The 487,587-nt window shown below is 36.1% G+C and overlaps 2 protein-coding genes and 1 long non-coding RNA gene across 10 annotated transcripts; 2 read left to right on the top strand and 1 right to left on the bottom strand.

Moving 5' to 3' along the window:
- Positions 1–66,584: 66,584 nt before the first annotated feature.
- SLC39A10 (solute carrier family 39 member 10) lies at positions 66,585–203,410 on the top strand. Of its 6 annotated transcripts, none has more exons than XM_072612721.1 (11): positions 66,585–66,682; positions 67,110–67,176; positions 168,767–169,770; positions 173,755–173,962; positions 186,936–187,105; positions 189,078–189,302; positions 191,662–191,782; positions 193,387–193,755; positions 194,482–194,562; positions 198,013–198,203; positions 200,719–203,410. In XM_072612721.1, exons 3-11 carry the CDS (start codon positions 168,778–168,780, stop codon positions 200,875–200,877), a joined length of 2,517 nt encoding a protein of 838 aa, XP_072468822.1. In that variant the 5' UTR covers positions 66,585–66,682; positions 67,110–67,176; positions 168,767–168,777; the 3' UTR covers positions 200,878–203,410. The 6 variants fall into 6 exon arrangements, with proteins under 6 accessions (XP_072468822.1, XP_072468816.1, XP_072468817.1 ...); XM_072612720.1 differs by lacking the exons at positions 66,585–66,682; positions 67,110–67,176 and adding exons at positions 154,491–155,351; positions 158,527–158,594; XM_072612715.1 differs by lacking the exons at positions 66,585–66,682; positions 67,110–67,176 and adding an exon at positions 115,396–115,488.
- Positions 203,411–203,488: 78 nt separating this feature from the next.
- DNAH7 (dynein axonemal heavy chain 7) lies at positions 203,489–486,245 on the bottom strand. Of its 3 annotated transcripts, XM_072612713.1 has the most exons (64): positions 486,087–486,245; positions 478,151–478,213; positions 474,956–475,058; positions 473,854–474,001; positions 456,601–456,679; positions 453,141–453,321; positions 451,929–452,004; positions 448,177–448,302; positions 443,227–443,346; positions 432,331–432,514; positions 431,012–431,191; positions 426,668–426,940; positions 425,995–426,122; positions 421,115–421,193; positions 413,634–413,858; positions 411,949–412,095; positions 410,215–410,900; positions 408,244–408,430; positions 401,393–401,586; positions 400,410–400,608; positions 398,053–398,193; positions 396,108–396,320; positions 386,166–386,275; positions 377,370–377,538; positions 374,381–374,483; positions 374,130–374,257; positions 367,090–367,302; positions 363,531–363,629; positions 359,703–359,951; positions 356,695–356,844; positions 353,222–353,404; positions 352,652–352,828; positions 352,016–352,147; positions 351,466–351,690; positions 349,665–349,862; positions 340,880–341,035; positions 338,251–338,419; positions 335,757–335,883; positions 334,494–334,713; positions 327,421–328,293; positions 324,909–325,138; positions 323,654–323,984; positions 321,267–321,613; positions 319,500–319,680; positions 316,440–316,625; positions 303,413–303,576; positions 299,653–299,807; positions 296,943–297,133; positions 291,554–291,687; positions 290,207–290,542; positions 278,848–278,974; positions 277,260–277,454; positions 273,004–273,096; positions 265,591–265,767; positions 263,417–263,578; positions 260,414–260,614; positions 258,320–258,481; positions 257,229–257,414; positions 255,408–255,545; positions 249,296–249,526; positions 238,685–238,837; positions 236,736–236,913; positions 204,451–204,554; positions 203,489–203,903 (listed from the first exon to the last, which is right to left on the bottom strand). In XM_072612713.1, exons 1-64 carry the CDS (start codon positions 486,099–486,101, stop codon positions 203,697–203,699), a joined length of 11,997 nt encoding a protein of 3,998 aa, XP_072468814.1. In that variant the 5' UTR covers positions 486,102–486,245; the 3' UTR covers positions 203,489–203,696. The 3 variants fall into 3 exon arrangements, 2 of the variants coding, with proteins under 2 accessions (XP_072468814.1, XP_072468815.1); XR_011967739.1 differs by lacking the exon at positions 236,736–236,913 and having other exon boundaries at positions 203,795–203,903; XM_072612714.1 differs by lacking the exons at positions 443,227–443,346; positions 448,177–448,302; positions 451,929–452,004; ... (4 more) ...; positions 478,151–478,213; positions 486,087–486,245 and adding an exon at positions 439,022–443,210.
- LOC140506029 (uncharacterized) lies at positions 255,596–377,529 on the top strand. Its single transcript, XR_011967740.1, has 3 exons — positions 255,596–256,088; positions 334,544–334,621; positions 377,480–377,529. It is a non-coding gene; the product is annotated as an uncharacterized lncRNA (long non-coding RNA).
- Positions 486,246–487,587: the final 1,342 nt, after the last annotated feature.

Consider the following 487,587-nt stretch of genomic DNA (forward strand, 5'->3'; position numbering starts at 1 on the left):
AATGGCTACTTGGGAGACTTTTGTTCTTGTTTAGTTGTTTCAGTCACGTCTGACTCTTCATTATCGTATTTGGGTTTTCTTGACAAAGATACTAAATCTGTTTGCCATTTCCTTCTCCAGCTCATTTTTCTTTGCCAGCAAACAGGGCTAAGTGACTTGCCCGTGGTCATAAAACTAGTAAGTGTCTGAGGCTAGATTTGAACTCAGTTCTTCCTGACTCCAGGCCTAGAACTCTATACACCGCACCACCTAGATGAGGTGATGGATGATGATTGAGGTGGAGTGAAGATGGACATTATAGAAGTTGAAACAGTTGATTAACTGGGAAGCCAGAGTTTCTGAGATGGCATCAGTATGTATACTAAAGTATCTAAGTATGAGATATTGTCTTGGAGAGGAAGAGTATTGGCTTTATTGCCAGGTATATGACCGCAACAAGAATTTGGACATGGTGGTAAAGATGGAAAAACTTCAAAGAAGGAGATGGTAGCAACAGAGAGTCTAGAAATGAGAGTGAGGACCAAGGAATATGCCTACTTTTCCTGTCCCAGTGAGTGAGAGTGATGAGAAATGGAACATTTAGTGCTAGAGGAGATGGATAACAATGCTGGGTCTTCTGGGAAGAGTCAGGTTTCTATTAGTCCAGAAAAATAGAGAAAGCATGAAGTAAAGAGATATAGGATGAAGGGAAGCATTTTTTCTTGAAGTTTTATTTATGTATTTTGTTCTTACATGATAAACATTTACAGATTACTCCTACTTCATAGGAGGGGAGGTCTCTTACAACAAAGGAAAACAATTAAGCAAAACTAATTATACAATGACCTCATCTGAAAGTTTATATAACATTCCACAACTGTAGCACCTCCACTCTACTTTTTAAATTAGTGGAAATATCCCTCCCATTCCATACCCTATTTTTTTTAAAAAAAAAAGGAAAATTAAAACAAATGTCTTGTAATAAATATGCAAATTCAAGCAAAATAAATTCCCTTGATGACTACATACAAAAAAAATTACATCTCATTCTGTACGCTAAATCCATCCCTGTTCTGTAATAGATACTATGGTTCATCATCAGTCCTCTGGAATCATGAATGGTTATCACATTGATTACAGTTCTTATAACTTTCAAAGTTATTTGTTCTTACAATGTTGTTATATAAAATTGCTTTTATGCTTCTCCTTTCATTCTTCAGTCTATAAAAGTCATTCAAATTGCCTATTTTTATAATGTTGTTAGAGTAGACATTGTTCTTTTCCTTCTGCTCACTTCACTCTGCATCAGTTCATTTAACTCTTCATTTATCTCTTTGAAATCCTCTATTTCCTCATTTCTCACAGCACAATGGTACTCCATCATATTCACATACCACAACATATTAAGCCATCACTCAACTGATGAGCATTTCCTTAGTTTATGGTTTGCTAATAACAGAACAGTCAAACTGGAAGGGAGAGAAATATATGGAATATAAAGAGGAATGTAAAAAACATAGAGCTGAGAAATACTGGGAGGAGAGTTATGAGAGGAAGAGGGTTTTTACCTCATCAAATGTTGACTCTGCATCTCGGAGGCAAATGGGAACAAGAGCTGAGAATTCCCTTGCCGTTGCTTGGAGAATGAACTCTTAATTGAGACCCTCACCCTGTAGGATCCTACATTGATTGTTTAGAGATAATGTGGGTCCTCTACTTCTTCCAAATCCCCAATCACTGATGCCTCTGAGCCTCTGCTAGCAGAAGAAGAATAACACAGCAATGAGGTGGCTAGGAGATGAGTTGAACTCAAATTTAGAACCAATACCAAAACCTCATGCCAAGATGAGGTAGGAGGATGAAGTGTATCTATAACACACTTTGCATATGCTTTCAGTTCCTGATCTTTAAATCCCTGGAAATAAAGTCACATCTTGTACCTTTGTTCTGCTGAGAACACCTCAGAATCCTCTTTGACCTCAGTCATTTACTTGCTTCTAGGGCCTTGAGGCTGAAACTACAAGGTTCTGCAGATCAGGTCCCAAAATCTGGACTGAAGGAACTCATATATGGATCAAATACTTGGCTTGTCTTTGGCGACACTGATTCACACTGCTGCCAGCCTTCACATGCCTTTGGCTCTGGACTTCTGCCGTTGATGTAGCATCCTGCTACACAGGCCCTCACATGCCTCTGACTCCTAGCTCAGAAGAACGAGTACCCGAAACAATGAAATCACTAAGCCTCAAAGCTACAAGTACAGGCCTAGACTTTCAAAGTTTTGCTGGAGTTAATATTGAGAAACTGTTTTTATGAGGTTGCCTTTTCCTAAATTGCTATAACAGGGAGGTATTCACTTTTCCTTGGAAGGGCTGGATGAGAACTGATGTGGCATGGTAAATAAAGGAATCAGACAGATGTGAGTTCAAGTATTGCCTCTGATGCTAGCTGTGTGGCCCAGGGAGAATTACTTTACATCTCAGTCTCCTAGGAACTCTCTGAAACTGTAAGTTATGGACAAGTTGCCAACCTGTATCAGTGGGAAAAAAGTTCTACCCCACCAGTGAAATCACAAGTTTCAACAAAACTATGTTCTGATCATTTATATAACTCCTTTTTTCCCTTCCCTTTAGCTAGGTGGTACAGTGGATAGAGCACTGGACCTAGTTTCAGGAAGGTGAATTCAAATCCAGCCCCAGCTACTTATTAGCTGTGAAACCCTGGGTAAATCACTTGAACTCTACCTAACCCTGTTTTCTCAACTCTAAAATAGAATTAATAATAGCACCTACCTCATAGGGTTTTTGTAAAGTAACTCATTATCAATAGAGATAATTGTAAAGCATTTAGCACACGTCTGGCACATAATAAAGGTTTGCCTCTCCTCCTCCAAAGCTTTGCTTTGGAAACCATTAGCCTACTTATATAGGAAAAGAATAAAGTTAACTATGCATTACCTTCCCAGGAAATTTCCAACTACCTTATGGAAATTTCCACCTGTGAATGCTTTGTCTTTGCCTCAAACCCAAAGTCAAATGTCCAAAGACAAAACTATTATCTTCGTTAAAGAATTTCCTCCTCTTATTAATTTCTCTGCTCCTGTTGGAGGTACTACTGTCTTTGTCAACCAAGGTCCAAACTTCAATGTCATCTTGGACTCTTCCCACCTACCTGTATCTTACTGCCACATTCAACCAGTGAGCATCTAAGAGGGCTAGACCTGGAGTCAGGAAGACAAGTTCAAATCTGGCCTCAGACAGACTCACTTAGACAAGCGTGACCTTGGACAAGTCTCCTAACCGCTGTTTGTCTCAGTTTCCTCGGCTGTAAAATGGGCATAATCATAGCACTTTCCAGGACTGTTGGAAGGATCAAATAACAATAAAGTGCTTAGCATAGTGCCTGACACATCAAAAGTGCTATATAAATGCTAGCTATTATTATTTCTATTGTTCAGTCATTTCATTTGTGTTTGACTCTTCATGATCCCACTTGGGGTTTTTTTGGCAGAGATACTGACATGTGTTGCCAAAAAAACTGAGGCAAACAGCATTAAGTGACTTGCCCAGGGTCATACAGTTGATAATGTCTGAGGCCAGATCTGAACTCACAAAGATGAGTTTTCCTGACTCCAGGTCTGACACTCTATATACACTGCACCACCTATCTGCCCCAGCTATTATTATTAAGTCCAATCAATTAAAATTCTACATTTCTTACACACATCATTTCCTTTCCATTTCCACTGTTCCTCTAGCTTAGGCCCTTTCTTCTTGCCTAAATTCTCACAAAAGCCTCTTAACCTATGTCCTTGCCACTACCCTTTCTCATGTCTAATCTGTCATATTAAATTTACTAATATGCAGCTCTAATCGTAGAACTTTCAGTAGTTCCCCACTCCCTAAGTTAAAATTCCTTCCCTGGGCATTCATCACCCATAAATATATTAGATTTTGAGCTTCTTGAGAACAGAGACTGTTTTTTGGCTTTCTTTGTATCCCTAGCTTTTAGCAAACTGCCTAGGTGCTTAAGAAATGCTAGCTGACTGATACCAAATTCCAACACACCTTTATAGCTTTATTTCATTTTTTAAAGAACATTTATTTTTTCCCCAAATTTTCCAGTTTTACAGAACAAATCCTTGTATTAAGGGGATTAGTAGTAATAGTAAAGGGGTTTGTGTTGTGAAGTTTGGGTTCAGTCAGAGGATTGCACTTGAGGACCTAGAGGGCCACATGTGGCCTACCCCTGCCCTGGGCAAATCCTTTAACTTTTTAGTGACCTAAACTTCTTTATAAGAAGTTATCTTGCAGATAGAAGGGAGGAAAGGAAGGAGGGACTGAGGGAGGAAGGTACTGCTGAGCTGAGGTGTTTGGATTAAGCATCTAATAGGGTCTGATTTGTTACCGTAAATCCCCCAGGCTTTGTAATAATAATGCCATCTACTTATATGACACTTTAAGCTTTTCAAAGCACTTTCATATGTTTGATTCTATCCTCACAGGAATCCTTTGAAGTAGGTAGAACAGGTATCATTATCTCTGTTTTATAGAGAAAGATCCAAACTCACAAAGAACTTAAGTGACCATACAGCCAACTAGTGGCAAAGATGAAGCTAGAATCCCATCCTAACTTTCAGTAACAAGCTTCTTCAGTGACTGTTGTACAAAACTGCCAAGGCCCCTGAGCTGCTTCCTAATGCTCTCAGAAGCTACATCAAAAAATGATGTGCTGGAGCCAGGACCTAAGTGGCAAATACTACAAATCAGGGCTCAATTTATTGTTCTGTTAATTGTCTAGACTTAAGAAAATGTTCACAAGGCAGTGTTAATTAAATTTAAAACTATGCTGTGGCACATACTTCCTTCCCTCTCATGGTTGTTAAACATTTACCAGCATACCACTATGCATCAAGCTGATAGGTAGAGACCCCACCACCACCTGGTGATCTCTTATTCTTGCTGGAGTTCAGTCCTGTTTAAGGTCTTGTATATGGAGTGCTTTCATCTCCTTAAAAAAAACAGTAGGAAAATCCAAGCTGTCAGCTGAGATCCACATTCAGTGTTAATACTAGACAGAAATGTTGTCCCACTTATTTCAATGTGTCAAGCCTCAGGATTAAGATGGTAGAGATACATTGCCTGCTCTTTAGTCAAAGCAATAGGTTCATAGATGGTTCTGTTTTCTGATCCTTACATCCTCCTCCTAGTTTATAGACAAGATATATTCATAATAATAAAGGATTTGTTCATATTTAACAGAATTCAACTAAATTGATCAAAGTATTCTTTCCTTCTCATCTACTACTTTGATTCTGAGATGAAAAGCCCTCAGATTATCCAACTACAAGAAATTTACCAACACTTTGTTTACTAAAGAACTAGGCAACTGCTTGAAAACCTAAATTGCAAAAAAAAAAAATCGTATAATTTACATTCTAAAATGCTTTTCTTGTTATTCCAAATGTATGTTTTTAAAATTAGGTCTATTTAATATTATAATATTCAGAGAGATGCTTGCACCTGGTCCAAAATGAAAATCAAAGTACATTTCCCTAATGAGAGTAAGATCCTGATTTTTATTCACATTAATTCTCAATGGGTTTGCTTCAAAATTGTTTTGAATTAAAGTTCAGTAATTAGGGCTTAATTTAACATTTGAATCATAGTCAGGAGCCTGTGAATATAGTTAAACAGACTGTCAGAATGAGCTAATAGAAAAGGATGGAGACTTACAGTTCCTTTAAGGCATTTGGCTTGACAAATACCTATTTTTCTGATTACTGCATGAAATGTCCTTGCTAAAAAGGAACCCTAAGTTTTTTGGTTAAACTATACTTCCTTTCCCTTTAATCATTCTTCCCTTGAAACTGCTGCCAAACAGTCAACCTCTTTTTTGCTATCAATTTCACTCTATGCCATTTCACCCTAAAGTGATGTCCTATTGTTATGAGAAATGAATGCAAACAGTCGGGAATAGCATCTGGGGAGGAAGAGGTGATTGATCAGGACCCCAGGGTATAGAGGCATCAGAGCTGCACCTTCCTCACACCATGTGGGCAGGTCCATTGTCACCTTGCATATAGAATTAAGGAACTTCAGTAATTAACAATGGAGAGCAGAAGGGGGATACACTCTTGTCAGAGGAGACATTCTCTCTTGGTCTATAAAACTAAGCTAACAGAGAAGTCCACCTCCTCAACTTTTTCTCTTCTGGAGGTTATAGATGGTGGACATTTTTCATATAAGTTCCCAAGTACCCTGAAAAGGGCTTCCCTGTACTTCATGCTTCTGGCCAATTTTAATTTTCTATTTTCTTTTTCTGTTCTATTTTCTTTTCTGGGCAGAAACCTGAATTCAGACAAGACAGTGTCTGTAGCAGTGATAAGAGGTTTGCATGTGCTTACATTCACTGAGTCTGATGCAATTCCTAGAATCATAGATATAGAACCCATAAGGGACCTTTAAAGCCAAGAAGTCCAAGCTTCTTATTTAACAGATGAGGGAAATGAGGGTCTGAGAGGTCTGGTGACTTGTCTGAAACATTTACTCAGGTCTTTCCATCTAAATTCTCATATTCCATTGCTATCTGTAATAGCAAGCACTCTGGCATACACTGGAGAACCTGCTGCACAGGTTCTTAGATCTGCTTTTCTAAAAGGAAAGCAACTTTTGAGAGATCAACAATCTTCTTTAATGACATATACCAACAGAGAAAATATAAGCAGAGAAATAAAGACCCAATAGACGGGGTTTCAATCTGTCTCACTATACGCAATACATATATCGCAGATCAACAGACAGATCCAACTTTCTGACCTTCACATACATATATGGGTACCAGAGAGAGAAGGACTAACATCTGGATTTTCAAAGGGGAGGGGTTGTCACAGATACCCAGAGTCTCATCTGGCACACAAACCTTCTTCCAAAGAAGCCCGCAAAAGCAAAACCTCACCTCAGAGTACATATACACTTTTCAAGTACATATATATTTTTCAGAGCCAGAGTACTTGACCCTCATGACCCAGGGCCCCATTAATTAACAAAAGGTGTGGGCCTTCCTACAAAACAAACCTTCCCTAATCAAGCTTCCCTTAATGGGCTTCAGGTGAGGTCTATTAATGGGCAGTGAAGATCTTTAACTCCAATTAACATTACACTATCATTCTATCACCAAGCTGCCTCTAGGCATTCATGGAAAATGTTCATAAATCCAGATTCCTGTGTGGAACAGAAGGGATTTGATTACTCTAGTCAAAGTAATGCCAGAATATAACCTATAAGGGAGATTTTCTGGTGTGGACCTTCTGGGTAATCCCATATTTAGGAGTTCAGGGATTGATTCATCTTGGAAGAAGACTCCTGATACAGGAAGAAAAGGACTTTCTGAATAGTTCTTAGGCTGTAGCCTACTTAAAACCATTTGCCACCCTTCCCAACTTCTCTTTCCATTACAAGCCAGGACTAATTTACTTATTGTCATACACGTAACCTGTTTTATCACCCTTTGTGCCATATACTACTAGACATTGGCTATTTTCATCTCCATCAATCCTCCTTCCAAACCTTGCTCCAAACTTACCTATTTCAGCAAGATATTCTTGACTAACCACCACACCTACCCCTAAACCTATAGCCTCATGAGAAAGCATAGTAGAAAGACCACTGGACCAAAAAGAAGCAGCCTTGGGTTGGAAGCCTGGGTCTGGCCTTAACGAATCATTGGTCTGAGGGCACATCACTTGAACTATCTGAACACAGATTTCTTCACCTATAAAACAGATAATAATACTTGATTATAATGTTATTATACTTAAAGCAATAATGCATATTACATAAGATAATGTAAAATATTTTGTGAGCTCTAAAGTGCTATATGAATTTACACTAGTATATCACTAATTTGTACCCCCTCTGTGCTCATTATGTAGCTTTTGAAGATATCCTGCTTTCTATTATTATTTGGATCATTTCCCTTACGCATGCCACTCCATGAGATTAGAATGTAATGTCCTTGAGGGTAGTGACAATACCTTCCATTGTTTTGTTGCACACATGGTCCAACTGTCCTCCTCAGGCTATAATCACACATGCAGAGCATCCATTACAAAAAGTGCTCACTCAGTACACCTCCTTTTTGAATAAGGACATTCCAATTTAGAATAAAATGAAAGTGAAAGATCACTTTCACACTCAAGTGTTATTAAACAAATGTTCACTTGCCTTAGATTTTATAGTTTTACAAAGGGAGTGTTAGAAACAAGCAATTTCATTTATTGGAGTGGGTAAGAAAAAAAGTTCATCAGATAAAGTGAATCATCAATGGGCCTGAAGTAAAGGATAGCAATTGCTTTTAATTAGTGCTGTGCCTTAGGTATGCTTTGCTAGGTAGAATTTTCTTTTAGTATAATGTCATATATCATTCGTTCCCACACAGGGAAACCCATTTACAATAGGCAGTTTGTATCTTTACCTACTTTGTAGATTGTATTACTGTCATTATCTATTTCCTTCTGTGGTTACTTATATTTTTTTTAATTGTACTTGAGTTTAGATAAGAAAAAGATACCTTCTACCCTTCAACCACCCTCAATGAGTTCAAGTTGGGAAATATTTCTAAAGCACGCTTCATTTCAACATCTTCCTGCCATACTCCTACCATATTGCCAAGTTGTCTCATCAAGGCCTGCCACTGACTGATAAAGCACTTTCCAAACCAGACTTCCAAAGACCATGCTCTAGAGAAGGTTATCCATTCAGCTTTGGAACTCCTGTCCAGATACTCCTGCTTTGATTGGTGAGGACCCATTTATAATTAGCCAATCTTAGACCCCTCAACTATGTGCCCTTTCCTCAACCATCTTCCCGCTACATGACTGTCATTCCACACTTGCTTTCTACTTCTTGCTCTGGAAACAATTATTAAATCAATACTATCATTGTTTCTAGAAAGGTCATATCAAATTGGATGTCTTATGAATGGCTCCATTCACTATTTCTGATTTCCCAGAGTTAAACACCCTTCCCTACCCACCATTCTTCTTTATATGTTACCTCTCTGTTAAAATGTAAGCTTCTCTTCTCTCTTTTGTATTCATATCCTCAGCACTCATCACAATGCCTGGCATATATGAAGCTCTTAAATGAGTTTTCATTTCATCCAATAGTAAAGGCAATCTTTGAAGTTTGGGCAACACGTTTTAGTACCCAATGTCTTAAAATAGAATGCTATAAGATAAAATGGGAAGTAGCATGGTACAATGGAAAGAATTCTGGATTTAGAGTCATAAAACCCAGCTCTGCCATTTACTACTTGTGAGATCTTGAAAAATCACTCAAGCTCTTTGAAAGACCTCAGTCATTTCATACATTGTGTTCAGTATTTCATCATCTGCCACCTTCCTTCAGAATCTTTAGATTCCTTCCAGGCACATGTTAGGTACCATTTCCCACAGGGTGCTTTTGCTGATCTCACATGCTCTCCCTTCAAATTATTTAGTATTTATGACTCTGTATATTCTCTGTCTATATGTCATATGATCCCAGTAGATCTAAGTTCTTTGAGTAAAACTAGTTTTTCTCTTCTCTTTTTTTTTTTGTTCTCTGTGCCCAGCACAGTATACTGCACAGTAGGTTCCTAATAAATGTGTGTTGAATTGAATCAAATCTGTAATACAAGAGGGCTGGATTAGATGGCTTATAACTAGTCTTCTAACTCTAAATCTTTGAATTTCTGAAAATTCATACTCAACATGAACTATGCAGTACTTTTAATTTTGCTATAGACAACAGTAGAAATTATCAAAAGAGGAGAGAAACAATACATGAAATGAAATCTTAATTACATCTCAGTTGTACGCGCACACACACACAGCAGCAGCAGCAAAATGGTGAGTTGCAAAATTCAAAACAATAAAAAGTGTCATAGTTATAATAGGTTTTCTAGGTTCTAAGAAACAACATCTTTCTCATATCTGTACTATTTGAAATCATGGGATCATACTTCATCAGAAGCTCCTTTCTAAAAATATAGACCTCTCATATAGTCTACATCTATGAACAGGTAAGCACGTCTAAATACTTTTGATTGGTCTGGCAAAATGTTAAGTTTTGATAAAGTTTACTCTTACCTTCTTGAAGGTAAATAGAGATATTTTAACACTCTGTTGATGTTCCAAACATCTCTAATGAGGACAATTGAATAAATGAACCATTAAGTTGAAAATCAAAGTACTGACATAGGTATAGTCAACTAATTTCAGCCGACAAACTTTAATCATAATAAATATACAGACTACATCATTAAGGTCCATTTTATCCAGAGTAGTATAAAAGTATCACAAGGTTGTTTTCATCTTCCACTAAGAATTGTATTCATCATAAGAGAAAAGGAATTTTGACTTAACTTCCATTTGAATATTGTTCCTCCATTTATTTTCTGTCTAATCTAACAAATTAAGTGCATGCAAGACCCTGTAAAATCTAACTCCCAATAGACCCTACACTTAATGGACCCTACACTTCAGACATACTGTATTACTATTGAACCCAGCTCTTATCCTGGGCATCCCATTTCCATGCCATTGGATTATTTATTTTTCATTTTAAGTAAATGATCTATGAAAAAACTTATCATTGAACATCAACATATTAATATAAGCTCAGTTAGTAATATTACATTTAAATGATGATCATAGATTAATTTTTTTCAAAGTTATTAATTATTTTTAAATTAATCTTTTTCAAAGACTCACCTTCTCTCCTTCCTACATTCCTCACATACCCAATGAGAAAGAAAGAAAGACACTGTCCTATTAAAAATATGCTGCTGTTCAGCTGTATCCAACTCTTCACGATCGTTTATGAAGTATTCTTGGCAAAGATACCTGAGTGGTTTGCCATTTCCTTCTCCAATGGATTAAGGCAAACAGAGGTTAGGTGACTTTCCCAGGTTCACAAAGCTAGTAAGTAACTGAGGCAGGATTTGAACCAAGGACTTCCTGACTCCAGGTCCAACACTCTAACCACTGAACCATCTCAGCTGACTTGACAATGTCATGGTAAAATATATATGGTCAAATTGTGTGTGTTCGTCCTTCATTGCCAAAGACCATGCCATCAGAGAAGTAATGACATGACCTGCACTTGACTTTGTTTTGAGTGAGGGAGGGCTGTGCAGGTCACCAGCCTCACTTCTCCTCCAGAGCCATCTGAATTCAGTATCCAGATATTCATCAGGATGACTGGAGATGACCCAGGATGAAGCAATTGGGGTTAAATGACTTGCCCGATGTCACATAGCTAGTGAGTGTCAAATGTCTGAGGTGAGATTTGAACTGAGGTCCTTCTGATTCCTGCACTAGTGCTCTATCCACTACACCACCTAGCTGTTCCTATATGGTCAAATAAATAAAACAAAACAAATTCCCAAATTATCCATTGCATGCTTTTTCTTCCCACCATCCCCCTTGCCTGGAATGGCCTTCCCATACTGATCTCTGCCTGCTATTCAAGTGCTACCTTTCTGATGAAACCTTCCATGACTTTCCAGCTGAAAGTGATTATTCACCTTTTCAAATTTCTCTTCGCACTTTCCTTTCCACTTATCACATACTCTCTTCCTCAATTATATATGTTTTCTCCACAGTTTGATAGCAAGCTTCTTTTTTTATTTTATTTTTAATTTATGGAATAAAACAAGCATTCTCATAACATAGTACACTAAAAATACCATTGTACATGAAACTGCAAATCTGCTATTCACAACTTGCTATTTCAAATATACAAGATTATCATGTAATTTTTTTTCTTTTTTCTTCCCTCCCCTTCTCCTACCCTAGAGATGGTTACTATTACAAACATATATAGGTACATATATATATATGTTTGTATGTATATATATATATATATATATATATAATAATAATAATTAAATACAAACTTCCATTTATCAGTTCTTTCTCTGGATGTAGAGAGCATATTTCTTCATGTGTCCTTTAGAGTTAATTTGGGTATTTATAATAGACAAAATAACTTATTTGCTCTAAGTAATTCTTAAAACAATATTGCTGTAACTAGACACAATGTTCTCTTGGTTCTGCTTATTTCACTCTTCATTATTTCGTGTAAGTCTTTTCATGTTTTTCTAAGATCATTGAGCTCATTGTTTCTTATAGCACAGTATTATTCCATCACAATCATATACCACAATTTGTTCAACCAGTTAAGCTATAAGAAGCTTCTTGAGAGCAGAGTCTGGGTCACATCCATCTTTGGGTCCATAGAAACCTAACAAAATTTCTCTGCCTCTTAGATTTCTAGTTTCCTCCAAGGCTTAGCAATCAGTCATTTAATAAACATTTATTAAGTACTGACTGTGCAAGGCACTGTGCTAAGTGCTAGGGATACAAAGAAAGGCAAAAGATAGTCTCTGCTCTCAAGAAATTCACAATCTAATAGGGGAGACATCATGCAAACAATTATGTACAAACAAGTATTATACAGGATAAATCAGAAATAATCAAGAGAGGGAAGGCACTGTCATTAAGAGGGATCATAAAAGTCTCCCAGCAGAAGATGATGCTTTAGCTGGTACCTGAAGGAAGCCAAGGAAGCTGGGAGGCAGAAGCGAAAAGGGAGAGGATGCCAAGCTGGGAGACAGTTAAAAAAGTGCTCAAAGTTGGCAGGTAGAGTATCATGCTTGAGGAAGAACAAGAAAGCCAGTGCCATTGCATCAAAGAATACATGGGATACTATAAGGTGTTAAAAGACTTTAAAAAAATGGTGGAACAGGGGAATAGATTATGAAAGACTTTGAACACCAGAGGGTATTATAAGGAAGTGAAAAGGAGCCACTTATGTTTCTTAAGTAGAGGGAATGACATCTGTGGCCCCTCTTATAGGACATCTGCCTTGATTTCCTAGTTATCAGTGTTATTAGTTATCAGTATTATTATAAATATAGTTATCTGTTTAAGTACTGTATTCCCCTCAGTAACTGTCACATAATAGGTGCTTAATTGAAGGGTGGGGCTGGGAGTGTCTACCCCAAGCATGTGAAGACTTCCCTCTGCAGAATGGTTATGTGGGAACAACTTATTGCAAAGGCCATGAAGGCAGCTTAAGCAGGCTCTGTGGAGCACTTACAGCTCGATCAGACATCAAAGATGCCAAGGTCATTCACCACTGCATCCTGGGCCATCACCAGTCATCCTGACTTTTGTCTTGTCACTGGACTTTGATGACTGGAAGACAGAATGAGGCTGATAACTTTGTGCAACTCTGTATCACTTAAATCCAATTTACACACAAGTCAAGACATCACTGTGTGATTCATTGATCCTCTTCAAAAATGGATGAATAGCAATAAAGGATTCTAAAGTACCCTCAAAAGTTACTTTGATAGATTTCAGATTTGTGAACTTGAATTTTACAAAGTACCTCTTTATCCTTCATTAACCTTTAACTCAATTTAGCATTTTCTTCCATTATGAATGTAAACAACAAAACATTATTTTGAGAAAAGGTAACATCAAAAAAAAAAAAAGGTTAAGAACAAGTGATTTAGTGGAGTTTGTGGTATCAGCCACTGAGAGGGAAAAGATTTTAAGATACAATGTGGAAGATGATCGAATTTCATTGGCACCTCTGAAATCATAACCTTAGGTATTTGCCTACACTTCCTCTGCATAAGGACTGTGACTAGATGGAAAACTGGATTCCAGACCAGTTCAGCGTAAACATGCAGATTAAAGAATAAATTTTATTCTATTCCAAAAATTAAACCATCATAGTTAGGAATACTAAGAACTTTAAAGAAGTAATTACAAAGGAATTGGTTTTGGAAGAAATGCTGAAGTTACCAGAAAAGAATTACATAAATGGGGATAAAATTCTCAAGTTATCATGTGAGATCAGGTGGAAGATCATATCCAGGAAAACTGAATATTTGAAATATATCCTTGACTCCTGAATTATTTAAATAGCATCAGTGTTTGTTCTTCTACAACTCTCTTTCTTGTTAATCAGAATAAATTCCCCTATGCCACACTCAGCTAGCTCTCTGAAGCCTCTACTAATAACAGGAAATCATCCTTGAAACTACTGGCCATGATAAACAGCAGGTAAGTTCCTACCTATATCTTTCTTTATTCCCTACAGTGTGTCAAAGTATTCTCTTTTTTTGTCCTCCTGTTATCTCCTGACCTGCTTTATGCTAATGACTTCTAAACCAGTCTGTTAATAAGATCTAGGAAATTATTCACTTAACATTTTTCTTTTTGAAACCTCAGGCTACCAAGAAAGATTAAAGAAAATACCATTGTGTCTGATAAAAAATTAGCCTGTAACTAGCTTTGAAGCAGATCTGGGTTTTTTCCTCTCCTTGTTTAAATTCTTTACCTAATGGGATCTTTCTTTTTCTGCAAAGGAATATAAATGGGGAAGGAACATGGAGAGGTCATCTGCTTTATTCCCTAGCACCAGTAGGTGCAACACTTGAACCATCCCAGGAAGATTGTTCTCCACACATTTTTAATATAAAGTTACAGAGAAAGGAATTCCACAGCCTATCTCTAATGCCACACGGTATTGGTTTTTACATTTAGGGTTAAAAAATACCTTTGTAATGAGAAAAATAGAAGCTGAGGGAGACAGCACAGTGAAAGGAATACTGACTCAAGTCAGAGGACCCGGGTTCAAATCCCATATCTGATGCTTGCTGCCTGTGGGAATGTGAGTAACCTACCATTCTGGTCCTCTGCTTTCTAAGCTTTAAAATGAAAGGGTTGAACTATACTAGATGACCTCTGAGGTCACAGGTGGTATAATGGATAGAGTCAGGACTTGGAGACAGGAAAACCCGAGTTCAAATTCAGTCTCAGTTAAATACTAGTTGTGTGATCCTGCGCAAATTATTTAACCTCCATCTGCCTCTTTTTCCACATCTGTAAAATGGGGATAATAGTGGCACCTGCCTCCCAAAGTTTTGTCAGAGTCAAATAAAATAATATCTATAAAGTGTTTGCAAATTTTAAAGCACTATATATTGTTAGTGTTATCATTATTAGAATGTTACATAAGAAGGGGAAATGAGGAAGGAGGTGAAGATGATGGCTAGAGGTCAAATGGAATAGTTTGAAATAATGAGTGACTCAAAAACAAATCATAGAAACAATAATTTTTTGGAAGAGAATAATAATAATGAGACAACATACCAAAATTTGGGGGACAGATCTAAAGTCTTCCACAGAGGAAAAATTATATCTCTAAGATTCATTGCTAAAAAAGAAATAAGATTATTGAACTGAATATACATTTTTTAAAATTAGAATATATACAAACTCAAAATATGAAAGAGCAAATTTTGAAAATTAGAGGAAAAATGAGTAAAATGGAAAGAAAAAAACCTGAAAACCAAAGTGGTAACTGATAACCACAATTAAATGATGGTTCTTTGAAAATACCAAGAAAATTGATAAAATCTTTTTAACTCACCTAATTAAAAATAAGATGGAGGAAAATGAAATTAATGAAACCAAAATGAACAAGGTAACTTCATAAAAATGTGTTTTGAGATGATCTAATTTCACTATATAATTATATGCCAGAAAAATAGATTATTTGATAGAACAAGATAGTTATCAATAAAAATAAAATACCTAAATGAAGAGAACACCAAATAGAGAGTTTAATAAAACCATTTAAGAAAATGGAATTGAAATAGGTACAAGTAAACTACCAGAGTAGGAAAAAGCACCTCAGTTTAGATTAATTTAAAGAGTCAACAAAAATTTCAAAGAATAAATTAGCATTTAAGTTACACAAAATATTCTGAAAATTAAGAAAAACACTCTACCAAATTCCCTTTATGAGATAATTATAGTTTCATAAAATATAGAATTACAAAGCAAAGAAAAAGAACTACAAATCACTATCATTTGTGAATATTGATTCAAAATTATAAATACATTTCTCATAAAATGATGATAAAATATCCAATAAATTATTCATTATGATAAGTTAGATTGTTAGATTTATCCCAAGAATAAAACAATGGCTCAACATTATGGAAGCAATTAACATAATTAACCATATTAAAAACAAAAAAAATCCAAAACTACATTAATTTGTCAATAGATATAGAGAAAAGTCTTTGACAAAGTATTAAAACTCACTTGTGATAAAATTCCTTATATGTATGTTTATATGAGCATCTTTTAGTTTGAAAAATATGTATCTATACAAAACCAAAAAGTACCATTATATACCATGGATAATCACTAGAGGTTTTCCTCATAAATATAAAAGTAAAACAAGGATATCCCCTTTCCCTTTGACATAGTTTTAGAAATACTAATAATAATAAGAGAAAATAAAGAAACTAAAGGCATAAGCATAGGAAAAAAATGAGAAAAATATCTGCGAGTTGTTGACACGATGGTTTACTTAAGAAATTCTAAAGAATCAGCAAATAAACTGAAATAATCAATCAATACATTCTATAAAGTAGCAGGATATAAAATGAACCCACAAAAATGAATGGCACTTTTACAGAGCAATAATAACAAAATCCAGGGAAAAAAATTAGAAAGACAAGTTTTATTCAAAATAACTCCAAAATAGCATAAAATATCTGGAAGTCAATCTACCAAATCATATTAAAGACTTCTTTAGCTATAATTGTAAAATATTCCTTAAAGAAATAAAGAATGACTTAAAAAAAAAACTTAAGGGATATTAAGTTCTTATGGTTGGGCCATACCATTATAACAAAAAAAACAATTTTTAATAATTTATAGATTTAGTAATATACCTATCAAAATACCAAGGGGATGTTTAAAGAACTAGACAAAAATAGCACAATTTCTATGCAGAAACAAAAGATGTAGAGGAAAATAATGAAAAAAATCAAGACCCAAAGGGAGTATATCACTTTGAGACCAAAATTAAACTATAATGCAGTAATTATGCAAACTATTTTCTGACTTTTTTAAAAAAAATAAAAAAGTAGATTAGTGGAATAGACTATATAAGGATAAATCTGAAATAAATGAATAATAACAATAGAACGCATTTATATTGCACATTAACATTTGCAAAGTGCTTTACAAATATTCCCTCTTTTTAGCCTCTCACCTTGTGATATAGATGTTGTTAATATCCCCAGTTTTATAGATGAAGAAACAGGCTAGTTAAGTGACTTGCACAGGGTCACACAGCTAGCAAGTATCCGAGGTCAAATCCTTATTCAGCCTTTCCTGACTTCAAGTCTAGAGCTCTGGCTACCATTCCACTTAGAATCCTATTGAACTTAATATCTCAGGGTTCTATACAGCCAAGAACACAAATTACTTGAGGAAGAACTTCCAGTTTCACAGGAATTACTAAGACAGTTGGAAAGTAGTTTGATAAAAATCAGGTTTGCTCAAAATGGATATGTGACCAGAATATTATTCATAACATATAAAAATTAGAAAAGAAAAAAAATTAGACACCTTGAACACATATGACCAGGGGCAAAATTCTTAGTCAAACAAAAGATAGAAGCATCCACATGATAACATAGATAATTTAGATTACATGAAATTGAATTCTTTTATACAAATAAGATTGACACAACTTGAATAAGAAGGAAAGCAGTACATAGCAAATTAAGTCTTAGCATCAAATACCAGTGATGAGTCCGATATGTGATATAAAGGTAACCAGAACAAATATGTAAGACCAAAAACCATTCCCCAATAGAAAAATAATGAAAGGATAGGAACAAACAGCCATTTAAGGAATTGTAAACAATAATTAGCTATATGGAAGACTGTTCAAAATCACCAATAATAAAAGAAAAACAAATTAAAACAACTCAGGTTTTACCTCACAGTCAGCAAATTGGCAGAGAACTAAAAATAGAGATAGCCAATAATGTCACACATTGAAGGGTGGTGGAAAGACAAGTCCACTAAAACATTTTGGGGAATCTGGAATTATGCTAAGAAAGTGACTGAAATATCCATATTTTTCAACCTAGACATCGTACTTCCAGGGATACACCCACACAATATTAATGACAAAAATGAAAAGGTTCATATATACCAACATGAGACAAAAATTCTTGTAGTAGAAAAATGGGAACAAAGATCAATAGTTATCAGTGGAGAAGAAATAAATTGCTTTTGCTACTAGAATATAATGGGGTACCATAATTTAGTAAGAAATGATGACTAAAAATGGTGAATAGGAATACAAATGGACTGATACAATGTGAAATAAACACAACCAAAAGAATAATCTACACAATAACCTCAACAATGTAAGTGGACAAAGCAACAACAAAATAATTAAAACTCAATATTGTGAAATTATCATGACCAAGTTTGGCCTCAAACAAGAAAGATGAGAATGGACCTCTCTCCGTTGCAGAGGTAAAGAATGACAGAGGAACTTTGCATATCATATCAGACTTGGTCGATACGTGGATTACTCTTGCTGGCCTACTTTTAAAATCTATCATATACTCTATTAGAAAGAGTGGATCTGCATGAGGCTGGAAAGAGGTGTATGTTGTAAAAATAAGAGGCATCAATTTTCAAAAACAAATGTGTAGTATAAACTATAACCCAAACTCTGATTCATATGTGTTTATTGTCAATACCTTCTATAAACAATAGCCCTTCATGTGCCTGAGTTGTACCCAGAACATATGAATTAAAGATACAGAATGAGGCACAGAAAAAAAAATAATAATAAAGAATAGATTGGGAAGGGGAGAAGAAAAGAATATTAAGTTAAAAGAAATGCTATCTGTAGACCAGAGAGAAAATTAAGTGATGAAGGATAAAACAAAAAGTAGCTCAGCATGGGGTACAATGGGAGAAAGGAGGGAGATCATAGGATCGTAGATTTAGATTAGGATGCCCTTTATACGTCATCTAGCCCAATCCCCTAATTTTACAGGTGAGGAAACTGATACCCAAGAGAGGTTAAAGTGACTTAACCAGAATGACATGAATAGTGGCTTGAATGCAGGTTGTCTGACTCAATTCAGGGCAATATCCACTGTACCACATCTATTTAGAGTAAATATGATGAAGAGTGAAACATGTACAGAATTCTAGGATTACTTCCTTTTTAAAAACACATTTTAATAATATAGGTAGAGAGGCAATGATGCGGTGAAAATATAGTGGACTAGGTATCAAAAGATCTATGTCACAGTCCCTACTCCACCACAAACCAAAGACAGAGCCTTGGAAAAAATCATTCATCTCCCTGGATCTCAGTTTCCTAATCTGTAACATAATGGAAGTCGAACTAGATGAACTTTTAGGTCCCATTCTGCTTTAACATGCTATGTTAGGACAAATGTTAATAATAGATGGTTTAATAATAGCTAGATTTTTATGATAATTTAATGTTTGCAAAGAACTTTACATACGTTAACTCATTTGCTCCTACAAGGTAGGCTCTATTACTATCCTTATCCTACAAGTATGTAAACTGAGGCAAAGAAATGTTAAATGACTTGCCCAGAGGCGTACAGGTAATAAATGACAGAGGGTGGATTTGAACTCAGGTCTTCCTAAGTCCAGAGTCATTGCTCTGTCCTCTGGATAACCTGGCTACCTTTATAATTTGTGCTTGTTGTTCAGTTGTGTCCAGCTCTTTGTGATCCCATGGACTTGTCAGTGACGTTTTCTTGGTAAAGATACTGGAGTGATTTTCCATTTCTTTCTACAGTATGTTCCCATTTTACAGATGAGGAACTGAGATAAATAAGGGTTAAATGACTTGCCCAGGAGCATACTGCTGGTGTCTGAGATCAGATTTGAACTCAGATCTTCCTGACTCCAGGCCCAACCTCTATACATTGTACCACTTAGCTGCCCCCATTTCAGTGTACTTTAAAAACATAAATATTAAAAATAAACCTTTACATTTTATTAAGTGCTTTATATACATTTTCTCATCTGATCCTCACAACACTCCTATGAAACAGGTAGTACAATTATTATGATACTTATTTTACATATGAGGAAATAATCTCTACAACATGAAGTGATTTAAGGTCACACAGCTATAGCTATAGCAGAGAGGTTAAATCTAGCATTCTTTCCTCTATAACACATCACTATCACCCCTTAAGCAGTAGTCTACACAGCAGAGTTCATTTAAAATAAGAATGCACTATTTCTAAGAGACTGTGTAGGTTAAAAAAAAAATGTGTGTGTGTGTGTGTGTGTGTATGTATGTGTGTGTGTGTATGTTTAGGCTCAAGAAGGGTAGATGAAGTTGTACAGATTAATTCAATAAAGGGTAATTAAGAAGAAGCCACACTTAGCTCGCAGCATATCCTTGAGCTGTCAAGATTGATGTCATAATCAGTAATTACCACACCCTCCCACGTTCCACCTGCCTGGACGCCACTGTTAAACACTGAAAACTGGGCTGAGCTGCTTGTGTTCTTAGAGGGGAAAGTTAACATTTCTCAAGCTTTGTATCTGAACCAATCAGATAATAAATGCAACTGCAATTACCTGGGTAGTTTGACTCATTCTGGAAATGGATTCTTTCCCCTCTCGATCATACTACCTCTTTCCTTAATTTTTATGCTTTGCATAGACATCTTGAAAAATGAAATGATAATGGAACAGAGAGTGAAACAAGATTTATTTTTATGAGGCTTTTTAAAATGCCAGCATATTGTGAAAAGCTGAGCAACTAGCATTTTCTGTGTGTATTGAAACAGCACATGCCCAGTTTGATTATACCACCAACAAACAATTATTTCCAGGGATAGATCCAGGAAGGGATCCAGGAATACTGGCAGTACATTTTAAATTTGGTTATGCCATCCAAGCAGCATGATAATTGACCAATGTGGCCATTTGTTCTAGTAAAGTTATATGTACATTGTGCATGAGAAAATTCACCAATGCTGTCCATTCCAGGCCTACACCCTTACACAAATGGAAAATACTTATTTGTGTCCATGGCTAACCATTTCTGTATCCAAAGCAGCCCTAAGTAATTAACTAGTTGGTTAGACTCTAATCTGCCTGATATGACAGACAGATAGGTGAATGAACCCATATAGAAAAAATTATTCAAACACTTTCTAGGGAAAGGGAGGGTCTCCATTCCAGTCGATGATGGCTTCTTTTGTCTCTGCAAAACACACAACACACACACACACGCACATTACATATACTACTAATAGCTAGCATTTACATAGGACTTTAAGGTTTGCAGAGTACTTCATAAATATTACCCAATTTTATCACCACAACAACTTTCAGAAGCAGGTCCTACTATTATCCCCATTTTGCAGCTAAGAAAACTGAAACAGAGGTTATGTTATGTGCTCAGCTTACACAGTTAGTAAGTTTCTAAGATATTTGAACTCTCACCTTCTTGACTCCAAGTCCAACATTCTAATCACTGTGTTAGCTAGGTACCAACTAAATAAAATCCCTTTCCAGAATCTGATAAATAAGTAGAAGTCACTATTGCTAGCCAATAGGCTTCCTTATTATTTCATCACCAAAACTAAAACTATTTAATAGAGAATATCCAAATAAAGGATGCCAATTATCAAAAAAAAATGTTACTTTATGTTCATTTATTAATCCATTCATCAAACATTCATTAATTCCTAATAAGTACCAGACACTATGCCAGGTGCTGAGGGAGATGCAAACAAGATATGCTCCCTGGACTCAAGGAGCTTATAGGACATTTATTTAGAATAACAATAGCTAACATTTATATTATTTTGAGGTTTGCAAAGCCCTCTCTATAGTGTGTATACATGTGCACATATATATGTATATACATATGCACATATGTGTGTGGATGGATAGATAGATAACTATATCTATAGATAGACAGATAGATAGATAGATAGACAGATAACTTTATAACAACCCTGTGAGGTAGCTATTGTTATTATTCCCATTTTGCAGAGAAGGAAACTGAAGTTGAATGTGGTTAACTGATTTGCCCAAGGTCAAAAAACTCCAAAGTATCCAAGGTAGGATTTGAATTCAGGTCTTCCTGACACCAAGTACAGTTCTTTATCCACTGTTAGATCTCAGTGAAAGATTATTAATAAAGAATGTAGAAAATAAATATTAAATTACACCATCAAAATGAGTCTAAAATTTGAAGAATAACCTATTTTAAAGTGTTTTCTGCCTTTCTTCTATGTACTACGTACATCTAAGATAACAAGTTCCTTTAAGAAACAATTCATTTAAACAAACATTTTTTTACATGTCTTTTGGAAGTAAAGCATTATGCTAGGAGAGAAACATAGCATTTAAACACTGTCCTCTTAGAGACTACAATCTAGATCGTCAAACAGACATAACCCTAATACATGAAAACACATATTTTGAACTTTCCCTTCCAAGCCCAGACACTCAATCCCTAAGAAGCATCCTAGGAGCACAGATGGTATCAGATTGAACAAGGTGCTAACTCTTTAATACCCTCAAGTTAACTTGGCTATCATGCCACCTGTACCCTATAAGTCACATTGGTGTGTGATTTCCATCTACTCTTCCTACTTTCCTCCACATCTCTTTGATCTATCTCAACTCTGACCTGTCCTCTATTCTTACTCCTGATGTGATTTTTTAGCTCAATGCTTAGCCTGTCTTCTCAGTATCTCAGCTCTAAGTTTAGTGCACAGCTAAACTCTTGTTATTTCTAGAGACCTGGACAATTCTCTAATACCCATCCCAACCTGGGCAAGATTCCCTTGGTCATGATCCAGAATCTCTGACCCAGACCTTATCCTTCCTTCATTGCAAGGAAGGACAAACAACACGGATCAAATCCCTGCTTAAGCACACCCCTTTTCATCTTCCTCTTTTCCCTCTTCTTTCTTTCCAAAGCTCTCACAATAAGGAGGGAAGGGACCACCATATATACAGTCTGTTCTGCTCTAATTATACGCAGCCCAAGTAAAAATAATCACGAGGAGTAATTTTGATATGAAACCTCCAAATTTACAACATACTTTCCTCACAACCCTATGAATAAAGACCGAGAGGGAGCAGAAACTGACTGGGCTGTGCCCAAGGAGGAGATGTTTCTTTAAAGAGCTATTGGTTCTCCTGCCAGTCTGACCTCTGGCTTTGGTATGGCCCTTGATAGATACCTCTAAGAGACAGGCATCTCTTCTCTGTCCACACTACAGAAAGTGGGGAGAGGGAAGGGAAATGGGCAACGTGACAGCATTAACCTAATTGTTTTAATAAATAAAAGAAGGCTTCAAAAGTACCGCATGTCACCTTCTACCATTCTGCTTGAGTGTGTGTTTTTTCCAGTAGATTTGTAGTGGGAGGAAAAGTGACAGAAACTAGTGAAAACAAGCAACCTTCTCTCCCCCCAGGCTAATTCCAAACTCCCCACTGCTTGCTTCCTGCCTGGCTGCCACCTACATTTTCCTCAGTAATCAACAGGGGAACAGTCAGAATAATGATCTTTAATTTGTTATTCTTATACCAACCCAGGCTAGCAGGAAGCCAAAGGTCTATACTGAACTCTCATTTTAATTATTGAAAGAAGTCAAAGTAAGATGACTTCTCCACTACTCATTCCCAGCTAGCCAGAAGTGTTTCTGCCCAGTACTTCGACCCCCTTCTCCTCCCCCACCCAACAGGTTTTGGATGCCACAGGAGGAGAAAGAGTTAGCTCTTGTCCTTCATTCCCTCACTAACACAGATGATTGGATAAAGCTCCCCAGGTAGCCAGTGGACACAGATAACATTATGCTATCAGCAAATGATATGTTATTCTAATTCCTGCCAGCCATCTCACCTTGTACTCTTCTGAAATATACGCAGCAGGAAACAAATAATGATGTCAAATAGATTGAGCTTGAACAAATCACAAGTCTTAGGTATGATTGTTTTCAAAAATACTTTATTCTACAAAGTAATTTTCTCTATCTTATGAGCATCATGTACATTGTATAGAGTGGCTTGGCAAAAAAAAAAATAATAAAACTGATTTAGCAAACAAAATGAAAGACAAAAATGGTAAATGTTGGAGGGGTTGTGTGAATGTAAAATTATCTAAATATTATGGAAAACAATTTGAATTTCTACTAAAATATCACCAACCCATATATACCCTTTGACCTAGTGAAAGTGCCCAAAGTCAAAGAGAAACTATTGATAGTAGCCATTTTTGTAGTAAGCCAACTTAGTATACACCTAAAGTAAATTGACTATTACATTCACCTTCTCCTGAATCTCTTTACCAATTGTTAAGCAATCTCTATCTCCCTTTTAAAAGACGAAAGTGTTTTCTTCCTGTCAGGCAAGAGAAAAGTCTTCTATTCTCATTCTATACTGGAGCTGGTCTCTATTCAAAGCACAATATATCCTCAACTTTCACCTTGGCAAGTCACCATTTTTATAAGTGTTAAGATTTGTAAAGTCTTATTTGCAGAATAATGAAGAAACCATAGCTACCAGCGAGGCTGTTTGTCACGTCTGAATATGCTCTGTCAACATGTTGCTATTTCATCTTGTTTGGTTCATTGGCTGCTTTGGAGAAGGACACTGATGTCCCCATCTATATCTTATAGACAGGTAAAGAAAAGAATCTCTTTCCTAGCTGAAAAAGAGAGAGAGAGATCTGACAAGCTCTTAGAAGTGTTTATCTTCCCTGAAAGGTGATAACCTTGAAAAAGAAAGCTAAACCAAAACTAAACCAAAGACTGATACATTTATGTACATAGTATCCTTCCTCTCATTGCTTTTGGTTTTGCATTACACATTACTACTCTCCATTGTTAGAGTTAGTTTTCAGGAAATTAAATATAAAGTTGATTTTTTACATCATTCAAATATATTTCATGTTTTAGTTAATTTTAATAATTTAATAATTTCCCCAATTACATATAAGGTTATTGTGAGGAAATTAACGTTATTAAATCATTAATGTATTAACATGGCTGTAAAACAAACGTTTTAATGTGGATTTCTTTTAAATTTTGAGTTCCAAATTCTCTCCCTCCCTCCTCTACCCCCTCCTTGAGAAGGCAAGCAATTTAATAAAGCATATTTCACTGTAATGACTATCATAGTATATTGCAAATGACTTTTACACCTTGAAAACATAACTTTTGTTCAGAGTTTAGGACAAGCTAAGATGACCTCTCCCAACATCTCTCACCTACACGGTCCTCACTTCTGTCTTATTTACCATCTTTTTTCTTTTAATTTTGCATTATATCTTCATTATAGCATTCCATATGCAGGTATTTCTAATGTAGTTCCCATAGGAATGGTGAAAAGTCTTTGGGTTCTAATTAACTGTATAGCATCAATTCAGAATCACCAAATGGGTGATTATGTAGGACAGGAAGCCTGAATTATCAATAAGTTGGGAGATATCAATTTTTTAATAGCTGAATTCTGTTGTTGTAGGGAGCTTCAGGTAATTCTGTCTACAAATGGAGATAGAGCTGCTATTCATGAGGCAAAATTGAACACAAGTCCTCCTAATCCAAGGTTAGTTTCCTATCCGGCACATCACACTGCATGTTATGAATGAAAAATGACATTTTAGAGCTAGTGTTAGAGTTGAATCACCTCAAAAATTAAGTTTTTGAGGGGAGGAGGGACGGAGAAGGGAGAGGAAAATTGGACCACAAAGGGCTATGAGGATGAGTACAGCAAAAAAGGGAGAGAAAGATACTGGTTGTTAGGCGGTACAGGGTACAGAGTAAGGAAGATCCGAATTCAAAGTGAGCTCCACACACTTACTAGCTATGTGACTGGACAATTCACTTAACCCTAGTCAAAGAGTTTTCTAAGCCCCAATCCAGCTCTGTTCCCCACTAGCTGCCTAAATAGGTCCTCCTAAGCTTTGCTCAGTATATCTCGCTGATAGGAAATAGTTTGTTAATATCTGATATATATACTTACTCTGCCAAAATAGTATTTTATTGTTATTTATTTCTTCTTCCACCACTAAATCCTGTTGTTAATTGAGTTAGCAACACTAGTGACAAATCTTTTCTTAATTGGCAGAGTGATAATTGTAGTAAAGAAGTTCTAAATGACTAAGAGCTTGGATCTTCTTAATCTTTTGTTAGAAAAACTTCTCTGTGCATGATACTTCCACAGGATTTCCTGAGACATAAGCCACAGTTGTTTTGCTCACAAATTAAGAGAAGAGTAAAGCAGGCCAGTGTGGGCTTGTGCAACTTTCATGACAGTGTCAATACAAGCTCACCTTCAGCAGTGCAGCAATGTCCAACGTCACTAAGACAATCTCAATAGTTTGACATTGCTTTGTCCAATAAATCTGCAGCTGGTTGGTGCTGCAACAAGGGTTAGTGTGTCTCCATTCACTGTTCAACAACCTTGCTTTTTTAATCTGTGGTAAGAAAATATCCAGCTGGGTTTGATCCAACTCTTAGGTTATATTTTACCACCCCTGATCTAGCCCTGTCTTTACTAAAAGTCCTACATATTGCACAATTCACTTTTTGGCACCACACCTGATGTTACATCTTCTATATGTCATCCTAATAAAGTACGTGCCCTGTCCTGTCTTTTCTTTATTATCATACGCATTTACTTAGTGCCAGTCACCACATGGAATCTTCTCTTTTTCAGTCATCATTGTGTGGACCTGTATATTTTATCCTCCAGATCTACAAAGCAATTTTTTACTCTAATGGATGAACAAGGAATGAAGTGCCCATTCGTTAAATGTAAAGTATCTCTGAGTACAAAATAAAAATTAATATTCAGGTGTCATCAGTGAAACTATATGATGTACTGAGGAAAGCACTAGACTTGGAGTCAGGAGAGACCTATTTGCAGCGTTGACTTCTGTGACCATCTTGAACCTTTGCTCATCTGTAAAATGGGAATAATAATACTTCTTCTATCTCCCTCACAGGGTTATTGTGAGGAAAATATTTTGAATCTTAAAGTGCTATAACCACATAAACCATTATTAAAGCTTGAAAACCATAAATTTCCAAACTGCAAATAGTTTTCAGCTGATATGCAGAATATTTGTTTTGGCTATTAAACATTTTTAAAGTGTTGAATTCATTTTTATGTCAGTTTTAGGGGATTTGTGAAGCATTTAGTCATTTGCAATAGGCTGTGGTTATTATTGTATGCCATAACGGGGCTGATGTACCTTAATTCAAAAAGATTCTATTTCTCATTGATGAGCAAAATTATTCTCCTTTCTGGCATAGTTATACTTTTCATCCTGCCACATTTTAGAAGATGATTTGGTATCTTTTGTATGAAAGGTGGCTAATTGCATGATAAACAAAAATGTAATCTTTTTGGTTGATTTATTTAATGAGAGCACAGATTTATCTTTCACTTTAAAGGATGTTAAATACCCAGAATTTTATGAGCGTTCAGCATATTCTCACTATGTACAAAGATTAATATGGAACTAAGTTATTCCAGCAACTTAAATTAAATTAGCAATAATTCTGAAAGACGCTGGTCAGAAGGTGTAAAAAGGCTACAGATTTTACATATTGAAAAAGAAAATGTATTCAATGCTACATCATCTGCTGAAGTTTTTTATTAATATAACAGTAGTATTTTACAAAAAATTAATTTCACATTTATTGACCTAAGGCAGATGCTTACATTATTATTCAATCTTTTTTTAATTATAAGAAAAAGATTACAGGCAATAATAAAATTTAATGAGTCTTTTCTCGCAACATGTCAATTATAAAAAATATTCTGTTTATGAGTTACCTAATTCTTTTACACATATTCCTTAAAATAACAGCAAGTAAAACATTAAGACAATGAGATCCCAATCACATATTTGGTAAATTAGAATAATTTTTCACTCTTGCAAACTGTTCCAACTTAAATGGAATTGTGTGCTAAATGTAAAATCATGAAAGCTAAATCTACAAGATAAGAAGACAAACCCTAACACAAGGAAAAAAAACTTGAGAAATAGAGTCAGACAATTGTAATACTCAGAGCTCACACTCAGAATCCCTGTCCCCAGAACTATACTATGTGACAGGAACATTTTGGTTATGGTACTTGCCCAGTTTGCCCATGGTAGTGACTTATGCTGGATTCCCCTCCTTCACATTGCATGACAGGCCAAATATATTGCTACTACCCAACTATATGAAGGTAAAAGCGGGATAGTAGATAGGAAAGAAGATTCAGGCAAGAGAGAGCAGTAAGTTTTAAAGCCTTTAAAGGAAATTGGTCTGGAATCTCTGTTGGGACTAGTCCCTTCCTTATTCCAAAATTTTTCTGGGCAGGAGGGTTTCATAAAGCCAATGTACTGAGGAAGAGAACATCGAGTCAAGTGGAGTCTGTTCAGCAGCGGAAAGGAAGGGATCGATGAAAAAAGAAGGAAGCCAAGACAAACGGAAAATATAAGAGAAAAGCCACAAGTCCAAGTGAGGAAGTTTGAGCATAAACCCAGCTCACAAGCATATAAACTAAAAGACTCATAAAATAGAGAAGCAAAAATGAAGAAAAATTCAAAGAAAGGCCAGAACACAATGGACAAGTATTACATTATACAGGAAAATCAACCAAAGATCCCCAGTGGTAAAGAGAATTCTGTATATTCCCACAGATCATGGAATAATAGCAAAAATCTCCATACTGCTTCAAAAGATAAAATTTTTAAAAGATGACAGTTGAAATAAAATGTCAAAAATCAGAACTCTCAATATAGAATGCAAGGGGAAAACGATACAGGATTTAAAAGCCTCTTTGGAGATTCTCTCTAAAGAATATAAGGTTCACATACCCAAAAGGCTACAAAAATGTGCAAACCCTTTGACCCAGCAATATCACTTCTAGGACTGCATCCCAAAGAGATCATAAAAATGGGAAAAGGTCCCACATGTACAAAAATATTTATAGCAGCTCTCTTTGTGATGGCCAAGAACTGGAAATCAAGGGGATGTCCATCAATTGGGGAATGGCTGAAGTTGTGGTACATGAATGTAATGGAATACTCTTGTGCTATAAGAAAAGCTGAACAGGAAGACTTCAGGGTGGCCTGGAAGGACATATATGAAATGTTGCTGAGTGAAAGGAGCAGAACCAAGAGAACTTTGTACACAGTAACAACCACAGCGTGTGAGAATTTTTTTCTGGTAGACTTAGTACTTCGTTACAATGCAATGACCTAAAACATTCTAAATGGATTCCTGAGGCAAAATGCCTTCCACATCCAGAGAAAGAACCATGGAACTGGATCACAGAATAAAGCAGAATATTTTCTCTTGTGTTATGTTTTATTTTGGTTTGGTTTTTCTCATGGTTTCTCCCATTCATTATAATTCTTCTATGCAACATGACTAAGGTGAAAATGTATTTAATAAGAATGTATGTGTAGAACCCATATAAGATTCCATGCTGTCTCAGGTAAGGAGAGGGGAGGGAGGGGGAGAAAAATCTAAGACTTATGGAAGTGATTATAGAAAACTGAATATAAATTAATTCAAAAATTAAAAAAAAAGAATAAGAGGTTCTAAAAATAAGAATGATCAACTTGGAACATAGAAATGGAAAAAAATTGTAGAGAAACAAAAGGCATCAACTTTAAAAGAATATACAAATTGTCAGATACCATAGCACCTGAATTTAAAGACAGGAGGCACAAAGATAATTTAGAAATCGTAGATCTCTCAAAAAATTTATAAATCAAAAAACCTGAATACTATGTAGCAAGAACTGGTACCTTCCTCCAAAAAAAAAAAAAAAAAAAGAAAACAGAATTTTTGAATACAGGTAACAAATTATTGATTTATCAAATCAGCAGATCACTACCAGAGGAAAAACTCATGTTTAAAGCTCTAAGGCATGTAGTAATAAAACTTCATTATTCTAATAACAAGTAATAAATTTTGCAAGCAGAGAGGAGAAAGACTTTCAAATATGAAGGAAAGGCAATCCAAATAACACAGGATTATTCTGCAATCATGAGAAATAACTGGGAAGAATAGTATATTTCAAAAAGCAAAGGCATGCAAGAGACAACCCACAGTTGCATAACTTGCAAACCTACACCTAATAACCTGTGGGAAAAGATAGTCAACGAATGAGAGACATTTGAAGCACTCCTACAAAGAAAAGGAACCTCACAGGGTTGCAAATTATTTGACTTGGAAATACTGCAAAAGACAGAAGCAGAAGAAATATAAATAAATACACTTATCAAGAAAAAAACTAAGAAATAGAATCATTTCCCCCATATTTGTAAGTTATTTCCTAAGGAAAAATTTGGACTCAGGTGGGGAGGGAGGTAACAATGAAAATGAATCAAGAGGGGGAAAAAGGACCAAAGAAGCTCAAGATTAATTAAGGGAAATCAATTAAATAAAAATCAACTAAAGGAAACTTAAAGAATCAAAAGAAAGGAAAAATGAAGAGCTGAATTCATATGAAATCCTGACTCCTTATAAGTGAATCTGTATCTTTTGTGGAATGAATAACAAGGGAAAATTGTGGGAACAAAAAGAGATAATGTAAGAGACACAGAGGAGCTGAAGATGTATCTTCACAAGTTCCTAAGTGAACATGATAATTTTGCTAGTCTTGACAACAGTGGGGGATGTGGCAGAATAGGAGGAAAGCAATGAAAGGGAGGGAATTGGATTAAAGGAGGAGGATGAAAACCCCTGAAAGGTTGCCGCTCAATAGCATTTCCATGGTGGGGAGGCCTATGTCTGTGGTGAGACATAATGGTCTTAAAATGGATTTCAGCTAGAAGGAATTTGCCTATTAGATAATCTTCTCTAGGAAAAGCCTGCACCTTTCTAGACTGCCCCCCACTCTCTTCACTCAAAGGAGAGGGGATGTCTCCATAGTCTATCTTCTGGGACAACTAGCCCAAAGAGGAAGAGAGGAAGGACTAGATATATAGAATGTTCTGACCTTAGAAGTCATCAGTGATCATGGGAAAAAACGGAGTAGTTCTGAGCCTCATGACTCATGGTACAGAGCAACTCCTACCACATATCATTGCTTCCTTGATGAATTGTTTCATGTTTCTAAGACTGACAGACAGCAGCAACAACCAACAAAGGATGAGGTAAAATCCATAGAAACAATAACATAGAAATGGAATAAATAGAATTCAAAGTTGATACGCCAGAAGCTTTACTCTCATGATGGTTCCAGACAGAATAAAGAAGGATTAAGTAAAGGTGTATCTCATGAAATGCAGAGTAGAATTCAGAACATATTAATTGGGGGAAAAAAGAAATAAGGAGGAAGACAGTTAAGAAAGAAGCCCTTCTTAGAAAAATATATAAAATAATGCTACTTAAACAATTAGTTGGAACAGAGTTGGGGAAAATAATTTTAACTAGGCAGGAAAATAGAGGGGTCAAAATGAGGGAAAAATAAACAAAGAAGAACAAATAAATAAATAAGAAATTACAATTTCAGTGAATTCAAGGATCTTAGGATAGAGCACATAAATGGGAGCAGCATCACCTATGGGTATAGAGTAAGATCAAAGTACTTTAAGTGAAACTCCTCTCAGACCCAAAGTACTGACTTTATTTATATACTGAGAAAGTAGGTAAATAGCAATACCAAATGAATGAAGGAATGAAGAAAAACACAAGCCCAACAATCATAATTTTAAATGTTTTAAAATTTAAATGGTTTAAAACAATTCAATGAAATAAAACTGACAAAAGAATGGAGAAGATAGCAAAATCCAACAATTTTCTGTATATAAGAAACACATCTAAAAAATAAAGTCATGACTTCCAGGTCACACGATAAACCAAAGATAAAATAATTTCGGCTGCCTCTGTGATTTAGGATTCCCAAAATCCAAAAGCAGGTTTAAAAAAATGACCTGACTTTTCCACTGAGCTCACTAAGCACCCCACAGTCCAAAACCCCATGATACGAACATCAAGGCTACACTAGCCAGCTGATGTGGGTTTGCAACAAAACCTAACCCCAAAGTCCAGCCTTCCCCCTCCATTTCCAGTGCCATGGAGATACTGGCTCTAGGACACAGAAGTTGGTTTGGGCTAGGATACATAGCCAGCCTGCTTCTGTAGTGCTCTGTGAAAGCTCACTGGGGACACACAGCCAGCCACCTAGTGTTCTCTGATGCAAAAGATCTCTGCAGAAGAGCCAGAAACAGAGGGAAGGGGCAGGCCACTCTTCTAGGCTAGAGACAGACCTCAAAACCACATCCTTTACCTCCTTTACTCCTTCTAGAGCCTCAAAGACTCAAAACTACAAAAATCAACCCCATAGCACCTGCCTGGCAGTTCTCTGAACAACTGGTGAGCCAGAAAACTGAGGAACAGAGGGAGTGGGGACAGGAAACCAAAACAGGACACTTTGGGGGGTGGGGAGGTGGGGAGAGGAATGGATGCTATATAGTACTCCACTAAGCCTGGGGGATAAAAAAGTATTCAAGTGCTCAGCATCTAACTGCGACCAGTTCTATTAACCCAAAAGTCAGTTGGGCAAAGACCTGGCATGGTATCATGAATTACCCAGCATACAAAGAGGCTGAGATGCTTTGAAATTCAGAATCCAAGAAAACCATCATCAGAGGAGAGAGAATCAGATATTCAGAAAGAAAGCAATAGGAGAAAATTAAAGGGGGAAAAACCCTGAAATTACTAAAGATCTCAGGAAGAAGAAAATTCAAAAACTTTGAATATAAACAACAGAAACAAACCAACAGGGAAACATTAACAGCAGAAAGAAATTTAGCCTCCAAACCAAGTAAACTAGTTCAGACAACTATGAATAAAAACTGCAAAATAAGGAAAATGATCCTACATTTAATGAAGCAGAAAACCCTATGGAATTTGATGAGAACATACAACAACACACTATTTCTGAGTGGTTTAAAAAAGAGAATTATAAGAACAGAATGTAAAGCTTGCACAGCAAAAATAGTGAATTGAAAATAGAAAACCTGGAATCTGAAATGGTAAGTCTCACCAAAGAAACAAAAGAGAGAATAACAGATAGAGAATGCAAATATACAGAAGTGAAGGACAATCTAGAAGAAAAGAAGCAAAGAATAAAGATACATGGAAATAAAAGATGAATATGTTTTTCTCTATATCAAATCATTCCAAAAAAGCAGAAGTTGAAATGATGCCATCTGAAAAAAAAAAGAAAGAAAGACAGTGTCAAGAGAGACTGAACAGGAAAACCATAATGTAATGCAGAGGTACCATAAACAATGAAACAACATTAATTCTAAATGTAAATGCATTGAATGGAATATGATCCAAATTAACAGAGAAGATTTAACTAATTTACAAAAAGTCATAGATAATAACAATACTTGTAGAAGATTTTAATGACTTCCCCTTAGAGTTGAATAACAATAACAGACAAATAAACAAAAAGGAAAAAAAGGAATTGAATAAATTGTTGGAAAAGTTAAGCCTGAAAGATTTATAATGCCTTCAGAAAGAATATATATACATATATACACATGTGTGTAAATATACATAAACACATGTATATATAGTACATGTTATATTTCTTTCTATGTTATATATAGAGCAAGAGTTTTCAGCACCACTTATTACATTTATAAAAATCAGGAATGGTTAAAACAGAGAAATTATTAATAAATATAAAAAAGCAGAAATACTAAATGTATCTTTTAAATGCCACAATTCAATAAAAACAAAATTAATACCAAAAACACAAGTAAAAGGTGCAGGTTTAAGTGGAGACATTACTGACATCCCGAATAAGAGGAGGCAGCATGGTGGGGGGAAATTGATAAATTTGGTGTCAGAGAACTTGAGTTCAAACTCTAGCTTTACACCAAATGTAACCTGAAGCAAATCATTTAGCCTCTCTGGCTCTCAGTTTCTTCATCTTAAAAAAAGAGGATTGGATTAGAAGGTCTCTAAATTGTGGGGGTTTTTTCTAGCTCTGGTCTTATAATCCTACAAGTAAATGTGAATCAAAGGCAAATCACATAAACAATAGCTATGTCAAACAGATCAATAACAAAGAAGTAATGAAATTTCTGCAGCCCATCAAAAGCTGTTTTCGAAGGAAAATTGTACCTATGAAAACATATATAAATACATAAACCCTGTCCCAAAGCTCTTTGGTATGAGACCCTCTCCTTGCTGGTAGTGATGAATGTTCTGCCCTCTCTACAAGAGAGCTCCAGCGCTCTTCAGCCTTCCTCAAGACTCCTTAAACTTCAAGTCACCTCAGGCTTTTCTGTCTTCCAGCTTCCAGAAGATAAAAGAGGCCAGCCTTTAGACTTCAAAGTGTTGAAAGACATGAGAGAAGCTGGCTGTCTCTGGCATGTCTCTATTGCCAGTTTGCTAAACTAAAGACTTCAGAGAATGCTCCCTTGAGTGAGAGCCTTCTCCCTCTCCCAGATGGACCATGGAAGAGAAAGGAATCGTCTCCACTCCCCAGTCCTTGACTAGAAGATCATAACTTCCTGGTAATGCTTCTGTTTCCCTATTCCTAGGACATTTTTTGCCCATAAAACTTGGCACTCCCAAATTACTTAAACTTTCCTAATGACAGAGAGTATTTTGGGGGATGAGCTTGAAGGCCGGGATGTACCTGGAAGTCCTAAAAGGCCTCTTTTCCTGTTTAGTTGGTTGTTCTGAGTAGAGAAACCTATGGTCAGAAAGGCAGCCACATTTCAGGAGCTTATCTGAAAGCATTCTGGATTATGTATCACAATAACTGAATTTTACTGAATGTAAAATGAGTGGATTGATTAAGGTGGTGGTTAGGGTCCCTTCTTGCTCTAACCTTCTATGAATCTCAGAGATTTGGATTCCATTTGATTGTACTTCAGTTCAGGCTCAATTTCAGTACAAGTTAAAATTAGCATTCCTTTGTGAAGTGTCACTTGGCCTTTCTATGCCCTCAGTTTCTTTCTTTCTAATCTAAGAATTAGACTAGATAATCCCTTTTCTGTTCATTATGGTACTTTGAGAGATTTTTGGGGGGAGGGGGTAGCTTCAAGCATTTTTCATTCTCTCCCAAAACATCTATTTGTTTTAAGGGTTACTGTTCCACTTTTCCTCCTAGTAATCAGGTTTCTTGGAACCCAAATATGACTTTAGCACCTATTTATCATGAATAATCAGTTTAAATAGAAAGTTTACCAATTATACAGATACCTGGGGACAGGGTGGAAGACAAGAGAAGGAATTTCTCAATGTCCTCTTGGTATCCTGAGATCTCCTTCTACCCTCAAGGGGTGGTATCTGCCCTCTCTTATCTCCCAGCTAAATGCTTGGCATGATCATTTCTTGGGTGGTGCAGTCTTCAGTGTTTGCCCCAGGTGCAAAACTTTGTAGTTAAGGTTCTGTCAAGCTCATTTTTATAGACAAAGATAGAAAAGTTCCCCAAAGTTCCGTGATGTGCCCGAGGTCACAATTAGTAGCAGAGCAGAAACTAAAACCCAGCCATCCGAACTTCTATAGAGATGTCTGCGCTACAGAAATCCTCTTTGCAGCACTGATTTAATTTCCTGTGTGAAAGAAAAAAAGTTTTCTCTTTATTTCCTTTCAGTCAAATTCTCATTGATTTCCTTGTAATGAGTGTGCAAAGGCTTGGTAAGAATACCACCTAGGCTTTCAGGTGTCAAATCAGGGAAGACCAGCAAAGACCTGTCTCTCATTCCTTTCTAACACTGGTGCCCAGGGCAATTAGTTGTATAAGGAAGAGCAGAGAGTTCACAAATGAAGAACTGTGATTCAGAAAACTCTGCCCACTACTTTGTGAGCTCATTAAGGCTACAGTGGACTTTGAAGTAATTTTTGAGCATTTTCTATGGGAAGAACCACATAATTTCCATTTCCAGTGAGCTGAAACATGTAGAATAAAGGCAAATTGGATCAGAGCCTGAAATAAATGAGATGTTGAATGGATTAGCCACCAAGAAAGAAAAATGAAGACAAATTAAAAAGAGAAATGGTGGTTTTCTCTGACCAAGCAGCTAGCTTTCCCCATCCCTACTAAAGATATTTCAACCCTAGAGATGTTCTCTAAATATAGGTGAAATTCAAGAGATCAGTATCTCCCCTCTCCTTCCTGCAATTAGTGTCAATATCCAGCATTCAGATCTATCAAAGAGGAACAAGGGAACAGGAAAGAACCCTTCTCTTCTTGGTCCCCCCTTTTTCCATGAACAAAATCGTTAAGAATGCATTGTCTACCCTCATACTCTCTTGGTTGATCATTTCTAGAGAAAAGAATGTTCTGGTAGCAGCATTACTATGAAATCACCCCTTGTCACTGTTCTTTCATCCTCCCTATAACACAACTACCAAGAGAAACTAGATTTCATGAGATCTTACCATATTTATGCTGTGTTTGTAATTCTAGCTCTCCCCCAACAAATTTTTAAAGGATATGTGTTTCCATCTTAGAATAAAATGTGTTGTTTCTTATCATATCTTACAAAAGTGAAGGTGCAGGGGTAGCTTTTTCAGGGTTTTAAAAACAAAACAAAAATGTGACTATAGTATGTCTGTCCCAGATAAATGTTTAAACATCAGGTGACCCTGCTATATATTAACCTGATCTTATTTAATAGCAAGAAACAGACGCTGGGAAAGACTTCATGCTCACCCTGATTTATAGGGCTTCTCCACACTGAGGAGTGCTGGGAAAGAGTCAAGCTCTCTGAGGTTCTCAAAAAAGTGGATGTCCTTCCATCCCCTAGATTCCACTCTCTCTGGGTGCTGCAACTACTTGTCAGTAAAGGGGATAAGATTATTGTGACTTTACACAATCAGAATCTGGTCTGAACATCCTTCTTCCTCCACGTGTAACAGTGATTAGCTTGCCCTTACTTCCTGAGAGTCAGGTGTGTTACATTCAAGGTGTGATGAAGCCAGTTTATATTAACTCTCAGGAGCTAATTGTTAAATTTTAAGTGCTAACGTTTGCACCTAGGAAATCAGCAAATGCTACAAATCAGGATGTAATTTATTGTTTTGCTAATTAGATAAGATTTAAGAAAATTATGGAGAAAATGATAGTAATACAAACTGAGCTTAAGTGTTTCATGCATAGGATTTTTTGTAGCATAGATTGTTAAAAATATATCAGCATTCATTCCTCACCAGAGATCTCCATTAGTCAATAGTCAGTCAATACACATTTAGTAAGTGTCATTATGTGTCAGGCACCATACCAAACATGGGGAACCAAATAAAAAGAAAGAGAGCCCCTGCCCTCAAGGAGCTTATAGTCTAATGGAGAACACAACACACAAAAGGAACCTGAAAAGGTAAAGGAGGGTGTGAATATAAGCAAGCAAGAGGACCTCCCGAGGGTATGATGTGGATTTGTAAGTAGAGCAACTGTTGGAAATGAAGTTAGCTGGGAAACTGAGCCTTCTATAAAGGGAGGCTTTGAGAGTCTATTACTCTGCCCCAGCCAGTCCTTGATTCAGAGGGGCAAGGGATCTATAAGTATGAGGAGGTAATTAGTATCAAAGTTGAATCAGTCTCCATCATGATGAGATTTCTGATGATGAATTTTTCCTGGGGAAGGCATGATATTTGTGGAGCTGAAACCAAGCAGAGCAGCTGGTACCCTTAAGGAGTTTAGGAGAAATCTAATCTCTGCCATTTGCTCAAGCCCTCCACCAATTATCCTTCCTCAATTTTAGGGATCCTCAGCACCCCAGTTCTATTTAACAGCTGGATTAACTTTTACAAAGGAATATTTACTTCAAAAGTACAGTAAGAGTAAACATTCTAAACTTCTCCCCGGCACCTTAGGAGATAATCTCCCCCCCCTTAATTAATTCATTCTTAATTAATTCATGGGCTAGGGAAGGAGACAAAGTTCACAGTTTAATCCAGTTCCTATAGAGCCTCTCACCAAGTTCCTCATTTAAACACCCTCTTCCTTGTCACCTTTCACCCCAGAGTACTGGTTTCTCAGAGTTTCTCTGTTGGGTTTGCAGTAACACATAGCCAGTTATCCTGGTTCCAAAGTCACCAAGACTCAAGCCCCTAGGACTCTGATGCTTGCACCTAGAACTGAGAAGAACAAACTAAAAAGATAAAAACACCAAGGCCATTTCTTGAGGGAGGTCACAGGAGGGAAAGGTGGTCCTTCTCCCATCCAGTTTACTGCATGATATCCATGCTGTGGTTAAATAAGACCATTACCCTATAGGTAGCTGGAAAGAAAAAGAGAGACACTATCTCTGTCTGGTAGTTTTAAAGATGCAGACAGGTCCTGCTACAAAGCCAATGAAAAGAGGTTGCCCTCCTCCCACCCCATACTGATGTCTCCCTCATGAGGTTTTCCATCTTATGTAGTCTGCTTTCCATCTTAAGTGGTCAGTGAAGGTACCAAAGCCCAAGTACATGTGAGCTTGTTATATATTTCACTGAACCAGTTACATGACTTTAGCATAGTGGGGTAACCTCCGAATTGGAATGGATAGAGCATACTTAACTATATATTCTATGATAAAAGAAATAAAGCAACATAATAAAACATCTACTGCATGCCTGTCAGCTTTGTGCAAGAATCTCACCTCTAGAGTACCTATAAGCACTCCTAGTTAATATTAATTTAGTAAGATTAGTATCTCTGAGGGCCATTATAATTTTTTTCTTTATTTCATGGGTTTTTTTAGCCAAAGAATTCATCAACAAACCTAGCTGAATACCAAAATCACTATATTCAATGTATTATCTACACATGCAGGATTAAGTTCAACCAAATACTCAAATAATTCTAGAGGGAAATAATAATGCTTCACATTTGCTTTATCATTAACAAGTCCTTTTACATACACATTCTCATCTGAGACACTTCTTGAAGTAACTATGTAATTCAGAGGAAAAGTTTTGTGTCTTTTTCTTGAGTTTTCTGGACGATCACCTCAGTCCTCATTACTTTGCTACTTTGAGGGATTTATTATCTCATCATTATGGACACTCCTCCCACTGGTGCATATCAAAACCCACCCACAACCTCTTGTCCTAAGTCATTCTTATTCTCTTCCTATCAAAAGTCCTCCATCAAGAATATAGCCAATGCAAGGCAACCCTTTCATTGGGTCTTTACATATTAATACATACCAGTGCGACGTTTAGAGTATCTCTTATCTCTCACTCTTGGTACACATTTCCAAATCAAACATTTCCCCAATGTCTTTTGCACTACTTCTTTTACAGAAGTCACCTTCAGTAACCTACTGTACCTTGCTTTTGCTCATTATCCAAATTTCTGTTGTAGTTTTGGATGCTTAACATCTTGCTTCTTTAGTGATTGTACTACTCTATGACTTAGTATCTATATAGCATCACAAGAAGCAAGTTGTGTTAAAAAAAAATTCATTTGTTCTTTTCAGGGAGCACTTAGGGATCATTGGCAGTACAATGCTATTTTCAAACTGTAATAAATCCAATCCAATCTCATCCTTTTCAATTTTCCAACATTCTCCATCTGTAGTGCCTAATATTGATAGACTAAGCCACTGAGCCGACCATCCAACTGCAAATCATGATCTGAGCAAAAGGTATTCTTTTCAGTGATACAATTATATGTAAAAAAAAAAAAAAATTAAGAACATGATGCTACCAAAAAATAGGCTTCATAATTAGCCTTGTTGCCAAGTCATGTAGATTAAAATTTTATGTCTTATTTAATTTTTAGAAGTAAATGAATATAGTAACTTTTAATGCCCCTTTTCAGTTCATTACTCTATTTCACTCTAACTATAGATCCCAAAGAATTTTGCCTCCATTCTCATTTATGTCAATATGCAAACAATGTAAAAGATTGTATCACACTCCATTCACATACACTTTTTCTAAGAAAGAAAATCAAGCATTTCTTATTTTTAGGACTACACTTAAAAGGGGACATGTGATTTCCCTGAAAGATTTAAGACATTGTTCTTTCTTTTTTCTTTTCTTTTTAAAAAAAAATGGTCGCTTAAAGAGTGAACTTCTGTTAACTCATAAATATATATGATTTGTTAGTACAGAATCAAAAAAAGAGGCTCTAAGAAGCATTCCGATAGCATATAATTCAAGGCACTCAATGGAAAAACAGAATTGTTAAGTGATAATAAATACAAAACAATTGTGACATGCTTTTTTTTTTAAGAGATGAAACTATGGAGATAACCTAAACCACTTGATATAGTTTTCCACTGGTAATTCAGACTACTCTCCAATTCTAAGCTCACATATATGTGTGTATACACACACACACACATCCACTGTTAATCAATAAACATTTATTAAGCACGAATTATGTGCCACATCACTCTGCTAAACACGGGATACAAATATGAAAAAGAAAAACTGTCTGTGTCCTCAAGAAGCTTACAATTTAATGTGGGAAGATAACAATGATAACAAGGGATGTGGATAGAGAAGAGTAGGACTGAAGCAATGCAGGCATGGTGGAGAAGTCAAAGGAGAGCAAAAGGTAGAAAATGAAGAAATGTTTGTCCTGGGTCCCCTCCTTAATTGGAGGTTTTAAGCTCATCGCTCTTCCCTCCAATCAGAAGGAGGGTATTGATGGAGTATGAGTATCAAGGCTGACTTTATCTTGCAGGATGATAAGGTTTCCCAATGATGAGGTTCTTGGGGGCATAATGGAGACATCAAATGAGTACAGCTAGGTAAAAAATTAACCAATCAATAAGCATATATGAAGGGGGAAGGTAGGAAAGGAGGAGGGGGAAGGGGAAGGGGAAGGGGAAGGGGAAAGGGAAAGGGAAGGGGAAGGGGAAGGGGAAGGGGAAGGGGAAGGGGAAGGAGAGACAAGGTAAGGTGCTTCAGTCTGTATTCTAAGTCCATCATTTCTGTCTGGAGAAAGATAGCAAGTTTCATCTGAGTTCTTCGGAAATGCACTCACTTGTTTTTCCACTGCAGATTGTTAGGCTGAACTCTTTTGAAAGATTATGAACCTCATTTAGGAGAATCCACAGTGTTCCAGGGTTTGATATAATCACCATAATGTCATCCTTAATCAGAAGCATCTGGATAACTTCATTATCTATAGGGAATTCCTCTTTCACTTGGACTGTGTGCTAAGAATGTTCCATGATAGGGGCAAGCATATCTCTTCTTGCTTTGTGCCTTGCCTTAAAACATTAATCAAAGGATCATTGAACAAAGTTATCTCTGTTGTTGTATCTTTCATGCTTTTGGCATATGCATAGGAGACAGCTTGCTAGAGGTGAAGCAAGGGTTCTAAATGCATGATTCACAGATCCCCAAGATGTCTCTGCATGGATTTTAAGGGGTTCGTGAATTTGTTCCATATTTTGGTAACTACTTCAATTCAATTAGTTTCTGTCATAATCCTATTTATTTTATTTCATGAATTTGAAAACATTATCCTAAGAAGAGCATCTATAGGCTTCACCAAACTGCCAAAAGGATCCATGACACACAAAAAGATTATGAAATGCTCCTTTAAAGTAGCATTTAGCTCAACCGAATCAAATGCATCTTTTATAGTCAACAAACAACAAACATATCAGTTTTGTATTCTCAATAACTTTCAGCCATTTGTTTGAATAAAGATATGATTTGCTATTGAATATTATTTGTGAAAGCCTACAGGCTCCTTTCCCATACCTTCATCAAGAATGCCCTTGATGCACATGGATATTTTTTCATAAAAACTGTAGATTCTTAATAAATGTATTTTGATTGACTGATAGAGATAAGAAAAGAAGCATATCAGCTGGCAGCCATTAGCATTCTTGCAGTCACCTTTGAGGGGTTTTTTTCTCAGTTTTGGTACTAACCTAAGTTTCAAATACTTTATTAACTGATCTCTCAACACCCTCAAAATTATTACCTGTAGCAAGGACTTCCTCCACTTATTTCTGTTCTAATTCAGTTGTTCTTATCATCTTTGTTTCCGTAGTGCCATTTCTACTTCTTCAAATAAATCTTAAGGATTATGGTATTATGGTGTTAGAGTTCAAATCTGGTAACCACATTCTCATTGATTAAGAGTTTGTTATAAAAATCTTAACACTTCTTTTCCATATTTGTCTATTTCTTGTCATACTTCCTATTTTAGCATTCAAGATCCTTAAGATAATTTTTCTTAAATAGATCCTTTACCAAACTTGATGTAAACTTGGTTTTTTCCTCTTATTCTTGCTATCTTGGAAGGAGAGGGGCACCAAGGGGAGACTATTGCTTATAATATCTTCTATAAGATTTTACAAAACAATTTATGTTCTAAACTAATATTGCTTATTGCTGTTATGTCCCTCCTTCCACTTACTAGGCTGCTTTAGGGAGTACTATTATATATTCAATTAAAAGGAAGAGTTAAAATATCCTTGAGCTTTAAAAATAGAAAGCGGCTATGACCACTATTAGGTTATATTAGGTATTTTTCCCAAAGAGCCAAAGATAGAGGAAAAGAACCCATATGCATAAACATTTATTTTTTAAAATACATATTTTTTCAGTTACATATAAAAACATTAATATCAATTTTTTTTTTAGTTTTGAGCTCCAAATTCTCTGTCTCCTTCCTACCCTTCTCCCCTCCCTAAGATGGCAAGTGTTTTGATATAGGTTATACATGTACAATCATGCAAAACATATTTCCATATTAGTCATGTTGTAAAAGAAAAAACCCAAACCAAAAAATTAAAAAGTAGTATGCTTTAATCTGTCATGCATCATTTTATTGGTGAGAATAGCTAAGTCATTCACAGTTGATTATCATACAATGTTGTTCTTACTGTGGACAATATTCTCCTGCTTACTTCAACATGCTTACTTCATTTTGCATCTGTTCATGTGAGTCTTTCCAGGTTTTTCTGAAAGTATCCTGCTCATCATTTCTTATAACCCAATAGTATTCATCACAATCATATACCACAACTTGTTCAATCAGATCCCCATTGATGGGCATCCCCTCAATTTTCAATTCTTGACCACACACCAAAAAAAGGGCAGCTATAAATGTTTTTTATACATATAGGTCTTTTTCCATTTTTTAAAAATCTCTTTGGTATACAGACCTAGTAGTGCTATTGCTGGGTCAAAGGGATTACACAGATTTATAGACCTTTGGGCAGAGTTCTGAGAGAAATTATAAACTACTATATTAATAGCCTATTATTAATTTGAGATCTAGGCTTTGCTCCTTTATTTCCTTATTTAAAGTCCAGCCCCCTCAAAAAAATCTGTCTCTGAAGGACATGATTGATTGATGAGATTGTCCTAGCCCTCAAGGTACATGTGACCCTACCCAACTAGAAGACTGTATTTCTGTTTAGAGTTTAAATAGAATCCATTCTGGACTAGTTCTTACCCTGAGGAAAAAAGCCCCTGTCCTTGTCAAATAGTGAGATACTGTCCCCAAAGCTGGGATCTTTGCATTTATCAAACACTATATTACTATGGTCATTACCTGCTATGTATTGTATACTCAATCTGTTTTGCTGATGCACCACTCTATTTGTTAGCTAGTATCAGATTGTTTGGATAATAACCACAGTTAATTAATCCAAGATGATAAAGGCAAGCAACAATAAATTAAGAGGGTGATGTTTTAAGAGATTTTTATAACAAATACTTCACTTTTTCATGAGCAAGAAAAAATATCATTTATGAAAGGTTAAATAATGATCCTTTTGTGGGTAAGATGATTATGATTTTCAAAAATGGGACAAATTTCAACAAAACTAATAAAAGACATGAGATAACTCTATGAAGATCATAAATCTGCAAAAGTCAAGCTACAGCTTTGTTCAGGAAGATTTCAACCTAATAGTATAGAAAGGGTCAATGAAAATGAAGCTGTGCAGCAAAGGAAAAAGTGAGCGAATAGGACACACCTGACTACATCTATGTAATTAATCATATCCATTGTCATGAACTCTCAGGTCCAACAAAGTAGAATTCATAGCAAGGGAGACTTGAAAAGTTCTAATTGAATAACTCTACACCACAGAGATTACTGACTGGCATGAAAATAACTTTCTGTGGCATCTCTGACACACAGACTAATGTCTTATAACTCTAGTTTCAGTCAGTGAGCATTTCCTTCTTACCCAGAGGATGCATGAACACATGAAGGACAGTCTTCCAAAGGTTAACATGAAGTGGAGGTGGGATGAGTAGTAGTGTGAATAAAATATTCTCCAAAGTAAGTACAAAGTGACCTTTCATAGAAGCCTTATTTTAGAGCATGCCCTGAAGCAAGATGGTGATAGAGATGAATGGAGCTGGCTTTTCATGCCTTCTCCTGGTATACCTACAACCCTTGTGAATGCACTCCAAAGTTTTACAGTTCTACTATAAGGAGAAAAAAATCTAGGCATCTGTGAGCCCACAGCAGAAATTACCCATAAAAATACATCACAGGGGAGCCAAAACTAGCACTCAAGCATCCATTCAATAAAACTATTCTCTCAGATGATGAATCTGTCACAATCAGCCAGCAGCATAAGATAGAAATTGACACTGATTGTGATGAACTCCTGTGCATGTTAACCTCTTCTGCTAACGTGGTCAACAAGGTGATACTTTGGAAAAGAAATCAGTAAATCAGCCCATTACTTGGGAAACTTAAAAGAAGTCAAACCCATAAGAAGCCTGGTAGAAAATCCAATTTTGATTTTAAATCTCTTTGCAAAGAAATATAGGGAAAAGTAAATAATGATAATGATGACTGAAAGGGGAGGGAAGAGGAAGCCAAGGTAAGTGGCAAAAAAAAAAATTGTAAAACTGATAAAGGTTAAACAGATCATCTGATGCAAACAGCTTTCCCAGGAATAATACAAGATTTAAGTAAAGTAAGAACAATGACAATCAGATAAATGTCACCTGTATTACACTCAACAATGACTATCCAAAGCTACGTGATAAATACTAAATAATGGTAGGCAGAAGTCAAATTGCACAGCAGTATTAAGTCCAGGAAATGTCCAAGAATTAATTCAGTACATTTCAAAACAGCAATCAGTCATAAATCATCAGCAAAAAACAAGCAGTTATTTAGCACCTACTATGTGCTAGATACCATGTGGATATAAAGAAAGGCAAAGACAAACTCTGCCCTGAAGGAATTCACAATCTGATGATGGAGATAATATAAAATTAGCTGTGTACAAACAAGCTATGTATAGGATAAATAGGAAATAATCCACAGAGGGAAGGCATTAGAATTAAGAAACATAGAGAAAGGCTTATTATAGAAGGTGGAGTTTTCACTGGAACTTAAAGGAAGTCAGGGAAGCCAGGAAGGAGAGCTTTCTAGGCATGGAGGACAGCCAGGGAAAATAGCTGGAGCTGAGAGACAAGAGGGTCTGCCTTGAGAAACAGCAAGGAAAGTAGTGCCAATGGATTGAAAAATAGTGCATGGTAGGATGTAAGGAATAAGAAGGCTAGAAAGGTGATGAAAATGGGCAGAGGGCTAGATTATGAAGGACTGAATGCCAAACAGTGTCCAGCTGAACTGGTTCACCATGGGATCAAGATAGTGGAAGGAGGAAAATGTAACTACTGTAGGGGTGATGCCCTGAGAGTGAAATGAGGAATTGAGTGATTAGAGTCACAGTATGGATGAAGAACAGGATTTAATATTGGAAGGCAGAGAGAGAGTAGATAGATTGCAATCAGATAAGATAATTTCAGAGTTCATTAATATGAAGGTAGTGCATTTGTGGGTGGTAGCAAGCTTAAGGGTATGATGGTCTCTGTGTGTAGCTGAGGTCAGGTGGAGGAGTAGGTCATAGGAAATGAATAGGTTGAAGAACTGGTAGATTAGGGCATTTGAGGGAAAGTCAATATGAATATTGAAGTCCACTAAGGCAGGAAGAAGTAAGGGAAGAAAGATGGTGGTCCAGGTACTGAACTCATTGAGGAAGGAAAAGGGGTGTCCTGAAGTTCTGTAGACAACAGCTACCAGGATTTGATTAAAGGTAGATGTAGATTGTACAGACTTCAAAGGCGTGGCTACAGGGTGATGATGACTGGGGTAGATTGCTACCAGAATTGCAGCATATATAAATACATAGCATATAACACATAAATGGCAGTACATGAGTTATTAAACCAATGTAATAAATCAATTATTGTGTCAGCATGATAGGTAATTTATTAAGCAGGTGTGGTATATTAATTTCATGTATTTCATAATCAATTGTAACATATAAAATTATATGCATATTATATATTACAACACATAATTATACAATCTATAATGTATAATATGTTGTATGTGGTGGCTTACCTCAATATGCCTAGATTACCTAACATGGAGGATTAATAAGTCCCTTACTACATAGGTGGGGATAGACTTCTTTGATCAACTACATAGCCAGAAAAGTTGCATTTTTAAAACTGGTCAGACTGGAACAGTTTTGCTTTTTCCTAAATGCTCTTTCCTGCTGTGTCCAAAAGGTGAAGATTGCAATTCACCCACAGCATGGATGCCATGAACTGAGCCAATGAGAGAGGAAGGACGCCCTTCTCCTGCTCTTCCTCTTTCTTACTCAGCTCTTAAAAATGAGCCTAGGGGTATTTCTTTCTGTTTGGTGTTCTTTGTCCTCCTCAGCTTGAAGCACAAGCAGTCATCCCCACCAAACCAGGAATTCAAGCCATGGCAACTTCAGAGCCAGGATTGCAGGTAGGATGTTACATCCAGACAAGCAATCTGACAGAGAAGCCCTAAGAAACCAGGGTGCCTAGGACTAAATCCTGGAGACTGGAGACTTGGAACTGGGACTGTGCTCAATAGAAACTAAACCAAACTAGGAATCTAATCCCTTTCCGCCAACCCAGAGAATGAGGAGGAGCAAGGTAGTGGAGGCAGGAAAGAGAAGTTCAGGTAGGGGAATAATACTTATCACAAGTTCAAGGAGTATATTTATGTATTTGTGATTATTCCTTTTGAAATAAATATGCCTTTGTAAAAGATAATCCTACTGTTAATGGCTAAATGTAACTAGTATGCAGGAAATGGAGCCAACAGGAATACACACCCAAACCCCCTTAAGGTTACCAGATAAATTCCCCAATTGATAAATGGTCAAAGGATATGAACAGGCAGTTTTCAGAGGAAGAAATTAAAGATATATATAATCATATGAAAAATGCTCTAGATCACTATTGATTAGGAGATACAAATCAAAACAACTCTGAGGTACCACATCACACCTATCAGATTGGCTAATATGACAAAACAGGAAGAAGGTAAATGTTGGAGAACATGTGGGAGAGTTGGAGCACTAATTCACTGTTGGTGGAGCTGTGAGCTGATCCAACCATTCTGGAGAGCAATTTGGAACTGTGCCAAAAGGGCTACAAAAATGTGTATACCCTTTGACCCAGCAATATCTCTTCTAGGACTGTGTCCCAAAGAGATCATAAAAATGGGAAAGGGACCCACATGTACAAAAATATTTATAGCAGCTCTCTTTGTGGTGACCAAAAACGGAAAATCAAGGGGATGCCCATCAATTGGGGAATGGCTGAATAAACTGTGGTCTATGAATGTAATGGAATACTATTGTGCTATAAGAAATGATGAACAAGACTTCAGAGAGGCCTAGAAAGATTTATATGAACTGATGCTTAGTGAAAGGAGCAGAACCAGGAGAACTTTGTACACATCAACAAACACAGGATTTTTTCCGGTAGACTTAGTACTTCATGGCAATGCAAGGACTTAAAAAATTCCCAATAGCCTCTTGAGGCAAAATGTCTTCCACATCCAGAGGAAGAACTATGGAATTTGATCGCAGGATGAAGCAGACCATTTTCTTTTGTATTATATTTTGTTTTGTTTTGTTTTATGATTTTTCTCATTCATTGTAATTCTTCTATGCAACAAAACTAAGGTGAAAATGTATTTAATAGGAATGTATGTGTAGAACCTATATAAAATTGTATGCCCTCTCAGGGAGGGAGTGGGAAGGAAGAGGGGGTGGAGGGGGGAGGAAGGGGAAAAAAATCTAAGATATATGGATTGTAGATATATAATTGTAGAACACTGAAAACAAATAAAATAATTTAATAGTTAAAAAAAAAAGGTTACCAGGTAACCCTGGAGGAGAGATGAACTGTAATTTACCTGACCTTCCAGTCAGTGAAGGCCATGGTAATCAGTATAGCATAATTCTTGCATTTTCTCCCCCACTTTAGACAAGACTTTTCCTTTTTCAGCATCCATACCAGAAACAATGAAGGGAAGAATAAGCAAAAGGGGTTGACTTGGTGCAAAGGAAAACAAAGATGTAATAAATGTCCCTTCTTCATGGGCAGGGACAGAGTTAGGCAGTGCTAGCAATGGAACTCCATGCTCTGCCTACCCAAGTCCCTTTGCTCTGGTAGGAAAGTTACGGCTCTAATCAGCTGGATGCTTTTTTCCTCCAAGACACTCAGTTTTATTCTGTGTATATCTTTGTTTTTATATGTGTTTCTTGTAAGCTACAGATTGTGGGGTTTTATTTTCTTATCCAATCTGTCATTCTTTTTCATTTTATTGGATGTTAACCCTATTCACAAAGTTATGAGAGTTAGGTTTATATTTTCCTCCATTTGTCTCTAATATTAAGGGTTTTTTCAAGTTATGATTTTCCTTCTTCTATTGTAAATGTAGCACACATATACTGTTAACAGTGTACTATAAATACAATATGTCTCTACAGTTGCTTTAGTGTAATCTTTTTTCAAGTGATCCTATTCCCATCAGATCTCTTTTCCTCACCTTTTTCCTAACACCTGGTTTTTAATTCTTTCCCTCTTTTTCTTTTCTCATATAACCAAGTAGAAGCTTCTTTTCCTCTCCTTCAACTTCTTCCATTTCTTAATTTTTTTAAATTTCATCTTCTGTAGCCCTTTCCAGAGATGATTTCTCTCCCTCACTGTCTTCACTAATTTCCTTTTCTGTCCATGCTAGACTCTCATTCTCCTATTCATGATCCCTCTACTTATCTTATCCCTCTCTATACCCTGCATTACTTATGGAATAAAAATTTATGAGATATCCATTTGGGACTCTCTCCTCTAAGCAGCTTCTTTCCCTGCTTTGCCCCACTGGCAAACTTTTCCATTATGTCTCACCCCAAGAAAAATGCCATTTGGCATTTTTGGCAGTAGTAGAGCACTGCCAAAGACCAGAAACCTCTCACCAACTCTTCCTCTTACACAGGTGTGGAGGACCAACCAACAATCTCCACCCATGGGGATAATACCATGCAATTGGCCTTTGAACCAAGGGTTACAAAAATAAGTCTCCAACTTGAAAAAATTAACCCTTCTATGAAGAAATATGTTGCAAAAGTCAACACCAAATGTGTTGCCTTTCATTTACATCATTTGTGTTGTTCTGAGTTTTTTGTTTGTTTAGTTGGTTGATTGGTTGTTTTTTGCACACTGTGATTTTCTGCCCATGGTTTTCACAGAGAATCATAGTCATGGGTTTGTTTGGGGTTTTTTTTTGTCACATGGTATGGAAGAGTCTTGCTGTTATGGTTTGTGTGTAGAGTGTCCCCCTCCACTCCAACAATAATTCCCTCATGACATGTTTCTCTGCTTCTTCAAAAGGATTTGAGAAAAACCTATGAAGCCAAGTCATTTTAAATCATTCCATTGTCTCAGAAGAACTTGCAAAAGATCACATGTTCCTTGAAAGATTTAAAGAGGGACATGACTTGGGTCCTGAATTGTGTTATTTTGCATTCATCAGTAGATATGATGCAGAAGCACATCCCAGTGAATGCTTAAATATAGTTCGATAATGGCAAGTACAAAAATATTAAGACTAAAGAAAACTAAAGAAACTCCAAGAAAAAAAATTATTGATAATTTCTTTAAAATGTATTTCATAAGACTGTAACAGAGATATTGCCTTGAATAAATATTATGTTAATTAATTTGTATATGATCAAGTGGGCTATCCATCTACCCATCCAAATACATACATTTATAAAAATTAATCTACCAACAGGCTCACAAAAGAAATACCTAGGCCCTAAGTCCATCTATTCACCAACCTCCTCACTTTATAGATGAATAGGGGAAATGATTTGCCCAAGGCCACATGGAATTAATGATGACCACACAAACCAAATACTCCATTCAGATGTCAAGCCAGCCCAGCAGAGGTCAGAGGGGAGAACCAGCCTTAGCAAGAAAAGTTCAATGATACTGTTTTACCTTATATTGTTCTCTTCTTTTCTCCTTCTCTACTTTCCTCCTCTCTCTCTCCTTCTTTGGAATCCTGCTGCACAAACAGCTGGGTGTTTAGTAATGTAAATACTCTAGGAATTCAAACTCATTCATCTTCCTGAAGTCATATTTCTATCATGATCATTAGAATATGATCACTCAGTAATTCTCACTGGTTGACCCCAATATTATTTCTATTGTATGGGTATCATTATTGTTGTTTACTAGTTATTATATGAATATCTAATAGATATTATGCTGCTATTTAATCAGAGAGAGACTGAAACAGAGACAGAACTTATTATATGGAGCAAAAAGATATGGCATCAGTGTTACCAGTTTAAGTTTCTACCCTGCCACACACTGTGACCTTGAGCAAACTACTTAACCTCCTGGTGGCTTAATTTATACTTCTGCAAAATAGCACATTACCACCTACCTTATTTACAGAGAGGTTGAAGATTCATCTAAAGTACTAATTAGCAAGATTCTATCATTTTGGTAAAATTCTAACACAGCTGGAAATCTACGCAGCTGTGAGTTATAGGACTTCTTACTGCTGAAATAAGTACTAATGCATAAAAAGGGAGAACTATCCAAGAGGAAAATTGGCAAAAATAATCTTCCCTTGGCCTGGATATAGAACCATGTTAACTTTGTCTAGACCAGTTGCCTCATTGGGTTTGAATATGGTGCTAGAAGGTCAAGGTCATAGATAGAAGTCCCATATCAATCTGGTAATTTCACAAATATAGACCACGATGTAGGCATGAACTGCATCTCTAACCATAGCCTTAGCATCAGCCAAGAATGTATGACCTATAGAATGTAAACAGGACAACACTACTCATCACTACTTCTAAAAGAATAGCTTAGAATTTACTTTCTTTTCTTGGTTCAGAAGCTTCATCATTGTTTTTTCAAAAGAAGACACTATTTTATTCTTTTAAAGAAAAATTTTATTCTGAACTTAATGGACACCAAAAAGTTTCTCCAAATATCTCTTATGTACAGCTCATATTTCTTTTTTTATTTTTGATTTGGTTAGTTTTAGTTTTCAACACTTACTTTTATACGATTTTGAGTTTTAAATTGTTCCCCCTCCCTCTCCTTCTCCTCCTCAAGATGGCATGAAATCTGATATGTGATATATATACAATTATATTAAACATATTTTCACATTAGTCATGTTGTAAAGAAGAATCAGAATCAAAGGGGAAAACCATGAGAAAGGAAAAAAAAGTGAAAATAGTATGCTTCAATTTGCATTCAGACTCCATAGTTCATTCTCTGGATGTGGATAGTATTTTCCATCATGAGTCTTTTGGAATTATCTTAGATCATTGTATTGCTGAGAAGATGCTTTTGGTCATCTCACAACGCTGCTATTACTATGTGCAATCTCCTGGTTCTGCTCATTTCACTCAGCATCAGTTCATGTAAGTGTTTCCAAGGTTTTTCTTAAACACACCTGCTCATCATTTCTTATGGAACAATAGTATTCCATTGCTTTCATGTACCACAACTTCTTCAATCATGTCCCAATTGATGGACATCCCCTCAGTTTCTAATTCTTTGCCACCACAAAAAGAATACAGATTGCATTTCTGAAGTGCATAATAAATTCAACATATTACTTTCAAAGTTGCCCTGCTTGTTTTTCTCCTTCCCTTAACATGTCTGTCCTCTCTGGTGGATTTTTAAATGCTTCAATATCCCAACTCCTCCTCCTCCTTCTTTTTCCCCTTCTATTAGTTTAAACAATTGAGCAAATTTAGAAGCTAGATTTCTCATTCAAGTTAATGCTCTCTGTGTAAAGTAACTTCCACATTTTACAAATTACATACGCGCCAACATTTCAGTCGTTCTATAATATTATCAAAGGTACCGATCCCAAGTCTTTTGTTTTCTCATCCTTTGAGATTTTTTTCCCATTTTCTCCCATAAACTCTCCACTGAGGATCTACCTGAATTAAAACCTTTCTCTGGTTCTTTTAATATTCTGTGGTTACCAATGACACTCAAGCTATCTAGATACTATCTAGCTATCTAGACACTCAAGTCTATCAGTCCTTCCTCACTCAAGGGGTATGCTGGAATCAACTCAAACCAGCTCAGAAGAGCCAGTTATTAAGTTTTCAGTGTGAGTATTTACACCTTGGAAATCACCAAACACTATATATCAGAGCCTGATTTACTGTTTTTCCAATTGTTCTAGATACAATAAAGTTATGGTGGAATTATTAATCATGTAGATTAAACTTAAAAATGTGTCATCTGTACCTTTTTTTGAGAGCCAGATGTTGAACATTTACCAGTATACACCTGCTCACTCTTACTATATGACTAGCTCATTTCCTTTTTTCCTTGCATATTTCCTAGATGACATGCATTTTGTACCTTCTCAATATACAACAGTCTGTTAACACTCACCATGCATCTCTCTATTGCCCTTTAGGTCTTCTCAAAATCTGATTATTCAAGGATTTGTCATCTTTCTTCATTTATGGCCATGTAGCATCACCATAAAAATAGTAGTGCTTAAAAGATGGAGAAAATAGATGAGATCATTGAAAACACAGCACCATTTTCCAAATTCAGTACATCTCCTTCTCTCTTTCTCCTATTTAGGACTGGGACCAGCTGTTCATTGCCCTTCTATAGAGCCAATCCGAGTTACATTCACTGTAGAACCAAGTGAACTACCCAACTACAGCAGTTGTCTTGACGATCAGCGTTCTTTATCCATTTAGCTATGTTTCTATTTACAGGTTACATATGAGAAGGAAAATTTGTCACAATGAGTCATAATAACTTTTATATGTGAAGTGTGGCTGAGTTCATTTATCTTTCCTATTTTCTATCTTTGTTTAAATATGTATCTTTTCAGAGTCAAAAGAAAAATGTACACAGTGACTACAAAAATGTAAATAAAATCAACGTTGAAAAGCAACAAAAGTCTGGTCAAATACAACTGTTAGTGTTGGAATCATGTGATCAAAGTTCAAGGACACAGTTCTTCCTTTTAACAATTGCTACATGAATTCTTTTCAGAGAATGTACTTTTTCATGAGATGTTGTGTGGGTGTTTCTACCAGAAGTATCTGTTGTATCCAAACAAAATCTATTAAACATTTTAGTGAATTTTTTCTTTCATTTTTACATGTTCTAGACTTCTTTCCTTCTCCTTTCCCAGAGTCATTTTATAATAAAAAATTTTTTAAAAAGAAAACTTTATAAGGAAGAAAAGAAAAATTCAGCAAAACCAATTAATGAATCTAAAAATTTTGATATTGTATGCAATGTTCCAAACCCATGTCCTCCCTGTATCCTTCACTTCTCCAAAAGAGTAGGGGGAGGTTACATATCTCTCTTCTGAGATCAACCTCATACTTTGTAATGTGGCAACATTCTTTTTTTATAACATAATTATTAATAAAAATGGTAGGGTTTGTTTTTTCCATTTATGATGTTAAGGTCATAGTGCATGTAACTAGTCTCAGGGTTGGCTAGAAATTTAGGTTATATGTATATTGTTTTCTTTAAAAGTTAAAATAAATAAACCTTAAAGGTAGCAAGATGGCATATTACAGTACTGAGAGATGTATCTGGAGTCAGGAAGACCTAAGTTCCAATCCAATATCAAACACTTACTAGCTGTGTGACTCTGGGCAAGTCACTTCACCTCTGTCTGCCTCAGTTTTCTCAATTATAAAATGGGGATAATAATAGTACCTACTTCACCAGGTTATGGTGGGGATCAAATGAGATATTTATTAAGTGTTCAGCATAGTGCCCAGCACAGAGTAAGCACTAATAAATGTTTGTTTATTTTTTTCCTTCCTTCTTCCCTTCCTTTCTTCCTTTTTCCTTCCTTCTTTGCTTTTTTTCTTCCTTCCTCTTTTTTCCTTCTTTCTTTCCTTCCTTCCCACACTGGGGGGCAAGGTGAGTGTACTGAAAAAAGAACTAGATCTAGATTCAGAAGGGATCTGAATTCAAATCCCAGCCTCATAACTTAATAGGTATAGGACTATAGTCAAGGTGCTTATCCTCCTTTAACCACGGTTTTTTTATGTGTTAAACTGGGCTAATAACAATAATTCTTATAGTACTCATCTAATAGGATTGTTATGAGAATCAAATGAGGTAATAGGTAAAGCACTTTGTAAGCTTTCTGTACAGTGTATATGTGATGACATGTATTTATGCAATTATATTTGCAAACACAAAAAAAATGGTCTTTGAGTCTCTGTTCCAACTCTTTGTTGTTTTTAAAGACAAATTTAAGCCAAATACATTTTCTTAATAAAATCACAGTTGATAGGATTGATACAGTATTCAATTTTATCCCCTAGTTCTCCTACTAGGGGCAGGTAGGTGGCCCAGTGAATAGAAATCCAGGCCTGAAGTCAGAAAGACTCACCTCCGTGAGTTCAAATCTGACCTCAGACATTTACTAGCTCTGTGATTAGGGAAGCCACTTAATCCTGTTTACCTCAGTTTGTCATCTACAAAATGAGCTGGGAAAAAGAAATTGTAAACAGCTCTAGAATCTTTGCCAAGTAAACCCTAAATGGAGTAGCAAAGAATCAGACACAACTGAAATGTCTGAACAACAGCCCTACTCTTGACCTACAGAAAAAGATGGTTCAACATTGGTCTCTCAGATATTTCAAATTCCATCTACCTGGATCCAAATCATGTCAGGGATAGAAATGAGATTCTAAGGCCCTTGAATGTTCCCATTGTGAAAAAGTTGTTCACTCTTCCAGGCATGGATACTCTATACTGCAGGTTAGAGAACTTCAGAAACACACAATCCAATCCATTTATAGAATCTGTAGTCAGGTTCCTCACTTTGTCAACAAATATCTTGTGCCCACCCCAATACAGTGCCAGCAGTGTCAAGTTATACCCAAATTTCTCTTTTCCCCACAGAATGATAAAGGACTTTCTTTCTTTTTTTTTTTTTTTTTACCAGAGAAAACTGTCCTTCTTGAGTATAATCTTAGTTTTGCCTTGGAACATACCCAGTGACACCTGATCCTGGGGGATACACAAATTCCTTTATATGGGTAAGCAGTAAAGGAATTCCCAAAATAATACTGTTCCCATGGTTCCATGGTTCAGAGTGAAGGTAACACAGCAAATACTCAGTATTCACATTGCTACAACCACTCCTTCTGCCTCATCAAGAATAAGGGAACCTCAGTTACCAAATCACAAGCTAAGAGAGCATGTCTTTTCCATTGCTTTTTACAGGCAATCAACACGTTGGTCCAAACATAAGCCTCTCTTTCATCCCAAATGTGGTTTGTAAAAAATCCTATGAGTAGGATATAATTTCAATCTAATTGGAATATAGATATAATTTAAACTTCATTGGTGTCCCCAGTCACAATAGATGCAGTAGTAATAGCCCCGTATATCTCCCCCAACCCAACACACACAGTGAAGAAGCCTGCACCAAGTATCCCTTCTGTTTCATACAGGCTTGTTGCTGTAAGCGAAGCAAGCAGTTCTATCTTCCTTGTATTTTCTGAGCAACTAATTACACTCTCATCCAAAGTCCCTTAATGATGGATTTCAAATGGCAAAAGATGTCAGCACAGGTCCCTTCTGCCCCATATAGAAAACCTTCACAGTGCCTCATTTTTTTTTTAACCTTGATCCTACTTCTCACTCCATATTGACATCTACAGGGAAATACAGAAAAATAAGCAGCTCAGTCAGTGCAACCTTAGTCCTTGGCACACTCAAATATGACACTTCAAAGGAAGAAATGTCCACACTCTAAGATTGAGAAGTAGGCATCACTTTTGAAGTTGCCTGCTACCAATCTTGCTTGATAATGAGATAGGGTATCTTCCTTTCCAATCATTACTACCCTCTGCAATGCAGGAAGGAGGCATCCCAAATTTAGATGAATCCCTGACTGCTTTGGGTCATTCTTCCTCACTAACCAGTATGTCAATGGATGTCACCTCTTCCTGAACTCTCCCCAAGGTATCACTGTAATTTCACTTGTCAGATTATCATTTAAATACGTATTTAGCATATTTATCAACATATTCCCACCATATGTTAGTTTCCCTAGAGCTTACTGATGATCTGGAATTCAGACATCTGTGTTCTGTATTTAGTTTTGTCCTTGGGAAATGTAGATTCTTGGCATCTGGCAGTTAATAATATATAATAATAACTCATTCACCATACAGACTCTTTCTCAGGAGCTTAAAGCACACTGCAGACATGATTCCATTTGTCAATGTAGCAGCCCTTTAAGGAGCTAGGATAAACTTCAGTTCATAAATGACAAAAATAAGTGTTACCGAACTAAGAGTTTCTCTCCTTTAGAATAACATCCCATGAGATAATGGCATACCTATGATGGGGTCTCTTAACCCAAACCTATTAAAGTTCATGAGGGATGCTCTCTTGGTGCTCTTTATTAATAAAAAACTAACAGTGCTTTTGTGTGACTGTGAAGGCCAGGAGAGATGAAGGCATCAAATGGGTGACATGGAACATGTAAAACACAAAATACAAAATCTCATCAGAGATTTTGACATTTTTCCTTTTAAAGAGTATAGTAAAGATGGAAATTGGAGCATAGGCAAGTTTAAAAGTACAGCGTCTGGCACATACCTGGCTCAGGTACTTATTAGCTCCATTTGATGGTAGTGGTGGTGGTAATTTGCTTTAAATTTCTGAAGCTTTAAGAGTTTCAGGGCTCAGGCTCCAAAGGGATAAGCAAAAAAGGAGACTCACAGAATATATTCAGACCATAATCTTGTCTCAGTAACTAGCTTGACTAAACCAATTACTAAGAGATACTATGGTATGTTTTATGTAGCCTCTTTAAGATTACCACTATGGAATACAATGCTATTTGCACACAGTTCCTGAGTTTTGATAGGGAAGATTACACAGCACAACCCCAAGTGGGAAGAGGGTGATAGATGCACTTTTCAGTGACATTTCCATCTGACTAATCTACTGCTTGCCAGCCAGAAAGAGACAATGGATTTTTCTTTCCAAGCATTTCTCCTTTTCTCTTGAGAAAAGCTAAGATTCCCACAGTAATGGCTTAAACAATAGCAGAAGAAAGCTTTTCACACTAGGGCCCATTCAGGTCTACTCCTTTGAGCCAGGGTCTTGCTCTTGCTTATCATTGTCTCGTGTTGAAATCTGGGGTCTAAGAGAAGGAGATTCAGTAAAGTGGCTTGAAAACATAATATGAAATTCCATGAATAAAAGCTTCTCTCTAGCTTTAGAGATCCAGACAGGAGGGTCTCTCATGAACCAGTAGCAGAGATCAAAGAGTGCTCATGGTCTTTTCAAGAAAGTGCTGGTACAGAAATGTTGCAGTAATTAAAATGCTAAAACAGAAGGTAGGGGTATGGAAGAACTGTGCAGATTTTGTGGGTTTCAATTCATACTATTCATTTACCTGTTTTGTGTAGGAGCAAGTTTAGAAATGTCTACATTTAGAGCTGAAAGAACGGAATTTAGTCATATAAATTATATTAGTGGTAATTGGAGGTAATCCAGTTCATTAAAGACAGCATTTCCCTACAGAGCATTCTCAAAGTAACAATGCCCTAAAGGATATGGTGAGAACTTTGTTCAACTTGATTTTTTTAAGTACAAGTTTATTGAAATCTTTTGGGTTTTGCATTGCAATAATTCCCAGATATTATCTCCCTAGCCCCAAACTGTACCATATCTTATAACAAAAAACTTAAGCCAAAGCAATCAACTTTGTGCCAACAGCCTGATGGCCTGACAGTGCCAACTTCCTAATAGAGTTGTCTCCTCTCTGCTCTCTGCTAAGGAAGCTGTGCTTTATTATCTCTTCTTCAAGACGTATAATGGTGTTTCAGTTACTCCAAACAGTTCATATTTGTACTTACATCGTTGAAGTCATTGTGTATTCTCCTTCTAACTCGGCTCATGTCGTTCAACATTAGTCCATAGAAGACTTCCCATGGTTCACTTCAGTTCTCCTATTTGACATTACTTCCTACACAATAATATTCCACTCTATTCAAACACCATAGTTGGCTATCACCCAACTATTGGATATGCATTTTATTTGTGGATTTTTACTACCACAAAACCTGTGAAAGTTTGGATAAATATCAAGCCTTTATTCTTGGCTTTTACTCCCGTTTGATATAAAAGCTATTCACAATAGAGTCAAAAAGGTGGTAGAGTAGATAGAGTGCTAGACCTGAAATCAGAAAGATGTCAGTTTGAATCCTGGCTCAGACATTTACTAACTGTGTGACCCTGGGCTAGTCACTCTTTGAAAGTCTCAGTTTCCCCCACTGTAAAAGAGGGATGATAATATAGTACCTTACTCACTAGACAACTAGACTGTTGTGAGGATCAAATAAAGTTACATATGTAAAGTGCTTTGCAAACCTTAAAATGCTATATCAATGCTATCAGTTATTATGACACATAAATTTAGCATATGTGTCCCTTAAAGGATTTTTAATGTCATTTCACTTTTTCTTCCCATCAGTCCTTTAAACAATGAAAAAAAGCAGCAGTAGGGACTGAAAAAAAAAACTGAAAGTCTTCAGTAAAAAAATACAAGGTCAAACTCCAAGGGGTTCCTATCTCCAGGAGTGTTTGCCATTATAGAACTAAAGCAAATTGCTGGTGCTTTATGCATTAATTTTCTTTATCCTTCCTTGTTTTGGTTGTAGGGCCTTTCCTAGTGATTTTACAAGATACCTGCTGTGTTCCTGCTGATTCATTCCCCTTGCCTGGGAAAGTAGAATGTGAAAAGTCTGCTTCCCTTCAGCATGTCCTTACCTAGGGGACACATCCTGAGTGATTAATTGTAGGTCTCTTTCGACTACTGCACTTCTTATGCCTTGAGTAGTTTGGTATTAATTACAACAAAGTTATCCTTTCAAACAAGAAAAGCTGACAAGTACCTTTGGGGTTTTGTTAGGTCTTAAAGCTATTTGTTTAAATCTGAATCTGAGTCTATGGAAATTAGCTTTTCCAGTACATCTAAGTTGTTGATTTTTTCACCTCATGAAAATTGCCCAAAAAAACCTGATGGCTTTTAGAAGAAATTAGCTACTTCATGCAGCTGAAAGAAGAGACATTTTCACTTTTTACAAAAGTAAGAATACTGTTTAATATACCACTCTATTATACTATATTAAGGTTCTTTAGGTCAGCAACTGTCACATTTTTGGTCTTTTATTCCCATTGACCAATGCTATGCCTTAGACACATAGTAAGCACATAATAAATGCTCATTAAATTTAATGATGTAACTTGATTACAGACAAAGGACCTTAGGATGGTTATCAGTTAAGAGTTACTTTATTCATTTGCAACTAGCCTTTTTTGTTATGCTTTTTCTAAATATAATTCTTCATCCTTTCTGTTCGCTTTTTAAATCTCTGCCTTGATTTTGAATATACAATGACCAAGGTGAATGACTTAAAGAAGCCACGTCAAGAAAGTAGGGAAGATAGAGTTTAGAGAATGTATGTGTATAGTGATGAAGTAAGCACTGCCCATACTCTATACAGACTCCACTCTATCCACTAGGTCTCCCCTCACCCCCATATCTTCCTTCAGGTCTATTTTCCTTACTCTTCTCCTCAATGAACTGGGACTAAATGTATTCTGACAGAGTTGATTGAATCCCCATTCCACTATTCTGTTTGTCTCCATGGTTCATGACCTTCATTTTGCCCTAAGACATGACCTGGAAGACTAATATCTCCTCCCAAATCCTCTACTTTCAAGGACATTATGCAGATCTTCTTAACAGGAAGAAGGCAGGCAGTGATAGGAAATAGTGAAAATTAGCAAGAATTTGAGGGGGGCGTGGAGTAGAAGAGGAATAATATTACCAAATTCAGAAACCAATGGAGAAACATTCAAATATGAGTATTTTTGTGATGATTAACAGACTTTTATCTGTACTCTCAGTTTAGTCATGAAGAATCTGATTTGCCTTATAAATATGTTGAACCCTTTCTAAACGAAGAAGTATTAATATAACTAGAAATACGAGGAATCTTTGATTCACATGCAAGCCCAAAAACTCTAGAAACCTTTGGATTCCTTCCATACTATGAATAGACAAAAAGTGTAAACAGGCCTGAATTTTGCCTTTTTCCAGTTAATTTAAACACTGAAGCAAATGACAGAAACAGAAATATTATACAACCAACTGGACAAGTCACTTGGTTGATTCTAAGTTTCTTCATCTGTAAATAATAATAATAGCATACATTTATAGAATACTTAGAAGTTTGCAAAGCACTTTACAAATATTATTTCATTTATCCCCAAAACAATCCTGAGTGTTAGATGCTATTATAATCCCCATTTTACAATGAGGAAACTGAGGCACACAAAGGTGAAGCAACTTGCCCAGGGTCACACAGCTAATAAGTATCTAAGGCTGAATTTGAGCCAAGATCCCCCTTGGCTCCACATCCAACACTATCTATAGTGTCACCTACATTTTATAAAAAGAAGAAAATGACATCTAAAGTCCCTTCCAGCTCAGAGAGACACTATTTCTAAGTAAGTAGCTCCTCAAGAATCCTGGTAAAGTTGAATACTAACTTTTACTCTATTTCAGCCATATTCATCTACCCTTAAGGCTATAGATCATATTACACCAGCATACTATGCCAGTTAAATTGTTTTTGCTTGCCAGGGGAAATATTTGAACCTGTGGGCCAGGCTTAGGGTTAGGACCCTGACTCACTGCACCCACCTGGAGTTGCTCCAGGAAAATGTACCAGCACCATTATGGTATAGCTTATGTCTAGGTTTCCCTAAATGTGGATGATAGTGTCCCCAGCTCCTGTATAAGGACTCAAAGTATCAAAGGTAAGCAAGGCACAAGAGAGCCTTCATTTAACTCCTGAAAAGTAAGATACAAATGATTCAAAGGAGCCCATAAATGGATACAGAAAACATAAAGTATTCAAATAGCCTATCAAATAGCCTTTCTCTCTCTCTCTCTCTCTCTCTCTCTCTCTCTCTCTCTCTCTCTCTCTCTCTCTCTCTCTCTGTCTATCTGTCTTTCTCTCCATGTGTTTCTGTCTCTGTCTGTCTGTCTCTGTCTTTCTCTGTCTCTTTTTATCTATTTGTCTTGGTGTGTGTATGTGTGTGTGTGTATCTCTCTGTTTCCCCCTGTCTCTCTCTCTGTGTGTGTCTCTTTCTGTGTCTCTCTCTGTGTCTCTATCTCTGTCTGTGTCTCTCTCTCTTTCTCTCTCTCTCTATCTTTCTACGTGTCTCTCTGTTTGTCTCTGTCTCTGTCTCTATCTTTCTCTGTCTCTTTCTATCTGTCTTTATGTGTGTGTATCTGTCTGTCTATCCCTGTCTCTCTGTTTTTATGTATGTGTCTCTTTCTCTCTTCTCTCTCTCTCTCTCTCTCTCTCCCCACCCCCCCACTTCCAGTCATGACATAGAAATTACATGGTGGAGCACATTGCATCAGAGGCATCCTCTTTGCTCTCTACAAGGTCCAATCTTGAATGTGAGAACTCCCAAAGTGGGGGCCATGTATCTACAAATGTCTCTTCCTTTTCTATGTGCTTCTGCAGGAAATCTCTCATCTATCCAAGCTGCTACCAAATTCATGATCCAGAGAAGTCCACTCTTCAGCCCATAACTGCACTGAGAAAAGAAAACATAAAAGCAAAATGTGCCCCAAAACTGGAGCTCCAGCAACTCTTCATTCAGGGGAGGCAGGTAAATGTCACTCACCATGTGCTTCTGTTGCAGTTTGACATTAATTACTGCTGGAGGAGGAGAAAACTGCACTTAGACAAAGATTTACTCCACCCAACCCCCCCCCCCCCAAAGAATGTGGGTCCACTCTCTTTGAAGGTGGAAAGGAAATATGAGAGAGTGCAAAAAAACTAGTTTACTTTTATACAAGTGGGAATAGGGTGGGAGAGATGAGAGTGCTGATCATCAACCGAACATCAAGAAGCAGCCCTAGTCTCAGAAACCCAATCATTATGGTGCCAGAGAGCATGTTTAGCCTCCATGGGGAGGGTGCCCCTGAAATGCCACCTAAAAATCCATATCCTGAAATCTTTCCAAGTTAAATTAGAGAACTCATCAAATTGGTCAGGGATTTCCACTTAAATGTGAATTGAATTCCCTACTGTTTTCTTTGAAGTCCTACTTGACAGAAATTGCAGAAGAGCAGCATGACATTCATTATCTTTTGCCATCATGACAAATATGGTATTTTTGGGAAATGATTACTAATAATGGAACATGAAAGAACAGCCTTTTGGATCAGCTAGTTTATGATGTTGGTCTCAATGTTGATCTCCCTGAGTTCAAATCTGCCTCAGACACTTACTAGCTATATGACCCTGGACAAATCACTTAACCCTGCTTGCCTCAGTTTCCTCATCAGTAAAATGAGCTGGAAAAAGACACAGCAAATCATTCCAGTATCTTCTGCCAAGAAAACCCCAAATGGGGTCACCAAGAGTAGGACACAACTGAAAACAATTCTGTTAGAAAATCTAATTCTACATGGTAGGTTGGAAATCATTCCAAATTTATCCATTCAACAAGCACTCCACAAGTATATCCTATGTGACAAGCACTACACTAGACACTGGGAATATATAGTTTCTATATTCTGTATACAGACTACATATTCTGTATACTATCACAACTATACATATACACATGTATGTGTGTATATATATGTACATACACACATATGTAGTATACATGTGATTTCTGTATCCCAGGGCCTGGTATATGTATCTGTTTGTTTGTTTGTTTATGTGCATACAAAGTAATATGGTGAGGGAGACAAGAGCCCCAACGACTTTTAGAGGGAGCGGGAAAGGCTGTGTAAAGGAGGATGAACTCAGGCAGAATCTTGAAGCAGGGTGGAGGTGAGGTGGAGGGAAGGGATGAGTTACACTACAGGAATGGAAGAACAGTCTCTACTAAAGTAAGGAGCTAGAAAATAGAGTGTTGTGACCAGGGAATAGCAAGGAAGTCAGTCTAGCTGGAATATACAGTGTGTGAAAGGAAGTAATGAGAAATAAGCTTGGAAAAACAGGCTGGAGCCTTACCATGAGTTATGAAGCATCAGAATATTCATGCAGAATTTCCCTTAACAACATTCAATCGCATTTTGCTCACAAAGCAATCTGTCGATTTCCTTTCTTTGGTTCCAAAAAAGTACTAGCAATTATTCCCTTAAGTTTTGGTCGGGGAGGAAGGTAGCAAAAAATTGTTTGACAGACTGACAGAGACCAGAAAGAGAGAAAGAGACAGACAGAGAGACAAGCAGAGAGAGACAGAGACAGAAACAAGGAGATGGGATTCCTCCCCCAAGCCTGGGACAGTTTCCTGAAGGGGTAGCCCTGTGATACTGAATGCAGAGCACAGAGAGGGAGCCTGGACTTCTGACCTCTGAATGGCTTGCAGATCACTAGGCTTGTGACTTGTTAGGTGGAGAGACTTAGAGAGAAAAGCAGAGATCAAGAAAGACAAGGTAAGAGAAGCAACACCTGAACTTTTGAATGGTGGAGGACGGATATCTCCTTGGTATAGTGGACATGTGGGGAAGCTAGATCCTGACCTGTCTCTTAACTTCTAGCATCTGTTCTCCTAAAAACTGTTATGAGTGGACTTTCCAAATGAGATTATTCTCTTCGTGATGAAACTAAGACTATATCTGGCTTCCATTTGAAGTCTCATCCTTTCTTGTATATGCTATTTGCTTAGATAACTGGGTTTATTCACTGTCTGAGACTTTTTTATGCACCATGTTTATTTGGAAGCACCTAATCTAGCAAGAATACGCTGTTACCCTTCACTTGGGAGTGGTAATGGAAAGTGGCTTTTATTTTGAACCCTAGAAGAACATCTTACTTCTAGATGATGTGTGGGGAAATAAATATAATTCTAGTCTCAATACCCTCTTAGATACAGAAGAGTGAAGGAACAACTGACCAGCCATGGTCCCATTGCTCCCTACAAAGGCAGAAATCACAATCTCCCTTGGAGATAGAATGGACCAGGTACTAGATCAGATATCTATCTATTCATGCCACACATGGTCCATCAATTTTATATTAGATAGTACATACTCATATCTATATTACAGAGAGAAAAAGAGAGAACAACATGAACTTATTAAGTGCTTATTATTTGCTAGACACTGTACTGTGTTGGCAATATAAACACAAGTAAGACAGTCCCGGCCCTCAAGAAGCTTTCTTTCTAGTAGTTTAAGACCGTATGTAAGGGAAGTTAGAAGTTAGTGAAGAAGGGTATACATCAGTCAATATTCCTTAAGTGCCTACTATGTTCCAGACACTGTGCTAATCTCTGGGCACACAAAGAAAGGAAAAAGACAATCCCAGACCTTGAGGAGCTCACAACATGCAAACAACTATGTACCAAAAAAGCTATATATAGGATAAATAGGAAATACTCTACTGAGGAAGGCAATAGAATCAAGAAAGACTTCCTGTATAAGGTGATATTTTAGCTAGGACTTGAAGGAAGCTTGAGAAGCCAGGAAGTGAGGATGAGGAAGGGGAATATTCTAGCCATGAGAAACAGTCAGTAAAAATTCTCAGAGATGGGAAATAAAGGATCTAGCTCCAGAAATAAGTAGGAGATCAGCATCACTGGATCCTAGAGGAGGGAGTTCAGAGGGGAGCACACAAGATTATGGTATAAAAAGCCTGAAAAGATGGAAGAGAGAAGTTAGGATATGAAGAGCTTTAAAGCCAAAGAGAGGATTTTATATTTGATCCTGAGTGATAGTGAGCCACGACGGGTTACTGAGTAAAGGGGTAACATGGTCAGACTGGCGCTTTAGGAAAATCACTGGTTACTGATTGGAGGATGAATTAGAGAGAGATTTATGGTGGGCAAATCTCAGCTAGGATATAGAAAGAGAAAAAACAGAATAATGAGTAAGTCTTGTAGTCAATCCTCTCCTTTCTCACAAATCATCAAAAGGTTTATATCCCCTCCACTTTACGCTCTTTTTATAAGGATCCAATACAACAACGTAAAGAAGTATTTTCCAGTCGTCTGTAAACTTATAAAGGACGAGGCTTATGGCAGCCATTCTTTCCCCTGCAGTGGGAAGAATGCTAGATTTGGAGTTGGAAGACTTGACTTCAAATTCTAGCTCTACCACAGTCATTCATTTGCTGTCTCTGGGCCTTCATTTCGTCATCTGTAAAATGAAGGAGGCTAACTAGATGGCGTCCAAGGTCCTTTCAAACTCTAAGTCTGCAATTCTATGACCACTTGAAGGTTAAAAAATGCACTAAATGTTTTTTTTTGGTTTGGATTTTTTTCTGTTCAAGAACATTTCATCTAGATAAGCAAAAGATATTCATGTGAAATAAACAAAAAGTAAAGCATCTGAATATGAAAGAGCTCATCTTTCATATCTCTAAACTGGATTTTAATCCATAGTCAATTCTTAGTTTAATGAAAACAATTCCAGCAATGGCTAAGGCTGAAGGAACAGAAAAATTTTAAATTAAGGTAGAGGGTGTGGGGAAATAGTGTACACAAAGAAAGTTTTAGGAACACATGCAGAATCAAATGTTTTGTTTTGTTTCTTAAAATGACATTTAATGGACCCCTATGTCGTCTTCACATTGTCCAATATCTTTGATTTGTAGAAATAACAATTATGCAATTTCCACATATTGTACTGTGATCACAGCATGTATTCAGCAGTAAAAAGAAATAGCCAAATATATTCAAAGCTGTGGATTTTGATAAGCTTTTTCTTTTCATAAAGCATTTCAACTTGATGTTTTCCTAGATCCTCTGGTATCCCAAATATTCCTATAAGGTTTTGTAAGGTTTTATCTACACCAAGAATAGTATCTTATTTTCTTAAAACTGTCCATTGTAGCAACACTGTGGTTCAACTAGCAGCAGACAAATAGGTCACTTAACCAAAAAAATTTCCTTGAATTCTAAGCTTTTTGCAACTGACAGATTGCTGGCTTTTTTCTTTTTTCAAAAATAATTCATGCCATCTGTTTGCAAAAGGTGAGAAATAATGGATAAAATATATCCTCTTAGGGCACAAAGCCATTCATAGAGAGATTTTTAGAACTTTCATTAGAAATCTAGTACAAAGAGCAAGCCACGGTTCTCAGACACCCTTAGCCGCTGGTCCAGGGAAAATCAAAGATGATTTTCTCCAGTCTCCAACTGTCACTATTTTAATTTCAGCCTTTGAACTACCATCAGTTTATTTTCTCTTTGGCACAGACTGCTACAGGAATCATCCCAGTTCTCTTTTTGAAGTGCATTTTTTTATTTGTTGAGACTGGTTTCTGAAGTGCTCCACCTCTACCACCTGTTACTAAATTGGGTGCTGCTGCTTGGGGAGTACGGATCAGTTCTGAGTTTAACTGCGCACTGGGATGGTGAGGTTACAGTAGCAGGAGGCAGAAGATCATATCTGGAGGTAGGTGACAATAAAGTATTTAAAAATAAAGATCCCAAAATATGGAGCAATAATAAATCATTACAATATTGCTTTATCTATCTGTATACACACATATACATACATATATGTGTATGCATATATTTATACACATGTATGTGTATGTATATACACATGTGTATATGTATATATATATGTATGTATGTATGTATAATCTTAGTTCTTATTCTCTTAAACAGGCTGCTATAGAATGTGCTAGACTTCTCCCCCACCCCACCCCGCCCCATCAAGGCAAGGTATGCTGGTTGCTGGTCACTAGATGGCATAGTATAACATTGCTTAATGATGGTAACAAACTAAATGTGGTACTAGCTAAAGTTTATACTTCTGACCAACAGTACCGTATTATCTTAGAGCCATATCTCTGATGCAGTGTTTTCTTCTTCAGATGAGAACCTAAATCTGGAGCCTCTAATCCTGATTCTGGCTACTTCAGTTGGAGTAATTTGGGGGTGGTAAGCAAAAGAATTGTATATTCTTAAAAGTTTCTTCTTTTTTGTTTTGTTTTATGGCATTCCTGACTTTTTCCAATATACCTACCCAATAAAAGAAATTGATTATAGTTTTCAGTGAATAATAGGTTAGATCTTCCTCTGAACAATTTGCTAAATTTTATAAGAGAATGCTTACTTTTGAAGAAATTCCAGCAATCAGTTTCTGATTTCTATAAGCAAATGGATAAGACACATGCGGAGGATTTCTTTTTTTTAACAAAACTTGGTCAGTTGTCTGGATTCATGATCAGTCATAATGTGAAAAGAGAGAAAAAAAAGTCATGTTGATACTTCCTTCCTGTTGCTGGAATCATTTGATCCATTTGTCATTTAGATGCAATTTGAATTGTTTTATGAAGCTTAAGTGAGGAGAGGCGCTAAACTCTCTCTCTCTGTATACTATCTATATGTATATGTAGATTGTATATATGTATACATTGTAGATATATTGCACATATGTATACATACATATATATACATATATAAACTGATGCTTAAAAATTCAAAATTGATGCCTAAAAAACTCTGAAGCTTTTTACATTGTTGGTTGAATTCAATGAAATGGGCAAAACAAAACCAAAAATAAGAAAATTGATCTAACAAGGAGCACCATAACAAAATCTCATAGTCACATATTCCTGTGGTGCCTCAGAAGTAATGAATATGACTATTAAGACCACTACTTATTCCCTAGGATTAATACTGTGACATTTACATTTCTTAAAAAGAAAGATGAAACTTTCTTAAGCAGAGCTCAAAACATTGTTGTGAGCTGGGGCTATGCAAATGATAACATGCAGCAAATCAAATTTTTATCATCCATTCTATACACATATCATACATGATAAAGCACTTGACATGCTATTGGGTTTCTACAAGCAATGAAACTGATTTATGCTCTTCTACTTAGGTATTTTATGTCCAAAGAAATGAGTCAGATCATCAGTTCTCATCACTCCATTTACCTCTATTTTGGCAAGCATTTATAAGAGTTATTTTCAGTATTCTTAATTTTTTTTGATCTTTGTACTTTTTTCTCTTCAAGATTCTTATCATTCTTCATGTTTATTTTGATATAGAAATTAAGCAGCAATTGCCCTTCAACTCTCTATGCCCCTTAGTCATTATCATCATAGCTAACATTTATATAGAACTTTATAAATAAACTCTTATTTGAGCCTTACAACAACCCTGGGCGGCAGGCATTACTATTAACCTCAGTAGGTAACTGAGGCCAAGAGAGGTTAGTGATTTCCCCAAGGTGAGGTTCTTACCTCAAGTTTCCAACTACCTAAAGAAAGCCCTGATGGACTTGCAAGTCAATCAGGGTCTCTGGGCCTCAGTTTCCTCATCTGTTAAATGGAGGATAGATGATCTCAGAAGTCCCTTCTAACTAACAATCCATGATTTTGTGACAGACTCCAAAACCACTCAGCAACAGTGAGCACATAAAAGAATCTAGGAGTTACTTTAGTTGAAAGCACTTGTCTAAATCCTTTAGACTAGGATTTCTAACAAAATTCCCTCACCAGAGAACAATCACGGTGTCCTGTGGAGTTTATCTTAAAGGGATTTTACCTCCAATACCTTTTGGCAGAAGATAAAATATCTCAAATTTTTGCTGCTGTTATTAAGTGTCACATGGGTCATTTGCCTTTGAATGGTTTCAATAGCTTTGCTAAGGACTGCTTAATCTTACTCACTGGCAGAACAATAGTCTAGACTCTAGAGTATATCCCAGCTCTGTCATTGATTAGCTATAGGATTTTTGTCATGTCACTTACCCTTCCTCTGAGTCCCAATTTTCTCTTTTTTTAAAAAATCAGGGTATTCATTCAAAGTATCATTCATTAAATGATACTTTAGGTCCTTTGTGGCTGTGATATTCTATAAAGTCACAGAAGTTTCATTCTCCTTTTTAAAACTGATGATCATAAACCAAAATAAAAGAAATCCAAAAATCTCTAAAGGTGTTAAAAAGTGATGTCAAAAACAGGCTCTGGGCACCTTGCCTTGTTCTTATAAAAGAAGGTAGTCAATAAAGTGCTAAACTCTGGGGTCTTGAATTCATAGTCTTAAGTCTAGAAGACTTAACATCAAAACTAACCTCAAGTCTAGTAGCTGCGTGACTCTGAGCAAGTCTCTTTACCTTTGTTTGCCTCAGTTCTTTCATCTATAAAATGTGGATAATAATTGCACCTACTGCCCAGGAGTGTTGGGAGGATCAAAGGAGATATTTGCCGAGAGCTTTTCTTAAAGCACTATTTAAATGTTAGCTATTATTACATAATAAAAGTTTTATTATGCTATTCCAGTTACATTTACTGTAACAACCATATGTTGTTTGTTGCTGTTGTTGAGTCATATCTGACTCTTTGTGATCCCATTTGGGGTTTTCTTGGCAAAAATATGGGAATGATTTGCCATTTTCTTTTCTAGCTCATTTTACAGATGAGTAAATTGAGACAACAGGATTAAGTGACTAGCCCACAAACACACAGCTACTAAGTGTCTGAGGCCAGATTTGAACTCAAGAAGAAGGAGTCTTCCTGACTCCAGGTCCAGTGATCTATCCACTGCTGCCACCTAATTGCCCTGAGATCACAAGAGGTCTCATTAAAATAGCTCAAATACTTGCAAAGCATTTTACATTCATTATCTTACCTGATGTTCACTATTACCTTGGGAGGTAGATACTACCCCTTTTTACTGATGAGTAAACAAAGGCCCTAGATCATACTGTTAGCAACCAAACCTGGACTAGAACTCACATCTTCCTAAAAGTATTCTTTCTACTACACTAAATTGTCTCCAGTGGTAAAGATAGTTTCTCTTCATCTATCGCTTTATTAATTTATGTAGTCCATTGATAGTTCATAAGTCAAGACTGACTTCTAATTAAACATTTTGGTTGAGAAACTCTACTTAGTGTTTTCAAACAGGCTTGTCTGAAATTGACCAATTTGAATGAAGAAAATATTTTCTAGGGTGGATATAATTCCTTTTCAAATAATGTCCATACTTAGAAGTCTATATTTCTTCCTAAGATATTTGCTAGCTATCAGACAGATAAGATAACCAAAAACCTACTTGAAATAGTTTAGCATTTCAGATACCTAAAACAACAATTCAATTCTTTCCATTATTTATGGGCTCAAATGAAGCTTTCTCTTCACCCATTCTTTAGGTTTTCCTAATATCTAACTAATCTAACCATTGAAGCCATCAATCTTTGGATGAATGTATTTTCTCCCCTCATATTATCATATAGAGTTATTTTTGGCTATGGATATAAATTGTACAAAATTTCCATAGAAAGGATCAGAAAATAATATTAAATGTTTTTCTGAGAAAGTGAACTCTGGCTTTTTTTTTTTTTTAACAAAAAGATGATCTTTTAACCATGCCAGCCATTTCTTCTTAGCCGCATGTGCACACAGCCCCTGATACCAATATGTCCTAAACAGGAACTGCATGCTATTCCCTTCTGAACAGGCAAAGTACCTTCCCTTTAACTACATTTAAAAACAAAAATAAATAATGCCTCTTTGAGTAGAAGAGAAATGCAGGAAGCCATATGGTCCCACCCACAGTTCCTGCATTCAAAATGTGGCCATGGGGAGAAATATCTAAGGTGTTTTAAAAATCTATGACTTTTATGTTTCTAGCTATTAACAATGGCACTTCCTGTTTTGACTTCTAATTAAACTTAGGATAACAAGCATAGTTATACTATGGGGTCCTCCTTTTCTGAGTAATGGATAGCACTTATGCTCCCCACCACCAAAGTCAAAAATACGAATGAGGGTTACTTGCTAAACAAGGTAGAGGTTTTCTTGGGTTCTATATGTGCAATTAGTCATCTTCTCTGGGGTTACATGAAAATAGGGAAAAGATGGGGAGTAGAGGAAGCAGATCAAGAGTTGGCATTTCCAATCATTTACAGAGGCTCTGGTTTAGTGTTGAAACCATTTGAATCCTCTACATTATTTATTTCAAATAAGATATTTGATAGAAGTTTTGCATATGATCACGTAGTGTATTCCTGTCCCTGATACTGGGATACTACAGATACTAGGATGACTTCCCTAGTTTTCCTGGGGGAACCACCATCCTCACCATCACTCAGGTTTAAAAATTTGGATTATCTTCGACTTCATTTTTCCTCCCCAGATATATCAATTAGCTGACAAATCTTGTCATTTCTACCCCACAATCTTTCATTTAGGTTCCTTTTTTTTTTTTTTTTTTTTACTCATGTAGCCACCACCCCAGTTTAGGCTCTCATGACCTTTCACCTAGACTATTGGCAATAGTCTCCTAGTTGGATTCCTTGCCTCAATTCTCACCCTTCTCCAATCCATCCAATACATAACTTCCAACATGACCTTCCTAAAGCTCAACCCCTATCTGGTAAACTCCAGTGAATTCCTATTCTAGGATATCATTTCATCTTTGTCTTTTAAAATTTCTGTTTTGTATAAGTTTCAGAACATAACATAATTATTAAGGCAGTTCTACATCTATTTAAACTATTGAACCCTAAAACTTCACTAAGACTTTTGGAACACCTTATATAATTTATAAATAAGTAAACGTGTGTGTATGGGATGTGTTCTCAAAACAGTTGAGAGATAACACATTTAGATCTACTCATTAAAAGAAAAGAAAACCAGGTCAGTTAAATGACCTACCCAAGGACACACTGCAAAGCTGGGATTTGAATCTGAATCCTCTAACTCCAAATCCATCCTAATACCCCACTGCTACATTAAATACATACTTTTCAAGATTACAATGGCATTCTCATTGAAATAGTTACAAAATTAGTTGTCTAACTGAAATCAATTATTTGCTCGCATTTATTATGTATCACTGCTTTATTTATCTCCTTTAAAAAATGTAAAATCTCATTGCATTTAAGATGCAAACTCCAGATTGCTCCCCATATCTAATGACACTTAAGCAACTGGCATTTGCTAAGGCAGAAAAATAAGCAAAACACCCACAGAGGACACTATACTTATAGCTAATAGCTACAGTTTATAAAGAGTGCTAATCCCACTCAGAAGAGTATGCAAGTTGATCAACAGATGCACAAAAGAAATTAGTGGGAGATCTGAGATATCCAGAGATAATTGGAAAAATCCATTTTTAGCAGCCTTTATTCTGGGGAAAAATAAGCGTTAGGCCCAGATTGTTGTCAAACACAGTAACAAACAATGAGGATTTCTGGACAACCGTTTTCCACTTAACTTATAAAATCTGAATCTGAAAAAATAATCAATATGACTAACAACTATCTGAAAACAGACCAGGGTCTCATGCCCTTCCTCTACCATTATAAACATTGTCATTAGTAAAGTATAAGGAGCTCCTTTCCAACATGGATCATAGCATCAAAAACAGAGTTAGGTTCAACCTCAAAGGTCACCTACTTCAGTGGGGTCAAACTCAAATAGAAACAGATCCCTGCAGGCTGCAGTTTGACTCAGAAAACCACAAATTAGCATTATCTCTCTTGTATTGTACTTTTGTTTATTTTATTAAATATTATCCAATTACATTTTAATCTGGATAAGGGTGCTTTCTGGAGAGCTGCTTGTGGCCCACAGGCCTCCAATTTGATACCTCTCTGAGTCCAAACTCCTTCATTTTTTAGGGGAGGAAAATGATACCCAGAAATAAGCATTTATTTAGTACCTACTATGTACCAGGCAATATGCCAAGCCCTGGGGATACAGAGAAAGGCAAAAGACAGCAGTCCCTGCTGTCAAGGAGCTCACTGTCTGATGGGGAAGACAATATGAAAATAACTACATATAAACAAAATATATGCAATATAAATTGGAAATGATCTCATAGGGAAGGCACCAGTGTTAAGGAGGATGAGGAAAGACTTATTATAGAAAATGGAATTTTAGCCAGGGGTTGAAGGAAGCCAAGGAATCCAGGAAGTAGTGATAAGAAGGGAGAATATATTCTATCTAGGCAATAGGGAACAGCCAGTGAAAATTCCCAGAGTTTGGGAAGCTCAGGAATGTTAAGGAGGACAGAGATATTGGATCACAAAGTACCTGGGGGAGGTGGGGGCCTGGGGTGGGGGCAGGGAGAAAGGGAAAAGTCGAGCAGAGAATAAGGTATAAAACAACAGGAAAGGCAGGAGTGAGTAAATTAGTAAAGACTTATTTGAATGCCAAACAGAGAATTTTATATTTGATCCTAGAAAGATAGGGATTCACTAGTATTTATTTAATAAGGCAATAATATGATTAGACCTGTGTTTTACGATGATTAATTTGACAGCTGAGTGGAGCCTATTTGCTCAATGTCACCCAGGGAGTAAGTGTCAGGACTCAAATGCAAGTCCTCAGAATCTATATCCAATATGTATCACTTTGAAACATTTTTCATAAATAATCAATTGACAAATGAATACCCTTTCCCCATTACCCCCCTTAACTGCATCAGCATTCTATCATGACTTGACCTTTTGAAAATCCTAGAGGAATCAAAGGATAGGTAAATTTCTGAAAAAACTCGACTCAACAATAAGCTATGTATCTTGGGACAGTTTTGATAAATCAGATAAAAAGAGTTGAAACAAGTACATTTTTTTTTCTGAATATCACAAAACTTAATCAGAAAAAGCCTTTGCAAACTGTGCACTGAGATAGACTGATTGGGCAATCAAGGACATTCTACTTCTCCCCAAATGTGGTAATCAACCTGGATAAGTGAAATGAGTATCTGAATAAAGTAAGCCCCTGTTCTCTAGTTAAATAAGACAAAAATGAAGATTAAAAAAAATATGAATCAATTCTTAGCTGTGGCTAGGGTGGACATGCAACTGAAACCTGGAATGTATAAAAAGCATACAGGAAAGGGGAGGGGGGAATTATTCTTGTAATGGAAGCAGTGGCAAATATATGAAATCAAAGGATGTAGTCCAAAATTCTTTTTTTAGAAAAGTTTTACCAACTCTTAATATGGACAGACAATCCCAGTTTTAGGACACCTACACAGACTTCTCCAACACAGAGAGTGGAGAAGATGAAGAGCAAATGTTGTCGATGAATCCATGATATCTCACCAGGTGAGCTTCCATATGCTTCTGGGAAATGTCATTCTTATGAGAAGTTACATTTCCAATTTCAAATCCATGGTACAGTTGCTGCCACTTCGGCACTGCAGGGGAGATAGTTGCTAGGAATTCTTGAGGAGGTATTAGGTCCTCTGAAGACCTGAGAAAAAGTAAAGAGATTCCTGAAATGTTATCAGTTCTAGATGTACATAATAACCTGATCCCTGTACTGATTAACCTTTGCACGGGGTAATAATGATCTGAGTTGCTGTTCTAAATGGGCATTTTCATGCTGGTTATAATTAGAGAGAAAATATGAAATCCTGGTAAGAATGCTAGACTTGTAGTTGAGACAATACTAGATCCAGAACTAGGAGAATGGGCTACAAATCCTTCTGTCAGACACCTACAAGTTGTTTGACCCAAGTCAGTTAACTTTCTTGAGTCTCTGTTTCCCTATGGGTAAAATGGGGATAATTATATTACCTACCACAGGGTTAAGGTAAGTAAATCAATCAACAATCATTTATTAAGTGCCTGCTGTATGCCATGTGGACTCTATACTAGGCACTGGGGACACAAAGACAAAACAGAAAAACAGGCTTTGCTACCCTTGAGGGACTTATAGTCTAGAAAGGGGATACAGCATGTACATATTGTTTTATGCAAAATAGACAAAATATAATTTGAGGATGTGAAAGGCTCTAGCATCTTAGGAAATAAGAAAGAACTCCAAGTAAAAAGTGAGCTTTAGCAGATCTTTGAAGGAAGCTAGGATTCTAAAAGACAAAGGTAAGAAAAATGTTTTGCAAACCTAAGTAAGCATGAAGACCTTTAGAATTAGGAAGTGGATCTTGCCAGATAGGTTCATAAGCAAATGATCTGCACAATAATAGTTGAGAGAATCAAATAAGGCAGCAAAGAAGATGAAGATCCAGACTAGGGAGAGGATCCACTGGAATTCTAATCTGGACCCAGTCATTTTAGAAACTTTTCCCCATTGATGAACTTGGTCTAACCAAAAAAGGAAAGAAATTCAAAGGAAATTTCTCAGAGGCCAAAGAGGAATTACACTTACCTCTTCTCTTCTTTCCCATCCACTAATCTTCCGATATTCATCCCACCATTACTTTATGTAAATTATTCAAAATGCTGAAAGAAAACCCGGCATGTCCACAGTTGATCCCAGACTTTTCCCAGTTGATCTTATGGAAGAGAGTTTTTTAGTTTTCATCTTAAAGGGAAATAAGACTAGAAACTTTTACTGCAGCAGTTAAGTAATAGGAACTCATTCTCGAGTCAGTTTTCTGCCTTTTATTAATGGAAGATTGCAGAATGATGATGCCTGGTTTTAGTCTGATGGGCCCTAATAGAATGGGAGAGTAATAAGTCCTTAAAGCATGCTCGAATATGCTCTTCCTAAGAGTGATGCAGAGTAGGTACAGAGATTCCACTACAAGTCGTTTTTGGAGAAGGAGAATACATTCATTTTCTATGATCTTTCTAGTTTTCTGTAGATAGGAGAATCCTGAGCTTTCCCTCACCATTTACCAAAGTCCAAACACTTGAGAAGCTGAAAACTATGAAGTTTGTGGGGGTAAGAATATCTACTATGCAGCCATTTTGTGGCATCAACTACAAAGTAATATGCTCACATCAATAAACAGGAAGTCAGGTAAATTTATTATGTCCTTTTCCCACTGATGTCGAATTTGTTTGATTTTCTTGGTGGAAAAGAAAGCAGCTAATCTCCAAAGCTGACTGAATGCTCTGAGTTTAGGATTAGTATAAAAGAAAAAGTAAAAAGATAAACTTTGTAAAAAGGAAAATTAATTCTTGATATCAGAAAAAAATGTAAACTATTTCTACTGCTAATAATAATAACTATTACTACTAGTGATGGCTAATCTTTATATGGCACTCTCAGTTTTCCAAAGCACTTTAAATATTAAATTCATATGTTAACTGACAATTAGAGCTCTTCAGAAATGGAACGGACAACATTAAGAAGTTGCACTTTCCTCCTCTTTGGAAGTTGGCAAGCAACAGCTACGTAACCTCTTGTTAGTTAGGAAGGGATGGTTTTTCAGATAACAGTGGCTGGCCCTTCCAACACTAAAACTGTGTAATTCTGAATCACTAATTAGAAATAGGATTTCCAAGAGTACCAATGTCTGCGTAATTTATTTTTCAAAGATATTCACCTCTTTTCAGCCCTCCTACATTTCCAGTAGACAGCTGGGAGATGAAGTAGATAGAGTACTAAGCCTGGAAGAAGAAATACTCTTCTTTCTGAGTTCAAATCCAAGCTCAGACACTTAAACTTGCTATGTGACCCTGGGTCATTCATTTAAACCTGTCTGCCTCAGTTTACTCATCTGTATGAATGAAATGGGAAGGAAATGGCAATCCACTCCAGTATCTTTGCCAAGAAAACCCCAAATGAGGTCAGAAAGAATGGCAAAGCAGTAGAAACATGCCACATACCTAGTCCTCAATGTTTTAGCATTCTAACAACTTGAGTATGCTGTGAACACTGCGAGGTCATATGTATTCTTAAGGTGGGGAAATTATCTGTTGAGCAACCAGGGATATATTTGGTGGGGCCTAGAAATAGTACAAAAAAATTTTAATGAGTTTAAATAGAAAAAGATTTAGGAAAGTTTCCCTGGCCAAACCATGCAACAAGCAGTCTGTTATATTTAGAGGCTGGTTAGAACTTCATGCCTTCTGAATTAGATCTGAGTGTCAATTGCTAATGTTTTAGGTTTCTGGGAGCTCAATCAAGACCAGACAGACTCGATAATTAACACAGAACAGAGTAGAAAGTTAGAGCAGGAAGGAATCAGGGGCCAACACCCTCATTTTCCAGAGAAGGAAATTGAAGACTATAGAGAGGAAATGATCAGCCTAAAATCATAATTCTCAAGCATCCAATAACTATTTAGGTTCCTATTATGTTAAAGGCACTATATAGATCTTATAACTTTGGTAGAAGAGGACAGGAGTCAATTTTCTCTTTAAATGCTTGAGCAAAGTGTATTGCATCCCTGAAAAAGACAATAAAGAATTGAATGCAAGGAAATTTTTATTTCCATCAAAAAAGTTTATAACTCCTGAGGTATAAAGTACATCATTTTCTATCCACAGGTATCAGTGCATATGTAAGCTGATTGCTAGAAGTTTTCAGCTCAGCCAGCATAGTTGGCATTCTAGTAAATTACATGGCAGGTACACTGAGCTACTTACTTGATAAGCAGTCTGTGGCTTGACCAGTAAAGTATGTAATTTACTCTAAAAAGTAAGCCATTTGATCAGTAAAGATCTTCAGACTGATCAGAAGAGAATGTAAAAATTTACTCAACTAGGAAAATGTAGAGTGGAATCAGTGAAGGATGCAAAATGGTCATGAAGAAGACCTGTTGTTAGCATGACCCTGTCTCTAATGGCATATCATGGCCATTAGTCCCAAAATACATGAATTATGGGAGGCAGAAAAAAAAAGATTCTACCTCTCTGAATTTCTCCCCATCAAAAGGCACCTTTTGGAAGGTCTGCTCCAAATTATAAAATCCTCTGAATAACAGAATAGAAAAAAAGTGAAAGGGATGGTAAACAGTGACTGCAAATAAATGACAATATATATAGTACAGGTTATACAAATTTTACTCTTTCCAAAACTCCTGAATATAGTCATTTTAATCTAGCAGCCTGGTAAATTTATTTTTATTTGTAGACTTGGCTGCCTTTAAAATTTTTTATAAATGTATAAACTTGACTGGTATCAACACATATTTAAAAACATATATGCCATATTGTTATTTGGTAGAAAAAAAATTATATAGTATTAAATATAAGTATCTTTATATCAGTCTTCAAAGTGTGCAGAATTAAATGCCGGGCAATAACAGCTGTGCATCAAAGAGAAGCAGTTTGGTACAATGGAAAGAATCCTAGTATTAGAGTCAGAAGGTCTGAGTTCCAAAACAGTCTCTGTTGACCTTGGTCAAATCACATAAACTTTCCAGGCCTCAGTTTCCACCTCCATAAAACAAGGGATTTTGACTAAATGGTATCAAGTTCCATCCAATTCTGCAATATATGACTCCTATATATAATACAGGATCATAATATATGATCCTAGGTCATATAGTCATATGTTATTAAGTTATTGTCGTTAAAACTGAATTTATTTGATAGGCAGTGATCTCTAATGTACAAGCTAGACCATGTCTGACCTCACACACTTAACTGACTATGTGACCCTGGGCAAGTCACTTAACCCAGTTTGCCTCAGTGTCCTCATCTGTAAAAATGATCTGGAGAAGGGAATGGCATTGCACTTCAGTCTGTTTGCCAAGAAAACCCCAAACAGCATCCCCAAGAGTCAGACATCACTGAAAAGCAACAACAAAATAGTATAAAATTTTATTTATCCTTGGAATTATAGAATCAGTCACCAATATCCATTTATGAACCACTTACTATGTACCAGGCACTGTGTTAAGCACCTGAGATACAAAAAGAGGCAAAACAAGAGTGTGTGTGTGTGTGTGTGTGTGTGTGTGTGTGTGTGTGTGTGTGTGTGTGAAGCAAGCTATATGCAGCATAGGTAGGAAATAATTAAAGGAGAGAAGGTCCTAGAATCAAGAAGGTTGAGAAAAGCTTCTTAGAGAAGATGAGATTTTTGTTGGGACTTGGTAGAAGAGGATAGGAGTCAATGTTCTTTTTAAATACTTTAGCAAACCTGGGGTTTGGGGGAAAGATATAAGAAGACTGGAAACGTATTGAACACCAAACAAAGGATTTCATATTTGATCCTGAGTGATAGGGAATCCCAGGAGTATATTGAGTAGTGGGAGAGTGACATGGTCTGGCTTGTGTGTTACAAATCACTTTGATGGTTTAACGTAGGATGGAGTGAGGACACTCCAATGTAGGATGGAGTGAAGCAAGCAGATCCACCCCCACCCCCCAATAGTCTTTTGCAATACTTTAAAGAGCCTCATAGCTATATCATTATTTGCTAGAATCAATTTGCATTCTTTAATTTTTTACTTCTTTATACTTGCACCTTGATGGATGTAGTCGAAAGAACACTCAATTTCAACTTGCAGAAGATGTGTTTGAATTCCAACTCCAGTATTTGCTACCGGTGTGACCTTAGGAAAGTCCTTTCTGTTTTTCCAGGAATCAGTTTCATCATCTATAAAATGAAGGCTTCCCACTCTAAATTATTTGATCCTCTAAGGATATGATTTTTGAAATAAGGGAAAATTACTGACAAGCAAGTGTGGTTGTAATTATAAGATGCAGGAGTGTAGTACAATATTGTCAAACTCAAATAGAAACAAAGGTCACTAAATCATAAAGATCCCTACTGCATATTGACGCAGAAAACCACATATTAACATTATCTGTGTTCTATTGTATTTTTATCGTGTTATGTATTTCTCAATTACATTTTAATGTGGTTGACTGCACTGGGTGTACTGAAGGCAGTGTGTGTGTGTGTGTGTGTGTGTGTGTGTGTGTGTGTGCGTGTGTGTGTGTGTGATCCAAATGTTTTACATCTTTAATGTAATGGAGAGAATGCACTGAACTTAGAGTCAGGTACACCTAGGTTCCCCTGTTATCTCAAATACTTATCAACTGGGTGATCATAAATGAGTCACTTAACTTCTCCAAAGCCTTTTTACTTATCTGTAAAATGGGCATAATAATACCATTTCATTCACTTAGTTGTTGGGAGAAACGAGACAATTTAACTCAATTCAACAAGCATTCACTTAACACCAGCACCTACTACTAGCCAACCACAATGGTTGTTGAGTCTTTTCAGTCATGTCCATTCTTTGTGACCCCATTTGGGGTTATCTTGGCAAAGATACTGAGGTACAATGCTGGTTCTTTCTCCTGTTCATTAATAGAGGAGAAACTGAGACAAACAGGGTTAAAACACTTGCCCAGGGTCACACAGCTAGTAAGTGTCTGAGACCAGATTTGAACTAATAAAGATGAGTCTTCCTGGTTTTAAGCCTACTGTTCTATCAACTGCAGCACCTAGCTGTCTAGCCAATCACTGTACCAGGTGCCAATATGTGAAAAGTGTTTTGCAAACCTTAAAGTACCATATAAAATAGTTATGGGCAGCCAGGTGACACAGTGGATAGAGCACCAGGTCTGAAGTCAGATAGACTCATCTTCATGAGTTCAAATCTGGCCTTAGACATTTAGTAGCTGTGTGACCTTGGTCAAGTTTCTTATCCCTGTTTTCCTCAGTTTTCTTTTCTGCAAAATGAGGTAGAGAAGGAAATGGCAAATCACTCCAGTATCTTTGCCAAGAAAACCCAAATGGAGGTCACAAAGAGCCAGACCCAACTGAAAAATGATCAAACAATAGGATAGTGGTTATCATCATGATGTATTTCAAGTAAATACTAGAAGGGGAGAGATGGGCTGCTGATGGAGGGAAAAAAACTTTCTCCCTCCAGGAGGTTCAGTAATATGAAATTGCAGAGAATCCTCCTGTTTCTGCATTCACCTTTCTCAGTTCAGGAGGTATTCACTGCTCAGTAAATAACCTACTGTTTGTAGTGAATTTAAACAAGTGAAAATTGGAGGATGACGTGCTATTAAATGCCCTAACTGGGGCCTATGTTTTCTCAATAGCAGGATTAATGTGTAGCCCCAGATCACTTTTTTTTGTAAATTTTATTATTTATTTTAAACTTAAACAAAAATTAAAAAAAAAAATAAAAAATAAAAAAAAAAAACATTGCCATGTACACAGCAGAACATGAGAGGATTCAATATAAAACAATAAATGTCCATTCAAAGAAAACTTATATAATGAATACTGTACATTGTTTTCAAAGCTGCCCAGCATTTCTATGTTTCCTTGTAGGTTTTCTTTTGTTCTCTGTTGTGCACTTTTTACTTTATTTTTTCCCCTCCCTTCCCACCTCACTCCCACCACTTCCCTACCCCACCCTAAAAAATGCTACAATTGTGTGGATATATATATATACATATAGATAGATATCTATAATCATATACACATATACATTCATACACATGTATGTAAGACCATACTATGCTTATTTCCACTTGTCATCTGTTTCTCAGAAGGTGGATAATATCTTCCTTCAAAAATTCACATTTTCCTGTGTTTTTATAAATTAACCTGCTCATTATTTCCTATGCCACAGCAATATTCCAACCCAATCACATCCCATCTAGGAGATATTCCTATGAAAGTTTTTTCCCCCAATTTTCTGCATTCTTTCTATTCTTGGCTACATAAGTTTTATTTATACAAGAAAATTTTAGTTTAAAATAATCAAAATTATCCATTTTATACTTCAATAATGGTCTCATCTTATAGTATAGTTTAAGGTCTGTTACTACTGAATCTGCTTCCTTTACATCTATTTTTCCCTGGTTCCTTTGAAGTTCCTTACCTTTTATTCTTTCATATGAACTTTGTTATTATTTTAAATAACTCAGTAAGATGATTTTTTAGTAATTTAATTGGAGTGGCAATGCATAAATGAACTAGTTAGGTAAAACTGTCATTTTTTATTTTGTTGGCTTTACCTACCCATGAACAATAAATATTACTTCAATTATTTAGCCCTGATTTTGGTTGTATAAAAAGTATTTAATGTTTATGTTTACATACTTTTTGTGTCCATTTTGGCAGGTATATTCTCAGATATTTTATATGGTCTAATTATTTTAAATGGTCTAAAACAATATTAAAATAATATTGCTGACACATAATGTAGTTTTTCCATTTTCTCTTTTGATTAAAACTATTTTAGCTTGAACTTTATCTGAGATTATGATTACTACTGCTTTCTTTACACAATAAATTCTACTCCTCACCTTTACTTTATCTTTGTGTGTAGCTCTCATTTTTATGGCACCTTCTGGTAACAATATACTATTGAATTCAAATTTTTAACCTGTTATCAGTTTCCATTTTATGGATAAATTCATCCCATTCATATTCTAAGCTGTAATTACTTGCTGTGTTTTTTCCTCCTTCCTATTTTTTCTATCTTTCTGACCTGGGGCAGCTAGGTGGTTCAGTGGATAAAGCATCAGTGCAGGAGGCAGGAGGACCTGAGTTCAAATCTCACCTCAGACACTCGACACTCACTAGATATGTGACCTTGGGCAAGTCACTTAACCCCAATTGCCTCATCCTGGGTCATCTCCAGTCGTCCTGATGAATATCTGGTTACTGGATTCAGATGACTCTGGAGGAGAAGTGAGGCTGGTGACCTGCACAGCCCTCCCTCACTCAAAAAGAGAAGTCAAGTACAAGTCATGTCATTACTTCTCTGATGGCATGGTCTTCTTTGGCAACGAAGGACGAACACACACATCTTTCTGACCTAGTTCCTATCTTTTCTCAGTCCTCTGCTTTACTTCTACCCACTACCTTTCCTTTCTATTCCCTAATCTACCCTTCAAGAGTCCCTCCCTTATCCTCTTTCCACCCCACCCCCATTTCCTTGCTCTCATTTCATTTTGTATTTAGAAGACTTTTATACCTTTGGAGATATAGATGGTGCTTCCTCTTTAACTCATTCCTACTGAGAGTGAGGTTCTATCACTACCCATCCTTCCTTCTACTAGCTTCTTTTATATCAATTTTTCCTTTTACGCCTCATGTGTATGAGATAATTACTGCTTTTTATCTCTTCCTACACAGTCTTATTCTTCTTAGAATCACCTACACAACTCACACCAAGCCTTTTTTTCAAACTCCGCAAATAATGACGACAATCATAAGTGTTCTGATATTTTCACATATAAGGAGTAAACAATTTGACCTTGTTGAGTTCCTTATAATTGGTCTTTAATGTTTACCTATGTTTTCTTGATTGTTGTATGTCAAATTTTCCCTTAAATTCTGCTGTTTTCATCACAACTACCTTTCAGTTTATTAAATGTCCATTTATTTTTTCATTCAGAATTATAGTTAACTTTGCTGGTGCTACCTGTGGTCACAACCCCAGTACTTTTGTTCTACCACAGTCCTTCTTAAGCAATGGGTCATGACCCCACATGGGGTCTTGAAAAATTTGGCAGCAGTAAAATGTTTCTGAATGTACAATGATCAAAAATTAATTAAAAATAAAAAGCATAATGAATTCAAGGTGTTTCTATTAGCATTTGCCCTTGTTGCATAGTGCAACTTCACTGTAGCCTTGGTTCTGAACACAAAGCATGTGCACTTTGCACTGCACATGCCCTCAGGCCTCTCAATACCAACAAATATTGCTGAAACAGGAAAAGGGTCACAAGTGGAAAAAGTTTAAGAAGCCATGATCTAGAAAACATAGTATTCCAATCCAGGATTCTTCAAGGTAGTACCTGCTAGGTCTTGTGTAATCCTTATTGTAGCTCTATGATATTTAAATTGGTTTTTTTTTGTTGCTTTCAATATTTTCTCCTTAATCTGGGAGCTTTGAAACTTGGCTATGATATTCCTGTAAGTTTTCTTCCTGAGATCTCCTTCAGGTGGTGATCAGTGGATTTTTTTTTCCTATTTCTGCTTTGCTTTCTTATTCTAGAATTTAAGGTCAATTTTTCTTAGAATTTCTTGTAATATTGTATCAAGATTCTTTTTTTTATTAATTTGTTTTCAGTTTTCTGCACTCACTTCCATAAGTCTTAGATTTTCTCCTTCTTCCCCACTTCCTCTCTGAGACAGCATGCAATCTTATATGGGTTCTACACATACATTCTTATTAAACACATTTTCACATTGGTCATGTAAAATTATTTTTTTTTAATCTTAGTTTTTAGGTAGTCCAACTATTCTTAAATTATTTCTCCTCTATTGGTTCTCTAAATCAGTTATTTTTCTGATGAGATGTTTCACATTCTCTTCTATTTTTTCATTCTTTTTTGTTTTATTATTTATTGATGTCTTAGATTGCAATTAACTTCCTTTTGCCTAATACTAGTTTTTAAAGAATTATTTTCTTTCTTAAGCCTGTGATTCTCTATTTCAAGCTGGTTGATTTTCTTTTCATAATTTTCTTGATTTTCTTGGATTGCTTTTTTTTTTTAATTTTTCCTTGAACTCTCTTATTTGATTTTTTAAAAATTTTTAAAGTTCCTCTAGGAACCCTTTTTGTGCTTGGGACTACTTGATGGTTTTCATTGAAAAAAAAACATGACTTTTTTTTTTTTGCTCTATTATCTTCCTTTGACCATGAACCCAGATCTTCTCTATCGCCCTGGTAGCTATCTATGATTAGCTTCTTTCTCCTTGTTTACTCATTTTATTTATTTATTTTATTGTGTTTTTAGCAGCTATTAGTGTAATCAAGTTATAGATCCAAGACATAGTGCCAAGTCTCAGGTCCTTCTTACTGTTATTTTCTGAGGTCTGTCCCAGGGCTCAACCTTGGGCTCTCCTCTCCACTTTTAAACCATTGCTAGGGCATCTAGACACACCGTCCCACAAATGATATTCTCCTTACAGTCCCTCCAGCGGCTGCAAACTACAGCTGTCATCTCTGCCCTAGCACTAAAATCAGGGATTCTACTCTCCTGCAAGTGGCCACAGCCAGAAGCCATTGCTGCTGCACTCACCAGGTGTGTGCTAGCTCCTTCTCCCCATAGCCTGGGGCACGTCTAGTTAGTACAGCAGTGCTTGGTGTCCCTCAACAGTGGAAGGTCTTTCAATCGCCACCTACTCAGCTGTCAGACTCCCACGCTGTCCATGAGATGACAATTTCTAAGGCAAGGTGGAGGTCATTTCCCAACCCAGCTGTTCCCATGGTTTATTGACTCTGCAGAGTCAGAGTCAGCCTGGAGGTGTTTCTACATCACTCAGATTGAACCTCCACGCCTGGAGTCTTCCCTGGGGTGTTCTCAAAGAGAACCACTGCTGAACCCTACCTTTTGTTTATTTCTGCTGCTCTATATCCCCTCTGAGGCAACGTTCTGTCTTTTTTTGTCAAGGAAATATGGAGAGCCCAAAGATTTCTAACCCACTCTGCCATCTTCCCAGAATCTTTTATCCCTAGATCACTCTTGATTTAGGTTTTGTAGCTTGATCTAAAATTAGGTATTTTGTAGGGTCTAGGTTTCCTTTAAAAATCAATTTTTTTGAAAAAAAAATTGTAACCTCAGGATTTTTAGGCTGTCCTATGAAGAAATAATAAGCTCCCTTCCAAATTGACTTTACAATCTTTAACTTTAATTTAGATAATTATAGGATCATAGATGTAGGACTAGAAGAGACCTCAAAGATCATTGAGCTGCATTTTGCGGAAGAGGAAACTGAGAAGTTAAGTGAATTGTCCAGGGTAACAAATTAGTAAGTGTCAGACCTGGGATTGGGACCCACGTCTTCCTGACTCTCAGTCTAGTACTGTCCACTTCACCATGTTGTGTGCCAATAGAACCAAAATCTAAGTTCTTCATGAATTCACTGCTGTCTAAAGAGAGAAGAGCAAAGTAAAGCTTAATCGTTGCTTATAAATGCACATATTCTTGCCAATTCTGCACCTAGTCTGCCAGTGTGTCTGCATACTTTAGGTTTAAAGAAGTTACTCCACTCTGAGCTAAAAAAGCCACCTACTGCGCAAACATTCACTTGTATTTCTATAACATTTTAAGATTTACAATCCTCAAAACAACCTGATAGGTAGAGTAATGCAAGTATCAATTTCATGTTATGATGGGGGGCTGAGGCACAGAGTGGCCAGATAACTTCTCTCCTTTCCAGGATACCTGTCCAGTCATTGAAAGATTAATCTTCCTAAAGTGGGAAAACCAGTTTAGCAAGCTATTCGATAGGTGATAGAATCATAAGATCATAGAGTTAGAGTGAGTACAGTCCCCTCATTTTACAGATAAGGGAACTGAGGCACAAAGAGATTAACTGACTTACCCAGGGTTACATGGCTAGTGAGTGGCTGAGGCAGGATTTGAACCTAGGACTTCCAGATTTTAAATCCAGTGTTCTATGCTCCACATCATGCTGCCTCTTAAATGGTAATGAGAACCTGTAGCAATGGAAATGGAAAGGAGGAAGAGTATTTGATGAACATTTCAGTTTAAAAATGAACAGATTTTTCAACTCATTTAAATTGTGAGGGATAAAGCTAGTCCAAGCCATCTCAGTTCAAACAGTGTCTAGACAGCCCCAGACAGAATCATCCTTTTCTCCCTCCTACTGGCCTTTAAATTTATATTGATCTTTTGGTCCTAATAAAAGTTGGGTTCCCAACTCAAAAAAGAAAAAAAAAAGTCTAAGTCAGGTAGTCTAAGTCTAGTCTAAGCCAGGTAGACATGTTATAGTAGTAATGGTGGCCTACTCTGGGGTGGTAGTAATGAAAGTGGGGAGGGGGGGGGCGGTGAATGATATCAGGTTCCAGAAATGTGGCTGAGGCTGTAGTTATTTTAATTACATTTCTTTAATTGCCAGTGAAGTCATTCATTTCCTCTTATTTTTGCATGTAATAACTTATTGCATTAATTTTATCCTGTATAAAATGTTCATCTCCTTTGACCATTTAATGAGTGGAATCTAGTTATTAACAATAGGTTATTAATGTATTTTAGAAAGAAACTTATCAGTTCTGTGTATGGTATAAATTTTTCCATTCTTTTATAATCCTCTTGAAATATGTATTATTAGGTTTTGATGATCAAAAGTGTATATAGATAAATGTATTAGTAAACATATATTTAAATACACTCAGCTTCCCAGTGATTATATACCCCAAGTTCACATGGATTGTAAATAAAAGATCTCCTTTTTTATTCCTAACACAATAAATTTGGAACAAAAGAGTTGACTAATTGAAAATCATTTTTGTTAATTTTTTCCTTAAAAAATCAACTATGAATTTAGTGGTTATATTCTAGGTTTTTTTTTTCCTTTTCTATTTGATATGTTTCTGCTCTTTAGTTTTGTTTCCTTTTCACTATTATCTTTTCCCATATTACATTGTTTAAATTCTTTAGGTAGTCTCAATTCATTGTTTTTATTTTTTTTCTTGACAATAAAGCCATTTAAAGCAATACGTTTTCTTCTAAGTACTATTTAGTCAGTACTCTGTAAATTTTGATATGCTGTCCATTAAATTTCTACAGTTTAGAAAGCAGCCTGGACTTTACCTCAACTTTCACAGAAGGCAGGCAGGATGATCGGCACAGAATTACACAGAATCACCTAGCCTCGGCCCTGTCAATATCCCAGGCTCAATGTTCAGGATGAGACTGTGTGATGCAATGAAGATTGAGCCCGTAATGACACTTTAAAAGATGCTATCTGGGTGTTACCATGGTAACTCACCAGGACACTAGACTGCCTTTAGCTTTGGGGTGTGATTTGGGTTCACTTCTTAAAGTGAGAGATCATATGATTTTATAAAAAGAGACATACAGACAGAGAAAGAGAAGAGTTAGAAGTGGGATAGAACTGATTGAGATTGTAGTTTGAACTTTGAAACTAATAGATGATCTATTAGAAAAATAATAGAGATGTGGCATTCAATAAATCTTAACAAAGTGGTTCACTGTACTGAAGAAAGAAGTCTGAGAGCAATTAATGGTTAAAAATCCTCATTTCTTAAATATAACCACTCCAGTCACTATTAAAACAGTAAGAATCATGCTCTGTCATTACTATCTTGATATCAGTTGTATAGTTTCCATTTCAGGAGACTTACCCTTGTCTCCCTTGTATCATTCTTTTACTTTTTTGTGGCTACTATTGCATATTAAATAGACATTCTTCCTCTTGCCTCCTGCCTTTTTTAAACACTAGAATATCCTAGTGCATCATTATTGCTGAAGGCTGCGGATGAGCAAAGTGAGAGAAGATAATTGGCTACATCCTCTGAGAAAAAGTCACAGAATTGCAGGGTTATAAAAAAAAATTTACTTAAAAGCATAGTGAGGATGGATCTGAGGCTATATTTTTATCCACACATTACATTTGTATCAGCCGTGTGACTTGGTGTATAAAGGACAAGCCCTGGAGTCAAATTCAATGGTAAATCCTTTAACCTTTCATCCACCTAGGAAATTCTCTTAAGATTGTAAATTGCAGATCAGTTGTTTATCTAAAATGGTAGAAGCAGTTTTCACACTTGTAACTTCCTACACTGATGAAATCAGAGGGCCAAAACCCGCAGCACCCCACAAAAAATATTTAAATGGAGTAATATGTGAGCATTAAGTTATTATAGAATTCTCTTGATAAAGATTAAAGTAATCTTACTTTAATGTACTTAGAATTCTGGAAGAAGAAGAAAGAAAGTAAGTCCAACATTTACAGGATCACAGATTTAGAGGTGGGAGGGCCTGTGCGGGCCATCTAGCACAACCCTCTCATCTCTCCCAGGAGAAAACCTAAGTTTAAGGAGGTTGAACTCACGGTCACGTAGATAGATGGTGTCAGGTGGCATTTGAATCTCTGGTTCCAGAATCAGTGCTTCCTCATTCCAGTCCCCTGCCCCTGGGTCTTTTTATCTAAAAATGTTTTATAGTTGGTTTAATTTTTGTGGTTTGTCTTTGTTTCTCCAATGCTTAGCACAGTACCTAGAACATAGTAGATGTTTGATCAATGCTTCTCCTTTGCTTGTTTTTCATGAACTCACTATCCCTAACATTGCTGAGCCACAGGATCTTTGCTGTCTATACAAAATCAAACATTTTGCTCTGAGTTTATCTATTGTTATTTTCCCAGATATGAGATCCGATGGAATACAAGTTTCTGAATGGCAGTAACAGGAAAGTAAAATATACAACAGAAAAGTGTATAATATGCTGATGCTAAGTAATTCTTTCCAAAAAAAGAGCATTCTTTGTCAGCTTTTCTCCTTCATATATTAATGTAAAATATTCAAATTCGACCATGTGAAAAATTGTAGAAATATTCCCACCAGGTCAGTGATCTCCATTAACAAAGATGACTAGGTGTTCCAGTGGATAGAGCACTGCGCCTGATTTTAGGAAGATCTGAATTTAAATCCAGCTTCATATACTTGCTAGCTATAAGACCCTAGGCAAGTCATTTAATCTCTCTTTGCCTCTTCCTCAGTTGTAAAATGGGGATAGTAAAGCACTTACTTCCTGAGATGGTTGTAAGGGTCAAAAGGAGTTAATATTTATAAAGCATTTAATATAGTACCTATATAGTAAATGCTTAATAGTAAATAATAGTAATAATAAATGCTTATTCCATACTCATTACAGTGGAATCTGGGGTCAGAGGGGATCTACATTCAAATTATGACAATTATTTATGAAATCATCTCTTATGGTTTAGAACTGGTGATGGGCAGTGAAAAATAATCTCTCCCAATAACAGGGCACAGAGATGTAACAAGGGCATTTCTACACTGGCTTTGTCCCAGGACCCAAAGTTTAGGAAGAGCTGAAAACATCTGTAGTGCTCCCCCAGGTAGAAATAAAATTTAGCACTTCAAGTACATAATAAGAAAGAGTAGTTAAAATAGGAAGTAGCCAGGAGATCTACTCCTTTCCACTCTTTTTTTTACAACCCTCCCCAGCAGAGTTTCTTCAGCATCCTGACATAAAAAGGTTAATTTGTGGGCAACAGTTTCCTTCCTTTTGCCCTGGGCATGATTTGTACTGCCTCAAGTATGAAAATTCCTAGTTAGGGATCTTCCTGAGCAATTAAAAAAGTATTAATGATGGACTCCAAAGCAGAATACCAGATTATACCAGTTTTCCTTACTGAAGGAATTAATGAGTAGAGGTCGCTTCTATTTCAGTCAGACAAAAGCCTTGGGAAATACTTTCCACAGTGGCACTAAGAAATCTTTATAAAACCGAAAAGGAATAATATTTTGCAATATGCTAGTTTACATATTCTTGAAGCACTGAGCTGCCACTGAAGCCTATAGTGTGAAAATAATTCTGGGGGAATGGAGCCAAAGATGGCATTATGAGTCTGGGAGGGACCATATAGGACTCTGTGAAAGAAAGGGATTTTACTAGAATATCAGGGAGTTGGCCTACTGGCAACCCCAAGTTCAGTTTTCTTCTGGGGATGGAGAGGAGGGGTGGGGTTCCTGGAAGTGAAATTATTATTTTTTAAGTGTTTGTTTGTGATATATTGTGAGGAAAGAAAGGAAGGAAGGAAGGAAGGAAGGAAGGAAGGAAGGAAGGAAGGAAGGAAGGAAGGAAGGAAGAAAAGGAAGGAAGGGAGAGAAAGAGCAAAAGAAAAAGAAAGGGGAAGAGGGTGAGAGAGAAGAGAGAGAGAGAGAGAGAGAGAGAGAGAGAGAGAGAGAGAGAGAAATAACCTTGGGGTTCTCAAAGGCTATGCCAGTCACACAGAAAGTCCAGCTGGTCCCACAGAGCTGGAAAGAACATGGCCTCACTAGGAGGCTGGCTACCTGGTGATCACTTTATTTTGGGCTACAGCTACTCACTGAAACTGTTTACTAAGCACTCAGAGGGGTTGTGGTCTCTCTGTATGTATGAAGGATTGCAGATCCATTGTACTGAAGTAAGTATACTAGTTTCTTGGGACATAGGACTCTATTCTCTCCTTATCTCCCCTCCCTCTTCCCTTACCCCTTACCTGTGCTAAAATAAATCATATGAAATATAAACATAAGAAAAATGCAAAGGGTCATTATCATTAAGGGAAAAGGTTTTCCCTCAGACTCTATGGTACAACCTTGACTATCCAAGAGAATGTTTCCTTGGCACCTTACCTTTGAATTCTCAGCTTTGTAGCAGAGCTGTAGGAAAATAAAATAAAAAATAATAAATAAAAACTCTAGAGGGTCCCTTAAAAGCCCTCTTTCTATTTTCCTTTTCGGTGTGTCATACCAACTTATAAGAACATTCCCCGACCACATGTCAGTGGAGCTAATTGTAAGCCCAGCTGAGAGTTTATACTATCCTTTGCTTGCATTTTTGCCAGCACAGTGCGTTATATATAGTAGGAACTTAATGATTGTTGAGTGAATGAAATGACTGTGAGGTCCCACAAGATTATGTGCATATAATACCTCCCCACCACCCAAATCCCTCCCTGCAAGAAAACCTTCAGAAAATCCCCAGAGGCTTTATGCCAACCTGCTTTCTCAGCATCAAGTTTGGGGAAAGGGGATAGCCCACAGAGAAAAGAATGAAAATAATGTAGGTTTTTGTATGCATGTGAACTCAGTGAGACTGTTACAATTATTTTTTTAGTTCACTTGCATTATTTTTCTCTTTTGTTTTCTAAAAGCTAGACTTTCAGTTGAATATTTGATCAATATTATTCTGCAAGACTTTGCTTAAGTATTGATCCTTAAATGTGTAAGACAAAAGGCACTTAACTGTCTATCATTAAAAACCAGGTGGCTTATCGCCTATTTAGCAATTTGAAAAATGAGTAAAAGTCCTGGTACAGTAGGTTTGGGTTATTATAGGTTGTAATGATCTCTGCTCTTGGAAATATTTCTCTCCTTCCAACTTCCTCACACTGGGTTTTAAATTCCTTCTATTTCCTTTAGCATTTGATTGTGGCTTTATCAGACATGAGTGGCAGAAATGCCTTGGTAGATCAGCAGGGGAGTGCTGGGCAGCAAATGTGGTAAGAAATAAGTTTAGCATAATTGCTGAAAATCTACAGGAGACTTTCATCCCCTAGCGTGGTGAAATTCTAATTGCCAAGACTAGAAATGCAGTCCCTCGCCCTAGGAAGAAGCGCTCCTGTGAATTTGGTAGCTGGCAGTAGATTCTCAAGATGCAACAGTTTCTGTTCCAAATGATAAGGAAATTGCAAAATGTGTTTTAATTAATGCCAGATCTCTAGGTAATAAATTCATATTGATTCAGAATTTAATTTCTGAAAATGACCTATGCATTTTAGCAGTCACAACTATTAAAACTAGTTGTGTCCCCTCCAAAAGCAAAATGCCCATCTACCTATTCTCTCCCTCCCTCTCTCTCTCTCTGTCTTTCTCTCTTCTCTCTCTCCCTTCCTCTCTGTATCTCTCTCTGTCTGTTTCTCCAAGTTCTGCCTTCTTGTTAGCTGCTTCTATTTTGGTTCTATTTTTATTTTTATCTTGATAGCTACAATTCCTCCCTTTTACTTGTACAAATACTATTGTTTTTTAAGATTTATTTTTTCTCCTTACTATTTTAATGTTAATTACCAAAGACTTTTGAATTTTTAGTGATTTTATTTTTCAGATTTGTCTTTCTGACGTCATTTTTTTAAGTCACTAGGCCACTTGAGTTTAAAAAATTAACCTACTGATGCTTTCAAAGCCCACAACAAAAAGAATGGCCTTAAGATGGGATGGTTTAGTTTAGGTTTGTTCTTTTAAAGCATGTCAGATTAATTTTTAAACTTGGGAAATAAGCTATTCGTTAAATTCTGTATTTTTTTTTAAATAAACTTGTTTCTGTAATTATCACATCTGATTTCTACCATTCTTTTCTTGGCATGCTAGTAATCAGAGAATTTCTTGGAATCATCTATATTTTTTTTTATCAAATTATTCCTTTCATTGTCTTCTCTGAACAGACTTTGGGATTTTCTTTGAGTTACTTGATGGAGTGTTTTAGTCCCTTGACGGTGCTATTAATTAAACTGCTCCTTTGAAGAATCTGCTGGTGAGATTTGTTCATTGTCCATAGGAAGATTAAGAAGACAGCTTGACACTGATAAGAAGGCATGGGTGCTCTTGCTGAAAGGAGATTGGGAGAGATGTCACGATTCCTTTGCTTTGGTTGAGAGAGAGAGGCACAGAGTGTAACAATGTGGCAGCTTCTCCCCTTTTTTACTTGGTGGCTCTTTCCAGCAAGCTATAACTTGACATTGATGACCAAATCTGTTTTATGCTAGATTGTCATGGTAGCAGTGGCTGTTGCTTTGTTAATTTTCTTTCTTTTTCACATGAAAATTGAATTTCTGGCTTTTTCTAACAACAATGTAATAGTGATTAGTTTAGATAATATTCTTCACATGCTTGTGAATTTTGTGAAGTTTGGATAGTGCTTCTATCAATGGTGAAAACAATGGTTTACCATATAGATTATATATGTGTGTGTGTACATATATACATACACACACATGCACAAATATATATATATATATATAGTCAGATTTAGGATACTCCGTTTTATTTCTTGTCAACAAACCCGTTTCAGACCTGAATAGCCAGATTTGCATATATATATATATATGTGTGTGTGTGTGTGTGTGTGTGTGTGTATTTATATAAATTTGATCAGGTCACTTCCTTGCCCAAGAACCTTTAATGGTTTCCCATTTCCTTTAAAATAAATACAAATTCCTCAGCCCTACATAATCTAGCTCCACCCTACCTTTTCAGACTTATCTTACACTACTACCTTCCATGTAATCCATGTTCCACCCAATTGATCTATACTACTTGCTGTTCCCCAAACTTGACATTTAATTTAGATTGTTCCCTATGCCTGGAATATGCTATGACTCTACCTCCACTGCTAAGAATCTTTAGCTTCCCTCAAGGCTTACTTCAAGTACCGCTTCCTAAGCATTTCCTAGTCCCTTTAAACTGTGTTCTCTGCCTTCTCAAATACTGTATACTTACTTATCTGTTTTCATGTTATATCTGTCTAGGACTATATAAATTTCTTGAGGACAGGGGTTATTTGTTATTTCTGTTCTTGTATTCCCAACAGCTACTATAGTGCCTTGTAGACAGTAGGTGCTTAATCAATGCATGTTGAATGAAACTGAACCTACTAGGAAATGTAATATCCTAATCATTTGTGGTCTAAAACTTACTCTTTTTCCCCAAAAATGTCCTACCCCCTTTCCCAAGTTCCTTAGTACTGTTGAGGTCACTTCACAAATCACTCGAGCTCCCAGCTTCAGTGTCATCCTCAAGTCTTCATTAACATCTCATATCCACTCAGTTGCCAGGTTTTGTGTTTCTACTTTCTGAACACCTTCTCTTCCTATCATCACCTTAGTGTAGGCCCTCACCTCTAGCTTGGACTAATGTAATAGGCTTCTATTTGTTCTCCCTGACTCAAGTCTCTCCTTCACTCAGCTGCCAAAGTTGTCTTCTTAAAGAGTAGGTATGACCATGTAACCTCCCCACACCCTACCCTGTAAACTCAAATGGCTCCCTATCAACTATTAAATCCTCTGGCTTTTAAAGTCCTTCACAACCTGACTCCTTCCTACTTTTCCAGTCTTATACTTCTCTCACCTCCACACACTTTAAAATCTAGCAACATCGACCTTCCACAGGAGGACACCCTATTGGCTATGCCTGGAATGTTCCCCCTCCATGCCTCTGCCTTCCAGCCTTCTTGGCTCTCTTCAAGACTCAATTTAAATCTAGTGTTCTGCAAGTGACAATTGCTGTGCCTTCCTCTCCCCACAATCCCTACCTGGTGCCTCCCCTTTGAGATTACTTCCCATTTTCCCTGTGTATATCTTATATGTACGTAGTTGTTTGCATGTGGTTTCCTCCATTAAAATGTGACTTGTTTGAAGCCAGGCACTATGTGTTCATCTTGCTTTGTATCCCCAGAGCCTCACAGGGAGTAAAACACTTAATAAATGCTCACTGGTTACCTGAAAATATGATATAAAATGTGCATGTCTTTTAAAAATTAAAGTAATGAAATATAGTAAAAATGTCACAGGGCTGAGACCTTTACCTATGTAGGTCTAATTCTGTCCTTAACTTAACACCAATCAGGTCATTTCATTTCTTGGGGCCTCACTTTTCTCAGCTATAAAATGGGAGGTTAAACTCGATGATCTCTAAGGTCCCTTCCAGCTTAATTTCATGATTTTAACTTTGTAGGGGAAATCTTGCATTTCTCCTAGAATTGACTAAAGGCACAAACACAGCAGGTACTGAGAAGCTCTAATCAGTTTCAGAGCTTTTACAGGCTCTGTTCTTGTGTGTGAGAACTTTACTTTTCATTAAAGTTGTGAACATAATCCACATAAAATCCATGTTTGGTAGATGCCCAGCTCTGATTTCTGCCATTTTAACTCTGTGGGAGACTGATTTTTTTTCCCTCCCATCCCCTTCAATGATGAGAATCAAGTCAGGCAAGTTTTGCTAGTGTACGCATTCGGTGATAATATCTTTAGAATTAGGGAACTTGCTTGCTAGACTGAGGTGTTAATAATTAGGCCAAAACCTGTCCTGGCCTGAGAACCTGTCTGCATAACTTCAGGTTTTAACATGCAAGAATGACTAGGAGATACAGCATACTGGACTCAGTTGGTAAGAATTGAGAAGCTTTCCGTGGGACCCCCTCTCCAATTTTGGGTTTTGAAATATTTTTCTTAGATAATATTTTTGTATGTATATAGCAAAACTACATTCTTTGTCTTTAGGTCATGTCCTTTCTCTGTCTATGTTCTCATTATATCTTCATAAGATTAAAACCAAAGAGTAGGGGGATCATAAATTTCATAATTCGATGGAAGACTTTAACACTTACATTATATAGATGAGGGAACTAAGGCCCAGAGAAGTTAAAGTTATTTGCTCAAGGTTACACAGGTCATAAGCAGCAGAGTCAGAATTCAAATTCCTATAACTAAATCAAGCACTCATTCATCTACTGCATTATGACTTCCATACTTAACTGGGGAAGAGCTATCTGGCTATTGAGTGAAAAGTTATTTAAACTCCATGAGATACTGTTGTATTCTGCTAGGCAGATAGCTTCTCTCTTGTAGCCTAACAGTCCTAGAAATAAACTCAGTTGTAGCTGGAGCCCTAGCTCTGGCTCAGACACTTCCATTAATACAGTATGTCCCTATCCTGTCACCTACAGACCTATATTAAGTGGTTAGTTCCTGAGAAGCTGAAAGAAACCTTAGAGATCAGCTAGTTCAATTTCCTTTTTTTACACTTGAGGAAACTGAGCTTAAGAAATGAAATGACTTGCCCAAATGCACATAAGCCGGTTAACGACAGAGCCAGTGATACCAGTTTGATGGTATCTGAGGAATTGAAGCAATCTCTTTAAGCAGTCACATCAGAAAACACTTTCTCAGAGATGAAAAAAAATTCTCTATCTTTCTCAGAATAATTTTTTCAATTAATAATAATCAATCCTTTTGTGAGAGAGAAAGAAGGCCAGACTTGGAGTATCTCAGTTTGACTCATCTTTCCTACCATCAGTATTATTTGGAGCAATTTGCTTCATGCCTTTGAACCTCAATTTCCTCATATGTAAATGGTGACTTATGATGGTAAATGGATAGCAATATCCAGCTGCCTCAACGGGGTGACTGAGGTAAACCCTTTGTACATATAAATATATGTAAATGTAAGTTATCATCATTATTATTTATGTACCTTTCCAGCCTCACTGGATATAACTCACCCTCCTGAGCTCTGTAATTCACCCAAACTGGCCTCACAACATTCAATGTCCCATCTCTGTGCCTTTCCACCGGAATGCACTCTCTCTTTACCTTCCCTTCAGAGTCCATGTCTTCTAATAAGATGATTAATGATGATGATGATGATAGCTAGTATTCATATAATAGTTTAAGACTTGCAAAGCATTTTACAAATATTATCTCATTTTATCCTCATGACAATCTTGGGAAGTAGGTGTCATTATTATTCCCATTTTATAGATGAGGAAAGTGAATCTGACAGGGGCTTAAAAACCATCTTCTATAAGAAAGTTTTCCTGAGTCTTCTTCAAACTACTACTGTTCTCCCTTCTAAACTACTTTGTATTTAAGAACTATGTAAATATATGTATATACGTATATCTATACAAACTTTATGTGTGTATTCTATATATTTTTAAACGTATTTATTGTCTTCCTCATTAGAATATAAATCCTTTGTGAATAGGGACTGTTTAATCTTTGTACTTGTATACTTAGCACCTAACACAGTACTTGGCACAATGTAGATGCTTAATTGGGGGTGTTAATTGCTGAAGCACAGACTAACTTGATCTTTCTTGGGACAGGAAAATGGGAAGGAGGAAGAAGATTTGAAGTAATTGTGTTGCCCCCAATCCTCCTTCAGTCAAACTCCATTATGGAAAAATTCCTTTCTGTGTGACTACTCTTTAATCACAATCCTTTTGTACTACAGGACACTGGGATTGATCCTCCGGTACCAACAATGTAATTTTTCAAAAATACCTTTTAAAATCAAGTTTGCTTTGTAGTAACAGTTGTTTGACTCAGATGCTTTGTGGGAGAAGGAATTAAATTTTCAGGGAATGATTATGTGTGTGTGAAGTTTGTTGCATGATCTTGCATGGATAGAGCCAAAAAATCCCTTTTAAGTCAGTTCTACTAAAACCTTTTACCAAAAGTCTCCAACAAAGAGAAAGAAAAACTGAGCTTCTATTATAAATGAGTGATTTGTTCATAAATAAATGATGTTATGAACTATTTATTAATTCATTATATAAATTAGCTCTTGTCTAATGAACATGTAGAATCTCTCTGTAAAATATATTTTTTTTCTGTCAAAGGACAGTCACTGAAGCCATATATAACTGAGTCACAGAGTCATATGATATATCTGATCTGAAGTATTTTTTAGTTTTGACTATAAAATGAATTCTAGCAACATACTAGATCCTGAATATAATTGAACTAGATATACTAAGATATTATTTATTCTATGGCTTCTTTGAAAAGCTTTTAATTCTTTTAAGATTTTTAAAAGCCTTGAAAATATTTTCTAAGACTTGATTTGAATACATTCATGCCAAGACCTTGTCTTCCCCCTGTCCAACTCTCTGAAATGGAAAAACTATTTGGAAGAGTGAACAGGGAATATAGTGGATTTGGAATCAGTAAGGCCTGAATTCTAATCCTGTCTCAGACACTTCCTTGCTATGTGACCCTGAGAAAGTTGTTAAACCTGTCTTAGCTTTAAGTTCCCCATCTCTAAAATAGACAATAATAGCACCCACCTCAAAAATATATGGATCAAACATACACACACACACACACACACACACACACTCTCACATACACATGAAATAGCCTTTGCAAACCTAAAAGCACAATATAAATGTGAGCTATTATTATAGGTGGGGGAGCACATTTTTTTGTTCATTTTCTATTTCAAAAGTTAGGGTACCTTCAATATTCATTTCATGGTAATCAGGACAACTGTAAAATACTTTACAATATATTATATTGCCAAAAGGTACCAAAAAGTACAATAAAATGAACAATTCAATTGTGGAATGACTCAACGATTATATTTCACTCTTAACTAAACAATATGACTTTGCCCTTTACCCAAACAAAACCTGATAAAATGTAAGAATTCACTTTTATTTTACATAAACCAAATTCCATTAAACATTTCAGTTTAGCTTCAGGAGACTTCTTCGGATGTATACTTTCAGAATTATTAAAATTCCTTTGAATTCTTTCTCCATTTTCCTCTTCTGCTGAGTTCTATTTTGCTAGGGACAATTTCAATGCAATAAATTCAAGTGAGTAAGTCAGCAGTCATCCCCAGGCATTCATATGGCCACAAAAAGCAGAGTGCTTTCAGAGAAGGAGGCCCTCACTTTTTCCAAGCTACCAAAATTGGTTTTAGATCACTAAATATCATAAAGATATGATATATTAGGTTTCTCTATGAGAAAAAGAACCAAATTTGTGTGTCAGACTACACTGAGCCAAATTTCCCTAAAGACATACCAGGAGTATATCACATTAGTGATCCCTGTAGCATTTGGGCAGTGCCCAGGTTTGGAATGACCACAACCATTCAAGAAGTGAACATTTGAGTTGTTGCCACCATCCCAAAGGTCTGTGGTGGAGGTTGCAGTGGGCAGAAAGAACAAGCCTGATATCTGGTGTTATGACATTCACCTAGAACACTGGGAGAAAGAATGCCTTATGGTAATGCCTGTGGAAGCTGCCCCTTGAGGCACCATTTCTGGAGCCATGGCTGCTACAAAGGGCACCATTGGTTAATACTTAAGCCCTACTCTAGCAATGGCTCTTCCTATGGGTATGGGGGCCTTGGGTAGCAAAGGGTTCCTGGGGAGTGAAGGGGTAGATTATAGGCACTCAGGAAATAATTGCCAAAATACCATAAGAATCACTGTTTTTACCAGCATAGGATAAGAGAGGTTCAAGAGACTCCCTACTCTTGATGATGAGGTAGGAGAAATAGCAAGGAATATCCAAGGGGGATATCCAAGGGGGATATCCAAGGAATCTTAAGTTGAAACTTCCCTCATTTTCCCCTAGAAATAAAGTTACAAATTATTATTGGGGTCTATAGTACCATTTGTCCCAGGTTCTGTAGTTTCAATATTCTAGTTCAGTTAGGTTCTAGTTAAAATGCCTCACTTACCCTTTATAACATAATTTCTATGGGGAAATGCTTGATTTTGTAAATACTCCCTCCACCAGTGCTAATGGCCATCATCTGTCAATGCAGTTTGACATGAGGTTACAATTTCAAAATGCAGTATAAGGAAGTCTGGAGCACAAGACAGAATCGGCAGAGAAAAAGTAGAACAAGCCAGTTTTATTGAGGGGAAATACAATGTGTGGTCAGGAAGGATAGACATGAGTCAGATCCTCCAGAGTCCCAGGTGGAAGTGCCCAAACCAGTAAAGCCTGGTGAATTTTTATAGGGTCCTTATCTGGGTCAAACAAGAGCAGGCATTGGCAAGGGAGGGGGTGGAGGTGAAGAAAGGGGAGAGAGAAAGTGGAAAGCCTGGACCTAGTGCTCAGGTCATGGTTTGGGAACGGGTGCAGATCTGCGCCTGGGATTGGGGGGAGGGGGAAGGGAGGTTTATGAAGGGGGAAGGGACTCCTGGGAAATTGGTAGTAATTGATATTCAAGTTCCTTATTGGTGGGGGAGAAAAAGGGGGGGGCTTTCAGCAATTCCTATAGTCAAGACTTAGGGGATTTGAGCTTTCCCATAAACTTTTTTATCTAGTAGGATCGGACAGTATCTACACCATTCAACAAATTAATGGAAGTTGCTGCTTAAAAAAAAAAATCCATCATCCTGCAGCCAGGCAATGTGCCTCTCCAAATTTAACTTGGCTGGACCTTGGACAGCCTAAATTTCATCTATGAGTCAATAAGCAAAGCCTTTATACGTTGTTAGGACCTGACAGAGTTCTGTGCTCTACTCTGAAACCCAAAGGGCTCCAAGTCAACATGAGGCATTGGAGCAGGCTTTTAGGGAAGTCTGTTTTTTAGTGTATCTTCATTAATAGCTCTAGGCTCACTTCTAGAGAAAATAGGGATTTTCTTTTTTTAAAAAAATACAGCAGATAGGGTGCTGAGCCTGGAGTGAGGAAGACTACAGTTCATATCTGACCTCAGATATTTACTACCTGTGTGACCCTATTTGCCTAAATTTTCATCTATATAATAGGGACAATAATAACATCTATCTCCCAGAGTTGTGAGGATCAAATGAGATGATCACTGTAAAGCACTTAGCACAGTATCTGGCCGTAGTAAGCACTATATAAACATTAGTGGTTCATTTTCATTATCATTACTATTAACATCATTGTTGCCTGACACTGTCACTGGAGTAGATGGTATCTGATAATAACAGAACTGTTTAAGAGGAATAAAAATATCAAAGACAGCCTCTCACTTCGGTTGCTAGCTAAAGTTAATAGATAGTAGCACCAATCTGTTCTTACATCAAGAATGGTCAGTTACAATGGTAAGATGTATGCAAAGTCCAAGATTAAAAAGGGTTGCCATGGCTACATGAATAGTTCGTTCTAGCTCTCACAAGGCAATAAGATGACTTCTATAACAAGAATTGCTAGGCTGGGGCAAACACTATAAAACACATTTAGCATAAAAGGTCGCTCAGAAATATATTCAGTTTTAAGGGGAGGGAAAGACAGGTTAGGACATAAAGATCCTTGGTGGGAAGACAGCTCAGGACACATTAAGAGAGAAAGAAACCCTGGGACATCCCAAAATTACTACCAGGAAGCCCTTTGTGGAGGGAGAAAAGGAAATCAAAGTGGGAAGAAGAAGCATCTGATAACTTCCTATTTTAATTAATTGTTCTTTTAAAAATTTATTTTATTTTTAACTTATGGAATAAAACAAATATTTCCATAATATAATAAAAAAAGATGATTGCATATGAAACTGCTCATTTATTATGTACAACTTGCTCATCCTTTTAAATAAACTAATTGTTCTTGCTATTTAGCTAACTCTCTGTTCCTGATAAACTTACTTATTTCTGCTTGCTAAGAAAATGAAAGAGTTGTCAGTCCCCTGGTCCAACCCTGTTTTATGAATCTACATAACTTCTCAGAACTTAGATCTGGAAGGGACGTTAGAGCTATTCTAGTCCAACCTTCACATTTTACAAAGGAGGAAACTGAGGAGCAATGACACCCACTGGTAGATTCAAACCTAGGTCTCTCCAAAACAAAGCTCTTTCTGCTATGGTACATGGGTCTATCTGAACTCTCATGATACCCTGGACTTTCCCAGGATTTATCATATAGATTATATATCTATATCCATTAGATCCATCATATTATATAGATTAACATCATTTCAGTGTAACGAGGTGTGAGAACATTTTTATGCTTAATACAGGGTGCTTTCTAATACCTAAAGGCAGCTGGGTGGCACAGTGGATAGAACCCTGGGTCTAGAGTCAGGAAGATATGAGTTCAAATTTGGCCTCAGACACATTCTGTCTGTGTGATCCTGGGCAAGTCATTTAACCTCCGTCTTCCTCAGTTTCCTTACCTACAATATGGTGATGATAAAAGCACCTACCTCACAGAGCTGTTGTGACACTTAAATGACATACTGATAAGTGCTTGGTACACAGTGGGTACTTAAAAAGTATTTGCTTCTTTCCTTCCTTGTAATCTCTATTTAATTAACCAGTGCAAGAGCTGATCAAAGAAATAATTTAAGAGTATGACAGGCTTAGCTACTTGGACATTATACTAGTGCTGCAAATTTGGCCTTTTGAGTCAGAATGGATAGACAGTTTCCAGTTCTCTGTCTTTATTGCCTTATCTTGTTTCCTGAATTTAAGGATCCTGTTTTCTTGCTTGCTGGCAGAACTATCTTCTGCCTGATGACCACATCTCTGTGCCAGGTGCAAGCTGTTTCTTCGTTTCAGGGATAGACACTGAGATCATGTTGCATAGCTCAGTAATGAAGCAAAGTTCAGTCTTGAAAGCTGGGGAGGTACTTTTTCCACTTTAGGATTTAACTGGAGTGTGCATGGAGGGCTATGTGTGTGGGATTGCTGTTTTGTTTTCTTTTTACTCATTTTCTATTTTAATGGCTCCTGAAAATGCTAACATTCTTTGCCCTCAGGTTTTGGAGCTGTGTTCATACTCCGGCCTGTGCCGAAGTAGTTTGAGAAAATCTCAGTGAGAAAATAGGTAGCACCAAGCACTTATTTCAAACTATTATCAGAACCTTTTACTTCCTTTATCCTCCTAATTTTAAAAAATATTTCAAAAAGTATTTACAATCTCATCTACCCCTGACCATTTGCAAACTGAGAACAATAGAGTGATTATTTAGGATTCATATAGCACATATATACTAATATGGTATATAAACTTTCTAGGGCTGACTTTTAACTATTTAGTGCAAGAAGTTTTATTATAGTTTAAAAATGCAAAGCCCATTCTCCACTTGAGGGATCACACAGAAACAGGCAGTGAATCTGGCCCATGGGCCATAGTTTGCCAACCTGACTAAATTTTAGTCATTCATTTTTTAAGCAATTTACTGAGCACTTCCCAAGGGTAGACTCTTTTGGGGATATGAAGATGAGGGCTAACTTATTCCCTATGCTAAAGGAATTCATAAGCCTTTTTTTTTAATTGAAATTTTTTATCTTTTGTAAAAATTGTTAACATGAATGGAAGGTTTCAATATTAAACCATTAAGTACATACCTCTCTACAATGACGAACTCAAAAAGGAGCCAATAGCTGGTCTTCATAGTAACCTCCAGAGAGATTTTTAACAATCTCTGTTTTAGAAATTAATAACCATATGGTGCCTTTCACATATACAACAGACCCATTATCAATAGAGTATATATTTCTTTTTTTTTTTAATTTTCCACTGGCAGAGATGGAACCAGCTATCTTACCCTTTCTTAATTTACAGAGGGAGAAATTAGGACAAAATTAACTAATCACATGACTGTTTGAAAATATCTTATGTGTGGTACTGTGTAAGTGAAATATCCAGATGTTTCTTTGATTTTTTTCACAGTACTGGGAATTATGAAGATACATTCAAACGAAAAAAAGCATCAGACCCTAGGTATACAATAGGGTCCACACTACTAAAAGGTGAAGTATTAATAATGAAAGCTGCTTTGAAGGATATTTAAAAAATAATCTCAAAGATACGTTTACAAAAGCCAGACACCTCCTTAAAAGCACATAATTTTCTATAGGTTCTTATACAAGTAAGCATTAAGGAATTGTTTGAGAAAATCTTAGCACTTAAAATCAAATTATATTGAAGTTATCCATGCCTGACTTAAAAGATAAGAGTATTTGGGCTACTGGTGTTTTTTTCTTCCTTATTTTCACTCTTCATACACAAATATTGACCTCAATATAGACTTTTTTAGGGAGGGAAAGAGATTGTGCTGTGATTTAACAGTTGTTCAGTCATGTCCAATTCTTTGTGTAATCCTGTGGGCCATACTGTCTGTGGGTTTTTCTTGGCAAAGATACTAGAGTAGTTTGCCATTTCCTTCTCCAATAGATTAAGGGAAAGAGAGGTTAAATGATTTTTCCAGGGTCACACAACTAGTAAGTATCTAAGGCTACAAGTGAACTCAGGTCTTCCTGACTCCAGGCCCCATGTTCTATCCACTGAATCACCTAGCTACCTAAGGGTTTTCTCAACTCATCTTCCCACTCCACTACACAGAAAATTTATGGGTGGATCTGGTTACAAAAATTTTTAAGACAAACTAGTTGATATCTGGACAGTTAAACCACATCTGACAGTGTCATAAACTAAAATTCACCAATTGCAGATAAAATGCGCTTGATAAGTTATATTTTAATCCAATAAAACCGTAATAAAGGAAAACATTTTTATAATTATATTTATTGAGCATAGATGATATAGTCAAGACTAACATTATTTGTAAAGTAGGAAATTTTAAAGCATAGCTTAGTCTATTTTCACTTGGAAATCTCATCAGATTCTATGAGTTTAATTACTATTTCTAAGCTGATGAATCTCAAATCTCCCTATCCTGCCCTAATTTCTCTACTGATCTCCAGTCTCACATCTCCTACCATATTACAGACATCTCAAACTGTATTTGTAATAATAGAAATCTTAAACTCAACATGTCCAACATCAAGCTCCTTTTTCTTTCTCCCTAAATATTCTACCACCCTTCCAGTCTCTTGGGCTTGAAACCAAGGTGTCATCCTTGACTTCTTATTATCTCTCACCCTCCATACCTAATCTGTGGCCAAGGCCTGTCTATTTCAGCTTTGCAACATCTCTTGACTATACCTCCTTCTCTCTACTGACACAGCCACCACTCTAGTACAGGCCCTCATTGCCTCACACCTGGACTACTGTAACAGCTGCTGGTGTGCCTGCCTGCCCCAAAACTCCCTCACTTCAATTCATCCTCTATTCAGCTGCCAAAGTGATTTTGCTAAAGCACAGGTCCAACCTTATCCTCTCCATTCAATAAATTCCACTGATTCCCTATTGACTTAAGGATCAAATAAAAATTCCTCTGTTGTTTAAAGCCCTTTAAAACCTAGCCCCTTCCTATCTAGTGACACTGGCCTCCTTGTCCCATGAACAAGGCACTCCATCTCCACTGTAGGCTTTTTCACTGGCTATCCCCCATGACTAGAATGTTCTTCCTCCTCATCTCTACCTCTGGGCTTTCCTGGCTTCGTTTAAATCCCAACTAAAATCATATCTTCTACAGGAAATCTTCCCCAATTCCTATAGTTCTAGTGCCTTCTATCTCTTATTTATTTCCTATTTGTCCAATATGTAGCTTGATTGTACCTATTGGTTTACTTGTTATCTCCCAGTCCCCTTAGATTATGAGCTCTTGAGGGTAGGGACTGTCTTTTGACTCTTTTTGTATCTCCAGCACTGAGAATAGTGTCTGGCACATACAAAGTGTTTAATAAATGTTTAGTTTCCTCATTGGTAAAATGGCAGTAAGGAAGAGTTAGATTAAACCTCTTCCAGCTCTAAAAATCAATGACGTTTCTAAGAGTCATTTAGCCAAACAATTGCAGAATAGATTAGAGATCAACCTGTGATTCGAACTCAAGTTACTGAGTTTCTAATTCACCGGCCACAGCTAGAATTTATTTAACTCAGGGCTAGACAGATTCTACAGCCATTTCATCATGGTACTCTGGATTACTCTCACATCTAGAGTAGATGTGAATTTTGTTGTTCTTACTCTTGCAAGTTTCAGTATTGCAGAAATTTAATGAAGACTTGGAAGGTAGAAGTCATTGGGTGTGGGTGGACCTCCTGAAGTCAGCCTTTAGCTGCTCCAGGCTAAGTTCTTTAGCCAGTTGCCTACTACTGGGGGAAGGGAGAAAAAGAGAAGGGTTGGTTCAGGTCAAATTCAGTAGAGTTTTTCCTCCTCCAAGAAATACCCTGGTTAAATGTGCTTAGACTCTCTTTTGAAACATGCCAATGTACTTTTTCCCCCTTCCTTTCCTTATGAACTGTTTTGCTTTTTTTCCCCCTCTCTCTTGAAAGTGGAAAAGTTTCCTTGGCTCCCAATATTAAGGGCTGGTGTCTAGAGGTTGGAAAGTCTTAACTTAACCAAGGAGTCTGTTTCACACAGAAAGTAAGAAGGCAGACATTTGCAAGACACGCAGGAAGGGGTCTAGGGACCCAGTTAGAAAGTCTGCTGAATGAAGCTTGGTAAATGTGATCTGGTCCAGAACCCCAGTTTCTGGAAGCTTTACCAAGCAATAACTGCCTCTAGTTCAGACAGCTAAAAAAGGAAGGGGGGAGGTTGGAGAATATGGATTGGAAACAAGGAAAAAAAGAGGAACAAAATTTTTTTAAATGACACCTCTAAGCTAGACTTTCTTACTCTTCTAACATAAAATGGACTGTTTGGCCTCTTGCCCATCAGGTAGAAAACCTACACAAAAACTACCATTCCTTGGGGAAAAGACCATAATCTTGGCCATCAGGTTTTGAAAAGGACCTTGTGAGATTTGAAAGAGGTCACATGAAAGGAGTAAAATTTCAACCCTAATGGGGGGGGGGGGGAAGGTGAAACAGAAGGGGAGCTGGAATATGCTTGAGGTATCTCCAATTAAGTGTAGGCATAGTGTTCTAAAAGTACCAGATCCACTGAAACAAGGCTTGCTATGTTTTAAAATTGACTTATTAAATAAAATGACACCTATGCTACACTTTGGGTGCATGTATAAAAATGCAAGCATTAGTTAAAATAGTTTCGCAAATATCAGGAAAGTATTGGAAGTATTTCCATTTGTAAATTTAAATATTATATAAATACTACATATCGGTATTGTTATTTTTATTTTACTCTTTTAGAGGAGTATTTACTATTTTTGGTTCATCACCTTTTTGGCACCTACAAAACTAAATGAGAATATACTAATACAGAAGTGAACAGTTACAAAACAACCCCCACAGGGAAAGCAGAGTACCCCACTGGAAAAAAAAATACTTCTTACATTAGGTCCTGAAACTCAGTAAAAAGGGGATACTTCAGTCTGGACCAGACAAGATAATACAGGGAATTGTGGGGACCCTTCTGGGAAACCAGCATAAATCCTGTGTTGGGTTTTGGGAGTTGAAATTGTGATTGTAATTGTAGAGCCAAACTAAATGAATGTAAATGTCGAGGGAGGGACATTTCCTTACCCTTCCTTTGTATATCCCTTGGCCCCTAGCAAGGTACCAGTATTCTGTATACTCTGTAAATGCTGCTGGTTAGATTAAATTGGATGGGGTGAAAGAAGACATAATCTATCTAGGTCATCAACTTTTCTAATAAAGGTAAGTTCCTTTTTATTTACTGATTCCTTATGATGTACTTAGAGGATTTAAAAGAATTGGTTTAAATAACAATGAAAATTCTCTTTTCTAGAGAGTTAAAATAATAGGGAGGGTAGGGACGGGGCGTGGGAGTTAACTCCAATTAGTATAAGACTTCAGGGAGTCATCCACTGGGCGCTAAATAAATAGTTGATTGACAGCACCATCTTTGTGTTAAAACATTTGGCACATAAGGAGAAGTAAAAGAAAAAGACTGTTAAGAGAAGAAAACATACAAGGAAGAGAGAGATTTTTATAGCTGTGTTCTACTGGGTTGGAAACATAGGGAAATCAGGTAACAAATATTTGGGGGGAAGGGGTGAATGGTGTGAAAAGTAGCCCAAAGTATCCCCAAAGGATACAGAATTGTAAATATGAGCAGACTGGTCCAGACTGGTCCTGAGTAGTGGAGAGATAACTAGTCTAAATGGGCAGAATTAAGAGGGAATTTTGATTTTTTTTAAAAAGCACTGGAGCTCGATACAACCTCAGGTGTTGTCTAAATCCACCCTGCTCCTTTTCCTGACCCATCAGTGAAGAAGCATTAGCAAGCACCTTCTTTGCATCAGTTGCTCTTCCTAGATACTGGAGGTACAAAGATAAAAGCTAAGCAGATGAGAAAAATGAACTGGAAGGAATTTCAGGGGACTTACCCAAGATCATTCAACATACATTAATGCGTACCTTGTTCTGAGTCCTGTGTTGGGACAGAAATGAAATTAAGGTAAGACCCTGTCCCTATTCTCCTGGGGTTTACTGTACAACACATTTACACAGATAAGAGTAACACATCTACAGAGAAATAAAAAAGTACTACCCTCTGGTGTTTCATCTTCCTCTTTGCCTTCCGAGATTGAAAGCACCAGGATTTGAGGGACAAAGTTCTCATAAAGGAATAATTAACCCAAGAAATGAACAATTTCATTTAAGGGAAAGGGTTAATGTTTTTAAATGCTGTAAGTGTTGTGAAAAACTATAAAACAAAAAGTGTAGTTTGAGGTTATGAGGAAAAGGCGTGGTTGTGAATCTTCTCAGGTCTTTGAAGTGTCAAGTGGAAAAAGGCTGGTGTCTAGAAATGGTTTTTTAGATACCAGAAAATGAAATTAAGTTTTAGTCACGGAAAATGAGCAAAGTATGGCTGGCAATATCTTTATCCAAACTGGAGAACAAGATTATTGGTTGGTAAGGCAGAATTTTTCATTCCTTCAATAAGAAACCCAACCTAGATATAATCAGATCAAATCTGCATATTCTGGCTATAAATTAAGTGATTACTGAAGAATGAGTTTATTATCACAAGAAAGCCATTCCTAGATAGCTGTAAAGGAGAAGATATATTTTCCTTGACCCTAACTACAAAACTTATAAACTGGAACAGTACCAAGAGACAGATTAAAGCTATGAAGTCCTACCAGATGATAGAGTTCTCTTTCAACATGCAAGTCAGGTTTGAAACAATTTAACCTTCATCACAGGTTTTCTTAAATTTTGTTTTGTTTTAACCAAAAAAAAAAATGACCCTGTAACTGGTAAAATAGTGGTTGTTGTTCAGTCATAGCCCATGTGGGGTTTTCCTGGCAAAAGATACTGGGGTGGTTTGCCATTTCATTCTCCAGCTCATTTTACAAATGAGGAAACTGAGGCAAACAGGGTTAAGTGATTCGCCCAGGGTCATAAAGCACCTAAAAGTCAATTTTGAACACTAGTCTTTCTGACTCAAGGCCCAAGGCTCTATCCCTTGCATCACCTCATCTTATTAATAGAAATTGAATAACAAAACATACCTTCTCAGAATTTTGGAATTGAATTTTAATTATCATCCACAATAGCAAATAATGGCCTAGGTCCCAGTTCTTTCATTAACAGATTTTGACTTTAGTTAAAAGTAAGTAGACTATTTGTTGACTCAACGCCCGGAATTGTCTGAAAATTTCTAAAAAGCAAGGATTTAGAAGAATTTAAATCTGCTTAAAAGCTTAACGTAAAAATAAAACAAGAAAAATTTCCAGTCGTTCTTGAAAAGTGAGCTTAGCAGCTACGAGTTGTGTTTTTTTAAACCCAAAGTTCTAGGGTTTGGTATTGCTTGTTCAGTTCAGTATTACAGCCTTGACTTATTTTCTTGTAGGATTTCCAAATTCTTCAGACTCAGGTCATGAAAACTGGCATGGTTTGGGTGATAGGCGGTGACTGTGAGTCACTAATGTAGTTCCATTTATTTAAAACATGAACTTGATCCCTGGCTGTATGAAAGGGAATATGACTATGATAAGAGAGTGCCAACAAAACCTGTCAGAATATTTAACATTGGTCAGACCTTGGTTAGATGAGTCTGACTAGTTACTATCTCCACATTCTAAAAAACAACGTGGGAGAATTGAACATTTTTCAGAGGAATAACCTATGATAAAAGTTAAATTTCATCAGTATAAAGCCTGAAGAGAAGACTCAGGAGTAACCCAACTATTTTCAAGTACATAAAAGGCAATTTTAAAAAAGAATGTAGGTCAGTTTTTTCATCTGCGTAGAGGACCAAGCAAAAAGGTGTAGGCTTTAACCAACTCATTATTGATATAATTTAATACACACAAAAAATTTTAACTTTTGAAGGACATAAAATAATAGGTAACATTTAGATGTTGCTTTAAATAATATTATTTTAATGTCTTCATATAGATTTCTTAATCAAAATTTCTTAATAACCCTGTGAAGTAAGCACTATTATTATTTCCATTTTACAACTGAGGAAACTGACGCTGAAGGAAGTGACGCACAAGGAGGCTTTCCTCTCTCCAGGTCCCATCCAAAGCCTAATACTGTCCACTGGGTCACTTAGCTATCTATATCTGTCTCTACTGGGCTTCCTGGTAATGTCCAGGCAGCCTCAAGCCAACTTCTTTCATCAGTTACCACCTTATCAGCTCATATATACCCCCTACTACAGAATCTCATTGCCACTACCCCCCAACAATTCCCCAATATTCTGTTGGACTGACTATGGGGCAGTGTTCAATACTGAAAAGCTCTATTTTTTTGTCTTAGGACTAGGGACCAGAAACACTATTGTTTTTCTTTTACATCTATCCCCTTAGTGAATTGACCAACAGAATTCAGTCGAATAGAAGGACCCAAAGCTTCACCTATTTGTCCCCCAGTTTAAGATTGGGAAAATGAATAAGAAGGATATTTCAGAACTTCAAATGCAGAATAATTCTCATGTTTTCAAACCATCTGAAAACTTTAATTTGGAATGGTTGAATAGTAAGGATTTACTAAGTGCCTACTATATGCCATGTACTATGATACAAGCTGGAGATACAAATACAAAAATAACATCACTGCCTACAGGGAGTTTGCATTGTTATATAGTCATTCTATGAGGAGATTCAGAAAGCAAATGTCAAGAGATTTGGAGGCAAGGGATGGTGGGAACTAACCTGGGGGACATCAGGAAAGGTCTCTTGAAGGAGGTAGTACTTGATCTCTGTCCTGAAGGAAACTGCGTTTCCAGGGATAGAAATGAGGAAGAGGAGTATACTAGCCTGTGCAAAGACATGGACAAAGGGCCAAAATTATTTTTTCTCCGAATCTCTTTCCAGAAACATTAATGGTCTGCCTCATAAAGAATTCTTTACCTCCATATTGAAAACTGAACAATAGATTTTTAACATGAATCCAGAATGGTTTTTTCATCTGTCACTTTAAGAAGTGGGGAAAATGCAACGTTAAATTTAAATTGCAATGCCAAGTTCACTGCATAATTTTAAAGACTTTTCCAAAACAAAAAAAAAATTAAAAAAGACTCAGATGAAAGGTTACAAGAAGAGTGAGGGGAATAGAGAGGAAGAACAACTCCTGCTTTGAGTTCAGAGTATTGTCTCCAAATTCTTTTACAATTTAGCATTCTCTCTTTGCTGCTTGGCTCCCATTCTCCCATTTCCCCTCTCCTTTCTATCCTATCTATCCCCTAATTTCCAAAGGTTCTGGGTTTTTGTTTTATAACTGCCACTGAAACTTGTAATCATGATTTGCCCTTCTTCAATGCAGTAATAACTCAGGTCCCAAAGTGGATTTTTTTGGGTCTTGAGATATTGTAAACTCAACATGTCCAAAGTGGAATTTATCATTTTCTCCCCAAAACCCTCCCTTCAAATTTCCTTACTATTGCTGAGGCCATAATCATGCTCTAGGTCACCCAGGCTCAAAGTCAAGTATCAGCCTCATCTCCTCACTCAACTCTTATATCCAATCTATTACCAAATTCTGTCACTTTTCCCTTTATAACGTCTCCTCTGTCCACCTCCTTCTCTCCTCTGACACTGACACTAGCCTGGCACAGATCCTTGCTTCACCCCTGAACTATTGCAATATTTACGTGTTGACTCCTTGCCCCAAGTTTCTTCACATTCTTGTCCATCCTCCACTCAGTTGTCCATGTGATCCTCCTAAAATCTTACCATTGGCAAAATTACCCTACCCCCAGCTTCCAGTCAATAATCTCCATTGACTTTTTATCACCTCCAGGATCAAATATAAAATCTTCTTTCACTCAAAGCCCTTCATAACCTATCCTCCTCTCAACCTTTCCAGTCTTCTTATACCTTATCCACCCTGTGTATTCTGTAATCCAGTGACTCCTTGATCTTCCTCCCTACTGAGCACATGACAGTCCTTCCCTTGACTATGAGAATTTCCATTGGTTATCCCCAGCCTGGAATTCTCGTCTCTCCCTCCTGACTTCTCTGGCTTCCTTCAAATCCTCCCTACTATCTCACCTACCAGAAGCCTTTCCTGATCTCCCATGTCTTTTCATCTCCATTGCCTAGCATAGTATTTGGTAGGCAATTGGTAGGTGATTAATAAATGATGTTGACTGATTCACTGAGTGATGAGCCTCAGTGTCCCCAAATATCAGTTAGGTCATCTGGCTCAAACCATATCTGAAAAAAAAAATCCTACCAATTCCCTAACATACAACGTAACTGATGAGCTGTCATCCAGTCTTGACTTGAAAATCTCCAATAAGGAAGGAACCCACTACCTCTACAATCAATCCATTTCCCTTTGCTCACATCTAGTTCTTTGGAAATCTTAGGAAGTTTATTTTTTCTTCTTCCCTTTATGGTAAGCTTAAATTTGCCTTTCTGCTACTTCTACTTAATTCTTTCTTCTGGGGCAAAGCAGAACAATTCTCTTTGGAGATATTGATATTTAACCCACTCCATTGCTGACTGGGCCTACTTTTCAGTTTTATTTTGTCTGTTCAACACCTAGCAAGTGGTCTTGCATATTGTAGGACTTAATACATTGGATTGTTGAGGTGTTCTTCCCCTCCCCACATCTAGTTCAAACTAAACCTTTACAATTCCTTAAACCATGGCATATCCTCATTGGCACATTCTCCCATGGCATGATCTCATTCATTTATATTAATCAAATTAATTATCTAATTCCCAAATTACCTCTTCAATTTTTGAAATCTAGATCACAAGTCTAAGATAAATATCTCATTTTCCCCCCTCACAACAACCCTGGTAAATGCTGTTTTGATTCCCATTTTACTGATGAGTAAAGGTAGACAGATTATGTGATCTACCCAGGATCAAACAGTTAATAAATATGTGTGAGGTAGGATTTGAACCCTGATTTCCTGACTCCTGGTCCATTACTTTATCCATTGTGCCACCAAAACATAATAATTTGAAACTTTCCCCCTAAGCATTTGCTTCTGATATTTCATTGTGTTATGAAGATATCTGCAGGTTCCTGATGACTGGGTCAGTAGGAATCTTAGAATGTCCTAGAAGGAGTTCATCTGGAGTTTAGAATTGGTTCTGAATCCTGATTTACATATTTAACATTTTAAGTAGGTAATTTAACCTCATTGAATCCTAGATAAGGATACCAAATAAGAAAGTAACTTTCCTTTTTAAAGACTGCAGTTCAAAAAAGACCTTCCCATCTCCATCTAAGCAAGAGACAGGATCACAGATCCCTTCCGGATTTAAATCCAAGATCCTTAGAGGTGATCTAGTCCAAACATTTTATAGATAGGGAAATTCAGGCTCTCTGCAGTCATGTAGATATATGTTATGCACCTGAGCCCAAATTCGAATCCAGGTTCTCTAGCTCAATATTCAGTGATTTTCCTAATAAACTACGCTGTCTACATGAACGAAAGCGTGGCTGTGGTTAAAATATTGGAGGAAGGCCCAGAAGCTCACTTACCCCTAGACTTCACATATTGGAAGTACCTTATTGCCTCTCCCTCTGATTACCTGAATACTCCCAGAAAGTCCATTTTAAGGATTCCCAAGCCAAGTGTATTCATTCCTCTCAGGGTAGTACTCCTGACTGTCTTTCTTTTTCTATCCTGAACCCAAGAAGAATACCTTTTCTTCCCTTCCCCCTCTCCTTTTTCTTTCCCCTCTTATGTTTTGTTTTCCCTTATTGGAATATAAACTCCTTGAGGGTGTCTGGCACTTTGAAAAGAGACTAATAATCGCTTGTTGATTTGGATTGACAGTGATTAGCAAATGCTACTTTTTTGCTGATCTTTCCCACTAACCTCTATATTGGGCTTTTTGAAAATAAAATAAGTGATGGGCTTTTTGGTCCTTAGAGGAAAGATACTGAGTGGCATCATTGCTGTTTAGTCATTTTTCAGTCATGTCCTACTCTTCATAACACTATTTTGGAGTTTTCTTGGAAAAGATATAGGATTGATTTTTGTCATTTTCTTCTCCAGCCCATTTTACAGATGAAGAAACTGAGGAAAACAGGTTTAAGTGTCTTACTCAGAGCCATACACAGCTATTCAGTACTGGAGGCTGGATTGGAATTCTGGTCTTTCTGACTCAAGGCTCAGTCTCTATCCACTGAGCCATCATGCCATTTTTAATTTGGGGAATCTTCTTTCAGCCCATGCCCTGAAATTTCAGAGAAGCTTTCAAGTAGATAGATAGATGGAGATATATGTGTATAGATAGAGATATATGGATATCAAGCATTTATTAAGCACTTATGATGTATGTATCAAGCCCTGGACTAAGTGCTGATGATGCAAAGATTGTAGAAAACACCATTCTTGACTTAAAGGAGCTTACATTCTAAAAAGGGAGAGTCAGCAAGGGGTCTACAGGAACAACTAAGTACATTCAAGATATGGGAGATAATACAGGCAAAATGAAGGGGCTAGGCACTGGCTATCTGAAAAGGATTCTTGCAGAAAGTGGGATTTGAGCAGAGTACTTAAGTAAGTCAGAAAAGGGAGTAAGAAGGAGGTGTAGGGAGGGAGGACATTCTTGGCACAGGGGGCAAATTACCTTAGACTCTTTTCAAAACTGAGCCACTGGGCATTGAAGTTTGACAAACTGAAAATGGTATAAAAATAAAGGGGACCCTCTAAGTCAAATTGTCATCCCAAATCATTGTGCTTTGTTTTATAAATCTGATGGGCAGTACATCATTTTTTATTACAGTGGCTTTTTGGATTTTACCTTTCAGAGGTTAACAAGTGAAGCTTGGGGAAGAATATTACGTATCACTGCCCTTTCAGTATTATTTTTCCTTGTTTTGAAAAGGTAGGTTTTTCAGCTATCTAAGTTTTCAGTTTTTCAAAAAACATTAGCAGTTACATCTAGAAAAGAATCAGTTCTCTGTCCTAACTGGAACTCTGAAGTTAATGTTCAAGCTTTTGGAAAATGTATTACATATATATGCCATCAAGAAACTAGACCTTTGCTCCACTTTCAGCTCTGGGCTCAAAAAGACCAAACTGATAAAAATGTAAATTGTGATTTCCTATGAAAAAAAAAAAACTATAGACAAAACTGGTTTTGAATTTCTAAGATAACTGTTTAACTTGGTCAGTGTTCCTGGTTTGCATTTACAAGGAGTTCTGTGTTAGGAAGGAGGGAAAACCTGTTGATACAGCTCCTTTTAACTGCTGTGGGTTACAAAACAACCTTGGAGATAGCAAGCATTCTTGTGGAGGGAGGTGTAGCTACTGAGCAGAAAAGCCTTCCCATTCATCCTAAGGAAGCCTGGAGAGAGAACAGCTTACGTCTTCTAGGGTGAATGAAGCCTAACACATCCCTGCGTAAGTGGATTGATTAGTTCTATAAATAGTTGGTTATCAGGGACATAATACAGTGGTTTCTCTTCCACAAGTTCACACTCTATACCACCTTCCTAACTGGAGGGTTAAACTAACTTTTATTTCTTATTAAGAGATAACTAAGCTTCCCTCCCTTTCTCTTCTACCAGGGTGGTCAAAACCTTTTTCTTCTTTGGATTATTAGTACAAAAGAAATTGCTATTTCTCCCCCTTCCCCCCAACCCTATCAAATTCAGAGACTGAGGGTCTCTCTACCTAATGCTTTACGTTGCTTTGTTTACGTTTATTCCTGTCTGTGTATGCGGATAAATGTGACTTTATTACTTTCACTAAAAACAAATTTGCTATGCATGTAAATCCAATTGAATGCATTTTAAAACTAAATTTCAATTGTTTCCAGTACTCCTAATCTTTCAAATTGCATGAAGGTAGTAACTTTTTTGTCTAGGCACTTTGCATCAACAACATTCTTAAAGGAAATCCATTTCTTGAAGCTTTCCCCCCCACTTTTTGTTCTTTGAAGTGAGGCTTTTAGTGGGGAATCCTAGTACCTCACAATGTTTTTCAGAAAAATAATTATTGTGAACATGTTAGTGAAATGGAAGTTTAACAGATTAAAGACGTACTGTATGATTGAATTTCATTTTTAGTTAATCACATTTTTATCCAGAGAAGTGGTTTTCTGCAGTAATTCTACAGATGTAGATTAAACTATTTGCAGTACCTAGGCAACTTTAAAACAACAAACTAGCTAATAAGTAGGCTAAGAATTTGTTGATGCCATTTTTTAGAGACTCCATTCTGCTAGCTACTGTTTGGATTTTGGCAAATTTGTTAGAAATCCAGGTTTCTTCCAAGAAATCTTGTATGGTTGACCTCATCTGACCCTGATTTTGTCCTTAGCATTCCTCTAAGTTTATTTTGTCCTTGCTATATATAATAGTATGCATTATGAGCTAGTCACCAATATACTTGAGTTTGTTTGCTCTGAGTTATCCATACTTTCTTGCTGTATTCCTCTTTATCATGACCATGGCATGCATTTGTGAGATGGCTGACTGAGGTGAAGGTAGACTTAGTGGCAATAGAACAGAATAGTTTTAGTTGTACCATAAGACTATCATAGTTTTAATGCTAGAAGAAACTGGACATGGAGTCAGGTGAGAACTGGTTTAGAATACTGCCCCTGACACTTACCAGCTACGACCTAGGTAAGTACAAACATACCTCACTCTATGGTGCTTTGCTTTATCAAGCTTCGCAGATATTACAATTTTTTTAAACAAACTGAAGGTTTGTGGCATTCCTGTGTTGAGCAAATCTATCCACACAATTTTTCCAAAAGGGTGTGCTCGTTGTGTCTTTTTGTGTCACATTTTGGTAATTCTCACAATATTTCAAACTTTTTTCATTATTATTATGTATCTGTTATGATAATCTGTGATCAGTGATCTTTGACTTCACTACTTTAATTGTTTGGGGGCACTATACATCACACCCATATAAGACAATGAACTTAATAAATGTTATGTGTGTTCTGACTGCTTCGCTGACTTTCCGTTCCCTGTCTGTCTCCCTCTCCTTAGGCCTTCCTCTTCCCTGAGATACAATAATATTGAAATTAGGCCAGTTAATAACCCTACAATGACTTCTAAGTGTTCAAAGAAAGGAAGAGTTAATCAATGTGGCAAACTTCATTGCTGCCTTATTTTAAGAAATTGCCACAATCTCCCCAACCTTCAGCAACCACCACCCTGATCAGTCAACAGCCATCAACATTGAGGCAAGATCTCCCCCAGAAAAAAGATTACTATTCACTGAAGTCCTGGGTGATGGTTAACATTTTTTAGCAATAAAGTCTTATTAATTAAGGTATATATATTTTTAAGATATAATATAACTGCACACTTAGTTGACTGTAGTGTAGTGTGAACAACTTTTATATGGACTATGAAACCAAAAAATTCACTGTGACTGGCTTTATTGATGTGGTCTGGAACCAAACCCACCATGTCTCCAAGGTATGCCTGCCAATGATTGGCAGTTTGCTCATCTACAACTTGGAGAAAGAATGCCAATAGTATCTACCTCACAAGGTTGTTGTTTGCAGCTCAAATGAGGCAAACACTTTGAGCGCTTTTAATGTGGGCTGTTATTATGATCACATTCAATAATCACCATGGGCAAATTGCCAGCCTCTCTGAGCCTCAGTTTCCTATCTTTAAAATGAGAATAATGAAAATTGGCTTACCTACCTCACCAGGTGATTGTGAGGAAATCTCTTAAAACCTTAAAGCGCTGTATAAATGAGTTGTTGATGATGGTAATGATAATAATGATAACACATTTATGTGTAATTACTGTTTTACTGAGGAGAAAATTGAGACTGAGAAAGGTTAAGTGCCTTGCTCCAAGGTCAAACAGCAGTTTAGCAGGAGGGCCATTATCTTAGTTCTAGGCTTTTACCATTTTGCCATAATGTCTCTCTACTTTGTCTTTTAGAAGTATTTTTGCATCATTTTATGCATGGAGTATGATTTTTTCCCCAACGAAGGTACAAAGAACCAGGTTTTCATCTTTACATTCCCTATGTCAATTAGCAACTTATGCTCAACAAATAATTGTGAACAGAATAACATCTAGCACAGGGTTTTGCACATATTTGGTGTTCAGTAAACGACATTGACTAGCAAGCGATCAGTTGATGGCACATTCAATGTGAACATTACAGCTACACTCATGGTGGATTGTAGGTATTTTGAGCAGTACCACCAAATGACCTAGTTGTAGACCTTTGCCAATTGTGTAGTCTAGGGAATATCACTTATTTCCTTGGCCCTCAGTTTCCTTATCTGTCATGGATAAACACAAAGGTAGCCTCCAAACTTTAAAAAAGGGATAACTTTGTAGATTTGTGGTTTGGCATTCACAAAACATTTCCTCCTAGAAACCTGGCCTAAAAAGGCCAGTTAGATTTCCAGGTCAGTCCACAAAAAGCCAATTTTAGTCCATAGCTTCGAGGAACTAAGTTGTTAATGGTACTAGCAACTACCCATTATGGAACACTGTTTTTATGGGAAAATGGATTTCTGGGGTCTAAGTGGAAATACTAAGTCAGGAACTCTTGCCTTGAAGGAAGGCAGTTTTCTCTGAACCAACTCCCTAATGTTGAGGATGGAATTCTGGAGAGGATGGGGGATGGTAGAGATGGAAGGGGCATTGTACTTAACTCCATGTAAGGGGGGAAAGGATCAAGTTTCATAGCACTGGATGAGGGTGGTTCTGATAGCTTCTGGAGAGAGTAGCATCCACTCCTGGACAGTGGTGGCAAAGCTCAGATGTTCTTAGATATGCATCATGTATAAATCAGGTCGGCATTAATAGATTTGCTTTTATATACGGCCTGCATATAATTTATTTAGAGAAATGGTTACATCCATCTGGATCTCAGTTTTTAAATAGTATGGGGAAGAGATTAATATCTCTTAAATTTAACTCTGACCTTATATTTAACCATTTTTATTGTCAGAAAATACCACCATTATTACCTTATCTAATGTAAATTGCTCATTTTTCATGTCTTTTCTCCTCAGTGAAAAGGCAACTAGTTGCCATTCTTCATAAAAATTTCTTCACATGCTATTATGGAAATCCCCATTTGCTCTTTCCAGCTTTTGCTCTTCGACTATACTTTCTAACCTATAATTGTCTTTGCCTAATTTGAACTCCTTCCCAATTTTTTCAAATAATAATTTGAAATCTGAATTATGTTATACACAGAGTCTGTTGGGAAGAGGGGAAGAGTGATGGGAGGAGTTTAACCAAATATAATGGAGTATTATCTCAGGCTCGTATACTGTTTTTTTTTTAAAGAAATTAGTATTAATGTAATATATATTGACAAACATGAGTATTTCTGTATAGAAAGAACAAAACAAGATTATATATGAAATCATGAAATAGACTGTAGCTTCTTTTTTAAAAGTATATATTCAATTTAACAATAGTTTTGACATTTCTTTGTTTCTGTTTCCTCTTCTGAACTTCCTTCTGATTGCTTCTGTGCATTTTAAAAGATGTTTCATTGACTGTTTTTTCTTTTTCTTTCTCTTCTTTTTTTGAATTACCATCACTACCTACCAGCTATCCTCAAATAAAAGCTCATCTTTGTAGCAATGATAATTAATCAACACAAATTCACATATTGGCCATGTTTGAAAGTATATGTCTTCACCTCTTGTCCATCACCCTTAAACCAAGAGGTTCAAAAGCATGATTCATCATTAGTCTTCTGGAATACCTATTGGTCATTACATTGATCAGTCTTTCCAAGTTTTGCTTTTCCTTACATTCCCATACATTGTTACAGTCAATGCATAAACTGTTCTTTTGATTCTGCTCATGTCACTCAGTAGCAGTTCATAGAATTCTTAGTAATTTTCATCAATCAATCCCTTTAATTATTTCTTATAATATGTTAATATTCTATTATGGTCATGTAACAATTTATTCAGCTCTTACTCAGTTGATGGGTTCATACTTTGTTTATACTTCTTTGCTACAATAAAAATGTTGCTAAAAATATTTTTGGTCATAAGTCCTTTCCCTCTCTCCCTGACCTCTTCAGGTCATACACACATAGACATACATACAAAGACATATGCATGTATACACACAGATGTGTATATTTATTTTTAAAGTGCTGATATTTAAAATGCAACTACAACTTTTCTCCACAATTTTTTAGGTACAGTAATATCAACTGTACCATTCATTCTCCAGTCCCTATATGTGCAAAATACTTGCTGGTTGGCTGTAAATTGTCTAGGTATTTTTGAATCCCGTTTCTCTCTCTTCCAAACTATTAACAACTCCATTTTAGTACCATTTAAAATTTGATTGTGAAATGTCTCCATTCTATCACTCAGGTCTTCTAGCTTAAAGTCACAGGGGATGATGTTGGTTATTACAACTTTCATGCTTTGTGATGATCTGTTTGGACCTTTTTGGGGATGCTCGTATTTTTCTAGTCCAAAGTCTGGTGGTGGCCCCAAGCAGCAATCAATAAGCATTTATTATGTACCTGTTATTTGTTAAAAACAGAGCTTGGTGCTGGGATAAAAAGACAAAAATGAAACAGTTTCTGCTTTGGGGGAATTTACCTCCCATCAGAGTCATGGATTACTCTGAAAAGAACCCTGCCAAAGAACGGTGCTTCTTTTTATTGATCAGGTTACCTTCAATTTACCATACCTACATGAGCTCTTCTCAGAATATCAGCATCAATATTGAAACAAATGTATTAACTACTTATTAGATTTAGAGCATGTTCTAGCTTCTGAGTCTACACAAAGAGTTCAGGCTACTCTGGATCATTACAACTTTCTACCTGGTAGCCTCTTGGCCTCCAGGCACTCCCATGCCTAAACCATTGCCAATAGCAATATCAGCTCCCTTTCTTCTTGACTACTGTTTTCTAAGGTTAACAGATGGAGGTCAGGAAAGGGAGGAGGATTGTAGTCCAAAGTGTTTAATCCTTAAGAGAAGATTATATAAAAACCTCTTGATTTGGTAGTTAGGTCATTAGGAACCTTGAAGACTGAGGTTTTAGTGATGTAGGCATAGAAATAGAAGTTGGATTCCTAGGAACAGAGGAATGAATGGGTGGTGAGACTATAAGAAGCAATTTCAAAATGTTAATATGCTCATCTATGAACAAAAAACTGGCAGATGAGATCACCAAATCATATATCCAGAGCCAGAAGGGATTTGGGAGTCCATTTAGTACAGCTCCCTTATTTTATAAGTGGGAAACTGAGGCCATAGGAGGATAATTGCCTCATCCAAAGTTACACAGGTAATAAGCATCAGAGACTGGATTTGAACCCAGATTCTCTGACTTTAGAGCTAGTGTATTTTATACTGATATAAAGGGTGTTGGGTTTTTTTGTTTTGTTTTTATTTTTGTTTTTTGCTTTTGAGGGATAAATTTAGTACAAAGTATTAAGGGCAATGAAAATTAAATCAATTCCATGTATTACCTCATACATATCAAGTTGGCAAAGATGAAAAACGTCAAAGTTAGAAGGGCTGGGAGAGGCTGGGGGAGGGAAGGAGTCAGGACACCAGTAATACTGCAAGTTGAGCAGTGAATTTGACTAAGCATCACTGGGAATAATTCATAACTATGTGAGAATTTTTTAATTTCTTTACCTTTTGATACAGTCACCCCACTAGTGGGTCTATATTTGAAGGCAATTAATGACAGAGTTTCCCATTTGCAGCAAAAAGATAAAAAATTGTGCATACAAAAATTGGAGAATGACTAAGCAAATTGTGGTAGAATGTAATAGAATATTCTTATAATAGGTACGTAGAATTCAGATTGACTGGGGATACTTGGAAGAACTTACGTAGGTCAAAAAAAGCAGAACCAAATATACAATATGCATAAGAGGCATAAATTACAAAAGATGACATGAAAAAGTGAGAGCATTCAGGTCAAATGCAATGGCCAATGTTGGTTCCAGGTAACTGAGGCTAAAACACACTTTCTTCCTTTCTGTTAAAAAATGGTACACTGTAAGAATATAAAGTTACATGTTGGTCATAATGATATCATCAGACAGCTTTAACTTTTATATGGGGAGGTAGCATGAAGGTTAGTGAAGTGATTAGGTAAAAACAAAGCAATATAATTTTTTTAAACAGAAAATGCTTTGCCAAATTTTGCAGTATTTTCTCATTTTAAAGGGATGCAATTGCTTCTCTAGGTTGTATAGTTCATATTGTCTAGTACAGCAATATTGTTTTTATGGTTAATTGTCCTTCATTCTCACAGAGGACCATGACATCAGGAAGATGTCATGACTTGCAAGTGAATTGGATTTAAGTGAGGGAGGGCTGTGCAAAGTCACCAGCCTCACTCTCCTCTGGATATATCTGGGTCCAGTGCAAAATATAGAATAGGGTGAGTGGAGATGGCCCTGGATGTAGCAGGAGGCCTTGACCTTTTTAAGCTAAGGCCTTCCTCAGGTCTCAGTTTGTCTGAGGTAATGCCCTTTCAGTGACTACGGCTAGGTAAAAATCAGGAAAAGAGTGGCCTCTTTTACCTAGTCAAAAAAAATAAAATCAATCCAAGAGGGGAATAAAATCAGGGTTTTGGGCCAAAACAGAAACAATCACTGTTTACACTCATTCTGAGTCATGAGAATCCAAACAATGACCAAGTGAGGCTTGGGCTAGCATTTATTGCTAGCCAATCAATGAGAACCAGAGTGATTTACATTTAAGACATGATCCATAAAAAAGAAATCTAGCCTGTAAACCCCAAGAGATCTTGCTAGGTTTCAGTGATCAAAATTTATATTCCTTTGGGCAGAGCATCTGCAGGTAAGTGTATGATTTCCTATATGGACAGAGGGAGGGGAAGAAGGAGAGAAAGAAGGAAGGAAGGAAGGAACTGTGTTGCCCTGCAGCTATATGCTTTGCTAGTGGAAGAAAATCATAAATCTTGTAAATTACAGTACCACAGAATGGATTCATTTTAGCCTATTAAATTGAATCACACTATCACTAAAAAAAAAATTTAAAAAAACATTATCAAGAAAAACATGGCTTCGTGCAAAGTTGAAAATTGACAATAAATACAAGGTTTTGAAATGCATATGTTGCTTACAAATATGTTATGGGTTCCATTCTGTCAGATCCTAGAAGTCATAGTGTTCAGACTTTGAGGTCTTCATATCCCCTTCAGGCAGTCTCCATGTTGGTGCAGGCGTGCAACAGCACTGGTCTCTTTGTCTCAAGTCTTTCCGCATTCCCTCAACTGCCAAGGTGATTTTTCTCAAACAGATCTGAGTATGTTTCTCCCCTACCAATGAACTCCAGTGGCTCCCTACTACTTCTAGGATAAAACAAAACAAAATGAAACAAGCAAACAAAAAACCCCTTCTGCTTGGTATTTGGAGTTCTTTGTAACCTGGTCCTTTCCTACATTGTTCTCATTTATCTCCCGTGTCTCTGCCTTTGTCCCCCATCCCTGGAATGCTCTCTCCCTTCTCCTCTGCCCCTTAGCTTCCTTGGTTTCCTTTAAGACCCAGCTCAAAGACCAACTTCTGCAGGTGGCCTTTCTTGATCCTCCCCAGTTGTTAGTACTTTCGCCTTGTAGATTTCTTTCCATCGCCTGAATATATCTTGAATGTACCCAGTTATCAATATGTAGTTTCCACTATTAGAATGTGTACTTCTTGTGGGAATGGGCTTTTCTGTTTTCTTTAGATCTCCAGTGTTTCATACAGGGATTATGACTGACTGACTGACTGACAGAACAGAGTGCTGAATTTGGAGCCAGGAGGACCATGATTTAAGTCCCATTCCTGACATTTACGAGCTATATGAACATGAGCAAGGTGCTGAACCTTTGTGAGGCTTTGTTTCCCTATCTGTAAGTTAGATATCATATTACTTATAACACCTATCTTCTTACAAGGGTGTTATAAACCTCAAATATGGACTTGCGTATAAAGTGCTTTGTAAACCTTAATTAAAGTTGTATGTGTGTGTATGTGTGTTTCTTAATGGGAAAAAATACCATACATATCATAAGAACTGGATTTGAGTAGGAATTCCATCATTAGCTGTGTAATGCTGGGCAAGGTTTTAGCCTCACTGAGCCTCAGTTTCTATATTTGTAAACTGGGGATAGATAATAATACTTGTACTATAGTACATATGAAACCTAATTCTAGAATAGATATGACATGATATGTGATACGATATGATATGTTTTATAACTACAAAGTACTATATGAATGAATCATTATTATTGATAGCCAGGCTGATAATAAGGGCCTAGAAGTTGTTCATGGACTTCTCATAGTACTTAATTTGAACCATTTATTCATTACCATCCAACTGGACAAAAGCACAACCAGTCCAGTCAAGAGCAATATTCACAATTGATTCTAACTTCAGTCAAACCTATGGATCATAAAATTACTTAAATGTAAAGATCAAAAGGATCTTAAAGTTCAAACCTCTCATTTTACAGATGACGGAAACTGAGTCCCAGAGGGCTAAAGTTAATTGCCTAGTATCACACAGGTAGTAAGTAGTAGAACCTGGAATAACCCAGATCTTCTTACTTCTAATCCATTGTTCTTATCCACAACATATTTTATAGAATAGCTTAACTATTCTATAGGGAAATATAGAGAAAGTAATTAAATAAATTGCAGGAAAAAAACCAACTTGTATATAAATAGATGAGTAAAGAATTTATTAAATACTTGGTATGCACCTAATACTGTGCTAAGCACCTGAGATACAAATACAAGAAAATGAAACAAGTTCCTACCCAAAAGGATTTAAAATTCTAATGGAATAAGACAACACATAAAAGGGAGGGATATATTCAGAAATGAGGATGATATGAAGACAAAACATGCCAAAAACATTTTTTGAAAGAAAAAGTATTGTTGGGTTTATGTAATTACATATGTATTATTATTTTACATATCCTGCCTTAGGTTTACTTATCCAAAATTACCTCACTCTCTCCTTTTCTCTCTCTCTCTCTCTCTCTCTCTCTGTCTCTCTCCTACACTCTCTCTGTTTATCTGCCAGTGCCTCTCTCATACACACACACAAAAATGTGTGACAGAATATTTTGATCCTTCAGTCAGAGTGGAGACAGGAGAGAAAAGCAAAACTCATTATTCTGGAAAAGCAAAGGCATTAATGGGCAGAAATGTAGCACTACCATTTTTCCTTAAGTATATTTTTACATATCTCAATATCAGCCAATGGACTGAATAACAAAAATATGTAAAACTGATAAATCTCTAAGAACAATGAATTACAAATAGTGAATTAGAATGTTTCATGTCTTTTTTATTCTACTCATTGCACATGGTTAGGCTTGGTAGATTATATGCTATTAAGATGGGTACAATACATGTATATTGCTGCTGAAAATGATTCATTTTCCACATGATCACAGCTTTCAATTCATCCATTAAGCATAAAGTGAAGTCACAAGGCAAAATATTATTTGTATTGTCTCCTGGGGAGAATGACAGATTGCAGCTTATTAGGTCTCCAACTCTATGAGCATAAATTTTCATCAACTGGAACGTTGGCCAGTCTTTTGTTTGGTTTCGATTTTTTCCCCAATCAGCTTAGGTAAAAACTGAAGCACAATGATAGATTTTTAGACTTTTGAAATCAATCCTATATTTCTCATGCTTTTAAAATAATTACTTTCTAAAGAAGAAATGAAAAAATGGGCCTCCTTCCCATCCACCCCACCTTTTTTTTGGCAAAGGTAGAAAGCTGTGGGTTAGGACAGAGCATTTAGTATAAGATTTATGTGTTGACTAGTTTTGTCAAATTGCTTTTTTCTCTTTTTTTATTCTTTAGTTAGGGAAAAGGATACATTCAAAAAAGTGATATAAAAACAAATAATAGGACTAAAACAATTTTTAAAATGTTCTTAAAGTCACTTCAGGAATGGAAAGTCTATTCTTAGTCTCTATACAAATTGTCAATATAAACTGATGGAAAATAATCAAAAAGCCAATTAATCAATTAAGTTTATTACATTGAGGCCAAAGAACCAACTTGGCAGAGAGGGTAGGGCTGGGTAAGTATCATTTGCGTAAAGATGGTAATTGAATCCATGGGAGCTGATGAGACGATTAAGTTAGGTAATAGAGGGAGAAGAGAAGCTGACAAGGACAGAGACTTAGGGAACACCTAAAGTTTCTGGGCATAACCTGGATGAAGATCTTGCAAAGAGACTGAGAAGTGTCAGACCCATAGGAGGAGATCCAAGAGAGAACATTGTCATGAAAACCTGGTATTATGAGGATATCTAAGATAAGGGAGTGATTGACAGCATCCAAGTCTACCCAAAGACCAAAAAGGATGAGGATTGAGAAATGGCCATTGTACCTATTTCTATAAAGCTGTTTTGCTTTGGTCAAAATACTTCCTAGGAAAACAAAGAAAGAAAAGCAAGTTGACCCAAGCTTTTATTCAAGAGTTTCAAAAAAATTGTTTCAAGGCCTTCCTCGTTAAAAGGAGGCCCTGCTCTACTATTTAAAACCTGTGTGATCTTGAACTACACTTTTTAACCACAGTTTCTTCACTTGTAAAATGAGGGGTTGGACCAGATAACTTCTAAGCTTCCTTTCAGTTCTAAATCAGTAATTCAGTGCTTATTTTTGCGTTTCTAACAAATTGAAATGTAACCCTGGCAGGATGACTAGGGTTTTGCTATAGGCATCAATATTTTAGGCAGTTTCTAACTTTAAAAGTTAAGAGATAAGAGAAAGGAGACAATCTGTCCTCCTTCCTTTCACCAGGACCGACCATAAGGTGGACTGTCACCCTGTGATGCTCCTCTCTCCACTCCCAGTTCCTCTAGGGGAATGGTTGTCTGCCTACGCCAACATCAACTAAATTTGTCTCAGGGGAAGATTCCTACTTAGGGTTCTGGTAATGATGAATTAACTAAATGGGGATGGGGAGTGAGACTAACTCCATAGAAAATAGTAGTTTAATTTTCTTCCTCTGTCTAGTTTAATTTTCATTCTCATTTTTAAAAAGTTTACTTAATTTGGGTGATGACAGGTATAGCCACTGTAATTTTTGGAAGCTTGTTTCTATAATGGTGGGGTCCATTGACTATCCCATTCCACTGACAAAGATGATTGCTTTTATTTTAAAATTTTATATTATTTTCAGCTCCAAATTCTCCCCTCCTTTCCATCCATTGAGAAGGCAAAAAAAAAAAAGTCTATTACAAATATATATTGTCATACAAAACAAATTCTCACATTAGCCATGTCTGAAAAAAAGAAAAGAAGAAAGAGAAAAGGAAAAGAACATGTACTTCCATCTGTACTCTGAGTACATCACTTCTTTACCTGGAGGACAGTACCATGTTTCATCATAAATATTTTGGAATTGGGGTTGGTCATTATGTTGATCAGAGTTCCCAAGTCTTTCAGAGTTGCTATCCTTACAATATTGTTACTGTACAAAATATTTGCCTGGTTTTGCCCACTTAACTTTGCATCAATTCACCCAATTCCTCCTAAGTTTTTCTTAAACTATCTCCATTCATCATTTCTTATAGCACAATAGTATTCCATCACATTTACATACCATAACTGGTTTAGCTATTCCTTCAATTTATAGGTATCCCCTTAGTTTCCAGTAGATAGTTACTTTTAATTGACACATACTTTCTCTCTCTGTCTCTCAATCACAAGGAAGGGAAAAATGATAGCTAGAGTCAGCAACTAAGGCTTTTTTCTGTTTTTGCTAGGAAATGCACAAGATGGAAAGGAAGCTAAGTTTAAACCTGCTTTAAAACATCCCACTCTAAAAGCAACTTGCAAGTTGTTTTTGTTTTGAAATAGAGTCTAGAGCAGTACCCTCTTTGTGTTCTGAACCTAAGTCAGAATTTGGAGTAAGTATACAACCAAGATTGTTAAATAGTGATTGGCTGCAAGTAAAATTTAGATCGGGGAGACAATATACAGCAACTTTAAATTCAAAGTAAAGTTTATATTTCTGCTTATTTATTTCTTATAAAAGGACTAGCTAATTCACATGCTGGTATTGTATTAAAAATTACGTTTTTATGGAAAAATCAAGATGAAACTGGAGCTTTAATCTTTTTTCTACACCTGTAGTGAACATTCTCAGAACTACACCTAGCCACTTCCTACCTTTCTAGTCTTCTTAATATCTTACTCTCCAACATTTACTCTTCCATCCAGTGGCACTAGCCTCCTCGCTGCTCCATGAACAAGACACTCTATTGCTCCATCTCTGATTTCCTGACATTTTTTCTAGTTCTACCTAACTCTACCCCATGACTGGAATGTTCTCCCTCCTCATCTCCACCTATTGGCTTTCTTGTCTTCCTTTAAGCCCCAACTAAAATTATACTTACTACAGGTTTTTGTTGTTGTTCAGTCATGTCCAACTCTTTGTGACTGCATTTAGGATTTTCTAGGCAAAGACACTAGAGTGGTTCCTTCTTAATTTTATTCCTTCTCTCTCTGATTATTTCTTTCTAGTGGGTTGAGGTAGGTGAGAAATTCTCCCCATCAACTCCCCCCACTGAGAAAAAAATAAAAGTAATATAGAACCCCTGTGTTAATCAAGCCCTGCCAAACAAAATATATTATTGACCTTGAAAAATGAATTTCTTATTCTCTGCATTATATTGTCCTTTACCTCTTTGTCATAAGGTAGTTAACATTCTTCTTTATTGGTTCTCCAGAATCATGACTGATCATTTAGCTGTTCAGGGTTCTTAAGTCATTCAAAAGTGCTCATTTTTTATGATATTGATGTTATAATAAAATTGTTTTTCTGATTCTGTTTACTTCACTCTGTATCAGTTCATATAAATTTTTCCATATGAAAAAATGCTCCAAACCACTAATAATTAAAGAAATGAAAGCTAAAGCAATTATGAATTTGTACCTCATAGCCATCAGACTGGCTATGAGAAACAGAGAAACAAAAAGATGTATTGGAGGGATAACGTCACATTGATGCACGTTAATGATAGAGCTGTTACTAATAGGTCTAAGCATTTTGGAAATTTCAAATTACTCTCCCTCCCCATCCCCCAACCCCCAGATCACTAAACAGTAATTCAAAGTACCCTTTTAAGTAACTACCAGTGTTTGGTCTCTATCTATCTCAAAGAGATCAAAGATAGAGAAAAAAATCTTATATTTACAAAAATATTTATAGCAACTTTTTATGGTGGCAAAAAACTAGAAACTAGTGGAAAGAGGAAGGGGGATATGTATTTATGTAGTGCTTACTAAGTTCCAGGCACTGTGATAAGCACTTTATTATCTCATTTGATCCACATATCAACCCTTTAAGGGAGGTTCTATTATTATTCCCATTTAACAGTTGAAGAAACTGATTCAGAATTTAAGTGACTTAATTCAGAGTTGCATAGCTAATATTAGACCAGATTTCAGTTGAAGTCATTCTGATTCCAGGCCCAGAGCTCTAACCAATGTGATTCCTAGTTGCCTCTAGTGTTTAAGAATTAACAGTAACTAGAGCCTTTCCTTAGTAACTATTACAAGAATTGATTTATTTAAAATTAGTTTTACCCAGAATCATGAAACCTTAGAGCTGGAAGGAAACTTAGACATCATATAGGCCAAAATCTTCCTTTCTAGGCCTTTCCATCATATAGGTGAGAAAACAGTCTTAGAGTAGATAAAATAACTTATCTAAGTCATAGAGGCACCAAAAAACAAAACTGAAGGTTCAAACTCAGACCTCCTGATCCTGAATTCACAACTCTTTATATATATTGAAATATCATACTCCCAACATTTACTCTTTCATCCACTAGCTACTGTTCCATGAACAAGATACACAGATTATTCAAAGATATGGTCTATACATATTTCTCTATGAAAAGTTGAGGTTGAGGTGGAAGTAAATTGATATGGAAGAGCTGAAATAATGACGAAAAATCTTGGCATATACATAATTCGATAGGAAGATGTGGGGATTGGAGAAGGGGGTCAGAGATATTGGGTCAAGGGAATGTCTTTTCTTGGCCACAGATAGCAACCAGGCTGTCCTGAACCAACAGTTCTTTTTGAAATGAGCCAGGGTTGGGTGAGTAACCAGCTGTTTCCATGTGTAGGGGTCAGTGTGGGAAACTCAGTAAAGGAGTGACTTTTCGGTAACTTTTGTATAGTCTTGCCTGCAACTTCTCTGCAAAGTCCAATTTATTGGCTAAAGCATAACCCAAAGATGCTTAGTTCAGGACAAGGAAGAATTCGATAGTTTTATTGATATGTTATCTGGCAATAAGAGATAGAAAGAAGGAACATATATAACTAAGGATTATGCAGAGGAAGTATTAATAGCTTCACATTTATACAATACTTTGAGGTTTATAAAGTACTTTAACTCATTATAATTCTGTCAGGTAAGTAATGAGATTCATTTTACATATGAAAGTCCAAGAGAGTTTGTGACTTGTGTAAGGTCATGTAGCTTCTTTAGAGAGAGGCTAATAATATTGAAGATATCATGGAAAACATAAACTTAATTTACAATGGCCCTATTCCATTATGATTTTTTTTGGAAGGGGATGAATGTGGATCTATGACTTTGTTCCTAGAGGAAATTTCCACATCAGGAACACAGAGTGGCACCTTGTCTGGAACTATATAATAAAGATTTGTCTATGGTGCTGAAGGGTTAAGAACTTGCCTATAGTAATCAAATAGCTCATTTGTTTTAGAGGCAGAATCTGAACCCGACTTCCTGAATTCAAAGCCCAATCTCTCTCTATTACACTGCCTCTATTACATATGTACAGCTTACTTAAATACTTGTCAAGTCAACAAACATTTATTAAATACCTACTATGTGCTAGAAAGTATGCTGGGGATACAAAGAAAAGCAAAGTTACATGTGATAAGACTAAGGAAAAAAATATGATTGTCTTTCAATTGTTCACTTTCCTTTCAGTGTATACCATCCTTTTTAGAAGAAGGAATTCTACTAATGATACTTGTGGTAACATTTAATTACAATGAGAGTTTGCCAAAATGATTGATGTACCGACACTTTTCAGAGAGTGCCAAGAGCATAGCATTACAGGGGAAGCCATTTGGATGGTTGGCACTCAACTTCCTTAAATTCCTGTAAAGACTTGAACTTCAGACATGATATGTGTGTTCACCTATAAGTGGACATTTTTCTTATACTGTATGAAGTACCTCCCAACAATCTTTTTTTTATGTATACATTGGGAGGCCAAAAAAAAAGTTTATTTTGTTCATTCTTTTCTCTGATATTACTTCCCTCTTTATCTAAGAGCAGATTTAAACTTACAAAGAGTAAAAGAAAGGAGAAATCAGGTGATAGGCATGCTGGGGATAAAAGAGTAAATGAATGTATTGTGGTCAAACTTCCATTATCAACTACTTCAATTAATCTGCTTTTCCACAGAAGCTGTACATTCTTAATCATGATTTGAACACATATGTGGATAGCCCATTGTCATTTTCAAAGAAACTATGTTTCTCTAATGAAAGAGAGGCATACTTTTTTTTGGATTCAATCCATTCCCATTTCTGTACTAGCATAAATGTTGATTCCATCTGGTACCATTTAGTATCTCTTTGGGTGCTAAGCGTAAGTAAAAGATAGTTATTTTTTAAAAAAAAGAAAGAAAACTTTGTTCTAATAGGTTGTATTAAGCTCCTCGAGGTTAACAACCATGTCTTATTCATCTTTGTAACTAGGGTACAGTATCCAGCACATAGAAGACACTTTTTAAACTATTTTAATTCTTATTTCTCAAAACCAGTTGAATGGTATTCACCTAGTTATATGTAACTACCAGGCACCAAACTTGTTATTTCACATTGTTGAGGATCATTTCTATGTATACAGTTGGTACTTAAAATATTTCAATTGCTTGCAATTATGAGTTTGTAGTAGAATAAAAAACATAGTAATTGATATATAGGTAAAAGTAAAATAGCTAAAATAGACCTTATTTGTAAAAGGTAGATATGTCTCATAAGTGGAGATCAATTATACCAACCATACTCTTTTCCATCCCAAAGAGGCTAGATCCATATTAGAATCATTCCAGTTGGTTTTTCAAAACATATTTCAATCCTTTCAATGAATTCACAGTCTCTTCTACCCATGAAGAAAGTTTTACTTAAAATGTGGTAGTCCGACACATGCTGATACTATTTACTGATATATAAACTCTAGGCATTAGAAATGACTTCAAAGACAGGCTGCTCAATGAAAATAGAACTTCTTAATGTTGCGCCAATAGTCAACAAAGAGCTTGTTTAAAATTTAAAGGTTTTTTATATATATTTAAATAGTTTAGTTGTTTTTAATATATGTTGAGGTCCTACTTTGTATTGTAGAGAAGAGAAATCCAGTACAGTCACTGTTCTTTAGAGGTTATGTTAGCTGATATATTAGTACAAGAGGATAGAAAAGTCTTGTCTTCATCATCTTTATCACCCTTCAAACTTCAGTGTTTTTCACAGTGATAAAATCAATGGGTGATTTGTAAAATGATTGATCAAGTGAATGAATATTGTATGTTAATACATATAAAACAAGTACATATGATAATACATATAAAATAAATGTGATGTGTATATAAATTTTATATAATATGCAAAATATATTAAATACATAATATATAATTTTAATATGTAATATATTAATATTAATATATAATTTTAACTTCAGATTTTATTGAATGCATATAGAAAGGCCAGACTTCAAGTCTTGCCTCTTGGTTATGTCTCAAGTAGCTCATCAGCATGACTGAACTTCACCTTTAACCTTCCACCTCCTACCCCTGAACTTGTACTGAGATTTGTTAGTCAATCAATTAGTATTTGTTAGGTGTTTACTAAGGGTCGAATACTGTCCTGGGTGCTAAGCATATGAAGAAAACTACTAATATGGTCACTGTTGTCTGGAGATCTCATTCTAATGTTTTAGACTGCATGCAAAGAACTATATATACAGTGAAAATGGAGGGTAATGGACAGTGAAGGCACTAGCATTGAGTGGAAAGTGAGAGAACCCAAAAAAGCCACTTGCACAAAGTAGAAGTTGAGCTGAGTCTTGAAGGAAGGAAACTGGGAAGCCTGGAGACAGAGGTGAATTGCATTAGTCATCTATGTATTTTACTGAACAGAAACTATAAGGGTAGAAACTTTAAATTAGAGTTAGATTTAGAAGTCAAAAGAAAATTTCTGCACAATCTATTTCAATAACACAATTTTGAGTTTAAAAGTAATAAAGTGGGAATTTTTGAATTGAGCATGACTCTACATTTGTTAATGAATTTTTAAAAATAAACATTAGTCACTATTCTTCCTATGTTTTCACCTTCTATCTTGTATCTGAGAGCAACTTGGAGGACAGAAAAAAATTCAAGGGCTTCACCAAATATTTTTCTGCAGTTAGTGATGATTAACTAGGAAGATAAAAATGAAAAACAAAAACTTCTTTCTGAATGCTCCTCATAGTTTTTGCTTTAGCCCTGAATCTTAGTTAAGATGCTAATGTCATATGTCCCCTTAACACCCAATCTCATATGATCATACTAACTTTGAAGGAGAAAGGCATCCTGAGTTGCTGCAATATTCTTGTATGAGACAGATTTTTTTACCCCAGTTTTTATGACCTTCTCTTCCAACTTTCTTAAAAGCCTTTTAATAAGGATAATTACACGCAAGATCTCTTATTTAGTTTCTGGTGTCAAGTCCTGAAATAAATCAAACTAATAAGTGGAAGAATGAAGTGTCTTTAATCGAGATAATAGGGTAGCAAGCCTGCCATACTAGGGATGTTCCCTCAGCAGACTCACAGGAAAGGTTCTTATACTTTTAGGAGGAAAAGGGGAGAGAGTCACATTAACTAGTGAGACCTGGTCATGAGATGCCAGCTGCCCTCAGTAATCTGAGCAAGGGAAACTACCGTATCTGGCTATTTTTCCCTCCATGTCATGAATTCCAGTGGAAGGGGGATAATAAGGACATCAGGGTCTACTTTGGGGCTAGTCTGGCTCAAGGAGGCTTTGTTTGTAAGAAAAGCTCCCAGTGTGGAACATAGGATATGGTTCAATTCAACATAATCAAGAGTAAATATCTTAAGAGTAGGAATGCAAGAACATTATTGAAATTCTGACATTACTAGGAAATTTAAGGGATTTGGCAGGTAATATTACATTTAGTATTAACAATTTTCTTTCATTATACTAACTATTTTTCTGTCACTGGGAAGCCAGTACATAATATTAACCATTACTTTGAAGTATCCTGGTCACATAGAGTGGGCAAAAATGAACACTTTTTTTGTAAATATAGATGGTTGTAAAATGAAAAATTTTAGTTTAACTATTTTGCTAAGATTTAATCAAGCTAGATTTAATATTTCCTTTTTGTGATTCCTTCTTGTAAATTTCACCCACCACCACATCCTGGAGAAACTTGCCTAAATGTCTAGCTTTTGTCTTGTAATTACTTCCATGTTTGTTACCCCACCCATCACCCACTTTCCAGAGAAACTGGTTAGCCTAAAGGTCAAATCACTTGGATAGAAACGATTGTAAAAAACTTCCATATCTTGAAGACTTCTCCCATGGTCTGAGAACCTTTGTCTTATGACTCAAATCACTTGACTGTGGTTAAGGGGTTTCTAAAGGGGAAAATTATTTATTATGGCACTCCTTACAGAGGAAATCACTGGGCTTTTGACACCCAGCAGAATAGGCATGTGGATAGAGGAGCTCAAGAGACAGGAGGTAACCAGGTTTAAGTCACTGAAAATTATTTCAGGGCCTTTGTGCAGTGATTTTTCAGTCCATGACAGAAGAAGGAAGAAAATCAAGAATGGTCCTTTGAGAGACTTTTGTCTAGGTTTGGCATATCCAAGGTTCCACCAAGGTCTTGTCACTTCTAGGCTCTTCCTGGTTGCTTGCTCTACTTGGTTGCTTCATCATTTACTTACCAAGGCAGCTGTTGTAAGAACCATAGATTTTACTGGGAGGAGTCAAGGTCTTGATAAGGTATGTTTAATCACTTTCCCATCTTAGATGTTTCAGGGAGGGAGACACTGGGCATGTGCTGGTGAATGTTTAGCTGTGCAATCACGCATCAAGGAAGTTATCAGAAAAGGACAGAGGATGGAGACAAGCAGAGTTAGTAAGAGAAAGGGTGTAGATCCAGAGCAGAATCAGCCTGCACAAGTGAGGTTAGTTCCAAAAAGCTGAAACAGAAACTTAAGTGCTATGTAGCAGAAGGAATACTGGATTTAGTGACCTAGGTTTTAATACTAATTATGTTACTGGCTACTTATCAGGAGCCATCTGAATTCAGTGACCAGATATTAAGTACAGCATTTTCATATGACTATACATATACATATCTTTAATTTCTTTATCTTAAAAATGCCTGTTCATATTTTTGACCATTTGTCAATTGGGGAATGACTCATATCTTATAAATTTGACTTGGTTCTCTACATATTTAAGAAATGAGACTTTTATCAGAAACACTTGTTATAAAACTTTGTTTGCCATTTTTCTACTTTCCTTTTTTAATCTTGGTTACATTGATTTTGTTTGTGCAAAAACTTTTTAATTTGATGTAATCAAAATTATTCATTTTGCATTTCATAACAGCCTGTATCTCATTTGATCATAAATTCTTCCCTTCTCCACAGTAAACTATTTCTTGCTCTCTGAATTTACTTATGGTATTACCCTTTATGTTTAAATCATGTACCCATATTGACCTTATCTTGGTGTACAGTGGGAGATGCTGGTCTTTGCTAGTTTCTGCCATACCATTTTCTAGTGTTCCCAGCAGTTTTTTGTCAAATAGTGAGTTCTTATCCCAGAAGCTGGAGTCTTTGGAGTCTTTATTAAACACTAGATTACTATAGTCATTTATTACTGTGTCTTATATACCTAATCTAGTCCACTGATCCACCATTCTATTTCTTAGCCACTACCAAATAGTGTTAATGACTGCTGCTTTAAAATATTGGTATTGTTAGGCTACCTTCCTTTGCTTTTTTTTTTTTATCATTTCCCTTGATATTCTTGACCTTTTGTTCTTCCAGATGAATTTTGTTATTATTTTTTCTAGCTCTACAAAATAATTTTTTGGTAGTCTGATTGGTACGGCACTGAATAAGTAAATCAATTTAGGTTGGATTGTCATTTTTATTACACTAGCTCAGCCTACCCATGAGCAATTGATATTTTTCTAATTGTTTAGCTCTGACTTTATGTGTGTGAAAAGTGTTTTGTCATTGTTTTCAAATAGTTCCTGGGCTTGTCTCGGCAGGTAGACTTCCAAATATTTTAGGATGCCTACAATTATTTTGAAGGGAATTTCTGTTTCTGTCTGTTGCCACTTAGCTTTGTTTGTAATATGTAGAAAGGCTAGTGATTTGTGTGGGTTTACTTTATATTCTGCAACTTTGCTAAAACTGTTGATTATTTCAGTTAGGTTTTTAGTTGATTGTCTAGGATTCTCTAAGTATACCATTATGCCATCTGCAAAGAGCAATAGTCTTATTTCCTCATTGCCTATTCTAATTCCTTCAATTTCTTTTTCTTCTCTTATTGCTAAAGCTAACACTTCTAGTATAATATTGAATAATAGTGGCGATAATGGGCATCCTTGTTTCACCCCTGATCTTATTGGGAAGGCTTTTAGTTTATCCACATTACACATAATGCTTGCTGATGGTTTTAGAGAAATACTGCCTATCTTTTTAAGGAAACACCATTTATTCCTGTGCTCTCTGGCATTTTTAATAGGAATGGGTGCTGTATTTTGTCAAATGCTTTTTCTGTGTCTATTGAAATAATCATATGATTTCTGTTGCTTTTGTTATTGACATGGTCAGCTATGCTGATAGTTTTCCTAATATTGAACCAACCCTGAATTCTTGCTATAAATCTCACCTGGACATAGTATATTATCCTAGTGAATAGTTGCTGTAATTTCTTTTCTAATTTTTTATTTAAAATTTTTGTACTAATATTCATTAGGGAAATTGGTCTATAATTTTTTTCTCAATTTTCTCTCTTCCTGGTTTAGGTATCAGTAGCATATTTTTGTCATAAAATGAATTTGGTAGGACTCTTTCTTCACATATTTTTCCAAATAGTGTATATAGTATTGAAATTAATTGTTCTTTAAAAGTTTGGCAGAATTCACTTGTAAATCTCTCTGGTCCTGGAGATTTTTTCTTAGGAAGTTCATTGATGGCTTGTGTAATTTCTTTTTCTAAAATGGGATTGTTTACATATTTTATTTCCTTTTCTATTAATCTGGGCAATTTATATTTTTGTAAATATTCATCCATTTCATTTAGATTGTCAGATTTATTAGTGTGTAGTTGGGTAAAATAGCTCCTTATTGTTGCTTGAATTTCTTCTTCATTGGTTGTATATTCACTTTTTCATTTTTGACACTGGTAATTTGGTTTTCTTTTTTTCCTTTTATTTTAATCAAATTAACCAAAGGTTGATCTATTTTTTTTTTCACAGAACCATCTCTTAGTTTTATTAGTTGAATAATTTTCTTACTTTCAATTTTATTAATCTCTCCTTTGATTTTCAGAATTTCCAATTTAGTATTTACTTGGGGATTTTTAATTTGTTTTTTCTAGCTTTTTTAATTGTATGCCCAATTCGTTGATCTGCCTTTTCTCTATTTTATTCATGTAAGCATTTAGAGATATAAAATTTCCCTCAAGTACACCTTTGGTTGAATCCCATAAATTTTGTTATATTATCTCATTGTTGTCATTTTCCTTGATGAAATTATTGATTGTTTCTATGATTTGTTGTTTGACTCACTCATTCTTTAGGATTAGATTATTTAGTTTCCAATTAATTATTAATCTATCTTTCCATGGCCCTTTATTACATGTAATTTTATTGCATAATTATCTGAAAAGGATGCCTTTAAAATTTGAACCTTTCTCTATTGATTGTGAGGTTTTTATACCCTAAACATGGTCAGTTTTTGTGTAGATGCCATGTGCCACTGAGAAAAAGGTATATTTTTTTCTATTCTCATTCAATTTTATTCAGAGATTTACTATATCTAACTTTTCTAAAGTTCTATTCATCTCCTTAACTTCTTCATTGCTTATTTTGTGGTTAGATTTATCTAGTTCTGAGAGGGGAAAGTTGAGGTTCCCCACTTGTACAGTTTTGCTGTTCATTTTTTTTCCTGTAACTCACTTAACTTCTCCTCTCAGAATCTAGATGCATATATGTTTAGTATTGATATTACTTTACTGTCTATGGTATCTTTTAGCAAGATGTAGTTTCCTTCCTTGTCTCTTTTAACTAGATCTAATTTTGCTTTTTGCTTTATCTGAGATCAGGATTGCTACCTCTGCTTTTTTTTTTTTTTACTTTAGCTGAAACATAATAGATTGTGCTCCAGTCTTTACTCCATGTGTTTCACTCTGCTTCAAATGTTGTAGGATTCTGGTTTTTAATCTTCTCTGCAATCCATGACCATTTTATGGAAGAGTTCAACCCATTCACATTCATAGTTATTGTGTATTTCCCTCCATTCTATTTTCTCCCTATTTATACTTCTCTCTCTCTCTCTCTCTCTCTCTCTCTCTCTCTCTCTCTCTCTCACCCTGTCCCTCACCAGTGTTTTGCACTTCCCTCCTATCAGTCCCTCCTCCCTCCCCCATCATTTTCCTTTCCCCTTCTTCTTCCGTTTCCCTGTCGGATAAGATAGATTTCTTTACCCAACTGAGTGTGCATGTTATTCCCTCTTGAATCAAATCTGATTAGGGTAAAGTTCAAACTATGCTTACCTTCTCCCTTCTTTCCTTCTACTGTAATAGGTCTTTCATGCCTCTTTCATGATATAATTTATCCCAGTCTGCCTCCCCATTTCTTCTTTTCCCAGTACAATCCTTTTCTCATCCCTTAATTTTTTTATTGTCACATCAAAGTCAATTTATATTCATTACCTTCTGCCTAAGTATACTCCTCACTACACTAATAGAGATATAATTCTTAAGAGTTGTAAGTATCATCTTCCCATGTAGGGATATAAATATTTTAACTTTATTGAATTCCATGAGGATTTTTCCTTTCCTTTTTATGCTTCTCTTGAAGTTTGTACTGGAAAATCAAATTTTCTGTTCAGCTCTGCTCTCTTCCTCAGGAAAGTTTGAAAGCCCGCTATTTCACTGAATATCCATCTCTTCCCCTGAAAGATTATACTCAATTTTGCTAGATAGTTGATTCTTGGTTGTAATCCAAGTTTCTCTACCTTTCAGAATATCATTTTTCAAGCTCTCCAATCCTTTAATATAGAAGTTGCTAAGTCCTGTGTAATGCTGACTATGGCTCCTTGATATTTGAATCACTTCTTTATGGCTGCTTGCAGTATTTTCTTCTTGGTCTGATAGTTCTGGAACTTGGCTACAATATTCCTCAGAATTTTAATTTTGGGATCTCTTTCAGCAGGTGATTGGTAGATTCTTTCCATGACTATTTGACCATCTAGACAACAACAACAACAACAACAATCTAGGACATCAGGGCAGTTTTCCTCAATAATTTCTTGCAATATGCTATCCAGGCTCTTTTTTTTTTATCTTGGTTTTCAGGAAGTTCAATAACTCTTAAATTATCTCTCCTGGATCTGTTTTCCAGGTCAGTTGTTTTCCCAATGAGGTATTTTACATATTCTTCTATTTTTTCATTCTTTTGGTTTTGTTTGACTAATTATTGATGTTTCCTAGAGTCATTAGCTTCCACTTACCCAATTGTAGTTTTTAAGGAATTATTTTCTTCAGTTAGCTTTTTTACCCCCTTTTTCATCTGGCCAATTCTACTTTAAAAGGACTTGTTTGTTTGTTTTTTATTAAATTTTTGTTCTTCCTCTTTCAAGCTAATGACTTTTTTCATAATTCTCCTGCACAACTCTCATTTCTTTTCCCAGTTTTTCTTCTATTTCTCTACTTAATTTTTAAAATCCTTTTTGAACTCTTCCAAGAGAACTATTTGGGCTCGAAACCAATTCATATTCCCCTTTGAGGCTTCACAAGTAGACATTTTGATATTGCTGTCCTTTTCTGAGTTTGTTTTTTTACCTTCCCTGTAGCCATAGTGGCTTTCTACGGTGAGGGCAATTTTTTGTTATTTGGTTGTTTTTCAAAGTTGAGCTCCACTCCTGGGGTATAGATTGCACTGTCCCAAGCTTCTTGGGCTGGGGGACAGGGGCCTGGTCACTGGTTTTCTTCATCAGAGCCTCTGGGACCAGTGAACTGCCCACTGTGCTAAAGTAGTCTGGCCTACTCACTCCTCTTGTGGCTTGGGTTCTGGATCTGGCAGTTTGCCTGTTGCTCTGGGACTGGAGGTCTCACAGCTGGTATGCTGTGCCACTGACCTGCTGAGCTACGACTTCAGGGCCTCAGTTGCTAATCTGTGCTGTGGCTAAGAGCCTACCTTACCCAGACACTTCCTGTGCTGGGCTCCACTCTCCGTTTGCCTAAGTGAGATAGACCTTTCCTGAAGTCCCTTTAAGTTATCTTGGGCTGGAAGATTGTTTCATTCCATCTTTTTGTGGATTCTATTGCTCTAGAATTCTCTTAGAGGCATGATTTAATGTTGTTTCTGAGGGAAACTGGGGAAAACTCAGACAACTTCTTGGCCTTTCTCTGCCATCTTTGCTACACTCTTCCAAAGACATTTTAGAAGGAATCAATTGGCATCAAGCAGTGATGATTCATCATGGGGAGGAGGACCATTACAAAAAGGTTTTAAACTTAGGTGGTTGAGGAGAAGAAGTCAGGGTGAGGAAGGTTATGGTGCTGGAGATTGTAAATTCCAATGAGTTTGAGGGGTAGATAGGAATTCAGATGAGGCTATGTAGCAGACATGAAATCCCCTGGATTTCAGGGGAGATATTAGGTTAGAGATAAAAATTTGGCTATTATTTGAATAACTGAAGCTGGATGATGGGTGAAACTAACAAAGGAGAGAGTGTGAAGACAAAAGAGAACAGAGACCTAAAGATAGAGCATTAGGGACTGCAAGAAGGAAAAGGAGCCAGTGAAAAAGACAAAATGGAACAATTTAGGGGTATAAAAAGAATCGTGAGAGTTCAATGTTATGGCAGCCTAGGGACAAGAAAGTATCGCTGAAGAAGGGATTAACCAAGTCAAATGCAACAGAGAAAATTCAAGGAGAAAGAATAGTAAAAAGGGGGAAAAACAGTAGCTAGATTTCATAATTAACAAAGTCATTAGTGATGCTATAGAAAACAATTTTATCACTGTGATGGGGACAGAAGCCAAATTAAAAGAGGTTAAGAGATGAGTAGGTAGAGAGGAAGTGGTTGATAGAAATTATAGACATCCTTCTGTTCTACGAGTTTTATACTAAAGAGGAAAGAACAGAAAATGTAATAATTTTTTGTTTGTTTCTTTTTAAGAAGGTAGGAGAAGAAGCAAAGGAAGGTTTTTTTTCTTTTAAGGATGAAGAGACCTAAGAATGCTTGTAACTCAAAGTGAAGGAGTCAAGAGACAGAACTAGATTAAATATGTATGAAAGAGGGAATGATTAACTGAACAAAAGGAGGACATGTATCAAGATTAGCTTTAGCAAAGACTGCTGTCTCATTATCTGACAGTAGAAAGGAGATAATGGTAAGGACGTGAAAAAGTATGGAGGAGGTACAAGTCAACAAATTCAACTCACCATACTTTTAAGTGAGAAAACAAAGAATGAGAAGCTTATTCTACTGAGCTTTAAGTTCTTTTGTAAAGGTGGAACAAATGCCATCACTATTGTCAATCATCATGTTGTTATTGCCAATAAAACAACTAAAAACAAAACAAGGAATTATTTCCCTGTATGTTTCATGGTTACAATTTTACTTGTTGTTCAGTCATTTTCAGTTGTGTCCAACTTTTCCTAACCCCATTTGGGGATTTCTTGACAAAGATACTTGGGGTAGTTTGCCATTTTCTTCTCCAGCTCATTTTACAGATGAGGAAACTGACGCAAAGAAAGTCAAGTGATTTGCCCAGAGTCACACAGCTAGTAAGTGTCTGAGGGCAGATTGGAACTGAGGATTTGGTGTCAGGATGAGTCTTCCTGACTCTCGGCCTGGCACTCTGTCCACTGCACCATCTAGCTGCCTCATAATATTCTATTATATTAATATACTATAATTCAACTGCCTCTAATTTTTAGACCTAGAGGTTACTACTAGCTTTTGTTTTGTTTTGCTTATTTGCAACTACAGATAGAGTAGTGATAACTTTAAACAAATAGGTACTTCCTCTTTCTTTTACCTTGCATAATGTTTTGGGATAGGAAAAAGAGCATCTTTGTCAGGTGGAGGACGGTGATAGATGCTCTTGGCAGTGTGATGGGATATCAGTAAGTGATAAACAAAAGAACTGCCATGTAATTACATTGCCATGTAATAGTGAGGGCCTAAAGAAGGCTAGATAACATTGTAACACAGTTTCTTGATTTCCAATCATATTTGGCAGTAGGAGTGGAGAAGTTTGGCAGTTTTTGAGCAGAGCAGTGATGTCAGATTTCTGCACGAGGAAGATTTTTTTGTGAATTTTACAAAGAATAGATTTGGACACAACTTTAGCTGCTAGAAGATTGTAGTTCCATGATATGTAACCATATAGTATCACTTGAATATGATTAGTTGTTTAGAGAGAGCTTTGGGGTCACTAATAGCAGTTTTTTCAAAGGTTAATGCTTTTTTCTTCCTGTTCAATTCTGGATCCAACACAGAGTCTTGTGTACTAGTCGAATACCTCCATTAGTGTTCTATACAACTGTATATCATAATCTGGACAATAATATTTGTTCATCTATTTCATTTTTTTATGTGTGTGAATGAATACTTAAGCCAACATCTTTTGAACAATTCTGTATTTCATTTAGTTGACTCTGCAGTGTTCCAGGACTTGAATCAAACAACCCAATGTCACATTCAAATAAGAGTGTCTGGAGGACCTCATCATTAATGTAATATATATTATATACACACAAACACACCTAAAATAGTGTATTTTACAGTTGTCCTGATTACCATTATATGAATCCCTCTTATTCTGCTACATATTCTTAATGATCACCAAGCATATGTCCCCATTTTATAGCTTGATTGATATTCATAATAAAATGAGTATCAAAGTTATTTCTGTTATATATTTCAAGGAAACTTCTATAATTTTTATAAATGCATTTCATATATGCATTTTTACATATACATATGCATGCTTTTGGAGGAGAACCTTTATGGTGGTGGTTTGCTTTTTTTATAGTTAACAAACCATAAGAACTGTGGGATCTTGTATTTGATATACCTTTCAGTCAATTATGTGTCTAAAGAAGTGGTCTTCTCTAGAATATAATTTTTAAAAGCTTGGATGTTCCTTTCTCACACCTTCATTAAAGATGCTCTTGAGATATATTATGTAAATTATCTTCATAAAATTTATTTGGTTAATAAATGTTTGATTAGTAAAGATAGAAAAGTAGCTATATGTATTGCTAGCTTTTGACTCTCTTTCTCTCTTTCAGTCTCAATAATAATGATTTTGCCCCCATGCTTTTTGTAGCCTTCCATTGATCAGATACATAGATAATTGATCCCAAGGTGCCCTTAAAATTGTTGCCTTTAACACAGACTTCCTCTATGTATACTTTGTTTAATATGTCTGCTCTTTTAATCTTTGTTTCATTAGTGCCATTTCTATTTCTTGAACAGCACATTGAGGACAAAGATAATAGGTTCTAAATGTGGCAGCTCCACCGAGTTTATTATAGAAATCTTGACAGATTTTTCCCCAATTTTTCCATCTGCTTTTTATCCTTCTTCCAGTTTCATCTTTAAATGCCACTGGAGTGTTTTAATTTAGTCAGTTCACTTACCAAACTTTTGTTAAACTTGTTTATCACTCCATAGTTTTTGCTGTTTTGTGAGGTCACAGTGTTTATAATCTTCCACATAAAATTTCTTAAAAGGACTTCATATTCCAAAGTGATGTTGCACTTAACTATTAATTCTTACTGCTTGTCAAGAAGATCAAGGATTTGCTTGTAATAAGCTGTGTCTTTGTCTGTCATTTTATCTCTTTCCAATTTTTCTGTGTCAATAGAGTATTTAAATAGGTCAGGTTGAAGTTATTTTAAACTGCCATATCTTTCTATTCAGTTTTGTATTGATTTTGATCTTGTTCTAATGAACTGGTTGTCTGATTAGACACAGTTTTAGAAACGACTCCTACAGTTATTTCTTCTCAATTTGAATTACATGGGGAGGGGGTTAGTGATGTTATTTGGCTACAGATGGTATTTGAAACAGAAAATAAAATTGTATATTGTAGCAGTTTACAAATGGCTCTAAATACTGCCTTCCAAATAATTCTTTTTGAATGCTCAAAGATAAAATACCTCAGTATCCTCAAATTTGTCCTGTTTATTCATAATGGAAACCTCCATCCATTCAACAAAGGCATTCCAAAGCTACATAAACATGAAGTTGAAACAGCTTCTGTCCCTAAATTCCCTCAGTATTTTACTTCAGTCCTAATGCACTTTAGGACATTTGGAAATTTGGAAAGGTCTTTTCTGATTCCCCGGGGTGGTAGTGTTCTCACATTCAAATTACTGTACATATATCCTGTATTTACTTACCTGGACACATGTCATATTACCCTCTGAGATTTCAGCTCACTGACAACAGTGATTGTCTCCTTTTTTTCTTTGTGTCCTAAGCATTTAGCACAGTTCTGGCATATAGTAGGTGTTTAATAAAAGTTCATTGATTTATTGATTGATTGACTTGAAATTCTCTTTTTATCAGGAAGGAGAAAGTCATCAGCATAATTTCCATACATTCATATTTCCATACCCATACTTTGCACATAGTAAGAGCTTAATAGATATTATTCATTCATATAGAGATTATGCATAAAACTAAAAAATCTAATACACATAGCTTGTTTGTTTTAATACACATAAATCTACTTTGGTCATAGTAACATTGCCCAGATTATCTGTGTTCCTCTTTTCAACCTCCCTTTGGTCTTGTCTGTTAATTTTTAAAATGTTTCTTTGATGTTCTTTTCCTTTTCTCATTCTCTTTTAATAGAATCATTATTATCCTTAACTTCCTTTCCTCTGTAACTCTGCCTTTCCTTCCTCTTCCAATAAAACTCTTCCTTGTAACAAAAATAAACTAGACAAAATCAATTTGTTGTACATGTTGTCTGGAAGTGGTTTATTTGCTCACCACTAAGATGGGTTACATGTGTCATCATTAGTCTTTTGAAGACAAATCAACAAGCATTTTTTAAGCCCTTTCTCCTTAAGTGCCAGGCATTGGGCTAAACTTTAGAAATGCAAATTCAAGCAAAAAGAAAAACAGTTCCTACCCTCAAGAATTAAGTAGCTATTCTAATGGGGAAGATGACACAGAAAATGAAGGAGAAATGGTGGCAGTATGAGATAGAAGGACAACTGGTTTGGGCATTTCCTCAAAATGGAGATTTAGGGGAGAACTCACCAGTGAGAGAAGGGGTCTTGCAGGACCTGAAGGAGAAGGCATGTGAGGATCCATGATTGTGATTGGTTATTACACTGATCAAAGTTCCCAAGTCTTTCAAAGTTTTTTTCCTTTATGATGTTTTGATCATTGTACACATTTTTTTCCCTTTTGCTCAATCACTCTGCATCAGTCTCCCCAAGTTTCCCTAAAATTGTTCCTTTTACCACTTCTGATGACACAATAATATCCCATTATGTACATATGCTACAATTTGTTAAGCCATTCCCCAACTGATGGGCATCACTTTGGTTTTAGTTTTGTTGTTTTTATAGCAAAAAGTAATGCTGTAAATATTTTTGTATGCATTCACCTCTTGGACTGTTTCTGCAGAATGAGAGGGCTGGATTATGCGAGTCCTAAGGTCCCTTCCAACTCTCAAATGATTCTATAATTCTTTCTGATCCTATAATTGTTTAAGGATTTTTTTTGACAGAAAACTATTGCATTTGCATATCTTCATTTTTAAATTATATGCACATAATATCTTTATCTGCACATAGTTACTTTTGCATGATTTATAATTACTTCAGAATGTGGAAGATCTGCTATCCTGTTATTTCGAAACTTATGTAGGAAGTTCCTTTTTTAAATGCAGATTGTTTTTTTGTTATGTCTGACTCTTCATGACCCCATTTGGGGTTTTCTTGGCAAAGACATTGGAGTAGTTTGCCATTTCCTTCTCTAGCTCATTTTATAGATGAGGAAACTGAGACAAATAGGATGAAGTGACTTGCCCAGAATCACGTAGCTAGTAATAAATAGGCTGGATTTGAACTCATGAAAATGAATCTTCCTGATTCTAAGCCCCTTGCTCTATCCATTGTGTTACCTAGCTGCCATGGACCATATACCATCTTAATATCTGAAAATACACATTTTTAAGCATAGCATTTCACCAGGACAGTCAGACACTGTGATTTGGGATGGAACTCAAAGAGGTGAATTCAGCATGCTAAAGGTGAAAGCCCCTCAGAAAAGACTTGTAAAGCATGGTACTTGCCAACTATTGGACATTCCTGACTAGATCTGAATCTTCTAAAACATTATGCCAGAGTTTGCACTAGAAGAATAAAGGCTCAACATAGGATGCTATACTTCCTCATTTTATGCATATAGGGAGAGAGGTCTAAGTGTAATCATCTATAAAGTCTTTGATTTGAGAGATTTTTAGAAACTTACATGTTGATGTAACTTACATGATGTTCTTCATTTGCTCATTTAAAGAAAGATCTGTGCTTTGCAAAGTTATTCTTTAGATATTATTAACACACAAAGTAAATCCTCAGTGGCTAATTGCCAGGCATCCATTCTGGTCTCCTTGAGTTATGCAGTATCCACCTGGGGAGTCACAAAGTCACAGGCTCTTTCTTTATCCTGGAGGCAGGGTGGTGTAGTGTGGTATGATCGAGAGCACTAGCTCTGGAGTCAGAGGACCTGGATTCAACTGCTACCTCAAATGCCATTTGTGTGACCTTATACAAGTAACTTAATTTCCTAGTCTCTTAATCTGTAAAGTGAAGGGGTTGGATCAAATGGACTATAAAGTTATTATGAATAGGAAGGCAGCAAAATCATGAGCTTGTAAGATGTTTGTTCTTTATTGTCCTTAGTTTCTTCTTCCTTACCCCTCCCCTTCCTTTTTTTCCTTGTATCCCTCATTTACCTAGTATGCTCATGTCCTACCTCTTCCTCAGGAGAATGATTGCTTTTAAATGGATTAGGGATAGCAATTAACTTCTGGAAAACTTTTTAAGGAACTAGTAATTGTAAAAGTTTAGCCTACTTTAGGGGACTTTTGAGAACTGGTTGAGAAAACATCTTTCTAACTGATTTACAACATATAGGTAAACTGAGTCCAAGAGAGATGGAGGACTTGTATACAAAAATACTTATAGCAGTACTTTTTGTTGCAGTAAACAACTGGAAACAAAGTGATGCCAGTAATTGGGATATGACTGAACAAAATATGGGATATGAATGTTTTGGAATATCATTGTGTCATAAGTAATGATGAAAGAAATGCTTTCAGAGAAACCTGGGAAGACTTGTACGAACTGATGAAGGGTGAAGTGAGCAAAACCAGTTTGGCTGGAAAAAAGAATTCAAAGGAGCAGAAATCAAAAGAGAATATAAGGAGCAGTGTATGAAAAGGCTGGAAAGGCAAGTTAGAGCCAGATTTTGAAGAAATACTAGGCGTAGTTTATGTTTGATTCAGTAGGTCAGGTAAAGGCATCAGAGTCAATATGATTTTATCAAGGCCCTGTTGAGTTTAAGGAACGCCTAGCTGTAGCATTTTAGGCATTACCATGGCAGGACATGGGATAGTAGTTCTAGAACTAGAAAGGTCCTTAAAGGCCATGTAGTTCAACTTCTTTATATTACAATTGATGAAACTGAGGCCCCAACAGATTAAGTGGATTACTTACTAAGGCCTACACAGGTAGTAAGTGTCGCTGCTGGGATTTAAATTCATCTGAAATTAAATTCAGTATGAAATTTCAATGCTCTTGTGGCAGGGACCTTCAAAATGTCCCTTTAATTATGCCTCATAGATAGTTGCCCTCTTTCTCTGTTAATTAGAATCATATATTTGAAGCTGAAAGGATATCTTCAGGGGTCAGTATTTATCTGTTCCAACCTTTTCATTTCAAGGTTGAGAAAGCTGACTTGCCCAAGGTTGCAAAGTTGAATCCAGATCCTCTGACTCCATACTCTATCCTTTCCATTACATCTGAATGTGTCTTCCACAGTTTAGTCTCTCCATTTCTACAGTGCAGAGTCATAACAAAAAGTATGCTGTAGAGAACTAACAGGAAAGAGAAAAAAGATTTAAACAGCTAGATTACAAATAATAAATGCCTGAGAGGTATAAACACCAATCTTTGACTGGTTTCATAAACCCTTTCCCAGAAGCATGTAAACCCTTGTCTCTATTAGGTATACACATAATCATTCATGCCAGAACATTTTTACAGTGCTTTCAGTTGAGCAGTGAGTTACTCTAAAGAATCACTACAAACTGTGAAAAGCTCCAGCTACCCATCTGCATGATCAATAGCCAGGTTACCCTTGTTTTATAATCTTTATATACAAACAAAACCGGACTGGTAATTTCTTTTTGTGCCCTTTTCAAGAGACAAGAAAATAATGGGGGTGCGCTAGCAATCTGGGATTTGGGGGTATTGTTAGTCTGAAATCTGCATTCATATTTGGCCTCAGACACTTCCTAGTGGTATGACCCTCTGTTTGCCTCAGTTTCCTCATCTGTAAAATGGGGATAATAATAGCACTTACCTCCAGGGTTGTTGTGAGGATTGAATGATAATAACTGTATAGCACTTAGCACAGTGACTGACACATAGTAAACATGATGCAAGTGTTATAAGTTATTAAGAGTTTTTTTTGCTCAACTAATTGTTTTTGCTCATAGTTGCTCAATTCAGTAGACTCTATGCTGTCCTCTAAATTTCTATCTCCTCCCTAGTTATGGCTCTGTCCGACATTTTCTTGGCTATCTAAATTTGGAATTTAAGTTGAAAGTGAATATAAGAAGTTGTTTTTGTTTTCCTCTAAGGGAATATTCATTTCTCTTTCTGGTCATTGCTACTTGCCTAACAATTCAAGCAACTGCTTTAAACTATGTGATTAAAAAAAAACCCAGTGATACTACTGGTGAGCAGTATGAAATTCCTAATGTAAGTTGTTTTAATGAAATGTTCTCAGTTCTTTGAGGATGATTATTATTTATTTTGTATTTCAATACAGATTTTAAAAACTCCTTTTGTACTTAACAAAATAGCAAGTCTCTATAGCAGTGACTTCCCTTAGTCATATCCTGTCTCTTTCACAGGAAAGGACCCAGGAATGAAGTGGTGGTACTGGCGCTAACTTCCACTACATTTGCTAAGTAGTTCTTTATAATTCTCTAAGATTCTGAATTCATGTATAGCTTCGTATGGAAGTAGCCTTACAGCATGCAAAATTTAAATATATGGAAAATAATTTTAATTTAAGCAGTTCCTACATAGATAAAATATGTGGAAGATTTGAAGCAATTGTACATGTAATTTCAATCATAGAGAATTAAAGCTGGAAGGGATCTTTGTGCTTGTCTAAGTTCCTTTTACAGATGAGGAAACTGAGGCATGAAGAGGCTAATTGAACCCTAGATTAGAGGTCTTTAATCTTAGGTCAGTTTTGGAAAAAAATTTTTAATAACTATATTTCAACATAATTGGTTTCCTTTGTAATCCTACATATTTTATGCATTTGAAATATTATCCCCAATGAGTCTATAGATTTTACCAGATTATGAAACGACATGATACAAAATTGGCCAAGAACTCCTGATCTAACTCATAGAGTTAGACAGATATTGTCTCCTGACACCCAGTCCAGTACTGTCTTTTTATCTTACCACCCTCCCTCTCTTTTACCATATTCCCTCTCTGAAGTGATGCTTTTATATGACCTATTAATTGCTCACATATCTTAGTTAGGGTGGTATTCACCAACTCTATTCCTCTGAGTGAGATGGAGGACCGCCAGATCTTCTCATCTGCTCTGCTACTGCCTCCTAAGGGCTTCCAGGCTTTACCATCTGCCCTGTCTCTATGGCCTCCTGACCCCTGGCACTTTAATCTAACCCACTGATATAACCTAAGGACACTGGGTCTTGCTGACTGCCCTATAGTTAAGCTTTCTTTTAGTTGTTTCCTCCCTCATCACAGTGTGTGTTTGTCCTTCATTGCTGAAGAAGACCATGCCATCCGAGAAATAATGTCATGACTTGCACTTGACTTTGAGTGAGGGAGGGCTGTGCAGGTCACCAGACTCACTTCTCCTCCAGAGCCATCTGAATCCAGTGACCAGATATTTATCAGGGTGACTAGAGATGACCCAGGATGAGGCAATTGGGGTTAAGTGACTTGCTCATTCAGAATAGAAACTACTTGGGAGTAGGAACTGTCTAACTTTTTCTATTTGTGTACCTAGCACTTAGCACAGTGCTTGGTCCATAATAATAGTTTATCAGAGGCTTTTTTCATCCATTTAGCTATATCAGAAGACTGCTAAATTCTGGAAATTAATTTCCAATAAATTGACTTTTACACATGACTGCCTCAAAGTTCACTGGGTGACTTTGAGCAAGTCATTTTTTGTATCTCATTTTCAATGTCTGTAAGACAGAAGTAATGATGGGTTTTATCTCAGTTGATTTAGAAAATAGTTATCATATACGTACTGTCAAAGTAGTGAACTGTGTGGTGGTTTATCCTTCATTCTTGAAAAGGACTAGGACATCAGGGAGATGATGACATGACTTGCAATTGATTTTGAATGAGGGAGGGCTGTGCAAGGTCACCAGCCTCACTTTCTCTTCCAGAGCCATCTGAGTCCAGTGGCCTGATATCAATCAGGATACAGTGGGAGACCCTGGCCCTTTTAAGCTAAGATCTTTTCAGGTTCTCACTTTGAGTGAGGCAATTCCCATACACCGAATAGGCCTCTTTAAGAAGTGAATCAAGGGACGGCCCCTTTAATAAAAAAAAAAAAAAATCAAACTGGGACCCTCAGGGTTGCTGGCCAAAAGTGCTACAGTTACTATTTATGTAATTCACTCTGAACCTAGAGGGCCCAAAAAATAACCAATTAAGTGTTCCTGGGTAACAATTTATTCAATGAGTATAAAGATCCATAAGACTTTGTTCCTACCTTCCAGAAATTTACAAATTAGTGGGAGGAGTTTTGTGGTATGGTGGATAAGGCACTGCACTTGGAATTAGGAAGATCTGGGTTCAGATTCCGTGTTAGAGATTTACCAGTTGTCTGACCCACCACAAGTCACTTTGTTCTGGAGTCATAGTTGATCTTAGCATCAGTCAGATTTCCTAAGTCTTTCAGAGTTGTTTTACTTTACAATGCTATTTACAATGCTCCTGGTTGTGTTCACTCTGTCTTAATGAAAGTAAATCTTCCTAGGTTTTCCTGAAAGCACCCTTTTCCATCAGTTTTCAGCAATATGATATACACATATACCACAATTTGTTCATCCATTCCCAACTAAAGGGTCTCCCTTTGTTTCAAGTTCCTTGCTACAATATAAAAAGCTACCAATATTTTTGTACATATGGATCTTTCCACTTTTTATTAGCTCTCTTTGGAAGTCGAATCCTTTTGATTCTCAGATGGCCTCCTTATAGGCTATGCTGCCTCAAATGTAGTAGTACCTTGGACAAACTAGTTTCAAATTCTTAAACTGAATTTTAAACTTGTTGAATTGTGATAAAGAAAACTGATGTAAAATAGGATCATAGATTTGGAGCTGAAAGGGACTTTAAAGGTCATTGAGTTGAACCCATTCGTTTTACAGAAAGTTCGAAATAAATAAGCAGGAAAGGTCGAGTTTAACTACAGAGGAAAAAGATGTATCTTGAAAAGTGTGCTGAAAAGTCAGTCATCTCTTCACTAAGTGTGAATATGTGCCTTATGTAGGCATAGAAAAGAAGCATATGACAGCAAGAACTTATAATAGGAATAGAACTGGATATAGAACACATACAGATATGAGAAAGTAACACAGATGAGTGCAGATATATAGCAAACATAATTGAATCAAGACATAGTCTGTAGGGGTTAATGAGGAAAGGACTCAAGCCAGCTTTTTGAAGCTGGTAAAGGAGTTTGAATGGTAAAGAGGAGCCAGAAAGAATGCTTCAAGTGGGTATGGTATGTACACATGAATAAGCAAGTTATACAAAGGGGCAGGAAAATAGAACTGCATGACTGGAGCAAAAGCCTGGGCTGGGGGAAGTAAGAAAGAGGGGTCAGTCAAACCAGGTGGTGGACAGAGGGCATGAGAAGCTAGGTAGAGGCCACTGGTGGAGCTACTGTGGGTGCCATCTCTTATTTTTTTCTTTTGTCTTATTTTTTTCTACTCACACCACAACCACTGGTTCAGATCTTCATCACCTCTAGCCTGCTAAGTGGTCTTTCCCTGTATCCAATCACACTCCCTCAGAATCAGTTCTTACATGGCTGACAAACTGGTATTCCTGAACACAGGTTTGACCATATCATTCGTCAGCCCATGGAATTACCATGATTGTCCTTTGTCTCTAGGATAACATGTTAACTCTCTTCAGCATTAAAAGTACTTCATAATTTAGAGTCAACCTATCTTTCCCAACTGATTAGGCATTATTTCTCCTACTTTTTGTCCTCCTCCTCCTAAACCTAATAGCCAATATTTACGTAACAACTTTAAGGTTTGAAAAACTTTACAAATATCTCATTTGATCCTCACTATACTCCAGGGAGGTAGGCGCTATCACTATACCAATTTTACAAACGAGGGAACGGAGTCAGACAGAAGTTAAATGACTTGTTCAAGGTCATGAAACTAGTAAGTGATTGATCCTGGATTGTAACCCAGGTCTTCCTGATTCCAAGTCCAGCATTCCAGTTAAACTCATCTATTTATTATTCCATGTACAAAACACTCCATCTTCGCACCTCAGTGCCTTTGCAGTCTATCCCCTTATTTTCCCCCTTTTTCTCTTCTCTTGGAACACCTTCAAAGCTAAATTTAAATACCTGAAATCTTAAGAGGACTTTTACAGAGTAGGAGGTTCCCTCATTTTAGTTTCTCCTTACTTTTAAGTACTTTGCGCATATCTTGTGGTTCACATGTCCATGGGCATGTTTTAACTCTCACCTCAAACTACCATATAAATCAGAGAGAAGACAGGGGCTGGTACACTTTTGCATTTTTATCCCTCATAATTGTTCTTTTGGTGGTTCCTAAGGCTGCGCCTTCAGTTTTTCCTGGTGAAAGTTGAAGACAGAGAGAAACTCTCAGGGTTATGTATTCAGCACTACAAACTATCTACTCCAACTCTTACTATTTTGTAGATGAAGAAACTGGCACCTAGAAGTACAGAAGGGTAACTTGCCCATGCCCACACAAGTACCACGCAGAATTTGAACTCTAGAACTAGAACTCTTTCCTTTCTGCCGTGCTGCTGGCAGGGCCTCTTATTGGGGGGATGCTCAGATACTCTGAACAGTTATAAAGGAATAAGTCATGCCTGTCGTAACAGCAAAATCTTTCATTATACCCCCTGTCATCCACTTTGGCAACCACAGACTACTGCTTCTTCTCCACGATTTTTGGGACAAGCATGTGCCCTTGATGGGCTCCCACCTTCCTTTTGGTCTTTCCAAAAACAGGATGGGAAAGACGTCCGGGAAGGCAGTTGCCAGCGCTCCAACCTCAGCCATTGTCAAGTGGCAGGGGGCATGGTACGCATGCGTTACAGGCAGCCCCACCAGCCACCCCCAGCCTCTCGGGGGCACTGCCTTCCCAGAACAAAACTAGCGTGGAGCGGGGGCTGCGTACTTAGCGCAGAGTCGGCTTGCCATCTGGCTCCGCCTCCCGACGAAGACGCCGGGAGCCTTGGGCTCCTCTACGCGATCGGCGTTCCCCAGGGTGCATGGCGGAGGAGTTGTGCGTACGCCAGCGGCGTAGCCTGCCCCGGAGAACGAGGATGCGGCTGCGCGGGTGACCGAGCGGGGCCTTGTACGCCGGGAGCGTAGCCGAGCGTGGGGCGGGCATGCCGCCCCGACGCAGCTAGCGCAGCTGCTTTTGATGAATACGCTCTTTGGTGCAGCCGGGCTTTGGTACCGAGCGGAGAGGAGATGCACACGGCACTCGAGTGTGAGGTAACTATAAAACCCCGATTTGTTTACATTCCCTCCCCCAGAACCGGCCCCATCCACTGCGGAGACCGCGAGTCCCGGGACCGCGGGGGGTGGAAGCGGGCGGCCGAACCGGGGATCGTCGGCCGGGTCCCCGGGGGCTGGGAGGGTGTTGGGCAGCCAGGCTGCGGCTTCCCCCCCTCCGTCCGTCCCTGCTGCTGGAGACAGCGGCGGCGTGGGAGAGGGAGGCAGAGCGGCGGGCGGTGCGCGGAGCTGTTGTGCCTTTCACGTGCGCCCCGGGGCTCGCGCTGGCCGGGGCGGCCGTTCGCCGGCCGGCGGGGCCCCGGCTCCCAGGCTGCTCCCCCTCTCTGAGTCTGGAGGGGAGCCGCGGCGCGGCGGCCGGGGGAGGGGCAGGGCGGAGGTGGGGGGAGTGGGGGTGGTCGCCGGAGGAGGCCGCGGCCAGGGCGCAGCCCTGCCCGGTTGGGCTCCACGCGGCCACCGGCTTTGCTTTAAAGCCCCGTCGCAGGCTGTCTGGAGGAGGCACGGGGACGGCGAACCCGCCTTTTATTGGCTTAAAATGGGCAGAAGGGTAACGGCTGTGGGGGGCTCCCCTCCTGCATAAGGGCCCTCCAATCTTTGTGTCCCCGTCCTCATGGCAGACTGATTGGGGGGAGGTTTGGACCATGTGGGGGAGATGCCTTGGACTAGCGATTCACGTGGGAGGGATGGGTGGATTCTGGGGCCGAGATGCGGGCGAGGGGCGGGGGCTCGTCTGGCAGCTCCGGGCGCTGCGGCGTGGCTCCCTCGCTTTGTTCCGAAGGTGGCGGAGAGACGTGTAAAGGCGGGGAAGGGGGCTGCGGGGTCGACCCTCCCCCTGCCCTGCCCTTTCCAGCCTCGGATCCTGGCCAGCTCCTCCCCTCCAAGGTGAGGAGCACGAGGGGCTCGGGCCTGGCCGCGCTGCGCGGCGAGACCCGCAGTTAGGGCGGGGTCAGCGTGACGTTGAAGCGCTTCCTCCGACTGCAGGCTCGGGTGGAGGCGGCTTCACGTGGGGCCCGAGGCCGCGCCAAAGAGCCGGGGGAGACGAGACAAAACCTCGCGGGCTGCCGAGCTGGGCGTTAAAACCGGGGCCGAGTTGACCTATTTTTGTTAAAAATGTAGGTCGTTCGTCTAAAGTCATGCCTTGGACCCCTTTTTAAATGAGAAATGTAGTCAAAAAGTCCTCTCAAATGTAACACTAGTAAAATAACATGCAAGCAGACCGGAGTAACAATGTGACCTTGGACAGTTGGCTCGAGTTGGGCTAGATGGCCTCTTTTAAGTCTCTTCGACTCTGAACATTTTATGATGAATTGAATTTTTCCTTGTTGATGTTTGCGGGGGTCAACTTGTCAGCACAAAAACTTTTACATTATTCCTAGGAGCTTTGAAGCTAGAGAAAGGGAAGTCCAAGTAGCTTAAATAAATTAATTATAATTCCTTGGGTTTTTAAAATGTTATTTGGGGAGGGGTGCATGAGGAGGGTAACCTTATCTCCATGAAAACTTCATTGTTGGTAGATCTCTAGGAGCTTTGAAACTGGAGAGAGGGAACCTTAAGGAGCTTACGTTTTGAAGAATTTATTTGCTTGGCTCAGTGTTTATAAATCCCTGGCATTTCATATGTGTAAATCCTACGTTAAATTGATAAATACAAAAGTACACTGTGGGGGAGAATCCATTTTCCAATTGGTTTAGATGTGGAGTGTAAATTGAAAAATAAGGCTCTAAGTGCCTACACCCAGAAGTCTTTATTTTTACAAGTTTCATAATAGCTTATTTTGGTAGTCTTTATTGAGAATTTATGATGGGATAGTCTGCCAGTTTTGGAACTTGTCGAGATTTTTCTTAGTGGAATAGAAACAGCCTGAAGCTTGGCGTATTGTCAGTTACCAATCTAGTGTCTTTCAACACTTACTGTGTACTTACTTTGCCCAGTCTGCATTAGGAAGCACTGACTAGTCTGAAGATGTATTTGGGTTACACGTTTCCTTTCTGCCCAGCCTGACTGAAAGAGTAGGACTAAAATCTAGCTGCCTGGGGTATTTTTCTGATACTGATGTAGCCACACTTTTGCGTGATGTATTTGTATACTTTGTATTTATATACCCAATGTAGTATTGTGCTGTTACAGTGATGAGTTGTTTTTTTTTCCAGCGACCGGATTTAGTACTTGAATTATTGGTATAAGTATAATCATGTTTCCGGTTTTTTCTTTTGTCTCTTGATTCCTCCATTGTTCCCTGTCAGTGATTGAATATCCGAAGATTTGTACCTATTGTTCTCTTGTAGTATTTGAACCTTTCAAAAGCAACCATTTCATACTGGTTATTTCAAAGTGCCTGGCTTAGACTCAAGGACTATTTTTGGGTGGTCTTACTCAGATCTTATTTCGTATTTCTGAAGACCAATTTTAGAATATTCTCATTTTTCTTTCTTGAACCTCTACTTTCATTTAGCGACATGATATTTTTAGCAGAAAAAGCCTTTAATTATTTTTTTTAAATAATAGATACCAGCATGCTTGGGCACATTGTAGAATTAGTAAATACTGGTTGAAATAAAATTTCATATCTTTTCCTCATCCCCAAAGAAGATTGCTAACTGGAAAGCAAGATTCATAAATGGGAGAGTTTGGAACCTTGTGCCATAAAGAGGTAGACTGAATGGTTTTGGCCCAGTTAGACAAACTGGCCAGTCTTACCAAGAAGAAAAAAGAACAAAACAAGGAGATAGACTAGAATGAAAAAGAGTTGGGGCAAAACCTTGTTTAGCTAATGTATAGCCGCGGAAGTCAGTCTAGTCTACATTTACTGCTATAATGTTATTAGAAACATTGTAGACACATAATCAGTTTTCAGAGAAATTTACATGTGAAGCCAAAAGCTTGATTTTTTATCATCAGCATAGTGCTGCCCCCTTGTGTTAATTTACTGCATCTTAAATTGAATATCCTAGTTTTCTTTAAAATGTACTACCTAAAGCATGCAAATTTTTTTTTTACTCATTTTCTTAAAGTGTTGCTTATGAGGCCGAGGGCAGCACTCTTTTATATATCAGTCCATTTAATGACAATTTTTAGAGGCAGGAGGGCAAAGAAATATTAAAGAATCAAAATGGAAGAAAACAGCAACTTCATGCGCCTTTGAGTTTGTCTTTTTTGTCTACTAAGTCTGACACTTGATTATGTAATTTATTTTGAGACCCTCTTTTCTCTGAATAATTGTATTGCATGATTCATGCTTCCTTGGTTAGTAGTTTGATTTTTTCTTTGTTTATCTTTATTGGAAAATAAAACCTGAAATGATAAAACTCTAATGGTGTTTTATTTTTAAGGTTTAGTTTGTTGGTATGAACTATTAAGTGGGTAACAATTGACAATTCTAAATGTTTGAGATTTAAGTTGCTTGCATTGATTGAATTGACAATACCTCATAGATGAAAACTAACATTCCTGAATAATATTAGTTGAACATTTCAATTAAATTTTGTGAATGAAATTAGCAGCAAAATTAAACTAGTTCTTTCTGTTAAATTTGAAATTAAGATGGCTTAAATTGACCTATGAGGAATAAGGCACTTTTAAGAAAAGAGACAAAGGAGATAATTTCTGTGATGAATTCTTTATCTGAAATGTATACATGTTATCTGAAGTGTCTGAATCTGACAACTCCAAATATGCTAAAATTTACATAAATAAGTTTTGTACTTCACTGGTCTCCTTGGTTTCTGCATCTCCTTTTTAGGAAATGCTTCCAGAAACAGTTTGAATGCAAGACATTGCCTATAGTCTCTTTATTTTCATTAAAAAATGTCATTGATCAGTTTGATCACTTCTTTGGAGAACTCAGAACCACTCCCTAATAAAGAGTGGCTCAGAAAAATGTATAGAAATAATATCTAGGGAAATTTGAGGTTATTGCTATAAGTAAAATGGGCTGCTCAGAGGCACATAGCTTCTCCCACACTAATAGTACTCAAGCCACTATTCATTGGGTATATTGTAGAAGGTATCATTTATTATTTATTTGTGGATTAGACTACATGTGTGTCTCTTCAAACAGATTCTGTGAAGTTTTGCGACTAGTACAGGTCTTCGATGCACCTGGCTGTTGAAATAGCCTGCCTGCTGGTAGGTCTGTCTGCCTTGTCTCACGACTATATCCTCCAACTACCAAAGTGATTTTCCTAAAACTCAGCTATGATTGTGTCACCTTACCTACTCATAAAACTATTTGCTTCTTATTGTCTCCAAGATAAAATACAAAATGCTGTAGCCCCCATCTACCTTTCCAGTCTTTGTACCTTCCTCCCTGTCACATGCTCTTAGATCCAGTAATCCTAGCTGTCCCCCATGTGTGGGATAGTTTCCCTCTACTCTCTCCTGACCTCCTTGGCTTCCTTCAAGTCTCAATTAAAATCCCTTCTTTACTGGAAAGTATCTCCAGTCCCTCTTAATTCTAGGACTTTCTCTCCTTTAATTGTTCTCTAGTCTGTATATAGCTTGCTATGTATATACATTTGCATGTTATTCTTCATTATATTGTAAACTTGATCTCAAAGACTGTCTTGCGTCTTTGTATCTCTAACACTCAGCACAATGCCTGGCATTAATAAAGTTTTATTTATATTGATGTTTTGCTATAACAGCTGTCAAAGTGTTGATAAAGGGTTTCAAGAAATGTTAAGTAGAGCTTCCTATTAGAGAGGACTACTGATTTGTAGAGATAGCTTAGATCAGGGTTAGGAAACAGGAGTGGATGCTGTTTTCCTCCAAGGTCTCTTACAGATTTGTTTAGTAAGAACATAGAAAAGTAAGCAACAGATAGTGAGTGACTACTTTACGTGTAGAGCCCAGAATATTTAGGGGGAAAAATTTGCCATACATAGAAATAAGATAATTTAATGATCCTTGAAAAAGCATAGTATATTGTATCATTTCCCTAAAATCATATAGTGTAAGGTTCTGTGCATCTAGAGTCAATAAAATTTAGCCACATCTAAAAAAAAAAAAAGCATAGTATTGTAGAAGTCAGATTGAATGCAAATTTCAGCTGAAACTTACTGGATATATGACTGGATAAGTCATTTAACTTTTCAGAGTATTCTCTTCTTAATGGAAGATTATTATGTTTATATTATCTGCCACAGAGATATATACCTAAATGTTAGATATGTGAAATATTTAAGGGCATGATTAAAGATAGGTCTATGTTGAGGACCTTAGAATTATCTGGTCCACCCCCTTTATCTTACTGATGAAATAATTCTCCCAGAGAAGCTATGAATGATCTTGTTGATATGATGATGTCTGAATTGTTTTTAGATATACTAAGCCTCAGAAGTACTGCATTAGGAATTTGTTACATTCATTGTGCTTCTCTTAGTGAATTAATCACTTAAATTTGTAAGTTTGTGGAATTAGATGTACCCATCTGATGAGGAAATTCTTAGGCTATGACAATACTTCAGTGGAAGGGAATTTAAGAAACCAGTTGGTTAAAAAAAAAACTTCAATCTATTTTAGAAAGACTAAAAATGTAATTAAATGTTTTTAATTTACTGTATATCACCTATGTATTTGCTTCTAGAGTAAGTAAAACTTAATTTCCCCCTCTCTGACTTATTTATATGGAGAATTACGGTAAAAAAAAATTAGCTCTTCTTAAATAGTTATGTTGCTAGAAAATGTTATAAAATGCGGAGGGCAGGATATCTGCTCTTAAAGCTCCTTGTAACTTGAAGCCCAAATATTTGTTTTGGTGCTAATAAAACCGGCTACAGATGAATGTGTTACTAGATGCGTTCCCTAAGTTTATCTTTTTGTTAAAAGCATTCTCTTAATGTTTTATTAACTTATATTGTCAGTGTGGTTATATTCTTTGTTCGAGGTTTCATAGTGCCCCCCATTTGCTGAATCTTTTTCTTGCAGATAATGGTTGGGTGGGAAATTCATTCTTACCTCGACCCCTTCTCCCCTTAATTAAAGAATTCTGTCCCTTACAATTTGCTTATGTTGTGACTTCCCCTCTCCCTCAGGAATGTATCCTTTTCTTTGTCATATACAGTAAGACTTCAATTAATGGTAACCCAGATTTAAAAGGAATCAATTCTGTATTGTTTTATGCAAAAACCTAATAGAGCAAGCTCAAAATAGAAATTCAGAAAAACAACTTGTTATGACTTCAGTAAATAAAGATCTTTTGTGCTTTCTACAGTTATGTTTATTACTATGCATTCTGAATTGTTTAGAATACTCAATTCTGACCTGGAGGCAAGAGCCTGTGTTTCAATAATACAAGAAGTTTTGACAACTCACCCTGGTGCAGGAAGTTAGACAGATTTTTGGTTTATTAAATTTATTTATAGACTTTGGTTTGGTCCAACAGATACACAGACCTCCCTGTGGATGATCTCCAGAAGCATTTAATCAGTTGTTAACAGGAAGAATTCTAGCTTGTAACTTTGATAATACAATATGAACATTGACACAGGAGTCTTGTTGACTCCCAATGTTGACTTTGTCATTGTTAATGTGTTTCAAAAAGATTTCATTGCTCAGGTTACTCGAGTGACCCAAAGTGAACTCTGAGCTGTACTGGGAGGAAACTCTGAAGTTCTCCCTGAGGAATCAGGGTTATCTTTGTTTTTACTATGTCCTCCCTAGTTCTTTCTTCCTTCTGATCCTCTCCTCTGCCATTCAGCACATGGTCCAAGTTGTTAGTAATTTAGACATTTTAATAAGAAATGATAGACTGTAAGACAGCCCAGCATGGAGAAAATTGGACTGAAATCATCACGTCTGCTTTTTTTGATGAAAGTACCAATTTTTCAGATGATAAATATACAATTTTTAAGTGTGAATGAGTACATGATAGGGTGGCATCTTTTATCTACTATGCAAAAAAGATAATTTTTAGAGTGAGAACTTCAAGAACTCCTGTTTTAGCCTTTAATTCTTGGGTAATGTTGCCAACAGATTTCTTGGTGTTTTAGGAAGTTCATTTAGGAAAGTATAAACAGTAGCCTAGATACTGCATCTCTCTTTTCACTGGTAGGAGTAGGTAGTAATGGTGTGGTCTCATCTAGAGCAGTGGTTCTCAAATTTTTGCTCCAAGGATCATTTTACACTTAAAATTGAGGACCTCCTCACCCCATGTAAAGAGTTTTTGTTTACATTGGTTATATTTGTTGGTATCTGCCCTATTACTAAAATGTCTTAGCATTATGAAAATAGTTTTGACCTCTCAGATCTCTTAATGGACCAGTGGTTCCCCAGACTACTGATCCAGAGGAAGAGCAGACTCAGCTCTGTGGGAGGTTAGAGAAGTCTAGCGGAATGACATAAGAATAAGATCCTGTGGGTGGCCAGTACTCCCATATCTCCTCAATACTGTTAGTTGAGGTATAGAGATAGCATTTATATTGGGGCAAAAGTTCCTTCTCTCTGCCCTTGTTGCTTTAAGGCAATGCTTCATTTGGCCTGTACCATTTCAAACTAAGAAAATGCACTGCATTTGGCATCAGGACCTGGATTTGAATCCTTACTTTACTGCTTATCACTAGTATGGCCAATGAGCATCACCTAACTTCTGAACCTTATTTTTCTCCTCATTTGTGAATGATGATGTTGAACTAGATGATCTCTAGCATACCTTTCTGGCTGTAAATCTTAACTGCTAAGTTAAAAACCAGAGTATGGTGCTTAGCACTATTAAAAAAAACATTTAGTTTTAGTTTTGAACATTCATTTCCATAAGATTTTGAGTGTCTTCCTTCCCTTCTCTCTTCTCAACACGGTGTGCAGTCTGATCTAGGCTCTACTTACACATTCACATTAAAAATATTTTCACATTAGTCCTGTTGTAGAGAAGATTAGAACCAATGGGAGGAAGCACAAGAAAAAAGAAACAGCAACCACAAAAAGCAAATAGTCTGCTTTGATCTGCCTTCAGACTCCATAGTTCTTTTTCTGGATGTGGATGGCATTTTTTCCATCATGAGTCTTTTGGAGCTGTCTTAGATCCTTGCATTGCTGAGAAGAGCTAAGTCTATCAGAGTTAGTCATAGCACAATGTTTCACCAACATTTTCCAGTGGTTGATCTTAACCTATTTCTTTTGATAGTTTTGTCATTCTTGTAATCATGCTAATTTAATGTCTTCTGACTCATGTTTCTCACCATCTACCTTCAAATTTCAAGGCTTATGGATTTTTTTCTTTACAGTACTTACAATCCATTTCCTCCTGTCACTTCCACGTCTCTAGTTGAGATCCTTAATGAATTTTTGTGAGGCAGCATGGAATAATATAGTGCTAAATTTGAAGTGAAGAAGATCTGGGTTCCAAATCTCTTTGCTAAAGGTGGGCAACTATGGGCAATTCATTTAACCTCTTATCCTAAATTTCCTCCCCAGTAAAATGGGGATAACTCCTGTAGTACCTACCTTAGAAGGTTAAGTTGTCCTGAGATAGATATAGTCATAAATACCAGTTAACATTTTGTCTGTATTATTGTTTCCTAACTGTTATCTTTTCTTTTAGGTCTTTCTCCCATGAATACATTTTAGCAATTAGTATACCACAGTAATCATTTCCCTACTCAAATGAATAGCTGTCCATAGCTTAAGTATAGAAGGTTTGAGTCTGATTCTACTCCATCTTTGAAGCTTTAGTTGATAATGTTACCCTTTAGACAATCCACATTCTAGCCAGGATAACCATATACTACTCTGATAGCCCATTCTCTCCCATCTCCTTATAGTTGCTGAAAACATCATCTTCAACCCCCATCTTCACCGTTAGCTCCTAACCACCATATCCTGGCCACCAAATCTCCCTTTTAAAGGCCTTAAGTGTTGATAAACAGCTATAAAGCCTCTCACCTTCTGAAATCTTGGAACTCTCGATTTATTTTGCACCTCTTTGCACATAGAATACTAAGGGTGTGTGTGGGTGTGTCTAATTTATAGACAGCTGATAAGTCTCAAATGACTTAGACTCTTCATTTCTTCTTGTTGAATTGTTGGCCATGGAAAAATGTAGGTGCTCATTTCAGCCATCTGGGGATGAAAGTCAGAAATTGCTTTGGTGAGTCCTGGTGTGTGATTACATTGATGAGGTATAGTTTCTAAAATCACATAATCCGAAGTGATAGTCATCCCACATGCAAACAAAAGCATTAGTAAAACTAGTAGATTTGTTCATCCAACATACTTGGTCTGTTACTTTATTAGAAAAGACAATTAAATTGGTCAGGTACAGTTTTGTCTTTACAAAGCCATATTAGTAATGTCCTAGATCTTACGTTAATACTTCTAGGGGACAGTTATGCTAATTATGACTTGATAGTACATACAAAAGCAAAAATTATAAAGAAATAATATGAAGTACAAACTTATTCAGCCCAGAAAAAAATTAGTACATATATTGAACGGGTTGAAATGACCAGAAAGGATCTCTCCTATAAGGTTATTTAAGCTTCTTTTTAAGAAAAGAAGAGCTTATATTTATTTAGCACTTTATTCACTGCAGAATAGTATGTTTAATTGTTTTTATTTATTTTGTGAAGTATTTACCAATTCCATGTAAAATCTTAACAATCATTTTTAAAAATTTTAAGTTCCAAATTCTCCTTCCTAGCCCTCTCCCTTCCTTGAGAAGGCAAGTGATATGATTTCGATTATACATGTTGAAGTCATGCAAAACATAAGTCCATATTAACCATGCAAAAGAAAGCACAACCAAAATAAAACAAAGTTAAAATATGTGCTTCAATTTGTATTCAGAATTCATTGCTTCTGTCTCTGGAGGTAGATAACATTTTTCATCATGGGCATTTAGATTTGTCTTTAATCATTGTGTTGATCCGACTAGCTTAGTCTTTCACAGTTGATCATCCTTACAGTATCGCTGTTACAATGTATATAGTATTTTCCTGGTTCTGCTCACATCTCTTCACTAGTTCACTAGTCTTCCAAGGCGTTTCTAAAACCATCCTGCTTGTCATTCCTTTTTAATTTTTTAATGTGATTTTTTCAGTTGCATGTTAAAAAAAATTTAGCATTTGTTTTAAAAATTTGAGTTCCAAATCCCCAGCCCCACTCTGAAGGCAAACAAATTGTTATAGATTATTATACATGGGAAGTCATGCAAAATATACTATTCATCATTTTTCATAGCACATTAGTATTCCATCATAATTGTATACCACAAGTAGTTTAACCATTCCCCAATTCTTTGGCCCCACAAAAAGAGCTGCTGTAAATGTTTTTATACAAATAGGTCCTTTTCCCTTTGATCTCTTTGGGATACAGACCTATAGTGATAATGCCTGGTCATACAGTATGCTCAGTTTTATAGCCCTTTGGATATAATTCCAAATTGTTCTCCAGAATAGTTGGACTAATTTGAAACTCCACCAACAATATATTGTTGTGGTTTAGTCATTTTTCAGTTGGGTTCAATTCTTTATGACTCCTTTTGGGGTTTTCTTGGCAAAGATAATGGAGCGGTTTGCCATTATCTCCTCCATTTTACAGATGAAGAAACTGAGGCATAAAGGATTAAGGAATTTGCCTACAGTCACATAGCTAGTGAGTTTCTGAGGACAGATTTGAACTCAGGTCTTCCTGATTCCAAGCGCAGTGCTTTGTCCACTGTGTCACCTAGCTGCCTTACAACAATGCATCAGTGTCCTGATTTTTCCATATCTCCTCCAACATTTGTCATTTTCCTGTTTTGTCATGTTACCCAATCTAATAGATGTGAGGTGGTATCTCAGAGTTGTTTTAATTTGTATTTGTATTTCTCCTAAACATGTCTGTTGATAACTGATTACTTATGAAAGTGACCTTTCCATGTTCTTTGACCATTTATCAACTGGAGAATGACTCTTACTTTTATAAATTTAGCTCAGTTGTGTGTGTGTGTCTATGTGTATGTGTTTGAAAAATGAGGCCTTTATCAGAGAAACTTGTTGAAAAATTTGTGCCCATTTTCCTATTTTCCTTCTAATTTTGGCTGTATTAGTTTTGTTTGTGCAAACACCTTTTAATTTCTTGTAATCAGAATTATCTATTTTAATTCCCCAAATCCCCTTTATCTCTTGTTTGGTCATAAACGCTTCCCTTATCCATAGATCTGACAGGTATATTTTCCCGCCCTTCTTTAATTTACTTGTGGTGCCATCCTTTATGTCTAAATTATTTATACATTTTGACCATGTCCTGATACGTGGTATAAGGTGGTGGTCTATGTCTAGTTTTTGCGAAACTGGTTTCCAGTTTTCCCAGCAACTTTTATCAGCTGTTGATCTCTTACTCTAAAAGCCTGGATCTTTTGTTTTGATCAAACACTGGATTACTATGGTCATTTACCACTGTGTATTGTATACCTGATCTATTCCTCTCATCCACCACTGTTTCTTAGTACCACATTGTTTTGATGATTACCCGTTTGTAATATAGTTCGAAATTTGGAGCTGCTTGGCCTTCTTTCTTAATGGTTTTTTGGTTGTTGTTATTTTCCTTGATATTTTTTTACGTTTTGTTCTTCCAGATGCATTTTGTTACTACTTTATCTAGCTCTATAACGTAATTCTTTACTAAATTGATTGGTATGGCACTGAGTAAGTAAATTAATTTAGGTAGAATTATTATTTTTATTTTATTAGCTTAGCCTATCCATCCATGAGCAATGAATATTTCTCTAGTTGTTTCGATCTGTCAGTATTTGTATGAAGTGTTTTGTAATTGTGTTCATATAGTTCCTGGGTTTGTCTTGACAATTAGACTCCCAAGTATTTTGTATTGTCTGTAGTTACTTTGAATGTAATTTCTCTTTCTGTCTCTTGTTGCTGGGTTTTGTTGGTAGTATGTAGAATCATGATGATTTATGTGGTTTTATTTTATATCCTGTAATTTTGATGAAGTTAATTATTTCAACTAATTTTTTAGTTGATTCTCTAGGTTCTCTAAATATACCATCATATCATTTGCAAAAGATGATAGTTTTCTTTTCTCATTGCCTATTTTTATTCCTTTAATTTCTTTTTGCCATCTTTTTGATAGAGCTAGTATTTCTAGTACAATATTGAATAATAGTGGTGATCTTATATTCAGTTTTGCTGGGTAGGTGATTATTGATTGTAATCCTAGCTCCTTTGCCTAGTCTTTTAGAAGTTGTTAAATCTTGAGTAATTCTGATTGTGGCTCCATTGCATTTGAATTATTTCTTTCTGGATACTTGAACTATTTCCTCTTTGACCTGAGGGTTCTGGAATTTGGCTATAATATTTTTGGGACTTTTCATTTTGGTTCAGAAAAGTGATCAGTGGATTCTTTCACTTTCTCTTTTACCCTCTGTTTCTAGGATATCAGAACAGCTTTCCTTGATAATTTCTTGAAAGATGATCGCTAGGCTTTTTTTTGTGTGTGATCATGACTTTTAGGTAGTCCAGTAATTCTTAAATTATCTCTCCTGGATCTATTTTCCAGGTAAGAAGTTTTTTTCCAATGAGATATCTTATATTTTCTTCTAATTTTTCCATTCTTTTGATTTTTATGGAATTATTTTCCTCATTGAGCTTTTATACCCCCTTTTCCATTTGGCCAACTCTACTTTTTAAGGAGTTGTTTTCTTCAGTGAATTTTTGTACATTTTTCATATATTCTTTACCAAGCTGTTGACCCGTTTATTCATGGTTCTTCTGTATCACTGGTGCCCCTCCTCCCTCCATTTTTCTTCATCCTCTCTTACTGGATTTCTAAAATACTGTGACATCAATTCACATTTTTCTTTGAGGATTCACATATAGCCTTTTTGACATTTCTGTCCTCTTCCAAGTTTGTGTTTTGCTCTTCCCTGCCCCTATAGTGACTTTCTATGGTCATATTTTTTTATTTCTCATTTTCTATTCTGTTTCTTGACCTTTAATTTTATGTTGAAGTTGAACTCTGCTCCTGGGGTGGAGGTGGCACTATCTCAAACTTCAGGTTTTTCATGTTTCTTTCGCAGCAAATTAGATTTGGGGGTTGGGAGTGAGAGGAAGTAAGAAGTTGAGGATATCTCCTCGGTTGTGAACCTGGGAGACTGGGAGGATCTTGTTGCCCTCTCCATTACTAGGTTTGGAAATGCGAAAGGTTTGACAGTGGGGAAAGATAATGCATCAGTTTGGTTTTGTACTTATGGAATTTAAGATGTCTATTGGACATCCACTTTGAGATGTCTAATAGGTAGCTGAAGATGAAGACTGGAAGTCAACTGAGAAGAGACTGTGTAGAGGCTTTCTAGTCCCATTCCCTCATTTTGTAAATGAGGAAACAAAGCCACACAGATAGTAACAGTAGAAGAATTTGAATCCAGGTCCTTAGACTTCAAAACGGTTTGCACTGTACAATACTGCTTCTTTCTAAGCTGATGACCCTTGGTGGCTTTCAATAGTTTGCAAAGTTATGTATTTCTATTTCTTATAAAGTCTCAAAGTATTATTTGTAAACAAGTGATTGATGATTGTGATGGTTATCTGTACATTTTACCTTGAATCCACAACCAGCTCTTTAGCTTTTAACTTAATGGATTTGATACAAATTAGAGAGGGCTATATCAGTCAGTCTGAAATATTCTACATTTATTTATCTGTCTGTTGATCTGACAGTTTGCTAACTGGTTGTAGCAATCAGTATGAATCTTACCCAACCAAAGGCTGAATATAAATCAGGCACTGATAATTTGGGGACTGCCCTGTAATAAATAGTGATTTATCTTTGACAAGTTCTGCAATATTGAATGTCATTATTAAGCTAAAATGGCATAAACATTAAACAACCAATAGCAACCAAATGCCACAGTCAGTGTGACACTTTACTATATAGTGCTTATGGTTAGGTGAGCTTACTTTTAGCTAAGAGGAGGAGATGATACCTAAATAAAATTAAAGAAGAAGGGTTTTTTTTAGTATAGAGGAGTGGAATAGGTGTATATTGTGTATAGTGTATATAGAAAGGATGGACAATAAGCAGAAAGTGCTGGGGGAAGCATTTCTATAAATAAAAAAAACAATTATTAGAAGGTCTTTGGGTTTTTTAAAAAATATTTTTCCTATAAATGGAAATTAATCTCTCTCTCTCTCTCTCCCTCTCTCTTTCCCTCTCTCTCTCCCTCCCTCTCTCTCCCTCTCCCTCCCTCTCCCTCTCTCTCCCCCTCCCTCTCTCTCCCCCTCCCTCTCCCTCTCCCTCTCCCTCTCCCTCTCCCTCTCCCTCTCCCTCTCCCTCTCTCTCTCTCTCTCCCCCTCCCTCATTCTCAGGAAGATCAGAAATGAAGGTACACATGCACACAAAATTTTGCCTCATTTGTTTGCTGACCTTTATTTTTCATCAGTGTAATCACTGCCACGAGGAAGGGCATGACCATCACAATCACAACCATAATGATTACCAGATCTCAGAGGCGCCGTATCTCCATGGTGGTATAACAGAATCAGAGGCAAGTAAGTTTTCAGTGCCGGATGCTGAAAATGAAAAAAAATACTACATTGAGAAACTTTTTGCTCGTTATGGTGAAAATGGAAGATTGTCATTTTTTGGTCTGGAGAAACTTTTAACAAGCTTGGGCCTTGGAGAGATAAAAGTAGTTGAGATTAATCATGAGGATATTGGTCACGATCATGTTTCTCACTTAGATGTTTTGGCTGTTCAGGAAGGAAAACATTTTCATTCTCATAACCATCAACATTCCCATAATCACTTTAATTCAGAAAATCAAACTGGGACTAGTGGAACATCAAAAAGAAACCACAGATGTGAACCAGAAAAAGACACAGCAGAAATACCTGTAAAATCTGAAAATAAACGTTCTCATGACCATAATCACCACCCCCATCACCACCACCATCTGCATCATCACCCTGACCATAACACTACACACCACTCTCATAATGATTCCATGACTCACAGTGAGCATGGAGAGCCAAGCCATGAACCATCATCTGAGACTAACACAACTCAGGAGCAAGCTGAAGTTAAACTGCGGAAACCCAAGAAGAGAAGAAAAGGAAAGAAAAATAGTGAAGCTTCTCAGGGTGAACAGCATGAGCATAATCGGGTCCACAAATATGATCATGTACACCTGCAAGAGCATACTGGTCACGATAATGGCCACAGTGGCCATGGGCACCAGGGTCCTGATTCTCACAACGAAGATGAACATCAGCATGTTCAGAAGCGGGAAGCCCCACACAAGCAGAACAGTGTGAAAAAAAATGCAGCCTATTCAGCACGTAGCCACCGGGATCATAATCATCATGACGAGGTAAGTATGAAGTGAGATTCTTTCTAAAGAAAGCAAAATAGTAATTGGTTCATATTTTTTACGGAACATTTCCAAAAAGCAGTAAAATACTAGAATCAAAGGGTAGAGCTTTAACAAATAAGTTCCCTATTTCTTTGGTCCAGATTTGTTTGGGGGGAGGGTACTATTGCTAGGAATAACTTGTCTATATAAGTGTTACTGATGCCACTTTTTTGCTGCAATTTCTTAGTTTTTCATTTGTCAGTCAGTGAAGGATTGATTAGGTGCTTACTGTTTTCTAGGCACTGGGGATACAAAGAAACTAAAACAATCATGTCCTCAGTAGCTTATGTTGTTATGGTGGAGGTGGGATGAGAGGACAGACACCATATAAATGACTAAAAAAATACTTGGCACCAAGAAGGGCCTTTTCCCAAAGGTGAGACTTGAACTGAGTCTCAAAGAAACCAGGGAAATGAGGATGCGAATGAGGAGGTGTAGCATCCTAGTCATGGGAGACTGCCAGTATAAAGCAAAGACACAGAAGGTAGTGTCTTGTATGAGCAATAGCAATTACGCCAACAGAGCTAGATGGTAGAGTGTGGAGGAGAGTCAAGTATAAGGAGAGTGAAAATAATACAGAAAAGGTCCAGGTTGTAACTAGCTTAAATGCCAAGCAAAGAACTTTATGTTTGATCCTATTAGTAATAAGGAGCCACTAGAGTTTGAGTGGTGGGGGGAGAGGGGAACATTTTCTTATGCTTCAGAGAGATCACTTCAACAGCTGATTGGAGGATGGACTGGAGCCTTGAGACATGGAGGCTAATTAGAAGGCTATTACAGTAATCCAGATAAGAGGTGATGAGAGCATGAACTAGGATTACAGCTGTTTGAAGGGATAGAATGAGGCATATGAGCGATGTAATGCGAAGGTAGGAATGACAAGATTTGGCGTGAGTGACAGTGAGGAGTTAACTGAGGTTAAAGTCTGGGTGATTGGGATGCTAGTGGTTCCCTTGACAATAATATAGAAGTTGAAAATAGGGGAGGACTTTGGGGGAAAGACTAAAATGAATTTTGTTTTGGACATGTTAAATTTGAGATGCATACTGGCCATTAATTCTGTGTGTCCAAAAGGTAGTTGGTAAGGCAAGGTTATATCTCAGACTTGTGATAGATATATACACGTGGGTAGATATGATAATTGCATCCATGGGAGCTGATTAGATCACCATTGTATAGAGGGAAAAAAGAAGAGAACTAAGGAAAGAGTCAAATAAACAAGCATTTATTAAGCACTTAATATAGGGCAGGCGTTGTGCTAAGCCCGGGGAATTCAAAGAATGGCAAAAATAGTTGGTGTATTCAAGGAGCTTAGCCTAATGAAAAACTCTTCGGGTGTGGTTGGCACACCCACAGTTAGTGAGTGTGACATGAATGGAGATGTAGCAAAGAAAGTTGAGAAGGAACAGCCTGGCAGATGGAAAGAGAACCAAGAGAGAAGTATCAGGAAGGCTGGAAGAGTGAAGTGGAAAGGGAAAGCAATCAACGGTGTTGAATGCAGCTGTTAATGATGAGTGAGAAAAAAGGCCATTAAATTTAGTAATAAAGTAATGGTTGGTAGCTTTGGGAAGGGCAGTTTTAGTTGAATGATAGGTCAAAAGCCAGACTGCAGAAGATTTCGAAGCCACTTAGAGAAAAGGAAGTAGAAGCAGCTAGTATAGAAGGCTTTCTCAGGGAATTTAGCTGGGAAATACAGGAGAAATAGAGGACGAATAGCAGGATCTAGTTAGGCATTTTGGATAGGGACGTGCTGGAACCAGCTTGAATGGAAAATCAGCAATACTTCAAAACAGGGCTTGATTTGTCTTGTTTGTTGTTTGTCTAGACCAGGGATCTGCATACTATGGGCCACTTATTTTTGTGCAGCCTGTGAACTAAGAATGGTTCTTACATTTTAAAATACAACAAAACTTTATTTAAAAATATATGTATATGTGAGATGAGACTCTCAGCTGAAAGGTTGTGAAGAGGTGGTGTGAGGGGTTTGAGAAGAGAAGATTTGAAACAGTCTCTCTAGGGAGTGGAATAATAATTTGACTAGAGAAAAGCCCCTGGATGGCACAGTGGGTAAAGTGCTGGGCTTGAAGGCAGGAAGACTCATCTTCCAGAGTTCAAATCTGGCCTTAGGCAGACACGTCTAGTAGTGTCTGTGGACAAATCACTTTAACCCAATTTGCCTCAGTTTCTTCATCTGTAAAATGAACCAGAGAAGGAAATGGCAAACCATTCTAGTATCTTTGTCAAGAAAATTCTAGATGAGATCATAAAGAGTCAAGACACGATTGAAATGATTGAACAACAAAAATAAATTGGTTTGGTGCAACGAAAGCCCAGTTGAGATTAGGTAATATTTGTAGTGCATCCAATCAGCACAGTTTAATATTTTTCTCCATTTTTTTTTTTCCTGCAAAGGAGGCAGATGAGAGTATTCAAGGTTGGATTTTCCAAAGATTTGAAAAAGCTCGGGGTTTTTTTTTTTTGGTTTGGTTTGGTTTTTAATTATACACAGAGTAAAGTTGTATTGCATAGAAAGGAGGAAGTTGTCCTTGGAGTCAGGCAGACTTGACTTAGAGTCCTGTCTGAGCCATGGGTAGTGCTCCAGTGCCAATATGATGATGGAGTTCCTCACCAGAATTCCTAACTCCTAACCTGAAGTGACAGATTTGGTTAAAAAAAAAAAAGCCAGAAACCTCATGTTTTTATGTAGTTTATCCATTTGAAAAAATTTCAGAACATCTAAAAAACTTCTTGGCTTTTAGTAACTTTTGCTAGCTCTTCTTTCCTAAGTGTTTATTAATACACTATATGAATATAGTATTAATTTAGTATTAGAAACAACTCCTGGATCCGTCCTGCTACCTACAGACATATCCATGTCTATCTTACCCATGCAAATGCTCACTAGATGCTCACTTCTATCTCATTCATCCTTCCCAGGCAAGCTTCTTCAGAAAACATAATTTATTTCTCCATGAGCTACTTTTACTTCCTTTCTTTTCAGTGGTCTCAAAACCCTCTGCATCCTGGCTTTCATTTGTTAATCTGGATCCAAACTCAAGTTCTTAGTTCACAGCATTGGCCTTTTTGCTCCCAGGGTACATTAAAATTGGGGCCAGGTTCTTTATTGGAAGATTTTTAAGAGGAAAGGGAGAATACCTGGTTTTGAGTCAATTTCCAAATTTTCCCTGGTATTTTCTTATCCATTAAGAAATATTTATTGCTTTTAAGGCATACCTATGTTGATAAACTGTTTTAAAGTCACTTTTCTGTATTTTAGAATTTTTTTGTCAATGTGAATGCTGTAATGTTTGGGGTAAACATGCTACTTTAATTAAAAAAAGAAGTTATTGAAGCAGAATTACAATCAAGTTTGTTGTCACCCTTGGAATGCTCTTTCACTTTTTGCTCTTTGAACAGACAAGTAGTATGTGATGCTTAAAGGTACGGTTCAGGGATCACTTGGAAAACATGCAGTGATGTTTATAGGTGCAAAAAAGGCCTTACGGAACATCATGGTAAAAACAGTTCTGAAAGACAAGGATAGTCCATCTACTTTATCTCTTAGTGTTTTTCACTGATAGATGGCAGAGCCCCAGTTGGTGGGACCATCTTTTCTCCTGCTGCTGCCTCATAGTCAACTAGTGCTTAGCACCCAGGGCAGTTGTGCTGATGAACCATCCCTTGGGGGGAGGACTTTAGCAGCAGATGTTATTTTTTACATGTTTATAGCAGAAAAACTGAAATGCTTTCCACAGATTTTTATTCATCCAATTATAAAGCTAAGTGACATTTTGGACTTTTTGAATTTACGATAATACTACTAATATTAGTTATAAGAATATGATTCTTGTCACAATTTAAATTTAGAATAAATATGCATTTAACTTTTTCTTTTTCCTGATAGTGGTTTTTATATATTGAAATGGGTTTATTTCTTTGCAGTGTTTGAATGTTACCCAGTTATTACGATATTATGGTCATGGGGCCAACACTCCAATTTCTCCTGATCTCTTTACGTATCTTTGTCCTGCGTTATTGTATCAAATTGACAGCAGACTTTGTATTGAGCATTTTGATGAACTCCTATTTGAAGATATCAACAAGGATAAAAATATGTTCTCTGCAGATAAGGCAAATATAGGTGCATCAGGTAAGAAAGATTTTGTGTGTGTGTTGTGTGTGTGTGTGCGTGTGTGTGTGAACTATCCTAATTAAAATATATCCCTACATAGTTTTATTGTTTTAAGCAAAGTTTTGCACTTGTGTCTTCTTCTCAGGGTCTGTGTGTATTTTTGTAGTGGGGAAAGTTGACAGTATACTTGACCTCTCAACTGGGCCAGATCTTTGTTAAAGTCAAGATATTAAGCACTTGTTAAGCACCTGCTGTGTACCAGGCACTGTGCTCACTAAACTCAGGCTCTGCTTTTCATCTGTAATACCCAAGGGTAGGGAAATGGAATGGAGATGAGAGAGTATGATCAAGCTTTGATTCTAATGCAAAAGGTTATTTTAAAAAATCAAGTAACTGATACAGGCAAATTTTTTTCATAGCTAGAGAGCTAATTTAAAGATAGGGAACAAGGGATGAGGTCATTCTGAATGAAACAGTTTACAACTTAAATCCTTTAAGTTCAGTAGTGAAGAAAGTTTTTCTTAATTATTAAATACAGGTGTACCCTGAATGATTACATGATCAACATTTCCTAACTATACATTATAACTCTGACCTACCATAATGTTTTGAAACTTTCTTAATGGGGTCACTTGGCCTGAGACATTAATTAATCTGAACTTCCTGTAATATTATTTCCCTAATATTGCTCAAATCCTGCACCTGAAAATTTAAGATTGACTTGATTTTAGGAAGATGAAGGTTGAAATAAGATGTGATTGAAGTCAATAAAATTAAAATAGGTTGTATACAAATTCTTTATAACAGTATTCAAAGCCTTTCTTTAAGCCTTGAAACACAAGATTTCAAAGTAATATTTTTATTATAGAATAAGAACACATGCATAAATAATAGAGAATTTTAAGTATGTCATTCCCAGAGGCTGAATGGACAGAAAAGATGGAGACCAGTAGAATTGAGTATCTAGAGGGTTAGTCAGTCATTAGAAGCAGACAGTAACCAAGTACCATAAATTTGAGTAGATGAGCTGGATCCCTGGTGTAGGGAACCCCTCTGGTGGTCAGGTAGGCACCATCTTGGTAAGTAAAACTTAGGATCTTGTGAAGATTCTTAGAAATCTGGACAGTCAAGAAAGCGAAAGTAAAGAAAAATAATTTAATTGAATGGATTGTAAACTGTGATCTTGAGTCAGGGCTGTTTGCTTTCTCTCCTGGTTCCTTTGGGGTGAGGAGGGGTGAAGAGGATGGTTTCTAGGCTAGTGTTTGCAATCAGAGAGAGGCAGAATTTCAGGAAAAGCATTTGATCCTGATTACAAGAGGAACATGCAGAGAGGCCTTGTGGAGAGTTCTTTCGAAGTTTCTTTAATCATATAGTTTGTTTTTCTCATTAAATGTGAAGACACCCCTTTCTCCTCTTTTAGATGTTAACTGCCTTTTCTTTTCTACCCTCCTCTTTCCTCAACCTCCCTATTTTTAGGAAACAAAATAATCTTTTAAAGTTCTAATTCACTGTTTTGATGTCAGTGATGAATTAGGATTTTCTAATTAGCATTTACTATGTAATATTGCCATAATCCATACATGCCTGTGAAGCTTTTGACTGATGCTTGAATGAACTTAGTATTAACACTCTGAAAAGAAGTAAAAGAAATTGTTCTTGTTCTGAAAACAAATATATTACAGATAGTGAATATTGATTATTCATTTGCAGGTGCTTATTAGCATTGTCAGAAATGAAACTTGAGTTAATTTTGTCCTGATAAATGTTAATAATTGTTAGAGAATGCCCTGCAAGTAATTATTTTTAATGACTGCTGCAGCATTAAGAAAGGTTAACTTGTTCTGTATAAATCTCCTATAGTGACACAGCTACTACCTCATTAACTTTGTTCAAAGACTGCTGTAAACCAAATATACTCTGTGCTGCCAATGGAAGCAAATCGTTTGTTTCACAAGATAGACTCATTTAGTCATAGAGTTGACCCTCGCTTAATTACCCGGGGGGGGGGGGGGGGGGGGGGGTTGTGAAAAGGCTGCTAAGCATTTTCTGCCAATTAAAATGCTGATACAGTGAAGAAAGCTGTCATATTGCACATGCTTTGAACCAAGTTAATTAGAAAGTTTCCACAGATGAGCGCTCCTTTTTAAAAGAATGTGTTTTCTATCTAGATAATGAGAAAGGGAGTTGGTGAATAACTAAGCTTGAAGATCTTGAACGTTTTAAGTGACCTAATTTGCACAATAAGTGAAGCTAGTTGTAGACATTTAGCACTTTTTTTAAATTATATCTGGTATCTTAAGTACAAATAAAGAAAACATTGGCTAGTTGAAGTCAGTCTACATATTACTCTTGGTAAACTTCTGAAAACAGACCTTTTTTTTTTGGCCACTTATTTACCAAATAAATTAGGATTGAGCCAATAACTTGAACAGAATAATTTGCTTTTATGATCTATAATGTCTACTTATAATGCCCATATAAGGGACAGGATTCAAATAAAATCATTTAAAATGTGGAAACTAGAATAGTAATTTAAATGCCATTTGAAAACATTAAGTATGTGCAGTAATTCTCTTCACCTAATTTTCTTGACTCATTGATGCAGAACTGTCTTCTTGAGGCTCTAAAAGTTTGCCAGAAGGATTAAGACTTTCCTCAGAATTGGTCAGTCCTTAAAAATTTTTGATGCAAGTAAGATCTAATTTAAAATGAATAGAAGTTGAAAGTAAGTAAATTGATAGGTCTGCAGTGAACCCAGTGTAAGTGAGGAACCATGTTAAGAAGTAAGAGCAACCTTATTTTGTACATGGGACAGAGCAAAACAATTATAATTTGTACAAGAGACCTGTAACAACTTATGATGTGTGAGTAATGTAGGAAGTTGTAATTCTTTGTCTTGGAAGTTAGACTGATGATTGTAGTCTAGCAGTTTTTGTGTTTGACTGTAAGGTGCATGTATTATATTAATCTTAAATCCTTAGTCCGTACTCCATGTTGTTGTTTGTCCTTAGTTCTTGAAAAGGACCAGCAACATCAGGAGGATGATGTCTTGACTTGCAAATGAATTGAGATTAAGTAAAACAGGGCTGTGCAAAGTAATCAGTCTCACTTCTCCCCTCCAGAGTCTTCTGGGTCTATTGGCAAGACCTAGGTCAGGACAATTGGTGATGGCCCTGGATGCAGTAGGAGACCTTGGCCTTTTTAAGCTCAGATCATTCCCAGGTCTCAGTCTGTGGCAATACCCATTCAGTAAGGCTACACAAGAATTGAGGCAAACAATGGCATAGTTTGCCTACTCAAAAGAATCAATCTAGCAAAGTGCTATGTAAATGTTAGATGATATTACTATTAGTATTACTAAGCAATACAGTGATTTTATTTGATAATAAAAGGCTAAAATTCATTCTCCTATGCCCCCATGAAGCAGTTGAGTAACTACAAGTGATGGGTCACCTATCTCTAAAAAAATTTATCAATGAGAGACTTATGAATTGACTCTCACTTTTTTTTTAATTTAATTTTATTATTATTTTTTAATGTTTAACAATCACTGCCATAAAATTAAGATTTTATCCCCCCCCACACCTACCCCCCTCCCTCCCCACGACCGCATACAATTCTGTATAGGTTCTACGTATACTTTCCTATTGGGACTCTCACTTTTTTAAAAGAATATCTGCATTTTTTAAAAATGTAGTACTTAAAAATATTGTTCTCTCTGCCTACAATCATCATGTGTAAAATTAATAAATTTTCAAAATTAAACTTAATATGTGTTCAGCAGCAATTTTGAACATTAGACGAGACAAAAATAGGCAGATTTCAATTCCTTGCCTCATAGAGGCTATACGTTATCTGGTAAGGCAACTAGATGGAAAAGTTTAAAAATAAAATTAGCTGAAGTTTAAAAGAATTATTTTGCCTCAAATTGAAACTGGAGCCCCACACTCCTCCTCCCCCAACCACTAGCTCCAGTCATTTAATTGACTGGTTGTTCTGGCAGCCTTGGTTTTATAGATGACTCAAATAGTTGCCATAGCCACTGCCTCCACATTTGTCACTTTTTTTGTCTGCCAACTGAAGCTGAGCATAAATGAGGCCTTTTATAACCCCTTATTTGGCTTCAAAATATTAACTTCCACATTTCTTCATTACATGAGATGTAGCAAAAAGATGTTGAAGGATTTTGAATATTTTTCATTTATTTTAAGACCATTAATTTGCTTGTTATTTCAATTGAAATTTTTTTTAAAAGTCATTCTACAGCATTTTCACATGAACTTGAGTTCAAATCCTAGCAGTTACTTAATGTGCCTGGCCTGCTCTAAGCCTCCATTTTCTCAGCTACAAAATTAAAAAAAAAAAAAAAAGATTTTGGAGTGTCATAAAGGTCCCTCCTACCTCACTTGCACCTTCTCCCTCCCCATTATCATATCTAGTCAGTTGCCAAATCTTTTTTTCTTCTTTTTTAATCACTATATTTTATTGTTTTCACTCAACAAATATCCACCTTCCCACCCTTTCAGCCCAGTATTCCCTCCACTGAGAAACAAAGAAAGACAAAACCTATTACAACATATATAGTCAGTCAAAACAAACTTCCACATCGGCCGCATCCAGAAGAATATTTATCTCATTCTGTTCCTCTTAGTACTTCATCCCTCTATCAGGAGGTGGGTAGCATGTCACTAATACTCAGTCATAATAATTGGTCATTACACTGATGAGTTTCTAAATCTTTCACAGTTTTTTGCCATTATGGTTCTGATGTCAGTATTGTTTTCTTGGTTCGTTCACTGTGATCAGTTCATAAGCCTTCCCAGGTTTCATTGAAATCATCTCCTTAATCATTTCTTAAAATAGAATAGCATTCCATCACATTTATTTACCTTAACTTGCTTATCCATTCCCCAATTTATGAGTACCACCTCAGATTACTATTCTTTGCTACCTCAGAAAGAACTGTAGATATTTTGTTATCATTAGAGTTTGTTTGGCTTAGGACAAATCCCTCCCTTCAGCCAGCGAGGTGGTACTGTGGATAGAGTGTAAGAAGACTCATCTGAGTTCAAATGTGGGCCTCATATGCTTAATAGCTGTGTGACCCTGGGCAGATCACTTAACCTTGTTTGCCTCAGTTTCCTCATAATGTAAAATGACCTGGAGAAAAGAAGTGGCAAACCACTCCAGTGTTTCTACCAAGAAAACCCTAAATGGGGTCATAGCAACTGAACAACATTCTGTCCCTTAACCTATCTCCCCTTTAGTTCCCACTCCCTTCTCTTCTTTTCCCCCCATTTCCCTGTAGAATGAAATGTTCTATACCCAGCTCTATGTGTGTGGGTATGTGTATTCATCCTTCCATTAACATTTTCAGATGAGAGTGAGGTTAAAGCATCAGCTGTTCTCCCACCCCTCAACTTCTCCTGCACCTTCTCTGTTTGTATAGATGTCTACTCATATACCCTGATTATGTGAGATAATTTTCCCTGTCCTTTCCTTTCATCGCCTTTTCTCTTTCCATTCTTCTCTTAAGATCCTTAAGACATAATAGAACCACTCCCAGGCCTTATCTAGTTGGAGGTCTGTGACCTCTAATGTTGGTAGGAATCTGAGGAGACATGTATCATCCCTCCCTGTTTGAATGTAAGTAGTTTATCTTTGTTTTTGTCCCTTCATTTTGGATTACCTTTTTAATATTTCTTTCAACTTTTTTTGATTGAACTTTGAAGTTTAATACAGCTTGGGTCTTTTCATCAGGAATTCTTGGAAGTCCTCTATATCATTAAAGTTTATTTTTTCCCCTGTAGAATTTTGCTGGGTAAGTTATTCTTGGCTCTAAATCCATTTCCTTTGCCTTCTATAATATATTTGAAATTATATGTAATTATATGTAATCTTGATTGTGTCTCCTTGCTACTTGAATTCTTTTTGGAAGCTTTCTGCATTTTTTCTTTGACCTGGAAGTTTTAGATTTTGGCTCCGATGTTCCTGGGAGTTTTCATTTTTTTTTCCAGGAAATGACTGATTTTCTCTGTGTTTACTTTGCCCTCTGGTTCTAAGAAGTTTGATTCTATGAGTTTTCCCTCATATTTCAAAGAATGGAAAATTATACAAAAGGAAGTAGTCAGTATAATGGCAAGAGCATTAGGAACCATATAAAACAAGGTCTAATTGTTGAATTAAGTCAGTTTTAGGTATATTTTGCAAAGTAGAAAGTGTCTGTTGGTTTAAGTATCAGTAGTTAGTAATTAATAGTCACTCAGTCCCACAAATGAAATATACCTGTGCAGAACTTGTTGTAAACTGTACTGGTTTCACAGAAGAGTAGATCCCCTAAGATGGGGAGTTTGGACTGAGGAATATGCACACTTGGCCCTAGTTTTGTCATTCAATCTCTCTGAATCATCATCTTCCATCTCCTCTTTTTTTTCCTGTAAATTTGTTTTGAGCTTGGTTTGTGGCAGCAATTCAAAGAAAAGACAGATTAAGAAATTACTTTTTAACTCACAGACGTGAGTTGTCTGCTCTTTTACCCACCCTCCTCTACAATGAATAACTGTGGGAGAATTTCATCACAGAACTAGAACCACTCAAAATGTATGTCTTAGAAAGAGGGTGCCCCCTCGGAGCCACAGAGTCCTGTTTTTCTTGTGCCTGCATTCTTTTGTACCTTCGAAATCTGGTGTGGTCATCTTGCCAAATGTGGCCTCCTTACCTGCTCCTCAGCCTTTACTCTAATGAAGACTAAAGGAGTTAAGCCATACTAGCTACTTGGAACTGCATGAACTGGACACCATACCTACCAAATTTCATAAATCCAGGGCCAATCTTTTCTCCTGGTCCTTTGGAATTTTAGATAAGAAAGACCTTAAATACATATTGCAGCCATTTTCCAGGTATTCCAGCAGAGGGAACACCTTGTTACAGTTCTGGGACTCTCAAGACCCAGATCGCAGCTAAGTGCTCTCGAAGTGGAGGGTCTACTAGGAGTTCTTTTGAGCTAGAAGGTCAGAAATTCTCAGTTATCTTGTGATTTGCTGTGGTGAGCCACATGTTCCAAATCCCTGTTTGTTGACTTTTTGCCATTATTAATTTCTTCTAGCTTAAATTTTAATTATATTCTTATTCAAGCCGTGCTGCAATATCTTGTGGCACTCACTAGTATTGGTATGTAGAAAGATAGTTCTTAATGGACTCTCTACTGACTTCATGTGTGCACTAACTGGTTTTTTATTTGTGTGGGGTTTTGGAGGGGTAGAGGCCCAGGTGTGCAGTTTTCACTAAAAGTTTCATGTCAACACATTGCTTAGTTGCCTGGGTTTTTAATCTCTGGAGAGGTAAAGTTGTCTTTTAAATTTACACGGTGACTTGGAGAAATGAACTTGCCTACATGTGCTATTTGTAGATCTAATTATGAGCCCCATGTTGTTCTTAGAACTACTTGATTGTGAAGTCCTTCATTCCCTGTTCCTAATAGTCAACATTCTTCAACACTTCTGTGACAGTCTAAAATTTCTGAGAACATCCATATGAGTTGATAAAGGTACATTAAGTTCTAATTCTGAGGTTCCAGAGATTTTTCCCAGATATTTATTCTAGGGCCTTGGTATTAAATTCAAGTAGAAACATCCCTGTGGGTGACATTCTCACTAAGAAAACCACAGATTAACATTATGTTGTATTATATTTTTATTATTAACATTTCTCAATTACATTTTAATCCAGTTGGGCCACCTATTATGGAGCATTTAACCTAGAATGTAACTAGGTGGCATATTGTAGTGAATTGAGTTTTGGACTTGGAAGTAAGAACACCTAATTCAAAATCTGCCTCAGGCATATGTTACTACTGGGACCTTGGGCTTAGTTGCTTAACTTCTCTTTTCCGTTAAGTGGAGATAAAAAATTTGCCTCTTAGGGTTGTTGTAAGAATCAAATTAGATAATATGTAAAATACATTGTAAACCCTCTAGTGTGAAGTGTTAGCCAATATTGCCTAATGCTTGTCTCTAAGCCCTCTAATTTGGCCACAGTTTCTGTCTCTGAGCCAGGGTCACTGAGAAAAGACCCCTCTCTAACGTCTGTTCCAAGAACCCCAGAAATGGATATATTAGATTTTCAAAACTTGGCAGGATACACCTAGAACCTATGTTGGTGAGGCCAGACATTAACCATGATGGCCTCCAAATTCTGAACCTGCCTCAGCTATATTCAGTGTGGTTGTTTACCCAAAACTATGGTTTAAGACTTCAGTGGAGCTGAAGATCTTATTACACCTTATCTTTAAGGTGTTTTGTTTTTTTGATCATGCTAGGCATATTATACTCCCATTTGTAAATTAGAATTAGAAGGCCCTTATCTTCTAACCACAATGAAGATTGCCAAGTAAAGATGTGTCAAGCCTCAGTCATAACACTGAGAGGTGTTTGAGGACTGGTAGGTGGTGCTGGTGTTATGCTTAGAATAGTGAACTGAGAAGTGTCTCATGCTCCTTGCTTAGTTAAGACGGTATTAGTGAACATCTCTTGCATTGGCACCTATCCCTCTATAATTCAAACCTTGTTTATGGTAGGTTCTACATGTGTATATTCTAATTAATAGACTCTGCTTTGCAGAGTGAATATACCTAAAAGGAGCTAACTTTGTTTTACAAGCTTCCTATTGCTGGGGAAATGTCTGGGCATTCTAATGATAACTGTAGGTATATTCAGTTATGGGAATTGAAACTTGGTTCAACATTCTGTGTTAGCCAAAAGGGGCAGTGTAGGCAGCTGCTTAGTTGAACGCTGAGGAGAGAGGTAATCAAGTAAAACTATTAATATTACAAGTAAAACTACATTAATATTAGGTAAGTTGGTTTCCGTGGGTGACCAAATTAGTTACTTCCTGACTACCCATGTAGAACTGATTTCTAGAAGGGGGAGCATGCATGTGGTGAGTTGTTTCTGGGTGCAACTTAACTATAACTTGTTAATCTGTTTCTGGTGTTGAGCCAGTAAAGTAGGTAGTTTAGCTAGGCTGTTCAGGCGATAAATAGTGTAGTCCTGGTTGAAATTTAATATTACAGGTTAATCAACTAATAAATTCTTGAGCACCTAGGTGGTCCAGTGGATGGAGCACAGGGCCTGGAGTTCAGAATACCTTATTTCAAATCCAGCCTCAGACACTCCCTAGCTGTTTGACCCTGGGCAAGTCACTCTCTGTCTCAGTTTCTTCAGTTGTAAAATGGGGATAATAATAGCACCTCACAGGATTTTGTTATGATGATCAAATGAGGTAAGATTTGTAAAGAGCTTAACATAGTAGACACTTAATAAATGCTTATTCCATTCCCTAATATATTTTCACCACCTTTAGACATAGCAACTCAATTAGTTATACTAATTCTAAGTCCTTAGTTTTCTAACTTAAGTTAAGGAATATATAAGATAGTTTAATTATTTTTATCTTGTGGTTCCATTGCAGTTCTCTGTTGAAGAGGAAGAAAAAGCCTGAGTCTTGGTCTTCTCATCTATTCAATAAGAGATATGGACTAGTTGACCTCATAGGTCTCTTCTGTTTCCAAAATTCTGAGATTTCTAAGAGTTAGGGTTGTTGATTGAAAATTTCCCTAGTTTTTATCTTACTGATTCCAGTGACTGTGATGCCTGCTAACTGAACCCAGTTTTTTAAATCACTAAATGTTTCGTGGGTCAGTTAAAGAATTCCATTTTGTTACTTCTGTCGTCAATAGAATGTAGATCTGGAAGAGACCTCAGCTCTTAATTTAACTCAGTCCATTTTCCAGAAGAGGAGACTTGAAGCATAATTCCCCCATCTAATGTCTCTTTGAAAATTTTTTACTATGCTCATGATGGGCAGGTATAATTTTCCTTTGTTCTTATCATAGGATTAGTGGATTCACAGTAATGTTAGATTTTATTAATAAATAGCATTTTAGATTAGAACCTTTATAAAATATTCTTCAATGGAGTGTTTTTTTGTGAAGATATTGAAGTAAGCAGTTTTTTAAAAAAACTAATGACAGTTGTATTTAACTTCCATCAGCTATTATAAAGTAGTAATTTATATGTTCAAATGAAACACTAGACTAACAGCTACTGAGATACAGTCTGGCACCTCCCTATGACTTTAATTGGAAAATTTGACCAGAATTCACATTTTCCCCTTGTTCTTTATTAGGACAGACTATAAATTTAGTTTTGTTTTGTTTTTTTCATTTATTCTGAGCCAGTAAATATTATGTTTGAGTGGGAAGTAGATGATTGCATGAAGGACTAGAGTGGAGCCAGGAAATTAAGAGAATAGTCAGGAACTAGATTAGCTGTAATGGACGGACAAACTTGTATGTACAAAAATTCATACTCAGTGAAGCTACCAGCAATAAAGCTGGTAAGGCTTCCTCAAGTATGTAGAGTTCCAGTGAGCTGATAGGAAAAAATGCATCTGAAACTTTATTTATAAGTTTCTTTTTCTTTCTTTTTTTTGTTTTTTTGGAGGTGGGGAAGACAAGGCAGTTGGAGTTGGATGATTTACCCAAGGTCACCCAGCTAGTGTGTCAAGTATCTGAGGCCTAATTTGAACTCAAGGCTGGTGCTATACTCACTGTGCCACCTAGTGGTCACCTTTTTACGCATTTTTAAAGTGTTCAGCACTCACTAGAAAAATTAATAATGATAGTTTTCTGAATTAAATAGTTGTATTGCAGGAGCTAATTAGAGATTGTGGTGGAGGGTTCTATAATTAAGGATTCAGACTTGATATTTAGAATGTTATTATGGCATATAAAGTTTGGTTTTAAATTTTGTTTGCCTAGGTAATCTGTTTTTTTATGGAGTGGTCTACCAAAGTATGGTCATCTTTTTAGGCTTGTCTAAATTTATGTGAAAATATTTTTTTCTGAATTTTGAATATAATTCTGTGAAAGTAAGGTACTGGGCTGTTTAAAGACAGAATTACAGTAATTATTTTTGTCACTTTGGGGGATAGGATTACTTATTAGATTAGGGAACTTTTGTGGATGGACATTCTATGCTAAGAATTCAGCAAAGTGTTTGTCTAAATCTGTCATCATATTTCTGTGAACAAAATAAAGAGATGTGGATTCTGTTAGTTAGATTTAACAACTGGTTAACTAACTTTAACGAGAAAATGATTTGTTAATGAATTTATGTTCATCTGAAGAGAGTTGTCCTTAGTAGCAGGTATAGACCTGCCACTTTGGCTCATACCTATACATCAATGGTTTGGAAGACAACAAAAAATGTTCATCAAACCTGTAGGTGACCCAAAGCTGAAAATTTTCAGGATGCATGATTGCCTGGATCCCCAAAGGCCTGAAGCTGTAATAACCACTCATATCTACTGCTGCAGAATTAATAGGGATAAGTGTCAACAGTTATGAATAGGTTTTAAAAACCGAACTACCTACACGTAGGATGTGGGGAATATCATAGTGAATGGGAAAAGGCAAAGATTGCAGCTCTCAATTTGGGGTACCCATCTCCTTGGGGTGGGTATGAGAAGCTTGTGAAGAGGTGTATTTGGTAAATATCTTATTGCAGTACTCCCCAAAATAATTTTAGTGAAAGAAATTTGTGAATTGTAGTGAGAACAATGAGACAAGTGGTAGGCTGGGAAAGTTACAGTATAAATGAAAAATATGAGAATTGATGGCATGATTCCTACTTAAAGTGAATGAGGTTTGGATAGGAAACTGTTCTCATGTTGAGCTAGAAAAAATTGGACATAATCCAGTGAAAGATGAACCAAATGATTTCTGCATTAAACACAAATTTTGAAATGATTTAATTAAGAAAAGTAATAAAATTTTTGGTATATTGTTGGAGAATTGTATCTTAGAAGTGTGCTCATAAAACTTTAATTTTGTTTATAACAGCTTACCCTCTGAATTAAGATTCTCAGTTCCACCCTCAATCAAATTCAAAACAAGAAGTAAATCAGAGGTTGAACATGATATTCAAGTATCTCTTTCAAAAGCTATTAAAAAAAATAAAACTTGGCTGACAATAGATACAATTAAGAGTCTCACTAACTTATTTGATTATTCTGATGAACATTTAATAATTTTACAATACTGAAATATTTTGTGAATAAATTTTTCTTCATGAGAAATTAATCTATTTTATGTGCTTATTCATTGGAAACTATAGAACTATAGAAACTATTCTTGAAAAAAAAAGTAGAGGAAGATTTATTGAAAGCATGGAGGACAAGTACCAAAAAAGGGAAACTCTGAGTTAGGGCTTTTGGTTGACTCCAAGTTCACTGTAAGTCAGAGATATGTTTTGTGGTTGCTAGAAAAAGCTTACATGGTCTTAGGGGGTATTAACAAGAATACAGTGTCTAGAACAAGGGAAATAATAGTGTATTTTATGCTGAATTTCTTGGTTTGGTTATGGGTAGCATATTTTACACTTGAAGAGGGACAAATTGGACTGTGCTCCATGGAAAAGCAACCAAAATGATTACAGGATTTAAAACCTTATCATATAAGGAATGCTTGAAGGAATTGCATGTGTTTATTTTAGAAGGCAGCAGACCATCTGGGGGAATGGGGCAAGATGCCATAATCGCTTTCAATTGTTTGAATAGTTTCTGCATGGAAGAGGAATTAAGATCGATTCTGCTTAGCTCCTTTGAACAGAATCAGGACTAAGGGGCAGAAGCTCTAGGTAGGCAAATGTTGATCCATTGTAAGGTCTTCCAAATAATTGGAATGGTCTCTGACAATACAATGAATTGCCCTTTAAGAGAGGGTGAGTCCATCATGGAAGGTATTCAGCAGAAACTGAAATACCTGTCGGGAGTGTTGTGAGCACCATTCTTACTTGCTGTGAAAAATTAGAAGATCCCTCACAGCTCTATCAACCAATGAAGCTTCGTTGATTGCTCATAAGGTAAATGTATTGATGCTTACTATGTATCTTTAAAGCCTTGACTTGTATATATTTCTTTCTTCTTATAGCCTGGATTTGTGGTATCATTTCTATCACGGTTATTAGCCTACTGTCACTGCTAGGTGTCATCTTGGTTCCCATAATTAACCAAGGATGCTTCAAATTTCTCCTCACGTTCTTGGTTGCACTGGCTGTGGGAACAATGAGTGGAGATGCACTTCTTCATCTGCTTCCACATGTAAGAATTTTTTTTTAAACTCTTTAAAAATTTTTAAATTAAGTATGATAAACTATAAAAGCTTCTAAAATAATTCGTATTTTACTTACTGGGTTATTGTCTAGCTAATACTGGAACATAGCTTAAAAAGCAATATTTTTAAAGATATTGATGAAACTGATAAGAGATTAGCCAGATTAAATATCTCTTGCTTTCAAAACCACAGTAACCAATAGAATACCTTCTAAAGTATTCTTCTGAAGTGGAAAATTGGGACATTTGAGATCTTACCCAGATGTGGGGTTACATAATTTATAAGGTTTACATACATTTAGAGAAGAAGGGTCTTTGGAGACTAACCCAATTACTTATTTTACAAATGAAAAAACTGAAGCCAAGAGATGTCACTGACTTTCCCAACATTAACACAGTCATTGGTAGAGCTGGGGTTTAAGCCCCAGTCTTATGAGTCACATGCCAACATTCTTTCCTTTGTAGCAGTGTAACTACTTTAATGATGTCATCAGTTTTTTTAAGCTTTACTAAACAAAATGCACATGTTTCGCATAATTAAACTGTTCTCCCATTTCAGAATCAATGGTTTGCTTTACTGTATGAGTATAGAAGTAAGTTACCATTTTCAGTATTCTTTACCTTGATGTGAGAATGTAATTGTACTTACCTTGCTTCTTTGAAGTTGTTTAAAATTTTACTCATTTATTTTTAAAGTTAAACAGTCCTGCATTTTGATGAGGACATTTTATTTTTAACAAAAAGAATCAAAAGATAGCTTGTTTCAGATTTGTAAGATATACAGATTTTTTTTTTACACTGGAAAGTTTCTAGAATTGACTTGGATAAATTTTAGCCCCGTTGGGGCCAGGGGATACAAAGACAAAACTAAAATAGTCTGCTCTGAAGGAGCTTATTTTTACTGGAGAGATATCACGTTTAAACATATGACTGAATATTGGCTGATTTGAGAAGAGAGGTCAGTAACAATTGGGGCAGATCGGGAAAAGCTTTGTGTAGAAGATGACATCTCAATTGAATGTGAAAGGAAGCAAGGGATTCCCATTGGCCTGGTGTAGTTAAGAAGTAGATTCTTCTGAGCTTTTGTGATAATATAGTTTTCATACAAGTGATATAATTACAAATGTGTGTGTGTGTGAATACACACACACTCCTTTTATTTGTTAATATTTCTAAATAAATTGGGCACAACCCATTCTAGGCTATCACATGTTGTTTCTGAAGGTGTTTGCTATAATCCTTAAAAGCATATGTCCATATTTTGTTTAATAGTTTTAAGGTCTTGAGACATTGTGGCTTCCTTCCATGGCAAGAGGGTCACAAATCATTGGAAATACACTGGAAATGCTAAGGATATTGTTGATTTTTATCTGATTTGAAGTTTTAATCATTGGCTGAAAGTTACAGCATTGATTTTCACTCATAAAAATAAGCAACAATTAAATTGATGAGTGATTTTAATTTGCTCATGAAGAACACACCTAGTACAAATTTTATGAAATATCCTGTATTGTGTTGTTTGCTTGATTTTTTTTGTTTTTTGTTTTTGCAATTTTTGGCACAATTAGATGCTTAAAATAAGAATAGGTTGTCTGATTGTTTTAGATGATTAGCTGCTAAGGATAAGAAATTGTCATCTTTTAATCTGTGTTAACCAGTACAGCCCCTAATGATTGTGTTCTCTTAATATCTACTCTGCTCATTGCTGAATTGCCATGAAGTATGTTTGCTAAACACCCACCAACACATAATGTTTTCTTGGATACTTCATAAAGCAAATTGAAGAGACTGTATTTAACCTCAGATGAGATAGTAGATATGAAAAAACTCTGGAAAAGTTCCAAGCACTAAATCAGTGTCCTTCAGGAATTCCTCTCTACACTGAAAAACAAAACCTGGAAAAACGTATCTGTTTAATTGGGATAATGTGTTTTACCTTTAAACGATATCATCCTTATAGTCACAAGGGGGCCATGACCACAGTCATCAACATGGACATGGACATGGACATGGACATGGACACGGACACGGGCACAGGCATCCTCATGGACATGAAACAAAAAATCCAGAGTTTTTGGAAGAATATGATGCAGTATTGAAAGGACTTGTAGCTCTGGGAGGCATTTATCTGCTGTTTATCATTGAACACTGTATAAGGATGTTTAAGCATTACAAACAAGAAAGGGTATGTATCCATTTTCTTGTTTTTATTTTGATAATGTAAAATTAAAAGCATATTAAGATTATAATATGTTCTAATAAAAAGTCCAGAGCATTGAGAAAACAGGGAAACCTTTGTCTGTTGGTTTTGCTTTTCAACGTTGTTATGATTTTGATCTATCTTTAATCCCTGTCTTTATAAATCAGTCTTATTTATACTGGGAATTCATTCAGTGTTAAGTAAAAGTTATGAAATGGCCTTCATTTCATACTTCTATGGATTTCAGCTCATTTCCATTTGCATTGCCCAATATCTAATTGGTTTAAATGGGTTAGGAAAACCTACAGGTAAGTTTATATCTTTTTATGGAAATGGAAAAACGTATAATAGGTGGAATTCAAGTAGAAGAAACCAAACACTCCTTTTTATATTATTATTAAGAAATGTTAGTAATGTACTCAAGTATTACATGTAAGAGGAAAACATTATTATTCATCATTGATTTTTCACCCATGAACTATATCTTATGATTTTTGAAACTAAAATGAGTTGAACTTTAATAAAGCATAAATATTTTATCTGGAATCTTTTTTTCACCATTTTGAACCTTCTTTCCCCAAAAGGAAGATTTGGATTCAAGTTGTACCTCTGATAAAAACCAGCTGTGTGTGGACAAGCTCCCCACAGTGCTTCAGGAACCTTCTAAGGCTAAGTCTTAGTTTTAGTTTAGGTTAGTTCTTACAATTAGTAAGGTTTAGGTTTACAGTTAGGTTTAGTTTAGGGTTGGTTATACAGTTAGGTTTAGTTCTTACAATGTCATTCCTCCTACCCAGAAAACTCCAGTGGCTCCCAATTCCATGTGGGATCAAATATAATCTCTTCTGTTTGGTTTTTAAAGCCCATCACAATCTGACCCCAATCTACCTTTCTTGCCGTATGTATTACCCCCTTTCCCTGCTCTGGTTTAGCCAAACTGTCCACTTTATTCCTCATACGTGGTCCCTTATCTGCTATCTCTTTGCCTTTGCACTGGCCATCCCCTATGAATGGAAAGCACAAGTACCACCCTCTACATGAAACCTTATGCCCCTCCCCCCAAAAAGAAAAAAACTAAAGTGATAGTGCCCTATTTATTTCGTATTTATTTTATATTCTGCAAGTGCTTATGTATGTACATGTTGTCTTCCATTATAGAATATATGTGCTTAGCATAGTTCCTGGTTACCTACCTTAGAGAGTTACAAACCAGATAAAAAGTGCTTTGCAAATCTTAAGGTGCTATATAAACGTTAGATATGCTTGGGAGAAGGACTTTCTTACTAAGACTTCCCCTCGATGGATGAAGTCATAGTCCCAGGCTCTTCCCTCTCTCTCACTTGCTCCCTATCCCCTCCCAAAAATCTTACCAAATGTGGACATCCATACAGGTCTTTTCAGGCTTCTCTAAAACTGCCTGAGTAAGAATATTTTAATCAGTAAGAAATAGTAATTTTGTTGTTAGACATGTCATACGCCAAAAACTGGTGTTAGCTTCCTGTTTTAAAAAATGGGGCCATCATTATCCACCTAGAAACTCATGCTTGAAACCTGAGAACAATGTTTTATTTGTCATTCTGCAATCCGATTACCAAATTCTCTAGCTTCACTTTTTATATTGTCTCTGGAAACTATACCTTCCTCTCCATTCCTATTATCTCACCTTAGTTTAGGGACTCTTAGGACTTTGCCTAGATTAGTTTGCAGTAGTCTCCCCACTGCCACATTCTGTCTTTTACACCAACAACAACAACTTACTTCTGTGAAGCCTTCCCAGCTTCCCCCACTCAGAAGTGCTCCACAGGAACAAAGACCATTCTTTATTCTCTCTTGTGCCAGTATGTGTAATATAATGATGTCTATATAGTAGGAATTCATAAATTCAAAAATAAATTAGTAGCAGGAAATATGGGTATTTAATCTAGAAAAGAGAAGACTTTAATATAGGGTAAGAGTGTGTGTGTGTTTTGTGATAGTATCTTCATTTGTTTGAGTGTTTATTCATATATGTATATATATATATATATATACACATGCATATATACATATATATGTATATATATACACATGCATATATACATATATATGTGTGTATGTGTATATATATATATATATATATATATATATATATATATATGATGAGAAAGATTTATTTTATTGCTTCAGAACTAGAATCAATGGATGAAACTCTCAGGGAAGTGGATTTTGCCCTTTTCTCACAACTACAGTTTTCTGTAATAGGCTCAGAGTCTTATTTAAATGAACTTTGGTTTTGTGTCTTACTTTCAGCATGCTTTCCACTACTGAATGTGATTAAAATGTGATTTTAATCTGGCTTTTATTATAGGGAAAACAGAAATGGTTTATGAAGCAGAAAGCAGAGGAGTCAACTATTGGAAGGAAGCTTTCCGATCACAAATTAAATAATACCCCTGATGCCGACTGGCTTCAGCTCAAGCCTCTTGCAGGTGGACTTCAATGCTCTCATCCTAAAATTCAGTGAAAAATGCTAAATGTAAAAATTTGAATGTTGTATGCTTCTGGGATCTTTGTTGAACAAGCTTTTTGCCTGAGATTCTAGCTAGAGTTCCTTTGTACAAGAGATACTCTTAGCTGTAATTTTGTCTATAAAAGTACATCTCTGTCAGTGTGTAATGTCTTCTCTCAAATTCTTGTATACTTCTCAAACCTTTTTTCACATAATTATAATTTCTAATTTTAACCAAAGATTGTCTTTATTTTAAAAAATAATGTTTTTTTGCATGTGTTTATAATCTGTTCTTCCCACTGCCTCCCCCTGTTCCCTTTTGTACAAATAAAACAAAAATAAATTTAAAAGACTCATTTTAAGCATGTGTAGTTTAGGATAACAATTTCCATATTACCTCTGCCTGAAAATGTCTCTTTGGCAGTATCATGTTTCATCTTACATCCTTTAGACCAGTCAGATGTTCCAAAGTTTTTCAAAGATGTTTTTCTCTATAGCATTGTTATTATGACATAAATTCTTCTCCTTGCACTGCTTACCTCACTCAGAGTTAGTTCATAGAGGTCTTCCCCAGTTTCTTCTGAGTCTTCTTATAGTGCAAAATTATTCCATTACGTTAATTTGCCATAATTTGTTTAGCTATCCCCTGATAAAAACACCTTTTTGTTGCTGATTTTAGACTACTATGAAAACAGCTGCAATCAATTTTTTTATTAAAAAAAGTTATTGATACTTTGTTTCTACAGAAAACATTTCTCAATAAATACCCAAATAAGCCCTGACACAAAATACATTTTCTAAAAATATCTAGTTTCTAGCTTGTTAACAAAAAGATTTGTAGTTAAACTTCGACAGTATGGTGCTAATACTGACCATTCTGTTTGATCAGAAAGTTGTTTCTCAGAGTTAGCTCAATTTACTTTGTTGTAATCACTGTCTTTTCATTCTGCTCTCTTCACTTTATAGCAGCTCCTAAAGATATTCTTACATTTATTAGAATTCATCATATATTCCTTTTGGAGAGGAGGAGGGGGATGGGGGCAGCAAATATTCCATTACATGTGTATATTGTTTAACCGTTCCCCAAACTTGGGGGATGTATTTTTGTTTCCAGACTTCGGTTACTAAGGTCCTCTTTTGGTAGTTGCTCATTTGTTTTGCTCTTTTTTTTTTTTTTTCATTTTTTTTTTTTGGAGGGGGCACCCGGATGTTTTGCTCTTTTTACATAGCAAACTTTTTTTGGCCTCATTCTAGAATCTGTGTTTCAGGATGTCATTCAGGCACCTTCTGTACTTCTGCCTCCTTTCTTACGTTATCTTAAGTCCTCAGTCATTTCATCAGCATTTATTTTTATGTTAAAAGATTCTGATATCCCCAGTTAAAAGTTCCAGTTAGTTGTGTGGACTAGACCCTATAAAGCTAAATATTGTTTTGTTGGAGTACGATTGAATGAACATAGAATCTTTAGGAATGGAAAGGTACTAGTTTAAGATAATAAGCCTTCATTGAGGATATTTTAAATCTTGTTAATATATATGGGTAAATTTTAACAATTTCATATTTGCATTTTGACTCCAAATGTAGGAACTGATGATTCAGTTGTATCTGAAGATCGACTTAATGAAACTGAACTGACAGATTTGGAAGGCCAACAAGAATCCCCTCCTAAGAACTTCCTTTGTGTGGAAGAGGAAAAAATTATGGACCATTCTCACAGTGATGGTGTACATGCTGCCCATGAGCATGATCTTCATTGTGCAGCACATAACAACCACGAGGAAAGCAAAACTGTGCTGAGGAAGCACAATCATCAGTGGCACCACAAACATTCCCATCATTCCCATGGACCCTGTCATTCTGGGTCAGATCTGAAGGAAACTGGAATAGCTAACATAGCGTGGATGGTTATCATGGGGGATGGCATCCACAACTTCAGTGATGGCTTAGCAATAGGTAAGTTTAGTATAGGCTTAAGGTTTTTTTATTTTTTATATGTAGTTGATAATTTGTTCTATAAAGTTGTTTTTTTCTTTCGTAGTGAATGAAAATAAGAAGCGCAGTGTGGCATAGCATTAGATGGAATTTTAGGATTAGAATCAAAAGGACCTATATTGAATCCTACTTATATATAATATACTTTTTGGTCACAAAATTTTTGCAGCCATTGGCATGCCACAACCTTTTCAAGCACACACACAGTTGGATCTTAATTGTTTAGAAGGACCATGCTGATAATCTTTCATCTGTTAGCATAATATTTTTGTGAAGTTGTGTTAATTTTTTTTCCTTTTCATGAAAGACCCTTGTTTCTATTTTGACTGTTTGCCATTTAAAATATGAGTTAAATGTTAAAATTGTGAGTGTCACACCAGAGAGTAGAATGTTGGTGATCATGGCAATTCCAGAGCTTCATTGAACCAGGACTTAGTATTTTGATAAATTTTTTGCTTTGCTGGCTTATAGGTAACTGTGACTCTCATTTGTGGACCTTGTGTATTGGAGTGTATTCATTGTATGTCCACAAAATGCAGTTTCTAAGAAATGAAGCTAGTTTCTGGTGTGCTAGGCATTCATTTTGGATCCAGGAAAAACACAGAATCCATCTAGTCTTGATAATGACAGAAAAATAAAGTCTCTTTTCTTCTCTTTCCTCTCCCTCCCCCCCCTTTTTTAAAACAGGAGCAGCTTTTAGTGCTGGATTGACTGGAGGCATTAGTACTTCTATTGCGGTTTTTTGCCATGAACTTCCCCATGAATTAGGTAATTTAGCTTCTTTAAAATAAATTCATAATGTATCTTTAATTTGGTTTTGAATTCATATGATAGTTATACTAGAAAACTATTTTACTACTAGATTTAGGCTGCTACTACTGGGGATTGGAAATTGTGGATGCCTTTTGCTTGTTTTGGAATTCATCTAAACAATTAGAGCTCTTGCTGGGCAATTGAATCTGTTCTGCCTTTTTCCCTAGGTTGAATGATTTTTTTTTCCTCTTCCAAAAAGGAAGAGTGAAGAAACTGTTCTAGGCTAGTTATATTTCAAGATTGGATGGTTATAGAATCACTGCTGTGGTGATGTGACCTCTCTTAAAGCTTAGTGAATCAGTCTGGGACATTGGGAAAGCACCTCAAACTTGTATTCAGAAGGCCTGGTTTTGAATCCAGTAATTGCCTTTATGACCTTGAAAAATCACTCTGTTGCTCTGCCTCAGCTTCCCCTTCTATGAAATAAGACTATCTCTAAGCTCTCTTCTAGTTCTAAAACCCTGTGTTTCAATCTTAGCTAGCAGTTTCATATAGTTTAGTATATTATTGTCTAATAGTTTTTGTTAAAGAAGAATTATTCCCTCCCCTCTTCAAATATGTTTAAAAATACATTAAAATCATTAGATTTGTTTTTTAAAACTTAATATTTAAATATTATTTCCAACAGCAGTACATACATGTAGTTTGGAGTTAACTCTACTCAGCTATAAAATGTAAGGAAGGGTAAATGGTTAATTTCTGAAAAAACTATATTTCTCTATTCTAACTCAATTTGTCTTTAGAAACTTTAGATATGAAACCTCCCTCTCCTAATTTTCTGTGGCAGTAGAGTCTTTCAGAAAGCTGATCCATTTCTTCCCCAGCCTACTTTCAGGTTATATTCATGTCATGCTTTTCTTTATCATTTAATTTAGTACCTGTTACCAGGGTTGTAGGGGTTTTTAAAGTTTTTTCATTTTAAAATCATATTGAAAATACTGTGCTAGCAGGATTCTCATTCTAGCACTGAAAAACACGCATATCTGTGTGGGGAAAACTCATTTTATTGGAGCTCTAAATCTGAATTTGGTAAATTCCTATAATTAACATCAAATTCAGTTTCCTTTGATCTTAAAGTCACAAAATCATGTATTTCATTCCAACTAGATCATTCTCTCCCCTCCTTCCAACCATAAATACACATTGATGTACTCTTTGTCACCATCTCTGACTTACTCCAGAAGTAGCGACCTTAGATGGAGACCTATTCCTCTCCCATATGGAATTAGGTAGGCCATTTGGCAGATAAAGAGCCCAACCCTACTTATAGAGGGACACACATACATGTATAGACCCTAAACTAAAGAATCAAAGCTACTGTGAGTTGTATAGAAGTCCTTGGTTGTGTTATTTAATGTTGTTGAACAGATCTGATGTCGGCTGAAGGTGTGAGATCAGTAACTGGATCATGGATCATGTTTAAATCTGGAAGACTCCTCCGTGTCTAAGGCTAACACCCTCACATAGATGAGGAAACTGATCTGTCCTGGAGAGTTTATAGTACTTGATCAAGGTCCCACAGAGAATAAGTAGTAGAGATGAGATTTGAACCCCAAATCCCTAAGACTCTTTGCAACTTGCATCAGTTAAGCTGGGCATATTAAGAATTTTTATTTGTTTTTTTGGAAAGAAGCAAATGACTTGTAGTACAGCAGCACATGAGAGTAGGCAAAAATTCATGTATTTAAGTTTTGTTTATTTTTCAAACTACAAGTACAGCATACAGGCCTTTAACTTTTGTGAAGATAATTAAGTACATTCTTTAATGTGATAACTTCCCAACCAGTGGTCTATCATTGGTCCTGCCTCCCTCCTTTCTAGTCACTTACTGCTGATCTGATCTGAGCGGGAGCTCCTGTCATGGAAACCAGCCTTTCTATGAAAGTTCCATATCCCCAGTCTCTTCACTTTTTTCTTTTTTTTCTGATGTGTGCTTGCACTTTGCACCTGTGGTATGTAAAAGATGAAATGACTGAGGAAACAAAAGCTCAGGCTTCCCAAGCATATCAGTTTATTAAGCAGTGCATGCCAGTTGTCTAAAGAAATGAGATCAGACCTCAGCTTAGGCCTGGACCCTGAACACAGAAGGAGATAAATTAAATAAGGCCAGTTAATTAAAAGGAAGTAATACATTAGGTAATCTGATTTCTAATTGGATGAAAGATTAGGAACTTTCAAAGTTGGAAGGGGGAGAATGAATAGGTGCAATTTCCTGAATTCAGAAAAAGAAGTGACCCATTCCCCCCACAAGTATCTGTAAACAAAGGAACATGGAAACAATAAGTGATTGATCAGTATGGGGTCGGTGCTCAGGTAAGAGATGGGTTACCTGAGATTTTACAATTGTGAGAAAACTCCTTGCTTAAGGCTGTCTTAGCAGCAGGGAGAGGTGGTTCAGTTTCCCAGCCATGCTGGGCTAGGTTCAAACAGTGCAATAAGGATTTCTCGCAATTCTCCCAAATGAATAAAGTTTTCTGGTAAGACAGAAATGGGAGTAGATGCATAGTTAAATAGAAACTAGAATAGAATACAATAGAAACAATTGAGTCACAAGATGGAGTTCATGTGGTGCATTCTGTTCCCATAATTAACCACTTGCTGTCCCAGATCCCCTCAATTTCCTCACACCCTAGGGCTGAGGCTCTACAGGGGACAAGGACAATGGGGGGCAAAAATTCCCAACCTGGGTCCTCATGGACCAGATCCTTACCATGGAGAATGAAACAATATGCTATTTCCATAAAGGGCCAGGGGACTGCTGTTTTTGATTCCTTGTTCAACTTTTCATTCTCTTAGGCCATTGTCTTATGGGGGGAAGCAACAAGAGTTAGTGGGTAGAGTGCTGGGCCTGGCGGCAGGAAGACCTGAATTCAACTCTGGTTGCTGGGCAAGTCAGTCCTTTAACCTCTGATTCCAGTTTCCTCAACTGTAAAATGGAGATTATAATAGCTCCTTATTCCTCAGGGTTGTTGTGAGGATCAGATGGGATAATATTTGTAAAGTGCTTGGCACATCATAGGTGCTTAAATAAATGCTTGTTTCCTTTTTCCCTCCCTCCCTCTCAAGAAGATTCCTATGAAAATTGTCTATAAGCTTACTTTGCAAAAAGAGGTACTCAGCATTCCTAGATAGGAATTCAGTTAAAAATACAGGTTACTCAGTATAATGGATATCTATATCTTTCTACTGTATCTGTTTCTTATGATCTAGCACCTGTAGTCAAAATGGTACTTCATGGCAGTCTAAGTAGCTCATTGCTATCGTGTCATAGGAGATCAAAGATACTTAACTGAACCTTTCATCTTTATAAGTGATTTAACTTCAATTGAGATAATGTAAACAAGGTGAGGTACATACACGTCAATCAGCTGTGTTTAAAATGCCTCTATTTTGCTTTAATTGTAGGTGATTTTGCAGTCCTCCTTAAAGCTGGTATGACAGTAAAGCAGGCTATTGTGTACAACCTTCTCTCTGCCATGATGGCTTACATAGGTATGCTTATTGGTACAGCTGTGGGTCAGTATGCCAATAACATCACCCTCTGGATCTTTGCCATCACTGCAGGCATGTTTCTCTACGTAGCGTTGGTGGATATGGTAAGACTTAATCTTGTGTTGTTGTTGCCCATAATAAGATAAAACATTTTTCTCACTTGAAGCATAATCAGCAGTTTACTGTAAGCACAATCAGGAAGAATCTTAGAGCTATGCTACAGAAAACATTTTAGCACCTTCTTGCTGTATGTAAGTTTGGCTGTTGAAAAAAGAAAACACTTTTGTTCTGCTGTGAGCAGCAGATGAACTTCTGGGTAACTGGATCTGTGATTTCAGACTCCTTTTACAATGGTGAGAAAGTACGCTCAAGACAGCCAATCTTATAACTCTTAAAATCTTCATTAACAATGATTATGGCCCCAAAGTGATTTGAGATGCTGTTGTTGTAGAGACTTTTATAATGTTTTGTTTGAAGTGACAGACTGTGTCTTTTGAGCAGGAGTCAAGGTAGATAAGACAAAGTGAATAGACCTTTCTTTGAACTTACTGGGTATAGTATGTGTGTCTCTTTAGGCATCTGGGATATCATTATCTTACAACCATAGCTAAAAGTTAATCTTCACACTAAGCATTTTCTTGATTTAGTATTTCTTGAACCACAAATTTACTGGATGTTATGCTAGCAAAACTCTTTCCAAAATAAATTAGAAATCTGTTCCCTTCTCTACCAGTAGGATGTGACCAGTTAGTCTCATTCTGAAATTACATAACTTCTGGCAGAACACCAACAAACATGAAATATTTTGTCATGTTCTTCACAGTTGGATCCATCTGTTAGTTAACATCAAATAATAGGATCTTTATTTAATTCACAATAAGGGGACATTGAACATTTATAAAACACACACACACTCACATACACTCACTCATTAATTCTGTCTCTTTCTCTCTCTCTAAAACCTTGGTTCCAAAAGATATATCAGATTTTACTTTAAATTTCCTTTGATACCATCCTTCTCAAACATCTTAACAGAAGTATCCATAACAAATGGAATAATACCTAGTTTACTTACTGCATTCAGTATTTTAAGATAAATTCTGTAATTCAACATTTATTTCCTGCTACGTGCAAAGCATTATGTCTACCAGACAAAAGACAGAGACCTTAAATTCTCCTAGCTTGAGGGGAGGGATATAACATTCTCATAGATAACCAGATTCTAGGCAATTTGGAAGAGAATGCTAACAATTTGAGAAATGGTAGAGTCTTGAAAGGAAATTAGGATTCCAAAGGTGAGGCATTGAGAAGGGCATTTAAACTCTAAGCTACAATTTCTGTTAAATGAATATGATAACAGGACTTACCTCATTGTGGGAGTCAAATAAGATAATGTATGTAAAATGCTTTCTGTATAGAACATTGTTCTATGGACTAATGTTCATATATTATATAGGTTTATAAAACACCATGTTAGTGACTTGTTACAGTAATTATATTTATTATTGTTGCAGTAATGACAACAACATAGCTGTCACCAGTTGATGAGGGCTTTAATGGCACACTGTATACAGATGTGCTGAGAGTTCTGTCTATTTTCCACTGTCTTGTATATTTGGAATTACAGGTGGAAAAAAGGGTAATTTCTTAATCCTGTTCTCTCTCAAAAAACCAGATTTATTTTATTTTCCTTATGAGTTCTAGGCCCATCAACAAGCAGAATAAAATATTCCCTCTGTCCTCAAAGATTTATAGTTGAAGTGCTTATAGTGTGGCCAAAGATAAAGGTCTCTTTCATCTGGTCTACCATGATCTGTATGAGATGTACAGGTGGAGAGACCTGACACAAGTATGCTAGTAAAACTTTGATTAACCAGAACACTTAAGTATTTGGATATATTCTGGTTAACTGAGTGATAACTTGGCTCATTTGTAGTTAAAACATTTCACACAAAAATCACTTATGTACTGAGATGTGATATAGATAACACACACGTATAAAACCTACTCTCACAGAGCTCAGCTATAAAACTTTGTTTGAAGAAACATGTCAGACAAATTCAGGGCCTTTCAATGACTGCAAGTTCATTTTTTTTTTTTTTATCTTGAGTTCTCAATTATATAGACCTCTAATCAGAAATATATAGCATATAGGAGAATAGGTTGAACCTATCAAGCAGACCACTTAAAGGTTTAACTTTGTTTTAAACAAAGCTTTGCTGTCAGCTTGCTTTCTTGTGATATACCTGTTACTCCCAAAAAGTTGAGTACTGGAGAGAGTGAAGTTGAGTACCGGAGAGAGTGGTGTGTGCTGCTGAATTGAGGTTTGAATATCAAGATGGGATTGGTTTTGTTATTTAATTTCTATAGAGAACAACCAATGAAGAAACTCCCTCTCCCAATACAGGTTTCTTTTCTGTAGCTTTTTGAGTTGCTTGTAGCATTAAGAGATTTAGTGGTATATGTTGGAGGCAGGACTTCAAACATGGATTTTTCAAAATTTGAAGTTGTCCCTATTCCTTGAACTTACCTCTCTTATTATCATCAGCGTTAAATAACATTTGACACACTGACTGGACCAAACCAGAATTGCTTTTTAAGAATGTATTTCTTTTTCAGCTTCCAGAAATGCTGCATGGTGATGGTGACAATGAAGAACATGGCTATTGTCCTGTGGGGCAATTTATTCTTCAGAATTTTGGATTACTTTTTGGGTTTGCCATCATGCTGGTGATTGCCCTCTATGAAGATAAAATTGTGTTTGACATCCAGTTCTGACCATTCCCAGTAATCACTGTCAGCCACAATGATGTTGCTGTATGGCTTTGCACCTGCCCCGTGTACCGTATGCACACTGCTCTCTCTGAGAAAGACTGTGGCTTGCACTACTTACAAGTTTCATAAATTTGCATATAACCATGAAAGACAGTGGAGCTCATGCTTATTTTTCCTGAGTGACAACTGGTCTTTAAAAGAATGAATGATAAAATAAGGAAAAAAAATGGGACTGTATGGACCAATGTTTGTATAGGTTTGATGAAGATGCTCTAGAACCTATGCTGGTTAGAATTGCTAAGAACACTAATAGAGCTGCTCAGACTTGTCTGATTTGCTCAGTGAACTAGAATTTGAACCAAATCCTTACAAACATAGAAAGATTTTAAATGGACTTGATGCTGGGCACATCTTTTTTGTTCATTCTGAGCAAATATAATTACAGTATACCGGGGCTTGTAGTTCAGCTTCATATAAACTGTACGGTAATAGGGATCAACTTGATACAACTTTTTAATAGCATAAAAAGTTATTAGATTTGATGTTAGCTTATAGGAACTAGTAGAAAGATTCAGGCTGCATTAGGGTTTGTATTTAGTGTAGGGGTAAGCCCTGACTCTTGTGTCCATAGAGTTGCTATTTTTGTATATATTTGCATAGTGGTTTCACTTGCAGCCTAAACTACTGAGAAATAGTGATTGTATGTTTTGTGTGAACTCTGGTTTAATGAAAGACTCCTAATGGTTCTTAGTATTAATAGTGTGGTTATTTTTGGGACAAGGTAAAACTTTTTTCTTTTGTTTTCATAGCGGTGCCCTAAAAAAAAAAAAAAAATCAAAGAAATAATGTACCACCCCCTCAAGCATGGTCCAGATACAGGTTTCCTTGTTGCCTGCATTATTATTGACCTGTGTGGGAAGTTGTGTTGTGAATTCTGAATGTATTACTTTAAAACAGTGGCATTAGAGCCAGGAATATAAACTGTGGCTGTGCCAGAAAATCAATATTCAGGATTTATGCATTAAAAGGTAACGGTTTTTCAAAGAGTTAATAGCATAGGAGTCCTTTCTAGTGGCTCTAATAGAACCAAATGGGTTTGGTTTGGAGGATAGGTGAAATTGTCAGAGGCCTTGACCTAGTGAAATCAGTTTTACTACTACATGCCAAGAGAAGACACTGTGTGTGCCTGATTAGTCTTTTTTAGGTCTCCTATAATTGTGAATGATTTGTGAGAAGTGCAAGCCATGTTTATCCTATGTTGACCTAATGACCCCCTTAGTGTTGGTCATAAGCATGTAGCCTTCTATTGATGTGTGCTACAGTCTTCATTTCTATGTATGCCAGGTAAGCTATATTTGGACTCTGCAGCCAGTTTTGTTTTCATCTGCTTGGCAACCAGTTTAGCTGCTTTTAAAATCTTACTATTCTAATACCTTAATAAGAGCCAAACTCTTTCCATTCCATTTTCAAAGTTTTTCTATTTTAGCCTCCTCCCCACCCTCTTTTTTTATTCTTCTTCCCTCCCATTCCTTTTGCCCTTCTTATTTTTTAATTTTTTAATTTTTGAGAAGAGCAGCATGTACCCTTAGGTATTATTAGGTGCCTGTCAGTATCTGTTCCTAATGCTTTGAGCAAGGGGTGGGGTGGGGCATCTATGTTGTTATTCTGAGTTAGGTTTTAGTTCAGTAAAAGAGCTCTGGCTATAGCAGCAAACTCCCATTGTCACAAGTTGGGGTTCTCTGCACAGTGGAAATACTCTTCACAGCATTGGGCATTTTAATTAGTAGAGTCCCAAATGATTGCTTGGTACTTGGTGCAATCTAGCAGAAAGGTGCTGCCAATTCCAAGTGATTCAAGTGTCTCTCAAAAATAACATTTTTGTTGTGACACAATTCTGCATTCCAGCATTTATTTACATTTACTTCATTAAAGAACCATTTTGTGAACTGCAACAGCTGAATACATGCCCTGCCTTAAAATGGCTAATTTTAAAACAAATACGTTTGTTCATGTTTGGCTTTACATTTTTCTCAAGAATGAAACTGTCCTCATTCACTAGAAATTTTTTCAGCCTTTTGTGAAGAGCAATGTATCCGTTGCTGCTAGTCTTTTTTTTAGGTTCCCACCAGTATTTGGTTCCAGACCATTCTAATGTACAGTTTTAAGTCCTATTAGACAATCGGAATTCCACTACATTTCTCTTTGACTCCAACATTCCATTCAGCTTGAACAGTCTAATTCAACTTATATATGTTGGAGGTCATTAATGTTACTTGTTTCAATGCTGTCACTGTGTGACATCCATATGAATTTAGATGTAGATCACATTGCACTCAATCAGCTGTGATTATGCTTAGAAATACTGTAGTTAACTAGTTGCAGTGTGAGGTTTTTTTCCATTAACAATGAGTCTATGGTTTAAATGTGATGATGGTCCTGCAAGGTGATACTTGCTGAGATATCTAAACTTTATAACTAAATCACTTTTAAAAATTTATAAAGCTGGAAACAATTAAATGCTGTTTTTGTTTGTCAACAGTGGTGTGTTCATTTTATGTATGTTCCTAATGCATAAGGAACTCCCCCAAAATAAAGTTATTCAAAAGAGCAAATATACTGTTGTTGTCTTTTATTTCAAATATTTCCTTATATATAACTCTAGTATGAATTAAAAATATTTTGTGTTTGATATATAAATGTTCACAACCTCATCTACTCAAGATTATTTAAAATTTAAAAAATTAGTTTAAAAAGTCATATACTTTTTCTCAACCCAGCGTGGAGAGAAAAAGGCATATTTACAGGAAAATGGCACTTTCTGGCTATGAACTAAGCTGACACAGCAATGCCACACCCCTTCCGATCCAGTGTTCTGGAGGTTTATCTGAAGGCAGAATCATTGCAATCACAAAGTTGGTAGAGTGGCCAGTAGTTGATAATGTTCCTCTCCGCTCGCTTGTTTTATATACTGGAGCAATGTAACTGGGCCGCTTTGGTATATCTGACCGCTTACAAGGCTTCAGCCACATCTGAAAGAAATCAGGGAGGAAGAAAGCCCTTTATCCCTAAGTGTTTATGTTCATAACAGGTGATGACAATTTTAAACTGACCTTTTCTATTGGTAGAATAACAAGAGTTTCCAGGTATTTTCAGAAATCTTAATTAGTTTCATCCCTTTAATACATTTCTTTCTTCAATATGTTGGTGGTCCCAGTTGTTGCCTACCTCACACCTTTGTCCTGAGTGTATAATGACACTTCAGAATGGAAATAAATTCAAGGCCAGTATGAAACAGATCTAAGGAGGTTCCCACTGTCACCTTCTCGGGGACTACTATTACAAGGCTTACATAAGGGAGTGAACCCAGTACTTAACATGTCAAAGGGAGTTGTCTCCTTCAAAGACTTATAAGCCAAATATGTTGCTCAGGATATTTAAGAAATGCTTCTTTTAAGGCCACTTGAAGGCAGAAGCTGCATTACTCTACAACATTACTAATATGCATCTTGATAGTTAGAGGGAGGTGATTCAGACTATCATAAGCTCTACATGAGTAGTAATTGGAAAAATACTGACCACAGGCACTGTATCATAAAGGATTTTGGGATAAGACTCTGCTAGTTTCTTGTGTTTCCGATTCCAAGATGCTCCATCTAGAAACAATCCATAAATGTAGACACCTAATTTAAATGTAAGAAAAATAGGTGTTAATATAAATGAAACTATTAATGTTTTATCTCTAGACTTGAATTGTTTAGATAGACTTAGGTTCCATCAGACTAAATGCCCCATATGTAGAGTTACTAAAACTGTACATTTATTCACAAAAATATGCATTTTTGAAATGCCAATAAGGGTAACATCCTGAATCCCAAATAAAAAACAAGGAATGTTCGAGGTGCAATAGTAAAAAACTGCTATTCCTTAAATTTTGAATAGTGATTGGATAGGGACTAGTCCTATGATTTCATTGGTATATGAAACACTTGAGTTAAGGTTTCCTATGCCGAAGTATATACCTTCTCTGCAGTTTGTTGCCTAGAGCACAAAGGTTGCTCAGGATTATAGACTACAAGAACTCAGGTCTTTCCACTATGCCATGCTATCTCAGTGAAGTAAATAGAGCAAATTAAGAATCAATTAAGAAATGGTATACCTCAGAGAGGGAAGAAAAAATATTTCAACTTGACCTAGAAAGATGAACATTCAGTTTCTGTATGTGCCAATGACTTATACAATCTTAGCAGTAGCTGTGGTAGCTGGAGTTTATAGTAACTTAAAAAAAAAAAAACCCACCATGAATTCTGCATGGATAATGAATAAAGTTTAAGGGGAAGCTTAAGGGAGAACTCCAAATACCAAAACTTGAGTCATTTTAATGAGGTATCAATTTCATACTCCTCTTTTCTCCTATCTGGAGGCTCAGAGTTAATGGGGATGGGAGAAATTTCCATTTATGTGGAAATTGTGTATGAGGCAATCTCTCTGATACAAATGATACTTTATTCAGGAGTGTACTGGACTAAATTGCATTGGAGGCTCTTTTTTCTGTGATGTGTTCATAGATATATGCTGCCAAGACCCAGTGAGCCTTCCTCCTCTATAACTCATTAGTTGGATTAACCTTTGTTCATACTTATCTTCCATTCCAATCTTCTGATTTGCTGAAATACCTAAAGATAATGAAATACTAACATTTCTACTGGTAGAAAACAGTTTGGGAATTATTCATTTAGACAAGGTTGGTTTTACATTTCAGTTAAGGCTTGTCTTCATTACCAGCGCCTGCTTCCTATTTGAAATCAAGATGAAGAAATTCACTCATGATCACTCTTCCTTGCAAGTAACTTTTCTCTCATTCCCTAAATTGTTGAACTGCCTGGCTTCTATACTCTTCCCTTGGCAGTCTCTAATTCATGGTTTTGATTACCATCTGTAGCATCAACCCCATATTCACAGCGCCTATGTGGCCATAAATATGCTGGCGCTATTCTGAACTGCAAAATGCAACAGACTCTGGAAGACAGGACCAAAACATATATTCAGACACCAGAAAGCCTAATCCATCATAGTAACAAAGAAATCTATACACAATAACAATGCAGAGGGTAACACCTGCCCCTAGGCTTCCCATAAATCACAAACAAGTTCCTTTAAACAATTCCTTTCTCTGATAACCAGCTGCTTGCTTGCATCCTTCAGTTCTGATTGCTCTCTATGTTCATCTCAGCTCTGCTTTAGCTCCACCTCTTACTGTTCCACCCTTCCTGCTCCACTCATCTAACAAGCTCCTCCCACCACATGTGAGTTAGGCTTCCATGTGATTTAAGCAGGTCTCACGAGCTTATTAATGAATTTAAATGACCATTACACCGTCTCTTAAGTGAACAACTTTTGAAGGAGGTAAAATAATTTTTATCACTTATAAAATGCTATTTAGAAAAGGCACTTCAGTATTATGAGAAAGGGTCTTTGATGAAGTAGCCACAGAAGTGGGTCCCTCAACAGAACGTAAGTCACATGCATAGCCCTGGTGGAAGAAGGACCTTCAAGGAAAAAGGAGAGCATTTAGTTGTCTTTCTCTTAAAAGTCTGATCTTAAATTGATCAAAGAGCCTGTCTGAGACACCAACTAGTATTGGCAGTACTTTAGCTGCTGCCTGTCTCTAGCTTCTTGTTTCCTTTGAAGCTCTTCATTAATTAGAGTAGCAATAAATTGCTACTCTTATCACACTAACGTTCTGTTTGAGTGTATCAGCATCAAAAACATCAGTGAATAGCTACCTTCACCCATAGTGCACTTCAGTGAGATGACAAGTTGCTCCACAACAGATAGTAACAATACTACAGCATATACACCATGATTGTTTTCAGACAGACCTTCATTTCCTTCTTGAAGTCGATATATCTTAGAGCAACTGGACCACAACCTTTCCTTGAGTTATGCACCAGATAAAAATTACAGCTAATTACAACACTCCCCAAACACCCCCTTTTCCCCAAAGGTGAGTTAACTTATTTGTTAACTCTGGATAACTTTAATCCTTATAACTTTTTCACTACTTCTTCCTTCGCCTAAGTCCTTATACCCATCCAGAAAGCTCAAGCAGTTTCAGGTTTTGACTTGAGACCAAATACACAACAGTGTAGGGATCCCCCCAAACTTCAGTAATTCTGCTCAAATACTAACCCAGATGAAGTAGCAGGCACTGATTATGCTTAGTCACATAAAGAGAAGGAGGAGTCAGGCAGATTATAAATGTATCAGGAGCAGTATTAGTAGGGAGTAGCACATGTTTGACCTTATTGAAATGGGATTGGAAGATTATGGTAAATTACTTAAGATTAAGGACCCAAATCAGCAGACCCTTCAACATGAAACCATAGCATCATATATCTAGAGCTGAAAGGGACTTCAGATACCACCTAGTCTGACCCCGCCATTTTTATGAGAAATGGCTCTAGGGAAATTAAGTATCTTGTCCAAAACTGCATATGTAAGGTATATTTTAGAGCTAATATTTTTCTCCTTCATGATTTTCGGTTTTGATGACGTGTATATTTTAGAGTTGACAAGTTCAGAAAAAGGCCATCTAATTGAGCTAGAACCTCGTAAGATGTATTTCTTTTTAAGTTTCTTAAGATGTATTTCTGTTCCATGGAATGCTACATTTATTTCCAGGCTGGATGTAAGTTAAGCAGGTAGTAAGAGTCAAAGACAGAACTTAAGCCCAGGTCCTCTGCCTCCAGGACCAGTGTTCTTTCCACCATACCACATTGACTCAGGTGAAGCAGCTAGATCACTCTGTGCCTCAGCTATGAAGCTATATGCACCAATGACAGGGAAGAATGGAGAAAAAACGATAAAAGCTGGAATGAAAAGCAACAGTGGATTGACAATAGAATGAATAAAACAAATAAAAATCAGAATGCATTAGACAAATATAATATGAAGTAAAGTGAATCATTATTGCATGATAATACAAAATCTCAGATATTATAAACCCCATGATAACTAATTCCAGAATTTTTTAAAAAATGAATTTCATAGAAATTAGGATGAACTTTAAAACACAGAGGTCAAGTCTCTTGGTGGAGCCAAGATGATAGAGAAGCAAGGGAGTTGCATGAGTTCTCCCTAGTTTTCCTCAGAAATAACATTAAATCTAGCCTCTAAGTGAATTCTGGAGCTACAGAACATACAAAAAGATGGAGTGAAACAATTTTCTAGCCCAAAATAACTCAGGAGGACTTCAGGAAAGGCCTGTCTCACTTTAAAAGGAGAGCAGTGGAGGTGATGTCCTGGGCAAACCAGCAGGAAGCTCTTAGCCAAATCATAGATAAGCTACTGAGGTCCCACAGTCCTGGCTTAGTAGGTCATTGGCACAGCAAGCTAGCTGTGAAGCCTCCAGCCCAAGTGCAGTAGGCAAATTGCCAGAACCCTGGGCACAATAGGTGCGATTAGGCTAGCCCCCCCAGCACAGTGGGCAAGCCACCAGCCCCAGAGGCCCCAGCAAGGAAAGGCAGTGACCAGGTCCCTGGCTCCCAGTGCAAGAAGCTTGGGACAGTGTATCCTGTGCCCCAAGGTCAGAGCTCAACTTTAAAAGTTACAAAATAGCCTAGAAAATGAGCGAAAAACAAGAGTTCTGACTATAAAATGCTACTATGAAAGGAAAGACAGACTACTACAGGAAAGATCAGTCCTCAAAATCCTCTTGAGAGAGCTCAAAAAGTATTTAAAAAATCAAATTAGAATAAAAATTGGGACAAGAGTATTTTGTGAGTAAACAGTTTAGAAAAGAAAGTACAAAAATCTTTAAAAAAATCAAATTGGTCAAATGGAAAAGGAGGTACAAAAGCTCACTGAAGAAAATAATTCCTTAAAAATTAGAATTGGGCAAGTGAAAGCTAATGACTCTACAAGACATCAAGAACCAGTCCAAAAAAAAAAAAAGAATCAAAAGAATAAAAGAAAATGTGAAATACCTCATTGGAAAAACAATTGACCTGGAAAATAGATACAGGAAAGATAATTTAAGAATTATTGGACTACATGAAAGCTATGATCAAAAAAGGAGCCTGAACAGCATCTTTCAAGAAATTATTAAGGAAAACTGCCCTGATATTCTAGAATCAGAGGGTAAAATAATAAATTGAAAGAATTCACCCAACACCTCCTGAAAGAAATACCAAAATGACAACTCCAAGGAATATTGTAGCCAAATTTCAGAACTATCAGGTCAAGGAGAAAATACAGCAAGCAGCAAGAAAGAAACAATTCAAATATCAAGGAGCCATAGTCAATATTACACAGGACTTTGTAGCTTCTACATTAAAGGATCAAAGGGCTTGTAATATAATATTCCAAAAGGCAAAGGAGACTGAATTACAATAAAAAAATCAACTACCCAGCAAAGCTGAGCATAACCTTTGAGGGGAAAATATAGACACTCAGTGAAATAGAGGACTTTCAAAGTTTTATGAAAAGACCAGAGCTGAACAGAAAACTTGATCTTTAATTACAAGTCTCAAAAGAAGCTTTTTAAAAGGTAAACAGGAAAGAAAAAACAACCATGGTTTTCAACAAGGTTAAACTGTTTAAATCCCTACATGGAAAGATGATACTTATAACTTTTAAGAGTTACAAGTTAAAAGGAGTATAAATGGAGGATGTGGATATAAATTGACTTTGATGTTATATTAAAAAAAAATTAAGGAGTGAAAACAAGGATTATATTGGGAGAAGAGGAAAAAGGGAGGTAGAATAGAGTAAATTATATCACATGAAGAGGCATAAAGACCTGTTATAGCAGAGGGAAAAAAGGGAGGGGGTGAGCATTGTTTGAATCTTCATTCGATTTAGCTCAGAGAGGGAATAATGTACACACTCAGTTGGGTAAAGGAATCTATCTTACCCTATAGGGAAGTAGAAAGGGGATAAAAGGGGAGGGAGAAGATAGAAGGGAGGGCAGATTGAGGGAGGTGGTGGTTAGAGGAAAAACACTGGTGAGGAGGGAGGGAGGGAGGCAGAGAGAGAAAGAAAGAGGGGGTATAAATGGGAAAAATAGAATGGAGGGAAATGCAGTTAGTAATCATAACTGTGAATGTGAATGGGATGAACTCTCCCATCAAATGGAAGCAGATAGAGTGGATTAAAAACCAGAATCCTACAATATGTTTGCATATTGTTTATATGTTTATAGGAAGCACATTTGAAGTAGAGATACGCACAGAGTAAAGGTAAAAGGCTGGAGCAGAATATATAATGCTTCCAAAAAAAAAGCCAGAGTATCAATCCTGATCTCAAAAAAAGCAAAATAGATATAATTAAAAGAGGTGAGGAAGACATCTTGCTAAAAGGTACCATAGATAATGAAGTAATATCAATACTAAACATATATACACTAAATGGAATAGCATCCAAATTCTTAGAGAAGTTGTGTTACAGAAAGAGACAGCAAAATATATTAGTGGGTGTAACAGTAATTTAAATGGAAAGAGCTTTCTCATTCATTAATAGGCTCATATGATTTGCTTAAATCACCTGGAAGCCTAAGTCACATGTGGTGGGAAGAGCTTGCTGAACAGTCAGAATAGGAAGAGTAGAGCAGAACTGGGAGAAAGTGAGTTAGCATGGTCGGGGCAGAGGGGAAAGAATGAAGGCAGGTGTGCAGGAAGGCTCAGACTTGTGAGTGTTTGCTTGTGAGAAGGCCCTGGCTGAGGAGGGGAGGCTTGGGAATGACTTTGCTCCCTGTGGTGAACATGTTTATTAACTTCTTGGTCACCATGATGGATTTTGCTTTCTGGCTCTGGGATGTGGCTTTCTGGTGTCTAAATAAATGTTTTTCTTCTGCCTTCTATACAGAGAGTCATATTTTGCTATTGAGAACCATGCTGGCATATTCATAATCACCACCAGTGCTGTGAATATTGCCTTGGCAATATAGTGGGGGACCTCAACCTCCGCCTCTCAGAACTAGAAAAATATAACCACAAAACTAACTAGAAAGAAGTTAAGGAAGTGAAAAGAATTTTAGAAAAGTTAGATATGATAAACCTCTGAAGAAAACTGAATGGAGATGGAAAGGAATATACCTTTTGCTCAGTAGTACATGACACCTACACAAAAATTGGCCACATTAGGGCATTAAAAACCTTACAATCTAATGCAGAAAGGCAGAAATATTAAATGCATCCTTTTCAGACGATGCAGTAAAAATTACATGTAATAAGGAACCATGAGAAGATAGATAAAAAATTAATTAGAACTAAATCTAATTCTAAAGAACGAGTCAAGTCACAAATCAAAGAAACAATAATTTCATCAAAGAGAATGACAAAAATGAAACAACATACCAAAATTTATGGGACTCAGCCAAAGTAGTACTTAGGGGAAATTTTATATTTCTAGATGCTTATGTGAATAAAATGGAAAAAGAGCACATTATTGAATTGGGTATGCAATTTAAAAAGCTAGAAAAAAAACAAATTAAAAATCCCCAATTAACATATTAGAAATTCTGAAAATCAAAGGAGATATTAACAAAATTGAAAGAAAACTAATGAACTAATAAATAAGAGTTGGCTTTATGATAAAAATAAAATAGATAAACCTTTGGTCAACTTGATTAAAAAAAAATAAGAAAATCAAATTACTGGTGCTGAAAGTGTAAAGGTTGAATTCACACCAATAAAGAGGAGATTAAAGTAATAATTGGGAGCTATTTGCTCATCTGTATGCCAATAAATCTGACAATCTAAGTGAAATGGATATTTACAAAAATACAAATTACCCAGATTAATAGAAGAAATAAAATATTTAAATGACCAACCCCATTTAAAAAAAAAAAAGAAATTGAATAAGCCATCAATAGACTGCCTAGGGAAAATATCTCCAGGTCCAGATGGATTTATGAGTGCATTCTAGCAAACATTTAAAGAACAATTAATCCCAACACTTTATAAACTATTTGGAAAAATAGGCAAAGATTAAATACCACCAAATCCCTTTTATGAAACAAATATAGTGCTGATACCTAAACCAGGAAGAGCCAAAACAGAGAAAGAAAATTATAGGAACTTCCAACAGCCAAGATGGCAGAGTGATCTGTAAATGCTCTCCCCCTCCCCTTGTTGATCTTGAAAAACCTGGAGAATATTTCCTTAGGAAAAATCCTGGAATAGTGGGATTAGCCAAAGTGGTAAATGTCTCTTAGTCTGTGAGGCTAGGAAAATGGCCAAGTGATCTCTCTTACTGTGACTCAAGGGGACCAGTGCAGGATCAGAGCTGTCCCAGACAGCCCCACCTCAGTGAACTATGGGGACAAGGAACAAAACAAGAGTACTGGAGAGGGCAGAGCCAAGATGGTGGAAAAGAAAGATGCACATACACTAGCTCTTCCCTCATAGCCCATAAAATACCTGTAAAGAAAGACTCTCAACAATTCTAGAGCAGCAGAAGCCACAGAACAACAGAGTGGAAGAGATTTCCAGCCCAGGGTGACCTGAAAGTCTTATGGGAAAGGTCTGTCACACTGGTCACAGAGCAGAGCCCAGCCCAGCCTTGGCCACATGGCATGGCTCCTGGAGGAGGACAGAAGCAGGCCTTGGAAGTGGAATCCCCAGTGGCAGTAGTGGTGGTTTGAGATCCCTCAACCCACAGGTGCCAAAGGTCAGTGAGAGGATTTTTTTCAGCTGGCCTAGAAGGGAGCAGGGTCTTCCCATAGCTCTAGTCTCAGGTGGCAGCAGCAGAAGCTGCATTAGGCAACAGCAGGGCCCACAGCAGCCTGCATCAATTGTTGAATTGTAAAACCCCTGGGGGCACTGAGTAGCTAATCCTTACCTCAGCTCTGTGTAGAGGCACTGGCCCCATCTAATGCTCCTGGAGGAATTGAGCAGTTGATCTTTATCTCACACTGAATGGCAACCCTGCCCCCACCAAAAGTCCCTAGGGGAATTGAGCAGTTTATCCGAATCTCAGCCCTCAGTGCTGGCTTAGTGGAACTGGAGGCCAGGTGGTTGTAGAGAGGAAACTAGTACTTACAGATTCTGGGCACAAAAGTTCCTGGTTGCTCCCAGACCAGTGTACACACTTGATTGTGCCACTGTGAAGGAACTGAGATCTTACAGATCCCCAGAGTATACTCTACTCTTGAGAAAGGACCCAAAAGTCAAGTAACTGGTTGGGAAAATGCCCCAAAAAGGGAAAAAAAATAAGACTATAGAAGGTTACTTTCTTGGTGAACAGATATCTTCTCCCATCCTTTGAGATGAGGAAGAACAATGCTTACCATCAAGGAAAGACATAAAAGTCATGGCTTCAGTATCAGAAACATTCTGAATAAATATTCAGTGGTCTCAAGCCATGGAAGAGCTCAAAAAGGATTTTGAAAATCAAGTAAGAGAGGTGAAGGAAAAATTAAGAAGAGAAATGAGAGAGATACAAGAAAATCATGAAAAGCAAGTCAACAACTTCCTGAAGGAGACCCCAAAAAAAATGCTGAAGAAAACAACACCTTTAAAAATAGACTAACTCAATTGGAAAAAGAGGTCCAAAAAGCCAATGAGGAGAAGAATGCTTTAAAAAGCAGAATTAGCCAAATGGAAAAGGAGGTCCAAAACGTCACTGAAGAAAATAGTTCTTTAAAAATTAGAATGGAACAGATGAAGGTTAATGAGAAACCAAGAAATCACAAAACAAAACCAAAAGAATGAAAAAATGGAAGATAATGTGAAATATCTCATTGGAAAAACAACTGACCTGGCAAATAGATCCAGGAGAGACAATTTAAAAATTATGGGACTACCTGAAAGCCATGATCAAAAAAAGAGCCTAGACATCATCTTTCATGAAATTATCAAAGAAAACTGCCCTGACATTCTTGAACCAGAGGGCAAAATAAATATTGGAAGAATCCACCAATCACCTCCTGAAAGAGATCCAAAAAGAAAAACTCCTAGGAACATTGTAGCCAAACTCCAGAGTTACCAGGTCAAGAAGAAAATATTGCAAGCAGCTACAAAGAAACAATTTGAGTATTGTGGAAATACAATCAGGATAACACAGGATCTAGCAGCTTCTACATTAAGGGATCAAAGGGCATGGAATATGATACTCTAAAAGTCAAAGGAACTAGAACTAAAACCAAGAATCACCTACCCAGCAAAATTTAGTAGAATACTTCAGGGGAAAGAATGGTCTTTCAATGAAATAGAGGACTTTCAAGCATTCTTGATGAAAAGACTAGAGCTGAAAAGAAAATTTGTCTTTCAAATATAAGAATCAAGAGAAGCATGAAAAGATAAACAGGAAAGAGTAATCATAAGGGATTTACTAAAGTTGAACTCTTTGTATTCCGACATGGAAAGACAATATTTGTAACTCTTGAAACTTTTTTCAGTATCTGAGTAGTTGGTAGGATTACACACACACACACACACACACACACACACACAGAGAGAGAGAGAGAGAGAGAGAGAGAGACAGAGACAGAGAGTCAGAGAGCACAGGGTAAGTTGAATAGGAAGGGATCATATCTAAAAAAATGAAATTAAGGGGTCAGAGAGGAATATATTGGGAGGAGAAAGGGAGAAATGGAATGGGGCAAATTATCTCTCATAAAAGAGGCAAGAAAAAGACTTCAATGTAGGGAGGTAAGACGGAAAACGTGAAGCTTACTCTCATCACATTTGATTCAAGGAAGGAATAAAATGCACACTCATTTTGGTATGAAAACTTATCTTACAATACAGGAAAGTGGGGGAGAAGGGCATAAGCAGGGTAGGGGGATGAGGGAAGGGAGGGCAATGGGAGGAGGTAGCAATTTGAAATCAACACTCTTGGGCAGGGACAAGGTCAAAAGAGAGAATAGAAGAAACAGGGGGCAGGACAAGATGGAGGGAAATACAGTTAGTCTTACATAACATGACTATTATGGAAGTCATTTGCAAAACTGCATATATATATAGCCTATTGCTTGCCTTCCCATTGGGGATGAGTGGAGAGGGAGGGAGAGAAGTTGGAACTCAAAGTTTTAGGAACAAATGTTGAATATCGTTCTTGCATACAACTGGGAAACAAGAAATACAGGTAATGGGGTATAGAAATTTATCTTGCCCTACAGGACAAAAGAGAAGATGGGGATAAGGGAAGAGAGGAATATTAGAAGGGATGACAGATTGGTGATAGGGGTAATTAGAATGCTAGGCGTTGTGGGATGGGGGAGGGGAGAAATGGGGAGAAAATTTGGAACTCAAAATTTTGTGGAAATGAATGTTGAAAATTAAAAATAAATAAATTTAGAATGTAATACAAAAAAAATAAAAAATAAATTAAAAAAAAAACCATGAATACCAGAGAGGTCAGCATTGAGACTGTATTCCCATTTGAAACTTCAGAAGAGAATATGAATTGTTCTCAAGCCCAAAGAGCATTCTTGGGATCAAGAAGGATTTTAAAAGCCAAATTAGAGAGGTAGAAGAAAAATTAGCCAATGATTTTGAAAATATGAAAAAATAATTCACTGAAGAGAACAGCTGCTTAAAAAGGAAAATTGGGCAAATCAAAAAGGAGATGCAAAAGTTAACTGAAGAAAACAATATATTAAAATTAGACTTGGGCAAGTAAAAGCTAATGACTGTATGAGACATCAAGAATCAGTCAAACAGAATCTAAAGAATGAAAAAATAGAAGAAAATTAAAATATTTCATTAGAAAAACAACTTACCTGGAAAATAGATTCAAGAGACAAAAATCTAAGAATTATTGGTCTATCAGAAAGCCATGATGAAAAAAAAAGAGTCTGGACAATATCTTTCAAGAAATCATCAAGGAAAGCTCCTCTGAGGCCCAAGATCCAGAAGGCAAAATAGTTGTCAAAAGAATCCACCATTCATCCACTGAAAGGGATCCCAAACTGAAAAACACCAAGGAATATTGTAGCCAAATTCCAGAACTATTAAGGATAAAATACTGCAAGAAGCCAGAAAGAAAAAATTCAAATATTGAGGAACTACAGTCAGGATCACACAGGACCTTGCAGCTTCTATATTAAAAGATTAGAGGGTTTGGAATATGATATTCCATAAAGCAAAGGAGCTTGGACTACAACCAAGGATCAAATCCTTAGAAAAATTGAGCATAATATTTCAGGCAAAGAGATGGACATTCAATGAAACAAGTCAGACATTCCTGATGAAATTGGCAGAGCTCAATAGAAAATTTGATCTTCAAATACAAGTATCAAAAGAGGCATAAAAAGGCAAATGGGGAAAAAACTTATTATTCAATATGGGCAAACTGTTTCCTTCCCTATAAGGGAAGATGATAATTGTTAATCTTGAAAACTGTATATTTATTATGATATCTAAGAGGGATTGTGTGTTCATCCTTCGTTGCCAAAGAAGACCATGCCATCAGAGAAATGATGATATGACTTGCACTTGACTTTGTTTTGAGTGAGGGAGGTCTGTGGGATATGCATAGATAGAAGGAGTGGGTATAAATTAAATGATGTGATGAGAAAAAAAATGTGATTTAAGGGCGCAAAGAGATTGTAATGGGAGATGTGAAAAGGAGGAAGCAGAAAAAGGTAAATTACATCACAGGAACATATTACAGTAGAGGGAAAGAGGGGAAGGGGATGAACACTATTTGAGATTTACTCTCATCTGATTTAGTTGAAGGGAGGATCTAACTAGCTGTATAGGCAGTAGGAGGGGAAAGAGAAAACAAAAGGGATGGGAGGCCATAAAGAAGGGAAGAAGTAGTAAGGGAAAAGGGTAATAAAAGGGAGGGGGGCTGATAGAAGGTAGGGAAGATTGAGGGAGGCAGTGGTTAAAAATTAAAACTATTGTGGAAGGGAAGGGAAAAGGGAGAACTAAAAGCATAAATGGGGGGAAATAGGATGGAGGGAAAGACACAGATAGTAATCATAACTGTTAATGTGAATAGGATGCAGTCTCCCATAAAATGGAGGTGGACAGCAGAATGGATTAAAAACCATAATCCAACAATATGTTGTTTACAAGAAACACATTTGAAACAGGGGGATACACAAAGGGTAAAGGTAAAAGGTTGGAGCAGAATATATTATGCTTCAGTTGACGTAAAAAATGCAGGGGTAGTCATCCTAATCTCAGACAAAGCAAAAGCAGAAATAGATCTAATCAAAAGAGATAAGGAAGGAAACTATATCCTGCTAAAAGGCACCATAGATAATGAAGCAATATCATTAGTAAACGTCTATGCACCAAGTTTTGTATTCAGATTCTTAGAGGAGAAGTTAAGGGAGTTACAGGAAGAAATAGACAACAAAACTGTACTAGTGGGAGATCTCAACCTCCCCCTATTTGAACTCGATAAAGCTAACCTCAAAATAAACAAGAAAGAAGTGGAGGAGGTGAATAGAACTCTGGATAAGGTAGATATGACAGATCTCTGGAGAAAGCTGAAGGGGGACACAAAGGAATATTTATCTTTTTCTCAGTGGTACATGGCACATATACAAAAAATTGACCACGTACTAGGGCATAAAAACCTCACAATCCAGTGCAAAAGGGCAGAGATAGTCCTTCTCAGATCATAATACAATAAAAATTATTATGTAATAAAATGCCATGAAAATATAGACCAAAAATTATTTGGAAGCTAAATAATCTAATCCTAAAGACTGAGTGGAATCATAGAAACAATCAACAACTTCATTCAAGAGAATGACAATAATGAGATAACCTACCAAAACTTATGGGATGCTGCAAAAGCAGTTCTTAGGGGAAGTTTTAAATCATTGAATGCCTACGTGAAAGAAATAGAGAAAGGAGATCAATGAATTGGGTATGAAGCTGAAAAGCCAGAAAAAGAACAAATTGAAAATTTCCAAGAAAATATCAAATTAGAAATACTGGAAACCAAATGAGAGATTAATAAATTTGAAATTGAGAAAACTATTCAACTAATAAATAAAACTGAGTTGATTTTATGAAAAAACCAATAAAATTGATAAAACTTTGGTCAATTTGATTTAAAAAAAGAAAGAAGAAAACCAAATGAACAATATCAAAAATGAAAAGGGTGGAGGAAATTAAAACAATAGTTAGAAATTACTTTGCTCAACTGTATGCCCATAAATTTGACAATCTAAGTGAGATGGATGAATATTTTAAAAAATGTTTCCCAAATTAACAGAAGAGGAAGTTGAATACTTAAATAACCCCATTTCAGAAAAAGAAGCTGAACAAATCATCAATGAACTCCCTAGGAAAAATTATCCAGGGCCAGATGAATTTACAAGGGAATTGTATCAAACATTTTAAGAACAGTTAACTCCAATACTATACAGACTATTTGAGAAAATCGGTGAAGGAGTCCTCCCAAATTCTTTTTATTATAGGAATATGGTTCTGATACCTAAACCAGGAAGAGCCAAGATAAGGAAAATTATAGACCAATTTCTCTAATGAATATAGATGCAAACATTTTAAATAAGATACTAGCAAAATAATATAGCAACTTATCATGAGAATAATACGTTATGATCAGGTAGGATTTATACCAAGAATGCAGCGCTGGTTCAATATTAGGAAAACTATGGGCATTATTGATCATATCAACAACAAAAGGCACAGAAAGCATAAGATTATTTCAATAACAGAAAAAGCTTTTGACAAAATGCAACACCCATTCTTACTGAAAACACTGGAGAGTATAGGAACAAATGGAGCCTTCCATAAAATAATAAGCAGTATCTTCCTAAAAACATCAGCAAGCATTATATGTAATGAGGATAAACAAGGTGCATTTCCAATAAGAACAGGGGTGAAACAAGGATTCCATTATCACCACTGTTATTCAATTATGGTACTAGAAATGTTAGCTTTAGCAATAAGAGGAGAAAAAGAAACTGAAGGAATTAGAATAGGCAAAGAAGAAACCAAGTTATCACTCTTTGCAGATGATATGATGAAATACTTGGAAAATCCTAGAGAATCAAGTAAAAAACTACTTGAAATAATAAACAACTTTGGTAAAGTTGCAGGTTACAAAATAAATCCAGATAAATCATCTGCATTTCTATATATTACTAACAAAGCCCAACAGCAAGAGACAGAAAAAGAAATCCCATTTAAAGCTAGGCTACACACTATAAAATATCTGGGAGTCTACCTGCCAAAACAAACCCTGGGACTATATGAACACAATTCCAAAACACATTTCACACAAATAAAGTCAGATCTAAGTAAGTGGAAAAACATCAGTTGCTTGTGGGTAGGTCAAGCTTATATAATAAAAATGACAATTCTACCCAATTATTTTATTTATTCGGTGCCATACTAATCAAACTACCAGATAATTATTTTGTAGAGCTAGAAAAAAAATAATATCAAAATTCATCCGGAAGAACAAAAGGTCCAGAATATCAAGGGAACTAATGAAAAGAAATGCTAGCATAGGTGGTCTAGCCCTATCAGATCTCAAATTGTATTATAAGGCATTAATTATCAAAACCACTTGACACTGGTAAGAAATAAACAGGTAGGCCAGTGGAATATGTTAGATACTCAAGACACAGTAGTCAATGAATATAGTAATCTACTGTTTGATAAACTCAAAGACCCCAGCTTCTGGGATAAGAAGTCATTGTTTGACAAAAACTACTGGAAAAATGATAACAGTGTGGTGGAAACTGGGCATAGACCAATGCCTGATACCATACGCAAGAATAAAGTTCAAATGGTTGCATGGGATAAAAATCGATATTAGAAATAAATTAGGAGAGCAAGGAATAGTGTATTTGTCAGATTTATGGAGAATTGTAAGGGTAATTTGAATTGGAAAATCTTTCCTCTTCGTTAATAGGCCCATTAAGTCATATGGAGCCTGTGGTAGGAGGAATTTGCTGAATGGGTGGAGCAGGAAGAGGCGGAGCTAGAGCAGAGCTGAGAGGAAGTTAGTCTTGAGAGCAGAGTTAGGAAGGATGCAGGCTCCTGGGTAGCAGTGAGTGATTATATGATTGTTTGTGATTTTGTTTAAGAGGGTCTGCTTGTGATGAAAGTAAAGGACCTGGTTTGTGGGAAGCCGAGCAGGGAGAAGGCTTGGGGATGGTGTTGTCCTTTGCATTGTTATTGTATATAGATTTCTTTTTTGTGATGAATTTGGGTCTAAATAAATGTTTTGGTTCTGCCTTAAATGTGGAGAGTCTGTGGTATTTTGCAATTCTCAACTGTGTCATGATATTCATGGCTGCCATGGATGCTGTAAATATTGCATTGGTGCTAAAATAATGGAGATATTTATGACCAAACAAACCATAGAGAACATTATGAAATGCAAAATGGATAATTTTGATTAAATTAAATTGAAAAGTTTTTGTACAAACAAACCCAGTGCAACCAAGATTAGGAGGGAAGCAGAAAACTGGGAAAGAATTTTTGCAACTAGTATCTGTGACAAAGGCCTCATTTCTAAAATATACAGAGAACTGAGTCAAATATACAAGAATACAAGTCATTCTCCAATTGATAAATGGTCAAAGGATATAAACAGGCAGTTTTCAGAGGAAGAAATTAAAGATATCATCTATATTCATATGAAAAAATACTCTAAATCACTATTGATTAGAGAGATGCAAATCATCTGAGGTACCACATCACACCTATCAGATTGGCTAAAATGACAAATCGGGAAGATGATAAATGTTGGAGAAGATGTGGGAGAGTTGGAACACTAATTCATTGTTGGTGGAGTTGTGAGCTCATTCAACCGTTCTGGAGAGCAATTTGGAACAACGCTGAAAGGGCTACAAAAATGCGCATACCTTTTGACCCAGCAATATCTCTTTTAAGACTGTATCCCAAAGGGATCATAAAAATGGGAAAGGGTCCCACATGTACAAAAATATTTATAGCAGCTCTCTTTGTGGTGACCAAAAACGGAAAGTCAAGGGGATGCCCATCAGTTGGGGAATGGCTGAATAAACTGTGGTCTATGAATGTAATGGAATACTATTGTGCTATAAGAAATGATGAATAGGAAGAATTCAGAGAGACCTGGAAGGACTTATATGAACTGATGCTGAGTGAAAGTAGCAGAATCAGGAGAACATTGTACACAGTAACAACCACAGTGTGGGAAGAATTTTTCTGGTAGACTTAGCCCTTCACAGAAATGCAAGGAACTAAAACATTCCCAATGCACTCTTGAGGCAAAATGCCTTCCACATCCAGAGAAAGAACCATGGAATTGGATCGCAGAATGAAACAGAGTATTTTCTCTTGTGTTATGCTTTGTTTTGGTTTGGCTTTTCTCATGGTTTCTCCCATTCATTTTAATTCTTCTATGCAACATGACTATTGTGAAAATGTGTTTAATAAGAATATATATGTAGAATCCATATAAAATTGCATGCTCTCTCAGGTAGGGAGAGAGCAAGGTAGAGGGAGAAAATCTAAGACTTATAGAAGTGATTGTAGGAAACCAAAAACAAAAAAATTAACAGAAAAAGAGAAAATTACAGACCAATTTTGTTAATGAACATTGATGAAAAAATTTTAAATAAAATATTAGCAAAGAGATTACAGCAGTTTTTCACCAATATAATAAACTATGACCAAGTGGGATTTATTCCAGGACTGTAGTTTTGGTTCAATATCAGTTAAACTATCAGCATAACTGACCATTTCAATAACAAAACCAACACATCATATAATTATATCTGAATAGATGATGAAAAAGCTTTTGACAAATTACAATACCCATTCCTATAAAAACATGAGAACACAGGAATAAATGGAACATTCCTTAAAATGATAAAAAGTATTTATCTAAAATCATCAGTAAACATTATCTGAAATGGGTATAATCTAAAAGCATTCCCAGTTAGATAAGGGGGGAAACAAGGAAGCCCATTGTCACCACTATTATTCAATATTGTTCTAGAAATGTTAGCTTTAGCTATAAGAGAAGAAAGAGAAATTGAAGGAATTTGAATAGGCTACAAGGAAACAAAACTATCACTTGTTGCAGATAATATGATGATATACTTAGGGAATCCTATAGAATCAAGTAAAAATCTCGTTGGAATAATTACCAACTTTAGCAAAGTTGGAGGACATAAAATAAACCCACATAAATATATTATCAACAAAGCCCAGCAGCAAGAGGTAGAAAGAGAAATCCCACTTAAAATAACTATAGAGGATATCAAATATTTAGAAGTCTACCTGCCAAGACTAGCATAGGAGCTACACGAACACAATTACAAAACACCTCACCTATATAAAGTCATATCTAAACAACTGGAAAAATATTAATTGCTTGTGGATAGGATGACAATTCTACCAATAAAATGGCAATTCTACCTAAATTAATTTACTTATTTTCAGTGCCATACCAATCATACTATCAAAACATTTTTACAGAGCTAGAAAAAATAATAAAATTCATCTGAAAGAATAAAAAGTCAAGAATATCAAGGGAATTAATGAAAAAATTTCCAAAGGAAGATGGTGTAGTTATACCAGACCTAAAACTATATCATGAAGCAGGAAGCATCAAAACTATTTGGTACTGGCTAAGAAATAAAACAGTAGATCAGTGGAACAGATTAGGTATATAAGACAATGTGGTAAATGACTACAGTAACCTGTTTAAGACTCCAAAGATTCTGACTTCTAGGATAAGAACTTGCTATTTGACAGAAACTGCTATGAAAACTAGAAAACAGTATGGCAGAAACTAGGCTTAGACCAACATCTCACACTGTGTACCAAGATAAGGTCAAAATGGGTACATGATTTAGCCATAAAGGGTGATATCATAAGCAAATTAGAGAGCAAGGAATAGTTTACCTGTCAGATCAATGGAGAAGGGAAGAATTTATGACCAAATAAGAGAGAGAATATTACGAAACGCAAAATAGATAACTTTGATTACATTAAATTGAAAAGGTTTGACACAAACAAAACCAACGTAACCAGGATTAGAAGGAAAGCAGAAAGAAGGGAAACAATTTTTTATAGCAAGTGTGTCTGATAAAGGCTTCATTTTTCAAGTATAAAGAGAACTCAGCCAATTTTATAAAAATGCAAGTCATTCCTCAACTGATAAATGGCCAAAGAATATGAACAGGCAGTTTTCAGACAAAGAAATCAAAGCTACCTATAGTCATATGAAAAAATGCTCTAAATCAGTATTGATTAGACAATTGCAAATTGAAACAATTCTGAGGTACTAGCTCATACCTATCAGAATGGCTAATATGACAGAAAAGGAAAATGATAAATGCTGAGAAGATATGAGAAATTGGGAAACCAATACATTGTTGGTGGAGTTGTGACGTAATCCAACCATTCTGAAAAGCAATTTGGAACTATGCCCAAAAGGCAATCAAACTGTGCATAACTTTTGATCCAGCAATTCCATTAATAGGTTTGTATTCCCAAGACATCATAAAAAAGGGAAAAGAACTTACATGTACAAAAATATTTATAGCAGCTCTTTTTGTGGTGGCAAAGAATTAGAAAGTGAGGGGTTGCCCATCAATTGGGGAATGGCTTAACAAGTTGTGGCATATGAATGTAATGGAATACAATCATACTATAAGAAATAATGAGCAGAATTCCAAAAAAACCTGGAAAGATTTAAATGAACTGATGCTGAGTGAAGTGAGCAGAACCATGAGAATGTTGTACTCAGTAAAAGCAAGGTTGTGTAGTTATCAACTATGAAAGACTTAGCTCTTCTCAGCAACCTAATTATTCAAAACACTTCCAAAAGGTTCATCATTATGGAAAATGCTAATACACATCCAGAGACCGAACTATGGAGTCTGATGCAGATCAAAGCATACTATTTCACTTTTTTTTTTTTGCTTTTGTTTGTCATGTTAAACAATTTCCACATTAGTCATGTGAAAGAAGAAAGAGAACAAACGAAAAACCATGATATCTTGGGGAGGGAAATGGGAAGGAGAGAGGGAGAAAAATTTGGAACTCATAATCTTATAAAAAATGAATGTTGAAAACTGTCTTTAACATGTAATTGGAAAAAATAAAGTACTACTTACAAAAAAACACCAGAAAACATATTATAAAAAACCCCATAATTAGAATAGAAAAGAAGAACATATGATGGAGAGTCTTTCCAACAAAGTAGGATCTATGAAAGAGAGATTAACATATTTGGAACACAAAAATATTGGAGAAAAATTTGACAGGAAAGAAGCAAAAGGTTAATTTGTTCTCCCACCTCAACTTCTACCAGAGCAACTGACCTTGAAGACAAGCTATTTGGAGATAACTTAAAGATCACAGGTCTTACAGAAGAATATAGAAAAAAATTGTTTAAAATCTGATTACCATAATTCAAGGAATAATATAACAGCTTCCAGAACTTTCAAATACAGCCTTCCTTATTATTCTTCCTTATTGTAGATTTTAGATATTTAGATTAAGATGTGTGTACATGTATGTGTGTGTGGGGAGGTTCATTCATTTCCCACCTGGCTATAGCCCTTTGGATTTCTCTACCATTCCCCCAAGAAGTTCATCATCCCATAAGATCACATCAACCCTGGAACTCACACCTCATCAGTACCCTTTACCCCCATGAGATTCCTTTGATTGGAGGGCAGAGTGGGAGAGTTCCTCCCAGAAACTTTAAATCAGAATGTTAGAACTGGAAAGAAACTTTAAGTCTATCCAAGGAGACTAATATCTATTAATGATTAGCAACTTAGTAAACTGTGCCAATATCTATCCTTCAGTAGGCAACTTAATGGTTTGTATTTATCTGTTGGTTGCCATCCTTACTGAGTGCTATTAGCATGTGAAATACTTGTTGGTGCCACTAACATAATGAAAATGTATCATTTGAGAGAATTCATACTCACCACCCTAGAAAAGACTGTGCTTCAAACTCCAAAGCATGTTGTGGTTAAATTGACACTTTTAGTGACAGTGAGCAAAGTTTTCAAGTAGCCTAAAGAATGACTATCAGATATGATGGAAAGGGAATTCAAATAACTCAGTTGTATTCCATTTTTATAAGAAATAGCCAGAGAGAACGGAATAGCATATGCCAAAAAACAAAAACAGAAAAACCTAACTTTTAACACAAAATGACATTCCTGAAAATGGGTGATCATAAAAAGTCAAGGATTTGAGTTATTTTTTTAAAAAATCCTCAGGCAAGCTGATAACATTCAATTTGTAAACAATAGAAGTACAAGAAAGCTAAGTTTAATGATCAACAAAAGTGATGAAATTATTTCATTTTTAAAGGCAATTGTTTAAGGAGAGAAATCCATACAATTAGATCCCTGGGGTAAAAGAGAGAAAAAAAATAGGGACTATCAAATGATAAAAATGTCAGAGTCAAAAGATTAAAAGATAATGTAAAGAAATAAGAGAAGCAAAAGTGAAAGAGTTGATTTGATACAACATGTACTAAATCTCCTGATCTCTACCAAGTTTGGTTGAACAGTAATGGTGCTTTCTGTAGTTTCTTGGCAAGGTGGGGGGGAAGCACTGTAGGGAGTGGAATAGAGAGGGGACTGGTATTGAGGATTTCTCTAGTGGGAGAAGGGAGGGTTGTTGAAGAGCAATCCCATTGTGAGGAAGAGGTATGTTTGTGGTAAAAGATAGAGACTTTGCAGTAGGTTTCATCTTGGGAATGTTTGTGCATTGGAAGACCATCTTTATGGGAACACTCCTCCATGGACAGCATCCTACACCAAATGAAGGGGAAAATGAATTCAGGGAATAGTTACCAACTATTCAGAATATGAAAGAACATGAAGCCAGAGATGGGATGGGATGGGTCTTTGAGATTGAGACTGATCATGGTGAGGACAGAGAGCAGGTTTATCCTTCACAGTTTGAGACAGAATTAACTCTGACCATCCATGACTATTTCCATCTAACATTGTTTCCCTCATGAATTTTCTTAAACATGTTTTTATTGATGTCTTTTTTATATCACTATATTCCCCCCATTTGTCCTCTGCCCTGAGAGCCATCTATATGCTAAATAGTATTTTAAGGCAAAAAAAGATTAATAAGCAAAAATCATTATAATCAATCAATACACTGAAAAAGTTTGAAAATATGTGTAACAACTGGGGACTTTATCTCTGTAAAAGGTTGGGTGGGAGTGTCTTCGCATACCTCTTCTTTCGAGCCATGCTTGATCTTTACAATTTTGGAATATTCCCTTTTGATTTTTTTTTGGTGAGGTTATTCTTTCCATTTACATTTTGTAATTATTATGTATATGTCTTCTTGGCTCTGCTTAGTTTCACTCTGCATCAGTTCATGTAGTACATGAATTCTCCATATTCATCACATTTCTCACTTTTTACTGCACAGTAATATTCCATTACATTAATGTACCACTGTTTGTTTAGCTATTCCCCAATCAATGGGCACCTACTTTGTTTCTGGGTCTTTGCTATTACAAAAAGTGCTGTTATAAAGATGTGAGGACTTTCTTATCAATGGCCTCCTTGGATCATAGGATTTGGACATTTTAGTCACTTTATTTGCATAAAAAATTGATATATAGTATAACAAAGGGAACACTGAGTAAGATCTATAAAAAGTAATAACAAATAGAACTCAAATCTAGTATTTCAGAAGTTTAATCCCATTAGAGGACAGAGAAAATAAAAAACAAGTAATTTTACAGTCCATGAATTGGAAAATCAAATCCAGAACTGACTGAAAGGGAAGATAATGTAGTTATGGACAATATTTTGGAACAGGGCAGAGTTAAAATATTACTAACAATAAGAGGCCAGGAGGGAAGATTTCGAACAATTTATCTAACTGGGCAAGGTAACAGCAAAATAAAAGTGGGGCACATGTGAATAGATAAATAGCTAAATGAAAAATTAATTTAAGTAAATTGAACAAACTTGAGCTAGGGTAGGCAAATGGAATGCATGAATAAATGGAATGGAAGGACAGAAGGGAGCCTGAGGAAATATAGTTGCCTCAAAGAAGTGTAAGCTAAACTAATGACATGAACAAAGAATTGACTTGGAAAGAAAGGTGATTAAAAAAAAGCAACTCAAAAGGAAAATATAAAACTCATAATTTTGATTTAAACTATAAATAGAACAAGCAATCCAAGAAAATAAAAGTGACAGAAAATAAAACCCTTCTTTTAATAGCATGCAAGAAAAATATCTAAAGGCTGGCACAGAGAAGGTATTTCATAAATACCTGTTGACTGGTTGAAAATGAGACAAATATAGATTGAAAATGAAAGACCGACCAAAACTTAACTGTATATTACCTGAGTCCAAAAAGGAAAGAGTTATAATTATGCTCTATCAGAAAAAGCAAAAATTAAAATTTACCATATCAAGAAAGATAAAACAGGGAAATTATATTATGGTTAAAGAACTATAGACAAGGAACTAATCTCACTACTAAATATGTATGTACCAAATGGCATAACAATTAAATTAATAATGAAAAGTTAACTGAATTGCAGAAAAAAATCATATCATAAACTTTATTCTTATTTGATCTCAGCCTGAATTGGCTGAGAAATGATAATTTCAATCTCCAGAGCATCCTGAATGTTCTTCCTTATTATAGATTTTAGATAGTGGATCTTTAGCTGTGAGATGTGTGTGTGTGTGTGTGTGTGTGTGTGTGTGTGTGTGTGTGTGTTCATTTTCCACCTGGCTGCAGTCCTTTGCATATCATGCCCCCAAGAATTTTATCATCCCACAAGACCATATCAGCCCTGGAACTCACCCCTCATCAAGACACTCTGGTCCTGGGGCTCCTCTGATTAGAAGGTAGGGTGGAAGAGTTCCTCCCAAAAGTCCTGAATCAGAATACTAGAGTCAGAAAGAAACTTAGACTCTCTAGTCCAGTTCCCTTACTTTACGCATGAGTAAATTAAGGTCCAAAGATGGTAAGTGACTTGTCCAAGGAGGCTAATATCTATCAGTGATCAGAAACTTAGTAGACTGTACCCATGTCCATACTACAGTAGGCAACATAATGGAGTCCTTATTTAACTAATGGCTGCCATCATTATCGAACATGTGAAATGCTTGTTAGTACCACTAACAACAAGCTCTGATACTCATGTTTGTTTTTGCTTTCAGGATAATTGGATTTTTAATACACTAAATTACCTAATGAGAACAGCCCTTGGTTTAATAAACCATTAGGTTGAGAACAGAAGTGTCAACATAGGAACAATTTAATGATTTGCTTGCTGGTTGCTGATGAACATTAATGAGCTCACAGTCTTCAGCCAAAACACATTGTGCATCCATTTTGCAGATAGATTCTAACAAATATATAGTTCTTTAGAAACTTTGCCAAGCCTATTCATTTTAAGTAATATCTCATCTTCTTTATCTTCTGCTACAGAGAAATAAGTATAAAGTAAATTTATATCCAAATTAAATGATTTTCTTCACTTTGATTGAATAGTAATTTATTCAGGTTCAAACCACAATGTTAAATTCAGGGGATACTGAATGCAATAGTATCTTCTCTCAAGGAGTTTACATTCTAGGGGCATACAATAGACACAAGGACAAATGAACGGAAAATAATTCCAGGAGGGAGTTAAAATTAACATTTGAGCTGAGTTTTGAAAGATAATAGGGATTCCAAGAAGCAGAGAGGAGAATGAAGTGCATTTCAGTAACTGTTTATGCAAATGCCTGAGGGAAATGGGATATCAGGAATGAAGGAAGGAATTAGCACATATTTAGCCCTTACTATGTTTCAGGTGTGGCAGGTAGGTGGCACAGCAGATTGAGTGCCATATCTAAAGTCAAGAAGACTTGGGGAACAAAGGGGAAAGGGAAGCATGCAGGGTAGGAGTGGGGTGAGGTGGGGGGGAATGGAGAAGGCTGTACAGCACTCCACCAAAAGTGAGGAGAAGAGCTCAGCATGCAGTTGAGGCCAGTTCTGTTTTCTGCCTAAACCCTTGGGGTATAGACTTAGGCTGGTGTACTGTGAATGCCCAGTGTTGAAGTAGGCTGCGATGCTTGCAGATTCAGCCCCCAAGGAAACCACATTCAGAGGAAAAGGAGTAAAACAAAAAGTGGAAATAAAGGGGGGAGGCTGGTGGAGAAGAAACCTGAAATTGCCAAAGATTTCAGAAAGAAGAAAACTCAAAAGACCTTGAACATAAGGATATCAATCAACAGGGAGAACCGGAATAGCAGAAGTAAATATGGCCTCCAAATCTAGTAAACAAGTTCAGAGTTCTATGAATAAATACTGCAAAACAAAGGAAAAAGATTCAACACTTGATGAGACAGGCCATATTTACATGCTGTTTCTGAGTGGTTTAAAAGAAAAATGATTATGAGAGCACAGTTTCTGGCCTGCACAGCAAAAAATAATGGACAGAATAGAAAAATTGTAATCTGCAATGGCAAGTCTCACCAAAAAAAAAAAATAGAACTCATTGGGAATACCAATACATAGAAATTAAGCACAATCTAGAAGAGAAGGAAAACAAGTCATGTTTTGCAAGGAAAACATTCTGATTTCAAAGACAGGATGCATAGAGACAACCTTAGGATCATGGATCTTCTGGAAGTACATGACAAGACAAAAACTTTTAACACCATAATGCAAGAAATAGCAAAATAGATCTGCCCTGAACATGGAAAATGAAATACCAATTGAAAGAATTCATAGATTGCCTCCAGGGGGAAAAAAAAACCAAAAAAACTAAGGCCAAAAACTCTAAGATTCATAGTGCTTAAATTTAATAATTCAAATCCGAAACAGTTCTGCCAAATTACAATAACATAAGACTATTCTGCACTCTACAAAAAATGCAGAAGGGAATGGAATGTGTTCCAAAGAGCACTGATGCTCAGAATGTAGCCCAAGGTAACCTGCCTCACAAGTGTGAGCTTAACCATAAATGAAAAAAGATGGATACTTATTAATAAGTAGGCACTGGAAACATTCTTAGAAAGAAAGCTAGACTGGAAGAGATTATTTGCTTTTCAAATACCCCAGACAACAGAAATGCAGGAGGGATGAATAAATATAGCAACTAAGGGTGGCAAAAGTAATCAAATGACAGCAGAGAGAAAAAAAAAGAGACTTCTTTCTAATAGACACAAAGAAATAGGGGTGAAGGCAGAAGCCCTGTGGAGGCAACAGAGAAGAGGTTGGTCTAGGACATTATGGAGAGAACCTGACAACACCTTCCCTATAGATGAATTGATTTTTTGTGTGAGTATATTGCAAAATGGATGGGTGGATGAAAAAAAGGGAGATGAGCAGGGGGGAAGTTGAAGGGACTGTGTCATGCACATGGGTCAAATTGATGACTAGTAGTTAGGGGGATGTGACCACTATGGTCTCAGGAAGAGAAAAACCAAGAGGGAAGTGAGTGAGGAGGAACACTGAGGGAGTACTGAACAAGGTTGGGGAAAGGAGTGAGGCAAAATGGAAAGGAAGAATGCATGAGGTAAGCTTTATTAGGTAGTGGCAGAAATTGCCCAGAGAGCAGAGCCTAGAATGGATATCTTGGAAGTTTTGATTCCATGAGAAATACAGAGTATATAGGGATGGGGTGGAAGAGAATGAGGTTTTACACTAGCCAGAAAGAGAAGACAGATAATGAAGAGAATGAAACTACCTCTGGGAATGAGTGTAAACAAAGAAAATTTAAAAATTATTAAAAACTAGCCAAAGGGGAAGAAGGAATCTATTTGACTGAGAAGAAAAGGAGGAAAGGAAAAGATTACATAACTGGATATGGGCAAGAAAGAAAATGGACCTAATAAGCAAAACTCCAAAGGGAAAGGAGTAACTAATGGAAGGAGGTGATCAGAGGTAAACTGAAGATAACCAGTGAGAATAGAACACCTTGGAAAAAAATAGGAAGGGGAAAATCACAATAGAAAACAACTGAATACTAGAGACATATGAAGGTAAACATAAAAACACATGACTCTCATAACTTTAAGTGTAAATGGATTAGATAATCCAAAAAATGAAAAAGGATAACAGACTAGATAAGAAAACAAAACATTACAATTTGTTGCTTATAAGAAAAACATTTAAAAAACAAAGATATACGCAAAATAAAGCTGAGAGAGTTGAAAACATTTTAATACTCATTAAGTGAATCCAAAAAGCAAGAGCTGCAACCATGCTATCTGACAAAGCAAAAAGGAATATTTTTAAAAATGGGATAAACAAGGAAACTACATTATTGTAAATCGAACTGTAGACAACAAACCAATATCAGTAATAAACTTATATGCTTGAAATATCTAGGTATTGATAAAGAAAACATTAACTGAGCTACAAGAGGACATAAAAGTAACACAACAGTGATAAAAAACTTATAGAGGATAGAAAATATCCTCTCAGTTTTAGATGTCTAATAAAATAATAAATAAGAGGGAAAATATAGAACTGAACAAACTGTTGAAGAAATCAGTGGTGTTTTCTAAAGGAAACTGCAAAAGAATATGCATATTTCTCAGCATCAGATAGAATATTTACAAAAACTGACCCACCTATTAGGGTGCAGAGATATTGCAAGCCAATGTAAAAATGCATTAATAATTAATACATCCTTGACAGACACAATAAAAACAATCCTTGGTCCAGTGATTACAAACTAAAAACACAAACCCAAATGGAGATTTTTACAATGGTATATTAAATAATGAATGGGTGAAATATCAAATTACAGAAATAGTGAATAATAATATGAAAGAAAATAATGAAAATGAAATAATAGCAATATTTCTGAGAAGCAGCTAAATCTGCTTATGGGAAACATGATATTTCTACAGACATACATTAAGAAAATTAAAGAAGGATTAATTAACTGAATAATCATCTTAAAAATCAGTGAATAAGCAAAGCTAAAATCAGCAAAAAAGTGAAGATATTAAAAACTGGAGAAATCACTAATCAGAAACCATAAAACCCATAGAAATAATAAATAAAAACTAAAAGCCAGATCTTTTGATAAACCTTTAGCTAATGATAACTAAAAAGGCAGAAAATCAAAGCAAAAAAATCAAATAAACAAGCAAATGAATGGCAAACACAACAAAACCAGAAGAGATTTAAAGAATAATTACAGCATATTATGAATGCTAACAAAACTGGAAACACAAAAGAATGGAAGAATACAAAATGGTCAGAAAACTAGATAGAGATCTTATATAATCCAAATCTCAGAAAAGGAAAGAAATCTAGCTATAAAGAATGAACAAGTGGAAAAACAAACAAGCAAAAAAACTAATCTTGGTGATAGAAAAAATTTCAGATTTTTAAAGAACAGTTAGTACCTATATTTTAGAGATTATTTCCAAAAACTGAAAAAGAAAGTACCCCATCAGAATCCTTTTATGAGAAAAATATAGTCCTGATATCTACGCCAGGGAAAGATAAAATGAAAAAAGGAAAACTATAAACCAATATCATTAATAAATATTAACTCAAACATTTTAAACAAAGTCCTGTCAGAATGTAGTGATTTATACAAGAAATCATTCATTATGACCAATGGGATTTATACCAGGCATGCAAGGATGTTTCAACATTAGGAAAACAATCAACATAATTAATCCCATTAAAAACCAAAACATCCCAAACCCCATGATCATCTCAATATACGCAGAAAAAAGCCTTTGACAAAGTATAACTCTCTTTTATGCTAAAAATTCTACAAAGTACAAAGAGGAACACTTTTAAAATAATAAAATACCTATCTAAATTCAAAAGCAACCATCATATACAGTAGGAATATATTACAACCTTTTCCAGTAAATACAGAAGTGAAACAAAGATATCCAGTCTCCTCACTATTATTTGTTATCATTCTGTAAAGAACAGAAACAGCAATAAGACAAGAAAAAGAAATTAAAGGCATAAAAATATGCAAAGAGGAAATAAAACTATCCCTCTTGCTGGTGAAATATATGATAGTTTACTTGGAAAATCCTCAAAGATATTAATTGAGACAATTAATATCTTCAGCAAACTTACAGACTATACAACAAATCTCTGCACTTCTTTATGAAAATAACAAACCTAAGAAACAAAAATAGAAAGGGAAATCACATTCCAAATAACACAAAATGCATAAAATATCTGGGGATCGAATTACCAAAGCCCACAAAAAATGTGTATAGATTCAATTACAAAGTGCTCATTGAAGAAAAAAAGAACTGAACTGACAATACTTCCAAAGTGAATTTACATTTTTAATGCCATATCAATCAAATTATCAAAAGGATACTTTATACAACTTTGTCCTTCTTTCCGTTCAAAAATTTGACCTTGTAGTTAGTCAGTTACACTTTGCACTGTTTTCTATCCCTGAATTCTTTGCCCTCTGGTTTAACTACTGCTTCTATCTTTTCAAACCCCAATTCTAGATTACTACCACTCCACCTTCTCCCCTCCTCCTTCTGGAGAGGCAAAGCAAAAGTGACATTTTAGTCACATTATTTGCATTATTCCAAATTTCTTTGCAAGATGGTTGTATCATTTCACAGGTCCACCAACAATGTACTGGTGTAACTAATCTAAATCTCTCCAACACTGAGTGATGTCATTTTTTACTATATTTGCCAATTTTCAGGATGTGAAATGAAGCTTCCAGTATGTTTTGATGTGTATTTCTCTTAGTAGTGATTTGGAGGTTTTTTTTAATGTGGTTGTGAATACTTTGAAATTCTTCTTTTGAGAACTATTTGTTCATATCCTTTGACCATTTATCTATTGGGACATGACTTTAGTAAATGTGTGTGTGTGTGTGTGTGTCTGTGTGTGTGTGTACATATATATATGCGTATATATATGTACACACACAGGCACTGACACACACACACACACACACACACACATATATATATAAAACACAGACATATATGACATATATATGTATACATGCATATTATATATCTTGAGTATCAAGCCCTCATCAAAGAAATCTGATAAAAAGATTTTTTATTATTTGGTCACTTTCCTTCTAATCCTAGATGTCTGAATATAGTTTGTGCAGAAGCTTTTCAGTTTCAAGTTCTCTCTTCTGCTATTAAAAACAGTATTATGTTCCTTCTTTAATCATTTGTTTTAAGGTATCCCTGTTCCTACTGGCTCTTTTCCCTTACTCCCTCCTCCAACCTCTCTTCTCATTTGTTACCCTTTTCCCTTTAAGGTTCTGTTTATTTGGTCCTTTTTCCCGCTTTTATCTGGTTATGTATTTCTTTCCTCTCCCTTTTTCTCTTGTTTAGTCAAGTAGATTTCCCTTTCTTCTCTTGTTTGGAAGTCAATCTATTTCCTGCCATTTGGTCATTCTCCCTCCCCTTTGCTCTTTTGACTCAAAGTTGGAGACAGTCATCATAGCTACAACTTTTAGGTACTGTCTCCTGCCCAAGCTCTCTGAGGCAGCTCTCTGATCCCCAATCCCCCCAGGTCCTCACTCCTAGAACACCTTAATAAGGTATTCATGCTTGGCATTAATTGGCGCTCTTCTGACAAGACTTTCATCCAGGTTTGGCAAACCCATAGCTATTTTGTCGTTTAATCTTGTTCCTCATTTCTAGTCTGGTTATGTAACATAACTACTAAAGAGGAAAGATCATTGGAGAAACTCTAGTTACTTATTAGGCAAGTGGTTTGAAGGTATTTTATAATGTATTATTCTTGGCCTCTCGCTGTTACAGGTTTTCTTCCTAGGCTAAACTTCCTTTAACATTGTGCTTATCTGGATCTTAAAAACTAAAGAATACTGGCCAGCCGTCCATCCGCAATCGGGCCAAGGGTGTTGGAGATTAAAAAAAGTATTTGTTTACTCTCTGTGTGTGTCTCTCCTTCTCCACTTCTCTCTCCCTTTTCTTTTCTCTCTCTTTCTCCCTCTCTCACAGAGTATACCTAGGACAACAAGGTTAAATGCTTTCTAAGGATTCCAAGCAATTCTGAACTGGGACATCTAACCAGAAGGAGCAGGAATGACAGGGCTCTGTAGAAATCAGCTCACTGGCAAATATTTGAACTTTTTAGACTTAGCTGGATGCAACTCTGGCTGGAGGTCAAATCAGCTGTGTTGTTTGTGTTATAATGTATCCCATCTATCCTTAGGATTTTTTTTCATTTCAATATCTTTCAATATTAGAGTTCTCATTTTTATATCATATTATTGAATGTATTTTCACCGTGAGAAATAAAATTGTTAATAGCTTTGGATGTTGCCAATGGTAAAATAACTGAGTAAAACATAATTATAACAATGACAGAGCAGCTAGTTTGAAGTCCTGTCACTATAAAATATCAACAATCACAATCTCCTCAAATTTTCATGAAGATCTTCTCCATGTTCTTACCAGTCCAGTGCTCAGATTGCAAATAGAGAGATCAGATCAAATTTGGGAACAGAACTAGATTCTGGCTATGATATAATCAATTATATTATTTTCATGAAAGACAGTTTTAAACACTCTGTAAAACCTAAAAATGTGAGATATTTTTACATCCTCTCCATCTTTCTGATATATATGCCTCCTAACCATCAAATCTATGGATGGCATCAATATCTCCTAAATATTTGTATGGAATGAGGATGAATCTATGTTTCTCATCTCCTATGATAAAGTATGTGCAATTCATGGGCATTACTATTGTGTTACTGTGTACATGTTAATACATGGTCAGCCTTATACTAGGTGCTATAGGGGATATCTAGGAAACAGTTTCCTGATGCTGAGGCACTTACAATTTAATTTGGTAGATAAGACATAGACATATGGAGCAAGCAGGTAACTATTACAAAATGACATATTTTTAGATGTATGAGAGTACAGATAATAAAATGTGAACTGTTACTAAATGTTGGGGGACTTAAATGGGATTCAATGTGAATATGTCATCTAAATTTCCAGAAAATTACAGTTTCAAAATGTGCTTTCACAATCTAGATCTGAGAAAATGACCTATTTTTTCCCCTCTTGATGAATTATTTCCTAGTCATCATCCTAAAGTGTTAGTAGTACTACAAAACAACATATTAACCGAAGTAACATACCAAATATTTCAATATACTGGACAAATTGCAAATAGATATTTTTGATTATTAGTTGATATTTTTGCATCCAGTCTAGCATATTGAGGAAAATTTCTATTGCAGAGTTTTAGGAGGTTATGTCCAAGAAGTACACAAGGCATAGATGGGTTTCCATGCATACCACTAAAGGGAGTACCTAGATTGATGAGATCACTGATAGATAGCAAAAGCACGACAGATTAATGGCAGAAACATGTTTCTTAGATATTAAAAAATCTCTTAATATAGCCATTGATAAAGTAGAAGTATTACAAAGCAGAATTAACCTTTGTATAATTCACAAAAATCTAAAGCATTTCTTAAATGATATTCATTTCAAATAACGCAAATATCCACAAAATTTGGTTTCTGTTGGGCAATAAACAAAAAAAAAAGGAACCGAATAAGATTATAAAGAGAGACTTCCTCAAAGCTGATATCCTTAATGCTGACCATCTAACTTCACATACAAAAGCATCTTTGATATATTAGCTCTCAGAACACCAGCCATTCTCAAACTATGCATCATCACAGAAGGAAGTCCAGAAAAATAATCTCTTTTAACAATCAGGGGGTAACCTACACTTTTCAAGGTTGGACAATATTTGAAGTTTTGGGGTTGGCATAAAAACAGATGACATTTCAACATTTTAATTCTTAATTTTAACATTCTTTAATGAATATTTTATAGATTAGTTGCTAAACTTAGAAAATTTAGTTAATGTAATTTTTTTGGGTCACTTTATAAATCTGGTCTGTCATCATGGGACTTCTTTTGAGCTTACCATCTTCAGGGGCATGCCTGTATTCTTTGTCATCCATAACTTCATAGTCAAAACCAAGTAGGTCAATGGGGATAGTATATTTCCTTGCAAAGTTCTGCTGTGCTCCAGTTAAGAATGCTTGAGTGAAGAAAAAGCCTGACAGCCAGAAGACTGGTGGTGTTCCGGCTTCATACCAATACTATATAAGCAGAGTGGGAGAGATAAAAGCTTTATCACTATAAATAAGGTCTCTCAACTGTTAAGAGTTCAACATCTGCAAATAAAAATGGTCAAATTTTTTACCATTTCTAATTAGCTAATCATTACCATTCTAATGATATTTTAGATTAAGTTATGCGATGCACTGGCCCTATGAGGAGGAACTGGTGCTACTGCAAGGGTAGGGGTGAAGTAGGGTTCATAGAAAAGGAAAGGTGGAGATACAGAAGACAAACTCTTCCACTTTTATTTTTGCCTAGGGATAGAGAGCCAGAGTGTTAGGGATGCAATGCTGCCCTTTGTAAGAACAGCTTCAAAATCCACGTTATCTACCAAGATAAAAATCCTAAATGCTCCATTAGTGAGGCCTTTCTCTGGAAATAGATTTTTGCCTAAAACCATTCATACTTCTATACTTCATATCTCCCATAATACAAAATGGATGCAAGCATAACAATCTCTTGCAAACTCTCTTCTTATACTTCCCCTACAGTCTAAAGATATCCATTTTCACTGAACGTTAATGTAGAGAGTAGTCACAATATACTGTTACCATATTACTATGAGAAACTAAAAAGTCTACATATTAGACATTTTAAAAAAAGACACAAGTGTAAAGTGTAGTCAGAAAGGTATATCTTCCCATTTCTTTCTTCCTAATTTGCCAAAATTGGATAATCTAAAATTCCTGAAGACTTCTCTATCAAAATACACTTCAGTCTAATCTATAGCAGAGAAGCTGTGATGGCAGTCAAAATGGCATACCCACATAAACTGGTGCAGTCTTTGTCTCTTACTACAGATAATGAAACACAACTTGATTTTTCTTTTGTAAGCACAATAGCTGGGTGACAAGCTGTGTACTGAACTAATTACTGAGTTCATATCTTTTACGGACCTCTGATACTAAGTGAACTGTAGGGAACTGCATTTGAAAACTGCAAATTATTTTCCATGTTCCTCCTTTCCCCAACCGTTTTTGCAATAAGCCGAAAGCCCAAAGCCAAGGCAGTAGGACATTCCTTAGTACTGACCCCATATACATTTCTAAGAAAAGTCCAGCCTTTTGCTGCTGCCAAGATATACCTGGAAAGTATAATTGTTAATACTGTAGTAATGATCACTATTCTAAGAACAAAAGCAGTGGAGTCTAACTTGCTTAGTCAATATTTTCAAGATGATTGAGCATTTTTAGATCACTACCATCATGAAATCAACCAAATAAGTGATTATCATAACTTAGTAGAAAACTTAGTAGGAAAAAACTTAGAGTTATAACATATAATTTATATTATATTATATAATTTACTTAACATGATAACAGTGGAAAACTTAATAGGAAAAATAAATCAGATTACTCATTGGGTAGCTGGTCAAACTAATTAAGATGCTCTCTCTATATACACACATATATATAAAATAGGGATCTGAGTTTATACTTGATACTCAATGGGCAAGTCAATTTAAAGTTTTTTCTTTATATTTGATTGACCTGAACACTCTTCGTGAAGCTGACTTCACTAAAAAATGCACATCTGCCACTTGGAGAAGCCTCTAGAAAGATTCATCCTCAAAAATCAGTTTTATGGAACTATAGGTGGACGGGTTACGTTAGTGAAATGACTACATAAATTACATCTGAGAATGACTGGCAAACTGGCTCCAATGGCACATCAATCCTATTCAAATGGAACTAAATGACAAAAAAGAGCCTTAGCTGTATAGCAGCTATCAGATTGGTTATTGCTTACCTCTAAGAATTTTAACCTGGCAAGGAAGTCATTCACATAGCTGCCCAGTGGTTTGAGGCTTGGGTAGGATTTTCCCATCCACATTCCTGGAATTTTGCCTATTAAAATGCTTTTTGCAACTTCTTCTAGATCTGAAGACATTACAACAAGTCCCTAAAACAAATTTGACATTTGGTTAAAAAAAATAAAAGCAAGAAAACCAACCACATATCAAGGGCAATCAGTTCTTACTCTCCTCCTTATCTTGGCTACATTTACCTTTCTTATCCAAAACCTCCTGTATTCCTATGTGTTTCTCTACCTTACTTCTCCCTAAACCCAGTCTTTATCCTCAGTGAGACTTTCAGGCTCTCCCTTAGCATCTTATTCTCTTCTTTTCAATCCATCACTCCTGCTCGGACCTTATTTTTCCTTTCTTCATAGTCTTGATATGACCAGTTGACTAGTTCAGCTATATACAATATCCTCCACTTTTGAATCCCTTGTCCCATGTCCAAGCTGCCCTTCATGGACTGCCAATTCTCAATCTTGAGTCATGGTCACTGTCTACCTTCTCCATACCTATTTCTGTAGCACTGAATGTCACAACTATATCAGCTGGGTACCCTACATATTCATGTTCTCCCATCTTATCTGGGTCCTAACAGCTTCCTAATTTAAATCAATTCCAATGCCACAAGAATTTATTAGGTACCTACTGTGTGTCAGTTACCATGCTAGTTCCTAGGTATACGAAGAAAAAAAAAAGAACAGTCCTTTCCCTTAAAGGGCTTACATTCTTCTTGGGGAAGGGTAACATGTATATTCACACACAAGAAATACATAAAATAAAAATAAATAGAGGTATTTTAGCATGGAGAAGGGCTTGAGGCAATAACAACTGGGGGAACTGAAAACAGCTTCAAGGGAAGAAGGTAATTTAATTGAACCTAGAAGGGCTCTGAGAGGTAGAGGTGATCAAGGAGAGTACTTCAAGCCTGGGGGTGGGTTTTAAGTGGGAAATGTCTTTGCAAAAGCAAAGAAAATGGCAAATAGGCCCTTGGTTAAACTAGAATCTAAGAGGAAGTAATCAGTCTGGTCAAGTTGGAACCAGATTGTGATGGGATTTAAATGCCAAGCAGAGTCATCTGTATTATATCCTAGAAACAAGAGGAAACAATTGGAGCTTCTTGAGCACAGATGTGACATGATTAGACCTGTGCTTTTAAGAATATCAATTTGGCAGTTGTGTGGAGGATGGAACATAGAGGAAAGAGACTGGATGAAGGAAGACTGGTCAGGAAACTATTGCAACAACAGTCTAGGTGAGAAACGAGAAAGGTGTAAACTAGGGTGGTTGTGGAATGCACAGGGAGAAGTAGATGGATGGGAGAGAGAGGAGAGATTGAATTTGGGTGACTGAAAAGATGTGGATACCTTCAAAAGAAACAGGAAGTTAGGAGGAGGGGTGGTTCTAGGGGAAAAGACAATGAGCTCAATTTTGGACATTTTGAGTTTGAGATGCTTGTGGGACGTGGAGGAGGAGATGTCCAGCAAGCAGGTGAAGATGAGACTGCGGCTCAGAAGAGAGCCTCTCTCACACTCTTTTGCTACTGTTCCAAAACCTCTCTTAACGTCCCTATACCTTTGGAGCTTTCCTGCCCCCCATAACCTCACACTAAGAAAATCAAGGCCACCTATCATGAGCTTTTTTCTTTTCTTGTTGGAGGGCTGCTTAAATTATGACTGACATGACTCATTTTTTGTGACTAGTTTATACCTTTTTAACATTAGTTTACTTAAATAATCAATTTCTTGCTCTTTAACCTGTATATTTTATATATTTAGAAATAAACTTTTTAAATTAGTTACCATTTTGCTGTCATAGAGTTCTCAGTTTCCTTTATTTCATCTTTAATTGTTATGAATCCTCTTTTATTTTTGATACAATTTGGTTTTCCTTTCTCTTGTTGAAAAAAATTAGACAAGCTGTTTATTTTTATTAAGTTTTTGTTGTTGTTAAAACTAGCTCTTGGTTTTCTTTCTAAATTCAGTGATTTTTAAATTTTCTTTCAATGTTGTTAATCTCTTACTTGTTTTCCAAAATTTCTAGTTTGGTGTTGGGATTTTTGGATCGTATGTATTCTGTTCTTTCTCTCTTTTGTTTGATTAGAGTATTTAGAATTATACAACTTCCCCTAAAATTTGTTTTTAGTAGCATCCTACAGACTATGTTCTCTACTTACTTCCACCTCTGGGTACTTCATTTGAAGCTCAACTCAAATGTCACATCCTAGAAAAGCCTTTTCTACTGCACCAACCCCCTGACCCATACTGAAATGATTGGGTATTTATTTTTGTTTTGCATATATTTTGTGTTTATCCCTCTGATTACATCTTGTAACCTTCCAAGAAGAATGTAAACTCCTCAAACTCCTTTTATTTTTCTTCATATCCCTACATCCTAGGTTGAGTATATTGCCTTATTATTGTAATTTTCTTTGATTAAATTATCTATAATTCCTATGATCTGTTTTTTGACCCACCAACATTTTTTAATTATTCAGCCTCCAATTAATTTTAATTCTTTTTTCAAAGGTCCTTTATTGGACATACACTTTATTATATCATTGATAAAAAGTTATACCTCCAATAAATATTTTTGTACAAATAGATCTTGGGTATTTCTTCCTTTTCCCCTAATCTAGCAAGGATGTTGAATTAAATTACTCATGTAAAGAGTCATTTGTTGCCAAATATAAGAATTGAAATGGGTAGTAGAAATTCATCAAGTCCCCTTATTTTTAAAGTCCTCAAACTCATATAAAGAGCTTTCACTTAAATTGCTACAGTGAGTGGCCCTCGCTGCCTCCCATTTGCCCCTCAAAACCCCTAAATATCTTCCCCCTTTTCCTCTTCTGCTACAGTCTCTTATAGAGTAAAAGGTGACTTGTCAACCCCTAACCCTCTTAGGTTTCCTTCACCCTACTTCCTCTTATTTTCTCTGGGAGCTTGTTCCAGTGATTGTCTAAGACCAAAATGGAGGGAGTGTTGGCACATGACTTTCTGTTTGCAGATGATTATGCACTCAATGCAGCCTCTGAAGCTGAGATGCAACAAAGCATGGATCAATTCTCTGCTGCTTGTGCTAAGAAAACACAGGTGCTCCATCAGCTAGCACCACTCTTTCAATTTCTTCCTTTCCTGTAGTCAATTCACACTACCCCCTAAAGAGTTTTGCAAACCTTAAAATGCTATCTAAACGTTATCTAATCACTATTAAATGCCTAGAAATATTTGTCTACCCTGGTTGCTTCCACTTCCTCACATCCTTATCAGAAAGCCTTCTAATTCCATGATTCTACTAAACCTAATTTCTTCTAAGTTTACCATATCTTTTAATTACTAAATCCCTTTCTCACACTCATCTTCCTTGATCTCTTTGAAGCTCTGTCAGTGATGACCTCTTCCTCCTCCTTCATACTTCTCTCTTCCTTTGGCAGATGTGACACACATATTCTTCTCCCACAGTTCTCCAACCTATCTGAAGACTCCAGTTTGGTCTCCTTTGCTGTTTCATCAGTCTTCCTTCTGATCCTCCTTAGGTTCTGTTCTTGGTCTCAAATAATGTGAACAGCTCCCATGGATTCTAGTCAAATAACTTCCAGATGCATAGATCTAGTCCTAATCTCTCTCCTGAACTCCCATCTGCCACCTCCTACCGATTACTAGGTATCTCCTAGATGTCCCATCAGCATATCAAATACAATGTGTCCTTGTGGCACATGAGCCTTCAGGGACAGGGGCTAGACATGTGATATCATTGGTTAAGTCAAGCTCCTTGGTGGGGAAACTCCCTCTGACAGTGCCTTCTCTGCAACCAGTAAAGTTGTTTAGAATACTTAGAGGCAAAGGAACTCACTTAAAAGATCACACAGCCAAATATGTTGGAGATGGACTTGAATACAGACTTTCCTGGCATCAAGGCTGGCTCTCTATCCACTGTCATGTTGCCTTTTAACTCAGTAAACACTTGTTGACTGTTGAAAATGTACTCATCATCTTTCTCCCTCAATCTGTTTTTACCTCTAATCTTCCTTATTTCTACTGAAGGCACTAATTCCAGTCACCCAAGTTCTTAACTAAAGCATCAAAGGCTTGATTCTTCCTCCTTTACTGCACCTCCCTCACTTTCAGGTGGTAGTCAAGTTTTATAAAATCTGCCCTCCACAACATCTCTTAAATATGCCCCTTTCTTTCTATTCATATTTCCATTATCATAGTTCAAGTCCTTACCATCTTTCACATGGACTACTAGAAGAACCTTCTTTCAGGTCCCCTCAAGTCTATTCTGTCACCTCTTTAATGTATTATCCATACTGCTGCCAAAAGAATCTTACTAAGGCTCCTGCTTGGATCATATCAATCCCTTGCTCAAAAGCCTTCAAAGACTTCCTATTGTCTATATAAACTCCTCTGCATAGAGTCTTAGGCCCTCCACAGTTTGGATCCAACCTAAATTTTCAACTATATTTCATATTACTCTGATTTAGATAAACAAAACTGTTATTTTCAGTCTTTCAGTCATGTCTGACTCTTTGTTACTCCTAGACCATAGCATTCCAGGCCTTTCTATCATACACTACCTCTCAAAATCTGTCCAAGTTCATGTTCATTGTTTCAATGACATTATTGTGCTTATCCTCTGCCATCTTTTTCTTTTGCCTTCAATCTTTCCCAACATCAAGGTCTTTTCCAATGAGTCCCATCTTCTCATTACATGGACAAAGTATTTAAGCTTCAATTTCAGTGTTTAACCTTCTAGTGAATAGCTTGAATTAAATTCTTTATTTGATCTTCTTGCTGTCCAGTGGATTCTCAAAAGTCTTCTCCAGCATCATAATTTGAAAACTTCAATTCTGCAACTCTCAGCTTTCCTTAAAATCCAACTTTCACAACCATACATTACTACCGGAAGAACCATAGCTTTAACTATATGGAGCTCTGAATGTGAGATAATATCTCTGCTTTTTAGTATACTGTCAGATTTGCCATAGTTTTCCTTCCATGAAGCAAGCATCTTTAATTTCATGACTGCGGTCACTATCTACAGTGATCCTTGAGCTCAAGAATATAAAATTTGATATGGCTTCCATTTCTTCTCCCTCTATTTTGCCAGGAAGTAGCTGCCAAGATGGGTGAATTTAATTCAAGTGATGCATATTACTGAGGGCAAGAATCCCTTAGAAGAAATGGAGTAGCCCTACAGTCAATAAAATGGTGAGAAAAGGGAATACTGGGGGTATAATATCAAAAACAACAAAATAATATCTGTTCAAATCCAAGGCAAAAACTAAATAAAATAAAATAGAATACATTTAACAATTTAATAAAATAAAATACATTTAGATTCAAAAAACAAACTTTAAGTTATAAGATGAGAGAACCATGGCTAGACAACAGTTCTTGTGGAAAAGATCTAAGGATTTCAGTAGATGGCAAGTCCAGTATGTGTCACTGAGATGGCACAGCCTCCAAAAAAGCCAGTATGCTCCTAGGCTGCATTAGGGAGGCATAATGTCATAATAAAGGACATAATATTCCATTATATTCTGAAGGCTTATGACTCATTGCTTGGCCATTATATTAGGCATTCAATCAGTGAGAAAACAGTGGGCTTGAGTGGTAAAACCAAAAAGTGAGCCCAGTCTAAAACCGGGACCCATTGTGGAGAAGAATACTGATTTTCAAAAGATGAGGAAAATCTGCAAATACTTTCTAAGGTCCCTCCTAACTTTAATGGTCTATTATTTCTGAGGAAATAGATCTGAGTAAAAGCAAGCATGTTCCGATTGCTTCCTTACTTGATCTGATTGGGTAGTTCATATGAATTAAACCATTGTGTACAGTTTGACAAATGTGCTATTATTCCACTGTCTTTTACTGATGAAGAAAATGAGCCTTCTAGGAGATTAAGTGATTTACTCAAGGTCACATAAATGTTTGTCTTGGAGACAGTTGATAAATAAAATAGCCAGTCTAATTTTATCAGATTGTGCATCAGTAGTCAAATGAACAAAAAAAGGTTATAATGCATCAAAATAGAAAAGTTAGGAAACAATAGCGAGTTGAAAAAATATGAGAACAATTCATTTAGCACTGCTCCTCCTGGTCTGCTGCCAAGCATCTGTCTTTTCACAGATATGCTCATTTGGAACTTCCAGGAACATCTCACTAAGTTTCTGGACTGGATCACCTTGAATAATTTACTCTCCCTGCCCTTTCTTTGATTTTTTTTAAGACTGGATTTTAGGTTTGGGCATGTGAAGGAAGTAATTCTACAAAAAAAAAGCCCCTTTTTTTGAACTTTATTTTTTTCTTAACACACGAGTCACACAGGATAGCCTGTCATCTAATGTCCATCTTGGAGTGAGTTTACTATATCATAGAGGAGATCACAGATCCCTTGAAGAATATAAAGGAAACCATGGTAGGGGAAATAACCAAAGTAACTAATGTTGCTTTTAAACCATTAAATGAAACAAATGGAGTGGGAGGCCTGGGGAAAAGAGGGGAGAGGAGAAAGAAGAGAAAAAAATTTATTCAGGGCATCATGGATAATAAGAATGTGAAGGAATTTAAAAGGAGCAGAGTTAAAGAGAGTGTGGTTATGAGAATACATTCCGAGACTGACCTTTCTATGGGATGGGAGGAGATTGGAACAGTTGAATTTTTGCAAAACTTATAAAGTTTTATAAAGTCAGCTCTCTTGGGTTTCAGTGCCACATCGTAGGATCACTGGAGCAAGGATTTAGAACATCAGTAAATGCCTGGACATTTCCTACTGAATGTTCCAAAGCCATCTCCAATACCACACATTGAAAACAGAACTTATTATTTTCCCTAAAATTTACCCCTCTTCTTAATTTCTCTATTTTTATTAAGGGAACTACCATTCTTTCTTTCACCTTTAAGACCTACTATTGGCAAGTTACTCTTCCTCACTTCCCATAGTCAATCAGTTGTTAAGCCTTGTGTATTTTATCTCTGTAACGTCTTGCCCCTCCTCCCCTTTCTTTCTACATATCTGGATACCACCCTCAACTTTCTGTAGATCCGTAGAGACTGCACCATTGCACATACGTCCTTGATAACCTCGTATCCAGACCATATCAAAAGCATCCTAATTAGACTACTGGCTTCCAGTCTCCCCTTTCTCTAAAATATCCATCACAGAGATGCCAAAACAATATTCCTAACAAGCAGATCTGACCATGTTTTTCCTGTCCCTCAATCAAAAATTTGCAGTGACTCCCTAGTTGCCTCTAGGATAAAATACAAACTCTTCTGCTGGCCATTTAAAGCCCTTTGTAATCTGTATCTAGCCTTCCATTCCTGGCTTCATGCCTATGATTTCTCCCCATGCACTCCATTCCTGTGAGCCTGGCCTGATTGCTGGGAAAGAACACTCCCTTTCTCATCTCCCAGACTTGGCACAGGCTGTCCCCCATGACTGGAATGGATTCTTTCCTCACATCAACCTTGCAGAATCTCTTAGCTTCCTTTAGAGTTCAGCTTCTACTAGAGATGTTTCCTGAACCTCTTAGTTGCTAGAGATTGCAGCTTACTTTGTCTATATTTTGTATTTGGTTACTTATGCACATGTTGTTTTCCTCATAGAGTGTAAGCCTCTTCACTGAAGGCGAGACTGCTTCTGCTTTGAATTTGTTTCTTTTGATCTTAGCATGGTGGCTGGGACATTACTAGGAGCTTAATGTTTATTGATTGAGGTTGCAAAGTTAAATAGAACTTAGTAGGAGGTGTTGTGGAGAGAGGTTCACAGGGTCAGTGTGAAGCTCAAACAAGACATATATGTAAACGCTTTAAAGTGTTATATAATTGTTAGCTATTCATAGACTATAAATCACCTAAAGCTCCTTTCCTTTTTAGTTCTAGATGGTGGTGATCTCTTAATATTTTAGTTTTAATAATTTATTTTATATTAAATATATTTCAATTATCAAATATTTATTTTCTTTTCCTCCCACCTCTGCCCCCTCACATACAACTGTGAAAGAAAAAAACCCCACCAAAATCATTATAACAAATGTGCAGAGTTGAGCAAAGTTAATTTCTATGTTGACCATGTCCAAAAATGTATGTCCCATTCTACACCTTGAAACTGTCTTGAATCTTTTCTTACAAGAGCCACTTAGAATTAAAAAACCTTTAATTAAAATCAATTCATTAGGAGCTATGCCCATAATGTGCCTTATATCCTGGTTGTACCACTTAATGCTTATATGACCTAGGTGTATGTAAGGAGGATTTTGTTATCCTTCTAAGTTAGTTAACTAACTTAGAGTTAGTTTCTCAGGATCCATGGCTATGGGAATGTCTAGTTTCCAGGTGTTAGATAATAGCTTCCAGAAGAGTCTCAAGGATTCTAGATAGTAGTTCCCAGAATCATAGTGATACACAGTCCTACTGAGTCTGTACCATGAGATAATTGATATTTACTACTCTTGCACAGAATGATGATATTGCTCAAGTTAACCTGTGAGCTTAACTGTTGGCAAGATGCCTTCTTTGTTTGTTGCCCTATAAAGTAAGTAGGCATTGGTCAGCAGGGATGGGGGAAACCATGAGGAACCCATGGGGTATCTGTGTGTGCCTCATTCGGCCCCCATTGAGGCTTGAGGGGACTTAGGGGAGTGCACAAATGTGCCTGTCTTGATTAACCCATTGAGACATATGGATAGTTGCCCCCCCTTCTTGCCGGCCCCTGTGAGGAGGGTGATTAGGGAATGCTGTAGGTGCTGGTTCTCCCAGCAACTATTTGAGAAGACTAGACTAGACTAAGGCTGATTATTAACTCCTCCAAAACCATCTGCCTATCTGACCAGATCTGACCAGATCTGAACCTGTTAAGAAGCTGGAGATCGAAAACTCCAATACCTCCCGTATGCTATCTGTGAAACACTAGGTAAGTCATTTAGCTAACTTGAGCCTCATTTTCATCATCTGTTAAATGAGGGGTCTGCACTATATGGCCTCTAAGGTCTTTTCCAGTTATAAGTCTATGAAACTATTATCTCAGGAGATATGAAAAAGCAAAGACAAAATACTTCTCTACAGGAAGCTTATGAAGCAATGAGTTATAATGCAGACTCTCTGTGGGAAGATATTAGGCATGTTTAAGTCAGTTTATACGTTAATGAATAAGATAAAGAGGAAGGGAAGGAGAAGAAAAAATTTGCAAAGAAACTGAAGGGTGATGTAACTTAGGCTGTAGGTTTTATTTCCCTCCAAGTTTAAGTTTGGCCATTAATCATTTCTGATCCAAGGGGAAAAGGATCAGTCACTTTTCTGTAATCCTAACCCAACACTCTGGCTTCTTCTTGAAAAGCTGAAGGTATACTATAACCTCCAATAAATAGGTATGTTCAGTATGTGCTTGTGTATTGGTAGTTACAACAGTTCACAGATGGGCCCTTTTAGCATGAACAATCACATAAACCCTAGTTATCTTAACAGAAAGGTAGCAGGTGGACCAAAGTAAGAAGAAAAACAACGAGAGAGGCTACCAGGTGGAGACAAAGATGTGCATACCCTTTCCTTCTCCTACCCTAATCAATAATAAAGCTAAGTTCTCTTTTCTTAGTCTCTTGTTTTTGCAAGGATTAAGCCTGTTCTGCCAATTAGTGTTGTCAAAATCCCCAAGAACCTTTGCCAGTTGCTACAGAAGAAAGTGTAAGAGGACAAAAGAAGAAGAGGTAGTTAATTATATAAGGAATATATTTTCATGGTTTTCTTCTTAAGTCATAGGGGAGACTGAGAAAATATTTAAAATCTGAATATGTGAATAAGCTATATGGAATGGGAGCAAAATGAGTGTACAGAAATGACCTCCTCACTCTTCCACATCCTACATGGTCAATCGGTTGCTAAGTCTCAGAGATTCTGCCTCCACAGAATCTCTTGTGTTCATCACCTTCTTCTACTTACACCACAACCACCTTCCCGCTTTAGGCTTGCTTCAACTCTTCCCTCCACTATTACACTAGCCATCTAATTGGTCTCTCTGCTTCACAATCTTCCCTCTCCAATTCACCTGCCCAAGTGCTCTATCTATAGTAAAGGTTTGATCCTATCACTCCCCTTGCTTAATAAAATCCAGTGACTCCTTATTGCCTGATAGATCAAATATAAACTCCTCTAGCACTTAAAGCCCTTTGCAACCTACCTTTGCAGGCCTTGAGGACATACTACATTCCACATCCTGTCCCTCTGCCTTTGCAAAGGTTTTCCCCTATACTTGGAAGCTCTGCTTCAAAGAATTCCTGGCTTGCTTCAAAGTTCAGATTGTCATCTCCTATATACAGTTTATCCAGCTTCCAGTGCCTTCCCTACCCTCTCAAATTATCTTGTATTTACTTTGTATGTATTTCATATATGCTTTTGCATGTACCTAATAGAATGTGGATAGGTACTCTTTCATTTTTGCCTTTGTAGGCCCAGTGATTGATGAAATATTTTCATGGAGACATAGTTCAGCTTATATTCTAGACTTTAAAAAAAAAAAAAGGTAAAACACAACGATTGGCTTTTGGGAAGGAAACAACATCTTACCTTGATGGCTTTCTGGATGTTAATACATGATTCTCTTATGGTATGTAGCAATTTATTAAACCGTCCCATTTCTTGGACAAGCACAGTGTTCATACTTTGTGTGTAAGTTGTTGGATATCTCCTCATTGCAGCCTCAATGTCAAAATTTGAGGGAAGTTTGCCCAAAATGTCACCAGCCACCTCATTGACTACCTCATCTGATGATTTTGCACCAGCACCTGTAGAACGAGACTATAAACAACAGACAAAAGTTTGTTCATCAGGCATCCTATTGAAAGTCCAAGCAGAGCCGAATCAAAATGTCCTCAAGGACAACAGTTCCTAGAGTTTGTATATAGAACATCTCTGCTTTCTTACTTGTCATATTCCTCCAAATAGTTACTTTAGAGGTGCTCCATGGTAGGGGATGTCAGTTTTGAAGAGTTTGAAGTAAAAGGGTGACTCAGTTTGGTGAAGAAAAAGATCTAGTCAATGATTCAGAGTCAAGAGTCAAGTCATCCCAAAAATATGTCAGGAGAATGTAAAGAAGAATGACAATGAAAAATCCTGGAGTGCTGATTAATACGGTGACCAGTCACAAAATCAAATGACTGATAGTGATACATGCCTCTATCCTCCTGCTAGAGAGGTGGGAGGCTACGGGTGCAGAATATTGTCAGACATGGCCAATGTGTACTATACCTTGTTACAAGGAAGGGTTGGAGTGGTTGGAGAGACATTATTTTGATGTGCCACTGATTTTTTTTTTGAAGGGCACAAATTAACACCAAAGAGGGAATAGGGAAAGAAGTGGAGTATAGAGCCAATAGGTGAAGTGTAGCAGGAGACAAGGCTACTTAGCTATGAGAATAGTCAGGTGGTAGTGAAAGACTCCATATAAAGGAAATTGAATTTGAACTGAAAAATCATCAGGAAGGTTTATTGGCTAAAACATCATGAAGCTTATTGGATATAAAAATGAATCAGGTGGGCAATAAAGAGAGGTTTTTTCTCCTTTCTTTAACAGACAATAGGCACACTGTTTACACTTCTCTGGAAATGGAAAAGAAGCCACCTTGAGTGATTGATATCATTAGCAATAAGGTAGAAATCTCTCTTAGCTTTAGTTGCACGTATCATATGAAATGGAACCCGATTTTGCAATTTAGAACCCCCTAAGTTACCTGAGTTCCAGACCTGAGGTTTCAACAGTGTAGACAGAGACCTGCTCAGGAAACTTCCTCCACAAAAGCCAATCAACAACTGTTTTGCAGCGGATAAATTCAGTTGCCTTGGGGCACTGAAAGGTTTAGTGACTTACCTAGAGTCACAAAGCCCACATGTGAACAAGTGACAGGACCTCAGCTCAGGTTATCCTAATTCTAAGGTCACTACAACATGCTGCTTCTGGTTAATACATATATGCGAGTGCTAAAATATAAACCAAAAATGTTTATATATGTTCTTATCACATTTTATCCATCTGAGGAAACTTTTCTTTTCTTTCTGGTTCTGCTTTACAGCTTATGATCTCTTTCCATGTCTGTTTATAAAATCTTAACTGCAGAAGTTCTCATCAGTTCCAACCTTTCTCCAAATGAAGGCCACCGGCAACATCCACATCAAGTAGGGAAACAGCCTCTATTCAAACACCTCCAGTAATGGAGAGATTATTATTTCACAAGGAATTCTGGATGGTTCTATTTGTTACAGGGTTTGTGTTTGGCCTTCCTTTAACTTCTACCTGGTTTTAGTTCTATGCTCTATACCCAGTCATCCAAGAAGAACATGTCTAATTCCTTTTTCAAATGACAACCTTTCATATATTTGAAAATGACAGAGGCAGCTTAGGTGTGACTAACAGCACTGAACTTGGAGTCAGGATGATCCTGCCTCAGACACTTCCAGGCTATTTCTTTTCTGAAGGCAAACCTAGGCCATCTTTTTGCCTCAATGCTTACTTATTAGTCTTTAACAACTGAATGGGTTTTGCCTCAGACAAAGTGAGACCTGGGAAAGACCTGAGCTTAAAATGGCCAAGGTCATCCACTACATTTGGGGCTGGCCTCCGTCTTGCTACTGGAGTCTGGTGACTCTGGAGAAGAGAGTGAGGTTGATGATTTTGTCCAACCCTGTATACAGAGATTAACCACAGCAACGTGATCACTGGGCAAGTCCCTTAACCTCTTCCAGGCTCGGTTTCTTACTCTGAAAAATGAGGACAATAAAAACACCTGTCTCAAAGGATTGTTTTGAGGAGCAAAGAAATAGTAGGCGCTGCTTTGCAAACCTTAAAGAGCTGTATAAATGTTAGTCATTATAGCTGTGAAGTCCTCTGCTATATCTCTTCTAAAACCTTTTCAGTTTCTGAGCTGGTCTCATAGCAAGAAGTCTCCTCTCTACCCAAGGAACCCTCACCTGGACAAAGCTTGCCAACACCTATTGGAAAATGCAATGGCCAGAACTGAACACCATTCTTCAAATATTTCCTGACCAAAGCAAAATACAATATCACTGACTATACTGTGGACAATGTAATTCTATTAATTCAGGTTAGTTAAGATAGCAAACGTTCTTGAGTATGTCTAAAGAACATCTGAGATTGAGACTTATTGGGAAAATTTTTCTTTGATTTTGGGTAAAGGGTCCCTCATCAATACAGAATGGCATAACACAGTATTATGATGCTCTATCACATAATTCCTTTAAAAACATTGGCCTTTCCCTCTCCCCAATAGGTAAGTTATCATAATCAATTACAATACAAGGTACTGTTTTAATGACAAAACTTTTTGTTATTTTTTTAGTTTGTATAGTCTGGGAAACATGAATAGTAAAAATATGTCAGTGTGTCTCCTCCACCATAGTCTAAGGAGAAAAGTACAGTCAATAAGATTCTGTAGTTATACTCTTTTCAGAGAATCTCCCTGTATTCTCTCTTGGTCGCACAATACATCGAGAGTACAGTATTCTGTTCCAGGTGCCATGGATAAGCTGTGGCATCCAAAGATGGGCAATCATAGTGAAGGTTCTTGAGTTATGTCACTTGAAGATCAGATGTGGGTATGTTTAGCTTAAAGAAGAAAAAATTCAGGGGGAGGCATGATAGCAATATTCTAGTATTTGAAGGGATAGATGCCGTGTAGAAAAGGGATTAGATTTGTTTTATCTGGCCCTAGGCTACAGAAGCAGGAGCAACAGGTAAAAAGTTGAAAAGTGGCAAATTTTGGATTGTTAAAATCAGAAAAATCTTCCTATTTAGACTCATAGCAAATAACCAAAGGCTTACAGAGTGAGTGAAAATAGAAACAAAATTCACCTGGAAGAAGAAATGTTCAAGGACATTAAGGAAACAAACAAAAAAGTAGGCATGAAAGCATTATGATATCTCAAACTACACTACAGAGCAGCAATAATCAAAACTTTGATACTTATTAAAAATTGGAAAAGTTGATTGATGGGACAAATTATTTATTCAAGACCTAGAAGTCATCAAACATAACAGTCCAATATTTGATAAACCCAAGGACAGTGACTACTCTGGTAAGGGCTCCTTATTTGACAAGAATTGCTGTGAAAATTGGAAAGCAGAATGGCAGAAATTTGATTTAGAATAGAATAGATTAATACCTTATGCCACATACTACAATAGGCACAAAATGAACTAAATATAAAAGATTATATCATTAAAAAATATAGAGAATGGAAGGAGATGCTTTGTACAACTATGGCTAGGAGAATGTGAATTCTTAACAAAATAAGAAGCAGAGGTGATTATGGGAGATAAAATAGGTAATTTTGTTTATAAAAAAACAATGCTCCTCAAATGAGAAGAGACAGTTAAATTTTGGGGAAAAAAACAACCTTTTGCAGCACATACAACATCACAGATTTACTGGACATTGATTTAAACAGTCTGTCTTCCCACAGTTCCTTCAGTGTTTGTCACTTTCACCTTTTGTTATCTTTGCCAGTTTAAAAAGAATCACACAATTTTTAGGACATCTATAAGTATTATCTGTTCTCTAAATATGAAACAAATGTATACCTTTTCAGCTATGTAGAGTCACACAGCAGAAAATACTTGTTAAGATATTAAAATAACTACTAAATTCTCTTTTAGAAAACTCACATATCTGGTTTTAAGACTCTTAAAAATAATAAGGATTTTAACATTTCAAATGTCTATTTCATTAGCACAAATTTCCCATCCCCCAAATCTGCTCTCAGTCACAGAAAACAGAATTGGAATGATATGAATTTTGGAATTACAATATCTGTCTAGGCCTGCTACTGAGAAATGAGGTCAATGGGATGCTATTTGATTGTTATTAAGTCATAAACATTCAAGAAATCACTTCTGTTAGCTTTCTCATCTTTTCTAAACTAGTTTTTGCAAATATCTACGTGGAGCTTTTTCTTTACTGAATTACTAGATCAATGAAGGTTAAGTTAGATCTGTTTTCAAGGAATCATCTGTATACTTATCCTTTTCATGGTTTTTAGACCAGCTTCCTTCCCTTTTGTGAGTTTTAAAAGAAACAAATTATCTAGTTTTGAACTGTATCAAGACTAGAGGGCAGAACTGAAACCAACCAGTGAAATTTACAGAGGCAAATGTGTGCATTCCAGGAAAGAGTAAGCCTGCTAATAACTAGAATTATAAAAATAAAATGAGATGACTTAGGAGACAATGGGTTCTCGCTTACTGTAGAGTTCTTCAGGGCTTGTTTGGGATGTTAAATTGGTAAAGTCCTTTTTTTGTAGGGGAAAGGGAAGACTATTTTATTGGTTCTTTTTAAAAAGAGAAAACATTGCTGTCACTTCCCAGTAAGTCCTCCCCTTCCCCTGACACCGAACTCTCCCTTGTTATAAACATGTACAATAAAACAACAGGCTGGGCATGTCTGACAATGGATGCCTCTTTTTGCTGAGGCAGGAGGTCACTCTTCCCTGGACAAAGGGGATCATTGGTCAGATTTGAATTATGCAAGATGTCCTCTTACGGTCCCAGTGAGCTATACAAAAAATTAAAGGTTCATAATAGCATTCATCATATCTCTGTTTCGTGCTAAATTTGTAGGTATACATGAAGGATCTGTGGCTTTATTGGGAGGGGAAACTCTGGTTTAGGAAATCCCTCTCTCATTTCATCACAACTTATGAGTTCTTCCTGACCCCAAGTTCAAGTTGTTACATGTATAATGTAAAATTGTGCTTTTTTTCTTCTCCTTGTTCTGGTCCATCTACATGCTCCTGAATTATGGCAATTCCAATCTTGAACTACTGGACTATTGCCAACCTACTACTATAAGAGTGGTTGCCAATCTGACTTTGAGGCTATTGGAGAGGCTGTTTAATTAAACGCTGAGAAGCTGCCCCTTGTGTATTTCACCTTATTTGTCTGGTCCTGAGTCATTTTCTACTGGAATGAGACTACTATTTTATATGTTTTATAATGTGGTACATATCATCAAGTTTAAATAAAGCCAAAAGATACTATATTTGTTCTGTGCCAGAATCCTGGGTATGGCATATACCTTATTTCCCAAACACCTATTTGCTGGTGCACACATATATGTGCTAGCCCTTTAACAAGTATTTATTCATTAATGTTGTGTATGTGGCAAATGGACTGCAAAAAATCTCTTTGGACGCAGGGCTTTGCCAGAAGGGACCATAGCACCAGTAGGAATAGAAATTCCACAGGCTTTCTCTGTCTCAATATCATGTCATGGTGACTCCCGAACCAGACTGCTTTAAGCTTCGCAGCTCTTTAAGCCAGCTGTTGCTTCTCTCTCTTGCTGCAAAGTACAGACTGCACAAAAATAAAATGAACTAATCTGAAAAGATCATTCAGCTGAATACCTTTACTACAATTGTAGTACTTCTGCAATTGATTACAATTCCACTTAATAATTATGTGAACTCATACTGTATAGGCTAATTAGGTTCCACAAAATTAAACATCAATTAAGCACTGCCTATCACAGTAACTGCCAATTGTAAGAGCAGATTTTCAATGCACTGAATACAGTATGAAAAAAGAAATCCTACAACAACACTAGCATGCACTGTGTAGGAGGCATCTTTCATGTGCCTCATTACAGACTTGTTTGTGCAGATCACTTACCAGCGTAAGAAGAATATTATCAAATAGCAGTTGTGTTTCAGACTGATCTTTAGTAATATCTGCATTAGCATTCATCCCAAAGATCTCTGGGGCAGGATTCAAGGGCAACTCCTTTGTGTAGTCAATGTAACTCTTGTACTACAAAAACAAACGATAGGAGGTTAGATATCAGTTGTGGAATGGAATCTTTACAGTTAACTCTTTTATCTTCAGTACTCAGTTGGGTGGGTTGAGCTACCCCTAGAGACTGGGCCATCAGAAAACCACGTGACAAACAGAAAGCATAAAGACCAACAAGAGAAGAAGCTTGAGCCATGCAAAGACAAAGAAAGAAAATGGCAAAGTATCACATCTAGGATTTCCTATTGATGTTAATCTGACAGACCAGATCATCAGTGCTGCTGTCTGAATTACAAGGTGTTAAAGACTTACATGGCTAGAGATATTTACTGAAGAATTCACAGGATCAGGGGGAAACCGGCAGCCCCAAGATCCCATTCCTATTCACTCAGAAGTGACAATCCTATTCAGCAGAGTTGTCCCTAAGCCTCAGCTGCCTGTTTGCCGAGGTTTGCTACAAATCCCACAGGTTAAATGTACACGTGACATGAAAGACACTGCTCTAGTGATGAAGTCAGTTCATGATACCTCCCAAAGCAAAGGCTTTTACTGAAAATGAAGGTGAGTAGGAAAAAATCCCAGAAAGGCTCTTGTGACAACCCCCGGGTCAGCCTTGTTCAGAGGCTAGGTACTCAGAGAACTTATGAAATGAAGGAAGTGACTTGGCTCAGGGATGGGTCTTCAAGAACTGAGGATGAATGGTATAAAGTCGTTATACTGGGGATTATGGACTGTGCCTTAGCTTGTCTATGAGCTACTAGTCTTCTACTGCTCTCCCCACCTTCCAGGAACTCTTTCTAGCTCAGTTTTCTCAGTGTTTTTGAATTTTTCTTTATTTTTTCCTCATTATAAAAATTCTCACAAACCAGGTTGGCTCAAGAAGAAATGTACCTCTTGGTACTCTTCTTTTCATTTCAGTGTCCTCCAGCTGCCTGTGAGTGTTCTAGAAACAGGCACCCATCGCCATCTTGGTATCTGGTAACCAACTGCCTCCTCCATTCCAAGCTCACTCTAAGAAGGGATTGCTAGCTCTAATTCTCAACAGAGAGAGGCCTTATCTCTTAGGCTGTTATTTCCACAAGTTCAGTTGCCAAACTGATTTTCATGAAGCACACATGTGACCAAATAACATCCAGGGGCTGCCTGTTGTTTCGAGGATCAAATACAAATTCCTGTATTTGGCGTAAAACCCTTGCCGATTTGGCCCCAAAATACGTCTCCCTCCTTGCTGCATGTTATTCCTCACCATGCACACTGCGGTCAGACTAAACTGATTTCTTTGCTGTTCCTCATCCCCAGAGCTCCATCCTCTGCTTCTCTGTCTCTGCACCGGCTATCATCCATACCTCTTCACCTCCACCTCTTAGAATTTCTAGTTTCCTGAAAGTTTCAGCTTGAATGCTGCCATCTACATGAGACCTTTCCTGATGCCCCTATCTATCTTCCCCTCACAATCACCTTACAGTTGTTTTTGTTCATTTTAATATATCTCCACTGGATGGACCATAAGTTAGTTTCTTGAAAACAGGGATTTTTTTTTGTTTTTGCCTTTTGATCCTCTGATCCTACTTGCTCTACACAAACACATAGTGCAATGTCTAGGCATAATAGGCATTTAATAAATATATTTTTAAAAATAATAGCAGACATCTGATTATACCATTTGTTAATTTCAGTTTTCTTAAAATTACACATACTTACATCACCGCTGGGAGGGGCATAATAGATACCACTGGAGTCAAACTTATAGTGTGGATTTTGAACTATCTCTGGATTGTAGAATTTGTTTAAAATGCTACGCAATGTACGTCGGTCCCAGTCATCAGTAACTCTTCCACCATAATTGCATTCACCAGTCATATATCGCAGTGCATCATAGGGAAGCTCCTAAAAATAAGATGTCAGTGTTTCAACCAGCTCCTGATATTAGTGTTTTTGACATTAGCAAAGTTATATACAGGGTCATATTAAATTAAGAGTTTTACAAAAGACTTTCTTCCTCAAAACTATACTTTTTATTTTTTCTTATAAGCTCTATAATTTTCTTTCCCTCTTTCCTTTCACTGTCCCTAACCCTTAACAAATGCCTTATATGTGCCAATTATTCAAGAAATTGAACTCCAAATATAGTTGTATTTCCTTTTGAAGCACAGTCATGGTGTCGTTCAACCATTTTAGTCTTAAAGATCATACCTACTGTCACAATCTTTTTCTGCCAAACTGTGGAAGCCTGTGCTACTAAAACCATCCTTCCTTTGTTCTTAGAGAAGCCAAGAGAGATGATACAGCAGGACCTTGAAATTATGTGTTTCTTCATGAAGCCATAAGGCAAGCCTGTGACTATATTGTTTGATTTCTTAGCACCGTATCATAAAATCCTAATGAGTGCTTGAGATTTTGTAGGAATGCATAGCCTCCCAAACACCTAACTATTCTAAATTTCTTTGGCTACAGCCTTCCTTGCTTTTAGGACTTCTAATCTGTTGCTGATATCAATTCCTTTCTTTTTCTCTCCTCTTCAAAATAAAAGAAAGCCAGTATTAGAAGCAAATGATAAAATGGATTAGGGAGTCACAAGACCTGGTTGTGTCACCAACTCAGAATAAACTATTAATGGGTTTGTAATTAGCTCTATGCTGTTAATAATGAAGTATATCAGAAACTACTGGCTGTTAACTGTTGAATTCATGTCATGGGAGTCGAAATTAATCAGAAGGCCCTTAAGTATAAATGAACTTAAAATGTCATAAAGAGCCAAACAGAAAAGGTCCTTGCTGTTAATTTAACTCTACCTCATACTGGTTCAGAAACATGCTGAGCTGCTGTACACTGATTCTCAGGTCGGTCTCATTGAACTCATAAGGAATATTCCATCCCAGAGGCCCAAATTTCCGTCTTTCTTGAACTAACGCATGGAAAAAACAGAGGCCGTAGAGCAATTTCTTGAACTCTTCCTTTAAAAAGAAGATAACAATTGTTATATCACTTAATTTTTCTTGCTGTTATGTCATAGACAATAACAATAATGCCTTGTGTTTCAATAGAGTTTATTCTTTTCAAAAACTTTATATATATATACACATACATATACATACATATATATTAGCTTGTTTAGATGTTATTTAGGTACTAATGCTTATGCATAATAAATCAACAAGCACCTAATAAGGGTACACCATATGTCAGGCACAGTGCTAAGTTCTGGGGGCATCAAGACAAAAATGAAACAACTCTCACATTGTTTGCCATTACTTCAGTGCTTCATAGTGAATCTTAGAAGGAGTATTTAAGTAATAAAATACAAAAACTTTTTGAGATAGGAAAGGTATTATTATGCATTTAGAATGGTTAAGTCACACAGCTAAGCTGGGACTATGTCTAACTGAAGCAGCATCATGTTGAGACCTCTCTGGATTCTTAGTTTCTTCATAAACGAAGGCGCTACACTATGTGGCCTGCAAGGTGCCATCCATCCCTAGATCTGTCAGCCTGTGACCAAGGTCTTGGAATGGTTGGTCTAGCGCTCCCTTCATCAAGCCATTTTTAAAAGACAGAAGTCATTTTTCTCTTGTTCGAAAGCAGCCTCATAAAGGCATAAAAGCATACCAAGAGGGACCTAGGAGAGCCACAAAAGAGAGGAACAGCAGAGATCGTTCACCGGCATGCAGCCATCCTGTTCACACATAAAAGTGTTTATTTGTACACGGCTCATTCCTCATTTCTATCATGACCTAGTAAGATCTCAGGATATACTGCTGTTATTTTTGAAAGAATTTGGTTCAATAACAGAATATCTAAAATGTTCTGAAACATCAGTGTTTTCATAGTGTAGTTGGCAGGTGGTTTGTTTTGAATACTTCATTTGTGAGACTCAGGATCCCCATCTGAGTTTGATCAGCAATTCCTTATTGCTTACTCTACTAAAACCTGTGATCATTGCAAGGGATACACCTTTGGTCCAGGAGAAAAATTTAACAAAAAAAAATTTGCAAACTTGCAGAAATGACCCTAGCACAAAGCTTGAAAGGAACTTGCCACCTCCTGGACCCCAGGTACTATAAAGGCTGTTTGAACAAAAACTGATAGAGCTCTATATATGGTACAAGACAAGGCAAATCTTACACATTAAGGACAAGATGTTAGATTACTTTAAAATCAAGTTTCTACTGTTCGTGATTAATTTCTTTAAAAAAAAATTCTTCCTTATTTTTCTGATTTTTCCACTGGTGTACATTTAAAACATGCTTTGACAACAAAAGTGTGGGTTTTTTAATGGCAGCAACTTACTACGGTTCATAACCCCTGTTAAAATGAGCTCTCTTCCATTTTTAATTATGGCAAAATGATGTGAAACAATTTTAGGTCAGAGACATTCATGTAGAAAATCCTAATCATGAAAACAGTAGGTGGTTTCCCAGCTATCTTGGCAACTCTGAAAAAGGCACTTATGATTTCCATAAATCAACCAGTACAATCATTTTGGCTCTCATTATAGTTATATGGAGAAAATATTTTTACGTTTTAATTTAGAGATATGGTCCCAAATAGCAAAAGACTTAGTTAATATCCTGCTACAAGATCTCCAGCCTTGCAGATTTGTATTAGCAATGGCTTATATCTGACTTCCTAAGTAGAAATTTAAGTTATTAATGGCACACCACAAAATCTCTGCTGAGCAGGAAGAAGACTAGTGGTAAAATAAAAATAAAATATTAATAAAATTGACTTCACTGCAGTCAGTAATCAGTAATCAAAACCAACTTCATTGCAGTGAAGAAAGCCTATTTAATTTGGCAGTTTTTACTCACAGCACACATCAACAATCACCAGAGGCCACTTTCTGTTGCTCTACAGGACTGAGGTAACAAGGCAAACACATTACTTACAGGCTTTTTGCAGCCAGTGAAAAACTCAGGGTCAGAGATTGGGTCCATCAGGTATGATCGAATAATATTAGCCCGTAAACCTTTAGGTGCTTCATTAGTCATTTTCACTCCATTCTGAAGCACAGACACAGGGAAATTCGGAGAAGGGTAGCTTGTTAACCAAATTCGGAAATCGGGATGGGTTGTTTCTGGACTTAGGTCCTAGAAAACAGAAATCAGATAGAGAACAGATAGAGAACCTAAGGAAAATAAGAAACTTTCTACAACGTAAAGCTATTTCTGTTCTGTAAAAAAATGTCTTTTTTACAAATCACCCTTGAGGAATTCTTGCTAAAATAGTTTTGTGTCATAAGTAACTTAAAAAGTGTATGGTTTAATAGCTGTGTGACCTTGGGCAAGTCACTTAACCCCAACTGCCTTGCCTTCCCCTCTTCAAAAAAAAAAAAAAAAATGGAAAAAAGTGTATGGTTGCTAGAAATGACTTATTTTTAGAGAAATCTAAACCTGAATTACATGGATAGATTTTTGAAGGATCCATGACCTTGGAAGGGAAAGGTCACATCTTTATTTTCATTAACTTCTAAATGAAATTTCACTTTTATTTTCATTATGAATTAAAAAAAATTATTCTGCAAAAGAAGTCCATCTATTTGACCAGACTGTCAATGGGATTTATGATATGAAAAAAAAGTTAAGAACTGCTGCTTTAGAGACATCCTAAATTTAGATTTTAAATAACCTCTGACAAGCAACTATATATAACTGAAAATTTCCCCTTGATTTAAAAGAAACATTGAGGACTTTTTGACTTATTTTCCCTTTTGATGGGGTCCCATTGCTTTGGGTAAGCTCTATTTTCTGGAATACAAATGAGGAGAAGATACAAGTGAATTAGAGGAAACTGACATAGGTCCTTCAAGGTGAATAGGAAGCTAGGTGAATTAGAGCTGTCTCTTTAATTAACTATAATTGCTGTAAAAATAATCATAACAATGCCTAGCATCTATATAATGTCTACTATGTTCTAGGCACTGTCCTAAGCACTTTATAAATATTATCTCATTTTGTCTTTACAACACTAGGAGGTAGGTGCTATTATCACCTTCATTTTACAGTTGAGGAATCTGAGGCAAACTGAGGTTAAGTATCTTGCCCTGGATCATGCAGCAAATAAGCGTCTGGGGCCAGATTTGAACTCATCTTTTTAATTCTGACTTTATCCACTGAACTACTTGTCAGTCAGTCAGTAAACAGTTAATCAGCACCTTATGTGGTGGGCACCTACTGTGGATGCAAAAAGAGGCAAAGGACAATCTCTACCCTCTTAGGAGCTCACTAATCTATGTAGCTGCCTAAGCAGGAGGACATTTTGCCCATGGTTGAGATAGAAGAAAAGCCACAAGCCATGTGAAGATTTGGGACAAATTGTCAGAGGAGCTTTTGTCTCCACCACTTCACTAAAAGTGGTCTCTCTAAGGCCAGTGGTAATCTCTTAATTACCAAGTCCTACACCCTTTTACAGGCATTGGCCTTTATGTATTGTCTGACATCACTAACCACAGCTCCCTTCTTAATACTTCCCTCTCGCTTCGCTGACATTTATTTCTTCTGGTTCTCCTCCCATTTGCCTGACTATTCCTCAGTCACTGGTTCACCTTTTTTGTCAACTTAAGTGTCTTTTCCTCCCTTTGTAATCTTTTTCATTCCTATGGCTTTAAGAATCACCAATATAACAACTCCTTGCTCATTGTATAAACCTCTGAATTTTAGTCACATATCTTCCAATTGTTTGCTGGACCTCTTGAATGTTTTGTGGGTACCTCAAATTCAATATACCCCAAATGAAACTTATTCTGTCATCTTTCAAACATTCTACCTTGATGAATGCTCATCTCCCCTGGCCCCATTATACCGTACTCATTTTCTTCTTTGTTTCCCCAGAGCCTACCTAGTCCAGTGTTTTGCACATAGTTGGAGTTTAATAAATGCTTGTTGAATTACATGACTTCTGCAAGGACCCTCCTGGATGGCCAGAGTATGTCAGGGGTGACTATCAGATAATGAGTTAGGCTCCTTGGCTTACTGATGGTCTAGGATTATTATCTATGCAAACATATTTCCCTACATTCTGATATGTTTTCCCATGGACATTGAAAACTACACCAAAGTTTACTTATTTCTTTGTTTTCATTTCCCCATTAACAACTGTAACTATATATCCTTAAACTTCTTAAATAGTCCTAAGAATTAAATTCTAAAGTATGGAGAATTAGGAAAGTTATAAAAGGGGAGCTTCATCATGGTACTTTAAATACAACTAAATTTATACACTAATACATTGTCTTTGGGCCTTACAAAGAACCTTATGTGTATTTCTCTCATGTATTTATGTGGTAGATTCTGCTAAGTTGTAAACTCTAAAGAAGCAGAGAGTTTTATTTCTATACCTCCCTCAAAATGGGTACTCTAAACACGTATTGCATTTAATAAGTACTTGCTGAGTAGAATCGAAAAATAACACTGAATAAAAGATCATACATTGCATATGTATGTCATTGCACTTGTTTTCGTTTTCTTTCCAAGCTTCTCTAAGACCTTTTGACCTTGAAAAGAAGGATTAGTGAGGTGTTAAGAGAGAAAATTTTATTGATCTGGCAATGGAACCATTTGTCTATCTAAGATATCGTCTGACAAAGCAGAAACGAGGCTTACAAGCACAGTGCAAGTCACGTTCGCTAAATCTGATGTACATTCATCCGTGGATGGCTTAGTAAATATGTTAAGCCATTTTTACATATGTATATTGTACATTCTCATTTGGAATGAGGGTAGCATGATGCTTATAGAACAAGAGATACTCAACAAATGTTGCTGACTGACAAATTCATCATCTCTATCTTATGCTTTGTTAAAAATCAGTGGGGTCATATGTAAACTATTTCCCCATATTTGTTATCATCATTTTTAATGATATCATTTCTAGAAAACAATGAGCATTTTTACCTCACAAACTTTCTCCAGTGTTGACATCCAAGATGTTGCAAGATGGCAGTTCTGAAGAACAACCCAGGTTCCTTCCTTGATTGCTTTCTCTATCATTTTCATAGCAATGGGCCCTTGGCCTTGACCAAGAGATAAGGAGCTAAGTTTGGATCCCCCATATCCCTGCATATAATACATATTACAAAAGTTACTAAAATTGGAATATACACTTCTACTCAAAGTATATATTTTATCAATCATAAAAGAATATTAATCAGATTGAATCTGATTTCCAAGGACTGGGGAATAGTGCATAATCTTTTGAAAACTTCTTGTCTCATAGTGATCAGTATTTGATTTAAGGACTCTAAGTACTAGATGAAGTCAATCAATTCATGGAAGAACTACTTCATACAGTAATCTTGAATATAAAGGGATATTTCTTGGTAAGTGAGAGAGTATAGTGAATGTAGACTTGAAGTGAGGAAGACTTGAGTTCAAATCCTGCCTGAGACATTAACTCTGTAACCCTCGGCCAAGTCACTGAACCTTTCTTAGCTTCATTTCCCTATGCTGTGAAATGGGAAGTAACAAAAGTACTTACTTGATAGAGTTGTTATATGAGGATGACAGGAGAGAATATATGTAAAGCAAATGGGATTTATTATTATTATTGCATATAGCTTTTGATGCCTAAAAGTAGTGATGTTGTTGTTTGTCCTTCATTCTCAAAGAGGACCATGACATCAGGGAGGTGATGCCATGACATGTGAGTGAATTGGATTTAAGTGAGGGAGAGTTGTGTAAAGTCACCAGCCTCACTTTGTCCTCTAGAGCCATCTGGGTCCAGTGATGAGATATAGATCAGGACAACTGGAGATGGCCCAGATTTCTGTACATTTTAATTTGAGTGTAACACATTAGTCGCCTCAGTGCAAGTGCTCCCTTCATTAATATAGATCAGAAGCCCTCTGTGAATTGGTAGAAAGTCTCTGAGAATTCTTATGGCTGGAAAATTCATCACCTTGAGACCAATGTGGTGATGAATCTTCCTAAACTTAATTAGGTAGACCATTAGACAACATACTAATACATACTTTAGGCAGGTCTTTTCAACTTAGTGAGACTATCCAGAATTTGCATTCCATTGACATAGTTTTCAAGAAACAAGGGTGACTTCCACATCACAAAGAGCAGAACTTCAGTGGAAGTTGTTAATTTACCAATTCAACAAATGAAATATTTCGTTATACAAATTTATGTCTAACAGGTAACAGCCATAATGTATTACTATGATGGATATTTAATATTACCACCATTTTTTGGTTTTTATTCTGATTCTTTCTTGAACAAATTCCTGACTCCAAATACAATGGTCTTTCTACTATAACACACTCTGTGTTCTAGAATGTAAGAATTCTATGCTATGTTAATACGTTTTAAAAACTACAAATTTTGTTGCATATTATAGCTTCTTTAATTTTAAAAATTCATAATGGCTACAAAATAAGGAGAAATTTAAATTCTTCCCAAAAGTAGAATAAGGAAGATTAAATCCAACTATTGCTTAGCTCATCTTTCCATTCAGGTGTGCCTGATAAGAAATTATACAGCATGTTCCTTATGATTTTAAAGAAATATAACTTTTACTGCTTGGCCTTCCCCTAAATTAGCCAATCCCCTGATTATGTTTAATTTGTTGCTGATGTGGTAAGAAAAAAAAAAAGGGTAGACCTTGACCTTCATTGGTAGAAAGAATTTCCTTACCTGGGAGTTACCAATGAAATCACAGGCCCTGTCCATATCCTTACTTTTTCCTACACAAAAAGAAAATAGAAAAAAAGGGGTGGGTCCCATCCTTTGCATTCTCCACTAAGCCAAGGGCAAGAAGAATGAGAAAGAAAAGTGCTAAGTTTCCAGAGAGAATTGTATCCTCCACCACAGGTCATGCAGTAGTGCATAGAGTGCCACAGACATGTGGAAGCTATGAAACTCACTTCCAGATTAGGGGCTAGCCATAACCCTCATAATCTGAAATTACATTAGATGATCCGGGGTCCATTAGCCCTAGATCTCTAACCCTTTTAGGGGCTCTGTTTGAGCCATACGTACAAGACTAAGATTTAGATTTCAAACAAACTTTTTTCTTAATTAGGAAAAACATCTAACATAATTCATATTTATTTTAAAATTACCTGATCATCAGCAAATTTGAGAAGGGCTGCCATTGGATCAGAACCAGGGGAGAGCACAAAAATTAGTGGCGCACAGCAGTTACTATCTCCAAATGCCTTGGATAAATCAAATGGTGGTGGTTCAATAAATGGACGACCCAAGTGGTTAGTTATAAATTCTTGTACCATTGGAATAATCTTTAAAAAAAGCAAAGAATAGGCCTTAAAAATTTAATTTGTTGTTAAGATAAGTACTCAAGAGAACGGGGATGCTAAAACCAAAAATCTATTTTAGAATAACAGAGAACTCTTGTCATCTTATTCCTTATTCATTGTTATCAGAGTAATTTTTCACAATATTCTTATTTTTATAATTACATTTTATATACTGTGTATGGATAAAGAGTATATTTAAGGTAGTTGATTACCAAAAAATTTGCTTCCAGCCAGTCACCTGACAGTTCACTTTGCTGGCTGCCCTGTTTTTGCTCACCCAAACCCTTCAGAATTCATTAGACCTTCAGAATCCAAACCCTAAGCTCTGGGGCAGTTAATTTGCTCAGCTGTAGGATTCCCAACTTCTGGCTGAGCTGTCTTGATTAGCAAGAGAATGAGTAAAGACTTACCAAGTCTCCTATATCTACAGCTGGTCTCCAAATCAAGTTTCACTTCCCATCCATCTAACTGTCTCCTTGGGGTCATCTTGCTATCTGCTCTGCTTCTAACTGCTTAACCTATCCCCTACTTTTTACCTTCTCTCTCTCTCAAAGCACAGTAAGCAAATGAATAGTACCACTCCTGGAAAGAGAGCCATAAATTCACCACTCTATGCATCAACCTACTAATCCTAAGATTCCTCCAACCCAAACACCCCCATGGCCACCATTCCCTTTTATGTATTATCTCTACCATTTGCAAGGAAGCTCTTTGAAACAAGGACTACCCCAGCTTTTTATACTTATACTTCTAGGCTTAGCACAGTGCGTGGAATATAATAAGCACTTAACACATTTAGCCAAGATTACTATGGTATGAAACTTTTAATATTTTATCTGCTGAATAATAATGGACATATTAATATAGAAGAGAAATCTTTATCCAAGGATTTAAAATCTATATTATATTGTTCATAAAAAACTTGATAATTGTCTTCTGAGAATTAAAATAAATGTTTATAAAAGTACGTTACACTGCAATATATAAATGTATACTTTTAAAATGTTTTCATTAGACATTCAACCCACATACAAGAGATTGGGCTACTATAATTATAGACAATAATTCTCCATGGATTACAGAGGAGTAGGGGAATTAGGCTTCTTCCCTGATTCACAATTCACACATGGTGGGAAAATTGGTTTCTACTCTCATAGAATCTCATTGTTTTAAGGTCACCGACAGGTCATTTAGTTCAGTGGCGTCAAACACAAAAAGAAACAGGGGCCACTGCACTGGCTGGCCCTATATTGACTTAGAAAACCACATATTAACATTATCTGTGGTCTATTGCATTTTATCTATTTTGTTAAATATTTCCCAAATATACTTTAATCTGGTTTGGGCAGCACACAGGAGTGTTGAACCTGGTATTTGATACTTCAGATTTAGTTCATCCTGTACCTGAACAAGAATATCTTCTACAAAATCTTGGCAGTTTGTTACCCATCCCTTGAAGATTTCTAGGGACAAGAACTTACTACTTTCTAAGATAGCCCATTCCAATTCTAGATGTCTCCCTGCCCATTTACAGATGATCAGATAGAAGGTTTTTGCTTTGTTTTGTTTTTTTGCCTTTGTGGCTTCAGATGGTACTTTCTTGAACTACTTGGAAAGGGAATGGGTAACTATCCATTAATTAAGGTTCCAAAATAAATTGGTATAAAATTGCCTAGATTAAAAAAAAAAACTGTTATAATTCAGAGCAAAGGAGTAACATTCAAATGGTATAGAATGAGATGAGAAGACAAATTAAAAACACAATGAAAAAAGCGTATTAAAGAACAAAGAACAAGAAAACATTTTGTTATTTTTAGTTTATAAGGCACGACAGGGCACTGAATGATGAGTGTCTCAGGGCTTGAAAAAGTGAATACTAAGGATCCAGCTTTTCTGGTCTTGAAATTTCTTCAGCATGGGGAGCTACTGTAGAGGTAAAAAAACGCCTTTTACCAATACAGATTGGCCTCCAATTTAGGAATCATGGCTTAACTGTTAAGATTCTGGTTATGCTAGTGTTTTACCACACTATATTAGACAAAACAGTTTCTCACTCCTTCCAATTCTTCTGTGACTCACAACTTGAATAAAGTCAAGATTCCTATTTAAAACTGTTAGACAAAATAAAAATATACTGCCTACCACACAAGATATCAATGATGGGCCCACGATACGTGATTTGCTCTCCCATCTCATCATCTCTGCTCATGACTTAGAACGATGAAACTAGTAACTGTCCTTGATGGACTTCATGCCCTAGGTGAGCCAATATCACAGAAGACTACATAAACAGAGTCCCTTCACGTATTGTACAAGAGCTTTACTTTAGATGCTAAGATGTAACTTAACATATTATCCAGTATTTACTAAATACTCTCTGTGTGACAATGTGCTCTGTAAATACTAAGTTAACTTCTCCTTACAGAAATGTACATTTCTTTTCACTTATGGACAGTTTTCAAAGTTTCCTTCAGGAACATTTATGCCAACTACTGTAGTTATACACACTGTGGAAAACCTCTTACTTAGTGATTGCCACCTCATTCAATTAAACATTTACTGAGCACCTGTTGTGCACTAGAAGCTCTGTTGGTGGTAAGAAATGGGAATGGAAGGATACAGGGAAGATTTATTCTCTAGCTTCAAATAGCTTACACCAATGCAGATTTACTAATGTGAAAGTTTATATTTTCACCAGCTTTCCATGGAAAAACAAACAAATAAATTTGAGTGTAGATAAGTCAATTTATCCTCTTATCTATCCTATCTTATACTATCTTAGTTAGTATTTTATCCTATATACTATCCTAGTTAGTATTTTAAGAATAAAGATTACAGTTTACTGGTAGAAAGTACTTCTTGTCATGGATTTTCTCAGAGGAAGACAATAAAGGCTTTTTTCCTATCATAGGTATCAATCTACTTACTCTAATTTCCCATAGAATTTAAATAGAGGACAGAAAAGCTAGTTAAGGCTTCTATCTATGTTGCTCCTATCCTCACCTGTGTTATATGGCTAATTAAAAGCAATAAAATTATTCTAGGTGAGAGCATAAACATTGTTTAATCCCTACTTTAGAAAAAGGATAGAGAATTACAATCTACTACCAATGAGGGTTTTTTCTTTGCTTGTTTTTGTCAATGGCTAAGTTTCTGGCAGGGCCGAATATGGCAGCCAAGAATATGACTGAATTTAAGGAGATGTATGAATGTGAAAAACTGCAAATATATTCCTGAAAATAAAAGTGCGAGAAGATAATCTTTGCTTTGTTTCTGAGTTATGCAACATTTTAGTTGTGTTCTTTTGGTCACTGACACCAGTTGGGGTAACAAGAATACAAGTAATATTTTTCAAGTACCCAGAATGGATGGCTACTTCCATTTACATAGGGAACTGCATACAGCAAAGTCTCCAAAAGTAGGGATTTTGTATGTATCAAGTGATATTATTCTTCTACCATATTGGGGCAAATTGCTGCTATCTATGACCTGAAAATGTAATCACCTTTCGGTTCAGAGGGAAAAGGAATACTTTCCAATTTTAAAGGTAATCTTTAGGGTTAAATAAGGTTGCTTGAAGAAAAGCCATTTACCTAAGAGAGCTAGGCTATCTGGTAAAGAAACTAGACCTAAAGTTTATTCTGATTCCACACATTTACTAGTTGTGTGACCCTGGGCAAATAACAACCTGTATTTGCCTCAGTTTCCTCATTTGTAAAATAGAGATAACAATAGTACCTACTTCCCAGATATGGAAGGATCAAATTGATCCTTGTTATGAGGATCAAATGAGATAATGATGTAAAGTGATTAGCACAGCGCCTGGCACATAATTAGCACTTATCATTAGCTCTTATTACTGTTGTCGTTAGGAAGTTCTGAGTTTAAAACTTGACCCTTACTAGCTCTGTGACCTCAGACAAGTCACTGTTTATCTCATTTACCTCAGCTGTAAAATGGGAATAATAACAGCAGGTACTTCCTAGGGTTGTTGTAAGAATCAAGCGTGCTGTCATGTGCAAAGTGTAATACTTATACTGTAATACAAAGGGATAAAGATGGAAATAGATAGAGATCTGACATCAAATAAGATATGTATAAAGCACAATAATATGCCTGGCACATAACAGGTACTTAATAAATAGATGTTTCCTTTCTTTCTAAGGATTATAGGCTTAATAACAATGTCTAGATCAATCCTAATGACCACAACAACTACTAACATTTATTTAAGGCTTACTATATGCATGAGTTCTTGTTGAGGCAGGAAGAGGGGAGGCATTTATGTGGGAAGAGATGATCTCATGGGGAATAATTGGTTTTGCAGAATAAATGTGCTCACTGCTCTCTTTCCCCATTTTTTTCAAGGATCACAAGTATATTAAATAAATGACAGCCTTAGAAAGCTGTTCAGATACAAGCAGGAACTTCTAAATAATATGTACTAAATGAAAATGGAGTGATGGACCTGGAAGTGTTTAGTGTAGAGAAGACTTAGAGGGGATATAATGGCTATCTTCAAATATTGGAAAGGCTTTCACATGGAAAAGCACTAGACTTGTTCTGTCTTGTCTCATAGAGTAAAATTAGGGAAAATGGGTGGAAGTTGTAAGAAAGGATAATGTTTAGAATCAAAAGTGAAATGGCTGTCTTGAGAAGTAGAAGGTTCACCCTCATTGAAAGCCTTCAAGAAGAGGCTGGATGACCTTTATCAAGTGTGTCATAGAGGGGATTTTTTTTCAAGTAAGGGTTAGATCAGATGATGTTTTAGGTCTCTTCTCACTCCGTGCATCGGTGATTGACCTCTTTGAGGAAAATGTTATAAGTAATATATAATTTGTAGCCCTATTTCTGCTTCTGAGTGAAAAGACAGAATATCATCATTCACCTTTAAAATCACTCCCAATTTCAAGATGAGGTCTTTAAAGTTTAAGTGTCCTTGTGTGTGAACTTCACAAAGAACAAAGTTTTCTTCATTGTCTTTAAAGTGATGGTCGTTGCAAAAGCATATAGATTGTTAGTTTGTAGGGGGCTGTCTGGTATTTTAGTCATAAATAGCATCTCATAAATAATATCTGAAGGCTGGCTTCATTCACTATCCAAGTGAAAACTTACCAGATGTGGCCAAGTGTTTCTTATGCTTGGTAGAGTAGAAGACCAACATCTGGATCATTTAAATGATGCTCTCTGGTAAGCATGGAATATTGAAGTCTTAAAGAGTAATCATAGAACAGTTTGTCACACGATTCATGTCAAAATATAGCACAAACCTGGCTATATAATGTGTAAATATTTCTAGCTGAATTGTGAATGACACACTCCCCAATGACTGCTGGTGGGGTATGTCACATTTTGAATGTAATAAAACCTATACTGTGATTCATGCTGGCATCGTTGACATTAATTAATGAACTGATATGAAGATTCATGCAATATTGTGGAATTTTGAAGGATAGTTTTTAGAAAATTCTTATTTTTCTTACTGAGGAAATGGTGAACTTAAAGGGCACTTTCTATTTACTGCATATTGAAGACTAGAACATTCCAGAAGCCCTGGCACTTGGAAATTTTTTTTTGTGATCTGATAATGAAAGAATATCATAACCTGGAAATGGATCAATTGATGGTTTTCTTGGCATGGATTAGTATAACCAGGATCTTTAGCATAGGGAAGACTTGGGGAAAATAAACAATTTCTGCAGGCAATAAAATTTTATAAATTTACTACTTAACAAGGGAGGAGCTACAAGTAAAAAACTTTCTCATTTTTGAGGGTAATTGACTTTCTTCATGTTAAACTTTTAGTCACAATGCAAGTACATGGCTTAAGAAAATGTAGCTTCCCAAAACCTTAATTTATCATTATAAACTGGAACCCCCAATAGAAGTAAAAGTAATCTTTTGGAAGATGATTCAGAGAAAGCATAATGCTTCCAGAGGTTTGGAAAAGAACTCTTGGATCTCCCTTCATACATTAAGGTTCTGTGATTATGGTGGCATAGGCAGACCTTTCATCCAGGCAGATCACCTTTCTGTGAGCTAGCATAAATATGACCCAGCAGCAAACCTGATGAAGTTATCTGGACTTAGCTAGGCTCTTCCTCTTACAAGAGCCCATCACCAGTTTTTAAATGTGTAGGTGATTAGCTGATACATTTCTTCACTGAGAACAGAAAAATCTCAATACAAATTATGTGGATAGATATGAGAAAAATGTCTGATAGGGTTTTTAAATGGCTGGGAGGCAAAAACTCTTTTCCTTGATAACTCATTTATTTGAGATGTTTTAGGTATGTCTTAAATTCAGTCTTCACTTTCTTTTGAAAAGTCTTGGTTTGTAGTGCTCTGAACACATTCTCCACCCAAATTTTTTTTAAAGCATGGTCATAAAAATCACTATTTTATTGTTATTCATTAATCATTTTATGAAGCACCTAATATAAGCAAAGCCTCATCTTTTATTTGAAATACAATGGGCTATATAGTTGTTTAAAGCTCTGAAAATGCTTAGCTAGTTTCTTCTTTTCAAAGAATTTAATTGGGCAAGAATCTAAAATACTTGGAAGGAGAAGGATCTGAAACAAGCTAACATCTTATTAAACATATTCTTGGTAAGAATTAGTTTATACCAGAATGAGGCGTGACTTTAACATTTTGTATTAGACATACATGTAGTCACCTTAGTACATAACAATTCTTGTCTAGTATATGAAATTGTGAAGATTAACACTTCTTTAAAAAACATGCGAGCTGAATCCTTGGGGTCCTGCTATCCTTGGGTGATATTTATTTTTAAAGTTAGCCCATCCCTTTGTAGTCAGGATAGCACTAAATAATAAATAAGAGACTGTGGAAGGTCAGCCCAAAATACAAGACCAGATATATGAACACTTAAATCAGATAACACAATAATTCACTAAGTGAGCCAGCATCACAACCACTGAGCAGAATCAGAGCAGTAACAAGGACTGAAATTAGATTGTAGAAATGTTGAGAAAAGACAGAATAAAAGCCAGGGAAGATAGTAGTTTGTAGTGTTACATTATGAAATAAAATTCCTACAAATTTCCTACAAATTCCTACAATTCCTACAAAATTCTGGCTAGTTTTGGGGCTAATATAACTTTAATGAACCATATTTTTTTTATATATAATCCATTTTTGTGGGTAAAAGACTTACTATTGGGACATGCCTTCAAAGCTCTGATTCATATTTACCTTGTCAGGTCTCAGACAGCGAATAATAAGCATCCTTTGAAAGTCATTTACTTTTTCTTCCCATGATGGAGGAAAGGTTTCATGGTGTGGCTCCTATAAAAAAGGATGAATCAAATTGATTTAAATCTAATTAAATAAACCTTTTGTACATACTAATAAAGGATCAAAGATTTGGAGGTGGAAGGGACCTTAGAGGTACAACCCCACATTTTACAAATGAAGAAATAAGGGCCAAAGGTGAAATAATTTGTCCAAGGATCACTAGTCACAGAGACAGAAATTGTGACTTTAAAGCCAATGTCCTTTTCACTATACCAAGCTAAGAGCATACCATATTAAGAGCACACTGAATTTCCTTTCCTATATTGGAAATTTGACATGAATAAACCCATAAGAATGTTTGTATAATAACTAGTTAAGAGTTTAGATGAAATTGTGAATCTAATTGTCAGAACGTATTAAATGATTCCTAATACAAGTCACTGTGTTAGGTATTATGGATATAAGGGGTGAAAAAAAAACAAACCTAAAATAACCAATCCTGATATCAAAAAGGAGGGATAAAACATGTTTTATCTTGTATGTATTATATATTATATAAGGAAGGACCACAGAGGAAGAAAGGTTAGCTTTGGAACTAAAAAGCTTGGGTTCAAATACTGTATCACTATATGACCCATTTAAGTCATGTTTCCTTATCTGTGAAAGGGATATGAAATTAATTATGCCATGCACTTCACAGGATTGTAGCAAGGAAAGTGCTTAGCAAAGCACAAGGAAGATCTCAGCACACACACCTCACATCCCCCTACACCCCCAGTAATGAAATTGGTCTCCCAGAGATTTCACCACTCTAGACAATGTGGTAAAATCTACTGCACAATTATCTAGGCTAACCTTCAGAAACCAGATTTATGGTCTCACTAGGACCTGACATAGCTTGTGCTCTACTAACACTGCAAGGTCCCCTCCATAGCCCAATGAGTCATCAGAGAGGTCCAGAAGTAGACAGTTTAAATGAATATATAGCAGATCTTGTGACCACACCACAGGCTAGTGGTGATAGGGATCAGAAAGCCACATAAAAAAAGGGAATGAGTGCAGTGACATGAATTTAAGAAGGGTAGGTTTTAGTATATGATATGACATAGGCTTATTAATTTCTAAGAGTATTTCCTTATTTCCCATACAAAATCAAATTTTCTATATTCTGAAAACATTGACTCAAAATTTTTGTCTAATTTTGTTACTTGCACACCTAAGATAGTGTCATGTGAAAATCATGCTGGAACTAATTTTCTTCCAAATTCTAGTATTTCAGGAAATTTATTGTCTTGTAAGCTGTATTTAAGAAGACATCTAATCATGTCATCACATCTTAATATAACAAATCTTTATGATATTCATTAATTGTCGTTCTTGATTGTCCTTCATGCTCAAAGAAGACCAAAAGAACATCACAATGTCAGGGTCAATATACAATGTGTCTAGGTGTGACTGATCATACCAATACAAGCTAGAAAGCTCTACCACTGGTTGAGTACCAGTGGTCCATGTGACCATTTGGAAAAGAGATGTCTCGAAATTTTCACAGCCCATGTTTTTTTGAACTATCACAATTCTGCTTTGTTTACAGAGCACAGTGGCTTCTTTGCAGCCATGATTCATGCCATGTTGGATGATCCTGTACCAGTGTCTCCCATGTTTCACAATCAATTCTAAAGTTCTTCAGAAAGACTTTGAGAGTATCTTTGTATCACTTCTTCTGATCATCATGTGAGTGCTTGCCTTGTGTAAGTTCTCCTTAAAAGAGTCTTTTAGGCAAACATACATTTGACATTTGAAAAATGTGGCCTGGCCATCTTGGAGTTGTACTCTCTGCACTAGAGTCTGAATACTTGGCAGTTCAGCTCAAAAATGGATCTCAGTGTCCAGTACCATCTTGTCAGGTAATCTTCAGAATTTTCTTAAACAATTCAAATGGAAGGAGTTTAATTTTTCTGGCATGGCACTAGTATGTTGTCATAGGTTTCACAGGCATACAACAACGAGGTCAGCACAGTGGCTCTGTAGATCTCCAGTTTGGTAGGCAGCCTAACACCTCTTTTCTCACACACAATCTTTTGGAGCCTCCCAGATGCTGAGATAGCTCTGGCAATGTGTGTGTCAACTTCATCACTTATGTGGACATATCTATAAAGTATATTGCCAAGGTTAAGTGAACTTATCCACAGTATTCCAAATTTCTCCACTTATTGTAACCAATGGTTCCACATGTGGATGGTGTAATGCTGGTTGGTGGAGAACCTCTGTTTTCTTGGTGTTAATTGTTAGCCAAAATTTGCACAGGCAACAGAGAAACTGAGCAACTGAATTGAAGAATACATTGCATCTCAGCCTTAGAGGCTGCACTGGGTGCCTAATCATCTGAGAATGAAAAGTCACATACCAACTCTACCTCCACTTTAGTCTTAGCTTATAGCCTTTTCAATAAAAATAATTTACTGTCAATTCAATAGCTGACCTGGATGTCATTTTAGTCCTCACTGAAGCGTCTGACATCACTGAAAACATCATACTACAACAAAAAGCATGGGAGTAAGGCATCAGGACTGCTTTGCTAGATTGGTGACTGGGAAAGCATCAGAACATCACCCGTTATCCAGAACCCATGCAAAAATACTATCATGAAACTGGTGTACAATACTGATGAACTTCTCCAGGCAACCAAATTTCACCATGACATTCCATAGACCCTTGCTACTAAGATATCAAAGATCAATGAACATCATTTATATACCTGTGTTCTGCTCCTGGCATTTCTTCTGGAGTTGTTGGGTAGCAAACACTATGGTGACTATTCCTTGGCTCTTTCTGAAGCCACACTAGCTCTTGAGTAGATGACTACCTTTCAGGTGAAGGATCAGCCTATTAAGGAGGATTCTGGCAAGAATCTTGCCAACAATGATTAAGAGAGAGGACCTCTTGTTCCCCCATGGTTGTCACAGGACAACCTATTTTCTTCTCCTTTGTATAGATGAACAACAGGTGTATCTTTAATCTCCTGAGTGAGAGCCTCCTCTTGACATATAATATAGAAGATTTTCATCAGCTTTTGTATGTGCAGTGGACCCCCTTTCTTGTAAATCTCTGCTAGAATGGAATTAACACCAGGCACTTTGCCACACAAGAGGCAAAACCTCTTCTTTGGGTGGAAGTTCAGCAAGAGAAGGATTAATTTCAAATCGAGGTCAACAGTCAAAGGCTTCAGCATTGATTGATGACAGTCTGTTGAGAACTCTGTGGAAGTGTTCAGTTCATCTCTTTAGGATCATGTCCCTATCAAAAACCAATGTGGCTCCATCAGCACTGAGTAATTCAGATACACCATAGGTCTTTGGCCCATAAATAGTCTTCAGGGCATCATAAAAGTGCTTTGGGTTGTTACTATCAGCATGAAACTGAATTTCATCTGCCTTCTTACTGAGCCAGGAATCCTGCATCTCTCTAAGCTTTGCTTGTACTTTACTTTTGAAGGAGTTAAATGCTCCCTTAGAGATGGACGAACTATTCTGCTGCTATAACCTACAGAGTTCTCATTTTTCATTTAGTAGCTTCTGAATTTCCTCATCATTTTCATCAAATCAATCCTGATGTTTGTAACTATTCTGACTCAAATGAGTAAATTCTGACTCAAATAAGTGCTGTATACAAAATCTTTGAAAACTGCCCACTCCTTTTCTGCTCCACTGTTACTAATAGTGAATAGGGAGTAGGCTCAGCTTTCCCTCCAAGTCAATCACTACTCATTAGTCACTTGCTAGTGAAAAGGTTTTCAAACCTCTATATTATATGTATGTGCATATATATGTATGTGTATGTGAATGTATACATATATACATAGCTTTGTATGTGAATGTATGTTTATATATATACATACATATATACGAATCAGAAAGTTTAAAGTTTTCATAGTTTTTGTCAATTCAACAACAGTGTTTCCACAGATTATTCAACATAGGAAAATATCTTTGCCTTTATATTTCAAAACTAATGGTAAAAATTCCAAATTTAGTGACAATTTGAAGGCAGTACATAGTCAAACAATGATAGAAAAAAACTAAAGTTTTATTTTAATGCCTACCTAGATTCTTTATTTGTTTTATTTGTGAAGACTAGAAGATAAGCGTTTTCTTTTTTCCATATTAAAACCATACACTAAGCAAAAGTTCCATGAAACAATTTTTCATACATACCAAACTATCATATACTTTTTTCCATCCATTTTTCAGTGCTACAAACTCCTTACGAATGTTTTTGAAATCTGGTAATTCGTCTAATCGACATATTTCATCCCAAGATTTCTGGGGAAGCCATATACAAGGATTGGAGAAAGGATTATCCAGACCAATGCCACCAGTTAACAGAAACCTCCAATCATCTTCATTAACCTTGAATGAAATTGCAGTGGGAAGAAGTAAAAAACTAGACAATTTGCTTGCACTTTAGTCAAGTTATGGAACATTTAGTTACTTTAAATTTTAAAGGGTAAACATTAAGACTTTCAGCTAATCAAGTTACAAGTGTTTATTAAATTCCTATAAGGTGCTAGGTGATGGGGTGGCAGTTACTTTTTCAGTTTAAAGACTTATAGAATCAGAATCTGAGCTAGTGCTCAGAGATCACTTAGTCCAACTTTTACTTGAACATTTGCTATTTGATTCTTACAGATTTCTCTACTATTTAAATGGAAGAGGGTCAAACCCTTCTTTTAATGTAAATCCTTGACATCAAGATCAGAATTCCTCTGCCATCACTGATGCCTGTAAGGGAACCTCCAAATTCAGCAGCAGAGTCTGATCATGTTGGAAGTGTTAAAATGAAATGAGTGTTCAAGTACTCATTAACAAGTTCCAACCTTCCTTAGCTAGTCATTTTAAATAGTCCTCAGAATTATCTTTTAGATATATGTTTTACAAACATACAAATGATGTATTCAATGATTAGGAGTGTCAGAATATTTAATTCATCCTCTGACCTGGAGAGACCCCTATGAGTTCTAGAATTTCTAGCAGAATTTTTAGCACTTCTCAACACCATTTGAAAAGATCTCTTGCTAATAGTATTTTCTTACAAGCCCTAACCTTTATTTATGGTTTTAAAATTACTCATTGCCCCTACTGAATTACTGTTAAGAAAAAGGATTGTAAAAGACATGAAAGTAATCAAGATCTTTCTAAATTACAAATTTATTCACCACACTGGCAAAAGTCATCATTGAGTTCTAGGACGATAAGATACAAAAATAAGCCATGTTTCCAAAGAGCCTGGTTGAGGAATGTGTACAAAAAGCTGTCTTTTAAAAATCACCTCAGACTTTAAATGAATACATTTAAATTGGTCAATTTTCCTTCTAATTATTAGAACCAATGAAGAGAGAACTCCATTTTCAAATGGTGCTAAGTAGTGCTAAAATTCCACTATATCAAACCCAAACTGTTTGATTTAGCTACTAAATTGCTTCAAATGTTTAAACATGCATTTAGTCTATTTGGTATAAACATATTGAGACAATATACTAAAATACGGAGTTGGTATATCTTTATAGGCTACTTTATCTAAATGTTAAGAAATATGTAGTTCTAACACTGTGCTCTGTCTATCGCATATTTTTCGCCTCTGTGGAATCAAATATCTTGTTATAATGAATTGCATTAAAAATACTCAGCATTATTTATGGGTGAAATGTTTCCTTTTTGTGGATGTCATTATGAACCAATAACTTAGTAACAATGTAATTTTTCATACATCAATGCCTTATGAAAATTTTCAAAAAGTACTGACCAAATTTTCATGTATCAGGAGATTCATATTTAGACAAAAGGAAAAGAGCAGCTTATCCTTTTCAAAGAGTGAACGACAGACATTAACATATAAAGAATAAGTAAAGTGATCCTGGAGAATTTGTAGCCTGTGAAGAAATAAAAAAATTAAAAATTAATATCACTTTAAAGCCCATGCATTTACGAAAACCTATTACAAACCTGTAAGACCTTCGTTGTTCTAATAAACTTTCTGGTCAATTACCCAAAAAACAATCAAGGATCCTCATTAGCCATGTGAACCAATTTGAGAGCAAAACAGCATAGAAACATTTCAGTGGAATTACATTTTACTGTTGACTGATTTTTTTTAAAGCTACCCATCTTCCTTTTGGGAAAAAAATCCTTGCACATGCTATACTAATGTATTGTTTGGAAAGCCTTATGGCCTAGCTCTATTTTTTGGAGATACATTTTGGAGATACATTTAGTTTTTCCATTAATTTCCCATAAGTTTATATTTTGGACGTAAAGGCATTTTTTTCTAGTTGTTTATGTCTAAAGATAAATTCAAAGCACTACTTCCTATTTAATAACATAAATAAGAGATTAGTGTCCTGCTTTGGATATGAAATTAGTAAAAGAAAGCTTGAAATCACAAAACAATGACGGACTGCATTAATAAAGACAATCTAAACAAAGAATTAGGACAACTGATAATCACAGTATGATCAACTACTTTTGGATAAAAGTCTGTCCTTGGAGTTAGGAAGGCCTGGGTTCAAGTTCTGTTTCTAATTTATCACAGTTTATGTGACCATGAGCAAGTCACTCAATCTCTCGATGTCCCTAAAAGCTCTTCGAGACAATAATGACACATGGATCAGCATTGGTGGTAGGAGTTTCCATGTCTGGAGTACAATTTCTCAAAACTATTTAGTAGTATAACTAACTTTTTGATTATTCATAGGCTGAATTTCTCATATGTGGATTACCCAAGACCTACTTTTTGATGTCTTTACCTGCTTTTCATTATCAATAAGCCAACAGCATCTCAACAGGAAAAGTATATTCACTGAATTAGTCAATTTTTTTTCTGCTTAGCAATGCTGATAAAAAATTGATTGGCAAAGCCACTGAAAACAAAATAAAATGTCTATATTTTCTGCAGATTTAAATTACTCATGCTACTGATTCCTAAATTGATGGGGAGATTTTCTCTATCTTTTGGAAAGTAACACAGAAATAGCTGAGGTGCACAGAGGTCTATGGGTAAATAAGGCAAAGTAAGGTACTTTCACCATTTAGGTGGACTAATTGATTGGGAACTTAAAGACACGAAGTGATAATTGGCGTGTTAATAACTGTTAGAAAAGAAGAATCAGAAGTATATACATACACACATATACCTGCCTTCCTGGTCCTTCTTTTACATATGTACATATAAATATTTATCATATTTATATCATTATGTTATGTATTTTATTATATATTATATTTAATAGGCATATTTTATATGCTATACTTCTTATATATAATTTATTTAATACACTTGCTTAAAGACTTTGTGGCAGAACACACTGGGGGAAAAAACCAAGACACCATCAATGGCTATATATAACTCACATCCATCTGAAGTCTCTAGGTTCCAGAAGCCAAAAGCCCAGAGCTCTGCATTAAAAGAGCCCCATACAAAATCTACTGTCCTGGGAAAGTCTAACAGATGTCTCAGGGAACTAAAGATGGCAAATCTAACCAAAGAAGCAAAAAAGATGGGGAGTGCAAATACATAGAAGTAAAAGAGTCTAACAGAAGCAAAAAGTAATAACATTAAGAAAAAACTTGATTTCTATACAAGCAAAATATTGATCTTGATGACAAGACTCACAGAGACACCTATAGGTCTACCAGAAGAAAATAAGTCAAGAAACCTGAAGGCCATAAAGCAAAAATCAATGCAAGAAAACTGCCTAGAACTTCAGAACACAGGGGAAAATAGCACCAATAAAACTGGCACCTCCCCCCATTAGAGACAACTAGTGAAAATGAAGGTAGAAGTGCTAGGATGGAATCTCAAGCTCTTAGTTCATACCAAACAAAATCATTAAATCATATATTCTTTGCAATTAAAAAATTGGCAAATGCAAAGGTAGACAATTTTTTCTTGTTTTGCTCTAGTCTATATCCTTGAGTTGGGAGGAAAATATAATTACTTTAAACTCTACAATCCATGGCAGGCCATGGCCTTATGGAGATTCTCTGGAGCAATTTTTGGCATGTTAGTGGAAAACCCTTTCTTACTACTCTGTAGGATTTAGAAAGAAAAGTATTCCAGTGGGAAATAATGTTTTCTGCTTCTAAAAAAATTTCCAGATTTTGGCAAAAAATAAAAAATAGTTTTAATTTTGAAAAAATCCTGTCAATATTTACAAAAGAGATGTGTTTCCAGTCCAATTTAGATTAAATCAATTGAGGTAGTTGAAGTAGTGCTTTTTTTTATTCATCGGAAATATGACAAGTTAGTAACTTCCCCAAAGGATGGCAAACGCTTTGGTGTGATTCTGAAATAGCCAATTTAAGTTGGTAAGCAAAAATAGTAGTAAGAGTTAGTCAATAATTACTTATTAAGTGCCTACTATGTAGCAGGCACTAGGCTAAATGCTGGGAATAGGCAAAAACATAAAAAGGCAAAAGACAGTCCCTACCCTCAAGGAATTTACAGTCTAATAGTGGAGACAACAAACAAACAGAGCTATATACGTGAAAAATAGGAACTAATTTTAAAAAAGGAAGACACTAGAGTTAAAAGGGCACTGATAATTCCTGTATTAAATAGGATTTTAGTTGAAATTTGAAGGAAGCCAGTAGGCAGAGATGAGGAAAGCATTCCAGGAATGGGAAACAACTAGAAAAAATGCCAGGAGGTAAAAAAAAAAAAAAAGATAGAATATCATATTTGAGGAACAACAAGGAGGCCACTGTCCGTGGATCAAAGAGTGCATGGTGGGGAGTAATGTTAGAGTGGAACTGGGAAACACAATTTAGAAGATCAAATAGAGGATTCTGTATTTGATCCAGGAAACAGTAGGGATCCACTGAAGTTTATTGAGGAGGGGGGATGACATGGTCAGATCTTCACTTTAAGAAAATTACTTTGGCAGCTGTATGGAGGATGGGTTAAGGTATGGAGAGACCTGAGGCAGGCAGACACACACACACCAGCAGGCTACTGAAATAGTCTAGGCATGAGGTGATAAAGGCTTTCACTAGAGTGGTGACTGTCAGAGAAGAGAAAGAGATATATTTTAGAGATGTGGAGTTAGAGACTTTGATGACCACAGATTATATGGGGCAAGAGGAGGAAGGGATGATAAGAGATAATGAACAGTTAAAGATGACATCTAAATTGTGAGCCTGAGGGCCTAGGAAGATAGTTGCCCTTGACAGTAATAGCAAGTTACAGGAGGTGGATAGGATTTATGGGTTAAGATTATGAGGTTCTTTTGGACATGTTGAGTTTAATATGTCTACTGGACATGTAGGTTGAGAAACAAATGGAAATGTAAAATTGGATGTAAGCAGAGAAGTATGACAGGGTAGGTTGATCTAAGAATCATTAGCATAGAGATGGTAATCAAATCCATGGCAGCTTATGAAATCACCAAGTGAAGTAATATTGAGGGAGAAGAGTAGAGGGCCCAGGAAAAAAACCCTGTGGGACACCTACATTTAGAGGTCATGACCTGGATAAGGACCCAGCAAAGGGCACTGAGGAGTGGTCAGATGGGTGAGAGGAGAACCAGGAGAGTAGGGCATACTGAAAGCCTAGAGATAAGAGAATATCATGAAAAAAAGGATGATCAACAGTGTCAAAGGTGGTAGAGAGACCAGGAAGGATGAGAATGAAGAAAAGGCATTTGGATTTGGCAATTAAGAGATCGTTGGCAACTTTGGATAGAGCAGTTTCAGTGGAATTATGGAGATGGAAGCTGGACTGTATGGACTTAAGAAGTGGGAGGAGAGTAAGTGAAGGCATTTACTGTAGAAGGTGTTTTCAATGAGTTTAGTCACAAAACGCAGCTGGAGGGTTGGGCCTTGGTAAGAAGTTCACCTTTTAGTGTGGGACACAGGGGTGAAGGAGGAGATAGTGGCAAACAGGACTTGAGCGATATGAGGGAGAGGGGAGAAGAGGGAGCTCATTTTGAATGACCTCTTTTTCAATAAAATAAAAGGCAAAGTTCTCAACTAAGAGGTGGGGTGAGGGGAAGCCACATAAGATTTAAGGGCTGAAAAGGTTTGGAAGAGTCATCTTGGAGAATAGGATAGTGAGCTGATATGGAAGGTGTAGGACTGCCCATTTGAGCTAGGTGGCACAGTGGACTGAGTGCCAGATCTGGAATCAGGAAGACATCCTCCTAAGTTCAAATCTGGTATCAGATACTTATTGGCTGTGTGACCCTGGGCAAGTCACTTAATCCTGTTTGCCTCAGTTTCCTCATCTGTAAAATGAGCTGGAAAAGGAAATGGCAAACCACTCTAGTATCTTCACCAAGAAAACCCCAAATAAGGTCATGAAGAGTTAGACACAAATGAAAAATGACTGAACAACTATAACAACATAAATTTGTAATGGACCCAGTCAGAACTCAATCTGCAGACAAAACTCATAATCTTTCCCCCTAAACCCTCCCCATCTCCTAACTTCCTATTATTGTCAAGGGCAACACTATCTTCCTAGGCCCTCAGGCTCATCATCCTTGACTCTCATGATCTCTACTTCCCTCCACCCCCAAGTCAATCCATGCTCAATGTCTATCTATCTACAACATCTCTAAAATATATCTCCTTCTCCTCCCTGAAACTGTAATCATTCTCGTGCAGGCCTTTATCATCCCATGCCTAGTCTATTGCAATAGTCTGCTGGTGGGAACAGCTAGGTAGCAGGGAAAGGGGAGGAGGGCAACTAGGTGGTTCAGTGAATAGAATGTGGGACCAGAAGTCAGGAAGATTCATCTGAGTTCAAATCTGGCTTCAGACACTTAAACTAGCTGTGTGACTTTGGGCAAAAAAAAAAAAAAAAAAAAAATCATCATTTGCCTCAGTTTCCTCGTTTGTAAAATGAGCCAGAGAAAGAAATGGCCCCAGCACCTTTGTCAATAAATCCCCAGATAGGGTTACAAAGAGTTAGGTACAACTGAAATGACTGAACAATAGGCAGACTGGTTGTATGCTTTTCTCCACCTACACTGAGCAGCATGTGTACAGGAGCAAAGGCAAAAGATGGTGGAAGTGATACAAGGCTAAAGCTTGGCAGGTCATAACTGGTGATATGATAAGGGAGCCAGGGACTCAAGAGGATAGTGAGGAGTTGAACTGTTCGCCAAGGAGTCAAGATGAGGAAAGAGTGGCTAATACAGGGAAGACAGCCTGAGAGAGCTGAGAGGTCAAGGAATTAGAGGTTCTGCTACGGACAAAGAGGTTTGGTAAGAGAGGGCAGAAGGAAAGGTGGACAGCAACAGATTATAGTCAGATAAAGGGATTTTGGAAGTCTTAAACACAGAGGCAGCACATTTATGCCTGATAGCAAGATCAAGGGCATGACCATCTTTGTGTATGGCTGAAGTGGGATACACTAACAAGTCATAAGAAGTGAGTAGATTGGGAAATTGAGAGACTAGGATGTGTGAGGGATAGTCAACATGTACACTGAAGTCCCCTAGTATGAGGGCAGGAGTTGGGGAAGAGAGAAAATTGTGTGAGAGAGATTAATAACCCAAAGTGAACCAAAAGCCCCTAGAAGTAGCAGAATAAATTTGTGAGCCAAGGATCTGGGGACTGGGGACTACCTTGCAAGTTCAACCTTCCTTTATGATGGGAAAAGGAGTATTCTGGAGCCAACTTCTAAAATAGATGTCTAAATGATATGGCACTTTCTTAGCAGCACTTGATGCCACTCTGAAGATCAAGGAATAGAGAATGTCACTTACTGTGGTTCTTCTCTTGGCCCAACTCAGCACATGCATCAGTGACACAAGTAACATCCTCCCTTTCCCCTCGACTAACATACCCTTCAATTTACAAGCCTGATGATTTTACAGGGTAAGAGATTCCCCTACACCAATCACCCATCAACTATATTACATGCACTGACATCAGCCTAGCTTGTCTGGCATCCCCATCTCCCCTCTTTATTGCATCTATATTGTTTAATTCCCACAACAAGGAATTGTTGTTGTTCAGTCATTTTCAGATTTGCCTGACTCTTCATGACCCTATCTGGGGTTTTCTTGGCAGAGATAGGGGAGGTGGTTTGTCATTTTCTCCTCCAGCTCATTTTACAGATGAGGAAACTGAAGCAAACTGGGGTAAGTGACTTGTGCAGGGTCACTCAGCTAGTATGTATTTGAGGATGAGTCTTCCTGCCTGGATCCAGGCCTAGCACTGTCCACTGCACTATCTAGCTTCCCCAACTGTGGAAAAGATGCATTAAAACCATCATCTCCATTTTATAGCTGGGGATAGTGAGGCTCAGAAAAAGTGTAAGTAACTTGTCTAAAGTCACATAGCTAGCCAACACCTGAGGTGAGAACAGAAGTCCAATGCCCTGTCTACTATAGCATACTACCTTTCAACACAGAGAAGAATTCAGAAATGGTTATTCAATTAAAGTGAGCAGCTTCCCAGAGGGCAGAATGAGGGCGTACTGTTGGAAGTTTGAGAGGAGTTTAAGAGAAGCAGATTTCAACTTGACTTAAGGTAAAAACTGCTAAGAATTCAAAGTCTCCAAGTGCAATGTGCAGGCTCGGTAGGTTCTCCCTCCGTGGAGGTCACAGGGAGACTAAGGCATCACTTGATGAGGATGGTGTATTGGCGATTTCTGTTCAATCACCAATTGTACCAGATGATCCTTGGATCCCTCCCAACTCTCCTGAGTCTGTTTTCAGAGGTGCTCAAGGTATACTATACACCCTCTTTCAGGGGTATTTGTGTGTGTTCGTCCTTTGTTGCCGGAGAAGACTATGCCATCAGAGAAATGATGACATGACTTGCACTTGACTTTGTTTTGAGAGAGGGAGGGAGGGCTGTACAGGTCACCAGCCTCACTTCTCCTCCAGAACCATCTGAATCCAGTGACCAGATATTCATCAGAATGACTGGAGATGACCCAGGATGAGGCAATTGGGGTCAAGTGACTTGCCCAAGGTCACACAACAGCTAGTGAATGTCAAGTGTCTGAGGTGAGATTTGAACTCAGGTCCTCCTGACTCTTGCACTGGTACTCTATCCACTGCACCACCTAGCTGCCCCTCAGAGCTATTTGTATTCTAAGAAAGAACTTTCTGATATGAAATGAAAATTCAAAAGACTCACTAACTGTGGTGTACACAGGCTGTTCTTGTGCCCCACAAATCAAACAATGAAACCTTTCATTGACTTGGCTTACCTGTAATGACTGTTAACTTATTAAGATTGCAGAGCCCTCACTGGTCAAGCATATTACAGTTATCTTTTGGTAGAATAGAAATCTGGTTAAAGACAAAGTATCATCTGATAAATAATAAAGCCTAATTAATTCTCAGTTCAGTAACATGCCTGATCAATTTATTATGTGGTGGTATCTCTACTCTCATTGAGTTTTGGGGGGGATATTAGCTCTGTATTCTCTGATAGGGCTAAGTACAAGTTTCTCAATACATTTTTTAGGGGAGCTGTGATGCAAATTAGTGTCTTCTCTCAAATCTCTCATCATAGAGTTCCCTGGGACACTGAGAGGTTAAGTGACTCGGCCACCATCACCTAGACATAGACAGTATGAGTCAGGTAGGGAATCAGATCAAGGACCAAGAGTTGAAAGGGTCCTCAGAAGGCATTTAGGTCAATGTCTTCATTTTACAGATGAAAAAATAGAACCTTAGGGATGTTAAGTGATTTGTCCAAGGTCATACAAAGCATCAGCGTTGAAATCTGAATCCAGATCTTCTGATTCCAAAGACAGTGCCCTTAATAATATACCGCTTGAACTCGGGTATTCCTGGTTCTTCAGATTTTCTACCTACTAAGCCACACTGCTCCTTACTCTACAGGATAACCAAATCTTTCAACTGGCTAGTATCTACTGACTGGTTGTTAAAGACAAGTAGATTAGTAATGAAGTTTGTATGGACATCTCTGTTCTTTACCTACAGGTTTATTTAGCATTTTCCTAAATGAGAAGAAGTGAAAAGAAGTTGAGCCTGTTAAAACAGCACATTGTTCTCACTATACATATTTCTTTTCTAAAGGTTAACTTAGCACCTTTGTTCGATATACTGATAATCCCTAATTAAAAGAAATAAATAATTCATTGGCTTGAGAACATTAGTATTAAAAATATGTTCTGATTGTTGATAGGTTTTATTTAAAGACTTTAGCTACTGGCAAATTAGTTCAGTTTCTAATTTTGACCCAGATTTCCCATCAAGTCAGAATGGAATGTTAAATTTTGTAGTTGACATTAAAATTTTAGATACGGTACAGCAATTCTAATAGAGAAATTATTTTTATTGGATGATTTCTAATTTCATCTTCAAGTTAGAGTACCAGCCAGAAATCACAAAACAAAAAGCAGACAGCTAATTTTAAAATGGAAAAATGTCATAATGGTTTTGTCTGAAGAGAGATGATAAGCCCTTGATTATGCTGTTGGAGGGAAAGCACATTAATTCTCTTAATTCTACCAAAGCCATAATTTTTTACTCCTAAAAATCCTGGCTTATTGTTGTTGATTTTTTTCTTTTCTTTTTTAAATTTCATTTTAAATTTATGGAATAAAACAAGCATTTTCATAATATAGTACAATAAAAAAGATGATTATACACTATTGATCAGAGAAATGCAAATTAAAATAACTCTAAGATACCACCTCGTACCTATCAGAGTGACTAATGTGACAAAAATGAAAAATGTTGAATGTTGGAGATGTGCGAAAATTGGGACACTAATGCACTTTTGGGGGTGTTGGAAACTGATCCCAACCTTCTGGAGAGCAATTTAGAACTATGCCCAAAGGGCTAAAATACCACTCCTAGATCTATGCCCCAAAGACATCCAAAAAAGGAGGGAAAGGATCTATTTGTACAAAAATATTTATAGCAGCTCTTTTTGTGGTGGCTAAGAAATGGAAATCAAAGGGATGCCCACCAATTGGGGAATGGCTAAACAAGCTGCGATATATGATTGTAATAGAATATTATTGTGCTATAAGAAATGACAAGAAGGATGATTTCAGAAAACCTGGAAAGACTTACATGAAACTGAGGCATAGTGAAATGAACAGAACCAGGTGAACGTTGTATACGGTAACAATAATATTGTTTGGTGAAAAACTGTGAATGACTTGACTATTCTCAAGCAATATAATGATCCAGCACAATCCCAAAGGACTTGACGCATACTGCCCACCTCCAGAGAAAGAACTGATATTGATACAGGTTGAAGAAGACTATTTTCACTTTCTCTGAGTTTTTCTTGAGTCTTATTGTACAAAATGACTAACAGGGAAATGTTTTACGTAATTGCACATGCATAACCTATATCTGATTGCTGACTGTGTCTCAGGGAAGGCAGAGGGCAGATAGGGAGGGAGAGAGAGAATTTGGAATTCAAAACCTTAAATAAAAACATTTTTAAAAATTGGGAAAAAATGTAAGAAATATTTAACAGAAACTAAGAATATAATACAAAAATCTAATTTAAAAAAAGATGATTGCACATAAAACTGCAAATCCACTACATACAACTTACTATTCTTCTAAAATACACAACCAAATTATCATGTAAATTTTTTCTTTCCTCCCCCGCCAGCCCTAGAAATAAATGGCTACCGTTACACACAAATAGGTATACGTATGTATGAGTGTGTGTCTATTTGTATGGAGGTAAAAACCATTCTATTCTCTGCTTTACCAAAGTAGAAACAACAAAGGCCTAGAGACTTTTTTCTTTTTAAGAGGTCAGTTTTCTCTTTCCTGTTTTTGCTATTGGTCCTTGTTAAGTCATAGGTCATAAGATTGTCAGAAACATGTCGAATATAGAATAATCTAAAGGGATTGTTAATATTCTCAAACAAAAAGTATGACCTTCTGAGCCCTATATCCATTATTACATTTCTTCCTTGAAGATTCAGTTATTCCTTCAACATTTTCAAACAGGGGCAATGAACTGACTTGGATGAAAAGGAAGGTTTATCAATACTGTACATATAATTTTAGTAGAAAGATAAGCCATAAATGAAAATTGTATGGCAGCTTTTCAGTGCAGAATTTATCATTCTTACTCTATCAGTTGGAGAATAATAAATGATCATGGCTAAAATATTACTAGTTTAAAAAATACAGAATTCTAGGTAGGTGACAAGCTCCTTGGGAAAGAAAAAAAACTTAAAACACTGCATATAAAGAAATATAAGTCTTTACCGGATTAACATTGAGATTAATGTTGGATTTCTACAATAGACTTCTTAACTATATATGTGAATCTTTAAGCTGAATGTTCACTGAAGCTTAGACTTGGCAGGAAACTAAAATCTGTGACTTCATATTGACACAACCAGTCAACAAAAGAGAACTACAGAGTTCCCATAGTTTCTTTAAATGATTTTTGGATCAGTGAATCTATTTTTTTCTAGCATATCTCCACGTTAAATATTATTTTACAATACCACAAATGTTTACAATGTACAACATAGAACTATGAAAATCACTTAATGGATCTTGAGGTATATAAATTCTGTTTTATTCATATAGCAACTCTTAAAAATAGTCTTAATTTTATTACAAATAAATTCTAAATTAATCCTCTTTAAAATAAAAAAAACCCTTGGTTATAATGATCAAAATTGAATATTCAAACATAAAAAAAGAATTTCATTCAAAAAAGAAGATAATTAATAAGAACTAATACTGTAAAAGATCATCAATTTTTATCAGCTCTTACCAAGTATGATTTTTACTTACACATATCTTTGTATGCATCTTACCTTTTTCTAAAAAAAAAAGTAGGCTATTAAGAGTGCTAGGATCATATATTTTTCTATATGACTTACTTCATGTCATTGATAATTATTAATAAAATCTTGAAACAATAAGTTAAAAAATTTTTTATTATTAGAACTGCACATCTATTTGCAAATGATTCACTGACGAATGGCTTAACAGATTGAGTCTGGACACATCTGTTCAGCTCCTAAATCCCAAGTTTATTTCTGGGATAATGATTAATCAGGCTCATTTTAGAGAAACTGCCACAATGCCAACATAATACCAAAATAACAATGAAAGCTACAAAACACTTTCTGATACCCGTGCCTTAATTAGTAGTTATTTAGTATTTATCTCACATACCTTATCTGCAAAACGTCAGATTTCTCTGAATTTTCTATGGACAGGATAAAAAGGTTAATGAACCAAGTGAGTGAGTACTGGTACATGGGTTCAATGTTAGCTAAATCTGCTATTGAGAAAAACAGGATTGACGAATGAATGGCAATTGGACGGTATTCCATACGGGTGTCATCAATCTTTTTCTCTGTGTCTTCAGCTATTTCCTGTTTCTCAGAAATCTCATTAGCTAAAGCCTTCGAGGAAGATAATATCTTAATAGCAGTTTCGTCTTCTAATATATTGCCTTCTGAAGATGAAAGAACTTCTAAAATCTTGTCTTCTATTTCTTTCAACTGCCTAAAATAAAATGCAGGAGGGGGTTTCATTGAAGGGAAAAAAACCACTTTACATATATACCCTTAAAAATACACATTCTTTTGTAACAAAGTATGTAGTTTGTCACCTAAAGATTGATGTTACATTCTGACATCCACTTATCTTGAAAAATATGACAAAGACCAGCCATTCCACTCCAAATAAAAAGATCATTTAAATAATAACTGGAGTGATAATGATGAGAAATATGACAGCCCACATTTGTATATTACTTTATAGTTTGTAAACAGTATTTTCCTCTCATCATTCCTCTGAGTTAGGCAGGAGAAATTTTATTGGCACTGTTTTATTGAAGAGGAAAATGAAGCTCTTCGAGGTTAAGGGACCCACTTACGGTTACACAATTGGTAATAACTAGTGATGCCAGGACCCTTCTGATTCTGCATCCTATGCTCTTTCCATTGCACCCTGATGCTAAGTCATGAAGCCTAATTGTATTACCCACATTAAAGGTTTTGGACACAAAGTAGACAAATCATATTACTCCATTTACTTCCCTTATATTTTACTCGATAATCTAACTAACAGATATTTGCCTACACTAAAATCTGTGGCATGGCTGTTTGGGGGCAGAGTAGTCTGAATTAAAATATTAATTTCTTACATAACAGAGTGAAATTAGATAACTTTAGATGAGTAAACACTAAACTGTGGAAATCAAAACTCTGATAAGTAATTAAACTTTTGTACTAATGAGAATATTATTTGTATATCTGAAAATGCATTTGTCATGAAATTTGGGCAACTGTTTCTAATCATTCATATAAAAGTACTGACATGTAAAACTATCTTTAACAACACAATTTTAAAAATGATTATTTTAAAATCAGAGATACTCTAATAAGTCATTTCCACTTAGAATTTCATGTACACTTTAAAAGAAGAGATCTTATCTTCAATGTGTACTTTAAATAAACTTTAAATCTTTACATTATAAGATAAGTGAGTCTCATAGTTAACAAAATGTGCAACCTTTTGTTTTCAGCGCCTTGTAATATCAAAGCTTGCTTTTCTTCTTCAAGGTCTGGTCTCTCTCGTGCTACTACAATTCCAAGAAGTTGATCTTGCATTCCTTCAGGAGTTATCATAAAGTTCAGTAATGTGACCTATAAATGAAAGTTTTTATAAAAATACCACCATTAGGCTCCCTTTCAATAAAAACTATATTTCTATTGACCAAATCCCTACATAAAACACTTTCAGACCTTTCCCAAAGCACATTTTATTTAACCTAGAAATTTATACAAGGGTAGGAATTTAAAATTATTCCTAGGTTTTAGGGGACAGGACTGTATTTTAAATACTTATAATGTCATTCCTACATGAAATAGCATAAAAGTAGTTTAATGTATCCTTGTTAAAAACTATTAAATGCTGACAACTTTCAACGACAGATGCAAAAGAATTAGATTGAGAAAATTTCCTTATAATTGAATATGTTAGCTAATTCTCATTTTAAGGCTATTGGCAGTTAATAGGCAATAGATAAGAGGCAAAAAAATAGCAGGAGAAAGAACTGATATTAGGGTTTTTTTAAAGTATTTTTACTACATGATCCCTCCTGTATTATAGTGGCAGACTTATTGTTAGAGAAGTGATTTAAGAAATTTACATTTCATCAGTGCTACTTGAGAAACCACTTCTCAATACCTGATTGTTTAGTTTTACTTATTTCATTCTACCCATTATTGCTGCCATATTATCTATATTGGCAAGCATATTCTCCTTTGGGATATTTAAATTCCCTACTCATAAGCCTTTATTCCCTTATTTCTAAAGACCTCTGGTAGCTGTTGATTATTCCCCAAGGTGATGCCATCAAGAACCAATGCATTGTACATGTCTCTTTCACTGTTTTGTTGATGCAAAGTTTACATTGCAGCATTGGTCCCCTTCAGAAATGGTACATAAGACACGTATTTTTCTAATTCTGTATATTTTGATAATTCTTTGATGGTAGGTTGTGACCTATGGTTAAACACACTATCCCAGTTGGGAATATCTAGACCACAGCCATAAGTCATCCTTCTCCTTCAAACTGCTTCTACATGTACGCTGCTCACAATTATCTCTGGGGTCCATCAGTACAAAATAATCTAAATATGAGATGGCTGTAGCCATCTTAGTATTAGCTCAAAGGCCAGTTTCTCACTCTTAAAAAAAAACCCTCAACAACCACTACAAAATAGCATAAATGGTATTGTGATGTGTGTGTTTTTTACTTTTTTTTACAATGAGAATTACAGTTGACTCACACGTGAAGTTTTTAAAAAGCAGTTAATGCTGGGACAATGAATGCCTTTGCAGAGGCATTGGTTCAAAAACATTATATATATAATATATTATAATACATATAATATATAATACATATAATTATAATACATATAATATATTATATTATATATAATATATTTATAATATATAATATATAGTAATATATAATAATATATAATATATATTTGCTATACTTTAGGACAACACATATGTATTGTCACCATTTTTCTAATTTCTGGTAGAAATAGAGTTCAATAATTTCATATGTCAACATATATCAAATATTTTTGGTCTACTGGGAGAGTCTAACTGGTTTTCCAAAGTAGTTAACAAGGAAGGAAAATTTTTTCCACAGGTAAAACCAAAGCATAAAGAACTCTTAAGTGACCTGATTTAAACTATGGGGGCCTACCTTACTAATCTTGTTCCCAAAGATGAGCATATAGGGGTGGGCAGGGGATATTCTGGAATATTCATCCGTTGAGTAAAGAGTATTTGAGAGGAAGAGTTTAAATAGAATAAGTAGCCAGAAGATGAGCTCTAGCTAGGGAAAAGGAGCAATTTACCGTGTGTACATTTTTAAAAATTAATTTCTTTTCAATTTAAATATACAAGAAGGAAAGAAAAATAAACATATTATAAACTTAAATACTAAAACTTCAATACAAAATAATAAAAGAAAAAAAAGCATTGCCATATGTGCAGCAGAACATAAGAGAGAATTAAAAATATACAGCAAAAAATTTCCATTTCAAGAAAGCCTACATAATAAATACTACACATTGTGTTCAGAGCTGCCCATCTTTTCTTCGTTGTTTTTGGTTCTCTGCTGTGCACTTTTTACTTTGTTCTTTTTTCCCCCTTTCACTCTCCCCAGAGGGCTTCTCTTTCCTTTCTCTGTATATACATATGTGTGTGTGTGTATCCGTGTTTAATTGTAGACTTCTGAGGATGGATAACATCTTCCTTTACAAGTCCAAATCTTTCCATATTTTTCTAAGTTAGCCAACTCATCATTTTCTACATCACAGCAGTATCCCAATCTTTTATTATCTAGTTATTTTAGTCTAAAACAATATCGATTAATATGGCTGACATATAGTGTAGCTTCCCTATTTTCTCTTTTGATTAAATTTATTTTAGTTTTAACTTTGTCTGAGATCTTTGTACACATTAAAAAAAATTTATTTAGCTAAGTATATGGTACTTTCCCCTCCCACCTCACTGTAATTAGAATGTAAACTCCTTGAAGGCAAGGTAAGAGCTACTCAGCTTTGGTTTTGTGTTCTCAGGGCCTGGCACATAGCAGTAATAAATGTTTTTCAAATGAACTGAATAAATGAATGAGATGGGAAGTGAAAAGGACATAAAATTCTAATGAAAGCTGAAATGAAAGCAATAGCCCTGTTTTAATAAAGTAAACACTACATTCACTAAGGGGAAAGTAAGCCATATAATTTAAAATAACAAATGAATAGTCAAACCCAAACACTAATGCCTTTAACAAATGAAAGATAAAACTAAATTAAGAATCAAATTGTTTTAAAATTACTTTCAGTGAAAATGACTCAAGTACAGACATGCCTAAAAAATCTAAAACCCTAAGCAAATTTTAAAATTTGGGTAAAAATGGCAATATAGAGACCCAACAAGATAATGATAGGTAATAGAGGAATAAAAAGGATTAGAAAACAAATGGCTTTAAGAAAATGTACAATCGGAACTTTATATAATTAAGAAATCCTTAAAATTTTGCTTTTACATTAATAATAATAATAATTACATAGTTTTGGGTTTCAGTATACACACACACACACATACACACAGGAGCAACATGTTAAAAGCTTTGAGAGTACTGTCAGAGTTGGTATAAATAATAGCGTACATGGGAGGTTACATTATTAGGGACAGCATCCTACTAATAAAATGCATGTTTTACAAGCACTTTATAACTTCATACAAATGAAAGGAAGAATTTCTTTCATTTTCTTTTAACGTTGAACAATTCAAAGTCAAAGTTTTTAAAAATCTAGTCTTTTGTTTCATATAAAATAAGCTAAAAAATATGGTTTTATCAACGTATTTTATTTAGATCTAAATGAATACATTTCAACATAGTGTCTGTATCATCCCTTTCGTGCCTTTTCAAAGAAGTACACAGTTCTCTGTATAGGATTCTAAGAAAGGATCCTAATTTGTAAATGAAAGCAAGTAATTGCCTCACTGTTTCCTAATCCCGGTTTAATCAATCCAAGCAATTAAAAATAATGAAGCAATAAGATACTCTAGGGATCTTGAAGATTTCAATAGTGATTCATGGATCATTTTCTCCCCTGCAGTTTTATGACAACTACTATATGTCAGTGGTGAACTCAAGATTTTTCTGTTATGTGTACCATTTTCTGTACGTCTTATTTACTACTTAATTTTTTCTCTTGTTCTTTATTTCTAAACATTTTGGCAATCTACTAGTTTAATTTGGAGTTTAAATTTAATGTTTTGTATTTCATTCGTTTCACTTATAAGCAACATTTTTAAGTCAACATATTTTTTAATTTAATTGGTAAAGATTGTGTGTTGTCTTCATCCATACAATCTCTACCTGCCAAATTTTACCTATCCTTTAAGTCACAACTCAGATGCTATTTCTTTCATAAAATTGGTTGCACCCTGTGCAAGTAATATCTACCTTATCTGTACTCCCATAGTACAATTTATACTTCTTTTAAGATATGTAAATATATTACTGTTATTTGTGTGCATGTTTACTTCCTTACTAGGCTATGAGCTCCTTAAAACCAGAGATTTAAATCCAGCTTTCTGGATGGAACCTAGCACAATGCTGTACACTGTAGTCACTCATTCAAAACTCACTGAATGCATCATTCATAACAAACTAATGATGTGGTTACAAATTAATTTTTTGCCACAAAAATAATAAAATCCTTCCCAACAAATTTATCAGACATTCCACATATTCAGGATTGTCCATATTTTAGAATTTAATTCCATTTCCAAGTGTTTTAAGATACATATTGGGCTCATATTTGCGCCCAATTAGAAATCACTGGTGACTACTGCTAACCTAAATCTTTTTCTTTTTTTATACTTCGAACATGTTCCCTATTTTTCTAAATTAAAATGTAACAACTTTAAACATTACAGAATCTAGATTACATGAACACAGATGACATTCAGTTTCACATTACTAACCTTGACCTTGTTAAGTCCAATATTTCAGTATGGAAAAAAAAGAAAATTTCTGGTCTTTTCTCCAAAGCTTTATTTCATTGTCATCATTAGAAATATTTCCATTATCTTCTGAAATCATAACCTCAAAAATTTATCTTATTTTTTCCTCTGCCTCTGGAGGTATTGTTGATTTGTAGGGAATTATCAATCTTATCTTCATTATATCCAGAGAAGATCTTGCAACCACTATTTACAAAAACTCCCCATACTTAGCTACACCTCCTTTTCCCTCCCCCTAGTCCTGAAACACTGACATTGTCTTAATGTTTTCTTCATGTTATCCATCAAATTCATGATCCATTTTGCTTATTTCCTGGTTTTGGTTCGAGTCATGGATATCTTATTAAGGTCTAATGTCTTTTCGTCTTGAATGTTCAAAGTAACCTTTTCACCTAAAGAACCTTTTAGTATCTCATCTTCAAAGTACTATTGGGGGAAAAACTCTCTTTCAAAAAGCTAATGAGAATAAAATAGAAGATATCCTATGTTGAAAAACAGAAAATGCTAAATTCTATTGTGCACATAAGAATTCAGTTAGCATATTATCATTTGATGATACATGAGAGAAAGCCTCGATTTTAAACAATCCAAATCTGGAAGGATTATCAACAGGAAAAATTAAATTTAGATTAGCTTTCAAAGAATACTAAGGAAATAGGCTTTCCTTAAGCACTGTCAAAGGTGACATTTACAAATTATTATAATACTTTCAGGGGACGTTCAGAATGAAAAAACTGCTCGTTTACACAATAGGCATTAACATATACTACTAGAAAGGGAAAAATGGTTAATTATAAAAACAAGACTAGAAATACATTTATTTCCAAGTACTAGCCTTAACAGATGTTTCAGGAAGATAGTGTGGATTTCTTAGCTTAGTTGTAATGTAAAAGCGGAAGTCAGGTGCATATTCAATTGTAGAGTCACCAAGTCGAATACATACGCTCCCACCCTGTTTAAATGTTTGCTTTAATAGAAGAGGTTCCAGGATAGGATCCAGTTCTTCCCCAACATTTTCCAGCAATACTAGAACAAATTCATAATAGGATTTCATGTTATTTAAATTACTAGATATATCCATTGCATTCATACAGACAAAAGATAACATTACAACAAGGTCAACCATCTACCCAGATTCTTTGCTTTGTTGACTTTATGAGGAATTTCCTATGGAAGATGGTCAAAAATTCTTAGCCCTTTACACACATGAAAAGGGGATCCTGCATATAGGGTTATTAAAAACACACTAGAAAATGTTAGTTTTGTGTGTTTATATTAGCAATAAGTAAACCAAGTTTTTCAATGTTTCTTCCCGTAGAAATTTCCTCAGTCTAAAACTGAAAAGCAAACAAGTTTTCATATACTCAAGACTATTAATAGCTTTAAACGAGATTGATAATCTCACTTAGAATAAACATATGGTTGATCCTAATGACAGAAAGATATATAAAATGCTAAGTAATTCCTTGTTTTTTTCTAAATGTTAGGTATGACATAGTACTTTACAGGATGCAGCCAGGATTCAAATCTATCATAAAAATGTAGCAGATACGAACACGTGTTAACAATCATTTGCCAAAGTGCATGATTTACTTTCTATGTTCATTTCCTCCCTTTAAATCAACTAGTGTGTGTGTGTGTGTGTGTGTGTGTGTGTGTGTGTGTGTATACCTTTACCTGCATTATAGTTTTCTAGCATTTTTCAGTATCTAAAGACAGGTGCTTACATGGAAAAGGACTCAATTGCATCTGCTTTTTAAACTGTAACTGTGACAGATTCGTTTGCTTGAAGGTTAAATGCAAAAATAGCTGTACCAACCACCATCTGTTTCACTCTTTATAAAACTAAAAAATGGATTTAAGATATTTGTCCCTTCTCTTTGATGAATTTTTTAAAAAAATATAATAACCAATTATTAACTGTGTTTTAAAACTTACCTTAAAAATAGTCAGATGAATGGATGAGCAGACCTGGGGTAAAGGAAAAAGCTCTAACCTCAGTCAAATCCTTAATCTAATCTTAGGCAAATCACAGTCTCTCGTTCCCTCTTGTCTTTGCATCCCAAGCACCTAGCAAAGAGGCTGGCATGTAGGAGGCATTTAGTAAATGCTTGAATGATTGAATGTTTTTCCTTAGTTTCCCCATCTTCAAAATAAGAGGATTGAGCAATTTGATCAGTAAGCTCTGAAACTCTCTCTCCTTTCTCTTCTGAACTCCCACAGTACTAACATTTACCTCATTCTGATTGTTCTTAAGTGCAAACATATTTAATCCCTCACACCCAATCCCATTAAACTCTCAGCTTCTTGAAGGCATAGGGCAGTACTTTTGTACCTCCCTTGCTCAGAAAATGCTTGTTGAATGTTTAAATACCCTTATTGCAAATTATCTTTTGGATTGTACTTGTGATTTAATTGATATGGGAACTCCCAGTGTGACATCCCTTTCCATCACTATAGAGTGGCAACTGCTCTGCAACTTATGGTCTTTAGGGAGTTGTTTGGAACAATGAGAATTTAAATGACTTGTCCAGACTTGCCTATGTGTTAGAGATGGGACTTGAACTCAAGTCATTAGGACACCTAGGCTGGCCGTCTAACCACTATACAATACTGTCTATCAAAAATGTATATGTTAGCACAATTTTAAATATGTGTTTAATGAATCAATATAGTTGTACATATATACACAAATATGTATATGTGTATGTGCGAGGTGTATACGTGTACATATATACACATATGTATGTGTGCATATACATATATGTATGCATGCATGTATTTATTTTTGGTTATTTCCCACAGCTATCAAAACCTGCTCTCATTCAAGTTTAATATTTGTAAGTATATATGTCATTATAAAAATAGATATGAAAAACTATGAAACTATTTAGGATATTCTTGCTATGAGACACTATTTTAAATAGAAAATAAAATTTCTATGTCTTTTTTGGGTATTTGGGTATTTTTCTACATCTTTTTAAATTTAAAATACGATTAGTTACACATTTACTCAAACAAAATATTTAATTGAGTTTCTTAAGTTGATAAATATAAAGCATACATGAGATTTTTCCTGAAAAGTAATTGAGATTCTTGATGCCTTTGTTATGAGAAAGGGACAATGGCACAACAACACAGATATCCTAAATTCCTTAATGCTTATATTACATATGGAGAAAGGAAAAAACTAGCAGCAAGAGTGGTGGTCTGGTAAGCAAGTTTTGCCATACCATAGACTCTTAAAAAGAAAATCAGAATCATAATGAAAATTAAAGTGCGCCCTAACTTCAGGCAATGATTAAAACAGTTAAATTAGAGAAATCATTGCAAACAAATCTTTAGGCATAGAGAATTTCCTAACCTGGTGTGATTACAATTATCAAAGTTTAATTTGATTATCAAATAATGAAATGGAAGAAAAAAATCACCATTTTTGTATGTATGTGATGTTTGTCCTTTTTTGCATCTTGAACAGTTTTTGAGTTAATTGTGCCCTCTCCAGGCATTTTGGTAATATACAGTTTTACTATTTAGTTACTTACCAGGAGTACCGAACTGGATGCAATTTTCTAAGGTCCTTACATAGTCTGCATCACTTAATTTGATTATGTGAAGGCTATTGGCTTTTTCCATATTCTTTACCCATTTATTAGCCTGACCCTGAGGATCTATCATCAGAGGCCATCTTCTTGCATTCCTGGAAGGGAAAGAAAGAATGAAAATGGTACAAAAATGAAATTGCCTATATCTCACTTAATAACTTCCTCTTATTTCATCACAATTTATACTAGAGTATCCTAAGAAGGTAAGATACAACTTCCAGAATTATGGTTTTTATATCCTAATTGAGAAAACAAAAATAGCATATTTAACTGAAATTGAATGACAAAATTGTATCTCATTTTCTCATATAAATTGGGTCAAAATCTGCAAATGGTCACTATTTTAAAATTCAAAATTAATTTGTATTTAATTCTTCATTTCTTCATTTTGTAGGAAATTTTATGGTAGTTGTAGATGAATATTAATTTATTTATCAAATAAATATTTCTATTTTCTCATTGTTTATTTTTCAATTCCCAAAGAAAATTATATTCCTACACCACTACTATTTTAATCAAATTATTTAACTAAAACGAAAATAGTACAAAATAACTGATAAGTCAAATGTGGATTATTCTCCTGTCTGAAACTCAAAATTCCATAAATTTTAAACTACACCTTTGAAATTATTTGCCATTCTTGCTTGGCACTTCAAAGTCAATTAATGATGTCTTTGGAATAACTATCACCATAAATGATAAACAAAAGCTAGGAAATGAATTTTGAATCATCTAAATTCAAAATACTCGGGGCATTAAAAATTGATGTCACCACAATACTTGGCTCATCTTTATGTTTCACTTTTTCTTTTCTTTTCATTTCTTTTTTTTTTTTTACAAATTTTAAAGTTTTCATTAAAAATGTAGTAATCAGCAATAAAGACAGCAACAAATAAACTTAAAAGGAACAAAATTCTACATAAAACTCCCCTAGCACTTAAAGCAAAATCACCAGACAAAAGATGAACAAGTGATTCTTCCATATCATTTTCCTTTCCGACTATATTTAGTTTTATTATTTTTGGCTTTGTTTTCCTTTTTCAGACATCCTTGTATGTCAATATGTACATAATTCAATTTCTGTTGATCTTACTTTCCATATTTCCTTGTAGTCGCGTTTATCATTTTGTGATACTACGTTAAAAAAAGTGCATTGTGGCAGATAGAGGGCTGGGATAGGAGTCAAGACATTATGGGTTCAAGCTGCACCTTTGAAACACACTGGTTGTGCATCTGGATAAGACATTTAACTTCTCAGTGTACCAGGCAATGCTCAAAGACTATCAAGTTGCAGAGCAAACACTGATCTTCATTGATAGGAAGAATTTTTTTTCCAGGTACTCCCTACACTGAGATCACAGATCTAGATCAAAAAAATAATATTACAATATTTCATTAAAAGATATTGATATGTCAACAGATCTATGATCTCATCAAAGTAAATCCTGTCTTCAATTTCACTGCAGACAGCAAATCATCCACACTATCTCATCTGGTGAGTAGGGGGTGGGAAAAATGGGTAAGAATTTTTTTATATTTCAGTTGTCTGATAATATTCCCTGATTTGTTAACCTTGTGTGTTGCTTCTGTCTTTTTATCTTGTGGATTCAGCTTTTTTTTTTTTTACTACATATCTGGTATTTAACTCATTTCTGTGAGGTTTTTAATGAAGAGGCTGGAGAAAAACAACTATTCTGTCATCTTCCTGATAAAATGATCCTTAAGCAATGCTTTTTAAAAACATAGGACATTTCAATATTTTTCTATCATGTGTCTTTACTAAGTGTGATTGAGTGGTAACTATCAAGCTCCAGCTAATATCTTTATGCAAATACTGATATGCAAATATTGATTTGATACATTCATCTTCTGAAAAATCCAAACCCCACCATTGCTTACCCATTTGTTTATTTTCTCTGGCTTACTGGCTATTTTTTAATGGGAATTTATACTATTGAATATCTCCTCTAGAGGTTCTTTCTCTTATAAAGTTATACGAGCCATTCTGCTCCTTGTATTTGGTCTATTGGTCAAAATAAATTCAATTATATTTCATTATTATTCAAGTTATGAGTCCCTTTTCATTTCCTCATCTCTTTCAAATATATGAATTAATTTAATGATATTAAATTTCTATGGTATATAGATATTAAGTTGATTTTTATATATTTTAGAGTATGTGCCAAAATTTTAAATATTGTTCAGTTGACCATACATGCTAAATAAATCAAATCTTGTCACTAAATACATGAATATTCTAAACATAAATTACTTCTTTTCGTTGTTCATTCATTTCAGTAGTATCCAGTTCTTTGTAACTCCATTTGAGTTTTCTTGGCAAAGATACTGGAGTGGTTTGCCATTTCCATCTCTATGTCTGCCAAATACCAAAACAGCTGGTCATTTCAATGACCAAAACCACAAAATTCAATCTGAATTATATTCAAAGTGAAAAATTTGGTGGGCTTGTATTGCTGACAATTCATATGAGTAGTGCAATTTTTCACTGATTTTATCACAGAAAGTGTCCAATGTACCAATACTTAATTGATCCATGGTCTCCTCATTGTGACTATTCCCTCCAATACCACAGATTCCAACTCTTCTAGTTGGCTCACCCCATATAATTCTAGTCCATAACCTCTCACAAATTCACCACGGGGGGACCCACCCCCAAAACTGAGTGAACAGAACTAGGTGACCAAATTTTCAAAGCTTTCTTGTACTTATAATAATGTCAGACTGCTGTTGAGAAATTTGTGTTAACTAGTTTAGAGTGAACTTTTAATCAAAAACTTAAAATTCAGATAAAAGAAAATCAAGAACATTCTCTCTCCATTGCAATTCTTGGGTAATACTATACTTTGAAAGCTGAAAAATGGACAGAAAAATCCAAACTGTCTTCACTATAAACATTATTACCTATATTTCTAAAGTTGCACGAAGTAAATGAAAGTACACCCATTAAAGAGAATGTAATTATTCAATGCTTCAAAAGATCTGTTGTTTCTTTTTACATCACAAACATCAGTCTGAATGAAGCAAGAGGTAGGTGTGCCAGAGCAGCACACACTGGAGAGGGACTCCCTTTGGTCCTTCCCTTCCCCTGGGAATTCTCCCTAAGCATGTGTCAACACACTCAGCCAAACTCAATGCACACCTATGGCTAAAATGCATGATTTTCATGAGTTTTTCAGAAATACTAACAACAACTCTTATGATAATCAACATTCTGGTGATAAGCCTCTCTAAAACAGCTCTGTTATTCAATTGTTTTTCAGTCGTGTCCAACTCTTCATGACCTATTTGGAGTTCTCTTGCAGAAATACTGGAGTATTTTGCCATTTTCTTTGACTCATTTTACAGATGGGGAATTGAGGCAAACAGGGTTAAATGACTTAACAGAGGCCAGCTTTGAACTCAGAAAAATGAGTCTTTCTGACTCCAGGCCTAGAACTCTATCCTCTGTGCCACCTGGCTGCTCTGTGCAAATAAGGTACTATGATTCTTAAATGACAGAAATACCCATTCCTTCAAACTGATGGGACTTACCAGAACTTACCCTTTGCTGACTTGGACCTAGAAAAATTGTGTAAATTCCACACTATGGTAAGGCATTGTGACAAGATCTCACTGGAGGTACAAAGCAAATATTCAGCAGCTATTTTTAGTCAACCTGAGGAGAAAACATTTTTCTTACATAATGATGATCCCATTATCAATGGAAAAGGAATCTGAGGGCAAGCCAGCAATGTTCCAAGCTCGGATTTTCACAGGTTCTCCTAATGAGCTTGTAAGAGAATAAAAATCTGAGCAAGGGATGTCTCTTTCTTTGCATGACAACGTCCATTCATCAGTTTGGATCTTTTAGAAACAAAACAAAGGGTAAAAAAGTTTGGATATTAGAAAAATTACAGTTTGTATATGACAATGTATATTTCTGAATTAAACATTGCAAAAATGATGATTTTCTAGTTTAATCAAACATAATAAACTTGAGTTTACATAACGATGAAGGGGTTAAAAAAAATATATTCTTTTCTTTTTTATGATTAAAGGATTTATGTGAAGCCTAAGTCACTCAGTATTAAAATTAGTAGAACCTTGTACATACTGAGAAAAAATAATTACCAACCATGATTATAAAGCATCATCATTTTATAAATATAATTTTGAGATTATTGCATTTTTCCATAAAATATCTTTGAATTATATATTTCCTCATGTATAATGTATTTCTGAATTTAAGTAATATAAGTATAAATTCTTTTTTTCAACTTTGTCACTGGTAAATGTGAATTATATCTACAGCCTCAAAGGATTCAATCTAATCCAATAAACACTTATTAAGCACCTACTATGTGCCTACAATTACAAAAAAAAGTTTTTTGTTAGCCACAAATCAATGACATTTATCTGGTTTTTCTGTTTATCATAAGGTAGTTTTCCCTTGGCTTTAAGACTTCTGAAGAGAAAGCTATTAGCTCCTGAAGCATCTCACTCAGTTTTGTAATTGTTGTTCAGTCGTTTCAGTCACGTCTGACTCTTGGTGATCCTATTTGGGCTTTTCATGGCAAAGATACAGGAATGATTTGCCATTTCCTCCTCCAACTCATTTTACAGATGAGGAAACTGAGGCAAACAGGGTTAAGGAATTCACCCAGGGTCACACAGCTAGTAAGTGTCTAAGGCAAGATTTGAACTCAAGAAGCTGAGCCTTCCTCACTCCAGGCCCTGCATTCTATCCATTGGGATACCTAGGTACCCAATTCAATTTTTAAACAGCTCTTAGTATTAGGAAGGTTCTCCTTTGGAGCACTGGCTCATGAATATCTGTACATCTGGGAGGTACAGTAGGTAAAGTACTGAACATGGAATAAGGAAGACCTGACTTCAAATCTAGCTTAGGCACGTAATAGCTCTGTATCCCTGGGCAAATCACTTAAGTGCTTTTTGCCTCAGTTTTCTCATCTGTAAAATGGGGACAACATTAGCTCTCACATACCAGGGTTGTGAAGATCAAGCAAGATATTTGTAAAGTTCTTTGCAAACTTTAAAATGCTTTATAAATGCTCATTATTACTCACTTGTTTCTTTTTAAATAATACCCTAATAACTGTATTTAATTATAATTGGCTTTCTTTGTAAACCCATGTGTTCTACTTTATGCATTCAAAAACATCATTCTGAGAAGGGATCCACAGGCTTTACCAGACAATTAAAGGGGTCTTAGATAGAAAAAAAAAGGTTCGAATCCCTGCCATAGAAAAAGTTTGACTTTGTCTCTTCAGAATTTCTGCCCATACTATAGCTCCTGCTTCTGCCCCCTGGGATCAGGAAGACTCCTGAAAGTATAAAATCCCCCTTTCTTCATGAGTCTCTTCCATTTTTCTTCTTGCTAGAAGAGTTACTAGTATATATGGCATTATCGAATGAAGTAAAAACATCCGTTCTTTAATTATTTTTAAAAACCAATTTCAACCATCATATCGCCATGAATCCCGAGTGCCAGACTTGTAATCAGAAGAAAAGACAGTTTAGATCCTGTCTCTGAAAACGTGTTCTCTGTGTAGTCACAACCTTTTTGAATCTTAGATTTCTCAACTGTATGTAAGGTCAAAGCTGGCAGACTTTGTCGACTGACATGTGACTACATGTACATAATAATACTGAAATATGATAGGTGGCAAGGAAAGATTTTGGAGTATCTACAATGTTTGAGTTATGATGGGCCCCTCCACACATTTTACTTTCAAGTGTCTAGATTTCCCATTGATCTATCTATGATTGAGTATGCCCCAGGTTTATGGGGAAAATGTTTTATTGCTACTTTTATTACTATACTACTATGTGCTACCAAATACCTTTACTTAGGAATTATTTCCTTTGGATGACCAGTAAAGGCAAACATATCAGTGGAGGTTCATGAGTTGTGATTTGGAATGTATAAAGACCGAGGGAATATCCAGATGAGCTGGGGGAAAGGTGGCCCCTTGGCATCATGTATAAAATGGAATTATAGTATCTACAACCTCAAAGGATCCAAGCCAGTGCAATAAACACTTATTAAGCAACTATTATGTGCCTGGTACTACGCTAAGATTAATAGGAAGATCAAATGAGATAATATAGAAAGCATCTGGCAAATCTTAAAGTGCTATATTGATGGCAACTACTGGAACCCCTTTCTCCAGATTTCAGTACCCTGGACCCATAAAAGCATTTTTCTGGGTACCCTGTACCTGCTATGGATCTTTCCTGTGGCTCAATCTCATATTTGACAAAAACTACTTTCCTTTGCTTCTTTGGTCTTACAGCTATCTAGTCAATATTTGATCTCAAAAGACTGAACCTCTTTAAGGAACTGCAATTCTATCCATTACACCCTAGGGAGTCCTCGCCTCTTTTTTGCTTTGGCTTAAAAGAAGATGGAAATCTGAGGGAGAACCAAAGGTAGGAGTATCAATCCATCGTTAAGAATTTAATAAGCTTATTATCACTGAAAATTGTAGGGAATTAAAAGGAGACAGCATATCTTGGGATTCTCTGGGAGACACGTCATAGATTCATTTTGCCACTTTTCCCCTCAACCATTTCAGCACACATCATCCTCCTTTCTCTTTCAAGTTGGTACCATCATTAATTCACACCTACCCTCTATTTTCCTGATCAAAAATAGACAAATTTTATTCCTCTCACAAGATATGAAGTAAACTTATACTTTCATATTTTATTGTTTTTACTTTTTTGTGAGCTGTTCTTGAATGGAATACTGCAGACACAAAATTTTCATAATTGTTATTTTACTGTAGAGTATTCCTTGTAGAATCCGGTAATTGAATATTCTAGTTGCTGAAATATTCTGATTCAGAGTTACCATATATACCATTCATGGTCTCCTTCAAGAGTCAACTCAAGCACCACCTTCTACAGGGGCCTTTCATGTTCTCTTCAGCTACTAGTGGCTTACATTGTGTCTAATTTATAGGTATCTTGTACACTTGGATAAGTTACAAAGAATGCTTCAATAGAACATAAGCTCCTTGTAAGCAGGTATTAATTTCCATTTGTGTTTATACATTACCAGTTTGACACTGTGCCTAGAACATAGGAGGCACAGAACAAGTGCTTATTGATTGACTATTTTAGTTGGGTGATGTTGGTTGCATGACTGGTAGCAAAAACAAATGGCCAAAGGACTTTCCAACAGGCACTATATTCTGTCCCCTAAACGGCACACTGCTGTTAATATGATAATGTCAGAATTTGGATCTGGGCAATGAAGTGCTATACTGATCAACAACAGATCCCACATATAGCATCAGGAAAGAACAAGTACTAGCCAAGGTCTATATTTTTATGACCATGAAGTCATAATGAGTTTAGCATATGGATCAAGAGAGAACCCAAGAGCTAGAAAGGAACAGTCTCCACAGGCTTAAGACATTATTTGATACGTTCAGAGAAAACCACTAACAACACATGCTGCATATTTGGGGAACGTAAGCAATAGTGAGTTTTTGAAACTTCTATGCATTGCGTTTAAATCTCTGGAAGGAAATAAAGCATATCCAATGGGGGCTGATCTTGCATAGTTACCCATCAGGAATCCAAAAGCTTTTATAGCTGCTGAAGTATTTTGGAAGAAATGTTTCTTTGAATGTGGATCCCTTTACCAAATCTATTGTGACCAAGGTAGAGTCTTTGAAAGTAAACTACTCCACCAAATGTTGGACTTGACAGTCATCAAAAAGTCTCAAACTATATTTATCATCCTCCAAGGAGACCCATAGCTTGAGCTTTCAATTGCAAGTTAATTAATTATGAAAAGCCAGAAATATCAAGGTCTGAATAAAAATCTCAGTGGAATCAATCTGGGGTATTCCTCAAGCAGTGTGTATAATTATATTTGGAATGGTGCTACAGGCTTTATATCACTTGCTAAAGATTAGGCTAGAACTACACCTATCTATTCATTTGTGCTTTGTATTTCAGAAAATGGAAAAAAAGTGAAGATACAGTATCTTGGTTGAGAGACCTACTAATTAGTCATTTCAGCTTAGAAGAAATCAAAAAGGTCTCAAAAATGAAATTTTTAAGATTTCAAAGAGAAACTGTTCTAATGAGGAGGAAAAGAGGGAGTAGTCAAAAGAAACCAATATGAATATATAACAACCTCATCAATCCACCTATATTTTTAAAAGAAATTTACAAAATATGTAAGGAAAGGAAGGCAAAGGAGGATGAAGACAGAAATATGGTACAGTCTAGTGATGACAGTGTCAGGACTGCTAATGTTCAGAATGAGAGGAGGCTAGCAGGAAAAATTTGTAACAAAAAGGATCTCTATTAGAGAAAAGAGGCTGATAGAAGAAAATAATGGAACTTTCAATGGGATGATTGGGACAATGATGGAGAAAAGGCATAGAATTTGTCTCTGCCAAGGAGCATCATGTTTGGACTAGAAAGGATGATAGAAATGACCAACAGAGAGCAATGAATTAAAGTCACCATGAACAGAAGAACCACATATTCAGGCAGTTAAAGAACTGGCAGATGTGATTGCTGAGCCAATGTCAGACATCTATGAAAGATTCTGGAGAATAGGAGAGTGTGAAAAATAAATACCAGATTCTGAGATTATTTGATAAAATTTATTTTTTTCCAGGGTAGGAGGTGTGGTATTAGAGGGTGTTCCAGACTGGCAATTGCTGTAAGAAATTCCCAGTGAGAAAACTTCCTCTACCAATTCAGAGTGGGCAGATTGGCCCTTGCAATCTTACAAAGCATCTGAGGTACTGAGATGTTAGGTGACTTTCCCAGGCCCTAGGTCCAGGAGGTGTCAGAAGATTTCTCAAGGCTTTCTGACTCCACTGTTGTCTCTCCACTATGAAAGGCTTTTATAGCACAAACGGTACTAATAGCACAAAAGCCAGAATGGTGACCAGGGCTTGGAAAACGATTGCAGTGTGCACAGTCAATAAAGAATGGGGAGTGAACAGTAAAGGATTTGGCGTTTGTTTTATTTTTTAATGTGAAAATCCCCTTATTTAGTCAGGCAATTGGCAGAGACATACTCTATTATTTTTCACAGTTTAAGACTCTACAGAGCAACAAAGCAGCTGTCAGGATTCTATCAAGACCAGGGGTACTTGTCAATGATTTTAGAGAGGTAAAGAATGCATGGTATGTATAGAATTTTTATTGAGGCCAATTAGGAAAGCCAGATCCATTAATACCTTGCATTTTGGATGTAAAGTAGATATTCTGACAGTTACATAGACTCATTCAAAGAATGAATGCACAATCACTAGGACAATATAGTAGACTGAATGGATCTGGAGTCTTATTGATGTGAATGTCCCCTCCAATAATGCAGATCATAACCCATCCATGGCTGTTCATCGTGTGTGACTCTTGTCCATGTCCTAGTCCACCACAGGGGTCCATCCAACATGCTGGGGGCCTTTCTTTTCTCTTGACACTATAACAATGCCAGTGGAGGACAAGCGTTCTCTAATGGTTAGCCCTTATTTTGTCACATGAGCTGTTCATCTTTTTTTCAAACATACATGTTCTCTGATGACATCCTTCAGTTTAATTCTTTCCAAAGTCCATTTGTTGTGTTACGGCTTGCTCAGACCCACCATGTGCCTTTCCACTGCCCTCAAAACCATATTCAATTTTAATTCTAAATTTAGAGGCTTTATATTTTTCAGTCAGTTGTATGATAATAAACTTGAGGTCTGCTGTGGAATACATCTTGTGAAAGCCTTTCTATATCCTATTAATATATCCATAAAAGAAGTACTCCATATATTTGTAGATTAAAATCATGCTATTTTTATACATGAGGAAAAGTATGAATATACCTCAGTAACTGCTGATATTCTCTTGGTTATCTTTTTAAAAATTAATAAGGTTTGAGATACTATCCATGCCTTTTGTATCTCCCCTTTCTTCAGATACTTTGTAAATTATTTCTTCAGTGCCTCTCACAACTGACCTTCAGCTCTATAGATACTTGGGCTAATCCAATTATTTTTCTAATTCTCTTGAGTGCCTTTCCTACTTTATTGATGAGCATATCTGGGAATATGATATTAGGGTCTAAGGGTGATGATTCTATTGTCCTTGATGGCAAAAAGAGTTTGTTATTATAATTTTTTATGTATCTCTTCCAGCTTTAATGTTTGTAATGCTTCTGGTTTCACCCTTAAATGCCATCAGGATGCCTTTGCTTAATTAGGTCTCTCAATAAACTTTCTTTAAATTAAGGTTTTATTATCTTGCCTTTCTTCTGTTTTATCAGGTGATAAAATTTGTAAATCAACAAGCTTTCTCTGTAAGATTTTACCAATGAGTTTATATTCTAAACTAGTGTTGTGCTTGGTTACCATATTTTACTCATTGGCAAGTAAAGTCAAATGGTTGCTGCCTAAAGCACTTTTTAGATTCTTTTGCTTTCACCATGGTAATCAATTTACATTGATTGGCTGAACTTCTCCCTGAAATTATTGTCATGAATTTCTGTCATTTATTCACAGGATCAAAAGATTATTTATTTAAAACTAGAAGGTACCTTAGATGTCACATAATCTAACGTTATTATTTACAGATGAGTAAATGAGGTCCAGAGGGGTTAAGTGACTTATTCAAGGTCACATGAGTGGTAAGGGGCAGGGCCAAGATTTGGAGCAACGTTCCTTGGTTTCAAATCCAGCACTCTTGCCTCTATAATGTGCTGCCCCCTCTATCTCACATTTTTATCCATAATTTGTTTAAATATATCAGATTAGAGTTGTTTGAAGTACATATCATATCTTTTTCTCATTCTTTCTTCTAACTTTGTACTAATTTTGACCTTTGCTCTAACAAGTTAATAGTCTACTTGTAGACAATATTTGGTTCAGGAATGACTTCCCATACACTGATAATAAGTCACTTTCTATCTGTTAAAATATAATCAATTTTCCTTTTTGTGATTTTATGTAGGACTCATTATGTCCAATTCTTCCTGATTTTTTGTCTCAGAGAAAGAATTATTGAGGCAGAGGTGTGAGAATCCTGCATTGCTATTGTTCATCCATTTTTTGAAGAGGACTGATGACATCATGGGGTGATGTTTTGACTTGGGAATGAATTGGATTTAAGGGAGGCAAAGTCTTTTGTCTCTTTCATTCCTTATTCTTGATCCCTATTTTCCAACATTTTTTGCATTCTCACTTATTCTATGCTGTGTGTTAAAGTCACTTGAGTATCATCTTTATGTAGAAATTGGATGGTTTTTATCAAGTTCTTTTAAAAATTTTTCTATCTCTTCATCCTATCATCTTCATCCTAACAGATATTGATAAATAAGCAGGAACTATTTGCAAGGTAGACTTTGTGTTTTGTAAATATTTATCATAAACATTGCAAAACAAGATGAAAAAATATCTCACTAAGTGGTCTTGTTACTTTTGACCACACCATAAAACCAACTCTGTCAGCTCCTGTATTTGTCCGCAAAAGGGAATTTGTCAGCTCTGTAGGTGCCACATCCTTCTATCTTATAGTTTAGTTATAATGAAAATGCCAGAGCTGATCCAGTTCAGTTCCTCTAGTTGTATATCCATCCATTGGTCAGTGAGCAAGGATCTCTCATTTATAATTAGCCCAAGAATCCATTACCTAGTGGCCAGTTTACTAGAGCTTACCAGCCTCTTCATATATATCTAGGCTGGTTCTCAGAAATAGAACTCACTGTTTCCAGGTGCATACTCAATCCCTTTCCAGCATGGTAGAATTTGCTAGAGTTTGTACTCTGCTGGTATAATCCTTGAAGGTCACTAAGCCACACTAAGAAATCATGACTTTGAGGAGGCAACCACAGCAAATAATTTTCTCATGATTTAACAGTGTATGTACTTAACCCAAAGTGCATGATATACTGAAGGAGTGGCTTACTTTACTATAGAATTAAGCTCAATAACTTTTCAAATGTGCACAAGACAAAAGGGTGAGCACAGAGCACTTGTTCTAGCGATTGTTGTTCTATATTAAAATATCAGGAATGGTTACTTTTCAGCTAAAATTACTAGGCTTTTAAAGTCAACACCCACATATAATATACTAGAGACTACCAGATTGTGACATTTTTATTTGGGAGGCAGAACTTTTTATCTAAAAACATGTTTTCTAGGATTATAGGGGGAAAATCAGCAGATGGTTTTGCAGTTTGTAAAGATAATTTATTTTAGATTACCTTTGAAGCTGAGGAAGAGAGGAATAATACTGCTATTTTATAGTTTCAAGACTTCAGTGGATCTGATCTCACCAATGTAGATATTCCTTCTACTGGTACAGGATGAGCTACTACTACTACTACTAATACTGTTTATACATTTACCTATTTATTCACTCATTCACTGCTTTATTTAAGCCTGACTTGTGATTTCAAATGCAAAAAGAACTCTCAATGGGGAAACTCCTTCTACCAATGCAGATAGGCTTGTGATGTGCAACCTGAACCTCTGGAACTTGAACCCAGGTGTTCTTAGCTATGAGACCAGTCCTCTCTCCATTATAATAATTATCATTTATATAGTGCTTACTGTGTGCCTGGTACTGTGCTGTGTGCTTTATAATAATTATCTCATATGATCCTCATGACAACTCTGGGAAGTAGGTGTTATTTATTACTCCCATTTTACAGATGAGGAAACTGAGGCAAATAGACGTTAAGTGATTTGCCTTTAACCTTAAATCACTAAATTTCCATTATTCTTTTCTATTTAATATTATTTGGAGTCTTGCATAGGTGGATAAAATAACTGCATTTTTTGTACATGAGTAATAAGTAATAGAATGTAATCTTATCTGTAGACTCACTGAAAGCATTTTAAAATAATTATAGGCACAAGACAGGAAGATGGAAGATAGGCAGATACTTTATCCTGTTTTAATTTCTCCTTTCATGTCTATATTTTTTTTAAAAAAGCTTTTCATTCTATGTAATTTGAAAGCATTTGGCATGATAATAGCCATGAAAAACATTATTTTAGTTTTTTTATGCTTCAGTAATATGTCATAGTGATTGTGGATAACAGATCTCTCTACAGGGATATTTTGGTTCCAGAACAGTTTATTTGTTGAATTCTCAAGGACATTTTGAAATTTGTATGAAGTCTGAAGTTAATATAGGTCTGGGGTTTTTCCTGGTTTATATAAGAATAAGGAGCTTCTGGAGTATAATCATAGCTGGCGAGTCATGTCTTTCTAGGAATTTAGAAGATGCTATGTTTTTAAACCTATAATGATATGTGATACAGTTTCCATTATTTCATTACATAATCCACATCACTCAATAAATCTGGGTTCCTTAAGGATAACCTTTCTATAACTTATAGTGGCAATGACCTTATTCTGAATTGCTCTCAGAAGTCTGTGTTCCTTTGAACAATGCATGACTTACACATTTGTGGAATATTTCTTTGTCTGCTGTGGCTGAACTGATGAGGATGTAACATGTATTCTATTAGTATCTGTGAAAAATAGCACATACTTAGTAGCCCACTTGCTCCATAAAGATGTCATTTTCTATGTGCTAATTTGTTATTTTGCCTGTTTTGACTTATAACTATAGATAAAATGAAGCCTTTAACTGACTTATACCATAAAATGTAAACAAGGCATTTTCTTTCCACAACATATTCTTGGATCTTAGGTGCTGCATAGGCTCTATTCAGAAATAAACTAATTCTGGTCATATATTCAACAAGCTTAACGGAGTAATTCTAAGTTTATCCTTCACTATTACTATGTGAAGTGAGGTATTTTTGTTCCCAAAGGATTTCTATTTTTATCCTGCTAATCATGTTTACAGAGAATATTTATCAATCTTCTTTTTTAATCCCTTTTCCTTTTAATAAGGAAGCATTAACCTTTCTTTAATTGGCTTGGGGTGATGACCCCTATGTTTAACTAACATTGTATTGGTTTTTATACAGGCACTTATATTCACTATTGTCCATCTTACCATGCCAAAAGTATATATTGAAGATGGGATTACAGAGGTATTAATGATCAAAATAGATTCTGTATATTAAGCTTTGACTTTGGGGTGTCATTCTGTTTCTTATCACAAAATGTGCTAGATAGCTTTCTCCTAGACAGAGTGATATTTGATTTTTCTTGACCCAACTATTTTTAAGTATCACCTTCATCCACTATTTCAGTTTGATCTCTGAATCCAAAATTAAAACCTTCAATTTCTTGGCACACATGAACAGTCTTATACATAGAGTCCAAATGACTCTTTATATCATAAGTGGAAATTTCCACAAGACCAAATAGCTATTTCACGAGTTCTTCTGTGGAGGCACTGATATTACAAGGTGATTCAAGTCATGATATAATGTAACGTTCTACTGCACCAAAAGCCATATTCAGTTCTTTTCAGGAGTGATGACAATGAGTTGAGGGATAGCAGAATCACAGTAGACTTAAATTGTTTTCCTAGAAGATGTGATGTTTTATATCAACTGTTCTTGACCTAACTGAGTTTGGAGTGAGTTTTAAATAGCAAACTGTTTTCCATGCGGATATCAAATATTCTAGTATTCTCACCATGCTTAGATTCATTTTATATATTTGGAGTATGTGATAAAGTCTGGAATGCAACGCTGACAATCAATAAAGAAGGTATTTGGCTCATACATGACTATGACTTGTTCAATAATAACTAAAGCAATAGAAATTGCTCTTCAAGTCTTTGGGGCATTTTGGCACAACATTTTTGCTTCTCAGACAAGATTTTTTTTTCTTTTAAGTGTTTATATATTTTTCAGCAATATAAGTAATATTTTATATAAAGTACATAATCATGTAAATAGTCAATATTTGAAAGGTTCACTAGAGTTCTCATCTTTTGGTAATAAATACCTTAAAAACTAACACAGCTCTGTTTCAAATACACCTCATAAATGTGATATCTTTTGTTAAGAAACTTGGGGTAAGGCTTGCATCCAAAAGAAATCTGGTAAAATGCTTTGCTAGTAATTCACACACCACTGTGAAGTGCTTGAGCCAATATTTATTGAACTTATGCACATCCACTGCTTTTCCTATTTTTCAGAGACATTAGAGGTTCAGCCATCTACCTTGAAGTACTGTCACGTTCCATCACGCTGATGACATACAAATCCTATTTCCCTTTGCTCCAACTTACATTTGTGTTATGTTTAACTTCTTCCAACAAATTCAATGACCTGAAATATTCTATATTTTCCCCTTTTGGAGGCTTCTCCTCCACTAATTCCTTTCTCAAGTTTCTCTATTGATGTTAAATTATTTTGCATTGAGCTCTTTTTATCCTTTATTATATTGCTTTAATCTTTAGGTTTTCACTTTCAATTGCTCATTAAGAGTATCAAGAATTTCAGATATACCTTTGTTTTCTGGATTTCATTCTGCATTTTGCTTTTTTTGGCTATCTTCAGTTGAGTAATATGGTCTAGATTTCTACTTGTATGTACCAGATGGATATAGATGCAAGTTTTCAATGTCTTTTTACAAGTCTTTAATACTGACAAAGGCTACAGCATACATTATCATATGTAGGTTCTGAAATGTTTTTATACTGTCAAATATTGTGGGAGCATTCATCATGGTTAAAGAAGATAATGTTTAAAAATTATTTTGTTTTGGTTTGGATGCTCTGTTATTTGAATTTACACTATCAGACTCAAAAGAACTTTTAGAAGTTCCACTCTAAGTATGTTCATCTCCTCTTCAAAATCATTTGAGAAATCAGAATTATTTTTGCCATTCCTTTCATTATTTGGTAGCAGTTCTGTCATTTGTGTTAAGTATATGTGTGCATTTTGCCACATTTTATATTTTACATTTTGCATCTATGTAACACCTCCCCTCATACCAACTCCCTCCCAACCCCCCCACAAACACAGTACCTTTTAAAGCTTATTTTGCTAATTGGTTAACTTACCAATACTGCATAAAATGTGAACCAAACTGAACTTCACATGAACAACACATCACTGGTCCTGAACTGACTACTACTTTGCTCCTCCTTACTACAAAAAATGGATTGTTCTGATTTACCAGGTTTTTATGGGGGCAGCTAGGTGCTGCAGTATATAGAGCACCAGTGCAGGAGTCAGGAGGACCTGAGTTCAAATCTCACCTCAGACACTTGATACTCACTAGCTGTGTGACCTTGGGCGAGTCACTTAACCCTAATTGCACTGGGTCATCTCCAGTCATCCTGATGAATATCTGGTCACTGGATTCAGATGGCTCTGGAGGAGAAGTGAGGCTGGTGACCTGCACAGCCCTCCCTCACTTAAAGTCAAATGCAAATCATGTCATTATTTCTCTGATGGCATGGTCTTCTTTGGCAACAAAGGATGAACACACACACACTAAATGGACTATGGGGAAGAGTTCTGCATTTTGTAACAAGATCAGGAAAGGAGAACATCTATGTATATGTATTTTTCTTTACCTTATACTTTAGCCTCAAGGTTAAAACACGCCACAATGCTAGCAAACCTCTGACAAGTTTGCTGGTACACAATTATATGTTGGTTTACTGAGGAGAGATGGGGAATGCTATTAGCACATATTTGTAACTAAATAAAACAGCAATATAAATAACTGCTTTTATAAATTGCCAATTTTCCTTGAAAATTGCTTGTTTCCATATATCCAGACTACACAATTACCTGTCGGTAACTTGATGTAAAGGCTCCTAAGTAAGCCACAACTCCTGATGAAATTAGGATATCACCAGTCAAATTAACATACAAATGCCCCAGATCCAAAGCACTTAGACTCCATCGAGTTTTCTCCCCTCCAAGGCCTCCAATCAATTGCTCAGCTCTCTCTAGTTTTTTGCTGCACAAGTCAACCTTGAAAAGTAAAGCAGTGTTTTCTTAGTGGCCAGAAATAGAACAAGTAAAATTGGCAAGATTTTGTGTTCACATGCTAAATCACTCATGCTAAAATATTCACATAAAAATTTTGCTTTTCTGAATAGGAGAAAACTTTTTTGCCAATATGTTTTAAAATCATAGAATCACAAAATTTTTAGAACTAGAGGGACTTTAGAGAATTATGACAACACATAAGTGTAAACACAATGCATATACAAATGTATGACATTACTTCATATGAAAAGTATCAATATTTAAGGAAGGGATCAATAGATCATAAGAAACGAAATGTCAGCTAAGTTACACACAAGTACTGCTTTCACATAGAGGTTTTCAGATTTTCAAAAGCTTCTAATAACATTATGCTATTTTAATATAATTTTTATCATAAACATTTCCATACACCCAGCAGATCAGAAAAAAGAATTTTAAGTAGTAAATTCTAATGAAAAAAATTTGTTTTGGTTTCAGATTTTACATAAGTGTCAGCATTATCCTTCTCAACCTTATGTTCATTTTCAAAATGTTACTTTTAGAGGTAGTAAATTTGGGTAACTCATTTAGGTACTGATGATTTATTAACCTGAAGTCAATCAGTCATCATACTTTTGGTACTTACTGAGAATACTTATCAAGAAAATACCTACTATGTGTTTTAGCAAAGCACATTAAATTTCACTTTAATCAATAAGGAAAAATAAACTATATGTCAAGGTAATATGTTGATCCACCTAAAGGATTTGAGCGAATTCTATTTCAAATCACAGAATGGTAGTATTCCAGAAAGGCATTTACTTTGAAGTGTTTTACTGTGATTTTTAAAGAGACAACATGAATATACATAGGAAGAAGACAATGCCAAGAAAAGTTTGTGCTAGGGATTTTAATAAAATTATTTTTATGGAGGATAAAGAATTTCCAGGTTTTAAAAAAAAGTGTCTCTTACAGTAACAAAAGAGCTAAAATTAAGGACTAGCATATACCTTCCTTCAAAGATTCCCTAATTTGAAAAATAATCATACTCTTAAAATTCAAGCCAATGTTTCCCAAACCACGTTCATTAAGGGAAACTGTTCTAGATAGAAAATTTGCACTACAAAAAGCAAGATGTCTGTGTGACAGATATATCATCTTTCAAGAAATTATTAGAGTCTTTATTATAATATATTTCCACCCTGTTCTGGAATTGGACCAGAAAAATATACCCTACTGTAGCTGGTTTCTAGGGTTGCTGCTGAGCTACTGGGAGATAGCCAGTTTTTATGATACAAGTCAGGGCAAGCTATGTACCCAGCCTTCATAAAAGCAGAGACATTTTTCTCATACATAAATCCTCACAAGCACAAATTACTCACTCTACAAGTTTAGCATCTTTGTTCACCTAGGCTGATTATTAGTGACTGATTGCAATGACCATAGAAATCCCAAAGCGGGAAGTCTTTCCCAGGGTGACAGAACTTATTCGTGGTAGGACTAGAGCCATAAGTCAGGTATCCTTATTCCCACTCCAATGTGCTTTTCCACTACAAGATGTTGTTTTAATTTGCTTAGAGTTACTTAACATTCTTGGTGCACAGTTTACATGATACTACAGAAGATTCCGTGGCCTCTCCACTGCAATACACTGAAAAAGCACATTTATAGACTAGGAGAATTTGCCCTGAGCCAAGGAAGTATTTGTTCCCTTGTTCTCTGCCTCCATGGTCTGGGAAGAAATATCTTGAAGGAAGCAGAGAGCGTGATGCTTTATGGAGTCACTGATAAACTGAAAACATGGGGAACTCTAAAGGGACACCATCTGGCTGACCGTGACAAACCCAGGACTGAGAAAGCCACTGCTGTCATAGGTAGCTAGGTGCCAGCAGGATATTATCAACAGCTTAGGCAAGCTCTGTCTTCAGAACTCTAGGAGTCATAAAGAAACACTAGATAGGGTGCTCAAAGACCTTTCTACCTGAACATTCCCACACTCCCATCTCTACCTTCCACCAATATCCGGAAAGATCCTAATGGAGTAAGTATAGTAAATACAAAAAGGGAGTAATCACAATGGTGCCTGTTTTTCTATGCAACTAAGAGATTTTACTATCAACAAGTTCTCACCTCAAAACTCCAACCACAAGGGGATCTGAAGGCTTTGAAGAAATTAAAAGTGAAGGATCAGAAATGACAGTATTAGATTCCTGGGCTACATTACCAAATCAAAACTCTAGGCCAGCAGGGCCCTCCATAATCTAATCCCAGGCTATATTTCCAGATTTATCTCTATAAACCTACTTGTTTAGTCAAACTTGCTTTTTTACTGTCCCCAAAAACATGACACTGACCTTTTCTTGTCCTGTGTTTTTTTCCCTCTGTTTCCTCTAACTGAAATGCTGCCCTTTCCTTCTTTTCACATACTCAAATCCTTCTTTATGGCCTAACTTAATTTCTACTTTCTCTGTAAAGCTTTCCCTAGCTAAGCTATCTCTCTTCAACAACTTCTATCTACCCCATTGCCCCTGTAATGGAGGTTCAGAGGCAAATCGATAAAAACGTAAGAAGAAAGACAAAGGCAGTCTCTGAGTACATTAGGCAGCCAGAAGTAGAATCCATGACCAACCACTATCTAGCCATGACCAATGGAAGATGATCCAATGGACACTCTGAGACCAAGACAAGTGGTCTTGTCTTGGAAGTGGTCAATTAATCCTCCCCTCCCAACCTCTGAATGTAGGACACACTTAGATTTTATGCGAGCCATTATGGGTGAGGGAGTAGGAAAAGGGACACGTAGCATACATCTGGGTCAATTTGTAGTGATTACTCAAGTGAAAAATTATCCTGTATTTATCCATAGCTGTTACATACCTGATTTTCTAGGTCAGCCTTTTTTTGTTTGTTTAATTCAAGTGTATCTTGAAGTCTGGCCAGCTTATCCTGAACCTCTTTAAGTGCTGCTTGCTTCTTTCTAAGACCATCCATGGCAATTTTAAGTTCACCTTCAGCCTGGGCCAGCTTGATCTTTTTTGGGGCTACAACTTTTGCCACTCTACAATAAGTAACACAAGTAATTGGAATTTGTAAGCTAACATTTTATAATGTATCTTTATATTCAAATTTGCATTTCTAGTTTCCTCAGTACTAACTAAAAACTGATAATACAATTGTTTTTTTCTAATATAACATTAAACATTAATGAAAATTCTATGAAAAAGAAAGCACCAAATCATAAAATATCTGGGAAGCATTACAGACTTCTAAAATGGAAGCTAAACATAGCACACATTTTCAAATTGACTTGTTCTTTATTCTTCAAAATAAAATTCCAAACTATTTCTACAAATGACTTATCAAAATATTTAATTTAATAGTCTACCTATGTTAGCATACAAAAACAAGAATGGAAGAAGAATGTGCTTACTACTCAACCTATATTGTTACCATGTCTGTGGACAGTTACATTAGCTGTCCAAGGAAGAAATAGTGCTCATAAGGTCAATGTCATGGCTTTGCCACTTACTTGCATTTTCTCTTCTACATTTATGGACTGTATCCTTAGCCCCAGTGTGCTATCTTACAAATATAAGTTATCAGTCAAACGAGGGACTGGGTGAGACAGTAGGTTGGACTGTGCTCAAGGTCTCACCACTATTTTAACACAATTTTGTGTGCATATTGCATTCGGAATGCCACTTTGCATGCTAAAGATAGAATGTGACATTTTATCTTATTGTCAAAGTAATTTCCATGGATGTTAGTAGGATCATGGGATTTGGTTTTGTTTTGGTTTTTTTTTAGCTGGTGGAAGGGATTTTGGGGACTGACAATCTAGTCCAACTCCTTCATTTTCCAGATGAGTTGCCAGGACTGGGGAAGGGTGGAGGTGAAACAGTGAAAAGCAGAGCCATTATTACATTCGACATTATTACATTTGCAAATTCCTTATTGTTGGGTATATCATGAGTTATTCCAAGAAATTTTACTATTATTATGAAGCAAGCTACTGAGTTATCACACTCCTGATTCTCACCTATTATAAAGTTTTTAAAGGAAGGAACTAGTGAACCTGAGCACAGTAGAGGCTAAAAGAGATAACCAGTGGATGGAATTATATTGAACAACATAAGTAAACCCAGATATGTGACTTCAAATTACCATGTACAGCGGTCTATGCAGATGGCCAAGGAAGCCAGTTCATAGAGAAATTGAAATAAGGAGGAGGAAGGAAGGAGTTCACTAGAAGAGATTAGAATAAGGAAAATTAAAAACTCAGAGAACCCGCAAAGAGAAAGGAGAAATTCAATAAGGATTTTCTGAGGAAGGCCTATTCTTTGATAATGAAGTTTATAGGTTTGCTATTTTGGAGAAATGACTTTACGAATTCTTGCCATATTTTGTCAATGTTTCTAAACATAGTGACCAAAATGTTATTTTTTTTTTTTTTACGTATCTTCTCTATGTGTTGCAGCATTTATGCTTTATATGTATAAACTTGTTGTCTATTTATGAATCTAAGATCACAAGATATTAGGCACAGAAGACTCTTCCATGAGCCTACAACCTTTAACATCTTAATCAATCTGAAAAAAAGCCTAGAAATAACATATGACAATAAGTTTTCATAGTAGGACTTACTTATCATAGGAATCCATTGCTATAACCCATTTGCATAGACCTTCTGCTGCTGTGGAAGCATTTCTAATCTTTTCTGGAACAAAGTCAGGATTTGGCAGATAATTTTTCCTAATGATATTCATATATGCTGGAGGTATGTTGTCTTTGTCATATTCATGAAGTGACTGAAGAAATCTAATGTCACCAAGCAGTCTTTTAGCTGGACCCCAGAAGTCCTCTATTTTTTTTCCTGTGCCTGACGGATCAGGAATTTTATCTGCTTTGATTCCTTTCAAGATACATATAGCTTCCATAACAATCTTGACACCAGCAGGTGGACTTTTCATGGATTTTACCACTGTAATATCCTTTAAATAAAAACATTTCCATTACTACTGAAGAAATAGTCTGATAAAACTATCCATAACTTGTTCTTATTTTCATATTATGTAAAAATAGAAACTGCGCTTCCCCCTCATAATCTAAAATAAAAATTGGTTTTAAATTATCTACCTACTTTAAAATCCCATCTTCCTTTATCCATTTGCCCTACAATTGGATTTCTCTAGACATCCTATCTCTTTGCCAAACATATTACATCAATAATTAAATATGAGGCTAATGGTATGGTTTTTCTAACTCAAAGTGTTAGCCTACAAACAAAAGTCGTTGTCATGGCCACTAAGCTAGAGTGTTGCACTGAAAGTCATATACATGAGTTTTAAGTCTTGATTCAAATTCCTACTTAATGCATCTATACAACCTCTTGTTTACAAATATTGACTTTTAAATCAACAAATCCATGAAAATCTATTTGAAAATTTTTGCAAGTTATCAGGCATATGTGGATATAAAGTGATGTACTGATATTTATATTGAGGACCTGTTATTATCTTAATAACAAACCAGCTATTTGTGAAATCAATGAGTATCAGGTATCATAATTAGCATTTAAGATTAAGGAGGACAATTTAGGGACAGAAGAGAAGGATGAAATGATCAACTGAAGGACAGAAGGAATCAGACAGAAATAGTAAGGATTCCCAGTGAGAAAAGGACTAAGTTCCTAACAGCTACAATTCCTACAAGAGAGAATTCAAACTATACAAGAGTTAACATGGGTTATAATATAAAATTGAACTAGGAAGAAATAGAAATTAGTCACCTAAAGGCTGAATTTAGAGCAAGTATGCTAATAGGAAGTGAGAAAGAATACAGAACCATCTTATCTAACCCAAGGGTGGGGATCCTGCGGCCTTGAGGCCACATTCAGTTCTCTAATTTCTCAGGTGCAGCCCTTTGCCTGAACCCAAGCCACAAACCTAAACCCATAGCATTTCTTCTCTCTCTTCTCCTGGGTTATGTGTCTGATGGTGTCTTAGTCAGACTATAGATGGAAACTGGATCCTGAGAAAATGGCAACATCTTCCCCAAATATTCTTGATAATGCTCCTATCTTGTGGAAAGAGGAAAATTTCACTATTATCCCCAATTCTTGATGGATTCCTTCAACTATGATAAAAAGGTCAAAATCAGAAAAAGACGCAGGCCTAGAAGTCTCATCCTTACCCTCCTCCTCAAGCTCTCAAATTCCAAATGCTGCCTTTCTAGTCTTGAGTGGAAGCAAAAGTCTTAAGTGAAAGAAAAAATAAAGCTGAAAGTACAAAGAAACAAAAGGTAATGAGGGCAATGACTGGAGGACATGGCAGAAAGGACAGGCACCTGTACAGTTTCTGACTAATTTGAGGGATGGGACCATTGATGAGGTGAAAAAATGTTCCACAAGTGAAGATGATAATCTCAAAAAAGAAACTTAGAATTGTAAGAGCCCAAAGGGAACCAGCACGTGGTGGGAACGAAACCAAAGATACCCAAAGCTACTCCTTAGGACTACTTCTTTGAGTAGAAAATAAGCTCCTTGAGGGCAAGGACTATTTCAGGTTTTTTGTCCCTATATCCTCATTGACCAGCACAAGGCCTGTAACATATTGGGTGCTTAATAAATGCTTCTTTAATTAATATAACTATCTGCCCCTTCTGCTTTGGTCTCTGTTGCTTTGTCTCTCTCTCTCTCACCCACATATGCACACACCCACAGGGAGATCCCTCTCCTGGGCCTCAGGCACTAGCAGCTGGAACTTGTGGAGCTTTGTTGAAATGAGTCAGGAGCAAGTGAGGTCATGACAATATTTCAAATCAGAATCACAGATAGTGATGGCAGACTCAGGACAGCATGACAATAAGTCTGAATGAAAGTAGACAATAAAGTCTACCTTCAAATACTCTGTTTTAATAAGAGACCAAGAAGTACACACAAAATGGAGATATCCAACCAAACTTTAGGAAACACATAATCATTTTGTTTGGTTATTAAGGTTAGTGCATCCATACTGCCTCATCAGCTTTACCTGAGCTGTAAGAGTGTCAAGCGCAGCGAGAGCCGATTCTAAAATCGGCAAGGCTTCTGCTAGATCAGCATCGCATTCGTCCTTGATCGCTTTCGCAGCCATAGCTTGTTCATTGGCTACAGCTTCATCAGCTTTCACTATTTTCTCAGTTTTGGCCACTTCCATGGACTCCTTCTCGATGATTGCCATCATCTCATCGACTTCAAGGCTGGCCACTTTCAGCTGAGGCTGTAGAGCTTCCAACTCACACTGCATTGTGGCCACCTGGGATGAAGCAGAGTCCAGCTTCTCTAAGCCCACCTCATACCTCCTTTTCATTGTCATCACCTCACTGATGGCAATCAGAAGAAAACAAGATCAGTTCATCTGTCACCCCAAATGTCAATTTATGTTCATAAAATATCATTTCAGTTACCCCCGAGCTTCTCAGTCTTTTGTAAGGTCACAAAATCATGTATTTAGAGCTGGCCATTAAGACCTTCACCCTCATTTTACATATGAGGAAACTGAGGCCAAGAGAGGTAAGTGACTTGACCAAGGTCACCTAGCTAATGTCACTGAGGAAGGATCTGAACCCATGTCTTCCTGATTTCAACCACTACAATATGCTGCCTCTCATAAGGGTGGCAGCACATGATGAGCAAGCTTTAAGATTTTCATCAACATCTATACAATTATTTTTCAAGGAGGAAATGAATTTTCCATGACCTTGTCTTCAATCCTTCCATCCCTCTTTCTGGTGTGTTCCTTCTAAGACTCTCATTTGAGCTCTTCAGGACCTCCATCTTCATTGTTTTGATCAGTTTAACAAAGCATTGTCTCTCACCCTTACTTCACTCCATTGTCTCTCAGTGTCGCTTATCTCTCCGCTCTCACTACTCAGCATGGCTGGTTATTGTACTTAAAGTCACGGATAGGGCTAGTCAAGTTCTAGATGTCATCATCATCGCAAAATAGACCATGCCCAAGATACTGAATTCTGAAAAGCTCCTCTCTGATCACAATATCCTGCCCTTCTATTTCTCTCTCTGTCTTCTAAATTTATTATTCATCTTTATTTAAAAATAAATATTTATTGAACTTTCCATTTAACTCACCTAACAATTTATAAAATGTTAAAGCAGCATGATGGAGGGTGAACATCACATTATAATCTATGAGCTAAGTAGTTATTCTCATTAAATTTATATTTATGGCTATACATATAGCTAAATATATAGATACCAGTTTTAACAAAGGGAAGTTTTATTCTTACCTCCTTTTCTTTTCCAGTAAGGACTTGAATGTGGAGATTAATTCAAGATAAGAAGTAGGAGTCACATAGTTGTATCTCTGAAGTTCAGAATGGAAGGATTCAGATAAGTCAATAGTGGAAGTATGGAAGCTTTTACACATATCAATACAGCCATTTCGTGTTTCTTCTGACATTTCAATATCTTGTAAGAAGCGTGAGGCAACTGCTTGTAGTGCATCTTCAGGCCATGTCTAATTTTAAGATAGAAAACTTAGTACTTCATGTAATTTAAGAAAATCTTAATAAAATTCTTAGTAGTTTTCTTCCATAGAACCAATTTTAATTTATTAGCATTAATAATACTTGAGATTCTGAATACAGTTATATTATTTTTTTAACTGAAAATCTAAATAAAAACTTTTATTAATAAAATTGGGGCAGCCAGGTGGCACAGGGGATAGAATGTCAGGCCTGAAGTCATGTGTTTAAATGTGGCCTCAGACACTTACTAGCTGCATGACCCTGAACAAGTCACTTAATCCTGCTTCCCTCAGTTGCTCATCTATAAAATGAACTAGAGAAGGAAATGGCAAACCATGTCAGTATCTTTGTCATAAAAAACCCAAATTGAGTCATGAAGAGTCAGACATGACTGAAACAAATGAACAACCAACATGATTTTATCTAACTTAAGAAAATCTTGACAAAAACTCTCAATATTTCTCTCCCATAGGACAAAATTTAATTTTATTAGCATTAGTAACACTTGAGTTTCTGAATGTAGTTACGTGGTCTTTGAGAAAGAAATCTAACCAGTAAACCACAACCATACATTAGTTATATGAATTCTTTTTACTGAAAATCTAAATAATTGCATCAATAAAATTAGTAATGACTTATGGATAAATGTCTTTATTTTGACTGAAAACCTAAATGTAAGCTTGCTTCTATTAGCAGAATTATTATTGCTCAGCTTTCTTTCTACGTAGCCATAAATATATTCTTTTTATGGAATGACTGGGTCCATACAAGTCTACTATATAGGAGAAAACATTGATGAAACCATTTGGACCTGATATTTGGGACAATTCCTAGTGGGAGAAGTGAAAGGGGGACCGGATTAAAAGGAATGAAACTGAATCTTAGTTTCTTTGAGTCCCCAATGGGAGACTACTGTTCATGGAAAACATGGTTATAATCTTCAGGAGAATAAAAAGAATGGGGCAGAAAAAAAAAATCTGTGCCTTTGCCAGTTTGGGTATTACCTTCTCTGGTTTTCTCTTTCCCTTAGGTCTCAGTCATTGTCAATGTATTTCTAATTTTATGTCTAGGGTATGATGCTAGTGTTTAGTGTTATCAGGTCATACATACACAAGCATATTTGCATACACATATATGTATAGACTTAATCGTCTCTTCTTTTTTTAACATGCTTCAAATATAAAGTGATATGTATGTCAGTAAACCCAGAAAATTAAGTGAGCTGAATGGAGAAAGCCAGGAGATTAGCCATAAGAAATGACACTAAATTTGATGGGACTAATGTCAAGGAGACAAAGTATCTAAGTATGCAGAATTCTAGGCATAAATGGAGAATAAAATATAAGGACCTGTTTCTAAGTAGATATAGGTCACAGCTAGATGTTCAGGGAATGGACAGAAAACCAGTGATCTGTCCAATAAATGATTAAGAGGGCAGGGAACTGCCCTTAGAGTAGATGGGGTCAGGAAGACTGTTCAATGGGTCATGAGGGCTTAGTTGGGTAGGATTAGTATATACCAGAAGAGGTAAAGGCACCTGTCCTTAAATCTATACAGGAAGGTTGTAGGTCATGACAACTGATGTTTTAGAAAGCACATATCATTGGAGTTTTCATGTTAAGGAATTACAGTAAAAGCTGAATTCTGTAGCTACTTTAAATGCCTATAATTATTTATTGTATATAGTTGGTCCTTAATTAAAAGTTATCCAGCTTATAGCAGTTTGTTTTGTACTTAAGAAGATTGCTTGAATGTATTGTTATTGTTAAAACAATATGACAAGGGATATAGGAAACTGGAGGTGGGAGAAATGTGGAACAACTATGTTCCTGAGGATATATGTATAAGAAATAGTTTTTGAGTGATGACAAGGTCATGAAATGTGGGGATAGTTGTAAACAGGCTTCATAATATTGTTTAGGAACTGGAGATTATATTCCTCGTCTTTACACATGAACACTCAATGGAAAATTTTCTTTATTTTGCATCCCTAGAAAATTACACAGCTGAGATAGGAGAACTAGGGTAATTATTTTTACATATTTATACTCACTGAAATTTTCATTAATATAGTAACTTTTGTGATTAAAAAGGGATTAATGGATAATTTCTTTATTACCTTGATTTCTCAGATGAGAATATTTTTTACTTTTCACTTTATCTAATTAGGACATTTTACTAAAATGACTTTTGTGTAATAAGAAAATATAACATAAGGCAGATTTGAGTTTCTACAGATGAACATGGAAATTAAAAATTTATAAAACAATACCTGAAACCAGTCAATGGTGCAGCAATTAACGAGAGCTGGAAATTTTCGAAGACGATTACGGAATGCATCTCCAATTGGACTCATGGCCAGGACCACATGGAGTTGATCTCGACAGCGATCAATGAACATGTTAAAAAGAGCTATGGGACTACCATCTGTCTGTTTTGTTCTATCCCGCTGGCGATCTATCTGACGCATCTTTTCACATATTTCTTGCTTTTCATCTGGTGGAAAAAGATTTGGAACTTCCCCTGCATTTAGCAAATTGTTAATATCTTCTAGAAATGATTCTCTTTTAATCTGTGTGTCTGTAAACAAGAAAACACCCTGCATCTCTCCTTCGGATGATTTTCTTAAGATAAGTTTTAAATCTTCATGCCACTCATAAGTCCCATAACTTTTGGATATTTCAACCTGGAAAACTGTATAATCAGCCATATGGGCAGCTAACCGGGTGACTGACTGTCTACCACTGCCTCCAACACCAACCAGAAGAGCGTGACTTCGAGGTTGCTTAAGGATCCTGGAAATTCTGCTTATGTGTTCTATGGCAAATCGGAATAATACAAGCTGCATGGTTTTTTTAGTCATATTATTATATTCTTCAAGATGACCTTCAACCACAACTCGCAGATTGTCCACATCACTGATTTCCCTGTAATTAGTGTCTTCCCTTCTGGGATCATGGAAATCACAAAACATTAAACTGCGTAAGTCGTCTTCTTCCACCACTCCATCACCATCAAAGTCCAAAGCTTTAAAAAGTTCATGAAAATTTTCCTCCAAGTGAGTTTCCATCACTTCCTCTATATAACTCACAAGCCAAGCTCGATCTGCATGATCTAGTAGACGATCATAATATACTCGAAGTAACTAAATAATACAAAAGAAAATATTCAGTATCAAAAGTTATTTTGTTTTATTGGTACTTTAATAAGGTTAATTTAAAGAAAAGATCATGGAAAAATTCAAGAAAATTTCCATAGGTTTCCAGGAATATTTTTCTCTACTAAATTTCTTTTCACATAATTCACTGTGGTTTGGGAGTGACCTTGGATTCTTTAAGACTATTTCAGCTAAGTGAAAGATCCAATGGGTTTTACCAAGTTCTAGAAAGGCTAGTATAGGCCTAGTGACAAACATGTGTCTGTCATTCAACAGCCAGACTAAGTATTGAAAGACTGGCTCATAAACAGAAGGCTAGTCATTAGGTGAATTTTTCAATTCAAAAAATCTTTGTTGAATAAAGAGAGTGAAGATATTAATGAAATTGCATCATATCTATGGCATATGTCATCTGGGGATGTCATAATCTGGCCAAAATTAATTTCGCTACTTCATTTTTCTACTATGGATAGTTTGACCAATCTCCTTTGCATCCCTGAGTAATTAATTGCGGAATCTTTATAAGGTTCCAAGGTATGCAATTAATAGGAATGAATCATCTGCAAAGAAGCATTTGAAGAACCTTACTATTTAAGCTAATTAAACTAACATAAACTAATTTTATAAATATTTTTAGAGATAAGAAAGTAAGAATATGAGTCAGTAGACACCGGCAGTTTCAGTCACTTTTTTTGGTGGAAGCACCATTTATGCTTTTTTCCACCCTTTTGGAATCTTCAATTCATTGAGATATCTTTAAAATTGATTTCATGAAGGCATACTACTATGCTTTAAGAAATGATGAGCTTGTTGATTTTAGAAAAACATGAATAGACTTGCATGAAATAACGAAGAGGAAAATGAACAGAATCAAGAGAATGTTGTATACAGCAACAGCAATGTTGTTTTAAGAACACACCTAAGTCATTCTGACCACTGTGAATATGAAAATTAACTGCAAAGGACCTATGAAGAAAGATGCTATCTACATTCAGAGAAAGAACTGATAAATAGAAATATGTATAGAATGACTTTACCTACACGTACATATTTGTGTCTAAAGGTAGCCATCTCTATAGTAGGGAAGAGGGAGAAAAAAGAAATTTACATGATAACTTGATGATATTTATTTATTATTTTAATCTGCTGTCAGTGTTCTACAATCTCTACCATATAACTTAGATTTTTTTTCTCTCCCTCTACCTCCTTTCCCCCTGCCTCCCAGAGATGGCATACAATTTTATACAGGTTCTACACATACATTCCTATTAAATACATTTTCACTATAGTCATGCAGTGTAGAAGAACTAAAATGAATGGGAGAAATCACATAACAAACCAAAACGTAATACAAAAGAAAATGTTCTGTTACACTCTGCGATTGAATTCCATAGTTCTTTCTCTGGATATGGAAGGCATTGTGCCTTAAAAGACCATTGGGAATTTTTTAAGTCCTTGCATTGCAATGAAGTACTAAGTCTACCAGAAAAAATTCCTCACACACTGTGGTTGTTGCTGTGTACAAAGTTCTCCTGGTTCTGCTCCTTTCATTCAGCATCAGATCATATAAGTCTTTCCAGGCCTCTCTGAAATCTTCCTGTTCATCATTTCTTATAGCACAGTAGTATTCCATTACATTCATATATCATAATTTGTTCAGCCATTCCTCAATTGATGGCCATCCCCTTGATTTCCAGTTTTTGGCCACCACAAAGAGAGTTGCTATAAATATTTTTGTACATGTGGGACCCTTTCCCATTTTTATGATCTTTTGGGGATACAGTCCTAGAAGTGATATTGCTGGGTCCAAAGGTATGTACATTTTTGTAGCCCTTTGGGCATAGTTCCAAATTGCTCTCCAGAATGGTTGGATCAACTCACAGCTCCACCAACAATGAATTAGTGTTCCAACTCTCCCACATTTCTCCAACATTTATCATCATCCTGTTTTGTCATGTTAGCCAATCTGATAGTTCTGAAGTAGTATCTCAGAGTTGTTTTGATTTGCATCTCTCTTATCAATAGTGATGTAGAGCATTTTTTCATGACTATAGAAATCTTCAATTTCTTCCTCTGAAAAGTGTCTGTTCATATCCTTTGACCATTTATCAATTGGAGAATTGTTATATATATTTAAAAAGAATAGCAAGTTGTACGTAACAGATTCACAGTTTCATGTATAATCAACTTTTTTATTCTACTATGTTATGGAAATGTTTGTTTTATCTCCTAAATTAAAAATAAAATAAATATAAAAATTGATTTCTGAGTATCTTTGAAATTTGTATCCTCAAGAACTTATTTGCTCTAGGTTCAACTTCTCTTTCCAGTTTTATCTAAGTTCAATTGATGCTGCTTCTAAGAGTATATTGGTACTGAGGTAGCACAATTTGGTCATTGCCTTTCCACTTATCGCTGTAAGTGAAAACAGATCATTACAGAACCATGACAGATCTATTGTATTTCATGCATTTGTTGTGCACCTTTCAGTTACACAAATGCTCTTGGAATAATCTGGATTAATTGGATTTCACATCAAGCTCCTTAGAGGCTCACTTTCTTCTTAAATATTTTTTGCTTTGTTAGATGACACTGCTCAGCTTCTGTCACACTTGTCCAAAACGTTTTACAAATGTGTTTGTACTCTCCACTGATGTTTCCCTTGACTGCCATGTCTCTACTTGGTAAAAAGATGAAAATTCACTCTCTGAGGTACCTCCATCCTCTCCATTGTTGTGATTGCTTTAGATTCATGAAACTCTTCTAATAAACTGTGATCAGCAGATTCAGTGTCTTAATTTTGTCCCTTTTCTTCTACAGCTAAAAATTTTTCTGTGTTGATAGCTTGCTTAACAGGTCAGGCTGGAGTTGCTATAATATGACAGTATATTTTTATATCTATCCTTCCCCCATTCTCCTAATTTGGCATTGTCTTTGACCTTACTCTCACCAACTAGTGATACTGCTCCTCAAAGTCAACTGAAATGATTGTTGTATCTGTTTCTTTTCTGTTAAGAAACTGTTAATTTAATTTCTTCAAATGTTGCTAGAGAAGACCATGACAATGCCCTCTGATTTTCTTTTTCATGAGCCTTCTGCAAGGCACAGGTAGTCTATAAGTCTTTGGCTTCTTGTTTACTGGTCTTAAATCACAATAACCAAGACAGAGAGTAACGGCCAAAAAAAAAGATGTATTATTCAGTGTGTTCTATTTTTAAAAAGGCAAGTCTTTGTGTAATTATTTTAAAATGTTTCCCTCAAAAAAAGGCTCAGTTCTACCTAGGGCCATGCCTCTGTGTCCCTAAAAAAATTGTTGAACATCAAAAATGTACACAGTCAACTGGTTTTTTTTTTGTCTACATAGCAGTAGTCACTGAATTGAATGTACCAATTAACTGTTTTGGAATCATATAGATATAATCTGAGTATCAGTCAAATGGGAAGTAAAAAGTTGCAAGAATTTGATTGAGTCCATAAAAATATCTTTCCTTAATTTCCTAAAATAAAATCTGAAAACTTGAATAAAATCATAATAGCTAATCCAAGTTATTGAAATTTACAAGAAAAGAGTTTATAAATAAAATTAAGCCTAAACTACAATGTGTAATTAATTTTTCCATTTGCATTTACATGGTATAATTATTATAGATTATAATATTAATTCAAAAATATCTATGGAAAATTTACTATCATCCAAGAAAATATGCTGAGATATTATTTTAAATAAAACAAAATGTCATCCCTGTTCTCATGGAGTTTGCAACTTTCCCTCTTTGAGATAACTGTAAAGCAATTCTTTTTTGTTTCCAAGATTAATATCACCTTCAGTACAGACTTCCTCAGTTTGCTGTTTTGTTATTCTTCCCTAAAAGCCATTTCTACTTCATATACAGCACATTGATGACTAGAACACAAGTGTCCAAGTGTGGTGGGTGGTTGCTTTGTTGATTCCAATAAAAATAGATCATCAAATAAATATTGACCTGTTTGTCCCATTTTACCATTCTTTGTTGTCCTTGAGCTATTTCCTTGCATGTATGCTCTTGGGATAATGTGGCTCACTGAGCGTTAAATGAGACAATGAATGCAAATTTAACACACTGCAAAGCTCATAGTAATATGTAAATGTGAGTTGTTATTATTTCGGTCTCATTCCAAGTTTTCTGTGAATTTTTTTTTTACTTCTGTTGCTTTTTGCTAATTTAGAAAAGAAATACTGCTCATAATATATCACCATCCTCCTAGTAGTATTTTATAAATTAGTTTGTCTTTTATAATAGTGTTTTTCTAGGCTTCTATCTCTCATGGCTTGCCAAGAAGACTGGGTATTTGTTGAATTAAACTTGTCCCTAGGCCCCTTTTATTCTCCATGATGTATAGGTAATTTTTATATTAAGACTTTTTATAAGAAATGGTGATACTATAAGGAATATCTTGGCTTTTTTCTATTTCTCAATTTTTAGCATCAATGGTTCAGTAGAATAAGGTCAGCCTGAGGCTACTGCTTCATGATGTTCCATAATTTGGTGTTGATTTTGACCTTCACTCTAATTACTTACTGGTTGGACAGTAGTATAGGTAGGTGATTCTAACATAACCAGTAACTTCCTGCTTATTAAGAGGCAGTCAATTTCATTATTTTGAATTTTGTGTGGAGAATCATTTGCTTGATTAAATGAGATAGCCTGGTACCATAGCAGGCACTTAATAAATGCTTATTCCCTTCCCATGTCCAGAATCTTGTAACACTTTTCTGGTAGACATGAGACTCCTGAGTAGTTCACAAGCTTTTGGCCACTTTTATTTCTCAAATCTGAGCCATGTTTTCAAATAAACTTTTTTTTTTGTTATCCTCTTCTGTACTCAGGTTTTTACTGAAGTAATCAAATATCAAATTATAAGTTGGTTTGGTTTAGAAGATTTGGCAAAATCATGGTCAAATTTAACTTCTTATCCTCAGCATTAGATGCTGCTGCAGTTATCTTCACAAGAACCTTTTTGCTTAGGTTCATCACAGAAACTTGAAGACAAAAAGAACAAGTATCTCATGAAATGATGTTTCTTGAAACAAAGTTCATCAACTTTGCTAGCCTCTCTAAAGAGAGTAATGGACCCATCCTTCCATGTAGTTACAACTTCTTTTCTTCTGATTTTGTTTATCATAACAAAAATCTATTGATTTTTTCAGTTTGACTTAGCTTAGATATTGATATGTTGGTCATTGGACAAATAAGATATTTAGCATATTGCCAGTTAAGTTACCATGTATGGACAGACTAAAAAATGGGGCAGTTCTTGGAACCTATTGCCCTTTTCTGTTACTCCACCACTGTTACCATGGAGAAGAGAGATGCAGAGAGGGAGGGTCATTTAAAAGTTTTCTCTATTTTCTTGATTCAGCCACAGCCAAAAAAGTTGTCAGCTAGTGGGCTGACTCTCATTTGTTAGCTAATTTAGCTTCTTCCAGGGAGGGCAGATTGGATTGGTCACTGGAACAATACTTGAATCCTTTACACCATTGAAAAATTTTCCAGGGTTTATTCTCCACTAACATAGGATTCAAGAGTCACCTCCATAGCACAATGAAGCATAAGTGCAAGACTTTTTTCCATTAAACTATAAGATCTGAAAATTCAGTTTGATAAATACTCATTAAGCACATATATACAATCACTGTGCATTAATGAAGAGTAGGTTGGTTTACAATTCTATTACCACCCAAGTCTACATTTCAATAATGAAAATAAGCACATTAGTAAAATAAAAGCAGTTTATATAATAAAATTGTTCCTTCTCCAGAGCTAATTAGAAGTCAAACTAAAAAGATAATATAATTAAAGAGATTGTCAGAAGCATCACCTTCTAAAAATCAATAAGAAGGATGGAGGAAATTTCAAAAAAGAGAAAAAGATAATTTTCAAACATCTATGACATGCACACCACACCAAAACACTTCAGTGAAAAGGGAAAACTTCTGTCAGCAATCTGAAGGTTCTCTTTTCGTGATGACAACTACACATTTCATCCTTGTGTCCTCACAATGCCTAGCACAATACCTTGCAAATAGTTATTACTCAAAGTATCTTGGTTGAATGAGTGAAGTAGAATGACTGAACTGCTCATCGCAATGTTTAGGTAATACATTTCTTTGCCCAGTATTGTCAAGCTTCTGTCACGTGAACATTTACCTCATGTACCCAAAGGCGCTTGATTACATTTTGGTCTTCTGTGCTTTCAGGTCTTGACAAACAAACGCCCTGAATGACACGAGAGAAATCACGCAGGTTGAACAGGTAGTGTGATTTAGCTGGAGTTGGTAAGAGATTCTTCATTGCTTCCTTATACACAACCATAGTGCTATTGACAATCATGTCAGTCAATTCTGAAAACTCTGACGGGAAGCTGTAGCTAAATAACATAAGAAAAAGTGTAAGGAAAGCACAGGGTACATTGCACTGTTAAAACAAAGATGGAGACACTTGATGATGGTGATGATATATTTATTTCTGAAGAGTTCAAAGTCTTTGACTCCCAAAATAATAGGGCCAATGACAATAATAAGGATAATAATAATACTTTGTTTCTTTCAAAGCTATTTCAAATTTGTACTCTTAATGGACAGTCATGGCAATCCTAGAAAATCAGTAAGGTATACGTTATTTTTATTGTATGTAACTTATTCAAGGTCACTAAGGTAGTGAGTTGTAGAACTAATAGATAAGAAACTAGATTAGGCCTTGAAGTCAGAACTTCTCCCAATAATGAAATACTTCCTTCTATGACATGGTTGTAGCTAATTCTCTGTGATGAAAATTAGTCAGAAGGTAAAGAGAAAAGGAAAAAGGAGGATAGGATTTAGAGCTGGAAGAAATTTTAGAGATGATTTGGAATGTTCTTCCTGATTTCACAAATAAGGGATATTAAAGGACTTTCTAAACTCACTCATATAATCAACAGCATTAGGCCTGTAGCTGAGGTACTCTGATCCAGTGATCTCTCCATTCAAAGAGAGAAAGTGAGAGTGAGAGAGAGAGAGAGAGAGAGAGACAGACAGACAGACAGACAGACAGACAGACAGACAGAGACAGAGACACAGACACAGACACAGACACAGACACAGAGAGAGAAGGAGGAAGGGACATGTTAAGGGAGAGAGGGGGAGGGAGCCAGAAATGTGTAGGTGGAATATTAGTTTTTGAAGACTGATTCTTTGTTTCTGTGGTATCCTGATTAGGAATCAGTGCAGCTTCCTTCTTCACCATTATCTCTGAGTAAATGTGAGAGATGGCCATAGTATTATGGACCACTAGGATAGCTCAACCTAACATGCATTTACGGTTAAGGTGTCTTTGGCGATGAATTTTGTGCCACTTATATTAGAACTCCAGGAAACATGTTCTATGGGTTATCCATGGATTTTACAATTCTCCACAAAAAAGAAATCTACTTACCAAATATTGAAATGCCAGTTTAAGATTCTAGAGAAAATTGTATACATGGCAGTATCATTAAATTCATTAATGGTGATCATATTAAAATGCCGCATATATCGAGGAGTGACTGGATTTCTGCCACCACCTAAATATCGGAAAGTCTAATGTTAATAATAAAATGAAACTTCTAAGTGCTGATTTAATTTTTAAGATTGTACATGATGAAGAAACTTGCCAGATGGTAAAATTTACACAGAATAGATTGAAGCAAATGGTAAACAGACATCTAATCAATTTTAGCCAAGTTGACAGTGTCTGGATAGCTTTAGACTGTGGCGTTGTTTTCACTTTATCAGAACAACTGGCATCTGTAGTTCTGTGGACTTTGTCTTAGGTTAGGTTGAAATCTCCAGGGGAAATCAGATCTGACAGACAAATTCAATGGTTTTGTTTTTCATGGTACATTTACATGGCTAATCCCTGCATTAGAGACCAGAAGCATCAGATTAAACCTTAAATCTGTCAGTGAATAAGACTAAAATCCAATTTGTCTATATTGATATAGCCAGAAACTCAGCATTCTCCAAACTCTCCAAAAAGTGAATTTCCTTGAGTTTTGATCAAGTAGCTTGTATGGTTACCTAATTTTACTTACCTATTGGATTATACTCATCAAATGTTATAAAAAGAGTAAAATATCAAAATGTGAGGCCTTAGTATCTACTTCAGATAATAATGAAAACATTAAACCTTACTATATATAATTGATATATATGTTTCAGAAAATATTTAAAATTATATCATATTTCGTACACACTGGGGAAATTTGTTAAAATAATCCTTTGGCAAATCTTTTTGTAAAGGATTTTTAAAATGTGAAATCACTTCCTAATGTATCTTTCATGTAAATGCAAATTTAAAACTATCAGATTTGTGTAACATAGGGATTATGTTCCTGAAAAACCTGACAAAACAAATTCATGCAACAGGAGGAACTGAATCTATGGATTTAATGTAAGGTCCATAGCTTGAGAGCCTAAAGGCACCTTGCTGGTGCGTTCCCCACAACTTCTGCCCCATTTTATAGATGCGGAAATTTAAAACCAGAGACTCCATGCCACTTGTCCAAGTTGCCTCAGTAAGCAACAGAGCCAAATTTACTCCAGGTCCTCTAACACCATATTCAGTTTTCCTTCCCCTGTACCATACATATTTTTGGAAGTCATGTGTATGTGTGCCCTGTAGAAACACAGCCTGGTGCCTAGCTGTATGGAGGAGGTTTTCTAGACTCAGCTTTGTCTTCTTTCCCTCCGTACAGGGACCAAACAGGAAGTATGTTCTCTCATCAAAAAAATATGACTCTACAGGTTGTAGAATCCTTTGGCCCTAGCCTGACAATATTATTCTGCCCCAGAGGGCCGTGGAATGGCATAAAAAAAGGGATGGAAGCTTAGAGGGAGTCCATGGAACTGGGAGTGTGTCCCTACTCAAAAATATCTCGCACATATATTCCACCACTTAGATACGTATTTGGGTCAACAAACTTCTGTTTGCAAATATACCTATGGTGAGTGAAGCCCAAGCTTATCAATCATTCCCAGAGTTGATCAATTACTCTGAATTACTTTAACCAGACTGGCTAAAATTTAATTGACCTTTAAAAAAAAAAAAAAGGTGAACTGAGCTCTGTGGAATATGATTTTTTTAACTGGGAAGGAAGGAAATAGAAGGGTAATTGAGAAGAATGGGATGCACCAGCAAGAGCAGGTTTTAAGGAAGCCACAATAATGAGCTTTGGACAGGGTTAGGAGGCAGCAGGAGTGTGCTGGGTGCCTAAGAAGGATGCAAGAGTGAGTATTAGATGGTAGAAAAAAGAAAAAGAAGGGCTTCCAAAAACAATCTTGGTCAACTTTGCAATTTGGCCTAGTGCCCTAGTGATGGGAACAGTGCCAATGAAAATCATCTACAGATTGATAACGTCTAGCACATAGCGTCCACATAAAGCACTATTCTATGTAAATTAAAATATTAATCAGATTGGAGTGGTGGTAGGGAGCCGATGGGTAGTGACAGATGAAAAAGGAAAAAAAGGAGCACCAGTGCAGCATTAAAAAATGTAGAGAAAAGAACAGAATTCTGGAAGTTCAAAAGGGGATGCAGAAAAGCAGGGGAATTTTGGTATTACTGTGTTAAAATTTAATGTAGGTCTTTAAAACTACATAATAGAAGTTCACAGTTTCATATATACTCCCTTTATGTTGTTCTCTGGATGCTGAAATGTTAATGTGGGTTGATATTTGGTAAGCTATAATTAAAAAATTAAACATTACACACATGCACATATATGCATATATAAAGGCTGGGAGCAAAGCTCGTATATGACCAATGTACAGATGAATCAGTGAAATTCCAACCTGTTCAAAGTAGGAAGAGGGGTGGGTTGGAGAACTCATACTGTCTGCAGGATACTATGTTTGTTTGTTTTTTAAATAGCAATTCAGAGAAAACTAACCTGGAGGTCCCATAGCACACATGATTTGAATGTCCACTAGTTTAATCATGGAGCAGTCTTTGAGATCATACCAGTTCCAGTGATCTAACCACTGACGAAGTAATTCAACTGGTGGCTGAGCCCCATATACTTCCCGAGCTGGCATGTTTACATCATCTACAAAGACAACCTAAAAATTTAATTAAAAACATGAGAATCCTAGATTATAACCCAAATTTCAGAGTCATTGTGCTAAATATTTCATATCATTTTTATTTAGATAAACATAGAGAAAAATCTTGAGGTACACTCTTCTGCTCAAAAACCTTTAGTGGCTCCCTATTAATTGTGGGACAAAATATAAATTTCTTAACCTGGCATTTAAAGCTGGCGCTTATACAATTTGGCTAAAATCTGCCTTTACATCTGTCTTTTTCACATATTCTCTATTTCAGTCAAACTAGACTTCTAGCTGCTTCCAAACTTGACAGTCCATCTCTACTTCTAACTAGTCACCCAAGTTGTCTGATCCATCCCCCACTCCTTTGCCTAGAACAACTCTCGCCTCATCTGTACTTCTCAGAATCCTTTTATTTCAGTCCTAAACTCAGCTACCATTTATGTTGTACAGCCTTTTCTGCTTATCCCAGGTGTGAAAGCTCTTTTCTTCCTCAAACTACTTTGCATTATTCTTGTCTGCATATGTATTATGTACTCCTGATAGAAAGAATGGAAACTTTTTCAGGATAAGGACTGTTTCATTTTTATCCTGGTATCTCCATAACCTAGCACAGTGCCTTGCTGATAAAAAAAACAACTACTTAGGATCCTAAAAATCTATGATTTAGAGTTGGAAGTCACCTCAGAGCCATCTAGTCCAATCCCATCATTTTATAGATGAGGAAACTGGGGCCCCCAAAAGATTAGTGGCTTGACCAAGATTACAGGAGTATTAAGCGACAGAGATGGAATTTGAACCCAAGTACTATGCTCTAAATCCAGTTCCCTTTCCACTATATTATGTTGCCTCTAAAAAACTCATAAAAAAAAAACACAGGAAAAATGTGAAGCTCTATAACTATGCCTATGTATTTGTAAAACTCTCATTCTATATAGTGATTACTTCAAACCTTTTCCTCTTTTAAGAGCCCACTCACCACAATGAAAGCATACCAAGAAGCCTACTACTTCATGAGGGAAAACTGGATTAACTCTTTTAACTCTTCTCAACATATACCAGGAATTTCTCAGTGTCTTCACTCATTTTATCCCCTATCCATCCTGTCTTGAAGGACAACTCCTTGTCAAAGCCAGGTCTTCAATCTGCACTTTTCCTCCTTCTGCAGCACCTTGTTCCATGAATTATCACCTCTCTCAGGCATTTTTAATCTTTCCTGCTCCACTGATTGCTTTTCATCAGCCTATAGAGTTAAGTATTCGAATCTCTTTAATCCTAAAAAAAAGTCTTCCTTCTACCTTTCTACCCCACCAGTCAAACTGTAAACGGAAAAGACTCATTTCTGTCTATAAACAGGTTCGACAGCTAGAACTCAATGCCTATCACTGAGTAGTTAACAATTAAGGTTGGCTGAATTACATCAATTTATACTACGTATGTATCTTGGCAATGTGAAACAAAATCATTCTTGCCAACTGGGCTTTATTATCTTGTAATTTAAGACAGGTTAAGGAAATCTATAAGGAGCATAAACAAGCAATCATTTATAGAGCAATTCTATTTGTTTCACTAAAGGGAAACAAGACTTTACCCAAGGGGGTAAAGTCAAATAAATAGTAAAGATAATTGTGCATATAATTTTGTCAAATACTCTACTCTCGAGGAAGGAATACTTTTTTTGTTTGAATTACATGACTTTATATGCATGTCTTTTAATCTGAATTATGACTTAAATTGTAATATACAATTTTGTTTTAAATGCATAAAAATGTGGTTAATTCTGATTATTTTTTACTATAAAGTCAATAAAGAGAAAGTAGGGAGCATAGATGGGCCATTTTATTCCGATGGTAATAAGACAGTCTGAGGCTTTGGAGGCTGGTGAAACAGTCAGCTAGCATTTATTAAGTACTTACTGTGTATCAGGCACTGGGCTAAGTGCTGGGGATACAAAGAAAGACAAAAAATAGTCTTTGTTTTGAAAGAGCACATATTTGAATAGGGGACACAGTACATAAATATCTAGGTGTGCAACACACACACGTGCGTATATATTATATCATGTATAATGAACCTAAATACATACACATATAGAATATATGAAGATAATCTGAAAGAAGGCATTATCAGAAAGGAAATAAATTATCAGAGGAAAATTATCAGAGGAAATAAAAATAGGGAACAAAAAGGAAGTAGAAAATTATCCTTATTTCAACTAGAACAGATACATGCCTTTAATATTACATCTTTTCTGTTGAGTAATAATCCTAATCAAAATTTCCATCACCATAATTTTCACATCAGTGCAATAGGTTTTGTACTCATTTTTTCTCATTACAAACTAAATAGAAAAATATAAATCCTATGTCGATCTAGACTTTGTTAGTCCTTTAAAAATACAACTTGTTCTAATGATAACTGCATACAAGTAGCAATTTACATATTGTATATGTAGGAAAAGGGATACATTACCATTCTCTTGCCCAGAGGAGGACCGAAAACTCCCTTTCGCCTTTTGTCTAGCTTTGACATGATGATGTTCTGAGTTTGAGCTGCAGTAGTCTGTGCTGAGAAGTTAATTAGCAGGGGTTTATAGATGTCTTTGTCCAGACTATTTAAAAGAAAATTCTGTAACAGGAAAAAATAGTGTATTTATAATTTGTAAATTTAAGCATTTTCAAACAAGAGTAAACATCATTACCAATGCCTGAAACTCAACAGATAGAGGTTTCATAACAACTTTAAGCATGATTTAATTATATTACAAATCACGGGGTAATAGGTTGAGTTTTAAAATGTTGATGTTAAATTGGATTTCCTTAAAAAAGCAATTCTTTAGAGACTCAATCATATCACCTGTAGATTATGCTGATATGTATGTACATATATGCATGGCTATTTGTGTGTGCAATAAGCCCAGTCTTGCCTCATTATAAATACTCAGGAGCTTTAAATATTTCTGACCCAAACCCTTTCATAAAAATTTGGAAGATATTTGAAATTAGCCAAAAATGGCAGAGTAAAAACTGACTCCCTAGACTTCTCTACCTTCCAGTTCCCTTTTGTGTGTTTATCTTCTCCCTTTAGACCCTAAGTTCCTTAAGGGCAGGCTCTTTTCTATTTGCTTTTATTTGTAATCCCAGTGAGTTTCACAGTTTTGAAATACAGTAAGCACTCAATAAACGCTTTATCTATCTTTTTCTAATACAAGAGGACCAATGATTTGTAGGCTGCTTTATCAAAGGTAGTTTTGGAACCAGTTTGTTCAGGGTTGACCAATTCAGTAATTGTCTTCTGCAATTAAAAATTGGTTTAATATTTTATGGTAGCAAAGTACAACTTTTGAAACTGACAAGGAGCTATGTTTGGCTTACATTATTCCAAGAAGAATGACTTCTAAAAGCAGAATATCTTTAAGTAAAACATGTGACAAAGAGAAGACCTACACATACAAAATAAAGTGACAAGTTTTAAGAAGATTTTTTTAAAAATTCAAGTGCTGAAATATCATTCTAGACAAAGCTAGTTGAATGAACTGAGGGAAAGAGAGAATGGGCTTGATTATCCTCACTGAGTTTTCACCTCACTTTGTATGAATAAAGATACTATTAAATCATAATACTACAAATAAGATTTTTCAAATGTGATAGATTTTTTAAATTGGATAAAATTTCTTTAAACATTTTAAGACGTATTTTAATTTTTTAAATTTTAATTTGTATTTCAAACTCGAAACATCCAATAGAATGAGCATTTGCATACATATATATGTATATGTATGTATGTGTGTGTGTGTGTGTGTGTGTGTGTGTGTGTGTGTATGGATATGGATATGGAGAGAGGGAGAACAGAAAAAGCACATGAAACTGAAGTTCTCTTATCCACATCCTGGTTTCTTTTTAAGGACATAACATCAACTTACAGATTCAAGGCTGTCCTACTTGTTTGGTCTTATTCTAACATCTCATCTGTTCTCTTTACATTTAAAAAAAGATCCCTCAATGACTGCCTTTCCTTTCTTTGGTTTTCTTTTTGTGATCCTTTCCCTATCTTCCCTTGCCCTCGTATTCCAACCCCAACTCCTTATTAGGAAAGACAATAGGAAAAAAAAGCCAAAAACATTATGTGATTAATATAATCTACCTTATCGTCGAATCCCTTAAATGTTCTACGTGAGCTATGACGTTTGAAAATCACTTGAAGCATGGTTTTGATTAAAGTGAAAAAGCCTATTTGTTGATCAGTTAATAAATATTTATTATTACGGGCCTACTATGTGTTAGGTGGGTTACAAAGTGGTAGAGTGGATAGAGAGCTAGGCCTGGAGTCAGGAAGACTCATCTTCCTGAATTCAGATCTGGTCTCAGACACCAGCTGTGTGACCCTGGGCAGTTTCCTCATCTGCAAAAGGAACTGGGGAAAGAAATGGCAAATGCTCCAGTATCTTTGCCAAGAAAACCCCAAATGGGGTCACCAAGAGTCAGACGTGACTGAAAACTCAGCAACAACACTAATACATGCTTGGCACTGTACAATGAGCACTGAGGGTACAAAGGATGGTAGAAGATGGTTCCTGTCCTTGAAGAACTCCCAATACAGGAGAAATAACATGAAAATGGACTATACAAATAAGCTATATGCAGAATGAATGGATAATAATCAACAGAAGGTAGGAAATAGAATTAAGAAGGAAAAGGCTTCCTGTGAATAATAGCCTAAATAGATTTCTTTAACGACTGATTTAGATTTCATTTCATTTAGATTTCTTTCCATAATGCAATAGTATGCTCTCAAGCATTATTGTTTCTACTCTCTACACTAAGAAATATGAAATACCTACCATCTGATCAATTTTAAAATGGACTAATTAAAGACATCATTCTTTGATTTTTGTGTGTTTGTGTGATATTATCTTGACATGAAAGTTAAAAGTTTACACTTTTGTCATTCTAATTTTTCTAAATGGATTAAATTCTTCAATAATTCAAACGTTCGTGTGTTCATTCACTTCACTGACACAGACTGCAAATCCTTTATTACTTGATAGATAGTCTTCTGGAGTTGTGTACACACATACACACACACACACACACACACACACTTCAGCCAATTTGATGATGAAGGACGCTGAACTTAAGTTCATACTTTAGGCAGCTGACACTACTGTTATTTTTTCCTTTCTCTAGTATCTACCACTGGCATACAAGTGATAACTGGGGTCACTTCCTTGCCACGGTGAGTTACCATGGTTGTATTTTTAAAGTACTATTTAAGTATGACTAATTGATATGAGATTGATTCATAACTTTAATTAATTCAGGTGAGTTTTAATTATGGCTACGGGCAGACCCAACACAAACTCTATGTTGTTTACATGAGGCAGGAGTCTAGAAGCATACTATCATACATATTCATGTGATTTCTGTTTTCCTTGATATTTTACTTCTTCCTCTCATTTACTAAAGAGTGATGTCTAGTTCAAGGCTATATAGAAGCTATTGAAAATGTTAATTAGAATTTAAATCTCTAAATATGTTTCCTTTTCTTCAACTCCTTCCATTCCTGATAAATGTCCATCAAAATATCATTGATCTCTAGAGCCTAACTAGCACAAATATAATTTATATTTTAACCTATCCTATTCTATATACACATACACATGAGATAGATTATAATGGAATAGAAGTAATAAAAAATAATATCTGAGAACAAAGTAGAATGAGTTTAAAATAGAAATATTATATTTAATGTGTTTAAAATAGAAATATTATTCATAATGAAAGTAGAACTTCAGTGAACTTAAAATTCAGTTCTAAGAGAAGTACTTCAGGTAGCATGATTTTATAAGTATCTTGCTGATCCTCTCTCAGGACATGTGCTTGGCTATAGTCAAATAAGAGACAGTTTCCAGACAATATATTTTAATTTACATGCATTCCAAGTATAGTTTTGCTAGTAACCATAACACAGTAAAGTTGTCTGATGTCTATTTATTGGGCAATAGTTAAACAGAAAGGTCTAGTGTCTTTAAGGAAATTATGCTAACAATCAGATAGAAGGACTTCTCTTACTGAAAGGGGAAGGCTGAAGAAGTATAATAGATTGGCACCTTCTCTACAACTGACAGAATTAGAAAATTTCTTAAAGCACTGAGAAGTGACAGAGATAGTTGGTGTCTCATTTGGAATTTGAAGTCAAAACCTTTCTAGGTTTTACATCAACTCTCTTGATCTCCTCTATAACATAGAAACTCTCAATTTTAAGTCTTAAGCCAAATTGAATTTTAGGTTTAATTATTTATATGGGGCAAGGGCTGTACCTCATATGTAACATGGGGTGTCACTGTGTGGCTCAAATGGAAGCAGAATAGACCTCGTTAACCTCTTCTAATCCTACTTTTTCCAAGTGAGATTTTAACTCCTGCCAGGATGGGGAGCATGAATTGGGGGCCAGAGGCTATCACTATGTATTACCATAACCTCAGTAAGAAAGGAAATTCTGGGCTAATATTATATCTTTTTGATCCTTATATATTAGAGTGGGGGATGTGGCTTTCAGGTTTAATCTAAACTAGGTTTAATCTGACTGTTATTTCATTATTGGGGAAAGGAGGACCCCAAGTTTTATATCCAAGGCTTGATTCCTTTCCCACCAAATAGCAATTCCACAGGGAATACACATAGTAGGTAGTCATGAAACCCATTTATCCACGTTGAATAGCAAAACAGAAATCAGAGAAAGTATACATAGGAGGATATATACCAGACAATACAGAGTAAAAGATTTCTCCCATTGTAGGGGAGGTAACTCAGCTCAATCAAGCAAGAAAGTCTTGGCTCTCATCCAAGGGGAAATTCCCAGAGTCTCTAATATAGCAAGCTAGGGAAAGGGACATGATGGTGCCAGCTCTTCTCCTGTCAGCTTCTTCTCAGTCTTTTCCTGAAGGAAAACTCAAATGAAGTTGGTTTCCTCCCTCCTCTCTTGAAGCTGGAAGCCAGGAACACCTAAAGTGACTGCAGAGTCAGATGCTACTAAAAGAAAACTAAAAAACTAAAATTAAAAAAAAAAAAGACTGAAGAGACTAAAAGCTGGCCCAAAGACCTGAAGAAGCTTGAAGCTTGATGAGATGGGAGAGAATAAAGCTCACTCTTATGTTCTCACCTGTTCCACCTTTCCCTTAACACTAGCATGGGGCACATCCACCAAATAAAGAACATAAGATTTTGGGACTGGGGTTGCATATGCAAATTACATGACTTTCTGGGCTCATTAGCTACGTACAGATGTTTAATACAGCTAACATCTTGTAAATCACCCCAAGATTTATCCATCAACATGTTCCCTCATTTTTGTTGTTGTTCAGTTATGTCTGATTCTTTGTGATCCCATTTGGGATTTTCTTGGTGAAGACACCGGAATGGTTTGCCATTTCCTTCTCCAGCTCATTTTACAAAGGAAGAAAGGAGAGAAACAGGGTCAAGTGACTTGTCCAAGGGTCACATGACTAGGAAGTGTTTAAAAGGTCAGATTTGAACTCAAGAAGATGAATCTTCCTGACTCCATGTCCAGAACTCAATCCACTGCAGCGCCGCCGAACTGCCCACCCTCACCTTATCCTTGCTGTAAACTAAATCTTATTAAAGGGGTTAGCCAAGTAACTAATCCTTTTAATAATTTTATTAATATTTCATTTGAGTCACCTAGGAAATGGGATTTGTATGTGCTCCTAAAGTAGCATTGCTTTATTTAATGATTTTATTTTGTGATCAGTATTATTCCTCCTGTTAGCTTGCAATTGACATGTGATACTATCCTCAAAATCCTTCACTTGATCCTTCCAACTCTCACAAGCTATCATCCTGTATCTCTCCTGCCTTTTGTGGCTCAACTCCTTGGGAAGACTGTCTCTAACGTGTGCTGCCACTTCCTTTCTTCTCATTCTTTTCTTAACTCGCTAGAATCTGGCTTCCAATCTCATCATTAGACAGAAACTACTTGCTCCAAATTGACCAGTGATCTCTTAATTGCTAAATCTAATGACCTTTTCTCAGTCCTCATCCTTTTTGACCTCTCTACAGAATATGATATGATGATCACTCTCCTTTCCTTGATACCCTCTTTCTCTAGATTTTTGGGACAGTACTCTCTACTGGCTCTCCACCTACCGATCTGATGGTTCACCTTTTTCTTAGGCTCCTTGGCTCGATTTCCATCCAGGACATGCTCATCAGTCATAGGTATTCCATGGGACTCAGTCCTGGGCCCTATTTTCTTCTTCCTCTACACTGTTTCATTAGTGATTTCACCACTTCCAATGGCTTCAGTTATCATCTCTATGCTGATCATTCTCAACTCTAACCTTTCTGCTGACCTCCAGTCTCATATCTCCAATTGTCTATTGGACATCTCAAATTGGATATCCCATGATATCTTAAATTCAATATGTCCAAAATGAATGTCATTACTGTCTTCCCCCTCAAACTCTCCACTCCTCCCTAACTTCCCTATTGCTGTCAAAGGCACCACCTTCTTCCCAATCTCACAGACTTGTCACCTATGTGTCATGCTAGCTTCTTGTTCTTTCTTACCCACATAACTAATCTTGCCATGGTCTGACTTTATCTTCATATGCCCCCTTCTTTTCTTTGATACTGCCAGTAATATGGTAAAGCAGAAATGAGACATTGGAAGGAGAGAGTTGAGGCTGATGAAGATGAGAGAACCAGACATAGGAACTGGGAGCAGGGAGATTAGGCAGCTGCAGATTCAATATCACTGGGGGAATAAATAGGGTGGGAGTTTGCTAGAGAGAAGGAATGTTTGAACAAAGTAGTAATATATAGCAACAGCTTCACTGATGATGGCAGGGAGCAAAATGCTCCCTATCTTGACTCCTACTCAATCTCAGTTACATATAATTCAATCCAACAAATATTCATTGCATATCTATCTTGTATACTGCTGCTGTGGGAGACACAAAGAAGACAATCACTACTTTTACAGGGTATAAGCTATATTATAGGGATATGACAAGTACCCAAATAACTAAAATATAAAGGAGGACATGATGATTACTCTTATAAAATGCTAGGACAGGATTTCTCAACTCTTTTTTTGTGTGTCACAGATGCCTTTGGTAGTCTGGTAAAATCTATTTATCCCTTCTAAGAATAATGTTTTCAAATGCATAAGATAAAATATATGGGATTACAATTAGATTGAAATAAAGATGTAACTTTTTTCCATCCAAGTTCATGGACCCTCTGAAATCTATCCATATTTCCCCGGATCCCTGTGTAATCCAGGTTAAGAATTCTTCCTATAGAGCTTTATGGTAGGAAGAGCTAATATCTGGTTGAGATTATACTAGGAAAGAATTTTTGAAAGAAGTGGCGTTTAAAGGATGAAGAGATAGACCTAAATCAGGAAGAGGGCTCTAAGTGAAAGGGGGCAGTTTCAAATGAAATGAGCAAACGTGCAAAGATAAGAGAGCATGGAAGCAGATTTTGAATCACAAGATCATAACTCTATCAAGATCATCAAGGTAATAAGTATCAGACCAAGGATTTGAACTCAAGTCCTATGACTTCCATTGTACCATGCTATTAAAAACTAGGTCATTTTGGCTATCATATAGGATATCTGCAGAAGGTAGAAATAGTAGGTAAAATGAATGGAAGAAAAAATAGGGAAAGATTACAGGGAGTTTTGAATACCAGGTAAAGACAAACGTCTTTACTTCATTTGATAAGTAATATATAGTCAAGAAAAGCTTTTTTAGAAGGAGAATGACCAGATCAGAAGTACATAAGCTGACAGCAATGTCAAGACAGCTTTAAGACAGAAGAGAAATTATAGGCATGATGACCACTTTTAAACTACTGCCAAACCAACGAAGGTCTGGACTATGGCAGAGGCAGTGGAAAGGGAAGGGCCAAGGCAGAAATGAAAGACAAAGGCAATAAGTTTTGAAACTGGATGAAAGAGAATGATGGAACTGTCACTGAAAATAGGACAGTCAGAAGGAGGAGTGAGAAAAAGTAATTCATCAAGCAAGAGGCAGTTTTGGTGGAGCAGTGGATAGAATGCTGTGCCTGGAGTCAGGAACACCTGAATTCAAATCTGACTTCAGACACTTGCCAGCTATTGTCAACAGGGAGTCACAACTTTACAGAATTTAGGTGAAAACTAGATTTAGTCCAAGAGAAATAAACATGCATATAGAGCCCATACAGAAGTTCGCATATTTATGATATTAGGACAAAGGAAGGAAAAAGAAACACAAATCTTCACCCAAAGGAGTGTGCCATGAGAAAGGGAAAGGTGTAATAAAAATAGGAAAAGGATAAAACCCCTCCCAAAGGGGAGGAACAAGGCAACATCATAAGCCACATTCTTTTCCCTTGGGAACTGCTAGACCATGAAGATAGGATGATCTGCTTATCTACAAGAGTCTCAGCAGTACAAGTAATTTCTCAGCTTAGTGCAGACTGACTGCACCTGTCTTGACTCCCAAGGACAGACAAGGAGGCCAGCTTGGGATGTAAACAACACGTTATGTCAGCTCAAGGTGGGGCTTTATCCTTGATACATTCAGAGCCTCCTGGATACTCTAGGTCCAGTGATTTTAGAAAATATGACAACTCAAAAAAACAAGTTCAGGAGACTTCTTAACATTCCTTGACACAATGAAACCCTGGGATACTTAACTTAACTTCTGCTTACTACAGTTTCCTCATCAGTAAAATTGGGATCATAACAGCACCTACCTCCCAGAGTCGTCATGAAGATCATATGAGATCATACTTGCAAAGTGCTTAGCACAGTGCCTGGCACATAGTAGGTGCTATGTAAATGTTAGCTATTATTATTATTATTTCTACAAACAGCTTATGAAATTTAGTTGTGTGACATTATTGTCACAGCTTACACAAATTAAAATTGACACAAAATATGTAATAAAAAAACAGTTCAAAGGAGATTACTCCTGTGTAATTGAGGTTATTGATTAGTGGTAGAAAAGAACTCTTAGTAGAATATCAATTGTTTAACAGCTGTCAAAATTAATAACTACGTACCCAACATTCTCTTTGGTAAAAGCATAAAAATACTTCAAGTCCATTATTACACACACACACACACACACACACACACACACACACACACACTCACCCATCTAGCTCTATAAGGTTGTTCTTGTTACTATTTTGAAAGTCATACTATTCATTTTAGAATGAAAATTTCTGTAACAACTTACAATGATGTACACACTCTTCCCAGTTCCTGTTGGTCCCACAAATACTGAGGGTTTCTGATGTGTGGTCAACAAGCCCATTAATGTAGAATATCTAATTGTGTCCAGAGTTGGCACAATGATTTCATTAAACATCACATCTCGAGGAATAGGAGGAGCTGATCGCAGTCTGTCTACCCATGCTTCCCATCGTCCTATTCCCTGTTTTCCACAAATAGTCAAATGTTGCACGTTAGAAAAGCATTTGTTAAAGAGAGGCTCTGCTCAGTTTTATAAAGGGAAAAACATGTGTACTATAACATCAGATGTTTCCACATCTGCTTGATCCTTAAAATAAGCAACACTGAGTTTCAGATTTAAACTTTAAAAATTCGAGAAAGAAAAGCAAACAATATTTTTATATAAAGCAAGAGAAAAAGCTAAGAACTATACAAAATTTAGAAAAAAATTTTAAAAACAATTAAGAATCTCAGCCCAATCAATGGCATTGAGAAAACTGGATTTAGCAACTGGTTAAAATAAGGTATGGAATTTCATTAGGTAATTTGAGCCAATAATACTTTTTTTCACTCACAGACTGTAAGGACAACATAGTAGTACAAATTATAGTGCTTTTAAAAATAGATTTAATATTAGCTCAGATTATCTGAGTAAGAGAGGCTTACCACAGGGTTTCACTGTGGCAATTAAAATGGAGTCAAATCAATGAGCCTAAAGACTAAAAGTTTATTGTATAAAAGTATATTTATAAATCTAATATTTACAGAAAAGAAAAGTTTCTAACAGGACTCTATTATTTAGCCAACAAAAGTTGCCCACAAACAGTCACGTAAAAGGGTTCAAAACTGGATAGTTTTAATCTGAAGTGTGGTCCCAACAGTTAGATTAAGTGATGTTCAGGCCCTGGCATATTTTTTAGTCCTAAAGGCATAAAGAAATGAGCAAAGACATGATAGATATTTGCCTAATCATTTAAAACTTCTATATGTACTAATAACATAAAATCATTATGATTTTAAATGAAAATCTCTGATTAAGTAAGATATTAAATTAGTGTGAAATACTTGTTTTAATGAGAAAGGGCAGATCACAAAATAATAGTAAGAACTTCATGGAAGAAGCAGCACAGAACAGCAGATGGAGCACTACACGTGGGGTCAGGAGGACCAGGGTTCAAATCCTAAGACTATTTACCAAGTTATAAACAATTTGTATTTTAGTTATAGACAAGAGGATTTCCACACAAAAAAAAGTTGCAAAAATTTCCTATTTATGTGTATAAATAAGCACTATAGTATAGTGCTAAGAATACCAAATTGCAAGTCCGAAATCTAAATACCAGGGCCATCTTCACTATATACTATCTCCAGGACTTTCAATAAATTTAATATCTCCTTATCTGTGAAATGGGCATAACGATAACTGTCCTGATAACCTCATAACGTTGTAAGGCTCAAATGAGTATGCATGTGAAAATGTTTTGTGAATTATAAAACACTGCTGGATGCAAGATCATGATGATTATTCTATAAAATATAAGGAAACAGCTAACGTAGCTTTCGTCCATAGGATAATTAAGGTACCAAAGCTTTTATTATATTTTTAAGAAATCAAAAGGTCAATTTTGTAATTATTACATCGTATTTTAAAAATTTTGAAAACTGTACAAGATTGTAGTCTAGTTGACAAAGTTAAAATATACTAACATGCAAATCTTGACACCAATGTTGGTTAACAGTCATCATACTATATGATTTTCAGAAAAGAAAGTTAACTTTTTTTTTTTTTTTTTTAGAAATCTCACCTCACTGATGAACTGATATTCATAAATTGTTCCTTCATCTGGAAATGGGATAGTTACAGGTTTTACAGGAATCTTTTCAGTACCACTCAGCAATTTGTATGTTCTTCTAGTTTCATCTGAAATTGGGCCATTCACTAATTCTCTAACAATTTTATCAAATCTCAACCGGTCGTCTTCTTTACAACTAGCTCCAAGAGACCAGGTCAATGAAAACAGAAAAATACCCTATATTGGTGGAAAATAAGTTTAGAGAAATACTTTAAATATTTCATAAAGATTGCAAATAGAATTTTAAAATTTATTTATCATTCAAATGGACAAAAAAAAAAAAAACAAAGCAAGAGTTTAAACTGTTCCACCAATAGTGGCACTCTAGTATACTGTGGTTTCTAATCTTTACCTCTTATGCTCTATATGATCATTCAGCTTCAATAACAACAATACTACTCATTTTCAACATTAAGTAGGAAGATGATCATTAGATGAATGAACTAAGAAAATATGGGATTTTGTTTTTTAATGATTAGTTGCTAAAAATAATAGCCCTTACCTCAAGTAAAGAGTAAACTTCACTATCACCTTTGGTCTTAGCCTTGGCCTCATCAGCAAAATCATCCAGCAGGCAGTCCATTAGATTCATTAAAGATTTAACTAAATTTGTATCTGATGTAGGAGACAATTCCTTAAGAACAGAAAGACATAACCAACAGAAGTATTTAAATTTGGCATCAAACATGCACCACATTGAGTATAGGCCATAATCCAACACAGCATTCTTGCTTTAAATTTATTTTGCAAACAAACAAACCAAAAAAAAAAAATAATAACCACTATATACTAAAAATCTTCAAGGAAAGCAATTACATTTTAAAATATAAAACTGTTATGATTTTATCAATACAATAAATTAATGAGAATCAAGCTTAAGTCACTTAAAGATATATCCACATCCTCATTCATTCAGAAGTCATACATTTCACAATAGGTAGGGGATATATTCTTAACTAAATAAAGAATTGAGGTAATTACAAAAAATGAAACAGACAATTTTGATTACATGAAATTCAAAAGCTTTTGCATTTGCACACAGGATATAGAGGGAAATAGCTAACTGAGAAAAATGGTTTTTAGGTTAACTTCAATTTTTATTTTTAAAAAAATTCTTAAAAACTTCCATTTTTCCTACCTTTGTATGTTTTCTAACAAATTCAACAGCAACTGGGATCATTCTGTCAAATAAGTTTGTTAGAAATCCTTTCTGAAAAGCATTGATTCCAACAGGTAAAACATTTAACCAGGATAACATCAAGGGTCTCCAGCCCAACATCTGAGGCTCCATATAAATCATACCACATCTGGAAACCTGTTGGGAGAGATGAGAATATAACTATTCATCTTCAAGATGACACTAATGAAAGGAATAAGCTTATACGCATTATCTACGATAACAAAAACATATCTGAAAAGTGCTCTGAGGATAATTTTAGTCCAAATTCTTAATCTATGATTTCCAACATGATTAGAAGTAGATGAGAAGGAAATACTATCTGAATCCCAAATTTGCCATGGAATGTCAGCATATTAGTAAAATATTTTGTTTATTTTAATATAGTCTTGGTCAAGAAAAAATTTCCTTAGAGGAAATAATTTGTTGGTTGCATTAATATTTTTTATTTAAAAGACATTACCAAATTACCACATTACATTAAAAATTTCATACTTTAAGTGTACGAAAATAATAAAATGGAAGACTTACTGTAGCAGGTGAAGCCACTTCTAAATCCATCGGTTCAAAAATTAAGCTCATTTGTGGTGACATTTGGATGATTTCTCCACTCATTAGACAGAGCTTTTTATTATCATCCAGAACAGTATTCATATTCTCAATCCAAACTGCATCCACAGGCCCATCAAAAATCAACCATTTCCTATCTGGAGACTATATTACAGATTTAGGGCAAAGGGAAAGGAAAAGATAACATTTTTAACATTAGACCAATAATTAAGAAAAATTATAAAACCACACATGACAATCAAAAGCAGCAGTATCCTGATAATTAAACTGAAAATAAACTGAAAAATGTCAATGTGCCCTCTGACCCAATTTATAACTGAAATAAATATACTCATAACAGAAACCTATCTGTGGTATTAAATTATCAAGATGTATATAGCCTCTTTCCTCAAATTAAAGTTGCTAAAATTTAATCATTGCCAATATTCTCTTGATCTCATATCTGTAGAATTCCTTATGGTGCTTTAGGATTAGAAAAATAAATCTGGTACTGAATCCAAACAGTAAGGGAATTCTCATTTGAATGGTTTACCAGATCATTTATCAATAGTTCTCTATTAAAACCCTTTTTTCTTCTTTTCCTCTAAGTGTGTGCATATGCAAACAAATACACCTAAAGTGAACTGTGCTTTGCTACCTTTACAAAAATGACCCTGGAAAGTAAGATATTATCCAAGACAATATCGTTAGACTGTTAAAAAAAATTTAATATTCATGAATAGTTTCTAAAATCAGAATGGTCAGGAGGACTTTAGGGTTCAAGAGAGACAGCAAGAGCAGAAATTTTGCCTACTGGTGCTAATCATACTGACCTTCGCATATGAAGCATTCCATCAACCAGTATGAAATTTTAGTTATAGTAGTGATAAATGCAGCCATTCTACTGCTTTCTTATTTGGTGTTCATCAAATTCACCTTCAAACACTAAGCTATATATAGCGCCAAATTGGACTCAACTATTCCCAGTTCTTGTCCTGTACTTTCCCACCTCCACACATTCATGTAGGCCATTCCCAATTCCTGGGACATTTTCTCCATACCTCCAAATCTGCTAAAGTCCTTCTCACTCAAAGTCCAGTTCAGAGACCATCTCCTCCATAAAGTTTTCTCTGAGACCTGTGACTTAAAGCCAGTCGGTCAACCAGAATTTATTGTTTACTACTTGCTTGGCATTACCCTAAACCCTAGGGATACAAAGAAAAACAAAAAACACTTCCCTGCCCTCAAGACAATTTAATGAGGGAGAGAATAAGTGAAAACTAGATATATACAAGATATGTGCAGAGTAAATGGAAAATAATTTCAGAGGAAAAGGCATTAGCATCTGGGCAGGGGAGCAGAAAGTCCTATAGAAAGTGAGATTTGAGTTGAATACTGAAGGTATTCATGGAAAGAGAGGTGAGATCTCTTCCATCCAAAACTTTCTTAGAGTAATTAATGTAGTGCTTTCCTTTGTACTTAACCCACTGCCTCGTATCACACTTACTTATGTACACTCTCTATACCCCTATTAGATCCCAAGTTCCTAAAAGGAAGGGACTGTGATGTTTTTTCAAATCTGAAAACTAAGTGTTAAATGCAATTATTGTGGTTGTTGGTCCTTTGTTTTTGAAGAAGGTCAATGATATCACAAAGGTGCTGCACTGACTTGCATGTGAACTGGATTTAAGTGAGGCAGAGGTACACTAAGTGGTCATCCTTACTCTTTCTTCTACAGTCAAAGTCCAGCAACAAGACAAAAATGAAGACGACTGGTGAAAAACAAAAATTAAAAAAATAAAAAGATGACTGGTGATGGCCCAAGATGCAGTGAAAGACGTTGGCTTCTTCAATGTCTAACCAGGCTCCACAGCGCCTACTGCCTTCATGGCTCTTCACGTAGATTGTTCTCATTCACCCATTCTGCCAGGGGGAAGTCTTCACATACCTGGGGTAGACATATCCCTAATTTACCAACAGGTTTGAGACCTGTCAGTTACCTGGATCCCTCTGCCAAGATGGTTTTACCAGCTTGAGGCCATTACAAATGCTACAGCTTCTTGGAGTCACAGGTGAGAATTGAGTGATTGTGGATACCAAAGGTAGAGGTGAGCAGCCCTGAAAAAAGGTTCAGCAAGCCCTCACACCATAGGAACTAATCCTCCGTAAACACTTCAAATACCCAGTTAAATTCAATGCCTTATATATAGCAGTTGTTTGATAGATATCTATTGAATGGAATCCAAGGGTCAACTTGCTTGGACCCACCCAAAAGCTAGGACCAGTTCTGGCCCTCGGCAAGAAGTTTTATAGGAAATCTCTATTTTAAAATGTAGTCAGATTATTCTTGTTAATAGTCATTATTGGTTTCTTTCCCTATTTTCTGACCCCTATTGCTTCTATTCATACACAGGTACTTGACCACCTGTTGCCCAGATACTTGATGAGTTTCTTGACCCCTTCTAACTCTGTTCCATTGATAGTTTCTGCCATTGTATAAATCCTAAAATCCATGTTTTCCCTGCTGGATGCTTCTTACACAGACTTTCCTGGTCACTGCCTCATATCAATGTATTACTTGCCACCTGAAACCCAGCACTGATACCTAAGGAAATCTAAACTCTAAAGTTAGGCCTATGAGAATCCTAAACTGATAGACCATTAGAGACCCCTATGATTTCTCAGGAAAAGAAGAGTCCGCCAGGAAACTGGTGAGGAGGAAGGGGAAATGATTGAGATAGAATCCTTGCATTGGGGGAGGAGGGTGGGTTCCCACTGATGAGTTCCCCTATTGATTCTGCGAAAGATGTTCAGTGAAGGGATATGGGGAAGTTGTACTGGGTGTGGTCACAGGAACCACGTGTCTTATCAGGAGTCTTTTTGTAAAACCCTTTCGCTTGTTAATGGCATTAGCAGCAGACACGAACTACACCCTTCCTCCACTCCCCACCCCGAAAAGAGCTGGGAACTGGTAAATCCTCTGTAACTTTTCCTTCTATGGAAAATCATCACTTTTCAAAGATCTGGGAATGAACCCTGCACTTATCATTATTATTATTAGAGTATACCTAAAGAAAACTAAAGACAGAAGTGGGAGCAGACAGAAAAGATGAGTAAAAAAGGGATGCTATTGTGGCAGCTAATTGAGCTCTTGGATGGTGTTTGAATCAGTTACCAGGTTACCTGTGCCTCTCTCCTCTCAGTCATTTTCTTTTCCTTTCTCTTCTCTACACTTTCCCACTGACTACACACATGATGCCAATTCCCCTAACAGCCCTATAGGTGTTTACAGTGCCCACTCCCATGAACTGTGCTAAGAAAAGCTAGGCTCTATGACTGCCAATCTGTTGTAAAAGAACATCACAAATTAAACATGCAAATTTTTAAAATAATTGAAAAAAGTCACACAACAAATAATTTTTAAAACAACATAAGATAAAATATACAATAGTTACCTGTGAAGAAGCAAATGCTCTAAAGCTTACGGCTAGGATGCCATCAGACCACTCATGAGATACTAAGTCAAACTGTCCATATAGTTGACCCATAGTTATTGACTTGGGATTTATAACAGTAATTTGAACCTTATTTTCTTCCATCAATCCCTTGATGCAAAAAAAAAAAAAAGTTTACATCATACATAGAATACATATGTCCAACTCTGTACTGTATTTTCCTCAAGGGATGGAAAGTAGTCCATTAAAACAAAGATGATGGTATAGGGGGTTGGTTGTATGAGAACTGGCATTTCTAGCTTGAATTATTCCTTCTATGGGATTACTGTATCTCAGAAAAAAGTCTAAGGAATGACTCGCTCATAAACCAGCATTCATTCTAAGTCACCAGCCTTCTGGTGGTTTAACCAAGTGGACCTTAATTTCCTCCAGTCCCCCAGGATTAACTGAGACCCATGAAGGGATTCTGCCCTAAGTATATACATCCCTTGGGTCAATAGCAGCTGGCTCAGTTATGGAGCAGACAAAAATCTGTCAACATCAGGAGTGAAGGACCATATGGCTAGATACTGTTGAGATAGCATTACTTAGGATGGTGAGTCTAACAACAAGCTGCCCTCCAAAAAATGCACTCAGCCATATGCTCTGAAAAAAAAAAACAATCTGCATGCTTAGGCTGGAGTGGCATAAATAACCAGAAATGAGTAGGTTTTTCCCACTCTAGCTTGGCTAGAGCCATAGGCCAAAGAAAATAAGATAAGATTTTTTAAAAAGCAAATAAAAATTTCTATACTTGAGTTGAAAAAAATCAGCTTTATAAGTGTAAGATGAAAGAGGTATAACAAGGTAAAAGATCCAATAAACTACACATCGAACTGTAACTATGAGTGAATCATGTAACATGGCAGCTACAAATACTAATAATGCTAATGCCTTCTTATAGATTCCGCTCATCTGACTATCCCTGGCCAAGCTCTTAAGACACAACAGAGTCCAAGAAGCTTTTTAAGAGTATCAAGTTAGACATAACACAAAACAGGAAACAAAAATAAAATATACAAATACAGAAAAACAAGATTTTCAAAGATTAAGCTCTAAGAATTTATTAGCAATTATCTAAGATTTCAGTCTATGCCTTATGGTGAATTCACGTTTCTTCTTTCTTCCAATTGAATTTTAAACACCTAGTCCACAATACCACATTTTCTTCCCATACTGACTGCTGGGAAAAACAGAAGCTTTCCACCTTTCAAATGCCCTTCCTTTATTTGGCCCTCTCCCTCAATATATTAAGCTTTTGCTTCCTTATCTCTTATCTCCCATTCCTTGGCAGAAGGGCATTCACAAATCATAAACATCCAGATACCACAAAACCTTGGAAATCTTTGTCTTGCATCTGATGCTAATTGAAGTCAACAAACAGACAGGACTTGGAAATACAGTTTTGTTTCTTCATGAACAGCTTTATCCAATTTAATGCAAAGACTCTGAGCCAAGCCATCATATAACTCACCCCTGGTTCAATAAATTAAAAGGTACTAATTTGCACAGCAAATGCCAGCTCATATTGCTCCTAAAGTGCCAATTACTTCTTTAAGTCTATGACGTCTATGATACCACTCTACCTATCTAACCTTATATAATCATAAAATTTCACTCAGATTCATTTATATTTTTTAGTAAAACCCCTGAGCTTTTTTCTCAACCACTAGCTTGGCTCTAGTATTGCCTCTCTTTATACAGTCTCTTCTGCTGGTGGTAAATTCATCTCCAGTTATTTGAGGCAGCAGTCACATGAGATATGTTTTCTCTAAACCTAGTAATGGCCTCTGCCTCCCAGGATCTTTTAGGAGTCATCTTCCCCCAATGTAAGCACCTTGACAGCAGCGGCTGTCGTGTTTTTAACTTGTGTTTAAGTCCCAGTGCTGGGCATATGATAAGTATTTAACAAATGCTCCACCCATCTTCCTCTCTTTATAGATAAAAATATGTGTATTTCTATTTAAGAAATCCTTTTCAGTTTGCATTTGAGGAAAATGAGAAGCACAGATGTAAAGTTACTTGCTCAAGGTCACAAAGTTGGTCAGTGGAAGAACAAGGATTAGAGGCCGGGATTTCTGACTCCTAGGTAATACATCGTCTCTTTCACCAATTCCTGATGGGAATCTTTTGTGTAATCCAGGTTATATTCCTCAATAGCTACTGAATATACTATCATCATTGCCAACATCAAACTATTCATATTGTTTCTTTCGCCTAACTGTCATCTCTAAAGCAGAGATAATAGTCCTAACAGCACCTACAGAGTTGTTGTGAAATAATGTATGTAAGGTTTTTTACAAAAAAACCTTAAAGCATCACATATTAGTCAGACACTAGAATTACCATCTCATTATATCCATCTTGTTCTTAATTAACAACTCAAATTCTAACTATCCTTTAAGAACTTAAGAATTTAATTGTCCATATCATTAATTTGGGGCAACTAGGTGACACAGTGGGCAGAGCGCTGGGCCTGGAGTCAGGAAGACTTGAGTTCAAATCTGGTCTCAGATACTTACTAGCTGTGTGACCCTGGGCAAGTCACTTAACCCTATTTACCTCAGTTTCTTCATTTGAAAAGTGAACAGGAGAAGAAAATGAAAAACCTCTCCAGTATCTTTGCCAAGAAAACCTTGACGGGTCACAAAGAGTCAGACATGACCAAATGACTGAACTCTTTGAGCCTTGTATGTGTGTCTAGAATTAGCCTTGGTTTTGTGTGTCTAAACTATAAGTTCTTAGAAGGTGGTGTATCTTATACTTCTTCAGTATCCAGCACATTGTAACACACATAGCAGATGCTAAATTAATACATACTGAAGAAATACTGATGGAAGTTCTGAACATGAAGGGGGATCTACCAAAATGCTGCACTCATCTTTGTTTTGCTAATACATTGTTTATATCACAAAACACTTGCATCAAAAAAACCTTTGGTGAACTAATTTAGCTCATGAAATACTTACCTTTTCACAAATGTCATTCAAGGCACCAGCTAAAACTCGATATGCACTCGTCTTTCCTCCAAATGGCTCTCCAACAATCATAAAACCATGGCGTACAATCATCATTTCAAATATTTGTAGAATCTTCTCATAAAAGAATTTGGTCATTTGCAAATTCATTGCATCACAGTTATCTTTAATAGCTGCCATTAAATCATTGTAATCTGGTTTAGGCAACTTGACTCCAGGAAACAAATCTGAAGTAATTCCCTGTCAAGAGAATATTTCAATGTATATATTTATTATATTTTGTTGTGCACAAAGATGTTAAAATTTTGCTAATCATAATACCAAATATAAATAAAACCTTCAAATTCATGTAATATAAAAGTATTTTAACAATATATTTTAATAATGTGATAGCAGCATATTACCTAATTTAAAAGAAATGTATGCAAATGTATACATGAAAACAAATGCATGTGTGAGCCTCTAGGTATGGTGATATACATATTTTCAAAAAATCATAACCAATATACAACTGCCTTGGCATCATTCAGAAAGTTAACCATTTTAAATCCACAAAGATTATTTGACCAGTATTATTTTGCCCTGAAACACTTAAAATGATTTTTTTTAGATACTCAATGCCAAAACAATACGAATCTGCATTCTCGATTTGCTGGTATAACCTCTGTCCCAAAGCCCATTGGTATGTGACTCTCTCCTGCTTAGGGGAGATGAGGAGCAAGGTGGAGCTAATGAGAGATGACAGCTTCAGTTCTCAGCTAGTCCTTCCTTTGTGACCCATCAAACAGAACTTTCCTTCCCTTCAGCTATCCTAGGGAGAGTCTTCTTTGAGGAACAAGACAGCAGATATACAATTGCCAACATCACTTCAAATTAGTAAAGGAAGAGACTGTGGAAAGACAGACATGAGAGGAGCAGGCAGTCTCCGCCATGTTCTTGTCCCCAGCTTGCTACACTAGAGATTCCATGGAACGTCCCCTTGGGTGATTGGTTGAGCTAAGTTACATTGCTCCCAATGGGAGAGCTCCTTCACTCTGTGTTGTCCAGCGCAAAAAAAATAAAAAATAAAAAAAAAATAAATGAATGAATGAATAAATAAAATATATATATATATGTACGTACAACACATATTCTACTATGTATATGTATACCTTCTCTGATTTCTGTTTTGCTATGATTTGGATAAACGGGTTTTTTTGGTTATTCTGTGTTCATTGTAGAACTGGTATTAGGTGGGGAAAGTATCAAGCTTGAGGGTTCCCTTGTCCCCCAAATGACAAAGCAACAAAAAGCTAGATGGAACATAATCACATCCCCTAAATGAACACTATTTAAGGGGTCAGACAGATATACCTCTAGTCTAGCACCCCTCTCTCTAAGAAGAACAGAGGGGCCTCTGGCTCCAACCTTCTGCTTCCCCTCCTAGAAGGAATGAAAATCTTCCTTGGGAAAAGGTGGGTGAAGAAGTTAAGAATGTCTATTCTGCCTCCCTTTGAGCCAACTGAAGACAGCCTCTCACCACAGGTGGGCCTCTCTGCATACATGGGGCCCTCCTTCTAGTCCTTTCCTTACACTAGTAACTATAATTATCATATATTAATATCCCCACTTCTCCTCTAATGAAAACCATTCTTTCTTTGCTATGACAAATTAAGCTCTTGAAGAATGTAGAGCTAACCCTTCCTTAGTATAAAAACAGGAGAAGAAAGTCTTCTGTCTTTTTGGATTGCCCAAATTGTTTGCCCTTCTCCCTGGTCAGGATCATACTATTCAGACTGTGTGGTCTGATGACCCATAGGAAAACCTATAGTTTTGTAGTTTTTGAGAAGGCTAGTGATAGAATGTATGTAATATGTCTGTTATCTAAGAACTGGCCTAGCTAACTTCTGAGAGATGTTCAGCATCAGATTGACAGCAGAGCAATGATTTTTTCCTCTACAGTAAATCCCCAAGACCATCTAGCAAATCAGAGAAGCTTGCAACCTGTATTGCTGGAGGGAGTACTCATATCAATAAGATCACAGATCTCTGAAGTACTGAGGAAACAGGTGGGACCATGATGGCCTACTCTAATGTAATGGCCTGGTATCCCTGGAATTTGGAGCTGGCAATAGATAGCTACTTGAGCCCTACGTCTACTGAGAAACTCAGTGGTTGTTGCAGTATCAAGAAAAGTTGCTTTGATACTGGTTTTTAAATGTGGGTTTAGAAAGTACTTACTGTTCTGGTCCACTTCAAAATGGAAATGCTCTCAGCTCTTTCCTCAGCCATTTGACACATTTTTTAATAACTCCCTACATACAGAACAGACACTAGAATTCTGGTGTCTGAAGCAAATGCAGGCAGTAGAATGAGACAAAGGTCTATGATGAAGTAGATTTGAGACAAAAGTCAAGGAGACTGAAGAGGATGAAAAATATGAAGTTCCAGATGCTCAAAGGGAGAAGGAATTAAGATAGAGAAGACATTTAGCCAAATATCAAACTTATTGCAGAAGAGAGAGAATGACTTGGGATTTTTCAGGGGAAAAGGAAAGGGAATAAGCATTTATTTAGCTCCCACTTTGTGCCAGGCATTGTACTAAAACATTTACAAATATTACCTCATTCTTTTCTCACAATAACCCTATGAAGTAGATGCTATAATTATTCACGTTTTATAACTGAGGAAACTGAAACAGACAGTGGTTAAGTGACTTGCCCAGGATCACGCAACTAGTAAGTGCATAAGGTGGGTTTCAACTCAGGTCTTCTTATCTAGGCCCAGCACTCTTCTCACTATATATTTTTACAGGTGAAAGTATCAAGAATCAACACAGGAAGGTGTTCACTTTAAAGGAAGAGAGGAGGTGACACGGTGGATAGAGGCCTGGGCCTGGAATCAGGACAACCTGAGTTCAGATCCAGAGTCAGATACTTCACCCTGGACAAGTAACTCTATTTGCCTCAATTTCTTTATCTGTAAAATATGAGTAATAATGGCAAATGCCTCTCCCAATTGCTGTCAGGGTCAAATGAGATAACTCTAAAGCACAGTGGGGTTCAAGTCAGTTTGTTCTACAAGTCAGCTTGTTCTGCCAATGCTGTTGACTTCCCACCCCAGCCCCAACCCTTATGCTGCTGCAAGTCCCCCCGCCAGGTGAGAGGCAGTTTACCTTGATGGAAAGGTGGGGTCCCTGGGCAAAGTCCTGTTCTAACTCTACCTCTGCCTATCGACCAAACCTAAAATACAGGTAGTTAGGAAAAGCTGAGGAGTGCACATTTTGCATGAACTTCTCTCTTTCCTTAATTCTTCCTACTGAAATTAGAGGATGAGGGAAAGTAACATTATTTAAACTCTTATTATTCCGACATCTTTAGTCAACTTTTTCCAGTGTCTATTCCTGAAAAACATCAAGAGTGTCAAACCTAATTTTGTCTCACAAATTCGTATAAATTCCATTACATTTATCTAAAGAAATAAAAACAATTTTAATTTTCATTTTAGGATATTTTTCCTTAGTGTTAAACGATAGCTGAATCTCTATCTTAAAAAGTTTTTTTAAGCTTTAATATAAACCCTGCCAAAATTTTGCACCAAAGACCAGAAAATAAAATTATTCAATTCATAAATGACTTAAATTGCTGACTTCTATCTGATTCTATATAGTTGGGCATATAAAATAAAAAGATAGAACACTTTTTTTAGGTTCAAGTGGTTTTACAGAACAAGTACTACTTTTATTTGTTTTGTAAAATATCCAATATAGAGCATGTTGAAATGCTTGATAAGTGTAATATTATATGAATTTTAATGCATTATACAAATTAATGTTCTTACCTCAAAAAGTGGTAGATCATGGGACAAAAATTTTGGCAGATTCACATCTATGATGGATCTAAACAGCAAAATTTCTTCATTTTCATTTGGATATTTCAGCTAAAAATGAATTCATTATCATTTATTTAGCACATTAATTTTGATACTTTTAATGAGAACAGATTAGAAATTAGAGGCAAAATTTTAATTTTTAAATATTATCTTATTTTACTTTTGGATCAACTGAAGGATTACTATACATTTTCTACTTAGATATCTAGAACTCATTACAGACAGAATTTGTAGATTATTTTTATTTTATTTTAATTATCTTTATCTTTTTTTTCTTTTTTGGTTTCAAACCCATTCTCATTTTGGTGAAAGGAATTTCTCATGTAAAAACTTTCCCTGAAAGACTGTCTAGCATACTGAGAGTTTATGTAACTTGGTTAGTCCTATTTCCTAGGAGTTAAAAATATGGATTTATATGAATTTGAATGCAGCATCTTAAATTCAAGCTTTTTCTATTATTAAAAGTATTTCAATTGGCCTCAAAGCTGTCAACTTACCAAATGATCAAGAGAAATAAAAGAATTCCACCCATTCATTATGCCTATACTTTCCAATAATCTCTGGAAATATGAATATAAATCTATGATAAGGCTATTATCATTTCAGAAAGGTGATAGTCTTAAACAGCTGGTTGATGAATATATAATGTAGCTTTGGTATTGCCATCCAATTCTTTGTACTCCAAAAATTACTATGGATGACTCAATGTGCCTTACGAATAGAGTGAAAATTGGAACCAACTGATAATAGGTTTCTAGTACCCGGCATAGTGACTTGCATGAATGATGTTCATAACAGTTTGTTGAACTGATCCAAAAAAGATAAAGATTCACCTCTCTTCCATCCTTTACCATATTCCCATTTAATTAAAAACAACAGACATTTCTTTTAAAAGTGTCTGCTTTAAGGAGGAAGAATGAGGTAATAGAAAGCACACAGGGTTTAGATTTTTATGGGTTCAAATCCCAATGCTTCAAATTACTCCCTTGAGGAAGTCACAGATGCTTGGAGCCTGAGTTGCTTCATCTGTAAAATGAGAGGTTTAGATTAGGTGATCACTGAGATCTCAGTTCTAAAACATAATTTCCAAAGTGCTTTCCCTTATTATCTTGTGGTAGATTTTCAAAAAAACTTATCCAGCAGCTAGTATCCTACTGTTTAGTATTCTACCTTTCTGCCTATTCTTGGTCAAATTACTCATTCTAAGGGTCTTATATTGCTTGGTATTGAGTAACCTTGACTCATATCTTCTTCCTAAAGCCCTAAAAAATCTCAACAGCAGATTTTGTTCTTATTAAACCCCTTCATTACATCCAAACATCTGCTTGGCAAAGGATGATAAAATAAGATTATACAAAAAAACTGTTTGCTGCAGTTTCATACAATTATATCTATGCAGAATTTCATATTTCCCCACAATTTATGACAAAAATATAAACCTTAAAAATAACAGCAAGAACATGTTATGCTTAGAAAGTACTTGGTCATTGTAATTCAGATTTTGACGAAGAATGCTAGCACTTATTTACTGATGGACATTTGGTTCGGTAAATAAATAGTATATAAGATGAAATGTACTCTGAATTATATTTCACTTTGCCAAGCTATAATGCAATCTCGTCACTGTAGGTAAATCCAAATTATTTCTTCTAGTTGTTACTGTTTACTGGGAAAACAACAAACAAACAAGCCTTCCAGTTGAGAAAAGGTAATATGAAACAGTAATTTACCACTATATGCCAAAATTCTTAAGAACTTGATCATCTAGGATAAAAATGAGTGCAATTTCTTTTGATCTATCACTTAATAGCTTATGTACATAGGAATTCTTTCTGTAGTCACTAAACAATAAGAATCATGTTAGTGAATTTTGTAGCTACTATGGTTTATCCTTGAGCCGCCCTCCCCCAAAAGAAACCAATTAAGGTATAATTACATCATCACATGAAAGATTTTCAAGTTAAGGGGAAACAATTTAAAATCAATCAAACCTCATATCAATTTAATTATGATTAATTTCTTTTGTAAATATAATCCAAGCAAAAGTTATACGAACTCTACTCCCACATTTCCAACAGACTCCTTACCCCTCCTGTCTGGATGCCTCAATGGCATTTTAAAACCACTATGTGCAAGACCAAACTCATCTTCTTCCCCTTAACCAGCAATCCTCCTCATTTTATTTCTCTCAATAGTACCGCCATTCTCCTAGTTGTCCAGGCTTGAACCCTAGGCCACATCTTTTGGTGCTCCATATTGTTTAACCTATTCATCCAATTAGATGCTGAATCCTGTAGATTCTACACTGAAATGTCTTTCAATGCATCCATCCTTTCCATTTACATATCAACACACTATTCTGGTTTTGTTGTCTATCAAAGTACAATAGCTTAGACTACTAAGTGGTCTCTCAGACTCATCTCTCCTCCCTCTCTAATCTATTTTATGTACAGCTATCAGTTTAATCTTGTCGAAAGATTCCTTTGAAGATTCCTTGAGATTCCTGCTCAAAAATGCTCAATAGCTCCCTACTGCCTTTTAAATTAAGTCCAAAATTATTTGGCAATCAAGGCCTTCACAATCTGAATCTGATCATTCTTTTCTCGGTTCTCTCCCACTACTTGCTTAGGCATTTAGCCTTTCAGCTTGAGTGAACTTGATGATCCCCAAACATAGGTTGTGCTTTACTTGCTCTGTGATTGGCTCACGTTGTCCTCTTTGGCTGGAATGCACTGCTTCCCCCCAACCACCATCCCCATGTGGAAACGGTGTCTCCTCTGCTCCATCCCTTTCCTCCCCTGGTCTCCATGGCATCTTTTTGTGCCTCTTCCGTCTAGGAGCGTAGCTGTCTGTATACCTGGTTTATCCCAAAGGTTCCCATTCCCCAATCTAGTCTACTAGACTAGAAGCAATACAGTCTAGATCTAGAAAACCCCCAAAACAGTACTTTACATACTGGTAGGGTAGGAACTCAGTAAATATTTGTTGTATGAATGAATGAAAAAATGAAATATGCTTTATAAAAATAAGTCAACTGATAATTACATCTCCATGAATATATAATTAGCATACTGACTAGAATTGCATATATCCACTAATTATTAAAAATTCCCATAAAAACAAAATATATGTTACATGAATACCGAAAGGCCTCAAGACAATTACAAATACATTTTGCTTTTTACTACACATCCATTAATTTTGTATAAAACTAAAGGATACAAGTAATCAATGTCATTTATATTAATATAAGTTTTATATAAATAGAAAACTACAAAACAATTAAGTTTTTCTAAAATCATACAGATACCATTTATAATGTATGCAAAAACCGGAATGTTTCCAAGCAATGTAGGAATATTCCATCAATTTAGTGAAAAAGTTTGACTGTTTAAATTTTTTAGGTGTTTGAAATGACTGGCAAATTGATTTTCTGAAGAAGCAACTATCATGGCAGTGTGATTAAGTAATGTAATAATATTATGCAAGAAACACAGGGATGCCCTACCTTCAGATTACCAGCAGCAGTAAGCACTGACTTCACCGCTCTCATTCCATAGTCATAATGGTGTTGAGAAGACAGTTGCTCTGAACACAAGCGATAAGTAGCTACAATTTTTACTGACAGGGGTCGAGCCGTAACAAAACCACAGGAATAAAGGACGATTTCTGCGATCATGGCGTAGTCAGGCACCATCATTGCTACTGTTCTAAAGAGAGCCTAGTAGAGAAATAATCATATATTTTAAAATAGATAATCAGAAATATAATTCTCTTTAATATTTACCAAATTAATGAAATGGGTCATTACATATTTTGCAATAGTACAATCTGCATTAAAGTCTTTTCAGTCAACGTAGTGACAATTTTAAAAATTGAAAGAAAAAATTATTCTATCATGTTAGTGAAATGAGAAATAAGGCTTCACTTCTTTTCTTAAAAGGCATACATTTTACAAATTTAAGATTAAAAATTTTTGCAATTATACTTTTGATTACTTATTAGTTCATCATGAAATTAACTTATAGATCAACATGGTTATCAATAATGGGAGATAGGGTGGAAAGGAGAATAAAAAATGAACTACAGTAAATACTTAGAAATAGAGAGTTCTGCAAAATCCATTCCTTACCTGAAGGGAGAAATACTGACTGCATTCCTCCGTTATGATCTTACATTTACTTTACTAGGGAAACATATGGTATATAATTTTATATATGTGTGTGTACATATATAGATACATACATATATATAAATATATCTATATATTCCAATAGAATGTTGGCTTCTAGTGGCATGGGTTGCTTTATTTTTGTCTTTCTGTCTTCAGCACTTACATGATGCTTAGTAGATAGGAAGTGTTTAATCAGTGTTTATTTGATTGATAAATCAGCTAGGGTCAAATACTATATTAAAGATGAGCATATGGAACCCTCCTGAGTTCTACTTAGGAATCTCCTATTTGCTATCAGCCCAATAACCATGCTAATAATAATAAAAATAATATCTAACATTTATTTTTCACTTTAAGGTTTGCCAACCCCATTACAAATCTTATCTCAGATAATCATCACCATAATCTTGGGAAGTATGTGCTATTATTATCCCCATTTTGCAACTGAAGAAACTGAGGCAGGCAGAGGTTAAGTGACTTGCCCAGGGTCATACACCAAATATGTATGTCTGAGGCTGGATTTTAACCCAGGTCTTCCTGACTCCAGGTTCAGAGGCTTCAGCCACTGTGCCACCTAACTGTTTTTATATAATAAGAGGACCATTAACCAAGCAAGGCAACTATAAAAGTGTGCATACAGGGAAATATTCTAAAATAATCATGTTGAGGTCCTGGGGAGATGGCACAGTGAGAGGTTGTCTAGGGAATTTTCCATCACCACATTAAAAAACACAACTGAAAAGCAAACGTAACACAGCATTGACAAAAACACAAATGAGAGAACCCACCACAGCTGGTTTTTAAAGAAAAAATAACTGAAGATCAACTCACTGGCTCATGACTGTGTTACAACCTCCTCTGCTCACCCTTATCTCCCTTTATAACCTTTCCTTGCTGACTTTGGAGGTACTGTGAACCTCAAAAACCTCATGGCTCCTATAATTGTAAGCACCCCACTTTTAAAATTAACCCCTTTGAATGTTCCTTGGTGGTAATAGGGTCAGTTGAGGTCAATAAAATCAGACCATCTCTAAAGCTTTAGAAGAAGGTAAGAGGGCAAGCATAGAAGAATGTGGACCCTGGGAGAAAAGAAAGTATAGGAAAAAGGACACCAGAAATTCAAAGTTGAATAAAATTCATTAATATAGAGAAAAAAAACCCAGAAGGAGTGAAAAGAAGAGGGATACATCTCAGTGCCAAGGCTGCTAGAAGCATCCCACTCAGTGTCCTTGGGGATCCTCTCCTGACCCCATGATGACTAACTCCCTGGGACCAGTTAAGAATTGAAGCAAGTCAGTTGGAAAATGGATCATTGACCCTAGAAAAACAGAACTGGTAATGAGAAAGTATAGGTACAATTTTAGTAGCCAAAGTCTCCTTATAGCACTTTCCCAATTGATCACCCTCACACCTTGAGGGAATCAGATCTCATCCAGTCCTAAATGTCTAAAAATAAACAGAATAGCAGTAAGAGAAGAGCCAGCGATAGAAGAGAGAGATAACAGCAGTTACCCTTTTGAAGGTAAACACATTTTCAGCAAAGACATCACAGAAAAACATCACACAAAAGCTGAGTGAGGAGAAGTGAAAAAGCATTTGAAGAAAAGATCCATCCCAATGCTTAGCAAGCAAGTGTATAACAACAAAGGAAACTGAGTCAAAATCACTTGGAAAAAAAGTGAAGATATAATAATAAATTCATCAAGGCTTCTACACCTCAGAAATGACAATGGAACAGCTCTAAGAACCTCTAGATTGGTTCAGCTGATTAATTTAAAAATCAAGTGGAAATATTAAAGAAATAAAGAAATTAGAGCTCTTTAGAAAGAAATCAGCAGATCTAACCTAGGGCTAGTGAACTTAGAAAAAAAGACAGAAATGCTTGTAATGGTCATTTAAATGGGAAGTTCTTTCCCATTCATTAATAGGCCCATGTGACCTGCTTCAATCACATGGAAGCCTAAGTCACATGTGGTAGGAGGAACTTGCTGAGTGGTGGAATAGGAAGGGTGGCGCAGAATTGGAAGAAAGTGAGTGAGAGCAGTTGGAGGGAGGGAGGAGAGTACACAGGTAAGCAGATGGCTAGGCTCATGAGTGTTTGGATGGGGAAAAGAAGAGAGGCTTAGGAATGGCTTTGTCCCCTGCAGGGCTAATGTGTATTGACTTCTTGGTTACTATGATGGATTTGGCTTTCTGGTGTTGGGATTTGGCTTTCTGGTATTTGAATAAATAGAATAAATGTTTTTCTTCTGCCTTCTATATGAAGAGTCTGTTATATACTTCGTGACTCAGAACTATGCCAACATATTCATAGTCACTCTCAGTGTTGTGAATATTGCCTGAGCACTACAATGCTCTAGAACAGTAGATTCTTTGAAGATAAAAAGTCATAATTGGAATGCAAAAATGAAGCAGAGGAATAAGAGGATAAATAAAGAGCAAGTATGAAAGAAAGCACATGCTCTAAAGAACAAGATCACTGAACCTGAAAAGATAACCTGAAGATTATAGGGCTTCCAGGAAAACATTATCAATAGAAAACTCAGACATCATCCTCCAAAAAAATCATTCAGAAATTTTGCCAAGAAATGCTAAAAGCAAATGACAAAATTTTGAATCTAGAGAATTCACAAAATAACCAAAGGAAAAACCCCAAATTTAAATCACCAAGAAAAAGTGTGGTCAAATTTCAGACCTTACTGCATTAAAGAAAAAAAAAAGTTTCCATCAGCAAGGGAAAAAAATGCACCAAACTCTAGGGAGAAATAACCAGAATACCACAGAATCACTCCATAATTATGACATCAAAGGAAAAAATGGAGCATGCTTTTTGTGAAGAGTGAAGGCCATGATGCAATTTTTCCCAAGGTGAAATATCCTAGGAATTATCCTGTGAATTCATTAGTGTAGGAAACTACCTGGTGAAGAAATTCCTTCTGCCAATACAAGTTGTCCCTTCTTTGCAATTTAGAGTCTTCAAAAATTGCCTAGGATGCTGAGAGACAGGTGATTTGTACATGATCAGACAGTCATTAGGTATCAGAGGTAGGACTTTTAAACCCCAGTCATGATGGCTTTGAGGCCCAACTCTCCGAGTACTACACCATGCTCCCTTTCACTAAAAAGGAAGAATTCTAAATACTCCTTCAAAAGAATGCAGAGCTGAACAAATTCTTCGAAATATAATTGATCAAACAGTAGGAAGCTTTTGACAGAAATGCAATGTTTATTTTCTTATTTTTGTCTAGGGCTACACAGGGTCACGAATGTGAGCTGCAGAACATTTGTTTGATTTTCTTTTTAACAGAAGCACATATTGAATAACAATAAGAGTTAAGAAAAATAGCTAACATTTATATAGCACCTACCATAAGCTAGACACTGTGCTAAATACTTTACATGTACTACGTTATTTGGCCTTCACAACAATCCTGGGAGGTACATGCTACCATTATCCACATTTTACAGAGGAGGAAACTGAGGCAAGCAGAGGTTAAGTGACTTGCTCAAGGTCACAAAGCTATTAAATATCTAAGACTGGACTTGAACTCGTCTTCCTGACTCCAGGCCCAGAGCTCTAACCAGAGTACCACTTTGGGCTAGAGAATGTAACTGAATATGGTAGAAGCAATACCCTAACCTCTCCCACTATGCAGGAACTAGTTTGCGCTTAAAAGATAATGAGATATTTCTTGAGACTTAGTTGGCTCCGGGTACGAATGATTCAGACCCTTAACGTTACTTTCTTATTCCCTGGTTATAAAGAAAGAAGCCACAAAGAGCTAGACGAACTCTGAGAGACTTGGCTGGTGGGTCACAATGGGAGCTTTGCTCAGCCGAGTCAATTCAGAGAGTTCTTAATGCTTGTCCTTGTGAAATCTTCCCATTCCATTGCTAAGTCTCTTTTTTTCTTAACTACTGAATGACTTAAAAGTCGCTTTTTATTCTAGTATTGAACCCAACCAACCAAAGTACTGATCTGAATCAGGCCCTGTACAGTAAAACACAGTAACACAGTAAAACAGTAAAAACTAAGAGAGTAACTAGGGAAGTGAGTAAATATTTCAGGGGAAAAACTCCTCTCTTCATTAATAAATCCATATTGCATATGAGATACTTCTTAGAGAGGGAAAAGAGGGTGTGAGGCAAGGGGCTTAAGGACTAAGAGCAAAAATGTATATAAGAGAGTAGAAAAAAAGATTCATGTTCAAAGGGAAGTGGCATGACATAAAAATGGGTAAATGATAAAAATACAAAGATCGAAGGCAGAGCCTCCAAAATACAATTACTATTTTTCTAGCAGAAAGTTTCTACTTTCCCTCTATTATCTGATACCTTATTGAGAATTAGCACTCCTGGGAACAGAGAATCCAAGAAGGAATAAAGGAGTCTAAAAAGGGCCAAAAGAGAACTTGATTTCTTGGAAAGGGCATTGCAAATTAATTTCTCTGAAGCAGAGTGAATGAGGAGGGTAGGGAGCATTAGGTGCCATATTCTGATTTGGTAAATGGAAAGGCAAGATAAGCACTAGAAAAAAACCAGAAATGTAAACCTGAGGATATTGGGATTGTGCAGGTAATGGAGGGTTAGAGGGTTGGAGGAAGGTGATTTGAGTTGAGGATATTAGGTTCAGATTAGTGTAAGCAAACTGTGGCATAAAATTATGGTGATCTGAGAAAAATGGTAAGGGGTGTGTGTGTGTGTGTGTGTGTGTGTGTGTGTGTCTGTGTGTGTGTGTGTGTGTGTGTGTGTGTAACGAAGAAAACAAAAACTTGAAAATAATGCCCTAAATGAGAGTAAATTCCTTAATAAAAAGAAAAAAAAGTAATAAAATTCAAGAATTTTCTACATGAAACATTTAAAACATGGTGATGCAGTGAAAATGAAAATAGAACAAAATCAATTATGCTTCAGAAAACTTTAAAAACAGAAATTTAAATAATGACATCAGATGAGATAATACTGAGAAAGTCAAGAGACACAAATGGGGGAACTACATTATTCTTAAAGGTACCACGATGATAAATAAACAATATTCAATGAATATATACCAAAAAGGATCTAGGTTCTTAAAAGGGACATAAGTTAAACTGCAAAAAATAATCAATAATAACTGATATTAATAGACTTCAATGTCCATCCTTCAGAGCCAAATAAATTCAATAAGAAGATAAATAAAAACTCTACAAAACTTAATTTGCATAAAAATATTTAACTGACCTACCGAAATTTCTAAATGGGAACACTTTAGAATAAACATATATTTCCTTGTAGTCTATGACCCTTTTATTGAAAGAAGTTAATGATATATTGAGGTATAAAGAATTTATGAAAAAGGCAAAAATGCAGACAAATAATATAGATTATTTAAAAACATGTGTATATATGTATATGAATACACACACACACACACACACATATACACACTATATCTCTGATTTCCTTGCAGTGGGCAGTTCCTAGTGAGGAATTCCTTCTAATGCAGATCATCTTGTGCTCTGCAATTTAGCCTTTGCATATTGCATGGGCTACTAAGAGGTAAAATAACTTGCACAGGATCACATCCAGTATGTGTCAGAAATACATTTGAACCCAGGTTTTTCAGACTTTAAGGTCGGCTTTCTAATCATATAATTATTTTACTTAACACATAAAGCACCTTTTTGACAAAATGCAACACTTATTTATATAAAAACCCTAAAAGTAAAGCCATGGGAAGCCTCTTCTTTAAGAACTCTGATCAATTCAATGACCAAATCATGATCCCAGTGAACCCATTCATGATGAAATATAATATCTACTCAACTCCAGACAGAGTATAGACTCACTTTTTTTTTTTTTTGACATAGCCACAGAATTCAGGGTGGGAAACCTGCAGCCTCGAGGGCCCTCTAGGTCCTCAAGTGCAGCCCTTTGATTAAATCCAAATTTCTATTCAAATGGCTGCACTTGAGGACTAAATGGGTCACACATGCCCTGAGGTTGCAGGCTCCCCAACTCTGCAGATGCTTTGCTTATGTATACATGTTTGTTACAAGACCTTTGCTTTTCTTTCTTTTTCACAGGGGGTTGGGGAAAAGGAGAGTAGGTAAACTTTGGTTAATTTAAAATATATAATTTAATTTTAAAAAAGAAACTCTGGGTCAAAGAGTTTAGATATTTTCATCAATGTCTCACTATCATTCCTCCCAATAATTTTTGGTCTCAGGTTATTATTTTTAATTCTCCTTATGCTAGACATAATATTTCTACTATGTTCCTTAAACTGTATTTTTAAAAATTTCATTAAATAGCCTTCTTGCTAGAGTACAAGCACAGTAAATAGCATGGAGCAAATGAACATAAAATGGATGAAACCATTCTTCCTTCCATACCTTCAGATTATCTGGTAGCTCTGAACGCCCAGCATATCCTGGGTTCATAGTTATAAAAACAGCACAAGTTGGGTCAAGTTTTAATTCAGTTCCTTCAAACATTAGTATATCACAGCCTGTATTAATGCCTGCAGGTAAGAGAAAACAAAATATTTTTGATACATTAAATCAAATTATGACTTGTATCACTTGTTGCTGTGTATATTTATCCTACTAACTGGTAGCATAAAGAAATAATAATAACATATTACCTCTTTGGATGGTAAGAATTTGTTGAGCAACCACAGAAAGCACTTCCAAATCGATTCTATTAAACTCATCAAAGCAAGCCCAGGCTCCACAAGACAAAAGTCCCTAGGAGAACACAATAATGAAACTTATCATTCTCATCCAAATAAAATATTACAAAGAAAAGGTTTTCTTCTACATAATCTTTTCCATAGTTTAATACAATATCAAAAAATCCCCCATTCATATTCATAAAAATAGTTCATTTTCTCATCACTAGCACATTATTGACGAATTCAGTTTCCGGCTATGAACAATTTAATATTTCCATCATATAAATACATATTTGTGCTATGCAAAAAGCATGAGATGTGTAATCAGAAGACCTGGGTTTGAGTATTGGCTCTGCTACCTCCTATCTAGATGACTCTAGCCTTAGGTTCCATATTTGGAAAATGAAATGATTTCTCAAGTCTTTTCTAAAACTATGAATTGATGATTATAAACAGACTTAATATTCCTCTGTCTTTCCAGTGGTTACCCTATGTGGCATTCACATTTTGGTTTATTAGTTTTTTTCATAGCTGCTCTAAAATACAGTGATTTAATTAGATGATGCTAATGAAAATTTAATCTAAGTATGAACTAATTAGATTTGTTCTGTTTCACAGCCACAGACACCATCCCTAACTTCCAGCTCCCTCACAAATACTTGTTTGCTGATAGCAGAGGGAAATGGGCCACCCAAAATGTAGCACAAACCAATTATTAGCCTGATATATTAGAAAGAATAGACAGAGTCAGGAAGACCTGGGTTTGAAACTAGCCTCCAACCTACTGCTGTGTGACTGTAGACAAGTCACTCGACCTCTACGAGTTTCAGACTACTAGACTTCTATGCACTGATGCAAAGTGAAGGGAGAAGAACTGGAGGGGCAGTAACAGCAATGTTGCAGTGATAATGAATTGTGAAAGACTTGGCTCTTCTGATCAAATGACTCAAGACAATTCCACAGGACTCATGACGAGAAATGCTATCCACCTCCAGACAGAGAACCGATGAACACCAAGGGCAAACTGAAGCATAATTTTCTTGCTGTTTTGCAATAATATGGAAATGTTTTGCATAATTTCACATGTATAATTGATAGGGTTGCTTGCCTTCTCAGTGAATGGGAGAAAGAGAATCTGAAATTCAAAATTTCAAAAAGAAAATAATATTCAAAATAAATAATAAATATAATGTTTAGAAAGGTAAATTTAGGGAAAAAAAGAGTTTCAGATTTCTCATTTTTAAAATAGGAACAATACTTATTGTTGGGAGGAACAAATGAGATAATGCAATATAAAAGGATTTTAAATTGCAATGGGAAGTATAATTTGTAGCTATTATCAGAGCCATAACTAGGATCATTGGGCCTGAGGCAAGAAAGTAAAGGGTGAAATGGGAATTTGCCAGGAGAAAAATGTGCACCCCCAGATAAGGTGCGTATGATGCTAAAAGATTTGCCCCCCCCCCCAGAAAGGTGGGGAAAAACAGACTAAGGACTGAGGGGGAGGCCACAGAAGAGAAAGAGATGTTGCTATGATCACTCTCTACAGTTTAGCATTCTGGGGAAAAGCTTCAATTGCCTCTCCCTAGTAATAGCTCTGTTTAATATCACTAAATGAAAACAAATCAGAGCAGATCCTGTAGAGACAGCAATTCAGTGTCCAAAAGACAGTAGATTGTGTTTTGGAGATTACTCTATCCGTCTTCACTTGCTATAGGCATAGGAGATAGATGTAGGCTTGGAAAATACTCAACTATGTAGAATATGAGGGTAATAAGCATATGAAATATGGGTAAGGTATACACAACATCTATACAATAATCTAAAAATAACAAGCATCTTAAATCAAATAAACATCAGGATCATTAGGTATTAATTACTGATTCTTTAGTTAGCAGTCCCATGACTATCCAAACTTCACTTAGTATCTTTTCTATTGCATATTTATTGAGCAGACATTTGTATACATGGTTGAAACTGTAGGTTTGGGAAATAGAGAGCAATATGATACTCTAGTACCGTTCACTATAGAAATAGTCCATATGCAGTTTGTTTGTAATAATGTCACTTATGTGTGCAGCCAAGTGGCACAGTGAAGAAAACGCTGAATCTAGAGTCAAGAAGACCTGAGTTCAAATGTGACCTCAGATACTTACTAGCTCTGAGACCATAGGCAAATCACTTAATCCCTGTACCTCAGTTTCCTCATCTATAAAATGGGATCAATAGTTATAACTCTCTCAGAATTGTGGTAAAACCAAAGTAAGATAATATTTGTAAAGTGCTTTGCATATCTTAAGGTGGCATATAAATGTTTGCTCAATGTTGTCATTGTTCTAGAAATTAGAAAAAATGAAATTTTAGTCAGTCATCCAAACTCATTGTTTATCCAATTTAAATATCCAGAATTCAAATATTTTAAAAACAAATGGATAACTGGAAGGAATTTTTCATGAAATCTAAATGTGTTGACAACCTTTGGGCCCATGTCTTTATAAAGGCAATACTTCTTTTCATGAAAAATGCAACAATAAAGAGGAGAACAGTTGAAGCTTTCTAAATGGAAGGACTGGACTGATTTGTTTACAGTATGGCAAAATGCCTAGATATGAACACCCAGATGACCAATTTTTTCACTTGTCTTTTATATATTTGGGTATCTTGAGAATAACACCACACTCCTAAAAGATGGGAATCTGAATCAGAGTAGGTTTGATATAAGCACTGAAACTTAATTAACTTTATCTACAGTCAGAATAACTGCTAATTAATTAGAACAATTTATTGTATAAGAATTTTTTATATTACTAAATGAGATTTTTATTGTTCATAATTCTTAGAAAAAGTATTATAGATAGAAATATATCTTTAGATACTTATTCCTAATAAGATGGTTTTACATTAAAATATTCCTTCCTGTGAGATGTTTTCCTATTAAAAAAATAGAAGTCACTCAAACCTTAAAGAATTTTCCTAAAGCCAGATAATCCAATCCATCAGAACAATTGAAAACAACACATTGTTTTGCTACAGCCTTTGCTAAATCTTTGGTGGTTTCTGTCTTCCCAGTACCAGCTGGACCTTCAGGAGCTCCCCCAAGATGAAGATGAAGGGCTCCAAATAAAGTTCTGAAATTAATTTAAAAAAATAATGTTTGTACAAGTATGTGATTTCTTTTTTCATACATATACAAGAGAAAATAATTTTAAATTGTTTTTAAGTCTGAGGTTATATTCCAAAGTTGCTTTATCTCCAAGGAAATATCATTTTAAAATGTATTTCTCTTTTTTTCATTGCATTTCCCCAATAGCTTCATTTATAAAGAATCCACAAGGCTGCTTTTGAAGCTAGAGTCTTATTCCCCCCCTTCTGCCTTTATCACCAATTAATCAAAAAGTACTAATTAAGCATATAATTGTGCCCCACCAGGTGTCAAGAAGTAGAAGACAGTGCTCGACTTCTAGGAGTTTATAATCTTGCCAGGAAGATAAGACTAATGCAATTAATTGTACAGCTAATTGTACAAAGACAGCGTAGTCTTATCTAACTCATCTCTATAGCAGTCTATAATTCCCAAGGACACTAGTGAAGTGACACTGTGGTGCCATATTCTGCTTAGCAACCAAGTCCCCAAATAAACAAGAGTAGTACACCAAGTAAGAACACTGAATTTAAAAAACTTAAATATTTTTTCCTACTAAACATTCAGAAAATGGAACTGTATAATCAGGCTTTCTTATTATCACTGGTAGAAAAAGGAAAAATAAACACCGTAACATTTTGATTAAATTCCATTATAATGCACTCATCCAAAATTTCTACATTTATTATATTTATAAGAATGACAATAAAATATTACTGAATTATTCATTCATTTTACAAGCCTTTATTAAGCAAGGTGCCAGAAACTGTACTAGGCAGTCAAGATGTAAAAATAAAAATGAAACAATCATTGCTGTCATGGAATTTATATTCTATTAGGGCATGAATAAAGATAAGAAAAGGTAAAATATACATATAGTAAAATTTCCAGTGAGGGACAGCACTGGCAGCTACAGCGATCATGATAAGGCCTATATAGGAGGGTCCTTAAAGTTAGTTAAGATTTCTCTGAGGTAGAGGTGAGATGATTACACATTGTAGGAATCAGGGGCAGCCTGTGCAAATGTAGAGAGATGTAAGATGGAATGTCATATACAGGAAACAGCCACTAAGCCGGTCAGTGAGACGGGAGAGTAGAGAGTTAGGTGTAACAAGGCTGATAAGTAAGCTGGACCTAGAATATGAAGGCTTTAAATCCAAACAGAAGAATTTGCATTTTCTCCTAGAAGCAAGAAAGCCACTGGGGCTTCAGTAGCAGGGAAGGACAGAGCAAAATCTGTGCTTTAGGTTTATCAATTTATTTTTTATTAAACATCTCAGTCAAAATTTGGTCCAGTGTATCATCACAGCTTTGCTCAGATAACTACACTGAATCCACTTGTCCCCAGAGCAACTCACTCCCCTTTGGGATAACCATAATTGTGAGGATAATTTTCCTTATCTTAAGCCTAAATATGCCTCTTTATACCCATTCTTCCTACTTCTGATCAGGTCAAGCAAAACAATTACAACCTATCTCTTCTTCTATATACCAGACTTTCAAAGACTTAAAGACCTGTTGCCATGTCCTCCTTCTAAGTTTTGTCCCCTTCAGACTCAACACACCCAGGGCTTTCAACTGATTTCCTCATGGTACTATTTCAAAACCCTTAACCATCATGGTTGTTTGCCTCTAGATTTTCAATTTATTGTTTTTCCTAAGCTGTATAGTGCCGTCTTCTGAACACTCTTCAATTTCCTTTTATTGTTGAGTCAACTGCAGTCATGTCTGACTTTTTGTGATCACCTTTGGGGTTTTCTTGATAGAGATACTAGAGTGGTTTACCATTTCCTTCTCTAGCTCATTCTACAGATAATGAAACTGAGGGAAACAGGTTAAGTGATGTGCCCCCAACTAGTAAGCCTATGTGGCCAGATTTGAACTCAGGAAGACTTCTTAACTCCACTGCACCAACTAACTGCCCATGACTTCCTAAAAGATAGTGCCTAAGATAGAAAATAGGGCTTCAAATGTGATCTGAGCAGCATTATCTTGGACGCTCTGATTACCTTGATGTAGTCTAAGATGGCAGTAGCATCTTTGTTTGCTCTATTATGTTGCTGATTCATAGCTTACAGTCTACTCAAATCCCCCAATCTTTTTCTGCCCAACAGTGGGATCGCCACAGCTCCACCAGACAGTCCAGGTTCAGTTGAAGTGTTTTACACCATCCACCTACCCTCAACTCATCCCATCTAGCAGGGAGGAGCAAGCTGTAGGAGGACCAACGCCCAGTTGCACTCTTTCTTTGCTCTTGATTCAAGTGTTAATTATTCTTATAAAAATATCACATAAAAAGGGAAAGGGAAAGTAGGTAATAGAGTCAAAAGTTTTTGATATTCTCTTGGGTGCCTTTTTTCATTCATAATAAAGTTCCAGCTTCCCCCCCAAACTTAAGTATCTTCCTTTGCTTGAGTATCAACCTGTTAATAATTTCAAAATGGAGTCTCCTCTAATACAGAACTCCTCTGGGGATCCTTGGTTTGGCCCATTTCCTTTCCCAGCTTTCTACTCTGAATTATCATTTCCATTTCTTCTACAAACAAAGCCTATTCATTGAATGGATATATCTCACTCAAAGTGAGAATGTGTTAAGACCTTAGCCTGAAAGCACCAGGGTCTCACGTTGCATCCTGGGTCATCTCCAGTCATCCTGATGAATATCAGGCCACTGGACCCAGATGGCTCAGGAGGAGAAAGTGAGGCTGGTGACCTTGCACAGCCCTCCCTCACTCAAACAAAGTCAACTGCAAGTCATGTCATCATCTTGATGTCATGGCCCTCTTCAGGAATGCAAGACAAATACAATACACTTGTGATAAAGCTCCTTCTAGTTTCATCCTGAAATGTCCCTAGGATGATATTTATTTAGTTGGATCTTTTTGTCAAATTTTCTATAAACTTTTTTTCTTCCACTGCTTCTATACTACTCATAAGCTTCTACCATCCTTCTTTCAAGATTTACAAACAGGTTTATATTCTAAACCAGGACTGCCTTTGGCATCCATATATCTGCTTCACAAGTAATTCACATTCACTGACTAAAGCGTTTCAGGCTCATTTGGTTTCTTGATGGGAACTGATTTCTATCAGTTGAACTTCAGTGTGAAATTATTACAATCAATCAGCAAACAAACATTTATTAAGTGCTTACTATTTGCAGGACATTATGTTAAGTGCTGAGAATACAAAGGAAAGCCAATAAATTGTCCTTACTCTCAAGGAGAGTACATTCTAATGGAGAGGGACAACATATAAATAACTTGGCACATAGAAAATGCATACAGAGTAGATTAAAGTAATTTCAAAGGGGAAGGCATTGGTAGCTGGGAAGGAGGACAAGAAAGGCCTCCTGAAAAAGGTGGAACTTGAGATATCTTGAAGGAAGCTTAGGAAATTCAGAAGTGGAAGCAAGGGAACAATCTAACCAAGGGGACAACCCACGCAAAGTCACAGAGATGGCCGATATAGTTTTGTATTAGTGAAATGCAAATAGGCCAGTACAACTGATTCACAGAATTTTTAGAAGGGAATAAAGTGTAAGAAGGCTGGAAAGGTAAGAAGAGGTCAGGCTATGAAAAGCTTGCAATGCCTTCTCATGGTGAAAGAGATACTAGGAACTAAGAGCAATCACTGAGAATGAATGCCCAGTTATATTTGGGTTATAACACAATTATCTATTTAGGCCAACAATGATACTATGAAGGACACACATACTAATGTTTTCAGTACATATTAACAAAAAGGCTAATACAGAAATTACCTTACATATCATAAACAGACCCTTTATATCTTAGATGTTCTAACTGATAATTTGGAATTCTTTGGTACGGACTGATATATACTACAGTCATTTCTGAAAATTAGTAGATATGGTTAAATTTAGGAAAGCAAACCAACTCTAGTGTTTGAGAATTCTTGGAAAATCCAGTCTATGTTGGAACAGAGGCTCTGGATCATTTCAGTACAGTACGAGTAGGTTTCAAAAAAAGAACTCAGGATTCAGCCTAAAACAGAACTGTTTATATCTCAGTACAAATAAACCATGAATTAGACCCAGAATTGAACATGAGAAGAAGAATAAGCTAAAATGCCTCTTTGTATTTACAAAATTATTTTAATGATCCTGAAACAAAGGTCCATCTTTCAAACACCAACATTCTTCCTGTGAGTTACAAAACAATACAGCATTCAAAGAATTGAAGATGAGGATCATCCAAAGAGCAAAGCAAAGCTTTATGGTGGGTATGAGAAGGATATAATTCATTACAAAAAAAAGGAGATATTAAGAAACAAGACAAAGAGTGTTATCAAAGGAATGTTTAGGGGAAAGAAAGAATGACTGGTCACTTGGTAAAATTGAAGAATAACCAATGGTTGGTCTATGTACTCCATTGGTGTTCTCCTGATATGAGGAAGAAGAAAAATGAAGACAATCTGGGAAAGGTTCCCAGCATGCCCACCTCCTCATAGGCCAACCCAGAGAAGGACTTGAACATGAGTTGCACAGCCATGGACAGGGTGGGATTTATATCTTTGGAGAGAGTATCAGCATTGATGAGATGATAGGAACACTGAAGGTATGGAGTTAGATTTTATAGTCACATTTCTACAACAAATAAGGCTGAAAAGTCAGCAGGGCAGTGTGACTCTGGGCCAGTCACTTAATGTCTCAGTGCTCCTAGGCAACTCTTTACCACTCTAGCTGCAAAAAATAAAAAAATTAAAAAAAAAAAAGGTGTTGATCAACATTGATAAAGGAAGTTCCTCACTGGAAACACCTTAAAACAATGAAATTACAGGCCCAGACAAAAATTATGTCCTCCAAACACAGAAAACCTTTCTCTAGAATACTAATGACTAAGGAGTTACCCACAAACCCAGGCTCAGAAGAATCCCTAGGAACCTCTGCTGAGACCTCCTTAGAATAATTACTCCCAAAGCTCTTGATAGAACAAGGCTCAAAACCCAAAGCTGGAGGCTCTTCAAAAAAATGAATCTTTGCTGACTACTGGTATCAAGAGAGGGAGAGAAACAGCACTGCTTACCATGGGGAACACATGAGTCAATAAAAGTCCCTAAGAATCCTAAGTTCCGACTTTCCTAAGATGCAAGGAGATGGCTTCACTTAGAGATTCAACTTTATCCAAGGTCTAAACAAGACCCTTTGAAAATGCTTTTCTCCTTTTATCTTCTGCCTGCTCCCCATCCACTAAAAGAGTCCAAAACCCTCAGTTCTTACACAGAAATTCAGATCTTTGCCTACACTCTAATTTCAGTTCCACCTTACAGAATAAGAAACTGAGTTAAAGATGCCAATCTCGACACCCCAACAGGTAGAGCATTTTGACTGTTCTACCTTGTCCAGAAAGACAGCCTGAATTACAGATAAGATTAGATCTAAGGACATTTCTGCACCTGCAACTGGGTATAACAACATTGTTGGGAAGGTAGCTAGAGATAACCACTGAGTCAGCGAGTTTGCACCAAGTCCAAGGCCCTGGGTCCTATCCAACTTTGAGAACAGCAGCAAAACAGCAAGAACAGTAAAACCAGGAATTCTACCACAACATCAGAGCAAGATCTGGATAGTGACAGGGATAGAAGAAGGTTGGCAACAAAGGTGGCAATAGCAGGGGGCAGAAATTCCTAATCTTTCATAGAAGGTCAATGCAAAAACAGACTTTAACAGGCAAAATTTCAGTTTATGTTTAACCTGGCAGGAACACATCTACTGTAATATCTATCCCAAGACTCAACACAACACATAATATATAATTGAATCCTCCTTTTCCAAGAATATCAATATTCAAAATAAAAGTCTTAATTACCCAAAACTCAAACCCTAAAAAACTCCATGAGAATGACAAATTAAGATGGTCTTTATTACAAGACAAAGTAGCCTTACAAAAAACTGATTTGTACTTTTGTAAGCAGCCTATAACCTTAGGAACCATCCTAGTTATTTTACTAGCAAAATTTATTGTTTCAATAGTTTTACAAGTTATATGATTTTGGAGAGGATTCTGGGAAGATGGTAGAATAGGTCAGAAAATTTTAAGCTGTCAAGGTTTTCTTCCACAAAAGAGATAAAATAGCGCCTCAGGGTGAACATAGAGCAGTGGAAATAAAGAAGAGTAAGGGCAGAACCAGGTCCTCCTGGGACAATCAGATCCAAAGAAAAATCTCAGGACAAGGTTTCCTCTGACTGGAGGGTAAACACTTCCAGGATAAAGGCCTCTGAAACAACAAGCAGCAAGGCCTGGGGTTAGCTGGGTTGTAAGGCAGCCTCAGCCCCAGCCACAGGAACTTTTACCCCTGGGACAGTGAAGGGTGTTGGGCTTCTGAGCTGGGGAAGATCCAGGGAATCTCTGCTGACAAGAAATGCCAGAGCCAGCTGTGCTGCGGAGACACAGTGGGGACAAGCACTCACCCGGTGCCATCTCTGATAGCCTAGGATTAGAGGTAATTATAAAAACTAAACTATTACCAAAAAAATATTTAAAGCACAGGCAAAGGAGAAATAATTCAACTATAGAGAACTATTATGGGAATAGAAAAAACCACGTTCATCTTCAGAGGAGGATATTGAACCAAAGAAACCCTCTTCTACCCCAAAGAGTAATGTTAAATGATCACTTGCCCAAAATAAATTCATTGAAGAACTTAAAAAAGACTTTATAAATCAAATGAGAGAGACTGAGGAAAAACTAAAAGGAAAAATAAGAGTAATCCAAGAAAAACAAGAAGATTATGAAAATTAAGTCAACCAATTAGAAAAGGAGATCCAGAATCTTAAGGAAGAAAAAGACTCCTTGAAAATCAGCATTGGGCAAAGGGAAGTCAGCAAAGCTATGGGAACAAGTAATAAAAAAAAATACAAAGAATGAAAAAATAGAAGAGAATGTGAAACATCTCATAAGAAAAACATCTCATCTGGAGAACAGATCAAGAAAAGAAAACAAGAATCATCAGATTACTTGAAAACTATGATAAAAAAAAGAATCTTGACACAATAATACAAGAATAATTAAAGAAAATTGTCCTGAAGCATTAAAACAAGATGGGAAAGTAGAAATAGAAAAAAAATGCCACCCATCACCATCTGAAAGAAATCCTATGAGCAAAACTCACAGGAATATTATAGTCAAATTTTGAAACCCCCAGCTCAAGGACAAAATGTTACTAGCAACAAGAAAAGAACAATATACATATGGCAGTACCACAATTAGATTCACGCAAGATCTATCAATGGTGACATTACAAGATCTCAGGTCTTGGAACACTATATATTAAAGAGCAAAAGAACTGGGCTTCCCAGCCTACAATATCATACCCAGCAAAACTAAGCATAATTCTGAATAAAAAAATGCATATTTAATGATCTGTCAGACTTTTATGACTTTACTTTAAAAAGAATAACCTGAATTCAGTAGAAGATTTAACATACAAGAGTCAAGAGAAATATAAGGTACATACCAATGACCAATTACAAGGGACACAATAAGGATAGAATGCTTACCTTTTATGTATGTAAAATGTAAAACCTATGTCCACAATTGTTATTAATAATTAGGTAGCTTATAAGAAATACTGGGGTAGACTTAAGTATGATATGACTTCAAAAACTACTCAAGAACAGCTAAAAAAGTAATTATTGAAATGAGGTGCCAGAGGAAGGACAAAGACTGAAGAATTAGATGAGGGAAAGGGGACAGTTCTAGAAACCTACTTTCATCGGGTATGGGGCCAAGTGAGGAAAATAAATATACATCTAAATTTAGAAAGAAAGAAAACTCTAAGGGGATAGGGAGGTGGGAGAGGATAAAGGAAAGATCTTTAGAGGGGGGGAGGGAATAGATTAGTTAAATAGGTTACTTAAGAGGGGGATATAGAAGGGTGTTTAGATCAATGGGAAGGGGAGGATAAAGGAAAGATCTTTAGAGAGGAGGATAAGGGAAAGATCTTTAGAGGGGAGGATAAGGGAAAGATCTTTAGAGGGGAGGGCAAGGGAATAGGTCAAAGGGGTGTACAAAAGGGCCTTTAGATTTATGGGAATGGGAGGATAAAGGAGGCATCACTGGAGGGGGATAGATTAAGTAAAAGGAAGGCAAGGTAGCTGGTAGAAGTAAAGTAGAGGAGTCAGGAGGGATAGAAAAAAGAGAAATGCACAAACATAACAAATATTAGGAGTAGAATCTCTGAGGGAAAGTATATATTTGTGTGTATATGTATATGTGTATGTGTATCATCAATATCTATAAATAAATATATTCATGCTTAATTGTAGTTGAGGGGAGGGGAGAGAAAAATGGGAAAAAAACAAAGTAAATTGTGTACAGCACAGAATAAAAGAAAACCTACAAGGAAGCAAAAAAACAATGGACAGCTTTCAATATAATCACACATGATTTAATGTATAGGTTTTCTTGAAATGGAAAGTTATTGCAATATATTCTGAATCCTCTCCCACATTATGCCGTGCATTTATTTTTTTCTTATTTAATATTTAAGGTTAATATTTAAATTTATATGTTTCTTTTTCTTTTCTCACGTATTTCAGTTTTAGTATTTGTCTAAAAATTTAAAATTTAATTAAAAAATTGATTTTACCTGTAGCATCTATCTGTAAGTGGAGTAATAACCAAACGAGGAGTATTACCTAGGTATTCATATCCATAACGTAAACCAGCATTGATCATCTTTGTTTCCAAGTGTTCCTCCTAAGATCAAGCAGATAAACAGAATCAACAGAATTTACAAGTAGAATCTGACACGCCAAATGAAAATTCCAGTTTAGACCTCAATATACTTTAAGAAGTATATTGAAAAGAGCACCGGACTTAGAGTTAAAAGAGCTCAATTATAACCCTAGTCTGGCTACTAATTATCTATATGGCTTTGGAAAGCTAGTTCCCTTATCTAGGCCTCAACTTCCACGTTTGTAAAATGAGGGCTCAGCTATATATGATCCCTAAGTTCCCCCCAGCTTCAAAATTCTACTATTCTGACAATCTTTATAAAGAACTCTTGGGGTTGTAAGATATAGGTAGAGAAACAAAATGTGTATCTTTAACAGGGAAGGTTTCAAAGTTATTCATTGTTTCAAATTAGAGTATGTTTATTGTGAACATATTTTTATGATCTTATTTTTACTGTGATTTCAATCACAATCTCCTCAAATAAAGTTCAATAACCTGATGAAATTTTGAGTTCATAGGTGGAAAAGGGATCATTTTTAAGGATGAAAGTGATTAGATAGTAAGGACTTGAAAAGAAGAACTCAAAGAAAAAGAAAAGAAAGCAATTGACAAGGTCAGGTAAATGAGATAAGGTAAAGAAAGGAATAAAGGTCATTGTAACTGAAACAAATTGGTAAAACAAGTAAGGGATTGTGAGAAAAGGGAAAGGAAGTAGAGTGTGGTTATCAAGTTGTTAAAAGGTGATAAAAGGCTACAAAGATCTTAAGAAGGCAAGATGTGAACACTCAAGTAATTTAAGAAAATAAGGCTGAGTCTCAAATAAGGAAGGAAGGGGCGGGATAGAGTGGGGTGGCATTGAGTGTGTCAAATTAATCTCTGGGCCACAGCCAAGTGACAGTCTCTCCTCCACTGAAGAAGTGAAAGAACTCAAGGAATAACTCTCAGCTTCAAAGGATCCCAGACAAGGAAGTGATCTTAAAAAAAAAAATCCAAACAGGAAAAAACAAAACAGAACTAGAAACAGACATTCATTGGAAAAAATGAATCAATAGATTTGAAGTGGAAGATTGAAAATTTGACTCTGGCCAACAGGTCAGGAAGTAGAATAATATGCTAGAAAGGATGAAGGGAAAGAAGATGATGACTGAAACTAAAGACAAATTTTTGGGATCGTCCTGAAGAGAAGAGAGATGTTTGATCTAAGAAGAGGGGTTCTACTGATCCTTCAAGGAAAGATAAAGTAGAACCAAGGGATGTGTCAGATAAGAAGTCACCCATGCAGGAAAAGTCAGAGGAAAAGAAGGAGAGTTCTGGTGTTTAATGCTTTTTTTGCTGAAAGGGTAGGAAAACAACTATTTATTGACTTGATAATAAATAGCCTTAGAGCGTTTTCTCTTCCTAGGACATGCATTTGATACATAACAGAAAACCTCTCTACAGATTTATTTCAACAAACAACTATGAGTCACTTTTGGTGATTCACATGTACACTAAAAACATTGTCAGAAGGAATCTAAAAAGTACTGGCAGAAGTTATAAAACCTTGCCCAAGAAAATTAAAAAGAACAGAGATTGTATTCTCATCATTGTTGATCATTTAAAGTAAAGGACGCAGAAAAGAAATACAGATTTGGGAACTCAACCACTGGCTTAAAAAAAAGATGTCTAAGAAAGAGATTTGGATTTCTCAACCCCAGCTTAAAATTTAGAAATGGCAAACTTCTGCCTAAGGATGGTCATTGCAATGCACCTGACAAAGGCTGGTGTATTTGCAAATCTAATCAGGAAGGCTTTAGACTAAAAAAGCCTGGGGAAGGAAAAAGCTGTCATACATAGAGAATAACTACAACAAGGGAAAAGATTAGTAGTTTAGATATCTAGAACCACACAGGAGACAAAATCCAAGGAAGGAACTAGTTGTAAAAAGTCATGGCCTTAAATCGCTATACACAAATGCCCAAAGTTTAGGCAACATGGAAGAGGAAAGAGGTCCTGATGAAAGGAGCTAAATCAAACCTCCCATCTATCACTGAGACTTGGTGGGATAAAAACCATGAGTGGAATTAGTATCTGGATGGGTCTACTATATTCAAAAGGGATAGGACAGATAAAGGGAGTGAACGGTAACACTATACATTAGGAAATTACATTCATGTAAGGAAACCCAGATTGGGGAGGGGAAGTGGACTAGAGAGTATTTGGAGGATGACCAGTGGAAAGATAAACATAAAGCATTTTGCCATCTGAGTATACTACTAACCACCTGGAAAGAGAAAGCAGATGAAGAGTTCAGGGAACATCATAACCCTGGCACAGAGGTATAATGTGGTAGCAGTGGAGGATTTCGATGATCCAGAATTCTGGAGCTCTCTGTCTTTCCCAAAAGCAGATCATCTTGTTTCATGACTTAGCAACAATTTTATCCTTCAAAAGGGGAGAGAAACAAGGGGAAATTCTATACAAGATACAATTCTCATTAACAGGCAGGAACTAGTGGCTGGACTAGAAATATGAAAACTTTTGGATGAAGTGACCACTCCTTCTTAGAGTTTGTGATAGAAAAGAAGAAAGCTGAGTTTAGACTGGTATGTACCCCGGGTATCAGGAGGGCAGATACCAAAGGGTTCAGAAGGAAATGTAAACTCTCATGGACTAAACTTCAACAGGGTAAGTTAGCCCAGGAGAGATGAGAATCTATCAATAATGAAATTTGGGAGACATAAAGGTAATAGACTTATAAGAACATAGCACAATTCCATAGCATCAGCGCTAGGAATGCAAATGCTTGTAACGAGCCGAAGCTAGTGAGAAATGCCACTGTATGGGGGCACAACACCAGGATGGCACAAAAAAAGCAGGGTTTGCCTGAGTTCTGTCGAGGATCTCTCCAAACGAGTTTAAATAATGCTGCAAAACAAATTCTGGAGCAGCAGAATCCACAAAAAATAAGGAAAAACAATTTTTCTAGCCCAAGACAACCAAGAATCACCTACCCAGCAAGTTGAGTATAGTCTTTCAGAGGGAAAAATGGGCTTTCAATGAAATAGATGACTTTCAAGTGGTCCTGATGACAAAACCAAAGCTGAATAGAAAATCTGACTTTCGAATACAAAACTCAAGAGAAGCATAAGATCAGAAGAGACTGAATAAGGTTAAACTGTTTCTGTCTCTAAAAGGGAAAATGCTCATTGTTACTCCAAAAAACTTTCCCATTATTAGGGCAGTTAGAAAGAACAGACGTAGACAGAGGGCATGAGTGTGAGTTGAATACGACGGGATTATTTAAAAAAAAAATTAAGAGATGAGAAAGAGGAATGCATTAGGAAAAGAGGAAACTGAGAGGTAGATGGGGTAAATGATCTGATATAAAAGGCACAAAAGAGCTTTTACAATGGAGCAGAAATGGGAGGGGGGGATTAGTGCATAAACCTTCGAAACAACGCAAGAACTTAAAAAAAAAATTCCCAGTGGTCTTCTAAGGCAAAATGCCTTCCACACTCAAAGAAAGAACTATGGAATTCATTCACAGAATGTAGCAGATCATTGTGTGTGTGTGTGTGTGTGTGTGTGTGTGTGTGTATTATGTTTTGATTTGTTATATGATTTCTTCCATTTATTTTAGTTCATCTAGCACAGCACTCACTAGAATTGGTTCAAAGAGGGAATAACATACACACTTATTTGGGTGTAGAAATCTATCTTACCATACAAGAAAGTGGGAGGTGAAGAGGATTGGGGGGAAGTTGCTGAGAAAAGCGAGGACAGATTTGGGAAGAAAAAAGTCAGAAGCAAAACACTTTTGAGAATGGACGAGAGAGAGAGAGAGACAGAGAGACAGAGAGAGTAGGATAAACAGGAGGAAAATGGGATGGAGGGAAATACATAGTAATCATAAATGAAAAAAATTCTATACCAAATTTCTACAATAAAGACCTCATTTCTCAAATATATAGAGAACTGAGTCAAATTTACTGAAATAAGAGCCATTTCTCAACTGATAAATGGTCAAAATGGATATGAACAGGCAGTTCTCAGATAAAATAATCAAAGCTATCTGTAGTGAAAAGAAAAAATGCTCTAAGTCACTATTGAGGAATAGCTGAAAAAGTTGCTGTGTGAGACTGTGATGGAATACTATTGTACTATAAGAAATGACAAGCATTCATTCCCCAATTGATAAATGGTCAAAGGATATGAACAGGCAATTTTCAGAGGAAGAAATTAAAGATATCTACAATCATATGAAAAAATGCTCCAAATCACTTTTGATTAGAGAGATGCAAATCAAAACAACTCTGAGGTACCACATTACACCTATTAGATTGACAAACATGACAGAACAGGAAAATGATAAATGTTGGGGAGGATGTGGGAGAGTTGGAACACTAATTCATTGTTGGTGGAGCTGTGAGCTCATCCAACCATTCTGGAGAGCCATTTGGAACTATGCCCAAAGGGCTACAAAAATGTGCATACCCTTTGACCCAGCAATATCACTTCTAGGACTGCATCCCCAAGGGATCATAAAAATGGGAAAGGGTCCCACATATACAAAAATATTTATAGCAGCACTCTTTGTAGTTGCCAAAAACTGGAAGACAAGGGGATGCCCATCAATTGGGGAAAGGCTGAATAAATTATAGCATATGAATGTAATGGAATACTATTGTGCCATAAGAAATGATGAACAAGAAGACTTCAGAGAGGCCTGGAAAGACTTATATGATCTGATGCTGAGAGAAGGGAACAGAACCAGGAGAACTTTGTGCACAGCAACGACCACAGTGTGCGAGAGTTTTTTCTGGTAGACCTGGAACTTCGTAACAACACAAGAACTTAAAAAAAAAATTCCCAATGGTCTTCTAAGGCAAAATGCCTTCCACACTCAGAGAAAGAACTATGGAATTCATTCGCAGAATGTAGCAGATCGTGTGTGTGTGTGTGTGTGTGTGTGTGTGTATTATGTTTTGATTTGCTATATGATTTCTTCCATTTATTTTAATTCATCTACACAGCATGACTATAGTGAAAACATATTCAGTAGGAAAGTATGTGTAGATCCTATATAGAATTGTATGCCATCTTGGGGAGGGGGGGTTATGGGGGGTAGGTAAGGGGGAAAAAATCTAAGTTTTATGGTAGTGATCGTAGAACATTAAAAATAAAAAAATAAATTAAATTAAATTAAATTAAATTAAATTTTAAAAATGAAATGACAAGCAGGATGCTCTCAGAAAAACCTGGAAAGATTTATATGAATTGTGCGAAATTAAGCGAGCAGAACCATGAGAACAATGTATGTATTAACAGAAATATTGTATGATGATCAACTGTGTATGATTTAATTCCTCTTAGCAATACAATGGTCCAAGACAATTCTCAAGGACTTATGATGAAAAAGTGCTATCCATCTCCAGAAAAAAACTAATGGAGTCTGAATGCAGATCAAAGGATACTTTTCTTTGCTTTCTTTACTTTTCTTGGTTTTTTTGCCTGTGTTTTCTTTCACAACATGACTAACATGGAAATGTTTTACAAGACTACACATGCATAACCTATATCAAATTTCTTGTCTTCTCAATATGGGGAGGAGAGAGAGAGAGAGAGGAAGGGAGAGAATTTTGAACTCAGAATTTTTAAAAAATGAATGTTAAAAATTGTTTTTGCATGTAATTGGGGAAAAAATAAAATATTAAATGTTTTTTAAACTATTCTGAGCCCCTAAAGAATGTTCCCTATTTCAACCAATTGAACCATTTTCTGTGATGTAAAGGGTAGTCAGAGGAACCAAATTCTCAGACAGGTAAAATATGATGTCTTCATATTCCACCTTGGTCAGGGAAATAAAAAGTTTCTGGGAGGTAAAGGCCCTTACACAGCCCCCCCCCCCCCCCCCCCGGAAGTACTCTGCATACACAGTGAAAACATTTTCTATGCTTCTAGGAGGTAGAGAAGCTGCCTCAATCTGCTTTCCAGTTTTTATGTACTTTCTGAAGGGTCCTAACAGTTTTCTATCAGTTGGGTGCTGTGGTACATGTCTGCAATCCCTGCTACCAGGGACACTATAAGGCTTAGGACCTGAACTCAGGAGTTCTGAGTTGCAAAGGGCTAACCTGATTATCCTCATTAACTAAGCATTAATATGGTGTGTCTTTAGGGATGGATGCCACCAAATTGCCTAAGGAAAGGCAAACCAGACTAAGCTAGAAAATGCAACAGGTCATCAGAGAAGGACCAGGCCAATGAGCAGCCCTTACGCTTTGAGCCAGGGCAATATAGGGACACACAGTTTATAAAAGAAAAAGAAAAGGAAGAGGGGAGAGAAGAGAAAGGGTAATGAGAGTAAAGTTCTCCACAGCATAGTTAATTTTGTAAGTTACTTTTTCCTGGACTGTCACTTGCAGTACCCTACAATCAAGGCCCTCTACTTTAGTATCTCCATCTGGAGAATGTAAAAAGTGGCAAAAGGTTCCAGCATTGTCTGAACTACTGATTGAGGAATGAAGGGGGAGTTATTTTGGTATGTGGTAATGTCACCAATGTTTGTCTGTGATTGTAGGTAATGAACAGGTCCAGAAAGAGAATAACCTGGAGAAAAATAGCTAGAGAGCTATGCCAATTACAGCCAGGATTCATCAGTACCAACACAATTAAAGGAGGAATGGGCAAGAGATATGAAAGAGAAGCCAATGTAGCAGCTGAGAAGCATTGGGGCAGGGGTGGTGGGAAGTGGGAGGGTTCAGTATAGAGTTGGCTCAGTGGAAACATCACAATTGGCAAATACGTCTGTCTCACATAATGTTATCAGAACAATGAGGACAGCTTTTTATTGGAGCTTCACAACAACTTTACTCCTCTGCTACCATTTTCCTTCCTCTCTACACTGGGCAAGCAGGTAGTAATTCAAAGACAAATTGCACACTGATGGCAATGAGTGTCTTTTGATGACCTGGCACAGCCTGGACAGCCACGTACCATTTGGTTTTTAAAACTACTGATCTTGCTGGATCCTAGTAGTTGTTGAAGACCTAGTGCCAGAGGTGGTTTGATTTTGTTTTTCACAGAATTGATGCATTTAAGAACTGGAAGAGACTTTAACAATGATCTAATAGAAGCGTTCTTAGCCTTATTTTTATATCATGGTGGTCCAATGGCACCTATGGACTCCTCAGAATAATGCTTCTAAATACATACAACTGAAATATAGTTATCAAAGCATTTTCAAATACAGGTTTATGGATCCCAAATTAAGAACCCTTGATCTAATCCATCATTTTTATTCTTCTAATTCTGAAAATGAGGAAACTGAGAAGTCTTATTTCAACACATAGAAAGACAGAAATGTCTGGGTCAGGAGAAAATTTGCTAATCAAATTTTTTTAACTTTTAATTATATTTTTAAACTTTTATTTTTTAACTCAAGTTTTGCTTTATCCTTTTAAAACTCTTTTCACTTCGTACTTTTTAAGCTCTCTAAAGTTCAGTGCTCTCTCTGCTATATCACAGCTATGAGCTATCATTGTCATTATGTAAATATCTATTTCAGCATGAATGGATGCTATTTCTGTACTAGAACATAATCATATCTGAGTCCCATAAAGACAGACACTATGGCATAGCAACTACAGAGGACAACATGTACATATATATGTATACATATATGTGTGTGGTGTGTGTATGTATACTGTGATACATAGACACATACATGTATATGTGTGTATATCACACATATAGCAATCAAGTGACTAGTACATGTACATAATAGTATATATTATACAAACATATTCATATATGGATACATATATACATATATATAACATATGTACACACACATATATATAGCAAGAAAGAATTCTTTTTGCTCTCACTCTTGAAATGACAAAATTTCTTTTTATAACATTAAAAATGTTTTCCATACCATAATCTTTATAAATCATTGGAAATAAAGGCTTTGAACTAGATCTATCAAAACTCAGTAACTCAAATAGAAAACATGAAATCTATAGCTATGCAGTGTGTCGTCACACTTACTTGTTACCCAGAATCTGGGCAGCCTTGTAAAGTTAATGATTTTCTCAGTGTGGGATATCTCCTCCTGATAAGTATAACTGATAACTGAATGATCATTTGAATATAAGAATTTCTAAAAAAAATTTATGGCTATATACTTGATGAGCAGGAAACTTTCTTTAACTAAGGAATAAAAATAATGAAGTATTGTGAGAACAAATGAGATATGATATGGACGAAAGGGTGGACTAAAACTATATAAATATAAGGTGTTCTTTTTATTATTATAAGGTATTCTTTTTAGTATTATTACCCATGCTTACATTGCAAAATGGAGGACATGCCAAGTAGCTTAACACACAGACACACACACACACACACACACACATATGTATATATATTAAAGGAAGAATCTGGGACCAAAGATTAACCAAAAAATGATGGGACAAATAGACCTTGGGAGATGAAAATCTACATCACAAACCAACTTCTCAAGGAATTTTGTGCAAAAGCCACTCTTAAAAATGCCTCTGCAGGTGGGTAATTAGGAAGTGATGAAAGTTAAAGGTATCTGTCCAATCCAAAGTCTGACAAAATCTTGGAAAAAGACACACTGCTCCCAAACTGGAAGAGGAAGAAAAAGAAGTAGACTCAAAGCCTAAAAATGTGGCCATCTTCTCTCTCTGAAAGAACTGAAGCTTAAATTTCTGGATTCTAAGCTAAAAGAGAGATTCTTACTCTTACAAAGAGACTATTCTTACTCTTACAAAGTTGAGACAGTACCTCAGCTAAAGACTTCCAACTGAAGTCCAAAAACTGGTAATAGAGAGAAGCTTGATCACGGAGTAACACCCTAACAGCAACCAAGTGACTAGTGAAGCAGCACCTAGCAATAACGACAAATTCTCGAGAGCAGCATCTCGGTAGAGTATATGCACCACATGAGAACAACAGAACCAGCTCAGTGCGAACAGCTTGATGACATAACCAGTAGTGTACTCCAGGCTTATGGGGGAAATATTCTATTGGTTCCCCTCCCTTAAAAAAAAGACTGAGTCTTCTCATCTTGACCCCACTGGAAGTGTAGGGGCTACTCACTGGGAAATCTCACTATTGAGCAGCACAGGAACTTTGACCAGCTCCTTTTCCAAACTGGGCTGGATTTTCACCCCATCTTAGGCAAGCTTGTAACCCATTGCTCCCAGGACCTCATCACACTGATGCTGAACCTAATGTGTACACCCGATGGACATAAGCCACCACTGCTAAGAACTCCTGTGCTTAAGAGATAGCCCCGTCTTGGCCTCCCTAGTAGCTGGGATCACAGGAAAATGCTATTCCACCCGGTTATTTCTAATTTTTTACAATGCTTTTTCATTAAACATCTTTGCTTTGAAATAATTGTGGCTTCTGATTCAGAAACAGAGATTACCTAGAACCTAGACAGTATACACCTTATCTGGGGTTCCCATGTGTGAGAAGGTGCCATGTAAATATAGGATGCTCTAAAAAGTTTAACATTGCACTTAAGACCATTGGGATAACCTGTGTATGAGAACTTTCAAAATCCAATTTCAGGCTGAACTAGTTCTAACTCTAGATTCAGTAAGCACAAATGGCAGGTAACAGCAATTAAAAGAATAATTTTTATTTTAAAATTGTGTATTACATATAGTTGTTAGTTACTTTAATCTGCACTCTGCCAAATGACTGGTTGTGTGTATTCTATCATCAGCAAAAATATCTGCATTACTAAGACTATTCTCCATGTCAGCAGGCAATCATAAATTGAAAAGCTATGAACTAAAATTACTTTATAATGAGATACATTGATATTACTTACAATCCAGTAGTACCTAAGCTGACTTAGCCATTCAAAGTCACTGTCATCACTGACTTTCTTTTTCACAAGAGTTGCAAGAACATCTCGAGCATGGACATCCAGCACAACGAGCGCTCCAAGAGTCACTCGATTCTGCTTAGACAGTTTTCCACGAACTAAGGTGACAATGTCATCAATCTGCCTAGAATTCTGATTTAGATACTCCTCAAGAGCCTGAAAGACAACAAAGGAAACAGGAAGACAGTTATTCAATATAATATGACACTTCTTGAAATTAATAACAATAATAACTATTTAATGATTAATTTTATATAGTGCTTTACCTGTTGAGGTAGATATTACTACCCCCATTTTACAGGTGAGGAAACTGAAGTGGAGAGCAGCTAAGTGGCTTGACTACGGTAGCAGAGACAGCAAACCTCAAAGGCAGGATTCAAATTCAAGCTTCCAAACTCAAAGCCCAGTGCCCCAGCCACCGTGTCACTGACACACCAAGTCTGTTCACTTATGCTAGTCAGTAAACATTCTATTCACTTATGCTTCTTATTATAAACACTATCCTATATAATGCAAAAACACAAATTATTCTTATGGTTCTTATAGTAATACTATAACTAAATAACTAAATAAAGAGATGATGGAAAGGTCCAAGTTTCCTGTATTTTCTTGGTCTCACTAAAAGCTTAGGATCTTGTTTCTCAGTTATACTGTCCGAAACCTTAATGATCAGCGCATTCTGGAGTCAGCCCTTAGGAAAAATGGCCCATGGCACTCAAAGTCAATAAAATATTTTGTACCAGAATACCAATTTATCATAGCATAGTAACAAATATCACAAACCAAAACACGTATTGCACATCAAAAGTTTGTTTTGTGAATACAGAATCAAGGAATTTAAGTTATCCTTAGAAGAGATTTAAAAGCTGTTATAGGCATATTCATGGAGTCAACACAGAGTAGGCAAAAAAAAAAAAAAAGCTCTAAAGGCTTTCTAAGCACCACTCCAAATGACCTGGCAGGGTGATGGGACCACTGTGACACAGTAAGAAGAGAACAGCTAAGCTGGCATGCAGCATGAAAAATTGCATACACTCTAAGCAAAGGTATCAAAGAATCAGAATCACAGAATATTAGAGCTGGAAGGGACCTGAGACAACATTTAGTCCAACGCTTTCACTTTACAGATAAAGCAACTAAAAAGATTGCAAAGATGACTCACCCTATGTTATACAACTAGCAAGTGTCAGAAACTAATTGAGACCCAAGTCTTCTAAGTCCAGAGCTGTTCCTCCTACCTTCACCATATTTCCTGAATCTAAAGCTAGGAAACCGAATATTAAACACTACTAGCACTTAGCACAGTGCCTGGCATGTAGTAGGTACTTAATTAATGCTTGTTGACTTGATTTGACCACCAAATCTCCAACATTTATGGTTTCAAAACACCTAGCTGATCTCAGAGGCAAGATTTGAACTCAGGGCTTCCTGGAAGCAATGACAGTCCTTTATCCCATAAACACCACACTGCATCCCAAGGGATGTATTCCTACTGTAAATATTTGATTATATTATGATTATTAGAGTTCCCAATGCTTTGTCCCCATGACAAATTCCTTTGAAACTCTATGGTTTACACTAGACATCCCCAACTGATAGGTCATATCCAGATTTACAAGACTGATTAAAAGATTAACAGCCACTGACACAATTAATCCAACCAGAAGAGAGATCGCCAAGGCCAAAAGTCATTGCTAGAAGCTTCATTCCACACTAGCACACTCCTCTCCTCCACACCCCTCCCCAAGCATGTGCCTATCACTACTCATTAAAGGTTACCTTGCAGAATCTGCAGGTACCTCCCCACTAACTTGCCCTGTTGGCACCTGTCCTCCAGACATACCCATTTATCAGATTACTTTTTTCACATGTAATTATGAATATTTACCTGTATCCCATTCTTAATAGATATTTGTACTTCAGATGTCCAAAAGATCTGAGATACACAAAGAACTGTTTGTCCGGGCCATTCCCTTACCCATCGAATACGTTCATTTTGGGGGTAGGCAGCAATTGCTTCTCTAATCACCTAATCAAAAAAGTAAACACCATAGTTCAAACATGTATTTTATTTGAACAGATTTAGTATAAAGTAATGCTAAATACTAAACAGTGTGATGACTTAAGAAAACCCAAACCATGATTTCTAAAGGTACCATGCAATGTGATTTCACAAATAAAATTCAATGCTATGAATATATGAAGATAGTGAGAATATTAAATGTACTGATGAATCTGAATGAAATATTTTATATACATATATACATATATATATGTATATATATATATATATATATATATATATATATATATAGAAAGAAAGCTCTAAGACTCTGATGAGGAGCTCCTGCAATGCAAAGGAACTTCCTCGCAGGTTATTTTTGTTAAGTCTTCTTGTGGACTGCTTTTACTTGGGGATTACTAAATATGTTTTTATTAAAGAAATTACATATCATAATCATCAGGTTTTAAGTGCTCCATTGCACCAGACTTAGAACCATGAACCTGATATATTATCCAGTGAATTATAATACTCAACCACGACACCAGATAGAATATCCTAAGAAGACATCCAACTTAATATGTGACAGTCATCAAAACTAGCTTTTTGATGATGAGGTCCTGTCACCATTTTGGATTTCCAGGCTAGGTGGAATGTTGTGAAGGTCACATGGTGGAAGGCTAAGCAGAGACAATAAAACACTAAAAGGGCCAGGAGAACATCACAGAGGGGGCAGTGGAGAGTAGGCATAGGGCAGAGGAAATTGATCAAGGGATGATTTAAGCTGAAGGGGCAGAATGGCACAACAGAGATATGACAAAAAGAGAGAAAAGGCAGAGTGTTCTAGAAGGAAGCTGTTAGGAGTACTAGTAGGAGCCATAACACCAGCAAAGGTCTAGAGGAAGTTCCAACAAGAATTTTATACTCTCAGGATTTTTACATATCAGAATCATAGCCCCTCTGAGTCCACGGAGTTCTATTATATAGCATTTGAAACCTATCATTGTTATTTAAATTATTTGATTTTCTGAATATTATGATAAAGGAAGAGGATAAACTGATAAAAGAATTTTAAAAAGTTAACTATGCTTGAATAATTAAATATCAGTCCATTTGTAATTATCTTTAAATAATGAGAAACACAAGTCACCTATGTGTAAAGCCTACTCACTTAGAAAAATATTGTTTTCCATATTTTATGTTACATTTCTTTGCATATTTCTCTTTTTGTCTATTTTGCTGCCTCCTTTAAAATCCTACTCCAATGTCTTATCGTAGCATGGATGTGACCTTGGTTTCCAGAAGGCAAGGTCACAGGAACATAAACTCTGGTAGGTCTTAAAAGCTGGAAAGTCTATATGTGAAGACCCATGAAGAGATTGTGTATATATGTTAGTTCAGCCTAGGGACACATGTGTGCAGAGACATGCCATCCGAAAGTTGTTCCCCTGGTACTGAATTTTTCAGCCATGGCAATTCTTGAAAGATTATAATCTGAGTCCATAGAGAGAGTGTCCATACAAATAAAATCAAAACTCCTTCGATATATCATGGTAAAGCAAGAACATTTCACAATGTCCTATGTGTATGTGTGTGTATGCAAATATTTTTAGAAAAAAATCATATTCTTCAATGATTGTAAATAATTTCTATTCATTGCTATCTTGAGTCTACTTTGAAATAGCCACCATAGGCTCCAGAACAAGCTTCTACAAATAGAATGTACTTTCACAGGGAAAATGTTAAACTGCATATAGGAAGGTCTGGAAGCTTACCACTTCCTTTAAAAGAAGGAGGAAAGGGAGGACATTCACTCATCTGTGATAGATTAGCTGCCCCAATACACCTCTAGTCTGGTGGAGGAGAGACTTGGGTAAGAAACCAGAATCAGAGTAACAACCTAATTATTTTCACTCAGACTGAAGATGCTTAAAATCCAAATTCAAATGTTAAACTTCAAAGCAAAGTAAATCCAAAATGTAAACATCCACTTTAAATTATTCTACTTTATTATCCCTTTTATCTCTCTCTCCATTTTGTAAATATACATACATACACACACAGCTTTATACAGTTTGAAAAAGTTTTCCATTCTATGTGGCATTTTGAATTATCTATCTTTAATTGACAAAATATCTACCAATAACAGAATAATGGAATTATGTATTTTATTATTAATTAACAATATTAATGTCATTTATTGCTTTATTATAGAAAGTCAAGAAGGAAGCAAAGAATTTTACCTTATGAAGAGATTTTAGCATAGCACTCTCTAACTCAACCAACCACTTTTCCACTTGACCTCTAGCTTTGACTGTTGAAATTGTATCTACAAGTTCCACAACTTCTCCTTCACTACTCTTCATGTGAGTTATGTCTAAATTTTCAGTGAATTCTACTTTGGCAATTCCTTCAAAACATTTTTTCAAATGAGGTTGTACCCTGTGGGAAAGAAAGAAAGAAATCTGGGTAGGCCTTTAAATATTCACACACAAAACCAAGATCTTCCATAGGAAAAAATGCGACAAATAAAATGGTGTGAACTTGATCATAAATGACAAATCATTAAAATCCCTCACGCTGTATTATAGCTGAATCAACTGTTACTTCAGAGGGAGGGGCATATATTACAATTTACTTGCTGTAATGGAGACATGGGCTGATGTCTGTCACTCTGATGTACAACTAAGAATTAAGTGAATTCATCTTTTAGATCTGTAGATCCCCTTGAGGGACTCAGAGCAGACATAAACAAGAATCCTCTTTGGTTAAGAAAGTATGGGTGGGTTTCAGGTTAAAACCTTCTGGAGAGAGCACCAGCACCGAGAAAATCACAGATCCAGCAAAGCATCTTTTAGATGGATGTACAAAACATATGTCTCTAAAATCAGGGCAAACAAGATATAAAATTTAGCTAGAAATTTGTTATTTTATTCTTAATTGTTCCTATCCCCCCTTCAAAGTTTGAGACACAAGATACATGTTTTATGAGTCCATGTGAAAATGTGGCAAAATTAGAAATTCCAGAAGTGACATCTTTTTCACAAGGTTAACGACAATTTAAAAAATAATAATAATCCATGTAATTTCTATTAAAATTATTTTCTTAAAATTTAGTATCACAGTGAATGATAAAAAATAAGAAAACATGGCTTGCTGTGTACTTTAAAGTCAAATTATTATATTAGCTTGAATATCAATCGTGCATTTCTTGAAAACTACTTACCGAGTAGGATCCTTTGTCTCTGACAGAATCTCAAGAAGTTCATCATTGGATAAGAAAAAGAATCTTGGGAAGAACAGACGCTTCTTTTCCAAATATTCATTAAGTCCTTTAAGTATAAGCTCCAAAAAGTCATTGCTTTTTTTCAGCTTTGGTAGCATTTTATCTATGGTCACCACGTGTAGAACGTGCTTTTGCTAAATTGAAAGTTCAATCAACAAACGCAAAATAAGAATCTTTTTTCAACTACTCTTCCATTTTGTACTATTAACAAGGCCAGGCTTTTAGAAGTCAATTTATAAAATAATACGCAGAAATGACTTTGTTCAATATGGCTTAACTTAAAGGTTCATCTCTTTGATTACACCAGGCAAAAGTAATCTTTATGCTGGAACTTCAATCTTGGTGTCTAATATTTCTTGCTTTAAAAAAATTAATGAACTTGAAAAATAAGAATAAAAGGGAATAAGATCCATTCCCTGCTATCTCATAAGGACATTAAAAAAAATAACACAAAGTCTATTTGGAGAATACTGTAACAAAGTTAATCAATAAGCATTTGGTCATGGCAATAAAAAGGAAGATACTATAACACTGACGATACATAGAACAGAAATTATATTTACTTTGACAATACTGAGATATCATCACTGAAATTATTTTATGATATTTGCAAGTTAATATCAAAGAGAACTTAACTTTCATAGTGTCCTTTAAAGAAGCATTTATGACACATTACAAAATACCCTGAACTTCAATCTACAGCACTCTTTACTACTAAGCAGAACTTGAATAAAGGAGGTCTGTCTTAGATACTCCTTAATTTAATTCCATTCTCTCAGTAACAGAATGTGAGTGCTTGCTCTATCTATCTATCTATCTCAGAGATAAGACAATTTTCTCTTTGTCTTCATATCACCAATACCAGCAGAATTCTTGGAACATTGTGGGTATTTAATATTTGTTTATTGAATTAAATTGCATTTAATTTAGTTCCTAAAATAACTAAAATGACTTTCCTCACTTTATACAACAGGGCCCCTTCAAGGTGGTAATAGAGCAAAGCTCTGTTATATGTTGTTTTCTTTCAAGTGATTCAAACTAACTTAAGCATGAAAAATTGATTTGTGTTGAGATTTGTGCTAAGAATAACAAATTTGTGTATTATGAAGTATTCCTATTCCACCAAGTATTATTTCTTTGTCCAAATACAAATAAATAACTGTTCTTATGCAATTTTTAAACTGCATATTAAAGTGTAAAGTAACCATTCAAGTAAAAGTTGTTTTTAGTTCTTCCTTAGCATGTACTGTGTATCACCAGTAAATGCTAAGGACCCAATGGACCCTGTGATTCAGAACTCAGTATTCACTGCTGACAAAGTGAAGAGACCCCCGTCTAAATGTATTTTGATTCTTTCCACTTGTAAAAAAAAAGAGATGGCAAAGGCACATAAAAAATTTCAATATCAATTCAACTATTAATTGATATAGGAGCATATGAGCATATGTGATCATCTAAATATAAAATCAAAATAATTTCCTTGATGGTTTTCAGGAAGATTATCTATATTACATATCTAAATGAAAAAAATATTGTTATTGGTGAGAGTTGAACAATAACAAAGGTCAATATTAAACAACTAATTTGGTGTTTAGATTTTGGTGGTGACATATCTAAGAATGATGAGTTTTAAAATAATCATCTATTAACTACTTAATGCTTATATATGAATTATCTTCCTCTCTAAAATATGAGTCACTATATGTTATGTGCACACCCACAAGGAAGTTTACTTTATTATCTAACAGTATAACTTGAGAATTTGGTAATTAAATCAAGAAATAATGTCATTTTCGTTAACATGTTTCTCTAAAATATTTCCATATAAAAAGTATAATATGATTACCTCTAATTATTTTGGAAGGTAAGCATTTAGAGAAGGTATTTTGTTCATTCTTCCCACAATTTTATGCTAAAAAAAAGTATATCTAAAAAGAACCTAAGTGGAATCCAATATAAAATCCCCACAAGAGATAGGCCTGAGTTAACATTTAAATGGATGCATTCTTTTGAATGGAGCATTCCTTTAATCTCACATCCCAAACACTAGAAAGCTGTACTTAGAGTGCCATCTTCTGGAAAATCATGTTTTTATTTTTTTTAAGTCAACTTTCATAGTTTATAACTTTAAAAAACTTCTTTAACAAATTTATAATATTTTTAATCCGAGAAAGAAAATAATCTTTAAGATTTGTACTTCTTAGACAATATTTGACACAATAAATAATAACAATTATAACTAGCATTTACATAGTATTTTAGTATTTGAAAAACACTGTACACTCACACACACATAATCTCATTTGATCTTTACAATAACCCTGCGAAGTAGATTCTATTATTATGCCCATTTTATAGATGAAGAAACAAAGGCTAAGAAAGGACAACTGGTTTGCCCAAGGTCACACAGTAAGTAAACGTCTGAGGCAGAATTTAAATTCAGGTTTTCCTAACTCCCCTTTTAATACTCTATCCACTGTGCCTTCTAGCCTGCTCCCTAATATAAAATGAATTCTTCAAATTTCCTGCATTGAATCCAACAGAAAAAAGCTTAGAATAGCTCATTACTAAGATGACAAAACCCCAAAACCACTGGACTTCGAAGATCATTGACATAGACATGCACATGAGAGAAAAGAAAGGCTCATAAGATTTTATTAAGGGCATGGAAGTCATGGATCTTGTGACAAATGCGCCTAAACTTCAAGCAACTTGCAACACAACTCAGTGGATAAGCCTCTTCCCAAGGATACAGACAAAATTGGGGGGACACAAACACTTTCATAAGAAAAACTACCCATGTAACCAGTCTCCTAGGGTTGTACTAATCTACCCTACTGAGGTCTCACTAGTATTTCTTGCTCTCCCTCCTTCATTAACAACACACTCGAGTGGGCTTTGATATAACCCAGACTGCTGGATTCCACCTGGTCTTGTACGTAGGAAAGAGGACAATGCCATCATCAGGGGTATTGACAGTAGTCGTTTCCTTCAAGCTCTCATAGTTGAAATGCTCTGCCTCTCTGATACTATCAATTCATTCATTAAATATGTGTTGCAAACACAAATAATAAGACTAGATTCAATGTATTCCCAAGAAGAGTTTATTTAGATTGGCTAAAACTCAATGAATTTTATCATTATTATTACTTTATATTTATTTATAATATTTATATTTATTACATGCTTATTTTAGATGAAATCAGTCAATAGTCTGCATAAATTTGTCTATGGACATAAGGAGCCACAGGAAAATAATAATGGGAAGGAATTCTCAATATCAGTCTAATCAGAAAAAGCAAGGACTAGAAACTTACATGATCTTTACTGGGATGGTTTCTCTCAAAGGAAAATTATCTATGTGGACAAAATAACTAAGAAGTTCGTGAATACTGTTTGTCTTTTCTTAAATATCTTATTTCAAACAACATACATAGGTCCCTACATCATCTTTCATGAATAATAAGGGCTATAGTAAAACAAAACTCAATCGAAGGAAACTTCAAATGTTTTGCTTGTATTACTATGTACATCAACTTTGGATACAATTGCAGATGCTAGAATATATTCATGCACCTATGGATTATTATTGCATGCTTCCTTTTTTAAATCTTAGATATTCATGTTTATTTGTTTACTTAGTAGTGTCATACATGGATTATATAGCTCACTTAAATCCAATTCACTTGCATCGCCCTTTGAGAATGAAGGACAAAACACAACCTGCAAAGAATATTCCAAGCTGAATGAGGACCCAGCTGGCAAGTTCCACTTGGGCAACTCAGCTCCTCTCCTCTCTTCCCCCCCCCCCGCCTTGTACAACATGACTAATATGGAAATGCTTTACATGATTGCACATGTATAACGTATATCAGACTGTCTTTATATCACTGTCTGTCTCAAGGAGGGGAGAGGTAAGGGAAGGATAGAATTTGGAACTCAAAAGTTTTTAAAGTTTAAAAATTATTTTAACATGTAAAATTTCAACATGTAAAAATTACTTTAAAAGGTTTCTACAGGACATCTTGCTCTAGATGTCTAAAAGGCAGTTGAAGGCATAAGACTGGAGGTCAGAGGAGAGGTTAGGGATGGACAAGTAGATCTGAAACCATAAGAAACCATGGCAGCTAGTCACTGAGTGAAATAGTACAGAGAGAGAAGAGAAGATGGCCCAGAACAGAGACTCCTACCATGAGCGGACATGACGTAGATAAAGACCCACCAGAAGAGAAGTAGTCAGACATGTGGGAGAGAACTTGGTGTTCTCACAAAAATCTGGAGAGCTGGGTATCAAGGAGAAAAGGGTTATCAGCTCAATCAAATGCTGTACTGAGGTCCAGAAGAATGAAGACTGAGAAAAAGTCATTAGATTGGCAATGAAAAGATTACAAAGTTTGGAGAAAGAAGTTTCAGTTGAATGATGAAATTGGAAATCAGAATGCAGAGTTAAGAAGAAAATGAAAGGAAAGGAAATGGAGACATTTGTAGAAAGCCTTTGCAAGGAGTTTAGCAGCAAAAGGGAAGACAGGGCAATAGTTATTGAGAATTAGATCAAGTAAGGGTTTTGAGAATGGGGCAGAAATAGGCATGCTTGTGAGCAATCAGGGAAGCAGCCTGTAGATAGGGAGGGTCTGAAAATAAATGAGAGGGAGAATGACAGAGGGGGTAATTTGCTGCATTAATCAGCACAGAATGGGATTTCTTTTGCCTGGAGAGGTGTTTGCTTTGACAAGGAGAGCTAGAGACTCAGCCCTTAAGTTTAAGTCTATGGCCACAGACTACGTATTCAAACCTTAATGGATATGAATTAATTAGAACTCCTAGAGATCTGCAGAAACCTCTCTGGAGTGCTTTAATTCCCCTTCTCTTTCTCTGCTTACAGATACTGATAGAGACTTACTTCAAGACTTGGGGGTTTCTTTAAGTTGCTCATAATTCTTGATTTGTCTAGGGTTTTAAAAGCTAACTTCTCTTTGCTATAAAACTGTGCCCGGTCATAGCTTCATTGTGACTCATGTTTTGTTTGAAGTGAGCCAGTCAATGGCTTTCAGTACACAGGGACAGAGTTTTAATCAAGTCAGTTTTAAAATTTCAGTCCACGATATTTCAGTCCAGGGTGTTTGGTCTTCTCTGGGTAGGAGCTGAGCTAACGGGATGAGAATCTTACAGTTTTGATTTTATTGACAGCCTCCAAGGATATCAGTCACATGACTGGGGACCCTTCACCTTAGGCTACACAGGAATCATGAGTAAACAGATTTCGGCGGCAAGCCAGGTAAAAGCAAGATGTTTTTTCTCAGTCAAGTAGCCATAGGCAGAGTATACTCCCCTCACTGTTATTATTTTGAAGTTAGGTTGTCTATAGGCTTAGCTAGGAGAGAATCAACAACTAGCTGGCTAAAGGAGGAGATAGGAAAAAGTAAACAAGCAGGTATTTCAAGGATCCTAAGGGGTAGAGAGAACCTTGTGAAGAGTTAGTTCTTCACTTTGCACTTAAATCTGTAAAACCTGACGGATGATGCCACCTGCTGGTTTGATATATTGTATCTATTTGTCCATTTTTTCTGTCTAGCTTTCTTTTTCTGTCATAATGTCATTTTCTAAGTCCCAGAGTATTTTAACTAAAAGACCTGTTTGTGCACAGACATCTCCAAATCAAAGAACCTCAGAGTCCTAATCCTCCACGAGGGTGCTGAGAAATGGTTCTCCACTTTCTGTTTGAAGAGCACCAGGGAGGCAGCCCCCACTCCCTCTCTAGACAGCCTATTTCACTTTTGTACTGTTAAGAACTACTAGGATATTTTTCTTTATACCATCTCTAAGGCCACCTCCTTTGCAGCTCCCACGCTTTGTTCCTCCCTCTGGAGGAACCCAGAACACACTGGGTTCCTCTTCCTCAAAAGAGCCCTGTAGATACTTCAGGACCACTGTCTTGTCCCTTCCGAGTCTTCCCTTCTGAAGATTCTTCTGACCTCACACCATTTTGGCTGTCTTCTGGCTGCAACACAATTTCTCCATGGACTTCCAAAGTGTGGTGACAAAGTGAACACCATCTGGTCAAGGACGTTCTACTAGAACTATTACCTACCTTGTTGTGGACACAAAGAACGTATCTGAGAGAGAGTTAATGCTTCTTCAGCTGACTCACTACAACGCTTCACCTTAGCACAGAGCACATTGTAACCCTGCAGATTTTGTGAGTCCAAACACATGCTTCAACATTTTAATGGCAAGGTCTGTGAGAAGACTCTGGTTATAATTTTTCCCAGAATGTACGGCATGAACTGGAGCAGCTAGGAAGCACAGGGGACAGAGCACTGAGCCTGAAGAAAGACTCATCTTCCTGAGTTCTAATCCAGCCTCAGCCACTTCTAGCTATGTGACCTTGGGCATGTCACTTAACCCTGTTTCCCTCAATTTCCTCATCTGTCAAATGAGTTCAAGAAAGAAATGACAAACCACTCCAGTATCTTCGCCAAGAAAATCCCAAATGGAGTCACAAAGAGTCAGACACAACTGAACAACAAAACTGGCACGAACTAACTATATATTAACAATATTTACTAATGCCCTTTAAATTTGGGCCTCAAGTAAGTAGAAACAGCAATATATTTGAATTATTTTGTTATTATCAGAAGTTTTTTTTAAAGTTATTGTTTCTTGCTATTAGAGATCTTGAATTTATGGCTAAAGCAAATAAGAATAAGATCACAGTTCTTGGTTTATATTATAAAACAAAATTTGCTACTTGAATAGCACAACCACATTTGTTATTTGAATAATTTCCTTACCTGTATGACAGATTTCATCAGTTCTCTCCATGTTTTGTCCACTGTAGTAAATCTTCTGCCTTCCTCAGGCATTTGAGCCATAATGTCAGGAGAACTAAAAATTGGCTCCAAATATAGCCAAGTGGCCTGAACCTTTAGCCATTCATCCAGAATTTCCTGAAGTAGCAACAGTTTACCTTCCCATTCTCTGTGAATCATAAAGTAATAGCTCTTAATAACCTTCTCAAGAAAGAAAAAAATAACATATTCTTTTAAAATAACAAAACTTTCAAAAGGCTGATTTATCGTTCTTTACGTGATGGTTCCTGATGCTCACTACTGTATATACATTCAAAGACAATTTACTTACCTTGTCCCACAAAACCTTTTAAAAGTCACATGTATGTATGCATATGCTGATCTATTATGATTTGTGTATCTGTAAGAATAACCTCTCAAATTTAAATAGTGCTCTATGGTTTTTCTTCCCTCACAATAACCCTGTGAGATAAGGGAGGGCATTTATTTCCTAATCCTATTTTTTAGTTCAGGTTAAATCACTTGCCTGGGGTCACACAGTATATAGATTTCTAGATATCATTCATAACATAAAAACTCAAAGCTTCGAATTCTATTGCTAGTAATTATTGCAATAGAGGTACATGCTCATTTTTTCCTGAGAAAGTTTTATCATTATCGAAGAGACAACCATATCTGAACTTCGTATCTTTTAACATTTAGTTTGATGTCAATTAGACTAGAAAAGCTTAAATTCTAAGCTAACAGATCTCAGTTCCCAAGAGGAAATTTGTGATTGAAGGAAATGTCACATGATCCTGTTTATCTGGGCATAAGAGTGATAATAATAAATGGACATATTTAAAATATAATAGAATTACCTCTATATTTCTCGGTCAGTTTTGAGAAAACAAATATCACAAGCCAATGCATCATGATGATATATTTTAAGGTTATAATTCATCAAGAAATCTATGATATCCTAAACTATAAGAGGCAGTTCACTCTATTAACATCAATAGAATTTATAACTAGAATGAAGCTTGCAAGTATTTTGCAGATACAATATTATTCTATATGAGTCATTCCATAATTCACATTCCCATATGAATTATGATTAATGTATTTTAGAACCTTAAAACCACAGAATAGTTCTAAGAACATTGATATATTTGCTACATTAATGCATTTTTTAAAATTCTCCCAAATATTTTCCATATTTATAAAAGCATTTTAATTATACACTCATCTTCCTCTCCTCCCTTGTTGTTCTAATGGAAAAATAAGAGTTAGAACAGGAAACAATCATGAGTGATAACCTAATCCAACCTCTGGTCAATGAAGTTGGCACAGTGGATAGAACAACAGTCCTGGAGTTAGGACTCATTTTTCCATGTTCAAATCTGGCCTTGGACACTTCCTATCTGTGTGACCCTGGGCAAATCACTTAACCCTGTTTACATCAGTTCCCTCTTCTCTAAAATGAACTGGAGAAGGAAATGACAAACCACTCCAGTATCTTTGCCAAGAAAACCCCAAATAGGGTCACAAAGAGTCAGACACAACTGAAACAATTGAATCACAAAAATGGCATGTACAGAACATGAATATACAAAATTTACTATTTAATTACAACCACTTCACATTGAGGAATACAAGTTCCTTTTACAGCAAAAAAGAACCAATCGTGTGGATGACAGAACTGCCAAGTACATAACTAAACTGACTGCACTCCTCATTTAGGAGGTGCTATCTGGTATATGGGTGAAAAAACAACTCTCTCTCTTTCTCTCAACTCTCTCTCTAAATGCACACAGGGATGATAATAGAGCTCTAACAGTCCTGGGAAAATCAGACTGAGTGGATTCTTTTGTTTTAGAATGATTAGTCATTCAATTCACAATATAAAAACATTAAAACAATATAAACATATTTGAAGTACTAAAGATGTGAAGGCTGCACACACCAATTTACCTCATTTCTTTCTCATAAGGCTTAATGAATGGAGATCCTCTCATAGTCTGCGTTTTAACAATATGGTCATCTAATAACATCTGAATTTCATCCACTGCTGACAAAATATACGTCCCACTTTCTCTGTAAGGCAGAATGACAAATTCCATTGTGTCCCATTCACCAATCATCTTCTCCAAGGCCTTTTCAAGTGAATATTCTTTGCTAGCTGCTTCACTAATATTTTCAAATTTGTCCAAGTATGGTTCAAGATCCATTTCTAGAAATGAAGTAACAGTGGAATCTTCGGATGGTTTCAGGATATAACCAACAACATCTGACATAGCTTCCCAATGTCGGCTCCGCAAACCAGGATTGCAAATCACCTGAATAAGGGGAATGTGCTCCCTGAATTCTTCAACTTTTGCTTTTACCTTTTTGGTTATTGCTAATGCATTTGGAGAATCATGGAAGCCTTTTTCTAATTTATATAGTGCTCTGTGATAGTTCCCTACATCTCCTTCTACTTGGTCAGGATTCACCTTGGTATATGGTCCTTCTGTCCAATTTCTAAATTTGTTGCTGAATTCTACAGCCATATCATAGAGACGAAGATAAGGGTTCAAAGTATCTTGAATTTTTTTACGCTGTGGATATATAGATGGTGGCCAACCATATGCCTCTTCTTCCGCATTAAACTGCTCAATCTGAAAAGACATGAAATGTTCTCTAAAATTTAAATTTCACATGTATTAGTTCATCCAACAGATTGTATTTTCAAGATCAGCCTTTAAAACCTACAACTTCAGCTCTTTTCTAAATATGTTAATGCAAAAAATTTTTACTAGGGGATTTAAAATAAATTAGGCTAAAATTTTTTTAAAATAGCAACTCTGCAGATTACAACTAGTAGTAATAATAGGTGGGATCTAATTTATATGATGAAATTTAAGTAAGATCAATATAAAGTCTTACACCCAAATTTTAAAAATTAAGAAGTAAAAAATGAGATACGGGATCTATGTAACAGTTCATCTAAAAAAAAATCTTAAGTTTTGGTGGACTACAAACTCAGTGTGACTCAAAAACATATCCTGATGTGGTATCCAGGAAATCTAATAAAATCTCATGCTACATTGAGAACAAGAATAAGAAATAGGCTAATAGACCTATACTCTTCCCTAATTCGGCCAGATCTGTTCTCATATAAATGCTCTATTTTAGCGAAGACTAGGACATTTCTGGTGGAGAAAGGCTGCTAGTTTGTGTCATGAGGACCAAATGAAGGAAATGGGCTTGATTAGCCTGAAGAAGGAAACATTAAGTGAAGGTGGACATGATGGATGTCTTCAGGTATTTGAAAGACTGTCAAAGGGGAGAGATTAAACTTGCTCTGCTCAGCCCAAGAAGGTAGAGCAAGGACAAAAGGGTAGAAATTACAAAGAAAATCTGAATAATTAATTCTGAATATAGTAGAACTTTATAACAATTGAGCTAATCCAAAGTGAAATGGGCTACTGCAGAAGGTAAGGCATTTCCTCCCTCAATGGAAGTTTACAAACAAAGGCTAAATAACCTCTATTATGATGTGTAGTAGGGGGTATTTCTGTTCAGGTGTGGGTTGGACTAGGTGGATAGGTAGGTCCCTTCCAACTCTGAGATTCACTGAATTCATTTTCCTAATATTAGAACATTCACACTATAAAGTTGCTTTCCTTATGCCAATTTCATCTCTTGACAATTTACAAATTATACCTTTTCTGCTGCTAAATCCAACTTTGCATTTAGTGCTTGAGCTTTTTTGAGATATCGATTAATGTCTTGAATATCTCCAAATGTGAAGAATTCTTCCACTTGCTTGGTGTAACTCTCAAGTTCCTCAACAAATCGCTCACATCGTAACTAGTTTAAAAAAAAAAAAAAGGTTCTTTACTGTTCAAATGAGGTAGAAACCTACGTATCTATGAAAAATAACATCTTTGTAACTATAACCAAACTCTTTCCTTTCAAAAACCATGGCAAAATCCTAAGAAAAATCAACTGAAAGGGAATTGAATCCTAAAACAAAACTTTAGAAGTCAGGGTCCAGTCGAAAAGCAATTAAGTTTCATTTATTTATACTCCTCTAATTCAGAATGTAGTATTCTGCAGAGGGCTGGATATTAGCTGTGTAAAGAAGAGCTATTAAGAAAAATTAATATGTAGCCATAGAAATGTTTAGCTTCTTGAAGGCAAGCCATCTTTTCAGGATATTGTAAACCACACTGTGCTTATGTTGATTAAATAATATAAAAATTCTTAATCCATTTGCTAAAGTTCTTCAAGATTCCCTCCTACCCTGTCCCTCCAGTTTACTAAACCAATTTTTAAATTTATAAAACTGAATTTCATTATATATGTATATTCTGTGATTCATACTTCTCACTATCACAATGTGTCCTTCAATTAGGAAAAATTCACAAGGTTTTAGTGCTATATTCTAAAATTAAAAAACCATATTTTTTGTTATGATTCTTATCTTTCTTAAACTTATTTACTGAGGAAGTGCAAAAGGTGAAGACAATGTCAATATTTTGGCTTCGTATACTGCTTTGAAAATTTGAGGAAAAAAATTGAAAGAAAAAATGAGATAAGCTTACAGGTATTCATTGTAAGGGTACCCTGAATTAAAAGTCAGGAAAAATTGGGTTTAAATAAAATATTTTACAATTAAATTCCATGATTAAGGGAGGATTTTCTATTTTCCTAGTTTCTGGTAAATCTTTTTTTTTTGGTATTCTCACCTTTTCATTTTTTTTTTTTTTGGTAACTTTGTATGCTTTGCTACTTAGTAGAGCTGACAATAAAGAGAAAAAGAAAAAAAGGAAAGAGAAAAAAACCCTAAAATTCCTTAATCTGGAATATCACACATAACTCCATGCAGATCTTTTCATACTGGTTAATAATTACAGCTCTACAAGTGTATGATTCAACGAAACCTTATATAAATAAAATGCAATTTATTCTTACACTGTTTGCTAATCAGGGGTAATGTGATTTTTAAGTGACTTAAATAAGAATGATTTGTGCACTATGAAATGCTGAATAGATAATAACTGAAAATGGAAATGTTAACCTATATTAAGAAATACTACCTTACTAATACGGTCTATCAATTTGCAATATTTTGAGGAATAATCTCATGTAAGGTTTCTCCCAAATGAAGTGAAGAATCGATAGTTCACTGTGTTTCATACGTTTCTTTTCTATTCACTCATTAAATAAAGTAGCCCATCTAAGATGTATGCTAACTTTACCAGACTGCGCTATATGTGGAATGGAAGCTTAATACCAAAGGAAACCTGGTACTAGCCCTTTAAGAGTATATAGTTTATATTAAAGTTTACATTATAAACATTTCTCTTAAAAATAAAATATTTTTGTTAATTTGCAAAGCAAACCTTAAGTCCATCTTGGTATTGTTCTGTTTTGTCTTTAATTATTTTTCTGTGCTCTTCAAAAATCTCTCCCATTCTCCCATACCATTGAAAAACATTATTATTTAGTCGAATATCAGCTGGAGAGAAGTTGGCACACTCTATCAGAAAACCAAGGCAATTTTTGGCATCTACCAACTTTTGTCCCAATTCAATCATGTCTGTTGTCTCCACTTTCTGTATGTAAGCCTGAAGAGGAAAAGGTACAAATTATATTTTAATGGACAACTATTTTCATTGCATAATGAAAAATTGCTTACAAAAGCCATCTCTTGAAACAAAAAAAAAGGAGGAAAAAAGGAGTTCTGCAAAACGATACATATCAACAGACAATGTGATGTTTCACACCTTGAGTGCTCACTCTGCAAACAACAGAGAGAGTTTCATTTTTTAACTTGTTCCTGGGGCCAAATTTGGTCATTATAATTACACAGCAGATGTTACATTTTTTTTAAAAAAATTCTGTTATGTTATTTAAGCATTTATTAAGCACTTATTAGCTAGTTACTGGACTAGATGCTAGAGATACAAAGACACAGAGTAAAGATTTACTACCTTTAGGGATTTTACATTTTTCTCCAATTAAATTCCTTCCCTTAAACAGCAAGCCATGCCTCATAACAATGATTTTAAAAGAAGCATTTTAGCAAAATAAAGCAACACAATGACCATGCCTGATAGTGTATGTAATATTCCATACCCACAGTCCCTTACCTCTACAAGAAAAGGAGAGGTAGCAAAGATAGTCTATCGTTTATGTAGTGCTTGAAGCTTTACGCAGTGCTGTACATACGTAATCTGATTTGATCATCATAACAACCCCAATGAAGGAGGTGCTATTATCCCTGTTTTGCAGAAAAGAAAACTTAGAGTGGAAGAAATCCATTCACTCGCCTGTGGTCACACAGCTATTAAGTGTCTGAGGCAGGATTTAAATCCAAGCTATTATGACTCCAAGTCTAGTGCTCTATGCGCTGCATCACCTAGCTATCCAATAACTTAAAAAGATATCTACCTAGAAGTATTATGTTAATTCTCATTCCCTTTAGTAAGACTAAAAAGTGCATGTATCAAAATCTAAAGTAAGTGGGTAAAATAGAGACTTTAAATAGATTTACAAAAACAAAAAACAAAAAAAACCTCCCATCACTTCAGGACCTATTTTTTTCTTAACACTATAACCTATAGAAAATGAAAAAAAAAATCAGCTACAACCAGTAGAGTCAGTAAGTTTGTTAACAATTTCTCTTCCATTAAAGTAAATGATTTTTCATCAAATTAGTAAAAACTAACAAGTTGTTTTGGGAATGTATTAGACCTAGAAAAATATTTCAAAAACACTGCATATGATATGTTTCCTAGTTCTTACAAAGGTTGCTATGCCTAATAGAATTCCACATAAAAGAACTAAAACTTACTAACTTGGCTATTACCAAAGGTATTTCCAGTATTTTAGAGCATTTCTGGGGGTTTAGGTCACTCATGTGGCAGCCTTCCAATCTATATAATCCATTTTCCCAAAGGAAGATAGATCTAAAGTTGTGGTTTTAAGTTATCACAGTCTGGAGCCAGATATGTAAGTCAATATTAACTCCCAAAGCCACAAGATGATGGAGTAGAAAGAAATAGTATAACCAAGTCCTCTCCCCAAACTACCCTTCTACAAAATAACAACAGATTGAGTCCTACTCATGAAATCTAAGAAAATGACGGAGCCATTTTTCTGACCCTGGTAAATATAGAGAAACTTTCAGTGGGGGACAGCCTTTCAGGAGGGTATTGAATGAGGTCCCAGACTCAGAAAGAGGGGTCTGATACTGGTCAGAGTGCAGGAAGAGTGCCAGCTGCCAACATTATGTAGTGCTGGTTCACAGAAAAAGGGCAGACTGAGAAGGGAAACCTGAATCTAGAGGAGTCTGGCCATAGTGTCCCAGCCCATGGATATATCCTGATCAAGGTGTCTCAGATCCACACCACAGTCTGTGGCCCAAAGAAGAAGTCAAAAGGCCCAAACCTCTAGTTTCATCTTTCTGATCCTGCAGTATTTTCTAGCGTGCTGATGGTGGATGAATCCAACAGCAGTCTACTAGAACTCCAACCAAAGTGAGGTCCACAGTTGTGTTGCTCAGACTCAAACCAAGGTTGGGAATTCACAGAGCTCAGACAAGGGAGGGCAGTACTGATATTTCACTCTAGATTATAGCATTTTGTATACTCTGAAAGCTTTCAGATCACCAGCTTGAGCTGTCCTTGAGATCCTAGAATAACACAATACTCAATTCATGGGAAAAAATTATCTGCAGGAACCAAAAGGACATAAAAGAAGACGAAGCACAGCCAAGCTATAGAGACCCTGGCCTTAACATGCAATCAGAGGTCAGGAAGGAAGTCTGGAAGAATGAGCAAACAAAAAAGGATGCTCAAGAAACAAACCCAGAAGTTAATGACTATAAAACACTACAACCAAAGCCTCAAAGAAAAACAGAATTCAGGAATAAGTTCACCTAGAAATCCTGGAAAGAATGAAGCAAGAATTTTCTTCAAAAAGAGTTAAAATTATTTTATAAATGAAATGAGAGTTCTAGAAGATGACCAAAAAAAGTAGAAAATAAATGAGAGCCTTAGGGGAAAATTTAGAAAAGAAATGAAAATTATGGAAGACAAACGTGGAAGCAGAATAAACAGTTTGACACATGAGTTGTGTACAAATTCTGACATGGAGAAAATATTCCCCCCCATTTTAGGATATAACAAATAAAAGTTAATGACTCCATGAAGTCACGAAAATATTAAAATAGCCAAAAGATTGAAAAAAAAGAAGAGTCAAAAGACTGACAAGAAAAAGGCAAGGTAACATATTAAAAACTGATGAAAGAAATAAATTAAAAATCATTATACCACCTGAATTCTACAACAAAAAAGAGGCTAGACGTGCTATTTGAAGGAATATAAACAAAAACTACCCAGATCTCATGGAATCAGATGGCAAAGTGAAAACAAAAAGAATCTACCAATCACCTCCTGAAACCCCAAAATGTAAACTCTCAGGAACATTATAGTCAAAATCCAGAACTTCCATATCAAAGAAAAATATACAAGCAGCCAGAAAGAAGGAATTCAAGAACTGAAAACCACAGGATCACACAAGATGTAACAGCCACTACTAAAAAGAATGGAAAACTTGGAATACGATATTCCAGAAGGCAAAAGATATGGACATATACCTAGAACTGCCCAGCAAAACTGAGTGTAATCCTATATGGGAAAAAATAAATATTTAATGAGAAAACTTTCAAATATTCTTGATAAAAAGGTCAGAGCAAACTGGTCTATGCAAACTGAAATATAAACATAACAGTGAAAAGAAATACAAATGTTAAATATGAACAAGCAATCAAAAAAAATCTAAACAAAGATGAGCTGTTTTCATTCTACTGTAAGGAAATGATCCCCAGAACCTAATCATCATCAGGTGTCATAGAAGCAACCTAATAAGACAGAAAGACTGGCAGGTTTTTGTGGATTTTTTTAATGTTTGATTTTCTTGAAGGAGGAAAGGAAAGGGAAGAGGAAAAGGAATATACTAGGGGAAAAAAGGAGAGAAAGGATGGGGGAAATTTTCTCACATAATTTGGATGCACAAATAGGAGAGAATACAATTGGGGAAACAGCAGAGGGAACAGGTGTCAATCGAACCTCACTTCCATTTGGATTCATCAAAGAAAGGGAAGAATACATGGACACAGCTGGGTTCAGAAATACATTTCATTCAATAAAGAAATGAAGGAAGAGATATTAGGCAAAGAAGGAAATTAAGGGGGAAAATTAATCCTAAATAAAATGAACACTAACCATAGAGAACAAGTCATGGAGAGAGAAATTTAAAAGGAAATATGGAAATGATAAAAACTTGTAGGTGGGCTTTAGGCAAGGGAAAAAAGGGGTAAAGGAGAGCAGGAACATACTGCATCAAACCTAGAGTATGAAGCTGAACACACTGACTCATTCTTACTACTGTCTTCTTTGTAGAGGGGGTAGGAAACTCTAAAAGACTCATGATGACACATACTCCCCATTTCCCAACAGAGAAGTGATGGAACTGGGGCAATACATTTTTGGACACAGCCGGTATAATGATTTGTTTTGCTTGACTACACATATTTGTTTTGCTTTGTTTTCCTCTCTTTTTCAATGGGGAGGAGAAAGAAATGGAACAAAAGGGTGAATTTTCATCAATTAAAAAAATAAGTTTAAAAAAAGGGGTGTAGACTGAGTGCAGTGAAGACTAGAAGGGAAACAACTACATAGGAAAATCTTGACAGCAGGTTTCTCTGATTAAAGACCTCATTTTCAAGATATATAAGGAATTTATTCAAAGTTATAGAAATAAGATTCATTCCCCGGTAGGTAAATGGTCAAAGGACATAAGCAAATAGTTTACAAATGTAGAAGTCCAAGCTATCACTAACCATTTGAAAACTGCTCTAAATAAGTTAGCTACTAACACCACGTGACAATCTTTGTTGCTGTTTTTGTTAAGTCATTTTTCAATTATGTCTAACTCTTCATGACTCCAAAGGTGTATTAGGGAGGACAGACCAAGAAGGGAAAGAGGGAAGGGAGCTAGGTAATCCCCAAAGTGAAGTTCCTATTGTTGATAAAAAGAAAATCCATATTAAAGAAAATTAGTGACAGATGTGCATTTAGTTTAGGATAGTTTTGATAAATTTGAGTTAATAATTTAAATCATAAGAATTTTTAAAAGTATGTTCCTTTCCAACAGAAAGATTAATATAACAACTGAAATACTAATGTTAGCATGCTAAACCAGAATGGATTAAGAAAACAGACTCTAATAATATCTTGTTTACCTGAAAGATAATCTAAAAAATAGGAAGTCCATAAGGAACCAAGACATTATCATATATGCTCCAATTGAACAATGATGATGGATGTGAACCTATAGTTTTAGAAGGAGGAAATACAATCCATTAATAACACCTGAAAAGATGTACAGGTGTCCTGGTAAATCAAAGCTATGTACTGAAATGACACAGGACTCACAAGAGGAGTAAAAATGCTCAAAAATGAGAGGTTTGGGCAGTGCTGTGAGGATACAGATATTCAGATACGTTCTTGGAAAGAGTACTGAAGAGACATTTTGGAGAGCAATGGAGCAACATACAGTAAGGGTCATAGAGGTGATCATGCCATTTGACATCAATCTCACTGGTAGGAGTTTAACTTTAAAACTGTCATAAAAGGGGTATTCACGCAGGAGTATTCTAACTAATATGTTTATAGTTGCAAAAAATTGGGAATGATCTGTATATTACAGTTGAAGGATGGTTCATGAAAAGAACAGTTCAATAAATTGTGGCATCCGAATGTGTGAATTTAAGAATATAAATTCAAGCAACTATGTGGAACTGTAATATTAATACAGTGAAATATTATAGTGCCATAAAGAACAAATATGAAACACCAAAGAAAGGATGCAGTGTCAGAAAGATTTGGGTTAAAAATCCTCATTTAGATACTTTTTAGCAATGTGACCTTAGGGAACTCACTTAACCGCTATGTACCTCAGTTTCCTCAAATGTAGAATGAGGATGGAATTGAACTCAATGCCCTCTGTGGTCTCTTTCAGCTTTAAATAAATAAGCCTATGATCCTGTGACATATACATGGAAAGAAAGATTAAAAGAACTATACCCATAAAAAAAGAAAGAAAATCATCAAGTCACAAGTAGCGGTACTTTAGGTTCTTGTAAATAGATACCACGCAAATACATTTTTTTATTAGATAATTCATTTGGTACTACTTTGTTAAATTCTTAGTTATACCATAAGATAAAGCTATCTGTCCAAAATTGAATTCATTGTCTTCCTCCTCCCCCTCTGCACCACCCCTTCCCGCTCTCTTATCTTCCCAACTTCTCTTTTAATGTCTTGGGTAATGCCATCCTCCCAGTCCTCCAAGCTCACAATCTCGGTGTCTTTCTAAACTCTTCACTCTCTCATCCCCTCTATCCAATCAGTTTTCATGTTCTGTTGTTTCTACCTTCTTGACATCTCTCACACATGCCCCCTTCTCTGACACCATAGTCACTCTGGTGCAGACCCTCATCACCTTATACCTTTTCGTTGGTCTCCCCACCTCAAAATTCTCCCCACTCTATTCCATCCTCCATTAAACTGACAAATTAATTTCCCTAAAGCACAGGTTTGACCATTTTGCCTCAACCCACACATATTCAATAAACTCCATTGGCTCCCTGCTCCCTCTGGGGTAAAGTATTAAATTCTCTATTTGACTTTATAAGCTGGTTCCTTCTTACCTTCCGATTTTTTTCACCTTACTCTCCTCCATGTACTCTGATTTAGTGATGATGGCCTCCTTGCTATACCTTGTACATGACATGCCCTTGCCCTACTCTGGGCATTTTTATTGGCAGTCTCCACGCCTAGAATTCTCTCCCTCTTCTTCCCTGCTTTCTGACCTACCTGACTTCTTTTAAGTACAAGATTAAATCCCACTCTATATAGTAAATCTTTCTCAATCCCACTTGAATTGAGTGCCTTTCCTCTGATATTATCTTCAATTTATCCTGTATATATGACAGCTTTTGCTTTTTATCCTAAGCACTTAGAATAGTGCCTAGCATACAGAAGTCATTTAATTATTTTTACCTTAAGATTTAAATTCTTATTTTCTATTTTTCTTTACTATTTGGCTTTGTTCAAAGTTATTATTTATCATGAAACAATTTTTAAAAAGAAAGATGCAAGGTGGATGTAAGCTGATTCCAATATATTATCAAGGATGACTTGTATGCAGTAAGTTGTACAAACAATAATATAAATGCATGTAGGGATAGGGATAGAGACTATACTTGAGATTTCATGGATATAGGGAACTCCCAGGTAGGGAAAGTACAGTTTATATGTTCTCGGAAACTTACAGTCTTAGAGAAGTGCCTGTGAGGCAATAAGAAGGTAAGTCACTCATCCAGCATCATACAGCCAGGGTGTGTCAGGTGGGACTTGAACCCTGGCCTCCTGGCTTTCAGGTTGACTCTATCCATTATGACACTTGAAAAAGAGGTGGCCTTGTTATGACATGAAAATAAAAGACAACTAACTGTACATTGGTACTTAGGGACTAAGGGAGCAAGATAAAGGAGTTTAGCATATTGTACACCTCTTCTATGGAAGTTTTATTGGAAAATATAGACAATAATCATACAGTATTCAGTTACAGTGCAGATGTAAACTGCATTGATGGAAGAAGTACTCACAATGACAAAAATTATATATTACAAAATTCTAGATAAGAAGAGCAACCATTGTATACAAGTCAAAATGGAGCATTACTCAAAGATTTAGATCTTTGTTTTAAAATTATCTTTTCACTTACATACAAAAATATATAGAATGTATACCTTTAATTCCATTAGTTCCGCTGTATTTGGAGGAGTACTAAGAGCCTTTTCTGCTATCATCTCAAATTCCTCACATAATCTGAAATGTAAGAAACAATCAATCTTACATATCCATCTATTAAAAAACATTTGAAAACAAAATATCACTATCATGATTAACAGGTAAAACTACAAACATTAAAAATAAAAAGTTATCTCTCAATTATCTATCATTATGATGTCATATCTGCTGAACAAGTGGTAGGTATCATCGGAAGGATATTGAATTAGATTAAGTGTCAGTCAGGCCACAGAAGAGTCATCTGGATAAAACAGATATAAACCCATAGACCAATCAAGTATCATGGGAGATATATAAAAAAAAGGTTTGTGTTTTTCAGCATGGTGCCTAGAAAATGGTACATAGCCTCAATTAGGCTTTCACCACTGCACACCAATCCTAATCCTTTACCTCTATCAACTCTAACTTAATTACAATAGCGACTGTTTTGAGTGATTTATTTTAATTTCATTGAACAACTGTTTTAAAGCCTTGCTTCTCCTCTTTGAAAGCTTCTGACTCTTCCACTGCACATGCTAATGGCAAATATCTTATCCTCCTGTTCACTTACCCATCTAACTTACTGTCCCTTAGCTCTGCTTCTTTCAGTTTGCTGAATTTCTCCACATCAAACATCTGGTAGCAACAAAGAAGGTAAGCTTACTTCTCCTAATGCTAATCTCTCTGAGGGTTTCATAAGCTTTTTTGTGTCATGGACCCCTTTAGCAGTCCGATGAAGTCTATGGACCCCTTCTCAGACTAATGTTTTCAAAAGCATAAAATAATATACAAAGGATTACCAAAGAATCCATTCCCAGGCCAAGATCTCTGCCCTAACTAGTCAATACTCTTGATCTCAGTCCTTGCCTCCTTCTACAGAACCTGACTTCAGTAATCACTCTCAGTTTCATGACTCTTTATCTTAAAACTTGGCATCCTCCCTCTGCTGATCTTGCCTGATCCTAGAGCTAAGAAATTGCTTGAGGGAGATCTAAACCCATTAAGAGAGGACTATGGAAACCAGTTTTAAAAAGAATGTGGAACAGACATCAGAAGGGCCTACCTGACTTGGCTCCAACTGACCCCATGATTGGAGCAAGGCCAAACACGTCACCCATCCCCATTCAGCCTCCCCTAATCTTCTCTATGGACTTCAGTTATTATGCAAAAGAAGACACTATAACAGCTTCTGAAGGTATAGTCTCCCATGTGACTCCCTACTTGTTGAAATGGATTTAACCCTGTTCCCCTATGCCCCTCTTGAGCACTCCAGTATTTTGGTGCTGTATGGTGACCCCTAATTGCAACTCCCTTGCTTCCATTAAAGATTCTAGTTTCTGCCACTTCTGTAGCCTTCATTTCAGGTGGACATTACAAACAAGCTTAGATCTCCTTAACTCTAAAAAAAGGAGGTGGTGTAGTGGATAGAGTGCTGGGCCTGGAGTCAGAATGATTTATTTCCATGAGTTCAAATCTGGCCTCGGACATTTACTAGCTAAGCAGGCCTGGGTATAAGTCACTTAAACCTGCTTTCCTCAGTTTCCTCATCTGTAAAATTAGCTAGAGAAGGAAATAGCAAACCATTCTAGTATCTTTGCCAAGAAAACCTCAAATGGGGTCTCTGAGAGTCTGATATGACTAAAGCTACGTATACACTCAATCTACTATCTTATCTCTGACCCTTCACTTTCTGAATTTCTTGGCAAACTTCTTGGCAATATTGATGCTCAATAATTCTCCTTCCTGACTAATCACCCTAGACACCTCAATCCCTTAGTATATGCCCTCTGCATCCACTAGTCTGAAACTGATTTCTCAAAGGTCATCCAAACATTCCTCATCACCAAATACCATGAATATTTTTAGTTCTTTCCTCTGACCTCTGAAGACTTTACCATTTTGGACTACCAACTCCTACTGGCTCATTCTTCTTGACTTCAGAGACACTACTCTCTCCTGATTCTGTTCCTGCTCTTTAATTCCTCACGATGTTTCCTCCACTCATTCCTCATCCCCTTTTTCCAACCACTTAAAGTTTTTTTTTAAATGAGGGTTTGTCCTTGGCTGTCTCCTTTTCTCTGTCTATATTCCAGTGCAATTTAATTGATTCCCAGAGCTTCAGAACTTTTACACAGATATCCCTTTAGTTTTATCTATAGTCCATGCCTCTTTTGAGTTCCAGAACTTCATCTCTCTCCTGAACTCTAGCTCTACATCACTGATTTGCTGAACATCTCTCCCTAAATGTCCCATTAACCACCTGAAACTAAACATGGCCAAAACAAAAACAAAAACAAAGAATATATCATCTTTCCTCCATACCTACCCCTTTCCTCCTAATTTCACTATTTCTGTTGACAATATTCTCTCTCTCTCTCTGTCTTTCTGTCTCTCTCCCCCTCTTTCCCTCCCTCCCTCCCCCTTCTTATTTGGTCACTGCCCTTGTCATTTCTTGCCATTGAAAAAGCTTCCTAATTAATCTCTTTCTCCAGTCTCTCCCCCCTTCCCAATGCATTCTCAATACGGCTGCCAGAGATTTTGTGTTTGTGTGCATGTGTGCGTGTGTATGTGTGTGTATGTGTATTCCTAAAGCACAGATCCAACCACATCAACTCCTCTATTCAAGAAATTTTGATTATCTCTAAGATGAAATACAAATCTCTATGTCTGTCATTTAAAGCCTTTCATAGCCATGCTCCATTTTCCCCCCAGATGGATCTGACATCCTCCTGTGATCACCAATCCCCCTCCCCACACTCTACATTCTTTCCAAACTGGCCTAATTTGATGTTCCCCATACAGAACATTATTCCTTCTGCTTCCTCCCTTTCAACCAATGTCCTCCATTGCCTGGAATGTTTTCACTCCTCACCTCTCTGCCTCTTAGAATTCTTAACTTCCTCAAAGTTCAGTTCAAATGCCCCCTTCTCCATAAGAAGTCTTTCCTGATTTTCCCAATTTTCTCCAGTTGTTAGCCCCACCCCATCCCAGCAATTACTTTGCATATTTTTGTTTGTTTTTTTGCATATAATCCCAATTCTGACCCTCTCCCAGTAAAATATGTGAAAATTCACTAGATACAAGATCTATTTCATTTGTGTATCTCTACCTAGTAGAGCATCTGGCACATGGTAGGCACTTAATAAATTCTTGTTGAATTAAAATGCTATAGAATCTCTCACTGCTCACAGTTTGTCTCTACCTAGGATGTTCCATTAGTACCTGAAATGCAACATGTCCAAAACTGAGCTTATTATCTTTCCCCCTAAACTTGATGTCACTATTTCTTCCTGTGGTATGACCATTCACTTTTCTCCCATTTTCATAACCTTTGGTTTATCTTCAACTTTTTTTTCTATGAAATGTCTAATCTTCTCCCTATGCCTGGCTGAACACTTTAGGGTCTTTCTTGATTCTGCTTGTCAGTAATGATCTTCCTTCTTGGAACTCACATGACACTTGGTTTTACAACTCTTTAGTGCGCTTTAATGTAAGTTAATATAAACGCAGACAATCAAGTGACTCAGTGGACTAGAGTGCTTGTCTTAGAATCAGGAAGACCTCAATTCAAATTAGACCTTAGGCACTTAATACCTCTGTGACCCTGGCCAAGTTACTTGTCCTCTCTCAGCCTCAGTTTTCACATCTTTAAAAATGGGAATAATAATAGCACCTACCTCTCAGGATTGTTGTGACACTCAGATGAGAGAATATCTATAAAGTACTTTATAAATAAAGCACCATATAAAAGCTAACTATAATTATAATTATCATTAGGTAATATTATATATTATGGTGACCCATTCTCATCTCATACACCTAGCAGACTATAAGCTCCATGAAGACAGTAGCTGTCTTTTATAAAATTTCTACTACTCCTACTACAATGATCAGCACAAAATAGGCACCTTTAACAAATGAATTAAAATGAATAACAAGAAAAATAATTTTTTTATTCTAGAAAAGAGGGGACTCTATACTATGATAACAAATGTTAGAAAACATACCCTTTATTGTGAAAAAGATTGACCCCTTCAGAAGGTTTCAACATGACCTAAAATAAATATTCCTAAAGGCATCTAATTCATCTTTCCCTAATACTATTATTAACAGAACCATTTTTCAATTACTAGGCTTTCCTCAGTACCCCAATTCCTAGAGAAAGGTACCACACCATCCTGGTTTTCATGTTAATTATTATTCTTGCTTTTGACCTACAAAAGAGTATTTTGTTTCACACATTAGTCTCTGAGTTATTAACAGTCAGTTAATTTTCTGAGGATCTTATGATGTCTGAGTAAATTGACAATTGGATTTTCAGCTTTGCAATTGTGAGTGACCAGAAGATGAGTGATGAGTGACCTAAAGAATCAATTACTAAAAGCTGACAGCAGTACAACATCAGATTTGAGACTCCGTTAAAATTCATATTTACTACATGTGCATAATATATTCTAAGTGTTATCTGTGCGTGTTCGTCCTTCGTTGCCGAAAAAGACCATGTCATCGGAGAAATAATGACATGACTTGCGCTTGACTTTGTTTTGAAGTGTTATCTACATAAATTCTGAATCCTATACAAGACTCTCTCAGAACCTAAAACATCTGGGCCAACTCTTCCCACTGTTAATTGATTCGAGATTAAAAAAAATAGAGACTAATATTAATGATATCTTAAACCAAACATAAAATGCCTCACAAAATGAGAACAACTTGATTATTTTCTCTTTGAGATGATCCATGACACCAGCCTACTCCATTACTTTGATTGACTACCAACCATCCAATTAAAATAGAAAAAAAATAACCATTTTTTAAGTAAATAATATCATTCACTTACTTCATATTTAATTCCTGATGGTCCTTGAACACTTTAGCTATAAGTCTTCCAGCGATAAGATCTGCTCGCTTTGCCAAAGCCCTGATTAATTCTTCACAATGCAATTCAAATATTCCTAAGCGAAGGACCTGGAACATGAGTATGAAAATTTCAGTCACTAAGAAGTATATTATTGTATTTTAATCAACATTTCTCAGTATTATCTTGTATTACCAATTTACTCTGATCTAATACTAGATTTTCTTTAAACATTTGACTTAGAAAAGCTATTTGGAGGGCATCCCTTTGTATTTAGCAATTGTGTCCTTTTAAATCCTGCCAAAGAACTTAAACTTAGGTACATTCCTTTATTCAAATACTTTGAAGAACATAGTTACTGATACAGAAAATGTGTAAAATTTATGTAGAAAGCAATGAATTCTCTTGATCACTTGATTGGTGGATGGCGCAGAGGAAAAGCGCCTTGATGGTAAATGATGCATATGCTTTTACCAGCAGAGGAACAATTATTTATATTGATAAATATAAATGACTAAGGAACCTTAGAAATTGGAACCATAGTGAGATTCTCACCACTACTTCATGTGTACTCTAAGTTCTAACTAATAAGGAAAGTAGAAGAAAAAAAGTCCATTCAAAGACAAAAGAAAAAGATCTAACTTGCATTATTTACCTTTCTAGATGTATACTGTATCTCTTCACTTAGTTTTTGGAATTTTCGAATTTCCTTTATAGTTTCCTCATAATTATGATCTTCCTCAAGATATTTATCAATATCACGGTCAGCTTGTCTGTTAATCAAGAAATCATACTTATCATAATATTTCAGATGCTCAGTGGGTGCAACACTTTCAGCAAGAATCACGTCCTTGATCTTTTGTTGGTGTTCCTTTAATATTTCCTCCAGAATTATGGGCCTCAAGGTTGTTGACTGGGATTTACTTTCCTGGTTGGTGGGGAACACAGACCTTAGTTATACATTATCATTTATCACTTATAGCATTTTATTCCACAAACATTTATTTTATTGGAAGCAGCAGAGTGAAGCTAAAAGGATGCAGGATTTGAAGTCCAAAGACATATTCAGACTCTGGTGCTACCACTTTTCTACGTGACTTTGAGAAAGACATTCAATTTATCTAGGCCTCAGTCTCCTCATCTTCAAAATGAGAAAGCTAGACTAGATAATTTCTAAGGTCCTTTCTAGTTCTAAATCTAAGATTTTTATGCTGGATGATCCTAAATACTTAGTATATTAAAGGCAATGAGCTAGGGTCTCAAAGAGATATAAAGAAAAAATAAGATACGGTACAACCCTCATAAAGCTTTCAAGCAGGATTTAGAACTGGAGGGTTGATTGAGAAATCATTCAATCTGATCCTCTCATTTAATATTTCTTTTTTCTGTTATCATAAATGGGTCAAATTTTCAAGTTATACCATAGGATATTTAGTTATTTTTTTTTAAATTTGCTCCAGGGGATATTTTGTAATTGACTCATAAACAGTTCTAGTAAAAACTCAGACTCTCAGTCAAAAATGGCCAAAGCTATAATGACACCCTGAGATCCTGAAGAGAAAAAGAAGTAGACCCATCAAATAATGCCATCAAATCCTGCCTACTTTGGGAAGGGACTGTCCGTATTCTCCTTTTGAAAATTAACATGTGCTACGGTGGCAGACTTGATCAATTGTCATTGGAGAAAGTGGAGACTAGGAGTAATAGAAATTTTATAAAAGACACAGTTACTGTCTTCATGGAACTTATAGTCTATTGGGGTATAACACAAGAATGGGTCACTATAATATATAATATTACCTAATAACAAGTATAATTATAGCTAGCTTTTATAGTGCTTTATTTAAGTTTCATTGAAGCAAAACAGCAAGCAAACATTGTTCATTTACTTAAGAACTCCCTACAATCTTCACATGAGATAGGAGCAATGAGAAAACTGCTATTAAAGGACAGCATAATGGTAGTTCAACATAACAAGGCACAGAGGGAGGGCTGCTGACGTCCAGATTGTCTACATGTAGAGCTAACTACAGATCCATTTTGGTACCTAGTAATATACCTTGGTTGGTTTTCATTAGTCTAAATATACGTTCACGAGAAAGCTGACTTTAAAAAATCTATAGGGCCAGCTAGGTGGCACAGTGAAGGCACACTGGCCCTGGAGTCAGGAGGACCTGAGTTCAAATGTGGCCTCAGACACTTGACACTAGGTGGGTGACCTTGGGCAAGTCACTTAACCCCAACTACCTCACCTTCCCCTCCAAAAACAAAAACAAACAAAAAAATCCCAAAAAATATATAGAATCTGTTACAGAAAAAAAGATTTAATTATTAATGCTATGATGTCAAAATACTCATTAAAAAGGAATACAGATTTTTGCATGGCCTCTCACCATCTTCAAAACAAAAAGTAAAACTCTTCAGTCTTACTCTTTAACATCCCTCCACAACTAGCCTCAAACTACCTTTCTACTGTCTCTTATTACTCTGCTACATAATCTGCTTTCACCAAAATTCAGTGTAATCAAAATATGCCTTCCGTTTTAGTGCCTCTGTGCTTGAGTTCCCTTCCCACCACTCATATGCACACCTATACATACAATGTTTTACCTGTGTTCTGAATTCTGCCTATGTTACAAGGTTCAATTCAAATCTTCCCCACTCCAGGAAGCTTTTCCAATCCACCCTAGCCCACAGTGAGTTCTCCTTTGTTTCTCTATACTCATAACGCTTACTGTCTTCATTATTTAGTTGGTGCTTATTAACCCTTGGCACACTGTTATCATGACACGTGAATGTGTCTTCATTCTTTAATAAAATGTAACCTGTATGAGCTTAATGAAAGGGGTCTTTTTAGCCCTAGTAGCTAGCATGATGTGCCTGATACAAAGAAAGTGATCAATGAATATGTTTGTTGATTGCTTCCCAAACTTTTATCATACTTGCTGTCTTTTGAGATTTTCTAATTGTACTTGTCTTTATTTTACTGAAATAATTGAAATAATTGAAAAAACAAACATATAAAAGTCTATTTTTAGTGATAAGTAAGGGAAAACTATGCATTCTAGTTTTGTGTTTAATAAATTTAAATAATGTTTTTCAGTCTTCTTTTATGTCTCCAACAAGTTATAGCTTATCCTATGCTTTAAAAGACAAGATAAACTGGCAGTTATTTCTAAATTTAGTGAGTTCTGGTCCTTGGTCATAATGGTTTTGAATCACTATGTTCTATTCAGAAACCCACAAATAAAACAGGACATAGACAACTTGGACAGAGTTCAAAGGGGAACAACAAATATACTTAAGGGTTTAGGAAATAACAATCATGAGCAAAGGTTTGGGGGAAAAGTCTAAGAGAAAACTTAATAACTAGGCTTAAGCGACAATGGGAATCAAATTTATTAAAAGGAATTCTGCTGTATCATATGGGTTGTAAGCTTGTCTTTCTAAGCGTGATACCCTCCTAAGATAGAGAATGTATGGTTTAAGTGTGTTTTACTATGTCTCTTCCTTTCTAATTGGTTGTATGTACCCAACCATTTAGCGTTGTTATAGACAATCTTACTCTAATTGCTGCATCTACAGTCTTGTGGGTTTTATTTTCCTGGAGATAGAGACTGAGCCTTACATTGCCTTGTATCGCTCATGGCAACTAACAACATTAGATACATACTTTACTCAATAAATACTGAATAGCATTGTTCTAGGGATAAAAGAAACTATATTTTCAGAGGTACTGCAAAACCAGATTTATTTCATAGCGACAGACTTTCTTCCCTAATATTTCTATAACCAGGTCATAAAATTAGTTTTTTAATTAATTTAAAACTTTTTAAATTAATTTAAAAGGTACCCTATATCACCTATAAATCCATGACTCCAGAATGCCACTCTTCTACATAGTTTGAACATTAAATATTCTTTATGCAATTCAACAAGATTACTACATATAATGAATGACCTATGGCAGGGCCTGGGGATAAGAAGGCAAATTTAAAAATAATCCTCACATTCATGGAGTTGACATTCTACTACTGGAGAAGACAATATTTGAGGAATACAAGTAATGTAAGACCATCTGAGAGGTAAGAGTGTACTAAAAAGTAAGGCAAGGAGGAAAACTAAACTTTCACATAGACTATGGTGCCTCATTTGAGCCTTGAGGAAAATTAAAAATTTGAAGTCAGAAGACAGGAGCAAACACATTATGGGAATGCAGACAGCCTGTTCAAAGGCTCGGAAATCAGAGATGGAATCTCATATTTGAGAAAGAACAAGGAGGCCAGTTTGACCGTGAAATATACCTAGAGAAATAGCTTGGGGCCAGATTAATGGGCTCTAAATGATTAGCTCTTTATTGTACATTATCAATGAGAACCATTAGAATATTTGTTGAAAAGTTTATATATCAAGTTTATGTATATATATATATATATATATATATATCATGTTTTGCTCAATTTCTTTTTATTCAAAACATTAAAATTTTAAAAATTCTTTAAAATGAATAATTTTTTATCACCTTACTACTTCTATTTCCATTATTTATTGTTCATTTTAAAACTGCTATTTGGCTGTATTGTAGTCTCATCCTCCCACCCAGAAATCAGACTTCTACCTTGGGTCCCTGGGTTTCTGACTGGTAAACATTCACCACACCTTGCCTGGACCTAGACCTACCATGATGCCCCACCTATCTTTAAGTTTTCCCTTCTTCTGTACTCTAGTCTTCACTTTCAAGCCATTAGTCAAGCTTCTACCCTGCAAGCCTGGGCTTCTGACTGGTATAGCATATATTAAATAGTAACACTGTAAGTAAAGTTAATGAAAAACAAGATTTGCTTTACAAAAGTTAACTTTAAGTCAACTTTTCTAGACCACGTGTATTCTACAAAGCATAGGATACCTATCATTCTTCCATAGTAATGATGTCATGTTATCTAACTAAGCTGCATGGCATTAAACTGATTGTAAAAATCAAAATATATGAATTACTTACCCATTTGGCATACAATTTAGTCTCAACCCTTGGTACAAGACTGACGGCCTTAATCATGACCTCATAAATATTTAGAAAAATTGCTTGATAATCACTAAATTCAGGTTCAAACTTAATATTTTCATTATCAAGGATCAGTCTTGTTATGAAACCTGGATGCTCATAAGCTCGCACAGAATCCTTTAAAAACAATGTTTAAAATAGGTTCGCTTTAGTGCCAAAATCACAAAGAAGTCAAACCATTAAGACCATAAAGTACAAATTTAAATCCTTAAGCACTTGCCATAAATAGCATATCCTATGAAAGGATATTGTGTAAATGAATAACATGTTCAAAAATGATTTACAAGCATAATTATTATAAAACTAACATCTTGATTTTAGATACTTTCAGTTTTGCAAAAATAGATAATAAAATAAATCTATTTTATTTTACTAACCATTATAGGAGTCTAAGAAGAATGAAAAGTATCTGAAACTACCTACATAAGTTCACTTATGAACATCATGTCCTACTTTCAGTAGAATAGCCAACTGCTCAATTCCTCATATTATCAGAAAGCTGGAGTAGAAATAAGAATAAATTATTAAAAAAATTTCCCCATAAAATCAACATTTTAAAGGAAAAGAAGCTCATTCTTAAATCCTAATGCTCGGTATCAAGTGGCTATTTGCACTGTTTCTCTAACTGGAAAGATTTTGTTCTCTCCTAGAAGGTATAATCAAGGATGCATAATTTTCAAAGAGGTTGTAGGAAGTCATTCAAAAGTTCCCAAATGCACAAGAATGGTAGTGAGTGAAACAATTTAGGAAAGGGAAGAAGGTGAAGAAATTTATGCCAATAGGAAAAAAGTAGGGGAAGGGATTGAAAAAAAAGTGAAAAATAAAAGAAAAAGAGGGAGAAAGTTATAAATGTCTTGCACAGATCCGTGTCTCACAGGACAACCTTCAATGTTATGGGAACTTCCCCTTTGCCTCTGTGAGAGAATGAAACCCCATTCCTTATTAACAATTTGTCAGCAGAAATAGTCATTAAAGGAAAAGTTCTGCAGATGTCCAGCTAGTCTGAAGCTGTGCCTCAAGTTTTCCTACAATAAAACGTGAGACCATGACCCTAAGTAATCAGTCTACCATTTGGCATTATCATTTCTTCACAATAATGCTCAATTATTGTTGATTTATGAGCATTGACTGTACCAGTTTTGCCAGTCAGGGAAATAGGTCAAAATTCCTTTTCAGAGACAAAATCTAGGTACTATTTCATGAAAAACTGTGGATAACTAAGTATAAGGGTATGACCATCAGTGATACCTACTTACCGGCCTTTGTACAATTAAATCTGTAAAGTCCTGCATTGATTCCAGGGCTAAGCTCTGCAGCTGTATAGTCATCAAAGTTGCAGCACAGTTGAAGAAAGCTTCCAATTTTGCACTGCTACCGCTAGTGGGTAACTGCTTTTTTTTATTGCCTTGGTAATAAATATTCTGGACTTCTGGAAACCATCTTGAAAAAACAAAGAAATTTCTTAAAATGTCTAAAATTTTCAACATCCCACCTTGTAAGTTACGTATCAATCATACCTTTTGGAAAACTAAGACTTCATAGTGACACTACTGAGGAAATTTCACCTCTCATGAATTAATCGGTACTACCAAGTGTATGAAATAGCATGCTTTATTACTAGTATAAAAGAAATGTTATATTGTCAATTGATTTTAATTCAACAGCTTGTGCACTTAAGTACTTGAGTAAGGCTCTTTTCTGGGTTCTGAGGATGCTATTATCTGTATAGCTAAAAACCACAGTAGTTGAAACCATTGGGAGGAAATGACACAACACCATCTTAGGGATCAAGTCCAAAGCTTTGATGAAATGAATTACTAGGATATAACAATGGTGGAGCATCCAAAAAGAGAAGGTCAGTAACTAAACATATATTAAATATTAACCACTCTGTGCTCAGCACTGTACTAAGAGCACTGGAGATACATAAAGAGGCAAAAGACCATCCCTGCCTTCAAGACAGGACTGATAAAAGAGGGGCAACCCCAATAAGGACCAGAACTTGAAGCTAAAGTCAAAGTTAGCAATAAGTATTATATTGTAGTTTATGGTTTCACAAGATATACAGATTAAAGAGAATCAAAATGAAGATGTTTCTTCAATTTGGCATAAAATTATTAGGAATTTGATAAAGTGCATGCCAAATGCTGGTGGTTTTTGGACCTAATAAAATAAGAGAGATGGGGTATAAGCAGGAGACCACGAGAGTTGGTTCCTTGATATTTATATGTATTAAGATGATTTAGCAGAATCAGAACAGTGTAGGAAAAAGCTGGCCATGGGATAAGAAGATCTGGGTTCAAGTTTTGCCTCTAATACATATTGGCTCTTTGACTAAGGAGACTTGCTTAAATTCATTGAGTACCAGGTATCTTTCCAATACTAGAACCTGCAGAGAAGTTGCCACCCTGTAGAAGGAGTTATCAGGTAATCAAATAAATTCCATCCTTAATATATATCAACCACATATGTACGTCCTATGACTTTCTTTAAACTGTAACAGAGATCATGGTATCAAGAAATATACTGAATCTTAACTGTAACACTATCAGTTTAATGGATTCAATAAGCAGATGAGTATTGAAACCCAATCAAAAAAGTTAAATTACTGAAACATCCGAAGAACCTCATTATGAGGTCTCAAGATGTGGACCCTAAGAACAAGCGTTTATCATGAAGAAATAGTACATACTATGCATAAAATAAAAAATTCTATAATATAACCTATCTACATTTCAATTTAACTAGCAATAGAAACATTTACCAAAAGCAAATTTGATTTTTATATTTTAACTGGATCGATTATTTCAAATAAATTTTATTGCCTTTGACAAAAGACTATTGTAAGATGCTCTCTTGTTTATTTTATTCCCTTGTTAATTGGGCTTAATTATTTGTTAGTTGAATGTTATCATCAAAAAACTTTCAAAAGAAAATCTTGTGAAAATAATTTTAAAATGATAAAAAACCAGAAAATTATGAAAACGATTATTTTAAATTACCTCAAGTGCCAAGGGAGATAAGAAAATATACTGTAAAATGTGAATTCAAGTTAAGCTTCCACTGTACAACACAAACACACACCAGAGAACTACTGACTTTTCCGCTAAAAGCAGTGAGGGGAAGGCAGATACAAGAAAAACATTTTGTTAATAAGGTAAAGGGAAGGAGATTACATGCTTGAATTTATTGAAACTACAATTCTACAGATGCCACTCTCGAACAGTTTGCTGGTGTTCATTGACTTTGCTAACATGCCTACCAGCACAAGCCAGCAGGGAGGGAGGGAAGCCACCAGGAATGAGATAGGCAGCAGCATGTTGTATGGAAAGTGCTTCGAAACTGAATTCTGAGAAGACTTCGGAGTAAGTTTGAGAATTCCAGATTCTCCAAACTTCCTCCACAAACAAATAGGACATTGCCACAAAAAGAAAGCAGAGTAGCAAAAAATAAAGAGGTAAAGTGGTAGTCCTAAGACAGCTTGAGAGGATCTCAGGAAAGACAGAACCTCCAGGGACTGAGGTTTGGTCAGAGTGAAATGTAAACACCTTTGGACCTGCTCCTATGAATCACCAAATAGCAGACCCTGGGGGCAGCTGCATTGGGAAGCAGACTAGACCCTAAGAACTTTCAACTCATGAACTGTCATCTAAAGAACAGTGAGAGAGTCAGAAGGCTGAGGGGTGAAAGGCTGAAAGACCCCCTGCTCTTTCTGGACACCAGGCCTGGAAGAACTGACCACAAGGGATTCCTGGCTGAGGCTGTGGACAAGGAGAGCAAGCACAAACCTGGTGAGCATGGTCCTCCAGGGAGCAAGAGCACTTCTGGGACAGTGTGGCTAGGAGAGAAGAGGAGTCCCTGAGGTTGGGTCCCTGTACAGAGTTCAGAAAATAGCGGTAAGGAGGACCTGAGACCTAAGGAACCATTCCCCACTCAGAGTAAACTAGGGATTAAAACCTGATTACAATAATATGATGCTACAAATGAAATAAAAATGAATAAGAAAGTGAGAAAGGACCCAACTATAGCTAACTACTTTGGTATAAAAGAACATCTGGGTTCATTTTTTTAAAAAGCCATTACTACCACAAAGAGTTACTAATCAAACAATGGTCACAAGCCCAAAAAGAGTTCTTAAAAGACCTTAAAAAGGAATTTAAAAAATCAAATAAAAGAGACTGAGGAAACAATTAGGAAAAAATAAAATAAAAGCAATCCAAGAAAATTATTAAAAGGAAGTTAACTGGAAAAAGTGGTCCAAAGTCTTAAGGAAGAAAATAACCCCTTTAAAACTAAAATTGGGCAAGAGGAATTGAGTGACATTATAAGATACCAAGAAATAATAAAACTAGAAAAACCAGAAGAGAATCTAAAACATCTCATTAGAAAAACATCGATCCAGAAAACAGATCAAGGAGAGACAATATAAGAAATGCTGAACTACCTGAAAGTTATGATCAAAAAAGGATCTTGATACAATATTACAAGAAATTATTAGGAAAAATTGCCTGAAGTTCTTCTAGAGGATAAAGTAGAAATAGAAAAATTCTCCACCTGAAAGAGATCCCAGGAAGAAAATTTCAGAACTACCAGGTTAAGGAGAAAATACTGCAAGCAACATCATAAAAAAAATTTTTAATACTGTGGAGATACAATAAGGATTTCATAACTAGCAGCTTCAACACTAAAAAACCTTAGGTCTTGGAACATTATATTTCAAAGAATAAAAGAACTGAATTATGACTAATAATAATTTACCCAGCAAAGTTGAGCTTAATCCTTAATGAAATAAAATGGATATTTGACAAACTGACAGACTTTCAGGTATTTGTGACAAAAAGATCAGAACCCAATAGAAAATCTGATACAAAAATCCAGAAGAAATTTAAGGAAAACATTAAAGATAATTATAAGGAATTCATTAAGAGCCAAACCATTTGTATCTTATATGTGAAAATGTTATCGGTATTCTTAAGATGGTCATCATTACTAGGGTAGTTTGAAAGAAAAGTTAGGGCTGAGTTGTATATGATGGGACGATTCTAAAAAACAAAATTGTGTAGAAAAAGGTAAAAAGGAACAATTCTCTCATAAAAATGGGGTGCGAAAGAATTGATGGAGCAGGTAGCAGTGGAGGGCTAGTAGTACTGGAATCTTACTCATCAGATCTGGGTTAAAGAGGGAACAATATATACATCTAAAAAAGCATAAAAATTTTCTGAACTTCTAAAGAGATAAGAGGACTAGGGGACAGGATAGGGGTGAATGAACTAAAACAAAATTATAGAAACAATCAATAATTTCATTAAAGAGAATGACAATAACGAGACAACGTATCAAAACCTATGGGATATAGCAAAAAACAATAATCAAAGGAAGATCATATTATGAAATGCTTACATGAATAAAATAGAGAAAAAGCAGAGCAATGGATTGGGTATGCAATTAAAAAACACTAGAAAAAGAACAAACAAAAATGTCCAATAAAACACTAAGTTGGAAATCCTAAAACTTAAAGGTGAGATTAATAAAACTAAGTAAAAAACCATTGAATTAATCAATACAAAACTTTATAAAAAAACCAATAAAATAGATAAACTTTTGGTTAATTTGATTTGAAAAGAGAGAGAGAAAAAAACCAAATCACTGGTATTAAAAATGGAAAGGGTGAATATACCACTAATACAGATGAAGTTAAAACAATTATAGGGGATGGTTTTGTCCAATTATATGCCAATAAATTTAGCAATTTAAGTGAAATGGATGGATGTTTTCAAAAATATTAATTTCCTAGATTAGCAGAAGAGCAAACAGAATATCTAAATAGACCTATTTTGGAACAAAAATAAATTTAACAGGCCATAAAGGAACTTCCTAAGAAAAAAACCCCAGGATCAGAGAGATTTACAAGTAAATTTTATCAAATATTTAAAGATCAACTAATTCCAATATTAAATAAATTATTTGAAATAATGGACAAAGAAGGAATCCTACCAAACTCCTTTTATGAAATAAATAGGATGCTGATACTTAAATCAGGAAAAGTAAAAACAGCAAAAAAAAAAAAAAAAGAAAAGAAAAGAAACAATCTCATTGATGATGAATATGGATACAAAAATCCTAAATAAAATACTAGCTAAAAGGTTACAACAATCCCAAAGATCATACGTTATGACCAAATGGGATCTATATCGGGAATGCAGGGAAGGTTTAACATAAGGAAAACTACTAACATAATTGATTATATCAATAATAAAAATTTTTTAAATCATTATTAATTCAATAGATGCAAAAAAAAGTTTTTCATAAAGTACGACACTCATTTGTGTTAAAAAATGCTTGATAAATGGATTTTTCCTTTAATTACTGAAAACTATTTACCTAAAACCATCAGCAAGTATATTTGTAATGGGAATAAGCTAGAAGGATAGCACAGTAGCATCAGGTGTGTGAAACAAGGAAGCCCACTGTCACCAGTATCATTCAATATTGCAAATCCTGTGGAAATCCTAGCAATAGCAATCAGAAGAGAGAAAGAAATGAAAGGAATCAGAATGTGATGATATACTTGGAAAATTCGAAAGAGTCAACTAAAAAGTTAGTTGAAACAATTAATAATTTTAGCAAAGCAGAAGGATATAAAGTCAATCTACATAATTCATCAGCATTCCTACATATCATAAAAAAAATTCTGCAGAAAGACATAGTAGGAGATTTAAAATAATTCTAGACAGCATAAAATACCTGGAAGTACACCTGCCAAAACAACCCAGGAACTATTTGGACAAAATGATAAAAAATATTTTATACAAATAAAATCAGATTTAAATAATTGGAGAAATATTCATTTTTTTGTGGGCAGGCAGGAACAATATAACTAATGATAATTTTAACTAATTTATATATTAAATGGAATCCCAATTAAATTACCAAAAATTATTTTACTGAAATTAAAAAATATAACAAAATTCATTTGAAAGAACAAAAAGTCAAAAATATCAAAAGAACTAATAAAAAAAATGTAAAGGAAGGAGGTTTACCAGTACCAGATTTTAAACTATACTACAGGGCAATAATTATCAAAACTCTTTGGTACTGACAAAGAAATAGAAAGATCAGTGGAACAGAGCAGACACAATTTACAGCAGCAAATAAATATAGCAACCTTGTATTTGGCAAGTATAAAGACTTAAGTTTGGGGATAAGAATTCATTATTTGGTAAAAAATTTGTTGGGAAACTTGAAAGCAGTCTGGCAGATTGAGCATAGACCAATATCTTACACCATTTATAAGATGAAAATGGATTCATGACCTATATATAAAGAGAGAGATTACAAGAAAATTTTAAGAATATGGAATATTCCTAGCAGACTTATGGATAGGTGAACAATTTATGATAAACAAGAGGTAGAAAGCAATGTGAGGTAGAAAATGGATCATTTCAATTACATTAAATTAAAAAGGCTTCGTACAAGTAAAACAAAGTAGCCAAGATCAGAAGAAAAACAGAAAACTGGGGGAAAAGATTTATAGACAGATGCTCAGATAAAGATGCCATATCTCAAATATATAAAGAACTTTGTCAAAATCTATAAAAATACGAGTCATTCTCCAATAGATAAATGGTCAAAGGATATAAACAGTTTTCCAATGAAGAAATCAAAATAATTTACAGTCATGTAAAAATGTTCTAAATCATTATTAGAGAAATGCAAATTAAAACAGCCTGGTTATATCATTTAACATCTATCAGATTAACTAAAATGATTGAAGGGGAACGTGACAAATGTGGAAAAATGGGGACACTAACTCACTGCTTGTAGAACTATGAACTGACCCAACTATTTTGGAGAGCAATCTGGAATTACATCTAAAGAGTTATAAAACTGCCTATACCCTTTGACCCAGCAATACTACTACTAAGTCTGTTTCCCAAGATGACTCACAGATCGTTGTTGTGTTTGTCCTTCGTTTTCAAAGAAGACCATGGTATCAGAGAAATGATGACATGACTTGCACTTGGCTTTGTTTTGAGTGAGGGAGGGCTGTGCAGATCACCAGCCTTCACTTCTCCTCCAGAGCCATCTGAATCCAGTGACCAGATATTCATCAGGATGACTGGAGATGACCCAGGATGTACTGGGACACCTTGGCCCCTTTAGGCCAAGATTTATTCAGGCACTCTCTTAGGGTGAGGTAACACCCATTCAGTGAATAGGCCTGTTTAAGAAGTAGCCACGGCATGGCCCCTTTAATGAGGCAAAGAAAAAAAAGACAACAGGCTGGAAGGGAAATAGCAACAGTTACTATTGATAATCTCTCTGAAGCCAGGAGGGTCCAGAAGAGAGCCCTTAGGCAGGGGCCTAGTGTTGTCAACTATGAGCTTCAGGGTTGAGTAGGTTTAAGGTTTCGGGAAGGGGAAGGTAAGGTAAGGCAAGGCAGGGCAAGGCAAAGAAAAGAATCTAGCCAGTAAAACCCAAGTTAACTGGGCATCTTGTGGCCATCCAAATTTACCTTCCTTTGGAGAGGGGAAGGAAGGGGAAAAGGAGACAGACAAGAAAAGAGGAGCTGATTTACCCAGCTAGCTGGGTCCTCAAGATGACTAGAAAAAAGGAAAAGAATCTATATGTTCTAAAATATTTATAGCAGCTCTCTTTGTGGTGGCAAAGAACTAGAAACTGCAGGGATGCCCATCAACTGGAGAATGGCTGAGCAAGTTGTAGTGTATGATTCTGATGGAATACTGCTGTACTATAAGAAATGACGAGCTTGATGATCTTCAAAAAACATGGATAGACCTGCATGAAATAATGAAAAGCAAAACGGGCAGAACCATGAAAATGTTGTATACAGTAATAGCAGTATTGTTTTAAGAAGAACTTTAAGTGACGAAGTCATTTTGACTATTATAAATACCCAAATTAATTATAAATGACATATAGAGACACTACCTGCATCCAGGGAAATAACTGATAAACAGAAGGATTTATAAAAAGATTTTACATACACACACACACACACATACAATATATACTTGTGTTTAATGATAGCTGTTCTCTAAGGTGGGGGAGGAAAGAAAAAGGGGGAAAAAGGATATGATAACTTCATTACATGTTTCAAAGGAAAAGCAAGTTGTACACAGCAGATCTGCAGTTTCCTGTACAATCATCTTTTTTTCTATTCTATGTTATGGAAATGCTGGCTTTATTTCTTAAATTCAGAATAAAATAAATAAATAATTTTTTAAAAAAAGAAAGTGAAAAAAAACAAACACACCCTGAAACTAGACCTGGGTACAAGTTCTGGCTCCACGATTTACTGAGTGGGGAATGCTGCTTGAACAAGTTGTCTTATAGTCATTGTGAGAATCAAATGGGATAATGAACGCAAAACACTTGCAACTGTAAAGTACTAGAAAAATTCATGGAATTTTTAGTCTTTATCATATCAAAGCCTTAGGAAAAAGCACTAACTAAACCTAACAAAATTAAATCCTAACAAAATTAAAATGGTGACTATTTGTTTAGACAAAAAATGAAGATTCAGCTAATATTTAAGGATGGAAAAATTAGAATAGTTCTGTTTATATTTCTATTATAAAGTACAGTATTTTTCATCTTAAGTAAAATTTTGCAAAATCAGTATTATATCAGTATAATCAGATGCTAAATGAACCTGGTTTCCTTCTCTGAATCTGCTTCTTAAAGTATGTACAATTCAAACGTAATTATAGAAAGTCAAATATTTATTTATATATGTAAAAGACATTAACAAAGTTAGGGTATCTTACTTTAAGTAAATCTTTAAAAAAATAAATAGGGCTGTTAGGTGGTGCAGTGGGTAGAGAACTAGGCCTAGAGTCAGGCAGACTCATCTTCCTCAGTTCAAATCTGGCATCAGGCACTTACTAGCTTACAACCTTGGGTAGGTCATTTAACCCTATTTGCCTCAGTTTCCTCATCTGTAAAATGAGTTGGAGAAGGAAGTGGTAAACCACTTCAGTTGTTGTTTGTCCTTTGTTCCTGAAGAGGACGGAGACAAGCAAATGAATTGGGTTTAAGTGAGGGGGGGCTGTGCAAACTCACCTCACTCTCTCCTCCAGAGCCATCTGAGTCCAGTGCTAAGATACAGATCAGAATGACTGGAGATAGCCCTGATGCAGGGGGAGATTTTGACCTTTATAAGCTAAAGTCTTTAACAGGTGTCAGTTCGACTGAGGCAATGCCCTTTCAGTGATCAAGGCTAGGTATGAAATGAGGCAGAGGATGACCTCTTTACCTAGTCAAAGAAAAAAAAATTAATGTGGGAGGAGAAGACCCTCAGGGTTTCTGGCCAAAACAGAAACTGTTGATGTTTGTATTCTCTCTGAAGCAATCAGGGCCCAAACTATGACTGAACAGGGCAGAGAACAATCCAAATGCACTCGCACACAGCTGGACACAACTGAACTAACGCCATCAACAAAAAATAAATGTTAAAAAGAGGCTTAGTCAATATTTTGCTAATTGTTCTTTTCTGCTGTGTGTATGAGCTGAAACTTAATCTTTACTGGACACATGCTTTAAGATTTTTTCAATTACATATAAACTGACTCTAGAATAAATTGGGATTAGGAGAGCTGTTGGATGTCACCAAATTTATTCTGTTTCCAGGCAGGACTACAAATAAGGGCTATCAAAATTATTTTGAAAGGCTTTTGGTAATGTATTCTAGAGCCTTCTTCGACTACTCATACCACTGTCCAATATTCACATTCGTACCTACGTCCTTAGATCAGATCCTTCAGCAAGAATTTAGGAATATTTTTTCATGTTCTGTCCTCACTAGAGATACATGTAACTCCCTTATAATAAGTTTATATGTATTTTAAAGGTGGAAATTGTTTCCTATCTGACTTTCTGTCTATAAACAAAATAATTCTTCTTTTTCCTTACTTTCACAAAATTATAATTTGAAACAACAACAACAACAAAAACCTGTTCTTTCAAGCCATGCATGAATGCTTCCTGCGTAGAAAAAATAAACAAAGGCCTACCATTCTACAGAAAAAGACAGTCTCTTATTTAATATTCTTGGAAGATAATTTACAAGCAGTTGTTGAAAAACAGGTAAGGTGATACTTGGTGGTATATGTCCTTCATCACCATTGGTGACACAATTTATGATTCACAAACTGAACCTCTCAGTTTTTAATCTCACCTACCAGGGAGAATTGAGTTTATTTTCGTGTTTGAAAACAATCATGATCAGCAACAGCAACTTTTTAGATGTGGAACCATTCGGAAGAGGAGCTAATGTTCTTTTTAATCTCATCTCAGCTGAACTGGAAATTTCATAAGGACAGGTTCTGTTTCCTCTGTTGCTTTTCCTCCACTCTATCTGCAAACAGCAATAGCCCAGTGACTTGTATACAGTAAGTGCCCAGTAAGTTTTTATTGATTGAGGATCCATAGCTTCTCTGAATTCTTGGCACCTATCTCATCCCAAGGAACTACTATTAATAGAATAGGGGTAGAGACAGAGGACGACAACCAGACCACAACTATTTTAACCATCCAATTCAATTTCTATACAGTCACAGTAGCAGGGAAACATCTGGATAGTTAGAATCAGAGCCATAACTATGATGAAGTAACTGGGACACTGAATTTCCAGAGTGCTGACAACACTTTAGTCCTTTGATAACATAGAAACAACCAAACCTTACACATTGTTAGCAAGAAGTATTAGTTAAAATGCAAAACTCCTCTAATATGGGGTGACCTACCCAGCAGCAAATTTGCAGTGTTGTCCCTCCCCAGTAAGAGCATCCACAATCTTCCTACCACTGTTCGTTTCTAGTACATTATTTTCTTGCTGCTATTTTGGAATGTGGTTTGGGGTTAAAAATTCTTAATTTTTATTTTAAATAAAGCAAACTCCCTACAGGCATCCACATTAACAAATTGCTACAAAGGTTTTTTTCTTCTTAAAGCCATGCTATCTCCCACATTCTGAGCAGAACTGATTTGAATTTTTTAAACAAATTATGTTCTAAACTATCATCTGAATAAAATATAGTACCCTTACAGAACAATTTTTTTCTTTTAAACAGAACTAACAAATATAAGTTATTCCTTGTCCAATAGGAAGTGTACATATTCATTCATACATTTTAAGTAGTGTCTCTTTGGCAGATTCCATGTGTTTCATGACGATGTTCTGGAAGAGTGACAACTCCATTGCCTCCTGGCGATTATGAAATTCTTCTACATCAATTAAACGTAATTTTCTGCAAGGAATAAAAATAGATACTAATGAGCAGTCATAGCTATAACTTTATCTTGTATTTGTTGATTATTCTCCTTTGTTAACATAATATTCTTAGGGGGCATATTCTCAAGTTTAGCCAATAAGATTACATTCTTAATCATGTCTTTTTATCAGTTTTTGTGTAAACTCCAGGAGGTATTCATCACTCTGCCAAAATTTAGAGAGTTCAAGATTGTAAGAGTATAAGATTTATGAGTGGTGCTTTCTCACAGGTTTTCAGTCTTTTTCTAATAAGAAGACAGAGAATACAAAAGCTCCACTGGTACCATCCAAAGACTAGAACCTCATCTCAAGAGAAAGGAGGGTTACATCATCAAATCAACCACCAAGATGACATGGAAAAAGGCCTTAATTAAAATAGAAGACCTACCTATATTAAAATCTAGACTCTCCCAGTGGATATCTAACTTTTACACCTCTGTCCAGGACTGTACACCACCAGAGTGATGAGTATTAAAGGGCATTACCCCAGGTTTATTGCTAAAGTTCTGCACTAAAAATATTTATAGCAGTTCTTTTTGTGGTGACCAAGAATTGGAAATTGAGGGGATGCCCATCACTTGGGGAATGACTGAACAAGTTGTGGTATATGAATGTAATAGAGTACTACTACTGTTCCATAAGAAATGATGAGCAGGCAGACCTCAGAAAAACCTGGAAAGACTTACATGAACTGATGCTGAGAGAAGTGAGCAGAACCAGGAGAACGCTGTATACAGTAACAACATGGTGCAATGACTAACTTTGATAGACTTACCTCTTCTTATCAATGCAAGGATCTAAGACCACTCCGAAAGACTCATGATGGAAAACACTATCCACATCCAGAGAAAGAACTACGGAGTCTAAATGCAAATCGGAGCATACTATTTGTTTTCTCTCACTCTTTTTTTGTTTCTTCTTTTTTGTGGTTTCTCTCATTGGTTCTAATTCTTCTTTACAACATGACTAATGTGAAAATATGTTTCATATGAATGTATGTGTAGAGTCTATATCATATTGCATGCCATCTTGGGGTAGGGAGAGGGGAGAAAGAGGAAGAAAATTTGGAACTCAAAATGTTATGGAAGTGAATGTAGAAAACTAAAAATAAATGAATTTATACTTTAAAAATTTTTTTAATGCTAAACAAAAAATATAGTTTTGTGCTCCTACATTTCCACAATATCTTCATGTCAATTCTATTCAATTTGACAAAAATATATTAAGCTAAGCACTTGCTATAAAGGAAAAAGGCAAAAACAACATAAATCCAGACTCAAGGATATTATATTTGATTGGGATGATATAACACATATGCAAATAAGCAAATATATACTGTACAAAATAATGCAAAGTAATCCAGAGGAAGCAAACACTGATTAAAATCTCTACAAGTTGTCACTTGTGCTGAAAGAAGCAGAGAATTCTAAAAGGCAGAGGTGAGAAATGAGTGCATTCTACACATGAGGAGCCATTTACTCAAAAACACAGAAATAGGAAATAAGAAGTCACTTATGGTGAAGGGTTAGCACACCAGTTTGACCAGGACACAGAGGACATGAAGGGTGAGAGAAGTCACAGGAAATTTTCAGAAAGTAGGTGGGAGGCTACAAAGCTATAAATGCCAGACTGCATTTTTCTTATTCTAAAGTCAATTGGGAGTCACTGAAGATTTCTGTTGAGGAGTATTATAACCAGATCTATGTTTTAGGAACATCAATGTGACAGCTGCATGGAGGATGGATTGGAGAGATGAAAGACTCAGAGACCAATGGTAAGGTTACAATAATTTAGGCGACAGATGAGAGGGGCTCGAACTCAAGTAAATGCTGTAAGCACAGGAAATTTTAAATGGAACATTTATGGAATATTTAAATGGAACATTAACAATTTTAACCAGGATACCACACACAGAGTAAGAAAATCAAAACACTGTCTATAGCTACTCCATACACAGCTCTTTTGAAATTTTAGAATCTGTTTTTTATAATTTGTTGAGTCCTAGTGCACAGTATCAATGCATGGCAAGGTCAGGTTTGCTCTTTTCCATCAAGGGTCTTTGGTTCAGGTTCTGTTTTGTCCAAGAATCCTCCTATTTATCCAGAAAAATCTTCATTGTACAAGAACTCTTTTGTACTTAGAAATCTTAGTCTAAGCATTCCTGTGTTTGATCAGGTACTCTTCTGATACTGCCAGCTCACATAACCTACAGCAACCAGGTTAGCACAGGAACTTTCTACAATTCCACTACTAACTCTGTCTACTGCCTTCTCTATGGCTACATGGTTCCCTACTCTTGTGGGGCCATCTGGTTCCCTGAAGGGGCCACAGAGCTACATGTGCTTCCCTACAAAAATCTGTGCCAATGAAAGCCTAGTGCTTATGAGCATACATAGCATGCTCTGATATAACGCCCTCCTAAAGATAAAGGAAACTAAATTATTCATATGAGCAATAAGAAAGGAGAACACATAACAACTAAAGATGAAATAAAGGAAATTATCAGAAATTATTTTGCTTAATTATATGCTAATGAAACTGAACATTGAGAAGAAATAGATGAATACTTGTGAAACATATAAACCAAACAGATTAACAAAAAAGGAACTAGACTTTAAATAATCCAATATCAGAAAAAGAAGTCAAAAAACCATAAATGAATTCCCAAAGGAAAAAATAAAACTCTAGGACCAGATGGAGTTCTGGTCAAAGAATTATTCATTCCAATACATCACAAATTATTTGTAACAATAAGAAGGTAGCTTTCTGGTCTCTAAGAATACAAATTAGGGCTTGACACTTAAAAGAGAGACAAAGCAGGAAAGGGAGTGGGGTAGAGAGACCAGCATTCTTAACGAATATACATGCAAACACTTTAAATGAAATATCATAGTGTACAACAACATCTGAGATTCTATGCCATTGCTAGGTTTGAATTAAAACAAGAATTCTGGATTGATTTAACACAAGAAGAACTATAAATAAAATAAATCATTTAATTATGTAAATAATAAAAATATCTGATTATGTTAATAAATGCTGAAAAGACCTCGACAAAATTCAACAACCAATTTCAATTAAAAACTAGCAATTATAGGAATAAGTAAATCTTTCCTTAATACAGTGAATAATATTTGTTTATATCCAAGAGTAAACATTATACGTAATGGAGAAAAGTTAGAGGACTTTCTAACGAGGAGTAAATGTTAGATATAGGCAATAAGACAAAGAAAAGAAGTTGAGGGAATATTGATGGTGTACTTTTCAGACAGTTAACTAAAATTAAGTGAAATTATTAACTTCAGCAGAGTTGTAGGACATAAAAGAAATCCAAGAAAATCATCAGCATTCTTACAATTAATCAACAAAACCTAGTAAAAGATCTAGAAAGAAAAATTCCATTTAAAATAACTGTGGAAGCAATAAAATCTCCTGGAACGTATCTATCAAGATTCACTGAGGGATTCTATGAATACAGCTGTAAAATACTCTCTGCAGAAATACAGACCTAAAAAACTGGAGAAACATTCATTGCTCCTGGGTAGGTCAAGCCAATATAATAAAAATGACAGTTAACTAGTTTATTTATTCAGTGCTTTTACCAATCAAACTCCCAAAGAATATTTTATAGAGCTAGAAAAAAGAATAATGGAATTCAAATGGAAGAACAGAAAGTCAAGAAACTGAAAAAGAATAATAGAAAAAAGTGAAAAGGAAGGAGGTTTATCATTATCTGACGTAATTAATCCCTTACATGGACTGCAAAACATCTGCAAAGCATCTATGACTGTTTCTTCTTCACTTACTTGTGAAGTTTTTCAAATGGCTGCTGAGACAGGACCAAGCATGGACACAAAAGGCATTAACTAGACAAATCAGTTCTTGTCTTTTCTCCCTGGCTGTGCTCCAGCAAGGCGGACCAAACTGCTGTGGGCCTTCAGACAAGGAAGTACATGGCTCCCTGGACAAGCTTGCGTCTGGGATGGGGCTGGCTTCTGCCTAGGTATTTTTTTTTTTTTTGAGGCAATCAGAGCTAAGTGACTTGCCCAGGCTCACACAGCTAGTAAGGGTTTGAGGCCACATTTGAATTCTGGTACTCCTACCTTCAGCACTGGTGCTCTATCAACTGAGCCACCTTAGCTGGCCCTCTGTCCTATGTTCCTGTGTCTTCTGAAGGGCCTTATGAGAGTTAAGAAGTTTGAAAGAGCAGAGGTCCAGCAACAGGAGTACATGCTAGAGTTTGCAGCTATGCCCTGTAAGGAGCAACCTGTTTCATCCAGCTAATGCCAGGTCCTACCAATGAGGGAACAACTCGTTCAGGGGCCATGCCACATTTGGAAGTGAACTTCATGAAATCAGTAGTTTGTGGCAATAATTTAAACTTTACCCTACTCTCCCCAGGGACCAAGGTGGTATAGGGAAAGATGTCCCAGCTCAAAAAGATATGTTTTCTTCTGTTCTTGCTAGATTTTCTCTGTAAATATTCTTTTCGTAAAAAATAAGTGGTACAGTCATACTTACAAGGCATCTTGTGATACAGTACTGTTACATAGAAATGCTATTTTACCTTCTAAGACAATCAATTAGTGCACATGGTGATCAAGTTTTTAAATTTAAAGAAATATTTATTAAGCTTTTCTGTGCCAAATACTGTGCTAGATGCAAGGAATAAAAAGTAAAACTAAAAAATGATACAAAATCTTTGCCCTTGAGTAATTTACAATAGACTAATTTTAACAAAAAGATGATCACTCTTACTTTCCTCAGAGCATTTTTTGACAATGGTAATAAAAGTAGGATTACTTACTTAAAAGAAGTCTGCCATAGATCTAGAACAGCAAACATTGTAGGGTTCATCGCATTTAAATTATCTCTAATAAAACTGCAAGCTGCAAAAAAAGATTTCCTCCAAGGTTTTGGCAGAATTTCCATTCTAGAGGCAAGGAGAAAACAATTCCAAATCAAAAAAAAAAAATTTTTGAAAAAATTCAGCGTTCTCAGTAATAATGGCTTTATAACATTTTAAATACAATTCAATTTAAACATATAGTAAACACCTACCATGTGCACAACACCAGGTAGGAGTTGAAGGAGATATAAAGAAAAATAAAATACAACAATGCCTTCCAGGAGGTTAACATTTATTAGGAAAAAAATAAAGGTACACAAATAGCTATAATATAGAAGTAGAGCACAAATTCACAAGAGAAGTACAAAGTGTTGAGGTGGTAATACCATTTCTAGCTAGAATATACCACTAAAGGATTAATTAAAGAATTTGCATCTGAGTTGGGGCTTAAAGGATGGGTAGGATCTCAATAAGCAGAAATTCTGGGAAGATCAAATGTGATGTTTTCCTTTTATGATAAAAACATAAAATATATTACTGAATTTTTTATAATTTTTAAATGAATATGAGGACACCTACATGTTGGCCATGATCATAACATATATATGGCGGCCATACTCTGCAATGTAGTGAAGAGGGTTATCACTTGGGAAAAGCAGGGTAGCAGTCACCTGGAGAAGACCATACTCTTTGCATGCAAGAGAGTCCATTGTGAAAACAAGACTGCATGAACAAGGAAAAAGCCTCACATCTAAAACAAAACGTGCAACAACTGGCTGTTAAAACACTATGTCCAAAAGAAAAGAGAAATGTGCAGGCATAGTGAGAAGTGTGGCAAGGGAATAAATGGTGGTTCCACAGCTTAAAATAAACCAAACTGGGATAGCTGTCTCTATCAACATCAACTTGGGGGGGGGGGGGGAGTGAGGGGGGACTGTTCAGGGCTAGTGAACTTCTTCTGACTATTACACTTTTAACTGCCCTTTCTATACTCTGAACTGGTCAGATCCCATCTACAGAAAAGAAGAATTAGGGTGATGACTGTCTTCAAGTATCTGAAGACTCTCATGTGGGAGAGGAATCAGACTTATTTGGCACTTACGTAAATAACTAGGAGTAATCGATGGATTTTAATTCAATGGAAGGATAAATTTCCTAACAGAACTATCTAATACTAGAACAGAGTGTTTCAGGAGGTAATGGGCTATTAATGTGAAGGAATACCTTCACATGAAGGCTAGGTGGCTACTTCCTGGGGACACTGTAGAGGGAATTCTTGGTCGGGCGTGTTGATTGGACTAGATGGATGGCCTCTAAGCTACCTTCTAATTCTGAGATTCTGTGATGTTATAGATAAATACTGAGCAGCTTGAGAAGACCATCTACAGTATAAACCTGAAACCCATAAGCTTGCAATTCGGGGAAATGTTTTTGCTTCTACATGGCAGGTGCATTCACAGCAATCTCCTAGACTCCCATGATGGTAGCAGGAGGTGGGGGCTACAACTAGGGGGATTAGTCACTGAGGCAGGAGTTCAGAAGACCTTAAAAGGATTGACTCAATCCTCTGACTCTCTTTCTCTTCCTCCTTTCAGAATGAACCACCATGGTAGGGCAAGGGATTGATGTGTCATTCCAAAGTGCTGAGTCTTTCCAGCACACATAGCCCACTGCAAATGGCCATTATAAATATGTCACTGAAGGAGCCCAGCTCCAAGAATAGTATACGTGACATGTAATAGGTTCAGCTCTGGGCATGCTCCATGATGTGTACTCTAGTAGAAACTAATCAAAGGGGTGGCAAGAAGGTTCCCTGATTAAATCATTGCATCTTTGTTTACAAGAATCAATATTACTCCCTTGGAACCTGTCCATTTAAGTTTTGGTGTCAAGAGCAGTATCTCATCTCTAATTTCACAGGAGGCCAGGTATATTGTTAAGATCTAGTGTCTATAAATGAAAGAAAATGGAGAGATGGTATCCATCAGTAAAATTCAGAGAAGCAGTCACAGCTGATGAGACATGGCTCAAGTCTAGGCTGATGGGCTTCATGCGTTAGAGTATAAACTCTAAGACCATCTCTATCTCTATTAGTATAGCACCTGGAAAAGGAGCAAGCATCTTGATAATTCATTTAAAATTATATATTTGTAATTAAAACTATGTAATTTGTATTTATGTAATTAGATCAAAGTCTTTAAACATAAACTAATATTTTTCTACAAATTTTCAATTCTTTGACTCAATACCATAATGAATTACAGAAATCTAACACAAAAGGTCAATCATCTATGTTACTCCATAGACATTGTCTCAGATTTCCTATTCATTTCAGAATACAGTGAAAATTATTTCTTTTATTCTTATTTTTCATAGGTACATTCTATCCTGTCTTTGAAAATTCCTTGAAACTTTTTTCTCCATGAACATGTATAAAGTTTTTGTATTAACATATCCTAACTTTGTCATTCTTATTTGAAAATCCATTCCTTCATCATTCAGTTCCTATAATCTAAATCAGTGGTCTTCAAGCAGAAGTCCTTGGGGATTATGGCATGACCATCAAAGTGACTGTGGCTTGACCCCAAGATGTATTTGATTAAACAATAGGAGGATGGGAAGATGGGTTATGTCTCACCTCACCTGGGTAGCTAACCATGGGGTTTATATCCACTTATTCTTCAACTACCACAGCCTAACATTCTTCTGGAAACTCGCAATCTCCCCTCCCCCTTCTAATCCAGAGTATCATTCTTTAAAACAGTATAACCCAACTGATGTGGACACCCAGAGTAGCAGCAGCAGCTGCACAGATGTAATTTCTCCCACCTCTACAAGCGTGTTCACTAGTTTAAAAAATTACTGATATTGTTTCTCAATCAAAATAATTTGAAGACCACAGATCTAAATCATAATTCCCTCTGTTCTAAGGGCCCCCTGTTCCTCTTTATTCTTTCCTTATACCTAACTTGAAAACTCATTTTATCCCTTTACTCTGTCACTAATAGATTTTTCAAAAGACATTTAGCTTTGGCTCAGTATCACTACTGATTCTTATTGATGCCAATCAAATTGCACATCTGGATCCCATCATCTTTTTAGATGTTCTTCAAATATGCCTTCCCTAACCTCACTCTGGCATTTTTTTAATCATGGAAAACAATTCAGAGTATATTTTTTATGAAAGAAAATTAACTAAATATAAATGTAGATCTTGAGCTAGTTACTTAAGAAAATGAACCTGGTTCCAATTATGAATGCTATTTGAAAAATGCATTACTAAAGGTTAGTTATTTTTATTAAGGAATGAGTCAAAGTTCATAACAACTGATTTATCTGAAAGGCAAAGTAATACAGTGGAAAGAGTGCAGAAGTCCAGACAGCTGTGTTTGAATTCCATTTCTCAGTTGTTACCTATGTAACCATGAGCAAGTCACTTTGACTTTCTGGGTCTCAGTTTTCTTATCTGTAAAATGAAGGAATTGGACAAAGTAATACAATAAAGGTTACTCCCACAATCCTAATATGTTTCTTATAAATGTAGATGAACATATATTCAAACCCTATTTCCTCTATACGCTTCACATAACCTTATATGGGTAAGAGATATACACGAACAATGCATTAAGAGAAATACCCTTGATATATAAACATATAGATGTCCACATGCATCACATTCTATATAATCTATGTGAAACATTTTTTCTTACTCTAAACGATGAGGTGGAAGCTCGTCTTTCTTTTTGTCTTCCTCCTTTTCCCTAGGATCTCTTAAAACAAAGTCAACTAAAAAAATACAAGACATTCTGGTAAGCACACTTGTACTTATGCGCACAGCATTTAAACACAAATATGAAAATGAAATAGTTTTTAAAAGCAAATGTTTAAGTCATTTTAAAGAATGGTCTACTGGCAAACAATGTAGTCTTTATAAGCCTGTTGGTAAAGATAGTGTCTGGACTACATCTTTATCTGTCTCAAGAGGCAGATCTCTTTTTTTATTTACTGATCTGTGACACTACTTATACCATTGTTTTTATTGTCATTTAGTATTTCATGTTTATGCTTATCTCACCAACTAGGTTGCAAGTTCCTTGAAGGGAACTCACAAAACTATATTTATCACTTCAGAGTGACTAACATACTGCTCTGTTCATAGCAGGTCTTCCAAAAACAAAGGTTATTTGATGGCATAATATCTTTTTATGATTTTCTTCTGTTATATCCTGAATTCTAATGCTCCCTCCATCATCAACACAAATACCTCCCAATGACACACAGCAAGTCAACTTTTCACTTTTATTTCTGCTTTCATGATACTGATTAAATCTGCCCAAGACTTACAGTTAATCTAAGAGCAGTGTGTAAGAAATACCACACACGAATAAAAGGTTCATAAATGTGTCAAGTAGATGCAAATGTAAGTTTAAAAAAAGCTGCTCTTTAATGAAAACATATACTTGAGACTTCAATCTTTTTAATATTTCCAAGATCCATGACTTCATCAGTATTTCCTCCATTCACAGGAGGAAAGGCCAAGGTCTCCCATTCCATCCTGCGCCATCTCCAGTCAACCTGAAGAATATCTGGTCACTGGATCCAGATGGCTCAGGAGGAGAAAGTGAGGCTGGTGACCTGCACAGCCCTCCCTCACTCAAAACAAAGTCAAGTGCAAGTCATGTCATTTCTCTGATGTCATGGTCCTCTTCGAAAACAAAGGATGAACACATACAGATGAAATGCTTTTCCCAAGGTCACAGAGAAGTTAAGTGTCAAGGTGGAACTTTTATTTAGTTCTTTCTGACACCAAGTCCAGTATTCTATTCACTACACTATTTAAAGTGCTGCACAAATTCTAGCTACTTTTTTTCCTCAGTTGGTAATATAATAAGAATAAAAATTTTAAAAAACAAAAAATTTACCGATGGATTTCTTTACACTGAGAAGATAATCTTCTCTCATTTCATCCGATAGTACAAGTATTCTGTCAGTGAGTACTTTCAGGTGTTTAGGGACTAATTCCAAGACATGTTCTAGCCAAGAATCTTCCATTGGAGCTACATGTTCTGTATCAATTCCATGATGAATATAATAGTAGTACCGCTAGAAGAGACAAGACAGTCTAGATAAGTTCAGCATTATCAATCCTAAAAATCATACGATAATTTTTACTGGGTAGATATCTTTACTGAGCAAAACAATTTTCAGAGAATAAGATATGATTGACAGATTTTTAAAAATTTATGCAATTTCACCCCTAACGTATAATCTTATGAATTTTTTTAAATTTAAGATTTTATGGAAATCCAAACTCTTTGCCTCAGGCAAAAATAACTATGCTGGAAAAAAAAGATGCAGAATTAGTATTTAACACAGCATAGACTGAATTTAATGGAGAAAGTTGTATAAAAAAAGTTTGTTGGATACTATCAATTTAGTATACAAGTTGAGAGGTAAATTTCTAAAAATGAATTTTTCTTTATTTTATGAAATATTTCCCCAATTACATGCTAAAAATTTTTAACAATTTTTTAAAATTTTGACTTGCAAATTCTCTCCCTCCCTCTAGCCTTTTTCTCCTCCTTGAAAAGTCAAGCAATTTAATGTAAATTATATATGTGAAGTTATGCAAAACATATTTCCATATTAGCCATGGGGCCAAAGAAAACACAAAACAAAATACTGAAAATAAAGGAAGTTTTAAAAAAAGACTGTGCTTCAATTTGTATTAAAAATTCATTAGTTGTCTCTCGGGAGATGAAATGCATTTTCCCTCATAGGTCCTTTGGAATTGTCTTGAATCACTGTCTTGATCAGAATAGCTAAGTCTTTTTTTATTTTTTTCTCTAACATTTTATTATTTTTTCCAATTAAATGCGAAAAGCAATTCTTAACCTTTGTTGTTTTTATAATGTGGAGTTCCAAATTCACAGTTGATCATTGTACAATATTTCTGTTACTGTGTACAATGCATAGTAGGCAAATCTTTTCACAATTGGTCATCCTTACAATATTGCTACTACTATATACAACGTTCTTCTAGTTCCGTTCACTTTGAGTTGATATATGTCTTCCTAGGTTTTCCTGAAAACATCCTGCTTGTCATTTCTTATAGCACAATAATATTCCATCACAATCAAATGTTTAGCCATTCCCCAACTGATGGACATCCTCTGGATTTCCAATTCTTTACCACTACTAAAAGAGCTACTATAAATATTTTTGCACAAATGGGTCATTTTCCCTTTTCTTTGATCTCTTTGGGAAACAGACCTAGTAGAAGTATGACTGGGTCAAAGGGGTGCATAGTTTTAAAGCCCTTTGGGTATGGTTCCAAATAGTTTTCCAGAATGGCTAGATTAGGTCACAGAACCCCAGCAATAGGCCATTAGTTTTCTGATTTTATCCATATTCCTGCCAGCATTTGTCATTTTCTTTTCCTGGTATGTTAGCCAATCCAATAGGTATGACATAGTGCCTCAAAGTTGTTTTGATTTGCATTTCTGTAATCAGTAGTGATTTAGAACATTTTTATGTGACTATTATTAACTTTGACTTCCTCTACTGAAAATTGCCTGTACATATCCTTTGATCATTTATCAACTGGGATATGCCTCTTATTTTTTATTATTTGGGCTCAGAGTCCTTTATATTTGAGAATGAGGCCTTTATCAGAGAAATACTAAATACTAAATTTTTCCCACTTTCCTGTTTTCCTTCTAATTTTGACTATATTAGTTTCATTTGTGCTTTTTAATGTCATGTAATCAAAATTATGTAATTTAGTTTTCATGATTCTATCTTTTGTTTGATCATAAAGTCTTTCTTTATCTAGAGATCCGACAGGTAAATCTTTTCATGCTCCCCTATGATGCCATGCTTACCTGTGATATCACCCTTTACATCTAAAGTCATTTACCCACTTTGACCCTATTTTGTTATACAGTGTGAGAAGTCAGTCTATGCCTAGTTTCCACCAAACTGCTTTCCAATTTTCTCAGCAAATTTTTTTCAAATATTTAGTTCTTACTTGAAAAGCTTGAAACTTTGGGCTTATAAAACACTGGATTACTATGATCATTTAGTACTGTGTACTTAATCTATTCCACTGATCCATCACTCTTAGCCAGTACCAGATTGTTTTGATGATTGCCACTTGTAATAGAATTTGAAATCTGGAACTGCTAGGTCACCTTCCTTCACATTTTTTTTTCATTAATTCCCTTGATATCCTTGACCTTTCATTTTTCCAGATGAATTCTGTTACTATTTTATTGGTGGGACACTAATAAGTAAATTAACTTGGTTGAAATTGACATTTTTATTCTATTGGCTTGGCCTATCCAGGAGTAATTAATATTTCTCTAATTGTTTAGATTTGTCTTTATTTGTATGAGAAGAATTTTGTAATTGCGTTCATCTAGTTCCTGGGTTGGTCTTGGCAGGGAGACTCCCAAGAATTTTATATTGTATGCAGTTATTTCAAAAGGAATTCTTCTAACTTTTGCTGCTGGACCTTGTTGGTGGTATAGAGAAGTGCTGATTATTTGTATGAGTTCATTTTATATCCTGCAACTTTGCTGAAACTGTTAACTGTTTAAACTAGGGTTTGGTTCATTTAGTTGATTCTCTTGGATTCTTTAAGTATATCATCTGCAAAAGAGTGATAATTATGTTTTCTTATTGCCTATTTTTTATTTCTTCAATTTCTTTTTCTTGTCTTATTGTTGTAGCAAGCAATTCTAGTACAATACCAAATAATAATGGTGATATAAGGATATCCTTGATTCACCCCTGTCTTTATTGGGAACTCTTGGTTTTAGATAGTACTGTTTATCAGTTTAAGACAAGCTCAACTGATTCCTGCGTTTCCAGTGTTTTTAATAGGAATAGGTGCTGTATTTTGTCAAAGAATTTTTCATCTTTAAAAATTCTGATTACTAGAAACCATTTTAAATACCTAAGTAATTAAAAACTACCAATGTGTAAGGATAAGTCTATCCATGATATTTTGCTTATAAAAGTAAATTTATTCAATGATAATTATAAACAGAGGAGACATCAAATTTTCTAATATAGTTAACTCTACATTTTAAAAGTAAAAAATAAGTTCTTTTAAAGGAAAAAATTTTAAATGGTAAATAATGGAGGCTGGTTCTAACACAAAGGAAAATAGCTTCTCACTCCATAACCTGGTATTGGATAGCCTTTGTGCTATCCAGGTAAAAAGAAAAGAAAAACTATTTACATGAACAAAGCTTCAAATTCTTCAATTTGTGCTACCAGACCCCTACAGCTCCAGAAAGAAGTTTGCATATATATATATATTTTCAAAGGTTCCTGCTTTTCTCAAGTATAATTATCAAGAAAGTAGTCCCTTACCAAAATGTCTTTCTCTATACTGGTTGGTGCTGTTTGTGCTTCATCCACCAAAGATTTGTCTGCCACACTGTCCTGCTGCCTAGAAAAATCATACAAACATGCTATTCCAATTGACATCAAAGGAAAGCTGGGAATGTATAGTATTTATCTTAGAATGCAAGCCAAGAGAAAAATAAAATCGTAATTGTGATCTTATTTAAATCATAAATAAAATCTATAGTCAAATATGTATGTATATATACACATATACATACGTACATATATATATACATACACATATACACACACATACATACACACACACATATATATAATTTATAGCATGGGTAACATTTCTCCAAAAACAGTTTTTACCCTCTAATCATATCTCATTTAAGGAAGTAATTGAAATACAAAATTTCTCTAAAAGTACACTTGAAAGTTGGCTATTTAGCACTCAGGGACACATGTTCCCAAAATATCTATTCCCCTCCCCCCTTGAATCCCTGCCTCCAAATGTGTACTTTTCTGGCACACTCAGATTTTAAGAAATAGTAAGTTGTTCCCTCATTTCTTCTGTAGTGTATTCTTTTTTTACTTCCCTTTTCTTTCCTCTCTTAAAACCAGTAAAACAGAACAAAACCACACTCAGGCCCTGCATTCTTCTTTACTGCCTCTGTAAGCCTTGTAAAAGTGGAATTCTAAAGGGAAACTTGTCTCTTCTTTCCAATTAAGATGCAAGCCCTTGCTCCTTATTTATTCCATTCTAATATTTCAATGGTACCTCACTTCTTAGATCTTGTTTCCTGTCTTTTCATTTCACAGAAACTATTAAGCTCAAGTTCTGCTAAGTTCTATTCTGTTAAAAAGTCTATGAATGAGATGCAGCTTATCCAAGTTGTGTAAAGATGTTACATAACAAAAGGATGGTGGTGAATTTTTCATCTACGTAATCCACCAAACCACGAAACCAAAATGTATGAAAGGTCCCTCAGTCCTAGGTGGCCCCCTTCTGCTTTTGCAATATAAAAAGACCAAAAAACTCCATTTAGACTATGTGCAAATTATTAACTTAGTTATAGTTACTATGAACGTGATGTTATCATTCAGTTACATACTTTCAAACAATCTTAACAATCATTGAAAAAAGACAAAAGAAAGGGTGGCTCCCAAGTTCTCTTCAGACAGGCAAATGCTAAGTAAGGTACACATAGTAGGGGATGACAAATAAAGCATTTGGCAGAGTTGGCATATTCTTGAATCTAAAGACAACAAATATAAGTATATAATATTATTATGTGTTATATAATAAATATAATTTCATTTATTCATTTATTGCTGTGATCATGACAGGAAGTTACCAAAACATCATGTTAAAATAATGTGTCCACATGCCTATGTTTCATCATCTGGCATCAGTAAGCACTACACAAATGTTAGTTATTATTATCATTATCCTTACTATTATAGTTTTTTCCAGAGAATGAAAAGGTAGAAAAATTCTACAGAGCACTAAATAAGGTCCTCCATAACAAAGTAGCGTATGTATTTATAGTCAATGATCTCATTATCCATATCCTACCTGCTAACTGTGACATTCCCCAAGGCTCTACCTTAGGGTTTTATGGAGTCTAGCCTAGCACCTCTGGTGTGAGGGCTCAGTTAGCCCTTTCCAGGGTGTTCTTTTTTCATCTTTTTTCATCACCCATCTTTTTTCAACCATCTCTCAACTGTGGCTCCCAGAAGCTGTAGCATGCACAGTGGACACACCTTGGCAAACTGTTTCCACCGATGGGCTAAGCCAGGTAAGGTAACCTATAGGTCTCAAGCCTTTCAGTGAGTTTGGGAATATTCACCCAAGCATATGAAGACTTCAGTAGAAGAATGGGTGGATGAGAACAATTTTTTCCAACAGCCACAAAGGTGACTGACGGAGTCACCATGGAGCACTTGGAACATGGTCAGACTTCAAAAACACAGAAGTCATCCCCTGCATCCCAGGACATTGCCAATGATCCTGACTTTTGTCTTGTCACCAGACTTTCATGACTGGAGGAGAAAGTAAAGGATCACAACTCTACACAACTCTGCCTCATTGAAATCCAATTCACTGGCAAGTCAAGACATCACCCAGGATGTCATTGGTCCCCTTTGAACAGCAACATTCAGATCCAGGCAAACTTAGGGTATCAGAAGACTATAGATAACAGATCAGTCCAAATGGGTTCCTTCCCTCAAAGGGAAAGTCAGGGACAGGCAGACAGAAAAAATATAGAGTAACTGATGAAACCAAAGAAATTCTACAAATCCTGAGGTGCATTCTTATCTTAATAAATGCTTCTTAATGGACTCACTGGTATATTCAAATGTGACTGGGGATGTTTATGCTGCATTGGCACATTCTAAAAGTTTTTGCTCCCCTGGCCTTCCTGAGAATAAAACCTATTTGGTATTGCCACATAGACCCAACTTGTAGTTCTGGATATGGCTAGATCTTCTGAAACTATCATTCCTGCTGATTTGCACAGTAAGAAGAACGAAACTGAGAACAAAGCAAACTTAATTAGCGTCAACATCTTTGTAATATGGGGTGTCCCAAAAGTCTTAGTGATGCTGGTTAAACATCACTAAGACTTTTGAGATACCCTGTATTTTTTCTATTTGTGTACTATCAATGGTTTATTGATGATAAATCCTGTTTTAAGATTTTAGGAGCATGCCGCTGTGTGTTTGTTTCTTGAGATGTAGAACTGAATTATTACCTGATTATTTTATGGAAAATATCCAAGGGGTTAAATTTTCTCTAAAACAAAGGATAAAAACACTGAGACAGGAGAAAAGAAAATGCTAAAACAAAGTTGGATAATAAAGGTATTAAAGGAAAAGTATAACCGTATAATTCTTAGGAGATAAAGGCTCAATTAGGAAAACTACTGAGTGACATCTAGGGCTCACAACATCAGTGCAATAAAAAACAAAATTAACAAAATTAAATGAAGACAGATTGGTAACAAAAAATTAAAGAACAAGTTCACGAAAGAAAGGAAGGGAATGAACAGCTGTCTACAGGAGCCAGGCACCACACTAAGTGCTTTTTACAAATATTTCTTTTGATACAACAACCCTGCAAAGTAAAAGCTATTGTTGTCATTTTACAGCTAGTTAGATATCTGAGGCTGGATTTGAACCCAGGCCCAGCATTCTATCTAATGCAACACCAGCAGTCTCTAACAGAGTGCCAGGCCTGCAGTCAGGAAGACTCATCTTCCTGAGTTCAAATTTGGCCTTAGACACTTACTAGCTGTGTGACCCTGGGCAAGTCACTCAACCCTGTTGCCTCAGTTTCCTCATACATAAAATGAGCTGGAAAATGGCAAACCACTCCAGCCAAGAAAACTCCAAATGGGGTCACAAAGAGACACGAATGAACAACAACAAAAGTTTTTAAATATGAAAACTTTTGATAGATAGCTATCACATACATGTATATTTATAACTACATCTATCTTCTTAGTACCTAGGTATTTACATGTTGTCTCCTCCCCTAGCACGTCAGCTCCTTGAGGGCAGGAATAATGATTTTTACCTCTTTGCATTTACCCAAACATTTAATAAATGTTGTTAACTCACTGACTCGGCTTTAAGGAACTGCAAAAGAGAGGCTGGGGGAGTTTGCACCATTTTGGGGACATGATCAGCGATAACTTCCAAGGATAAACAAACACAGAAACAACACGTAACTGGAGAGAACACAAAGTGTTTTAGCATGAGGAAATCATAACTATAATTCTCCAATTATGAAGCTGCAGAATCATAAAGACAAAGAAAGCACACACACACACACACACACACACACACACACACACACACAATAACCCTTCTGGATTACTCCTCTAACTTGTACTTCAACTCTTTTCTGCTATGAGGGGATAACATCCAGTAAAGCTGTTTCCTCTTTCACATAACTGTCTTTCAGCATCCAGTCTATCATCAGGTGGCTCAAAATGCTTTCTATGTGGTAGTGGTAGTTCTCATCTAATGGCCAATGACCTATAATCCCCTCAAATGTACTAAGGATTTATTTATACGTTGCAGTGTGCCTACAGGAAAATTCCTCATCTCTTTGCCCTTTGCAATGACACTCTGATCTAAATATGTGAACTTAAGTTGGGAGGGAAATTCCCTGCCTTTATACATGTACAAGTATTGAGAAAGGGGGAAGAATACTAATTAGAGTATCAGATTTTTCAGAAAAAAATGACAAAAATATTAGCAAAATATAAGACAAATTTATAGCTGTAAAAGGAGAAACTTCAATAAATCAAGCAGCAAGTATTTATTAAGCACCCATTATATATGCCACACTATGCTAAGCACTGGGGATTACAAATATAAAGAACTTCAAATGGATTCTTAAACACAATAATACCTTATATCTATCTAGAAGATTGTAAAGAATTTTGCATACATTATCTCATTTCATCCTTCAATAAAATAAGCCTTTGAGAAAGGAGTTATAATTATCTCTCTTTTACAGATGAAGAAACTGAGGCTCTAATAGTTTCTGTAACTGGCCTGGGTCACATCCAAGATTCAAATACAGGTCATCCTGATTCAAAGTCTAGCATTCAATACACTCTACTTCCTCTTTACATTAAATTGATTCCCTCTTTCTCCTTCCTTACCTCTCTCTCTTCATATCTGTGTGTGTGTTTATAAATATGTATGTACACATACGTATATACACACACATATAAAATATATTTGTTATATATAAAATAACATACATATATAAATGTAAATTTTAACCCTGTTACTTCTTATAGTTAAGACAGAAACAAATTTTAAGGATATTTTAATTTAGTTCGATTGGGTTTAGTGTTTAAAATCATTTATTAGCTTTCAGGTCTTTTTACTCTTTCTAAACTACATCCCTAAAAGCTTTATGAAAACAAAGTTTGGATCAGTGTTTACTTTGACACTTTGTCACCTCTGGAAGCATGGAATAATGTAAGGGTTGTATGCATTTATTTGATATCTCCAGTTTTAAGAAACATCAAACATAGTTTAAGTTCTACTGGTAATCCCAGCAACAGACTAACACCAGGCTACATGTGCCCAAGGTCACAGAGGCTAGTCTGTAAGTCAGTAGGATACATATGTAACACAGAAGTTGAAGTATTAGTAATGATAAGACATTGACAATTTTGTTGCTCTGATAGCAGATGGAAACATATTCATATGTGAATGTAAGATAAAAAATATGTAATATTCTCTTTATGTATTAGAAAAATAAGGTTTGATTTAAAACATATATTGCAACTAGTACAATAGAAGAGTGTATAAAATATATATCCAATTGCTATTAAATCGCATTTAAAATAATTTTTAAAAGATGAAAATCAACCAACAAGCATTCATCAAGTGTTTACTGTGTGCCAAGCACTGTGCTAAATTCTAAGGATTACAAAGAAAGACAAAAACAGAGACCCTGTCCTCAAGAAACTTAGAATTAACTTTAGTTTTATTAGTTCTGTAGTCTTTTTGTTGTCTAATTCATTTTTTCTCTCGTTTTCAAGATGTGCTCTTTTAAACTTATTTTGGGGTTTATTTTTTAATTTTACAAACTTCATTTTCTAGCTTTTTTCTTATCAGGTTGATTAAAAGGTTCATCAATTTTGTTAGTCTTGTCAAAGAAGCAGCTTTTAGTTTACATTCTAATTGGGGAGACACACACACACACAAACACAATGCATACAGAAGAGATGGAAAGTAACTTCAGAGGGAAAGATTCCAACAGTTGGGAGGTATGAGAGAAGTGGACAAAGACACTGCCTTTCAAGTGAACCCCAGAGTATGACTTCAGCAAATATTCTGAAGGAAGTTTCCAGTAAGTAACCCTCAGCTGCCTTTGCCTTAGTATCCCTTTCCACAACCCCTTGGTATTATTGTTCCATGAATTTCCCTGACAAGCTTTTGTAGCATAGAGACCCTGACCATCTCTTCCCTTGTTCTCCTTAAAAACTGCCCTGCTTCAGGGCACATTGATTTCAGCTCTTTTACTGAAAGTGAGCTGAAGGACCTAACTAAAATACATAGTATCTTTCAATGTCTCATTCTCACCTCTTATTGGTACCAAAAGACTTAGGGATGAAGGTGGAAAATTCCAGAGTCTTGGCAAAGTTCTCCTCCCTGTCTGGTCCAACAAGCAGATTTCTTTAAGTGAAACCAGCTGTACTCAGATAAGAATTCCCTTATCTATTTCCTGTAGCAGAGAATTCACATTTTTCTCCAACAAGTAGACTTTTTTTAATAAACTTGCCTTTGCTTTATAAATAGCCATCTTTCTTTTTGTTTCTGTTTCACATAATGTGACTTGAAATAATGTTTAGCTTATGAATGCTACCCTATAAATCTATATATAAGGAGACTCTTATTGATGCTGAGGGTAAATTGCTGTCCATCTTGCAATCTGGCTGGTCAGCTGAATAAATGGCTCCTTGCTTCACTTTAATTGACTCACCATAGTGCTACTATGTGAGCCTGACCTCAAGAAATCAGAGTGGCCAGTGATGGCCCCCTTGAGTCCCTAAAACTTCACTGCAGAGGACTAGGGGGAGAAAGCCTGTGGACGATAGTATTTGACATGAATCTTGAAGGAAGTTAGGGATTCTAGGAAGCAAAAGTGAGGAGAGACAGCATTCCTGGCATGAGAGACAGCCAGTACAAAGGCACAGAGAAAGAAAATAGAGTGTCATAGGCAAGATATAGCAAGTAGGTCATCATAGCTAGAGCATAGCATGGAGGGTAGACAAGTGAAAGAAAATTGGAAAGAGAACAATGTGAAGAATTTTATATTTGATAGTAGAGATAATAGGAAACACTAGAATTTATTGCATAAGGACCAGACCAAGCTTTATGAAAATTACTTTGGTTGCTATGTGGAAGACAGATGGAAATGGGGAAAAGTTTGAGACAGAGACCAGTTGTAAGGCTATTACAATCATCCAGACAAGAAGTGATAAGATTTTAAACTAGGATAGTTGGAAAGTGGCCAAGATGGCAGAGCAGAGAAAGCAGTTAGCTAAGCTCTCCCAAGATTTCCCTCTATACAACTTTAAAACAGTGCTTGATTTAGAAAGAAAGGGTGATATCATAAGTAAATTAGAGGAGCATGGAAAATTGTATCTGTCAGATCTATGGATAAGAAAAGAGTTTATGACCAAACAAGAGAGAGGATTATGGAAAGTAAAATAGATGATTGTTATTACATGAAATTAAAAAAAGAGTTTTGCACAAACAAAACTAATGCAGCCAAAATTAGAAACAAAACAGAAAACTGGCAGGAGATTTTTACAGCAAGTTTCTCTGATAAAAGTCTCATTTCTCAAACATATAGGTAACTTAGCCAAGTTTATAAAAAGAGCTATTCCAAAGTTGATACATGAGGAAACTATATGAACAGGCAGTTTTCAGTAGAAGAAATCAAAGTTATCAACAGTCATTTGAAAAAATGCTGTAAATCACCAAAATCACTACTGATTGGAGAAATTTAAATTAAAACAACTCCAGGGTACCAACTCTCACCTATCAAATAGGTTAATATGACAGAAAAATGATAAATGATAGAGGGGATGTGGATAAAATTGGAAAACTAATACAATGTTTGTGGGGTTCTGTGAACTAATCCAACCATTCTGAAAAAACAATTTCCAACTATGCCCAAAGGGCTATAAAATTGTGTATACCCTTTGACCCAGCCACACTGCTATTAGGGCTGTATCCCAAAGAGATAAAAGAAAAGGAAAATGACCTATTTGTACAAAAACATTTATAGTAGCTCTTTTCACAGTGGCAAAGAATTGGAAATCCAGAGAATATCCATCAATTGGGGAATGGCTGAACAAGTTGTGGTATATGATTATGATGGGATACTATTGTGCAATAAGAAATGATGAGAAGGATGTTTTCAGAAAAAACTGGGAAGATATATATAAACTCATACAAAATGAGGTGAGCAAAACCAGGAGAACATTGAACATAGTAATGGCGATATTCTAAGGATGATCAACTATGAGAGACTTACTCTGATCTAGACAATGATTCAAGACAATTCCAAAGGACCCATGAGGAAAAATGCTATCCAGAGAGAAATGATGAACTTTGCAAGTAGATTGAAATATTTTTTAACTTTCTTTATTTCTATTATTTTATTTTGTTTGTGTTTTCTTTGGAAAAAATTGCTAATATGGAAATGTTTTGTACAGCTTCACAAATGTAACAATATCAAACTGCTCAGCTTCTCAAGGAGGAAGGAGAGGTGAGAGGGACTTAGAGAAATTTTTAAAAATGGTTGTTAAAAATGTTCTTATGTGCAATTGGGAAATATTTAACAAAATAAATAAAAAGATTTTTTAAAAAAAACTGTGTGACTATAGAGAAAGGATGTACATGGAAGATGTAATGAAGGTAAAAACAAAATTTGCCAACTGAATTGGATGCACGACCTGAATAACCATGAAGAATTGAAGATGACTAAGGTTGAGTATTTGGACAGTCCATAGGTCAACCAGCATTTTTTTCCTTTAATATTTTATTTTCCCCTCAATTACATGTAATTTTTAACCTTTTTTTAATTTTTGAGTTCCAAATTCTCTTCCTTCCTCCCTCTTCTGTCCCCTCATTGAGAAGGCAAGCAATTTGATATAGGTTATACATGTGCAGTCATGCAAAACACATTTCCATGTTAGTCATGTGAAAGAAAACATAGACAACAATACAAGAAAAATAAAAGATAGATTAGGCTCTGATTTGCATTCAGACTTGATCAATTCTTTCTTTAGAAATGAATAGCATTTTTTAATCATAATTCCTTCAGAATTGTCTTGGATCATATTACGCTGCTGAGAAAGAAAACATTCAAAATTGATCATCCACACAATAGTGCTGTTACTCTATATGATGTTCTCCAGGTTCTGCTCATTTCACTTTGCATCAGTTCATGTAAGTCTTTCCAGATTGTTCCAAGACCATCTTTGCTCTTCCATTTCTTAAGGCACAATAGTATTCCATCATAATCACATACGACAACTTGTTCAGATCACCTGGCAGGATAAGGTACCAGACACTGAAGTCCTTGCTCAAACTGAACTGCCAAGCATTCAAACTATGCTTCCTAGAGCACAGCTCTGATGGGCTGGCCAAGTTGTTCAAATGCAAAATGTACCCTTGCCAAAAAGACTATTTTATGGAGAACTCACATGGGGCAGGTGATCACATGGTGGTCAGAAGCAGCAATACAAGGATACTCTCAAGGTGTGTCTCAAGAACTTTGGATTTGACTGTGCAACATGGGAGACACTGGCACAGGACCAATCAGCATGGTGTGCCCACATCAGAAAGGGTGCTGTGCTCTTTGAGCAAAGCAGAATTGAAAGAGCACAAAGGAAACATAGGATGTGCAAATTTGAAGGATCCACCCCAAATGTTTACATGGACTCCCTGTGCCCAATCTGTGGTAGAGCATTCTGAGCTCATATCGGTCTGATCAGCCACAGACGTACACGTTGAAACTTCACTTTATCATGTTGGTGTCATTTTGTTCTTCTTCAAGAACGAAGGACAATAACCAATACAACTTGTTCAATCATTCCTCAGTTGATGGATAGCCCCTCACAATTTCCAATTTTTTTCCACTCCTAAAAGAGTTACTATAAATATTTTTTGTACATAGAGGTACTTTTCCTTTTTGTTTTTTGTCTCTTTGGGATATGGACCTAGGAGTGGTATCACTTGATACGCATGGTTTTATAGCTCTTTGGGCATAGTTCCAGTTTGCTCTACAGAAAGACTGAATCAGTATACAACTTCACCAAGAGTGCATTAGTGTCTCCATTTTATTAGATCCCCTCCAACATTTGTTATTTTCTTTTTCTGTCATATTACCCAATCTGATTGGTGTGGGATGGTGGTTCAGAGATGTTTTAATCAACCAGCATTTATTAAGTAATTACTATGTACCAGGCACTATGCTAAGTGCTGGGAATACAAATATAAGCAGAAAGACAGACAGTCTCTGTCCTCAAGGCCCCATTTTTGGCTTGGGCCTCCTTAAATTGGAGGTTCTAGATAGAACTAGCCTGACAGGAGTCATCAGGAGTGGAAGGTACTTCCAGTGTGAGAAGTGGACCAGGGGTAGAGTGAACTTCCAAGATGAAGGAGGTTTCTATAGCATGGTAGACAAAGTCCTGGGCAGATGAGTTGGCAGGGCATCCTGGAGAGAAATGAAGATATCCTTAGCCTGGGCTAAAGTTCTGACTGGAAGAATGTTGTTGCCTTTGGCAATCACAGGAACTTCAGGAGTGGGGTGGGTTTTTTGGGAAAAATAATAAAGTTCTGTTTTGGAGATACTGAGATTGACAAGCCTATGGGGACATCCAGTTTAAAATACATGTAGGCAGTTGGTAATTTGGCAATGAAGTTCAAAGGAGGGATGGCTGACAATACATATATAGATCTGAGAACCATTTGCACAGAAGTGATAAATGAACCCAGAGAACTATCATGTAAGACAATGTAAAGAAAAAAAGAAAACAGGGATAAGGACAAAGCCTGGGGGGATACCTGTACTTAATAGGAATCACACGGATGAGAACTCAGCAAAGGAGACTGAGTAAGAGAGATCAAACAGGTATGTGGGGGAATGAAGAGCCAGCAGTAATGCAAAAATCTGGAGAGAGCACCAGAAGAAGGTGTCAAATGATGTAGAGAGGTCAATAAGGATGAGAATTGAAAAAAGGTCATTAGATCTGGCAATTAAGATTACTGGAAACTTTGGAAAGAGCAGTTTCAACTGGATGAACTGATCAGAGGTCAAACTGCAGAGAGTTTAGAACAGAAGTAGAGTTGCCATGTATAGAGGAATGTTTCAAGGAGTTTAGGGGAGAAGGGAAGGAGATATACAAGTTGATAGCTAGTGGGGATGGGGGAGGATCAAAGAAGATTTTTTTTCCCTTGAAAATAAGGGAGGCAATCTTGTGTTTATAGGCAGCAAGAAGGAACTAGTAGAAAAAGAGAGATAAAGATTAGTGAGAGAGTTGATGATAGAGGAGGCAATCTACTAAAGAAGATGGAAGGATCAAGGGTGCATGTAAGAGGCTGACTTTGGCAAGTAGAAGAACCACTTCATCAGAGAATGATGTGGAAGGGATATATTCAGTAATGATAGGCAGATGTGAGCTGAGAAAAAGAAAAGAGAAAGCTACCAATGAATGGCTTTAATTTTTTTCAAGTGAAATATGAGATGAGGACCTAGGTGATAGGATAGAAGGAGGGGATGCCCATGAGTGGTTTGAAAAAAAAAAAAACAACACAGAAATTTTGAAAGATCCATTGTGGCCAGAGAGCAAAAATGAGATCAGATAACATAAGTGGGGGAAAGAAATAAGCATTTACATAGTACCTACTATATACTAGGTACTGCATTTAAATACTATCTCACTAGATCCTTACAATGATGTGTTGAGATGGATGCTGTTATTATCCCATTTTACATTTGAGGAAACTGAGGCAAACAGCAGTTAAATGACCTCCTGAGGGTCACACAGCTACTAAGCAGCTGAGGCAAAATTCTAGTTTACAAGTGACTTGCTGGATCCAGAGGGAATACTACCTTTTCCATTAAACCTTTCCTATTTCCCTGGTCAAAAGGGGCTTTCTTTTAAACCGCTATAGCCATTTGCTTGAATGACTCACAGCACTGATAACAAAATTGGATCTTGTTATTTACATGCATGTAATCTCCTCAAATAAATTCCTCGCCTACTGAGGTCATATTTTATGCAGCTTTGCACTCCCCCACAATCCCTAACACAATGCTTTGTACAAGATTCGATAATTAAATGAGTGATGTCAAGCAGTTTATGTTAAGGATAGCCTTCTAGATTTCAGATTGGGAGCTAAAGTTCTGAAGACTGGGCAGACATTATAGCATTAATGTATCACTCCAGTCTTCCATTCTTCACCTCCATTTCAGAAAATGTAGGAGAGAGCAAGAGAGATAATAAAGATGAGCTTAAAAGGCAAATGGCCAAAAAGAAAACCAAATACAAGCAAGCTCTCTTTTCATATCACCCAGCGATTAAAAAGCATACATCACTAGACCTTCATTTTTTAATCCTTTGTCAGACATAGCAAGGGCAATGTGAATTCTGCTTAGAAAAATCTCAGCTGGCATTAGCCATTACTGTTTCAAAGCACAAACAGAAGACGATATATATGGGAAACATTTTAACTGATTTTGTTCTCATACTGTAGAGAATCAGAAATATACATGGGGAAAAATAGACAAATATAATTTTTAAAATTAATATATCTCCACATAATGCCTTAAACCTCATTTTAAGTCATTTTGGAGGCAGTGATTTGAAGCTTTTATTAACTTAAACTTCTAGTTCCCAGCTTTCTCAATAATTTAATGTAGTGACATTTCTTTCAAAGCCATTTACAACATAATGTTTATAGAATGTTAAAAATCCACAGTCAAAACACTCATTCACAGAGCATTTATTTTGTAACATTTCAAGGTGAACTTAAATAGAAAAAGAGTAGGTTAAATTTAATGCAAATTGTGGAAAGATAATTCATGCCAGGCTTTATCATATGATTATGATATGTTTAAAGAAGAAAATAACCATGCTTGTATTTATCCTGACAACTAGAAAATGGTGGATATCCTCAAGCAGTCACTACTATTCAAGGACTATATACGAAACAATTTATAGATGTATTTTAAGGAACGGTGTTGTTAACCAGTACTATAGTTTACTTCACAAACTATGGCGTAAGGTTGCCTGCATGAGGTACAATGGCGGAAATTTGTCTTTGCTCTCATGGTTGTTTCTCTTTTTGACCTCACACTTGCTCAAAAATATTTTTATTATTTATATATTATAAAATTACTTATATGTTATAAAAATATTTTTCATATTACCTCATTTCCAGCATTCTAATCTGAGACATATCACCAACCACAACTCAATACTCATAATTTCTGTTTCCTCTCTTTACCCTTCCTATCTCTATACTTCCTTTTTTCTTCTAACTCCTTCCAAACTCCACTACTATCTTCTATCCCTTTCCTTGTTCCTCCCCCATTCAACTCATTTTCTTCTATTCTCTTTCATTGTCCTGACATACATGAAAGAAACAAAATTATAGGGACAAAAAGATAGGAAGTAATGAAAAAGAGAGATATTGTCCAGTATTTGTTTCTCTTAAGTAATACTTTTAGTCTTTAAGAGAAGTTTTTTTAGAGATTATATCACAGAACTAGAACTGGGAAAGACCTTAGAGATGATCTAGGACAGAGGTGTTAAATACACTGTGGGTCACGTACAACCTGTAACACTCCCAAGTGTAAAAAAACCAGATTAAAATGTAATTGGGACATATTCAACAAAACAACAAAAATATAATAATAAAACAAATAACATTACATTTAAAAACTCAGTCAATAGGTGGCCTTCAGAGATCTTTATACAGGGCTTAGTGGCCCCCATTTCTATTTGAGTTTGACTGCACAGATCGAAGTCCAATATACTAATTTTACAAATGAGGAAAATGAGACCAAGAAAAGTTAAGTGAGTCCCTCAAAGTCACAAGGGTAGTATGGAGCAAAGCTAAATCACCATGACTCCTCTGGGCTTTAATTTTTTTTACTTTTAGTATATTTTGAACCCCTTCCCGAGAAAGTCTTCTCAATATTTTACTTCTATATGTTATAAATCTAGAGGCTAGGTGTCCAACAAAGAAACAAAACAAGTGAATAGGAAATTATGTTGAATATTTTATTATTATGTTGTGTCTGAGTCTTCATGATCCCATTTGGAATTTTCCTAGCAAAGCTATGGGAGTAGTTTTCCATTTACTTATCCACTTCATTTACAGGTGAAGAAATTAAGGCAAACATGGTTAAATGATTTGCCCAGGATCACATCGTATCTGAAGTTGGATTTGAACTCAGAAAAATCAGTCTTCCTGACTCCAAGCCCAGCAATCTATCCACTGCACCACCTAGCTGCCCCTTTATAGAGTATGTTGGAAATAAAATAACTATGGGTTTCCCATTCTGGGTCCAGACATAACTAATCTACTTCTAATCAACTGGGGCAGAAGGCTCATAATCCCCCCAACTTCCCTCCTGAGTTTGACCGTTGTTATCCCTAAATGGCAGAACTACACTTTAGCTTCTGCTTCTTCTGATCACAATCTGGTACTCCCCTCTCCAACCCCTCTGTCATTAATTATTTAGTTCATTAATTCACCCATTCAACAAATATTTATTGTACACTGCACTCAAGACACTCAACAACACAAGTTGTTCATATTCTCTGTTCTTTCCTCTCAGCTGATCAAATCACTAGCCAAAGAAGACTACTGACTGCTGCTTACACTAGATAAGCTCTCATCTACGAGAGCAATTCTGAAGTTCCTCTTCTCTGACACCAAGGAGAAGGATCCACAAGACTCTGGGACCTCCCTCAGTTTTTCAGTGTCATTTTGATTCATTATCACACACACGCATGCACACACACACACACGCCAATAACTGCCAAATCTTTCAGCTTCTACTTCCACAATGCGATCTTCTTCAAGTATAGTTCCAACCATGTCATTTCTATGGTCAAAAACCTCTGGAATTAAGTATATTAACAACAGTTTTTGTTCATCCTGCCTTCCTAGACTTACTTTATATTATCTTCCCATGTCTGAACAGCATCCTTCTTCACCTCTGTCTCTCAGAATCTGGATCTTCCTTCAGCATGGATACCACCTCTTATGTGAAATACTTCCCTTCCCACCCCACAGCGGTTGATATTTTCCTCTTCATCAAACTGCTTTGCATTCATCTCTCTCTAGATGTGTTGCATATCACCAGTAAATGCAAACTTCTCAAGGTGAGGGATTATTTCATTTTTGTCTCTGAATGCCTAGAATTTATCACAATGCCTTCCTTATAGTAAAATCCTAAGAAACATATATTTAATTAAACTAAATAGAATCCCTTTAACACTGTGATGAAACAGAAGACTTAGATGCCCAGAGATTTCAAATAAGTATTCACTATGCGCTTGGCTTGATAATGATTTTTGATAAGCTGAAAAAAATCTGAATTGATTTTACTTCATTTCCTATATCACTTTAACCTGCTGCTAACTCTGCTATCAAGAAGGCTCCTATTTCTAGCATCAACATTATTGCTGGATGAAACTATTTAATCTCCTAAAGGGAACAAATTCATAAAAATTTTCAATGCTCTTTGTTAGAAATCTACATTTATATCACTGGTTTCTTCTTAAAGGTGTTGCACCTTAATGTAGCTTACTTATTTGACAGAATCAGATACAAAACATTCATCTTTGAGCAAAAAATCTAATGTTATATACTTGGAAATTAAATAGCAAAATGTCTTACAATTATAATAATGCTATATACTTCTGAAATGCTTTCATATTAGTTATGTCTTTTAATCCTTATGTTTTAATCACATGTGTATGTTTAAAATTCTTTTCTACCACCAAATAAGCCAAAAACGTCAATTAGTTGCATACAAATTTTTTATAAACACAATACATTCTCCACAATACCATTCTCCACAATACATTCTCCAAAATACCATTCCCACATTTCTTTCTTTCTTTTCCCCCTATAATGTATTTAATCTTAGCTGGCTTTTCTCTTTCATATAATTTCATCCCTCAACATTTTTACTATCCTGGATTCTCCATACCCAGGATCTTGATTTTTTTTGCTCTTTCTACTGCCCTCTCTTTCATAGCTAAGATATGGTCAACAGTAGGATAAGAACTGCCAGCATGTAGTGATCAGATAAAATCAAAAGGATAGAGCATAAAATTTTGGGAAGGCCCAAGCAGCAGGTGTATGTAGTTCAGGCTGGGAGTCTATATCAGGAAAGTACATCAATAGGATATAAGTACAGATTAAACATCAAACAAAGAACAAGCTCTATGATCTGAAAAAGATTGTTGGTCATACATGATTTTTAAAATTGTACTTAAACTGATAGGAATTCCTGGCATATCTCATCTTTGGAAGAAGCATTCTAATATAGGTTTTTAAGTTGTAATTCCCAATTGTCTTCATTCTCCAATCTCCTGTACTACAATACGGCTTCAATGAATTGTCAACGTTATAAAGTGAATCTAACTCCTGGCTCGTAATTGGGAAATCATAAGACTGAGTAGCAAAAAAGGAAGACACTAAAGTCAGATTAACACCAAGAGACATTTATAAAAACCACAAAAACGTTAAAAAATGTTTGTCCTCTGACAAAATATTTATTTGATATTTGGAAGTTTAAATCTTTAATAAGACCTTTCAAGTATTTTGTAGTCATAAATTGCTGCAAATTATTGAAAATCAGTGTTGTTAATGTTCTATTTGCCACTCTAAAGCATGCTTATGGTGCCTCCCATGTCCTGTCTTGTGCTGTGCTGACATCCATTGCCATCTCTTCATCCTTCAAGTCAGAGAATATCTGCAAGTGTAATGGGGTTCTGTGGCAAGTAACTATACCACATCACATGGTTGTATTTATTGTACAAAGAGTGGCATGAGCCCTGACAAAATAAGTAGTCATTATTCTTCAATGTCAATAGCTTCCTGAATTGTTTAACACTAATACCTTCCTGACCGTCACAATAAACAACAAAATAAGAAACAACAGAATGAGCAGATATTAAGCAAAGGACAAAGAAAGAACATCTGTGCCACTCTCTGAAAGCACCCCAAAATGGTCTTCCACTTAGGCCAGGTCATTCTCACATTGCCACTCTCCCTGCTTAATGGCCCCTTTGATAGTCCATCAATCCCAGCAGACATGATCTCTAGGTGGGCATGCTAAAGAAACCTGTGCTAGGATCTCTCATAAGCCTCTGTGGCCATCACCAAAATTCCCACAATTCTCATCAACCAACACAGAGCACTATGAGATATTTAGGGTGCCCACACCTCTTAGGAGTTTAACTATAAATTAGCTAGGTTTGAATAATATTGCATGAATAATGAACCCTTACACACTTAAATATATTGAAAGCCAGATGCTAGCATGTAATATTTTTATGCATATATCTGATGATAATGTATCCTTCACATATATTCACATCCTTTGGTTTTACAACTTTAAAAATTTGCCAAAGTTTTCCACTACTTTTGACTAATAAAAACAAATTTATAACAATTCATGGAACTTACATAATGATGTTAACAAGAGCACTTCTAAAATGTTCACGTTCTTTACGGGGATTTTTGCCTTTTCCTTTTGGAGATGGTCCAGGAAGATTTTCATCAAAATGTTGTTCCCGTTTTTTGGCCTTTTTTGCCACATGCTCCAGGTATTCCGCTTAAATATGTACAGAGAAGACAGTTACTAAAACAATGACAGTTGATACATTTAAATATTCCAAATAAAATGCTACTTTGAAAAGTAAATAACAGTTTTATAATCCATAAGTTAATACAAATAAGTCTTTTGCTATCACATTCAATTACTTTTTATTTTTGCATTTTCACAGTTAAAATCTAATCTATTGCAAGAAAAATGTTATTTAAAGAAAATGTGTTATAACTAATCACTACAACCATACCACATCACATGGTTGTACGTGTTGTACAAATAGTGGCATGAGCTCTGACAAAATAAATAGTCATTATTCTTCAGTGTCAATAACGATCTGAATTCTTCAGTGCTAATACCTTCCTGAGAATCACGGTAAACAACAAAATTAAAATATGCCAAAAATGGGAACAATTTCGAAACAGTGTTATCTATATAATCTTTTATTATGCTCAGAATCTTCCAAATTTAAAACTTGTAAATAAAATAAAATATAAAACTATTTCAGAAAATACAGAGAACCATACTTAATCATTACTTCTAGATTTAATGATATTTGATGAGCAATAAGAGTGAAAATGATGGAAAACATTTTCATAAACTATAACTTTTATCAAATTTTTATATTTTTAAGTAAAAATCCCTCTAAGGAGAAAGATCCTAATTTTTCATGCACAGAATATTAAAATATGTAAATTTTCAGAAAGCTCTGTTTGCAATGTGACTAAGTAGCACTACAAATCATGGTTCCTAAAATAACAGCTTTTAGGGCATTTATAACTATCTGAAAAAAATAGTAGATAGGGTCATTTATTTCTTAAGAGAAAACATTTAGATGAATTTTTTCTATTAGGTAAAATTCCATGACTGTGACCCTGTATTGCTATATTGACTATATTTTACATCATCTTTTTTCCTTCAGAAATGTCCTTAAATGTAAGTTAGAAATGAGGATCTTACCAGGAGCTCGTTCATTTTTAATAACAAAGTCTGGTTCATCTTCCTCGTCTGTTCTCAAATGGAATGAAGGAGCTGCCTGTTGCCACTGGGGCTTAGTACTTACCTAAAAACAATGGATAAAATCTTTAAGCTGAGATGGTATAGTTATGGGTCTGTTTTAAGTAGATCATAAAATTATCATTTGAAAAGTCTCTTCAAAACAGATGTAAAGTAACTGAGACTCATAACCATACTGGAAGAACAGAACAGAACTTCTAGAATCAAGTTATCTATGTAAAGTTGTAAGACGTATCACCAAAATGACTGTAGTTGGTCCAAATAAATAATGTTTTGAGGCCTAAAAGAGGAGATTCAATTGCTGGCATTTGTGTCTTTTGGTCTTCCACATACAGAAGACCTCCTTCTTTGGGTATGTGGTGTAAATGGGTCTCTCAACATTCCAGTTCCTAAACATTTTGTTGCTAAAGTTCTAGAATTCCCCTAAACAGCTACTGCTGATCACACGCTTACTGCATTCCTTAAGGGCACCTAGGTGGTGTGAAGCAAATAGAGCGCTAGGAGTGGAGACCGGAAGACATCTTTCTGATGTGTGGTCTCAGACACTCACTATATGACCCCGTGCAAGTCACTTACCCCTGTTTGCCTCAGTTTCCTCATCTGTAAAATGAGCTAGAGGAGGAAATGGCAAACCATTCCAGTATTTTTGCCAAGAAAACCCAAAATGGATGACTGGACTTTGCTTTGTTTCCCATTTTTAAAAAATTTCTATACAAGTGTCAAAACAGCTGGCTGGATTATTTGCAATTTTTAAATAATTCTAACTTTTAGAAGTAGATTTTCAGACTTGTCTTGTATATAAGAGTAATGTAGCCACAAATGTAACATTTTATAATAATATATCCCTTCCCTTCCCCTCATCCTTATCTGTCTCCCGGATATTGAATACCTATGAATGAATTTTTTTTTAAACAATGTAATAAATGTTCTACCTTGTACTTTAAAAAAAAAGAAAAAGAAAACCCCAAATGGGGTCACAAAAAGTCTGAAATGACTCAACAATGAGTTGAGATATCCTCTATATTCAGTGTTGCTGCTGAAACACAGGAACCACAACAAAAGGATGGGTGGGCTAGGAGAGAAGAGGGATAAAGAACATATACACATGAAGAAGGCAGACTTAAAAAGAAAATAAACAAGAGAATGTCTACCACATGGAGGAGACTATCTTCTCAGGTCTTTCAGACTTATAAAGACTACATGCAACCTACCAGAAACCAACAAAAAATGGCCTTGCTCTGCACCTTGCACAACAGGATGAGGAGGACAAATAAAGAATCCATTCAGTGATCTAGAATTCCCTCTGAACAATAAATGGCTGTTACCACCAGTACCACTATCTATCTGTCCCTTACATATTATTTAAAAGAGAGAAATCCTTTTTCACTAATAAATACCATTCAATGCAAATAGTAAATTATACTACCCTATATTTAAGGCCTACCAAAGAATTTATGAATTATCCTTTCCTTCTCCTAGACACTGTGAATAATTAGGAAGAGGAAAATAACCAAAGAAGAATGCCATAAGAATAAAATCTTATAACCCCAGAAAAAATATACGATAAAATCCTAAAGAGAATAAGTTTTAAAATAGTCCCTCATATTACCATTCTTAATTTTAGGGATCCTCAAAGGATAGTCTGCAATTTTTCCTCTTAGCTTGTAACCTACTTATATATCACATACATTCACTTTCCCTTTATAATCTTGCATAGGATTGAAAGCTCAACATGTAAGCATGTTGAAGCATTGACAGAGGTGGAGTGTCCAGAACTAGAGAGTGATGGTCTTACTGTACTCTGCCTTGGTCAGATGACATCTGTAATTTTTTGTTTTTGTTTTTTAGCTTCGGGAACTGTATTTTAAGAAGAAAACTGATCATTTTGAGAGCATACAGAAGAAGGCAACCTGGATGGCTTATGAAAATTAGCTGAAAGGACTAAGGATGTCTAGCTTTAAAAGGAAAAGACTTAGGGCAAGCATGATGACTATTTTCAAATAGTGAAGTTATCATATGGTAGAGGAAATAGAATCATTCTGACTGGTCCTAAAAAATAGGCCTAGGAATAATAGGCAAAACTTTCCAAAAACAGCAAATTTAGATCTGATGTAAGAAAAAACTGCCTAAAGTTGAGAGATATTTAGAAGTGAAATGGGCTGTCTTGGGCAACAGTGGGGTCCCCTCCACTGGAAGGCTTAAGCAAAGTCTAGCACATGGATGAAGGCCTACTTGTTAAGGTATCAGTTGTACTTGAGGGTTCTGAGGTCCCTTCCAACAATGAGATTATGTGATATGGCTAGACTTATTGAGCTTGATAGGGAGCAATATGTCTTGCCACTGAATTCAAATGACTGTAGAGAAGAGAGTGAGGCTGATGACTTTACACAGCCCTGGCTCCCTTAAACCCAATTCACTTGCAAGTCAAGACATCGCTCTCCTGACCTCACTGGTCCTCTTCAAGAGGAAAGGACAAGCATCTCCCAGAAATCTTTGCCTCTTGGCTTCCTTGACTCCTTTAAAGTCTCCACTAAACTCCTGCCCCATCAAAGAAAAAATAAATTATATTTGGAATGGGTATAGCTTTGTGGAGTTTTGTTGGCTGGCCTATTTAGATTTGGGGTTTCCTAACTGTAGGACCCACAGATGTTGCAGATCTGTCAACAAGAAGGTATTAAGCACTTCATGTGTTCCCGAAACTGTGTTAAGCATCGGAGGTACAAAGAAAGGCAAAAACAAGTAGTTTAGATAGTAGAGAGTAGTTTCTCTGCAGTTTATAGTTACAGAGAGAGCTACATAGGACACTGATTGGCCTAGATCCCATAGCTAGCATGTGTCTCAAGCAGGACTTGAATCTGGGTCTTCCTGATTCCCAGGTCACCCCTCTATCTCCTCTGTCATGTGTTATATTTTATGCACAGTAACTTTTTCAGCACCTATCCCATCTAAGGTTTGCCCCTAAACTTGCTTTGGAGTTAGTTTTTTGTAACTATTTTTCTCAAGAAATTGGCAACTTATAATTTCTTTCAAAGCTAATGAAGTCCAGTTTTCTTAATTGAGAATCAGCCAGTTTACTTCAAATTTGAAAACTTATTATCACTACTGAAGAAAATGTATAAGAACATATGTGTATGTTACCTGTGCCAATTGTGGCAAAAGTCTGTTTGGTGTTTTGCTTCTTTCTTTACTCTGTGCTTTGTCCTATATGAGAAATAAGGAAAACCAAAATTGTTTAGTATGCAAATAATAAAGTTTGAGGTCAATCATAGAAATATATACAGTCTTTTAACATTAAAATATGCTTCCTTTAGAGAAGCGGAAGAAGAAATCTAAAAGTATATCCAAGGCCAACCTTAGGCAATTTTTTTTGGAAAACCCAGTTTTGTCTTTAGAAGCGCTCCATCCTTGGTGCCTCCCAATTTTCAATGGTGCTCCTTTAACACCTGACCCACTTTGACAATACTCTCACTTCATTAAGATGTGACTTGTCAAAGTATCTAATTATGTAAAGCCTCAGCCTTTCTCCTACCCTGAGCAACCATTAATTGCTACACCCAAAGGAACTACATCCAGGAACTCCCCAACTTTCTTAGCTACACTTATACTTCCAACAGCCCATGGTTTGATCTACTCTCACCAGTGAAATCCATTTGTCCTAAATTTCATCCCAAGGGACCATGCTGTTTGAATTCCCACTGTGATCGTTCACAATCTTGTCCATTAATCTGCACTAATGGGGCCATTTAGTTTTGCTGGAGCAAAGATGAAAACTTCATGGAACAAGAGAAAACAAAAATTAAAAGATGATATGGTAATTCCATGGTAGATAAATTGACCTGAGCTCTACTTTTCTTGCCAGCTGTACACCTCCCTTCACTGCATGCTCAATGTACCTAAAACTAAACACATTATGAACCCACCTGCGTCCCCTCCCTACTTCCTGATTCTTGTTAATAGTACCAACCATCCTTTCAGCTACCCTGGTTGGAAGATTTGGTCTTCTGTGACTCTTCACGCTCTCTCATCTCCCACATTAAGTCAGTTATCACATCCCATCTGTATGACCTTCTAACTATTACTCAGATTTGCCCTCTTCTTTCCAGTTCTGCTATTAACCGATTTTAGGCCTTTATTATCACTTGGAATTTTTTAATGGTCTCCTAATTGGTTTCCCTACTCTAGTCTCTCCCTTCTATAATCTATTTTATGTTACCTCCAAAATAATCTTCCTAATATATCATGCCATACCCCATTCAAAAATATTCAATTCTTTCTCATAATTAGCCAACAAAATACTAACTTCTCATTCTAGCATTTAAAGCCCTCCACAATTCAACTCATGTTAACAAACATTTATTAAGCACCTATCCCATCTAAGGTTTGCCCCAAGTTTTAGGGATAGAAAGACAAAAATGAAAGTCTTTCCTTTAGAGGAGCTTACTCTACTCCTATAATCTGGCTCTGACCTACCATTTAGTTTTATCTCACATGACTTCACCTTGGGAATTCTACATTTCAGCTAAACCAGGCAACTCTTTTGCTGTTGTGGTTCAGTCATTTCAGCTGTGTCTGACTCTTCATGATCCCATTTGGTTTTGGAGGGCTTTGGCTACTTTCTTCTCTGGTGCAGAGGTTAAGTGACTTGCCCAAAGTCACACACAGCTAGGGAATTTGTAAGGCCGGATTTGAACTCGGGTCTTCCTGACTTCAAGTCCAGTGTTCTATCCACTATGCCACTTAACTGTCATTTCTTAGTCATATCCTATCCTTTCCTGGGTCAGTGTCTTTGCTATCTTCCATATAGGAAATATTCTTTTCCATATCTCAGTCTGTTGAAACTATTTCTTTTTTTTTCAGTTTTCTGGTCACATTAAGTGTATTAAGTCTTCGTTGATCCCATCAGTTGTAAGGGATTTTAACCTCTCTGAAATCTTACATCTGTCCCCTATAATTTATTAACCACAACTCTAGTTCAGACACTTATCAGCTCTCACTTGGGTCAAGTGCTAGATCAGGAGTGGGGAACCTGCAGCCTCAAACCACATGTGGCCTTCTAGGTCCTTGGGTGTGGCCTTTTGACTACACCCAAGTGTAAATCTTTACAGAACAAATCCTTTTATTAAGGGGATTTGTTCTGTGAAGTTTGGATATGGTCAGAGGGCCACACTTGGGGACCTAGAGGGCCATACTTGGGGACCTAGAAGGCCACATTTGGGGACCTAGAGGGCCACAAGGGGCCTCAAGGCCCCAGGTTCCCCACCCCTGTGTTAAAGCCTCCTAGAATCACAGGATATTGATTTCCCTATATCCAGTCCCTTTCCTATCCAAACTACCTTCCACATCTAGCTATCAAAGTGATATTCCTAAAGCACAGCTCTGACCATGTCACTTCCCTACTCAAATTGCTCTGGTTTTGGCATTTAAAGTTCTTCAAAATTTGGCTCCAGTCTACCTTTCCAGACTTATTATATATTATACCTCTTCACACACCCTACAACCCAAATTGATCTATGTGCTGTCTCTCACGTGCAACCAACCAGCTCTCTTTTCTGTGTTTTTGTACTACAGTCTGTCCCTCATGTCTGAAATGAGAGGAGGGGGGTCATTAGAAGTAAACACTTTTGGGGAGGGATAAGGTCAAAAGAGAGAATAGAATAAATGAGGGGCAGGATAGGATGGAAGGAAATATAGTTAGTCTTTCACAATATGACTATTATGGAAGTCTTTAGCAAAATGACACATATATAGCCTATATTGAGTTGCTTGCCTTCTCAGTGGAGATGGGGAGGGAGGGAAGAAGGGAAAGAAGTTAGAACTCAAAGTTTTAGGAATGAATGTTGAGAACTGTTTTTGCATATAACTGGGAAACAAGATACAGATAATGGGGTATAGAAATCTATCTTGCCCTAGAAGAGAAGAGAGAAGATGGGGATACAGGAAGGGAGGGGTGTGATAGAAGGGAGGGTAGATTGGGGGAAGGGGGAATCAGAACGCATGGTGTTGGGGTAGGGGAAGGGGAGAGATAGGGAGAAAATCTGAAACTCAGAATCTTGTGGAGATGAATGTTGAAAACTAAAAATAAATAAATAAATTGGAAAAAAAAAGAGTCCAGTCAAGCCATGAGCAGTTACTGTCATTATTTCTAAATTAACAAACTGTATGAAACCCATAGAATAATGTGCATCTTTAAAAAGTTGAGAGAACTGCAACTAAGACCTAAAATGTCTGATGTGGTTTATATTTTAAAATTAATATTAAAATGAATTAAACAGCTAGCTGCATAATGTTTATATTTCTTTTTAAATATCCTACTTGAAAGAATTGAAAGTGCACACACTGAACTTTTCTATTCTTGAATGATCCCATCCACTAATGAGATGAATATATTAAAATTTCCTTCAACAAACATGCTTTTACCACTGTTCACATTTTCAGACTGAATGAATATGTAAGTAAATTTCAAAGAAAAAACACACTTCATTTTCTGAAGTTAAATCCATTCTGTTTACTTAAGCCATAATTTAAAACAAAACCACTATTTTTCCCTTTTCCAAAAGAAAAAAAACTGCTCTAGATTATTATAAATACAATAAGTGTCCAGAGAACATTAAAAATCACATTTCAGCTTGTGTGAGAATGCCCTCTGCTGCTTTAAAAAAAAAGAAGAAACAGTATATAAATAATCCCTTTGTGGGCTCATACCAGTTCCTCCAAAGTGTCACTAGCTCAGAAGAAAATATCCTAAAAAAAACACAATTCAATATCATGTGTTAAGTTTTCAAGGTACTTCTCCCTTTCTCATCACAATTTTCACAAAGATGAAACTGAAACATTTCTAAAAGTCACCCTCTGGAGTTAGCCTGATAGGTGACATCTGCACAAATACAAGATCATAGAGCAGGCTTAGAGCTGGAATGAGCCTAAGTGACCTGACTAGAGTCAAACTCCCTTAGTTTATGAAGGTGGAAAAAGGACATCCTCAAGATCACACAGTGACAGTGCTCAGCTGGTGCTCAGGTGCTATCACACACAGTCCATTCTAGGACAGTATCTAAAGCTTGTCAAAGCTTCTGCTGAGGGGACTTGTTCTGTGAAGTTTGGATTCAGCCAAAGGGCTGCACTTGAGGACCTAGAAGGCCACATGTGGCCTCGAGGCCACAGGTTCCCCATCCCTGAATTCTATGGCATGATGAAGCATAGGAGAAATGGAACTTTACCATAATGACAAATAAAAAGTATATTAGCTTGTAGCAATGTTAACAAATCCTCATTTTTTTCCTATATCCCATTCCTCCCCAATTGGAAAAGGTAATTTTATTAGAGTGTTCTCAAAAACAAATTTGGTGGTGCTCAAACAATAAAAACATTTATCAAGTGCTTACTATTTTCCATGTACTCTAAACACTGAAGATACAAAAAAGTTAAAAACAAAACCAAAGAGCCAACAATCTGATATTGGAGGGAGGGGAGATAACATGTATATCATTAGGTACATACAAGGTCTATACAGGTAATCTCAAAGGCCAGGAAAGGCCTCCTGAAGAGGATGGCATTTGAGACACGACTTAAAGGTAACCAAATAAACTAAGTGACAAAGATGATAAGGTGAGCATTCCAGGTACGGAGCACTATTCAAAGGCAGAAAGAAGGTGATGGAGGAATCATGTTTGAGGAAAGACAAGTAGACCAGTGTAACTGGATTGTTGAGTGCATGGAAGGGAGTAAAATGGTTTTTTTTTAAAAGACTGAAAAAGTAGGAAGGAGTCAGGTTATGATGAAATTTCAATGATCTTTCTATTTGAGATATTATGGAGCAGCTGTCTCTTTTGGCAGCTGAATGGAGGATGGATTGTAGCTGGGAAAGACTTAAGACAGGGAGGCTAGTTGCTATAGTCCAGGCAAGAGGTGACAACAGTGGCAACAAAAATTCCATTATTAGAAAATTCTTAAACAGAAAGAATAAGTAATGAAATTCATTCATCTACTTCACAATCAACATTTACTAGGTATCTACTGAATACGAGGCACTGGAAATATAAAGATAAAAATGAAACAGTCCCTTCCCTCAATAAGTTTACATTTTACTGTAAAGTCTTATGTAAAAATAATCCACATTATGTCTAAAACCATGTGGTTTTACTTATTTAAACTTCCATACTTAAAGGATCTATAATTTTAACCATATGGGTACTCTTTCCACTGCCTGAGTTCACAATGTCTCTATAACTCGGTAGATGGTCTTAGAGATTTGGTCTGGCCAAAACAGGCATTAGTTTATAGTTTGCAACCTGGTGCTGAGAATCTTCAAATTTATCTGACTTGATCCTTGGACAGTAAGCACACAGACCATCATTTGGCTCAGTAGGGTATGCTGGTCTGCCAGAAGGTATGCTCTGGTGGTCTAACCTTTGAGAGCCCAGAATTATGCCCACGACAGGATGAGACATCAAAGTAGGACTGGGTAGTGAAGATTTTAGTAAGTTATAATGATTCTCTGTGTTAGTTTGTCAGTGAACCAAAACTCTTGTCATTTCCCATGACAATCCACAATCTAGTGAATATAAGTCAAATTTTAAAATAAATATTATTATCATAGACTCTGATAGTAATGAAGCATAATGCATCATAGGTAATTATAGATTACAAAATACACAAAAGTACAAAGCTGGCCAACTTATAAAAAGCTGGTTACTATATGTTATCACTGTGGTTTCTGAAGTAAATCAAGTTGGTAAGCATTATTTTTAATTTGCATGATTATAATGATGGTTATGATCAGCTTTTAACGTGGAGCCATTGAGTGGGTCAATTAATTACTCCATTAAATTTAAAGTAAACGATAAGATATTACTGCCTTATATCATAACCAGGTAAGAACCTGTCTCAACCAAAGTGTGAAGGGTCCTTGAAAGTGACATTGCATAGGAACTCTGTTCAGACTGGCTGAGGAAACCCCCTGTGGGTGTATCAAATATCAAGCTAGTTCTGGAACCAAGTGATTCCAGTGAGTGGTGACCCAGGAGAGAGCAATTCCAGCCAAGGGCCCTGCCCTATATTCCTCTCTCAATCCCTGCCTGACCAGAGGAAGACCTCATGAACTTCAAAGGGTCTGAGGATTTAACCTTTTCATCATCATCCCAAGAACATCTGAAGGGTGACAGCAGCTGGCTTCAATGTGGGGATCAAGAGCCAAGACCTTACTGGACACAATAAGGAAGGTAGATCTGGGGCCCCTGAGGAGCCCAGAAGTAAAGTTACAACTTGCCAAAGGAGAACTTCTCAAGCTGCCCTCCTCCCACCCATCCACCCACAGAGGAGAAAAGGACTTCCACCAGGAGCTGTGTATTACCCTGGATTCTGTTAGGTACCTGTGGGAGAGTATGCACCAAGTTTGGGGAGACATTTTGTACCAATTAAATCACTGTGGTAAATATCCATTTCTAAAAATTAACCCTGACTAACTGAAATCAACATAATCCTAGGGGAAACATTGGGGATGGGACGAAGTTTATGAGCTAAAGCACTGGATAACTTCCCCATGGGTTTACTCCTCAGGGCCACTCCATGAATCTGAAGAGGCAAGTTAATGGTTGAGCTCTGGAAAACCAATCATCTAGTGTGAGTAGGGGGTCAGAGAGTTCTACATGTTCTACAGACATACTGATTTCTACTTGTCTATAACTATCTTGTTCATATAAAGTATAGGAGGGAGAAGGATGGTGTAAGATGAAGAAGAATTGTAGGTCATCGTAGTATGATAGAAAGTGTCCTGGCTTCAGAATTAGGAGACTTGGGTTAAATTCAATTTCTGGTATGTGCCAGGTACCGTCCTAGATGCTAGGGATATTAGATGCTTAAATTCTTACTAGCTATGTGACCTGTGGTGAGATACTTCCCCTCCTCTAGACCTAGACCCCAAGTTTCTCCTCTGTGTTGAAAGGAATCTAAATTAGATAATCCCAAAGGCTGTCTTTCAATTCTGATATGTTGCGATTCAAACAATATTCACAGACAGAATGTAAGCTTCTTGAGAGCTGGGACTGTTTTCTTTTCTTTGTATCCCCAGCACGGGCCACAGAGGTGCTGAAAAATGCTTGTTGATTGAGAGGGGCTGAAATCTTCAGTCAAGGCCAAGGATATTAGCACTGTAGGAGGCTGAGCTTGCAGGATATTAAGGGAAAGGGAAATCTAGACTAACGGAATAATTTTGCTGCATGGAATTCTGATAGACCATGGGAACCCAATATCTGATGGGTTAGTTGGTGAGTGCAGTGGTCTGAGTCCAGATGGAAGAAGGTGGGAGAAAGAAGGGGCCAATAAAGCTAGTCCTTTACTCTGAATGGGTGTCACCCCAGACAAACTGAGACCTGGAAAAGACCTTAGCTTAAAAAGGTCAAGGTCACCCACTGCACCCGGGGCCATCGGCAGTTGTCCTGCCCTAGGTCTTGCCACTGGATCCAGATGACTCTGGAGAAGAGAGTGAGGCTGGTCACTTTGCACCGCCCTGCTTCGCTTAAATCCAATTCACTTCAAGTCAAGACTTCACCCTCCTGATGTCATTGGTCCTCTTGGAGAAAAAGGGAAAAACAACAAAAAGGCTAGTGAGAAAAGCTTTGACTTCTGAATCAGGGAGAAGTGGTTTCGAATCCGACCCTGCACTTACTATCTGTTATCCAGGGTAAGTCACTGGTCTCTCTGGGCCTCAGTTTCTTAACTGTAAAATGGGTTTCGAGCAGCCTGCTGTAATGGACTGGACTCTGAGTCAGGAACACCTGGATTCCAATCCTGCCTCATACACTACCGTTACCTGTGTAGACCCCGGACAAGTCCCCAACCTTCCCTGGGGCTTGCCTTCTTCATCCGTACAAGGAGCAGGTGGACCTCTAAAGCCCGCACAGGCGCTCCCCACGCCTTCGCGCCCCTGCCCCTTTCCAGCTCCAGGGGAATGCGGAGCCGAGCCGACCACTCCGCTCCCCTGCCTGGGACAGGGCACTTCGGAACCCTCCGAGCCCCGTGGCGGGAGTTCATGGGGTGGGGAAGGTCGCGCCCAGCGCGTCCTGCTTTCCCATCTCACCTGGTCTTTGCTCATGGTCGAAGGGCGGGCAGGTGGGGAGGGGAAGAAGGAGAAGGAGACGCTCGGGAGGGCGGCTGCAAGGTCGTTCCTCCAGAGACACCCGAGAGCCGAGACCGAGACGCGGACCCGGAGGACCCGCCAAGAACTCGACTGGCTACCAGTGTTGTGGCTGGAGCTGGGCCGTTGCTAAGAGACATCAGGACTCTGGCGTTGCCTGGGCTGGAGGGGGGGAGGGAGGCTAGGAGCCAGCGCTCGAGCCCCGGCGGGGCGGGACGGGATGGGGAGTCGGGAGGTTCCCAAGTTCAAAACCAGTCTCAGACACAAGCGGGGCAACTGAGCAAGGAGCTGCACCTCGGACTGCCTCCCCTGCAGAATGGGCATACCGGTCCTAACAGCACCGACCTCCCGGGCTGTTGGGAGGGCCAAAGGAGAGAATGCTGCTAAAGTACCTTACAAACGTTAAAGAAAGCACCGCGTAAGCGGTAAATGCCAGCTGTTACTATTACATCTTCGTATGGCAATAACTCATAATATGTACTATGTTAATAATTTATCATCATCACTATCACGAAATGGAAAGGGGAGCGCTGGGGCTCCAGAAAGACTCTTTTTCTTTTAATTAGGTTGGTGCATGTTTCTCTCCCGAACCCTAGGCACCCCTTCCTCTTAGCCGTGTGCCCCATCACCTTCCCCTGCTTCCCTCTGCTCCAAGGAGGCCCTTACGGGACTGGTGGAATGAGAGGACGGCATGAAAATGTCCGGAGGGTGTGTTTCAGCTCCGCAGACTAGGTATTCCAGGGGCAAGAGGGAAGGGCAGCCCGCCGGGGATATGCCTCTCCTGTGCCAAGTAGGGCCTCTGCAATGTTTTCAAAGGATCGTTGAGCTGAGCTGAAAAAGATGAGATATTTGTGCAACAGTCCCATTCTTTTCCATGTGAGAAAACTGAGTCCCAAGGAGTTTAATCATCTGGCCCCAGGTTGAGTATCAGAGATGGGACAGACTCCAGAGCCAGTGATTTTTCCCTTGTGCCATGCTCCTGGCCCTTCAAATAGAGTGGTAAGAAACCTGCATCATCAGTTGTCTTTCACTTGTTCTCCTAGACACTTGTTTACTAGATTGCCTTATTTTGCTTGCTTTAGATTATTATTTGGTTTTTCCGGTATATTGATGAGTAGTGGGGCACACCTTGCCTTTCCCTCTTGCCCTGGCTGCTTAACTGGTCACAGGGCTTGGATGAAAAGGGGAGTCAAAAACTTCATTCCTTCTGATGAATTGGAGGACACCAGGCTCCTAAGAACCTCCAGGCCTTACCCCAGGTTCTGAATGTATGTCATGAGGTCCCACATTGTCATTTGTTACTACCTATATAACCTATGTAGCACTTCTGCCTGACTTGCACCTGAACTTCATTTTATGTGTTATCTCCCATAATTAGACCAGGAGCTCTTTGGGAGCCTTGATTTTTCTATATGTAAACCTAGAACTAGAAGTCTTTCTCATT

This window comes from Notamacropus eugenii, chromosome 5 (assembly GCF_028372415.1).
Source record: "Notamacropus eugenii isolate mMacEug1 chromosome 5, mMacEug1.pri_v2, whole genome shotgun sequence".
In the NCBI taxonomy this organism is placed as follows: Eukaryota; Metazoa; Chordata; class Mammalia; order Diprotodontia; family Macropodidae; genus Notamacropus; species Notamacropus eugenii.

What these genes read in the sequence shown, in the direction of transcription:
- SLC39A10 (XM_072612715.1), top strand. Translation starts at nt 115,467, where the DNA reads ATGAAGCCTAACACATCCCTGC. An exon ending in ATCATAATCATCATGACGAG is followed by an intron (nt 169,771 to 173,754) that starts GTAAGTATGAAG and finishes ATTTCTTTGCAG; the next exon opens with TGTTTGAATGTTACCCAGTT. An exon ending in TGAACTTCCCCATGAATTAG is followed by an intron (nt 194,563 to 198,012) that starts GTAATTTAGCTT and finishes CTTTAATTGTAG; the next exon opens with GTGATTTTGCAGTCCTCCTT.
- DNAH7 (XM_072612713.1), bottom strand. An exon ending in TTACTGGAAAAGAAAAGGAG is followed by an intron (nt 323,985 to 324,908) that starts GTAAGAATAAAA and finishes GATTGCCATCAG; the next exon opens with TGAGGTGATGACAATGAAAA. An exon ending in GCTGTCTGAGACCTGACAAG is followed by an intron (nt 265,768 to 273,003) that starts GTAAATATGAAT and finishes CTTTTTTTAAAG; the next exon opens with ATTATTCCAATGGTACAAGA.